At 45.1% G+C, this 556,586-nt stretch overlaps 3 protein-coding genes across 9 annotated transcripts; 2 read left to right on the top strand and 1 right to left on the bottom strand.

The window, feature by feature from the left end:
- Positions 1–135,881: 135,881 nt before the first annotated feature.
- Positions 135,882–251,225, bottom strand: RABL2B (RAB, member of RAS oncogene family like 2B). Of its 3 annotated transcripts, none has more exons than XM_069229461.1 (9): positions 250,971–251,225; positions 230,787–230,947; positions 225,564–225,593; positions 225,131–225,210; positions 224,806–224,885; positions 175,099–175,210; positions 152,568–152,665; positions 138,030–138,113; positions 135,882–137,825 (listed from the first exon to the last, which is right to left on the bottom strand). In XM_069229461.1, the coding sequence occupies exons 1-9, from the start codon at positions 251,223–251,225 to the stop codon at positions 137,745–137,747; spliced, it is 981 nt and encodes a 326-aa protein (XP_069085562.1). In that variant the 3' UTR covers positions 135,882–137,744. The 3 variants fall into 3 exon arrangements, with proteins under 3 accessions (XP_069085562.1, XP_069085564.1, XP_069085563.1); XM_069229463.1 differs by lacking the exon at positions 250,971–251,225 and adding an exon at positions 238,413–238,565; XM_069229462.1 differs by lacking the exon at positions 250,971–251,225 and adding an exon at positions 234,390–234,511.
- Positions 251,224–432,980, top strand: NME6 (NME/NM23 nucleoside diphosphate kinase 6). 3 transcript variants are annotated; one of them, XM_069229466.1, is made up of 6 exons: positions 251,442–251,564; positions 288,493–288,599; positions 302,499–302,601; positions 338,335–338,374; positions 384,622–384,782; positions 431,940–432,286. In XM_069229466.1, the coding sequence occupies exons 2-6, from the start codon at positions 288,513–288,515 to the stop codon at positions 432,146–432,148; spliced, it is 600 nt and encodes a 199-aa protein (XP_069085567.1). In that variant the 5' UTR covers positions 251,442–251,564; positions 288,493–288,512; the 3' UTR covers positions 432,149–432,286. The 3 variants fall into 3 exon arrangements, with proteins under 3 accessions (XP_069085568.1, XP_069085567.1, XP_069085566.1); XM_069229465.1 differs by lacking the exon at positions 251,442–251,564 and adding an exon at positions 251,856–251,932 and having other exon boundaries at positions 431,940–432,980; XM_069229467.1 differs by lacking the exons at positions 251,442–251,564; positions 384,622–384,782; positions 431,940–432,286 and adding exons at positions 251,224–251,377; positions 352,928–353,118.
- Positions 432,981–471,707: 38,727 nt separating this feature from the next.
- Positions 471,708–532,999, top strand: CIMAP1B (ciliary microtubule associated protein 1B). 3 transcript variants are annotated; one of them, XM_069229460.1, is made up of 7 exons: positions 471,708–471,727; positions 504,410–504,534; positions 506,084–506,287; positions 506,974–507,075; positions 511,121–511,242; positions 528,925–529,065; positions 530,164–532,999. In XM_069229460.1, exons 2-7 carry the CDS (start codon positions 504,426–504,428, stop codon positions 530,299–530,301), a joined length of 816 nt encoding a protein of 271 aa, XP_069085561.1. In that variant the 5' UTR covers positions 471,708–471,727; positions 504,410–504,425; the 3' UTR covers positions 530,302–532,999. The 3 variants fall into 3 exon arrangements, with proteins under 3 accessions (XP_069085561.1, XP_069085559.1, XP_069085560.1); XM_069229458.1 differs by lacking the exon at positions 471,708–471,727 and adding an exon at positions 475,731–475,988; XM_069229459.1 differs by lacking the exon at positions 471,708–471,727 and adding an exon at positions 475,860–475,984.
- Positions 533,000–556,586: the final 23,587 nt, after the last annotated feature.

Raw genomic sequence — 556,586 nt, 5'->3', positions numbered from 1 at the left:
ACAGCCAGTATATTGATCACAGGAAGAGAAGAATGAGGATCAGAAGTAACCACAGCAATTTCATCTGCATATGGAAGAATTTTAGCAGAACTTCACAAAAGGTGAAATGGAGATATAATGTTGGGACTCTTAAAGGCAAAAATGAGAGTTCAATGTAAAGATGTGGCAGTGAGCAGCTCTGGTGTGTACTTCATTCTGTATTGAATATATTAGAATGTGACTAATTCAAGCAGTGTGTTAGTAATTTTCCACACATGTTTGTTTCAAATTCTGCATTTGCGGTCTGTCCTGGGTGCTCACTTGCCTTAAACTACTTGTGCAATGTGTATGTGTCCCGGCCACTAAAATTCCCTAGGCGCTCGCTTGGAGCTGCCTTTCTGTAACATCACTGCTTACAGCATTTGCTTCCTCTGGGAATTCACGGACCTGTTGATGCATGTGTGCAACGTTTCATCATCAGCATAAGAGTCTAAGGATTTCTTGATTCCAGCAGTCTCTGGAATTGAGTATGCATGCTCGTTCCATGCCAATACCAATGATCTTGGGCCAACTCTATGATACTGAAAATATAATTACAGATAGTAGCCATTGTCATAATGGAAAATCCCAAAGAGAATCCAGTTAGGCTGGATCATCTCAGGATATTGACCTTTAGTCCTAAATAGAATCCCAAAACATGATGCTTCATTTCCTTTTGTGTTTCAGAATTACTTTCAGGTTTCTTCCCATACAAGGAGGCATGAGCTGGGTGTTGAATGGGTCTCAACGTTGCTAGTTAGCATGCTGCAGGAGATCTATTTGGGCTCCTGTTTTTCCAACTTGCTCCAAATTGATTGTCCAAACATTCTCCACATGGTCTTTGTTTTGGCCTGAAGATCTTGGAAGCTTTTTCTCTGAAAATGTCTTGTATCTCCCTCCCATGAATGTGTATATGCTTCTAATGTAATTCCAAATCTTTTGCAATTTTATAGTACAGAATTTCTTCAGGAAGCAGTAGATCTTATAAACGCACAAAGGAGACTTTTTTGTAGCCCAGAAAATCTGCTCTAGACACAGGGAGGTGTGACAAGGGGAGTATAAAGTAGCATAATACAATGAATAAAGTTAAGAAGCAATTTATAGTTTTGAAAATTTGCCTCAAGAAATTCCAGGAGTCTAGCAAAAGCTTTCTCAGCTTTGAGAAGGATAGCATAGCCCCAGTGAAATCATTTATGAGGCAGCCAAATGGAGTAGTAACTAAGATGGCATGTTTGAAAGTAGATTTTCTGATGATTAAAACATGTTGTTCAACTGATCCAAAACCAGGTATAATATATTAATGTGACTGACCAACAGCTTCACAGATATTTTACTTTCTTTGTTTAAAAGAGAGATAGGTTTATAAGGACATACATTACACTCTTATTTTTTTCAAATGGCTATGCTAGCAAGCGAAGGTAGGGATGACTGTTTGTTTGAAAGTATGCTGAATAACCAGCAGTAGTACTGGTGATAATATAATAGAGAATTTAGAATTCCATTGGAATGCCATCATGTGGCATGGCCTTACAGTCTCCTGATAACCCTATCTCATCCTTGAGCCAATTACAGAATTCGGCCCTAAATGCTACACTGTTCTGCGCAGATGCCAATGAAGAGAGAAGCAATGTGGAAGGGAATACGAATCTTGATAGAAAAGCTGCAGTAGAGATGGTTTCATAGACAGAGAGGGATCAAGGTCTGTAGTTTTTTTTCCTTGATGGTGGAAAAAACTAATGGAGAGTACTTGGCTCATCGCCTGTGCAAAATCACACACTTTCTATTATCTCTGTAATACATCCAGGAAATGCTTTGATTTTCTTAGATTTGAAGTACACATATGTCCATTTGCTGATTTGTAAAGATCATCAAAGGTTCCAGAGATTTATGGTGTAGGATCAGCATTACCAATTGCAGATATTTCCTTTTGGTTTAAGGTTAGCACTTATTATTTTTTTTTTTTACATAAATGCTGGATATTTTGGTTGCTCTTTTACATGCTAAAGGAGTTAGGGTGTATTCATGTTTAGATGACTGGCTGGTTGCTGCTCCTTCTTTCTCAAAAGCTTGGAAGAATGCAGACCTGGTGTACAGAACACTTCAGAAGAATGGTTTTCTTATCAACATAAGGAAGTCTCACCTCCAACCTACTCAGAATCTGATGTTCATAGAAGCATGTTTTCAAACATTACTAGAGATGGTGTTGCTTCCTCCGGAAAGAACTGGTAAAATATAGTGATTGTTAATGTTGCAGTTGAAGAGAATGGCAGCTCCAGTGAGGGACTGATTGCGCTTTCAGGTCTGGAGGCATCAACAGTGTTTCCATCTTAAGATCCTGGTAAATATTCTGGGCTGATGATCTCCAGCAACAATTAATTATGATGGTCAATTAAAAGCGACCATTTCACTCTGAGAATCTCTACTTTGCTGGCTGAGCAAAAATAATCTGAAGAGGGGTGTATCCTTCAACCCACAAATGTCATTAGCTCTGACAATGGATGCCAGCTTATTGAATTGGGGGGAGGCAATACTAGAATAGTAGTCTGCTTAGGGCCTATAATCTTCTGGTAGAGTCCTTTAGTCCTCCAAATGGAGGGAGCTGCCAGCTATTCTGAGCGGGATGATGGTGTTTTCACAATAGTAAAATGACAAATTCCTTCTAGCGAGAAAAGGCAATGTGGCGGTTAAGGCATACATAAATAGCCTGGGAGGAACAAGATATTACACACTAAATTGTGTGACACAGTAGATTTTCACATGGGCAGAGTATCATAGTTCTCTGTTGCTGCTTCTCTTGCATGGAAGAAAAATGGGACTACTGACCAGCTCAGTAAAAGCTTTCCACTATCTGTCCTATATCACTTCTGTTTCAGTGTCCTGAACAATACATGCAAAAGATGGCAACTCCAAAGATAGATCATTTTGCGTTTACAGGGACGCTCTACTCTTCTTTTGTGGTTTCATCACATCGCACCTGGGAAGTGGATGCTCTTTCTCTCTGTTGGCCCCGAGTTTTTATATGTCTTTTCCTCACAATTCAAACCTTAGCACAAAGTTTAACAAAAGTACAGAGTGAAAGGGCAGAGTTGGTGCTCTTAGCACAGAGTTGGCCCAGGAGAGCACTGTTCCGCTTTCCATTTACCTGGCAGTAGAGCCATGTTGGGAACTTCCAATAATGTCCTCTTTCAGTTCCTGAGGCTGCTGCTTACAACACTCCATCAGCTTTAGCTAGGGGAATGTAAGAACACGTGTGTATTATATGGCAGGGTTGGGGCCTTGTCATGCAGTACAGTTGCATTTATCTCCTTGGGTCCAGTCATAGTTATTTGCTCAACCCTCAGCTCAACCCTTTGGAGGCTATGGCTCAGAGGAGCAAACCTTAGCAAAGGAACAATGTGTAAAGCACTTAACAACACTAAACAACAAAATAAGAAAGTCACTAAAGAAGAAAGAGACACAACAACAATTTTTAGAGCCTTTGATGACTAAAATCCATCAGGCACAAACAGGCATTGGCAAGTCAAAACTTTGCAAACTTTGTGAAACTTTGTAAAACTTTTGGAACACTGAGTTTGGTGACTTCGACCCAGGTTGAGTGACCAAATCCACCAGGATAGAGATCTAGGAGTCTAGTAAGTAAACTTTGGACAGTTACCTGGCCACCCCAGCATCTTAGAAGCACGTTCCAAACTCTATAGGAAAACTGCCATTAACTTTTATTGAGTGTGGATGATGCTCAATGGAATCTTCAGATGCTGTATGGTCCACAGAAGTAAAGTCCGGTTGAGTACTGGATCGACAAGTGAGTCGGGTGACTCCGGCCAAGGATCTTAGGGTTCGATGAAGTCCTCTATGCAGGGTCAAAGGGTTGCTGATGCAGACCTTTCATTCTTCCAACACAGTGGTTCCAGTGCAAAGCTTTGGTGGGGGCTACTGTCTTTGTAGTCCAACGAATTTGGCCTCTGACAGCTCTCCCGAGACCAACAGGCTCTGGTGCAGACTTTGGCTACCTCGGATTCCTTCATCGGTGTGCCCGGCAACTTCCGTGGGGGCTACCACTGTGCCTTTATAGGCCCTTTCTGCTCATGTCCCTGAAGCAGGCTTTAGGGGATCAGTCACCTGATCTTTGGAGACTCTTCTGTGGATTGGGGACAGAAATCGCATGCACGAAGGTACGCAGAACAGGGTCCAAACTCCTCTAGTCCAGTGTGCAGCAGGCACTGTCGCTCCAATGCTGCAGCCTCTCTTTGTGCGTTTCAAAAGGGTGCAGAGTGGTCTACTTCTTGTCCTTGATCAAAGTTCAGTGAAGGCTAGCTTCTCCTATGCCAGAGGTGTCCATTATATTCCAGTAAAGTGCTCCAAGGAAGCAACGCAGTCACTAGCCAATTGGCTAGTATGTCCCCTTCTACTTGGTGACACAGTTCTGGTAATGTGTGGCAACTGGCTATCCCAGAGTGCACTCTGAACACCACAACCAACATGGCTGAGGTCTTCCTAGGGTGTGAGGAACTTGGCAGTCCACTCCTGGCGGTGTTGCTATCACGGGCAGCATGCCCATGGAAAACAGGTCCTAAGGCCGGTTTTCTCTCCTTTGGCCCTGGCTCTACCCTGTCTAGGGGTAACAAGGGGCTTCCTGCTCGGGAATGCTGTCATTGCGGCCCTTCAAAAGCGACATCGCCCGTTGATGCATATCTTTCGAGCGAACACCCTTTGCAACCCATCATGGGTGTGGGGGCCGCACCTCCAGTGCAGCAACAGCTTTTGTTCTCGGCCTGGGAGTCGTTCACACATCTCACCAGCGTGACACTGGGCTAGCTAGGTCAAAGTATGGCTACTTTCGCAAAAGTGGCCAGCATTGAAGTGGACATAAATGCAGACTGCACCATTGTGTCACATTTGATGTCCTCTATAACTTGAGACCTTACATAACAGAGTTAGGTAGCCCCTATCACAAGTTACATGCATTGGATTGCAAAACGTTAACTCTGCAATTACCTTATAAAGCTACTTAACTATCCTCAGCAAACACCGACATTTTAGGTTTTTGCTGCATAGACATATAAGAACATATATGTCTATCTAAACAGTATACAACTCTTTGCCATAGGGCTCCATGGGCCTGCCTTAAAGGAGACTTACATATACAGTTAAGGGATTTAAGGTGACTTTGACCTTTGTGGTAATGACAAAGTCAGGTGTGCAGTGCATGCACAGCCTCTTCAGTCAGCAACGGAAGTTGAAAGCTGTTTTTTCACTTTGTCATACACAGAGTGGCGCACCCAGTGCTGCAGCTCTTGTGTGGACAGCCATCCTTACATGCCCTTGGTACCTGGGTGCCATATACCAGGAACTTGTAAGTAAGTCAGCACGTGCCAATCGGGGTATCAAATTAAACATACACTTTTGAGAAGGGAAAGAACAATTGCACAGAGGTCTGGACGGCAGGCCTCAAAGCACTCTCAAAGTCAAAAACCAGCAGCTAGTAGTCCAAAATGGAACAAAAAATTGTGGGGAACCTGCAAAAATCCTGGAGTAGAGCAGTTTGCCACATGTAGGGTGTTCTAGGAAGATTGCCATTGACGTGCAGCAGGATAAGCAACCATCCACACTGAAGTCTTATGTAGACATGCGTCAATGTTTTTTTATGGTGTGCTTTCTACCCTTTTACAGTGATAACTTTAGGGTCCTAGAGTTTCTGCAAGTGTTTTTGTAATGGATTTGTATGTGTCTATTTTAAGGGTACAGTGGGCTGACCTAGGGGCTTCATATCCTCAATCCAAGATCTTTTCAATATTATTCATTTAGCAATCAGGCCATTATGTAGTTTTTCCAAACAAAAGCCTATGACTCAATCTAGGACCCGTCCTTGGGACCTTCCTTTCCTGTTGAGTACTTTGGAAAAGGAGCCTTTATAACCTAGTGTAGCAATTTCTTTGGATTTGTTATCTGCAGAGGTTTTATTTTTGGTAGAAATAACCTCTGGGCGTAGAGTGTGGGATCTGAGTGCACTATTACCATTATGGTCATTGTAGACATAACCCTGTCACAGAGTGCTGAGAAAGAGCTCCAGCAAACAGAAACGTTTTTAGAGAGTTCCTAAAAGACAAATAATCTGCAATAAGGCTGAATAAGAAAGGAAGAGCGTTCCATTATCTCATGACAGAGTAGGAAAAATCATGGCTTCCTACTCCGCATTTAAGATTCATAGGCATGGCTAAGAAGTTGTTTGAAGCTGATCGTAAAGCGTGAGGGGTGGTACAGAGATCATCTTCATACATGGCTTTTATGACACATACATACGTTTTTGCATTTGATGCAGTTCTCAATGGGAAACCAATGTCATTGTTACAAACAATCGGAGACAGATGCCTATTGTAGTAATCAAAGCAAAACTCTGGCTGCTAAAGTTTGTATAATTTGAAGCTTTTGAATTTGGTTCTAGGGCAAGACCAGATAAAATGCTTTACAATAATCAAGATGGGATTCCACAACTGTCCAAATGATTGTAAATTAAGTCTGAAGGCAAAAATGGCAATACCTTTCTCAAGACATCCAAATGAAAAAGCAAGAGACACAAAGTGAAGAACATTCCAACTTATTGTGAAAAATAAACCCCAAATTGTGTACCTTATCAACAGCTGTGGATCAACTACCTAGTGACTGTAGACACCAAATAGTAAACAAATAATAATCACAGGAGCCTCCTGTTATCAATACTTCTGTCTTTCCAGAGATCAGCTTCAGTAGGTTGTTCTGCGTCCAATGAATCACTGAAGACAAATAGAATCTAAAGATGAATTGTGCGTTCTTCACGTTTCTATCTAAGCTCAAAATTATTTGTGCCTCATCTGTGTAGGACATGACCTCTAAGTTGAAGGACCTAATCAGGTTTATAAGTGGAGCCACATAGATAATGAATAACACTGAGCTAAGGGATGAATCCTGAGGAATGCTATAAGGGAGGTCCCGACCTTTTGATGTGAAAGGAGAAATAGTCATTGCCAACATGCATTCCAACAAAGAAGAAGGAAGCTAATCATGGGCTCTGACAGGTCCACAAAAAAATGGCGGCCACTCCTCTCTCATCCTGTATCAAACATAACTGATTCATTGCAGTAACTAGTTCAACCTTACTGCCACGATAGTCAAAAATCCAGTCCATCCTCTTCAAAGATGTTAATGGCCTAAGGTAAACAACTATTTACTGACCACTTTTTCCAACACGTTAGCCATAAAAGGGAACAGAGTAACCAGCCAGTAGTAGCTTAAGGTGGATGTAACCACAGATACCTTTTTTACCAAAGGATTCACCAGTACCTGTTTCCAACATGAAGGAACCAGAGCCCTAGAGAAGGAGAAATTCATGAGGGCAGCTATGGTGGGTGCAATATTATCAATGATTGTATGAAAGATCTTGGCTGGACCAGGATCTAATGGTGATGCGACTTTATAGACCTACAACCCTCTCACTAATCCGAATAAAATCCGTAAGTAAAACGCTAGACTTAAGAACCCTGAAAAGGAGATGTTTGAGAGTCTTAAAGGCAAACATACAAAATTTTCAGTATATTGAATTTTGAGCACAAATAAAAGTGGAGTGATGCGCAAAACTGTGAATCAGTGGTTGTATCATTAAAGGCTAGTGGACTGGTCAGTTCTTTTACAATTCTAAATACTTTTTTCAAAAGTGTCAGCCGAAAATTCATGACTTCATGACATTCCTGATTTTAAGGCATGTTTATATGTTTTATTAGCTTGTTTGTAACTAGACTTACTGGCCTGGTCATAGTATTTATGCCAAACTCTTTCCAATCCTTTGAAGGAGCGTCTAGCTGTTCTTAGCGTTTCCGTATACGCTAGGAGTGAATGCGTTTTCTTGAAGGAATACACTTTCCTGAGTGCTGCAATTTTCTCAAGACCACTAGAGAATCATGAGTAAGTATTCTATGATGGTATTTCCAGTTTAGTTTTCAAAAGCGGGACTTCCCCAGACAGTGGTGGGTCAAGGTTACTAAGGGTAGCTTTGAAATAATTTAGTTAAATTTATTTAATTAGAAACAGTCCTACATGTATTTTCACCCACTGAAAATGGCAGCCTGAATGTAAAAAGATAATGGCCTAACCTACTAACAGCCATGCTCTAATTTGGGTTACACACTGAGAATTAACAGATAATAAATCTATGCAGCATCCAGCTGTATGTGTAGAGAAATCGACCAAATGAGTCTGTTGAATGATCGAACAAAAATCAATTAGGCTTTTAGAGGTATAAGAACTTACTTAGTCTCCTAATATCAGGAGTTGTGATGCCTTAACTGCCATCAGAGCTACATGTTGCAAAACAAAGTTATTTGCAAGCCCTGGAGGACGAACGACCAAAACAACTGTGAATGGAAGTCTGACTCGGAGACAGTAAAGGTAATGTAAGAACTTCTGTTCGTAGATTGTTTGCAATTAGAACACGCATTGGCAAAGCCACGTATTATGGAGTAGAGTGGAGTGTAATTATACAGATTGGATTGGGATTGCTTGTTGTGGATATGGTGATGTGGAACTGTGAGGTGTTGAGTGGAGTTCTGTGTAGTGGAATTATGCGGCCTAGTGTGCAGTAGAATTATGTGGAAATTAATTATGTGGTATGGGGTGTGCTGGAATTATGTGTAGTTGGATTGTGTGTTATGGAGTGCTGTTATGTGGAGTAGTATTGTGTGTTGTGGAGAGGCATGTAGTGGAGTGGAATTATGTGTTGTGGTGTTGAATTTTGTTCATGACATGGAATTCTGTGGTGTGTAGTGGAATTGGGTTGTGGAGTGGAATTATGTGGTTTGGTGTAGAATTATGTCATGTGGAATGGAACTGTGTGGAGTTGAAGTGCGTGGTGTGGAACTGCATGGCGATGAGTGAAAGTATGTTGAGTGGAATTATGTGGCATGGTGTGGAGTGGATTTATTTGGATTGTTGGTATGTGGCATAGGGTTGATGTATATGGGGTGTATTTGTGTAGTACTGAGTAGAGTGCAATTATGTTGAATTGAATTATGTGGTACTGAATGGTATTATGTGGAGTGTAATTGTGATGTGTGGTGTGGAATAGTGTGGTGTGGAATTATGTGGCATTGTGTGGAGTGGAATGATGTGGCATGGTGTGGAATGGAAGTATGTGGCATTGAATGTAATGGAAATATGTGGCATGGAGCAGGGTGTGGAGTTGAATTTAGAGGACTGTAATTATGTGGCATGGAGTGGAATGATGTGGAGTCGAAGTGTGTGTTGAATTGTGTGGTGTGGAATGCTGGGATGCTTAAATGTGTTGTGGGTAGTGGAATTATGTGGTGGATTTGTGTGTTGTGGCATTGTGTGTCGTTTGAAACTCCTAAACCAAAACTCCTAGCACCTTTCTAGACAAACTATTAAATAAAAATTGGTTTAGCGCAACGAGAAAAAACAGGACGAGGATGAGAGCAGACATTTTTCAAATTTCAAAGGCATTACCCATCTGGAATGTTTCTCATCCGTGGCTTGTTAAGCATGAAAAGGAAGCACAAGGCTGTGAACATTTTAGTTGAAAGTGTTGGGCAGACTTGGGTAATGGACAAAACAACTGTCAGGTATCCAAATGATAACAGTGAAATATATTTTAAATTAGTGAATGTTTGAATATGGGCAGGATGGGAGTGGCACACAAAATAATGCCAGTCACCAAAATAAAACTGTCCCACTTCACTGAATTCGATAATTAAAGGTGTGGCAAGTTTTTATATTAGGGTATTTTGTACTTGTTTCAGTCAATGATTGTTTTAATATCATTAAAAAATGTTAAAATCTGCCTACTATTAAAAAGTTCAGAAACAGAAGAAAAACAGGGCCACAGACTGACCTTACAGACCACCCTTGTTAGCAAATAAATTAAACAGCTGTAAAACAAATCTGTAGAATGTTGCAACAACAAGGCCTTCAATTACCTTTTTTTGTTGTGAAATTATTTTGTTGTCTTGCAGATGTTATGCCAGAAAAAATGTACACCTCGAAAGAAGTGGAAATTAAATTAAATAAAAAAACAGTGACATAAAGGGCCTGTTTATGAGTTCAGCAGACGGTTTATACCGTCCGCCGAACTTCTGATGGGGGCTTTGCCGCCATAATGGCAACCTCCCCAACGGGCCCATTAAGAGTTTCCCGCTAGGTCAGCGGGCGGAAACTTGAGTTTTTGCCTGCTGGTCTAGCGGGAAACCGTCTACAGCATTGTCTCTGGCTCATAATCGGGCCAGCAGCAACTCTGTAGGCTGCAGGGTGCACCAGCAGCCTTGCAATGTTCACTGCCTGCAGACAGTGAACGTTGCGATGGTGCTGGCCAGGGGGGGTCCCTACGCTGCCCATGCCAAGTGTATGGGCAGTGCAGGGGCCCCCTTCACCTGTTCTCCGCCAGCCACTGTCCTGGAGGATTAGGACCACCACCCCCACCAGACCACTAGGATCCCTGATCCTGGTAGTGCTGGCAGTTCTCACTCGGCCCGACTGCAAGGGTTGAAATATGGCACTCAGACCGACGGCCATCCGCGAACCTGGCAGTCTTGTGACCACCAGGTTAGTAATGAGGCCCAAGGTTTTTAACCCCTTCTGTGCCTTGGACGAGATGATCTCGTCCAAGGCTACAGTTCCCCTGTGCCTTGGACGAGATCATCTCGTCCTAGGCACAGGGGAACTTGGGGGCGCGCTAGCGCGCCCCCGTGCACCCCCCTTCCCCCCCCCAAGTCGGGATGGAAGGGGAAGACCTTCCCCTTCCACCCCCGCCCCCCCCCACCCCCCCCTGTGACGTCAGCGCGCGAGCGCGCGCTGATTTGTCACAGGGGCCTCCCTAGTCGCGCTGGAAGCAGAAAAGAAATGCAAAAGCATTTCTTTTTCAATCACTTGGGAGGCCCGGAGGGGCTTCAAAGGGAAGGAAAAGTATTTCCTTCCCTTTGAAGTCCCTCCGAGGGTTTCAAAAGCCGGATTGCTTGCAATCCGGCTTTTGAAACCCCACTAGACACCAGGGATTTTTTATTTTTTTATTGAAACACACAAAAGGGAGCGACCCCTTGGGCAAGGGTCGCTCCCAGGGGGGGCATTTTTTTGAGAAGGCCTTTTCTGCCCCCACTGGGGGCAGATCGGCCTTATTAGGCCGATCTGCCCCCAGGGGGGGCAGAAACCTCTAGGCACCAGGGACCATTTTTTTTTTTTTTTTTTTTTTTATGTTTCATTTCTTTTTTTTTTGGTGGGGAGCGACCCCTTAGGCAAGGGTCGCTCCCCTTGGGGGAAAATTATATTTTGGCCATTTCTGCCCCCCTTGGGGGCAGATTGGCCTATTTTGATGAGGCCAATCTGCCCCCAAGGGGGGTAGAAACAACTAGACACCAGGGAATTTTTTCTTTGCGTGAATTTCACACAAAGGGAGCGACCCCTTAGGCAAGGGTCGCTCCCTGGGGGGGAGGGCAATTTATTTTAGGCCATTTCTGCCCCCTCTGGGGGCAGAAACCTCTAGGCGCCAGGGCAAATTTTTTTTGTGTGTTTTTTTTGTTGTTGTTTCTTTTTTTAGAGATGGGGAGCGACCCATCAGGCAAGGGTCGCTCCCCTGGGGGGCAAATTGTATTTAGACCATTTCTGCCCCCCTGGGGGCAGATTGGCCGATTTTAGGTCAATCTGCCCCCAAGGGGGCAGAAACCACTAGGCACCGGGGATTTGTTTTGTGGCGCCAATGTCACGCAGGGGGAGCGACCACGTAGGCAAGGGTCGCTCCCGGGTGGGGTGGGGGTTGGGGGGAGGCAAATTTATTTTAGGCCATTTCTGCCCCCCCTGGGGGCAGATCGGCCTATTACTAGGCCGAACTGCCCCCAGGGGGGGGCAGAACCCTCAGGGCAATTTTTGTTGTTGTGTTTTTTTTTTTTTTTTTTTTTTTTTTCGAGATGGGGAGCGACCCATCAGGCAAGGGTCGCTCCCCTTGGGGGGCAAATTGTATTTAGGCCATTTCTGCCCCCCTGGGGGCAGATTGGCCGATTTTAGGTCAATCTGACCCCAAGGGGGCAGAAACCACTAGGCACCGGGGATTTGTTTCTTGGCGCCAATGTCACGCAGGGGGAGCGACCCCGTAGGCAAGGGTCGCTCCCGGGGGAGGTGGGGGCCGGGGGGGGGGCAAATTTATTATAGGCCATTTCTGCCCCCCCCTGGGGGCAGATCGGCCTATTACTAGGCCGAACTGCCCCCAGGGGGGGGCAGAACCCTCAGAGCAAATTTTTTTGTTGTGTTTTTTTTTTTTTTTTGAGATGGGGAGCGACCCATCAGGCAAGGGTCGCTCCCCTGGGGGGCAAATTGTATTGAGGCCATTTCTGCCCCCCTTGGGTGCAGATTGGCAGATTTTAGGTCAATCTGACCCCAAGGGGGCAGAAACCACTAGGCACCGGGGATTTGTTTTTTGGCGCCAATGTCACGCAGGGGGAGCGACCCCGTAGGCAAGGGTCGCTCCCGGGGGAGGTGGGGGCCGGGGGGGGGCAAATTTATTATAGGCCATTTCTGCCCCCCCCTGGGGGCAGATCGGCCTATTACTAGGCCGAACTGCCCCCAGGGGGGGGCAGAACCCTCAGAGCAAATTTTTTTGTTGTGTTTTTTTTTTTTTTTCGAGATGGGGAGCGACCCATCAGGCAAGGGTCGCTCCCCTGGGGGGCAAATTGTATTGAGGCCATTTCTGCCCCCCTTGGGTGCAGATTGGCAGATTTTAGGTCAATCTGCCCCCAAGGGGGCAGAAACCACTAGGCACCGGGGATTTGTTTTTTGGCGCCAATGTCACGCAGGGGAAGCGACCCCGTAGGCAAGGGTCGCTCCCGGGGGGGGGTGGGGGCTGGGGGGGGGGAATTTATTTTAGGCCATTTCTGCCCCCCCTGGGGGCAGATCGGCCTATTATTAGGCCGAACTGCCCCCAGGGGGGGGGGCAGAACCCTCAGGGCACCAGGGCAAAATTTTTTTGTTGTGTTTTTTTTTTTGTTTGTTTGTTTTTTTCGAGATGGGGAGCGACCCATCAGGCAAGGGTCGCTCCCCTGGGGGGCAAATTGTATTTAGGCCATTTCTGCCCCCCTTGGGGGCAGATTGGCCGATTTTAGGTCAATCTGCCCCCAAGGGGGCAGAAACCACTAGGCACCGGGGATTTGTTTTTTGCCGCCAATGTCACGCAGGGGGAGCGACCCCGTAGGCAAGGGTCGCTCCCGGGGGGGTGGGGGCTGGGGGGGGCAAATTTATTTTAGGCCATTTCTGCCCCCCCCCTGGGGGCAGATCGGCCTATTATTAGGCCGAACTGCCCCCAGGGGGGGGCAGAACCCTCAGGGCACCAGGGCAAATTATTTTGTTGTGTTTTTTTTTTTTGTTTGTTTGTTTTTTTCGAGATGGGGAGCGACCCATCAGTCAAGGGTCGCTCCCCTGGGGGGCAAATTGTATTTAGGCCATTTCTGCCCCCCTTGGGGGCAGATTGGCCAATTTTAGGTCAATCTGCCCCCAAGGGGGCAGAAACCACTAGGCACCGGTGATTTGTTGTTTGGCGCCAATGTCACGCAGGGGGAGCAACCCCGTACGCAAGGGTCGCTCCCGGGGGGGGGGTGGGGGCTGGGGGGGGAATAATTTATTTTAGGCCATTTCTGCCCCCCCTGGGGGCAGATCGGCCTATTATTAGGCCGAACTGCCCCCAGGGGGGGGGGCAGAACCCTCAGGGCACCAGGGCAAATTTTTTTGTTGTGTTTTTATTTTTTTTTATTTTTTTCGAGATGGGGAGCGACCCATCAGGCAAGGGTCGCTCCCCTGGGGGGCAAATTGTATTGAGGCCATTTCTGCCCCCTTTGGGGGCAGATTGGCCGATTTTAGGTCAATCTGCCCCCAAGGGGACAGAAACCACTAGGCACCTGGGATTTGTTTTTTGGGGCCAATGTCACGCAGGGGGAGCGACCCTGTAGGCAAGGGTCGCTCCCGGGGGGGGTGGGGGGGTGGGGGGGGAATTTATTTTAGGCCATTTCGGCCCCCCCGGGGGGCAGATCGGCCTATTATTAGGCCGAACTGCCCCCAGGGGGGGGGGGGCAGAACCCTCTAGGCGCCAGGGCAATTTTTTTTTTTGTGTTTTTTTTTTTTGTTGTTGTTTCTTTTTTTAGAGATGGGGAGCGACCCATCAGGCAAGGGTCGCTCCCCTGGGGGGCAAATTGTATTGAGGCCATTTCTGCCCCCCTTGGGGGCAGATTGGCCGATTTTAGGTCAATCTGCCCCCAAGGGGACAGAAACCACTAGGCACCTGGGATTTGTTTTTTAGGGCCAATGTCACGCAGGGGGAGCGACCCCGTAGGCAAGGGTCGCTCCCGGGGGGGGGTGGGGCTGGGGGGCAATTTTATTTTAGGCCTTTTCTGCCCCCGGGGGGGGGGGCAGAAACCTCTAGGCGCCAGGGCAATTTTTTTTTTTTTTTGTTTGAGTGTTTTTTTAGAGATGGGGAGCGACCCATCAGGCAAGGTTTGCTCACCTGGGGGGCAAATTGTATTTAGACCATTTCTGCCCCCCTGGGGGCAGATTGGCCGATTTTAGGTCAATCTGCCCCCAAGGGGGCAGAAACCACTAGGCACCTGGGATTTGATTTTTGGTGCCAATGTCACGCAGGGGGAGCGACCCCGTAGGCAAGGGTCGCTCCCGGGGGGGGGGGGGCAAATTTATTTTAGGCCATTTCTGCCCCCCCTGGGGGCAGATCGGCCTATTATTAGGCCGAACTGCCCCCAGGGGGGGCAGAACCCTCAGGGCACCAGGGCAAATTTTTTTGTTGTGTTTTTTTTTTGTTTGTTTGTTTTTTTCGATATGGGGAGCGACCCATCAGGCAAGGGTCGCTCCCCTGGGGGGCAAATTGTATTTAGGCCATTTCTGCCCCCCTTGGGGGCAGATTGGCAGATTTTAGCTCAATCTGCCCCCAAGGGGGCAGAAACCACTAGGCACCGGGGATTTGTTTTTTGGCGCCAATGTCACGCAGGGGGAGCGACCCCGTAGGCAAGGGTCGCTCCCGGGTGGGTGGGGGCTGGGGGGGGGGGGCAAAGTTATTTTAGGCCATTTCTGCCCCCCTGGGGGCAGATCGGCCTATTATTAGGCCGAACTGCCCCCAGGGGGGGGCAGAACCCTCAGGGCACCAGGGCAAATTTTTTTGTTGTGTTTTTTTTTTTTGTTTGTTTTTTTCGAGATGGGGAGCGACCCATCAGGCAAGGGTCGCTCCCCTGGGGGGCAAATTGTATTTAGGCCATTTCTGCCCCCCTTGGGGGCAGATTGGCCGATTTTAGGTCAATCTGCCGCCAAGGGGGTAGAAACCACTAGGCACCGGGGATTTGTTTTTTGGCGCCAATGTCACGCAGGGGGAGCGACCCCGTAGGCAAGGGTCGCTCCCGGGGGGGTGGGGGCTGGGGGGGACAAATTTATTTTAGGCCATTTCTGCCCCCCCCCTCCCGGGGCCGGCTGAGCTAGAGGCCAAACTCCACAGGTAGGCACTTTGCAAAAAACACCTCTGTTTTCTGTGAAAAAATATGTTCTGTCCACGTTGTGTTTTGGGCCATTTCCTTTCGTGGGCGCTAGGCCTACCCACAGAAGTGAGGTACCATTTTTATTGAGAGACTTAGGGGAACGCTGGGTGGAAGGAAATTTGTGGCTCCTATCAGATTCCAGAACTTTCTGCCACAGGAATGTGAGGAACATGTGTTTTTTTAGCCACATTTTGAGGTTTGCAAAGGATTCTGGGTAACAGAACCTGGTCCGAGCCCCGCAAGTCACCCCACCTTGGATTCCCCTAGGTCTCTAGTTTTCAGAAATGCACAGGTTTGGTAGGTTTCCCTAGGTGCCGGGTGAGCTACAGGCCAAAATCCACAGGTAGGCACTGTTTTCTTTCAAAAAATGGGATGTGTCCACGTTGCGTTTTGGGGCGTTTCCTGTTGCGGGCGCTAGGCCTACCCACGCAAGTGAGGTATAATTTTTATCGGGAGACTTGGGGGAACGCTGGGTGGAAGGAAATTTGTAGCTCCTCTCAGATTCCAGAACTTTCTGCCACAGAAATGTGAGGAACATGTGTTTTTTTAGCCAAATTTTGAGGTTTGCAAAGGATTCTGGGTAACAGAACCTGGTCCGAGCACCGCAAGTCACCCCTCCTTGGATTCCCCTAGGTCTCTAGTTTTCAGAAATGCACAGGTTTGGTAGGTTTCCCTAGGTGCCGGCTGAGCTAGAGGCCAAAATCTACAGGTAGGCACTTCGCAAAAAACACCTCTGTTTTTTTCCAAAATTTAGGATGTGTCCACATTGCGCTTTGGGGTGTTTCCTGTCGCCGGCGCTAGGCCTACCCACGCAAGTGAGGTATCAATTTTATCGGGAGACTTGGGGGAACGCTGGGTGGAAGGAAATTTGTAGCTCCTCTCAGATTCCAGAACTTTCTGCCACAGAAATGTGAGGAACATGTGTTTTTTTAGCCAAATTTTGAGGTTTGCAAAGGATTCTGGGTAACAGAACCTGGTCCGAGCCCCGCAAGTCACCCCTCCTTGGATTCCCCTAGGTCTCTAGTTTTCAGAAATGCACAGGTTTGGTAGGTTTCCCTAGGTGCCGGCTGAGCGAGAGGCCAAAATCTACAGGTAGGCACTTCGCACAAAACACCTCTGTTTTTTTCAAAAATGTAGGATGTGTCCACGTTGCGCTTTGGGGTGTTTCCTGTCGCCGGCGCTAGGCCTACCCACGCAAGTGAGGTATCATTTTTATCGGGAGACTTGGGGGAACGCTGGGTGGAAGGAAATTTGTAGCTCCTCTCAGATTCCAGAACTTTCTGCCACAGAAATGTGAGGAACATGTGTTTTTTTAGCCAAATTTTGAGGTTTGCAAAGGATTCTGGGTAACAGAACCTGGTCCGAGCCCCGCAAGTCACCCCTCCTTGGATTCCCCTAGGTCTCTAGTTTTCAGAAATGCACAGGTTTGGTAGGTTTCCCTAGGTGCCGGCTGAGCTAGAGGCCAAAATCTACAGGTAGGCACTTCGCAAAAAACACCTCTGTTTTTTTCCAAAATTTAGGATGTGTCCACGTTGCGCTTTGGGCTGTTTCCTGTCGCCGGCGCTAGGCCTACCCAGGCAAGTGAGGTATCATTTTTATCGGGAGACTTGGGGGAACGTTGGGTGGAAGGAAATTTGTAGCTCCTCTCAGATTCCAGAACTTTCTGCCACAGAAATGTGAGGGACATGTGTTTTTTTAGCCAAATTTTGAGGTTTGCAAAGGATTCTGGGTAACAGAACCTGGTCCGAGCCCCGCAAGTCACCCTTCCTTGGATTCCCCTAGGTCTCTAGTTTTCAGAAATGCACAGGTTTGGTAGGTGTCCCTAGGTGCCGGCTGAGCTAGAGGCCAAAATCTACAGGTAGGCACTTCGCAAAAAACACCTCTGTTTTTTCCCAAAATTTAGGATGTGTCCACGTTGCGCTTTGGGGTGTTTCCTGTCGCCGGCGCTAGGCCTACCCACGCAAGTGAGGTATCAGTTTTATCGGGAGACTTGGGGGAACGCTGGGTGGAAGGAAATTTGTAGCTCCTCTCAGATTCCAGAACTTTCTGCCACAGAAATGTGAGGGACATGTGTTTTTTTAGCCAAATTTTGAGGTTTGCAAAGGATTCTGGGTAACAGAACCTGGTCCGAGCCCCGCAAGTAAGCCCTCCTTGGATTCCCCTAGGTCTCTAGTTTTCAGAAATGCACAGGTTTGGTAGGTTTCCCTAGGTGCCGGCTGAGCTAGAGGCCAAAATCTACAGGTAGGCACTTCGCAAAAAACACCTCTGTTTTTTTCCAAAATTTAGGATGTGTCCACGTTGCGCTTTGGGCTGTTTCCTGTCGCCGGCGCTAGGCCTACCCACGCAAGTGAGGTATCAGTTTTATCGGGAAACTTGGGGGAACGCTGGGTGGAAGGAAATTTGTAGCTCCTCTCAGATTCCAGAACTTTCTGCCACAGAAATGTGAGGGACATGTGTTTTTTTAGCCAAATTTTGAGGTTTGCAAAGGATTCTGGGTAACAGAACCTGGTCCGAGCCCCGCAAGTCAGCCCTCCTTGGATTCCCCTAGGTCTCTAGTTTTCAGAAATGCACAGCTTTGGTAGGTTTCCCTAGGTGCCGGCTGAGCTAGAGGCCAAACTCTACAGGTAGGCACTTCGCAAAAAACACCTCTGTTTTTTTCCAAAATTTAGGATGTGTCCACGTTGCGCTTTGGGGTGTTTCCTGTCGCCGGCGCTAGGCCTACCCACGCAAGTGAGGTATCATTTCTATCGGGAGACTTGGGGGAACGCTGGGTGGAAGGAAATTTGTAGCTCCTCTCAGATTCCAGAACTTTCTGCCACAGAAATGTGAGGAACATGTGTTTTTTTAGCCAAATTTTGAGGTTTGCAAAGGATTCTGGGTAACAGAACCTGGTCCGAGCCCCGCAAGTCACCCCTCCTTGGATTCCCCTAGGTCTCTAGTTTTCAGAAATGCACAGGTTTGGTAGGTTTCCCTAGGTGCCGGCTGAGCGAGAGGCCAAAATCTACAGGTAGGCACTTCGCACAAAACACCTCTGTTTTTTTCAAAAATTTAGGATGTGTCCACGTTGCGCTTTGGGGTGTTTCCTGTCGCCGGCGCTAGGCCTACCCACGCAAGTGAGGTATCATTTTTATCGGGAGACTTGGGGGAACGCTGGGTGGAAGGAAATTTGTAGCTCCTCTCAGATTCCAGAACTTTCTGCCACAGAAATGTGAGGAACATGTGTTTTTTTAGCCAAATTTTGAGGTTTGCAAAGGATTCTGGGTAACAGAACCTGGTCCGAGCCCCGCAAGTCACCCCTCCTTGGATTCCCCTAGGTCTCTAGTTTTCAGAAATGCACAGGTTTGGTAGGTTTCCCTAGGTGCCGGCTGAGCTAGAGGCCAAAATCTACAGGTAGGCACTTCGCAAAAAACACCTCTGTTTTTTTCCAAAATTTAGGATGTGTCCACGTTGCGCTTTGGGCTGTTTCCTGTCGCCGGCGCTAGGCCTACCCACGCAAGTGAGGTATCATTTTTATCGGGAGACTTGGGGGAACGTTGGGTGGAAGGAAATTTGTAGCTCCTCTCAGATTCCAGAACTTTCTGCCACAGAAATGTGAGGGACATGTGTTTTTTTAGCCAAATTTTGAGGTTTGCAAAGGATTCTGGGTAACAGAACCTGGTCCGAGCCCCGCAAGTCACCCTTCCTTAGATTCCCCTAGGTCTCTAGTTTTCAGAAATGCACAGGTTTGGTAGGTGTCCCTAGGTGCCGGCTGAGCTAGAGGCCAAAATCTACAGGTAGGCACTTCGCAAAAAACACCTCTGTTTTTTCCCAAAATTTAGGATGTGTCCACGTTGCGCTTTGGGGTGTTTCCTGTCGCCGGCGCTAGGCCTACCCACGCAAGTGAGGTATCAGTTTTATCGGGAGACTTGGGGGAACGCTGGGTGGAAGGAAATTTGTAGCTCCTCTCAGATTCCAGAACTTTCTGCCACAGAAATGTGAGGGACATGTGTTTTTTTAGCCAAATTTTGAGGTTTGCAAAGGATTCTGGGTAACAGAACCTGGTCCGAGCCCCGCAAGTAAGCCCTCCTTGGATTCCCCTAGGTCTCTAGTTTTCAGAAATGCACAGGTTTGGTAGGTTTCCCTAGGTGCCGGCTGAGCTAGAGGCCAAAATCTACAGGTAGGCACTTCGCAAAAAACACCTCTGTTTTTTTCCAAAATTTAGGATGTGTCCACGTTGCGCTTTGGGCTGTTTCCTGTCGCCGGCGCTAGGCCTACCCACGCAAGTGAGGTATCAGTTTTATCGGGAGACTTGGGGGAACGCTGGGTGGAAGGAAATTTGTAGCTCCTCTCAGATTCCAGAACTTTCTGCCACAGAAATGTGAGGGACATGTGTTTTTTTAGCCAAATTTTGAGGTTTGCAAAGGATTCTGGGTAACAGAACCTGGTCCGAGCCCCGCAAGTCAGCCCTCCTTGGATTCCCCTAGGTCTCTAGTTTTCAGAAATGCACAGGTTTGGTAGGTTTCCCTAGGTGCCGGCTGAGCTAGAGGCCAAACTCTACAGGTAGGCACTTCGCAAAAAACACCTCTGTTTTTTTCCAAAATTTAGGATGTGTCCACGTTGCGCTTTGGGGTGTTTCCTGTCGCCGGCGCTAGGCCTACCCACGCAAGTGAGGTATCATTTCTATCGGGAGACTTGGGGGAACGCTGGGTGGAAGGAAATTTGTAGCTCCTCTCAGATTCCAGAACTTTCTGCCACAGAAATGTGAGGAACATGTGTTTTTTTAGCCAAATTTTGAGGTTTGCAAAGGATTCTGGGTAACAGAACCTGGTCCGAGCCCCGCAAGTCACCCCTCCTTGGATTCCCCTAGGTCTCTAGTTTTCAGAAATGCACAGGTTTGGTAGGTTTCCCTAGGTGCCGGCTGAGCTAGAGGCCAAAATCTACAGGTAGGCACTTCGCAAAAAACACCTCTGTTTTTTTCCAAAATTTAGGATGTGTCCACGTTGCACTTTGGGCTGTTTCCTGTCGCCGGCGCTAGGCCTACCCACGCAAGTGAGGTATCATTTTTATCGGGAGACTTGGGGGAACGCTGGGTAGAAGGAAATTTGTAGCTCCTCTCAGACTCCAGAACTTTCTGCCACAGAAATGTGAGGGACATGTGTTTTTTTAGCCAAATTTTGAGGTTTGCAAAGGATTCTGGGTAACAGAACCTGGTCCGAGCCCCGCAAGTCACCCCTCCTTGGATTCCCCTAGGTCTCTAGTTTTCAGAAATGCACAGGTTTGGTAGGTGTCCCTAGGTGCCGGCTGAGCTAGAGGCCAAAATCTACAGGTAGGCACTTCGCAAAAAACACCTCTGTTTTTTCCCAAAATTTAGGATGTGTCCACGTTGCGCTTTGGGGTGTTTCCTGTCGCCGGCGCTAGGCCTACCCACGCAAGTGAGGTATCAGTTTTATCGGGAGACTTGGGGGAACGCTGGGTGGAAGGAAATTTGTAGCTCCTCTCAGATTCCAGAACTTTCTGCCACAGAAATGTGAGGGACATGTGTTTTTTTAGCCAAATTTTGAGGTTTGCAAAGGATTCTGGGTAACAGAACCTGGTCCGAGCCCCGCAAGTAAGCCCTCCTTGGATTCCCCTAGGTCTCTAGTTTTCAGAAATGCACAGGTTTGGTAGGTTTCCCTAGGTGCCGGCTGAGCTAGAGGCCAAAATCTACAGGTAGGCACTTCGCAAAAAACACCTCTGTTTTTTTCCAAAATTTAGGATGTGTCCACGTTGCGCTTTGGGCTGTTTCCTGTCGCCGGCGCTAGGCCTACCCACGCAAGTGAGGTATCATTTTTATCGGGAGACTTGGGGGAACGCTGGGTGGAAGGAAATTTGTAGCTCCTCTCAGATTCCAGAACTTTCTGCCACAGAAATGTGAGGGACATGTGTTTTTTTAGCCAAATTTTGAGGTTTGCAAAGGATTCTGGGTAACAGAACCTGGTCCGAGCCCCGCAAGTCAGCCCTCCTTGGATTCCCCTAGGTCTCTAGTTTTCAGAAATGCACAGCTTTGGTAGGTTTCCCTAGGTGCCGGCTGAGCTAGAGGCCAAAATCTACAGGTAGGCACTTCGCAAAAAACACCTCTGTTTTTTTCCAAAATTTAGGATGTGTCCACGTTGCGCTTCGGGGTGTTTCCTGTCGCCGGCGCTAGGCCTACCCACGCAAGTGAGGTATCATTTCTATCGGGAGACTTGGGGGAACGCTGGGTGGAAGGAAATTTGTAGCTCCTCTCAGATTCCAGAACTTTCTGCCACAGAAATGTGAGGGACATGTGTTTTTTTAGCCAAATTTTGAGGTTTGCAAAGGATTCTGGGTAACAGAACCTGGTCCGAGCCCTGCAAGTCAGCCCTCCTTGGATTCCCCTAGGTCTCTAGTTTTCAGACATGCACAGGTTTGGTAGGTTTCCCTAGGTGCCGGCTGAGCTAGAGGCCAAAATCTACAGGTAGGCACTTCGCAAAAAACACCTCTGTTTTTTTCCAAAATTTAGGATGTGTCCATGTTGCGCTTTGGGGTGTTTCCTGTCGCCGGCGCTAGGCCTACCCACGCAAGTGAGGTATCATTTTTATCGGGAGACTTGGGGGAACGCTGGGTGGAAGGAAATTTGTAGCTCCTCTCAGATTCCAGAACTTTCTGCCACAGAAATGTGAGGGACATGTGTTTTTTTAGCCAAATTTTGAGGCTTGCAAAGGATTCTGGGTAACAGAACCTGGTCCGAGCCCCGCAAGTCACCCCTCCTTGGATTCCCCTAGGTCTCTAGTTTTCAGAACTGCACAGGTTTGGTAGGTTTCCCTAGGTGCCGGCTGAGCTAGAGGCCAAAATCTACAGGTAGGCACTTCGCACAAAACACCTCTGTTTTTTTCCAAAATTTAGGATGTGTCCACGTTGCGCTTTGGGGTGTTTCCTGTCGCCGGCGCTAGGCCTACCCAAGCAAGTGAGGTATCATTTTTATCGGGAGACTTGGGGGAACGCTGGGTGGAAGGAAATTTGTAGCTCCTCTCAGATTCCAGAACTTTCTGCCACAGAAATGTGAGGAACATGTGTTTTTTTAGCCAAATTTTGAGGTTTGCAAAGGATTCTGGGTAACAGAACCTGGTCCGAGCCCCGCAAGTCACCCCTCCTTGGATTCCCCTAGGTCTCTAGTTTTCAGAAATGCACAGGTTTGGTAGGTTTCCCTAGGTGCCGGCTGAGCTAGAGGCCAAAATCTACAGGTAGGCACTTCGCAAAAAACACCTCTGTTTTTTTCCAAAATTTAGGATGTGTCCACGTTGCGCTTTGGGCTGTTTCCTGTCGCCGGCGCTAGGCCTACCCACGCAAGTGAGGTATCATTTTTATCGGGAGACTTGGGGGAACGCTGGGTGGAAGGAAATTTGTAGCTCCTCTCAGATTCCAGAACTTTCTGCCACAGAAATGTGAGGGACATGTGTTTTTTTAGCCAAATTTTGAGGTTTGCAAAGGATTCTGGGTAACAGAACCTGGTCCGAGCCCCGCAAGTCAGCCCTCCTTGGATTCCCCTAGGTCTCTAGTTTTCAGAAATGCACAGGTTTGGTAGGTTTCCCTAGGTGCCGGCTGAGCTAGAGGCCAAAATCTACAGGTAGGCACTTCGCAAAAAACACCTCTGTTTTTTTCCAAAATTTAGGATGTGTCCACGTTGCGCTTTGGGGTGTTTCCTGTCGCCGGCGCTAGGCCTACCCACGCAAGTGAGGTATCATTTTTATCGGGAGACTTGGGGGAACGCTGGGTGGAAGGAAATTTGTAGCTCCTCTCAGATTCCAGAACTTTCTGCCACAGAAATGTGAGGGACATGTGTTTTTGTAGCCAAATTTTGAGGCTTGCAAAGGATTCTGGGTAACAGAACCTGGTCCGAGCCCCGCAAGTCACCCCTCCTTGGATTCCCCTAGGTCTCTAGTTTTCAGAAATGCACAGGTTTGGTAGGTTTCCCTAGGTCCCGGCTGAGCTAGAGGCCAAAATCTACAGGTAGGCACTTCGCAAAAAACACCTCTGTTTTTTTCAAAAATTTAGGATGTGTCCACGTTGCGCTTTGGGCTGTTTCCTGTCGCCGGCGCTAGGCCTACCCACGCAAGTGATGTATCATTTTTATCGGGAGACTTGGGGGAACGCTGGGTGGAAGGAAATTTGTAGCTCCTCTCAGATTCCAGAACTTTCTGCCACAGAAATGTGAGGGACATGTGTTTTTTTAGCCAAATTTTGAGGTTTGCAAAGGATTCTGGGTAACAGAACCTGGTCCGAGCCCCGCAAGTCAGCCCTCCTTGGATTCCCCTAGGTCTCTAGTTTTCAGAAATGCACAGGTTTGGTAGGTTTCCCTAGGTGCCGGCTGAGCTAGAGGCCAAAATCTACAGGTAGGCACTTCGCAAAAAAACCCTCTGTTTTTTTCCAAAATTTAGTATGTGTCCACGTTGCGCTTTGGGGTGTTTCCTGTCGCCGGCGCTAGGCCTACCCACGCAAGTGAGCTATCATTTTTATCGGGAGACTTGAGGGAACGCTGGGTGGAAGGAAATTTGTAGCTCCTCTCAGATTCCAGAACTTTCTGCCACAGAAATGTGAGGGACATGTGTTTTTTTAGCCAAATTTTGAGGTTTGCAAAGGATTCTGGGTAACAGAACCTGGTCCGAGCCCCGCAAGTCAGCCCTCCTTGGATTCCCCTAGGTCTCTAGTTTTCAGAAATGCACAGGTTTGGTAGGTTTCCCTAGGTGCCGGCTGAGCTAGAGGCCAAAATCTACAGGTAGGCACTTCGCAAAAAACACCTCTGTTTTTTTCCAAAATTTAGGATGTGTCCATGTTGCGCTTTGGGGTGTTTCCTGTCGCCGGCGCTAGGCCTACCCACGCAAGTGAGGTATCATTTTTATCGGGAGACTTGGGGGAACGCTGGGTGGAAGGAAATTTGTAGCTCCTCTCAGATTCCAGAACTTTCTGCCACAGAAATATGAGGAACATGTGTTTTTTTAGCCAAATTTTGAGGTTTGCAAAGGATTCTGGGTAACAGAACCTGGTCCGAGACCCGCAAGTCACCCCTCCTTGGATTCCCCTAGGTCTCTAGTTTTCAGAAATGCACAGGTTTGGTAGGTTTCCCTAGGTGCCGGCTGAGCTAGAGGCCAAAATCTACAGGTAGGCACTTCGCAAAAAACCCCTCTGTTTTTTTCCAAAATTTAGGATGTGTCCACGTTGCGCTTTGGGGTGTTTCCTGTCGCCGGCGCTAGGCCTACCCACGCAAGTGAGGTATCATTTTTATCGGGAGACTTGGGGGAACGCTGGGTGGAAGGAAATTTGTAGCTCCTCTCAGATTCCAGAACTTTCTGCCACAGAAATGTGAGGGACATGTGTTTTTTTAGCCAAATTTTGAGGTTTGCAAAGGATTCTGGGTAACAGAACCTGGTCCGAGCCCCGCAAGTCAGCCCTCCTTGGATTCCCCTAGGTCTCTAGTTTTCAGACATGCACAGGTTTGGTAGGTTTCCCTAGGTGCCGGCTGAGCTAGAGGCCAAAATCTACAGGTAGGCACTTCGCAAAAAACACCTCTGTTTTTTTCCAAAATTTAGGATGTGTCCATGTTGCGCTTTGGGGTGTTTCCTGTCGCCGGCGCTAGGCCTACCCACGCAAGTGAGGTATCATTTTTATCGGGAGACTTGGGGGAACGCTGGGTGGAAGGAAATTTGTAGCTCCTCTCAGATTCCAGAACTTTCTGCCACAGAAATGTGAGGGACATGTGTTTTTTTAGCCAAATTTTGAGGCTTGCAAAGGATTCTGGGTAACAGAACCTGGTCCGAGCCCCGCAAGTCACCCCTCCTTGGATTCCCCTAGGTCTCTAGTTTTCAGAACTGCACAGGTTTGGTAGGTTTCCCTAGGTGCCGGCTGAGCTAGAGGCCAAAATCTACAGGTAGGCACTTCGCACAAAACACCTCTGTTTTTTTCCAAAATTTAGGATGTGTCCACGTTGCGCTTTGGGGTGTTTCCTGTCGCCGGCGCTAGGCCTACCCAAGCAAGTGAGGTATCATTTTTATCGGGAGACTTGGGGGAACGCTGGGTGGAAGGAAATTTGTAGCTCCTCTCAGATTCCAGAACTTTCTGCCACAGAAATGTGAGGAACATGTGTTTTTTTAGCCAAATTTTGAGGTTTGCAAAGGATTCTGGGTAACAGAACCTGGTCCGAGCCCCGCAAGTCACCCCTCCTTGGATTCCCCTAGGTCTCTAGTTTTCAGAAATGCACAGGTTTGGTAGGTTTCCCTAGGTGCCGGCTGAGCTAGAGGCCAAAATCTACAGGTAGGCACTTCGCAAAAAACACCTCTGTTTTTTTCCAAAATTTAGGATGTGTCCACGTTGCGCTTTGGGCTGTTTCCTGTCGCCGGCGCTAGGCCTACCCACGCAAGTGAGGTATCATTTTTATCGGGAGACTTGGGGGAACGCTGGGTGGAAGGAAATTTGTAGCTCCTCTCAGATTCCAGAACTTTCTGCCACAGAAATGTGAGGGACATGTGTTTTTTTAGCCAAATTTTGAGGTTTGCAAAGGATTCTGGGTAACAGAACCTGGTCCGAGCCCCGCAAGTCAGCCCTCCTTGGATTCCCCTAGGTCTCTAGTTTTCAGAAATGCACAGGTTTGGTAGGTTTCCCTAGGTGCCGGCTGAGCTAGAGGCCAAAATCTACAGGTAGGCACTTCGCAAAAAACACCTCTGTTTTTTTCCAAAATTTAGGATGTGTCCACGTTGCGCTTTGGGCTGTTTCCTGTCGCCGGCGCTAGGCCTACCCACGCAAGTGAGGTATCATTTTTATCGGGAGACTTGGGGGAACGCTGGGTGGAAGGAAATTTGTAGCTCCTCTCAGATTCCAGAACTTTCTGCCACAGAAATGTGAGGGACATGTGTTTTTTTAGCCAAATTTTGAGGTTTGCAAAGGATTCTGGGTAACAGAACCTGGTCCGAGCCCCGCAAGTCAGCCCTCCTTGGATTCCCCTAGGTCTCTAGTTTTCAGAAATGCACAGCTTTGGTAGGTTTCCCTAGGTGCCGGCTGAGCTAGAGGCCAAAATCTACAGGTAGGCACTTCGCAAAAAACACCTCTGTTTTTTTCCAAAATTTAGGATGTGTCCACGTTGCGCTTCGGGGTGTTTCCTGTCGCCGGCGCTAGGCCTACCCACGCAAGTGAGGTATCATTTCTATCGGGAGACTTGGGGGAACGCTGGGTGGAAGGAAATTTGTAGCTCCTCTCAGATTCCAGAACTTTCTGCCACAGAAATGTGAGGGACATGTGTTTTTTTAGCCAAATTTTGAGGTTTGCAAAGGATTCTGGGTAACAGAACCTGGTCCGAGCCCTGCAAGTCAGCCCTCCTTGGATTCCCCTAGGTCTCTAGTTTTCAGACATGCACAGGTTTGGTAGGTTTCCCTAGGTGCCGGCTGAGCTAGAGGCCAAAATCTACAGGTAGGCACTTCGCAAAAAACACCTCTGTTTTTTTCCAAAATTTAGGATGTGTCCATGTTGCGCTTTGGGGTGTTTCCTGTCGCCGGCGCTAGGCCTACCCACGCAAGTGAGGTATCATTTTTATCGGGAGACTTGGGGGAACGCTGGGTGGAAGGAAATTTGTAGCTCCTCTCAGATTCCAGAACTTTCTGCCACAGAAATGTGAGGGACATGTGTTTTTTTAGCCAAATTTTGAGGCTTGCAAAGGATTCTGGGTAACAGAACCTGGTCCGAGCCCCGCAAGTCACCCCTCCTTGGATTCCCCTAGGTCTCTAGTTTTCAGAACTGCACAGGTTTGGTAGGTTTCCCTAGGTGCCGGCTGAGCTAGAGGCCAAAATCTACAGGTAGGCACTTCGCACAAAACACCTCTGTTTTTTTCCAAAATTTAGGATGTGTCCACGTTGCGCTTTGGGGTGTTTCCTGTCGCCGGCGCTAGGCCTACCCAAGCAAGTGAGGTATCATTTTTATCGGGAGACTTGGGGGAACGCTGGGTGGAAGGAAATTTGTAGCTCCTCTCAGATTCCAGAACTTTCTGCCACAGAAATGTGAGGAACATGTGTTTTTTTAGCCAAATTTTGAGGTTTGCAAAGGATTCTGGGTAACAGAACCTGGTCCGAGCCCCGCAAGTCACCCCTCCTTGGATTCCCCTAGGTCTCTAGTTTTCAGAAATGCACAGGTTTGGTAGGTTTCCCTAGGTGCCGGCTGAGCTAGAGGCCAAAATCTACAGGTAGGCACTTCGCAAAAAACACCTCTGTTTTTTTCCAAAATTTAGGATGTGTCCACGTTGCGCTTTGGGCTGTTTCCTGTCGCCGGCGCTAGGCCTACCCACGCAAGTGAGGTATCATTTTTATCGGGAGACTTGGGGGAACGCTGGGTGGAAGGAAATTTGTAGCTCCTCTCAGATTCCAGAACTTTCTGCCACAGAAATGTGAGGGACATGTGTTTTTTTAGCCAAATTTTGAGGTTTGCAAAGGATTCTGGGTAACAGAACCTGGTCCGAGCCCCGCAAGTCAGCCCTCCTTGGATTCCCCTAGGTCTCTAGTTTTCAGAAATGCACAGGTTTGGTAGGTTTCCCTAGGTGCCGGCTGAGCTAGAGGCCAAAATCTACAGGTAGGCACTTCGCAAAAAACACCTCTGTTTTTTTCCAAAATTTAGGATGTGTCCACGTTGCGCTTTGGGGTGTTTCCTGTCGCCGGCGCTAGGCCTACCCACGCAAGTGAGGTATCATTTTTATCGGGAGACTTGGGGGAACGCTGGGTGGAAGGAAATTTGTAGCTCCTCTCAGATTCCAGAACTTTCTGCCACAGAAATGTGAGGGACATGTGTTTTTGTAGCCAAATTTTGAGGCTTGCAAAGGATTCTGGGTAACAGAACCTGGTCCGAGCCCCGCAAGTCACCCCTCCTTGGATTCCCCTAGGTCTCTAGTTTTCAGAAATGCACAGGTTTGGTAGGTTTCCCTAGGTCCCGGCTGAGCTAGAGGCCAAAATCTACAGGTAGGCACTTCGCAAAAAACACCTCTGTTTTTTTCCAAAATTTAGGATGTGTCCACGTTGCGCTTTGGGCTGTTTCCTGTCGCCGGCGCTAGGCCTACCCACGCAAGTGATGTATCATTTTTATCGGGAGACTTGGGGGAACGCTGGGTGGAAGGAAATTTGTAGCTCCTCTCAGATTCCAGAACTTTCTGCCACAGAAATGTGAGGGACATGTGTTTTTTTAGCCAAATTTTGAGGTTTGCAAAGGATTCTGGGTAACAGAACCTGGTCCGAGCCCCGCAAGTCAGCCCTCCTTGGATTCCCCTAGGTCTCTAGTTTTCAGAAATGCACAGGTTTGGTAGGTTTCCCTAGGTGCCGGCTGAGCTAGAGGCCAAAATCTACAGGTAGGCACTTCGCAAAAAAACCCTCTGTTTTTTTCCAAAATTTAGTATGTGTCCACGTTGCGCTTTGGGGTGTTTCCTGTCGCCGGCGCTAGGCCTACCCACGCAAGTGAGCTATCATTTTTATCGGGAGACTTGAGGGAACGCTGGGTGGAAGGAAATTTGTAGCTCCTCTCAGATTCCAGAACTTTCTGCCACAGAAATGTGAGGGACATGTGTTTTTTTAGCCAAATTTTGAGGTTTGCAAAGGATTCTGGGTAACAGAACCTGGTCCGAGCCCCGCAAGTCAGCCCTCCTTGGATTCCCCTAGGTCTCTAGTTTTCAGAAATGCACAGGTTTGGTAGGTTTCCCTAGGTGCCGGCTGAGCTAGAGGCCAAAATCTACAGGTAGGCACTTCGCAAAAAACACCTCTGTTTTTTTCCAAAATTTAGGATGTGTCCATGTTGCGCTTTGGGGTGTTTCCTGTCGCCGGCGCTAGGCCTACCCACGCAAGTGAGGTATCATTTTTATCGGGAGACTTGGGGGAACGCTGGGTGGAAGGAAATTTGTAGCTCCTCTCAGATTCCAGAACTTTCTGCCACAGAAATATGAGGAACATGTGTTTTTTTAGCCAAATTTTGAGGTTTGCAAAGGATTCTGGGTAACAGAACCTGGTCCGAGACCCGCAAGTCACCCCTCCTTGGATTCCCCTAGGTCTCTAGTTTTCAGAAATGCACAGGTTTGGTAGGTTTCCCTAGGTGCCGGCTGAGCTAGAGGCCAAAATCTACAGGTAGGCACTTCGCAAAAAACCCCTCTGTTTTTTTCCAAAATTTAGGATGTGTCCACGTTGCGCTTTGGGGTGTTTCCTGTCGCCGGCGCTAGGCCTACCCACGCAAGTGAGGTATCATTTTTATCGGGAGACTTGGGGGAACGCTGGGTGGAAGGAAATTTGTAGCTCCTCTCAGATTCCAGAACTTTCTGCCACAGAAATGTGAGGGACATGTGTTTTTTTAGCCAAATTTTGAGGTTTGCAAAGGATTCTGGGTAACAGAACCTGGTCCGAGCCCCGCAAGTCAGCCCTCCTTGGATTCCCCTAGGTCTCTAGTTTTCAGACATGCACAGGTTTGGTAGGTTTCCCTAGGTGCCGGCTGAGCTAGAGGCCAAAATCTACAGGTAGGCACTTCGCAAAAAACACCTCTGTTTTTTTCCAAAATTTAGGATGTGTCCATGTTGCGCTTTGGGGTGTTTCCTGTCGCCGGCGCTAGGCCTACCCACGCAAGTGAGGTATCATTTTTATCGGGAGACTTGGGGGAACGCTGGGTGGAAGGAAATTTGTAGCTCCTCTCAGATTCCAGAACTTTCTGCCACAGAAATGTGAGGGACATGTGTTTTTTTAGCCAAATTTTGAGGCTTGCAAAGGATTCTGGGTAACAGAACCTGGTCCGAGCCCCGCAAGTCACCCCTCCTTGGATTCCCCTAGGTCTCTAGTTTTCAGAACTGCACAGGTTTGGTAGGTTTCCCTAGGTGCCGGCTGAGCTAGAGGCCAAAATCTACAGGTAGGCACTTCGCACAAAACACCTCTGTTTTTTTCCAAAATTTAGGATGTGTCCACGTTGCGCTTTGGGGTGTTTCCTGTCGCCGGCGCTAGGCCTACCCAAGCAAGTGAGGTATCATTTTTATCGGGAGACTTGGGGGAACGCTGGGTGGAAGGAAATTTGTAGCTCCTCTCAGATTCCAGAACTTTCTGCCACAGAAATGTGAGGAACATGTGTTTTTTTAGCCAAATTTTGAGGTTTGCAAAGGATTCTGGGTAACAGAACCTGGTCCGAGCCCCGCAAGTCACCCCTCCTTGGATTCCCCTAGGTCTCTAGTTTTCAGAAATGCACAGGTTTGGTAGGTTTCCCTAGGTGCCGGCTGAGCTAGAGGCCAAAATCTACAGGTAGGCACTTCGCAAAAAACACCTCTGTTTTTTTCCAAAATTTAGGATGTGTCCACGTTGCGCTTTGGGCTGTTTCCTGTCGCCGGCGCTAGGCCTACCCACGCAAGTGAGGTATCATTTTTATCGGGAGACTTGGGGGAACGCTGGGTGGAAGGAAATTTGTAGCTCCTCTCAGATTCCAGAACTTTCTGCCACAGAAATGTGAGGGACATGTGTTTTTTTAGCCAAATTTTGAGGTTTGCAAAGGATTCTGGGTAACAGAACCTGGTCCGAGCCCCGCAAGTCAGCCCTCCTTGGATTCCCCTAGGTCTCTAGTTTTCAGAAATGCACAGGTTTGGTAGGTTTCCCTAGGTGCCGGCTGAGCTAGAGGCCAAAATCTACAGGTAGGCACTTCGCAAAAAACACCTCTGTTTTTTTCCAAAATTTAGGATGTGTCCACGTTGCGCTTTGGGGTGTTTCCTGTCGCCGGCGCTAGGCCTACCCACGCAAGTGAGGTATCATTTTTATCGGGAGACTTGGGGGAACGCTGGGTGGAAGGAAATTTGTAGCTCCTCTCAGATTCCAGAACTTTCTGCCACAGAAATGTGAGGGACATGTGTTTTTGTAGCCAAATTTTGAGGCTTGCAAAGGATTCTGGGTAACAGAACCTGGTCCGAGCCCCGCAAGTCACCCCTCCTTGGATTCCCCTAGGTCTCTAGTTTTCAGAAATGCACAGGTTTGGTAGGTTTCCCTAGGTCCCGGCTGAGCTAGAGGCCAAAATCTACAGGTAGGCACTTCGCAAAAAACACCTCTGTTTTTTTCCAAAATTTAGGATGTGTCCACGTTGCGCTTTGGGCTGTTTCCTGTCGCCGGCGCTAGGCCTACCCACGCAAGTGATGTATCATTTTTATCGGGAGACTTGGGGGAACGCTGGGTGGAAGGAAATTTGTAGCTCCTCTCAGATTCCAGAACTTTCTGCCACAGAAATGTGAGGGACATGTGTTTTTTTAGCCAAATTTTGAGGTTTGCAAAGGATTCTGGGTAACAGAACCTGGTCCGAGCCCCGCAAGTCAGCCCTCCTTGGATTCCCCTAGGTCTCTAGTTTTCAGAAATGCACAGGTTTGGTAGGTTTCCCTAGGTGCCGGCTGAGCTAGAGGCCAAAATCTACAGGTAGGCACTTCGCAAAAAAACCCTCTGTTTTTTTCCAAAATTTAGTATGTGTCCACGTTGCGCTTTGGGGTGTTTCCTGTCGCCGGCGCTAGGCCTACCCACGCAAGTGAGCTATCATTTTTATCGGGAGACTTGAGGGAACGCTGGGTGGAAGGAAATTTGTAGCTCCTCTCAGATTCCAGAACTTTCTGCCACAGAAATGTGAGGGACATGTGTTTTTTTAGCCAAATTTTGAGGTTTGCAAAGGATTCTGGGTAACAGAACCTGGTCCGAGCCCCGCAAGTCAGCCCTCCTTGGATTCCCCTAGGTCTCTAGTTTTCAGAAATGCACAGGTTTGGTAGGTTTCCCTAGGTGCCGGCTGAGCTAGAGGCCAAAATCTACAGGTAGGCACTTCGCAAAAAACACCTCTGTTTTTTTCCAAAATTTAGGATGTGTCCATGTTGCGCTTTGGGGTGTTTCCTGTCGCCGGCGCTAGGCCTACCCACGCAAGTGAGGTATCATTTTTATCGGGAGACTTGGGGGAACGCTGGGTGGAAGGAAATTTGTAGCTCCTCTCAGATTCCAGAACTTTCTGCCACAGAAATATGAGGAACATGTGTTTTTTTAGCCAAATTTTGAGGTTTGCAAAGGATTCTGGGTAACAGAACCTGGTCCGAGACCCGCAAGTCACCCCTCCTTGGATTCCCCTAGGTCTCTAGTTTTCAGAAATGCACAGGTTTGGTAGGTTTCCCTAGGTGCCGGCTGAGCTAGAGGCCAAAATCTACAGGTAGGCACTTCGCAAAAAACACCTCTGTTTTTTTCCAAAATTTAGGATGTGTCCACGTTGCGCTTTGGGGTCTTTCCTGTCGCCGGCGCTAGGCCTTCCCACGCAAGTGAGGTATCATTTTTATCGGGAGACTTGGGGGAACGCTGGGTGGAAGGAAATTTGTAGCTCCTCTCAGATTCCAGAACTTTCTGCCACAGAAATGTGAGGAACATGTGTTTTTTTAGCCAAATTTTGAGGTTTGCAAAGGATTCTGGGTAACAGAACCTGGTCCGAGCCCCGCAAGTCAGCCCTCCTTGGATTCCCCTAGGTCTCTAGTTTTCAGAAATGCACAGGTTTGGTAGGTTTCCCTAGGTGCCGGCTGAGCTAGAGGCCAAAATCTACAGGTAGGCACTTCGCAAAAAACACCTCTGTTTTTTTCCAAAATTTAGGATGTGTCCACGTTGCGCTTTGGGGTGTTTCCTGTCGCCGGCGCTAGGCCTACCCACGCAAGTGAGGTATCATTTTTATCGGGAGACTTGGGGGAACGCTGGGTGGAAGGAAATTTGTAGCTCCTCTCAGATTCCAGAACTTTCTGCCACAGAAATGTGAGGAACATGTGTTTTTTTAGCCAAATTTTGAGGTTTGCAAAGGATTCTGGGTAACAGAACCTGGTCCGAGCCCCGCAAGTCACCCCTCCTTGGATTCCCCTAGGTCTCTAGTTTTCAGAAATGCACAGGTTTGGTAGGTTTCCCTAGGTGCCGGCTGAGCTAGAGGCCAAAATCTACAGGTAGGCACTTCGCAAAAAACACCTCTGTTTTTTTCCAAAATTTAGGATGTGTCCATGTTGCGCTTTGGGGTGTTTCCTGTCGCCGGCGCTAGGCCTACCCACGCAAGTGAGGTATCATTTTTATCGGGAGACTTGGGGGAACATAGATTAGCAAAACAAGTGCTATTGCCCCTTGTCTTTCTCTACATTTGTTCCTTCCAAATATAGGAGAGTGTGTAAAAAAGACATCTATTTGAGAAATTCCCTATAATTCACATGCTTGTATGGTCACCCCGGAATTCAGAGATGTGCAAATAACCACTGCTCCTCAGCACCTTATCTTGTGCCCTTTTTGGAAATGCAAAGGTTTTCTTGATAGCAATTTTTTACTCTTTATATTTCAGCAAATGAATTGCTGTATACCCGGTATAGAATGAAAACGCACGTCAGGGTGCAGCTCATTTATTGGCTCTGGGTTCCTTGGGTTCTTGATGAACCTACAAGCCCTATATATCCCCGCAACCAGAGGAGTCCAGCAGACGTAACGGTATATTGCTTTCGATAATCTGACATTGCAGGGAAAAGTTACAGAGTAAAACGTAGAGAAACATTTATGTTTTTTTCACCTCAATTTCAATATTTTTCTTTTTCAGTTGTTATTTTCTGTAGGAAACCCTTGTAGGATCTACACAAATGACCCCTTGCTGAATTCAGAATTTTGTCTACTTTTCAGAAATGGTTAGGTTTCTGGGATCCAGCATTGGTTTCATGCCCATTTCTGTCACTGACTGGAAGGAGGCTGAAAGCACAAAAAAATGCAAAAATGGGGTATGCCCCAGTAAAATGCCAAAATTGTGTTGAAAAATTTGGTTTTCTGATTCAAGTCTGCCTGTTCCTGAAAGCTAGGAAGCTGCTGAGTTTAGCACTGCAAACCCTTTGTTGATGCCATTTTCAGGGGGAAATCCACAAGCCTTCTTCTGCAGCCACTTTTTCCAATTTGTTTGAAAAAAACGAAATTTTCACTGTATTTTGGCCAATTTCTTGGCCTCCTTCAAGGGAACCCACAAAGTCTGGGTACCTCTAGAATCCCTAGGATGTTGGAAAAAAAGGACGCAAATTTGGCTTGGTTAGCTTATGTGGACAAAAAGTTATGAGGGCCTAAGCGCGAACTGCCCCAAATAGGCAAAAAAAGGTCTGGCACAGGAGGGGGAAAAGGCCTGGCAGCGAAGGGGTTAAAGTATGCATCTGTGTGTCAATCAAAAACAAGTTGTTGCATTTTTTTGTTGTCTTTTAAACGATATGGGCACAAAAATGTAAATTTTAGAAAAGTAATGTTTAGCCTAGAAAAATATGTGGATTTGGTAAAGACATATAAGTTGCACATGTAGTTTAAAGTATGTGTGTGAACGTAAATAATAATAAATGCTGTTGCACCACGTTTTTAAAGTTTGTGGATGGGTCTTAGTCAAAAACAAAAAGACGAACCATCAGGCAAAGACACACAGAAGATAGAGCAGCCCTGTGCGTGAATCACACTCAGACTAAAATCTAGAATATACTCTGCTACTCGCTCACTTTGCGCACGGGAAGTGCTGTCGAAGGCTGTGTATTCACACACCGACACTTTAAAGTATGTGGGCAAATATAGTGAAACAATGAAACATGCAGTTGCACCAAGTGTTTAGAGGATGGTGTTAAGCCTGCCAGCATTTCCAATACGGACAGAACCAATAAACAAGTGGCAACTTTCCTGAAAGGCAGAGTATCCTCGAGAATTGTCGTGCAGCAAATGTGACGGAGAAAAGAAAAGATTTACAAGGCTGTTTACATGCTCTGCTAGAGCCGAGACATAAAAAAGGAAAATTACAAGCTAATTTAAATGTGTATAATTAGTGAGCACTAAATACCAAAGTACTAGACAAATAAAACACTGTGCACCGATCAAGCAGGTACTGGTTCGCGCGAGGGCTTCAGGGTTAAGCAAACAGCCAGCATTACTGCCATGGAAAGAAGCAGCTGTTCATTAGCAATGCATGCACACAAATTGAAACAAAAATGAAAAAACAGAATACAACACACGGCCTTCCACAGCACTTACTGTGCGCAAAGTGAGCGAGCAGCAGAGTGTGTTCTTGATTCCAGTCTCAGTGTGACTCATACACAAGGCTGCTCTACCTCCCACACGAGAGAAGGGAAATAACGTGGACTGCACACCAAGGCCCTCATTACAACCCGGGCGGTAAATCCTGCTTACCGCCGTGCTGAAGGCTGCCAACATATCGTGGCCGCGGCGGAAATCCGCTACATGTATTACGACCCACATCTCGTACTCCGCCACAATACAGACACCCACACAAGTCCGCCACACCAAAGGTCAGTGATAAACTGGCGATACCAAAACCCACACCGTCACGCCAACAGGAATACGCCCACACTATCACGACCCACGAATCAACGCAGTGGTCTTTCAACCGCGGTAACACATTGGGGGTACACACCGCCGCGCTCAAATACACATACATTTACAAAACACAACCACATTGGACAATTCAAAATACACACACCTGATACACATACAGACACCACACCACTATAAAACACACACCCACATTACCCACAACCCCTTACAACAACATTTTTGTGAAGAAGCAGAGAGAGAGAGCAGCAAACACTACAGCAGCATCCACAAGCACACAACACCATCACTCATACAACATCCACGCACCTTAAACAACACACCCCAACACAACACATCACACAGCACAACAAACATCACCTCACACATTACCCACATCATGGCACATCAAAGACCCCCCAGGTTTTCTGAGGAGGAGCTCAGGGTCATGGTGGAGGAAATCATCCTGGTAGAGCCACAGCTTTTCGGAGCACAGGTGCAGCACATCTCCATTGCTAGGAAGATGGAGCTATGGCGGAGAATGGTCGACAGGGTCAACGCAGTGGGACAGCACCCAAGAACATGGGATGACATCAGGAAGAGGTGGAACGACCTACGGGGGAAGGTGCGTTCCGTGGAATCCAGACACCAGGTAGCAGTACAGAGGACTGGCGGTGGTCCCCCACTTCCTCCCCCACAACTAGCAACATAGGAGGAGCAAGTCTTGGCAATACTGCATCCTGAGGGCCTTGCAGGAGTAGCAGGAGGACTGGATTCTGGTAAGTCATATCTTAACTACCATATCCCCCCACCCCACCTGCATGCCATCACATACCCCCACCCTCACCCCATCACTCCAACACCTCACATATGCCTCACTATCACAACCCACCCATCCCAATACCAAGCCCTGCATGCAAAACCAAAGCATGGACACCCATTACCAAAGCATGTAAAGTACAGATACCCACACAGACCCCAAAACACTAATCACACAATGGCAAACACAACAATGCAAGCACAGGAGTAGAGGGTAACTCACCCAATGCACAAGATGGCACACACAGATACCATAACTATGCATTTACACCCCAGCAGGCCCCCTAGCTAACGTCACCAGACAGGAGGTGCCAGACATATCCAGTCCCCCCACAGAAGAGGCCCACAGTGACGACAGCAGCTCTGCACGTCTGGATCAAGATGACCAGCCCGGCCCATCAGGGACCTCTGGACAGTCGGTTCCCCTGCCACTGTCACAAACCACCACTGATCCTCCCCCCTCAGGAAACACCAGCACAGCACTCACCCAGCGGGCCCATCCCTCTGTCCCCAGGACATGTCAATCAACAGTGTGTCCACCACTACAGGGACCCCAGGCAAACCCACCAACCCAAGACAATCAGGGACCTGGGGTCAGTGGAAGTGGGCACACGGTTCAGGGGACAGAGGCACAGGATAACGGAAACTGGGAGAACTGCTGTGCGATATGGGGAGGACAGGCACAGGGAACCGACTCTCCACTAGGCACTCTCCAACATCATGGGAGCATACCATCATTCCCAGGACACCATGGGCACGGTACTGGCCAAGTTTCAGGAGACCCAGCGGCTGCAGGAGGAACACTACCTGGGGATCAGGGAGGACTTGAAGTCCATCAACACCAACCTGGTCACCATTGCAGGGGTGCTGGCAGACCTGGCCAACACCATGAGGGACACAGTGGCACACAAACGGGCCCCTGACACTAGCCTGAACGATGAACAGCCCTCCACCTATGCCGGCGCCAGTGACCAGGAGGTCCCGCCACAGGAACAACAGGCCTCCAGCACCCCACCCCCTGCAGAAGGAGAACCAGCCCGCAAACGGTCCCTGAGATCCATGCACAAGACAGAGAACATTGCCAAGACCCCCGCCAGGAAATAAGACTCTCCTGATTGTCACCCTTTTGTCCCATGTTTTCACCCTGACAACTTTGAACTGCCATTAATCCATTTCCTATGCCCCCTTGGACAATGCACATGTAAGACCAAGAGACTGAACTCTACCATGGACATTCCTCCACCATCACCCCAGACCATTGCACACCCCTCCACTGATTAGCACAGAAATAAACACCCTTGAATCACAAATCAATCTGGAGTCAGTCTGTACTTTCACAAATGAGTAATTGCAACCTCTCAGAAATATAGCAATGTCAATGTTCATGTTCACATACCAATGTTACACAATTGCTGGGTAGCAGTAAACATAGCAGAGGGCACAAAGTGGGACCCAGATCTGTGAAATGGAAAGGCAAAGTGACATGTCAGGGTCCATACACAGAGGTAAAAAGCCAGATTTATGCATTTATGCAATGTCCTACAGTAGTATGATATGTGAGAAGTAGTGCCATCCTCTTACCTGTGTCTCACTAGAAGTATTGCATGATGATGTTTCGGTTGTCTATATCTTCTTCTTCTGCCTCCTCTTCTTCACTGTCCACAGGCTCTACAGCTGCCACAAGACCAACATCAGGCCCATCCTCCTGCAGCAAAGGCAACTGGTGTTGCAAAGCCAGGTTGTGCAACATACAGCATGCCACGATTATCTGGCACACCTTCTTCGGTGAGTAGTACAGGGATCCACCTGTCAGATGGAGGCACTGGAATCTGGCCTTCAGGAGGCCGAAAGTCCACTCTATAATCCTCCTAGTTCGCCCATGTGCCTCATTGTAGCGTTCCTCTGCCCTTGTCCTGGGATTCTGCACTGGGGTCAGTAGCCATTAGAGGTTGGGATAACCAGAGTCACCTGCAAATATTGAGGGAAAACTGTTAGACATCCTCCAACCCTTAGGGACTCTCCCATACACAAACACCTATGTCAACTGTATTGGGACCTTGGGCTCACCTATTAGCCACACCTGGTGCCTCTGGATTGCCCCATCACATAAGGGATGCTGCTATTCCTCAAAATGTAAGCGTCATGCACAGAGCCAGTATACTTGGTATTCACATGGGAGATGTACCAGTCTGCCAAACAGACCATCTGCACATTCATTGAATGGTAGCTTTTGCGGTTTCTGTACACCTGTTCATTCCTGTGGGTGGGGGAAGGGACAAATGCCACATGTGTACCATCAATGGCACCAATGATGTTGGGGATATGTCCCAGGGCATAGAAGTCACCTTTCACTGTGGGCAAATCCTCCACCTGAGGGAACACGATGTAGCTGCGCATGTGTTTCAGCAGGGCAGATAACACTCAGGACAACACGTTAGAGAACATTGACTGTGACATCCCTGATGCCAGGGCCACTGTTGTCTGAAAGGAACCACTGGCCAGGAAATGGAGTATGACAGAACCTGCACTAGAGGGGGGATTCCTGTGGAATGGCGGATAGCTGACATCAGGTCTGGCTCCAACTGGGCACACAGTTCTTGGATTGTGGCACAATCAAGTCTGTAGGTGATAATGATGTGTCTGTCTTCCATTATCTACAAGTCCACCAGGGGTCTGTATACCGGAGGATGCCGCCATCTCATCACCTGCCCCAGCGGACGTGCCCTATGGAGGAGAAGGGTGATCAGAGAGTCATACACCACATTGGTTTCACAAGGCTGTTTAGCACAATCGTGATATAATCGGTGTGTGCCTTTGTCTGTCCGTATTCCTGGCCAAAAGTGCTGTGACGCAGTTAGTTGGCCTGCCATGTGGCCCCCTGAAATGGAGGCTGCCTGACCTGTAAGGAGGGACAAGGGGAAATGAGGTAACTGCGCTGGCGTTGTGCAGCGTCGCGGTAGGCGGTCAAAGACCGCTGCGCAATTCAGCATTGGTTATCATTGGGCCCTGTGGGATCCAGGAGCCAATGACGATGTACACCAGCGGTGACGATACGCACCGCCGCGGACATGACCGCCATTTTCTATCGGTTCACTCACTTGATACCTGACCTTCAACAGGAGAGGACCTACACTGCAAGTGCTGCTGTGACCTGAGTCTGGAAGCGACAATGGCTACAGTGTCTGGGGAAAGGGCCCCTGCCTTCACTGCAGAGGAGTTGGAGAAACTGGTGGATGGGGTCCTCCCCCAGTACACGCTACTCTACGGTCCTCCAGACAAACAGGTGAGTAAACTGTGTGCATGGTGGATGGCACATGAATGTATGGAGTGTCGTGGATGGAAGAGACAGAGGCGGGCACAGGCCAGCATGTGAGGATGGTGAGTGTATGTTTTTCTGGGCCAGGGTGGGAGGTTGGTGGCCAATGAGTAAGAAGAACCGGACGGGGGAGTAACATCCATTCTTACTTCACTTTTCCTTTAGGTCAGCGCACACCAGAAGAAGGGTTTTTGGCGTGCCATTGCCATGGAAGTGCGGACCCTGGGAGTCTACCATAGATGGAGCACCCACTGCCGCAAAAGACATCAGGTCCGGCTCCAACTGGGCGCACAGAACCTGCGCCGCTGGAGCAAGAAGACGGTGGAGGCCCTGCTGGGGATGGCCTCCCAACGTGGAAGGGGTGCCCGTCGCACCATGACCCTGCTGATGTACCGGATCTTGGCCGTGGCATATCCTGAGTTGGATGGGCACTTGAGGGCATCACAGCAGCCACAAGGGGGTGAGTACAGTCTCATTCAGCTGACTCTGCACGCTTTACGAGGTGTCTGGCTGGGGGAAGTGGTCTGTGGGTTCCCCCAAGACAGGGCAGACACACCAAGGTAGATCCATTGTTTTTCAGGCTCAGTGCCACTCCAAACCCAAAGGTGGTAGTGGCCCTATACACCTAGTCAGGCTCCTGTGGGTTCCACGTGTGCATCAAATGGGTCTAGGCAGAGTCCCCCATGGGCATGTGCTTTTCCCCTGCACTGTTAGTGCATGGGCTAGTGCATATGGCTGCTCCCTGTGTGTTGTGTCCGCCAACAGTAGTGGTGTTGCAGGCATTGACCATATGTCTCTTCTATCTTTCCCCCCCTTTTTGTTTTGTCACCCTGTCTGATGTCCTTGTGTGCATCAGCATCAGCATCAGCATGTGCATCAGCATCATCTGGCAGGGGAGCACTGGCACCGGAGCAGGAGGGAGCTGCAACCCACATGGCCCTGGAGGGATAAATTAAGGAGTCTGAAGGCACCAGTGGGACGGAGGCCGAGGGGAGCTCCACGACGGGGAGAGGAGCAGACACCAGCAACAGTGACTCCTCTTCTGATGGGAGCTCCCTTGCGGTGGTGGGCACCTCTGTGCCCACCGCATCAACAGGTACAGCCGCCACCCCCCTACCAGCACCGCCCTCCCAGCAGCCCCTCATCGAGGTTCCCGTGCCCGCTCACCCAGGAGGGTGGGCATCTCCTTCGCCTCAGGCCCTGCCCCAGTCAGTCCTGCTGCCCTCAGTGAGGAGGCTATTGACCTCCTGAGATCCCTCACTGTTGAGCAATCAACCATTTTGAATGCCATCCAGGGTGTCGAGAGGCATTTGCAGCAAACAAATGCATACCTGGAGGGCATTCATTCTGGCGTGGCAGCCCAACAGAGAGCATTTCAGGCTCTGGCCTCAGCACTGATGGCAGCCATTGTCCTGTGTCCAGCCTCCCCCCTTCAACTTCCAATACCCAGACCTAATCCCCTCTACCTCAGCCTATCCCAAGCACACCATCAGACCAGCATGCACACTCATCAACACACAAGAGTGGACTTGGCAAACATAAGCACCACACATCCCACAGGCACTCACACAAGCACCAGACCCATGCAGACACACCAACATCCACTGTCCCCACTGTGTCCCCCTCCTCTACATCCTCCTCCTCCCTCCCTGTCTCGTCTCCACTAACACCTGCATGCGCTACATCCTCAGCCACTACCTCCATCACCAGCACGCCCATCACCACACACCACTCATCTGGGTCCAGGATCTGCACTGTACAAGCAGTTCCTATATTTCATTTAATAGACTGTAATGTGCTTCTAAGAACCATCACTTTTAACAATGTTTGTCTATACAGTGATATAATCTCATGTATGAAGGTGAAAGGCTTCAACATGTAAAATAAATACACCTTTTTGAATTGTGAAGAGATTGTATCATGGGTGGGTCACGTGGAGCTCCCGTCATGCTCCGTGACTAAGTTTGTGTCCGGGTCAGAGGGCAGGCTGATGGGCCGGTGAGCGAACTGAGGCGAAGCGGAGAGCCGCAGCTCGAGGCTGCTCGCAGAGAGACAAAGGCCGGAAGAGCCATGAGAAGGAGTGATCGGACTCAGAGACGATCCGAGTCGAGTGTCGGCATCTTGGAGTCCAGGAGATCAGGAGCAGCGGGAAAAAGAGGCTAGGAGGAGGCTCATAGCGGCTTGGCGGCGTGGCACGGTGAGGAACAAGCAGAAAGTTGGAGCAGGAAAGCAGGATTACTGGTATCCATTCCTTCAACAAATAGGCACCAGAGTGAACTTACCTGCCTAAGCGACTCCCCCTGCAGTACGCCAGCCTCAAATAGCTTGGAGGCAGTTCAGCAGCGATATGAAGGTAACGGGCGTAGGTGTGTCTAAGAGCCGGCGGGTGAAGAACGAACGTTTGTTTCATTGTTCTGCTTGCATTATATGCAGATTTAAAGGAGTTCTTGAAGCATGTGGAAAAAATCAATAGAAAGGCAAACATTTTAAAAACGAATATTGGAAGCACTCCAGAGAAACACTTGTTGGCTCCTGGTAGGAGGCAAGGAATATCATATTCAAAGTCATATAGGCGTCATACGCAGTGTGGGTCAACTCGCTTCTGAGGTGGTGCGAGAACTCACGGTGGCAGTGGCAGTGAAAGCGGTATGTGTAGCACAGATGCGGCTTGTTGCATCTTGGTTCCTCCCTGGCTCCATTTTCTGGAAAGCATGAAAAGTATTTCCGGGACACTTCTTCCAAGACCCGTGTAGTGGGTTGATCCTCGAGAACAGGCAAAGGCAATGGTTTGACCCCGTTACTTGTAGAAAAACTAAAAATGGGTTCCATGAAAGAACATGTTGAGGGTATGGAGGGTTCTCAGGGGGGGCCAAAACTCTGCCACAACATCTTTGTCACCCCAGCTGCCTCCTGGGGCAACTCTTTGTACCTGCCATCAAGAAGCAGGAACGACCGGTACATCGGCAAGCCCTGGCTCGTTATCCCCTTTATCGATGCCTACCATGGACCTAATGGGAGAGGGATCTCCTTGCCTTTCTCAGCAATGAGGCGGGGTCTACCTCAGTAGATTCAGTTACTGCTTCTCCTTCTGCTCCCTCACATACAGAGGCTCAGCCCTCATTGAAACCCTCTCACCCCTTATTCTCTAGGCTCAACAGCAAAGAGGCCGAGAGAGATAAAAGCTCACTTCTGATGGTGTATCCAGTAGACAACCAGTCTCTCAATTGCCTAGAGGTTTCTACAGCCTCAACCACTCCAGGCATTATTAATCATCTTCCTCTGGTGTCACGTTTAGCGGTCATTAGGGATGAGAATATTGCTCTACCTCCAACTCTCCTAAAACAGCCAACTGTAGTTACACGGTCTACTCCTATGGTCGAGACCATGTTGAACCTTATCTTAATTGGAACTCTGCAACCTTAAACTAACCCACGAACAGGCTCTAAAAAAAACTAACGATCAATTACTCCAGTTCAACTTTAACATATCGCATTTGACATCTTGGTTCTCCCAAGTGGAGCAGAGGGTCTCAGATCTTGAAGATACGCATCATGGATCCACAACTGCAATGAGCCAGACACAGACTGAATTAGAGGCGCTGCAGTACAAATTGGATGATATTGAAAATAGGTCTTGACGTTCTAATTTGAGATTTGCTGGAATTCCAGAAGAGATTGAAACCGCGGCCTCAGCTACAAAAGTCATAACAGACTTGATACACAACTATGGGCCAGATGTAGCAAAGGTTTTTACCCATTCTGTGTCTATGGGAAAAAGTGTTTGTACATATGGCCCTATGTTCTTCTTGACAAGACTTTGGCTTACCCAGACTTGACCATCGCGTGGGCCCATAGAGTTCCGGCAACACCGCCTCAGAATTCCAAATATCCACGTACTATCTTGGTCAATTTTGGTGACTACAGGATAAAGGAACATATCTTATCTCATGCCATTAAAACAAGAACGTTCAAAGTTGAAAGTGATTTTACTTTTAGAGGCTTTTCTGATATGTCCATAACTACAGCACGTCAACGTCATGAATTTGTTATCCTTATAGCTGACTTTAAAAAACTAGGGGGCCCTGCTGGCATAGTCTAACTGGCGAAGCTAAAGGTTTTTTATAAAGGCAAAGGCTCATTTTTTCAAAGCGTTCAACAAGCAAAAGACTTTCTTGCTGCTCTTAAGGCATAATATATGTGTCAGATGCATGCTAAGATATTCGCGAGGGAGGTCAAGTTCATAAAAGAAAGGGGAGGGAGGGGAAAGAGGGGAAGGGATAAGCACCGGATTATCTATGAAGACACATGAAGATATATAATGCTGCAAGTATTACTTTATTTTTTAATAACCTTCCCCTCTCCCTTGTTTTTTCCACTTTTTTCCTCACTGGTCCATACCTGCCATTCTTTCCAGACACAGACTCAAGAGGTGCCACACCAATGCACTCATTTTTGAGGTTTGGGGATCCACTTTTGGGAGGGATAGGGTTCACTGGGAGGATGAAGTCATGACGGGCAGGCCTAAGATTGGCAAGTGGGAGTGGGTGGGTGCACTTGTTGAGTGGGCTTTCCCACTGGGGTGGGTGAAAAGAGCAGGTTGCAAATGCAAGGAAACTAGCAACTTATCGTCTATAAGGATTGTGCTGAGAAAAAAGGGCTTACAGAGGATAAAAATCATCATGAACACACCTAATATAAATTGTAATGTCAGGTCCAATGCCAACAGGCCTCTAAAAAACATCTATTTTGTTACTAGATGAGTGATAGGCAATTTAGTACCTCCTCCTCTGGTTTCATTAAAACTGCGTCATGCAATGCAAATGGGCTGAATAATTCACATAAATTTAGAGCAATACTCCATTGGTTAAGATTCTCTCCTTTTTTGTTTCAGCTAATGCGGCCGTCTGGGGGGTGGCAGTTCTTCTGACACAGGGCTTCCAAGGAGAAGTCCTTGAGTTTCATTGGGATTCTCAATCAAGATGGATAGTTGTCAACGTTAAGGTAGGAAGGCAAATAATGCACATTTCAAGCTTCCATGGTCCCGTAGAAGATGAAACTACCTCTCTGCAAAGTCTATATGACCTCATAAGCACACTTCTTGGCCTTTTGGTAGTCGGTGGCGACTTTAATATTATTCAAGATATGAATCGAGATGCCTCTCGCAAAAATCGGTCACAAAACAAACCACAAGCACATCGATTTTTGACAAAAAAAAATTGGGATCTGGCTTTACAGGATCCCTGGCGGCTGGATCATCCACAAGAGCAATGTTTTGCCTGTTTTTCAAACAGGTTTAACTGGGTATCAAGGATTGACTTCTTCCTAGTATCTCATTTTTGGGATAGAGCCGGTTCCAATATAATATCCAACCCTTTTTCGGATCCCTCGGTTCCCTTGGTACAGCTATCTTTCTCTGCTTAGCAGCGAGAAAGACCCAGGTGGTCTCTGAATATATCTCTATTAACTAATAAAGGCTGGACTTCTGTACTCAAATTATCAGTTGCCGAGTTTCTAAGTAGAAATGAAGCAACTGTCTCTATTTTCGCCATCTGGGAGTCTTGTAAGGCACACATTAAAGGGGAAGCGGTAGCTTTTAATACCTGTCTTAAGAAAGCCAAGAAGGAGAAAGTTAACAGCCTTCAGCAAGAACTCAACTCTGCCACGCGCCTACATCAGTCACTTGGTGACCAAACGTCATGGACTCGCCTCCATGAGGCTAAAACTCAATTAAAGATTTTTTTTTAGAACGAGAGATTGTCAATCATAATACATGCTTTCAGCAATATTACAAAGAGAGTGAGCACATAGGTATATTCCTGGCACAGTATATTAAAAAAACTTCAGAATGCTTCCTTAATCAAATCCATTTTTGATGAATCCCAGGGGCGTATGGTCGACTAGGCAAAGGAAATAGGGAAGGTGTTTCTAAGACATTATACAAATATTTACACTCTCAAGTCAGATACAAGCGATGAGCCAATGAATTAATATCTTGGATTAGTTTCTTTACCGAGTCTCGACCAAGAGCTCCAATCTACACTACTGCAGCCAATCACCAAAATGGAGGTGGCAGAAGCCATTAGGGATTCTCCAAATGGCAAAGATCCTGGGAAAGATGGCCTTCTAGCGGAGCTGTATAAAATCCTGTCCGATCAGATTGCGGCAATCTTAGCCGCCCTCTTTAATGCAATACTCAATGGCAAAAAAGTACCTAGCTCATTTACCCAGTCAGTTATTGTCAACTTTCTTACGAAAAACAAACCTGCTGAAAACCCCGATTCTTAATGCCCTATTAGTCTTCTTAATAATTATTATAAGATCCTTATGGAACTCCAAGCAGCTGGGCTTCAGCTCAGGGGCTTATCCACCATGATCAGTGTGGTTTTCTCCTGGGAAGATTTATCTCTACTGTTAGACTTTTCATCCTTGGCGTGGTCTCCCTTAACTTTTTGCCTCTGTTCCCCAGGTTGTTGATGTGTGCTGGACTCTGATTTTACTGTTTTTGTTACACTGGGCACTTTACCGCTGCTAACCAGTGCTAAAGTGCAAGGGCTCCTGTTTAAAATATGTACGTCATTGGTTCTCCATGATTGGCATATTTGTTTTACTGTTAAGTCCCTAGTAAAGTGCACTAAAGGTGCCCAGGGCCTGTAAATCAAATGTTACTAGTGGGCCTGCAGCACTGGTTGTGCCACCCAGACAAGTAACCCTGTAATCATGTCTCAGGCCTGCCACTGCAGTGTCTGTGTGTGTATTTTTACTCTGTAAATTCGACTTGGCAAGTGTACCCACTTGCCAGGCCTAAACCTTCCCTTTTCTTACATGTAAGGCACCCCTAAGGTAGGTCCTAGGTAGCCCCAAGGGCAGGGTGCAGTGTATGGTTAAGGTAGGACATATAGTAATGTGGTTTATATGTCCTGACAGTGAAATATTGTTAAATTCGTTTTTCACAGTTGCAAGGACTGTCTCTCTCATACGATAATATGGGGGCTACCTTTAAATATGATTAAAGCGTAGATTCCCCTAGAGAGTAGATGGACATGTGGAGTTTGGGGCCCCTGAACTCACAATTTAAAAATACATCTTTTAGTAAAGTTGATTTTGAGATTGTGCGTTTGAAAATGCCACTTTTAGAAAGTGAGCATTTTCTTGCTTAAACCATTTTGTGACTCTGCCTTGTTTGTGGATTCCCTGTCTGGGTCAGTTTGACAGTTGGGTTGTTTTTCACCTCGCACTAGACAGTGACACAAAGGGGGCTGGGGTGTAACCTGCATTTCCTGATTAGCCATCTCTGCTAGGAGGGAGGGGTGGAGTGGTCACTCTCCTCTGAAGGGACTGTGCCTGCCACTGACAATGCCGGCTCCAACCCCCTGCTGTGTGTCTGATGCCTTGCCTGGGCAAGGCAGGATTTCACAAGTAGGTGTGAGTCCCCTTTGAAGAAAGGTGACTTCAAAGACTAAAATGGGTATAAGAAGGGCACCCAAATCTACAGACTTTAGAAACACTTCTGGAACCAAGAGGAACCTCTGCCTGGAGAAGAGCTGATAGCTGAGGAAGAAGTGCTGCCCTGCCTGTGACTGTGCTTTGTAGAGCTTTCCTGCAGTGCTGCTTCTGCCAGAGTAAGAGGGCAAAGACTGGACTTTGTGTGCCTTCCATCTTGTGAAGAAATCTCCAAGGGCTTGAGTTAGAGCTTGCCTCCTGTTGTTTGAAGTCTCAGGGACAGCAAAGACTTCTCTCTGCCAGCACCTGGAGTCTCTGGAGAGACTCCTGCTCTGACAAGTAGTGCCCTATCCAGTCCCTGGGCCCTTGAAAGGAAAGCTGGTGGAATCCAAGGAAATCGACTTCGGACCGACGCCGCTGCTGAATCCGGTAACGCCGCCTGCACCTGACACTGAGACCTTCGCTGGAACGCGACGCTCTTCGCAGGCCCGACGCCGCAGCAGCCCCGCTGAAGTCCGCGACTCCGTGGAAGTCGCTGCACCACGTCGTGACCGACGCCGCTCGAAGTGCACGGATTCAACGTTTCGTACAGACGCCGCGATTCCCGACTTCGCGCATCGGCTTGTTTTCACCCTTCACCAAAGGTACTGTACTTGGGGGTCTACACAACTCCGTGTCCGGCGCCGCTGGTGTCGGCTTGTTGGGAGCGACTCCGTCACGACGCCGTGTTAACATCTCATCGAAGCATTTTTGTTTCTAAGCGCTATTTTTGAGTTTAATCTTTAAAAATTCATAACTTGACTTGTGTATGTCGGATTTTTGTCGTTTTGGTCTTGTTTTGTTTAGATAAATATTTCCTATTTTTCTAAACTGGTGTTGTGTCATTTTGTAGTGTTTTTCATTAAGTTGCTGTGTGTGTTAGTACAAATACTTTACACCTAGCACTCTGAGGTTAAGCCTACTGCTCTGCCAAGCTACCAAGGGGGTAAGCAGGGGTTAGCTGAGGGTGATTCTCTTTTACCCTGACTAGAGTGAGGGTCCTTGCATGAACAGGGGGTAACCTGACTGTCAACCAAAGACCCCATTTCTAACATCTACCAACACAAACTTTCTGCTCCAGGCAATTGATTATTAATCTATGAATACAATTAAAGCAGCTGTAATAATGCTAGATGCGGAAAAAGCTTTCGACCTTGTACAATGAGAGCTCCTTTTTGCAATCCTTAGCAAATTTAAGTTCCTTAACAAAATAATCATTTTTTTTCTAATCTCTAGCGAGGGGCAGTGACCAACATTTTAATCAGTTCCCAAGTAAATGGCAAGGTTTCAATACTGTGAGAGACCCGGCAGGGATGCCCTCTTTCTCCGGTCCTGTTTGCTCTTTTTATCGAGCCATTGGCTTCGGCCCTGAGGCAGGATATTTCTATAAAATCCCCGATGCCAGGTGCCCCCAAGCTAAAACATTTTGCAGATGATGCAATCCTATACCTTGTAGTCGATTCTCAGAACACTGAAAAGGCCTTTAGCAAAATCCAAACATTTTCCAACCTGGGTGGCTATCACATTAATAAATCTAAATCTGAGGCTTTGCTGTTTAATGCTCAAGATTCGGTGTTGCCAGCCGAAATGCAAACTAATTATCGGACTTCTCATCCTATCAGATATTTAGGCATTCATGTCATTCATAACATGTCCAACCTTTACTTGTTGAACTACCTCGCTACACTCATGAAAGCACAGGCTCTCATGCTTAAATGGCAGAATTCACCACTAACAATAATCGCCTGCATTGTCCTGATCAAAATGATGATACTACCTCTATTCTTATTTATATTTGCTAACGTTTTGTTCAAGGCTCCTCAAAGGTCCTCAAGGATCTCAATGTAATACTACGTGACTTTATCTGGGCAAACAAAAAACCTCGTACTCGGCTGGAGACAGTGCAGCTCTCTATAGAGGATGGTGGCCTAGCCTTACCCCATTTCAAAAGGTATAATGAGGCGACCTATCTAGACCGGATTGTGAGTGCTTCTTCGACGCATCATGTTGATTCAAAGTTCTATTTGAAACAGATGCTCCTTCAGAGAAATATTTATTTGCCTCATTTTCTTAAAATGCCATTGCTTCCGAAACACACTAGATGCAAGATCCCAAATCTTCTTTGGTCCAGAGGTGTAGAACTTCAACTGAAATATCCTTTTAGTCAGATCCATCCAACTATTCCCCTAAGAGAAGCTGTCGCTTTTGGGCTTCCTCTTGCTATCAAAGCCCTAAAGTATTGGGAAAATCTGGGGTTGGAAAAGCTATAAGATTTTTTAATAGGGGATAGTGTCATATCATGGACACAACTCCAAAGTAGCAACCCAGCTATTCAATCACGTTTAAGCTTTTCATACCTCCAGATTCTTTACTTTATCCGATCAATGGTTTTTTTAGGTCAATATCCAGCTGAATTACTATCTTTTAAAATTACACAAGCCATGTGGGTGCAGAAACAGACAGGGGTCGGTAACTGGTATAGTATCCTTTTAGAGGAATTGCCAGCTATAGTTCTCCCTCCTGCTCTAAGCAGAATAGCAGCAGCCACAGCTTATGTGATTGATCCCCAGACGTGGAAACATTATAATAACTTTTCCTTGAAAGCCTTACGAGGCGCAAATTTTAAGAGAATGCCATTCCTCACCAAGTAGATGCTCTACTAAACTGCTGAAAAGCTTAATAAGAAGGATCTGTCAATTCCAAACTATTGCTTCTGATGCCATTGTGAGGTTGAGGATTGGCTACATATCTGCTATCTTTGCCCTGCTATCACTAATTTTTGGGTCAAACATTTTCAATCAATTAGTTTGAAATTACAGGTAGCGTTAGCACCAGAACCTGTGGGGGCACTTTTGGGTATATCCAATCATCCCGGGCTCTGCAAATACACAAAACAATACTTTTTTTATTGCAACTCTGATTTCCAAGGCCCTGATCCTACAACAATGGAAGACCCCCCTAGCTCAAACTTATGATCTTTGGGAAAAGAAAATGAGAGCAGTCCAAGCTAAAGAATTTCTGTATGCACAAAGAATCGGGGCCACACGGAAGTACCATGCCATTTGGGAAGAAACTTTTTCATCCTCAGTCTGATTCAGAACTTAATCCTATTCAATGGATAGTGATTTAGCACACCTTTATGGTTCACTAGATTAGTAAATATTGTGTAAAAGAAGCACAACAAAACTCAGTACTTGTTGCACAATATACATGCCAAATGTTTCTCAACTTATGCCTGGACTCTTAGAGCCAAACCAGACCCATGGCTCAGCTCTGTCTTGACTTGCCCTAATAATGTGTCTGCACGCCCTCCTCTATTTATAACTCGGGTTTGGTCATGGGGCTGTCAGTCACATGATAAAATTATTTGTAAAAAGCGAGGGTAGAAACATGGAGTCCTGCCCACATGCACCGATCTGACAACTCTATTATGTAGTCTTCTTGTAGAAGAGATGAATAAGTGTGTGTACCGTGAAAGTAATTTTCAAATAAGTGATCCCAAGGCTGTGACTCTGGGCTATTGTGTTGTATATGACACAAACTATCAGGCCTGGTGAGACTGGCAGGGAAATTAGGGTTGTCACCCAACAAATGCATTTTTGGTCTGGTATTTGAGTCTAGGGCCCCGAGTCGGCTATGTCTGATCATTTTTTTCTTGTTCTCATTTCACTAAGAGGTTTTAATGTGTTTATTTTTTGGATCTGGATCTTAAATGCAGATAGTGAGCGGTACCCAAAAAAACCTGCCCCTATAGAAGTACTTCTTGAATGGGTGTGAATGTTACTTTTTTGAATTCACAAACATTGACAGTAGCAGGGCTGGAAAGCTGTGCCGGTCTCAGGTTTCCAGCCATAATACTTGCAATAAAACACCGAAAAATGTATTTCATGAAAGCTTGCACATAGTCTGACCAGTGGCAATCACTCAGGTTAGCATTCCAGCTCATCGACTTTTGACCCACTCTAGACAGAAGCCCACCTAATGCAAATCAGTACTGACCCTGTTCCTCATGGAAACAGTTTACTCCGAACCGTGCTAATCTCACCCCTTTGCCTCGGAGCCCATTGCTTTCTTCAGTTGGGAAATTTGATATTCACAACCACAATCTAAGGTGCTAAACCAACACTGCTGCAGCTCTTAAACTAACTGTGGCAGACACCTACCTTCAATTAGCAATGTCAGTTCTTATCAGCTCCCTGGTGAGTGATGATGTTCAGTTTTGCAGTTAGTCAAGGCAAGAAGCTGCATTGTGTGCAATATTGAAGGCAAAAGCCTCTCCGGAGAATAAACACAATTGCAGCAAGACCTGCTCTGGTCAGTGTTGTGCTGAACTGAGGATGGCACGTCTTAGCACGGCCTAGCAGGACCTGTTGCTCCACACTCATGCACCCTACTAAAATTAAAATAAATAACTTGACAGTGAGGCAAAAAGGAACACAGACCACAGGATGAATTTAGAACTGGCTGCAACCTGGCATGGTAATTTTTCCTATACACTACAGGTTGCCTTATGCCCTTGGTGGAAGGACAGAATTGGCATATTTGATCTGCCGAATCGTGTTAAATCGATTTATTGAGAGCACTTGGCAATCACCCTGATGACATGTAATGGGCATACAAGATCAGCAATCCATCTGCCATTCCAGCCAGGCGTGCATGGCTTACCCTCTTTCATATTCGACACCGCACAAGATGAATAAGAACACAAATTTGAAAAGAGAGGTAAAACCGGGTATTCAGAGTTCGTGCAGTCAGGTGACTCGCTACAGTAACAAGCTGACCCTTCAAGCTTAGGTGAGCTGGCAGCAGCCATGGGAACCTCTGGGCACAGCCACCTAGCAGAGGCACTACCTAACTTCAGGGCCTTCAAGGCCTACTGGGCCCCAGCGATCTTTGAAATGACTTCAGGGCCTACTGGGGCTCTCACTAAAGGCTTGGATGGGACACAGTAATTCCAGCAGCCAGTGCAATGAAAATACAAGCGTCGGCGCTGCACTGACTGCACTGGGCACAGTGCCCAGGCTATGAGATGCTCTGAGGGCGAGGCTTGGTCTCTGGCACTGCCGTCTAGCTTCCGTTCGAGGTCAGTTCTCACGCCTTAACAAGGAAAATGTTGCTTTTGTAACGTGCACGTAAAGCGACTGCCCCGCATGATTTTTCACTAAAACAAAATATCAGTTTGAAATGTGAAACTTGCTTTTACTGCATTGTGCGTGAGAACTCTGCTCTGCACATGAGCGAAGTAGGCATTTAAGTACACTCACTGCCAATGAGTGCTTGTTAGTCCCTAATTTCCTGCACTCAAGGGCAAGAGTATGCGCCACTTCTCTCACAGAAACAAATCATGTTATAGTTAGAGATTAGAAGGTGTGGGGTCCAGAGAACGAATGAGTGGGCAGAAGAAAGGAGGAGTGAAGGGGAAAAGAGAAGCAAAAAATTTGAGTATATAAAGAATAATAATGTGATGCAAAATGCACATGCAGACTTTTTCCTCAATTTAAAAAAAATGAGTGATGAACCCCTCAAACCGGCCATGCAGTGGCCGTGGTATCATGCTCCCCTTCTCACTATGTCTGTGCAGTGAAGTGGATGGTCCGACAAAATTTGCCAGGGCTGCTTTTGGATCTGTCCGGCCCTGCCTAACGTATCTGAATGCTTACTACTACTAACTCTGAAAATACCCAGCACTACATGTGTCCACCTCTATAACTACTTGCGCACACAAGCCCCCCTAAAAGGGCATCCCACCACACCACATTTCCCATTCACTGTCTCTACAGGTTCAACACACACACCTAACACATATTACTCTTTGTACTATTGGCCATTTCACCTCACCTCACCACCCATCGTCCAAGTAGACTGGTGAGATAAGTGACTGGCTGATGTCACCACACTGCCCCAGAGGGAATGGCGGGGTTCTCAAGCACAAAGACTACATTCTCAAAGCCAGAGCAGCCATCTTTGAACATTTTCAAACAAAAAATTTCAGCGCCATCTGTAATGGACTTTTTGAACCAGAATGTAAAAATTGCAAATCAGCACAATTTTCATGGAAAGAGAGCGACCAAAGGGTGACCCTTCCTCCTCCCCCAGACCTCCCCCCCCCCCACCTCCACCACCACCCTGCGATTGCGCGGTGGGATGTGCAGATGATTTGCAAAAGTGTCTGCATTAAGAAAACATGTACTAGTTACTGGATGTGGAGAATAGGCAGAAAATAGAAAACATAGACGGAACATTTTGCGAGTGGTAAGCTATCAAAATAGGACACCTTACCCTGTGCTTCGGCAAGCTGCAGACACTGAGAGGTGCAGGACTCCACCCCCGTAATTGTTACTTTTTTGGAAGGAATCGTAACACTGCATCATTACAACGTTTTAGGCTGGCAGATTGCGACTTTATGCAAAAAGAATCCTTGCAATGTGAGGGATCAGAGCATCTTTTGCGCTCCAAATGGAGAAGAAGTTTGCAGTGCACTGCAAAACTTATACTGCAACTAACCTCTTTTGTACATCAGTCCCTAAATTTGCAGCCTTGGCCTAAAGTACTGCAGCTTGGCATGGTGGTTATGTTGTTGTCAATGCGCGTGACGGCAATCTTGGTTTGGGTAGCCCAGTACACAGACACCAACACCTCCCCCAAAATCTGCACATAGGACCCTCATTGCTAGATGTCTGTGCTCTATGGACCATTTTTTAACAGACAAAAACAGAATAATCGCGACTAAAAGGGAACCTCACATTGCATAAATTATGGTGCACTTTAAGAGAGGGCACGTCTGTTTCTTTCAGGGTTTACAGTAAATCTGCTTGCAGGAATGGCTCTGAATCACTGACATAAGACAACTAACTGAAACATATGAACCATCACTGACTTAAATATACCTAAAAATAAAAGTTCATGAAGACATTTTTGTTGGACGTCCTTTAAGCATACCACAGGTGGAGTCTGAGACCTGAACCATTCATGGCACAAAACACAGCCAAGGCCTGTCAGGACCAAGAAAGAGCACAGCTCAGTAGCGAAGGGACTGCACTGTAAAGCTGAGAAGCGTGGGCCACTCTGAATGTAGACAGTGAACTCACAGATTGTATCTGGTGCTCTCATTATCCTTACACTTCAGCACACTCTCTTGCCAAAAAGGAATTCACGAATCAGGTGACACCTAGGGAGCATAAAGAATGAAAGCATCACCCAGTGGTGAAAAACCATGGGTCGAAGACCCTTGTCTTTGCAAGCTCAACACACCAGTGGCGTAACAAAACTTAGAGGCCCCCGTGCAAAATACCTGTAGGGGGCCCCCTTTCCAAGGACTCAGTCAAGGGCCTGTTGCCCATTCACAGTGTATTGTGCTGAAGGTGCCCCCTGGAGCTCGTGGCCCCCCAGCACCGCGGAGGCCTGTGTTATGCCCCTGCAGCACACACATCTAACACACCTAACTCCCTCCTACTCCACCATGGACAACTGTACCCGTTGCTTCCATACCCCTTAGCAAGCACCGCCAATAATGCGCGAGGGGCCTTCTTCTTACTTAACAAATTTTAGTCCTGCTGTAGTCACTACCAAAATGGGACTGGCCTCTGCTGTGTAGGTGGCTCAGTTTTTCAAAAAAGATCTTGCGGACTAAAGTTTTTTTGCGTTTGGGGCTGATTCAACCTCATGCCTCTACCATCCTTCTCTGTCTCTTTATCCACTGTTTTCTACCCTGCTGCATGTTAACATCAAGGCACTGTTTCTAGGATGTACAGTTTCACCAGCCCTATTTTACTTCTTCAATGGCATGTTTTATGTTTGGGGATCAGAAGTAGTTCTACTTTGGGTTTAAAAGCAGAACATAGAAATTATATGGGCTAAATGGTGACTGTGAGCAAAATTACCTCAACCGGTTCAATCCAGACTATTGCAGGACCTAGCAAATGTTTGTCGTTTTAGTTGTGTCATAAGACAATAAGGAAGGTCAGGGGAAACTGTAGAACATCGTACATGCTCATTTGTGTCAAATCAGCAAAAACAATTGTATATGTATTTTAAGGCTTCTTATGACTGTGTAACTAGCTACATTAGGAAGCACTGTATACATCACAAGACACGTTTGAAATTATGTTAATCATAAAAAATATGAGGACAGTAAAAGGCTGATGAAAATAAAGCAATTATAAAAAAAAAAGCAAAATCCCTTACATTTACAGTTACTTTAGGAAATGATATGCCAGGCTCGGCCGAAGGCTCTAACCTTTGCTGCACCACAGTGTGGGGGCTCGGGGAGTTGTATTGTTCTATCTCTCGGTTGCCTCGTCTGATCCCTGTTAGTCTTGAACTTCTGTCACAGTGACCTTCGCCGTTTCCTGCTCAGCCTGCCAAGGCCAGCATTACATTCTAAGTACGGGCCCTCTGCTTCCGTAAACGTTTCCTTTTATTTTCTGACACATAGCGCTTACATACTAGTCACAGGCTAGCTGCTGCCTTGTGCATTCTCGCATTGCAAAGTTCCAAAGGCAGAGCTATGACATAAACAATGTTAACGTATAATGGCTTCCCAGTCCTTCCACTGACCGAATAAAACCCCACAGAGCACGCATAGTTATGCTCAGGGGCGCAGCTTGGTGGTGGTTGTAGGGGGTGTTTAGGAAATGGGGCAGCTTCAGATTTTCCAACTACCAGGCTGGGATTTAGTGTAAAAATACATTATTTGACAATCAGTGCATATGCGAGGGTCTAAAGGGTGGTGGAGAGGGAGCAGAACACAGATTAGTAGGGGCATTAAGTGAGAAAAAACACATCTTTTTTTTTAAATAACCAACATTTTTGAAGACTTTTAAAGCAAATAGGGAGACAATGTGTGTGCCTTTTTGTCTGTGTTTATGTAAGAATTCCTGATGAAATCTGACAGACACCTCATCATACCCGACTGAAAGCACCTATAGTGGGGGACGGAGACGGAGGGGGGAAAAATACAATAATAAATAAAATAAAATGTACTTACCTTACCGCCATCTCCATCTGCTGCCGCCTTGTGCTCCTCTTCCCTCCATGTGGTGTCCCAGCATTGCTGGGACACCAGCACAGGCTCCCCAGCAATCCAGGTGCTGCTTTCATGCCAAACATAGCATGAAAGCAGTGTCAGGATTGGTCTGAGCAGCAGTCACTGCTGCTCAGACAGTGCCCGGGGCTCTATGCAGTTTCTCCAGCTCGGTTGTTAAACACAGCCGGGCTGGAGAAACCTAAGTGCACATGCATTTGTGGCCGGCCTCAGACAGCCAGCCAAACACGCATGTGCACTTAGGTGCACTCTCCTCTCCTACCCCGTCCCATCTCCAGAGGCCCAGCCCCACTCCTCCCTGTATTGCTGTCTGAGCCAGAAGCAGAAAAATAAAATGATAGTGCAACTATTGTTTCATTTTTTATCTCCTGGCTCGTGGCCAGCGGGGGTGGTGCTCCTTCACTACAGTGAAGGAGCCGACCCAGGGTGTAACACCAGGGTGTAACACCTCAAACAATCTCCAAGAAGCTACAACCCTGGTTATGCTGGTATAAAATGTACATCTCCTGCTAATTTATAAGGGTGGGCGATGTTTCTTTGCCAATTGTACAGCCCACATGCTTCTCAAGCTGTGGTTCAGGAGAGCTACAGAGAGCCGCTAGGGGATCCAGTAGCCATTCCGATGGGGCAAATCCAGTGGGTCGAGAATCAAGGTGGAATCAATTGATGTCAATCTCACACCGGAATTCGGGTACATAGGTTCAATGCATTTCGCTTTCCAACAAAATACACTGCTGTTATGTGATGTGGATTTGTATAGTGCATTAAAGACTCGAGAGGGTAGCAAGGCGCTTGCAAGGTAGCTGTGCAGGTTGACCTTTCCACAGTCTGGTGCAACAAAAGAGGTTTTGGTGCATTCACCTCTTAATATGTTCTTAATATGTTCCTGTCTAACAGAGGTTGACAAAAACAGCTTTTAAATATTTTAAATCAACAGTAAAGAGCCCCGTTGTCAAGGACACCTATCAAATGAGGGCAACAAAGGGGATCCATCCAAATATGCATTCATTGTATTTGCAAATGTGGTAAATGTACGATTTAAAATGGCATGTTATAGTTCTGTCTTAGCTTTCTACCGCCAGCCACCGTAGACCTTCGACAAACCGATTATTTTAAAACAACTTGTTGTCATGTACTTATTATTAGCAACTGTTGTGACCATAGCTCCTTTGTACATTTAAGCACATTGGTCATCCCTGAATTTTTACAATTCAGGATTACCTATCCATGTGCTGTATTTCAGTATATCCTAGACCTACAAGTGAAGCAAAATAGTAAAATGTCTAAAAGTTCACTTGCTGTGTGGAACAGAAATACCTAGAGCAAGCATGTCTGAGTAGATCACAAAATAGGCTGTAAATATGTTTAAACGACTTCACTGCAAATATAAAAAATAAACAATTTGAACACTGAGCCAAGGGGGAGGAAGGGAAAGAAAAGTAGGATAAATACACCACGTTTGTTTGCCATATGAAAAACAGGATAATTTAGAAGTCAGGATTTCTGCCATCTCTCGATAAACCTGGGGACATTGATAATTCCTCGCAGGTTCTAGTCGGAGAATCTGAATTATTCAGGCCTTCTGGTCTATACGTCTACAAAGGTTTGAACCTTAAGTCTTTCGAGGAGTTTACAGATAATTTGTAAACACTAGAGTAATAAAGTGCACAAAAAGGGTATCATCTCACCATTTGACTTCATGACCCCCCATCCGCTGACAATGCAGTGGGTCATGGCCAATACGTCCATGTGTCTCTTTGGAATGCAGGCAGGTTGGATGTAACTGCTGAAAGCCACAGAGATCTTCAACCTGACGAGTGCGATGTCGTTTGTCTCGGTGGTCTTATCGTAATTCTCATGTATGACGATTTTCGCAGGCCCCCGGACCTCCACTTCAGTGCCGAGTGTTGAAAGGTGATTAGCTCCAAGCACTAACCTCCAATGGTACATGAATCTGAAAGGGATTAAACAGACAGGTTGCTGCCATCGTCTGCAGGAAACACACATCCTATGGCCAAATGTGTGGATCACTATCATGGGTCATAGGTGCTAGACCCTTACACTGGTTAACATCACAACGGACATAGGACAAAGAGCAGGGGACAGGAGCACTGGGTTACAAACCTGAGCACAGAATGAAAGGATGCAGGGTCAGCACGCATAAGGGATTCATGGGGCAGAAGCACAGTCATGGGCATGTCAGTAGCACAGCGAGTAGGAGTCAGAGACAAGTTGCTTCCCAGTCCGAGAGAAACACAGCAACACTTTCTTTCGAACCACGATTTGTTCAGTCAGTTGGGTGCGTCTATCTCTTGGGTAAGTAATAACATTATTAAAAAAAGAGTTGACACCTTCCCCCGAAAGATATGAGAGATGCTTAGTCCTCGGCATAGAGTGGCTGCTGTATGAATAATAAGCCAGGTATGCAGAACCTAAATGGAGTTACAGATATGGCTGTGCTCGTGGGATGGGTTGGCCATAAAAAAGGAGAAATCTGTATTCCAAGACCACAGGAACAATATATGCATATGACAGAAGCATTTAAAGCTATAAAGTGTATACCCAAGGGCTATAAGGGCTTACCATGAAATGGTGCCCCGTGGTGTATAAACGATTGAATGCCAGGCTTGTCAGTCTCCTCTCTGTTCCAATGGTGTGGAAAGCTGACACCATGTGCAACTCAGAAAAACAAATGGTGCACTTAAATCCTGATGATCAGATTGTCTTCATCTGGACATGCCATACTCCGTTCTCTGATGTCCTCTGAAGTCACCCTTTCCATCTTTCTTGACACCTCAGTGGAATGATGAAGAGGATGGTGAATCACTCTTAGAGTGCGCAATCGCCAAGAAAGGTAGCCTCACACTTTACGGTATCAGCTGAAGAGACCAACAGTGTGCTTCAGGAGTAGGCAAGAGGCCAGCTTTTGAGCTACTTTCACAAAAACATAATGATCATCTAGGACACACACACAGATGGGGAAAGCATTCCGATGTTTGGCACCAAGGAAAGAGAATCAGCCCCCTCCTATATGAGCTGTAAGAACCTGGGGAACCTTGAGGAGCCAAGACAAGGTTGTCTTAGTGCATAGGGAGAAATGTAAAGGTGAAATGAAATCTGCTTTGCAGATATCAGGGACCAGTGTTGTGAAAGACACAATAGACAAAATAAAGGCTTTTAAAATTGATTTTGCAATAGGAAGCACATAGAGAATAGATTTAAAATGAGAAATATGAGTGTGGTTTAGAAGACCAAAAATAAGATGGGAAGCCACATGCTGGACTCTACGAAGTCTTGAAGGCAAATAAAGAAGAAGGTCTTCGTAAAGAGAGTTGCAGTATCCAGGCCAGAAAGGATCACTTCCTGGACTATCATGTGATGGGATGATAGTGGACGGAAAGGAATAATGTTACCTAAAAATGTATGTAGAAAAATAAACAAGCTAACAAGACCTTACTGATCAGCCACAGAATAGAGTTTCTGGATACCGAGAGTACAATTGAAAACACTGACCTACACGTTACACTTTTTAGAAATAAACATCAACGAACGTCATTCCACGTGCAAGTAGCAATCAATTGAGACGTTTTTGATATCTAGGAAAACTCCTCATAAGATGATGAGAGGACTAATGGCCCAATTTAGAGTCTGATGGATGCCGGTCATTTGCCTAACAGTGACAGATGTCCTCTAAGCCACATGAAGAATGCATTGATATTAAATACACTATAAATAAAGCCCTAAAGCTCTTAACATAAAAGTATTATGAATGTTTATCATAGCAGGACAGGTGGAAGGTTTATTATTACATAAGCCTGATGAGTCAGTCAATTAACTGTGATATTGAATAAACATTTTGATGTTTTTAGATAGAACTCTCTATAATAGCTTCTACAACATGATCAGCAGGGCATCATTTAAGCTGGAGTCACATTATGCTTTAGAAAAAAATGGCTAGCCTCTTGTGAAGCTGGTTTTTACACTAAAAACAAACATTGAATGTATATACTTGGTTTGAACAAATCCAAGGGCTCAATTAATAAACATACAAAGTAAGCATTCGAAATTAAACATTTCATCACAACTCTGAGTACCTTTGTAGTTTATTCCTTTATTCCTAGTATTTATGCAAATTAATTTACACATGAACTACAATAAGGCCATTAAGTATTTTCATCCTAGAACATGTGAAAGCGATAAAGAATGTAGATCCTGATATCCCTTAGCTCCAACCTTCTTTCACAAGCATAATAGTGAATCTAAATATCTGATGGTGAGAGGGGGCAGCTACACGAGCCTTAAGATAGTCACTTTGCCATAAACTCCTTTTCTCTTGGGTTTCTCCTGAAGATATCAGTGGCCATGGTAGCTCCAGGTAAGGGAGTGAGGCACTAAACAATGAAAGGTGTGTCTGACCCATGGTGCCTCAGATGTGAAGATGATATGTGTGCATTGGAGGCCTCCAGCAGTGGATTTGGCAGTGGTGCATCTGCTATCCCTGCCCCAAAATGTGCATTAGATGGCTGAAGCCATCTTAGGCATCCTTAAATAGGTGCTTCAAAAAAGGGGAAAGTAGTTCATACCTAGAGGTACATGGAGTCTAGGGTCGAGGCACCTGAGGCGGGTGCACCATGTGGATTACCTTTCAGACATGGGGAACATTTTTGTCTGTGTGGGAGCTCATGAGAGAGGCCTGAGTGAGCTCGGTTTTGCTAGTGGAATTAAAAGGCCCAGATCCAGATGAAATTGTAAAAAGCACCGCTTTTATTGCAGGCACCCTAGGTTGGAGTAATTCTTAAGCAACTCACTCCCATAGTACTCCCATGGTACTCCCATAAAATGCAAATTCCATGTTCCAAATACAGGCCTATAATACAACACATTCCTCTTTCTACATTGAATAGATAACAAAATACTCACAAAAATGCATACCCACAAGTACAGCATGATATACGGTCAGGCCATGCAATCACAACAACAACCACACTCAACACACTCATCCCTCACAAAACTTACACAACTAACATATACAAGCTATGGAAACCTACAGAACAAAGAAATTCCACACACTTTCACAAAACGATTACTTTATTCCCACACTTTCACTAAATGATCTATACTCCATTTATTTCCACCCTTCACTAGCACAATAATTCTAAATACCTTCACAACTCCTACAAGGCCACTTTAATGCCAACTTCCTGACTACTCCTGGGTTCCTTATTCGAACCCTTTATAGTGGATACATCTCCCTACTGTTTTCTTGACATACTACTCCTCATACCTTAATGCAGTGCCAGCAGCACAAAATTCCCTAATGTACAATTTTTACACTACTTACACACCCGTTGCATCTACACTGGGCACAAGTTTGTCCTGCACTCCATTCTCTCATGAGCAAAAATGCCAAACTTCTTGTTACACTTTGCAGTGGGATACTATACACCCAGCTCCAGCTCCTTTCTGTGGGACACATTATTTTATGCAAGACAGGAGGCTAGCATTACGCATAACCTTTTATTCACTCTTTCTGAGCAGCGCAACTTAAAACCTCAAAATAGAGCCAACATTGAAGGCATAATACATTAGAACCCCAGCAACATATAATAGTCCCATGCACTGTCTTCTCTTCCTCGTTTGTGTGCAGCTTCTGGACAGAGTAGATAAGTATCATCCTTTTTTTAATACATTTCAATGATATGTTTGACTGCTGTGATTGAGTATACCATGTAAATTTAGTCATTATAACCCAATTTTTGGGTGTTTTAATAGAATTCAGTAATATTTAAAGAAGATTGGTTAAGTCTGTTACGTAAGGTTGTTTTGAAGGAAATGCAGTGCAGAGAGAATACTACAGATTTGACATTTCAGGTAAATAGTTTTTAAGGAAACCGCATCATTTTCAATAAAGGAATATCGTTTTGGTTTGGCTGTTTTTAGCACACGCTGAGATGCGCGCTCTATCTCGTGCACGATCGGCAAGCTGCACATTCTCTCTCGAGCACTGTGCATGATACACTGTTCTCTTTGTTCAGGTGTAGAACATTAAATCATTTTTTTTTACCCCTTCTGTGCCGCGGACGTAATGGTTACGTCCTGTGGCACAGTGCTCTTGTGCCGAGGACGTAACCGTTACGTCCTCGGCCTGGAGCTCGGAGGGAGTGCCCCCACCCCCCCAAGGCAGGGATGGAAGGGGAAGCCCTTCCCATTCCACCCCTGACCCCCCCCCAGTGACGTCGGATGACGTCAGCCTGCATTTGCGTGCTGACCTCATCAGAGGCCACTTCCCCATCGCGCTGGAAGCTCAGCTTCCAGCCTGATCGGAAGAGAAATGCAAAGCATTTCTCTTCCGATCATGTGATGGGGGCCTGAGAGGATTCAAAGGGAAGGAAAAGAATTTCCTTCCCTTTGAAGTCTCTCAGAGCATTTCAAAAGCCGGATCGTAAAGCGATACAGCTTTTGAAATGCCCACTAGACACCAGGGATTTATTTTTGTATGGAAACTGGCATGAGGGAAGCGACCCCTTGGGCAAGGGTCGCTTCCCATGGGGGCAATATTTTTCAAGGCCTTTTCTGCTCCCCCTGGGGGCAGAATCCACTAGGCGCCAGGGATAATTTTTTTTGTTTGTTTTTTTTGTGTCTTTTTTTGTTTGTTTGTTGGGGAGCGACCCCTTAGGCAAGGGTCCCTCCCTAGGGGGCAAATTATAATTAGGCCATTTCTGCCCCCCCTGGGGGCAGATCGGCCTATTGTTTTTAGGCCTATCTTCCCCCAGGGGGGCAGAAACCTCTAGGCGCCAGGGCTAATTCTTTGTGTTTTTGTCTTTGTTTTTTTTAGAGCTGGAGAGCGACCCCTTAGGCCAGGGTCGCCCCTCTGGGGGGCAAATTGTATTTAGACCATTTCAGCCCCCCTTGGGGGCAGATCAGCCGATTTTTGGTAGGCCAATCTGCCCCCAAGGGTGGCAGAAACCACTTAGGCACCAGGGATTGGTGTGCATGTATGCGTGTGTTTTCTTTAGGGGGGTAGCCCCTTGGGTAAGGGTTGCTCCCCATGGGGGCACATTACTGTTGGCCGTATCTGCCCACCTTGGGGCCCAATGGGCCTATTTTTGGAAGGCCCCTCTGCACCCAAGGGGGGGCAGAAAGCCCACCGGATACCAAGGAAGTTTTGTTTTCCAAAATAAGAGGGTGGGGGTATGGCCATACCCCACCCCAAATAAATGGGGCCAAAGTTGTTCTGGCCACCAGTGGGCAGATGGGGCAATTACCACTGATCCACACCCTAGGGGGGCAGAAAGTCTACTAGATGTCAGGGAATTAATACAAAAAAATATATTGGGGCGGTGGCTACCAACAAGTATGGGCCTGATTATGCCCCCACCCCAACTGTATGGAGTAACAGTCTTTCAGCTCTCCCTCGCACTCTAAAACATCTTATCCCACAGCAAGCATGAAGACATTTGATTACTTTGGATTTTGGTTTTACATTTGGGCCTGGCTAACTCTCAAAATCGTCCCACTTGGAATGGTGAGGGCTGCACTTTATGGACTTTGGGACGCTGCCATGTAGAAAAATCCACAAGACCTAGACTCATCTGAAAACTAAACATCTGGGTGATTCCAGGGTGGTGTTTCACATGCACCCCGCACCATTTTTGTACCCACAATGCCCTGCAAACCTCCAACTTTGCTGGAAATCACACATTTTTCCCACATTTTTGTGATGGAACCTTCCGGAATCTGCAGGAATCCACAAAATTCCTACCACCCAGCATTGTCTCATCTATACCGATAAAAATTCTGCTGCACTTGTCAGCCTAAAAATGTTTTTTTGCAAACTGCCCTTTTGGACCCCCTTTGGTTCCCCCTCAATATGGACATGTTTTTGTCTCTTCCCTTTTACAAGCACTTGGCCCACCTACACAAACGAGTTATCATTTTTACCGGGAGACTGAGGGGAACATTGATTGGTATGAAATTTGTCCCAGTGCGGTGATCCCACACAGAAATGTGGGGAAAATGTCATTTTTTTAGCTAAATTTGAGGGTTGCTGAGGATTCTGGGTAAGAAAACATTGGGGGATCCACGCAAGTCACACCTCACTGGACTCCCTCGGGTGTCTAGTTTTCAGAAATGTCTGGGTTTGGTAGGTTTCCCTACAAGGCTGCTGAACCCAGGACCAAAAATGCAAGTGTGCCCTCCGCAAAAACAGTTAGTTTTGTATTTGATCATTTTGATGTGTCCAGATAGTGTTTTGGGGCATTTCCTTTTGCGGGGAGTAGGCCCACCCACAAAAGTGAGGTACCAATTTTATCAGGAGACTTGGGGGAATGCTAGGGGGAAGGAAATTTGTGGCTCCTCTCTGATTCCAGAACTTTCTGTCACCGAAATGAGAGAAAAAAAAGTGTTTAATTTTGCCAAATTTTGAGGTTTGCAAAGGATTCTGAGTAACTGAACCTGGTCAAAGCCCCACAAGTCACCCGATCTTGGATTCCCCTAGGTGTCTAGTTGTCAAAACTGCACAGGTTTGCTAGGTTTCCCTAGGTGCCGGCTGAGCTAGAGGCCAAAATCCACAGATAAGCACTTGGCAAAAAACAGCTCTGTTTTCTTTGTGAAAATTTGATGTGCCCACGTTGTGTTTTGGGGCTTTTGCTGTCGCGGGCACTAGGCCTACCCACACAAGTGAGGTACCATTTTCTATCGGGAGACTTGAGGGAATTCTGGGTGGAAGGAAATTTGTGGCTCCTCTCTGATTCCAGAACTTTCTGTCACTGAAATGAGAGGAAAAAAAAATTTTTTGGCCACATTTTGAGGCTTGCAAAGGATTCTGGGTAACAGAACCTGGTCAGAACCCCACAAGTCACCCCATCTTGGATTCCCCTAGGTGTCTTGTTTTCAAAACTGCACAGGTTTGCTAGGTTTCCCTGGGTGCTGGCTGAGCTAGAGGCCAAAATCCACAGCTAGGCACTTTGCAAAAAACAGCTCTGTTTTCTTTGTGAAAATATGAGGTGTCCACGTTGTGTTTTGGGGCTTTTCCTGTTGCGGGTGCTAGGCCCACCCCCACAAGTGAGGTACCATTTTTATCGGGAGACTTCAGGGAACGCTGGGTGGAAGGAAATTTGTGGCTCCTCCCTGATTCCAGAACTTTCTGTCACCGAAATGAGAGGAAAAAGTGTTTTTTGGCCAGATTTTGAGGTTTGCAAAGGATTCTGGGTAACAGAACCTGGCCAGAGCCCCACAAGTCACCCCATCTTGGATTCCCCTAGGTGTCTAGTTTTCAAAACTGCACAGGTTTGCTAGGTTTCCCTAGGTGCCGGCTGAGCTAGAGGCCAAAATCCACAGCTAGCCACTTTGCAAAAAACAGCTCTGTTTTTTGTGTGAAAATGTGATGTGTCCAAGTTGTGTTTTGGGGCAGTTCCTGTCGCGGGCGCTAGGCCTACCCTCGCAAGTGAGGTACCATTTTTATCGGGAGACATGGGGGAACACAGAATAGCAAAACAAGTGTTATTACCACTTGTTTTTCTCTACATTTTTTCCTTCTAAATGTAAGATAGTGTGTAAAAAAACAACTATGTGAGAAATGCCCTGTAATTCACATGTTAGTATGGGCACTCCGGAATTCAGAGATGTGCAAATAACCACTGCTTCGCAACACCTTATCTTGTGGCCATTTTGGAAATACAAAGGTTTTCTTGATACCTATTTTTCACTTTTTACATTTCAGCAAATGAATTGCTGTATACCGGTATAGAATGAAAATCCATTGCAAGGTGCAGCTCATTTATTGGCTCTGGGTACCTAGGGTTCTTGATGAACCTACAAGCCCTATATATCCCTGCAACCAGAATAGTCCAGCTGACGTAACGGTATGTTGCTTTCAACAATCTGACATCGCAGGAAAAAGTTACAGAGTAAAACGTGGAGAAAAATTGCTGTTTTTTTCACCTCAATTTCAATATTCTTTTATTTCAGCTGTTATTTTCTGTAGTAAACACTTGTAGGATCTACACAAATGACCCCTTGCTGAATTCAGAATTGTGTCTACTTTTCAGAAATATTTAGCTGTCTGGGATCCAGCATTTGTTTCTCACCCATTACTGTCACTAACTGGAAGGAGGCTGAAAGCACAAAAAAATAGTAAAAATGGTTATGGCCCAGTAAAATATCAAAATTGTGTTGAAAAATGGGTTTTTCTAATTCAAGTATGCCTGTTCCTGAAAGCTGGGAAGATGGTGATTTTACCACCACAAACCCATTGTTGATGCCATTTTCAGGGAAAAAACAACGAGCCTTCTTCTGAAGCCCTTTTTCCCATTTTTTGGGGGGAAAAAACGAAATTTTTGTTGTATTTTGGCTAATTTCTTGGTCTCCTTCAAGGGAACCCACAAAGTCTGGGTACCTCTAGAATCCCTAGGATGTTGGGAAAAAGGATGCAAATTTGGCGTGGGTAGCTTATGTGAACAAAAAGTTATGAGGGCCTAAGCGCAAACTGCCACAAATAGCCAAAAAAAGGCTCGGCACAGGAGGAGAAAAGGCCTGGCAGCGAAGGGGTTAAAGCTGTTTGGGTGTGGTATTAAGATGCTCACCATGCACGCACTGAAGGTTTTTGGGCATGTAAATTAAACGTAATATATGTTGACGTACTACCAGGGAAACACACGTCAGTTTTTCACATTTCTTCAGTTGACAAACAGCTGGCGTTTGTGGACTGAAAACAAGGCATTTGAATCGATTGTACTCTGACAGAAACTATCAGACGATAAGCTAAGCCTTTTTTTCCTGAGGAAATAGATTAGTTAAATTTAAGAAGATTTCATCAAATGTTATTCTGTATTTATATTAGTGTTATAATTAAGCAGGCCGGGGTATTTTAGAAAAGTCAAGGATCTTTTTTGTTTGGGTTACAAATTAAATTGATAGTTCAATAATTAAATATATTTATAATTAATAAATTCATCTTAAAATATGTCTGAGGAAAATATAGAAACTTCTCAGGAAGTTCAGGAAGAAGTTATTAGACGATTAATAAATAAAGAACTAGGGATACAGTTCATGAGACATTGGTGAGATAACCAATGGAAGGTAAAAGAAAAGGGAGGATTGTTGAAGATGATGAATTCTGGTCTTCGTCAGATGATGAGGAAAAGGTAATAAAAAGATGGCCAGGTGGCAAATGTTTAAAGAAAAGAAAACATATTACAAGGGAGAACACTCTCAAGATGTTCTTTAAAGTGTCCAAAGCAGCATGCATGAATGGCAGGTGCACTTTGCAAAAAAGATGGGCGTCAGTCTGATTAGACAGAGCAGGGTAACAATGCTGCCTGTGAAAAATATATCCTAGATTTAGGATACAATGATAGTATGGATGAGTTTTTGGGCATGGAACACTCTAATAAGATTGTGAAAAAACAGATCAAAGATCCTTTGGGCCAAAATGTATTTAGTTCAAGTAAAATTAGACACCCACGAAGTTCCGAATGGTGGCCAGCGGACCACAATGCAGAGTATATAAAACACTGGATTAAAAGAGCATTGGAAACAGATGAACAAAACCTGATAAGGGTTGAGTGTTCTCACCCAGTAATAGATGGAAAAGGAGTACTAACTCCTAATTTGGACCCACATCTGATCACATACTTATTCAAATTAGGTTGTGATCCAAAGAAAGGTCTTGAACAGTCTTTAAAACAGTGTGAAGACAAACTTCTGGATATTTTGGGTCCAATTGCAAGAATATGTGATATGGTTGAAGCGTCTTACAGAAGAGGAAGAGATTTAGATATTAATTTATTAAGAGGCTGGAGACAGAGAACGATTTGTTTCCAAGGAAATGCAAATGCTGGCCTTATAGCAGAAATGGTTCACAGTTTAAGGAAAAAGATTCAGAGTCATACAGTCTTATTGAAGATGACAATGTTAAAAAAAAAAAAAAATAGGAGACAGCCGATCAAAAAGACTTGCAGAATAAGTCCAAAGTTAGGTGACTTTGCTAAAAAAAAAAAAAAAAAGAGACAAGTGAAGAGTCTAAATGACTTTTATTTGGGGAAGGATTAGTTAAAGCTTTAGGAAAACACGTCCACACATTTAGGGCCTGACGTACCACGCAATTTTGCGGTTGCAAAAGGCAAATTTTGCCTTTTGCGCCCGCAAAATGGTATTTTCCAATGTACCATCCCTATTTTGAGAGCCAGTATGCAAACACTGACTTGCAAAATAGGGACTGCAACTTGCAATTAGGAAGGGGCGTTACAAGGGCGTTCCTTCCTAATTGCAAGTTGCAGTGGCATGTATGATTGTTTTGTGACCGCAATTGCAAAACAATAGCAGTTGCCACCAATTTAAACTGGTGGTAACCCATTCGCAAACAGGACCCCTTCGCTTTTTTAATAGAAGTGAAAATATTTTTTCAGAGCAGGTAGTGGTCCCATGGACCACTTCCTACTCTGAAAAAATGAAAAGAAAACTTTATATTTTTTTGTTTAAAATGCATCCTGTTTTCCTTTACGAAAAATGGGTTGCATTTAAAAAAGACTTCTTTATTTAAAAAGCAGTCACAGACATGGTCGTCTTCTGTCCCCAGCAGGCCCGTCCCTTTGAGCGCAGCCATTCCTAACGGGGTGGCAAATTGTGACCTACCTCATGAATATTGAGGAGGTAGGTAATTTGCAACCCCACTGGGAATCACAAACAGTGTGGTTGCCACTATAGTACATTCCAGATTGTGACTTGCAAAAAAATGCAATCTGGAATGGTTGTACATCGGGCCCTTACTGCTTTAGATAAGACACATTTTTCTATGCAGAAAGTATTTGGAGAAGTGAATGTATATGGAATGGCTGGAAAAAGAGACTAGTCTTCGAGCCTTGCTTATTACAGAGGCCCAGTTGGGCAAGGAAGTGGTTATGGACAAGGACAAGGATATAGAGGAAGTAATTACTCCAATGCCATCTATCCCCAAAGAAGGAGAGGAGGTAGGAGCAGATCAAATCGAGGCACAATGCAAGGGTCTCATGACGAGTCACAGTCAGGTCAAGGTGAGTATGAGGAGTTGTAATGGTTTTATAAAAAAATAAATACAGAAGGAAGAGTAAAACATTATATCCAGGAATGGGAGACAATAACAAATGATGCATGGGTTTTAGAAGTAATAAGAGGTTATGCAATAGAATTTAGAACGTAAGCCGTACAAAAGAACCAACCAAGGGAAATCCACTTTCAAGAAAATGTAAAGAAAATTGTGCCAGAAAAAATCTGTGGTTTGATATAAAAATAAAAAATAAATTTTAAAAAAGAGGCCATAATGGAGCAAGAGGAGTTGAACAAAGGATTTGTCAGTACTCTATCTGTGATGGAAAAAAGGACAAAGGTTGGAGACCCGTAATAAATTTGAAGGATCTAAATATTTTTGTCATTTACAGACATCTCAAAATGGTGGTAATACATCTTTTGCGGGATATTATAATAGACAAGGATTGGATGGTAAAGACAGATTTGAAAGGTGCATATGTTTCAAAGCCAATAGCAGAGAAGACAGAACGTTACCTGCAATTCAGGTGGAAGGGTGTTAATTCCATTGCAAGTGTCTACAATTTATTCTTTCTTCAGCACCTTCGTGTTTTTTTAACGCGTTGAGACCAGTGGCAGGTTAACTGAGAGAAAGAGGAGTGAGAATGATAATATATGTAGACAATATTCTTCTGATGAATCAGGACATTCAAATTATGAAGGATCATATCGCATTGACCCAAACCATATTGCAGAGACTGGGTTTTATAATAAATCAGGAGAAAATCAATATTTGTACCATCTAAGAGGATGGAATTTTGGGGGTTTATGGTAGACACTGTAAGCACACAATTGGAGTTACCAGAGAGGAAGATAGTTTTGATAAGGAGAAATGTGAAAGGTTTATTGAGAAAGGTAGAAGTGACACAAAGAGAATTGTCAAGAGTAACTGGACTTCTATCATCATCAACACAAGCAGTATTTACAGGCCCATTAAATTACAAAGCATTGCAACGTCTCAAGAGGTCAAGATTGAACAGAGGTTTATGGTATGGAGACAAAGTCAAATTAACACAGGATGCACAGGAAAAGCTTCAATAGTGGTTAGGAAATTTACATGCATGGAATGACCGAGCAATTTGTGATTCAACTCCAGAATTTATATTGGAAACAGATATATAGGTTAGGGAGTGAGAATGAATACACAAATAACAGGGAGAAACCGGAATGTACAAGAAAGGAAAGATCATCTAAAGTGTCTGGAGTTGAAGGCAGTAGAGTTAGCAGTTTGCAGTTTCAGGAAAAAGATTCAGGGCCATACAGCCTTACTGAAGATAGACAATGTTACAAAAAACAAACTAGGAGACAGCCGATCAAAAAGACTTGCAGAATTAGCAAAGGAATTTGGGGAGTTTTGTCTGGAACACAAAATAGAGTTGAGGGCACAGTGTCTGCCAGGAAAGGAGAACCTAGTGGCAGACTGGAATTCATGTCACTTGTTAGATTACAACGATTGGAAGCTAATGATGAGAGCGTTTCAGGGAATACAGCAGAAATGGGATCCGTTGGAAGTTGATTTGTTTGCCTCGAGGTTGACAAACCAGTTGTTGAAATATGTGAGTTGGAGACCAGATCCAGGTGCAATAGCAGTAGCATTTAGTTTGAATTGGAAACAGATGAAAGGATATGCATTTCCACCACTCTCAATGATTCAGAAAGTTTTGAATCAAGTGAGAAGACAGAACTACCAATTGGTATTAGTAACATCATTTTGGGTGGGTTAAGCATGGTTTCCATCAGTGATGGAGTTGGTCACCATCAACCCTTTAATGATTCAGTTTTGCAGAGGTCTTTTGAAGGATGTGGACAGAAGGGAACATCCATTGGTAGAATCAGGAATGCTCAATCTGCTAGTTTGGAGGATTTCAGGAGATCTGTATGATTGACAGACTTATCAGGAGAGGTTACAGAATTACTACATGGGTCATGGGCACCAGGCACACGAAAGTGATATAGGAGCCCATGGAACATCTGAGTATGTTGGTGCATGGAACGGGATATGGATCCTGTTGAAGCGGACAAGGTTATGATTGCCACTTTTTTGGCAGAAATATATGGGAACAATAAATTGCTACAGATCAGCAATAGCGGCTGGACATTCTCTTGTGGATGGATCATGGGTGGGGTAAAGTCCATTAATTTGAAGAGTAATGAAGGGGATAAGAATCAAGAAACCTTCAAAGGCAAGATATAAAAGACTTGGGATGTTGGATTAGTTTTCACATTGGTTGAAAATTGGCTGAATAATAAATATTTGACCAATAAACAATTGTCATGGATGTTGGCAACATTACTTTGTATGATATAATTTAAAAGAGTATCAGATGTGAAGGAGTTAGAACTGACAAATAGGTTGTATCAACCAGCGGGTGTTTTATTTGAGATTACGAAAAGAACGAAAACTATGACTAATAATATTTTGTGCCCAAGTTTTGATGATCATCCAAAACTGTGTGTAATGAGATGTAAAAAGGATTATGAAATGAGAATAGTGAGCATAGGAGTGGGGGGTGGATCAATTATTGATCTCGTACGTGAGATCTTACGGTGCAGTATCTACAGTTACAATTGCTAGATGGGTGAAGAGTGCGATGAAAGGAGCAGGAGTGGACTTAGATTTGTTTAATGAACATTTGGTTAGGGGTGCAATGGCATCAAAAGTCTATAATGCAGGGGGAAAGTTGGAAGAGATCACGAAGGCAGTGGATTGGTCAAATTGTGAAGCGTTTAGAAGATGTTATTTCAAACCAATAGAGCATGATGCAGGCCTAGCAGTGAGGAGCTTTAATCATGCATAATGCTGGCCTCCTGTCTTGCCATAAAATGTTGATTCTCAGAGGTTTACTGTATAGAGGATCGTAATTTCATTGAAGACAAGGAGAATAGCATTATCCCTCCCTCCCACCCTTCCAGGAAGGGAGAAGAGGAGGGCAAACTTTAACAAAGTTGAAGTTGAATATACATTGAAATATACAATTTTATAGCATGATAAATATGAAGAAATAACTTTTCACATTGTCATGTTTCAATTTATTTTCAGTCACAGTGTGAAATACTCAAGGAAAGTACTAAGGAAAATTTCAGGAGTAGAAGTGTTAGTGAGATATGGAGATGAGGAAGCAAAACAAAAGAGGAATGGAAGACTGTGCGTGGGACTATTATGGCCCTCATTACAACCTCTGCGTTCTTCCCAGGAGACCGCTGAGGCTGCGGGTGACAGAATACCACCATTGCTGGCGGTATGTCTGGCTCCCTATTTCGACTTTTCCACTGGGCCAGCGGACGGTAACAGCGTCCGCTGGCCCAGCAGAAAAGTCATATCAACATTGCGCAATGGGGCTATGCCTGAGGGCCCCTGCACTGCCCATGCGCATTCCCTGCCCAAATGTGCATGGGCAGTGCAGGGGCCCCCAAGGGCACCTGAGTCCCTTTACCGCTGCCTCTCATGGACAGGCTGGCGGTAAGGGGAGTTGAAATTCCCAGGTCAGCGCTGCCATGGCGGATTACAACCGCCGGGACCGCCATGGCGGTATACCGTTGGTGTTACTGCGGCGGTACCGCCACAGTCAAAATGTGGTGTCCAGTACCGCCAGCCTGTTGGTTATAATGAGGGCCTATATGTTTCTGGGGTTCTAATGTATTATGACTTTGTTGTTGGTTCTATTTTTTAGCTTTTAAGCTGTGCTGCTCAGAAGGATTGAATAAAAGGTTATGCGTAATGCTAGCCTCCTTGTCTTTAATAAAATGGTGATTCTCTATACAGTAAACCTCTGAGAATCAACATTGTTTTCTTGACAACTGTAAATTAGCAACCACCATTCTATTTGATTTCTCAAATAACCAATTAACTTTTGGATGGTACAGTACCACACACATATGCTTTGTACCTTGCCCTCCCAAAAACTCACTCATGTCCTGTAGAAAGTTGTATACCAATGACTGTGAACAACATTTGCAGAACTCCATCCATCAAAACACTTTTTCTAACTCATGGTGGAAACTGAAACTCAAACCATGCACATAAATAATCAGACACAACAAACCTGATTCCTTCCCAAACAATCAATTGGTGACAAAATGTCTAAGGCAATCTGCTCCTAAACCTTAACTGGAACCGGTATATGTTTTAAAGATACATTCAGGGGCTCCAAGCATTTGTTACTATTTGCAGAAGGTACATAGCACTTCATCACTTCCTTATAATTTTACCAACCTGACCACGATGAGCCATGTCAATTATCCTCCTTATGGTCCTTATTCATAAGGGTCAACTTTTTTTTTTGGTGTAAGTTTACTATTTTTGCTATTCACAAACTGCAATGTAGTTTTACGTGTAGTATCTTCATGACTGCAAAGACTGTCCTATCTTTTTATGTGTGGAGTTCTCCGCAGTCGTGAAGATATTATATGTAAAGCTACATTTGTAGTTTGTGAATAGCAAAAACACAGTAAATATATACCAGAAGTGAAAGTTTACCTTTGTTTATAAAGCCCCATTGATTTCCACTAGTGGTACTACATTTTTGCATCACCACAAACCAACAACTTTTATATACAAATCTTCACTCTCCGCACATCTCCACTGTGCCTCTGAAATGGCTAACCAAACAACACATCAATACCCCTCAGGTTCCCAAATTCCTAGATCGTATAGACGTCTTCATCTTTCACCACCAGTCTGTTTTTTTGACAGATAGTCCAGTACCACATTACCCTATCCCGTAACATGTTACCTATTGGAATTGTGTTCTTGTAATGACATTTGTGGTGTTGCAACTAATGATCCTCTTGTGGACAGCAATTATACCAAGAGTTTCTGGCCAGAACGAATTGTATACAGTATTCCCCATACAAATGATCTAAAATGATTCAGACCTCACAAACAAGCAAATGCCTCCATCCCACAACAGAATGCTTTAACACCATTTCACTTAGAGCATGAAAAACGAAAGCAACGGTCATGTCCACTCCATCTTGAATTTTTTGAGAAAAGATCCAAGTCCTTTTTCAATAGCGTGCAAAGTCAGATATATTTTATGTTTATCATCAAAAGAAACTAATGCTTATGCTGTGCTGATCATCCTCTTTATCTCTTTCAACTTTTCCTGACATCTGGCAGTCCAACATCTTTCTACACTTTTCTTGAGAAGCATCCTCAGTTCACTTGTTTTTTTAAAAGTGAACTGCATATGATAAATACCATCACCCCGAGTGACTTATTTACCACATGTCAGTAATACTTCCTATTCCAAGTTTTTAAAAGGAATATGGGACACAAAATGCAGAATCGGTTTCTACCACACCAAATTCCTCATGTTTTGCCTTTTTCTGGGCCATTTCCCCTGATACATATTGGCAGGTGTTACTTGCTGGAATTTATCGGGGGAAAGCTGTGCGGTGTGAGAGTTATCTTCATTGGCCCGTCCGTACGGGCTGAGGGGCCACACCCTCCTACCTTTTTCCTGACATGAAGAGTATCTGTCAGGCTGAACAAAGATCAGCCTGACAGATACTCTTTCTGGTTCAGGTCAAGCAGCCAGATGTTGGACATGTGCTAAATGCGCACACTCCTAGCTCCCTGAGCTGAACTTTGCTTGGCTGAAGAAGTCACAGCTTTGTGGGCCTGACCTCTTCAGCCTAGCAAAGGTGCCTCGACATCCTCCCCCTCATGACAAGGGGGAACGTCACAGATTGCTTTGGACCTGGATGCTTCAATTTTAAGCCCTGAAGTGCCCAGGGCCGAGTGTCAATTAGTGACACCTCATCACAGAGTGGGGTTGGGTCAGCAGTTGGAACTGCTGCCTTTTCTCATTGACTGACCTTAGGCCTTGTCATAGACAAATACGGATCATGCATGTGCCCCATGCCATGCCCGTCTCACTGACTGCAGTCTTGTTGGACTGGGAAAGTAGCCAAAGCAATACCTTTAAAGTGGTGGAAGGTTACTATCTTCACCAGAAGTTAAGCAGCACGAGGGCAGTGGTTGCAGCATACTTTGTAGTGATCGGTAGTAGTGAACTGGTGTCACTGGAATGAGGCCTACAGACCCACTCACTTTTTGAAGTTCTGCTGCTGTGTGCTTAATTCACCCTATGGCTTACGTCATTTAGATATAAAGTGCTGCGCAGTGCAGAGGGTGACTCTGCAGTGGTTGTATGTGTTGAAGGGGACAGTATAGAAATAGCGCAGTGCTCCGCAGTGCGTGCATAGTGAGCGCATCCACTGTGTGTATGTGTACTTCCAAGGGGTACAGTACATGAATGATGTAGTGCTGTGTGTGCCCTGTGGGTGATTATATTGGGTGAATGTGCACTTGCGAGGAGTAAAGTCCATAGGGTGTAGTGCAGAGTGCACAGGGTGAATGTGTGTGCTAGCTGCATGAGTGCCTGCAAGGGGCAACACAGGTAGGCTACAGTACTGAGCAGTGTGGGCAGAGTGAATGTGTATGCTGATGGTATGTGTGACTCTGGTGGCACAATACATGGAGGTACAAGTGCTGGCAGTGAATGTGCTGTGTAAATTCACTGAGTGCAAGTGTGCATTACCTAGGTTTCAATATGGGAGGCCCCAGAACTGCATGGTGAAGGCATGAGAAGGTACAGAAATCCTCCCACACAGATTTGTGCATTGCTGCATTCCTGTGATCTGGTTACACACAGGCGAGGGGGGGCTTCCCCTGTATACGTCAAAGGCTTCTTTTTTATTCAGTGAGAGATCACAAGGAAGGGGCATGGACACAACTCATTAAGGAGATGGGACGGATAAGAGAATCAAGAGTGGGGCTGGGAGCCTGGGATTAACCTTGTGATGCTCACATCACTGTCTCTGACAACCAGGTGAGAATTCCAGTCACTATTATGGCCTGTTTTGTGGGACTATCTGCGTTGAAGTCTCTACCGCTGTGACAGACGGCTTTTCGAGGGAGAGCTGAGGTGTGTACTTCAAAAGAAGCAGAAAACCCAACAAAAAACTTCAAAGACCCAAACCCTAGGTCACATTTGGTGTCTGGAAATGGACTTTAGGAAAGGGAGGTCTAGACCCCAAAGATTTTTATCTGCCAAGCAACCAGACCGGCTCTGTGAGGAAGGGAGGCACTGCAGGACTTCTGCCTGTGACCAGGACTGTGGGAAAAGCCTGCAAGTATCCCTGTTGGATGAGGAAACATCACCCAGGAAAACCAAGACCAACTGTTCTGGAGCACCAATGCCTGCCTGCTTGCCAAGACCAGTGCGCCCTGTGAAGAGAACGAGAGTGCTGGAAGAAACAAGGGCCAGTGGGAAGCCCTGCTGAGTGAACTCCCGGTGCGAGGTGTGAGGAGATGGCTGCTGCTGATAGGGTTGTTGTCCGTTTCGAGACTTGAGTCGGCGACCCTGGTATGCCAGCAGAGGGCTGCTGTGAACACTGCTGTGTAAAGATTGCTGTGCAGTAAGGGCGAAGGCCTGTGTGGCATCACTATGGTGACTGATGTGCCAAGACAGGCCGCCATGGAATAGACTCACTTGTGGAAAAAGGCCGATACCTGTCCAACACAGTAGCAGTAACCATGTATGCCAGGAAGGGCTGCAATGGTAAGGACTGCTGTGCGGTAAAGGCCAAAGCCTTGTGTAGCAGTGGTGCACCAACCCCATATGCCAGGAGTGGCTGCTGGGAATAATTGTGCCATGTGGATCGGACCAAATCCAGCAAACTATGAGCAGCTGTGTCTTGTAGGTCACCAGGAGCAACAACGGCTGTGTCTGACCTTACCCCATGCATTGTGTGAGGATGATATGAAAGCATTGCTACCTCAAAGGGAACGAGATCAGGAGAATCACATCACCTCCCAAGCCCCCTTTGGGAGCATAGACACGTACTCTTCAGGAGGAGCGTGGAAACACCCCTGATCGGTGCCAGAGCACAACCGTATAGGCTCAGAGTAGATCCTGTGCCTGAGTCTGCTCAGTACTGATTGTTTAAACTGCTGTGGACAGGGCAACTTCAAGATGGTGCCCTCGTCCTCTCTGCCAGAGCAGGAAACACTTTTTCTGAGCCTACCAGACCAGTTGGATTCGCTACTAAAAACACTGCAGTGCTATGACACTTTTGACTGTAATCAAAGAGTCCAAGTGGAATCCTCAGGTGAATGGGGAATAACCCAGATCACATTATGAAGAGTGGGTGGCACAGGGACTTTCAAGTAAAACACCAGAGCCCTAGCCTCAAGGGGGAAATTAGTTATTGTCTGTGAATGCCATAACTTTCCTTTGAATGAGTGGAGTTAGAAATAAAATGCTTCTTTTTCTTATAAAAGTAAGTATTTTGCTAGACTGGACATTGATTTATTGGTGCTGCTGCACGCTCTTTGAGCTATGAGCAGTGTTCACTAATCTGTATCCACACCAGCCCCCCCAACCCAATCAACACCCAAAGGACCTTAACGGTCCTATGCTCAAAGCCTTGTATCCCCAACATTTGCACATATTGGCACACTTGCTTGGAAAATAAAAACATCTGCTTTTCTATGGTTTCTGAGACAGTTTTCAGATCTCCTTCAAAGCCTTACCCTCTCATGCTCCACCTAGGAATCCACTGTCTGTTTTATATTAGGCAGAGATAGCCAAAGAGAAGATCCCCAAAGAAGTACACGGTTTATAGTAGCTGGCCCCTTTGTTACTCCGCCATTAGATGGCTTGGTCTGTTCACCACTAGGGTTGGTTCCCAAGAAAGAATCAGGGAAATTCCACCTGATCCACAACCTGTCTTTCCTTCCCGGTACATCAGTGAATGATGGCTTGCCGCAGAACTCACAAACAGTCTGTTACGCCACTTTCGATGCAGAGATAAGTAACCTTCAGAAGTTGGGGCACGGAGCTCGGATGGCTAAGTCAGACATAGAAGCGACATTCCACCTCTCACCAGTTCACCTGGAAAATACCCGCTTTCTGGGCTGCACTTTTGAGGGTCAGTGCATACCTATAGGTTGCGCCATTGCTTGGACTCTTTTTTTCAATTTGTTTGTATTTGAGCAAAATGGAAGGAAAAAAAGCATCACGTGGAAACGAGTTCAATACGAAATAAACGATCCATCGTTCTTGTTGCAAATTTATGGACAACAATGAAAGTTCCCAATCTCATTGACAATTCATAATAGTAAATATGCCCATCATTTACATTGCAAAGAAACGCGAAGTGCAAATTACTGCTAAATAAAGTGCATTCAAAGTTGCTAATATTGATGTTCAACATTTGACAAGGCTAACAGATCGCTTAAAAAATAGTAATCCTAAGCAGTAAAGTGCAAAAGAGCTCTATAAACTGTGAGCGTTCAGAAAAGTGCAAACCAGGATGTTAATAAAATATATTAGCAGTTCAGACAAGCACACTCAATAACGGGAGCATTCAAACAGAATTGACAGTAAAATCTAAGGAATCTGCGTTATACCAGGGAGTCATGTAGCTTGGGCACTTAGACTGATTACAGCGCACAACACTGGAATGACACAAATTCAGAATAATAGCATTGATACAGTTAAGCGACGGAACTATAGGTGGGAAAAGGGCACACAAGTGGCCTCAAATCTCTGAAAAGCCTCTGCTCGCTAAACACAAGCCTCCTCGAAAGTTCGGGTACGTGCACTTTACCTCCATGATGGAACCATTCCCATTCTCCAACAATGTAAGAACAAGGAACGTGCCACCGCAATAGCTATTGATATGAAATATTGCTGGTACTTCCTTAGGTGATGTTCCTCGTATGAAGTGCCACACAAGACTAGCTTTGATAACGCGGCAATCACAATTTCAATAGAGTGGCTATTTGCCTGAAAAACGTCACTTCTGGGGAGGAGGAATACATCTTATGTAGCCTGTATGGCGTCTAATAAACACGCCATCTTGATAAATATGACATTCTTTTAAAATGTGCGTCTCAATGATCTATGTCCTAATTCATAGAGGCTGCCATTCTTTAATATTAAACCTGCAGCCGGTTTTCTGCAAGAATTTTTGGAAACAATTAAGTAATATCTGATTTAAGAGTTAGTGAAGCAAGCAGTACCAGTTTCCCACTCCTACAAGCACGAATATGACGTACTAAGGCAAAGGCGTCCTCGTCCAATAGGACGTAGCTAGTTTAAAAAATATATATAAATCTGCCTAAAGCTAAAGCAGAGCGCCATTCTCTGGGGCCAAACTGTTGGTTTATAGAATCCGATGAGATTAAATTAGCACCATTAGAGAAGTTCCCGAGTTTCTCAAATCCCAGCGCCCTCCACAGATGTGAAGTGCCTTTAGATAAAGTCAGACCCCACACCTCACAGTGTTGTTACGGGGTATATACGTGGCGTGTCGAAAGACCCCGAATTGTAAAGAACCTCTCGATAAGTGCTGCCAAAGAAAGTACCACCTTGTACTGTGTTTTTAGGATCTTTGGCAGTTCGCAAAAAACACGGTAATGTAATTGCACTTACTGTAATCATAGAGACCAGTAAAACATTTTAATTAACCGGGGATGCTGCTACTAATGAAACCATATTATGAACTAATGAGGTCTGATCTGCAGGTGCGGTAATACAAATCTCCCCTGAGCTACCTCAAGCTGTAAAGTGGAGATCTTCACTCTGGGCTCTTCATTAGCCCAGACACAACTTCTAATAGTAGTATCTAACTCCTTAAAATATGCACTAGGGATTATCAGTGGGAGATTCACAAACAAAAATAAAAACAGGGGAAGAATAGACATCTTAATTAGAGCCACCTGTCCAAATAAAGACAGAGGCAGACGGGTCTAATGCTCAATAACTTTTTTCTACCTTAATGAGCATAGCCTCGTAGTTAAGCTGAAATAATTGGGAAAAGTTCTTTGTAACGTGTAAATTCCTACATATCTAATAAGACGTTGTGATATATTCAACATACAAGCAGGGAGCTCGGCAGGTGTAGTGCTGAACAAAAGAAGCTTAGTTTTGGCTTGATAGACTCGATAGACACCAACCCACGTGAAGGCAGTGATAACATCAATGGCATTCTGGATGTTTGATCTCTTAGCCTTTAAATATAAAATCACATTGCCTGTGAACAGTTTGATTTTCACCATTCCTTCCATGGGTTGCTGAATCAATTAATTAGAGCGAATCCTAACCACCAAGGGTTCTATGAAAAGGATAAAGAGAAGTGCAGACAACAGGAAGCCCTGACAAATACTGCGATTCACCTTTACTACGCCTGCCTCCTTGGTGTTTACAGTGATCTTAGTCTGAGCCCCAATATAAAGCACCTTAAGCATATTTATGGTTGGAGATTGAAACCCAAACTTTTCAAGGATAAAGAACATTGCATTCCAGTCAACGGGGTAGAAGGCCTTATCAGCATACATCATTAATACTGCAGCCTTCTCCTTATTGACTGGAAAAAAAATCGATGGCTTGTATCAGAAAATAAGGATTAGCTGCCATCAATATTTTAGGCAAAAACCCATTCTGATCTAGATAGATCATTTGTTGCGATCCGCCCAAATTTTCATGAATAACTTATAATCGGCGTTTAATAAGTTTATGGAGCAGTAAGGATTGGGATAGGACAGGTTCTTGCGTTTTTTAAGAAAGCTAACCACCACGGACTCTTTAAAGTGCTTTGAAACTGGCATCCCTTCCTTAATTTCATTAAACAGATTAGTTAGAAAGGGGAGCAGTTCTGCCTCAAAGGCCTTGTAGACTTCAACGGTAGTACCATTACTCTTACTACCTTTGGCATTGGCCCCCCTGCGGCAGCCACATCACACTCCACCTGAGAGGCCTGCACTGGCTCCCCGTCAACAAAAGGATCACCTTCAAGCTCCTGATCCACACACACAAAGCACTGCACAACACCGGACCCACCTACCTCAACAACCGTCTCAGCTTCCACACCCCCACCCAAAGCCTCCGCTCAGCCAACCTCGCCCTCGCCACAGTCCCCCGCATCCAAAAAACCACTGCCGGCGGCAGATCCTTCTCCTACCTCGCCGCCAAGACATGGAACACTCTCCCCACCATCCTATGACAGACCCAGGACCTGCTGGCCTTCAGAAGACTCCTCAAGACCTGGCTCTTCGACCAGAAGCACCCCCTCTCCCCAGCGCCTTGAGACCCTCGTGGGTATGTAGTGCGCTTTACAAATGCAGTGATTGATTGATTGATTGGCCATGCTCTGAAGCGCGCCAGCCACTTCAGATGGCTCAATCTTTTTGGTCAGAGCACATTTTTGGGTACTAGGGAGGGGTGGTAGCTGGACAGAAGCAAAGTACTATTCCAGCTCAGTTGTTCGTACCGTCCGTGTCTCCTCATAAATCCGCCTGAAAAGGACATCTTGGCGACCTTCTCACAGTCGTCTTCAATTAACCCAGTAGCAGGATTCTGCACTTGAGTGATTAACTGTCAGTTCTTCTGGGTTTTAGTTGACCATGCCAGAAATGTCCCCACGTGTTAACTCTCCTCATAAAGCTTCTGCTGATAAGCATTGCTACCTGTGAGGTCTTCTAGCAGAAAAAAAATCCTAACCTTGTGCTTAGCCCTATCTACCTGATCTTGTATTCATAACTAAGCTATAGAAGGGCCTTAGGTGGCCTTGAGAGTTTGCTTAGGGCACTATCTAGAGCCACCTGGAGGTTCAAAATTTTATTTGAACGGGCCCTCGTTAGTCTAGCTTTGTAAGATATCACTTGACTACCAAAAAAGGCCTTAAATTATTTCTAGAACATAAAAATAGGGTGTGTTGACATGGCATTCAAAAAATTACCAGATGAAACCCCTCATATTGCTTAACCAATTTTTATCCACAAGCAGCAATTTATCAAATTGCCATCTTGGCCTCTTACTCTGCACCATGCCGCAAATTATCTCTAGGGAGACAATAGAGTGATCTGAAAAGGGGTTAGCCATCATCTCAAACCTGCCTCTATTCAAAAGATTGGATACCAAAAAAAAAAAAAATAACCATGAGGCTGACCTAAACCTAGGGGAATAGTAAGCAAATTATGAAAAAGCAGGATACCTAAGGCACCAAGGATCCACTAGAGCGATATACTGTTTAATTAAATTGAACATTTTGGCAGTTTTAGGCTTTTGCTGCCTCTTGGCCTGATTAGATGTGTTTAGAGAAAGATTTGTACAAAATTAAAATGCCCCCCATAACTAAAGGGCCCTTTGCCAGAACTGCAAGATTGTAAATTTGCTTTAAGGCCTCAAATACATCTGGGTTGGGGACATAATAGTTCAGGAAATGTATACAATTGCTAGCCACCCTGACCATCAATCAGATCCATCTCCCCTTATTATGGATATTGTTAGAAATTAGGTCTCTAGTTGGCAGTCAGTTTTATACCCTATCCAAGTAGGGACCCTCACTCGAGTCAGGGTAAGGGAGATACCCAGCTCAGATAACTCCTGCTCACCCCCTTGATAGCTTGGCACAAGCAGTCAGGCTTAATTCAGAAGCAATGTGTAAAGCATTTGCTCATAACGCACAGTAATACAGTGAAAGCGCTACAAAAGGACACCGATAGCCAATATATATATCTGTGTAAAACAAGACCCAAACGAGAAAAATCCAACATACAGTAATAAAGATATGTATTTTGCAAGACTTAACTTAAAAATACAGTTCCTTGAAGTTGATAGCTCCGTCTGGAGCTATCACGGTGTCGTGAACAACAAATTCAACAGTTCTGGCCGACCACAGGGCCGCGGGCCAGCTACAGTGTCGGAAAGACCCACAAACAGTACCTTGGAAATGTAAGGTGTCATGACCATTGCAATGCGGTCTGGAGTGCAGCGTAGCTGGCATTGGCAGGTGTCGGTTCTGGAGGTCGGTACAGGGGTCGCCGGGCCCTTGAAGTCACATGTGTTGCAGACCAAACTCCGGGCTGATAACGAAGTCAGGAGTGCTGGTGTTGATGCCGCAGGGCTGGGGTGCAAAGTGGGAGGATGCAATGTGAGCTGCCCACAAGTCCCGGTGCTGGCAGCGGCTTGGTGATGGCATCTTGTGGCGTCAGTGAGACCAGGGCTGCGGTGTGAAGTGGGGCGGTGCAATGTGTGGTGTCTCCAGGTCCCAGTACAGGCAGCGGTGGCGTCGTAGCTAGAGCATTGCCGTTGGCAGGCCCAAGTCGACAGTACAATGCGGGGTGGGCTCTGGGAAGCACCTTGGGGTCGCGGTGCAGGCAGGTGCATCTGTTGATGATGCTGGAGTCCATGCGCTGGCATCAGTGGACATGGGCTACGGTGCAGGATGGGAAGGTGCTTTGTGTACCCCACGAGCAGTGTCATCAGGCCAAGGTGCAGGCAGCGGCATGGGTGTCAGAATAGAGCAACATCGTTGGGGATACCAAGGCTGCAGTGTGGGCAAGGCAATGCAGAGCGCAGGGCCCACAGGTCATGGTGCAAGCAATGGCTCGGTGATGGCATCAGGTGGCGGCGTCAGTGAGACCAGGGTTGTGGTGCAAAGCAGGGCATGGCTCCATGCGGCGGCATCAGGTCACGGTGCATGCAGTGGCGTCGTTGATGCCGTAGTAGTGTTTTTTCTTCTGTTGCAGCATAAAACGCACAATTCCCAGTGGTGTAGGCAGATGAACCTGAAGTCTTTGATACTTCCAACAGGAGGCAAGCTATACTTCAAGCCCTAGGAGAAACTTCACAAGCAGGATAAACAGCAAAGTCCAGTCTTTGTCCTCTTTAAAGCAGAAGCAGCAACTGTAGGCCAACCCAGCAAAGCACACACAGCAAAGAGGCAGTACTACTCCTCCAGCTCTTCTGCTCTTCTCCTTGGCAGAGATTCCTCTTGATCCAGAAGTGCTCTAACAGTCTGGAGTTTTGGGTCCACTACTTATATTCATTCTGCCTTTGAAGTAGGCAAACTTCAAAGGAAAGTCTCTGTTGTTCAAAAGATCATGCCTTGCCCAGGCCTGGCTCCAGACGCACTTCAGTGGGTTGGAGACTGCACTGTGTGAGGACGGGCACAGCCCTTACAGGTGCAAGTGTCAGCTCCTCCCTTCCCACTGTAGCTCAGGAAGACTCATTAGGATATGCAGGACACACCTCAGCTCCCTTTGTGTCACTGTCTAGAGGGAAGTCACTAACAGCCTAAATGTCAATCTGGCCCAGACATGGATTCCACAGGCAGGCAGAGGCACACAATGGTTAAGCAAGAAAACACCCACTTTCTAAAAGTGGCATTTTCAAACAGACAACCTATAAACCAACTCTACCAAAAGATATATTTTTAAATGGTGAGTTCAAAGATCCCAAACTCCACCTCTCTATCTGCTCCCAATGAGAAACTGCATTTAAGAGATACTTAAAGGCAGTCCCAATGTTAACCTATGGGAGAGATAGGCCTTGCAATAGTGGAAACCAAACTTAGCAGTATCTCACTATCAGGACATGTAAAACACACCAGTGCATGTCCTACCTTTTAAATACACTGAACTCTTCCCATGGGGCTCCTTACGGCCTACCTTAGGGGTGCCTTACATGTACAAAAGGAGAAAGATTAGGTCTGGCAAGTGGGTGCACTTGCCAGGTCGACATGGCAGTTTAAAACTGCACACACAGACACTGCAGTGGCAGGTCTGAGACATGTTTACAGGGCTACTCATGTGGGTGACACAATCGGTGCAGCAGACCCACTAGTAGCTTTGAATTTACAGGCCCTGGGCACATATAGTGCCCTTTACTAGAGACTTACTAGTAAATCAAATAAGCCAATCATGGATAAACCAATCGCCAATACAATTTACACTGGGAGCACTTGCACTTTAGCACTGATCTGCAGTGGTATAATGCGCAGAGACAATAAGCCAGCAAAAACAGATCTGAAAAAATAGGAGGAAGAAGGCAGAAAGTTTGCTGATGACCCCGCAGAAAAGCTATTTCCAACAGGTGTTTTAGACTTAAGGTGAGTCTCTTGCAAGCAAATCACCTCAGGGATGAATGAGATTAGCAATTTCAGCAAGGCACCACACGTTTGCTTATTCCCCTGGCCATTTACATTGCAGTAACCATTTTCTACTAGTGGAGTACATTTTTTTCAACCATCAACCTGACAATGGATTTTAGCACACCTTCCCACTGTGAGTACCCAAAACCCACCCCTACTCCCACCTGAACCCCATTATGTGGGATATTGCCCACTTCCCCTCCTCGACACAGCCCCCGAGAAAACAAAAGGGTATTGTAATGTAGCACCTAGTGCCCCATGAGTGACTCCCCTCCCACCACCCACTCCTGTCAAAAATAACCAAATCCTACAAGGAAAAATATGAATATAGGTCTACTAGAACCCTTTTCCCTTCATGGTCACATTGCAATCACAGCACGGAACCCCAGGCCCTCTCTCTACGCTTTCCCATCTGTGACAATAAAACATGCACCTCGTCTACTGCTGAAAAAAAGATGGCATTGCCCATCTACGAGCACATTCAGCTTCAAATGCTGCACCAACTACGCCTGTGGCCCCAAGAAGCGTTAAACCCTTGGAAAGCCCTTGGCCGGGGTGCTGTTGCAATGGATAAATCAGAAAACACTCTAACATGTACATTGTCAGCAATAGCAAATGACTTTCGACAAATTGCTGCAGCCAATATTTGTTCCTTGATACGAAAGTTAGCAAAGTACACCTGGGTCGTCCGCTGGTATTTTGCTTCCAGAAGTCGAAGGGCTGGAACTTTATGAGCCCTCATAGTTGTCAGGTCAGGAGGGACTCCTGGTAGGATGAACTTCTTGATCAATTAATCTATTAGCTGCAGGACAATCTGTATATTGCCTTGCGTCTCATTACCCTCTGGAATACCAATACATTGAAGGTTACAGCGTCTGAAATGGTTCTCTATTTCCTCCATTTTAGTCTCTAGATGTTGAATCTTTTTCAGGTCTGTGGACATGTCCTTCCGATAAAGCTGCAACTTGCCTTCTAACTCCAATATTCTTTGCTAGGCCTCCTGGAGCCGCTCAATTTTGGTCAGCCTTTGATGTAATATATCAATTTCCGTCGCCTGTTGTGCCTTTGAGATCTCAAACTTCGGCCAAGATGGTTTCGAGTAGAAGTTTTAGTGCCTCTGGTTGCTGTGAGGCAGACTGATAGGCAGTATGAATGTGGTTGTCTGTTTGTGATGACCTGCAATGTTGGGGGTGACTGATCGAAAGTAGTTTAGACCCCAAGCATGTCTCCCTGATCTTCATTCAGAGTTTGTAAAAGAGCAGGTGCTTGTTCAATACTACTTAGAAATGTCAAGGCTAAATTAGCACCTGCTGACCCCTGAAAACCGCCCATGAAGAGGTGAATATACATCACTAAGCGCCTGCTCACCCACTCTAGGGCCCATGGTATATTGCTCATTGGTGTTTCGTGCCTGCATCCCTTTGGAGAGTGACTTTTGAAATAAGGGACAGTCCTTTGGTCTGGTGGCCATAATCTCGGGGCTTGACGCTGACAGAGCTGGTTCGACCGTTGCCTGTGGTTCTACAGCGGGCAGTGAGCTGCCCGACTGCGGCTGATCTTGAGCTTTGGTGGTGTTAGAAAACAGTTATGGGGGCTCCCTACTGACGGACTCCGGGGCTGAACTGGCATATTGCTTTGTGGCCGACTGATCGAGATTTTTATACTGCTAGTACTTTCTCTCCACGGGAAGCGTGGGTTTGGAGAACCTTTCACCTTATTTTCGCTGCAGGGGTGCTTTGAACTGCAAGTTTGGTGCAGTGCTGCTGCATACTACCAGGAGCAGTGAGACCTTCCAAATCCCTCCAGCAGAACCCCCTACCCTCGACTCCTCATGGCTGGTACCACCTACCTCAGAACTTTGTTGGGTCACTCACTCCCCCAGCATCTGTGTCCTACGGCATCCAACACTTTCTATCCAGAACGCTATTTCACCCGGCTTCCTGTACCGTACTAAAGCGCAGCATTGGAGTACACCGCCACCAAAGAGCAGCATTGGGGTACACAATGGGCTTACAGGCATAACAACCTGCAAGCATTGCTGCAAGGGTCTCCCCCGAAATACCAAGGATATCACCTCACATCATCCTTGGCACCAGGGCCAGAGCAAAAGCCGTCCATGAAACCGGTAGACCATCGCCCTCAGGAGGCGGAGTCATGTCAGGTGAGCACTAACGACAGGCCATGTGGGTTATGTCTGCAACCCTCCTCCCCTTCTGGCTACACACTCAAGGTAAAAACATGCTTGGACTCATTTGAAGCCTCTAGTCACTTTCGGGAGTGGGTGATGAGGGACTTGGTGGCATCTGATAACATAGAGCACTATTTCGATAATTTCTTGTTCCTGGGGCCCCCAGGTTCCCCAGCTTGCAGTTGGACCCTTCGGGATTCCATGAGTTGATGCAAGCTTCAGTGGTGCCTTTGGCAGAGGACAAAATCAAAGGGACAGCAACCTCACTGTGATTTATCGGTATTGAAATGTGCATTGCCCCAGTCATGAAGGATGCCAGGAGACCAATCGATGTGTCTAGGTTGTTGCATGTCATTGGAATATACCCAAGCATATGCACTTCGCCATATGAAATCTTGCTTTTTAGTCTGGCTTATTACCTCACTTACATTGAAACCTTCAGCATATCTGAACTGGTTGCAGCATACAAGTCAGATAAATTGGAGGGTGTTAGCATCACTGACACAGACATGTAAGAGGACCGCCTGAGAATTTGGATAAAAAAGTAAAAACTGACCAGGAAGGCAAGGACGTACGGGTGCAGCTATCTGCAGCCCCAAACACCTCCTATTGTCCAGTGGCCCAGATGAGGGAAAATCTTTGCTACAGACCTAAAAATTAACACTACAATCTCTTAGTGCATGAGGATGACACTCCACCCATGTGCTTTCAGTTTACCTGGATGTGTAAGCGTGCACTATCTTGTTATGGTTGGACACATCCCACTTCATGACCCACTCCTTTTGAATTGAGGCCACAGCCACAGCGGCGGCATTGGGCTTGCCCATGGAGGCCATTAAGGGGTTATGCAGGTGGAAGTCTACGTGCTTCAAGCATTATGTCCAGTCCCACCTGGTGTGAGGGAAAAGGTCCTATTCTAGTTCGCTCTCCTGCCCATTCCCCCTACTGGTTTGGCCTTGGTATGACAACAGATGGTCTGGTGACAGGGGCTTTTTCCTAATTCTCTCCTTGCAGAATCCTTTCAAAGACTGGAGGGAAAATTCGCCAGTGACCTCACTGACCTGTGGCAGAAATGTGAGCAGAAAAGGGGCTACCGAAAAAAATGGACTACTGGCTGCTTTTATCCCCTTGACAAGGTAATGAGCGTTTTGGGCACAGGGCTGGCTGGAGGGTGGACTGAGCTGTTGGTTGTCTTGGACCGTTCAGCCCTACCCCTGGTTGCCTGAAGTTGATTACGTATGAGGGCTTTGCCTAGAGGCTGGTCTGGCCACAGGCACCTCAGCAGGGACGGTGCATTATGCAGATCCCTGGTGGTGTGTTCTGTATCAAACGGTGTATATTTTCCATCACTCTCCTACACACAGGTGACTGTGACGGCTTGCATAAATGGGTGTTAACTACATTGTTGGTCCCAGAACCCTGGTGGGAATGTATATTGTTGCCACCAGGTGCCTTTCCCTGCAGGGGGTGTAATAGAAACATTTTGCAGGCTACAGTGTATTTGTACGTATTTAGCACTGGACTGAGGAATTATGGCTTAAATGTATATGGTTTGTATATTTCAAGACACTTGCTGTACAATATGTGTGTTACCTATCTTGCTTGCTTGTTATGTCTAACCTCTGTGTCACTGCCTTTCATCCCTTGAAGGATTCCTGGATGAATAAATGGCTATATCCTGATAGAACTACATGCTTGAGTATGTCTCTCATTTGCCACAGGGATGGGGGTAGTTGCGTATGGGTGAAGGTCAATGATTACATGTTGTGAGTGCACTATGGGACAGAGTTCCAACTTTTGACAGGTGAGTTGCAATTGGAGACTATGGTCGCACAAATGAAATTTAAATAATAAATGGCAATGCAGAAAATGAAGGGTAGAGAAATAATGGTGGATAACTTAGGGATTCACAGAAAGCAACAAGGTACTTGCAACAGAGCACGGTGCAGCCTTTGATTCTTTTAGAAAGCAAACTGGAGAGACTGGAATTTCCAAAGAGAGTCCTGAAGATGGGGACCGGCAGATTATGGAGGACTCTACTGACTTGCAGTCAGCTATTGAAGACGTTTCTACAAAGGGGATGTAAAGGTTCTGACAGTCTTCCTTACCAGTGGCCTTTCACTTCTTTATCTGTGGACTATGTATAGAAGGTATGTATACACAATATATATGTACGGGTTGACTAAAGGTGTGAACATTTGTTAAAATGCAAGGTGGAATCATTTTGACTCTGTGTTTTTACGGCAACCTAAGATGGCGGAGGGCTTTAGACAAGGTTGTGCAGGTCACTGCTTACTTGGTAGCCTGCATTCGTTCCACCCAGTATTTTGCTGTAAGGTGGTACAACGTCAGGCCACGTGGGTGGGATGTCATGACAGCTTTCCTTTATAGCTTGCCACAGTGCCTCTTGCACAGTACTCCCAGCTCCTCTCCCTCTTCCTGCAAATTAAACCAGCACAGAAGAAACTCCTATTGCAATGGCACTGGCATGAGCTGATTATGCAGCGCCACGCATTATTTCTTTGCAGGAGTCCAAGTGATTTGAACACTGTAGGGGAGAAGATAGGTCAGCTCTGTCAATAAAGGCTATTTCGCTTGACTAGTAAGTTGTTCCAGGACTCCCTTTAATCCATAACAGAGCTGCACCTTGTTTCACAGATACTTCTGTTTCATGGACGGCTCTTCGCTGGCAGCTTTCCTCCTTCACCGGATTGGGAATAAACTTGGATTCTGAATTCAAGAATAAGAGCTGCTGTCCTACCCTGTGCCAAGAGGATTTCTACCTGTGAAGAGAAGGCATCGTGTTGCTCCTTGTCAGGACCAGTGTTACTTGCTAGAGACCGTACAAATGTCCACCAGTAGGCACTCCTCACTAGCCTAATCTCAGGTACAAGTAGAGTGTTGCAGTATGCTCCAGGACTAGGCGAGCAGTTGTCGACCTCTGTCAGATACATACCAACCTCTGGTAATTGTCCGGGTGGAAATTAGGTCTGAAACGATTCTTGTTTAGTTTGAAATTCACTATTGCACACTTTTGTTACTTGTTGCACTGTTATGTTATGCCCATTATTTGTACTGGATCATGATGTAGCTGCTTGCCAGAACTTCATCTCGGCGTTGAGAAACAGCTACAATTAACTTTGAATATAGACTGGACTGGTCTTCACTTTATAATTACAAGGAGTCCCGAAATGCATTGGTTTGAAATTAACTGTAATTGTTTAATAATCATGAAACCTTGTGCATAGTAGGAGTTTGGCACATGAATATAGGATACACAATAAAAGTTCAATAATAAACAAAAGTGGGAAATACAGAATTGATTACATACAAGAGTACACCAGAATCACTTTGGATCTAAGTTGTGCCCAGATAATTACCAGAGTTTTCCTTTGACACATAAACTTTACTTGCCAGAGAGCTATAACCCAGATAAGTGGAGTCCTGTGGGATCTGTTGTTGAACTTATCAATTTATAAAATGGATATGCCCACACTTTGGTGTAATAATACATGTGAGCACATCTACTCCAGGGAGGGGATGCCTCTCTCAGTAGGTACATGTCAGACAATGTTCAGGGGCTCACAGAACAGGCCGGAACTAGTGGTTCCCAACCGGATAGTTGAGGGCATTGACCATTTGTGTTCTGGAGTCCATCCTATTGTGGCTCTGCAAACTGTGTCAAGTACAACCCCTTCCTAACGTGACTCTCATGGTAGTGAGGACAAGCACTTACATCTTTTTCAGGGAGGTAGTGTGGGGTCAAGAGCTCAGAACTCAACATCCAAGCAACAGACACAACAACTTAATCTCCACTGCTTATCTTTTAAGTAAAAATAAAGTAATTTAGACTCACAGCAGAACTCACTACTACACAATCCAATGGAAAGTTAAACAGAGTTGTCATGAATTGCAATCCAGTATTAAGGCTCTTCACCCCCTCCTTCCCAGTAATAGTTGTCCACCCATTATGGTTGAGATATGCTATTACTTTTCCAATCTTTACAGCAAAGTCTCAAGTGGGCATAGCAGCCTCATCCAAGCAGTTCAGTTTCACATTCCCAGATGCAGGCTACGCCCCGTGGTTTATATGCTAGTCCTACATGGTAATCTGAGCTGTGCTGCAGATGTAGTTTGCACTCCTACCCTAATGGCAGTGGCACTTCTTTCACAGGGACCGCAGCCTCACTTGAGTTAAGGTTCACAGGATGGATGCAGGGTAGGGGACATGCATATCAGTCCCTGTCTTCAGCAATGATTAATGCAGGCAGTCTCTCAGCAGAGGCAGTCACAGCTTCCTGTCTAGATCCCTTGTGATGGTGTCTTTGGAGTAGGTGTGGACTCCAGTTCAATAAGGGTTCTCTGCTTTGGTGTTGATGCAGCTTTTCTCTCCTCATCTGCAGCAGCAGCAAGCAGTCGGCAGGCTATGGGGTGACATGGATATACATGCTCTAACAAAATCTTGATGCATCTCACACATCATACTATTAGAACTTAGAACTAACCGTAAAAAGTTAGAAAGAACTTGGAGAAAGGACTATAGCTCTTCAGCCAAAGAAAATTACAAGCAAGCCATCAGAAATTATCATCAGAACATTAAGGCAGCTCAAACCAGCTACTACAGCAGGAGAATAGAGGACCCTTCCAATTCTCAGAAATAAATATTCCAGATTTTTAAAGAGCTTACTACTATTCCTATGCCGGCCTCCCCGATCGAAGCTTCTGTTACTCATAGTAACTCTCTAGCAGCTCATTTCCAGGACAAGATTAAGAAGATCTATGCTGATTTCTCGTTGTCCTCCTCCCAGAAGTCATCTGATGAGCTGGCAGTGAATTCCCTACCGGCTGGGCCTTCACTAACTACGTTCTTACCGCTCACAGATGTGCTAACCCTTAAATTACTCACTGCTATTAAATCTGGCTCCCCTTTGGATCCTGCCCCCCGTCCATTCTTATAAAAGCCGCAGATATTGTCATTTCCCCTTTGACTAGAATACTTAATAATTCCCTTATCTCGGGCCTCTTCCCTCAATCTCTTAAACACGCTATTGTAAAACCTCTTCTCAAAAAGCCTAAACTTAACCCCTCGGTCCTGGATAACTACAGACCCATTGCTCTTCTCCCCATTCTAGCCAAGATACTAGAGAAGCAAGTAAATCTACAACTGATGAGCTATCTGGAGAGTAATATGCTCCTTCACCCCACCCAAATGGGTTTTAGAGCACAACACAGTACTGAGTCTGTGCTTCTAACGGTGACCGAATCTGCCCGTCAACTATTAGACCAGGGAGGACATGCAGCCATTATTCTCCTGGATCTTAGCGCAGCTTTTGATACGGTTGACCACTCTTCTCTGCAACAAACTCCTCAAGATAGGCGTGGGAGGCCCTGCGCTCTCTTGGTTGTCTTCCTTTCTCACAGGAAGAACCTCTCAAGTTCTGGACCGCTCTTTCTTGTCAGATATCGTCCCTTCAGCGTGTGGAGTCCCTCAGGGGTCCTCTTTAAGTCCAACTCTCTTTAATATCTACCTATCTTTCTTGGCTAAGTAGTTGCTCCCTACAATCTTTCAGTGGTCACCTACGCTGATGATACTCAATTAGTGGTTTCTCTCTCCGGTACTGCGAATTCTCCCTCTGTCAACTTATCTGGCTGCATGCGGGACATAGGCGACTGGATGATTCAATCCAAACTCAAATTTAATGATGGCAAATCTGAAGTGCTCATTCTAGGCAATGGCTCTCCTGCCTCCCCTTTAACATGTTATTCAGAGGCCTTCACCAGTCTCCCTCCCCCTAAAGGACATGTAAAAAGCATAGGTTTTGTGTTGGACCCCCGTCTCACGATGGAACTACAAGCTAAGAAAATTTATTCGGTTTGTTTTGGTCTTATCTGATCTCTTATGAAGATTCTCAATCTTCTTCCCGCCTTATCCAGAAGGATCCAGGTCCAGGCACTGATTCTTTCCCGCCTGGACTATGGGTATTCCCTTTATCCTAGCTCCCCGGAATACGTGATAAGGAAGCTGCAGATTGTACAGAACACGGCAGCTAGGCTCCTTACGAACTGCCCCAGACATCTATCTGCCAAGCCAGCTCTTGTGGCTCTCCACTGGTTGCCAGTCAAACAGCGCATACATTTTAAATCCATGTGCATCACTCACAGAGCCATACACAACAAAGGACCTTTTTTTCTCAGAAAACACATCTCCATTCACGCTCCTCAGAGACACCTCAGATCTTCTCTAGCCCGGCAGATTCATATACCTGCGTCCATAGATCATGGGGTGGAAATTCCTTCACTATCAAGGCTGCCCATCTTTGGAATGCCTTACCTCTTGAGCTTCGCCATGAACCTTCTGAATCTCTTTTTAGGAAGAGATTGAAAACCATCCTCTTTAGCCACTAGTCTGCCTTTTCATGTTTTTTTTTCTGGATCTTCCTGTACCTTTAGCGCTGGGATGCCCTAGGGTAGCTACGCGCTTTATAAATGCATAAAACTAAACTAAACATGAACTCCGCAGCAATACCAAGGGGGCACATCCTCACAGCACAAGTCACCCCTGGGTCTCTGTCTTTGGTCGTCAGCTTTCTCTGAATGCCCGTCATGCCGGAAACACACTAGACTTCTCCTGACAGTCTCTCCTCCTGCAGGACCAGGCGTACACCTTCCTTCTCTCAGGAGACAGGCAGGGTACTGAGCTTTTTAAGCGACCCTCAGCTCCTTCAGCAGAAAGTGTTAAATTCAGATGGTGTCCAATGAACTCTGAGAGATCAACTGTCACACAGACACCAGCTCTGCTTCAGACTGCAGAGAAGAGAAAGATATCATAACAGATTTTTGAGAACCTTGTATACAGAAGTTACATAAACAACTTTGTCCCCCTGAGGTTTGGGGATATGTATGTGCCCTGATGAAGGTGGTTCCCTGCGAGGAGTGAAACCGAAACACGCATCGGCACTTCAATTTTCTTGAATAGAAGTCCTAGGCTTTATCAGGTGATTTGTAGACTCAGGCCTACGAACCATACATAGAATAAAATGGACTATAAATTTATGGCACTTCAATTTTTCTTACTATCACAAGAATTATATTTTTAGAGTGATCTGTATACATATATAGGACCTAATGGACTAAGAATGAATTTAATTTTTTAATGGTTGTTGTCAAATTGTTTATATATTGGACTTTAAGTAAGGAGTAGAGGTATCACGGGTACGTTGATTGATGTTAAGTATATGTGGATGTCTGAGTCTGGCTGGGATGTGAGTGTTTGTATGAAGTGGTCTATATGAGATTTTTGGTTTGAGGGGGGTTATGTGACTTTTGTTTATTCTCTATCAATACGTTATACCTAATATGATGAAACTATATTGAGCAAATCATATCTTTGCTTTCAATAAATAAGAAATGATTGAAATTACATACGGGCTCGAGAGGTATATAATATCAGACGCCATCATTTTAAGGTTTGCTTTATGTATTTAGGGTGGCCCATAGATGTAAAAATACTGACTTTGTCCCTGGTTGGGCTACCATATATGGTTAGGAACCATCTTGTTTTAGGGGCAAAACTACACTTTCTACATGTAAGCATCTGTAAATGCTTTTGGATATGAATAACTTCCACAACTACTTCTGGAAATCTGTGACAGTGACATCTTCCTAGGAGGACCCCTACAATTCTCTGAGAATTTCAAAACAATCAGAAATTTACCCCAAACCTAGGCATACAACTGTGAAAGAAAATTTCAGATTTTCCATTGTGAATAAGGCCCTGGTGTCCTAACTTGGCAATCATTTGCAAAATATTCAGTACCATATCTCAAGACTATTGTGGGTTCTATATTTTTAAAATAGTTTCAAGAGCATTTCTCTTCTAGTGGTGATATGATGCTTTCAATACGTTAGTTACAATAGCACATCTAACAAAATTTCAAACTGGGGGCTTAGTCACCAATAGGCCTGTACCCAAGTGAAGAAAAAAATCAATGCTTTTGAGCAAAAATGGGTTACATTTTTCAAATAGAAATGACTTGCTTATTCGTGTCTGAAGTATCACTGTATTGACAGCTTCACCATACTGATCTTGTAATAGCCTGCCAGTAGAAATTATTGGGCAAGTATGCTATACTGTCTGTAAAGATCACATTCCAAAGAATTTACACAAATTCAATATATGGGATTACTGCTAAAAGTACCATAGACTTCCCTAGGAAGAGATGTGATTGAATAGTTATCAAATGGCTAAGCAAATAACTACAAGCCAGTTCAGAGGCTTCCTTATTAACAGAAGAGGTTATTTGGGATAACAGTAGTGACTCTGTCATACTGACGAGATTTCCTCACTAAGAAATAGTATTGGGTGTCTATGTTGACCACTTAAATCAAGAAACTTCACCACACAAGAGAGAAAATTCAAAATGAATATAGTGGGTACACCCAACCAAGAACCCATCACGTCCTTGAAAAGGCATTATATGGGCTAGCATGAGAGACCAAACTGCACCCAGGGGTATCAACAAGATGCAACTTGCGCCAGTCCTAAGCATTCTTTTCACAAAATCGTATTTTCAGGCATGCTCAATTGAACTAAGAATCCAACTCTCATTATATTGTTAATTGAAACCACAGGACTGGTAAAGGATGTCTTAGAGATATTTAGTCATCTCGTAATTCTATCAGGCTCCAAGCTCTTGCACGAATAGAATATATGGTACAACTGGAGTGATTAAATCCCACCATGGACCAGAGATTTCCCTAGTAGGACATTGTGATAGATGACCAAGCCCCCCAAAGGTCAGAATATTCAGAGAAGCTCTTCCTTACTGGGTAATAATTCTGGAGTCGCTGTTGTGACTAGATCCCAACAAAGACCAGAAACTTTAGAGGAGCTCTTCCTTACTGTTCTTCGCCTTTGAAGCAGTGGGCGGCAGTCAGGACCCAGTCTTTGTTCAGGAGAGATCCCCCGCACAGATGATAAAACTCATCCCTTGTGGGTGCCTGGATACTCACTAACCAAGGCCAGGAGCCCGGACTTGAATCCCTTCCCCCCTCAAAATAGGGGCTGTATTCTTCCTCTTCCATTGGACGGAGGCCGCAGTCTGTGGGATTAAAGAAAGTAATAGATCAGCCTCCAGAGAAATAATAATAATATGGCCAAGGATAATGTATGCTAGTTACAGCAGAAAGTATGACATTAATACCAGTTATAGGGACCTTTCTACCCAGTTGAACGCCTCAGCCCCTGATCGTGGAAGTGTATTGTCATTCTCTCTTTTTCACTTAGAACAAAGGTGACCTAGAAAGAAACATGATCCGATTTCACCATCCGTTATGCATGCATCGATGGAGCCCTATATTCAATACTCTGGGTACTACTTCCACTACAGTATTGTGAAATACATTTTATTTGCAAAAGATACTACATTCATTTTTAAAGTACGGCAAGAGTTCCAGACTATGATGGATGAATTTAATCTGTACTGTAAGAGGACGCCCAGGGTAATAAACACAGTTCATACCGATTAAATCAAGTACTGTTTTAAAGTACAACTTTTTGTTAAATCAAGAGTGGTCATATTCATTTTGCTCCGTTTTCGGAATACTGACTAATAAGGATAGACAGGGTAGCTTCAGATTCCTGTATCAACAATTTTAAACTTTTTTTACTAACTGTCATGGATTCACCAGGGCACATTTCATATACTATCACAACTTCAAACCAGCGAGGGAGACAAGAAAGACATTTCATTATTCATTTTACTAGGTCTATTGTAAACATTCAAGTCAAATGATTCACAGTCAGTGGGTGGACAAATATGGAGGTGGGCTGCAAAGAATATCAAACATAAAAGATATACATAAAATATACAGACATTTACATCAACATTACACAGCAAAAAGGAGAACCCGTGATTGTATAATTCACACATTGCAATGGAATCTAAAATTCAGATTATACAACAATATGTGTCGATATAATGTTAAAGTGAACCCAAAATTTTGCCCCATCTAGTTTGGAGATGAAAGGGAGGAACCAAGGCACGACCCGCGAGGAGAATAAAGAATATAGATAATAATTTATATAAAGAATTCCACAAAGACTCAAAACCCGGACCCACAATCGACCCTAAGAAAAAGGAAGCAAAGTACTACCTAGTGCACCCCATAAATAAATATTACATCACCACGCAAACACAATATGTGCAAAAAATCCCAAGTTAAAACCACAGTGAGCTAAGGTAAAGCAAAACATACCTCAATTGGGTATAACACGGGAACCCTTTGTATCCCGAAATTCATGACCAAATAAATAGATCCAACTCTGTTGAAATAGTAAAATTGTTTGTCGATAACAGAGCAAAAAAAGGGGAAAAAACGTGCAATAATAAATCAAATTATTAAACACCCTAAACACCCTGTGGAGTCCACCCAAAGTTAAACACAGAACACCTACCGATATTTGACCACGTGTATTTGGGTCTGTACAGAACAAAGGTGTATAACTGACACCTAAAGCAATGAAATTAACCAAAGTTTAAACATTAATAGTGTGTATCACGTAGTGCCAAACAAAAATAACTCACTGCGCTATCAGCGCATAAAGCAATCTGAAGCCCCCACTCACCTCTAGTATCCGGAGTGTCTATCAGTATGAAATCGGAGCCTGAGTACATAGCTCCGAAAGGCGAGTGTCGAAACATACGTAAGTCCGCCATCTTTAAAGACAGGGTGACTCCAATCTATTCTTGCGGGAAAAGAATATCCCTGATGAGCGTTCGAGCTACTCGAACGTAAAAGAAAACGTTTAAAGAAAAAATGGGCGCCATCTTAGAAGAGGACAAGACTCTGTTCGTATCCAGAGTATTAAACATTGCCCGAATAACACAACCAAAATATAAATATATACAAGTAGCAAAAGGACTTACTTAATACATTACGTACTCACCATTTTGCAACAAGGGTAAAAGAAACGGCGTCAGCTGCAGGTCGAATCTTAATAACAGTAACCATATATTACCATAATCTATAACAGAACCCAACTCACGTTTGTACCCCGGTCCTCACCATACAAACCAAACCAGATGGTTACATATTTACTGAAAAAAAAGGCATGTCCTCTCATACGGCTTCAGGACACGAAAAACGCAAAGCAAACATGGAGAAGGCCACCATACTGTGTCTAATAATGACAAATTGGGCAAGGTATGAATATCATCACCCCATATTATTAACAAAGCATAAAGTAAACAATACAAACAACTGTTACACTTATCTCTCAAAAAGGTCAAATGTCGCCATTGTCAATTAACATATATCACTAGGGATTAAGAGAAAACTACATAAAGACATAGGTGGTCATTACAACCCTGGCGGACGGTGTTAAAGGTGCAGTAATACCGCAAACAGGCACCTATGACCCACGGGAGGGAGGAGGCAAAAGTTAGGGGGACACCCACCAAACACCCCCACCCTCGCATAATACAACATACACACCAATGCAGTCACAAAAATCACAGTAACAACCCACAATCCCCCCGGAAGAATGCAAAGACGATGCGAAATTCGGGCAAACATTGTAATGTGCCAATATACATGTCATACAAAAATATACAGATATATATCTCAAAATCACTCTTATTTACACATACAATCTGAGAAGTAGTGCAGATATGTACACAACAATGTCCGTGCACCAACAGTCTAAAAATGCATGGGCGAGGCCCACAATAGATACCTGACCAAAATCGGAGAGAACACTGCCGGGGCATCAGATAGAAACACTACCGGTACCTCAGGGGGAAGGGAAGGGGGGGGCACCTCAGCCAGATGAATGCGAAGCCAGATCCACGACGGGGCTCCATGCCCATTGATGTATCCTGGGGAGTGCAAAGCCACAGTCTCTCAAGTCACTACAGTGGGTGGGTTGCCCACTGTGCCATCCTGGGGATTTTAAAGCCACAGTCTCTCAAGTCTCTACAGTGGGTGGGTTGCCCCCTGTGCCATCCTGGGGAGTGCAAAGCTACAGTCTCTCAAGTAGATGCAGGTCTCCACTGGTTCTGGAGGGGGACTGGTGCCCAGACTGGATGAGTCTCCCCGTGAAAGTGCCTGTCCAGTCACTGTCCCAGCTGCACATGGGATAAGGATGACGGATGTGGCGGTCCATTCATTCCTACACGGTGCATGCCCTGTTCAGCGGTGCTTTGCCATGGCGGTCTCTGCCCTGTTCAGCGGTGCTCTGCCATGGCGGTCTTTGCCCTGTTCAGCGGTGCTTTGCCATGGCGGTCTTTGCCCTGTTGAGCGGTGCTTTGCCATGGCGGTCTTTGCCCTGTTCAGCGGTGCTTTGACATGGCGGTTCTGGACTGTTCAGCAGTGCTTTGCCATGGCGGTCTTTGCCCTGTTCAGCGGTGCTTTGACATGGCGGTTCTGGACTGTTCAGCAGTGCTTTGCCATGGCTGTCTATGGACTGTTCAGCAGTGCTTTGCCATGGCGGTCTTTGCCCTGTTCAGCGGTGCTTTGACATGGCGGTCTTTGCCCTGTTCAGCGGTGCTTTGCCATGGCGGTCTTTGCCCTGTTCAGCGGTGCTTTGCCATGGCGGTCTTTGCCCTGTTCAGCGGTGCTTTGCCATGGCGGTCTTTGCCCTTTCAGCGGTGCTTTGACATGGCGGTCTTTGCCCTGTTCAGCGGTGCTTTGACATGGCGGTTCTGGACTGTTCAGCGGTGCTTTGCCATGGCGGTCTATGGACTGTTCAGCGGTGCTTTGCCATGGCGGTTCTGGACTGTTCAGCAGTGCTTTGCCATGGCGGTCTATGGACTGTTTAGCGGTGCTTTGCCATGGCGGTCTTTGCCCTGTTCAGCAGTGCTTTGACATGGCGGTCTTTGCCCTGTTCAGCGGTGCTTTGCCATGGCGGTCTTTGCCCTGTTCAGCGGTGCTTTGCCATGGCGGTCTTTGCCCTGTTCAGCGGTGCTTTGCCATGGCGGTCTTTGCCCTGTTCAGCGGTGCTTTGACATGGCGGTCTTTGCCCTGTTCAGCGGTGCTTTGACATGGCGGTTCTGGACTGTTCAGCGGTGCTTTGCCATGGCGGTTCTGATACGGAAATTGGTGTGTGGCATGAAGATCTCTACAATGGGCATTGGTGTGTGGCATGACGTTCCATCATTGCCCAGCGGGGCTGTGGCTCCGGTGGTGATCTCTGGACCAGTGACAATACTTGGGCCCTCCTGGGCTGTGACTCCGGCGGTGGTCTCTGGACCAGTAACGATACTTGGGCCCTCCTGGGCTGTGACTCTGGCGGTGGTCTCCTGACCAGTAACGATACTTGTGCCCTCCTGGGCTGTGACTCTGGCGGTGGTTTCTGGACCAGTAACGATACTTGTGCCCTCCCGGGCTGTGACTCCAGCGGTGGTCTCAGGACCAGTGACGATACTTGGGCCCTCCTGGGCTGTGACTCTGGCGGTGGTTTCTGGACCAGTGATGATACTTGGGCCCTCCTGGGCTGTGACTCCGGCGGTGGTCTCTGGACCAGTGACGATACTTGGGCCCTCCTGGGCTGTGACTCCGGCGGTGGTTTCTGGACCAGTGACGATACTTGGGCACTCCTGGGCTGTGACTCTGGCGGTGGTTTCTGGACCAGTGACGATACTTGTGCCCTCCTGGGCTGTGACTCCGGCGGAGGTCTCTGGACCAGTGACGATACTTGGGCCCTCCTGGGCTGTGACTCCGGCGGTGGTTTCTGGACCAGTGACGATACTTGGGCCCTCCTGGGCTGTGACTCCGGCTGTGGTTTCTGGACCAGTGACGATACTTGGGCCCTCCTGGGCTGTGACTCTGGCGGTGGTCTCAGGACCAGTGACGACGGTGCTGGCGGTTGTGTCTGGACCGTCAGAAATGATGGCGCACTTCTCCACCGTGACACTCACAACAGGCTGGGCAGATATCCTCTGGACCTTCCCCCCCTTTTTTGGAGTTACAGCTGACTCACCAATCGCCTTCGATCCCATGTCACTTGTTGTCCCACCAGGAGTCTTAAGACGGTCCCGTCGTCCACTCTCCAATTTCAGAGCCTTTACAGGGGGTGGGCTGCCAGTGCCTTGGCTCCGGGTCCTACTGCCTGCCCTGGTGGCCGGTGCACTCCAAAAACCTGGAACACGCACCACTGGTACTGGAGGCTTTTTGGCTGAGGCGCTACAACGGGACTGATGAATTGGAGAGCGGGGGTGGGGGCAAAAAGGTCAATTTGACATAGGGACAGTTTCTGACGGACACTGGGATGGGTAGCTGGAGGGGGTCTGGGAGTGGAGGAAGAGGAGGTGGTTGTAGGAGGTGTCACTTTAGGTGTTTTGGGTGCAGGTACTGGAGGCTGTCGTGAGGTGGATGGATGTTGGGTGAGTGATTGCCGGCGTTTGTGTACTTTGGGAGGGGGCGTCACAGACACATTGGGAGAGGACACAGGGGACGTGTAAATGGCAGTGGAGGTGGTGAGTGAAGGTGAGTGGCTTGTGGTGCTGGGTGTCCTGGTGCGAGTCCTAGTGCCTGTAGATGTGGTGCATGCAGGTGTGTGTGTAGACGAGACTGAGAGGGAGAAGGGAGAAGAGGAGGAGGGGGACACAGTGGAGACAGTGGATGTTGCTGTGTCTGTATGTGAGTGAGGCTTGCGTGAGTGCCTGTGGTGTGTGTGGTGCCTATGTTTGCTTGAGCTACTTGTGTGTGCTGACTTGTGTGCATGCTGGTCTGTAGGTGTGCTTGGGATGGGCTGGGGTACAGGAGATTGGGTCTGGGTGGAGGAAGTTGGAGGGGGGAGGCTAGACACTGGGACAATGGCTGCCATCAGTGCTGAGGCCAGAGATTGCAGGGTTCGCTGAAGGACAGCCTGACCAGAATGAATGCCCTCCAGGAATGCATTACCGTGTTGCAACTCCCTTTCTACCCCCTGGATGGCATTCACAATGGTAGACTGTCCAACAGTGAGTGACCTTAGGAGGTCAATGGCCTCCTCACTGAGGGCAGCAGAGGTGACTGGGCAGCGCCTGAGGTGCCTGGGGCGAAGGTGATGCCCAACCTCCTGGGTGAGTGGGCACGGGGCGAACGCTGAGGGGCTGCTGGGAGGGCGGTGCTGGTAGGGGAGGTGGCAGCTGTACCTGTAGAAGTAGGGCGCACAGATGGTGCCGCCACCACAGGGGAGCTCCCATCGGCAGACGAGTCCGTGTCCCTGTTAGGTGATCCGGTGGCCGACGTGAAGCCCCCCTCGCCCTCCGTCCCACTGGTGCATTCAGAGTCTGTGGTGTGGCACTCCATGGCCATGTGGGATGCAGCTCCCTCGTGCTCCGGTACCACTGTACCTCCACCTGATGATGCTGATGTACAAAAGGACAGGGAGAGCAGGAAAAGGGGGGGAGACAGAACAAAGAGAGTTTTAGTGCATGGCATGCCGCTAACGTTGGCGGACAATACAGACGCAGCAGCCCCCTGCATTACGCCGTGCTCCTGACCTCTGCACATGCAATTTCTGGGATATGGCCTACATGGCAATGGTGGAAATCTGCGCACATGGATGCCACAGGGGCAACTATACCTCAACTTGGCACTCTGCTGAGGTGGGGTTGAGTGCCACATGGCCTACATTACGGAGGGGCCTTGCCTATCTAACTCCCCTTGGCCTAGGGACACCCATAGCCCACCTCCCCCACCCAGACCCCTCCACTGCATGTAAAGTCCGCAGACTGAGGTTGTACTCACCCCCTTGTGTCTGCTGTGATGTCCTCAAGCGCCCATCCAACTCCGGGTAGGCCACCGCCAGGATCCGGAACATCAGGGGGGTCATGGTGCGACGGCCACCCCTCCCACGTTGGGAGGCCATCCCCAGCTGAGCCTCCGCCATCTTCTTGCTGCAGCGGCGAATGTCCTCCCATCTCTTACGGCAAATGTCCCTCTTCTGGTGGGCGCTGACCTACATGACATGCACAAGGGAAGAGGAACAGTCATTACCAACTGCACCGTCAATGTGAGTGGCCCCCTACCTACTCTGGCCATGTGGCCCATTCATTCCCATGCATTAATGTTCTATGAACTCTGGCCCCTTCCCTCTTCCACCCAGCCCTCTCCACCCAGGCCTAGCCCATACAACGTGCTCCCTGTGTACTAACCTGTTGGTCTGGAGGACCGTAGAGTAGCATGTACTGGGGGAGGACCCCATCCACAAGTTTCTCCAACTCCTGTGCAGTGAAGGCAGGGGCCCTTTCCCCAGACGCAGCAGCCATCGTCGCTTCCAGACCGAGGTCACAGCAGCACTAGCAGTGTAGGTCCTCTCCTGTCGAAGGTCAGGTATCTAGTGATTGAACAGATAGAAAATGGCGGTGACGTCCGCGGCGGTGACGTCCGCGGCGGTACGCATCATCACCGCCGGCGCACCTGTTCATTGGCTCCTGGGACCCATAGGGTCCAATGTTAACCAATGCAGCATTGCGCCACGGTCTACGACCGCCTACCGCGACGGTGTGCAACACCAGCGCAGTTACCCCACAATCCCATTGTCCCAGTTTAGAGGTCAGGCAGGCGCCATTTCAGGGGCCCACATGGCTTCATTTACTACTGCGTCACACATAGCTAGGCCTATACTCAACACACATACAGGAAGGGTTTTTTGTCTGGTGTAGTCTTGTGTGTAACTGTGGGTACATACCTGGAGGAATAGTGACTGGTTCTTCGCTGTTGTCCTTCTTAGGCACCGTCAGCTGGGACATATGAGAAGATGGCGGAATCCTCCGGTGTACCGACCGCTGGTGGACCTGTTGACAATGGAAGAAAGACATGTCATCGTCACCTACAGGTTTGACTGTGCCACAATCCAGGATCTATGTACCCAGTTGGAGCCAGACCTGATGTCACCAATCCGTCATCCGACTGGAATCCCCCCTGACGTGCAGGTGCTGTCAGTGCTCCATTTCCTTGCAAGTGGCTCTTTTCAGACAACAGTGGCCATGGCATCAGGGATGTCCCAGCCTATGTTTTCCAACGTCTTGTCCAGAGTGTTGTCTGCCCTGCTGAAACACGTAAGGAGATACATCATATTCCCTCAGGTGGAGGATTTGCCTACAGTGAAAGGTGACTTCTATGCCCTTGGACATATCCCCAACGTCATAGGTGCCATTGATGGGACCCATGTAGCTCTGGTCCCCCCCGCAGGAGTGAACAGGTGTACAGGAACAGGAAGAGTTATCATTCGATGAATGTCCAGATGGTCTGTTTGGCAGACCAGTACATCTCGCAGGTAAATGCTATGTTCCCTGGCTCAGTGCATGACGCCTACATCCTGCGGAACAGCAGCATCCCTGATATGATGGGTCAACTCCAGAGGCACCGTGTATGGCTATTGGGAGACTCTGGTTACCCCAACCTGTCATGGCTATTGACCCCAGTGAGGAATCCCAGGACCAGGGCAGAGAAACGGTACAATGATGCCCATGGGCGGACTAGGAGGGTAATCGAACGCACCTTCGGCCTTCTTAAGGCCAGGTTCAGGTGCCTCCATATGACAGGTGGATCCCTATTCTACTCACCGAAGAAGGTGTGCGACATCATCGTCGCCTGCTCCATGCTCCATAATTTGGCATTGCGACGCCAGGTGCCTTTTCTGCAGGAGGATGATCCAGATGACGGTGTTGTGGCAGCTGTGGAGCCTGTGGAGCCTGTGGACAGTGATGAGGATGAAGCTGAGGATGAAGAAAACGACAACAGGGAGTCAGTCATACAGCAATATTTCCAGTGACACACAGGTGAGAACATTTTCTGGTTTAACATTACATTAACTTTCACACATCTACCTCTATCCTGTACCTACATTTCACTCACTATTTGTTAATTGAGTTGTACCCTTCCATTTCAGTTTCACAAGTGTGGTAACCTACGTGTCAACTGTTTGCATCCTTGAAGGGCTTGTGATGTGTGACATTGGTATGTTAGCCTTACAATGGGTAACCCATTATGACACTGTAATTGATAATACAAAGTTCCTAATCATAGACTGACTCCAAATTTTTTTGTGTTTCAAGGGTGTTTATTTAAGTGCTCAAAAAATGAAGGGGGGTTGTAAAATGGGGATGGGTGATGGTGGAGGAATGTCCATGGCAGAGTCCAGTCTATTAGTCTCACAGGTGCACTGCCCATCTGGGCATTGGAAGTGGAGCTGGGGCAGTTCCAATCTGGACAGGGTGACAAAGTGGGACAGTGGGGGGACAATCAGGGTGGTCTCATTTCCTGGCGGGGGTCTTGCCATCTTGCTCTGTCCTGTTCCTGGATCTCAGGGCCCGCTTGCGTGGTGGTTGTCTGTCTGCAGGGGGTGGGATGCTGGTGTGGTGGTCCTGTGGTGGGGCGTCCTGTCCACTAGCGCCGGCGGAGGTGGTGGGCAGTTCATCGTCCTGGCTAGTGTCAGGGGCCCCTTGTAGTGCCACGGTGTCCCTCAACGTCTTTTGAATGCCCGTCAGCACCCCTACGATGGTGCCCAGGGCGGAGCCGATGGTCCTGAGCTCCTCCCTGAACCCCAAATACTGCTCCTCCTGCAGACGCAGGGTCTCCTGCAACTTGTCCAGGACCGTGGCCATCGTCTCCTGGGAGTGGTGGTATGCTCCCATGATGGAGGAGAGGGCCTCGTGGAGAGTTGGTTCCCTTGGCCTGTCCTCCCTCTGTCGCACAGCAGCCCTCCCGGTTCTCCAGTGTTCGTGTGCCTCCGTCCCCTGGACCGTGTGCCCACTACCACTGCCCCCAGGTCCCTGTTGTTGTTGGGGTGGTGGGTTAGCCTGGGTGCCCTGTAGTGGTGGACACACCGCTGATTGCCCTGTCCTGGGTAGGGAGGTTTGGGCCCGCTGGGTGGGTGCTGTACTGGTGTTACCAGAGGGTGTAAGCTCGGTGTTGGGCTGTGGCTGGGCAAGGGGAACCGACTGTCCTGAGGCCCACGATGGTCCGGGCTGGTCATCAAGATCCAGTGGGGCAGAGCTGCTGTCGTCACTGTGGGCCTCTTCTGGGGGAGGAGTGGTGTTGTCTGGACCCTCTGGTGTGGTGACGTTCCTTCGGGTTCCTGCAGAGGTATAAGAACATGATTATTGCATGTATGTGTTTCATGGTGTGAAATGGTTGGGTGTGCGTGAACCCCAGTGCAGGCATTCCTGTGTGGAGGCTTGTGTGGTGATGGTTGGGGGGGTGTTCTGGGTATGTGCAGTGGGCATGCTTTAGTGAGGGGTGTCCATGCTTAGTTGTGTCATGCAGGGCTTGGTGTTGGGATGGGTGGTTGGTGTCATGGGTAGATTAGTGAGGATTTGGGGTGATAGGGGAGGGTGTGAGGGTGGGGGGGGTGTGATAGCATGCAGGTAGGGTGGGGGATGTGATAGTTAAGATTAGACTTACCAGTGTCCCATCCTCCACCGACTCCTCCGAGGCCCTCTGGATGCAAGATGGTCAAGACTTGCTCCTCCCATGTTGTTAGTGGTGGAGGAGGAGGGGGGGGGGGGGCCGCCGCCAGTCCGCTGCACCGCGATGTTGTGCCTGGAGACCGTGGAACGCACCTTCCCCCGTAGGTCGTTCCACCTCTTCCTGATGTCCTCCCTATTTCTTGGGTGCTGCCCCACGGCGTTGACCCTGTCCACTATTCTGCGCCATAGCTCCATCTTCCTGGCTATTGATGTGTGCTGTACCTGTGAGCCAAATAGCTGTGGCTCTACCCGTACGATTTCCTCCACCATGACCCTGAGCTCCTCCTCGGAGAAGCGGGGGTGTCTTTGGCGTGACATGGGGTGGTGTGTGATGTGTGGGGTGGTGTATGTGTTGATGAGTGTGGTGAGTGTAGTGGTATGTGGTGTTTTGTGCGTGGATGTTGTGTGGGTGATGGTGTTGTGTGCCTCTGTATGATGGGGTTGTCAATAGCTGTGCTCTCTCTCTGGCCTTCTCTCAGAATTTCAGGTTGTAGGGGTTTGTGGGTGATGTGGGTGTGTATTTTATATTGTGTTGGGTGTGTGAGAGTGGTGTGTGTATGTGTCTCAGGTGTGTGTATTTGTAATTGTCCAATGTGGCGGTGTTTTGGAGATGTGTGTGTATTTTGAGCACGGCGGTGTGTACCGCCAATGGAATACCGCGGTTGAAAGACCGCCGCGTGGATTCGTGGGTCGTAATAGCATGGGCGTGTTTCTGTTGGCGTGGAGGTGGAGGATTTGTTTCCGCCAGTTTATCACTGACCTTTGGTGTGGCGGTGTTGTGTGGGTGTCTGAATTTCGGGGGATTCCGTGATGTGTGTCATAATAGCTGTGGCGGTCTACCACGGCCGCGGCGGTGTATTGGCGGTCTTCTGCACGGCGGTAAGCACCTTATAGCGCCAATGTTGTAATGACCCCCATAGTATTGGCCTGTAATCACAGTGATATCAAAAGGAAAAAATCCTGTTCCCCAGATACTTCAAAGAGAAAAAAGATAATATTTAAGAGATTTTATTGAAACAAAGATTCCAAGGAGAAATCATTTATCCCACATTTGCCCCAATAGCAAGGGTGCATACATGAGTAGTACTGAACAGTATTTAGAGTAAGACATCAGCACATATAACAAGAACAGTATTAATCCAAATAATATTCCATCTCATAGTTAGTGTTGAGACCCAATTCCACCACTCTTAATTTAAGAATCCAATGGCATTCTCTCTTCCTCAATGTTAGCTCTCTATTACCACAACGTGGATTAGCATGCACCATCTCAAAACCAAAGAATTCGAAAGCCTGGGTGTGATTCTGTTTCGGGCATTGATACATGTGTGTGACTATGGGATAACGTTCATCACGCTGTATAAGAGCTCTGTAATGTTCACTAATTCTCAGTTTAAGAGATCTAATGGTGCTACCAACATAATACAAACCACATCTACACACAATCATGTATATGATAAAGCTACTGTCACACGTGATGTTAGAGATGAAACGAAATCTATCTCCCATCTGACTATTGAAAGTGGAGATCCCTGATCTGCTCCATTTACACATCCCACATCGACCACATTTGAAAAACCCCTTACTGCGAATTGTGAGCCAATTATCCTGCTGGGGTGTCAGTGAGTAGCTAGGACATAAAATATTTTTTAGGGTTCTTCCTTTGCGATAAGTGAAAGTGGGTGAGTCTAATATTTGACCTTTCAGGGTTGTATCTGCCTTAAGTATGTGCCAATGTTTTCTCATGCATCTTCGTAGGGCCGCTGAAGCAAGAGTATAATCGACTACACATTGTAGATTATTATAGGTAGCTCTATTCCTATGTTTCAGGGTGTCATCCCTAGATAGGCACCCAATCCTGCTACATGCTTTATCCAGGATGCCTGTAGGATAACCCCGTGATTTGAACCTGGCCTTCATGTCCTCAATATTATTCCTGAAGTCCACTTCCAAACTGCAATTTCTCCTGGCACGAACCAGTTCACCATAGGGAATAGAGTGAATTTGATGTCTCGGATGTGCACTACTTGCTCAATATGAATCGTGCCAAATTGGCGGCAGACTTATTTGGTGATTCTGGGCCTGGAAATGAAGCTCAGACTTCCAACCATTCAGGCAGTAGACTAGAGAGGGTTGGACTACGGGACAAATTCATCAAACTTGAGAGATTGAAGAAACAAGAGGTCTCGAAATGGTGGGACGGGGCCACATTAAAACGTTATGTCAAACTAAATAGGATACCTAGAGGTCTGAGATCTCATATATTCCCCACATTTGACGATCTGGACCCAGACTTATTAGACAGTTGGGAACAGGAACTGATATCAAGCTCTATGAAATTGATGAATATCTTAATAGAGAATTCCGAGAAGAAAGTTAACAAACTTCAGGCAGACATATCCTGTCTAGAAACTGAAATCAAGGATATGAACATGGAGGAGGCGACTGCAAAGAACTATGCTATCCTAAATGAGATCATTAGTCAACATCAGATAAAAATCACACGTAGAAAGTCGCGTAAACTAAAACGGGATGAGCTGGACTATATGAGAGGGAGAGTCTTTACATTTTCACGCAAATACGATCACTTAATTAAGGGAGCTGGCTGTTTGCCGACCCGACAAATTGGCTCCCAGTAATCACTTAGTAACATCTCAGTTAGCAACAGTGAGTCTAGTGATGTGTCTAATACCTCAGGACAGGATGTCACCAACAAACAAGGCACTTTGTCTTTTTTAGCCGAGGTTCAAAGGATCAGACAAGGACAGTGGGAGACAAAAAGACGTACAGAAGACCCCGTAAAACAAGGAGGAGTAAGAGAGGGGGATCACACGGAGGCAAAATCAGGGATGCAAACCAGGTCTTGGCACAAGCGGAAATGAGGGGAAGCAGTGGTGAGACAATTACCATTGTTAATTTGTCTGATCTAGAATTGTCAACGCATGATAATACACTATTGAGAAAGGGCCTGGGTTTTTGCCCGGGTGATTTTGGGGACTTTCAAAAAACTAAAATCGATTTCTTTAAATACATTAGAAGACTCAAACTCAAAAAACAAATTAGTGTTCACACTGGCACTAAGGATAGGGATATCCTATCTGCTTGCAGTAAGGATTACCATCCCCTTTCCATCAAAGATATACAAGACGCAGCTATGCTACTTTCCATTACTGACTACGAACAGGATCCCACCACAGTATCCAAGATTCTGGAGGATCTGGACATTGTTTCAGACACCATGGCAAGTGGTCTCAAATCCAAGTCTAGATGGACACCTACTCTTAGTGGGGGAAATTGCATAGATACTTTCTTTAAATTGGTATGGCAGGACCTTATCAAATTGGAAAACAGAAATAAGGCTCATTGTCAGACTTGTTGTAGCAACTTGAATCAAGGAGAACTGGAGTGCCTTAAAACCTACGTACTTGCAATGAGGTTACTATTAGAGAGGCTGACAAGGGTGGGAATATTGTAATCATGAACACCCAGGACTACGAATTGGAGATCACCAGACAATTGGGTGATCCAGACTGTTATGAGAGAATTGATTCTAACCCAATACCAGGTCTTTCCAATAGGATTAATAAATTCCTAAAACTCTGTCTAAAAAAACAACTACTCAGGGAGGATGAGTGCATGTATTTACGGGTGTTTAGACCTAGATACCCATGCCTGTATACCTTACCCAAGATTCATAAGGACTCTCGCTCACCACCTGGTAGACCTATAGTCTCAGGAATGGGTGGTCCAACTGAGAGGTTATCTGAATACGTCGACATTTTCTTACAGCCGTTTGTTACTAACCTTCCTTCTTTCATTAAGGATACTAAGCACATTCTTAGTATCCTTACTGATATTACCTGGGAGCAAGGTATGATATTGGTAACTCTCGATGTTACTTCATTGTACACGAGTATTGATCATGACTTGGGCATGATTGCCTTACGTCACTTTCTATACAGTCAATCGGCTAGTCTGTATGGACACACCAACATGATATTGGATATGGTCAGAATGATCTTAGATAACAACTTCTTTCTCTTCAAAAAAGAGTGGTATCGCCAGAAAAGGGGTGTAGCCATGGGTTCTCGCTTTTCGCCAGCATATGCGAACCTCTTTATGGAGTTTCTAGAACACAGATTGATTTGGGGCAAGGAGGCGAAAACTTGGAATTCGAATATACTTTTTTGGGGTCGATACATCGACGATTGCATTATGATTTAGACAGGAGATACTACCGAATTGAATGAATTTATCAATTACTTGAATTCCAATGATTTCAACATAAGGTTTACCTGGGAACACAGTAAGACCAGCATTACCTTTTTGGATGTAGAACTTTTCATCCATAGAGACAAGATTGAGAGTCGCCTATATAGAAAAAGCACAGCCTGTAATTCAATTCTGCACGCAAGTAGTGCACATCCGAGACATCAAATTCACTCTATTCCCTATGGTGAAATGGTTCGTGCCAGGAGAAATTGCAGTTTGGAAGTGGACTTTAGGAATAATATTGAGGACATGAAGGCCAGGTTCAAATCACAGGGTTATCCTACAGGCATCCTGAATAAAGCATGTTGCAGGATTGGGCGCCTATCTAGGCATGACACCCTGAAACATAGGAATAGAGCTACCGATAATAATCTACGATGTGTAGTCGATTATACTCTTGCTTCAGCGGCCCTATGAAGATGCATGAGAAAACATTGGCACATACTTAAGGCAGATACAACCCTGAAAGGTCAAATATTAGACTCACCCACTTTCACATATCGCAAAGGAAGAACCCTAAAAAATATTTTATGTCCTAGCTACTCACTGACACCCCAGCAGGATAATTGGCTCACATTTCGCAGTAGGGGTTTTTTCAAATGTGGTCGATGTGGGATGTGTAAATGGAGCAGATCAGGGATCTCCAATTTCAATAGTCAGATGGGAGATAGATTTCGGATCATCTCTAACATCACGTGTGACAGTAGCTTTATCATATACATGATTGTGTGTCGATGTGGTCTGTATTATGTTGGTAGTACCATTAGATCTCTTAAAATGAGAATTAGTGAACATTACAGAGCTCTGATACAGCGTGATGACGTTATCCCATAGTCACACACATGTATCAATGCCCGAAACAGAATCACACCCAGGCTTTCGAATTCTTTGGTTTTGAGATGGTGCATGCTAATCCACGTGGTGGTAATAGAGAGCTAACATTGAGGAAGAGAGAATGCTATTTGATTCTTAAATTAAGAGCGGTGGAATTGGGTCTCAACACTAACTATGAGATGGAATATTATTTGGATTAATACTGTTGTTGTTATATGTGCTGATATCTTACTCTAAATACTGTTCAGTACTACTCATGTATGCGCCCTTGCTATTGGGGCAAATGTGGGATAAATGATTTCTCCTTGGAATCTTTGTTTCAATATAATCTCTTAAATAATATCTTTTTTCTCTTTGAAGTATCTGGGGCACAGGATTGTTTCCTTTTGATATCACTGTGATTACAGGCCAATACTAAGGGGGTTATTACAACTTTGGAGGAGGTGTTAATCTGTCCCAAAAGTGACTGTAAAGTGACGGATATACCACCAGCCGTATTACGAGTTCCATAGGATATAATGGACTCTTAATATGGCTGGTGGTATATCCGTCACTTTACCGTCACTTCTGGGACGGATTAACACCTCCTCCAAAGTTGTAATAACCCCCTATGTCTTTATGTGGTTTTCTCTTAATCCCTAGTGATATATGTTAATTGACAATGGCGACATTTGACTTTTTTGAGAGATAAGTGTAACAATTATTTGTTTTGTTTACTTTATGCTTTGTTAATAATGTGGGGTGATGATATTCATACCTTGCCCAATTTGTCATTATTAGACACAGTATGGTGGCCTTCTCCATGTTTGCTTTGCGTTTTTCGTGTCCTGAAGCCGTATGAGAGGACATGCCTTTTTTTCAGTAAATATGTAACCATCTGGTTTGGTTTGTAGGGTGAGGACATATTTTGTTTGCGTGGTGATATAATACTTACTTATGGGGTGCCCTAGGTAGTACTGTGCTTCCTTTTTCTTAGGGTTGATTGTGGGTCCGGGTTTTGAGTCTTTGTGGAATTCTTTATATCAATTATTATCTATATTCTTTATTCTCCTCGCGGGTCGTGCCTTGGTTCCTCCCTTTCATCTCCAAACTAGATGGGGCAAAATTTTGGGTTCACTTTAACATTATATAGACACATCTTGTTGTATAATCAGAATTTTAGATTCCATCGTAATGTGTGAATTATACAATCACGGGTTCTCCTTTTTACTGTGTAATGTTGATGTAAATAGTTCTGTATGTCATGTCTAATGTATGTATTGATTTATGTCTGTATATTATATGTATATCTTTTATGTTTGATATTCTTTGCAGCCTTGAGAAAGTCACAGGGAGCACTCACTCCCATGACGAAACACATGTTGGCTGTTCTATGTCTCATTAAAGATGAATTCTTCACTCAAAGGACTCCACCGGAATTCTGTTCACTTGCATGTCCCATTTGAATTGGATTATTGTGTTACGAATTTGAGAATTAGGAATTATTGACTCCATATTTATAAATTTACTTATGAGTGCCTTGGACTCTGTAATAAAAAAAAATGTTTGTGTCTTTGTTGACATGATATTGGAGGAAGGGGAGGATCCTCCTAGGCCGGGAGCACCGTACCCATAGTTGGTTATTTTTCTATTATTCAATAGGGGAATTTTGGGAGCGCTTTCCTTCCCTTAATGTTTCTTCCCATTAAGTATATTAAATATGGAGGTGGGCTTCTCCTCGGTTTGATCCAGTTTGTCTTAGCAATTCAATTCTCATGACTGTCCTACATTAGTTACCTCTATCAAACATAATGCATAAGATAAGTGCATTTATCATCATTTGTTTTTTTTCTAAAGCTTTGCATCCAAGTGTCCTACAGAAATCTCAGTACTATGGAAGATTACATTTTCCTCCTAAACCACAGAGGCAAGCTAGGTTCCTGAACCTGTGTGAGGGAGGTAGTTTCATAGAGAGCACCCATAAAAGAGCGACCATTTGCACACAGTCTACCTTTAATCTAAGCACTTCCTAGCTGGAATGCAAGGGCCAGATTTGCAGACATCTTGCGTTGCGCTTGCATCACGCAAGCTGAGGCAAGGGCAAGAAATGGGATTTACTAAGCCATGCGAAGTCACTTTGCATGGCTCTGCATGGTTCCGTTAATCCAAGGGTACGGAAGGCAGCGCATTTCGCTGCCTTGCATTACCTTGTGGCAGAGAGGCATTTCATGGATGGAGTGTGGGCGCTCCAAAGCATCCACCCATGGACTTTGCCTCATTCACAGATTTACAAAGAGTTGTAAATCTGGGAATGCATCAAAACGATCCACCTCCCAGCCATAAGGAGGAAAAATATCTTAATTTATCCTTGTTACTTGCTCTTTGTATGCCTGCTGCATTCTGCATCACACATACAAAGAGGAAAATGCAATTGAGGATTGTTTTTGAGCGGGAAGGTGTTCCTTCCTACACACAAAAAATCCTACACTTAATGCAGAAACCCTTCCAGACTTATACAAGGGTGCCTGCGTTGGCACCAGGCAGCTCACTGTGCGCCAGCGCAACAAAGGAGCAGAAGTGTGCCATATTGAAGTAGATATGACGCATTTCTGTCCTCTCTGTTTCACGCAACGCAGTGTGGCAAGTGGCCTTGCTGTGATGCATTTTGTGAAACCTTAGTAAATCTATTCCTTACTTTGAGTCAGCTCTGAGGGTAGTAGGAGCCTTTTCATAGATGGGCATGTCAATGTGAAGCACTAAAATGAAACCCTCACCTGCATCGGAAGACAACACAGGCTAAGGGAAGCATTAACAGATTTATTCTCCCCTAGAAGTGTTAGACATTCTTTTTGTTACACTCGATGTTTTGGAACGTTATTCTCTGACATCCTAGTCAAGAGCGCATTACCATATCATCTTGTAATAGTGGCTCCATAAGACTTAGAAACAGATGAATATTTCTCAGTACTGTTATGCAGTGGTGGGAAGACACCACACTAGAATTCTTAAGTTGTTCCATAGGAAGCACTACTTCACTTTAGTAAGAGGTCTGGTAGAAGGGCAATCTGCTTACCTTTTGAGGGTCATAGGGCCAAGGCAGCAGCAGCAGTCCTGATTGCGTCATTTTCGGGGGCTTTCCTAATTACTGTTTTTTGTAATGAAGTACAACGTATATTTAAACAGTTACTGACACTACCATATGACACTCTGACAATTCTATTTTTCTGGACCTAGATGAAAAAGGTATTGAGAATGAGCGCTATTGGACAGTACTGTAAAAAAACATGACATGGTTAATTTACAAGAAAAGTACGTAAGTAGTATATAGCGCACTTGGCAAGAATTTATTCTGTACAGAGACTATTTGAGAAGCACAAGTGCCCTGTCACATGACCACATACACCCACAAAACACGCGTTTTCAAGAAACATGGCTTTTACCTATTTGCATGCAAAAGTAGTCTGGAAGTGAAGAGTGATTAGTTGAGCCATTGGCTACAGAGATACTATCTGTCAAATTTAAGATCTGCATCTTGCCCTAGAAAAGATCTGGTGGTGTATCCAGAACCTGCGTTTCATTTAAAGACAGAGGCTCATAATTCATCAAGACGAGACCTGTAAGCACTTTCTATTATTTTGCCCTCTCTAATGTTCATAAAGCAAGAACTGGTTTAAACCTTTATTAAATAATTTATTTATTAAGCAGTCTTGACAGTTCTGTCCAAATATAAACATTTTTCTCATGCCCTTCCCTTGCAGAAGCTGTCAACGATTAGTTTGCACCTAGAGAATTTACAAAGATGTGACACCGAAATCCCTAAAATGGCCATGAAGTAACAGCCAACTAGAAATAAAGTTTATTCTGTGGCCTTTTAACACCTAGAGATCTGTATCCAAATACAGATAAGATGTAATACTGTAGTTTTAACCTTCATGTATAATTTATTTGAATATATTGTATTTCTATATTTTTAAATGATTCAGAATTGTAAAACATTTAATTATTGCACAATAATTAGGGCCCAATTCATTTTTAATTCAAGTGATCAAGATATGGTCAGCATTTTGAGTATGCCCCATTGGGACAGAGGGGGACGTAGTCAGTCATGTCTGGCATTTATCCCTCAGTCCAGAGCATATACTAAAAACGATGTTTCATAGCAGATACTTTCCTCTTCTGCTCGGTGTTATTTGTGATTACATACATTTTAAGTTTGTATTGATATTTTTAATCAATATTTGTGATATTTTATTAATGTCAGTCAGTCAAGCGAACTTTATTTTGGCTACAAGAGCCATAAAAGCAAATAGCAGCAATAAATACACAAGGTTATATAAAATATGTACAGTACATGTGATTAGATAAAAATAATAAAATGAAATGCACTCCCAGAGTGAATTGATACATTCTTGCTAAAACTATTATACAGATAAAAGTTTTCCTCTGACAATCCAGCTTGCCTCAAGGAACTTGGCAACAGCAATCACTAACATCGGGCAAGTGTCCGATCTGAGAAATCGGAGGGCTGTGTCAGACCTGCGAACTCCCAGCAGTCTACAAGCCGGGGCCAGCCATTTCCTACGAGAGGCAGCGTATGCAGGGCAGACGAACAGGACATGAGGGAGGTTTTCAATGCTGCTTTGCAAGCTGGGCAGATGGTTGTTTCTTCATGTGACCTGCGACTGGTAAGTAATCTTAGTGGCAAGGTGCCAATGCGGAACTGGAAATACAGCTTCCTTTCTCTTGGCACTGTGATTATGTCCCACAAAGCCTCATATATGCACGTCTCTTTTAGGTTGGCAAAATCACATGATAGTGTAGAGTGAAGTGCAACCCTCGGATCCTCAGAGTCTACCATATGCCAATACAATTTTTTTAGGTCGCTTTTTGAAGGAAAGGAGGTAGTAGTTGGAGAACCCCAGAGTCCTCTAAGCCCAAGCGAATAAGGTAGCCCCTTGATGTGTCTTAGCCAGGGGATACTATGAGAATGGTCAGCTTCTAAAATAACCTGCAGGGCTACAGTAAAGGAGGTAAGTTCTGGGGTAGTCCAAAGATGCCGCCAGTACAAAAGGGGACGTAGGCGGGCTTTGTGGCCAATGTGTTTCATGCCTAGGTCCTTAAAAAGGGGAAACAGTGGAGTACTTGGCAGGAGGGACACGAGATTTCTTAGGAAATTATTTTCAGAAATCGTTATTTCTTGGACTTTGGCATGGCCCCACAGTTCAGCCCCGTAAAGGGCTGAGCTCACAGCCTTGGCTTCATATATCTGGATTGCAAGGCGTATTGGTTTGGTATGCAAGAGGTTAAAATCCTTTTTTAAAACCCCCGTTGTTTGCTTCAGTTTTAGTGCTTGCTTTGCAAAATGTGATTTTCAAGACATTTTTTCAGTTATTATGCCCAGGTAACTAAAAGTGCCCACCTTTTCAAGTGGGGTACCCTCGAGAATGAACTTCCCTCTGAAGGATCTGTGGGGATTGAGCGTCATCAGTTTTGTTTTAGAAGCATTGATTTCAAGTCCACTCATGGAACAAAATTCCTCAAAGCACGTGAGGAGTTTCCATAATCCGCTTGGGGTCTTGGATATCAAGAGTGTATCATCTGCAAAGAGCAAGACAGGAATTTTCTGTGTGCCTAACGATGGTGCTTCAGCCTCCACTATGAGTAGAGAGGGGACGATATCATTAATGTACAAGGAGAGCAGGGTGGGGGCAAGGACACACCATTGCCGTCCACCCCTTGACACCCGGATTCTGTCAGTTAGCTGCCCCTTGTCATCCCACCTGACATGTGCATAATTAACCTCATGGAGCCGAATTAATAGTACAAGAATGTGCTCGGGGATTCCCATTAGGGAAAGGACTTCCCACAGCTTGTTACAGGGTACTGGGTTGAATGCGGATTTCAAATCCACAAAAGCAACATACAGATTCCCTTTGCCAATAAAAACTGTTTTCCAATATAAGAGCAAAAACTTAAGGGCTTTCTCAATGGTAGATATGTTTTTATGAAACCCTGCCTGGAGGGGACTAAGGATGTCATGTTCAGTCATCCAGTCTTGAATCTTGCCCAAAAGGCAGTGACAGAACACTTTTTGCACGCAATCTATTAAGCTAATTGGCCTATTATTACAGGGGAGGGCTCTGTCACCCTTTTTAAAAATCGGGACAACAATGGCCCCCTTCCAGGACTCAGAGATTGGTGCCCCAGATGCTATTGCATTCGCTATGATGGTGATATATTGTGACCAGATTGCAATATCGGTTAAGAACAGGTCTGCTGGAACACCATCTGAGCAAGTGACCTACCACACTTTAGAGTACCTCTGGAATATGCTATGTACGCTTGGGAGAACAGTTGCAGCACTAGAAAGGTAAATGTTAGAGTAATATTTGAGCAAGGATCTTTATGTTCAGAAGTTGTACTATCATGGTCATAAGAGTACAACCCACTAAAATGGTCTACCCAGTTCTTTGGAGCAATATTAGTTGTGATGTTCAATTCGCTGTTTCCTGGGCTGCGCGCTACCAGGGACAAGAATGTACTACATTTCCTCTCTTGTGCAGCGTCACTAAGTGCTGGCCACCACTTGTCATCTTGTTCACGCTTGGCTTTGCAGATAGCTGATTTTTAAGACTTTCTACCTGAGCGAATGGCATTTACATCCTTATATTTAATAGCTTGTATTAGATGCTTGTTTGAGGACCGGCAGTCTTTGTTAAACCAGCGATGCCTACCCTTAAGTCTCTTGCTATCAGGAGCTATATCTACTGAGAAGTGGGCCGCAATACCCTTGAAGCATGAGGTGTAAGTTAAGCTTATTTCCTCGTTGGGGATTGCGGGACCCACCCCTAAACCCATCAATGTGGTCCTCAAGGTGATGTTAGCAGCATTGATGAGCGTACGTCGGGCCAGAACCTTATTCCACTTTATGTGATGTTTGTCATTAACCAGACTAATTCCCCCTGGAGCTATTACTGAGGTGTTAATCATGGACAAGTGGTTACACAAAGCTGACATAAGGACTGAAAGAGGGTTATGGTCGCTTTCAGATCTCTCAGTAACCATCATGTTGATGACTAGGGGCCATAGTCTTATATCAACTAGACAATAATCAATTCTATTAGTATGGTTGACTTTGTTATACGTTTGACAACCCTTTGCGTCTGATTTAGTCCTGCCGTTAAGTGCCCCGAGTCCAAATTCCATGGTCAATGATTTTACTTGGACAGCAATCTGTATCCACCTTTTAATGGACGGGATATCCAGGGCATGGATAGACCATGCCCGATCCTCCTCGTGGGTGGACCCAAGATCATCCCAGTCGAGAGGTTCAAATGTGACATTGAAGTCACCTGCCACAATGATTTTATGATGCCGGGGACAGTTTTGCAAAAATGCCTCCAGAATACAGAGGGTTTTGGAGACCTGGCCCCCAACCCCTCTAGTGTAGATGTTAAAAATTATCACAACTGTGAATGTCCCAAATGATCGGCGAAGATCTAACAGGTCGGTGAATCAATAAATAGCTGTGATATGCGACAGTTTAATGATGTTCTAGTCCAAATGGTTAAACCCCCGGAAGGCCTGCCCCTGATACTGGGCAAAGCAGGGATATAAAAATTTGAGTAGCCAGTTCGAAAGAGTGGATCGGTCGACCATGTCTCCTGGAGAAGACATATGTTGTGTTCCTCAATAAAGGAGGTAAAGGACGGGAGGGGGAGGATAGATCTCAAACCTGCCACATTCCATGAGACAAGTTGTACCCCAGTGATTGGAGGGACCGCCCTGTCCACTGACGTGATATTTGAAGGTTTAGTTACCAGAGGTTGGTTTGGCAGGTGGAGTTGGTTGAGGGGTGAGTGGTCGTTATTACTATTGCCCAGCAGGTCCAGGGTTGAGTGGTGGTATCCATCTAGGGGAGCTAGCCTAACCTTAGATTAGGTGTTCTTGTGCTTATGTGTCTGTTTTTGGATTGGTAAGTGATGTTCATGGGGAAGGGAAAGTACAATGTTTCTAGTGCATGAAAACGTACCCCCTAATTCCTGAACTTTTTCAGTTGTTAATTTTTGTGAAGTCATTGGAGTACACATTTGTAACGACTGATGTTATACAGAATGCATTTGATCTCAAGTTACTACAATGCTCCCCTCCATTTCTTCACCCCTTATCCTCTGGAGGACCCACTTCTTCTCCTTGTGTAAAAAAATATGTGTCCCTAATTACCCAGTTGCTACTATTATAATGTGAAATGCTAAAAACACGGCCAAATAATTTTTTTCCCATGATGCACCCTATAGTATACTGAAGGTTATACCTTTTACAACCAGCTCCTGTCAGTAGCACCCTTGTGGCCAGATCATAAATTAATTCTCTGATTTGTAGCCTCCTACTAATGTATTGCACTACCAACATTATCAATGAAACTATAATAGTGTTGATGGTTGCTGGCCCGGCCCTTGTGGCAGAGTCTGGATGGTGCATGAGAGTTGGGCTAGAATTAGACCCACCCGATGTTTATGGGCTTAGATTGTTAGAGATCCACAGGCTCTGCACTGACACCTCTCCGCAAAGGGAGACCCTGCAGATTGTTATCTTCTCAAACTACAACGCTGCCGATGGGAATGTTACATTTCATTTCCAGTCTTCCTATGAAAGTTTTCAAATGACACGTGCCTAAACTGCATGTGCATAAACCTCCAAAACTGTGTTGACAAGGCAGTTATGTCGAAATGATAGAAAGTCAGCCGCTAACAAATATAGTTTCAATGTTGTTGACCTCACTTGGGTTCAAATCCTTACTTCCTGTGGAAACAAACTGCATGTTGCAGGGTGGCGCTGACTTTGTGGCAATGGGAAACACAGTACAAGGTTGTGTGATGGATACAGCTGGTACCTGCCATGGAGTCAATCTTTAGGCAGTAGGTCTCCCTCCGAATAGCCATTGGAGCTAGTGTTCAGGTTTACTACATCACTACACCCTCTAAGCTCCACAGCTCTAAAACCATGCGACTGTTCCAATACTTTCCATCTCAGGTTATTTTGCTCCTTTTTTTCATGGATTCTATGACATAGGTCGCATGGGCCCAAAAAAGGATGAAAGGATCCTCAGTCACGTTATTTGATGTACGAAAAAGCCATCGCAGCTTATTGAACTATGTAATCACTGTAGGGGTAATAACAAAGGATAGGGATTATATATGAAAGAGGAGAGATAAACACATAATTTTCTTACGTGATTATTATTCTATTTCCCCAACAGCTTTTTAATAAACCCTTCAACGCGCAGTGGTGTTCATGCTTCTATGCAGTGATCCTAAATCCGGACATAGGAATAATTACGATTGTGCCCTAATGGGTTAATTCAACTTTATTGATTCCCCCGGTAACAAAAATAAAAACTATTTTATTAATGGTCATAAGTTACTGTGGCCCTCAGATCTCCATGGTTCATCGCAGTATAATGCCCTTAACGTATCAAACATCTTCTTCAGGATCTTATCCTAGTAGATCTACCCATTCTTCCTTAATTTATGTGGTCACTGTTAGCATTCCCTTTCTTATCAGCATCCAATTGGTGTCTGCTTTCAGGTACTGATAATGGCTGGTTGAGATAAGGCTCAGTCGTACAGGTCCAATGAGCTAGTATTTTGGAAACCCACCACCCCATGCAGGTTCAACTGGGATGAACTGCATTGTCTATCGCTGTGTAAGTGGATCTCTCCAATCTCGTGCCAATCACCAACAGGAGGTAAAAATATGTTTTGGTAAATAACAGTCACTATATGGTGAACTAAGCTATCCATCATTAAAATCCCCCTTCTCTCTCACGTATGTGAAATAGCCCATCTCTTAATGGACTTCCGTACAGTCAGTGCCCTTCTACACCAAAACTTTTTAAAAATGCCTTTTACATTTTTAGGCAAACAATGCAATGATGCAAAACCTCACAACTAAATCTAACAGAAAGAACCAATTTCATTATGACCACCCCAAAGAGAATCAATGAGCGTATATAAGAACTTGCACTGGTGTAAATTAGGAGGTTTGATTAGGTTTTAAAGTAAATCATTTATAACTGGTGTGAATTCAACTTTCGAGCCATGTAGAAAAGAAACATTATGGAAATACATCTAGGAGTCCCCTTCCTCAAAGCTCTTATTACACTGGATATGCCATCCTACCCTGAATGTGTTGGGCGTAAATTTGGGCAAATCGTTAAGTTCTAGCCATTCTGTAAAGGTGGGACGGTCAATGTTACTAAAACCACTGCTCTCCTGCACATTTTTTTGCCCATTGCCCTAATATTGTAGGCACTCCTACACCAGCTTCAGCTCTAAATTATTCTTAAAGGAAATTTTACTAACGGAAAAGTAAAGTGCGGTGTAATTGTGAGCAACTTTCACCAGAGTTGCTTTTCTTCGTTTCATTTCTCGGCCTATCCCAGTAAAGTGAGCTGTGCACTCACACAAATTTCAGCTCACATTTGCCCACCTGAAAACATGAGACACATGTAGATGGGGGACGGAGCCCGTTGCAAAGAACTTCAGTTTGCAGCAGTTTGGGGACAGGAGAAAAGCAGGCAACGTGGCTGGGTGAACACAGAAGAGAGTGAATGAGAAACATGGGGCAGAGGAAGAGACGAGAAAGCGATACAAGTAGACAAAGGTTGAGCATAAAGGCTTAGAATTACTGCATTATGTAGGAACTAGATATGCTGCTAACGAACTAAAATAATCAACGAATACAAAAGGAAAATGAGCTTTGAAAATCTACGATTCGGCATTCATTCCATGGGGGCCGATTGTGGACATGGAACTTCGGGATTTAGTTTAAAATGTACATTTTCTGGCTTATTTCTGGCTTTCGCCTGATCCTGGGCCATTCACTTGCTTTGTGTTGGGATTCTTCGCGCGCAGCGCATCTGAAGCATTACCTCTGTTTTCGTTGGTCTCCTATCAGTAACCTGAGAGGTGGTTCTGCTATGGCCAGAGAGTATGTTTTTGTGTCGTGACTCTGAAACCTGAGAGATGGCGTTTCTGTCTAATCCCAAGTCTAGTATGGTTAATTATGACAGCTGTCCCCATTTTGCACCTTGGAGGGATTCCTGTGCTTTCTTTTGAGCTGCTGTCAAGCAGAGACGTTTCTGGATAATGTGCGCATTGCTCGCATGAGCTACGAAGTTGGCCCTCCTCATACATGCACTACAGTTACACACAACTAGTTTAGGAGATCTATTGGGGCGAATGTTAACTAGGGAAGGGGATGATGGGGAAGCATCAGGCAGCAGCCGGTGACGTCTGCAAATAGTGAAGGTTTGAAACATCTCTAACAGGTGAAAGCAGGAGAGCGCTGGAACCATTCCTGGATGTCAGTGCAGGGGCTTGGAATGGCACCCAACAGACATGATCACCACAGGTAAAACGGATCAGTGCAAGTGACACACGACGCAGACATCTGTTTGAAATGTCAGCACTAGGCCCGACCTTTTACCCTGCACACATTAATGAAGCGAGTACCATCGAGCTGGGTATTAAGGATATCTGTTAATTGCTAGAACATGCCATTTACTGCTCAGACGATGCCTATTGTGATATACAATGCGAAATAGCGACATCTGGTGGTAGTGGTGACACTTGTTCTTTACTGTGTTGATACTAGTCACATCTGTTATCGGAAGGCCCAACAATGAACATTTACAGGTCTAAAGGCGACACCTGCCGTTTACAAGGCGAACGGCGACTCATTATGTTTACGGTGTTAAGGAAGGACAGTAAAGACTCAGCGGAGTTATGTAAAAAGGCCCGTGCCATTTCAGGTGGATTTTTTACGACTCCTCACCCGGTTTCAGTTACCTGCAAGACTCGTCTGCAGCACATATGCACATTAGTTCTTCTCTGCGATTAAACAAATACATGCACCCGGTTCCACGATGACAGTCCAAAAGTAGACACCCTGTGGAACTAACGCATTCCTAAATGTGCGATTTTGAAATAAAATGGGGCAAGGAAACAACACGTGCAAGAAGTAACTGGAGTAAGAGGTTACTCACTATGTTCATCGGTTGCCTCCATAATACAAAGAGTCGCTGTTAGTACATTCAGAAGAAGATGCCAGCTCATCTCCTTCTAGGCCATGGAGACTCAGCCCTTCTCTCTCTGACTCATGGTTTAAGTGCTTGGCTCCAGGAAGCAGTCTCCACTTTCTGTGACCTCATCCCGGCCAGTTCTGGAGCTCTTTCACAGCCCTGGAACCTGTATCACAGCAACGACCAATAGTGACATCACTCAACCATATCAGTAGAGTGGATGGGCTCTCTCCATAAAGCCCTTTTACCTACACAGGGATCCTGTATGCACCGCAGGGCTGCTTGGTGCATGAATGCTGACTATTTCAGACGTTGCTGCATTCACAGGATTATCAGAAAGCCGCCACAATGTTTCAGCAAGAGTTTCATTTTCCTATCGATCCCAAGGGTATTGAAGAACAGCAGGCAAAGAATACACAGGGGCTCAGTGAGATCCTGCTTCTCCAGGGGGTGTTTGGCTGAGTCGTAGGATACCTTGAAATTTCATTGGGCGCCTGACAGACTATAAAGGGAAACCATATTGGTTAACAGTAAAATAATGATTACTTGTTTCTCAATTGGATGGTCTGTAACCAATATAATATGCTCTGCAACTACGTAGGATGACAACAGAGAGCCAAAGGCGTCGTTAGCTGTTACATGCTATAATGAATTAAGAATTTCTACGTCAACTGCTAGATAAACATAAGTTAGAACAGCCTGCTGCAAACAGTTTACAAGTAATAATTGTACTAGTAGATACCTACGCCTTTTTCTGCCAAAACTTTCACCATATTTCACGAACAGTGACCCTCCACTTCACATTTGGCTCCATCATCACCATTACCCACTGCTCCTTTGGCAGGGCATGAAATGACAACCTTGGATTGTCCTCAGCACTTTAGTGTTTCACCAGGTTGATGTGGTATGCTATTGCTTGTCTTTGTACGGTGAGATTGAAAAACAGAGTCCAGGCCTTAAGCGCTAAAAGGGGCTATCAGACAGCTTGGAAATGCTGGTTATGCTGTTATTTGAAATAGGGTCTGGAGCTCCTTCCAGCTTCTAAAGCTAGCATTTTCTATTTCCATTGTAAGCATTTCCACAAAGGTTTACACAATTGTGCTAGAGATTCCCTATGTCTGCCAGCAATGCACCAGATGAGGGTTTAGCAGACTAGACAAGGCTCCTTTGGTCTGCCGGGGCTTTCACAGAATACATCTTTGGTGACCGCAGAGAGTAAACATACTTGTCTGTAGGATGTAAGAATGGCTAGGAGGTGCAAACCATTTGTTAGTTCTCCGACAGAAGAGTCTCAGGCATTTCGACCTTTGATAGCTGATTTACAGAATTAAGTTTCACTAACTGCACTTTGTTTCCAGCCTTTCAAGACAACTCTGCACACGCTTAATAAAACGCGAGGACTGACGTCATGGGTGCTTTTCAGACACAGCTTTTTGGTTTCACTTGGTAGTATTTATACCAGGTTTCAGAAATAGTCTGCTTGGTGGTCAGTGACCTTCACAGCTCTCACAGTGGAAGGTGGTTTACAAAGCATCTTCATGTCAGTTGATTGGTTTTGTGCCAAATGGATTGCATAAGGTCTACATCACAATATCTGGTATACTCGGCTATATCGTAATATTAAAAGTGCCAAGCGTTTGTTATGTGCAACCTTTATACAGGATAATACAAAACTTCACATAATTCACAAAGTACTTAGCTTGACATTTATTCTTGTTTAAAGCTACCAAAATGGATCTGTAGAGCTAAACTCGGCACAAAACAGTGTGCCTTTCCCTCACTCTGCAATCAAAACTTCTGAAGAATTTAAACTTGCGGGGAAAGAATCGGCAAACATTTCTGAGTAATTGTGTAATACACATTCAAGTGCCCCAAATCGTATTCCCAGTTGTGTTGGGTTTGGCAGTGTTCTATGAGCGTAAAATCTATCGTACTGTGCTGCTTAAAAAAAACTTTGCGGGGTCAAATTAAAACAGAAAGGCTTTGGAACCTTTCCTAAGGACTCATATTAGCAAATTTTCAAAATGCGATGAAAAAAAGCTTTGTGCACTCCTAATCATGACTAGGATCTTTGAGCCCAGGAAACACTGGAGGGTGGTACGATTGACCTCGAGGACAATAAGACCAGATGAATCGGGTCCTATAAGAGACCACACTTAGCAGGCTAGTACTCAGTTACAGAGGGGGAGCATAAGGACCATTGCTCCTTAACTTTGGTTTTCTCAGAGGGCAAAACACTGCGATCACACAGGGGGGCTGCAGCCAACAAGAAACCAGAACTGAAATGGGAGAAGTAAATGCAAAGTTAAGTGAGGGTTCATGTTTTGCCTATTCTCATGTAAGTTAGGTTGGTGAGTGGATTCAAACCATGGGGACATCTCAACCTCTCTCCCTCTCCCTCTCCTACCTCTCACCTCCCACCCCCTTAAATACCACTTTTTACTGGGCAAAGAACCTGTGACAGTATTGGAGATAACCTTCATTGTGATACAGTAACTGACCGCAGACACCTCTGTGATGGACCTAAGTTACGCACATCAGCATCAGAGAAATACCTGTGTCTGGCAACAGGCGATTCGAGAGGCAATGCCACAATTTACAGCGTGAGAATAAATATTGTGAATTGACGATCTGGCTACCTAAATGTGAGCCAAGGCTCAAACTGTTGCTTTACCACTTTTTTACTCTTTTCTGTCACAGTCCCAACATTAAGGAGGGGCTAGGCATTTTGGGGGAATATGACTCTCTCCTTGCCAAGAGAGCAGAGGTACCTGACTGTTCATCCGGGAGTCCCACATGTCTCTCTTCCTGTGGCAGACTCTGGCTAACACAGCTCTGTACTTAACTATGGATATGTTTTTGTTGTTTAGGTATTTGGTTGTGCAATCACTGAAGCCACTACCCACTTACCTTTTCACTCTGAAAAATGGGATCACCCTTGTAAAGCTGTTAGTTTCACTTAACAATATTAACTTCTGTGTGGGGAATATATGGAAGGTGCATTTATTTCAATAACATGGGTGAGTGTGAGGTCTTTGTGCATGTCTTTTAAAGTGCACAATGAAGTACATTTTGACTCCAGATGTGTGTCAACTTAGAATGGTAGAGAGCTTTTTGGCCTCTGCTGTCAGTTTCCACGACTGTCAACAGTGTCCGATTCAATGACTAGATTGTTCGTGTAACCGATCGTCTGAAGAAATATCTATAGTTGTATGGCACACACTTGAATCAGATGCCCACTAAACCTCTGGTAAAAGAGCAGAACAACCGTGACAGGGAAGTTATGGTATGGAGGGAAAGCAGTTTTCTACAAAAGCTATGAAAAAGACAAAACTGATTTAGCACGAACATAGAATGCCCATGTAAGGATAGCCAGACCCCAACATATGGCAACAAAAGTGTTCACTTTCCAGCACCCTCTATCCCCCACCACGACTTTTCTCCGTTCTGATCATCTGGCTGATTGTTTTGTAAATAAGATGGAGGAGATCACAACTAGATTGGAAAGGGAGCAATGCCAAGTGGAATAGCTGGGTTGTATTTTTCTCCTCTATTTCATGATTAAAAAATGTCTTCTATAATTTGGATCTGGCTCACTTCTCAATCAGAATTCACTCTCCCAGTTCTTGATGGGAGCTACCATAGCTGTGCCTATGTAATCCCGAACATGTCGCTAACCACTGTTTTGGAATCCCTGTTAATGAAGAGTGCAAGCCACCCCATTACTAAAATAAAACAAATCCCTACTTCATCTCTAGCATCCTGTTTTTTACTGGTCAAAGCTGCAAAGATAGCATAAACAGAACAGCAGGTGATGCAAAATCTTGAATGGTTTAGTTGCAGCTCGAGTAAGCCTCCGCTGTGGTCATCGGATAGAGCTAGTGATGGAAGGAGCCTTGATTATATCAGGGGCATTTTGGACAACAGCACTGCTGCCCTTACTTTATTGGATCCCCAAGTCACTCTTAAGGCTGTCTTTAGGCTGGAAGAGGTTGGAATCATTCTTAGGGCCATAAACGGAAGCCAGTGCCCTTCCACCATAGAACTCTCAGCTCCAGACCTCCACATGTGGCGTTTCAGAGGATCCAGCTTTCAACCCTACCTCAGTTAAGATTCAAGTATCCCTATTGCTAGGCTAATCAGATCTTCCCAGAATTCACAGTGGGGCAGATCCTTTAACGATATACAATGGAATAAAGGGCCACTGGCATTTAGGTCTCAACAGAATTAATAAAGTTCCGGCTAACACTGAAGATGTACATTTTCACCAGATAGTAGGTGACTGATGTTTGCTTCAGGTTTGTACAAGCACCAGGAAACGCATCTTGGGTAGCAGGTCCCAGAAGCATCACTGAGTCAATAGCCAGCCTGTCCAAGTTAAAGACCACACTTAGAAACTGCCTAACACAACTTTGAGAAAATATGATGTGGAAATAATGTCATGTTTAACCAGAACCTCAGTAACCAGACTTGAACCGAAAAGTACTCACACAGGCTTCAAAGTGGCCATTTAAAAGCATCCATAATCTGAATCTTCAAGTACGAGTAAACCTATTTGAAAGCAAGATGCGTTTGCAGGAAAGTACATGAAACAATTCTGATTTTGCACCATTTTACTATCGCTTATAAATCGAATCCCGTCAGCACTCTGGAACCACTGAAGCCTGTTAAGAGTAGTTTAACTGTTGCCTCGTCAGCTGAATTATGGAATATTATGCCCTCTGACAGCAAGAAGGCACTGAGGGGCTGCACACAGATATTAAATAAAGGTGGTGTATGACAAGACTGCCTGCACCACACAGACACCCTGTAGGAGACCGGAGGAGAAACAATTGATACATGGACATGCATCTCAAGGGACTAGATAGAAAAGATGCAAACCACTAACATGAAGAAAGTAACAAACCTGCTACTTCACAATGGTCCATGGAGTATGAAGCCACAGAAAGGGTCAAAAGTATCAGTAAGACAATGTTATGCTAATCTAATACCTCTAGCAATTAGCTCTGTGCTGCCCCCTAGAACTGTCTTGCTACATCTAGCATCATCTACACCACCACCACCAACAGAAGGCAACTGAAGGCCTTAATTAAAGAGATATTCAGATGGCGAATGAACACATTATTTACATTCACTATGGATCGTTCTAGTGGATACTTCAAAAATCTTAACTTTTCTTACCTCTTGAACCCCCTGCAAGTGCGAGACTAGATCCAGAAACTTTGTAACAGCTCTCCTGCACTGGTAGATGGTGCCATTGCTCAGTTGCAGCTTAGGATACCACACCAGAAATGCTACTGAGTCGAATCAAGAGTCACCACAGAGTGCAGAAGTCAGTTCCATGTCCTCTTTTCCACACCCACTGCAGCAGAGATAAAATTGAGACTAGATGGACCAACAGCTAAAATGCTCCAGAGTAACTTGGGATCTTATTATGAACAGGCACATAATCACTCCTCATGATATTAGTAAGGAATCTTCGGCAGGTAGACAAGAAAAAGTTCAACCATGAGATTGTTACCGAAGGTCAGTAACTTGCTCTTCTGGTTATTTCTAGAAGCAAATTCCTCACTTTTCAAATCAATACCCATGCAATATCTCCAAAACGGGAGATATAAGGAGATGGTGAACACATGAAGCCTTGCAGCACCAATATGGCAAACTAGCCATCTCTCTAGACCTTAGAGTTGAGGCACTAATAACTGGTGAAGGTATGAATGCATGCCTTTGTCCCGGCTGGCCAGTAGGAAGGATCTGAACACCGCTGGAGAGTGACGAAGCAGCCTTTGGCCTTGTGTAATTGGACCAAGAGCACACAGAAGGTTCCTTCTTGTCAAAAGCATAGCAGATACTAATGCAAAGCATATTCTAGCAAGGAACTGTCACTTCTGTGATGCCTTGTCATTCCTTTGAGTCATCATACCTATGAAAAGCTTCCCACCAGCTAACACATTGAGCCAATGTAATAGCAATTAGGAAAACAGTCTTCAAAGGGAGCAACCTGCGAGAACACCTGTGTAAAGGCTTAAATAGTGAACCCATCAAAGCACAAAGTTAAGGTCTCACTGAAACAAAAGGGGACAACGGCTGATCCAGTAAACCAAGAAAAGTTGAAACGGCCGACAAGTAGCCCTCAGCAGGGACCACTGCAAAAATCTGTCAGGCCAAGGAAGGCGAGAAACGTAACATATCAGATAGTCGTGCCTGGAGCAGTCAACTTCTGCCTCACAGCAATGGGACCAATGACAAGAATAAACAGCTTTTGTGGATGGTGATGAGCTGATAAAGTCATGCTAGCAGGCAGATCAAAAGAACTCCGATTTTCCAGCTCAACCTCTATACTTGGAGGGGGATGCTTTTGAGGTTTGGGTGCAGAATCTGTCACGTATGTTGTAAGAGATCTACCTTGAGCAGAAGAGTAGGACAGAGGCAGAAGATTCGAGTACCAATCAATCAGTATTTGTAAAGGGCGGATACTCAACTGTGAGGGTCTCAAGGTGCTACTACATCCTCCATGGCCAGTCCAGTAAAATCAATATCACCTGCACTCGTTCCTGGTGCAGTTTCCTCAGAATCTGGGAAGAAAAATGCAGGAGATAGAAATCCCTCCACAGATAAAACCATCCAACAGGGATCCTTGTAGGGGAAACTGCGGGGCACGGAACTGTTGGCAGTGTTTGTTCTTGCGACTGGCAAACTGGCCCACTGGAAGAGACACCTTAGGGGCAAAGATCAATTGGACGTCTTCCGTCAAAGACCAGACTTGTGGTTGGCAAGATGGGTCAGCCAGTCAGCCCACACAGAGACATTGCAGATCATTCACGACCAGAAGACATCATCAGCGTGGACTGACCACTATAAGCTTAGAGCCTCCAGAAACAATGGGCATCAAATCACACCACTGTGCCTGTGGTCATATTGTCCATCAGCATCTCAACTGACCACCAGCAGATGAAGGAAAGCATAGGCTTGAAATCTAGGCAGATAATCCAAAGCTCAAGCAGGTTGATATGATACTGCTCCAAAGGGAACTAAAGGCCTCCGATCAACAGGACCTTAACATGAACACCACCATCAAGGGAAGTGATGATGGCCATGCTAGGGAGAAGACAGAAGGACTTCCTGCACATCAGGTGGTCCAAATTAATCACCACCTCAGGTCTCGTGATGACTCCATGGAAATTTGAATGCTGTCTTTGATGACTCCCCCTCCCTCAGGCAAACTGGAATAGGAACCACTAAGTCAGGTGCCACCGGGTGCGAGAAACCAAGAAAATGCAGGAGCCAAGTAGGACCAAAGGTGCAGAATTGCCGAGGGTGGAAGAAGAGCATCCTCCAGAAACATCAGGATCATAGCTTCAAGGTTCTGAACCAACTGAAGAGGCAGGAGGTCCTTGAGGGAGAAAGTGCCTAGTTCCGGTTAATGAAAAGGAGAAATTGGGAAGGCTGGAAGTGGGACTGACCATGTAGCGTTAAGTGGTTCGACACTATATGCGGCAAGCTCAGCTTCAGCAGTCAGCAGTAAAGGTACAGGAACACAGGCCCCAACCTGCAAACGTATGCCACACCACCGCTTTCAACTTTGTGAACAAACTTGGTATCAATGTTAGTCTGAATGACAGAACAGCAAATAGGTAGTATATTAAGCCCACCACAAAACGCATTAACTTCCTGTAAGATTACAGGATTAGAAAAACAGGTCCACCAAATTCAGTTGCCTAACTCCACGAATAGCAGACCCTGCGCCAGCGGCACCTTTTAAACTTCTGAAGAAAAAGTTCAGAACATGAAAGTCCAGAAAGGTAAGGAGGTCACTGTCTTTCTTTGAAGTAAGACAATACAGAGAGTGGCTTTAAGCACCAACTCTACAGCAACTTTGCTCAACAGCATAAGGATCTCCTATTGTGAGAAGAGAGCATGTTTTCAGAGGTGGCTAAGGGATTGGTATAAATAGAGGGTGTGATTCCTGGGAGCTAAGGGTGTATCCCTGTTTAAGAAATCTGGGGGACTTAATGGTCTGTTAAAATGGACTGCCAGTAAGTGACGATCCTTCAAAGATGAGTGAAAGCGACTGAGCTGGGGGCGCCAAGGAAGAGGAGAAGGAATATTGCTGATGTAGTCCCTTATGGACATATTGTTTGGGGTCAAGGACAACACATTTCAAGTTCATTTTGCCTCTGGGACAAGTAGGCCCAACCCCCTGCAGAAAACCCTTTGGTTGCTAATTTACAGGAAAGAGAACTGTCTGCAGTTGAGGTAATATTTGTGTCCATATGTTACCTTGAGCTTGTATTTATGGTTCATTAATGCAAAGCCTTTATTACCAGGGTGAGCACTCTAAAAGTTGCTAGGTCACTATTGACAGTGGTTACAGTAAAAAAAAAAAAAAAAAAAGTGTACACACGTTTGAAAGGTTGAACAATATGAGGCTATGATGGATATATGCTCCCTGAATGTGCTCTGATTAGATGCAAATGTTTGCAGAAGCTTGTAAGCAAGACTGATGATTCTTTGCTTAAAATGTACAGAAAAAATCCAAGTAGGAGAAAAATGTTTTGCTGAATTACTGTGAAATGTTAGGTACTATTTCTTTGATGGGTCATTTAGTAAAATGTGTTGATGCATGCTAGTATTTCCACGAAATAGTAATAATGGGAAATCAATGTAACCATTTTCAACAAGATTATGGGAATCATGAAAATAAACAAACACTGGCAAAGCCAACTGAGCCAACATTGGTTGTCAGCCTTTTGGTTTTGTCAATGCGTGTCTTGTTTTGACATGGCTTTTATAACACTTTATTGTTGGTGGAGCTGCCAGGCCCTCACCATTGTAACAAACATTGACAAAAAAAAAAGTTTTTGGGTCTCAAAAAGCACACATTGCCACAGTAGTTCCTGGCACTGAACAAAACTACTTTGTGTGCCAATATCCTTCTTGTGGAAGAACAGAATGCTATCACTCACAGTAAAGCCAGCCAATAGGTAGACAGACTGAAGAGTAGAATATTTATAAAGTCAAAATGTCTTGGTTAGTGCTAGACCTAATCAGAAAAGTCACAAAAGTGCACCCATGTGTATGCCTTTGAATTAAAGGCTTTCATGAATTCACAAGAATTTACAAAAGTAGACCAGGAAATCATACTCCTAGAACATATCTGTGTATTTTAGCATGAGGAAGTATGCATGTGTAGACTTGCTCACGTGAAAATCTATTGAGCATTTACAAGTCCATTTTCCCTTCAACCACTTTTTCCCAATCCTGGAAGAACTTCTACTTTTGCCTTTGTCAGGAGTAAATTTCCAACCTTTCTCAGCATGGCAAAAGATTAGAGAAGAGCTAGTGAAAATCCTTAAAACATGCAAGTTAGTAGGCTTCCACAGACTCAAAGGCATTTCAGCCCTGCAAATATTACTTATTGCTTCCTCCAGGCCCAGTATGAAGATCTGCAGAAAGGTGGCAAAATAAGGAAATTGCTACAGTAGGCCTTAAAATTGCTAGTATTAAAGCCCTACTTTAGTATTAGCCCTAGCATAAGCAGAGAGGCTATTATCAGAGCTCTTACATAATGAGACTGCTGCCATAATTTGTCGCCGCTCTACAAGGAACCAAAGGGACACGTCGATTGTTTGGATAGGACAAGTAGATTTCAGAAGCAACCTGTCCTATGGACAAGTAGATATTTTATTAAATTCCACACATCTGACTACTGTTGAAAAAACTCCCTGGGCTGCAGCACAGGCTGAAAAGGCTGGAATCTTCAAATCGGCATGCCCCAGGAGCAACTCCCACCACTTGTTTGACTCCATAAGGAACATCACAACATACTTAAGCATCCAAAGAGCTCCTCCTGATTAGGGCAGGAGTTGTAGCCCACACAGTGACTCACTGTTACTGTGTGAGGAGAATCCCTATGATGAAGCATCTCTGGTGGGTGAGGGGTTTTGTCCTATTAACTCACAGTTTAGGTTTCAAATGACCGTTTCTTGTATCCCTGGGTATTTTGTTGCTATTATTGTTTATGATTTGGGAGTGAACACCCGCTGGTCTCAAAATCTCCCTAGGCCCCATCCTTTGTGTCTTTCCTAGTTAAATAGTGACCTGCCTCAGAACTCCTAGGACAGAGGAGGTGGCTCACCTCGCTACTGTTGTCATCATCATGTATACAATATCAGGCATCTGAATAGGATCCAAGATGTCACCAAGTTTCCATATTACTTATCACAGAACAGTGGCCTATAGGACGTGTCAAATAATCAATGTGCCTTGTGTCTGGAACTAATTAGAATGGCCTTAGTCTTTGGAAAACATCAAATAAAGTGACTGATTCGAAGTCAGGGGTGGTGGTGGGAGAATGGTGCCAGCGGCACTGCAGTCATCAATGCCTTTCACCAGGAAGATGGGAAAGCCGGTGATAAACTAGCATCAGGAGCTGAAAAAATGGGGTTGATCCACACTGCAGTAGCAGCTGGTGGCAATTGGCTGGTCAGGGGTCCCCAAGGCTCCTTGGGGCCTGCAGGTGCACCAGAGGGGAGTTCTTTCTGAGGAACACCATCATCGCCTTGGTGAAGGCTGCACTTTGCACGAGGTCAGTGACAGGAGCACCTCCTCAGGCTCAAACGGCAGCACTGGGTCTGAATTTAGAGCGAAGATCACCTTCATATAGGCCAGTTCTGAGGTTGGCAAGGAGAGCAGGGCAAGTGATTAGAACCACCATTGGACGACCTACCCCTGGAAGAAGACAGATTGAGAAGACAAAGGGTCCTGTGTGACCTTTTGGAGTCCCTACCTTAAGATGAGATCCAACTGCAGGACTTTTCGGTCAAAGCGGAATTTGCCTGGGGCAACAGAAAAGCAATGGAGGAGTTTACCACAACGCTCATCTTGGACTTGGGCCATGAGGAGTTTTGCCTTTCATTCTTTCATAGGCTTGGCATGCATACCACATTTGTTGAATGACTTGGAATAGTGAATGACTTGGAATAGTGGACATTACAAGTCATGCTGACCGGAGAAGGACATCTGCCTGCCACAAGAAGGACATCCAATCTGATGCTTGACAACTTTGGTGGAGAAATACCTAACAACACTGCACTTATACTACTTCTTGTAATAAAAAGAATAAAAATGTTCTGAGAGCAACTTCAGATCCACGTCCTAGGGCGTGGAAAAATAAGGAACCACAGACTATGCACCTGAGTGATGCCTCTTGTAACTCTGTGACTTTATGTCTGCATTGGTATGTGGAGCAGAGACAGAGTTGTGGCACGACCTACCAGCATGGGAGAGCAGTTGCAAAGATTCTGGATCCCGTCTGGCAACTGGAGAGGATAAAAAAAATTGAAGAATCTACAGGCAGAAGTATCCATCAGAGAAATATAATTTACATTGACGAAGGGTGGGCATCCCAGACAGGCAAAATGCCACGCATTGGTTTCCACATCAGACAAGATGGGACATCGATCATCATTTTGGGAAAAGCAGGACCAGGAACAGCAGTACTCCCGGACTTATGCTATGATTCCAGAGTTGCTCAATGGCTGGAATCCACACCTCTTTTAATGTCTGTTAGATTAAATGTTACATGGTCACTTTAAGTAGGACTGAGGTACACTCTTAACCCACACAAAATATCCTTGTGCAGTGGAAAACTGGTGAGAAGGCTTTTAAACAAATAATGATAATAAACAGGTTCTAGTACTCTGGAAGTCATTCTGAACAAAAATTAAAGTCAGGCTTCATTTCTATGCTGTTGGCTTGCACCACCCTGCACACAATGACCCCAGAACATAACAAAAGAGTGATACTAATTACACTACTGAGACCTATAAATGAATAGCCATCCTCTCATCCCACTTTCGTGAGCTAAACACACCAATTACCCTAAAGACATCCAGCACCGGCCTTTGCACTGGGTGCATTCTTCATTCATTTCAACATGGTCCTCAAGCCACTGAGTATTCTTACCAGACAGACTGCACCTCCATGCTCTGTGTTCCAGCATACTGATATACAAAACCTATCCTTTGTATCACTGTGAATATTGGACCCATAACAGAAAGGGCTGACTTCCCCTTATTCTATAGTGAGGATTTGAACCACAGTAAGCCATTCTAGAGACAATACTGAGGTTTACATGAGACTACACATATTTACAATCAAGTGCCATTTCATTAAATAATAACATGTTTACAATAATTTGAATTACAAAACTGCACTACTGTTTAAGGTGTGAAGTCTTTCAGTGAGAAGTTCGAGCATATGCTGTAACAGTAACCAGTACTGCAATATATGGTCAGAGAGAATGGCTCAAATTAAATTATGTTTAGATTTGTTGCTTTTCCATAAAAAAAAAAACAATAACAAAAAAACAGTTGTTCCTTCTTCCGTGATGCCAGTTAGGAATTGAAAACAACTCTCAGTTGGGAGCAACGTACAAAGCAGATTATTCCAGTTTATTTACTTCTCAGAGTCAGGACAAGTCTGTGTGCAGAATGTTGGTCCAGGAAATGAATGCACACTTCCAATGTCAGAACACCACAACAGAAATGGAATACTGTGCAACTTTCTAGCTTGCCAGTACACGTGGACTATGAGAATTGCAAGAGAGTAGGAAAACGGGGAAGATTGACTCAACTGAATGGGTCACAAGGCTTTAACTTAAGAAATGAGATAGCTGGACAGACAAAATGGCTTGACTTAAGTGGCTTCATACAGGGATTGAAAGTCTTGGCTGCAGGGCTAAGTTGTAGAAATCACAGAGTATATCTGGACAAATTGTGGTGTTTAGCAGTAAAGAGGGAGGTACCTGCCTGAGGATATAACAGTCCTTTTGTTTTTGTCATCCAGAAAGAACTGCTTACCTATCGAAAAACAGGCTCCTGAATTTTCTTTAAACAGCACAAAGCTTTAGACTTGATGGTCCTTGGCTTAGCTATAGAAATTGAGATGCTTGGTAGTAGAGATCGGGATTCTTAGCTGTAGTGTATCATCAAAATGTGTGGATCTCTTGATAGAAGACTTGTATTTCACATGAGCTGCTTGAAAACACAGATGCTTGACTCTGGTCTGTGTTTAGCGGTAGATCTGAAGTCATGTCGAATGGTTCTAGATACAGAGACAAGTAATGTATACTATGCAGCTCTGGTGGCAGAGAATCAAGTTTGGAAAAATAAGGTATCTATGGTGTGAATTAGGCAAAGTAGTTGCAGACATAAAGCAGAGTAGTTGAGGTATGATTTTGTTCTCTAGCAGGAGACCAGTTGTTTTTCCTGGATGCTGATTTGGTTTCTGAAGATGTCGGCCTAATTTTACAGATGGGACCTGTTATGCTACTCCTAGAGGGAATGTTTATGGCGGCACTACACGTCTGCTCAGGTAGATTGTGGCTCTTCCTCATTAGTGTCCTCTTTATCGGATGAGCCTTCAGCCACGTTCTTCTCCAATTCAAAGTTCTGTGTGAGGAAAATTTAAAATTGTGAGCTTTTCAATTACCAGGCCTTTGAAGCATTCATTAAAACATGTGATGAAGAATATTGTCAAAAGCTTTTGTTCAAGTTAGGGATTGCAGTTGATGTCCTTGTGGACATCAGCTCAGCCTACAAATCATCTCAGAGCACGGAAATTAATCCAGATGTAACTCAAGTAACAAATCTTACCTCTAACTCTCTCATAACCTCGTCCATGAAATCACTTGAATTTTGCTTGTATGAAACAGCCAGTTTAATTGCATCAGAGAAAATCTGTTGAGAAAGTTTGGAGTTTATTAATAAGTGACTAGTTATTTAACTTCTCCCAGGCCTTCAGGGCTAAGAATTTCTCACAGCTCTTACACAAACATTTAAACCATGGTGACTTTGAATTAAATGGGAGAAACAAGTAATTACTTTTTTAGGGCCAAGTTTGTGTTCATAAATTATACTAAGGTTTTGTAGATTACAGTTTTCTATTTCCCCAAAACTGGAAAAAGTGGCTAAACACGTGACTTATTAAAAAAAAAAAAGAAAAAAAAAAAAGCTTGCAGCAAGAAATGTATTGGATGTTTTTTTCTCACAAATGGTACTAACACGTTTTTAAGCTTTGGATGGCCTAAAATTTCCAAAATAATTACAGTACATAATAATGTGGATCTAAGGCAGCAAACTGTTCAGGCCACTTCTTACAGGTTTTGCATAAAGACTCATTTGATTACAAACAAAGAGAATACTAAAAAGCAGGTATAAGTTTACATTTAGGAAGGAGGTGCAAATAATGAGCTTTTGCAAATGCCCTTACATTTAAATGGTAATAAAAAAGATAATTGAAATTAATCAAGAAAATTTTAATGCATCTGGATTAGCGCTCGCCGTCTCACTTCTGAACTTTCCAATTTGAAGAAGTCTAGTAAATTCAGCAGTAGCCAACTTAGCTGTTGTGGAAGGCTCACAGAAAATAGTTAGTAAGGTTGCAGGAAGGAAGTGGTTTTACCAGCTAGTTTTTCTGGGTCTGGTATCACAACGGTTGAATGAAGGATAAAATGGTTTGTATTCTGCTCATACTCATGTCAAATAACTACTGCTGCTGCAATGTGGTGGTTACTTCACGCCCCATAGAGGAATTGCATCATCTGTATTTTCATTTCAAATTGAAATTTATTTGAAAGAGGGAAACAATCACAAGAAAACAATCAAAGAATACTAAAAAAAAAAAAAAAAAAAATGGCTAAATCATCAGGTGAGAAATTAGGAGTAGGAGCTGCAGTGGCCCCAGAGGCTAAAGGTGCCACAGCAGAACTGCTTTTAAGGAGCTTTACTTTTAAAGGCCTTACATTTAACAGTTTCTGTATCTCTTTAGGGGATGCAGGAGACTCACCCCCAGAAGAGGAGATATACTTTAAGGAACTTTGTGGAACAAATAAAAGAGACAACTATACTGTTCTTAAAGGTCTTATTGTAGAATATGAGGCATTGGTTCCAGTCAATTAGCTTGCGCTTCCACGATAGGCAATAAATGCACTTTTCATGTGGGCTGCTTGCGAAGAATTTCATCTGCCCACAGGTACTCTATGGACTAATTGGGACCTTATTTGGTGAACCAGTCAATACAAGCACTTGTTTACCTTGTTTCAAGCACCCAAAAATCAACACTTTCATAATGGGGCAGCTACTGAAGGGGTTGGAGGAGGACCCTTGTACAATGAGTTCCTACGCTGTATGTATGTGGTATTTCTAAAGAGCATATATAGCCATAAGGTAGCAAAGCACTATATAATCAATGAATGATGCGTTTCTAAAGCGCACTGTCACTTGTAATTGAGCATGGAACACTGCGAACCTCAACGTAGAACCAGATGGATCGATTTAAACAACGGCGCAGCACAGTGCATCTAGGGCAAGGAAGAGCCAGGTCTTAAAGGTTTTTTGAACATTTCTGCTGTATCAATGAAAGACATAGTTTGGCATTTGGTTCCAGGCTTTGGTGCCTAGCCACATGAAGGATATTCCACCTCTGGTTTTTAATCTAAACGGAGGAGGCCTCAACAGATTAGCATTTGAGGATCTCAGTATTCTCTGGGTCTTATAAGGACAAAACCTGGCTGTGAGATATTTAGGGCCAGTGGACTTGAAGACTCTGAAGGCTAACAACAGGGTCGTGAATAGTATTTGTTTGTATATTGGCAACCAGTGGAGTTTTAAGAGCGTGTGATGCGGACTTCTGCTTAGGAAGTTGTAGCACTATTCTAGCTGCCGCATGTTTGACTACTGAGAGCCTATGAATTAACTTTTTGGAGCAACCCACATATAAACTGTTATAATTGTGGAGTCTTGATGTAATTAGGGCAAAGGCTATGGTTTTTCTGGTGGTGAAGTGGAAACATTTTTTGAGGGATTTAATCAAGTTAAAACACATCCCTGCTAATACGGACACTTGAAGTTGGAAGGAGAAGTCGGTGTCAAATTTTATCCCCAGTTTCTTGGCTACTTTTAGAGTGGCAGGTGGTGGGAGGACAGAATCCAACCACCATAGAGTGGGAGGAATTGGTCTGATTTTCCAAAGAGAAGAATTTCTGTATTTTCCGATTTACATTTGAGATGGTTGCTTCGCATCCACAAAATTACGTTTGAGAGTGAGCTTTGGAAACGGAGTTCAGAAACAGATGACCTCTTATCTAGAGAGAGAGGATCAACGGTGTATTGTCTGCCTATTAGGTGGCTGCAATTTCATAGGAGGCAATCAGGGAGATGAGGGGGGAAATATAGATGTTAAAAAGGAGGGACTAAGTGATGAGCCCTGTGGAAAGACCCCAGGTGATTGATCTTTCTTTCGAAAAGAATTCTACTAGGACAACTGTTTGTCTCCTATCAGTTAGGAATGATCTAATCCAGGATAGGGCTTTGTGTGAGACCCCCATGTCTTAGATTCGCTGGAGGAGGATGTCAAGTAATATGGTATTGAATACTGCAGAGAGATCCAAGAGTATCAATACCGCATTATTTTCAGCATCCAGAGATATTTTGATGGTTTCTGAAACTTCAAGTAAGGCTGAATCAGTGGAATGTTTAGGTCTGAAACCTGACTGTCGTGCATGAAGAGGCCTAAGATTAGACAGAATTGAGTGGTCTTTTTCAGTTTCCAGGCTAGGAGACTTCTGCTATGGATAAGGAAGTATTTAGGGTCTGGCTGATGAGTGGGCTAACAGTGTCTATGGTCTCATGGAGAATAGCTGAGGGGCAGGTATCATGAGGGGAGCCTGACTTGCAGGAGAGAATGGTTTGACACAACTGTGTTAAGGAGATTTCTTCAAATGCGGTCAAACTCATGTTGATAGCACTTTGGGAATATTTAAGAGCAGGACAGCTTATAGTGTCACTCATGGGGGTGGAGTTGAATCCCTGTTGTATGGCCTGGATCTTATCCTCGAAAAAGGTTGAGATCCGGTCACAGAGTGCCTGGGATGGAGGGACATCTCTTGAAAGGGTTTTAGGCTGAAGAAAGGCTCTAGAGATACAGAAGATGGTTTTAGGGCCCTGAGTTGCCTCTTCAATTTTTGTGGTGAAATAGGATTTTATGGTTATCTTAATAAATTTTATGATATGATCGCTGGGCCTTTCTAAAGAGGGAGAAGTCATCAGTTTGGCAAGTCTGGCGGCACTTGAGTTCACGCTGTTTACAGTAGCGATTTTGTTCTATTAGGGCCGGAGAGAACCATGGTAGGGATTGCTTTGGCTGACAATTACTGTGGCAAATGGGAGGTGCTAGTTCAAGGGCTACATTTGAAATCCATGTGTTAAAAGAATTAATGCCCTCAAGCAACTTGTTGTTGAGAGTTGGGAAAGTGGTGGACAGTTGGGAATTTAGCACTGGATTTGATTTCATCGCTCAGCCATGAAGTAGGTAGGATTTTTTATAGGGGGTCGAAGGTCTTGATTGATCTATGTTAAAGGGAACTAACTAGAGTGGGTGTATTTATTAGTTGGGGGAGACCTATTATTTTTAAGGTGTCTCGAAGGGTAAGGGTGGTAGCTTCAGAGTTGTCTGGGTCATCAAAGTGAAAGCTGAAGTCTCCCAGAACAGTGAAGTTAGCGTAGAGAAGTAATGAGGGGTGAGGGTCTCCCCGACAATGTTTAGGAAGCTAGATCCAGGACGCCAAGGACAATAAAGTTGACAACCAGAAAAAGATAGAGAGGCGCTGATCTTGAGGCCTAAGTTTTCTGCTCCTTGTTAGGGAATCTATGTCAAAGGCGATACACTGAAAACTGTCACGAAAGATAATAGCTACTCCACCACCTCGACCTTCTACTCTGTCCTGGGTCACAACTGTATATCTGGGGGGGGCACTGCCATGCCTACATCGGGGACAAGCGTTTAAGCTAGGTTTCAGTAATGAACAAAAAGTCAAGCCTGTTATCTATAACTAAGTTGTTGATTTCCTGTGCGTGTCTGCTCAGAGAGTATGTTTATGAGCCGCCCCCAGCAAGAGATGTTTAGGCTGGTAGAGCTGAATGTAAGGTGGCATGGGATGGATATTTAAAAAGACCAAAACTGTTTCTGCAGCTGATCCACGATTCTGAGCCCATTAGGAGTGATGGGTCTCATATATGATGATGAATGGTGAGGGATTCATCCTGAAGCTATTTTGAAATTCGGGTGGACGAGGTTTACCTGGTCTCATCAGGGCATAGTGGCTGGCTGTGACTCTGGAACGGACGTGGAAAAGCGTAGATGGGCCTGCCTTTGGCGAGCACCCACTGTGCGTCCGCACCACGGGACCAACCATAAGGGTGGATGTAGTCAGTTCCCACCCCTCCTCCTGAGCGCAATCAACTACTGCAGCTACCTCAGGTAGGGGGGTGCAATCAAGCATCAGAGTGAAAACAGACTAAAAATAACAGCGCAATTTAAAACAATTTCTAGAGTGGCAGCAAATTCAGGTAGATTTTACCATCAATAGTTCACAAAGTGAGAAATTTTAACAGTTGTAAAAATCAGTGACTGTGCATGAAAACAACGTGCCTTGTGCGAAAGACGTGCTTTCTGGTTCAGCTAGAGGTCACAAGTGCCTAGCAGTCACGTCTCAGCTGCGGGCCCAAATATAAGTGGTGGATGTGATCAGATCCTGCCTCCTGCACGCAATCGACTAGTGCAGCAACCTCAGGTTGGGAAGATGCAATCAACCGTCAGAGTGAAAATAGACTGAAAATAACAGCACAGTTTGGAACATAATTTCTACAGTGGCAGCAAATTCAGGTAATTTTTTACCATCAACAGTTCTAAAGTGAGGGTCAAAGACAATCCACATCAACAAGCTATCTGCTTTGCATTTTTTTTCTTAAAAGGAGGAAGTCGTCAAATTCAGATCCCATGAGAAAGAGAAGTCTAACAACCATATTTTTACTAGCTTTACTAGCCACAATAACGAGAACAGCAAATTCAGCCACTTCTTTAGGAGTTGTCTGGTCTTAACATGCAAAAGTTCACAGTTGGCAGCCCATATGTAGTCAAACTGAACAAGAAGCTTAAGTTTTATCACAGGTAAGTTTCTAACTCGAGTCAGCATTGTAGTAGACTACTAATTAGTTAAGTGTGGAGTGAGCAGAGTTAGAATCACAGTTAGTAACCACTGAAATGTCATCTGCATAAACCAAATTTGAAAAGAACTGTGCTGATAAAAACAGCTGGAAAGCAGTTTATTCTTTAATGGAAGGAGTAAATACTGTTGTCTGTAAAGTTGAATGTGTAGGTGATAACGGGCATCCCTAACTAAATGGAGAGTGTACATAGAAAATACAGGAAAGTGACTTATTCAGATAACAGGCCAACACTGGATGACAGATAAGTGTTTTCATGACCTCTATAAAAATTGTAGGAAAGAGGTGCCACTTCATAATCTTCCAGAGTAAAATTCCATGAAACACAATCAAACACCTTTTCAACCTCCAGAGTTAGAGTGTAAGTAGAAGCAATGTCAAACAGAGTGACTATGAAGACATTGTGATCCACAATGTACAGTCCAACAACAAAATCACACAGTTGTATTGGAACTAGCTCGGGTATCAGATTTAATGCGAATAGCCAGAACTTTGGCAAGGATTTTCCCATCTGCATTCAGCAACAAAATAGATTGATGGGAAAAACATAGCTTGGGTTCCCTATTCTTTATCAGAAAAATGACTAAGCAAGTCTGTAACCATGGTACTTGAATTATAGCACAGGTAAGTTTATTCTTGATGGCCAATAATAAAACTGGTGTAGGCAGGACAGAAAAATAATTATACAATAGGTCTGGTGTCTTGTTATTCTGTGCTATTGTGTTAACTGTATAGATCAGACAACTTTGGTCATCCCCAATAAAGATGCCAGTTGGCCAAAGTCAATCTGTGCTGCCTCTACAAGAATAGGGTGGTTAAAGTTGGCTAAAATAAAAAAAAATGTATATAATAATTTTCCCACTGTGAGCTTAAGACATCCTCTTCATAAAGATTTTAGTAATATTGCACAAAGACTTTTATTATTTAAAATGGATTTGCCTGTGAGGCCTCATGTTGATCTGGAATGCATAAACAAGCAGGTCTATCCTCGACAATAAGTGCCTTGATGTGCCCAGAGTATTGGTTATTTTCATAGCGACGGTGATTCCCTTAAAAAAGAAGACAGATGGCAAATCAAATGACCTCAAGAATCTAAGAACTATTGCTTTATTGCCTTTCCTATCAAAGATCTTGGAAAAACATATCAATAAAGAATTAGCCACGTTCCTTCAAGACTCAGGGAGTCTAGATCCCACTCAACATGGTTTTGGAAAAAAAACATAGTACAGAATCGGCTCTCATCACCACTTCGGATATGATCCGGAAATTAGTCGATGAGGGAGTTGACACCATTCTAGTGCTTCTTTATTTGTCAGCAGCATTTGATATCATCTCCCCTCAAATTATGATACACCGCCTGTATCAGGCAGGCATTAGGGGTACTGCTCTTGACATTCTGAAGTCCTTTCTCAAAGATAGATCTACCACAGTAACCTATGGATATTTCAAAGCTCCTGCATATCAGTTACCATGCAATGTTCCACAGGGTTCCTCTCGTAGTCCTACCCTGTTTAATAAGTATATGGCTCAATTAGCCAGATTGACTCATTCTTTTGGCTTCCTGACCACATCTTATGCGGATGACACCCAAATAATCATTCCCATTGATGGGAACTGGGAAAAAGTCGCTGACTGTTTCCACCAATGTATGTGGGAGATTAATAAATGGATGGGCAGGAACTGGCTTCGGATGAATGGTGATAAAACTGAAATTCTTCTATTTGGCTCTAGTAAAAACTTATGGAGCTGGTGGCCATCTGTGTGCAGGGATATACCAGTTCCGATTGGCTCTACTAAGAACGTGGGAGTCATTTTTGACGCTGCCTTATCCTTTAAGCCTCGCATCAATTCTATCACCAAATCCTGTTTCTGGATATTGAAAACTCTGAGGGCAATATTCCCCTATTTACAGGAGAAGCTTAGAATAATGGTGTTGCTTGCCCTGGTGATCTCGAAAATTGACTACTGCAACGCACTATTACTTAATATTGACAAGCTGCCACTCAGTAAGCTTTAATTTATCCATAACACTGCTGCTCGTCTGATACTCAATCTTCCCTGTTCAACTTCGGTCAGTGCTATGCTGAAGCAACTACACTAGCTACTGGTGAAGAAACGCATTGTCTTTAAGACAATGTGCTTAACACATAAGGCCTTATACACCAGCAGTACAGAACATTTGCAACATTGGCAGAAGTTGTGGTGATTCTCAATGAGGTGAATGTGCTACTAAACAGACGAACGAGTTACTTACCTTCGGTAACGACTTTTCTGGTGGATACATTAGCTACCTGTGGATTCCTCACCTCATGAATACTCCCATGGCGCCAGCATTCTACGGAAATCTTCTTACTAGTCTCTGCACGTCGACGAGGACGTCACTGTCTCGCACGCGACGCCGTCTGACGTCATACAGGCAATAAGAGGTCCTCGACGACGTGCGGACGTCAGTACCAATCATTTTTTACGTGCATGAGAACAACCAGGCAATGCAATGAAAGAACAAAGCAACATCCATTATATTGTAAAAATACACCACATTGTATGAATAACTGTAAATCTTTTTTATGTACATATATATATATATATATATATAAAACTCTTTCTTTTTTAAAAATATATACACACACCAAGTATATACATAAAGATATATACACCTATACCCATATATATATATATAAATATATCATATATATACACATCTATTGCACCCTCAAAGATCAAGAGGAGCGCACTCAAGGATTACTTGGCAAGACCATAAAGGCAACGGGGAGGCGGGTGGGACCGTGAGGAATCCACAGGTAGCTAATGTATCCACCAGAAAAGTCGTTACCGAAGGTAAGTAACTCGTTCTTCTGATGGATACAACTACCTGTGGATTCCTCACCTCATGAATAGAGTCCCAAAGCAGTACCACGCCCGGCGGTGGGTGCCTAAATGGTCAAACCAAGAAATCCTGCAGCACTGACCGTGCAAAATGGCCGTCCCTTCTAACCTCAGAATCTAAACAGTAATGTTTTGCAAAAGTGTGAAGGGACGACCAAGTTGCGGCCTTGCAGATGTCGACCACAGGAACACCTCTGGCTAAGGCCGAAGTGGCCGACTTAGCTCTGGTGGAATGAGCTCTAATGCCCTCAGGAGGATCCTTCTTTGCCAAAGAGTAACATATTTTAATGCAAAGAACAACCCACCTGGATAGTGTTCTCTTGTGGACTGCCTTTCCTCTCCTCTTGCCCACGTATCCAATAAACAGCTGATCCTCCAGCCTGAAATCCTTTGTTCTATTGATAAAGAAGCTCAACGCTCTCTTTGGATCCAGACGGTGCAGTCTTTCTTCCTCTTTGGAAGGATGAGGCGGAGGATAGAACGTGGACAAAGTAATTGCCTGAGCCAAATGGAAGGGTGAAACAACCTTCGGGAGGAAAGCAGCCTTGGTCCTCAACACCACCTTATCCCCATAAAAAGTTGTATAAGGGGGTTTTACTGATAAGGCCTGCAACTCACTCACTCTCCTTGCTGATGTTATAGCTATCAGGAAGACTGTTTTTAAAAACAAATACCTTAAGGGGCAAGAATGCATAGGTTCAAAAGGGGACCCCATAAGGAAAGTCAGGACTAAGGACAAATCCCATTGCGGCATAACGAATGGCTTTGGAGGATATTGATTTAGAAGACCTTTCAAGAATCTGATAACAATAGGGGATTTAAATAAAGATGGTTGGTCTGGAAGACATATGAAGGCTGACAAGGCCGATAAATAACCTTTAATGGTAGCCACTGCACAACCTTTCTGCGCCAGAGATAGAGCAAAAGACAAAACGTCCGATAGATGAGCTTGTAAAGGATCAATCTGCCTCTCTCCACACCACGCAACAAATTTAGACCACCTATTAGCGTAGATAGATTTAGTGGAGTGTCGCCTGGCCGCTAATATAACATCCACTACCTCAGGCGGGAGAGAGAAGGAACTCAGGTTGCCCCGTTCAATCTCCAGGCATGTAGGTGCAGACTCTGGAGGTTGGGGTGTAGAACCTGCCCCTGCGACTGCGAGAGGAGGTCTGCCCTGAAAGGGAGACGGAGCGGCGGGCACGTTGAGAGTTGGAGAAGGTCGGAGTACCACACCCTCCTTGGCCAATCCGGAGCTATTACGATTACTAGAGCCCGGTCTTGGCGAATCTTCCTCAATACTCGAGGAATCAAGGGTATGGGAGGAAACGCGTAAAGCAACTGGCCGCACCAGGTCATTTGAAACGCGTCCCCCAATGCTTCCTGCATCGGATACTGAAGGCTGCAGAACAACGGACAATGCGCGTTCTCTCGAGTGGCGAACAGATCTACCCGAGGAAACCCCCACTTCTGGAAGATTAAACGGACTTGATCTGGATGGAGACGCCACTCGTGGTCTGCCGAGAAGTGGCGACTGAGAATCTCCGCACGCACGTTCAAGACTCCGGCCAGATGGTTTGCTATCAAGCAAATCCGATGGTCCTTTGCCCAGGACCATAGTCGAAGAGCTTCTCTGCAGAGAAGGTACGACCCCACTCCTCCCTGCTTGTTTATGTACCACATCGTGGTAGTATTGTCCGTTAGGACCTGTACCGACTGACCACGAAGGGAAGGGAGGAAGGCCTTGAGAGCCAGACGTACAGCCCGTAACTCTAACAGATTGATGTGAAAAATCTGTTCCTCTGGAGACCAAAGACCTTTGATCTCCAGATCCCCCAGATGAGCTCCCCACCCTAGAGTGGAAGCATCCGTTATGACTGTGGCCACTGGTGGCGACTGCTGGAACGGTTTTCCTTGTGAAAGATTGTTGCTTGCAATCCACCACTTCAAATCCACAGCAGCATCTCTGGAGATCTTGACAGTACCCTCTAGATCCCCTCTGTGTTGAGACCACTGCCTTCGGAGGCACCACTGAAGAGCCCTCATGTGCCAGCGAGCATGCGTGACCAACAGAATGCAGGAGGCAAAAAGACCGAGCAGACGAAGGACCTTGAGGACTGGAACTACCGCTCCGTTTCGAAACATTGGAACCAAATCCTGAATATCTTGAATCCGCTGAGGCGGAGGAAAGGCCCGACCCAATGTCGTATCCAGTACTGCCCCTATGAACAGGAGGCGCTGAGAGGGCTCCAGGTGAGATTTGGGCTCGTTCACCGAAAAGCCCAGGTCGAACAACAACTGGGTTGTTGACTGCAGATGACGCAACACAAGCTCCGGGGACTTGGCTTTGATCAACCAATCGTCCAAGTAAGGGAATACTGCTATCCCCTTCCTTCTGAGCTCTGCCGCAACCACCGACATCACCTTCGTGAAGACTCGAGGTGCTGAAGTAAGACCAAACGGAAGGACCGCAAACTGGTAGTGTTGCGATCCCACCACAAACCGGAGATACTTCCTGTGTGACTTGAGTATCGGGATATGAAAGTAAGCATCCTGCAAGTCGACAGACACCATCCAGTCTTCCATGTTCAACGCCAAAAGCACCTGTGCTAGGGTCAGCATCTTGAACTTTTCCTGCTTGAGGAACCAATTCAAGATCCTCAGGTCCAGAATTGGTCTCAAACGACCATCCTTCTTGGGAATCAGGAAATACCTTGAGTAAACTCCTTGACCCCTTTCCTGCTCCGGGACCAACTCCACCGCGCCCTTTAAAAGGAGGACTTCCACCTCCTGTTCTAGCAACAGGAGGTGTTCTTGTGAACAATACGAAGGGCGGGGCGGGATGAGGGGCGGAAACTCCCGAAAGGGAAGGGTGTAGCCTTTTCCCACAACACTGAGAACCCAAGTGTCCGACGTAACAGTCTCCCATTTGGTGAGAAAATGCTGTAATCTTCCCCCTACAGGAGAGGAGTGAGTGGGAAATGGTGGAAGCCTAAGGCTGCTTCCCCTGCTGCACCCCGCCAGAGGATGAGGAAGAGGCAGAGTGCTGCTGAGAGGCTCCCCTGGTGCGGACCCTACCCCTCCCCCTAAAAGATCTATAGGGGTGGGAAGAGGCAGGTTGCTGATATCTTCCCCGAAAGGAAGAGGAGGAAGAGCCACGCCCAAATCCACGAAACCTCCTGAAGAATCTGGAAGAGGCCGTGGAAGAAGGAGCTTGGAGTCCCAACGACTTAGCCGTGGCCCTGCTCTCCTTAAAACGTTCCAAGGCCGAATCAGCCTTAGCCCCAAACAGTTTGTCCCCATCAAACGGGAGATCCAACAATGTGGACTGTACATCTGCCGAAAAGCCCGAGTTACGTAGCCAGGCCTGTCTCCTTTCCACCACAGTTGTGCCCATTGCTCTGGCTACCGAGTCGGTGGTATCCAGTCCCGTCTGGATAATTTGGGTCGCAGCAGCCTGGGCATCAGAGACAAGATCCAAAAGACCCTGGGGAAGCTCTGTAAACGAAGAGGAGATGTCATCCATCAGAGCATGAATATACCTCCCCAGGATACAGGTCGCATTAGTGGCTTTTAACGCCAGACTGCAGGACGAAAAAATCTTCTTCGACTGCGCCTCTAGCTTTTTTGAGTCTCTGTCCCCAGGCACCGTCGGGAAAGAACCAGGCGCTGATTTGGACGAACAGGAGGCCTGCACAACCAAGCTCTCCGGCGTAGGGTGCCTAGATAGGAAACCAGGATCAGTTGGAGCCGTCCGATACCTCCTGGCCACGGCTCTGTGAACTGCTGGGGAAGATGCCGGCTTCTTCCACACCTCTAAAACCGGATCCAGCAGAGCGTCATTAAAAGGTAATAGAGGCTCCGCCGCGGCTGAGGCCGGATGCAACACCTCTGTCAAAAGGTTTTGTTTCGCCTCCACCACCGGCAAAGGCAGGTCCAAAAAACTAGCTGCCTTCCGTACCACTGTATGAAAGGAAGCAGCTTCCTCGGTATATTCCCCCGGGGACGAAAGGTCCCACTCAGGGGAAGTGTCCAGCCCACTGGCCGACTCCAGTCCACGCAGCCCATCACCCGAGTCCTCTAGCTCTCCTTCCTCTAGGGCTCGTTGGTACTCCTGCTCCTCTAGTACCCGGAGAGCACGCCTCCTTGAATGCAGTCGTTGCTCAATCCGCGGAGTCGACAACACCTCCGCCGAAGTCGGAGATCGGCGCCGATCTTCCGAAGCCACCGACGCCGCATCCGGCGCCACAGGTAACTTCGGCGCCGACTGAAGAGCAGATGAAACGGATGGACCCACCGGAGTCACAGGCCGAAATCTCGACGTCGACGGGATGGAAATCCCTGGGGCCAATCCCTCCGAAGCCATCGGAGCGGCCACCGGCGCCGACACTGGCGCCGAGCCCACGTTCCCAAACGGGAGAAAGGGCATAAAGGGTGCCGGCCGAAGAGGCGCAGGATCACCCAAAGAAAAGGCCAAAGGCCCAGCCGGAGCACCCCCTGGAGCCATCTGTTGGAAGATGGCATACATCGCATTCAAGAATGCGGAACTATCGGCTCCAGGGGTGGGAAAAGCCGGATACTGGGGTGCCTGACTCGGAGGCGACCCCGACGCCGGCCTCGGCGTCTGCGCCGGAGAAAACACCTGAGGCTCCAATACCTCAATCACCGACGCCTGTCCAGGCGAAGTTGGAGACGTCGGAGAGAGCAACGGCGTCGAAGGATGCGGCGCCACCGTGGGGCTGACCTCCCATGTCCTCCGCCGCCGATCCGGAGACCTGGAACGAGCCTCCCTTGAATGACGCCGAGATTCTCTACGGCGCCGGGAGTCTCGATGACGCCGATGTCTTGGAGAAGACTTTTTCTTGTGATGCTTCTCCTTTGACTTGGCCATAAACAGCTTCGCCTCGCGTTCTTTAATGGCCTTCGGATTCATGTGCTGACACGAATCACAAGTCGAGACGTCGTGGTCGGAGCTCAAACACCAAAGGCAATCGGAATGAGGATCCGTCACCGACATCTTGCCTCCACACTCACGACAAGGCTTAAATCCAGACTTTCTCTGCGACATTATTTCCACAGAGAAAGAGTACGCAGCAAGATATACACTGTAACCGCAAGAGTAACAGTTGCTCCCTCGAAGATAACCGTTTCGAATGCACGGAAAAAAGGGAACTGACGTCCGCACGTCGTCGAGGACCTCTTATTGCCTGTATGACGTCAGACGGCGTCGCGTGCGAGACAGTGACGTCCTCGTCGACGTGCAGAGACTAGTAAGAAGATTTCCGTAGAATGCTGGCGCCATGGGAGTATTCATGAGGTGAGGAATCCACAGGTAGTTGTATCCATCAGAAACTCATTTACTGGCTTATTGACATTTACTAATTGCTACTCTAAGTCATTGTAGCACTCCTAAATCAGCAGTGGAAAATTATTCAGGCACGTGAATCCAGGAAAAATCCTGTGTTTAAAACCAATATACAATCAGCAGTGTACGCATGACGCACATTCAGAGTAATAAAATAATTCCAAACAGTCAAGCAACTGAAAGGTTACCACACTAAGATCAGTAGAAACAACCATCACTTTACTGACAGTAAAATCATATACCCACAGTTTAAGGAATGAAATATTAACAAAAAATCTTCAGAGGGGCAAAGGCACCACACCCAACATATCAATGGAGAAAATCATTTACTCTGGTTTGTAAAATAAACCTTAGAAACATATGTCAGCAAATCAGGGCAACTGACGGGACCACACTAATGGTAATCAATTCACTGCAAAATACCAGTGATACAAAATACTTGCAATTTTTTTAATGTGATTCTTCAACAATTATCATGGAATGAGTTGGTCACTTTGTGAACTGATTAGACTTTTGTTGATCAAGAATAATTATAAAGATGATCACAATGGAATGATTATTAGGGAACATTTCTTTAGTGAATTGTTGCATGCCTCTGTGGTTCTCATTGTTTAAGGTTTAAACAACTTTCTATGCTCAAGTATTCCTTTCTTCTACTTTTCCCTTACATTTACTGTTGAAGATGGAAAATTACGTTTTGATATTAGCAGAGGACCTATCATATGTCACCTATTAATTATTGTTCATGTGCGATATTGTACGTTTCCAGATAGAAACGTTTTATTTGTATGCTGTATCAAGCACATATGATTGTCTTTTATATTTAGCACACCTTTTGCTGTACTGCAATATGACAACAGTGAGACAGTTTTTCTCACCTTCACTACGTTGGTACCATCAGCAGCAGACACAAAATAAAATGGCAGATTGAACTTCTTCGCAAAGTTGAAACTTTTCTGAGTGACTTTCAAATCAACTGTAGAAACCAAAAGACACATTATGAATGGTTAGCACAGAGTCCTCGTCAATTTTGCTTTTAATAATTTATGGTTACTTTTACACCAAATTATGAGAGTGCCAAAACATTTGATAAACGAATGAGTGTCAAATATATCAGGTCACTGGGACACTCAAAGTGTAAAGGTTATGTAGATGGACAAACTGAAATGGAACATTTTAAACAACCACCAGGGTGACTAAATGTACAGCGAAGCTCAATCTATTACATTCTAAGCATCATATATGGTGGCCATGAAGCTTCTAACACCAATGCATACTTTCAGCAGTGCAAATCACAAGAAAGTGAAAACTGACTCTAGATGAACTGTGCTCCCAAGTTTTAAAGCATGTCCACCAAAGTTGCTTTTTGCTAAATCCACTTACTATATTCGCCAACAGGACTTTAAATTTACCAGTGAATGGTCAATAGTCCGGGTTATTAATGCCTAGCATATCCCAAAGTAAACACTCAGTAGCAAATTACACAGCTGCCGGATCCGGTCCATTGACAATTACACAACTATAGTTATTCACCTCTGTAATACTACTGGTTAAGTCCCGGAGTGAATGTGCACTTGTAATTGAGATTATGTCAGATGGCAAGTGCTTGCTAATATCGGATAACATTAATGGAAATACAGGGGATTCTCCTTCCTTTGCTTGAGTGTGGAAATGTTCTGCAGTTTATGCATAGAAAGGCACAAGTGAAGTTAAAATCTACCAGGATGCTAGGTGAGAACACACATCTGCTGTCCAGAGATATTAAGTTTAAGGAGTAGGGCCAGCCTGATATTCGGAAATTTCCTAAAGTGTGGTTCTTCTCTTGGGTGCTGCCTCAGTTCAGGAGGCTCGAGTCCAATGTGTCTTTATCTGTTTTATATCCATTGGTTGATCAGCTGGGTAATGGCCTAACAAAGGTGTTTTGCAGGCATCTGCAACAGCCCTTGACTTTTGCTTCAGCGCGTCTTTTATAAAGCACAAAGACCAATAACTTGGTTAACGTCTTAAATGGGAACTACAGGAGCGCTGTGAAAGCAGATTTCATCTAGTCACATATCTGCAGGTTCAGTCAAACCACCTTCACCCTTACACGATTTACTACCCGTGGAAATCTGACAGCACACTTGCCGGGTAACTCTGTGTACAATATGTCCCAGTAATTTAAGGAAACTTCACAAAGACAGTGATCAGCTAAAGCTGAAGTTAAGTTTGAGGGAGCAAGTTGAAATTCTGTAAAATGGACAACTGAAACCTGATGCTCTGAACCACAACTCTGACTTGAGCCTCAATTACTCGTTATGCACTATGTCGCAGTTTGCTTCGCAGTGCACCCTTAAGCAGACACATGTTGCACAGGCTGGGGTAGTGTGCCAGATTAGCAAAAGGAAAAAAAAAAGAGAGAGAAAAGAAAACAGTTCTCAACACTGGTGCAAACTTTGACAGTTTGTGGTTGGCTGAAGACAGTTCATTAATCAAAGGCAGGGCCGCTGCTCTGCTTTTACTGTAGGCAGATGCACCACACTTAAGAGTGAATGAATTAATTTATTGTACAGGTAATAAAAAAAAAAGATTACAAAAATACATTATATATATATATATATATATATATATATATATATATATATATATATATATATATATATATATATATTTATTATATATAATCATAATAAAAACATCAATTTCCCCAAACAGAAAATACATTACTATTAATACATTCTCTGAAATCAACTTTTATGGAGATATCATACGACGATTACTTTGGTTAAGATATCTCTATGGTCCACCATCCTGCTACAACAGAGAGTGTGTCCTCCCATTCAATAAAATTTTTCTTCTCTGCCACTTTAAAATATTTCACCATACGGAATTCAACATTGGATCATCTGGTTTAAAACATGCTATTACCGCTTGTCTGCATGATCGTATACCCCGTTGATTAAAAAGAGATTTGAATAGAAATCTTCTTTCTTGCACTACGGCTGGGCAAATACATAAGAAATGTATAAGATTCCTCTTCCCATTCTTACATAAACCTGCAGCTCTCGGTCAAGCTCACCCTTTCTCTTAAAGACTCACTTGTGTCACCCTGCAGCTTCCCCAAAGGAAAGTGCAAGAATCCTAATTTTAGAACATCTGGCTTCAAAATACAGTTGATATCGAAGGAACTTAAAAATCATTCAACATCCCCCATGCATGTGATCTATCTTTCTGATAATAATTTTTTTATCTTTTAGCAAAGACAGCCTCTTCATATTACTGTTTACTACTCTCTTTAAAAAAAAAAAATCACTTTCCCAAATTTCGTGCATCCCCAAATCATTTATTGCCAGATCCAAGTAAAGGAATGCTGGAGTCCCACTGTTTCTTTGAAGCTCTTGCCACACCTCCCACAAGTCGTTCCTCTTATTCTGTACCAAATCTTCAGAGACCCCTTTCCTGGCTATTATCTGGTTAACTAGCCAAAACTCAAGCCGTATTTGTGCCGGAGATGCATTTGGCGGTAAGTAAAAAAGCGGCCTATACACTCTTATTATTATTATTGTATTTAACATACTGCATTGCATCCACGCAGTGCTTCACTACCGTAAATTAAACTAGGCACCAATTTGGCTGATATCACTTTTAATAATGGTGAAATACTAGGGCCGTTCAGGGATCTTTTTAAGGACCAAAATGCTAAAAACAGTGGCACGCCTTTTCTTCAAAGCTCTTTCTCATGTTGGATAAAACATCCACGCTCATCAAACAATACTCCCAAATATCTAAACAACTGTAGTTGCTCTGCCTGTCTTCATTTAAATACCATCTATTATTTATATTTATCCTATGTGCTACATTCCATTACCTTCTTTTTTTTTTTTATTCAGTATAAACCCAGTTTTCTGCAAATAATCCGATTGCTTTCCCATGAGTCTTTGTAACCCAATCTTTGTTTGGCTGATAAGGATAACATCATCTGCATAAATCAGATTGGAGATGCACATAGGACCTAGTCTATGTTTATGTGAATTTACTACATTTAGATCCTTTGACAAATCTGCAAAAATCTAATTAAATAGGTGGGGTGTCAGGACGCAGCCTTGTTTTAATCCCTGATAAATGTATATTTTTCACAGAATCAAAAGCGGATTTAAAATCAACAAAGCAAGGATACGTTGGTTGCTTCTTACAGGTTTGCTTATCCATTAACAAAGACAAGGTCAAAATATTAAACTCTGTCCCAACTCCTTGTGTAAACCCTGTTTGAGTTAATGGTGCTATTTTCCTTTCTGCTGCCCAATCACACAATTCACACAGAAGTAAGCTAGCAAAATGCTTTGCTTCTACATCTTGGAGGGTAATCAGCTGATATTTTTCCGGTAAGTCCATTACCTTTCTTAAATATAGGATTTTTTATTGACCCCCACCATGAATTTGGCACTATCTGCTGCTGTAGCACACAGTTATAGACTTAAGTTAAAACTGATGCCCATAATTCTATTTTGGATGAGAACAAATCTTGGGGCAATCCGTTTGGACACGAGGCGACAACTTGCTTGGAACCTAACAACATTTTCTTTATCTGATTCTCCGAAAAACTATCTGAGTCAGAATCTTCAGTTTCTAACACCCCCTTCCTAATATTGTCATATATGAAATCTTCTTCTTCCGTCCCAATTAATGATAATTTAAATAACTTTTTGATAAAGTTAACCGATGTCTGTTTTCAGCTATATTAGAGCTAACTATTGGGCTTGTGGGGCGATTTATCCTACTTACAACTTTCCAAAACTGCCTTGAATTATTTTGTTTTGATAGATATAGCACCTTAGTCCAAAAAATATAATTTAGTTTTCTTTTCTCTTCCCATATCATCTTTGAAAGCACCTGTTTACTTTAATAAAATCACAACATAGTTCTCTATTAAACGGATCTTTCCTAATTCTCTTTTGCAGATTCTTTTGCTCCTTCCTTAACACACGAGAAGAGATGGACAATTTTATTTTACCTCATGCACTGACCTTCCTCGAAGGATCTCTTTTCTACTTCTTTTTCCGTTATTCTATTCAGAAAATTCACCCCCTGCTTAACTCTATTGCAATATCTGACATCGAAACTTTCTTTTACTAAACGTTCTGCTAGATCCTTACTTTGGACGTCCAGATTACTAGACCATGTAAGCCTTCGATAATTTATCGTGGGATTTTCCCCAAGCAACAGTTGATGATGCTGTACTTGCACTGAAAGCACAACTCTTTGCTGCCTATGGTCACTGCTCTGTTTTTTTTTTTTTTATACTAAAAGATTTTACCCTACCCAAGAGTGTAAGTGTAACCGCTGTGTAATCTATAATGGAGCATACTGTAGTCGAGTAATAAATCCACTCATGTGGGCTATCTTATTGAAGCCTACAGTTTAACACTTGCATACCTAAATATATAATGGTGTGTTAGTCATTTTTTATTCAATTACTCAACTTAAGAACAAGTATGTTGTTATTTTCTAAAGCTACCTGACCCATTTTAATTGTCAGAGTTGTTTCAACAAAAATTGCTAACCTTCCTTTTGGTCGCCCCTGATTTTTTGTTTAAACTGCTGGTCTAAAATAACCCACATACCCTACTAAGTCAAACACTTCGAGCACCCATGTTTCCTGGAGGCATATTGTCTGACTTCCTTTTAACAACAGAGCAATGTCTTTCTTCTGTGACTTCGTTCATACTCTATTAATATTCCATGAACTAATAGATAGCAAGTCATGCTGTATATTTGCAGCCTTGCTCCCATTAGGTCATGTCCTATGTTTACTATGTAATGCCTCTGTTAGCCAACCTACATTTACTTGTATACTCCTTTCATTCTCCTGTAAACATAGGGGATGGTGAGACTCCTCAGATTTCTCCATCCTTCCACTTGTGCATCTGAGAATTGAGTATATTTGACCCTCCCTGTCATTTGAGGTTGCATTTATTTTTACTTTTGCCAGTACAAATGGTACTGGATACGCATCCTTTGGGTGTAAATAAAACTCTACTCCTCGAGCTGCCAAAATATTTTTTTCTCGCATTTCTAATTGTGCCAATGACTTATTTTGTAAGGAAACCACAGTCGGTTCCTACACCTTCCCCTCCATACGGCCCAGAAACTCAATTGACATAATATCACTTGAGGTCATTTTTGACAACGATGGAATTGCATGCAGTAAGTTCAATATATTCTCCGGGTTCAGAATGTCATGTGAGCCTCTATACTTTTATGTGGGGGTAAAAATTATTTTACTTGATGAGGTCAACAGTTGGAAGACAGAGTTTCAGTCCTCTTTTTCTGCTGGTGTTCTAACCTGACCTTTTCTCACGGTTCCTTCAGCTTTTCTTCGATCTCCATCATCATCATCATAATCCAATGCTTGACACCTCACCTCTTTTTTACTTGCACTATGTACCTCTGAGATACACTCCATTGTATCTGGTGGTTGCAGTCTCATTTCCTTATTATTCCCAGCACAGGTCTTCTGCTGATAGTGATATTTACCGTCTGCACTTCTGGGAACTCCCGTACTATTAAATACTTCAGGGTTGCTGCCTTTTTTGTCGTTTATTTTCCTAATCGCAGGTGCCCTGTTGGGGCACTGTATTATTCCTATCATTCTTAGATACTGATGTTCGAGGCTTCTCTGCTTCCATTGTATTTTTTATTTATTTTTAAAGAAATTATCAACCTTATTTAACTTCGCACTCGAGGTATTTTCAGCATAATCTCCTCCAACTTTTGAAAAATTGGGAAACATTTTGTAAGTTCTATCTCCGGTTGCATTGTTACCGGCCACATCTCATTAATTTTCTTCCCCCTTCTGCCGCACGTTAAGGACCTTCAACATTTCTAGACATATTTGTCGCTTGTTTCTGGCTTTTTTTTTTTTTTGTCATTTCCTGTTCTGATGAATGATTTGTTAATTGCACAACAGAGACATTAGCTATTTTCTGAGCATCCACCATTCTGTCTGCACCACAGCTTCACTTTTATTGTTCTCACTAATGCTCATACCATTGCAATTGCTTTCTCCATTGAAGTTATTAAATTCATCTTCTTTTTCATCTTTGTTAAGTTCATTACTTCCAAAGGCTTGTTGACCCTACCTCTTGGGGACACAACGTTGGTCCGCTTTCCACTTGTGTTTTGCATTTACCACAGGATAATTCACTTTTAAATCCCCCATTATAGAAGTTTGGACCTTCGAAACTAGCTTCAATGTAAAAACATTCATGGGGTGCACCACTCCAGAGCATCCAGCAACACACAGTGAGCAGAAAGAGTCCAATGCTGTTGAGTTAATAATGGTGCAAGACTGTTGCTGGATGCTCTGGAGTGGTGCACCCCCTGAATGTTTTTGTATCGTTGGGGCCCCGTTTGCCCCTTAGGCTCTTCTTTGCAGCAGGGGCCTAGGTGGAGTTGCACGCCATAAATTCTAAACAGTTACTATTTCACATATATTGTGTTTCACTGGGTACTTATAGGGATTGATGCGTGTTCTTTAGGCCTGCTGCATCCTGTCTTTTTAATTAATTAGCTTCAATGTGTCAACTACTGGGGCGCACATACACTCGACCCACTGCCTGCCAAAGTCCTGCGTCAGGATGAGCGCATATACGGCCATCCCTCCGCAATACCTATTACAAGTTTCCTGCTGGCCCGGCCCAGTGGGAAACACACCACAACATTGATGCCGGCTCTTAATCGAGCCAGCAGCAATGTTGCAATGCATCGGGGGCAGCAGCACCCATCGCACTTTTCACTGCCCGTACTTCGGGTTGTGAAAAGCGCAACAGTGCTGTCCACAGGGAACCCTGTGCTGCCCGTGCCAAGTGCATGGGCAGTCCAGTGGCCCCCCCGGCACCTACTTTCCACCAGCTTTTGCATGGCGATGGGATCGCCATGCAAAGGCTGGAAGAAACGTGGCTCATAATCTGCTGCTACTTGCAGCGCTGCCCTGGCGGATTGAGACCACCGGCACCAGCAGGCCGTCGGCTGGTGGCAACCTGATGGTGTCGGTGGTCAGACTGTGGCGGATCCACCATGGTCACAATATGTTGGTCAGACCTCCCCTGTCAGTGGCAGTCGAGCGTCACCGTGAGTATGGCGGTCCATAGACTGCCAGACTCATATTGAGGCCCTCAATATTTCATGATGCTGCAATCACTTGTGTACTCATAATCAAACTATTTAGATCAGCAAGCTTCTTATCGATACCTGATATTGAAGTTGTCATTATGTTTAATAAATCTATTTGGACATCCATTTTGTTTGATTGATATGTCAATGCCTCAAGAGTCAATTGCAATGTTTTAAACATAACCTCCCACACATTTACTTTATCAGCTACTGGCAAGCTCTCATTTTGTTGATTTATCGGCTCTTTCTGAGTGTCATGTACAGCCTGCTTCTCCTGTCGAGTGTGTTTTATAGGTAATGTATTTTGGGGCACTTCAATGGTTGTTCTTGCTAGATTGGTACCCTCTATTTCGTTCAATTATATTGATAACATCCATTGCATCTGTTTTAGTCAGAGGATTCTTTACTTTCCCTACCTTCTTACTATCAGTCTCCACAATAACATCTATTGGCACTGGATATCAATTCTTCAATAAAGGGATTGTATGCTCAATCCTAATGTTTTGCTGGGGAGAAGAATCTGACATTACAGATCCATATCGCTGACAAGGCCCCATCCCAACATCACACTATCTTCCTTCATATCCTTAATTTCACCTTCTTGATTTTTAAAGCTATTTTTTAAACCTGTTCCTGGCAAGTCCTCTCTCAAATCACCCCTTAGATCATTAGTTTGTGCGGAGATAGATTTTATTGGTGTGATAGGTGCTGTAAGTAAGTTTAGATCCTTCGGGGTAGAGAAGATTATTTCCACCGGGTCCTTTTAAAAGAAAATCATTTCTGGCAATTTCAGTAAAAACAATTGTGTCACAGGTGTTACTAGAGATACATTTTCCCTTCCAGAGTTTACCTTCACTGTTTTTACTATTTGCCCCATCTGCAATCCTATCCTGTTATTTGTTCTTGTGCGTGCTTGTCCTTCATGTCCTGACCTCATTTTAGGGCTGAACTGCAACCCTTTCGAAGCAACTCCTTCATCTGAGCTTCTCCTAAAAAATGTTCCACTCTTTAGTCTTTACTTTGTTGTATCCCTTGTATCCCTTTTTGGGCTACCATAAAACACTGTGTAGAGTCTGCAGAGACTGCTTTATCGCTTACTATAGAATTCTTCTCACCAATTGTAGTCTAATATGCTCACAGGATAGGTCTACTTTTCTCCATAAATAAATTTGACGAGGCCAATTCTAATTTGAATTGGCGTATTATTGACATAGAAGTTGACCAATTTACAAAATACACATATATTGTCAGCAGGTCTGCAGTGTTAACACCTCAGCACTTAAGGGATGTGGACTCCCTATCGCCCAAAGCCCGGGAAATATCATTTGGTGTTAAGGGCAACAAGATTTTACGTTTATTTTGTCCACAGGACAAGTAGGCCCATCCCGGTGCAAGACAAATCCTTTGGCTGGCAGTTTACAGAGAAGGGAACTGTCTGCAGTTGAGTAATATGTGTGCCCATATGTTAATGCTGTTGGACTTGTATTTATGGTTCATTAATGAAAAGCCTTCATTATTAGGTTGAGCGCTGTAAATAAACGTTTTAAGGTTACACTGCACTACTGACAGTGGCTCCAGTTTAAACAAAAAAAGAAAACTGTACACACATTTGAAACATTTACCAATATGAAGCTAAGTATCATGCTCCCAGAATGCTCTCTGATTAGATGCAAATGTTTTCAGAAGCTTGTAAGCAAGAATGATGATGCTTTGCTTTCAAAATAAAATGTTCAGAATAAAAAAACGGTTTGCTGCAATGAAATTTTAGGAGCTATTTCTTTGAAGCATCATTTAGTAAAATGTGTTGATGCATGCCAGGATTTCCAAAATAATACCATTTTCAACAAGATTATGGGAAGCATGAAAAAAAAAAACGACTGGCAAAGCCAACCAATCCGACATTTTTGTGAGTCTATTGGTTTCATCATTGCGTGTCTTGTTTTGACATTGCTTTTGTAACACTTTATTGTGGGAGCTGCCAGGCCCTGACCAATAAAAAAACACTGGCAAAATGAAAAAAAAGTTTTAGGTCTGAAAATGCACATGTTGCCACCAGTCATGTAACAAAGGTCCGCACCCCCGTCCAGGGGTCCCCCTCACCACAGCACCTGCCCTGAGTGAGTCTGGAGGGGCCCTACATGTTCTTTGCAGGGGGGCAGTTTCGTTATGTCATTGATTGCCACAGTAGTTCCTTGCACAGAACAAAACTACTTTTTTTGTCAATATGCTCATTGTGGAAGAGCAGAAAGTGATCACTCACAGTAAAGCCAGCTGATAGATAGAGAGAGAAATAGAAGTTGAATAAAAACAAAATGTCTGTTAATGCCAGGCCTAATTAGGGACCCAGTTCTTAAAAAAAGTCACAAAAGTAAATCCATGGTATATGTCTTTCAATTAGTGGTTTTCATGAATTCACAAGAACTTACGGAAGCAGACCAGGAAATCGTTCTACTAGAAAATGATAAGTTATTTACCTGTAAATCCTAGTTCTCTTCCAGGGGTATCCTCATCAAAGTCATAAACACTGATTATTCCCGCCCACGTGCGGGGAACCCCGGAGCATATAAAAACACACATGTATATGTATCAAATGTATATGAAAAGTAATATTCTAGTAGAGAATTTTAATACAAATATATTATATACATGTGTAAGCAATAATGCAGTCTATGTTGAGAAACAGGCTAAAAATGCTTTTTTTTGTGAAGTTTTTTTAATTTTTTTTATATTGATTTATATTGATTAAACTCTTCAATTAAAGGTAAAAACCTTTCTGCAATCAGAGAGCATAGAAAGTATAAACAATCCACTTTAAAAGAAAAAACTACATTGACAATAAAGGATTATTATTAGCCAATAAACTGCATGCAGGTTAACACAGCAGAACCAAAAAATTGGCACCATGCCTTTAAGGCCCTGAGCACCTCCAGTATCCCTCCATGCCTCAGAGGTGAGAGTGAGGTGACAGTTGGTTCACAGTTAGGTCAGTACTTTTTTTACAGTGCTAAGAAGAAATAGATTAGACAAATAAGTACTGCTGTACCTCTAAAATCATGTCCGGGGAGAAGGGTGGGTTGTTTATGACTTTGATGAGGATACCCCTGGAAGAGAACTAGGATTTACAGGTAAGTAACTTTTTCCTCTATTCCAGGGGATCCTCATCAATAGTCATAAACACTGAATAGATAAGCAAGCACATCCCATACCCCTGAGGATGGAGCGGTAGAAGCACAGGCGGTCTATTTGTCTTAGTTAAATACATTTCTTAATGAAGCCTGGCCCACTTGAGTGTCTTTCTTAGCATCTGAATCCAAACAGTAATGCCTTGTAAAAGCATGCACTGATCTCCATGTTGCAGCCTTATGGAGATGGGTATATTCTTAAGAAGGGTTATCGTTGCCGCCTTGCTTCTAGTAGAATGAGCTTTAGGCTTGGCAGCCAATTGTTTCTTAGCCAATTGGTATGCAGTCACAATACATGAAACTATCCATCTAGCAATTGTCTGTTTTGAGGCCGCCCTGCCTGTTCTCATGTGCCCGTAGCTTACAAATAAGCGATCAGATTATCTGATGCCCTTAGTCTTATCAAGGTAAAATGTTAGCACCCTCTTCAAGTCCAGGGAGTGCAGTGTTCTCTCTGCCGAAGTAGCAGGTTTGGGAAAAAATGTTGGCAGCGATATGGTTTGATTAATATGGAAGTCCGAAACCACCTTAGGTAAAAACCCAGGATGGGTCTGTAGAACTACTCTGTTATCGTGAAAAACTGTATAGCCTGATTTTCACTGACCCTTCTAGCTGAAGTAATGGCAACAAGAAAAGCTGTCTTCCACGTAAGGTGTTGCAAAGAAGCTTTGTGAATGGTCTCAAAGGGAGCAGCCATAAGCCTAGACAAGACCACATTCAATTCCCATGGAGATGAAGGTGCACGAACTGGTGGAAAAACTTTTTTCAAACCCTCTAGAAAATCCTTAACCACTGGCATAGTAAAGAATGACTTTTGTGAGGGCGATTTATGATAAGCCGTAATGGCAGACAAATGTACATTAATGGAGAAAAACTGCAGTCCTGACTTCGCAAGGTGAAGAAGGTAGGGTAGGATAACCTCCTCTTGAGCCAGAATAGGATTGAAATCATTCTGTCTGCACCACATGTAGAATCTTTTCCATTTGAACGCATAAGAGTGTTGCGTCAAGAGTCTTTTGGACTCCTTTAAAATATCCATGCATTCCTGTGAGAGGCCTAGATGTCCATACTACAGGAATTCAGGAGCCATGCCGGCAAGCTCAGCGAGGGAAGGTTGGGATGTAGAACTTTCCCCTCTAGTCTGTGAAGAAGATCTGGTCTGCACGGCAGCCTCTTGTGAGGTTTTTCTAACAACTGGAGGAGATCTGTGTACCACCACTGGCGGGGCCATTCCGGGGCTATAAGTATCATCCTGTTTTTGGACCTGTAGAGTTTGTTGATCACCGTGGGAATTAGGGGAATGGGTGGAAAAGCGTAGAGAAATGTCCCTGACCCATCTATCAACAGGGCATTCCCCTTCTTCCCTGGTCAGTAAAACCTGGATGCAAAGTCTGGGTATTTTTTGTTGGTTTCATCAGCAAACAGGTCTAATTGAGGATATCCCCTAGCTGAAAAATGTCTGCTAAAACGTCGTCGTGAAGCACCCAGGCGTGTAAGTCTGAGAGATTTCGGCTTAGGGAATCCGCTTTTGTGTTTTGGTCCCCCGGTAGGTAAACCGCTGTGATTGACAGCCTCCTCGCTAGTAGCCAATGCCAGATGGTTTGTGACTCTCGAGATAGAGGGCGAGAGTGGGTTTCCTCCTTGTCTGTTCAAATAGTACATCGTGGTCATGTTGTCTGTTTGGACTAAAATGGATTTGCCTTTGATGGATGGGTAAAAAGAATTGAGAGCCAGATGAACTGCCCTAAGTTCGAGCAGATTGATGTGGTATTGTTGCTGTTTTCTCGACCTTGGGCTTGAAGAGAGCCCATGTGAGCTCCCTAATTCTGTAGTGATGCATCCGTTACAAGGGTCTCGGTAGGAGTGCTCTGATGAAAAGGAACCTCTACCAACGGATGTTGTCGGCTAGTCCACCACTGTAGCGAGGTTTTTGCCAAAGGTGAGAGATTTATTCTGTCTTCCCATCTGGCTGTGAGTTGACTTCACTGATCTTCCAGGTTCTCCTGAAGAGGCCTCATGCGTAATCTGGCATTCAGGACAATGAAAATGCAGGAGGCCATGGAACACAGTAGCAAAGCTATTTGCCTGACTGTAGGACATAGAGTGTGAAGAATACTGTGACACTTTGGTGCTATTGATAATAGTCTCTCCTCTGAAGGATACACTCTTTCTAGATTGGTGTTCAGCATTGCCTCTAGGTAGTGGAGCCTTTGGGTTGGAGTTAGTATGGACTTTTGTAGGCTGACCTGCAGACCTAAGGTGTTGAAGGTGCCCAAAGCGATCTTGAGGTGGTTCAAAGTTTGGTCTGCAGTGTTGCCTTTCAGTAACCAATTGTCGAGATCAGGTAAATGAAGATCTTTTTCTTTCTCAAGTGTGCTGCTATTGTCGCTACACATTTGGAAAATGTTCGAGAAGTTGATTTTACCCCTGAATTGGTTATGTTGGGACGCAGCTACGAAGTGAAGGAATTTGCGGTGTTTAGCTATCACCGGGATGTGAAAATATGCAGCCTGTAGATCTATGGAACACATCCAGTCCACTTGATGGAGCTGAGGAAAAACTGGATGAAGGGCCAGCATTCTAAATTTTTCTTTTCAAATGTACTTGTTCAGATGTCTCAGATCCAAAATGGGTCTGAAAACCCCATCCTGACCTTTCTTTTGTACTAAGAAATAGCAGGAGTACACTCCTTTTCCTCTTTGCGAAGGTGGGACTTTTTCAATAGCTTATTTGTGCAGCAGAATGAGAACCTCTTTTTGCAGGAGACACTGGTGATGACACTTTGTTTTTGTTGGTGGCACCGGAAGAGGTGACTTGAAACGTAGAGAATACCCATTCTCGACAATAGTTAGCACCCATTTGTCCTTTGTTATGGAGTGCCACTTCTTTATCATAGTTCGCAATACTTCCCCCCCACTGGATTGGTGGACAGGATCAGAGGAAGCGAGTCCTCATTGTTTGCCCGATGTTTTGGGGGTAGACTGATTTTGTCTACTCAAACCACGTCCTTGTTGTCTTGCAGGATTGGTAGAATGGTCGTCCTTGCCTTTGCTGTGGCCTTTGGGACCAATGAGGGTTTCAACCCTCTGCTGTTATAGATGCCTCGCATATGGCCTATACCTTCTCTGGTATTTTTTTGCGTCTGTCTAGTCCTACAGCTTTTAGAGTGTCCAATTTCAACTTCATTTTGGCCATCTCATCATCTGTATGGGTCCGAGACAAAGAGTTCTCAGTGAATGGCAGGTTCAGGATGCGATTTTGAGCCTCCTGCTTTAAACCTGTGAGACGAACCCAAGATGACCTTCTTGCCCATATGCCATGTGCATATCCATGAGCCGCTAGGTCCAAGCCATCCGCAGCTGCACTGATCACCTGGTTGGCTACTAGACCTCCTTCCTGAAGGATTTTTTGGAATCCTGTCTGTCTTCTCTCGGCAATTTGTCTACAAACCTGTTCAGAGAGTCCCACGAAGAACGGTTGTATCTTCCTAAAAGTGCACAGGCACTAGATACTTTCATAAAGGATGCCGAAGTACCACACATCTTCCTGCCCAAGGAATCCAGATGCTTGCTCTCCTTATCTGGAGGGACTGTTGATGAGGAAGCCACCGAATGGGTCTTTCAGGCAGCAGCTAAAATGACTGAGTCCAGTAGGGGATCAGCTCTGAGAAATAAAGGATCTTGGTCTGGGGCCTTATATTTCTTTAGGATTCGCGCAGAAGACCGGGAATTAATGGTAAAAGCTGCCTGGAAGAGGAACAATGGTGTAGTGTTTTGAAAATTACCGACGATGATGTTGTCGGTTCCGGAAGGTCTATATTGAGCTTCTGGGCCCCTCTAACCAACACTTCATTGAAAGTGGGTATGTCGTCCACTGGAGAAACTCTTGCTGGGGGAGTATTAGTCAGAGTGGGTGAATAGTCTCTGATCAAAGGCTGAGAAGCTGTGGACCTTCAAGTTGATCTGCGCCTCTTGTGACGGGATCTAGAGACCCAGGATCTCGATCTTCGTCTGGATTGTGATCTACTTCTTGTGCGCGACCATGAAGGACTGCTCCGTCGTCGTGGATCAGGCTGGTCAGAAGATGGTATTGTCGTCCGCTTGGCAGGAGGTGTTGGAGATGAAGTTCTTGTAAAAGAAGCAGAGGGAGAATGTAGTATGGAATATTGCGAAACTGGAGAATGATGAGCCGGAGTCTTGTTAAGGCTTTCCAACCACCTCAGAGACAGATTTATGGGGAGAGCTATTCTTGAGATGAGGATGCCACAGATGATCTACTCGGTATAGTGACGACCATGTCATGAGGAGGCAAAGTTGTCTCAGCAGGTGAAGTTTGCCTGTTGCCGTCTTTTGAGGAGGGGGTGACGTTGAGAAACTATTTTTGATGTTACTGTGAAAGGTGAGGAGTGTCTCGACATCGAACGACAATGTAATGTCTTCGATGGAGAGCGTTGAAACCTTGACGCCAAATGTGACCGTCCTGACTTCTCCAGTCTTGATGCTAAACGCCTCGACGGCGACTGATGGCCCATCGGAGGCGAGTGCCTTGACATCGACTGGTGCCTTGTTGCAGTCAGTGGAGACCTCGATCTTTTCCTTGAGGTCGTCTTCCACATTGGTTGTTTCGACGTCAATGGGTCTTGGCTTGCCTATGACGGCGTATCAGCACACCTGTGCTTATTCAACATCGATCGGTGAGTGGCCGCCGACGGAGATCTATCCCGATGAGGAAGTTGTTTTCTCGAAGTCACGTCCCTCGACGTCATCTGGGTCGCCGCCGACGGAGGTGTACTCCTTGACGGTGGTTGACGATGTTGATGTGACGACGGAAGCGATTAAGTTATGGCGAACAAACAGGAATCTTCCTACCTGCTGAGGTTGATCTTGCTCACCGCTTGTCAGAAGAATCTTTGTCTCTGGAGATCTTCTTATGAAGAGATGAGGATGATGTTTCTCTCTCATGTAGTCCATGCAGATTAATTCTTTCTCTGTCTTTCAAAGTTCTTTTAGACAGGTTCTGACAGTGTTTGCAGGTCTCAATTTTTTGGTTCTACTGTGTTAACCTGCATGCAGCCTATTGGCTAATAATGCTCCTTTATTTTCAATGTCGTTTTTTCTTCTACAGTGGATTGTTTATACTTTATATGCTCTCTACTTTGATTGCAGAAAGGTTTTTACCTTTAATTGAAAAGTTGAATTAATGTTTAAAAAAAAAAAAAAAAAAAAAACTTCCAAAAATAAACCATTTTTAGCCTGTTTCTCAACATAGTCTGCATTATTGTTTACACGTGTATATAATATATTTGTATTAAAATTCTCTCCTAGAATATTACTTTTCATATACATTTGATACATATACATGTGTGTTTATGTATGTTTGGGGTCCCCGCACGTGGACGGGAATATTCAGTGTTTATGACTACTGATGAAGATCCCCGGGAACAGAATATTTGTGAACTGTATTTTAGTATGAGCAACAATGCATGTGTAGATTTGATCATGTGAAAATCTATTGAGCGTTTACAAGTACACTTGCCCTCCAACCACTTTTTTTCTAACCCTGGAAGAACTTCGACTTCTGCCATAGTCAGGAGTAAATATCCAACCTTTCTCATTATGGGAAAAGATTACAGAAGAGCTGGTGATAATCCTCAAAACATGCAAGTTAGTAGGTTTGCAGACTCAAAGGCATTCCAGCCCTGGAACTATTGCTTACTGCTTCCTTCAGCCCCAGTATTTAGATCTGCGGAAAGGCGGCAAAATAAGGAAATTGCTATAATAGGGATTGAAATTGCATGTATTCAAGCCCTACTATAGTAGTAGCCCTGGCATAATCAGAGAGGCTATTATCAGCTCTCCTACATAATGAGATTGGTGCCATAATTTGTCGCCGCACTACATGGCACCAAAGTGAGAAGTAGAATTTGTTACAGGACAAGTAGATTTAAGAAGCAACCTCTCCCAAGGACAAGTAGATATTTAATTAAATTCCACACCCCTGAGTCATAGGCTGTTGATTCTGGTCACAGTCACACGATCACAGTGCAGGACCCGGGCGGGGCACGCTGCTGACACCTGCATGCCACACCCCGCACTAGCCAGGCCGCTTCTGCTGGGTCTCAGGGCTCACTCTCTGCAGTAGCTAACTACTGCCACTGCACTCCTGGCTTTTACCACCTTTTACCACCAGGTATAATCCAAGTACCATCCACCGCTACAGCCCATCAGCATATAGAAGAACTGATCTCAAAGACCAAAGGCCTCCCAGGCCTCCAAGCAGTGTACTCAATGGACTTGTTAAACTCAGTAGGGCCCAAACAGGCTCAAACTGGTCATCAGCGCAAGGTATCACAGTCTTTTGTATAACTTTTAGTATTATAGTGCACTCCTTGCAAATTTAACAATCTTTGCAGACTTATACTTAAAAGCCTTCTAATGCACCTTACCAGCTTGAGGGTAAAAAGAAACTTTTACTGACGCTCTCCACATTCTCCTAACACAGCACCATCAACCCTGGGCCCCTGCCCCTGCTCACCGTCTGTAAAGTCTCACCAATTCCGGCTGGTTCCTGTCATATTTAATAGAGTGCAAACTGCCAATCCAACCGGCAAGAACCGCATGGTTTATCTCTGTAAACGCTGGATGGCTGGTAGGCTAGGAAGGCTAGGGGCTGGACTGGGACAAAGTAGGCTGGGGGCTGAGGCCGGGACTGAGGTGTAAGGCAAGTGCTAACCTAGCACAGCGCCTCGAAGCCTCAAGAAATCCAGAGGGAGCAAATCAAGGATTTTAAATGTTCGCACCTCTGCTCCGCTGTCCACCTGCACGCGCCTCCACAATCATGGGCCTTTTGACAGGGCCAGGGCTCTTTCCTTCCCAAGACCCCTGGGCTCTTTACTCTTGGAGACACTCTGCCTGGGTATAAGAATAAGAAGACGGCTCACCCTCCAGCGCTCTCCCCACTCACGTTCACTCAGGACCTCCTGCGTCACTGCGTCCTGAGGGCATCTTCACAGCTTGCGAGATCAGCCACCCTCACTTAAGAGGTGCAGGGATCTTCTCACAGTAGGTTGCAGTGTGTTACTGCATCTGTTTGCTAGAAGATGCCAGCAGGTGTGGGGGATGGGGATGGGGCCTTTGAACCTCCAACCCCTTCTAAGGGGCACACTGACTGTGCTCCTTTAAATAGCGCAAAATCAGTTCACTTACTGAGAGGTTCTTTCCCTTTGCACCCATACCTGTAATATGGCATCGGCGCAAATGCAAAGTGTTCCCTCATTTACAGGGGGCCATGTCCCCATGCAAATGAAGGAACGCCCCTTATGCCTGGACTGGAGTATATTTTGCAGAATGTATGAACTTTATTACAGGGGGAGTGCACAAGGGTCTGTGGCCTCTTCTGTACTCCCAGACTGCAGGGGGGTGCAAAATGTGGGCACACACACTTGTTGTCCTAAAGGCACTTTAATAATTTGACTCCTGGACTACAAGCAAGAAAACTGTGTGGAAATATAGCTACCAATAATTGCCTTTTGTGAAGAGTTTTGGAGTGTCTCGAAGTCAGAGCCTAGTTAAAACTACTGCTGGGTGCCTAGAACTTTTTTTTATATTTCAGTTACTCGTTAACAAATGAAGAGTAGATAATGTATGATTTTTCTACTTCTTTAACATAGTGGGCAAATCTAGAGAGCTATTATCACTGATAGTTTACTCTGGTGTATGTGTTTATAGAACATATGAGTTCTGTAGAGAAATAAAGAGATTCGATTTGGGGCAATTGGTGGTCCAAATGGATATACGCTAGAGGCAGGGTACTAGCCCTTCGTGAAATCTCATACAACAGGATTGACACAATCTTAGTGTGCTAGATATCTAGTAAGGGACTAAACAAACATCTACCATACCAAATAATTTAGGGGCAACCAAAGCCAATAAAGCCACAAGGTATTTGCTGCATCTGAGGCCACAATGTTAAACGCTAATAAAAAGCCAGCACCAAAGTAAACTAAATCTTTGACAATAACAAGGTAATTTTTCCTATGTTCTAGGTACATAACCTTCATCTTGTCACAGCTGACCCAAATGTTTAATGGCAGACAATATTGTAACATTGCGTTCAGAGCATGCGCAGATCTCAAAGGTGCACAATCAATAATTCTGGAACTGTTGCATTATGATGTAGTGAACTTGGCAGACAACCAAATGTGTGTGTAAAATGAAAACATTGTTAAACTTTGGAGTTATATTACAGATATGATGGTTAAAATAGGATATGTTCATGAACATCCTTCTTTGGCCTCACTGTCTGAGACCTACCTAAAAGTCTGGTCTCACCATCATATCTTATCTCTGGTTATATATATATGGGTCAAAAGCCTAAATACACGGCAATAGTGAGGAGGGGGACTCAGCATGTCACTAATCTCAGACCCCTCATGAAGGGCAGCGAGTTCTACCGCCATTTTGTCCAAGCCAGTGCTTCCCAAACTTTTTAGAATTACAACCCATTTTTTAGCATGACAAACTTTCTCAACCTACCTAGCTTTAAAAGACAGGAGGAGAGTGATCTTTAAATGTAAATCAAGCATCATGTGATAGCACACTGCTATTTATAGACAGCCAATTTTCCATTAAAATGACCACTACGTTTGCAGACACTCAGTTTTAAATTATGCTGCACACAAATGATAATGTGCAGAAATCGGATTAAAAAAAATATTTACTATTTGTGCATCACCAAGCAAAAGTGTCTTGATTTGTTTTGATACTATTAAAATCTTTGGGTCCCATTACCACACGGTGGTGGTCTGACCACTGCCAATGTAGCGGTCCGATAGCCACATTATGACCGTGGCGGTTGCGCCAAGGTCGGACCACCAGTTTTCATCAACAGAATGGGCTAGCGGTCTTAATCCGCCAAGTTACGAGTCTCTTCTCCGCCAGCAATTACATGGCGGTAGCCCTGCCATGCAAAGGCTGGTGGAGACGGGGTACAGAGGGCCCTAAGGGGGCCCATGCAGTTGGCATGGGCAGTGCAGGGGCCCCCATGGCCAGCCCCGTTGCGCTGTTTAATGTCTGCTGTGCAGACTGTGAATAGCATGTTGGGTATTGGTGCACCCTACGCACTGCAGCCTTGCTGCTGGCTCAATTATGAGCCAGCGTCAATGTTGTAGGCTGTTTCCCGTTGGCCCAGCAGAAAACTCCTCATGGGGACCGTGGGAAGGCAAGCACACAGGCAGCAAAACCTGACCGCAGGAGTTTGGCGGGCGGCCATTTCTGTCCGCAAATATCATAATGACCCCTTGGTTTCCATCACACTTCAGAATTACAAACAAATGTGCTTAATTTTTGCTTCCGAACTTCTGAATGTGTACAGTTCCTTTACAGGTGTTAACATTTTGTTCTGTTTTAACAAAAAATAATATCCTGTAGCTTTTCCTTTCACACACACTATACCGTAGCATGATTGACACAGTATTCACTTTCCTTTCATTTCACAGACTACAAAGTGAGAGAAGTTTGTAAACAGCAAACTCCATGTTAAAAAAAAAAAAAAAACACACATATGCAGCAATTTGTCAGAAGACATAGCCTGACATATGACCTCTGTCATTAAAGCGCATCAGACGTGACAAGATAAATACAGAATTTAAAGGCATATTTATTTATTGCTTGGACTTTCTAGACTCACCGAAAGAAAACAAAAAACAGGCTCACAACCATGGTTTGCTACACACAGTTTGGGAAACACTGGTCTAAGTTAATGCTGATTATAATTGAGAATAAGTGGTCATATTTAGTGCATACTAACAGTTCTGCTTCTAGGGCTTTTTGTTGATAATATTAAACATCAAAGAGTACCATCCTGTGATGCATTTACAATAAATGTTGCTTCTTTGGTGGTCACAGACATAAGAAACGTCTTCATTGCTAGTTAGCAAAGTCTTAGAACAGCACAAGAAGTTTGTCCAGAGCATGAGGTTGAAGGTATATTAAATACTTATGATTTGTTTTAGGGATTTGCCTGGAGGGTTTTGAACTGGTCTCTGTCCCTTGAGACAATGAGGAAGCAGTGTTGTCGTCTAATGGCAACACCCTTGATAGAGAGACACTGTCAACAGAGAAAGAAAATATGTATCTCAGTCTGTGATATTACCCCATGTATGGCCCTGAGGAATATAGCCCTGGGGTGGTGTATGCCATCTCCTTGGTGCGAGTGACTACGAATGTGTGTGCTTACATCTCCATGTATGCATCTGTCTGAGTGTGGTCTCTTCTTGTGCTGCTCGTTATGCTTTGGGGTACAGTGCCCTGGGTATCCATGATCGCCTACGGACAAAAGTCGTAATCCTGTGCTGTCTTAGATGTGAGGCAACTGCAGATTGATAAGAAGACTCTTTTGGAACTAACTGTGGCAACGTTGATCACAATATCTGGGACGATGAGGAGATCCTTCTTATTTAGCACAGAGTATTCATCTGAGCATTACGATTCAGTGGTTAGAAGGGTGTGTGTGTGTGTTGTCATCAGGTGTGCCCTTGACACCCAGTGCCTTGACAGCAAAATCTTTATTAATGTTGTGATGTTTCTCAACTTGCTCTAAAATATTTTCTGAAGTACACCTCTTTATGACTTTGAACTTATCGAGAAGGACCTATGGAGTTTAATTCTTTGAACCTACACCTCTGAGTGCCTTCAGGTGGAGAAAGTTGGCCAACAAGAGAAGATATCTCTTTTTCTGTTCGATTTGACTCTGCCTATCTGATGTCACTCACTTTCTAACATCTTCTGGTCTCACTTGGAGATGGATTCCTTCTTGCTGCTTAAGAGTTCTCCTCGAAAGATGTTTGCATAACACCCTTCCCCAGAGGATGCATCCTGTTACTCTCCCCTAGCACTTGCATCCCTTCAGGCACTGGATCCCTCAACTTGAACACTGCATGTAAAATGTAAGAGAGCAGGACTGAACTCCTGGCTTCCTGGAGGGAAAGGTTTCAGAGCCCCTTTTAGTCATGGATCACTGGAAGATAGCCACTTGTGCTATCCCATGTTCCTTTGCACCCTTCCACAGCTCAGTCGAACAGAGAGCTCTTTGAAACTTCCCTTTGTCCGCCCATTTTACTAGCAGCACTAGTTCACCCAACTCCTGACACCCCATTTCCCCCTTTACTTCTTACCACCTCCCTTTTAGTTGTAGCTTCCTCCTTTGAAGTATGGCCCATTATGCTTCCCTCAATGAACGGGGAACGTGGTTGTAGAAACCAAAAATTAACACAATTTCGGGGAAAGTAAACCAAACTAGAGGACTGTAGATACAACATAAATCAGCATAAGTGGTTGCTATGTGTGTTGTTAACTTCCCTGTTTCAAAATACCCATGTGTTTTACATGAAGGTAGGCATACAATGCAAATGCGCTTCAAATTGTTGTTGGTACAGAAGGTGATAGTCACTTTGTGGAGCCAAACTAGTGCTAACAAATTGTTTACATAAACTCCAAAATAAAGTAAATAACCATAAAAAGAATCCAACAGAAAAAGATACATAGGGAAGAGACTAGCACTCAGGCATCCATTCACAGGAGCCAGACAAACAAAAGCAACTGCCAATAAAGGCCATGATGGGATACTGAAACTGTTGGCTACCTTAACAGTGGATACCAAATTCAAGCTATGGAAAGGTGCTGTCTTTGTAGGTCCATTCCTGCCCCATTCTTTATCTTGACCCTTTCAAAAGGAGCCCCGAGAATAGAATGCTACCCCTCAGTTTTTAAACTGGTAAATTTGTCAATATAACTTGCACACAGGCTGCTAAAAATATATTTAAAAACAACATTATTTATTTTAAAAACACCTTGGTATCCTACATATTGGTAAGACAGTCCAATAGTTATGACTTGTAGAAAGCTTGCCATTATGCATACCTAGAACAGCAAGTAAATAAACTGGCTTCAAGGTAAACATGACTGCAACTACTTTCTAGTAATTCATGCTAACTATTCATGAGGTATTGTCAAGAATCACAGGCCCATTGGATTACGTTGTTTTTAAGTAATTAGCTGGAGCTAGAAAGATCACTTACCATCAATTTTATTGGCAACAACAATACAGGGAATTTCAGGTCGGTACTCCCTAAGCTCTTTGTACCAGTTGTTCAGGTTCTTATACGTGACCTTCCGTTGTACATCAAAGACCTGGCAACAAAAGATAAAATGTGAACCTCAACAATGGCAATGACGGAAAATTTGTTATTATTGTTTGCTTGCATAAGCAATTGTTTGGAATGATCATGCTATCTATGAGACGGATGCGCATCACATTGTATAGAAGGTATAAATAAACAAAATCCAAACTAACCTTATTCAAATGTATACAGAAATGCTTACCTGAATAGAAGGCTACGGAATCATATCTCAAATAATCTTTCTTTGTATAGCAGGCTAAGAACCACCTTACTAAGGAACCTCTGCTTTCAGGAGAGTGCTAGGCACCACTAACGAGATAATAGCGTTCCTGCGCAGTATTTGCTGCACCAGCTTCTGACTGACAAGTCTTTTTGTAGCATGGGAGTGCACATCGCCACCACAACACATCACACCTCAGTTTACATCACAATGTGCAGTACACCATCACCTGGCTGAATGGTTCAATGGGTCAACAGGCAAGGAGGGAAGCCACTACCTTAACTGCGATTAGTCATACTCAATGAAGAGAGGACGACACACAAAACAGAACTGCAAATAATACAAGCATAGAACCAAGCAGTGTGCAGCCTACTGCCAAATGTGTATGAAACATAAAAGAATTCATGAAGTCCTGGAAATTCAAAACACCATTTTCACAACTTGTGGAGTTGTGCTAGTTGTAGAAATGGCTCTCCCTTCACTCTGGGTGCACTTGCTCTCATGTGAGTGCACTAATGGATTAAAGTAGACACAATAAATTAAAACCAAAACAGCCATAAGACGAAATTCCTGCACATACAAAAAAGTTGGAAATTTCAAATACTTAACTGCAAAATAAGAGGGGTGCTTTCTAGAACAATTTGTGTGTTGCTCCTAGCTACTGAACAGCAGAACAATACAGCAATGATCACTAATATACCATGCAATCAAACAATTGACTGTCGGCCCAGACGCAGACCTCTTGGAAGACAAACTAACTATCCTGTGATTAAACAATATGCAGTAGAAAACGATTTCAACCTAAACACCACCAATCAACAAAGAACCAGAGTGGATGTCAAAATAAAAAGTCACCAAAATAAACCCCTACACCCTCACAAAAATTGGAAACTTCAGATACTTGAATGCAGAACAACAGGAGAGCACAGAATGGCAGAACATTTATAACCAATTGTATCTCTCTCCCGTTCTGGCTTCCAAATGTAAGCCAGTGTGCAATGAAGGACACAATTCAAAACGCCCTTTGAATGATATGCTAGTATGGGTAACCACAACTACCCATTATTCCTAAGATAACTATTTTGTGCAGATTTTAAAAATACATAGGGGTTCCTTTATATCCAATTTTTCATTCATTAGATTTTACCCTATGAATTGTTGCATAGTTACTTCACAATGAAAAATAATTACAAGCTACAGTTCAGTTGTTGGCTCTGGGTGTTGTGTTTTTGGATAACCAACAAACATCACATAGCTGTGTGACAAGAAGTAACTGATGTAATGGTATGTTACTTTTGTAAAGCAGCCAAAATTTTAAGCTGGACATTTCACCAATTGCTATATTTTTACTTATGTTTTCTTTTAACAATAGGTTTCTTTTTGAAAACCATGAGCAATCTACCCAAATAACTCCCTGCTGAATTTTGTCTAGTTTTCAAAAATATTTAGCTTCTCAAGGTTACCGATGGGGTTCACACCAGAAACTGGAAGAAGACTGAATTGCAAAAAATTGGGAAAAATGGGACTAACAGTTAGAAAAAATTATAAAATGTGGTAACAATAGGTTTTCTTTTAAAACTCTGCTTGTTTCTGAAAGCTGGGAAGATCGAAGCACAGTAAACCTTTTTGCTGATGCCGTTTTTAGAAAAAACAAAAATATTACCTTTCTTGCACAGCACTTCTTTCTGATATTCCAACAGCATTTTGATATCTTTTGTCTAATTTCTTAGTTCCCTTCTGGGGAATCCACAAATCTTCTGTACCTTTATTAGTCCCAAACCGTGAGGGCAAAAAAGGACACAAATTTCGACTGACTACATTCCTTGGAAAAAACTGAAGACTTAAGCTCAAAGTGCCACAATCAGCAAAACAAGCATTGGTAAAGCCAATAGGTCTCACCACTGTGCCTTACTGGCTTTCCCAATGTTTTAAAGCTGCACCGCACAGCTGTGCACTGTGGATAAAGTGAAAAAGAAACAAAAACCTTCAATACAGCTGCACGTGTCATCTTGTAGACGTGTACCACCCACGTCTATACCCACTAAATGACGCAAGTACTTTTTTTTAGTTTAAAGTTACCAATCAAAGTTGGATCAATAACTATTTTTAAAGTGAGCATGGAGGATGAAACAGCACAGGGAAAGGACGCAAAATCAACATAGGGCAGGATGGGAAGATAATACAAACAGAAGCAACACAAGGACTGGAAGGAGCAGGTAAGAGGAGGCAATGGGGAGAGCACACAGACTAGCAGAACAGGGAGGTGGCAGGTAACAGAGCAACACAGAAAAAGCAGTACAAGTGGGAGACAGCTTAAAAACGCACACATTGTTATGGGGTGGTCAACACAAATGAAAAAAATAGTGCTTGAAAAGCAAAACAATGGAAGCAGAGGACCCAGTCAAGTGATGGTAAAACAGTAGTGCTTGGTGAGAGGAACAAACCCAAGATTTACACAATAGGGCAAGAGTAAGAAGCGGGCAAATTAGATTTTACCCTATGAATTGTTGCATAGTTACTTCACAATGAAAAATAATTACAAGCTACAGTTCAGTTGTTGGCTCTGGGTGTTGTGTTTTTGGATAACCAACAAACATCACAAATGGCAAGCAATGGGCGGGATCCAAGCCCCTCTATGTTTATAAACCAAAATATACCTCAAATCAAACAGCGCATGTGCTGTCTAGTAGGCTAGACCTAAAAAGGGCTCTGCATTTGAGAGGGGAAAGCTTTAACAATTAGGGGTTTGGCAGCTGTCGTGGTTAGTGTGGAGAGCTTTGCAGTCAGTTAAACTAGATGTTATGTGGTTAGCTGTGGGGGCCTCTTCCGTCATGCTGCCGTTAGCAGTGACCTAGCGCTTCTGTTAGGATCTTTGTGACGTTAATGATTTTTCATAGTTCTGAAAATTATCTTTCAGGGTTAAAAGACCTAGTGGGAAAATAGACAATGATCTATTTCCTCCGTGTTGGGAGGTTGTTTTCATGCATTTCTCGTGTAGGTTCTCCCTTTGTGGTAACTTGTGCTACTGTTTTTTTTTTTTTTTTTTTTTTTTTTTTTTTACATATTGGGTCCATTATTTCATAATTGAGTGTTTAAACATTGGATGGTTTGGTTATGTTCCAAGAGGCCTCTTTCTTGGCTGACTTTGAATAGTTTTTGGTTTATTAGTGATGTTCATCATAGGGCCAGGCAAAATTTATATTAGGCCAGTGTAGTTCATGTAATTTCAGACTTCTAGCATTAGGCCTGTTGCACAAAATTCCCCACATTATGCCTTTACCCAATTTTGCACAATTACACTACCATTTGCGTCAAAATTAAAGCACAGGACTGTGTAGGGACAACAAGAACATGAACAGCTGTTGTCCTCAGCAATTGTGTTTTTTTATGCAAAAATTAATTTCACACTAAAATATAGGTAACTATACATAAATGAATTAAACACATCCCTAGTTCAACAGTGTATTGGTGATGGCATAATCTGTCGCACTGTTGCCTACAGCAGAGCTCCCAAAAACTGTTAACTAACTCCCAACTGCTGACTAGGGGGAACAGAAAGAATCCATGCTCATATGGGCCTGACATTCCCCCCATCCCCCAGACAACAGTAAATAAAAATATTTCCAGACGGTTTAGTGGGCTGTGTGCCTCCCTAAGTGGGTAGGGGCAGAAAGACTGTTGTGCTCAGGGGCAAGGACAGGCCTATGCCCACAGGATTTGCTCACCTTACCTCGCCTTTTTTTTGGCTAAATATACCAATGCTTATTGCAGGGGAGGGGAAGGGGGTAATAGACTAGCGGTAAACACCCTCTACCTGCCAAGACTATTGTGCCCGGAGTGTGGGGGGAGCAATGACCAATGCCTACGTGGGCCTCTGTGAATGCAAGAATATTTCCCTAGTGGTCTAGTGGAATGAATCTTTAATAGGAGATTCCGTGTCCAAAGTGATCCCCCAACTGACCGTGCTAGAAACTGTCCCCTTTCTCACGTTGCCTCTGCTGTGCTGATTAGTGCTTGGGGCAGGTAGGCCCCAAGCAACCGATCGAGAGGAATGAAGAAGCTTACTTTCACTTTTCTTAGGTTTTGTTGTGACGTTACTGCATATAACACGTTACAGCAAATCAATATATAAAGAAATATATATATTCATTTAAAAAACCAAAGGTTTTAGAAATGTTACAGTTAGGTTCTGAATTTACTCGCACACAACCACAGAAATTCACCAGTTACAGTTGTTTCAAGTAACTGTAACTCGGGCCCTAAGGTAACTATAACTCACACCATCACCATGCAGTTTTTTCTTCAATAATTTGACTGCTAATGTTTCATTTGTATCTTTAATGACAGTAAGAAAATTGTCATGACTGCTGTAATATATGAGGTCATTAGCTGTGCATGGTGAAAGCGCAAATTATAGTTACCTTAGGGTGTGAGTTTTAGTCACCTGAAATAACTAACTATACTTGCTGAATTTCTATGGTTTTGTGAAAATACATCCAGAACCTCACTATAGCGTCCCTGTAACCTTTGAGTTTTTTTTAACATGAAGTAATTTTAACTACTATACGTCAATCCAACCACCGCCGCGCATGGCCTTTGTCGGTGTGCAGATGGGGTTGACCGCCCTGTGGCCAAACCCATATAACCACCCAACACCATGCCGCGATGGCTTTTGGCCATGCATGGCGGGCGTTGGCTTCAGGACGGCTAACCCCCTATAACCACCCAACCCGGTGCTGCGATGGCTTTTGGCTGCGCACGGCTGGGGCTGGCTGCAGGACCGGTCTCTCTGGGTGTGAGAATAGGTGTGAGAGGGTGTCTCTGGTTGTGAGAGGGCATCTCTGGTTATGAGAGGGCATCTCTAGGGTTTCATATTGGAGGAGGAGAGCTGCGTGACCCCCAGTCCCTGGGGCAGCTTTGGACAGGAGGACCCACATCCACTGGGGTCAGGCCTTAACAGATATTCAGAGCCAGCTCTAGGGTGGTGCAACTGGTGTTGACTTCAGGTGGGAGCGCCACATTTGCAAGTTTAATATGGTTTCAAGTGCACTTGCTGCCGCGTTTCTTGCCTCCAGCAGTTTTCAAGAATCTTTTTTTTTTAATTTTTTTTTAAGATAACTCTGTGATCAATGTTCTTCCTGGAGAGAGATGAAACTTTTGTCTAGCTGAAGTTTTGACTCATCATAAGGTAGCACTAGCACAGAGGGTTAATATGCCTGCTGTAAAGAACTTCTACCATGCAGATCACAAAGTGTATGTAAAGGAAATAGGTCAGTGGGTTACTGCTTTTGTCGCTAGCAATTTAGAAGTTAAAATCCTTAAACAGAACAGTGAGCAATTAACTGTCATCAAAGTACAGATTATAGAGTTATGATTTTTTCCCCAGTCTTTCCTGAACCTGATGTTGCAAAACGGGTTCATTTCAGTAGAAATTGATTCTTACTATTAAAGCGAACCCGCAACCATGGTGCTCTGCTTTAAATATTTAATTTGTGCTACTGCAGACCAAGCACTCATAAGCTATACTGCCTATCAGTATGGATGACGTGACTCCTACACCTTGTAGTCCTCTGTCCTATGCAACATTTCCTATATACTGATTCACCCATGTATGATGATTCTCTCTGTGTAATGTGTGAAGTAAAGGGCTCTGACATCCTACACTGGATAGCACTATAAAAATAATTAAATGCATCTGAGACAGAGTGGTTATGAAGACGTGAGGGGCACTGTTAAAGGGTGGTAGTGAGTGAATCTGTGGCAGAGGTGGTCACGTGGGGGGGCGCCAACAAATGTTGTTGCACCGGAAGCCACTAGCGCTAAAGCCGGCCCTGTACATATTATATGTTATTGGGGAATGGGGGGCGGGGCACGTGTCCCCCCTTTAACAGCTTTTATTCCAGCCCCAGGGACTCCATTCCCCAGGGCCAGACCTCAAAATATACAATATGAGGCGTAGACCATGTAGCTGCCTTACATATTTCGTTCATTGGAATATTTCCTAGAAAGGCAATGGTAGCACCTTTCTTTCTGGTTGAGTGTGCCTTTGGTGTAATAGGCAGCTCTCTCTTTGCTTTAAGATAGCAGGTTTGAATACACTTAACTATCCATCTAGCAATGCCTTGTTTTGAAATTGGATTTCCTGTATGAGGTTTTTGAAAGGCAATAAATAGTTGTTTTGTTTTTCTAATTAGTTTTGTTCTGTCAATGTAGTACATTAGTGCTCTTTTGAGGTCTAATGTATGTAGTGCTCTTTCAGCTACAGAATCTGGCTGTGGGAAGAACACTGGTAATTCTACTGTTTGATTTAAGTAGAACGGTGAGATAACCTTTGGTAAAAAATTTGGATTTGTCCTTAGAACTACTTTATTTTTATGTATTTGAATAAATGGTTCTTGTATGGTAAATGCTTGAATCTCACTCACTCTTCTTAGAGATATGATGGCAATCAAAAATGCAACTTTCCACGTTAAGTATTGCATTTCACAAGAATGCATGGGCTCGAAAGGTGGACCCATGAGTCTTGTTAAGACAATGTTGAGGTTCCATGAAGGAACAGGTGGTGTTCTTGGTGGTATAATTCTCTTTACGCCTTCCATAAACGCTTTAATGACTGGTATTCTAAATAGTGAAGTTGAATGAGTAATTTGCAGGTAAGCTGATATTTCGGTGAGATGTATCTTTATGGAAGAGAAAGCTAGATTTGATTTTTGCAAATGTAGTAAATATCCTACTATATCTTTTGGAGATGCGTGTAATGGCTGAATTTGATTATTCTGGCAGTAATACACAAATCTTTTCCACTTGTTTGCATAGCAGTGTCTAGTGGTAGGTTTCCTAGCTTGTCTTATGACCTCCATACATTCTTGTGTGAGGTCTAAGTGTCCGAATTCTAGGATTTCAGGAGCCAAATTGCTAGATTCAAAGATGCTGGATTTGGATGTCTGATCTGTTGTTTGTGTTGTGTTAACAGATCTGGTCTGTTGGGTAGTTTGACATGAGGTACTACTGAAAGGTCTAGTAGTGTTGTGTACCAAGGTTGCCTTGCCCATGTTGGTGCTATTAGTATGAGTTTGAGTTTGTTTTGACTCAACCTGTTTACTAGATATGGAAGGAGAGGGAGAGGGGGAAAAGCGTACGCAAATATCCCTGACCAGTTCATCCATAGAGCATTGCCTTGGGATTGATCTTGTGGGTACCTGGATGCGAAGTTTTGGCATTTTGAGTTTTCCTTTGTTGCAAATAGATCTATTTGAGGTGTCCCCCAAATTTGAAAGTAATTGTTTAGTATTTGGGGGTGAATTTCCCATTCGTGGGTTTGTTGGTGATCTCGAGAGAGATTGTCTGCCAACTGGTTCTGAATCCCTGGAATAAATTGTGCTATTAGGCGAATGTGGTTGTGAATCGCCCAATGCCATATTTTTTGTGTTAGGAGGCACAACTGCGTCGAGTGTGTCCCTCCTTGTTTGTTTAGATAATACATTGTTGTCATGTTGTCTGTTTTGACAAGAATGTATTTTTGGGTTATTATGGGTTGAAATGCTTTCAGCGCCTGAAATACTGCTAACAGTTCTAAGTGATTTATGTGAAACTGCCTCTGATGTATGTCCCATTGTCCTTGGATGCTGTGTTGATTGAGGTGTGCTCCCCACCCTGTCATGGAAGCATCCGTCGTTATGACGTATTGTGGCACTGGGTCGTGGAAAGGCCGCCCTTGGTTTAAATTTGTACTGTTCCACCATAGAAGCGAGATGTATGTTTGGCGGTCTATCAACACCAGATCTAGAAGTTGACCCTGTGCTTGTGACCATTGTGATGCTAGGCACTGTTGTAAGGGCCGCATGTGCAATCTTGCGTTTGGGACAATGGCTATGCATGAAGACATCATGCCTAGGAGTTTCATTACAGTTTTGACTTGTATCTTTTGTGCTGGATACATGGCTTGTATTACTTTGTGAAATGTTTGAACCCTTTGTGGACTTGGAGTGGCAATCCCTTTTGCTGTGTTGATTGTCGCTCCTAAGTATTGCTGTGTTTGACACGGCAAAAGGTGTGACTTCGCGTAGTTGATGGAGAAACCTAGCCTGTGAAGGGTCTGTATGACATATTTTGTGTGCTGTGAACACTGTTTTAGCGTGTTGGTTTTGATTAACCAGTCGTCTAAGTACGGGAACACATGTATTTGCTGCCTTCTGATATGTGCAGCTACTACTGCTAGGCATTTTGTAAAAACTCTTGGCGCAGTTGTTATTCCGAATGGCAACACTTTGAATTGGTAATGTATTCCTTGGAATACAAACCTTAGGTATTTCCTGTATGAAGGATGCATTGGTATATGGAAATACGCATCTTTTAGGTCTAATGTTGTCATGTAGTCTTGCTGTTTGAGCAATGGGATTACGTCTTGTAATGTGACCATGTGAAAGTGGTCTGATTTGATGTAGGTATTTAGTGTTCTGAGATCTAGTATTGGTCTCAGAGTTTTGTCCTTTTTGGGTATACAGTGAGTAAACTCCTGTGTTTTTTTTGTAGATGTGGTACTAATTCTATTGCGTCCTTTTGTAGCAATGCTTGAACTTCTAGTCCTAGAAGATCTATATGTTGTTTTGACATATTGTGTGTTTTCGGTGGGACGTTTGGAGGGAATTGGAGAAATTCTATGCAATAACCATGCTGGATAATTGCTAAGACCCAAGTGTCTGTTGTTATTTCCTCCCAAAGTTTGTAAAATTGGCTTAGTCTTCCCCCCACAGGTGTTATGTGATGGGGTTGTGTGACTTGTGAGTCACTGTTTATTTTGAGGAGTTTTGGGGTCTTGGAATTTTCCACGATTTCTTGGGAATTGGCCCCCTCTATATTGCCCCCGAAAACCTCCCCTTTGATATTGACCCTGGTAAGTAGGCCTTGTTTGTGAGGTTGTGGTTTCTGTGGGTTGACCTCGAAACCCTCCCCTAAAAGGTGTTTTCCGAAATGTGCCTCTGCTCTGCGGGGAGTAGAGTGCGCCCATGGCTTTGGCTGTATCGGTGTCTTTTTTGAGTTTGTCAATGGCAGTGTCCACCTCCGGCTCAAACAATTGCTGTTCATTAAATGGCATATTGAGCACAGCTTGTTGGATTTCCGGCTTGAACCCTGAAGTGCGCAGCCATGCGTGCCTTCGTATCGTGATTGCAGTGTTTATTGTCCTCGCAGCTGTATCTGCTGCATTCATGGAAGACCGTATCTGATTATTTGAGATACTTTGTCCCTCTTCCACCACCTGTTGCGCTCTTTTTTGGAACTCCTTGGATAAGTGTTCGATGAAATGTTGCATTTCATCCCAATGAGCTCTGTCGTATCTTGCCAAAAGTGCTTGTGAATTGGCAATACGCCATTGATTTGCTGCTTGTGCTGCAACCCTTTTTCCCGCTGCATCAAATTTGCGGCTCTCCTTGTCTGGAGGTGGTGCGTCCCCTGAGGTATGAGAGTTGGCTCTCTTACGAGCTGCCCCGACAACTACTGAGTCTGGTGTTAGTTGTGTTGTAATATACACTGGATCTGTTGGTGGTGGCTTGTACTTTTTCTCCACCCTTGGAGTTATGGCTCTGCCTTTAACTGGATCCTGAAATATTTGTTTTGAATGTCTTAGCATGCCTGGGAGCATGGGAAGGCTTTGGTACTGGCTATGGGTGGAGGATAGGGTGTTAAACAGAAAGTCATCCTCAATTGGTTCAGAATGTAAGGTGACGTTGTGAAATTCGGCTGCCCTTGCGACCACCTGTGTGTAGGATGTACTGTCCTCAGGTGGTGACGGTTTTGTAGGATAGGAGTCTGGGCTGTTGTCAGACACTGGAGCATCGTAAAGGTCCCATGCATCGGGATCATCCGGACTCATTGTAGTATGAGCTGGTGAGTGCATCAGTGGTGGAGTTGTTGCTGGTGATGCATGTATTGATGGTGGTGGAGACGGTGGTGGGGTTGTTTTCCTTGCCACCTTTGCCTGTGGTTGCTTGTCCTTTTGTTGAAAGGCAAGTTTCCTTTTTATTTTGATTGGGGGGAAGAGTGGTTATCTTCCCTGTGTCCTCATGAATATGAAGCCTTCTTTGCGTGTAGTCAGGCTCTACAGCTTGAAGCTCCTCTCCAAATCTATGTAATTGGGAGGTTAATCCTTGTTCCTCTGTATAGGAACTAGTTTTCGGCTCCGAGGCTGGATGTTTCGGAACCGAAACCTTTTCGGAAGTCTTTTTAGGCTCCGAAGAAACCTTCTTTGTTTTCAGCGTGGTGTCTCGGTGCCGAAATTCTTCGGTGCCGCTGTCTCTGTGCCGAAGTTTCTCGGAGCCGCTGTCTCGGCTCCGAGGTTGCTGTGTTGGCAGTATCTCGACCGGAGCCGGATGACTTCGACACCAGCATGCCCTTTTTCTGTGCCTTGGATGGGTCACCTATTTTTTCGGGTTAAGCCATGGCCTGTTGGCGGTGGCGTCCCCTGGGCTTTTGTGGACTTCTCGTGAGTCTTGATTTTCGACGTCTTACTCACGGTTTTGGGTGTTTCTTCGGCGTTGAGTTCTTCAGAATCCGACTCGTGGACGGAGAAAGCTTCTTCTTCCTCCTCGAAACGATCTTGACCTGTCGGCGTGGACGCCATTTGTAGTCTCCTGGCTCTTCGGTCTCTGAGCGTCTTCCTCGACCGAAACGCTCGACAGGCCTCACAAGTATCCTCCTTGTGCTCGGGGGACAAGCACAAGTTACAGACCAGATGGTGATCCGTATACGGATACTTGTGATGGCATTTTGGGCAGAAGCGGAATGGGGTCCGTTCCATGAGCCTTGAAGTCGCACGTGGCCGGGCCGACCAGGCCCCGACGGGGGATCGAAAAAAAACCCGAAGGGCCACCGGAGCTCTTCAAAATTCGGTGTCGATTTGTTCTAACTAACCCGATACCGAACGCAAACAATACCGACGTTTTTTTCCGAGATTCTAACTAACTTTCCGACCCAAAACACGGAGCGAAAAGGAACACGTCCGAACCCGATGGCGGAAAAAAAAACTATCTAAGATGGAGTCGACGCCCATGCGCAATGGAATCGAAATGGGAGGAGTCCCTCGGTCTCGTGACTCGAAAAGACTTCTTCGAAGAAAAACAACTTGTAACACTCCGAGCCCAACACCAGATGGCGGACTGTGCACAGCATGTGTATCTGCAGCTACACATGCCATCGAACATATATATATATATATATGGAAAATGTCACTTACCCAGTGTACATCTGTTCGTGGCATGTTCCGCTGCAGACTCACATGCTGTGCATTATTCTGCCATATAGTGTTGAGCTCGGAGTGTTACAAGTTGTTTCTCTTCGAAGAAGTGTTTTGGAGTCACGAGATCGAGTGACTCCTCCTCTTCGGTTCCATTGCGCATGGGCATCGACTCCATTGTTAGATTGTTTTCCCCACAGAGGGTAAGGAGGGAGTGATAGAGTATATAGGTAAAAGATAAGAGATGTCCATGCCAACGCAACTATATGTATACATATGTACAAATGTTTGTAACTTAAACGACTACAGGCTCCCGGGGAGGTGGGAGGGTGCATGTGAGTCTGCAGCGGAACATGCCACGAACAGATATACACTGGGAACTGACATTTTTGGTTCGATGGCATGTGTAGCTGCAGATACACATGCTGTGCATAGACTACAAAGCAGTTTGTCCTCCCATAAAAATAGCGGTGGTTAGCCTGTAGGAGTTGAAGTTGTTTGAAATAATGTTCTGAGTACAGCTTGGCCTACTGTGGCTTGTTGTCATGATAAAACGTCTACACAGTAGTGTTTAGTGAATGTATGTGGTGTTGACCAAGTGGCTGCTTTACATATTTCAGCCATTGGTATATTCCCTAAAAAAGCCATTGTAGCACTTTTTTTCCTTGTAGAATGTGCTTTAGGAGTAACTAAGAGTTGTCTTTTGGCTTTACTGTAGCATGTTTGGATGCATCTTACAATCCATCTTGCTAAACCTTCTTTTGATATGGGATTGCCTGTATGAGGTTTTTGGAAGGCTACAAATAGTTATTAGTCTTTCTGAACGGTTTTGTTCTGCCTATATAGTAAATTAAAGCTCATTTGATGTCTAATGTATGTAGAGCTCTTTCTGCCACAGAATCTGGCTGTGGGAAGAAGACTGGCAGTTCCGCTGTTTGTTTTACATGAAATGGTGATACGACCTTTGGAAGAAATTCTGGGTTTTTTCTTAGTACAACTTTATGCTTGTGTACTTGGAAGAACGGTTCTTCAAGAGTAAAGGCTTGGATTTCACTTACTCTTCTTAAAGAAGTAATTGCCACTAGGAAGGCAACCTTCCATGTTAAGAATTGCATTTGGCAGGAGTGCATGGGCTCAAATGGTGGTCCCATAAGTCGTGTAAGCACTATATTTAAATTCCAAGAGGGGACTGGAGGTGTCCTGGGTGGAATGATGCGTTTTAAACCTTCCATGAAAGCTTTAATGAGAGGAACTCTAAATAAGGAGCTGTGCTGTATATTTTGTAAATATGCTGAAATTGCAGTAAGATTAATTTTTATTGAACAGAATGCTAAATTTGATTTTTGTAAATGCAGTAAATAGCATACAATGTTTTGTATTGATGCTGTCAGAGGGTCAATATGTTTAGATTGACAGTAATATAAAAAAGAATCCATTTGTTTGCATAGCACTGTCTAGTAGTGGGGTTTCTTGCTTGTGTAATAACATTCCATACATTCTGATGGGAGTTGTTAATATCCAAACTCCATGACCTCAGGAGCCAAATTGCTAGATTGAGTGTCTAGGGATGTGAGTGCCTGATTTGGCCTTTGTTTTGTGTCAACAGATCTGGTCTATGTGGGAGTTTGGAGTGTGGTACTACTGACAGATCTAATAACATTGTGTACCACGGTTGACATGCCCATGTTGGTGCTATGAGTAGCATGTTGAGTGAAGTTTGACACAACTTGTTGACTAGAAACGGAATGAGTGGGAGAGGGGGAAAAGCGTATGTAAATATCCCTGACCAATTGATCCATAGAGCATTGCCCTGGGATAGGGGATGTGGATGTCTGGATGCAAAGTTTTGCCATTTTGTGTTTTCGCTTGTGGCGAACAGGTCTATGTTTGGTGTTCCCCATTGTTGAAAATATTTTAGAAGTACTCAAGGATGAATCTCCCATTCGTGTGCTTGTTGGTGATTTCTGCTGAGGATATCCGCTAATTGATTGTGTATCCCTGGAATGTATTGTGCTAACAGGTGAATTTGGTTGTGGATTGCCCATTTCCAAATTTTCTGGGCTAGAAGGGAGAGTTGAGATTAATGCGTCCCTCCCTGTTTGTTTATGTAATACATGGTTGTCATGTTGTCTGTTTTGATAAGAACATTCTTCTGTGTGAGAAGAGGTTGAAAAGCTTTTAGTGCTAGGAAGACAGCTAACAACTCCAAGTGATTTAAGTGTAGCTGTTTGTGTTTGGCATCTCATTGCCCTTGAAGGTTGTGATTGTTTAGGTGAGCTCCCCAACCAATTATTGATGCATCTGTTGTAATTATGGTCTGAGGCACAGGGTCTCGAAAAGGCCACCCTTTGCTTAGATTTGTGGAATTCCACCACTGAAGGGACATGCATGTTTGGCGGTCTATCAACACTAGATCTTGAAGTTGACCGTGTGCCTGTGACCACTGTTGTGCAAGGCACTGTTGTAAGGGCCGCATGTTTAGTCTTGCGTGTGGAACAATTGCAATACATGAGGCCATCATCCTTAAAATGTTCATGACAAATCTGACAGTGTATCGTTGATTTGTCTGTATTTGTGTGATTACATTTTGGAAAGCTTGTATCCTTTGTGTATTCGGACATGCTAGCGCTTGCTGAATATTTATTATTGCACCCAAATACTGTTGTATTTGTGCCGGTTGTAGGTGTGATTTTTGGTAGTTTATTGAGAACCCTAGTGTGTGTAAGGTTTGCATTACATAATGCGTATGATTTTGCCATTGCGTATGACTGTTTGATTTTATTAGCCAATCATCTAGATATGGAAAGACATGTATATGTTGTCTTGTTAGGTAGGTTGCGACTACCGCGAGGCACTTTGTGAATACCCTTGGAGCTTTTGTTATTCCAAAGGACAACACTTTGAACTGGTAGTGCTTTCCATGAATGACAAACCTGAGATATTTTCTGTATGCAGGATGGATGGGTATATGGAAATACGCATCTTTGAGGTCTAATGCGGTCATGAAATTGTGTTTTTGTAATAGTGGGATGACATCTTGTAGAGTTACCATGTGAAAATGTTCTAATAGGATGTAAAGATTCAGGGTACTGAGATCTACTGTAATATTGGCCTGAGGGTGCCATCTTTTTGGGGAATTAGAAAATATAGTGAGTAAACTCCTGTTCCTATTTGAGATTGTGGTACCAATTCTATTGCTTGTTTGAGTAGTAGAGATTGGACCTCTTCTTGTAACAGACTGATGTGTTCTGTGGATAGTTTTTGTGACCTTGGTGGAATATTTGGAGGAGTGTGTATCAATCCTAGGCAATAGCCATTGCGAATAATTGATAGTACCCAATTGTCTGCGGTAATGTTTTGCCAATATGTGTCGAACTGTTGTAGTCTTCACCCAACAGGTGAGGTGTCGAGTGGAAGGGAATTAGATAAGTCACTGTTTAGGGTGCTGTGGAGGTTGCTTAGAGGTCTGAAATTTCCCTCTAATATATGGGGTACTGTCCTCTATATGTGCCCCTAAAACCACCCCGTTGGTATTGTGTTTGGTAGGTTGGCTTTGCTTGTGATGTGGATGCCTCTGTTGTCTGTGGTCTGAACCCACCTCAAAACTGAGGGTTCCGAAAGGATCCCCTGTATGGTGTTGAGTATAGTGCACCCATTGCTTTTGCTGTGTCTGAATCCTTTCTTAACTTTTCTATGGCTGTGTCAACTTCTGGCCCAAAAATATGTTTTTTATCGAATGGCATATTTAACACAGCCTGCTGTATTTCTGGTTGAAATCCAGAAAATCTGAGCCATACATGCCTGCGTATTGTGACTGCAGTATTGACACTTCTAGCAGTGGTGTCTGCTGCATTTAGGGCTGATCGAATTTGATTGTTAGTAATGGCTTGCCCTTCTACTACTACTTGTTGTGCCCTTTTTTTGGTGTTCTTTTGAAAGATGCTGGATTACGTCTTGCATCTCGTCCCAATGGGATCTGTCATAGCGAGCTAAAAGTGCTTGTGAGTTGGCTATCCTCCACTGATTTGCTGCCTGGGGTGCATCTCTTCCCTGCATCATCGAATTTCCTGCTCTCTTTATCAGGTGGGGGCGCATCTCCTGATGTTTGGCTTTTTGCTCTTTTCCTGGTAGCGCTAACTACCACAGAATCTGGAGGTACCTGATGGGTGATGCAATCAGGGTCGGAAGGTGCAGGTTTATATTTTTTCTCTATCCTAGGTGTTATTATACGTGCCTTTAACAGGTTCACTAAATATCTGATCTGCGTGTTTTACCATGCCTGGGAGCATAGGAAGGCATTGATATTTAGAGTGTCTTGAGGATAGGGTGTTAAATAAAAAATCCTCTTCTAGGGGTTCTGTATGCATGGTGACACCATGATATGCTTCAGCCCTAGCTTTAACTTGGTTGTAAACAGTGCTATCCTCAGGTGGTGATGGTTTAGAGGGATAGCTGTCTGGATCATTACTATGAATGGGATCTGGACCATAAAAGGTCCCATGGATCCACATTGCCCTGTTGTGAGTCATAGGAGTGAGTGGGTGACTGCACTGGTGTAGGACTAGTAGGAGGAAAGGTAGGTAGGTATGGAGAATGAGGAGAAGAATGAGGAGGAGAAGACAGGGTGGTTTCTCTTTTTGTTTTGGCACTTTTGCTGGTGGTTGCATAGTGTCCAATACCTCCTGAAAGGCTAGTTTCCTTTTTGTTTTCAAAGGAGGTGATGCTTGATTTTTCCCAGTTTCCTTATGGATGTGGATTCTGGATTGTCTTTCATCCATAACTTCAAGTGTTGGTTGTAATTCAAACTCCTCTTCAGAAATTTTGTGGCTTTCTTTACGTTTTTTTCGAAAGTCTATGCTCCTCTGTATAAGTTGGCCTTTTCGGCTCTGAAGCATGCTTTTTCGGGATCGAAAAAGATTTTGCAGATGAAGGTTTCGGCTCCGAAAGGGGTTTTCTAATCTTCGACTCTGAAAAATTGTGTTTACTGGAGTCGGACACGGAGCTTCTTGTTGCCTCCGATGTTTTCGGAGGAGTGACCTTTTTCGGTGCCGAACTGGAAAGTTGGTCACCGCTAGTCTTTTTTCGGGTCGAGCCATGGCCTTCCGGCAGTGGTATACCCAAGGCCTTGTGTTTTGTCTTTTGTGAGGGTACAGGGGCAGACGTACTCACATGTTGTGCAGCCGTGACCGGTCTGTCTTCTTCTGATTCCTGTTCGGATTTGGAATCTCGAACCGACACTGCTGATTGAATCAAGCAGTTTTTCTTCCTCTACGTCGAGATGTTTGCTGCTTCTCGACACCATTTCGAGTCTTCGTGCCCTCCTGTCTCGAAGAGTCTTTTTTGATCGGAAGGATTGACAGGCCTCACAATTTTCTTCTCGATGATCCGGGAAAAGGCAAAGGTTGCAAACCAGATGCTGGTCTGTGTACGGGTATTTTGCGTGGCACAGAGGACAGAATCTGAATGGAGTCCGGTCCATGAGGATTTCCACGCGGTCGCCCCGAATAGGCCCGAGTTGGGTGTGCGCGCCCCAAAGGGTGAACAAAGTTGTTTTCCCGACGGTACCGCTGTGTCGATGGAAGATATTTACCCGATCAATACAATACCGACGAAAAGAGAGTTTGACAGAGTTTTCCGGATGGAAATCTCGGAGCGAGAGGAAACACGTCCGAACCCGACGCCGGAAAGAAAACAATCTAACAATGGAGTCGATGACCATGGGCAATGGAACCGAAGAGGAGGAGTCACTCGATCTTGTGACTCGAAAACACTTCTTCGAAGAAAAACAACTTGTAACACTCCGAGCCCAACACTAGATGGCAGAATAATGCACAGCATGTGTATCTGCAGCTACACATGCCATCGAATATATATATGATTCACGTTAAAAAAAAAAATCAAAAGTTACAGGGAGGTTATATTTGGGTTTTGAATTTTCTCACACAAAACCATGGAAATTATGTGGTTATAGTTAGGGTTTCTCAAGAAACTATAACTTGTGCCCTAAGGTAACTATAACTCACACCCTCGCCGTGCACACTTTTCTCCTCAACAATTTTACTACAAATGTTACATTGATATTATCACTGATGTTATGTAAGATGTCATGAGTGATGTAATATGTGGGGTAATTAGCACTGCACGGTGAGTGCACAAGTTATAATTACCTTAGGGCACGAGTTATAGTGGGCCTCCCTCACATTTATTGATTTTTGCCCCAGGGAGGTGGTGGTCACTTTGGGGTAGCACACCCCATGTTACATTTTTTTAATAAGAACTGCCCTGTGGAGGTGGTGGGCCCCGGGGCTTGTAAAAGACTCCAGGGGACGGGGCATGAACACCCCTTTTTATTATTAAAGCAGGAATGCCCCCGGGACATTGCCATCAAGGGAAAACAGAATTAAGAGCACAGGAGAACGTGCATTTTATTCATTTATTTATTTTAATTCTCAGAAAAATCTGCGGATCTGGCAGCAGATTTTGCTGAAAATAAAAAATAAAAAATAAAAAATAAAAAAACTTTTTAGCCCTGGCAGGGTCCCGGGAGCACCCCTGAACCAAGGGTAGGAGGTTAGGATATTTCTACCCTAACCCTTCCCTTTTGACGGAGCCTGCATCCGGAGCCGAGCACCAACTGCGTAGGCGGTAGTAGGCAGCTGTTGCAAGACGCTCTTGGGAATAAATATATATATATATATATATATACACACACACATACACACAACGAGAGAGAGAGGAGAAGCACATCACTCACCTTCCTACTTTTATTTAAGTATTTTAAATAAATGCTTCTAATTTTAAAAGAGAAGTATTTGTTTTGCAGAAGGAGAATGGCCCTTGGACATCCTGCGTACTACAGAAGTGTGTAGAATGTCAATGGGTTGTCCTTTGCATTAAGGAGGTTAGAGGGGTAAATACCAAGATCCTTCAGAAGATTAAAATGAATTACAGGTAAAGAAAAGTACTTCCAAAACACAATATAAATCTATGTATTTTTTTTAATTGGCTTTATGGAAAAAAGTTAATGTATATTTTATCCAAATATAAACACACATTTATATGTATGGGATAGATAGACAAGGTATATTTAATTATAATGTTCGGATGCTATTTTGGTAGAAAATGAAGCGAGATAAAAACCCACATTTCACAGGGATTCATGAAATATGGCAAATAGTTCGCAGTGCCCTATGTAATATGGATTTCATCATTAATGTGACAGCCCTCAAACCCTCAAAGACTATTACCAATGTCAGGGCTTCTAGAAATATGTGGCATGGAGCACCATGTTATGCACCAAGTTTTTCTACATTATGCAACAAATAAATGTAAATTATGTAGCACATTCTCAGATGGTATTATTTTGACCAATTTGAGTTAGAAAGCATATATTTTATTACATCTGATAATTATGTGGCAAATGTGCTAAATCCATTTTTATGCGTTAAATGCTGCATCCACAGAATCACTTAAATCCAGTGACCCTCGCCCTCAACTATTGTTTTATCATCAATTTATTCCAGTCAATGCCCACTTTGAAGAAAAAGCTTTCCAAAATAAACATGCAATATAAAAAAAATACATGTTGGGCAATGCTGGGACAGAAGTATACCCAGCACAGCACTGCACGCCTGACTCCAAAGATCCGATACCTTTGTTTTAAGAATTGGTCCCAGCCTCACTCTACTCGAGGCCTGCCTTTCACTTAAGGATGTTCCTGGATCTGTCCTGGACCTACTGAGATGCATCAAGCAGACCTTATGTAGTAACTACTAGATGACTACTGTCCCCCTGTCAGGTTCACACATTTAGTGTAGTACTATGGCAAAGCCTTTTTACTAGTGTTGTGAATTGGAGCTCACTGGCCCATTCATATAATGTTATGCTGCTAATGGCGAACCCGGATTCCAAACAATGAGATCCTGTGTGCTTGAATGTATACTAGTGACATTTGGGTGCACCTGATGAGTGCCTGAGTGAACAAGAGTGACGTAGGCCTGTGGGTTCCATTTTAGAAGCACCTGCCCTTGGCCTGTACACAAGATGTTTTAGGTAACAAAAGCCTGGAGCCGCATATAGCTAAGTCAAAGGAGGTGAAGAGCTCTCCACAGATTGATTCCAAACAGGAGGGTCACAATAAGAGAAATTCCAAATCTTCCAAAGAGATTGAGAGTCAGAAAGGGCATTGGGTTCCTCGTCCGGAACAAAGGAAGGAAAGGGGTGAACAAAAAAGATTCTTCTTAGCCCAGACTGAAAACTTGTTTTAAAGTTTTAAGTGTCACAAGGATGGGAAATATAGGAGAGACTGTCAGGTGAAAAAAAAACGTACCAGCTTCCTCTATCATAGCTAGTGTGTCAACTACAGAGAAAGTGATCTGTGAAGGCCCTGCTGCACCTAGCCTAGTTACACTGGACATGTGGGAAAGATCCAGATGCCCTTAAGCACATTCACCCGAACATGATGGGGTTTATGCTGGAGGCTGTTATCAATGGGAAGAAGGTTCTTGTTCTTAGAGATATGGAAGGTCGTAAAACTGTGGTTGAGAGGAAGTATCTCAAACCAGAGGAGGTTCTCCCCGGTGCCAAGGGCACAAGCTTATGTGCCAGCAGAAAGGACATTGAGTACTTGCTCGGGTCAAGGTAGAAATCAATGGCAAGTCACCCATGGTTTATAAAGAGGTGAGAGAGAAGCAAGGTGATGAATGTCTCTTGGGCAATGATTAATTACGTCTGGTTTAGGAGCAGGACCAGAAGCCTACATGGTTTGGACAGTGTCATCTGTGTTGACCAGACCGCAGGTCGGTCTTCAGGCAAGAATGTGGAATTTAATTAAATATCTACTCGTCCATGGGACAGGCTGCTTCATAAATCTACTTATCCTATCAAAAGAATCTACTTGTCCCTTTGGTGCCACCTATTGAGGCGACAAATTATGGCAGCAATCTATATCAAAGCTCTCATAATAACCTCTGTGATTACACCAGGGTTCACACTATAGTAGGGCTTGAATACTAGCAATTTCCTTATTTTGCCATCTTTTCGCAGATCTACATACTGGGGCTGGAGGAAGCAGTAAGGAATAGTTCCAGGGTTGGAATGTCTGAGTCTCTGCAAACCTACTATCTTGCATGTTTTAAGGATTTTCACCACCTCGTCTCTAATCTTTTCCTATACTGAGAAAGGTTGGAAATTCACTGCTGACAAGGACAGAAGTAGAAGTTCTTACAGGGCTTGGAAAAAAGTGGTTGGAGAGAAAGTGAACTTGTAAACAGTCAATACATTTTCACACAAGCACATCTACACATTCATATTTGATCATGCTAAAATACAGTTCAGAAACACATTCTAGGAATACAATTTCCTGTTCTACTTATGTAACTTAATGAAAGCCATAATTCTGCATTAATGCAAAGACATATGCCATGGATGCACGTTTGTGACTTTCTTCAAGAATTGGGCCACTAATTAGGTCTGGCGTTAACCAAGACCTTTTATTTTCATTAAAATTCTATTTCTCTGCCTATTGATCTATCAGGTGGCTTTACTGTGAGTGATTGTAATCTGCTCTTTCACAAGGAGCATATTGCAGTTTTGGTCAGTGCCAGGAACTACTGTGGCAATGTGTACTATGTGAGATCAAAAAATGTTTTTGCTTTTTGTCAATATTTGTTACAATAGTGAGGGCCTGGCAGCTGCCACAAAAATAAAGTTTTTCAAAACATTACACACATTGACAAAACCAAAAGACTGACCTCCAACGTCAGATCGGTTGGCTTGGCCAACGCTGGTTTATTTTCATGTTTCCCATAATCTTGTTGAAACTGGTTACACTGATATTCCATTATGACTATTATTTGGGAATACTAGAGTGCATCAACACATTTGACTAAATGATTCTTTAAAGAAATAGTACCTATAATTTCACAGTAATTTAGCAAAACATTTTTTTCCTAGTTTCAATTTTTTGCTGAAAGAATCATCAGTCTTGCTTACAGGCTTCTGCAAACATTTGCATCTAATCAGAGAGCATTCTGGGAGCATTATAAGTAGCCTCATATTGTTACACTTTTCAAACGTGTGTGCGTTTGTGAACACATTTTTTTACCGAAACCACTAGCTTTTTTGTAGTTCGAGTTTACAACATTTATTTACAGTGTTCACCCTAATAATAAAGGCTTTGTATTAAAGAACTATAAATACAAGTTTGAACAGCATGAATATTTAAACACAAATATTAACTCAACTGCAGACACTTCCTTCTCTGTAAAATGGCAACCAGAGTTGTGCTGCAGGGAGTATGTCTCACAAACAAAGGAACCATGAAAACCTGTTGTACTTGACCCCAAACAATATGTCCTGGGCATCGAGCTATAGGAATTCCACACCCCTGCTCCAGGACAGGCCAAGACAAATCCATATTTGCAAAGACAAAAAAAGGCAATCAGAACATCAAGGCAGACTATGCGGTGGCACTGGCCACAGCACCACTACCCCTGCTCCAGATGGAGAGGAGTGTGAGCTACGCACAGTGGACCAGATGCTGCAGTCTGGGTCACTGCCAGAGTAATTGATTGACAAAGGAATCTCAAAATTCACAGGCTAGGTGCCCAATGGTTATTTGACTTCAGAAGGAAGCACAGGCGCAGGTCAGACACTTAGAGAATATCCTATTTTATAGTGAGGCAGTGAATCTCAATTCAAGTTTGTGCAAGAGGCTAATGGTTCCACTAGTGCGCAGGAGCGTACTATTGTCACTGGCCCTTGAGGTTAGATCCTCTGTTCTACAGGCCAGGGATGCAGAAACACTAAGATTCTCTAAGGCCTGTCCTACTTGCCTGTTGAGTGGCAAGCCTGGAAGTAAGATCATGACGCAGTTAGTTGTAGGTGTTCCATTAGAACAGGCGAGAATAGAAATAGGTGGCTCATTTGATCCACCCTCAGCATCAGGCAGTAAGTAGCTATCTGGGAGTATGACACCAAAGATAGTAGCTAGTGTTTTCTAGGGATCTTGCTTAGGGTCGGATTTGCTAGGGCAGTGATATTTTTCCAGGGAACTTATTTTGTACTCTCCAACATGAGAGGGATGGGGGAGCATGCTGGTGTGATGTACCAATTCTACACAGCATACCATCCACAAACCAATAGGTTGGTGAAGAGGTTTAACAAGACCCTTAAAAGCATGATGGAAACCGAACCAGAGTACCTTAGGAGGAAGTGGGATCTTCTCCTGCAATGTCTCTTATTCATTTACCAGGAGATTCCACAGTAGGGAGTGTGAACAGCCAGTAACTTTGATTAGAAAAAAGTGGGAAGAAACTCCTAAGTCACTGCAGAGGGATGTAGTGGACTATGATTGGCCTCAGGATGGTGAGGGTGGAATAAATGAGTCAGTTGAAGAAAAACGTTCAATATAGCAAAGAACTGATGACGGAACGGTGCGACGAGGAAGCAATGCTAACTGGGTACCAGATATGTCAGAAGGTGTTGGTGGTAAAGCTAGAACTTTGGAGAACAAGTAATGTGGGCCATACAAAGTAGTACAAAAAGTGTCGATGTGAATTGCTTGGTGGATACAGGAGTCACAATGGAACCAAGGTCAATGGACTGGCATGTTAACACCGGGGAAATTGCACACTGAATATCAAGGCTGGGTCAAAGGAAGCAGAGGAACACTGGGCAACTCTTCCGGACTTGCTGCATAATGACATGAATGATGGATCTGTTAAACTAGAACAGCTTGCCCCCGAGTTGATGGCTGAACAGCAAAGAGAATGTAGAAAGGTTTTGGAATTATTTTCCCACCTGTTCTTAATGACTAGAAGGTTGACACTGGTTTGTGTTCATAAGACTGACATACTGTGCCATACACTATAGAGACAGTGTAAAACATGGATTCAGGTCTACCACTGTAGACTGACTGCTGCCTTTGAAACACTGCAGTTCAACCTGTCAAAATAAACCCTTTTGACAGATGAAAACATCCCTTTTAAATATAAGGCACCCCTATAGGCCTAAGAGCACACAAGGCAGGGTGCATGGTATTTAAAAGTAGGACATGTAGAAAATGAATATTAGCATGTCCTTGTAGGGACTAGCACCCAGAAGCTGTTTTCACTGTGACAGGCCTAGCTGTCCTATGTAGAAAACAGGAGTAGAAATTAAAATCCCAACATTCTATCTTCGGAATGGGAGCAGCTACAAAATTATTTAAGCAACTTTTTTAATAGTTATAAAAAATCAACTCAATGGTGAAGTCGGGTGTCATAAATATGAAGGACAAGTTACTTTTAGACATGTATCTTTTCCCTGCAGGATGTTCATGAAGGCTAAATTTGCATTGGCTCTTCCACCAGCCAATAATTAGCATTGAATAGATGGAAAAACTGCTCCCAGAGCATAGAACAAAGGCCTGGGAGTGGGGAGGAGTTGTTCCCTTGACAGGATGACCAGTGGGATTGGGCCTGGGAACTCTCTTCTCGCTAACACACAGGGAGGATCTCGGGGGCGTGGCCAAGATGGCGGCCGGAGCGGACGCTTGAGAAAAGAGCTCCGCTCGCGGCCCTCCTTCTTGCCGAATATCCTGGTCCCTGGTTCCCGGTCGGCCATAAAATGCTGAGGCTACCCCCCCAGTGCCGGGGGCAGCCCTCAAGGACACAGAAGTAGCTGCGGATGGCCCCGTGATCAACTGCTGGATTCGAGGAAGCAAGACGCGCCTGGTGCTGTGGATCGGGAGGTGAGGCGGCCCTCCCGCGGCCGGCGAGACGTGGGCACGGCGGTCGGGTCGCCCCGTTCGGCTTCCCCGTGGGATCGCCGGGGGGGTCGAGGGCTGTTGGGCCTGGACTGCGGTGGGCCCTGGGAGCGGGCCTGCTGGCTGGGGCGCGGCCTGGGGGACGCCGCGGCTTCCGGTTCGGCCGCGCTCCATCGGAGCAACAAGAAACACGGGGGCGCGCGGCAGTGAGCGAGCCCCCCCTGATATGGCTTAGCATCCCTACAGCTCCACGTGGCCCCCCTACCAAGAACTGGTAGCAGCGTCGTGCGGTGACGCTGCGGCGAGAGCACTGGGCGGTGTTTCCTTGCGGGGTCGGGCCTTGGACGTGTCGGCGCCAGGAACGGGCGTCTGGCTCACCCTGGCACTCCGCCCTTGATCTGTGGAGGCGGCCGGCGGACGCGTGCTCGGGTGGAGTGGGGGCCCCGGCGTGCCTTTGGTGGAGTGTACCGGACCGGCTGAGGGGACCTTCGGCCTCTCCTCCCGTGCAGGGCACTGGGCCAGCGACAACGACCCTCAAGCACCAGCACCCAGCACAGAAGATAAAACAGTGGGAAGCAGAGGCGGAGGAGTGGGAAAGAAAGGAAGAAGGAAAAAATTTACAAAAAATAAAATAAAAATACATAAATAAAAAAGAGAGGAGGAGCCAATAAAATCAGAATAAAGGAAAAAAAGAAATAAAAAAGAGAAAAAAAAAAAAAAAAAAAGAATGAAAAAGCGCTGGCACAGAATAAATTAAACGCACATAAAACAACCACGTTGGGTCACCAAAGTATCAAGCCACAAGCAAATAAGTGAAAAACCCAACGCACCTGTACCAGGCCAGTGGCATTCAGCTCTCTGCCTTGCAACGAGGAGGGCCTCAGTCAACAAATTAACATACTAACTCCTAATATCCCTGAAAATAAGCAACCACGCCTGGACCACTGATAACGCTAAAATCACCCACTTTGACGTGCATGGCTCTGCTTCGCCCCACCAGTACACATAGCTGATTTCATACGGCATAATTCTCCCCGGTCGCATAGTGGTCACAATGGTCAAGCCTAAGCATTCCAAAACAGGGACTTCTGCGGAGGGAGAAACCCCCCCCTCCATGGGCCAACTGGACATGCAAAAGGCAACGCAACTTCAACTGAGCGAGACGCTACGCGCACACTCCCAGCAATTTGATAAAATTATGCAGGCAATTATGGAAACCAAAACTTCGCTAGAAGGGAAAATTGATGCCGCAGTGCTGGAGGTCTCCCTACTCCGAGCTGACCACCGCAAACTGTCTGACAGAGTGCATAATGCTGAACTGTCGCTAGAAACGGTTCACCCGGAAATGAAAGACATGAAAAGCAAATTCAAACAGATGGAAACTGAGTTGGCACAGCTACAACGCCGAGCTGAAGAAGCAGAGGGGCGCTCAAGACGTAACAATATCAGATTCATTGGCATCCCAGAACGATTGGAACTACCCAAAGCCGAGGATTTCTTAGAAAACTGGCTGAAAGAAATAATGAAAACTCAGGATGCCACAAAATCACCAATGATAGAAAGAGCCCACAGAATACCGGGCAGACCCCCTCGGCCTGGAGCGCCACCCCGACCCATGATAGCTAGATTTCTTAACCACAGAGACAGAGATTCTGTTCTTCAACACTTTAGATCTTCCAGTCAAATCAGCTTGGAAAATAATAACATATCTGCATACCCGGACTATACGCTGGAAGTACAACGTAGAAGAGCAACCTTTGTAAAGATCAAACAAATCTTGCGACAAAATAATATAACTTATTCTCTCATGTTCCCAGCCCGCCTGCGTATCACCATAGATGAGAAAACGCTCATATTCCCTACCCCAGAGGATGCATGGACTTGGATTCACGCCAAAGGTTTGATCAGCCCGCCAACGGAAAAGACAACAACTGAGGACTGGATAACACCCAGCTCCAGGAGGAAAAAAAAACAAAGCAAGACCACATTGCGCCCAACGAAATCGCAAATGGAATCAGAGCAAGCTCAAATATTAAGGGAAACTAGCTCCTTCACTCGACCACAATCCAAAACCCGAAGTGACACAGATGCTACAGACAGCGGATCCCCAGGAGGGGAATCAAGTGCATCCTCCTCCTTCCTACTGGCCGGCCCTGACCTTACACCGCGCGTTGCGGATGATCTCTAGACCTCGTGAGGGAATATGAACTGCGCCACAGACATGAGTCCGGCGTTGGGACACGCGACCTCCCGCCCTTATGCGGCCTAGAGCGGTGCTTGGTGGTTTCTTTGGGATGGGATCTGGCCGCTAGCTTCCTTGACTGGGACTAACAGGGTAACCAAAGCGGTTGTACTTACAATTTGGACCGAGCAGGGACAAAATTATCCTGGAGACGGGTCGGTTCCCGCCCGGCTATACCAAAACCACGCTCTCCGACAACCAAGTCACTCCCGAATGGAACTTAACTTCGCAGTTTGCAGTTTAGGCACCAGTTGTGCCATTATGTTTATCTCCGGGCTTTACCCGAAATATCCTTTTGCCTATTATTTCTTTTGCTCTCATTTTTATTATTCTCTTTTGATAATGTTGTTTTGTAGGACTGGGGGGGCTGGCGGGCGGGCGCTGGTGGCGGAGGGGAGACGTGGGTGGGCGGCGCGCACTAGACTAACAGCAGTCTCTGGACGCGTCACGGGATCGACCCAACTGTACAAAAAAATAGGTGTGCAACAACCTAACTTAACATGACAAAAAAGGAACCAACATATAATATAATGACGTGGAATGTTAAGGGTATGGCGGGCATAAGAAAGCGCAATAGGATACACGCGCACCTAAAGCGTCACAATATTCATATAGCCATTCTCCAAGAAACGCACATTACCCCTGTAGATATTCCCTGGTTGGAAAGAAAGTGGGGCGGGCAGGTCCACGGGTCGGGAAATTCATCATACGCAAGAGGGGTTTTGATATGGATAGCCCCGGGGGTCCCGTACACTGTGCGGCGCGGCGTTTTTGACATAGAGGGCAGATACATACATTTAACAGGCCACTTAGATGGGGAACCAGTAACACTGAACGGACTGTACGTCCCGAACGTCGGACAAAGTGAATTCCTACACAAAACAATCTCACACTTCTCAAACGACCTATCCTCTACATGTATCTGGGGCGGGGATATGAACTGCGTTCCACATATAGATACGGATAGATCACACCCCCCCATAGCAGCCTCCCAAGCAATCAAAAATTCGCAGATGCTGCGTCAATGGATGGTAGACCACCGTCTCATAGATACCTGGAGGCATATACACCCCCATGATCGCGAATACTCATACTACTCCCCAGTACACCTCCTCCACACTCGCATAGACCTTATCCTCATCTCCCAAGACATCACCCACAAGATCACTAGCGCTGATTACACCGCTAGGGTAATCTCAGATCACTCCCCTCTCATCGCTCATTTCAGATGGGGCAGCCCGCGCGCATGCATCCCAACTTGGCGCCTCCAGACCCGATTGTTACAAGACCCCCCTTTCCGAGATGAATTAGCCATACACATATCCTCTTACTTCATCCAAAACAAGGGGACAACGGGCTCTAGATCAACAGAATGGGACGCACATAAGGCAGTCATACGAGGAACATGCATCTCAGCAACAGTCGGCGCGCGTCAAACACTAGCACGTGAGCTTAGTAACTTAGAAAAGGAAGTACATTCTTTTGAGAAAGACTTCGCCAGGGGCGAGATTACACACACAGAACTAGCTGGAAAGCGCGCACAATGGTACGAAGCTGATAGACGACTAGGTCTGTTTGACCATCGACACTACATAGCTCGTAACCACGCAGAGGGTGACAGATCGGGTAAATTACTGTCATGGCTCATACACAATGGTGGCCGGAAATCCCCCATAGGAGCCATCCGATTAGAAACAGGACTAATAGTAAATGCACAGGCCGATATTAACCTAGCCTTTAAGGAGTATTACAGCACACTATACAAAGCTCCCGTCCCCCCACCCGAAACATCACTGAGCGAGTTTTTTACTGTTATCGAGCTGAAACAACTAACGACCGCTCAGGTTGCAGACCTGGAAAGACCAATTGATATCAATGAGATACAGCAGGCCCTAAAACAATTGCCGCATGGCAAAGCACCAGGCAACGATGGACTGCCTATTGAATACTATAGCATGTTCCCGACTCAAACACAAACCCCATATCTAGAGATGCTGACGGAGGCGCTAGAGCGTGGACAATTACCAGACACATGCCGTGAAGCGCTGATAGCAGTGCTACCTAAGCCGGGGAGAGACCCATTGGATGTACGTTCATATAGACCACTATCACTACTGAACACAGACTGTAAGCTACTCGGTAAACTGCTAGCCAACCGTTTGCTCCCATGTATGCCGGACCTGATACATCACGACCAGGCTGGATTTATACCTGGCCGGAGCACATTTAGCAATATCCGAAACTTATTGCGCCTTATGGCGAACTCACGAACGGATGACTATGCTCAAGTGGCAGTATCACTGGACATAGAAAAAGCATTTGACACGCTGGGTTGGCCCTTCTTGATGGAGACGTTGCGCCGTATGGGCTTCGGTCGAACATTCATCAGATGGATAGAGGTACTCTACACTAACCCTTCTGCAAGAGTCAAAACGGGCGACACGATTTCGCAACCGTTTAAAATAGAGAGAGGAACCAGGCAGGGCTGCCCATTATCCCCGCTTTTATTCGAAAAAAAAAAAAAAAAAAAAAAAAAAACACACAGGGAGGATCTCTTCCTTTGTCTCTACTGCAAGACAGGTTCCAATCACAGTGGGCTTCTTTTTGACAACATAGTGTCACATCCTACTTGACAGGTTTGCTGGGGTTTACATACATAACTGTGGTGCACTTGAAAGGGATGATGCCAAACAATTATTGTGTATCTACTGTCTGGCTGCTGAAAAACCTTGTTTTGTTCTACTAGATTTCTATCTCTGGGTTTATTAGGGGTACCATGGCTATTTCAAACTGAATTTTGGTGTTAGATGTTGGAAGGCACTAGTATTACCATAGTACATACCCCACACATATTCCCAGAGCCCAATTTTAGTGAGGCTGAAGACTAACAATCTTCAAAATGCTCACAGTGTGCAGGTTTAGCCCCGGAAACTAGTGTATGCCAGGCATAAATGTTGTACCTCCAGGAATCCACTTCTGAACATTCCTAGTCCCGAGAATGATCAAAAGAGGAGTGAAACCTCAGTCTGCGACCTGAGAAGATCCCTGAAGGATTTGACATGCTCTCTCTTCTACCCAAGACTTAGAAGGAGACTCCAAAGGATATAAGGGTGACCTCGTGACAAAGATGTAGGGACACAACAAGCTTCAAGAGGCCCTTTCCTGGAATTGTCCAGATGACCAGTGGCAACTGGATTTGGAGTGAGCTTTGCTGTTGGCCTCTGCTTTGAGACTCTGAGTCTGTAAGTACCTCCCCTGAGGTCCCAGGAGTCTTTAGAAGTGTACTCTGCAGTGGATTAGGACTTAAAAAACTGAAGTCAGAAGGTAAAATCTTTGACCACAATGAACCCGGTAAGTGTATCCGCCATATGCTCCAATACTGTCAGCCTCAAAATGCGTCTTGGTTCCAGTGTACTTCGGCTATTGACTATTATTGGCATTTTATGCTTCTTAGTACTATTCTAACGTACAACTTTTATAAAATGATATTTCTGGTTCGTCTTATTGTAATTTTGTTTATTAAATGTGGCTCCATTTTTCTTGTTTGGATTGGAATGTTTTTTGTTTTGTACTGTGATTTTATTACAGTTTTGGTACTACATAAGTACTTTACACATTGTCCTAAGTTAAGCCTATCAGCTCTGCGTCGTATAGTGACTTTGAGGGTTCACCCTGACATTGGTTGTGATTATTCCTTGAGGTGGGAAGTAACCCATCCCAAAAAATAAACCAATTACTTACAGTGACCAAGCCCAGAAATACATTAAGAAAGAAGTGGCCAAGATACCGGAATCGAGAGTGACTGAGCATGAGCGTAGCCCTTAGGTCAGTCCAGAGCTGCTGGTGCCCAAGCAAGGTTCCATAGACTTGCATTTTTGTGCAGAATACTGTGGCCACAACAAAGTCACTAAGACTAATACACGTCTGATACTTAGACATGATGAGCTGCAAGGTACTTGAGGATCCTTAACATCAGATATCAAGGAGAAGGCAGCACATTCTACACCAGGGTGGCTTTTCTAGTTTGAGGTAATGGCCGTTTGGCTGAAAAAGGCTCTTGTCACTTTTTTGTGCCTGTTCTATCGAGGCCCCAAAAAGTGCTGTGCGGCCTGCATGAATGACATTGTGGCATTTAGCAATGCACAAGAAGACCAACTGAAACATGTGTTGATCATGTTAAAAGGGGGGGTGGGGGCAACGGGGCAGGGCGAAAAGGACTATAAAAGCAACTAAGTACCAGGTGATGTGACTCACTGTGGTTTACTTTGGGCACCAGGCAGGGAACAGGAAGATGTGTCTGATGGATGTGATGATACAGTTTGTGTTGGATTGGTTGCTGCTTACTTCTCAGGGCCTGATTCATAGTTTGGAGGATGGGTTACTCAGTCACAAACGTGATGGTTATCGCCTCTATTACTATGTCCATAGGATATAATGCAATTATAATACGGCAGACGGGATATCCGTCATGTTTGTAGTACAGTAACTGCATGCACAAATTCTAAATCAGGACCTCAGACAGAAGTGAAAGTTTTTTTAGGACTCACTAGTTCCTACAGGAACTTTACTACCTATATGACCAAAGTGACTCCTTTAACAGTCTTGACATCCAAGAAACAACTGAAGAAGGTGGTCTGCCAAAAGGCATTTGAAAAACAGAAGAAAGCACCAAGTAATGCATCTGTACTTAAGGCCCATGGCTCTAATTAGCCCTTCACTGTACAGATGGATGCCTCTGAAAAAGGAGTTCGAGCGGCACTGGCTCAAATCAATGACAAGGAGAAACAGCATCTGTTGATCTTCATTAACGGAAAATTGCTCCCCTTGGAACAGAAATAGCAGCAATTGAGCAAGAGTACTTTGCTCTAGTGTAGGTTTTGAGAAGGTTTCACCCATATCTGTTTGCTGCTACGTTTGAGGTTAAAACAAATCACAAACCACTCATGTGGTTGATGGCAAGGGAGCACAGAATCCCAAGATGGTGAGATGGTCGATCTTGTTGGTAAAGTCTATATTTCACAGTAGAGCGCATGGCCGGAATGAATCACAGAAATGCAGATAGACTTTCCTATTTGTTTTGTCGATTTGATGATTGGACTTTTGCAGCAGTGGAGAAAGATTTCAAGTAGTCATTTTGGAGGGATGTCTTTTGGGGCGGTAATATCCCATGTATGATGTACAGACATGATCCTTGCCCGGCGTGCCAGAACGGGATTTATCAGGCATAATAGTTTTCAGATTTTTGGCCCTGACGATAATCTAAGGTGCATGCAAAGGCCTGGGACTGCCCCTGACTTACAGATCGTCCTAGACGTAGAGGAAAGCACCAAGAGGAACCTTTTGCAGTGAAAAGTGATTACTGTATGACAAGGCCTTTTAACCCGTGTTATGTGGATGGGAGACTACTGGTCCATTCACTTAAAGGTATGCTGCTTACGGTGAATCCAAAATCCTAGCGCTGAGATCTCACATCTCAGTGATACAACTGAACTTTGGCGTGCACTGCATAACTGCCTGAGAGAACCAGGGTGGCAGAGCGGCAGGTTGCATTTTGAAAGCCCCAGACTTCAGCCTGGTCTCAAGATGGCAGTTAGGTTGCGTTCCTTGACAGTGAAAGTGTATTGCTGACATTGCTTGTGCTCGAGGATGGGACCTCAGACTGTGGACTGCAGAAAGAGGAGACAGATTTCCCCTTGGTAATTCAATTAGGGCTTTTCTGACACACCAGATTGCTGATTAGTCTTCCAGAAACTACCATTTGGTGGATGGCCTGGGTGAGTGGAAGGACTGTAATTTCGATGTCAGTTTGTGAAGGGTCCCTCAGAAGAGAACATGCCCTATGTGTCTCTTCCAGATCGCTATCCGATGTGGCTGTAGTCAGGTGAGACTGCTCAAACCTCTTCCTACCTTGAATGTGGGTGTTCCAACCTAGAGACAGGTTGTAAAGAGCATCACTCAAGACAAAGGCTGAGGCTAGAGGACAGCCAGAAAAGGACACAAAAAGATTATATTGACACAAACAAGTTCATCAAAGACAGATACTCCACATCCCCTGTTCACTGTATAAAAGTGGGAGCAACTTGTTTCAGTTCCAAGTTCTCTCTGACCAAGGAGGAGGTGTCCACAGATTACTAGAGGACTACTGAGCAACGAGTGTTGGTGTTCACCGGACAGCCAGCGTTTCAGATGAGATAACCTGGAGTCAAATATGGAGGATGAACAGCCTTACTTTTCTTGGAAATCCAAGAAGTCATGTCTGATCAAAGGGGAAAGAGCGAACGAGTCCTGCAGGAGGAGCTAGATGTTGGAAGGGAGCTAAAAGCTGCTGGCCAGGGTGCAAAGTCTTTCCACCACAGACCGTGTGACTGGTGTGATCAACACTGCAGACTATCCCCAGAGTTCCTCAGAGGATCCACTGCGCTTTGCGAGTCTGCTCAAGTTCCTGCATTATCCCCATTGTCAACGCTTTGACACTTATAGAGTTGTGCCCGATAAGTTGACGTGACTGAAGCTGTGATCAACACTTGACCCTTTAGATCCACTATGTGCCTGCAACCACAGATGACGTGACTGCGATACTGCCAACTCTGTGCGGTGCAGACCAGGCCACTCTGAAAGAAAATACTTCAAACCTATGGTTACTGCCTGGGGTACCCCCCAGTAAGTGGATAGCCTGCCACTGACTACCCAAGGGTGCCAAGTGGACTACTCTGCTCTGATGATCAAGGCTGCCACCTTGATGTTTTGATGCACTACGTGCCGAACTAGTGCATGACAACCAAGACACTCTTCCCACATTCACTGCATGTGTATGGTTTTTTCACCTATAAGAGAGTTTGCTGGTGGCACTTTACGGCTTTTTGGGTGACTAAAATGTATAACACTGTAAAGGCACTTTCGTTTTTTTTCGCCTTTGTGGGTTCGCTGACAGGCCTTTAGTTTTGTCTGGTTTAAATAAAACTCTTCCCACATTTGCTTCATGTTTGTTCTCCCTTCAGTATGGATGTGCCAACAGCACTTTCCAGGTTGTTGAATAACTGAAATGCACACTATACTTACTTCACCTTTATTGTTTTTCTGCTGTGTGAACAATCACAGCATGTATGCTTTTTGTCTTCTTTTTTTGCTGAAGATGCCTTTGGTCCTATGACTGATTAACTCTCATCCCACAATCACTGCATTATATTTTTTTTCCAACCAGAAACTGATTAACAGAAAATACATTATTGCCCTTTGAGTTCAAATGCAATCTGTCTGATCAGATAGAGACTTCTAGCTGCAGATTACTTACCTTAGAATTCCCTGGCGTCAGCTTCGAATCCGGAATTTTTCTGCTGAGCAGTACCCTGCGCGCGCTGTCGGGTGGCATCGTTTGGATCCGTGTGGCGTCGTCCGGCTCAGCGTGGAGTTGTCAGCATCGTTGGAGCCGTGTGTGACGTCCCGGTCTTCGATATAAGCACCACCCTGGCGCGCGTACGTCAGTTCTTTTCCTTCCGCGCCGGTTAAGTGCAGATCCGGAAAGAGCTACCATTTTTCTTCGATGATCGTCGAGGTTTTTGCTTGATTGTTTGAATACGTCTTCCAGAAAGACAGGATTCAAACCATGTGGTGCATGTCATCGCACCATGTCGGTTACGGATCCGCACAGAGTGTATCTCTGGTGTCTGGAAAAGGATCACAACGTGACTTCATGTTCCAACTGTCGGGCCATGGCTCCGAAGGCCTTGAGGGAGAGATCCCTCAAACTTCTAGCGGCCCGACAGCCGTCTTCGGTCGGCGCGACTCCGAGGAGGTCACGGTCCCGCAGAAGGAGGAGTTTGCGGCACTGCTCCCGGAGCCCCAAGTCCTCTTCCTCGCATTCGAGGTCATCCTATCATTCAGGTAAGAGGCACAAGAAGAAGAAGTCGTCCAAGCAGACGTCGACTTTGTCATGCCCGTCGGCTGACGAGGCGTCTGAGGAATGTCGACGTTCCGAGCGCGGGTCCACGGAGCCGTCGCCAGGGCCAACTCTGCGTCTTCCCCCTTTTCCCGGGACCGCAGTGACCCCCGCTCAGATAAAAGTTTTACGAGGCTATGTGCCTTGTTTTTGAACGGGCTGCACCCTCGGGTGGGTCTATGGGCCCCACGGGGTCAGCAGGGGCCCTATCGAATTCGACGTTGGCGGCTTTGGCCTCAGCGCCTTTGGGAACCCCAGGATCCGATAGCAGATCTGGACCAGTGCTGGTCCCACATAGTCGACCTCCTCTGACGCCAGGTCCGACGTTGACGCTTCCTTCACCACCGGCGCCCACTGGTGGTAGCCCCATCCTCATTCCGGATGATTCGGAGCCGCAGCGATGTCATACGATGCCGACTCTGACTTCGACAGCACCGATTAGGCCCAGATCATTACCTGAGCCTTATTTGGAACAGCCAGGCACAGGAGAGGAGTGGGAGGGGTCTGAGGACCCTTAAAAGTTTCAATTGGAGCAAGAACAGGACTGGTATGAGGATCAAGGGGAAGCCAGTGGACTGGACACGTCTCCAGATACTGGCACGGTCTCTCCTCCTAACGTGGTTACAGAGGAGGGAGCTTCTTATGCTATGGTGGTGCGTAGGGCAACCGAGGACTTGGACCTAGACTTGGGCAGTGTGCCAGTCAAGACGAATCTCACGACAGAGGTGCTTCAAGCAAGGGTTACTACATCAGAGCCGATGTTGCCCTTCAATGAGGCCCTTACGGACGTCTTTCCGGGAACAAGGTCCAAACCCAGCACAGTGGCTCCTGTGAATAGGACAGTCAGCCGCCGCCATAGACCTGCTCCAAATGACCCTAGTTTCCTTACCTAACACCCCCCCCGGAGAGCTTGGTGGTCTAAGCCTCCACTTCCAGTGGTGCCTTCCCTTCCGCCCCTCCAGATAGGGAATCCAAGAGGCTGGACCAACTTGGAAAGAAATAGTTTTCTTCCCCCAGCCTGGCATTGCCTCACTTCTTGGCTATTGGGCCGTTTTTCCTCATACTTTATGGGATACGGTGGCACAGGGGCTGCCCCAGGTCCCGGAGGGCGTACGGGACACCCTCACCCAGGCTGTCAAGGATGGGAGAGATGCAGCCAAGTTTACAATCAGGTGTGGATTGGACACAACTGACTTGCTGAGTAGAGCGATTGCGTCGACAGTGGCCCTACGCCGCAAAGCCTGGCTACGTTCTACTGTCTTTTCAGGGGATGTCCAGTCGAGTTTGATGGGCATGCCCTTTGATGGCTCTCTCCTTTTTGGTGAAAAGGCAGACTCAGCGCTTGAGAGGTTCAAGAATTCTCAAGCTACGGCCAGATCCTTGGGCCTCTCAGCGCCAGCTCAACAGCAGCCTGTCTTCGTCCCTTTCGAAGGCTTCAGAAGGGGCACGGTACCACACCAGCCACAATTCAGCCACCATCCTCCGGCTTCACAGCATCCCGGGAGAGGACATGGTCGTGTTACCGTCAGACCCAGAAGGTCTGGCCAGCGATCAGCCACCACACAGCCCCCCTCCACAGCGCCCAAGCCCTCCTAGTGTGTTTCTGCAAGACCATGTCCATACAGTTGGAGGGAGAATTCTATTTCATCTCCCTCATGGTATTCCATCATAACGGACAAATGGGTCTTGCAGATTGCAATGCTTAGCGGATCACGAATGGTATAGCAATTCGGAGGTGACGCAAGGACTGTTTCAGCAGTGAGGAGAGCCCTTGTTAGATCTGTTCGCCTCCACAGAGAACGCACAATTTCAGCAGTTTTGCGCATTGGAGTTTCCAAGGGGGCTATCGCTAGGCGACGCTTTTCGTTGCGAGTGGAGTTCAGGCCTCCTGTATGCCTTTCCGCCCATACCACTTCTGCCCAGAGTTCTCAAGAAAATCAAGAACAACTGGGTCCAAGTAATCCTAGTGGCTCGGGATTGGGCATGGAGAGTCTGGTATCCATAGCTTGTCAAAATGAGCATCAGTCCTCCAATCAGGTTGCCTCTTTTGGAGGATCTTCTGTCTCAGCAGCAGGGGAAGGTTCTCCACCTGAACCTGTCAACTTTGCGGCTTCATGCGGGAGGTTCAGCGGCGACAGTTGATGGTTTATGACCTCCTTTCCGAAGTCTGTGATGTCATTGGCAGTTAGTCATCCCTCTACTAAGTTGATTTACGCCTGCCGGTGGAAACGTTTTGTTTCATATTGTATAGTAAGTTCTATTGATCCTACTTTCTTCATCTCCATCTAATGTCCTTTTGTTTATTCTATTACTTGCCCAACAGGGTTCCTCCTTAAGGACTCTCAAGGGCTATCTTGCTGCCTTATCAGTTATTCTACGCTTACCCGACCAACCATCTTTGTTCAAATCTCCCATTGTACGGAGATTCTTAAAAGGGCTTGTGCATATGTTTCCACCTGTGCCTTTTGTGATACCCCAATGGGATCTTAATCTAGTACTCACTTTTCTAATGTGTGCTCCTTTTGAGCCTCTACATAATTGTCCTCTCTGGCTGCTCACTATCAAAACAGCCTTCTTGGTGGCAATCACATCTGCCAGGAGAGTGAGTGAGCTGCAGGCTCTATCATCAAAACCGCCGTATCTCACAATATAGCCTGATAAAGTAGTCATCAGAACTCGTGCCTCTTTCCTCCCCAAGGTGGTGACCCCTTTCCATCTGGGTCAAAATATCACCTCACTTTCTTTGCGCCACCGCACTCCTCTAAGGAAGAGGAGAGTCTCCATCGGCTAGACCCAAAAAGAGCACTATCGGTCTACCTTGACCGCACAAAAGAGTTCCAGGTGGATGACCAACTCTGTGGGGTACGTTGGTGCAAAGAAGGTTCGGGCAGTATAGAAACGATCCATTTCGTGCTTGGTCGTTCTCTGTATAAAGATTTGCTATGCAAGCCTCCAGAGGGCTCGAGGGCTCACTCTACCAGAGGGAAAGCTGCTACCACTGCGTTGGCTCATGGCATGCCGTTACTCGACATATGCCAAGCGGCAACGTGAGCTTCCTTCCACACGTTTGCAAGATACTACTGCCTGGATAGCCAGGTGAGGACAGGGGGGCATTTTGCCCGGTTCGTCCTGCAGGACTTCCTGGTGTGAAATATATATTTGGGACCCACCACCAGGAGTTATAGCTTGGTTATCTATTCTAAGGTAAGGAATCTGCAGCTAGAAGTCTCTATCAGATGAACAAGTTACTTACCTTCGGTAACAAATTATTTAGTAGAGACTCTATCTAGCTGCAGATTCCTTACACCCACTCAAGCCTCCCGCTCTGCAGATATTTACATCATGTTTTTATAAAACAAAATGCTTGTTGGTTCTTCCATGACTCTGGGCTTCTGGCGTGGAAAGTTGTGAAAAAGAAATGATGTACGCGCGCCGGGGTTGTGCTTATACGGAAGACCGTGACGCCACACGGAGCCGGATGCCCCACGCTGATCCGAACGACGCTACCCGACGGCACACGCAGGGTACTTGTAAGGAAATTCCTCCTTGGTATGGTTACCCCTGGACTTTTTGCCTTTTCTGATGCCAAGTTATGATTGAAAGTGTGCTGGGACCCTGCTAACCAGGCCCCAGCACCAGTGTTCTTTCACTAAACTGTACCTTTGTTCCCACAATTGGCACAGCCCTGGCACTCAGATAAGTCCCTTGTAAATGGTACCCCTGGTACCAAGGGCCCTGATGCCAGGGAAGGTCTTGAAGGGCTGCAGCATGTCTTATGCGACCCTGGGGACCGCTCACTCAGCACATGCACACCGCTTCACAGCTTGTGTGTGCTGGTGGGGAGAAAAAGACTAAGTCGACAGGGCACTCCCCTCAGAGTGCCATGCCAACCTCACACTGACTGTGGCATAGATAAGTCACCCCTCTAGCAGGCCTTACAGCCCTAAGGCAGGGTGCACTATACCACAGGTGAGGACATATGTGCATGAGCATTATGACCCTACAGTGTCTAAGCAAAACCTTAGACATTGTAAGTGCAGGGTAGCCATAATAGTATATGGTCTGGGAGTTTGTCAAACACGAACTCCACAGTTCCATAATGGCTACACTGAAATCTGTGAAGTTTGGTATCAAACTTCTCAGCACAATAAATGCACACTGATGACAGTGTGGAATTTATTGTAAAATGCACCCAGAGGACATCTTAGAGATGCCCCCTGAATACCAATCCGACTTCTAGTGTTGGGCTGACCAGTTTTTGCCAGCCTGCCACAACCAGACGAGTTGCTGCCCACATGGGGAGAGTGCCTTTGTCACTCTGTGGCCAGGAACAAAGCCTGTACTGGGTGGAGGTGCTTCTCACTTCCCCCTGCAGGAACTGTAACACCTGGCGGTGAGCCTCAAAGGCTCACCCCTTTTGTTACAACACCACAGGACATCCCAGCTAGTGGAGATGCCCGCCCCTCCGGCCACTGCCCCCACTTTTGGCGGCAAGACTGGAGGAGATAATGAGAAAAACAAGGAGGAGTCACCCACCAGTCAGGACAGCCCCTAAGGTGTCCTCAGCTGATGTGAACCCTGCCTTTAGAAATCCTCCATCTTCAGTTTGGAGGATTCTCCCAATAGGATTAGGGATGTGCCCCCCTCCCCTCAGGGAGGAGGTACAAAGAGGGTGTAGCCACCCTCCAGGACAGTAGCCATTAGCTACTGCCCTCCCAGACCTAAACACGCCCCTAAATTTTGTATTTAGGGACATCCTAGAACCCAGGAAATCAGATTCCTGCAACCTGAACTAAGAAGAAGGACTGCTGACCTGAAAGCCCTGCAGAGACAACGGAAGACGACAAATGCTTAGGCCCCAGCCCTACCGGCTTGTCTCCTGACTCGAAAACCTGCAACAGCAACGCATCCAACAGGTACCAGCGACCTCTGAAGCCTCAGAGGACTGCCCTGAACCTAAGGACCAAGAAACTCCTGTGAGCAGCGGCTCTGCTCAACAAACAGCAACAATATTGCAACTTTTCTGCAACTTTCAAAGACCTCACTTTTCCCGCCGGAAGCATGAGACTTCACCCTCTGCACCCAATGCCCCTGGCTCGAGATCCAGAGAACCAACACCACAGGGAGTACTCCCAGGCGACTGTGACCTCGTGTGTAGCCCGAGACGACCCCCCCCCGGACCCCCACAGCGAAGCATGCAGAGAGAATCCAGAGGCTCCCCCTGACCGCGACTGCCTGTAACAAGGGACCAGACGCCTGGACCAAGCACTGCACCCGCAGCCCCCAGGACCAGAAGGAACCGAACCTCAGTGCAGGAGTGACCACCAGATGACCCTCTGCCTAGCCCAGTCAGTGGCTGGCCCAAGAAGCCCCCCTGTGCCCTGCCTGCACCGCTAGAGTGACCCCCGGGTCCCTCCATTTATTTCTATCACAAACCCGACGCCTGCTTTGCACACTGCACCCGGCCGCGCCTGTGCCGCTGAGGGTGTGTTTTGTGTGCCTACTTGTGTCCCCCCCAGTGCTCTACAAAACCCCCCTGGTCTGCCCCCAAAAACGCGGGTACTTACCTGCTGGCAGACTGGAACCAGAGCACCCCTGTTCTCCATAGGCACTTATGTGTTTTGGGCACCTCTTTGACCTCCACACCTGACTGGCCCTGAGCTGCTGGTGTGGTAACTTTGGGGTTGCCTTGAACCCCCAGCGGTGGGCTGCCTATGCCCAGGAACTGAGACTTGTAAGTATCTTACTTCACAATCTAACCAATACTTACCTCCACCAGGAACTGTTGATTTTTGCACTGTCTACTTTTAAAATAGCTTACTGCCATTTTAACAAAAACTGTATATGATATTGCTCTAATTCAAAGTTCCTAACTTACCTGTGTGGAGTACCTTGCATTTTATGTATTTACTTCAAATCTTGAACTTGTGGTTCTAAGAATAAATTAAGAAAAAATATGTTTCTACATAAAAACTATTGGCCTGGAGTTAAGTCTGAGTGTACGTTCCTCATTTATTGATTGTGTGTGTACAACAAAAGCTTAACACTACCCTCTGATAAGCCTACTGCTCAACCACACTACTACCAAATAGAGCATTAGAATTATCTAATTTAGCCACTATCTTACCTCTAAGGGGAACCCTTGGACTTTGTGCATACTATCTCTTACTTTGACATAGTATATACAGAGACAACTTCCTACAGTACTGCTCAGCAGAAAAATTCCGGATTCAAAGCTGACGCCAGGGAATTCTAAGGTAAGGAATCTGCAGCTAGATAGAGTCTCTACCAGATAATTCGTTACCGAAGGTTCTTCTCGGGTTGTGGATAAAATCACAATTTTCCTTGGAATACTACAAAAGACCACCAAAAAGATGTACACGTAATCAATGGAGACAAATGCTTCATCTGTGTTCCGAAGCCAGAGTGGATGAATGAATAAGGATGAAGAATAATTAAGAAAATAGTGTGTCACAGAGATAATATCAGAAACATACAAGAAGTTACTTACCTCTAACTACAGTTCTTCAGCATTGGTAGCTTTCCTAGATGCCCGTTTGAATTATTCCCTGATATAGGGTTGGGAACCCTCTGTAGTTGATCTTAACTCAGAAGTATCACAATACAGCAAATAACACCGAAAACAGCCAAAGACTGTTGGTGGGCTGTCCACCTCACATGGACTGGCAAAGACATGGAGCGGCTCAAACTCAAACCCTCTTAAGAGGAACTAACTACTATAATTTCATAGCTTGTTTAATGAACAGGGAGGGTGGGCGCTGAGTATTTATGAAAGATATCAATGCTGAAGATATAATTGCAGTTACCTTTTTCTTCTACAGCTTTTGGATCTTCCAAAGATTCACATGCTTGAATTAAGATTGCCAAAGCACTAAATTACATGATTCAGAAAGCATAAGTGGAGATAAGGTTTGTGCAGCACTGCTTGTCCCACTGCTGTTTCCAGGCACTAATACTTTCCGAAGGTATTGGTTAAAGCCCAAATTAATGCCATGCATACGTCTATCAATGGCACTCACCTGAGAGTGCAGATGTGGCTACCATGCCTCAAATGGAGTGTGCTCCATTCCAGTGTCTGTGAGGACTCCCAACTTTGGCATGGCAGGAGACAGATACAGTTATGCAGCATGCTATGCTATGAAAGAAGGCTGCCTTTGTTAAAGGTCCAATTAGAAACAAAGATCATATTTTCACAAGTTTTTTGCAAGTAGGTGACTCTATATCGTTGAGGGTGTTTGCTTTATATGCTACACAGAAGAAGCAGTCTCTGTATAATGTATTGACTTGTGGAGGAGAAAACACTTTGGCCCTCAATACGAGGCCTGCTGCTGTGGCAGTCTGACCACCACATTAAGACCCTGGCGGTCAGACCACCAGGTTTCCGTCATCTACACTGGGATGGAGGTTGCAGTCAGCCAGAGCGACGCTGCTGTTTTACCACCATGAAAAGGCTGGAGGAGAACAGGTGCAGGGGGACCCCTGCACTGCCCATGCACTTGGCCCATGCTGTGATACGGCAGATGGTGGATGATATGATTTGAACAGCTAGTGATGTTGCATGCTAAATTCTCAGTTCAACTTTGGCGCATGATACTGTTGCAATAGTCAGCTGTGAGCTCAGGCTGCACCGATCGCTTACAACGCGACCGCATGGGCTGGTTGGCTCGCTTTCTATTTAAATTGTGGCACTGTGTTGTTGTTCTCCCTGCTGGCTGCGCTGCAGGTGATGGGTCTATGTGTGGCTGCAAAGCACATTATGGTGCGTACCTAGCGTCTGTCTACGTATAAGACACACCAGGGGCATTCCCCACTTGGCTTACTTGGTGGAGCAAACTTCCCCTCTACTTCCTTGTTTGTGGGTACCTTCCTTCCCCACACCAGTTACGCCACACAAGTGAGTTAGGCGGTTTGGGCAGACACCGGTTGTCCCTCTGCTCGGATGGTATTCTACTGTTTTACTTCTGTGGTAATTGTTGGTTCTATGCTATATTTGTTTGTCATTGACTGGAGTTCGGATTTCTGCTCTTCCCCTCTCCCCGGCAACCTACCATCTGTCATGTATCGCCACATGCCCTAAGGAGCGGCGCTCTAAAAGACTATTACCCCGTTGGCCGACTATGAATCCACTAACATCCTCACATGGAATGTGAGGGGCATACACACGCCTGCACGCAGATTCCATCTACTCATACCTTAAAAGACATATGATCTGCATACCACTTCTAAAGGAGACGCAACACATGCTGTCAGATCACCAGGCTGCAGCAGCGCTGGCGTGGGCAGCTATTCGCAACCAATTTTTCTTCATATGCTAGGGGGGCTTTGTTTGGATCTGGCAAGGTACTTTTTTTTTGGCAGAAGAGTGGGGGGCTGACCCTGAGGGCTGTTATGTGTTTGTGCACAGACGCCTAGATGGGCGCGCATTGCTTCTGGGGTCCATTTATGCGCCAAACACAGACTAGGTCTTTTTCTTCCATACGCTATTTAGTACCCTCTCATTGAAGCAATCTCCTGTGGCTTGTGGGGGGTATTTTAATTGTGTTCTAGACCTTGATCGTAGCTTCCCACAATTATCTACTGCACCTACAGTGGCAGCTGCGCGCTCACTGCAAGAATGGCTCCAGCACTGGCAGTTGTTGGACCTATGGCGCCAACGCAATGCTGCTAGAGTCTTTTCTCAGTTCTGCACCAGCTGTGTGTGCGACTTGATAGAATACTTTGTACAGCTAAACTGAGCTCTGCAGTGTAGCAGACTGAATTCCCCGACCCCACTCACTCTGATCATAACCCCCAGTTCCTGCAAGTAGGGTGGGACACCTCCCCTCCTGCTGTCCCCACTTGGCGACCTGAGATGTTCGAAGATCCACCCTTCAAGGCGTCATTGGGCACAGCTATCTCTGAATATTTTGAAAGCAACGATGGCACTGCATCATCTGGACTCACTGAGTGGGAGGCATCCAAGGTCTTTACAAGAGGGCAATGTCTGGGTACAGAATGGAGTATGCACAAATCCATTGAAGGCGACTTAACTCGGGTGGAGAGGACCCTGTTGCAGCATCAACAAAGTGCTAACACCCTCTAGGAGCTTGTAGACTTGCGTCTAAACGGACAGAGGATGTCTCTCAGGTGGAGAGGATGCGCTGCCTTATCTATGCAGCACACTCGGCTTGCACGCATGCTGCAGTAGAAAGGTCGGGTAAGCTGTTAGCTTGGTTGGTCCGCCAAGAGTCATGTACCCCTATTCTAGAGCTGCATTCGGCAGCGGGTGACGTGCTCTACACCCAGGGTGAGATACATGATGAACTCACATGTCACTACACGGACCTGTATCAATTGAAGACAAAAGCAGGACCTGCGGACTATGAGGAGTTCTTTTCCTCACTTCCCCTACCCCGCCTGACAGAGGAGCAGCAGGTGGATCTAGATGAACCATTAACGCTCCTGAGGTACAAGACAGTATGTGCGCTTTAGCCGCTGGCAGAACCCCGGGCCCGGCGGCTTTCTGTTCGAGCTCTATAAAACATTGTCCTCTGTGATCGCACCACGCCTGCTGCGGTTATACGAGGAGACCCTGGTGGCGGCAACCCTGACTGTGCTGCAGCAGGAGGCGCTACTGATCTCTCTTCCCAAACCTGGCAAAAATCCAGTGGAGCTGGGTTCCTATAGACCACTTACTATGCTTAACACAGATTATAAAATTCTAGCTAAAATGTAGGCAACGCAACTCATGCCCCTGGTACCTAAGTTGATCAACCCCGATCAGAATGGCTTTGTGCCGGCACGCAGCACTTCCTTAAATATAAGATGCTTATTTTGGGCCATGAGATACTCGACACAGGACTGGCGTGGAGCAGGCTGTCTTGTATTGGACCTGGAAAAGGCCTTTGATTCATTAGAATAGCCTTTCTCGTATGAGGTGCCTTGGCCCCAGCTTTTTGTGGTTGGTGAAACTGTTATATTCCCAGCCTCAGCTCAGGGTCAGGGTTGGTGTAGCTATCTCTAGGCCAATTAAGGTGGGTAGAAGAACCTGGCTGGGTTGCCCCCTCTCCCTGCTGCTGCTCTCACTGGCGATGGAGCCTCGGGCAGTGGAATTCCGCCAAAGGGAAGAGGCCTGAGGTATCCCGCTAGGAGATGGTCGACATATTGTGTCACCTCAATGCAGATGATCTTTTCCTGTATTTTAGAAATATTTCCAATGTTCCAGATGAAGTTGCGGAAATACTACACAGGTCCGCCGCACTGTCAGGGTTGTGGGTTAATTGGATGAAATCATGCTTATTCCCCTTTTGCCTAACATGCCAGATCTAGGTCTTAACTTAACCAGGATACTCATTCCCGGCCAGCCCAGGACGTTCCGATATCGGGTCATTAATATATATCCTACTGAGGAGGATCTGCATGATGGAAACCTTAAGCGAGCGGTAACATCCATCTGTGCTTAAATGAATTTCTGGCAGGCGCTACCACTCTCAGTGTTGGGGAGAGTAGTTCTGAAAATGGTGGGCCTCCCATGGTTGCTATATTATTTCTCCAACCTACCCTTTTATATTCTGGCGAAATTCTTTAGGGAGCTGGAGCCCAGAATTAGGGAATTCATTTGGAACAAGGGCCGCTGTAGAGTGGCGCTGACAAAATTGTACTCGCCACTGGATCAGAGTGGGCTGGCGGTGCCGAACATGGACCAATATTACCTGGCTTCCCAGCTGCAGTGGGCAACCAGGTGGCTTTCTGGACTCCAGTTGTCAGACACAGCTGCAGTGACGCAACCCTGGACAATATCCAAGGTATGTCATCTATTTCACCCCATTGCTCGACTGAGGGAGCCTGAGTCACTCCTGGTGAAGGTGGGGCATCGCTGTTATCATAGGAGCTTACGCACCTCACACACACACAGTCATTCCTTATGTACCGGCTCTGGCACTACCTGGCATGCCACGCGGTGCACGACTAAGACTAAGATGGAAACTTGGCGTGCTGTGGGGCTACACATGCTGGGAGATCTGAACAACAAGGGAGTGCTAACCCCATTTGCTACACTAGCTGAGGAGACTGGCCTGTCATCAGGGCAGTTTTTGTTGCACAACTCCTTGATAGCAACATTATCTCAGCACTGGGAGACACTTATATCGAGCGGCCAATTCATCTCATGGTGCAATACATGCAGGTTATAGGACAGGGTAGACATTTGATGCGCTGGTTCACCGACGCGCCCTGGACACACACAGATCATAACTGCGCTGCATTGCAGACCAGCTGGGAGGGTGATCTGACCGTGCCATTCACAGATAAAGAATAGGATGCAGCATTGAGAAGCCACACCAACATTCTGTGCAACGCTTGATTTTGCCTTATGCAATTCTATATATTCCATAGGGCTTATCTTACCCAAGCTAAAATCAATCGGTATTTCCACTGTACAGAGGCAGCCTGCCCCCGCTGTACACTGATGGAGGCAGACTTGCTACATATGTTATGGTCCTGTCCCTCATTGTGCTCTTACTGGTTGAATGTGTTGGCACGGTTGTTGGATTGCACGGCGCGCCCACTGTTGTCCATATGGACTTTTTCCCCAGAGCTAAAAAATACAAAGCTTCCACAAGATTCCTGGATCTGGACCTTTTGACAGCCAAGCGCCTCATTACCACAGAACCCTTGTCGATAGAGGCGTGAAAGAGGTCCTTTGTGGTATGGGCGGAAGCAGAAGGGGCGGCACTGCAGAGGCAAGATAACTTGGGACTGCATAAATATCCCCTGGCTTCTGGATGGGATGAGATGCTGTCTGCGCTATGTGAGCTGGGGCATGGGGCAGATGCAGGAGTTATGAATGTGGAAATCACGCCGACGGCGGCCTGTTAAACTGTCTGTTTGCAGTGGATCATTTCTATACCTCTGGCAGTGTGCCCCCCCCCCCCTCCAAAAGGGGCGGGGGTATCAGCAGGGCAAGATGGGAGTGGTCCTGCGGCTGTGCATTATGGGTCCTGAACGGATGGAGGGGGCGGAGCTGCGGGGTTGTGAGGCACAAGTTGAGAGCGTTGGGAACGGACTCCAGTTATGGTTACTGTTTTGTGATTATACTGTTGTATGCACTGTTAATGCTGGGTCTTAACTTCTTTATTATGCTACGTGAGACAACTGCCCATCAAGATGATATCCTGGGGTATTATATGCCTTGCCTCGACACATTGAGCACTCTGGAAACCACAGACCTGTAATAGATCCTAGACTTGATATTCTACTTTATCAGCTCTGGTGGTGAATTCGTATTGCTAACTGATGTAAAGTACTCTGTAAGCTAGAGTGATTGACCTGGATATGCTGTAACGGAGTTACACTTCTCAGTGCAGTGAATGTACACCAATTGTACTGGTTTTAATTTCTGAAACAAAATAAAAAGATTCAAGCAAAAACAAACAGATGGTAGGAAAGTGTACTCTACACAGCACATGATAAAACACAATAACTGCATTACAGAAGGTTGGTAACCTTTTCTAATACAAGTATATTGAAGCTATGTAGACAAGGGGACTGCTAAGCGTGTGCTATCGATCGTGGTTATCTCTGGATAAAGACCTAACTTTGGCTTCAAATGCCTTCAATTCAGGACAAAGTATCCAAAACACTGAGGGTGTAGAAGAATCATTATGAAAGCCAGACTGTCCCAATTTGCAATTTGTCTGAAAACTAGAATTATAACTTATGAATGTATGTCGGAACAACGCATGCTGGAACAACTCATACCTGAACAACGAGGTCAGAACAACGACCGCGTTGTTACCACTAATGCCTTTACCACGAATGCCTTAACAATGATTTTTCGTTGTAAAGGCATTCCTGGTAAAGGCATTAGTGATAGGCATGCATGGTTCCAGCATGCATCCCCCCCCGGCCCCCCACACCTAAACATTTCCGCGAACCCCCCACCACCTCCCCTAAAACCACACCAACCCCCCACCCTTGCCCCTAAAACTACCCCAAACCCCCACCTCGTCCCTAAAATTACCGCGACCCCCACCCTGCCCCTAAAATCTAAAACCACCCCAACCCCCACCCCTAAAACAACCCGAACCCCCACCCCATCCCTAAAACCTAAACTACCCCAAACCCCACCCCTAAAACCACCAAGCCCCTAAAACTACCCCGAGCCCCCCACCCCGCCCCTAAAAACCCCCAAACCTGCCCCTAAAATTACCCGACCCCCAACCCACCCCTAAAACCACCCCAACCCCCACCCCTAAAACCACCCCAACACCCCTGCCCCTAAAACTACCCCGAGCCCTACACCCCGCCCCTAAAACCTAAACCCCGTCAACCCCACCCCTAAAATTACCCGACCCCTAACCCACCCCTAAAACCACGCAACCCCCACCCCTAAAATTACCGCAACCCCTCGCCCCGCCCCTAAAACCACCTCAACCCCCACCCCTAAAACCTAAAACCACCCCAATCCCCCACCCATCCCTAAAAATCTAAACCACCCCGATCCACCAACCCCAAATACTAAAAATACCCAACCCCCCCTCCCCGCCCCTAAACCTAAACCACCCCGACCCCCACCCCTAAAACTAACAATACCCCGACCCCCCACCCTAGCTCCTAAAACTAAAAATACCCCTCCCCAAACCTAAACCGCCCGACCTCCCACCCCTAAAACTAAAAATACCTCAACCCCCCACCCCGCCCCTAAAACTAAAAATACCCCTCCCTACCCCTAAACCTAAACCGCCCGACGCCCCTCCCCTAAAACTAAAAATACCTCGACTCCCCACCCCGCCCCTAAAACTAAAAATACCCCTCCCCCCTTCCTCCACCCCTAAACCTAAACCGCCCCTAAAACAAAAAATAACCCGACCCACCTCCCCTAAACCACCCTGACTCCCCAAAATTAAAAATATCCCAACCCCCCACCCTCACCCCTAAAACTAAAAGTACCCCTCCCCAAACCTAAACCGCCCGACCCCCACCCCTAAAACTAAAACTACCCCTCCCCCAAACCGCCTACCCCACCCCTAAAACTAAAAATACCTCGACCCCCCCACCCCACCCCTAAAACAAAAAATACCCCTCCCCTCCCTCCCCGCCCCTAAACCTAAACCGCCCGACCCCCACCCCTAAAACAAAAAATACCTTGACACCCCCACCTCCGCCCCTAAAACTAAAAATACCCGACCCCCCCTTACCCGCCCCTTCCCCGCCCCTAAAACAAAAAATAACCCGACCCCCCTCCCCTAAACCACCCTGACCCCCCAAAACTAAAAATACCCCAACCCCCCACCCCGCCACTAAAACTAAAAATACCCCGACCCCCTACCACCTACCCCCTAAAACAGCTCCACTTACCTGACTGATCGCGTCGTCCTCCTAAATCGACTCCCTTCTTCTGTGCCTTAACCACGCATGTGTGTGGTTCGGCACATGCGTGGTTAAGGCACGAAACAATGAAGTCGTGGTTAACGAAAGCGTTGTTCCGCTTTCGTTGTCCACGACTTCGTTGTTACGGAGTCATAATTAAGGCCGTTTCCCATAACTTATTAATAAGTTTTAATTCTAATAAGTGTTGGTGAAGCCCATCCAATAAACAGTGTAGTAGTAAAAGGCTTGGAGATTTTATTCAAATAAACACTTACATTTAACAGATAATGAACACCACCCCAAAATATTCATGCAAGGTTTTCTAGCAGCTGCTTATCATCTAGCAATAAATGTAAAGTAAGTGATTCATGTAACACATAAACAAACCAATGAAAGTGACTCATGTACCTGGGTAAAAATAGATCATTTTCAGCACTCCTACTACCTGGAAAGAGAAATTACTTACATTCTGTGCTACAAATATGGGATGTATTCAGTCTCCTCATCAGCTCTCCCAAGCGTGTTACCTCAGAAATTTATCATCCAGTCCAGAGGCCCCTTCTATTTCAGAGGGCCATAGTCTGGCAGTTTTTCCTGCTTAGCCACAGGAGATGAATAGACCAATATTTGGGGTCTGTAAAGCCCAGTCTCGTGGCTCCATTCAGAAGTTATAATGCAACCCTTTCAAGACGTTGCTAAAATAATCTAGAGCCCATATTCCAAGTTTGCCAGCCATAACAGTGACTTTCTAGCTAGCCTGTACAACCTTTTAGCCAGTCTCTTTTTTCCTTTTTACTGTAATGTGAGACTGATTTTTGTTTATGCTTTTGAAATATATAGTCAAGTGATCACGCCTTACCATAATACAGGCATGAGCCTTGTGGTAATATGAAGCATGCATGCTTTGGAACCTCTCCTGTCCTGCTGTGTCCCAGAAATCTAAAAAGAACAAGTTCATGGATTAGAATGTGCATGGATTAGAATTTGCTTCGTAATCGTAAAAAAAAGGAAGAGGTCACGCTCAGGATGCACTGGTAGGCTTTCTAGGGAGGCCTGGTATGCAAAACACTGAAGTACAGCAGGAACGGAGAGTGCCACGTGGAGTTTGTGATGCACATTATAACACTATATTCATTGGCTCTGATCCTTTTCCAGAATGATATTTATTGACAAAAGGCTTTTACCTACAAGCACGGTCTTCCCATCCACAGTGGTCGTATATTTGTATAGCGTAAGAGCAAATGTTGAGAGCTGCTGGGGGCGGCTGAAGAGAAGTTAAGGGGTTTTCAGATGCACATATATTATGCCTAGACTCAGGACACGCCCAAATCATAACAAGATTCCCTTTTCATGCAAGACAAGAAATATACAAGCCATCCCCCTCTGTGCTCTATTGCAATTCAAATAAGTAACAGATTTCTGAGTTAACGATTAGTATATTGTGTGAACTGAACCACATTAAACACAAGCTTAGTAAAGAACTGCTGTGGAACGGTGTGAATCAATGGGAAAAATTGTATGCTTATGTCACCCAAGCTGGGATAGCCGAATTGTGTGCCTGGAAACTGTGATAATTCTTTCCAAAAATATTTTAAGTGCAACATTTACAAAGGATACAAGCCGTCCATCAAGAACCTCTCCATCAACCTGTAAAAAAAAAAAAATAATTTGTTAGTCCATCCACCTCCAAGGATTCCTGGCACATTTTCCGAAAGTGAGTCTTCCTTATCCACAGATAAAAAACGTTATACTTAAAATGTAATGTGGAGACCACATTTCACATCCTCAATTTCTTCCACAAAAGGATACCCTGTACTCGTTCTAAGTAGCAGATTGCTTCGATACAAAGCATGGACTTCAGAAGTAGTCCTACACATCCCTCACTGCTGGTCTCTGCTGCTTCCTTTTCCCTCCCATAATATGCTTTCACAGGCACTCTCTCCAGTCATATTTCACTTTTCCTCAATTTCCCTCCTCACATTTGCTTTCTTTTCACTCTGTCCCATCATCCACTTCTGTGCTCACTTCCTTCCCTCTGCTTGGACTTTCCCTCTCATCTTTCCATTCCGTTATCATTGTCTAGCCTCACCTGCTTAGCCCCCCATTCTTTCACGTTTGTTCTCCCTCACTTCGCCGATTGCTTCCTTCGAGCTCAGCTCCCTCCTATTCCTGTCATCTACTTTCATGTGCCCTGATATTTTTAAAGCTCCAATATTTCCAGCCTTGCTTTTCCACATGGTTCTTACCCACCTCATGCCATCTACATTCATGGGCCCTGATATTTCCCTCCTTCTTCTATCTGCATACTAATTTACTTATTCTACTGTCCTAGCTTACTTTCCTGGTCTTATTTGACTATCCACATTATAACCTATTACAAGTCATTTTAATGCCATAGAAACCATGTGAAAATCATATGCTTGTACGTTAAACCTGCAAATGTAGTTGGTAAAGGCAGACCATGTCTATGATATGGGCTCAGTTGAGTTTTTCTGCCATTCTCAACTTTCACATTTGCTCCAGCCTGTCATTATTCATTTTTCCAATTGACTCCCAACATCTGCTTTCCTGTAATCTCTCTCCCCCACCTTGCATCTTTCACTTTCCTTCTTGTCATTTGTATATGTTCTCACTTGGGTCTGCTTCCACCCTTTACCTGCATCCCACACCTTACACAAATACCTTCTAGAACACAGCTAGACATCTGGTGTTATATCTTCTCGTCACACCTTCTATCTGATCTTGCTGAAAATAAAAGCACAGTAGAGTTTTCGGCCATCATTTTATTTCACTTTCCAGAAAAGGAGACATTCAAGGCCATCTGCTCTGTTCATAATTCTCAGGGACCCCGAGACTGACGAGGTATTGACTAATGTCTTTGAGACTTCTAGTAACAAGAAAAGGTACTACAGCCTGCTACTACAAGCAAGATGACACTGATGTTGCACTGATTCCTCAAGTATTACTATTACTCCAGCAAGAAGAGCATGGTGGCTCACTAGCTGGCTGATATGAGTAAACTCGTTAACAGGGTAAAAGGCACTTACTACAGTTAAAAAACAAATAGTGAGTCAAAGATTAAAGACAGCTTGCAAAAGGGTTACAATCAAAAAATATTTGAAAAGGAAGCTCTGCTAAGGGATCCTGTTCTGTGAGCTGGAAAAATTAACTGTACAACTGATACAGTACTGTGTGATGGGAAGGCAATACGTTTTTGGATTTCTTAAAGGTACAATATCAGATTATACTGTGTGTGTATTTTACACAGCTTATTTGTAGGCCTCATTTTCTTTAGTTTTTGGTTTAAAAATGTTAAACTAGTGGAGTTTTAAAACAAAATTTACTAGGTTATAAAATTGAGCTGATGGGATGTATTTTTTAAAATGGTGATGTCAGCTAGGTGACAAACGAGAATGCTTTCTTTCCCGTTGCACCTGTAAAGACTTGGCATTTCCTTCACAGCTCTTTGCCTTGGTGTCACTTTTTTCCACTGCAGCATCTTCCCATGGGCCTCGTCTATGTAATAATATTCAGGGACAGCACAATCATTTCCTCTGTGGACAGCAATTAGGCAAATAAAAGGAAGAGGATCCTGGGTCGGCGTGTTTGCAGTTATGGTGGCTAGGGGCTGAAAGGACACGGCTTTCTCTTTAGAACAGGTATCAATGTCACTCAAGCAGAGATTCCAGGAAGAGGGGGCTGTACAAATTCTGTGTTTATTCTCTTTTCACTTGGAAAAAGGGGCAGGCCGATTTGGTCACTTTTCATGTGGGGTCACTCACCCACTGTATATCTTCCTTCATCCACAGGCTAGTCCAGTCCCTGTTTACTGCAGGCCAGGTAGCCAAAGAAGGCGGCTGACTAATATGTGCACAGCAGGCAGAAAAAATAAATATAGCTCCAAATCTGGAAGGAAGCTCTGGAGAAGTGTAAGAGCAAATGTGGAGAGCTGCTGGGGGCAGCTGTAGAGAGGCTAAGGGGCTTTCAGATGGCCATATATTAAGCCTAGACTCTGGACATGCCCACATATTTGGCCAATTTATAATAAGATTTCATTTTTATGCAAGACAAGAAATATACATGCCATCCTCCACTGTGCTCTAATGCAATTCAAATAAGTAACAGATTTCTGTATTAATGATTACTATACTGTGTGAAATGAACCACATAAAACACAAGCCTAGTAAAGAACTGCTGTGGAACGGTGTGAATCAATGGGAAAGAATGTATGTGAGTGTCACCCAGGCTTAATATTTGATTTCACATGCATACTTGCTAATCTTACTGATTTAGGAGGTTTAGACTATCGCCTTTTTCAGCAATCTATAGCATACAGCTTTTTAGGATCTTAGGTGTGAACTTTTTAAAAGGTGAAAGCTAGCTGAGTTGAATAGCACCTTAAACTGCATGCCTCTCAGTAGCTACTGGGTTTATCAACCACCACTGAAAAACATTTTTTTTGTGAAGACCTTGTTAAGGTACACTGACCACTGTGCTTAAAATTAACTCATTTATTTCAACAATGTAATTCTAAAATGCTAAGTGATTTCCCGTAAGAAGAATGTGAATTGGTGGTTTGAAACCTCAAAAAACGACCTTTTCTGGTCACTTGTTGTCAAGTATGAAAATGCAGCAGAAATGGTTTCATAAATGTGGATGTTTCCACTATATTCTTAATTCCCATTCAAGTTTTCATATTTATTTTGTAGCTGGGACAAGTAGGCCCAATCCCCCTGCAGCACAAACCCTTTGGCTGCCATTTTACAGGGAAGGGAATTGTCTGCAGTTGAGGTCATATTTGTGTCCATGTTAATGCTGTTCGAACTTGCATTTATGGTTCATGAATTCAAGGTCTTTATTATTAGGGTGAGTGCTCTAAATAATTGGAATATGTGTTGCAAGCTCACACTGCACTACTGACAGTGGTTCCAGTAAGAAAATATGTACACACACTTTTGAGAAGTTTTATAATACGAGGCTATGTATGATGCTCCCAGAATGCCCTTTTATTAGATGCAAATGTTTGCAGTAACTTGTAAGCAACCTTGATGATTCTTTGCTTTCAAAATAAAATGTTCAGGAAAAAAATGCAAGTAGGAAAGAAGTGTTTTGCTAAAGTACTGTGAACATTTAGGTATTTTTTTTTTTTTTAAGTATTATTTAGTAAATATATGTTGATGCAAGCTAGTATTTCAAAAAAATATTCATAATAGAAAATCACTGTAACCAGATTCAACAAAATAATGGGAAACATGAAAATAAACAAGCAATGCCATAGACAACCGATCCAACATTGGTGGTCAGTCTTTTGATTTTGTCAATGAATGTCTTGTTTTAACATTGCTTTTGTAAAACATTATTGCTGTGGGAGCTGCAAGGCACTCACTATTGCAACAAACACTGGCAAAAAGCAAGAATATTTTTGGTCTCAAAAAGCACACATTGCTACAGTATTTCCTATCACTGAACAAAACAATTTTGTGTATCAATATGCTCCCTGTGGAAGAGCATAATGCTATCACTCACAGTAAAGCCAGCCGATAGATGGATAGAGAAATATAATTTGAATAAAAACAAAAGATCTTGGTTGAGTCATACCAAATTAGGGGCCCAATTCTTACAGAAAGTCACAAAAGTACACCCTTGGCATATGCCTTTGCATTAGTGCAGAATTAGGGCTTTCATGAATTCAGAAGAATTTACAGAAGTAGTTCGGGAACAGTACTCCTGGAAAATATTTGTAAACTATTTTAGCACAAGCAAAAATGCATATGTAGATTTGCTCATGAGAAAATCTATTAAGGGTTTACAAGTTCACTTTCCCTCCAACCAATTTTTCCCCAACCCTGAAAGAACTTCACTTCTGCCACTGTCAGGAGTAAATTTCCAACCTTTCTCAGTACGGGAAACGTTTAGAGAAGAGCTAGTGAAAATCTTTAAAACATGCAAGTTAGCTGGTTTGCACAGATTCTAAGGTGTTCCAAGCCTGGAACTATTGCTTACTGCTTCCTCCAGCCCCAGTATGTAGATCTGGGGAAAGGTGGCAAAATAAGGAAATTGTTTGTATTCAAGCATTCCTATTTGTATTAGCCCTGGCATAATCAGAGAGGCTATTATCAGAGCTCCTATATAATGAGATCGCTGCCTTAATTTGTCGCTGCACTACATGGCATCAAAAGGACAAGTAGATTTTCTTTTACAGGACAAGTAGATTTATGAAGCACCCTGTCCCATGAACAAACAGATATTTTATTAAATTCCACACCCTCTGCACCAGGGACCATACTGCAGAATGAAGCCTCAAACTAAGGTGATAAATAGCAATTACTTCAAGCCAAGAAGAAATCACTCATCTTTGGAACAAATTTCACAACCCCATATTTTGTGGGGGAATCAAACTAGTACTTGTTAATGTAACAATGAAGTGGAAAGATGCAGTTTCCACCACAGTAGACTCCACAGTGTATACTATATGAATTACTTAAATTACCAAGATATAGTCACAATTCTTCAGTGCCTATGAAACAATGAACACAAATCACTGGAAAGAACATGCTGTTAAGTTTCTGTGATAGGGCCATGGCAGAAAAATACATGGTACTGTACCTGCATGCACAAATGCTGAGCTCTTTTATCGGATGCTACTGAATTGCTAATCAGGCACAGTGTCCACTGAAACAGTTCCAATACACTCGAGCAAAAGCAAATGGACTATACCGAAATAGAACAGTACTGTCATGATGGCTAATCTCAAAATGCAATGGCAAGACAAAGTCATAGCTGCAGTATCAAGAACTACAATGAGGGACGTTGAAGGGAAGCAAATCATAAATTCCTTACTTGGACTTCCCCACAGCACTATCTCCCAGACAGATGATCTTGACATTTTCCTCTGCATCGTACTTCTCCTGATCCAGCTCTGCCACTCCATGTCCATCGCCGTCCATGCTGATATTTTGCAACACGATCTTCTGATCTCCTTTGGCTGCACACACTTCTTCCTAGAGTGATCATTATTAAGAACAATTTTGGTTGAATCTTGAAAATAAAATTGAATGGTAAACTATAAATAATCAGGAGAACACAGGCCACAAATTTCTAACAGCATGAATACCTGTATTGTGCCCTAGACATTTAGCCTCACACTTCTTCTGCCTTCTCTCTCACCCGAATTGCCACCTTCTTGTATTGAGATATTTTGCTGCTCATTTCACCCTCTCTATGACCTGTGCCTTTTCCTATCCTCCTCTCTTTTGTACAATACTTCACATGCCCCATGGCCCGCTCCATTGCCATCCTTCTTCCATGTATGCCCCCACAGCATCACAAATGTTCCTCTCTACTGACATCTCTTTAGCTACCTTCCTCTCATTTGTGGTCTCTTGCTTCCCCCCTCCATGTTCAATTGGTCAAACACTACTGCCTACATATTTGCTTTTCTGTTTATGTTGTCATCTTCTGTCCTCTAATCTCAAAATTCTCATGCCTGCCAACTACACCTCTCACCATTTTTCATTGAATGTTTTATTCAGATGATTTACTAACCCAAGGATTTTATAAAATAGGTCATATTACATGTTAGACAGACCTGGCAGCTTTTTGGCGTGTCTCCCCTGTCTTTTTGCCTTCTGGCCTCCTGTTTTTATGGTTTACTGGACTCTGTTTTTGCTGGTGTATTGTCTCTCCACGCTTTACCACTGCTGATCAGTGCTAAAGTGCAAGAGCTCCCTATGTGAATTGTACTGTTGATTGGTTTATCCATGACTGGTATATTTGATTTACTGGTAAGCTCCTAGTAAAATGCACTAGAGGTGCCCAGAATCAAATGCTACTAGTGGGCCTGCAGCACTGATTGTGCCACCCACATAACTAGCCCTGTAAACATGGCCCAGACCTGCCCCTGCAGCGTCTGTGTGGGCAGTTTTAAACTGCCAGTTCAACCTGGCAAGTGTACCCACTTGTCAGGCCCAAGCCTTCCTTTTTTATGCATGTAAGGCACCCCAAGGAAGGCCCAAGGTAGCCCCATGGGCAGGGTGCAGTGTATTTAAAAAGGTAAGATATGTGTTTTACATGTCCTAACAGTGAAATACTGCCAAATTTGGTTTTCACTGTTGCAAGTCCTATCTCCCTCACAGGTTAACATGGGGGCTGCCTTTAAATAACTTTAAAGTGCAGTTTCCCTTAGAAGCCAGATAGAAATACGGAGTTTGGGGTCTCAGAACTCACAGTTTAAAAATACATCTTTTAGTGAAGTTGGTGTTTAGATTGTGAGTTTGAAAGTGGCACTTTTAGAAAGTAGGCATTTTCTTGCTTAAACCATTCTGTGACTCTGCCGGTTTGTGGATTCCCTGTCTGGATCAGTTTGACAGTTTGCCTGTTTACACCTCTCCTCTAGACAGTAACACAAAGGGAGCTGGGGTGTAGCCTGCATATCCTGATGAGCCATCTGGGCTGGAGTGGAAGGAGGAGTGGTCACTTACACCTGAAAACCTGTGCCTGCCCACACACAATGCAGTCTCCAACTCCCTGGTGTGTGTCTGGCCTGGACAAGGAAGGATCTTACAAACACTTGAGACTTTGCTTTGAAGTTTGCCCACTTTAAAGACTGAAAGGGGTAGAAGTATTGGACCCAAAACCCCAGACTTTTAGAATCTTTCTGGAATCAAGAGGAAACTCTGCCCAGGAGAAGAGCTGAAGAGCTGGAGGAGGAGTACTGTCCCTTTGCAGTGTTGCTTAGCTGGACTGGCCTGCAGTTGCTGCTTCTGCCTGAAAACAGTGCAAAGGATGAAGTTTGCTGTGTGCCCTGCTTGAGAAAGTTCTCCAATGGGTTGGAGTAGAGCTTGCCTCCTGTTGGAAATCTCAGGGACACCAAAGACTTCAGTTTCCTCGACCTGCAGCACTGGAAACTGTTTTGTGCTCTTCAAGAGGAGAAACCACTGCGACGCCACTGCCCTGCACCGTGACCTGCCGACACCGCAGGGAGCCGCACTGCCCCGCTTCACACAGCGACCTTGGTCTCACCGACGCAATCATCAGACGACTTTACCGAGTCGCTGCTCGCACTGCGACATTTGGGCCCAGAACTCTGGCATCGCCTTTCTCACACCGCACCCTGGGCATCCCCGACGACGCCACTCCTGTTGACAGCGGCGCAACTGCCTGCATCGTGGATTGTGGACACAGCTCGTGAGGTACACAAAGCACCGTCCCGTCCCACACCGCAGCCCCGGTTCACCGAAGCCAGCACCATCGATTCCAGTGTCGTCACCAGGCATTCCTGCCTGCACCGTGGACTGTGGACACTGCTCATGAAGGTCACAAAGCACCGTCCCGCACCGCCGGCTTGGGCATACCGACGACAGCGCTTCAGCAATGACGATGACACTGCCAGCACTGTGAGCTGGTGATACTGCACATTCAAACCACTGCGTCACAGCGCAGCCCGGGTCTCACCGGCGTCGCTGGACACCGTCACTGAGCCGCTGCTTGCACCGTGAGCTGTGGGCACCGCACATCCCGCCGTCCAACTTCGCACTGCGGGCCCAAAGCTTCCACACCAGCGCTCCGGACTTCATCAACCCGGAGTTCGATCTGCACCACATGTGACTTCAAGGGCCCCACGACTCCCACACCAACTCCGGAACCGACGCTGCTCACAGAGCTCACCACAAGGAGCACGACGCACTGCAATTCCAAAGGTACTGTTTGTAGGTCTTCCTGACACCGCAGCTGGCCCGCCACGCCGCGGTTGCCATGAACTATTGGTTTTGTTGATCATGACGCAGTGATAATACCAGGTAGAGCTAGCGACTTCAAGGAAGAGTATTTTTGAGTAAATCTTGCAGAATTCATATATTTATTACTGTATGTTGGTCTTGTTTTAAATAGATAAATATTGGATATTTTTCTAAAACCAGTGTGGTGTCCTTTTGAAGTGTCTTCACTTATTACTGTGTGTTATGTGCAAATGCTTTACTCATTGCTACTGAGATATGCCTGACTGCTCGTGTCAAGCTACCAAGGCGGTGAGCAGGTATCGCCCTTATCCTGACTAGAGTGAGTGTCCCTATTTGGACAGGGTGCAAACCAACTGCCAACTATAGACCCCATTTCTAACAGTACAATTATCAGAAAACTGAACAAGTGAAAGAGAGAGAAGAGAAATATCAGATTTACTGAGAGAACAGCACAAGATTAGAAATCCAGAACTGGTATCTGGAAGGTCGTAGTCCAAAATGCATGGCCACTGGTAAATAGGAATACTAGTCTGGATAAAGACCAAGGCTACATTTAAAATAAAGCAACAGAAGCACAACTTGCAGCTTACTTCAATGACTGATCACTGATTGACAACCCTGACAATGTGTCAAACAGCAAGAGCCCAATGGGAAGAAGTCGGTTGGGAATGCTTTTATTATTTAAATTTGAGGAGTGCATAAATACCTGTGAGGGAGTTCTTGCTCTGATGGTTCAGATAAGATTTCAGGGACTGCTTTATTGTAGAAAACAACAAGATTTGAGCGGTTTAAGGAATGTTCAATTTTGAGTTACATCTGAGGAAGTGCACTGCTTTCACATCTGAAATGAGAATAGTTTGTCATCTTGAAGACTTTGTCTCATCTTTAGGTGGACAAAAGCCTAGCCTTGCAGATGTCATTATTCTGGAAAGCACGTGGGCCTTGAAAACATTAAGGGTGTAAATGGGGTCACAGGCATTAATGGTTTTATGAAAAAATACATAAGCTCAGAATATAAGCGTTTGTCACAGCCTGATGGTGTGATGTACACTGCCTGCAGTGTCAAAATTGATGTCCGTTCATTGATTCAGGCTGTAGGTGTGAGCAAAATTTCCTATGAGAGCTAAAATGGGAAATACCCCACTATCCCCACCCCTGTTCCCCACCTCCCTCCAATTTAACTTTGTGTCCCATGGACAGATATTCACGAAATGAGCTGAAGCTTAACTGAGTTAGCTAGTAAAGTGCCACAAGGTCAAAGGTTACAGGCAAATCATACAATACTGTTTTAACACAAAGTATATCTGAACGATCACAACACAGTGGTGTTCGCCACTGGGTGATATGTCATTGAAAATAAATGGTAGTACATGTTACTTTTGAAAAAGCATACAATAAAACCACATTCACACATTACTACAATATAAAGATACAATTCCATTTGATTAAAGCAGAATAGTGAAAAAGAAGTGCGGAAAACACCCCTTACTCTTTCACAGAACACGTTACATTGACTTGCCAGAAGATAAGATCACAATGGTCAGGAGGGCATTTCATTGCGCTTTTATCACAATGGTTTAAATTAACCATTTGTTTCCTGATTATGGTTAAATGTGTTTACTTATAACTAATATACATGAAAAAATGCATGGCATAAAACATATATGCTAAATATAATTTACCACTCATTATCACTGGTGACAGATCGGAAGTACATCATGACCCACTTGTGTCTTCAACTCTCCCCCCACACTCTCCCCTTGCACAGCAGTGATGAATAACCAGATCTACATGTTGGTATAAATGCTATTTTATGTATGGGTCTCACTGACAGTTATTAATGTGAATTACCAGATTCGAAATCTGGTTATTCTCCGCTAGAATTCTGTAGGACACCTTGAACCATTACGTTCAAGATTGTCTGATGTTTTTAATCTTACCAACAAACACCGTTATTAAAATATTGAACTATACAGGTGATTTGTGAGGGAATTTTAGAATGTATTTCTCTTCAACTGGATCCCCGCTTTATCCAGAAAGATAAAATGTCAGCACTCCCTCAGAGTTCATTTAACAACGAGGTTGAGTCTGCTCAGGTGGTATCATCTTACCTTGGTGGGGGTAGGTGGTCAAATGATGAAGCATGACACTATAATGTGTGGGAGACCACCTAGTCCGTAAAGGGATCTCCCCCACCCGTTTCTGAACACTCGAACGTCACTACCACTTTCCATGCCTACTATTTAGATCACCAAGTCGGTGACCTACTCACCTATGAACCGTGCCAGAGGGGCCCGCTCCTAGACTGCCTGAAACACCACAGACAAGATCACAAGAACTGTGCCTACATTCACTAAATGGCAACTGCAAACATCTATAGAGACTAGCACTCAACCGCCAGATAGGACTGGCTGTGAGTAAGGCGTGGGCATGTAGGACTACAATGTCTGTAAGGCATCCACTCTGAGACGTATGCATTCCTGCACACACGTCCCAACCCCACACTGGAGATTGCGGTCCAACTAATAAAGAGGGTGAAGACCCTCTTGCGCAGGAAGCTGTGTATGTATTGTAATAGTATTTATATAGCACTTACTACCCCTGAAGAGGCGTTGAAGCGCTTTTCGCCAAGTAGCACGCTACTCTGGAACCCAACAAGAATTAGTGATGGATTTGTCTCGGGAAATATGAGTACAGTTTTAGTATTATTATGAGTTAATTTGAGCCGCGAATATGAGAGTTTGTTAGTTAGATTGACTGGAGTAATGGAGGGGTGGAGGAGGAAAGAAATCCAGAAGTGTTAATTGGGAGTATATTTCTCATTTACTCAACCAAAAGGCTTGGGATGAGTAAAGGGGGATGGAGGAGGGAAGAGTATGTGGAAGGGTTAGGGAGATCATAGTAGCAGGGTGAGATAAATGAGGGAGAATTTAGTAGGGTTGTGTGGGAGGTCATGGTAATAGAGTGAGGTTTGGTGAGTTAGATGTGGAAGCGGAGGGAATAGCTTAGGCAGAGTTATTTAGGAGATGAAAGTAGTAGAAAAGATTTGGGATGAGTCAGAGTGGGAGTGGAGGATAGTTTGATAGAGACATGACATATGATGATGGTTAGATAAGTGTGATAATATGAGAGCAGGGATTCATAGATGGGGAAATAGCAACCATACCATGTCAGCCACTGCTGGCACCTACACTAGGCCCCCAAAGCCAAAGGGAGGATGTGCTTTTGCCTGCAAATAGCTCATTATTCAGGTGCCTACTGCAGATCCCAGCAAATAACTCAAATTAGATGATATTAAAATGAATGAACCTCTGGCTCAAATGCTGGGGCAGTTCAAATGCTGCTTAGAGAAGGCTGACTTCACTCCCCAAGGTAGACATTGAAGCCTTAGATACAGCTGATGGATTCAAAAGGGATCTAAGGTCCCATATCCTAGTATCGGATGGCCCTGGTTTCTGGGTGCTGAAACCATGATGAAGGGCTGGATATCAGACCTAAAGTGGCTTCAGAGAGGAGCAGGTTAACCATTAGCCCCACAGGGCAATAACCAAGGAGATACAAGAACAAAACTTGGCAACCCTGAAAAGGAAAACCTACCAAGTAGGCCTACAAAAAAGGACAAAGCTGAAAGAAAAGAGGACTTGACTTGCCATTACGAAGGCCACTATAGGCAAGCTATTTCGAATGCCTAGGTTACATCCACAAAAGCTACAATGTAGTAGGAAGGTGATCTTTGTGTCTGGCTGTACCAGCTTAAGCATGTGTGTCTACAGCCTGCATAACTGTGGCATGTTAGCTGATAAACTCTTAATACCTTTCTCCGCTTTGCTGAGATGAACACAGGAGGCCAAAACTCACATAGGCACTTGTTCACACTTAAACAAAAGATGTGCAGTGTGGTAAACGTCTACATCTCATTCTGTGCTTCCTTAGAAGAGCTGCAGCCTCTTTGACAGGAGACTGTCTACTTAGAATCCATATCCTTAAAATGGGTATTAGGGGATTTTTGGAGACCGGGTCAGAGATAAGGCTTTGGAGGCTTGATTTGGTGAGTAATTCTGTTAGAGTTCATTGGAATATATAGGATCAAAACAGCATGGGGGAGTAATTATTCTCTTATGGATGGTGTTTGATATGGGTCCAGGGTTCTTGGGCTCCAGGTGGGTGTTGGTGATAACTCCTCTTCCATTTCCTTTCTTCTCAAGTTAGCCTTTTAGGCGAGGTGGTGTCTGCCAGAGGGCTCCCCGTACATGAGCGGAGGAACAAAACAAAACAAAAAAAAATACAATATCCCAAAGTAAGTACACTGGTCTACATGGGAGATTTTTCCCTTCACCAAACCCCAAGGGTGTGCCTACTAACTGAATAGTATAGTAGTGCAGGTTAAAGAAATGTAAATACTTTTCTTGTGAATCAATGGAGAGAAAACAATAAAACAACAAAAAAGTGCCACACACAGTGTCCTTAAAGGTATGAATATTACCAGGTTTTCGACAAGTCACATATTTATATTGTGTTTTTTTCCTTTTCCTTATACGTGGCCTCTCTTGGTTGTTATTTGTTTCCTTTTGTATCTATACCCAGTATATTCGGGTGTTACCTGAGCAGTGGTGCTGATCTACAAGCTAATTGAGACTCCCGGAAATATAATGCCACCTGTACATTTCTCCCGCTGAATCTGTTTCCTTTACCTCCCTCCTCCCTTGGGTAGTACAACCGCGTCACTCACTGCAGGAGCCTCAGCTCTCCAGAGCCGGGCCAGGAGCTGTGGCGTCTTTGGCGGCGCCCCAGCAATTGGCCATAAACCGCTCGTCCTCACTGTCCCGTTCCTCGTCTCGCATCTGCTTCTCCTCCGCCTTTCTTGTCGACTTCTTGTCCGAGTCTACTTCTCGCCCTCCTGTCTCCTTTCCTTCTGTGGCGTCTTCCTCCTCACATGCTCCTCCTCTTTCCTCCCCTATGTTGTATGTCCCTTTTCTCCTTCTGTGTTCCTTTTCAGGTTTGTCTGTCTCCTCTTCTGTGTCATTGTCCTGTTTTCCTTGTTTCCATCAGGGCTGCAAAAGAACATCCGGTGTCAGGTCGGGAATTTCTTTGTAAATGTCCTCGGTTTTTTTCCTCTCAGGTGTTGCGCAAGAAGCTCAGCTGGAAGATCCTGCATTGGAGATGCAGGTAAGTCCCCAGATGGAAGAGGAATATGCCACAGGGATTCCTTACATTTCCATGGATTCTGAAACCCCAACTGGCCTTACTAATATAATGGCATTCTAATTACCATGAAACTGGTTAATAGAGGTAAAGTGCCCTTGAATTTGGTTGGTTCGGTCCAAATATTTGAGCATACCTCAGCACTTTAGTAGGTGGTTGATTTGTCACCAGCTGCCACGTCGCTGCTAAAAAGGTAGTTTCTGAATCCAAACCGTGGTTCCTCTTTGGTTTCTTCAAAGCTCTGTGCACCAACACAGAGGAAGTGTTGGACAACACAGGATGAAAACCATGTTGAGGTACTCTTTGAGGGCCAAGGATTATGTAGAAGCCTGCTGTTGTTGTGCATTTGAAGAAAGAGTAAATCTGGCAAAAAATGAAGAGAATCAGCCCAAGTGTGGTGACCAGAACAGTGAAGTCTAGCTGCTGTGTGCCTCTACCTTTCATTAACCGATAAACGGACATGGGTGCTTCTGGGCAGCTGGTGTTACATTAGATCTCTTAAATACGGCCATAGTCATTTGGATGTGCCAGAGCATCAATAGAACATGGACTTTATCTGTGTATCATCTCTGATAATGAATGAAGCTTTAATTCCACACGTAAGTGCTACACCGTGCCAGAACACCGTCATTTATAAATACTTGCCAGCTTCTCTCCTTTTTTTTATCAAATTTGGCAAGATGTTGCTGTAAGCAGCTGTGATTTCCAAAATGTACTTCTGCAATCCAGAGGAACGGACACGGTTTTACTAATTCTTGCATGTTACAACCAAAACCTGCCACCCACCTGCAGCACCTTACCATCAATTAACATCTTCCTCGCCTGAGTATATAAAAGGACCTGGTCTCCTGCCACCCAATCCTATTAACCCTTGTGCTTTCTCTCCACCTCTTGATTCGAAGCTGTGCTCTCCGCTTTGCACCGGAGGTGTCAGTCCACCTGACAGACCCGTCATCCTGGCCTTAGATTCAGCTAGAAACAACTTGAAATTCCCTCTCTTTGTTACTACATAAGAGGTGGCAGAAGTGATGTCTTGAAGAGTGATGGTTTGGGGGCACCCAGTCTCTTGCCATCCAGTGCGCCTAGTTTTCAGTATCGGACTGGGAGCTGGGCATGCTGTTGTCTTGTCCATGGAGATGCCTGGAGAGGTAATCAGCCGGGTTGTCGCAGCCCAGCTAGTAGCCCACCATCAGCTCATACTTTTGAAACGCAATGCCCATTTCATTGATGCGGGGTGACAGGTGCGGTGTAGTGCCTGCAAAGAGTGGTATGAGCGGCTTGTGGTCCGTTACAACTCTGAATGGCCAGCTGTGAAGGCATAAGTGGAAGTGACGGAAACCCCACTTAATGACAAGTCTTTCCTTCTCAATGTGCGCATGGAGTTTCTCTGTGTCTGTGAGGGGCTTGCTTGTGAATGCTACTTGTGCCCAGTGATCACCACCCGCATGTTGCATAAGAACCGCTCATAGGCTGATGGGGCTGGCGTCTACTACCAGTTCTGATTCTTTGGCAGGGTCGAAGTAGACCATGACTGTGTCTTGAAGCAGAGAGTCTTGATGATCTGGAATGCGTTATGTTCCCAAGGTGTTGTGGTCTTGGTGAGATATCAGAGTGCCAGCCAGGCTCAAGAATTGTGTTCTAGAACTGCAGCTGCAGATGATATCCCAAAAATGAGTCTTCAGTAGTGGCAGAGACCGACAAGAGTAGAGAACGTTGTGATGTACCCGAGTATTCTTGTGGAGCTCGAGCTGGTGGTACCCTGAAATCAGATCAAGATCTACGTGAGAACCACTTGGAGCAGTTGATGTCGGTAATCAGGTCATTCGTCGTAGTGAGATATGGTGCTCCTTCGCTATGTCTTTGTTGGGAAGGTGCATGTCAATACAAATTTGTATGATCCAGGGTTATTTAGGCTTGTTTGCAATCTCCATGGAAGACACCCTTGGGGTGGGACCTACATCTGCCATCTTACAGCTTTTGCAGTTCCGCCTCAACACCTCGGCCGAGGTGGGCAGGACCCTAAGATGTCATATGGTGAACTGTGGGGTCAATGTGGAAAGATAAAGGTGGTCTTTTCAGGCAGTCCAGATCTGTGAAGAGACTCAGGAGCCCAAGAAGCAAGCAGTTCATGGTGCTGGAGAGATGTCTGATGACATGGGTAAAGTGGACGAGCAGCAGGCGCTCTGCGGTGTTCCAACTGAGGAGTGTTTCCGAGTCCACTAAGGAGACGAAGAATTTTGTGGAGCATACTTGGGTGCAGTGGGACACGGAGCAAGAGAAGATCCCTGGCAATGGGGTAGGTGACAAACTCACGCAGGCAAATACTCTAGCTGAAGCGAGTAGCAGCTAGGGGCTCGGGTCAACAGTGCGGAACTGCTCAAGGATGGCGATGGCGATGGATGCTCCTGTATTAACTAAAGTCATGATTGGGGTGCATCCAATGAATATTTAACAGGCAGAGTGGGCACATTGTGAGGGCTGTCTAGGTTCAATGGAGCATGAGCTACAGAAGATCTCCACAGACATCATCGATTTGGAAAGGATTGTGTGGTTGTTGGTGGGTGGGGCGCCTTTGGAGATGGCTGCAGACATTTCTACTTTAATCAGCTTTGGTACCAGTTCTGGTGTGGAGTAGAGCCTGTGGAATGCTATCTTGATCTGGTCTACCCAGTCATTTGACAGTTCATAGGAGCGGCCGAGCGTGAGGACCTCGTCCAGTGGCTAGTCGGGCTGTCGAAGTATGCAGCGTCTCAGGGACACAGAGCAGCAACCATTTATGATCTGGACCACCCCTTCTTCCTATGGATCATTGTCTGCACAGGTGCTACTGAGTTCCCAGAGGCAGGCAAAGAAAAGGTCTTTAGATTCCTCCTCATACTGTTGACCCTGGCAAAGCTTTAATCTTTGAAAGTTGGGATTTATTTGAGGGTCAAATTGAACATTCAGGGCAGTGACTGCTTTGTCAGTCATTAAATAGGAAAGAGGGACACACACAAAAAAGTTACTTCACGTTGGGAAAGGGGGAAAATACCAGACTAGGTCAAGATCCACATTTCCTCCCACTTAGAATACAGCTCCAAATTTCCAGCTATCAACACTCTTCTGAGGCCCAGTCTAGGAACATGCCTTCTTCCATTGTGTCCATGGCGCCTTTCTGATCAATAGGATACTGTAGTGGATCCTATTTCATTTTAATGGGAATCAGGAGTTCAGCTTAGCCTTCTGGCTTGCAGGTCTGTGTCCCCGTCACCTAGTGTCTTTTAACCTACTAAGCTTGCTCTGTTTTAGCATGTGTATTTAATAATTTCTTCCAAGATGGCTACCATGTTTATAGTTAGGAAGATGTTTTAGTTTCAGGTTATCAGTGCAGGCATCACTATCAGCGTCAAAGATTAATGAGATAAATAGGTATTCACATTATGGACTTTCCCACTTTCGTGCGACAGTAACATAATGTACCTTTTCAGGGAATTTTTTATATAACTGCCGCCCCAAGCATACCTTTTTAACTATTGTTTGGGAACATCAGGCATCTTACAAGATCTGTATATATATATCTCACACAGACTTGATTATCAGAGGGATTCCTACCAGATGCCATGGATGCTATCTATTCTACACTTCGCCTTGATGCAGACCCAGAATTCGTGTCACCACGGAGTCTTGAACTAGAGACCTAATTCCAAGATAATGATGGTTGGGGGGCTCTTCTCATGGACATGGTACTGCCAGATTAGGTTTAACACATCTAGCTCTCTTTAGGTTAGACATTAGGTTCACCACGCTAGGGTATTAGGGTTTATTTTACGCCTGCTTTGCATCTTATGTTATTGTAAGATGGTGGAGGTCTTTGCATTCATGACTCTCGTTTTCACAATTCTGTTTCTTGCATTGTTCATTATCCTAATCATTGCAGCCCATGCAATTTATAGTAGATTGCAGTCGTTAAGAAAACCTATTGAAAACTTTACTGCATCTCCTTCGTTGCCTGTGTGTGACGGAGACTTGTTGCTCATGTGAGAAAAGGGTAATCTCTGTTTAACCACAACTCCCCTGAGATGTTGCACTCTTGAGTCCATGCGTAAAGGCTTCCACAAATCACCTTTACTGTTTGGGTTTTTGGTGAGGTACTGCTTGTGAGCTGTTGGGGGGGTAGGGGGGTGAGCTGGTGGGGGGGGGGGGTTTGAGCGGAAAGTTGTGACTTGTTGAAGGATTGGTCTTGTCACCTACAAAGTGCTGTCATAACTAAACCAGCAGTCTTGCCTAGGGCATGACTCAAACTACGACAATACGGCCATATCAGTATTGATATGTCTCAGTTCAGACATTGGGTATCTGTGGCCTAGACTGAGGCTGATCCCTATACCTTACTAGGGGTAGTTGGAATAGGATACAAAATGTACCCTGTAAGGAACTTTTTGGAGACGCACTGGAAACCTTGGGTGTTGTGACTTCCGCTAACAACAGAATAAACTCAGGAAACCAAAAATCCCCACTTGTCGATCTAGGTGGAAAAAGAATCTCTAAAACTGTAAGGTCCTGAAGAAGGTGGTTGAAAATGTTTGTGAGTCACCGAAACGTGCGTCTACCAGTTCTTGCAAACCGCAGTACCAACTTAGCGGAAGGTCAAGGAAGAACGGTCTCCTTTGTATTAATGTATTATTTTTTGTGGGTCTGCGTGGTGTAAAATGAGTGAACAGAGAATGTAAGGGAGAGAGTGTATGAGTGATGTAGAGTATTTGATGAGTGGGGTGTTCAATATTTATACTGTTGTGTGTAATACATCAATGTTATTGTATTTTTTGTAACAGTATTGTGATTTCATATACATCTTTTATGAACTATATTAATTTGTATATATTAAATGCAAGGTTTAGCTGTAAGAATAAAAAATGATATAATATAAATGAAATACACACGTATTGCTCTTTTGTGGGTCTTTCCATGTACGGCTTAAGTCCACTGATTGATGTAAATAGGTTCAACAAGAAGTAGTGATCTTGATTATAGTTTGTCATAGTCATTGTCAGTGCCTGTGTCGAGGAGATTCCAGAATAACTTGAAGATTTCCTCCCCGTTGTAGTGCAGCAGCAGGGAGTGTTTTGTCTCATCAACGGTCTCTTTTGTGGCCCCGAAGTAGTTGTTCAGACGTATGACTCATATAGCTAGCACAGGGCCGCTAAATTCACTGAAGGAAGGCAAAGAGTTGGAGACACCCCCGATCGTGTGAGCTAACAAAATGGTGGTGGCGTTGTGATGTGGGGGCAGGGGTGGTTCTTGGTGGTGTGACACAACAGGTGCAGCACCTTATTGGGACGCTCATTGCAAGGCGTGGTTGCAGCTGCCACTGGGGCCAGGTAGTGCAAATATCTTCAAATCTGTTATGTAGAAGGGCCGCATGGGCTAGACGCCTGGGTGGGGTGCCAGGATGTGATGGCACTATGCAGTGCAATGACTGTAGCAAGGAGAAGGCACGTAGAGCTGGTGGTCGCGTTTCGGTGTAAGCCACTTGAGCGCAGCTGCTGCTCAGCAGGGTCGCTCATCTGGACTCGTATGATGGGGTTGGGGGCCGTGCACTAACCCAGCCAGTGGGAGCAGAGTCTCTTGCTGCTGGCCTTATAGCAGGTAAGCCTAACAGGATGGATACAGCAGGGCAGAATCCTCCTCATCGCCTGAGATTTTGAGCGTGGGGTCGGAACGTGCAGCCGGGCATGCATGCCTTTCAGGGTGGAGACCTGCTCCATACTACACTCCCCCATACCTCAGCACCCAAAATCCTAGTCAGTTGCCATATGACTATGATCTCCTGTAACTGAATAAAAGCAGAAAGTGTGCACTGCTAAACGCACAATCTTGCAAATAGCGAACTAAGGTTACAGCAGGGTGCAGGTACACTGGAATCAGGACAAAGAAAGACTGCTGACAGATGAATGCATGGAGTCAGACTTGAAAGCTATAGTCGAAGGGAGATATGAACGGGGGATCAGATACTCTTCGTATTTCAGTCAGTTTTAGAAACATGCTGAAATTATTAGAATGCAGCAAAGTGAATCAGATACACTTATATCATTAACGTTGGCTTTAGGATAGACATTTTATATGAGTATTTTTTTTTTATCATTGCCACAGATTTTATCCCCTTCTCCTGCAAAAACCTGAAAAGAATTCTAAAGATTTTCACATATTAATCTGCAGATCTGGACTATATCCACTTCCGTTTCTGCTAATACCACATCACTCCTCAATTAACTTAAGATGATGAACTACTAATGGTCCCCAGTGCTACCCTCGCCGTCCTAAGAGCAACACCACGTCTTAATAATCTTAATAGTCACTCAATTACTATCATTCTAAAAGATCAGAGTCGCTCTCCCCCTCATAACCCTCTAAGTTAATACTACAGCCCTATGTTAACCTTTGCACTGGCACTATTAAAACCATCAGCCTACATACAAGTGCACTGCCTCCACCAAAAGTGCATTCCTTCCACAATCCCTCGACTGCAGTGCCAATCACACTTAATATGTGTGATCTTTACATTACCACCACCTTCATGTGACCTAGGGTGACCACCCGTCCGTAAATTTCACTGACTGTCCGTAATTTCGCCCTGCCTTCCGTTGTCCGTGATGAAAGCCTTAACGGACGGCATTTGTCTGTAATTTTAGCCTTTCACCTAAATGGCAACGGAGGCAGGGCGAAATTACGGGCAGATCAGTTTCCCCAGCTAGGCTGGAAGGCAGGGAGTCTCCTGTGCCCTCCGGGAGGGGTAGGCAGATAAGAATCAGACCTTCTTGACAGGGGGTCTCCTTCCCTAAAGACATGCAAATTTGCCCAGCTGGTAAATCTGCAAATACAAAGGCGCTTGAAAACCTGCATTGACTTTACTAAAAGGAGTCACTTGAAGTTTTTTGGTGGCAAACATATTTCTTTTAGAGAGGTATTGTAATGGTGTTCCAAGGTGAGCCCTGGAGTGTGTGGTTTTAATGGAGTGTTATAAAATTTTAAAGTGCTAGGTATAAACTGTATATCATTCAAATCTGTATTTGAGAAGCACTTTTTTTTTTATTTAACCGAAATGTATTTGCGCATTTTGTAGCAGCCTTTATTATGATGTAATTGTATTTTTCGCAGTTCTTTCAGGTACCTCGGTACCTCATAATACTAACAAACATTGGCAAAGCCAATAGGTCTCATCTACGAAAGAGTTATTGGCTTTGCTAATTCGTTTTAGCCATTAGCCATGTTATATACCAGAGTAGCTGCTGTTCAGCATGGCTTAAAGTTAGTGGCATAGTTGTGTGGAGTAGAGTGGCATAGGAGCAGTGGCGTAGAGCCCAGTGGTGCAAAGTACAGTGCAGTGGGGTACAGTGCAATTGTTTAGAGTGCGTTAGCGTAGAGTGCAGTGGTTTAGAGTGCAGTGGCATGGAGTGGCGTGGGACAGAGTAGAGTGGCATAGAGTGCAGTGGAGTAGAGAGGCATACAATGGAGTAGCAGAGAGTAGCAGAGAGAGCAGTAGTGTAGAGTGGTGCAGTGGCATAGTTTGCAGAGTAGACTCACGTTGCAGGGAATGCAGTGGCGTAGTGTAGAGTGGTGCAGAGTAGAGCAAAGTGCTGTAGAGTGGAGTGATGCAGAGTAGAGTGGCATAGAGTGCAGTGGCATAGAATGCAGTAGTACAGTGGTGGAGAGTGCAACGCTGCAGAGTAGAGTGTCAGTGCAGTGATGTAGAGTGGCACAGAGAGCAGTGGCGTAGAGTACAGTGGTACAGAGTAGAGGGCAGTGGCGTACAGTGCAGTTGTTTAGAGTGCATTGGCGCAGAGTGCAGTGGCATAGAGTGGCATGGGGTAGAGTTACATGGAGTGCAGTAGAGTAGTGTGGCATACAATAAAGTAGCAGAGAGTGCAGTAATGCAGAGTGGTGCAGTGTCAGAGTGCAGACTAGACTCATGGGGCATAGAGTGCAGTGGTGTAGAGTGGAGTATTGTAGAGTGGTGTAGAGTAGAGTATAGTGCTTAGAGTGCAGTGGCATAGAGTAGAGTGGTGTAGAGTCAGAGTTGCAGAGTAGAGTGCAAGTGCAGTGGTGTAGAGTGGTACAGAGAACAGTGGCATAGAGTACAGTGGTGCAGAGTAAAGGGCAGTGGCATACAGTGCAGTTGTTTAGAGTGCACTGGTGTAGAGTGCAGTTGCATAGAGTGACATTGGGCAGAGCAGAGTGGCATAGAATGCAGTGGAATAGAGTATATTGGTGCAGAGTGCAGTAGTACAGAGCAGAGTGGTGTAGAGTATAGTGGCGGCCAGTGCAGTGTTGCAGAGTGTCAGCTTGCAGTGGTGTAGAGTGCATTGGACTAGAGTGCAGTGGTCAGAGTGGTATAGAGTACAGTGGCATAGAATAGATTGTTTCACAATAGAGTGCAGTGGCATAGAGTAGAGAGGTGCAGGGTAGAGTGCAGTGGCATAGAATGCAGTGGCACAGAGTGCAGTAGCATAAAGTAGATTATTTCACAGTAGAGTGAGGTGGCTTAGGGTGGAGAGGACAGGGTAGAGTGGAGTTGCATAAAGTGGCATAGAGTGTGATGGCATAGAGTAAAGTAGTGTAGAGTGCCGTGGCATAGAGTGCAGAGGTGCAGAGTAGATTATAGTGATGTACAGTGTATTGATGTACAGTGCAGGGGCATAGAGTTGAGTGTTACAGAGTAAAGTGCATTAGCATAGAGTGTATTAGCTTAGAGTGCAGTGGCGTACAATGCAGTGTTGCAGAGTGGCAGAGAGTGGAGTTGTGTGGATTAGATTGGTGTTGCCTAGACTGGAGTGGTATGGCGTGCAGACGAGCAGGGCGCAGTGGTGTAGAGAGGCGTAAAGTGCAGTGGCATAGAGTAGAGTGGTACAGAGTAGAGTAGAGAGGCATAGTGTGAAGTAGCATAGAGTGCAGTGGCATAATGTGGAGTGGTTCCGAATGGAGAAGAGTGCTGTGGCATGGAGTGGAGTAAAGTAGAGTGATACAGAGTAGGGTGCAGTGGCGTGTAATGGTGAGAGCAGAGTGGAGTGTAGTATGGATGGTATGCTAACACATTGAAATGACCATTACATTTGCACAGATATACAGTTTTTCAAATCAAAATATACTGTGTACAGACGATGGTGTGTGGAAATTGCATCACCTAATGGAATGATTTGTTTTAATCATGTAAAGGTATTTGTTTCCAGCACAGTTCAGAATTAACAAAAATTTGCTTGATTTGTACTTCTAATTCTGATATATTCTGAAGTTTATTTAAATGTTGTCACGTGATAGAAAAAACTCTTTCTTAACCCCAGTATCCAGCAAGATTGTCGCATAAATCCTCTCACTTTGAAGTCAGAGAAAAAGAAGTAAACACTAAGCTCCCACCGAAGACAGAGCCTGACATTTGACTTTGTTCTTTGAATGCAAAGCAAATATGATAAGATAAGAACAAGATTTACAGGCCTGTTTACAGAAAGGGAGCACTTGGCAGGATACTGTAAATAAGGTTTTGGCAAGGGACGAATTCAAGCTGCATAGCCTAAAACAAATAAAGCCAGCAAATTGAAAGCAACAAATTGTGAGTTACAAACCACAAGGCCAATGGTAAGCAACAGGCAGAATGCATTCACAAGGAAGCACTATGAATTTACTTAAAGTGACAGCTGTGGGATATTTTGTGGGGAAAGTCCAGTATTTTAGTCCATATCTTGCAGAGGTTTGGCCACATCAATCACCCAGGTAGTATGACGAGAAGACCTTGAGTGGTTTCCATGTTGCAGGATAGGTCTGTACACCCATTCTATCAGTTTGCCACCATTTCCTATGGTACAGAGCTTCTGGCACACCTCTTGTAGGGTTAGTGCTAGGTGGCAGACATGAAGTAGGGCATTTAATGATTATTTAAGGTGGTTGTAAGTACGGAGTTGACAGGGGCAAAGATGGTAGTCTGCCACAAGGGTTTGGAAATTTAGTAGCTCACTGTTCAGAAACAAAGTCCCCAATTTTAAGACACCTGCAACATGCCACAGATGGAGTTGCTCTAGGCACAGCCATCCTGTGCGAGTGGGAAGACTTAGCAAAGGTAGTGCAGGAGCATAGGGTTTCTTCGTGTCAGTGAGTCTACAAGTTCTGGCAAGGCAAGAGAAAGCTGTGCATGATAACCCCGGATGGTGATCCGTAGAATGGTCAGTAGGAAACAATGAGCAGTGCATTAAGCCTTTCTTAAAAGTCTTTACTGGTAAACCCCATCTCATGCAGGGAGGTGGGCAGAATGCCAGTGAGCCACCCATTGGACCTGTGCAGCTGAATAATAGCATTCTAAGTCCAGAAGACCTAATCCACCTGCAGTCTCAGTTAGCTTTAGAGTGGAAAGAGCTCCCGATGACGCTGCAGTGACCAAATCAGATGTGCGGCCTGTCTGAAGAAGGAATGAAGGACAAGCAGGGGAAGGTTTGCAAAATAATACTATCATTGGGGTAGCGCACCATCTTCACTAGTGCCACATGGCCTTTACAGAAAGCAGAAGAGAAGACCAAAAAGCAAACTGGGCTTGGAGGGACCGTTTGCTCTGCCGAGATTTTGATCCTGGAAATCAGTGTAAGAATGGTAGATGTTAATCATTAGGTATCAAAAGGTAACTGGTTACCAGTTCAATCTGAGATCTAATTGTATATATATGCAAAAACAGTGCCATATGTTAAAGAAACACTAATTACATTTTTAAATTTGTACATTTTGTTTGTGCAATTTACATCCCAAATATTTTGAAGATTCTATGTGTACTTGACAATTGGGGATAACCCAGATCTCAAGTTTGGCTTTTGCTCAATTTCAAAACCATATAAAGACATGGACAAAGTGGGCAATTGCCTTGCACAACCTTGCAAGGGGTCTGGCCCCTCCTCACCCTTCAAAAGCACGAACAGCGGACCACTGCACCAGAAGAGTTTGCCAAGGTGGATGGGTGTTGCTTGTTCAACCACTTGACAGTGCCCCTTCTGTTTCGTTCCTGTGTGCAGAGACAACTCCCCAGGTACCCAATACCTTTGAATAGTCTTGGTGGACCCATCTTGTCTGATTTTAGGAATTGTCCCACCTTGTTCTTCTCTTCTTTATTTATGCAGTTTTTAGCAACAACCCTTTGAATTACTAGCCATGGATCTCCCATTTGCTCTTGATTTCATCCTCCTCTTTTATTATCTTTGATTGGTAGTCGGGGCTCCCATTTTTTAGATAAGTGTAGAGTCCCAGACATACACTCTAGTGCAGTGAGACTACAGACAAGTTATGGGTACATCACATCCTGACATTAGGTGTGAGACTGTCACCCACACCATCTGCCCTGCCATGGGCAGTTGGGGTAAGCCAGCTGTTTTTGTTCAATTTGTTTAAACTAGCATAAGGTTAATTACCTTAATGTTTCCCAAACTGTTTGCCAGGGGTTTTAAAATGTTCAGAAACATAATCAAAATGTTGCTGTTACTTTCTCTTCAGGAAAGATAGGGTAGATTTGGGTAGGGGTGATGGCCTTGCCGCAGTACTGAAGGGCATTAATTTACTACTGAACAAGGATGTAATGTGACACCTGAATGTAGCATACCAGGAGGCAATCACAAAAAGACCACAGTGAATAAATAGTGCTATGTTAAAAAAAAGAGTAAATAAATGCACTGACAACATAGTGAGGCATGGCCTCTCTTGTGTGTGTCTGTTAAACTGACGTTTGTTCTTGAACTTTTGTCCTGAATTTTGACCCTTTGTCCTGAATTTTTGTCATGAATTTTGACCCTTTGTCCTGAATTTTTTACAGTCCTGTCCAGAATTTGCCTCAATGCCAGGTGGTCACCATAATGTGACCTACTGCTTTTAGCATAACTGTTTTACGTAGCATGTTTAGGGGCTTAGGCAAAAGCCAACTCCCTGTGATCTGAAAACGTTCATGGTGGAGAAGTGACCTGACTTGCCAGTGTAGTGCATGATCGGTATAGCACACGATACCCAGTACGTCTTTAGTTCTGACCCAAATATTCGTCTAATTTCTACTTACTTCCCTCAAAAGGCAGGGGAGGGGGGCGAAACTCACCGTCTCTGAGGACCTCTTGGTTTTTGTAGGGGGTCTCCTAATCCTCGCAGGGGCGCTCCCGATTCTTGCAGGCGCGCGCCCGCCTCTGTCCCACGGCGTCTCGGCAGCTACGCAACAGGCATCAGCGAACGGACTTACTGCGCCTGCGAGCGGGTGGGATCGGGTTTCCCACACTGCGCTTGCGTCGTACGATGCCTCCCACAATGCGCGTGCGCACAAGATCAGCAACGGCCATGCCTCGCCCACTGACACCATGGAGGTGGCATCCGCTGTGCGCAGGAGTTCTGTAGGGTCGCTTTCCGCACGCGCTGAGTACTGCGCCTGTTCCAGGATCTGCACTTCTGAGCGACCCCACTCCACCTCCGGGGTGGGTCCCAGGCCTCGGACGTTTCCGCCTGCTCCACAAGGTACCGCCCCCATGATGCATGCTTGAGGGAGGGGCAGAGAGGAGAGACCGTGTGTTTCGCGCTGCCCCTTCTTCCCCCCCTCCCCCCAAGCCCAACGGAATGATTCATGATGTCACAGCGGAGCAAAACATCATTTGTTCTGGAGGGTTAAGTACCATCTCGTGAGGGGAAGCTTTGAGAGCTGCAGGTAGACACTACATGTAATTCTGCTGACATTCGCGCGTGTTAATATATTTTAGGTTATCTCATAATATTAAGCTTTGCCCAGACAATATATCTTTTCAGCAGTAATTCTAACTGGCTTCTCGATAATATGAAGGACCTTTTCGCAGCGGCATTCAGTAGCACGATGTAGACCCATTCTGTTAATAAGAGTGAATGAAGTTCGTACTCCATATTTGTTTCTGTAACAATACCACATGCCCGCACGTGTGTGTCCTCTTTCTATGTATACCGGAGCAAGTTTTATTTGCATAATATATGTGCATCACAGAGTGCACTCTGTTTTCATGTTGGCTGTATATGAATGAGCTGAGGCAGTCAACCCAGCGAAAGGTGAGAAAATATTGTGCAATAGTTACCCGAAGGGAAGGAAAGGGGGTACATGTTTGCATATTACACAAGTTCCGCCAAGTGTTGTTGTCAAAATGAAAATATAATAAATACAATAACAAAATGTAATGTAAATGATACATAAATGGAATGGAGTCGCCAGTGACAGGTATTTTGGTCGTATTAGAATGGATTATTAGTGCTTCGTTCTTGCTTTGGTTCCCATAATATCATGCTCCTTTGGGTTCAGTAGTGTCCGTTATGTTTTTTTTTTCTCTTTGGCTGTATACGCAAACTAGCACCCTTGAAGTGGGGCTCACATTTATGAAGTTTGTGACTAGCACTCCACGCTGATTTTTTTTTTTCTATAATTAGGTCAGCACATCTGGTGTAGTACATAGTGAAAAGTTGGAAGTTAATTTAAGTTTACATAAACGGTATACAATATTAATTTACATTATTAAAATCCACATATGTATAGTTAAAATAGCATCTAAAAATGTTGAAATCAAGTACAGTTGCGTTAGAAATAGACTTTATATTCATACTAGTACGCGAGGCCAATATCACTCAATCGGGTTTACTGTTTTCCTCCCAGATCTTAAGACTCGAAAATTTCATCTGCATAGGGTACACAAGCCAGTTCTCCAATATCATAAGGTCGGTAGTTCTTAATCTTTTGGCGTTTCTGGTTCCCCACTTTATCATTACTGGTAACCAGGAGACCCCGTTGAATCATTATTGGACTCTGGGGACCCCCACTAAGTCATTACTGGGAGCTCGGGAGCCAGGATTAAACATTGTCAATTATTTTAACCACAAAACAATACACACAAAATAAAGAAACACACATTCATCAAACACATATTTAAATTATAACATACTTCGCTTAATTTGCAAACAAATATAAATAATAATAATTTTAATAGGAAGATTAGAGCTTTTCAAAATTCAATTGAAGCCACACATCATCCTTTCTATATTCTGTTTGATTCACCTGCACTTCTCCCACAAATCATCCTGAATATACTAATTACATTTTTAGCCTTCAATTTCAAATTCTTTGACATTTACAGTGCGTTTTACAATTTTCAGTGGTACATTTAGCCATTTTATGAATATACACTTTATTAATCTGTTAATATTATTTAGTTTTCTAAGCAGTCCCCAATCCCCTGAGGAGACTTTGTGGACCCCCAGGGATCCCATGGACCACAAGTTGGGAATTATTGCCATAGCTCAGAAGTTCACAGCTTGCGTATGTGTGACATTTCCATGTTTTCAGTTTACCTCTGAGTGATATTTCAGTAATGTATGATACTTCAAGTGAATTTTGCATTGAGTTAAAAAAGGCAATTCCGTTCATCTAATGAGATAAATTACAGTGATTACCCATTTTGTGTAATGTAATTGTCTTGAAACTGGCTTAAAGCAGATGCAAAGCTTATCCCTTTTCTAACATGGCACAGCTTCCTGACAGCTATGGTAGCTAGGTGCTCTTTACCACCTTGTAAATTGGCCTGCTGGTGGTAAATATTTCTTATTTGATGAGCAGCATTAACTGCCTGTCCAAAATAAACACATCAGCATCTGCCTGTTGTAGCGGACCCTGTGGCCTAGGGACTAGGACTGTTCACGCTGGAACCGGTGAGCCAGATTCGAATCTACCCTCAATTTCCATTGTGCAAACTAATCTGATTATCTTGCAAAGTGCCATCGTGGAATTTTCACACTACATAAAACCTCCAAAAGAAAATACAGCTTTGCATCTTTCCTTGTTGGTTCTTTGTTCTTATGTTGCAATGTCCTTGGACTTCACCTGCTTCCAGAAGAAAGGGAGAGCAGTAAAGGTCCTTGTGCTCCCTAGGGTCTGATGAGAGTTGAGTGATAATGATGAAGAATCATGTTTCTGGAATAAGTAGTGCTAAAACCATAGATTAATCCATTGCTGTCTCTGTGGTGGGGGAACATTCCACGAGTGGATTCCCCCTTCATAATTATAGCTTCCTATGAAAATTCTAAATTACACACTTGTTTCTAAGTCATATCATACACTGCTGGACTGCAAGGAAACTCAGATATGTTCCAGAATAACCAAAGTGACTTCTCATTGCTATATGAAACTCTTTATAAATAATAAAAAAAACTGCATGTGACCAGTATCCATTCTTCTCTTGGTACACTCCAGAAAACCCATGACACCTTCTCTCCCCTCAACTTTATTTCTTTTGCCATCTACTCTTCCTCTAGTTCATTGACGTCTCCTCCACTTTACTTCCCCCCCCCCCCCCCCCCTCGGCCTTTCTCTTACACATCTTTTAATTTACCCGTTCTCTCTGCTTCCTGTCTGCACCACATTCATCCTCTCGCCATCCCCCTTTTCTCTTGTTCTTCTGTCCTACACACGACTCTGCTTTTCTACCTCTCCCTTCCCCTCTTTCCTGTCTTTCTCCATACTCTTTTTCTCTTCCCTCACTCCATTTTTTTCACACCACTCTTCAGCACCCCCTTTCTTCCTTTGTCTCTGGCAATGGTTCCATTGCAGTAGTCTTAGGCTTTTATGTTTTGATTTTTCTCCACTCTTGCACATCTGATTCCCCCTTTTGTCTCTCCCTCAATCCCGTTCTCTTATGCCGCATCCTTTTTCCTCTCTCCAGTTTCAAATCTTACCTATCTTCTTTTGGCACCTGCCCCCCTTTTCTGCTCCTCTCCGAGTTTCTCCACTGTTTTTCTCATCTGCTGGGCTCTCTCATCCACCTCCCCATCCACTGTGCCCCCTTCTCCCAACTCTCCGTCCCCTTTTTGGCCAGTGTACCATTAATTTTGACGATTAGTATCAGGATTGTCTCAAACTATGCTAAGAATATTAAAAACGTTGGCCAAAAACCAATTTGAGCCAGTGTCTTCTATTTACACTAAGAGTTTTATATGATTTGTCCACGAATGACATTCATTCAAAGAAAAATTTGCAGGGCGAGGAATCCAGGCCAAGTCACAGGCATAAAATGTCTACAACACTCTAATGTGTTTGTGACAACTCTCCTTTCCGTGTCCCACAGTTTTTTCTAGGCACCTCTCCGCAGCAGACTGACAGCTTTAGAGAAATAAAATGTACAAAGCCTTGGAAAAAATGCCCGTCAGTTTATTTTATACATAGAAACCCAGACCAAATGTACAGCTTATGTGTATAGTAAACTGCACGAATCACACAAAATTTAGATCTGGCATTCATCTTTAAAAAAAAAAAAAAAAAGAAAAGACTTGAGTAAATCAAATCATACAAGAAATGCTTTGGATGTACAGGGCCATTCCTTAACAAGCACTGAGAAAGCCAGTAGAAACGGCCTTTTTACAGTACAATCATTTTCGTTGGTGGCTATGAAAATGTTGCACATCAGGTTTTCTAAGGATGTGTATTTGAAGAATGTAGTTTACATCCTCAGTAGTAAGTGCACAATCAAATAAAAATGGAGCCGACCTTCATTTTAGTCTCCTGCGCAGGTATGGTTAAGGCCGCTGAAAATGTGATGTTTCCAGTCATTTTCAGTGTCACTATTGATTTGTCAGAAGAAGCCATAATCTGCTGCATAATTTGCAGATTTTGACAAGTGTGTAGCCCAGACAGATTAGAAGTTATAATTGCTGGAAATTGATGAGATGCTACAAAATATACTTTACCAAAGTTAACAGGTCACCTTCGGCCGCTCATATAATCAATTTAAAGAGATAGCAGTCTTTCCCACAAACTATAAATATCCTAATTTTAACAACTGGGGAAACAGCTTTTTTATGCAGTAGGAAACACCCTTAAATACTTACATATAGTTCAAAGAGGGTGGATGAAGTGATTCATTCATTCAAACTAGCACCATTGAAGTGGGGCTCGCGTTTATGAAGTTTGTGACTAGCACTCAATGCTGAATGTTTTTTGTCCAATTTTCTATGCAGTAGGAAACACCCCTAAATACTTACATATAGTTCAAAGAGGGTGGATAAAGTGATTCATTTTTAGGGGCGAGCGCAAAGCGCTCTGTCCCTTACTGTAATCCCTCTTTGGCCCTCTAGCCATGCCTATGTCACGTCAGTCACTTTAATTGGTTTGTGGGCTTGCCTTTTAAAATCTGCTTGCTTTGATTAGTGAAAGGCATGCATATGTCATGCCTTTTTCAGTGTTTAGCCCTCCTCAAGCGCACCTACCAACTACTGAAAACATACGAGACTCGTTGTTTTCTGCCTGGTTTGTGGATTACTTTTTCTCTTTATTTTGCAGCGCGCTCTCGCTGGGCAGTAGTCTAGCGCTTTGCATGACATCGATCCTGTTACATAGGTAATTGCACTTTTGCCAGTTACATGGATAATTGCACTTTTACCGATAGGTTTCACTGCGATCAAACTTTTATTTCCATTTGTGTGTCTGCTTTGCGCTGATGGCGGCCATTGGCTTGCTTATGTGAAACTTTTACTTTTCAGTTTATATGGCAAGAAAAGTCTGTTTGTTTTGTGGAATTGTTTTTCTTTAAATTTTCAATTTATGTGGCAAGAAAAGTCTGGTTAGGAGTTTTCAGTGCTAATAGCTCTAACTCGAGCAAACGCAATACCCATTGCATTGCATTGCAAATGCTTGTTGTTTTAGCATTCACACAAATTCATGTTCTCAAAAGTTCATCCATTTCAGCAGGGCAGTGTTAGTGTAGAAGAATCACAGATATTTTGTATCTCTTTTTATATTCCTGTTTTTGAAAACATAACCTCCCTATTAACGAACCATACATATTGCATGCATTATACTGTACGGGAGACTGTTTCTTGATTTATTGTAACCTGCTGCATAATTTGGTCCTCCACTGTTGCATGATTCCAGTGACCTGTGGTGTAGTGCATAGTGGTAGGATGAGCAAAAGGCTAAATTGTCTCTAGAAAAACCAGTATACTTTTAATAGGACCGTTGTGATGCTGGTCAGGAAGGTGCCCTACTCTGAATGAAACTACATAAAAGAAACCAGAGCCAACACCGTAATTGACTTGGAAAACATTATTATTTACAATAAGAAGGCAAACCCAATTACCTCTCCCTAGTACAATCCATGACATTTATCCAGAACAATTGTAATTGAATAACATTTATCACACACAGAAGAACAAGTGCAAAAGCGAGCAGTTACCTCATATAAAAAACTTTTTGTTGGACTGCACACACATTACATACATCAAAAAAATATGACAATATACAAATTGAAAAACACAAATTGACACAAAAAATCAACCTAAAATTCAGGTTCTGCACCAATTTGAAAGAGTGGGAACTCGGAGCCTAAGTCATTTGCAACATTTTTAAGGCTCCTCTTTAAAATGCAGAAAGCCGCGGAGGCGCTAATTATAAGTTTTTGTGGTAGCTCAAACAAGAATGATGTGCAATACAAGACAATGCTTTGTATTCTCCCTGAAGGCCATATCTTCTTTAATAGTGTTCACCGCTGCTCCCTATTGGCAACACGTTTCAAACCCACAGTATTCAAGTGTTCTCTTCAGGACACAGAACGCCAAAACACAACTGGTCAGAAGGAACTACCACCAAAGCAGGGGTCTCGTGATTCGAGTAGAGAAACACTCCTCGACTTGCTGCAGTGCCCAAAAGAGGCTGATGACGCAAACCCCACGCAGTGCGGTTTTCTGATACTGTGTGACCAGGTTTTCCACATATCGTCCCTGGGCATCCAAGTCAACCCGACTCTGCGCGGATCTGAGGTGCCCTTCCAGAAATCAACGCATCACTCTCTTGCGCGGCAGAAAAACGATGCATCGCCGACCCGACTGGAGAACAAAATTACGCACTGCCTTACTTGTGAGTAAGGAATCGACGCATCGCTACCCTTTTGCGACGCACGCTTGTGCGGCTTTATTTTTGACGCTAACCAGATACTTTGTGTAACTACAGCATTCTCATTGTTTTCTAAGATTTAAGACTCTTATTCTGTTAAAAAATCATATGTCGACTTGTGTAAGTTAGATTTTTGCTGTTTTGGTCTTGTTTGATTTAGATAAATATTACCTATTTTTCTAAACTGTTGTGGTGTCCATTTTGTAGTTTTGTCCCTGTATTACTGTGTGTGTTGGTGCAAATACTTTACACATTGCTTCTGAAGTTAAGCCTGCCTGCTCGTGCCAAGCTACCAAGGGGGTGATTGGGGGTTAACTGAGGGTGATCCTCCTTTACCTTGACTAGAGTGAGGGTCCTTGCTTGGACAGAGGGTAACCTGACTGCCAACCAAAGAACCATTTCTAACATTGGTGATCAACGGTGAGGATTGGACTTGTATTTGTACTGGAAATGCAGTGATTAAGTGTAAACTACTGTTTTCAGTGCAGTCCTTTACGTAAGCACATGCGCCTTGTTTTTGCTTTTGCTCTTTTTGGACTTGTTTTTTCTACTTCCATATTTTTGGTGATCTTTTTATTGATTCTTGAAGTTCTCTTTGGGAGCTCTTTTTCTGCCTTGGAACTTTGCATTCGCCATCATGTGTGAATCTGGAGATGCACAAGCTGGAGCTCTTTTTGAATTAGGGGAATTGAAAAGTTACACAGTTGCTCAATTGACAGTTCTGTAAGGATCTTGCCTGTTCCATTAAGAGCTGCACCAGGAAGGAGGAGCTGCAAAAGGCATTGAGGACCTGGGTGACAGCCAAGGAAGATGGGGAGCACACTGAGAAGGAGGATGAGGAGGTGCACAGTATACACAATGGTGTAGTGAGTGGACCTGTTATGCCTGGGGTGAGGGTCTCCAGGGCAGGTATTAGTGTGTCATCCAAGGATCTGACTCATGAGGAGTTGCAGGACAGACAGGAAAAGAGGAATCCCCAGATGGAATTAGAGAGGCTCAAAATGGAGATGGAAGGGAGGAGGCGGGCCATTGAAGAGAAAAGGTTACTGCTGGCTCATGATCTCAGCTTGAGGGAGCTGGATCAGAGGAGCCAGTCCAGTAAGGGTGGTGGCAGCCGTACCTCAATGCAGCCCGAGAGAAGGGTGCACATTTCTAAAGACCTTGTGAAGGATTACAAAAGGGAGGGTGACATATTCTTGTGGTTCAAGGGCTATGAGTCTGATCTCCATATGAATCTGGTTCCTGAAGCGCATTGGGGGGCGGGTCTGGGGAAGCACTTTGAGGTAGAGGGGAGGGATACTCTGACATCCTCAGGGGCTCACTTACTCTATCATGAAGGACGCCCTACTCACAAGGTATGGTCTCGCCCTTGAGTAGTATAAGGACAAGTTTAGGTCCTATAAGAAGAAGCAATCCCAAACATTGTTTGAATGTGTTGATTCTTTTTGCAGGTCACTTGATGGTTGGTTGAAGGGCGCTAAGGCGACAACGTATAAGGCTTTACAATTTAATTGCTTGGGAGCACTTGTACAGTTTGTTTTCCAGAGCTGCGCCAGCACCTGATTGACAGCAAGCTCACTGATCCCAGTAAGTGGAGCATTGGGAAAGCATCAGGGTCCAAAGGAGGTATGGGGGAGACCACGCCAAGGGTGGGCAGGGTCCCTCTCAGAAGAACGGGGTGGGGGTAAGGCTAAACAGGGGGAGTTCTCTAAAGGGTCCCAACCTAGTTCCCAGGGCAAGGATTCCTAGCCCCCCAGTGAAAATAAACCATGGTTCTTCAGAGGGAAACTTATGTCCCAAGGGTACACCGGCACCCACTGGTGCTCAGTCACAGGGTTTGGCCGGTGTAGCGCTTGGGGAGGATTTGGTTCCAGGTGGGTGGGAGCCATCTGAGATGACCCTTGACTCACTAGGGGACAGTGAGATGGTACATAGAACCCTAGTGCCTTAGAACACTAAAAAGTACAGGCAGTGGGTGTCCATTAATGGGCAGAGGCCCTGAGAGACACAGGTGCCAGTGTGACTATAGTGAGGATTCACCTGTTGTCTGAAGAGCAGATAGATCCCCCGTGTACTTCACCAAGTAATTGCAGTGGACAACTCAGAGTGCCTGTGCAGAGTGGCGCAAGTTCCCTTTGAATTGGGGAGGGGTAGGGGGTTTAGCTTCTTTGAAGGTAGCTGTGAGTCCAGCCCACCTGTGGATTGTTTGCTTGGCAATGACCTGGAGCATTCCCCTTGGAGGGAGATAGAACACAGGTCACACTTGGAGATGTTGGGTCTGCCTCGGTGAGTATGCGTATCCACCCGGTCAATGGCAGCCCGTCAGGGTGGTCAGAAGCCACTGCAGATGGAAACAGTGGGCCAGGGGACTGCCAAAAGGAGGAAGGGTAAGGTGTAGGAAAGTACCATCTTGCCTGGCATGTTACCCCCATTTTTCACTGTATATATGTTGTTTTAGTTGTATGTGTCACTGGGACCCTGTTCACCAGGGCCCCAGTGCTCATAAGTGTGCCTGAATGTGTTACCTGTGTAGTGACTAACTGTCTCACTGAGGCTCTGCTAATCAGGACCTCAGTGGTTATGCTCTCTCATTTCTTTCCAAATTGTCACTAACAGGCTAGTGACCATTTTTACCAATTTACATTGGCTTACTGGAACACCCTTATAATTCCCTAGTATATGGTACTGAGGTACCCAGGGTATTGGGGTTCCAGGAGATCCCTATGGGCTGCAGCATTTCTTTTGCCGCCCATAGGGAGCTCTGACAATTCTTACACAGGCCTGCCACTGCAGCCTGAGTGAAATAACGTCCACGTTATTTCACAGCCATTTTACACTGCACTTAAGTAACTTATAAGTCACCTATATGTCTAACCTTTACCTGGTGAAGGTTAGGTGCAAAGTTACTTAGTGTGAGGGCACCCTGGCACTAGCCAAGGTGCCCCCACATTGTTCAGAGCCAATTCCCTGAACTTTGTGAGTGCGGGGACACCATTACACGCGTGCACTACATATAGGTCACTACCTATATGTAGCTTCACAATGGTAACTCCGAATATGGCCATGTAACATGTCTATGAAAATGGAATTGCCCCCTCTATGCCATCCTGGCATAGTTGGCACAATCCCATGATCCCAGTGGTCTGTAGCACAGACCCTGGTACTGCCAAACTGCCCTTCCTGGGGTCTCACTGCAGCTGCTGCTGCTGCTAACCCCTCAGACAGGCATCTGCCCTCCTGGGGTCCAGCCAGGCCTGGCCCAGGATGGCAGAACAAAGAACTTCCTCTGAGAGAGGGTGTTACACCCTCTCCCTTTGGAAAATGGTGTGAAGGCAGGGGAGGAGTAGCCTCCCCCAGCCTCTGGAAATGCTTTGTTGGGCACAGATGTGCCCAATTCTGCATAAGCCAGTCTACACCGGTTCAGGGGACCCCTTAGCCCTGCTCTGGCGCGAAACTGGACAAAGGAAAGGGGAGTGACCACTCCCCTGACCTGCACCTCCCCTGGGAGGTGTCCAGAGCTCCTCCAGTGTGCTCCAGACCTCTGCCATCTTGGAAACAGAGGTGCTGCTGGCACACTGGACTGCTCTGAGTGGCCAGTGCCACCAGGTGACGTCAGAGACTCCTTCTGATAGGCTCCTTCAGGTGTTAGTAGCCTATCCTCTCTCCTAGGTAGCCAAACCCTCTTTTCTGGCTATTTAGGGTCTCTGTCTCTGGGGAAACTTTAGATAACGAATGCAAGAGCTCATCCGAGTTCCTCTGCATCTCTCTCTTCACCTTCTGCCAAGGAATCGACTGCTGACCGCGCTGGAAGCCTGCAAACCTGCAACATAGTAGCAAAGACGACCTCTGTAACGCTGATCCTGCCGCCTTCTCGACTGTTTTCCTGCTTGTGCATGCTGTGGGGGTAGTCTGCCTCCTCTCTGCACCAGAAGCTCCAAAGAAATCTCCTGTGGGTCGACGGAATCTTCCCCCTGCAACCGCAGGCACCAAAAAGCTGCATTACCGGTCCCTAGGGTCTCCTCTCAGCACGACCAGCGAGGTCCCTCGAATCCAGCGACTCTGTCCAAGTGACCCCCACAGTCCAGTGACTCTTCAGTCCAAGTTTGGTGGAGGTAAGTCCTTGCCTCACCTCGCTGGGCTGCATTGCTAGGAACCGCAACTTTTGCAGCTACTCCGGCCCCTGTGCACTTCCGGCGGAAATCCTTTGTGCACAGCCAAGCCTGGGTCCACGGCACTCTAACCTGCATTGCACGACTTTCTAAGTTGGTCTCCGGCGACGTGGGACTCCTTTGTGTAACTTCGGGTGAGCACTGTTTCACGCATCCTCGTAGTGCCTGTTTCTGGCACTTCTAAGGGTGCTACCTGCTGCTGAGAGGGCTCCTTGTCTTGCTCGACGTCCCCTCTCTCTCCTGGTCCAATTTGCGACCTCCTGGTCCCTCCAGGGCCACAGCAGCGTCCAAAAACGCTAACCGCACGATTTGCAGCTAGCAAGGCTTGTTGGCGTTCTTTCGGCGGGAAAACACTTCTGCACGACTCTCCACGGCGAGAGGGATCCGTCCACCAAAGGGGAAGTCTCTAGCCCTTTTCGTTCCTGCAGAAACCTCAGCTTCTTCTGTCCAGTAGAAGCTTCTTTGCATCCACAGCTGGCATTTCCTGGGCATATGCCCATCTCCGACTTGCTTGTGAGTTTTGGACTTGGTCCCCTTGTTCCACAGGTACCCTAGATTGGAAATCCACAGTTGTTGCATTGTTGGTTTGTGTCTTTCCTGCATTATTCCTCTAACACGACTTCTTTGTCCTTAGGGGAACTTTAGTGCACTTTGCACTCACTTTTCAGGGTCTTGGGGAGGGTTATTTTTCTAACTCTCACTATTTTCTAATAGTCCCAGCGACCCTCTACAAGGTCACATAGGTTTGGGGTCCATTCGTGGTTCGCATTCCACTTTTGGAGTATATGGTTTGTGTTGCCCCTATCCCTATGTTTCCCCATTGCATCCTATTGTAACTATACATTGTTTGCACTGTTTTCTAAGACTATACTGCATATTTTTGCTATTGTGTATATATATCTTGTGTATATTTCCTATCCTCTCACTGAGGGTACACTCTAAGATACTTTGGCATATTGTCATAAAAATAAAGTACCTTTATTTTTAGTATAACTGTGTATTGTGTTTTCTTATGATATTGTGCATATGACACTAGGTGGTACTGTAGTAGCTTCACCCGTCTCCTAGTTCAGCCTAAGCTGCTCTGCTAAGCTACCATTATCTATCAGCCTAAGCTGCTAGACACCCTATACACTATTAAGGGATAACTGGGCCTGGTGCAAGGTGCAAGTACCCCTTGGTACTCACTACAAGCCAGTCCAGCCTCCTACATAAGGGGCATGGGAAACATTAATGATATGTGAGTTTTGACCACTAACTCCACTTTGCACTTAGCCTAGCAGCACACTGTCACATTAGTGACCATCAACTTCATTTTGCCTATTGACTTTATTTTAGAATAATCCACTGCCACGTTAAAAGCTGCAAGTAGTTTTCCTCATTGTACAATGTGCACATTTTTATTTTCCGTGTACTTTCCCACCACGGGCTTAGGCTGATAAGAATGTACTAAGAAGGCAGGGAACGGTCTTGTTTTGAACTGTCACCTTGGGATTGTGGCCAAGTCCCAACGTGTTTTTTTCAAATCTGGCCTAAAGCAATCAGCATTTTTTTAATAAAACTTCTGCAGTGAGTGGGAGGTTCTGTTTGTTCAGAGTATAAGAGGCCGAGACCAGATTGACCGGGGACAGTGAGTTTTTACAGATCTCAGGCATATCCAGGACGCTAGAGTGTGTCATCCTTCCCGTGAGGATAATTGATCTCTCTCTCTCTCTCTCCTCAATCGATTCTGGGATCTGGCAATCTTATGCTGAATAGGAGGGAGATTAAGCAGTTGTGTCCTTTCCTCATGGTGATGCATATTTTTTAATTCATTATTTGCTTTGCATTATAATATAGATACATATATTTGCTGTGTATATTGCAGTGGCGAATCATACGTATGTGTTTTCATTTAATTGCTATGGCTACTTTTAAAAGTGTGCTTTCTGCATGCTAATCTCTTTTTAGGAACCTTGCGTAGTTAAGAAATAAGGGCCAGATGTAACAAAGGTTTTTACCCATTCTGTGTCTATGGGAAAAAGTATTTGTACATATGGCCCTAAATGTCTTATTTGGACTAAGAAGCGCATTCCAGAGATTTTTGTCAGTGCATGAGTGTTTCAGCTGGGTCATTAGTGAAGCAAAACATTTTGGCATAATCTGACAGTCTGAAGGGAGGTTGGAAGTTGAAAGTGTACGATTTAAAAGTGAAAATATGTTCTATTCAGGGAGTTAAAGGAAGCAACGCAGACCTTTTCTGAAAATGCATGTGACATTAAAATGCCTTATGATGTCTTGGCAAATTTGTTTTCTTGTTTATCAGGACTTTCTAAATTTCGGGATGGGTGCTTGGATAAAACAGAAATAATAACTGTACTTAAATGTTTAAAAAAGGTGCTTTATTAACAGAATGATGACCCTTTTGTTCTTGACAGAAGGGCTTGGTTTCTTTTGTCTGCTCACAGAAAAATGCATGAGAGATGTAAACAGAATATGAAAATCAGAAATTAAAGACACAGATTGACATGAAAAAATACTGGAACTATGCTGTCTTGTCAGAATAAGTTATTACAAGATAAGGCTGATATCTACCAAGCCGTCACAGGGAAATCTGATTTTTCACATTTCAGTAATTAGGAGGTGGATAAAGGTGGGGGCCAGTGTGAGCTACATGAGCAGAATGTAGTTCGTGCACAGCCAATATTTAGACGAAAAATAGAGTAGCCCACAGTTTTTGGCAGGAGTTGAAAAGCATTCTTTAAAAGATTACACCCAGCAAAAAGTTAAGGATGTTAACAATATATTCACGGAGCTTTTGCAGAGTAAAATGTGGCCAGGACATAGAGAGATGTTGCTACTGGCAAAACAAAAGATTTTGGAGTTGGCTACTCAATGCACTAAGCAAGAGACCCAACGATTTATGGGATTGTTGGATTTTTGGAGACAGCACAACCCGCATCTGAGTAAAATCTTAAACATTTGGTACAAAGTGACAAGAAAAAACATGAGTTTGAATGGGGTTAAGAGCAGTCATGTGCTTTTGATTTGGCAAAATAAATAATTAAACAGGCTTTAGACTTGTGGACAGTGCAGGAAGGAGACCTTGTGATGCCTGTAACTATCCAGGGACAATTTGTAGATTGGAGCAGATGGCAAAAGCAGGGAAGAGCAGGAGTGTCGCTGGGGTTTTGGACTAAACAATTATCTGATGGTACTTTGAAGAACTGGAGAGAGCATTTTACTGAAGCCCTCCAGATTCTGAATAACAGACCATTACAAAATGCCGAAACTCCCCTGATACTGGCACATGTGGCCACCAACACCATTGTGTACTGGGAAATAAAACCTAGAGCTTCAGCTCCTCACAGAGCCACACCAGAATCTGGAGGTCTTGACCTACATGCTTACAAAATTGCCCATCTTGTCATAAGTCCAGTGTATGGAGGATTGGTGAGGAAGGGGACTGCCCCAGCCCATCTGGCAGTGCAAGGAAAGAGAGGTTTTGCTTCAACTGGCAAAAACCCTGATGCTAAGTTGTGGGTGGAATCCCCAAATGGCCTTCCAGAACTTGCAGAAATTATAGCCAAGGGCATTAATAATGTTCTGCTGATCATAAAACAAGGAAAGGAAAAAGGGAGCACATTTCAGCTGACAAATGTTATTTGCAAGAAAGATCATACTTGTTTCTTTTACAGATCATACTACAACTTGCCTCTGACCATGAGTGTTCTGTGTGGTCTCCCTTTAGGCGTGTGCGTGTGCTCTCGGTGAGACAGCACCCCCAACCTGATTGATCAATCATGTTGCGCAATGCTCTTGCTGCTTTTAAAGGGCAATACCTATGGATCCATGTGGTACAAATCGTGCTTCACAGATCGAAGTTCTGCATGGGAATAATGCAGAGTACCATAGATGTTTTATCAATTGATTATAATTCTAATGGAACAAACAACATGGCTTGTTGTCACCTGATGACTGCTGCCAGTTACATTGAGCATGTGTAAGTTGCCAGTTGGCTGACAATTCTCGTATGGGAACCTCACTTTTACTTACATTCCTGCAAACATTACAGGCGGACCGTGTATCTTTACATGATTAGGACTCATTATGTTTACACCTAACTCTATACCAATGAGTTATCCTAGAGACACTATGGGGGTCATTCTAAGTCTGGCGGGCGGCGGAGGCCGCCCGCCAGACTTCCCCCACCAAAATACCGCTCCGCGGTCGAAAGACCGCTGAGGGTATTTTGGGATTTGCCCTGGGCTGGCGGGTGACCGCCAAAAGGCCGCCCGCCAGCCCAGGGCAAATCAACCTTCCCACGAGGACGCCGGCTCAGAATTGAGCCGGCGGAGTGGGAAGGTGCGACGGGTGCAGTGGCACCCGTCGCGTATTTCAGTGTCTGCAAAGCAGACACTGAAATACAGAGTGGGGCCCTCTTACGGGGGCCCCTGCAGTGCCCATGCCATTGGCATGGGCACTGCAGGGGCCCCCAGGGGCCCCGCGGCACCCCCTACCGCCATCCTGTTCCTGGCGGGAGACCCGCCAGGAACAGGATGGCGGTAGGGGGTGTCAGAATCCCCATGGCGGCGGAGCGCGCTCCGCCGCCATGGAGGATTCTCAAGGGCAGCAGAAAACCGGCGGGAGACCGCCGGTTTTCCGAATCTGACCGCGGCCAAACCGCCGCGGTCAGAATGCCCTGCGGGGCACCGCCGGACTGTCGGCGGTGCTCCCGCCGACCCTGGCCCCGGCGGTCTCAGACCGCCGGGGTCAGAATGACCCCCTATATAATCAGTTATTATCCCAATCAGAATATATAAGCTTCAGCCTTTTTATTGTAGGTGTGTCTGGTTTAACTGTTTATAATATCAATAAGTTAATCACACTTCCATTGCTATATAGTGATTGCTCTTCCTCACCGCGCTCTCTTCCTGCTTTGCTCCTCATCTGTGTTCATTTCTCCTCTTCCTCACCGCGTTCTCTTCCTGCTTTGCTCTTCATCTGTGTTCGTCATTTCTCCTCTTCCTCACCGCGTTCTCTTCCTGCTTTGCTCTTCATCTGTGTTCTTAATTTCTCCTCTTCCTCACCACGTTCTCTTCCTGCTTTGCTCCTCATCTGTGTTCTTCATTTCTCCTCTTCCTCACCGCGTTCTCTTCCTGCTTTGCTCTTCATCTGTGTTCTTCATTTCTCCTCTGCACCCCGTCCTGCTTGTTCTTTCTTCTTCTGTACTCTTCTCTGCGTGTTCCTTTTCTTCTTTTGTGGCCTTCTCCTCATCTTCTGGACTCTTCCCTCCTCTGCTTCTCTGGACTCTCCTCTTCTTCTTGACTCTTCTCTCCTCTGCTTCTCTGGACTCTCCTCTTCTTCTTGACTCTTCTCTCCTCTCCTCTCCTCCTCTTCTCTGGTCTCTCCTCTTCTTCTTGACTCTTCTCTCCTCTCCTCCTCTTCTCTGGTCTCTCCTCTTCTTCTTGACTCTTCTCTCCTCTGCTTCTCTGGACTCTCCTCTTCTTCTTGACTCTTCCCTCCTTCCTCTTCTACTCCTCTTCTTCTTGACTCTTCTCTCCTTCCTCTTCTACTCCTCTTCTTCTTCTTCCTGACTCCTCTCCTCCTCTGTAATCCCCCTCCCCTATCTTTTTTCCCTTCCCCTCTACCTGACCCCCCGCCCCCTGCTCCCATTCGTCGCCCCGCCTCCCGCCCCCAGCTGACCCCTCCTCCCCCCATCCTCCCTCTTATGGCGGCCGCTGGTGAGTCAAAGGTGCGCCAAAGGCAAGCCTGTCTGCGCCTGGACCGCGACCAGCGCCATGACCCCTGGCCCCCAGCACTCCCAAACCCTGCAGCACCGCTGCGACCACACCTCCCTCCACGCCCTCAACCCGGGACACTCCAGAACCTGCTTCCAAGCCAACCCTAAGCGCACCCATGGACCCTTCGCATGCCGCACCTGCAAACTCACCTTCCACCGCGACTGCACCCCACCCACCAACCCACGCGCCAATAACCACCTCAAATGCATCCTCATCAACGCACGCTCCATCCACAAGCACGCCATTGAACTATGGGACCTCCTGGACTCCACCGCATCGGACGTCGCCTTCATCACTGAGACCTGGATGAACGCCGCCTCGGCCCCCAACATTGCCATAGCCATCCCCGACGGCTACAAGATCACCAGGAGAGACCGCACCAACCAAGTCGGTGGAGGAATCGCCATCGCTTTCAAGGACTCCATCAACGTCACCACCTCCACCGAAGACACCCCCCTCGCCGCCGAACACATGCACTTTCAGATCCACACCTACCCCAGGACCACCCTCAGAGGAACTCTCATCTACAGACCCCCTGGACCACACGCCCTCTTCAGCGAATCCATTACTGACTTCATCTCCCCGCACGCCCTTGCCTCGCCGGACTACACCCTCCTCGGTGACCTCAACTTTCACCTGGAGCAGAACAACGACCCCAACACCACCACCCTGCTCGACAACCTCGCCAACCTCGGTCTCAAGCAACTGGTGAACACCCCCACCCACATCGCCGGACACACGCTCGACCCCATCTTCTCCGCCAGCAACCACGTATCCTTCAGCCACTCTACCGAGATACACTGGACCGACCACAGATGTATCCACTTCACCTTCAGACGCAAGACTCTCCACCTCCACACACAACCCATCCCCGCAGACATTGGAACAAAATCCCCACGGAACAGCTTCTCTCCACTCTCAGGGACAACCAACCCACCTTCTCCACCGACCACAACGACGCAGCCCTCAGCCTCACTCATTAGATCACCAACTGCGCGGACAACCTCGCACCCCTCAGACGCCTCCCAAGACAGACCAGCACCAGGAAACCTCAGTGGTTCACACACCCTAAAGGAATCCAAAAAAAACTGCCGTACCCTCGAGAAAGCCTGGCGCAAGGACCACACCACAGAAAACATGTCTGCCCTCAAAAACGCCACCTGCGAACACCATCAGCTGATCCGTGCCACCAAAAGAACTTCCTTCACAGACAGACTGGACAAGAACACTCACAACAGCAAAGAACTCTTCTACATCGTCAAAGAGCTCTCCAATCCTAACGCCAACTCCAACTCCATCATGCCCTCACAAGACCTCTGCAACTCCCTCGCTACCTTCTTCCATCGCAAGATCACTGACCTACACAACAGCTTCAGACACCAGACCCAGCCATCCACCACATAACCTACAACCCCAGCCATCACCCTCAACGCCTGGACTCACATCAGCACGGAGGAGACCAAAGCTACCATGAACTCCATCCACTCCGGTGCCCCCTCGGACCCCTGCCCACACTTCATCTTCAACAAAGCCGACGACATCATCGCCCCGCATCTCCAGACCATCCTCAACAGCTTGTTTGCTTCTGCCACCTTCCCCGAGAGCTGGAAACACACGGAAGTCAGCACCCTACTGAAGAAACCTACGGCGGACCCCAGCGACCGGAAGAACTTCCGCCCCATCTCGCTCCTCCCCTTCCCTGCCAAAGTCATCGAGAAGACCGTCCACAAGCAACTGACCAACTTCCTTGAAGACAACAACCTACTCGACCCCTCTCAGTCCGGATTCTGAGCCAACCACAGCACAGAAACCGCCCTCATCTCAGTCGCAGACGACATCAGAACTCTGATGGACAACGGAGAAACAGTCGCCCTCATCCTCCTCGACCTCGGCTGCCTTCGACACCGTCTGCCACCGAACCCTAACATCCCGCCTGCGCTCCACCGGTATCCAAGGACTGGCCCTGGACTGGATCACCTCTTTCCTCTCCAACCGCTCCCAAAGAGTCTACCTCCCTCCATTCCGCTCAGACCCCACCGAGATCATCTGCGGCGTCCCACAAGGCTCCTCGCTCAGCCCGACTCTCTTCAATGTCTACATGAGCCCCCTCGCCGACATCGTACGCAAACACAACATCATCATCACCTGCTACGCCGACGGCACTCAGCTGATACTTTCCCTCATCAAGGACCCCACTGGCGCCAAGACCAACCTGCAAGATGGAATGAAAGACGTCGCAGAATGGACGAAACTCAGCCGTCTGAAACTGAACTCAGAAAAAACGGAAGTCCTCATCCTCGAAAACACCCCGTCCGCCTGGGACGACTCGTGGTGGCCCACGGCCCTAGGCACTGCACCAACCTCCTCAGACCACGCACGCAACCTCAGTTTCATCCTGGACCCGCTTCTCACCATGACCAAACAAGTCAACGCCGTATCATCTTCCTGCTTCCTCACTCTCCGCATGCTCCGAAAGATCTTCCGCAGGATCCCCGCCGACACCAGAAAAACTGTGACCCACGCCCTTGTCACAAGCCGCCTGGACTACGGAAACACCCTATACGCAGGAACCACCGCTAAACTCCAGAAACGTCTGCAGCGAATACAAAACGCCTCCGCCCGCCTCGACATACCCCGCAACAGCCACATCTCCGCCCACCTGAGATACCTGCACTGGCTTCCCGTCAACAAAAGGATCACCTTCCGACTCCTCACCCACGCACACAAAGCCCTCCACAACAAGGGACCCGAATACCTCAACCGTCGCCTCAGTTTCTACACGCCCACCCGTCAACTTGGCTCCGCCAACCTCGCGCTCGCCACCGTCCCTCGCATCCTCCGCACCACGGCAGGTGAGAAATCCTTCTCCTACCTGGCAGCCAAGACATGGAACTCCCTCCCCGCCAACCTCAGGACCACCCAGGACCACCCTGCATTCCGGAGGCAGCTCAAAACCTGGCTCTTCGAGCAGCAGTAACCCCCTCCCCCTAGCGCCTTGAGACCCTCAAGGGTGAGTAGCGCGCTTTTATAAATGATTTGATTTGATTTATCATTTCATTATGTTATTGTGTACAATGCATACCTAATTTGCTTGTAATGTTTTTTTTTTTTTTTTTTTTTTTTTTAAAGAAATAAAGAAGTTGATTTTAGGACTATAAGGTATGAGTCATTGGTTAAAAGGGTGGAATGTAATGATATGTGAGTTTTGACCACTGACTCCATGTTGCAGCACACCGTCACATTATTGACCACCAACTTCATTTTGCCTATTGACTTTATTTTAGCATTAGCCACTGCCACGTTAAAAGCTGCAAGTAGTTTTCCACTTTGTACAATGTGCACATGTTTTAATTTTCCACCAAGGGCTTAGGCTGATAAGAATGTACTAAGACCACAGGGAACGGTCTTGTTTTGAATTGCCACTTTGGGATTGTGGCCAAGTCCTGACGTGGCCTAAAGCAACCAGTATTTTAATAAATAAACTTCTGCAGTGAGAGGGAGGTTCTAAAATTTTCCTCATGTTTCTTCAAAGTATAAGAGGCCAAGACTTGATGGACCGGGGACAGAGTGTTTTTGCAGATCTCAGGCATTTCCAGGATGCTGGAGTGTGTCCTCCTTCCTGTGAGGATAATTGATCTCTCTCTCCCCTCGATCGATTCTAGGATCTGGCAATCTGATGCTGAATAGTAGGGAGATGAAGCAGTTATGCCCTTTCCTCATGGTGACCCATATTTTTTTAATTCATTATTTGCTTTGCATTATAATATAGATACATATATTTGCTGTGTGTTTCAGCTCTGTCATTAGTGAAGAAAAACAGAAACTGGGTACAGAAGTTCCCACGGTCTGGGAGGAGGCAGGGCCTGTGGCTGATGCCCTGGAGCCTACAAGGAAACAGGTGGCTGAGCTGGAGGAGGTCCCTGAGCTGTCACAGTGGCAGCAGAAAGGGGAACCCACCAGGGAGGCATTCTTTGAGGCACAAAAGGTATGCCTTACTCTGGAGGGTTTGCGGCAGCAGGTTGCAGACCAGGCGGTTGGCAAGGAGCCAGGACCTCGCCTGATCTGTTGGGAGGACGACCTCCTGTATAGCAAGCCTAAAGTTGCTGAGCCTGGGTCAGCCTGTGTGCTGCTAGTACCCCCCAAGTGCTTCAGAGCCTTCCTACTGGGTCTGGCTCATGATGTGCTTTTAGCTGGACATTTGGGCAAAACAAGACCTTTGACAACATGGTCACCCACTTTTACTGACCCCCTAAGGCGCAGGCACTCAGATACATATTGTAGGTCTTGCCAGACTTGTCAGGTAAGTGGCAAGAGTTGGGGGAAGTGCCAGTCGCCCTTCCAACATTTTCCAGTGGTTAATTCCCCCTTTGAAAGGGTGGGGCCTCTGTATCCCAAGACACCAATGGGGAACAGAGTCATCCTGGTCTTGGTGGACCATGCCACTCGGTACCCAGAAGCCAGTCCGCTGAGGTCAATCATCTCCCCTCTAGTGAGTCGTGCGTTGATAGTGTTTTTTTTTACTTGCATGGGGTTCCCCAAGGAAGTGGTATCTGATAGGGGTACTGTATGGCCACCCTATCAGAGGACCTTTGCGTCTGGTGAAGGCGGGCTTAGAGAAAGCCCCCAATAAACCTCCCCAGGATGTATTAAGTTACATGCTGGCCTTCAGAAACCAGACTGCCTGCTTCAGAGCTCTTGCACCAGAGAACCTAGAAGCAAGCCAGGAATACATGAAACTGTGATACGACCAGAATGCCACTCTTGTCGAGTTTCAGCCTGGGCAAAAAGTGTGGGTAATGGCGCCGGTGGAGCCTAGGGCGCTCCAGGACAAGTGGACTGGGCCATTTGAGGTGGTGGAGTGCAAGAGCAAAGTCACCTACCTGGTGGACTTGCAGACTCCCAGGAACCCCTTAAGGGTCCTGCATGTGAACTGTCTCAAGCAACACTTTGAGCGGACTGAATTGTCCATGCTCTTAGCAACAGATGATGGAGTGGAGGAAGAGAGTGAGCCTCTTCCTGACCTCCTGTCTGCTGGAGAGAAAGATAGGTCTGTGAGGGAGTGAACCTCTCCCCCATCCCTGACCTCACAACAACAGATGGACTGTCGCCAGGTATGGGGTCAGTTTGCCTGATCCCAGGGGGTCACACTCTTGTGTACACATGATGTGGACACTAGGTACAGTCCGCCTATTAAACAGAAGGTTTACAGGGTGACTGAAAAGGTATGGGCAAGTATCAAATATGAGGTGTCTAAGGTGTTAACCCTAGGGGTAACTGAGTTTTCTAGCAGTCCTTGGCCAGTCCTGTGGTCTTGGTCCCAAAGCCTGTTGCTCCTGGTACCACCCCAGAACTACGGTTCTGTGTAGACTACCGGGGTCTCAATACAGTCACTAAGACTGATGTGCACCCCATCCCTGAGCTCACCGATCAGTTAGGAGCTGCCAAATAGCTCAGCACATTTGATTTGACATCTAGGTATTAGCAGATTGCCCTAACTTAGGGCCAAGGAGAGGCCCGCATTTTCTACCCCAGATAAGCACTTCCAAATTAAAGTGATACCATTTGGGATGAAAAATGCCACTGCCACATTTCAAAGGTTGGTCAACCAGGTGTTGACTGGGCTGGATGACATCAGCGCAGCCTACCTGGATGACATTGCATTGTTCACCTCCACTTGAGAGGAACACTTGCAGCACCTCTGCAGAGTGTTGGAGGCCCTGCAAAAGGCAGGCCTCACTATTAAGGCCAGTAAATGCCAAATATGGCAGGGTTCTATGGTGTATTTGGCACACCAGGTAGGGTGTGGCCAGGTGGCACCCCTACAGCCAATAAGTGACCCCATTCTGGCATGGGAGCCCCCCAAGACTTAGACTGAGGTGAGGGCCTTTTTAGGCCTCGCCAGCTATTCCAAGAAGCAACCAGGGAAGGTGATGTGGACAGAGGCTTGCCAGACTGCTTTTTTATGCGCCGAAGGCTGCCATGTGCACAGCACCTGTGCTGAAAGCACCTGACTATTTCAAGGAGTTTGTTGTGCAAAAAGAAAGACTCCTCAGACCATTGTATAGGAGCAGTACTCTCACAGCTTAATGAAGAGGGCCTAGATAAACCTGTAGCCTTCATTAGCAGGAGGTTACTTCCTAGGGAACGTAAGTGTAGTGCAATAGACCATGACGCTCTTGCTGTGGCCTGGACGCTGAAGAAGCTAAGACCCTACTTGTTTGGGACTGTTGAGGTGGACCATATCCCTATAGCGGATGGACTTTACAGTGGAACACCGCCCTGGTACAGAACACACCAATGCTGATGGTGTGTCCAGATTCTTCCGCCTTAGTGATGAGAACTCCCATGAGGTTGGGTAGTTGCTCCCCACTTTCAGCTGTGGGGAACATGTGTTAGACTAGACTTGGTATCATTGGCATGGTCTACCCTAACTTTTGCATCTGCTTCCCAGGTTGTTGTGTGCTGTTTTTGCTGTTTTTGATACTCTGGGCACTTTACCGCTGCTAAAGTGCAAGTGCTCCTATGTAAAATGTATGTGTAATTAGTTTTCCATGATTGGCATATTTGATGTACTAATAAGTTCCTAGTACGGTGCACTAGAGGTGCCCAGGGCCTGTAAATCAAATACTACTAGTGGTCCTGCAGCATTGGTTGTGCCACCCACATGAGTAGTCCTGTAAACATGGCTCAGACCTGCCCCTGCAGTGTCAGTGTGTGCCGTTTTAAAACTGCCAATGCGACTTGGCAAGTGTACCCACTTGCCAGGCCAAAACCTTCCCTTTTCGTACGTGTATGGCACCCCTAAGGTAGGCCCTAGGTAGCCCCATGGGCAGGGTGTAGTGTATGTTTAAGGTAGGACATATAATAATGTGTTTTATATGTCCTAACAGTGAAATACTGCCACATTTGGTTTTCACTGTGCAAGGCCTAACTCACTCATGGGTTAACCTGGGGGCTGCCTTTTAAATATTATTAAAGTGCAGATTCCCTTAGGCAGATAGAAATTTGGAGTTTAGGGTCTCTGAACTCACAATTTAAAAAATACATCTTCTGGTAAAGTTTGTTTTTGGACTGTGTGTTTGAAAATGCCACTTTTAGAAAGTAGGCATTTTCTTGCTTAAACCATTCTGTGACTCTGCCTGTTTGTGGATTCCCTGTCTGGGCCAGTTTGACTGTTGGTCTGTTTGCACCTCTCCTCTGGACAGTAACACAAAGGGAGCTTGGGTTTAGCCTCCATATCCTGATGAGCTATTTGTGCTGGGAGGGAGGAGTGGTCGCTCACACCTGAAAGGGCTGTGCCTGCCCTTACAAAATGCAGTCTCCAACCCCCTGGTGTGTGTCTGGGGTCTGGCCTGGGCAAGGTAGGATCTTACAAACAAGGGACTTTCCTTTGAAGTTTGCCTACTTCAAAGGCAGAAAAGGGTATGAGTAGTGGACCCAAATCCCCTAAAAATTAGATCACTTCTGGAATCAAGAAGAACCTCTGCCAAAGAGAAGAGCTCAAGAGCTGAGGAAAAGTGCTGCCCCTGCTCGTGACTGTGCTGTGTTGGGCTATTCTGCAGTTGCTGCTTCTGCCTGGTAAAGGGGCCAAAGACTGGACTTTGTTGTGCATTCCTGCTTGAGAAGAATGTCCAAGGGCTTGGACTGAGCTTGCCTCCTGTTGTTGAAGTCTCAGGGCCATCAAAGACTTCCTCTGCCAGCATCTGGACTCTCTGCTGAGACTCCTGCCCTACCAAGTGGTGCCCTGTCCAGTCCCTGGGCCCTTGAAAGGTGAAGTTGGCAGAAAAGAACTGAAAAACCATGCACAGAACTCTGTGCGGGTAAATTTTCCATGCTCCGTCCTCAACACGGCCGCTAAACGACGCGTCACCGGCTTGGTGGCTAAAATCAACGGCTGGGAGATTGACGCATCGTGGCTGGAGAACTGATGTGCAACACCCGCTTACGGGGGCTAACGACGCAAACCCCATGCAGCGCGGTTTTCTGATACCATATGACCGGATTTTCCATGCATCGTCCCTGGGCGTCAAAATCAACCCGAGACTGCGCGTATCCGAGGTGCCCCGGCCGGCAATTGATGCATCGCTCTCTTACGAGGGAGCAAAACGGCGCATCGCCAACCCAACCTGAGAAGGAAATGACGCACGACCTCACTTTTGAGTAAGAAATCTACGCATTGCTACCCTTTTCTGATTCACTCTCGCCTGTGCTGCTTTATTTTTTACGCTAACCAGGGATTTTGTGTAACTACAGCATTCTCACGTTTTTCTAAGGATTAAGACTCTTATTCTTTTAACAATTCATATATTGACTTGTGCATGTTGGATCTTTGTCATTTTGGTCTTGTTTAATTTAGATAAATATTACCTATTTTTTTAAACTGGTGTGGTGTCCATTTTGTAGTGTTTTCACTGTATTACTGTGTGTGTTGGTACAAATACTATACAAACATTGCTTCTGAAGGTAAGCCTGCCTGCTTGTGCCAAACTACCAAGGGGGTTAGTGGGGGTTAACTGAGGGTGATTCTTCTTTACCCTGACTAGAGCGAGGGTCTTTGCTTGGACAGAGGGTAACCTGACGGACACCCAAATACCTCATTTCTAACACAAGGCATCAGGGATCATTTTGTGAAATAAAAAAATGGAGAGAAGGAGGAGAGTGTGTCTCCTGCCACAAAGTGTGCCTCTCCAGCCTTCTCCCACTAATTGGTTAAGATAAAGGGGATGCTGACAGCTTTTCGTGTTAGATTGTCACAAATCTCAAAGGGGGCTAAAGAACAGTGGGCAGTCTTTGGTGAAAGAGCAGAGAGTTCAGGAGTTGGAGCAGTTGACAAGACTAGAAGGTATTGTTTTGGATGCAGGATGTTAGAAGGAGGGACTCGGCCTGTTGTGAATCTTATGGTGAGAGCGGAGGATAAGAGAACTATTATTGAACTTGTAAGAGTGGACAAGGGACATGAACGTGTGGTGGAAGAGTGGAGACTGTATTAAACTTGTAGTGAGAAAGGTGGGGAAGTTTGTGTAAATAGGTAGTTGCCCCTCTTTATAAGTGCCAACAGAAAGTGACGTATGTTACTGGGAAGTGTATGCAGCCTATGTTGTTAGAGAACAAGAAAAAAACTTGATGGACCATTTGAGTTAGAGGACGTTGTGTATGGACCTTGTAGTCAGTGACTGTAAAGGAAAGGGGCTTATGCATATTGCAAAAAATAAAATAAAAAATCAGTGTGGAAAGTAAAGACTACCGTAAGAGGAGTTCTAATTCTGCTTTCTTCTGGAAGGCAGGGAGTGAAAAGGCTGCAGCCTGCTTTGGATGTTGCACTAACACTCTGCAACATCCCATCTAGCTGATTTAATGAATTGGTGGGGCAGGTGGATTTGTTTAAAGGGCTAGAAGATTTCTGTAGCACTTGTCTTGCGTTAGGTACACTTATTTCCAAAAATTCCACACCCCTGCCTCTGACTCCATGTCCCCACCCCCTCACCATTCACAATCTGCTGCCTAGGAGAGTGGAGACCCACTATCGTCAGGGAATCCTATTTGACAAATTAGGACACTTTACTAACAGTGCTCTCTGACAACAGGAGTCTAGCTGATCTAAAAGTATATTAGTTTCATAGATGGGCCTTTAAGCCATAAAGTTACAGATGAAAATATTGCTCCATGCTACTTTTCCCCATTTAATTCACTTTTTAATTCAATGATTAACTGCTTGGGAAAACTGTGAGGAATCTATACTGAAAGAACCCTGATAGTCTTTTGAAGATAAATGTGTCTACGTTTGGGTAAACCAAATGTAAATCCAATGGCGATTGAGACCAAGGCTGCCATGTGGCCAAAGAAAATATTGGGTGTCATTTCAAGTGCAGAGTGCTCCTTTTTGTTATGGTTTATTAATTTAAGGTGCTGTAGGATCTAACAGGTATTTTGGTTTGGGTGCATTTTGCCCTATAGACCTGTTACAGGGATTAGACGCCTCATGGATAAAAATTGTGGAATTATGGACCTCTCTGTTAATTTCAACCTGATTATGGAGTCTGCAAAAGGTTCACCAACCTACTTTCTGCTAGCTGGGTTGACAATATGCACCACTCGCCGTTTTACTTACTAGTAGACATTCCCCCAACACAACCTGCCCAGAAATGAAGGGAAGCATTGGTGTAAATATTTAATGGCTATTATTGAGCTTTAGATAATGGATATGCACATTAATCCAGATGCCATTTTATTTTGTTGTAGAGAGATCTTACATAATCTTGAAATACTACTTTTGTTAGATGTAAAGCTGTTGAGTAGTGAATCTTTCTTTACTTACTGTGTTGAATACTTAAGCACATATAAACTCCAACGATACCTGGTTCCAGTTCTGAAGTTCATCATACCTCTATGAAACTTCACCTCTTGTAGCTACCTTTTGAGCAGTGAGGGAGCACGGGGATAGCATTCCTTGGAGAAATTAATTGAGCAATGAGGGAGCGTGGGGATAGCATTCCTTGGAGAATTAACACTGCAGATATTGTGCAATAGGACTGAAACCTAATTTGTATTCTTTTTAAGTGTCCTATGTTAATATCACTTTGTGAGAGGTTGCCAACTTCCTAGTTAACAAAACCTCAAGTGTGGTATAATGCTTTCTTGTTCTATTGAAAGTGAAAGATAATCAGACTTCCTTTAACCTCTTAGCTGCTGGGCCGTACGGGTAGTTCGCGCTTAGGCCTTCATAACTTTTTGTCCACGTAAGCTATCCATGCCAAATTTGCGTCTCTTTTTTCCAACATCCTAGGGATTCTAAAGGTACCCAGAGTTTGTGGTTTCCCCTGGAGGAGACCAAGAAACTAGCCAAAATAGAGCAAAAGTTTTGGTTTTTTTCAAACAAAATTGAAAAAAGGGCTGCCGAAGAAGGCTTGTGGTTTTTCCCCTGAAAATGGCATCAACAAAGGGTTTGCGGTGCTAAAATCACCAGCTTCCCAGCTTTCAGGAAAAAGCAGACTTGAATCAGAAAACCACATTTTTTTCAACACAATTTTGGCATTTCTGTGGGACATACCCCATTTTTACTATTTTTTTGTGCTTTCAGCCTCCTTCCAGTTAGTGACAGAAATGGGTGTGAAACCAATGCTGGATCCCGGAAAGCTAACTATTTCTAAAAAATAAACAAAATTCTGAATTCAGCAAAGGTTCATTTGTGTAGATCCTACAAGGTTTTCCTACAGAAAATAACAGCTGAAATAAAAAGAATATTGAAATTGAGCTGAAAACAGCCATTTTTCTTTATGTTTTACTCTGTAACTTTTTCCTGCGATGTCAGATTTTTGAAAGCAATATACAGTTATGTCTGCTGGACTCTTCTGGTTACGGGGATATATAGGGCTTGTAGGCTAATCAAGAACCCTAGGTACCCAGAGCCAGTAAATGAGCTGCACCCTGCAGTTGGTTTTCATTCTGTACTGGGAATACAGCAATTCATTTGCTGGAATATGAAGAGTGAAAAATAGGTATCAAGAAAACCTTTGTATTTCCAAAATGGGCTCAAGATAAGGTATTGAGGAGCAGTGGTTATTTGCACATCTCTGAATTCCGGGGTGCCCATACTAGCATGTGAATTGCAGGGCATTTCTCAAATAGACGTCTTTTTTACACACTCTCTTATATTTGGAAGGAAAAAATGTAGAGAAAGACAAGGGGCAATAACACTTGTTTTGCTATTCTATGTTCCCCCAAGTCTCCCGCTAAAAATGGTACCTCACTTGTGTGGGTAGGCCTAGCGCCTGCTACAGGAAATGCCCCAAAACACAATGTGGACACATCACATTTTCCCAAAGAAAACAGGTGTTTTTTTGCAAAGTGCCTACCTATAAATTTTGGCCTCTAGCTCAGCCAGCACCTAGGCAAACCTACCAAACCTGTGCATTTTTGAAAACTAGAGACCTAGGGGAATCCAAGATGGGGTGACTTGTGGGGCTCTGACCAGGTTCTGTTGCCCAGAATCCTTTGCAAACCTCAAAATGTGGCTAAAAAAACACGTTTTCATCACAGTTTGGTGACAGAGAGTTCTGGAATCTGAGAGGAGCCACAATTTTCCTTCCAGCAAGCATTCCCCCAAGTGTCCCCATAAAAATGGTACCTCACTTGTGTGGGTAGGCCTAGTGCCCGCGACAGGAATGGATCACACAAGGGTCAATGGTAGTCCTTGCATGAGGGCTACTGTTAACCCTGGAGTGATCCATTCCTGAAGCAGGCACTAGGCGCAGGCACACAAGCGGGGTTGTGTTTTTATCTGGACAAGTGGGGAAACACTGGGTGGTAGGAATTTGGAGGATCCCTGCACATTCCTGTAGTTTCTGTGATAAAAAAGAAAGGAAAAATAGTGGTTTTAATCAATGTTTCGCTTTTGCAGGGTATTCTGGGTAAGAAAACTGTGTTAAATCCAAACACGCCACATTTACATGGGCTACCTTGGGTGTCTAGTTTTCAGAAATGTCTGCGTTTGGTAGGTTTCCTTATATGGCTGCCGAGCCCAGGACCAAATACTTAGGTGACTGTCTTAAAAAATGAGGCTGTTTTGTGATAGGTAATTTTAATGTCTCCACAATCCGTTTTGGCTACTTCCCTCTTGTGGTCACTTGCCCACTCACTAAAGTGAGGCAGTTTTTCGCTGGAGACTTAGTGGAACTTGGGGCTCCCTGCAGATCCCTGGACTTCTGCTCATTGGAATACAAGGCAAATGTGTTTTTTTAAGCACATTTTGTGATTTCAAGGGGATTCTGGGTAAAGGAAAACTGGTGAGAGCCACGTAAGTCCTGCACCCTTGGACTCCCCTGGTACTAGTTTGTTAAAGTTAACCCACCACTCACACTGGTTGGATTTAGCACCTCCAGAAATTATAGTTTTGAAGCATGAATACTTATCAAAGTATCTGAATATTGAAACCAAGCCTTCTGAAGGTGGGCCATAAAGCCGCGTCCAGGCACCAACCTCTTTATGGTCCATTCACACGCCATTCACGCTCAACAAACAACCCTTTCATATCGCCAGCCACGGGCCCAATCCAACCAATCACTGCACTCACATTAACTTACCGCTGCCAGACAAGGGCCCATCACATTCACACGCCACAGAACGGAATAAGTTTGACTACATTTTACCACCTGTCAAGTAACTGCCTCCTTCTTCCTTAACATTACCAAATGCATGCGTAACAAACCTTTACTAATGACTCCTGTGACAGCCACCTGAGGCTCAGGAAGACATGTTTTTCATGCGCCTTTAACGCACTCTCTGTGCTAAATCCAACTCCTTCCAGTTTGTGGATGCAAGTTGGGGGTGTCCGAGTATGCCGTACAAAGCGATTCCTCGAACTGAGTGAGCATATCTACCTTTGAAACTAAGGGAGACATGCTGGGGATTTCTCATGATGTTCCCTAAAGAGAAGGTCATAGGCTATGAAAAAGGGTAGTGTTTGGTACATAGGGGAGTCCATGAGAACGTAGCATATATCTCAGCCAACATTATGTGCAGTGATGTGGCAGTAATGCACTTATACAGCAAACTGAACATCTACTAAGTTCTGATGGAGGATGAACGTGAAAAGCAGGTCAAACACTGACCTATACAAGTCATTCTCCTTCAGTGCTGGGATGGCACCAATGGGTTTGAATCCATAGGTGGAGATGATGTACATCTGTACTACCTTTTACTATCTGCCTTCTACCTGTGCAATAACCCTGTGAAGGCACACCTACCATAAGCTTTCCTTACCCATTCATGTTTCTGTTCTCATCAGAGTCCTGGCTAATCCTGTATAGTTGCCAAGTTAACCTATACTAGTTTGTGGATGCAAGTAGGGGGTTTCCAAGTATGCCGTACAAAGTGATTCCTCAAACTGAGAGCACATCTACAGTTGAAAGTAAGGTAGACATGCTGGTGAAGAAAGGGTACTCCGTGACAATGTGGCATATGTTCTGTCCACTAGTATATGCAGTAGGGGGAATATAATGCATGTTAATTGAACAGAACACCGACCACGTTCTGATGGTGGATTTAGCTCTCAAGCAGTCCAAAAGGAAGTCCATGATGAAGTAAAATTCTGTGGCTCCTTGCCTAACAGCAGTGGCCTATGGACGTTCGGTATCCATGCACTGCCACTGAAAGGATTACCCAATGGCAGCTCAACCGATTTCCCAGAACTTTGCTTTAGTATGGTATAACGTAAAGCAAGTAGGGATACAGAGGCCTGGTTGTGATGGACACTGGGGACAGTAATACCGACTCTCCTGCCGCTTTCCATGCTTCGAGCACACTTTACAGCGACGACATGAACGGTCATTTTTGGGTGTTTTAGGAATGCGATCAGCAAAGTGTCGCTCCTGCAGCCTTGCCACATCCTCCAGAACATATGAAGTGGAGGCTGCTGCTGCTTCTGTTATAGCAGTGAGGCTTTCAATTACAGACAACTGGAAGTGAAGGAAAGTCATGAGTCTTCGTGGTTGTCTGACGGTAAACAACATACGCATTATATGTTGCCATCTGGATCAGGTGGGTAAACAGTTTCTTGTACCAAGTGCGAGTTTTACGACACGCCTTGTATGGTTGAAGAACCTGGTCGTTCTTGTCCATTCCGCCCATGTACTTATTGTAATCAAGTATACAGATAGGCTTGTGGTCTTCGGCCATCTGACCCCAAACCGTGATGGGAGAAGTGCTCTCATCATGAATTGTAGTGAGCACGTATACATCACGCCTATCGAAGAACTTGACTGCGAGCAGTTCGTTAGAACGCAATGCAGTACTCTGGGATTTCTGGAGCTTCTTGCAAAAAAGCTTCTGTGGGAATCCTTTGCGGTTACAACGAACTGTACCGCAGGCCACAGTGCCAGCTTTGTAGAGCTCACTGAACAGCTCTACACCTGTATAGAAATTGTCCACATAAAGGTTCTAACCTTTGTGAAGAAGTGGCTGGACAAGTTCCCATACAATCTTACCTGTGACCCCTAACGCGGGAGGGCAACCTACAGGGTTTAGGGTAGAGCTGTTCCGTGTATACACTCTCAAGCTGTACACATAGCCAGTAGAGCTCTCACACAGCATGTACAGCTTTATGCCAGAGCAAGCTCTTTTTCTCGCAATGTACTGTCTGAAAAGCAGCCGTCCTTTGTACAGGATCAAAGACTCATCAACTGCTATATTCTTTCCAGGAGTATAGATCTCTGGAAACCAGGCAGACACATGTTCCACGACAGGCCGAATTTTGAACAACCTGTCATGGTCTGGATGGTTCCGGGGCAATGCAGCTGAATTGTCATTGAAATGCAGCATGCGCTGCAGTAGCAAAAAACGATCTCTGCTCATGAATGGTGCGAAGATGGGGGTTATCAAAAACTGTGCGAGTCATCCAGTAGGACTGCAAGGTGGGTTTCTGCACTAACCCCATTTTGAGCGTAAGGCCCAAAAATATCTTCAGCTCCGCCAGCGAAGTGGGAGTCCACTGGCGTGCCCTAGAACGGGGCCCTAGGGTGCCTCCACGCTCCCTTCGAAATTGGTCTGCACGCAAATTTGTTTTCTGCACAATTTCCTGAAGGAAGTCAACATCCAAAAATAGATGGACGTAGTCGAGTGATAAAAAGTTAGCTGTATCAACTTTACATCCAGCGTCACCAGTAAAAGGTGGAATTTGGGGCTGAACTAAACAGGGGGGCTGCCTAGAGAGCACTCTCTCTGTGCTTGTGGCCACATGCACATGCTCTCAGGGTTCGACTAACCCGATGTTGTCCAGCTGCACAGACTAGGCTTGCGAAGGGACAGCATGGCTGTCGTCATCATCTCCTTCAGACTCACTGGAAGAGGTGTCGTCAGCTGGGACTCCGCCGACTGAAAAATCACTCCCAGATTCTACCCCATTGTCCTCTTCCTCAGATGCTGTCTCAGTATCAGCTGTCTCAGTCTCTGATCCTACATCAGAGCTGTCCTCTATAACACGAGTTAGGGCTTGAGCAGCAGTCATCCAACGAGATGCCATCTCTGCTACTGGCTAAACTGTCCCTCAGTAGTACTAGCCTACCTAGAAGGCAGATAGTCACAAAATTGCTCCTGGGTATGTTGGATGTTTCCAATACGAAATGTTGTCACCTTACCTTCGCTTCTTCTCCAATTCGGCAGATTCTCTGAAGACACTGAAAAAAACAAAAAAGATAGTATTACTTCACCTTACCACATTACCCATCATCACAGCCTTTAGCGCTGGTGGCACCCAGTGCGACAGTCAGCTAAATACATATAAATGTATATCCTTTGCAGCAGGACAATAAACCATCTGCGCTACTTTATGTAATAAAAACTACCACTAGACAAAAGACAGATAAATAAATATATATGTATATAGATCACTTTTACATATGTGTGGTTTCCCTGGGGGGCGGGCGGTCCGAGTGTGGTTCCAGCAACCACATATATAAGTCCACACTTCCTCCAAATATTTGGAGAATACTCGGACACCAATGTGTGATCCAAATGTCTTTACTAAGCGAATGTCTTCACACAACGCGAAGCATTCGCTTAGTAAAGACATTTTGATCACATATTGGTGTCCGAGTATTCTCTAAATATTTGGAAGAAGTGTGGAAATATATATATATATAATATGAATGAGAGAGAAAGCGACTGACTCTACATCACTTTTTTGTTTCATACATGTGTGCTTTCCCTTGGCAAAGCACACATGTATAAAACATTTTTTTTAAATGGCCCCATAGGGGGTCAGCCTAAGGACTGACCCCCAACATTTTCTTTTTTTTTTTTTTTTTTTAATATTCCCCGCGGGAGCCTGATCGCACCCCCAGGGAAAACTACAACTAATTATTGCCCCAGGGGTTGGCCCGTGTTCGGAGGGCCGACCCCGCCATTTTGTTTTTTGTTAAAAATATTGTTGTTTTTTAAGATCTTGGGGCTCTCCCCAAAACATCTGCAACATATATTTTTTGTTAATTTATGCCCCCACGGGGGGCCCATTTACACGGGGCCGACCCCCCCCCCCATCTCCCCCCAAAAGAAGATCCCTGGTGCCTAGGGGCGTTTCCTGGCCATGGCCAGGAAACGGTGACTGGAAGGCATCGATGGAAAGGGGAGACTCTCCCCTTTCCATGGATGCCTCCCTGGCATCTGGGGAGGCCGTTTTGGCCTTTTTTCCCACTGGAGTCGGGAGAGAGCTCTTACCTGCTTCTCTCGCTGCTCCAGTGGGGAAAATGTGACGTCAGCGCGCCAACGTCACAGAGGGGTGGGGGGGGGGCACAGAAGTTGTTCTGCGTCTCCAACAGGGGTAAAAAAATAAATACAAAAATTAACCCCCTCCCTGGTGTCGCCCACTGGTCGTGACCAACACCAGGGAGGTAGTGCGGGCGTCAGCCAGTGGCCGACGCCCGCACTTATGGGGTTAATGTTGAGGTTTCTTCTGTTATTTTTTATAAAAACAGGCATCTGAATACTCAACATAGTATTTAAATCTTGACCTTATGCAAGCAGTTCCACTATCAATAGTTTCCTAATTAAATATCCCACTCGTAATTCTATTACACCTCAACCGAACAAATGTTGAAAAAAATTAATCTTTTGTTCTGACTTATTCTAATTTATATCAAATAAACTAAGGTTTGAGGGTCACAACTCACTTGGTCAGACTTTGGGAACATCACGAGTCAAGGCTTTTCTTAAAAACACTGAACTCTAGTTTGACCGAAATATGGCCTGAAACTCGATTCCCTTTATCAGTGCCAAATAATCTATTTATTTGTGATGTTTTCATTGTTCTTTGCGTTTATTTACCGTTCCACTACCATTGTTGTAGCTTTACAAAGTATTCTCTATCTGGTCACCATTTTGTGTGTATGTTGGGAAAGCCATCTATAAATTTGGAGGAAACTTGTGATAGTGTCTGTTTTGTTGGTGTTTGGTTGTGTGTGGTAAGACCTACTACATCAGGTTTCAAATTGATGTGTGAGCTAGTATGCAAGTGAAATTAGTTTGATCTTGGAAAAACTTTGCAGTTTTATGTATAGGGCTTGACATGCTGAATGTTCATCATCCATCAACTCAGTCATTTATTCAGCAATATGTTCATCTACCCATCCACCCAACTCTCTTGCTCCCATTTTCTGATTCTCTCCTCCTATCCCCTCGTCTGCCTGTCTCCCTATCTGTATAACTCCGATTAGTCCTGTTCACAAAGCATTTTCTTGTTATTGGTGTTCCTTACTGCAGACTTAGAGGTCCCTTACTCAAGAATAGGAAACGGTTACTTTTGGTAAAAAACTGTGGATCAGGTTCTATATCACTCTGTGGCTATCTCTCTGTCAGTCTTTCTTTCACAAACCTTATTGTCTTTGTGTACCTTTCTCTGTGCTTCTCTATACCGATGTCTTCATCTTTTTCTGACTACTCCCTTCTATCACCCCACTTTTGTGTGCCCTGTTTTTGTCTCCATTATTATCTACGACTCTATCTCCTTCTCATAACTCATTGTTTTTCTCTGTCTATGTGTCTCCGTTTCTCATTCGTCTAACCCTCTCCTAGCTGTGCGAGCAACCCTGGGCCCTCCCACCATTCTTTCTTGCCTATTAAATGTGGACACCAGGAGAAGTTGTGGTGTTAGAACCACCACAGTTTATTCACATTATAAGCTGGTACATAGGTTTTCACCATATCATCGTTCATCAACATGCTCAGCTTTGCTTATCTTGCACTGTAATGTAAAGCATTCAGTAAATGATTATACACATACATCTCAACTTTATTGCATACAAAAAAATCATAACTTGCGTAATCATACCATATATCATCCTCACAGTCATTAGGTCTCTTTGTTTTTGACCAGTTGTCATAAATCACTTTTATGAATTGCCGTGGAAGCTCTCTTTCTGTTGATAACTTGGTACAGAGAGTCGAGGCTCCCACTGCTATTAAATGTCTGGTGTTCGTGGCCCTGAGGCCATGCCTGGGCTGTAAGTGCCTTGTCTGCCCAACACTGACCATTTCTAACCCCTTTGTTTACCCTCAAATGTCCCTGCTGTAAGGCATCCCAAGGTCATTGTTCGGGCAATTGTGTATCCCTGCCGTGAGGCATCCCAAGGACTTTGTTAGGGCAATTGTGTGTCCCTGCCATGAAGCATCACAAGGACCTTGTTCGGGCCATTACGCTTTTAAATCATTGTGTGACAATATTTATTGTTAATACTTGTAACTTGCGTCCCATGCCCCTCATCTAGCTGCGGCTTCAACAACTGTGAAATCTGGTGTGTGTGGGTGGGATAAGCTTCTACAGGCAACAATGCTGGGATACGCTTGTCCTAGTTGTCTTTTGGCTGTGCATGCAGCAGCGCCCCCTCCCTCTGATTGAGCCATTTGAATCAAGTTTATTGTGGTCACTGGGTGACCATCTTACTTTTGGCACATATAATGCCACCCCCTATTGCTGGTGTGCCCTTTGTTTGCTGTCAACGGCTGCACCTCGCGGTCCAGCTATAGTTCTCACAGTTTTTCATTATGTCAAATGTGATTTCATGTTTTTGGGGTGGAATGTTGTCATCAGCAGTTGAAGGAATGATAATATTTCTTCTGATCCTTTTCCTTAGTGATAAATCCTCATGTCATTCCGACTATCCTTTTTTTAAAATTAGCAATTTGTGATTTAAATGGATAATACTTCTCTTGTGATATGTTTCCAGAGACAGTTTCTGAAAGTGACCGATTTATTTATTTCCCGTTCTGAAACCTTTAAAAGAGAAAGTTGATTTGGTCATGGAAAATTGTTAACCACAATAACAAGCACTATCAGGACCGTATTATGTCTGGGCGAATATATGAAGGCACAAATGTGGCAATAGTTGGATGCAAGGGTCCTGCATCCACACAGCCAGTCATCCATGCACTTGCTCACCTACCCTTTCATTTATGCCTCCACCGTTGCTAACCTACCCTTGCATATATGCTTCCGCCCATTGAGTAACTCCTGCATTCACCCCCTCGCTCATTTCCATTGTCACAGACACAAATCATGCAATCAGTGGAGAAATGTTTTCATTTGTAGGCCAGGTCTCCATGTCTTCTAGTTTGAGAACAAGCAGCAAGTACCACTGGCAGACTGCATACTGTTTCCATGCAACTATACTGCTCTTTGCCATTCTCCTGGCTGTTTGTGGTATTCAGTGGGAGATGGATAACGGTAAGGGGGCATGGTAGGTGGGCTTTTGGCAGATGGAAATATAAACTGGTAGGAAACATAGATGTTGTTTGTATAGCCCAGCATGTTAAATGCTCACCGTTGAGTTTTTTGTTATTTACAGGTCAGAGGCTCAAGTCTCAGCAAGGTCAGCACAGCCTTTCAGCCGTATACTATTTTAAGTTGTGAAATAACGAGGTGTTCTATGTGTTTTGGACGAATGAACTTTATAGCTGAGAGCTTATTATCATCGTTTTTGTAACAAAGGGTGGGATTGGTGCACACGTTGAAGGGAAGGAAGCCTTGCTCTTTTCCCTATTATATAGGCCTTAATATATCAGAATGGGAATCCCCTCTCGGAATTGGTGTGGCAGAAGGGAGGACCAGTGGGTGTAAAGCGTTCTTTTCCTTCCTACAGTATCCATATCAGGGAAGAGCGTAGCCCCGCTATTTCTCCTTTCACTTAGGGTAAGTTCAAGGTAAAGTTGTGACCCTGGCATTCTCATGCATATCGGTATTATCAACAGGACTGTCCAAGATCCCGACGATGATCCATAAGCACGGAAACAAGGTTCTGCAGCTAACTCTGGCAGTCATCAAACCGGATGCAGTGGCGCACCCTCTCATATCAGAGGTGAGTAGTGTACAGTGAACGACTGCTGCTTTCTTTTACATCAACATATTTTAGGTCTGTCATAGAGACCGCGTTATTTATATTCTTCTCATGTAAACAAAAATAGCAAACGATAAAATACTAGGTAAAGGGCCTTGGTTCATCCCTGTTCTCCCATTGGTCTATCTGTTCATCTTTGATTCACATGTTGCTTCTGATAACCACAGCACATACCTTCGGCCACTGACACTTTGACATAAAGGGACAGCATTTGTCCTGCTCATATTAGCACTTCTGCCTGAAAAGAAGTGGACTTAAGTTCTATAGCTTTTTGGGCCGTGCATCATTTCAGACTTTCATTTTTTTTTTGTCTTTTTTTGTTTTTTTTGTTTTTGTTACTCAACCTCAAATATTTAAATTAGGTCTAAAGGTTACGCAATTCAAAACCTTTTCTTTCCAAACATAAGGATTATATTTTCTAGTGATGGTCATTAAAAGCGATAATGCTTCTTTAACTGTTCTAAGTACACCTGACTGCTAGGAAGCATTTGTGCTATTCTGTTTAAGTTGTATGTGAAGTTTCATTCATTTTAAATGTAAAATATCTGTTCCAAGCATATGATCGTCACATTTAGGTGACTGCATCTTTTTTTCCGTGTCATATGCTTGTATTTAAAAAAATAAAAAAAACAGCATGCAAAGCACTGATCAATTGGCTTTGCCATAATTTGTTTACTGTGGTGTTTTTATGTAGAAAATCTCACTTTGAAACTCAGTCAGTGGGCTAACTATCCTCAACTCTCCTGGCATGCATTGGCATAGTTCTGCTCGGCTTGCTGTCAATACTTTCTCCTTCAAGAAGCATTACTAACGGTGTAGAAATACTACTAACCAGGATTCTCTCCATCAGTATCTCTTTTATGACCAGAACTGTCTAAGAGCCCCTGTCTTTGGAGCTCTCTGACACCCTCATTTCAGGTGCAAAGAGAGTGTTGTGGGTGGTTGTCGGCATTGGGTGAAGAGTAGGCCGGGCATCGCAGATTAGCTGGCTGGTGCTCAGTGTTGGTGGTCCTCCACGTGCAGCTGAGACCGCAGGCTGGTGCGAGCGGTGCAGTCTTGGTGTGAACGGGCCCGTTTGTGGTCACAAAAACCTAAAAAGCTGTAATAGAGAGCCCATGAGCCACACCAAGGGTCCAGGACCTGAAAGGCACCACTTGTGGATCAGGAACTCGCTGGAGGTGGTTGGCGAGCCTTTTATGTCCCTGAGGCTCAGATCAGGTGGCCAGCAGACTAGCTCTTGGAGTCACTCTGGGGCCCTAAGTTCAAGCTGAAGTTGCAGGTCCAGTTCTACTTTCCCAGGCAAGAGAGCAATAGGCAGCACCTCAAACCAACGGGGAAGCAGTTCCTTTTGAGCAACAGTCCACCAGAATGGCAGTCCTTGTAACAACAGAGCAGTTCTTCTTCCTGGCAAAGTATCCACAGGTACATAAATCTACTGAAGATTTTGTGCCTGAGGTCCAGTATTTTTAACCAGTTGTGCGTTTGAATTGGGAGAGAAGCTTCTAGAGGTTTCCCTTTGAAGTCCCCAGGCATCCTGCCTTCCCTGTCCTGGCTCCAGGCTAACTACAGGGGGTGTGCAGCCCTTTGTGTGGAGGCAGGACACAGCCTATTCAAGTGTAAGTGGGGCTGTGCCCAGCTTCTCCCTCCCATCCTGCTAGCAATGGCCTGTTCAGACACACCTGAGCTTCTTATTGTGTATGGCTGTCCACAAGGAATACGCAAAACTCAACTGTCAGCTAACCCAATCATGTGAACCAGGTACAGGCTACATGCACTAAATGGCTAAGGCAGGAAAATGGCAACTTTCTAAATCTGGCATTTTCAAAATTACAATTTAAAATACAGCTTCACCATAAGTTAGGACTTTAAATTGTGATCTAACTGATTATCTCTCCCCATTTTGAAATGACACTTATAAAATGTAATAAGGCAACTCTAATGTTATCCTAAGGGAGAGACAGGTATTGCAGTACGAATTGCAACGAATTATGAGTTTTTCACTACCAGGACAAGTAAAACTTAAAAATGCATGTCCTGGGGGGGGGGGGGGGGCGGGGCTTGCCAAGATGGTGACAGGTTATTTCCTCCGGCTTCGCTGTCGGCCACAGCAATGTTGGGAAATGGAAGATACGTACCGGTGTGGAGGCACCCAGCCTGCTGGGCCACTACGAGGAGATGAAAAGACCACCCTGTTAAGCTGATGAGGGGAACCCCAGAGGTGGAGGAGGGCTGATTCAGAGTCTCGCAACTGAGGCTGCACTGACCTTAAGATGGTGGCCGTGTGCATGGACAGGTGGCCAGAGGCTTACGCACCCTTCAGCAAGAAGACTTTGAAAGGAAGGAGTAACTCATCCTGAACGGTGGTGGAGCGACCGCCAGTGACGGGGGGAGGCTGTAAGGACATGGGAGCTCCGGGGGAGTGCTCATTGTGAAGATCGGACAATGCTGCTCACAGAAGGAATATTCAAAGGAGGACTGTGAGGTCTAGGCTGTCAGGGAAAGTAGAAGAGACAGCTGAACACGTCTTGGACACCAGCAAAAGAAAAGGCAGTGGTAGAATTACTTCTATATAGATGAGCAGACCCTTTTGTGAAATACTGACTCTGAATCCCTTGAGATATCGGGAACTGTGTTCACTGCACAGCTTCTTCGTCCTCACACACGTGCATTCTATCACCTGGGGAAGAAGGGAGCCTCAGAATGGTTTACGTGGGCTTAAGCCTGGATTGGTAGACTGTTCAAAGGCGAATATACGAACCACATGCCACCCAGAATACAGCAGTCCAACAGGGTCTTCAGTTATCTTGCTCATGTTGAGGTGAGATCGTCCTCACCTGAGACCACCAATATGGCCCTCACACAGGATGAGCCACTTGCATGACTAAGAGACTTTAAAAAGGAACAACAAGAGGAGCTGAAAATGGACATGACCTCCTCGCTGGACCACTTCGAGCGGACCTCCGAGATAAACTTTCCCCACTGCAGCACGGTGTGGACTCTGTGGGCACGAGGATAGTGGAGGTACAGGTGAAATCTGAGGAGCTAGACGACCGTACGAGCCAAGTGGCCAAAACGGCACAATCCCTACGACAACTACTCCAGGCTGCCATCCTTAACCCCTTCTGTGCCCAGGACCTAATGGTTACGTCCTGAGGCACAGTGCTGCTGTGCCCAGGACGTAACCATTACGTCCTGTGCACAGAGCCCAGAGGGAGCGCTAGCGCTCCCTCTGTGGGGTTCCCCCCCCACCCCCCCCCCCCAAGTCAGGGATGGAAGGGGAAGCCCTTCCCCTTCCACCCCCGACCCCCCCTGTGACGTCAGCGCGCGCTGATTAGTCACAGGGTCTCCTGTGTATTTCCTTCCCTTTGAAGTCTCTCACAGGTTTCAAAAGCCAGATTGCTTGCAATCCGGCTTTTGAAACCCCACTAGACACCAGGGATTTTTTTTTTTCAGCGAAATTGGCAAAAGGGAGCGACCCCTTGGGCAAGGGTCGCTCCCAGGGCGGGCATTTTTTTAGGAAGGCCTTTTCTGCCCCCCCTGGGGGCAGATTGGCCTATTATTAGGCCGATCTGCCCCCAGGGGGGGCAGAAACCTCTAGGCACCAGGGACCTTTTTTTTTAGTTTAGTTTTTTTTTTGTGATGATTTTTTTTTTTTTTTAGGTGGGGAGCGATCCCGGGGCAATATATATTTAGGCCATTTCTGCCCCCCTTGGGGGCAGATTGGCCTATTTTGATGAGGCCAATCTGCCCCCAAGGGGGGCAGAAACCATTAGACACCAGGGAGTTTGTTTTTGCGCGCGAATTTCACGCAACGGGAGCGACCCCTTTGGCAAGGGTCGCTCCCAGGGGGGGCATTTTTTTGGGAAGGCCTTTTCTGCCCCCCCTGGGGACAGATCGGCCTATTATTAGGCCGATCTGCCCCCAGGGGGGGCAGAAACCTCTAGGCACCAGGGATTTGATTTTTTTTTTTTTTTTTTTGGTTATGTTTTCTTTTTTTTTTAGGTGGGGAGCGACCCCTTAGGCAAGGGTCGCTCCCCTAGGCAAGGGTCGCTCCCCTAGGGGGCAAATTATATTTAGGCCATTTCTGCCCCCCTTGGGGGCAGATTGGCCTATTTTGATGAGGCCAATCTGCCCCCAAGGGGGGCAGAAACCATTAGACACCAGGGATTTTTTTTTTTTGCGTGAATTTCACGCAAGGGGAGCGACCCCTTAGGCAAGGGTCGCTCCCTGGGGGGGGGGGGGGGTTATTTTAGGCCATTTCTGCCCCCCTGGGGGGGGTAGATCAGCCTATTTTGATTCGGCTGATCTGCCCCCAAGGGGGGCAGAAACCACTAGGCACCAGGGATTTTTTTGTTTTTCTGTTTTACAGATGGGGAGCGACCCCCTTGGACAAGGGTCACTCCCCTGGAGGGGCAAAATGTATTTAGGCCATTTCTGCCCGCTTTGGGGGCAGATCGGACGATTTTAGGTCAATCTGCCCCCAAGGGGGGCAGAAACCACTAGGCACCAGGGATCTTTTTTTTGCGCCGTCACACAAGGGGAGCGACCTTGTAGTCAAGGGTCGCTCCCCGGGGGGGTGGGGGGGCAAAATTATTTTAGGCCATATCTGCCCCCGGGGGGCAGATCGGCCTATTGGTATTAGGCCGATCTACCCCCAGGGGGGCAGAAACCTCTAGGCGCCAGGGCAATTTTTTTTTTTTGTGTTTTTATTTTTTTTTATTTATTTTTTTAGAGATGGGCAGCGACCCATCAGGCAAGGGTCGCTCCCCTGGGGGGCAAATTGTATTTAGACCATTTATTGGTCGATTTTAGGTCAATCTGCCCCAAGGGGGCAGAAACCACTAGGCACCGGGGATTTGTTTTTTGGCGCCAATGTCACGCAAGGGGAGCGACCCCGTAGGCAAGGGTCGCTCCGGGGGGTGGGGGGGTGGGTGTTCGGGGGGGCAAATTTATTTTAGGCCATTTCTGCCCCCCCCCCGGGGGGCAGAAACCTCTTGTTGCCAGGGCAAATTTTTTTTTTGTGTTTTTTTTTTTGTTTGTTTGTTTTTTTTTTAGAGATGGGGAGCGACCCATCAGGCAAGGGTCGCTCCCCTGGGGGGCAAATTGTGTTTAGACCATTTCTGCCCCCCTTGGGGGCAGATTGGTCGATTTTAGGTCAATCTGCCCCAAGGGGGCAGAAACCACTAGGCACCGGGGATTTGTTTTTTGGCACCAATGTCACGCAGGGGGAGCGACCCCGTAGGCAAGGGTCGCTCTGGGGGGGGGGGAGGGAGGACGGGGGGGGGGTGTTCGGGGGCAAATTTATTTTAGGCCTATTATTAGGCCGATCTGCCCCCAGGGGGGCAGAAACCTCTTGTTGCCAGGGCAAATTTATTTTTTGTGGTTTTTTGTTTTGTTTGTTTGTTTTTTTAGAGATGGGGAGCGACCCATCAGACAAGGGTCGCTTCCCTGGGGGGCAAACTGTATTTAGAGCAGATTGGTCGATTTTAGGTCAATCTGCAGAAACCACTAGGCACCGGGAATTTGTTTTTTGGCGCCAATGTCACGCAGGGGTAGCGACCCCGTAGGCAAGGGTCGCACCTGGGCAGGGGGGGTTTGGGGGGGTGGGGGGTAAAATTTATTTTAGGGCATTTCCCCCATCAACCCCCCCCCCCCCCTGGGGCCGGCTGAGCTAGAGGCCCAAATCCACATGTAGGCACTTTGCAAAAAACACCTCTGTTTTCTGTGAAAAAATATGTTGTGTCCACGTTGTGTTTTGGGCCATTTCCTTTCGTGGGCGCTAGGCCTACCCACACAAGTGAGGTACCATTTTTATGGAGAGACTTACGGGAACGCTGGGTGGAAGGAAATTTGTGGCTCCTCTCAGATTCCAGAACTTTCTGTCACCGAAATGAGAGGCAAAAGTGTTTATTGGCCAGATTTTGATGTTTGCAAAGGATTCTGGGTAACAGAACCTGGTCAGAGCCCCGCAAATCACCCCATCTTGGATTCCCCTAGGTCTCTAGTTTTCAAAAATACGCTGGTTGCTAGGTTTCCCCAGGTGCCGGCTGAGCTAGAGGCCAAAATCCACACGTAGGCACTGTTTTCTATGAAGAAATGTGATGTGTCCACGTTGTGTTTTGGGCCATTTCCTGTCGCAAGCGCTAGGCCTACCCACACAAGTGAGGTATCATTTTTATCGGGAGACGTGGAGGAACGCTGGGTGGAAGGAAATTTGTGGCTCCTCTCAGATTCCAGAACTTTCTGCCACAGAAATGTGAGGAACATGTGTTTTTTTAGCCAAATTTTGAGGTTTGCAAAGGATTCTGGGTAACAGAACCTGGTCCGAGCCACACAAATCACCCCATCTTGGATTCCCCTAGGTCTCTAGTTTTCAGAAATGCACAGGTTTGGTAGGTTTCCCTAGGTGGCGGCTGAGCTAGAGGCCAAAATCAACAGGTAGGCACTTTGCTAAAAACAGGTCTGTTTTCTGTGATGTGTCCACGTTGCGCTTTGGGGCGTTTCCTGTCGCGGGCGCTAGGCCTACCCACACAAGTGAGGTATCATTTTTATCGGGAGACGTGGGTGAACGCTGGGTGGAAGGAAATTTGTGGCTCCTCTCAGATTCTAGAACTTTCTGCCACAGAAATGTGAGGAACATGTGTTTTTTTAGCCAAATTTTGAGGTTTGCAAAGGATTCTGGGTAACAGAACCTGGTCCGAGCCACACAAGTCACCCCATCTTGGATTCCCCTAGGTCTCTAGTTTTCAGAAATCTACAGGTAGGCACTTTGCTAAAAACAGGTCTGTTTTCTGTGATGTGTCCACGTTGTGTTTTGGGGCATGTCCTGTCGCGGGCGCTAGGCCTACCCACACAAGTGAGGTATCATTTTTATCGGGAGACTTGGGGGAACATAGAATAGCAAAACAAGTGTTATTGCCCCTTGTCTTTCTCTACATTTATCCCTTCCAAATGTAAGACAGTGTGTAAAAAAGACGTCTATTTGAGAAATGCCCTGTAATTCACATGCTAGTATGGGCACCCCGGAATTCAGAGATGTGCAAATAACCACTGCTTCTCAACACCTTATCTTGTGCCCATTTTGGAAATACAAAGGTTTTCTTGATAGCTATTTTTTACTCTTTATATTTCAGCAAATGAATTGCTGTATACCCGGCATAGAATGAAAACCCACTGCAGGGTGCAGGTCATTTATTGGCTCTGGGTACCTAGAGTTCTTGATGAACCTACAAGCCCTATATATCCCCGCAACCAGAAGAGTCCAGCAGACGTAACGGTATATTGCTTTCGAAAATCTGACATTGCAGGAAAAAATTAGACGTAAAACTTAGAGAAAAATGGATGTTTTTGTTCACCTCAATTTCAATATTTTTCTTTTTCAGTTGTTATTTTCTGTAGGAAACCCTTGTAGGATCTACACAAATTACCCCTTGCTGAATTCAGAATTTTGTCTACTTTTCAGAAATGTTGCGGTTTCTGGGATCCAGCATTGGTTTCATGCCCATTTCTGTCACTGACTGGAAGGAGGCTGAAAGCACAAAAAATCGTAAAAATGGGGTATGTCCCAGTAAAATGCCAAAATTGTGTTGAAAAATTGGGTTTTCTGATTCAAGTCTGCCTGTTCCTGAAAGCTGGGAAGCTGGTGATTTTATCACCGCAAACCCTTTGTTGATGCCCTTTTCAGGGAAAAAACCACAAGCCTTCTTCTGCAGCCCATTTTTCCAATTCTTTTTAAAAAAACGAAATTTTCACTGTTTTTTTGGCTAATTTCTTGGCCTCCTTCTGGGGAACCCACAAAGTCTGGGTACCTCTAGAATCCCTAGGATGTTGGAAAAAAGGATGCAAATTTGGCGTGTGTAGCTTACGTGAACAAAAAGTTATGAGGGCCTAAGCGCGAACTGCTCCAAATAGCCAAAAAAAGGCTCGGCACAGGAGGGGGGAAAAGGCCTGGCAGCGAAGGGGTTAAACAAGAAGAGCTGGAAAACAGAACACAGCACGACAATATTAGAATCTGAGATCTGGCTGAAGAGGTGAAGGGGCCGGACCTTGAAGCCTTTGTGGTGGCTTGTTTTTGGAGTTAATGGATGAGACGTAACCGAAGATAAAAATAGACAGAGTCCACAGGGTTGGCCTTAGAGCCTTGAGCAATGACCTGAAGATGTGCTAGTGAAACTGCATTTCTTTAAAGTCAAGGAGGCCATCCTTTAGGCAGCAAGGAAAGCAGATAGTCCCTTTCCAAGGAGAGACATGCGTTCTGTTGTAGGACATAGCCCCTGTTACATTGGCCCCAAGACAGCAGTTAAATTGAGAAAAGATCACGTCAAGTACTTATGGACCTTTCCCTATGGCTTAGCCTTCAAACTGCAAAATAAGTCTTATCATGTCAATGAGTTGTCAGAGGTGATGTCATTGCTTGACATCCCCATCCTGGAGGAGCGTGGGAAGGGGGTGGCTCCAAAGACGCAGCGGGAGGAAGTGCCAAGACCCTCGACATCGAGGACCTGGCTGCCCCAGAGTCGTCCTCGAGCACACAAGAAACAGTGATGGGGGGGCAACGTTCTCCTTTTTCTGGATCTTCATGTCTTCTGATCAGCACAAAGTAAAATGTATGGCCGTAATGATCAACCTAGTGAGAGCCAACATTGCCCTCCCCTCAGGGGACAGAGTCATTGACATGCGGGAAGCTGGATCAAGCTCGCACAGTTGTCGGGTCACATGCCCACCAGCCCTCACTTTATAGCATTGGCTTTTGTTGGTTTTGTAAACCGACTCTCCCTTTTCCTTCCCACTGATCCCAACTTCATGAGAGGCACAAAGAGACATAAGCAGTTTTAGGCATCAGCTCACTCTGTTGCTAGCACTAGCATTAAGTTCTCAGAATTCAGGACAGGTTGCCCGTGTTGGTTTTATATTTTTCATTTTCTACGGTTTTGGTGAACTCGAAATGAAGAGAGGGGAAGATCCCTGAGGTGGTGGTGTGGGGGGAGAGGTCTCTGGATATCTCCCATCGATACACTAAGTACAATAACATACTTACTTTTGCATTTGCCATGGCAGTGTCAACCCTTACTTGGAATGTTAAAGTTCTCAACTCACCCATGAAGTGGCACAGAATGTGGAAATATTTAAAAGACCCAACACTATGATGGGGTGGCCCTACAGGAGACCCACCTTAAACAGGGAGAGGCCCATAGATTCAAACACAAACTATACCCACACACTTTTTAATCCTCAGCCTCCTTGAAACACAATGGGGTGGCTCTTATATTCCACCAGTCTTTGCAATTCCAACTTGCGGGCCATCACACAGATAAAAAGGGCAATATGTCATGGTCAAGGGAGTATTGTGGGGGTCGGCAGGCCACTTTTGCCTCAGTTTATGTCCCCAGCACTAACCGGGAAAACTTCCTCCACGCTTGCTTAGCACTATTGTGTGGCTTCACGGAGGGAGATGTGTTTTTATTGCTCGATTTTGATCTCAGCTGGCATGCTTCCAATGATGGTACACACCCCCAGTGTTCGGGCAACATCTCACACTCACTGAAATGCATGCTGCAGGAGATGGGGCTGGTGGAGGCCTAGAGAACGCTTCATCCTAATAATGAAGGCTACACTTTTTTCTCACACCTCACATACTCCAGAATTGACTATATATTTGTTAGTCAGATGAAGGTACAAGAGCTGCACCAGGCGACGATTCACTCAATAACTCTTCCTGACCATGCCCCAGTGGAGGTTGCATTAATGTGGGGTACGGCTCAATTGAGATATCTTTGTTGTTACTTCTCCCGCCCCCTTCCCCTTCTCTGATTAGAGACAGAGTCTCTTGAGACAAATAGCACCAAACCTTTAGAGATTATTTCTCACGTAATAACCCAGATGACACTAACCTGAGTGTAACATGATATGCATTTAAAGCGGTGCTATGTGGGAAATGTATATCCCTGATGGCAGTGCTGAATAAACTTAGAAAGAAGGATCCTCTCACTTTGGAGGCGGAATTATGCACTGCTGAAAAGGCACATATAGAGCACCTGACGCTAACCCTCCAGCTCTCCGTTACAGCTCTGAGAGGTAAATTAAATGCTATCTACATAAACAGAGTGGAGCTAACACTGCTGCGCCCCTAGAAGACATCCTGTGAACAAGGGAGCAAAGTTGTCTCACATTTAGCAAGGCAACTGAGGGTGAAAAGGGAGAGAGAATATATAGGGAATATACGACGATCCATGAACAAGCTGACCAGCTCAGATGTGGAAAAAGCAAACATATTTGGGAATTTTTACCAAGACCTCTTCAAGGCTGCGCCCACCTCAGTGCTCAACCTAGGTATTTAGAAGACATTGACCTTCCCAGGGTGGCTCCAGCAGAGAATGAAAGATTAGGGGCACCTGTCAAGTAGGGAGAGGTACAGATGGCGATCGATTGCCTTAAACTTCACAAATCACCCGGGTCAGACAGCCCAACAGCACAATTTTATAAAGCCTTCAGTTCTGAATTGACACCGCGCCTGACCACTTCATTCAATTACAGTAGCATCTCTGGGGCAGCCACAATCTCAATGGGCGAGGCTCTTGGCTCGGTCATTCCCAAGCCAGGGAAAGGCCCTCAAAAATACGACTCATACAGGCCCATAGCCCATCTAAATCCTGATGCAAAACTGTACTCCAGAATTTGCACGTCTCGACTTGAAGACAAACTACCGGATCTGGCCAACCCAGACCAATCTGGCTTTCTTAAAGGTCGCCAGACGCGTGATAACATCCGCAGCCTGTTACATCTGATTGAGAAGGCTCATGAGAAAAAGACCCTAGCCATCTTGCTGAGTCTAGATGCTGAAAAGGCGTTTGGTTGGGTGGATTGGGCCTTCATGTCTCATGCTCTCCAACGCTACAGGTTTTGTGACCAATTTATTAAGATGCTTCGGGCTAACTACACCGCACTTAGTCCAGAGTCCTGGTGAATGGGATAAGTTCTGTACCATTCCATCTGACAAGAGGGACAAGACAGGGCTGCCCTTTATCCCCCCTGTTAGTTGCACCTTTGGTAGCATGTATCCGCTCATCAGCCAGCATTCACAGGATATCATTTGGGACGACAGAGCACAAGATTTACCTCTTTGCTGATGTTCTCTTGACACTGACTGATCCTGGATCCTTGCTCACCTCCCTCCAGGACAAACTGCGGCTCTTTGAAGTGGTAGCATGCTTCAAAATTAACCTTACTAAATCATAGATGTTGAATCTAACTATGCCCTTACCAGAGATGGAAACACTTGTAGCTTTCACGCCCTTTGGTGGGTAAAGAAGGAAATAACCTATTTAGGCATTTTAAATCATGCCAAGAATAGATCATCTATTTGGTGCGAACTTCCCTCCGTTGTTGGCGAGCATAAAAGAGGATGTGAAAAGATGGGCTCCATCTTACATCTCATGGTTGGGGAGGATAAATGCAATAAAGATGACGATTCTACCCAGGGTTCTATATCTGTTTCAGAGTCTCCCAGTGCGCGTTGACCACACATTCTTTTCAACATCGTGTTCAATCATCATGTACTTCATATGGCAGAATACAAGCGCTAGATTACCTTATAAAGTACTACACATGCCGAGAAAATCAGGGGACCTTGGGCTCCAGGAAATCCTGTTATACCATAAGGCAGCCCAACTGAGAGTAATTACCGAGTGATCACTTAAGGTGTCGGATAAGCATTGGTTGCACATGGACTGGGCCACACTGGAGAGGGTAATATGGGATCTATTCTGGAAGCCTAAATCTGATTGCCCCCACAATGCTTACCTTAGCACGCTGATAAAAAAGACTCTAAAGGTTTCGGATAGGATGACTAAAACTGCGGGTTGGACAACCCTTCCCTCTCCACACACACCTATACATTACAACCTGGCATTCCGCCCGGGGCCTCCGACTGGGTCCCTTTCACACTTGGGGGGAAGAAAGCTGCCTTACGCTAGCTGATCTTTTCTATAATTGGGAGCATATTAACATTTGACAATTGCAAACAAGACTTTAATCTTCCCCACACAGAATTTTACCATTATACACAATTGCGGCACTGGGCACTAAAACCTGAGAACCAACTAGCAAACACATGTGAATTAACTCCAATTAAACAATTTGTCTGTCGGGCAGGCACTACGCGAGGGACTATAACCTTCCTCTACGACTTACTACGGTTACCTCAGCACAACCCGGACACCTGACTTTCTGGAATTGAATACTAAGGGAAGATATTTCTGACACACAATGGGTTATCTGGATGTTCTAAAGAGAAACCGGTCCATAACCCTAGGGGAAGCCCATTACAAGGTCGTGTATGACCGGTATCTATATCCTAGTAAGTTGAACAAGAGATTTCCCCAATACCTCTGACCTTTGCAGGAGAGGTTGTGGACTTGAAGGGGATTTCGGTCACATATGGTGGGACTGTCCCACAATTCACCCTTTTTGGAACACAATCTTAGCGTATATTAAAGATATATTAGGATACCCAGTTCCTCACACAATGGGCTTTGCTCTTTTGGGGCTACGGAACGACTCTCTCCAACACCAAACATGCAGTGATAAGGCAATCCTGAGGCTTTGCCTGGGGACAGCTCTAAAATGGCAATATCGGCGGCTAGGAAAAAGAAGGAAGCCCCGGCACTCACCCAGTGGCATGCTTTCCTTTGGAGGGCATTGACATTGGAGAGGATGGTGGACAAATTTATGGGTGACTTTAAGAATTTCGAACATATATGGGGCCTCTTGTGTCCTATCTGTCTGTGAGTCTGCCGCTGTTCGCCTTCCCCACCTGCACCAGAGCCTTACGTTTGTTCTAAGTATAGGAAGTTGGGATTCTCCCTACATGAGCTTTTGCTCCCTGAGACCTTAGGGCACGAGCTGCGGAGCACCCCCCCCCCACTCCACCCCAGGAGACTTAGTATTATAGAGGTACTACGCTATCACAGTTACTCCCTATTATATCAGATACTGATCAGCACCCATTTCCCTAAACGTATGTTAGGTTTGTTTAATTGAGGTTTTTTGTTCTCTTTTATTCCTATTCATTGGAAAATGGTTGAAGGATATAAAGAATGATGGTTGTTGGATGTAATCTCTGTCTCGATATAAGCTGTGTAATGTTGTTAGCTACTATGTTCAGACAGGAGAAGCTACGAAATGTTCTTATTACCTATGTACTGACTTTCAACTTAATAAAAACAAATTTGACAAAAAAAAGTAGCTGTCCTGCTTTTTAAATACATTGCACCGTGCCCTATGGACTGTCCAGGGCCTAACCTAAGGTTGACTTATATGTATGAAAAAGGAAGGTTTGGGCTAGTCAAAAAGCTTATTTTGACCGGTTGAAATGGCAGTTTAAAACCACACACTAACACTCCATTAACAGGCCTGAAACATGTTTAAGGAGCTACTTAATGGGTGGCACAACCAGTGCTTCAGGTCCATTAGTAGCATTTAATTTACATGCCTTGAGTACCTGTAGTACCTCTTTACTATGGGCTTATAAGTTAATTAAATATTCCAAATGGGGATGAGCCAATTTTACCATGTTTTAAGGAGAGAGAACAAGCATTAAAGCACTGTTGAGCAGTGGCAAAATGCACAGAGCCCTAAGGCCAGCAAAAACGAATTAAGCCAAAAATGAGGAGTGAAGGCAAAACTTTTGGGGATGACCCTTCAGAAAGGGCCAAGTTCAACATAGTTATTACCTACCATCCAACATACTTACTACATGATTTGTTACGTCATTAATCACTAACTTTCAGCGTGATCTGTTCTGAGATTGGTTCCTTGCTTTTATCAATTTATGTAACTCCACTGTTTCTGCTTGTGCCTCAGGCTGTGCATGAAAAGATACTGAGCAATAGACTCCTGATCATTCGAAGCAAAATCCTTAACTGGACAAGAAGTGATTCCCAGAACTTCTACACAGAGCACTCGGGTAAGTGCAAGCCTAGAGCCCGGTGGTGGAGCGGAATGTAAAGCTTCGCTCGACGGGTAGCGAATGGCAGTTTTCACATGCTTCAGCACAATTCAACACGCAGATGCGCCAAAGTGTTTTCCCACATTTCTTTTTTAGAGTAACTGACACGTTAGTTACACTTCTTTAAACATAGCTAGCATTCTGCTGGGTTGCTTCAGTATGCAAAACGTTTGTGTGCTGCACGCTGTGCACAGTAGCTATGTTACTGAGAACTCCTTTTTTTCAAAATTGGCAGGCATGAGCAGTAGCTAAGGTATTTAATGATATCTCAGAAAGTGACAGCAAATGACAGAAAAAGTTCTCAGATGGACCTTTAATACTAGTGTTATTTGGGGGAGTAGCATCACAGGAAGTAACGTACAAAATGCCAAACGTAAATAGCACATTAGTAACCCGGTTTAATATTCATTAAAATACTCACATGAGCATACATTTTATAACATGGGATTTACATATGTTTTTTGTGTGGTTTTTTTCTTCACAGCTTAATAATGTACAGACACTTTTTCATCAAGAGCCACAACAGTGGATGCCCTTTGTCAAACGCATTTACTGTGCACTATTTAGATGTATGTCTCTTTTAAGTTCATCTCTTACAACCAGCACTAACCTATTCTTTGACAGTAAAGCTTAACTTTGCGAAGGCAGTTTTTTCAGGAAAGGGGCCCTTTTTAATCATAATTGTATTATCATTTATATTTTCAAGGAAAAACATCTACATGCATAAAAGCACTCCTCATAAGCAAGCAATGCAAAACAGTTTGTGTTTGTGCTTCTTATTAATAGTGTTGTGATTGTAAGCAAGAAGTACAGAAAGAATAATTTAGCAGCTCAAACTGGTAACCTCTTGGATATCCTACTGGTGTATACATGTGTTTATCACAGAATCTGCGACCAGGAGATCCACTGAAGTCACTGGTGGTGGCAAGTTCTCAGAGAAAAGACTGCACAGAATTTATACCCTTATACACATAGATTTATCATTTCTGATGGATACAACTACCTGTGGATTCCTCACCTCATGAATACTCCCATGGCGCCAGCATTCGACGGAAATCTTCTTACTAGTCTCTGCACGTCGACGAGGACGTCACTCTAGCCCACGCGACGCCGTCTGACGTCATACAGGCAATAAGAGGTCCTCGACGACGTGCGGACGTCAGTTCCCTTTTTTCCGTGCATTCGAAACGGTTATCTTCGAGGGAGCAACTGTTACTCTTGCGGTTACAGTGTATCTTGCTGCGTAGTCTTTCGCTGTGAAAATAATGTCGCAGAGGAAGTCTGGATTTAAGCCTTGTTGTGAGTGTGGAGGCAAGATGTCGGTGACGGATCCTCATTCCGATTGCCTTTGGTGTTTGAGCTCCGACCACGACGTCTCGACTTGTGATTCATGTCAGCACATGAATCCAAAGGCCCTCAAGGAACGTGAGGCGAAGCTGTTTATGGCCAAGTCAAAGGGGAAACATCACAAGAAGTCTTCTTCCCCAAGACATCGGCGTCATCGAGACTCCCGGCGCCGTAGAGAATCTCGGCGTCATTCAAAGGAGACTCGTTCCAGGTCTCCGGATCGGTGCCGAAGGACATGGGAGGTCAGTCCCACGGTTACGCCGCATCCTTCGACGCCGTTGCCCTCTCCGGCGTCTCCAACTTCACCTAGACAGGCGTCGGTGATTGAGGTATTGGAGCCTCAAGTGTTTTCTCCGGCGCAGACGCCGAGGCCGGCGTCGGGGTCGCCTCCGAGACAGGCACCCCAGTATCCGGCTTTTCCCACCCCTGGAGCCGATAGTTCCGCATTCTTGAATGCGATGTATGCCATCTTCCAACAGATGGCTCCAGGGGGTGCTCCGGCTGGGCCTTTGGCCTTTTCTTTGGGTGATCCTGCGCCTCTTCGGCCGGCACCCTTTATGCCCTTTCTCCCGTTTGGGAACGTGGGCTCGGCGCCACTGTCGGCGCCGGTGGCCGCTCCGGTGGCTTCAGAAGGATTGGCCCCGGGGATTTCCATCCCGTCGACGTCGGGATTTCGGCCTGTGACTCCGGTGGGTCCATCTGCTTCAGCTGCTCTTCCGTCGGCGCCGAAGTTACCTGTGGCGCCGGATGCGGCGTCGGTAGCCTCTGAAGATCGGCGCCGATCTTCGACTTCGGCGGAGGCATTGTCGACTCCGCGTATTGAGCAACGACTTCATTCAAGGAGACGTGCTCTCCGTGTATTAGAAGAGCAGGAGTACCAACGAGCCCTAGAGGAAGGAGAGCTAGAGGACTCGGGTGATGGGCTGCGTGGACTGGAGTCGGCCAGTGGGCTGGACACTTCCCCTGAGTGGGACCTTTCGTCCCCGGGGGAATATACTGAGGAGGCTGCTTCCTTTCATGCAGTGGTACGGAAGGCAGCTAGTTTTTTGGACCTGCCTTTGCCGGTGGTGGAGGCAAAACAAAACCTTTTGACAGAGGTGTTACATCCGGCCTCAGCCGCGGCGGAGCCTCTGTTACCATTTAATGACGCTCTGCTGGATCCGGTGTTAGAGGTGTGGAAGAGGCCGGCATCTTCCCCAGCAGTTCACAGAGCCGTGGCCAGGAGGTATCGGACGGCTCCAACTGACCCTGGTTTCCTATCTAGGCACCCTACGCCGGAGAGCTTGGTGGTGCAGGCCTCCTGTTCGTCCAAGTCAGCGCCTGGTTCTTTTCCGACGGTGCCTGGGGACAGAGATTCAAAGAAGCTAGAGGCGCAGTCGAAGAAGATTTTTTCATCCTGCAGTCTGGCGTTAAAAGCCACCAATGCAACCTGTATCCTGGGGAGGTATATTCATGCTCTGATGGATGACATTTCCTCTTCGTTTACAGAGCTTCCCCAGGGTCTTTTGGATCTTGTCTCAAATGCCCAGGCTGCTGCGACCCAAATTATCCAGACGGGACTGGATACCACCGACTCGGTAGCCAGGGCAATGGGCACAACTGTGGTGGCAAGGAGACAGGCCTGGCTCCGTAACTCGGGCTTTTCGGCGGATGTACAGTCCACATTGTTGGATCTCCCGTTTGATGGGGACAAACTGTTTGGGGCTAAGGCTGATTCGGCCTTGGAACGTTTTAAAGAAAGCAGGGCCACGGCTAAGTCGTTAGGGCTCCAAGCTCCTTCTTCCACAGCCTCTTCAGGAGGTTTCGTGGATTTGGGCGTGGCTCTTCCTCCTCTTCCTTTCGGGGGAGATATCAGCAACCTGCTTCTTCCCATCCCTATAGATCTTTCAGGGGGAGAGGTAGGGTCCGCACCAGAGGAGCCTCTCAGCAGCACTCTGCCTCTTCCTCATCCTCTGGCGGGGTGCAGCAGGGGAAGCAGCCTTAGGCTTCCACCATTTCCCACTCACTCCTCTCTTGTAGGGGGAAGATTACAGCATTTTCTCACCAAATGGAAGACTGTTACATCGGACACTTGGGTTCTCAGTGTTGTGGGAAAAGGCTACACCCTTCCGTTTCGGGAGTTCCCGCCCCTCATCCCGCCCCGCCCTTCGTATTGTTCAGAAGAACACCTCCTGTTGCTAGAACAGGAGGTGCAAGTCCTCCTTTCAAAGGGCGCGGTGGAGTTGGTCCCGGAGCAGGAAAGGGGTCGAGGAGTTTACTCAAGGTATTTCCTGATTCCCAAGAAGGATGGTCGTTTGAGACCAATTCTGGACCTGAGGATCTTGAATTGGTTCCTCAAGCAGGAAAAGTTCAAGATGCTGACCCTAGCACAGGTGCTTTTGGCGTTGAACATGGAAGACTGGATGGTGTCTGTCGACTTGCAGGATGCTTACTTTCATATCCCGATACTCAAGTCACACAGGAAGTATCTCCGGTTTGTGGTGGGATCGCAACACTATCAGTTTGCGGTCCTTCCGTTTGGTCTTACTTCAGCACCTCGAGTCTTCACGAAGGTGATGTCGGTGGTTGCGGCAGAACTCAGAAGGAAGGGGATAGCAGTATTCCCTTACTTGGACGACTGGTTGATCAAAGCCAAGTCCCCGGAGCTTGTGTCGCATCATCTGCAGTCGACAACCCAGTTGTTGTTCGACCTGGGTTTTTCGGTGAACGAGCCCAAATCTCACCTAGAGCCCTCTCAGCGCCTCCTGTTCATAGGGGCAGTACTGGATACAACATTGGGTCGGGCCTTTCCTCCGCCTCAGCGGATTCAAGATATTCAGGATTTGGTTCCAATGTTTCGAAATGGAGCGGTAGTTCCAGTCCTCAAGGTCCTTCGTCTGCTCGGTCTTTTTGCCTCCTGCATTCTGTTGGTCACGCATGCTCGCTGGCACATGAGGGCTCTTCAGTGGTGCCTCCGAAGGCAGTGGTCTCAACACAGAGGGGATCTAGAGGGTTCTGTCAAGATCTCCAGAGATGCTGCTGTGGATTTGAAGTGGTGGATTGCAAGCAACAATCTTTCACAAGGAAAGCCGTTCCAGCAGTCGCCACCAGTGACCACAGTCATAACGGATGCTTCCACTCTAGGGTGGGGAGCTCATCTGGGGGATCTGGAGATCAAAGGTCTTTGGTCTCCAGGGGAACAGATGTTTCACATCAATCTGTTAGAGTTACGGGCTGTACGTCTGGCTCTCAAGGCCTTCCTCCCTTCCCTTCGTGGTCAGTCGGTACAGGTCCTAACGGACAATACTACCACGATGTGGTACATAAACAAGCAGGGAGGAGTGGGGTCGTACCTTCTCTGCAGAGAAGCTCTTCGACTATGGTCCTGGGCAAAGGACCATCGGATTTGCTTGATAGCAAACCATCTGGCCGGAGTTTTGAACGTGCGTGCGGACAGTCTCAGTCGCCACTTCTCGGCAGACCACGAGTGGCGTCTCCATCCAGATCAAGTCCGTTTAATCTTCCAGAGGTGGGGGTTTCCTCGGGTAGATCTGTTCGCCACTCGAGAGAACGCGCATTGTCCGTTGTTCTGCAGCCTTCAGTATCCGATGCAGGGAGCGTTGGGGGACGCGTTTCAAATAACCTGGTGCGGCCAGTTGCTTTACGCGTTTCCTCCCATACCCTTGATTCCTCGAGTATTGAGGAAGATTCGCCAAGACCGGGCTCTAGTAATCTTAATAGCTCCGGATTGGCCAAGGAGGGTGTGGTACTCCGACCTTCTCCAACTCTCAGTGTGCCCGCCGCTCCGTCTCCCTTTCAGGGCAGACCTCCTCTCGCAGTCGCAGGGGCAGGTTCTACACCCCAACCTCCAGAGTCTGCACCTACATGCCTGGAGATTGAACGGGGCAACCTGAGTTCCTTCTCTCTCCCGCCTGAGGTAGTGGATGTTATATTAGCGGCCAGGCGACACTCCACTAAATCTATCTACGCTAATAGGTGGTCTAAATTTGTTGCGTGGTGTGGAGAGAGGCAGATTGATCCTTTGCATGCTCATCTATCGGACGTTTTGTCTTTTGCTCTGTCTCTGGCGCATAAAGGTTGTGCAGTGGCTACCATTAAGGGTTATTTATCGGCCTTGTCAGCCTTCATATGTCTTCCAGACCAACCATCTTTATTTAAATCCCCTATTGTTATCAGATTCTTGAAAGGTCTTCTAAATCAATATCCTCCAAAGCCATTCGTTATGCCGCAATGGGATTTGTCCTTGGTCCTGACTTTCCTTATGGGGTCCCCTTTTGAACCTATGCATTCTTGCCCCTTGAGGTATTTGGTTTTAAAAACAGTCTTCCTGATAGCTATAACATCAGCAAGGAGAGTGAGTGAGTTGCAGGCCTTATCAGTAAAGCCCCCTTATACAACTTTTTATGGGGATAAGGTGGTGTTGAGGACCAAGGCTGCTTTCCTCCCGAAGGTTGTTTCACCCTTCCATTTGGCTCAGGCAATTACTTTGTCCACGTTCTATCCTCCGCCTCATCCTTCCAAAGAGGAAGAAAGACTGCACCGTCTGGATCCAAAGAGAGCGTTGAGCTTCTTTATTGATAGAACAAAGGATTTCAGGCTGGAGGATCAGCTGTTTATTGGATACGTGGGCAAGAGGAGAGGAAAGGCAGTCCACAAGAGAACACTATCCAGGTGGGTTGTTCTTTGCATTAAAATATGTTACTCTTTGGCAAAGAAGGATCCTCCTGAGGGCATTAGAGCTCATTCCACCAGAGCTAAGTCGGCCACTTCGGCCTTGGCCAGGGGTGTTCCTGTGGTCGACATCTGCAAGGCCGCAACTTGGTCGTCCCTTCACACTTTTGCAAAACATTACTGTTTGGATTCTGAGGTTAGAAGGGACGGCCATTTTGCACGGTCAGTGCTGCAGGATTTCTTGGTTTGACCATTTAGGCACCCACCGCCGGGCGTGGTACTGCTTTGGGACTCTATTCATGAGGTGAGGAATCCACAGGTAGTTGTATCCATCAGAAGAACGAGTTACTTACCTTCGGTAACGACTTTTCTGGTGGATACATTAGCTACCTGTGGATTCCTCACGGTCCCACCCGCCTCCCCGTTGCCTTTCTGGTCTTACCAAGTAATCCTTGAGTGCGCTCCTCTTGGTCTTTGAGGGTGCAATAGATGTGTATATAATATATTTATATATACAGGGAGTGCAGAATTATTAGGCAAGTTGTATTTTTGAGGATTAATTTTATTATTGAACAACAACCATGTTCTCAATGAACCCAAAAAACTCATTAATATCAAAGCTGAATATTTTTGGAAGTAGTTTTTAGTTTGTTTTTAGTTTTAGCTATGTTAGGGGGATATCTGTGTGTGCAGGTGACTATTACTGTGCATAATTATTAGGCAACTTAACAAAAAAAAATATATACCCATTTCAATTATTTATTATTACCAGTGAAACCAATATAACATCTCAACATTCACAAATATACATTTCTGACATTCAAAAACAAAACAAAAACAAATCAGTGACCAATGTAGCCACCTTTCTTTGCAAGGACACTCAAAAGCCGGCCATCCATGGATTCTGTCAGTGTTTTGATCTGTTCACCATCAACATTGCGTGCAGCAGCAACCACAGCCTCCCAGACACTGTTCAGAGAGGTGTACTGTTTTCCCTCCTTGTAAATCTCACATTTGATGATGGACCACAGGTTCTCAATGGGGTTCAGATCAGGTGAACAAGGAGGCCATGTCATTAGATTTCCTTCTTTTATACCCTTTCTTGCCAGCCACGCTGTGGAGTACTTGGACGCGTGTGATGGAGCATTGTCCTGCATGAAAACCATGTTTTTCTTGAAGGATGCAGACTTCTTCCTGTACCACTGCTTGAAGAAGGTGTCTTCCAGGAACTGGCAGTAGGACTGGGAGTTGAGCTTGACTCCATCCTCAACCCGAAAAGGCCCCACAAGCTCATCTTTGATGATACCAGCCCAAACCAGTACTCCACCTCCACCTTGCTGGCGTCTGAGTCGGACTGGAGCTCTCTGCCCTTTACCAATCCAGCCACGGGCCCATCCATCTGGCCCATCAAGACTCACTCTCATTTCATCAGTCCATAAAACCTTATAAAAATCAGTCTTGAGATATTTCTTAGCCCAGTCTTGACGTTTCAGCTTGTGTGTCTTGTTCAGTGGTAGTCTTCTTTCAGCCTTTCTTACCTTGGCCATGTCTCTGAGTATTGCACACCTTGTGCTTTTGGGCACTCCAGTGATGTTGCAGCTCTGAAATATGGCCAAACTGGTGGCAAGTGGCATCGTGGCAGCTGCACGCTTGACTTTTCTCAGTTCATGGGCAGTTATTTTGCGCCTTGGTTTTTCCACACGCTTCTTGCGACCCTGTTGACTATTTTGAATGAAACGCTTGATTGTTCGATGATCACGCTTCAGAAGCTTTGCAATTTTAAGAGTGCTGCATCCCTCTGCAAGATATCTCACTATTTTTGACTTTTCTGAGCCTGTCAAGTCCTTCTTTTGACCCATTTTGCCAAAGGAAAGGAAGTTGCCTAATAATTATGCACACCTGATATAGGGTGTTGATGTCATTAGACCACACCCCTTCTCATTACAGAGATGCACATCACCTAATATGCTTAATTGGTAGTAGGCTTTCGAGCCTATACAGCTTGGAGTAAGACAACATGCATAAAGAGGATGATGTGGTCAAAATACTAATTTGCCTAATAATTCTGCACTCCCTGTATGTATATATGTATATATATTTGTGTATATACTTGGTGTGTGTATATATTTTAAAAGAGAAAGTTTTATATATATATTTATATAAAAAGATTTACAGTTATTCATACAATGTTGTGTATTTTTACAATATAATGGGATGTTGCCTTGCTCTTTCATTGCATTGCCTGGTTGTTCTCATGCACGTAAAAAATGATTGGTACTGACGTCCGCACGTCGTCGAGGACCTCTTATTGCCTGTATGACGTCAGACGGCGTCGCGTGGGCTAGAGTGACGTCCTCGTCGACTTGCAGAGACTAGTAAGAAGATTTCCGTCGAATGCTGGCGCCATGGGAGTATTCATGAGGTGAGGAATCCACAGGTAGCTAATGTATCCACCAGAAAAGTTGTTACCGAAGGTAAGTAACTCGTTCATTTGTCACATAGCAGAATTTTCACCAAGTTTACAAAGATGGCCTTTACGAGAAATGAATATGTAAACCGTGTTTGTCATGAGCAAGCTGATTCACATATCTTTAGTAACAAAATGCATCATCACGCCTCGACGTCAGTTGTGGGCACATCCATTAGGCAGTGTTAACATGAGCAAAAAAAAACATAGCTGAAGCAGGTTACAGTTATTTTAAGACTCGATTTTTCCCAATCCCTCCCTCCTGCTCTATTTTATTGTGCAACCTAAGACACTTCGTTATTCATTATCCTATATGGTACCTGCTCTATAGCACCTTTGCAACTTACCAAAGTGCCATAATCAGATTTCTTATCAGTATCACAATCATTCTCACCATCGTCGTCATGGACTGTGAACAGGTAGGATGGGGAAGTACCCTTGACTCTGAGACTCAACAAACAATTAAATCAGTAGGACAAAAATGATGTTAAATACTACTTGCAGTATTTTTAAAACTCATCCACTAAAATGATTTCCTTCATGTCCACAGTCCCAACATTCAGAAACTACTATCCATGGTATGTAAGACTTTGACAGTTTTACATATTTTCTCAATTTGTTCATGAGGCAGTTGGGATGTAAGTATAATGTATGCCCCACCCTTAGCAGCCAGGACAATATCTAGGGCCAACTTTTGTGATTGTAATTGTATATTTATATAGCGCTTACTACTCCTGATGAGGTGTTGAAGAGCTTTTCGGCAAGTAGCATGCTACTGCGGAACCCAAAGGATTAGTGGTGGATTAGTATAGAGAAATAGGAGAATAGTATTAGTATAGGGAGGTATGAGTTAATTTGAGGGGAGGACATGTCAGTCTGTTAGTTGGAATGAACAGAATAGTGGAAGGATAGAAGAGGAAAGAATCCAAAAGTGTTAATCGAGAGATTATAGTAGTAAGATGAGGTTTGGGATGAGTAAAGGAGAGGTGAAGGAGGGAAGGTCTGTAGAAAGGGATGAGGGAGATCATATTAAGATACGGGTTGGGATGAGTAAAAGGGGAGATACATATGAGTTGTTTGTTACTGTAAACTGAGGGGTTAAGGACAGGAGAGTCTAGGAAGGATTATATTGGAGATCATAGTAGTAGAATGGGTTTGGAATGAGTCAGAGAGTGGAGATATAGGATAGATTGATATATGTATAGGGAGATGGTGAAGTGAGGCGGAGTTTGTTTGGGCAGTCAAGGGCATTCACGTCTAACTACCTCCTCCAAAACATTTACAACTCAACATACTTCATAGATGGACCATCCTATTCTGTAGCTTGGGATCAGAATGGCAAAGAATCAGATAGTCACTGAAATGTCCCTTGTCAGAATGTTTGTTGATGGGCACAATATAAGCAGAATACCTGGAACCAGACCAGTCCTTGGGTAGACACACAAGATTGATTGCCAGTTATCAGTTCCAGTTTGATCAGATATACCACTACGAGTAAACAGACCAGAGGGGGAACATTCTTCTCAAGATCTCAACTTGAGTCAACCCTAGAATGGGAAATCGGTTGGTGTAATTCTAAATACACATTGCATTCGCCCTGTCCGTTAAGGAGGCTGCTGTTTCCGATTTTGCATACCAGTCCACGTGTGACAGAAGCAGAATGAACAGCAAGGGGTAGGATGCGCTGATCAGTTAGGGACAGTGTTAGATCAGCAAGGGCAACACAGGTAATTTAATAGTCATTTTTGACAATAAAATTCATATGGAGGTGTAAGTCATCGCATTGTTCTTTCCACACAAAAGGAATTGAGTTCCCTATTGAAATCAGTGGGTACACTGGAGAACAAATAGAATGAAGTGATGTTCAGATACTGCTTATACTAATCCAAGATTTGCAGGAAAGTATTGTTTTTGTAGATTGACCTTTCCTGAAATGGGCAGTTGCCTCTGAGTGATTAACTTCTTCTGGCCCTCTGCCCATCAGCTCCTGACTCGGCCACACCAATACACCCAAAAAGGCTTGCAGAGAAGAAGAAAGGCCCGACCTACTGAGGTATCGGGTAGCTCAGAGGCTTCCCAGTACCGGGGTTGTGGGCCATAAATGTGAGTAGGAGGGAGGGGGTGCATGCTCATGACGTCCTCCTTGTGGTACAGTGGCATGGACCGGACCTCTGCTGCCAGCTTGTCCAGTGTCTTTCCTTTCTGAGATCTGCTTGCAGAATGAAGAGTGAATCGGGGCAGGCAGTCCTCAGAACTTGATCAATGTATTTGTGTGGGAGCAGAACTTGAAAGGGACCTGACCTGTGCCCCAGGAAAGACCTGGGTGCTTCGTAACTTTCTTGTTACCCTATTTAAAAAATCCATTAAGTGTCTGGGTCATTGTTAGAGCACTGAATTGTGTATCGCAGGCATGTTTAGAGTTTTTTGTTTGTTCAAAAGCCACAGATACCCAGAGCTGATAATTGAGCTGTGGCATACCTTGGTTTTTTACTTTGTACTGACCATGCATCAACTGATAATTAAAACACTATAAAGAGTACAGATTGGTGGTGAATAAAAACTATGCATTTTTTTTAATGTTCCCAAGACTACAGGCTTAAGTATAGGGCATTGTTTGAACTCCTCCAAATTCTGGATTGCACACAATGCCTGGGAATTCTGAGGACTTAAAAAAAAATTAAAAAAAATTGAAAAGTGATTTTGTACCACAAACACAAGGAAATTCAGTAGACAATAGCAAATTACATATTTTACATTCCTACTCTCCCAATTAAACCTGTGCCCCTTAACTTACGGTGGGCATTTCACTCGAGTCAGGAAAGGCCCAAGGCTGCGATGGAAAGTGCAAGAAAGAAACTCGTAATTAGGCTAATTTTTGGAATGTGAGTAACTGCAGTATTTGGGCCTGTGTCACCAGGGTAAAACTAACCACTCGAGAGAGTTCTGAACCATGCACACTTGGGGAAATCGTTCTTGCTTGTGTGAATGCCACTACTTACACAGAATGCCCTGCTAGCGTTCAGGTTTAGGTAAAAAAACAGATCTCCCTCATATTTCAGTCACAGAAAGTTCTGGAGTTTGTAATGAACAGCAAAGGTTCAGACTCGTCCGTGTTCCCAAAGTTCTACCGATTACAAACATTACCTCACGTGTGGTTGAGCTTGTGATAGTGGTCAGGTACAGGTCAAAACTGACCACGTCAAGTCGATGAACTGTTAATGTGGCCGTCACACAGGTAAGCGTCGGCCTACTCCTCTCCCGTGCAATATGCCCACCCACTCTTTTATGGTGCTGTTTATTGAGGTTATGTGTTGGAACATTGGATGGTAAGACATTTGCCTTTTGCTGATGTTCTGAAGTTTTCTGTCACAGAAAAGTGAAGAATTTGTGATTTTTCTTTTAGCCCACAGTTTGGCATTTGGATTGGCATTAAGAGTATTCATACATATTTAGTTTCATGCAAGCCACATCACCCCGGATACTGCTAATTTGTAGAAATGCCTGAGGTTTGTAGGTTTCCCTGAGGTGCTAGCCAACCCTGGACCCAGACACTACAGCCACCCCCCCTCAAATAACATTCCCTGGTGTCTAGTATGTGGATCCCTGCTTAAACCGATTGAAAACTAATGCATGTTTGGTCCCCCAACACACAAAAACTAGGGGGAACAAAGAAGAGGGTCAAGCTTTGGCATGGATATGTTCCCGAGTGAGGAAAACTGGTGAAATTAATGTGCTTTGGAAAAAAAAAAGCTGAAAATATGCTATATGCCATGTTTATCGCTATCCCCCAATTATCCTAAAACAAAATACAAAAAATCTTACAAATTTCATATTCCGATTCCAGTGGCCCGCCAGTTAGGGGTGAGGTCAGGTACTCAGTGATTTAAACCTTAAAATGCGTAGCTGTGGATTTATAGTTGTGGTATGTTTCCATACAGCCCAGGGGTGATACTTGTGTCTAAAATACAGGTACCTGAAACCAGTGTTTCACTTTCAGTTCCCATCCAAATTTCCAAACTGCTTTGTACCTAGCCTATCACCTATGAACACTCATAGAAATCCCATCCATGTCTTGGGGGGCAGCTTGCACCAATAGATTTCTCAAGTTGTACAGAATTAGAAAATATGTTTCCTTTTTTTATGCTTTTCATATAGTCCTGACTTGATATCTGTTATCACATTAACAGTGCACCATAAACCATGATAAACCGTGATTCTGCCTCAAATTAGTGATCTGTGCTAATGCTTGAGTGTGCAGGCTACATTTCCTAAGAAAACTCACACAGATTTGGGTATTGTCAGACTCCAAACATTAAGGGCAACAGTTAGTGGCCAAATAGAAGAAAATCAACAAAACGTGTTAAAAACTGTACTTTCATTCTTTCACTGTATTGTTATGGTGCCCTGGGATGTAGCTGGCTGGGGCTTCACCAACACATAGCCCTGAATGTGGCAAAAAAATAGCAAATTGTTTGGGTGCACAAATAGGCAAAAAAGTTACATCATGTCTAATGCCATTTGTTTTTTAATTTTGAAAGGTTTTTTAAAAGTTTTATACAGATAAATATATATATATATATATAGTTTTCTAATGAGTTTCCAGTAGGTCTCCATACTTTCTAGGGTAATGTTGTTCAGTTTTGTTTGTTCTTTGTGTTTTGTTTTGTATAGATCAATGTTTATTCAACCAATCTTTGTAATTGGCACAATTGATGATTAGTATGATTTTATATTTTTCACGTTCATTATTTACATTTTGTTTACAAATATGGGGTTTATATAGACAAAATACCAAAAATGTTATATGGGAAATCTCATTTACAGTCATATATAATGTTTGCTCAAAAGAAATAATGATAGATATTTTATGTTGCATTATTATGATTTTGTGTTACCATGTTGCTTTAAGAAAATCACTTGTATATAAATGGGGAAAAAATGGCGGTCCCCACAGGTTGAGAAAGGCGGAGACGCCGAAACGCGTTCCTGTTTGGTTACATTAAACCTTATTTAGCACATTCACGGAGTGCCAGGTGCCTTATTTATCAATAAGGTGTTGTGTTTATGTTAAACGCGGTGGCGCGCGTTGTAGCCAGGCACCATTGGCGGTCAGGAGCGGCAAGGGAATTGCCGTTTTCAAGTGTATATGTATATATATGTATGTGTATGTGTATGTATATATATATATATATATATATATATATATATATATATGGAACATAAAAAAAGAAGCATAAAAAAATGTGTTGTCCTTATTTCAATAAGGTAAGGAAGTACTGAATTATATTCACTGAGTGTATTGATTTTGGATCTATTCATGGACTTGTATTGTAAATGTGAGTGTGGTTGTGTCTAAGACCTGGAGTTCGTGGTTTGCAAAACGGGAGGAGGTGGGAAGTGTAAGGTGGTGAGTCCCAAAAAACCCAAAAGGGATAGGTAGCATGACAACCTTGCAAAATGTATATAGAGATAAAAAGCGAGTGAGAGAGAGTAATATAATAGAGAGCAGTGAGGGGGGGATGGATGTTGGGCGAGGGGGAGCAGATGAGGGAGGCCGGGGGAGGAGCAGTTAGTTATTTTATTTATTCTATTTTATTTTATTTTGCTGACACTTGATATGTAGGAGTCTGATTTCGACCAGGTTTTATCCTTCCTTCTGGAGGGGGTTTTAAGTATTTGTTTAGTGAGCTAACTGTGCCTCTAGTGAACTGTACCCATTCCCACGTGTGTGGTGAGAGGTTTCTTTCCATTCAGAAAGGATGAATTTTAGGCCTATAGTGACTAGGATATCCCAGAGCATACAGTCTTCTTTGTTTTGTGTGGTTTGTATAGCCGGGGGAGGGATATTGAAGGCAATAAATGCTATAAAGGGCGTTCATTTAGCGTGTGTGGTTTGTGAGATGGTTTTGCTAACTTCATTCCAGAAGTTCTTGGAGAAAGGGCATTTGATTAGCATATGTTTCATGTCACCAGGTGACTCCTTGCAGCTCCAGCATATATCTGAGTGTTGCAAGGGAAGTTTGGCTAGTTTAGTGGGAGTCCAGTGTGCCATGTAGGCCATCTCTGATCGCTTTGCACTAGGGATGGTGTGATTTTGTTTGAGGTAGGGTTGGCCTTATGGAAAGCCAGTTCAAGGACATCTCATGGGTTCTACATGACTCGAGTAGGAGAGATTCCTACTTAGTTTGTATAGGTCTAGTCAGTGTGGGCCTTTAGAAGAAAGGAGAGTGTAAATCTTGGACGCCCTCTGTCGACCTGTAGTGAGAGTGAGTCCTTGAGTTTGGAAGTTTTGCGTCTAGATAAGATTGTTTTAATTTTCAAAAAGTGGTGGAAGTTTAAATCATCTAGGTAATGTTTTGTTTTAATATAGGAAAAGGGTAGAGGATTAGAGGGTGTACCAAGATCATTTACCATTAAAATACCTTTTTTTGCCCAGTTATCCAGGTAAAGAGTTTTACCATTGAGTTTGAGATTATTGTTGTGCCATGAGGATGCAAGAGTTCAGTAATGTATTTTGATGGGGATCTTACTGTCGACTTTTCATTAAGTCTTGACCTGCTCTTGACATAATAGAAGTGGAACAAGCTATTTTAATTTTTTTAGTGGTAATAAGAGATGTATGGGAAAGCAGATATGCAATTTGTTTTTTTGTATCTAGCCAAGAGGGAGGATTGGTGGTACGTTTGGAAAGCCAGAGGCTTCCTTGTTTTGCTCAAAAGACATGTTGATATCTTCTATAGTCTGGTAAGTTTAGACCACCATTTTTTTGGAGGAGTCTTAGTTTTTTTTAGGGACATTCTTGGTTTCTTGGATTCTCATGTGAAGTCATCGATGATTTCATCTTTTTTGGTGAAGAAGTCCCAGGTATATGGGGACATGCTAATTAAAAAGTTGATGAGTGGGTTAATGATCATTTTGATGTATTCTATTCTTCCCCACCATGTGATATTCCTGGAAGACCAGTTGTCCAGGATGTTTTAATTTTGTGTAGTGTTGTCTTATTTTGGGTGATGAAGTCTCTGAGGTTTTGAGGTACTTTTTCTCTGGAGCCCATTTAAGGCCACGGTTGGCAATAACATAGCTGTTGCAGTACGTTCAGAGGTAGTACCTCAATCTTGTCTCTATTGAGACAGTAACCTGGTATGTTCGCATAGTGATTGATAGTAGAGATGATGGAAGGGAGGGCCTGATCTGCTTCTGGTGAATAAGGGAAAGTCATCAGCGTTTGCAGCAAGTTTCTGCGGGCCTGCATCGGAGGGTATGTCTGGGATATGGGGGTTCTCGCTAATCTGTATAAGGAGAGGTTCCAATTTTAATAGGAGGAAAAAGGGGGCACCTTTGTCTGGTTCCTTGTTGGAGTTCAAAGGAGTTAAATTCTGGCAGTGGTTTCCTTGTTTAGAGTGAGTATCATTTTTATTAGGGAGGGGCCTAGGTTAAAGACAGTTAAGGTGGCATAAAGAAAAGGCCATGAGACCTTATCAAAGGCTTTTTCTGCGTCAAGCGCTATTGCACAAGGAGGCTGGACCAGCTGATGAGCTTTCTCAGTGGCGTGACTGAATAGTCTGATGTTGTCAGCACTAAATCTTCCTTTGGTAACTCCAAATTGTGAGGGATGTATGATTTTGTTCAGTATTGGTTCTAGACAAAGAGAAATTATTTTCGCATACATTTTACAATCAACATTTATTAGGGATATTGGCCGATAATTTTTCGGATATGCTGGTTTTTTTCCATCCTTAGGAATAACTACAGTTGTTGCTTCTGCAGCAGTTCCTTTAATTGTACCAGTGTTAGAGAAGTATGAGAATAGGTCTGTTAATGGGGGGGAGGGGGTGAATTGGGGATGAACTCCATGTTTGGTAGCATGAGGCTGGAAAGCTGCCCAGACCCGGTGCTTTTTAGCTTTGAATTTTTTGATTGCGTTTGTTACTTCGCATCGGGAGACAGGTTTATCTAGTGTAAGGTTGGTGGTAATCTAACTAGGTGATGTTGATTTTGTTGAGATATTTTAAGCATGATTTGTTGTTTGATTTTGAGTAGAGGGGAAACATTACATTGTTCAAAGGTGGGTAAAATAACCTCCTCTTTAGTGGATGGTATATCAAGGTTGTCCTTGATGACAGATATTCTGGTTTTTCATTGGCTTTGTTTTAGGTAGGTAGCAAGTGATTCACCCGCTTTGTTACCTCTGCATAGATTTATACATTTATACATTTGGGTCATTAGATGAGCTTTGTTACTGAAGATTTTATTATATTCATATTTTAACTTTGTTAGTTGGTTTATTTGGGACTTATCTTTGGAGTGCTTGAAGTTTTTTTTTTTTTCTCTATTGATTTTATCTTTTGGGAAGCTCATTGAGGGTACGGTTATCCTGTTTGTTTTTCTCAGACATTAGTTTGATCATGTGACCCTGGATGGTGGCCTTGAAAGCGTCCCATATAATTTGAGGATTAGGGCCTGAGTCCTTATTGATTTCTATATATGTGTAAATCTCTTTCCTGATTGTTTCTCTGAAAGTTGAATCTTCTGTTAGGTCATTTATTCTCCATGTTTTTGGTTTGGCAGAGGAGCCTAAGATATTGTACATTAAGGAAAGTCAAGAATAATTGGAGACTAAGATGGGTTCGATGGTGGGATTAGTTGTGAATGGGACGTGTGGTTTGTCAGTTAGAATGTAATCAATGAAAGAAAATGAGGGTGAGAGAAGAATGAGTAGGCCTTCCCTCTGGGGTAATAAGTCTCCAAACATCTCCCTGACCATGTGTTTTGCAGAGGTTTACCATTTGTTTGTGGGATCTATTTGGTTTAAAGGCACAAGCTGAGTTTATGGGTGGTGATTTTCAACTTACCATGGGACGGCACCCTAGATAATTACTCTAGAATGCAGTGGGAGGAGATTTATCTTATTGTTATGGCTGCTCCAGAATGTCTGGTGTAGTTGTTGGGGACATAAATGTTTAACACAATATTTAGTATTTCCTTTTTGGACTCTGATAAAAAGCCATCTGTCTTCTGGGTCTCCTTCTGAGGGTTTTTTGGATAGACGGAAGATTTGGAGATGAGGGTGATTACGCCATTTTTTTATTGGTAGCTGGAGCACATGCCAGATCGCTGACCCAAGTTTTCTTTAGTAAGGTAGCTTCTTTCAGGGCAACTTTTGTTTCTTGTAGGAGTATAAGATCTCCTTTGAGCTTATGTGGGTAGTCTAGAATTTTTTTACATTTTGTAGAATGGTTTAAACCCTTAACGTTAAGGGAAAGTATTTTAATGTTGTGCATTATTTGAGGTCAGGAGCATGTCAGATGTGCCTCCAATAGATGGTCTGAGGGGTTGGTGTATGTGGTTAATGAGAGAGGCGTGGAGTAGGGAGGGAGGGTGTTGTGAGAGGAGGGGTATATAAGGTATCCGGAGATGGTGAGGTGGATGTGGAGGAGGAGAGAGGAATGAAAGTGTACGGCGATAAAGAATGTGATGAAAGAGAGATGAGTGTAGTGTAACCTTGATATGAATGTGTCCAGGTACCTTGTAAATGTACATGTAGAGACTTGAGCAAATGATGGGCGATGGAGGCCTCAAGTAGAAATGGGGTCCCAAGTTGGCAGTGGTTTGCACCCTATCCAAGTAGCGACCCTCACTCTAGTCAGGGTAAGGGAGCCACACAGCTAAGATAACCCCTGCTCACCCATTTGGAAGCTTGGCACAGGCAGTCCGGCTTATCTTGGAAGCAATGTGTAAAGTATTTGTGTACACACACACACACACATAGTAACACAAACACACACACACAGTAACACAGTGAAAGCACCACAAAAGCTCTCCATACCAGTTTAGAGAAATAGGCAATGTTTATCTGAATAAAATATAACCATAACAACAAGAGTCCAATATACACAAGCAAAGATGTGAATTTTCAAAGATTAAACCTAAGAATAGCACTTAAAAACACAATAGCTCCAACTGGGACTACCAGGACTTCTTGACAAAGTTGTTCCAAACAGTCTGTTGCCACTCACGAGCGAGTGTGGGACGGTCATGGAGTGGGATGTACCCTAGGTACAGTAGCTTTGAAAACAATGAAACAAAGATTTTGCATGGAAGCGTGGAGGTGAGGCATCGCTGGAGCCGGTGCGGCATCAGTTCCTTACTGCTCACGGCAGGGATGGGGAGGGGTTGGAGTGAGGTGTTGGTTGCTCACTGTTCTCAGGGGAGGTGATTTGTCACACCATGTGACCACAGGTGCTGCAGCGGAGTCAGGTGTCCCGGATGTTGGGGATACAGCATTCAATCTGTGGCGGGACTGTGTTTCAGGTTGCGGTCGATGCACTCAGCAGGGACCACGCCTCTGCAGAGCAGCACCAGTTCAAAATTTGCTCTGGAGTCGATGTGCTTAGTTTCCTTTTAGTTGCACCAGAGGTCACTTCCAAGAGCCCAGGACTGGCTTTGGCACCACTTGGCAAGTCAGGACTCTCAGCAAGAGAGCCCGGACTCTGGTAGGTGAAGTCTCTGATGGCCCTGAGACTTCTTAACAGGAGGCAAGCTCAGTTCAAGCCCTTGGAGAACCTTGGAAAGCAGGATTTAGAAAGCAAAGTCCAGTCCTTTCACTCCCAGGACAGAAGCAACAAGCAGCAGCCCATCACAGCGAAGCAACTGTCATGGTGGCAGTCCCTCCTACATCATCTAGCTCTTTTTCCTAGCAGAATGTCCTCAGTTCAGAAGTGTTCTAACTATGTGGGGTCAGATGTCCAGTACTTATACCAATGTCTATCATTGAAGTAGGCACACTTCAAAGAGAAGTCTTTGTAGTGCACAAGACCCTGCCTTTCCCTGCCCTGGCCCCACGCACACTCCAGGGGGTTGGAGTCTGCTTTGTGTGAGGACAGGCACAGCCCTTTCAGGTGTAAGTGACCACTCCTCGCCTCCCTCCTACCACATATGGCTTATCAGGCACAGTCTTATTCAAGTGCAGCTGTCAGCTCCTCCCACCACTCTAGCCCAGGAAGACCCATCAGGATATGCAGGGCACACCTCAACTCCCTTTGTGTGACTGTCTAGAGTGAATTCACAAACAGACCATCTGTCATCCTGGTCCAGACATGTATTCCAGTAGACGGGCAGAGCCACAAAATAGTTAAGCAAGAAACTTCCCACTTTATAAAAGTACAAACAACAGATGATGGATGGAATGCTGAACAAATCAAACATTCACCCCAGTCACAGATCTGGATGAGCAAACAAAAATGGATTAAACCCAGATATTTGACTGGGGGTGAATGTTTGCATTTCTCAGCATTCCGTCCATCATCCGTTCTTTTTGCATTTGTCGCCCCAAGTGGGAAGCGTATGCACAGACGTGCTTGCTGCATCACTGGATTCAAGCTAGCCTAGCTGATGAAGGGTGATACCCCGAAACCGGTCCTAGGATGCTTGTTTCTGGTCCAAGGAGGACATGGCTTGGCAGTTTGGGCTGGACTGTTCCCATGAGGAACAGGGTCAAAACTGATTTGTATATGGCTGGGTCCAAACTGGGGTGGCGAGGTGAGCAAAAAAAACAATGGATTAAACCCAGATCTTTGTGACTGGGGGTGAATGTTTGCATTGTTAATCATTCTGTCCATCATCTGTTCTTTTTGCATTTGTCGCCCCAAGTGGGAAGGGTATGCCCATATGTGGGTCCCGTGCTCAATGCACCACTGGATTCAAGCTAGCCTATCTGATAAAGGGCAGTATCCTGAAACCGGACCTAGGATGCAGTTTGGGCTGGACGGTTCCCATGAGGAACAGGGCCAAGACTGATTTGCATATGGCTGGGTCCAAACTGGGGTGGCGAGGTGAGAAAAAAAACAATGGATTAAACACAGATCTTTGTGACTGGGGATGAATGTTTGCATTGTTCAGCATTCCGTCCATCATCTGTTCTTTTTGCATTTTTAAAAAGTGGCATTTTTACATCCGCAATTAAAAAACAACTTCACCAAACAAAGTATTTTTAAATTGTGAGTTCAGAGACCCCAAACTCTATCTCTTTGTCTGCTTTCGATGTTATCTCTGTGTTACCTTTGAGAGAGATACACCTTACAATAGTGAAAACCGAATTTAGCAGTAATTCACTATCAGGACATGTGAAACACCAGTACTTGTCCTACCTTTTAAATACATTGCACCCTGCCCATGGGGCTGCTTCAGGCCCACCTTAGGGGTGACTTATATGCAGTAAAAGGGGGTTGAACTGACAATTCAAAACTGCATATACAGATACTGCAGTGGAAGGTCTGAGACATGTTTACAGGGCTATTCATTTGGGTAGCAGAATCAGTGCCTCAGGCCCACTAGTAGCATTTGAGTTACAGGCCTTGAGCACCCACAGTGCACTATGGACCTGCTAGTAAATCAGATATGCCAATCTTGGATAAACAAATCACCAATACCATTTTAACATGGAGAACTTGCACTTTAGCACTGGTCAGCAGTGGTAAAGTGCCCAGAGTCTTAAAGCTAACAAAAACAGGTCAGAAAAAATAGAAGGAAGGAGGCAAAAAGTTGTGGGACGACCCTGCAAAAAGAGTCAGGTCCAGCAGCCTGGATCTAGGCATTTGAGAACCGGGTCCCTATGGTGGTATATGTGAATGATATTGTGAGGATGGCATTAATGATATGCATTTTGTTTGGGTTGTAGAGGCAGCATGGGAGGAGAACAGATAAGTATTTGTAAATAGGGTATTAAGGGACCTAGATTGAGAGGCATTGTTGTAGATGATTTTAGGAGTGACGTTTGGGCTGGCCGAAAATATCAATGCAGTATATCAGAAGTTTAGATTAGATTAGTAAGGGATATTGAGCCTCATAGTTCTGTGTGGGTATTTTATTTTGCTGAGTTATGCATGAAGTTTTGAGAGGGTAATGATGAGTTAACTTTTGAAGCAAGATTTTAAACATTAGTGTTGGTTAGCATTGTATTGAGGAGAGGTGTATTCTGATAGTTATTTGTTCAATCCTTAGTAGTAGCACAGTAGATTTAAATCAACTTTAATTTAACAATATAAGTATTTGCAAACCTACCTGCGATCTATTGTGAACCAATATCAATTATGCAATTTTGCATTTGCAAAAGGTAAACTACCGGTATAATCCAGATCAACCAGACTAGTGATCTCATCAGCAACATGAAACTTTAGTAAGAACATTATTGTACAGTAGATATTAAAACAATTGTGAGTGTGTTGGCTGTCCTGAAATCGTAAGGTTAGTTATGAATTTGTCTTCCTGCGTGTCTGAGCAGTACCATGTGGGCATTCAAAAGCAGTGCTCGTCTACACGTGGGTGGACTTAGTCTATTATGGAGTATTGCCTGAGTCTAAGGGAGCAGTTTGTTACATCATAATGTTGGGTTGCTGTTATTAGACCATTGAATTGGTGTAGTTAGATATGTTGCACCTGCCTATGGTATCGGTAGCAGTGCATATGGGTATGTGACGCCCAGAGTCCTAGTTTCCCAAAATACTTCAGCATTACTGCCAATAGCGATTATGGATTGAGGGGTGTGATCGTTAGTGACTGTAGGAAAATGCCACTGTTGGAATGGTCACCCTCCACTTTTTGCCTAGTGTTCATGCCAGCTTTGATTGGAAGTGTGCTGGGACCCTGCTAACCAAGCCCCAGCACCAATGTTCCTTCCCTAAAACTGTACCTTTGTTTCCACAATTTGCACAGCCCTGGCACACAGTTAAGTCCCTTGTAAATGGTACCGCTGGTACCATGGGCCCTGTGGCCAGGGAAGATCCCTAAGGGCTGCAGCATGTATTATGCCACCCTCAGGGACCCCTCACTCAGTGCATGCACACTGCTTTGCAGCTTGTGTGTGCTGGTGGGGAGAAAAGACAAAGTCGACATGGCACTCCCCTCAGAGTGCCATGCCCACAAACCACTGCCTGTGGCATAGGTAAGTCCCCCCTCTAGCAGGCCTTACAGCCCTAAGGCAGGGTGCCTTATACCACATGTCAGGGCATAGCTGCATGAACATTATGCACCTACAGTGTCTAAGTCAATTCTTAGACATTGTAAGTGCAGGGTAGCCATACTGAGTATATAGTCTGGGAGTTTGTCATTACGAACTCCACAGCACCATAATGGCTACAATGAATACTGGGAAGTTTGGTATCAAACGTCTCGGCACATTAAACCCACACTGATGCCAGTGTGGGATTTATTGAGAAATGCACACAGAGGGCATCTTAGAGATGCCCCCTGTATGTCAGCCCAACTTCTAGCGCAAGGCTGAACGGTCTGTGCCAGCCTGCCACTTCCAGACGTGTTTCTGACCACATGGGGTGAGTGTTTCTGACCACAGAGTGCACAAAGGCAAAGCCTGTCCTGGGTGTCGCCTCCCCCTGGACACCTGGCTGGGAGCCTCAAAGGCTCAAGCCTGGTGTTACAATGCTCCAGGGTACTCTAGCTAGTGGCGATGACCACCCCCACTCCCCCTGGAAGAGCCCCCACTTTTTGGTGGCAAGTCAAGAGGGATAATGAGAAAAACAAAGAGGAGTCACCCCATCAGCCAGATCCACCCCTAAGGTGACCAGAGCTGAAGTGACAGGCTCTTTAAGAAATCCTCCATCTTGCTTTGGAGGATTAGGACCAATAGGTATAAAGATGTTCTCCCCTCCCCAGAGGGAGTGGGCACAAGGAGGGTGTAGCCACCATCGGGGACAGTAGCCATTGTCTACTGCCCTCTAACCCTAACACACCCCTGAATTTAGTATTTAGGGGTGACCCTGGCCCCAGCTCTTCAGATTCCTGATGACCTCACAAGAAGAAGGACTGCTGAGCTGAAAACCCCACAGAGAAGAAAAGGAGATGACAACTGACTTAGCCCCAGCCCTACCGGCCTGTCTCCTGCTTCAAAGACCCTGCAACTGAAAAGTGACACGTTCTGCATGACCAGTGACCCCTGAAAAGTCTCCAGAGGACTGCCTGCATCACCGAGTACCAAGAACTCCCATGGGCAGCAGCTCTGCCCAACAAGAAGAAAAGACATCCATCTTTCAAGGGACTCCCACCTCACTCCAGAAGTGTGAGTCCCCAACACTCTGCACTCTACGCCCCCGGCCCGTGTCCAGATAAACCAACTATCCAGAGAGGACCCCCAGGCAACTCAGACGACGAGTCCACCCTGTGCTGACCTCTTTGCATCCCCAGGACGACGCCTGCAGAGGGAATCCCGAGGACCCCCCTGACTGCGACTGCCTGGGACAAAGATATCTGACGCCTGGAGAAGCACTGCATCGCAGCCCTCTGGCCCGTGAGAAACTGACCACTGATGCAGCAATGACCAGCAGTTGGCCCCCACCTTTGCCCAGTCGGTAGCTTGCCCAAGAGGCCCCCCTGTGCCCTGCCTGCAGCGCGTAAGTGATCCCCTGGTCCCTCCATAGAGTTCTGTTGAGAACCCGACGCCCTGTTTGCACACTGCACCTGGCTGCCCCTGTGCCACTGAGGGTGTGGTTTTTGTGCCTACTTGGGGCCCCTCCAGTACTCCTTCAAACCCCCCTGGTCTGCCCTCCGACAACGTAGGTACTTACCTGCTATGCAGACTGGGACCAGAGTACCCCCTGTCACCATTGGCGCCCATGTTATTTTGGCTCTTGTTTGACCTCTGCACCTGACCGGCCCTGTGTTGCTGGTGCTGGGTGTTTGGAGTTGCCTTAAACCCCCAGTGGTGGGCTACCTATACCCCGGAGACCAAACCCGTAAGTGTGATACTTACCTCTGTAACTGTACTGTTCTTACCTTCCCCAGGAACTGTTGAAAATTGCACTGTCTACTTTTAAAATAGCTTTTTGCCATTTTAATGAAAACTGTGTACAATATTGAATCTATTAAAAGTCTCAACTATTACTATACAAAGTACCTTTCATTTAATGTACTTACCTGCTAAATGAAGAATGGAGTTAAGTCATTGAGTGTGTGTTTTCACATATTGAGTACAACAAATGCTTAACACTACCCTCTGATAAGCCTAACTGCTCAATCACACTACCACAAATGGAGGATTAGTATTATCTATTATTGCCTCCGTCAAGCCTTTTGGGGAACCCCAGGACTCTGTGCACACTATATTTCATTGTGATCTAGTGTATACAGAGCAAGATTCCTACAGTGACATCTTGCTATACCACATACTGGCACCAGAGAATACTGTTAATCCACATTTGTTAGTGGGATTAGGGCAAACACAGTGCTAAAATCACTGGGGGTGTTAAATATCAGGAGACATTAGCACTACCTTTAAATTGTATTGCATAAATGCTGTAAAGTTAAGAGGTCATCTGTAAATATTGAATTTCTGTGACAAAGGAGACCAAGTCTCCATGGTCATCGAAGATTGTTGTTTTTTCCATTGTGAATCGTTTTTAGACATGCAGTCCCCATGAATGAGAATTGTACGGCTTGGTCTTTGAGAGTCTTGCAAAGCTTTCCTCTTTTTGACAGTGTCTTTATCTGTGAGAGGATAGTCTGTCTGTGAGTACCTGAAGGACCTAAATATTAGCGCTCTTGGGAGTTTTGCTATTTTTAGGTCAGAAGGTAGGTACCCTGTAAACTCGAATAATTGCAAAGTCTTTGGTAAAGATTATACCTAGCACCTCTGGGATCCATTTTTCTATGAATGCAGAGCATGATGGTGCTTGCTTTTCAGTACCTTCTGGCATACCAAAAATTCATAGATTGCCTCTTGTGTTTCTGTCTTCCAGTTCGGTGATGTTTCTTTCTTTAGTATGTTCAGTCTTGCTATAGTGGTATTCTTGGATTTAGTAAAATTGTGTTGGAAGTTTTCTAGCTGCTAAGCCCACGATTCAGCCTTTGTCACTTTGTTCCCAGTGAAAGCATATCTTGTTTCAGGGATGCGAGGTCCCTTTGCATGGACTCAGTGATGGATTTTGTCAATTGTGCTAGGATATGTAACACATCAAGGTTTTTGCATAATTAAGTCCAGCACAACAGTGTTATCTGCCTTCGATTTGATGAGGGAATCTGGGGTGGGAGCTCATGCATAGATCTCTTTTATGCAGGTTTTGGGGCCTTGGAACACCCTGTAAGCTCCTGAGTGTCAGTGAATCTTTGATCTGTCATGTTAGGATGGAAGGTCGACCCTGTTTGATATGAATTGGTTTTGACTTGTTCGGGGTTGAAGAGTGTTGCGTTCCAGCAATGCACCTCTGCTTAAATTCTACAAAGTGTAGTTGGAAAGTGGTTTGCTAGTTCTGCCTAATGGCGGTATGGCCTTAAGTTCGTATTGCATGTACTCTTCCCTTGTGTTTCTATTATGTGTCACACTTAAGACTCACTTTGGAGTCTCCCTTTGTCTTCATTTTACCTTGCATCTTTATTTCGTCTTTATTTGCATCCTTGCGGTAGGCCTGCATTTAAGGCAGCAAGTAGTGGTTCTGCAAGTTCCGTTTTCCAATGTTGGGTACCCCTGAGTTGGCTGAAGTAGGAGACTCTTGTGTTGCTGCTTATGGTTTTGCTCAGAGAACTATAGGAGTGTTCTAGAAGGAGCAACCAGATTGATGGGTAGCCATTACAAGGTCAGGCAACTGATCAAAATTTGTATTGTTTGGTGCCCCAGCTAGAGGTGAAAGAATTTAAATATGTTTCTCCTACCCGTTCTTTCTATTAGTTGGCGATTAATTCATCCTAACAGGCTCACATAGGGTGAGATTAGAGACAATGTGCCCCTCGAGCTATGCGTCGGCCATATTCAGGTCAGGCATTTCATTTCAGTGGTTTCATCCAGTTTACGACGGAATCGTGTATCCCTCAGTAAAGCTTTATTTTCGGCGCTCTTGGACAGATATGAAGGAGCTCTAGTCCTAGGGAAGCTCAGGGGGTACATAGGGTGCACACCAGCTTACCTCCACACAGTGGAGAGGCCGATGATCGGAGTCTGGTGCGGCGGAGCTCAGCTCCTAGGCGGCAATCTTCTTCAGGCGGTAGCCACGTCCCCATCTAATGCCTTTTAAAAAAATATATATATATATTTAACGCTCTTGCAAAGAGGTGCGCAAACACCCCAGCAGGGAAATTGTTAAACATCAGTCAAAGTACTCTTAGGTCCTACAATACCTAACCTGCTGAATCTACGAAACCTAACCTTCCTTAGCTTCCTACCAACGTTTCTACTGCACATAACCAACGATACCTATCATGCCTAACTTGCCATATCTACCAACCTTACCCTATCTCAAATAACGTATTACCATACGTAGCCTACGTTACCTAACCTACCATAACTAGTCTAGCATACCTTACCTATTATAACCAACCTACTTTACATACATACTTTACCACACATACCATACCTACCCACCGTACTTAACACAATTTACGTAACAATCATACTTACCATAGTTAACCTACCATACTTGACTATTATACCTAATCTACATACCACGCCTAGCGTATCATAAATGTTGTATCATACCTCCATAACTACCAGACCTACCTAGCACCCTTAATTATGTACCATACATAACTGACCATGCCTACCGTACCGTAACTACTATACCCACCTACTATAATGTAGCCACCTAACATGCTATCCCTAATGCACCATACCTACCGATCATAGATAGTTTATCTACTATGCCTAACCTATCTACCATACCTAAATTAGCACACCTAACCTACCTACTTCTCTGCATTTTTTTATATCATACACCTGCCATGAAGAGATAGTTTTGTGAAAAAGTTACATTAGTCCTTTGAGATATCTAGGAAGGGCTTACGGTACTTAAGCTTGCTATGGAAGACACTTGTGTCTAACTCAAGTGACCCGTGTCAGGAAAGTGTCAACTGCAGCTTTAGAATGGCATGAAAATGTGAATCCTTATCTTCGTTAATAAATAGTGTGACCTGTTGGCTTTGCAAATATCTGTTGAAAATTAGCTTGACAGTTATTACCAAATCCTGTCACATTTTTCACATCCACTTTCAGATGAATAGTAGTCTTAAGCCACTATTAATGAATACATTGTTTTGTTGTCAGACTGTCTTTGTCAACTTAAGATGACAGCCATCAGTTACTCTAGTTGTTAAGTATTAGATGGTTCTAGAGAGTGACTGCTTTATATGAGAAAACCTGCAAGGAGGCTGACGTACAGAGGATATCTGTTGCATTAGGGAGATGAATAATTAAACAATCCCAATTTTTTAATTGTGTTATTTGGTTTGGGCTGGCCTCATGATGTCTTGCTAGAACTTACTCCACCTGATTTGAAAGTGGTCTCAATAGGTGGTTAGTTTCCAGTATCTTTGGTGGCCTCTGAAGCGAATTAATGACAATTACTCTTTGTTTCATTCATGCTGATCGTCTGCATCCAGTTGTGAATGGTTTTAAAGCGGAGGTTAAGCCTGACAACCAAAAGCACTGAGATAAGTACTGTTGGGGGTATCATCTTCAAATGTGTACAAAATTAGGACGAACCATCTGATTAGAAAGGATGAAGAATGTGAAGGAAGAATGAGTCTTTCAGAACCCTGTAAAGCATTGTGATTGAGATGGGAGTGTAACTGATTGAATTATGTCTGCTGAAAACTATGATATCCATGCAGCTCAGTTGTGCTTAGGGTTTGAATGATGTGCTCGTTATCCTTTGACTATAAACCGTTTGCTACCCTTACTCAGTGAGAAGGATAATTTTGTCCTGTCCTGTCTTGAAATCATGGACTATTCTCAAATGTATTTCTCAGGCTGTTACCTTATGGTTAGGAAGAGCACTTTGGTAAATCTAACAAGCTGCTGCTGGAGATGGATCTAGAAAACTTTCTATCTGCATAGCTATCAGCTTGTTTTCTTTCACTTCCTACCCCGCATCCTGGTTTATTCTTTAGCTTGTATAGAGCTCTGCAAATGCATATCCATCCTGAGACTTGCACTGCCAATACATGCTGTCTTCCAAACTCTGAAAATCTCTACCAGATCCGCACCGACGCCTGTCGTACCACTGAGACCTTTCCCGGCACCAGTTCGATTGTCCAATCCTCATACCCTACGACTCGGAGTCGGAACGGCGTTGGCCGACCCCGCCTCTGTCTTCGATGAGTCCTACTCACCCCAGGTTGAATTTGGAGCCTTTTCCTTATGGGTACAAATTTGGGGAAGGATTGGAGGGGCCCCTGGACCTTTATGAATACCAGGATGACCCTAACTTGGACTGGGCACGGTAGTTGGGCGAGGCCAGCGGCCTGGACACTGCTCCAGGCGCTGGCATGCTGTCTTCTCCTACCGTGTCTACGACAGAGGGAGCGACTTATTCCATGGTGGTCAGTAGGGCGGCTGAGGTCCTTGGCCTTGAGCTGCTTGCTGTACAGGTCAGGTCAAATCTCTTGACGGAGGTGCTTCAGCCAGGGGCTTCCACATCTGAGCCCCTTCTGCCGTTCAATGAGGCCCTCACTGATGCCCTCTTGGGTACTTGATCCAAACCCAAAACAGGGGCTCCTGTGAACATGACTATCGCACGCTGTCATCGGCCCGCCCCGAACGACCCTAAATTCCTGTCACAACACCCCACGAGTCATCCAGGCTTCCTCTTCCTCAGGTGCATTCCCTTCTGCACCCCCCGGATAGGGAATCAAAAAGGCTTAAACAATTTGGGAAGAAGATGTTTTCTTCCTCCAGTCTCGCGCTGTGGTCCGTGAACACCGCATGCCATTTGGGCCTCTATACCCACTCTCTGTGGGATACCGTCGCGCAAGCTCTGCCGCAGATACCGGAGGTCGCCTGTGCTATCGTCTCTCAAGCTGTCACCGATGTGAGAGATGCTGCGAAGTTCACGTTCCGATGTGGGCTGGACACGACCGACTCTCTTGGCAGATCTTTTGGTCTTTTTTACAGTCTCCCATGGACATGCCCTTTGGCTCCTGCCTCTTACGAGACAAGGCGGACTCGGGGTTGGAGAGGTTCAAGGACTCCCGGGCTACGGCTCGGTCCCTTGTCCTTACCTCCGCGCCTTGCCCCCAACAGTCCGCCTTTCGCCCCTTTCCTTGCCAAAGAAGGGGCTCCCTGTCGCATCCCCAACCGAGCCACCGTGCCACCCATGCTCTTCAGCCGCTGCATGCTCGGGGATGTGGAATCCCACGTGGGCGTGGTACAGGAAACCAGATGTCTGCCCACTCCACCACCACTGCTGCAGCCTCCAAACCCTCCTAGTCTGTTCCCTCACACCGATCCAGTTGGCGGTAGAATTCACCATCACCTGCTCCACTGGGAATCCATCACTACGGACAGGTGGGTTTTACAGATAATTTGAAAGGGCTATTCCCTCCCCTTCGCATCTGCCCCACCAGCCATGCCTCCATCAGTCAGCCATCTTTTGGAGAATCATTTGGCACTTCTTATAGCTCTCTTGGCCAAGGGAGCCATAGAGAAGGTCCCTGTGCCAGAAGTAGGTCGTGGTTGTTATTCCTGCTACTTTCTGGTGCCGAAAAAGCACAAGGGCTTACCTCCTATACTAGACCTTCAGGACCTCAATTACTTTCTCAAGAAGGAGAAATTCAAAATCCTCACCCTGGCTCAGGTCCTGTCCGTCTTAGACCCAGGATACTGGATGGTTGTGTTGGACTTGCAGGGTGCTTATTTCCACATTCCTATCCTACCTGCCCACAGATGTTAACTGCGATTCATAGTAGGTCACGAGCACTATCAGTTTACTGTGCTCCCCTTAGGCCTTAGCAGCACCCCTTGGGTGTTCACGAAAGTGATGGCGGTGGTTGTAGCTCATCTGTGCAGGTTAGGGGTTTCAGTCTTCCTCCTACCTCGACGACTGGCTGTTGAAGGCGGGCTCTCCCCAGAAAGTCATCACGACGAGCCTCCTGCACAAGCTGGGGTTCACTATCAACGTGCCGAAGTCACACCTGAGTCCCTCTCAGATGCTCCCTTTCATTGGGGCTGCTCTGAATACAGTGCGGTTTCGGGCTTATCCTCCCGAAAGGGAGTCCAAGATATTCAGGCTATGATTCCGATCTTTCAGTCTCTGTCTTGGGTTTCAGTGAGACTGACTCTGAGGCTGCTGGGCCTCATGGCCTCCTGCATCCTGCTAGTAATACATGCCAGATGGCATATGCGGGCTCTGCAGTGGGGCTTGAGGTTCCAGTGGGTGCAACATCCGGGAAATCTCTCCGACATGGTCCATATCTCTGAGGGGACTGCTAAAGACCTGCAGTAGTGGCTTTTGAATCCGCATTGGGTCCACGGCAGATCCCTCTCTCTTCCCCAGCCAGATCTGTCCATAGTGACAGATGTGTCAATTCTAGGTTGGGGCGGCCACATGGGAGAGGCGGAGATCAGAGGCCTCTGGTCTCCGGGAGAGTCTGGGCTCCATATCAATCTTCTGGAGCTCCGTGCGATCAGGCTTGCATTGAAAGCATTTCTTCTCTCTCTCTCAGAGGGAAAGTAGTGCAAGTGTTCACGGACAACACTACCGCCATGTGGTCCTGCAACAAACAGGGCGGGGTAGAATCCTGGACCCTTTGTCAGGAGGCACTGTGCCTCTGGACATGGCTGGAACATCGGGGCATTACCCTGGTGGTTCAACATCTGGCGGGCTCTGTGAACGCCAGAGCGGACGAACTCAGCCGTCGATGCACAGCCGATCATGAGTGTTGTCTCAATCCAGTGGTGGCGCAACGTCTCTTTCAGCAGTGGGGTGAGTCTTGCTTAGATCTGTTGGCCTCTGCAGAGAATGCGCAATGTCAGCTGTTGTGTGCGTTGGAGTTTCAAAGGCGGCACTCACTCTGAGACGCTTTTCGTCTTGAGTGGAACTCCGGCCTCCTTTCCGCCTATACCACTTCTGCCCAGAGTTCTCAAGAAGATCAGGAACGACCGGGCCCAAGTTATCATGGTGGCTCCGGACTGGGCACGGAGAGTATGGTATCCAGAGCTATTGAGCATGGCCGCCGATCCTCCACTCAGACTGCCTCTTCGGGCGGATCTTCTGTCGCAGCAACAGGGGACGGTTCTCCACCTGAACCTGTCCAATCTCTGCCTTCATGCATGGAAGATTGATCGGCGGCAGTTGACGACTTTTGATCTTCCACCCGAAGTCTGCGATGTTATCTTGGCAGCCAGTCGTCCCTCCACGAAAACGGTGCACGCCTATCGTTGGCATACATTTGTGACATGGTGTACCAACAAATCTGTTAATCCCCTCTCTGCTCCTCCCTCTGGGGTTCTTTTATTCATTCTTTCTTTGGCCCAGCAGGGCTCTGCTTTGGGCACCCTTAAAGGGTATTTGTTGGCAATTTCGACCTTTCTTAGGCTACCTGATCAGCCCTCACTCTTTAAATCTCCTATTGTCAATCGATTCCTTAAAGGTCTCGCCCATTTATTTTCTCACACTCCATTTATCATGCCTCAGTGGGACCTCAATCTTGTCCTTACTTACTTAATGTGTACTCCCTTTGAGCCGATGCACAATTGCCCTTTACGGCTCCTCACTTTCAAAACTGTCTTTCTTGTTGCCATCACTTCTGCTCGCAGAGTTAGTGAGCTTCAAGCTCTTTCTTCAAAGCCTGAATTCATGTCTGCGCACCCTGACAAAGTGGTGCTGCGCACTAAGGCTTCCTTCCTTCCCAATGTTGTTACACCTTTTCATGTAGGCCAGTCCATCACCTTGCCTACTTTTTATGCACCACCACATCCTTCTCATGAGGAGGAGAGACTCCACCGTCTGGACCCAAAAAATAGCGTTGGTGTTCTATCTAAATCGTACTAAAGATTTCCGAGTGGACGATCAACTTTTTGTTGAGTATGTGGGTGTGAAGAAAGGGAAGGCAGTGCAAAAACGTACCGTCTCTCCATGGGTACTTCTTTGCATCAAGATGTGCTATGCTTTAGTCAAGAAGCAACCCCCTGAGGGCTTGTGCGCTCATTCCACCAGAGCAACTGCTGCTTCCACTACGTTAGCACACAGAGTTCCTGTCCTGTATATCTGCCAGGTGGCTACGTGGGCATCGCTGCACACGTTGGCTGAACATTACTGCCTGGACAGTCAGGTCCGTCGGGACAGCTACTTTGATCGTTTGATCCTGCATGGCTTTCTAGTATGATCTTGGTTTGCGGCCTACTTACGAGGATGGCATTGCTTGGGTATCTATTCTAAGGTAAGGAATCTGCAACTAGAAGTCTTTATCAGATGTACAAGTTACTTACCTTCGGTAACAAAATATCTGGTAGAGACATATGCTAGTTGCAGATTCCTTACCGACCCACCCATCCTCCCCACTTGCAAACTGATTTCTAGGGACAGGGATTCCCCCTCCAGGTCCTTAGCTCTGGTGCACCAATCTCAGTGTTATTTGCGGCTCTCCGGTTTGGAGTGGAAAGTCGTTGAAAGAAACTGACGTCACTGCGCTGAGGCAGTGTCTATGTGCTACTCCTGATTTTGTCACGCCGGCTACGATGACCACTACTCCCGTGGAGTCGACTAACGCCACCTACCGACACTCAAGGGTATTGCTCGAAGAAAAAAATCTCTGAATCCAGTCTGACGCCTGGGGGAAAATTCTAAGGTTAGGAATCTCAACTAGAATATGTCCCTGCCGATATTTCATTACCGAAGGTAAGTAACTTGTACACCAGTCCTGTTAGTGTACAGATGAGGGTAGAAAGTGAGCATGGCTGAGCAAGTTGCCTCATTCACAGCTGGCCTGCACAATGCTGCACAAGTCCTTGAATTACTATTGCCTGCGCAGGCAAACATGGCTAACCTTTTCAAAGAAATTTAGCAGCAGCTGTCAAGCCATTGCTCCCCTTCATTGAGGCATTGATGGACCCAGTATTGGTCACCAGCATCCTGTGGTGAATCATCTGGTCACCTATCGCCATCACCCAGCTCCCGGGAACACAAAGTTTTTGACACACTTGCTGCCCCAGAGAGCCTAGTTTAGGCTTCTTCTCCCTCGAAACAGAGCTCTGATCCTTTCCCTCTTCTACAGATAGGGAGTCAAAGCGGATTAAGACAATGGGAAAGAAGATCTTCTCTTTGGGCAGCCTTGCTCTCTGCTTCATGAGAATGCGTTGCCCTCTGGCCTGTCGGTCCCATGCCCTGTAGGAGAGAGCGCAAGTGGTGTTCTGAAGATCCCGGATCACCTTTGTGACCATTTTGCTGAGGTCATACATGATGCAGTGGAAATAGTTCCACAAAAGTAGATTGGGCAGGGATGCTACTTCTGTTGTATGCTTGTTCCTGAGAAAGATGGTAGTCTACTACCCATTCTGGACCTTTACATTTACAAGGCGTTCAAGGTTTTTTCCTCACACAGGTCTTTTTGGCTGTGGAGATTGAGGTGTAGATGATGCTCCTTGCCTTGCGGGATGCTTATTTTCATATACCAATCCTACAGTTACACAGACGGAAGCTGTATTTTTTGGTAGGTTCCACCCACTTTCAATTTGTGGTCCTTCTAGTTGGGTTCCCATCAGCCACTCATGTCTTCTGATTGTAGTGCATCTTTGCAGATCTGGAATTTCTGTATTCCTGTACATCGATGGCTAACTGCTGAAGGTGGACTACCTGTGAACCATGGTCTCTGTACTCTTCAGCCTGGGGCTTTCGATCAACTTTTCCAAGTTGCACCCCCAGCCCTCTAATGTCTTCTGTGCATTGGGGCAGAAGTGAACATGGTTTACCTCAAGGCCGCTCCACTTTCCAAGTGAGTTTGGGACGTTCAGACTATGATCCTGATGGTTCAAGAGGGAGGGCTTCTTCAGACCTGGACAGAGTTCCGCCTCCTGGGACCTGTTGCATCTTGCTGGTTCTCCACTCTCAGTGGCACTTATATCCAGTCGTGTCTCCATTGTCAGTGGACTAGGGCATCCTGCCTGCCAAAAGTGTATATGTCATTTCGCATGGGTCAGTGTGACACTTTATCTGCATTATACCTGCATTCTCATCCTACCAAAGAGGAGGGCATTCTGTTCTGCCTGGGTCCATGCAAGGCCTTCATTTTCTGTATTGACAGGGCTCGCAGATACTGGATTGATCAGCTTTTTCTTGATTTTAAAGGTTCGAAAAAGGCAAGGTGATTCAGAATTGTACAATTTCCTGCTGGACCTTACTGTGCATGAAAATCTGCTACGTTCTTGTGAAGAACTAGCTTCCTGAAGGCACCCAGGCTCATTTCACTGGGACGAATGCCATTTCTTCAGCTTTGTTCTTGAGTGTTGCCGTTTTGAATGGCTGACAAGCTGCAATATCGGCTTCGGTTGACAACTTCATCAGACATTAGTGCCTCGACTCTAAAGTTCGCAGAGAAGGCCATTTTTGCCAGAGCTCTGTTAAAGGACTTCTCGGTTTAATTCTCTTCCAAACCACCACCTTGGAGGAAAGCTTGGTTATTGATACAAGAAGTGAAGAATCTTCAGGTAGAAGTATGCAACAGAAGAACAAGTTGCTTACCTTTGGTAGCAATTTTTCTGGTGGCTACCTTATCTATGTGCAGATTTCTCACCAATAACACCTGCATTCCGTTTCAGAAGTGGTCATGCTACTTTCAATAAAGCACGAGTTGGTTTTGGTAAAACCACAATTGCTGTCAATCTTTTGCCTTGTCTTTGCCTCTTCGGTGGAGGTAGGAAGTATCGGGAACTGACATCAGTGTACCAGTGATGCATTATACAGTTGTGTGAGGTCATATCTGGGTGGTTGCCTGAGCCACCAGCTATTTACGCAGGAGCCCTATTTAAACTTTCTGGATTCAGTCTGGTGCCTGGAGGAGATTTAAGGGCCAGTGAATGTGCAAGTAGGTAGGGTATCCACTACAAAGATTTACCGAATGTATGTAACTTGTTCTTCATTACACATTTATGCAATTTCTCTGTCATTACGAGTGAAACACTTTAGTAGTAAAACAGTCACCTGTGTTCCTCTAAATTATACTTCTATATGAAAGAACATATATGGTTAATGTTACTTAACTCTTCAGCAGCTAAATCTCCCAAAACCATGTCACGCACTTACCCTGATATTCATGCATGCATTTTTTTGTCTCGGAGGTGCCACATAGTGCCTTAATTTTGGGGTATTGTTCAGGTGACTGTAATAGGCTGACTGCCTCCTGCTCTGCAGATTGGGTAATTCTGTTTGTCATGTGTGACGTGCTGTACATGGTAAGGAGGCAGCCGTTGACTGTAAACCCTGTCTGTCTTCTTGCAGGACGATTCTTCTATCAGAGGCTGGTCGAGTTCATGTCCAGGTATGACAGACTTATGTTTATTATAGTGATATCACCTTTCTGCATTTTTATTAAGTGAAAAATCAATAGGGTGAACTCGACATACGTAATGAAACGTCCAACACAGAGTCTCTTATGTCAAACAGAATTGTAGGGGTCAAAGTGAAGCTGGTCATGAGTGCAGCAGATGACCGCCTGTCCACTGAAGAAATTCCTGCTGGCTTGATGGTGATCGTTTTGTCGAAACTGTTGCTGTCAATATGGCGGGAGTACTTTTAACAGGCATTGTTTTGCAAAAGCCACACATGTATATTTCAGTAATAAAATGTGTTGTCTCTAAACTCCATTTTCGCAGGGAGTTTGCCAAACTGAATCCCTGTGCCTATATTTCAGGGACTAACTGTGCCTTTGAAGGCATAGGTGAAATCTGTGTGAGAGCATGTTAGTAGCACTTTACAGAATCCTAAATAGAATAAAATAATTGGCACAAAAGTCACGTTGAAAGCTCTTCAGCATAGCATTCACATGATTGAATTTTCGACTAATACACGCACATACATTGGCAGTGCCAGTTGTTTTGGCTGTTGCACAGTGAAAATGTGTTTTTACCAATCTTTACTAACAAACAAAACAGGGTGGGCAGTGAAAGCTAGCCGTACACAAATACAGGTGCTTGGCACTTGACAGTAATAGCAATGCACGTTTCCTTCACACAAAGGGCAGTTTAACACTTGTAGAAGCTGTGCATGCCTCCTATCGTACACCCAATAGGAACAGCATTTGCCACAGTAGGGCCAGCTTCTCTCACATACACAGAGCTATTACAGCACAGGAAGCAGAATTACATGATACATCAAACACAGAAGAGGTAGCTCAGTACAAGTTCATTTAACTTTGTGTGTTGTATTTAATTTTAGATGGTGTATAATTAAGGCTCCCACTTTTCCGTTTTCACTGATTTTTACAGATAAATACAGATGGAAAACAATGTTTCCTGTCTGTATTTATTTTTAAAGGGGGAAAAATATTGAAAATTGTACTTTTTATGAGTTACTCTTCATGCCGTCTTTCGTGAATTCCAGGTCGACAGCTGAGTAGATAGACATATGGGGAGTTAAAAAACAGGTTGAGGTTTGTCTAAGTACAGGCATATGTTAACTTGTTTTCTTAGTATCATGCTAATATTTACCTTTGGGTGTAGCGTTTTGCTATATGTGGATGCTTATTTTGGTAAAACGCAACAAGTATCAGAGTATGAACGCATGTTGTTCAGTTAAATGTGGAAATATACTATTTTACAACTCCATTTATTCTCAAAACACAAAATAAATATGGCTAAATACCAATAAGATAACTAAAAAATAAATATGGATAAATACAGATGGAAATGTTAAAAGAAATGAATACCATAAAACTGACAGCCCTATTTATTTATAATCTATTAGAAGAGTGAAGACTGGAGTGAGTTTGAGGGACCAGGGTAAGGTAGGAGGAAGAAGTGGAGAATGAGGGGACAATAATATGATGAGGTGGGCGAGATGGAGTAAAGAGGGAGGTGGTGAAAGGAGGGTGAGGTAGAGTCCGAGCCAAGATGAAGAAATTGGACCACTTACAAGAAAGAAAAAAAAAGTGGAGGCTGTGAGGGGGTAGCAGGGCACAGGAATAACAGAGCTAGGGGAGCAGAAGAAGGGAACATAGCTTCTGGGTACGTGGTAAGGAAGAACAACAAAACAATCTAGACCACTGGTTCCCAATCTGTGGTCCGGAGACCCCTGGGGGTCCGCAAAGACTCCTCAGGGGGCCCACGACTGCTTCGAAAATTAAACAGTGTTAATAGATTGGGTCCCCAGCTTTCAGTAATGACTAAGTGGGGGGTCCCCAGACTCCAATAATGATTCAGTGGCGGTCCCCGAGTTCAAGTGATCATAAAATGGGGGTCCACAGAAGTCAAAATGTTGGGAACCACTGATCTAGACAGTTGAGATAAGTGACAGTGGTGTCGGCACTGTAATGGGTCCTGCTTTTTGATGTAGTTACAAGCATTTCGTAATCAGGTAGCAGCATTCTTAAACTTTCTGGAGGTTATGTCAAGCTCTGAGTTTTGACTGACTCGTCTCCTACATACAGACCGAGAAGCGAGGGGTAACCTTACTAGAAGCTATAGCCCCTTGAGAGAGACAAGCTTTAGGTTACACAGACCACTGCACCGCTGCCACTGTATATGTTAGTGTCCGGATAGCAGAGTGCTAACAAGTTGAGAATATATGGTGGGGTGCCTGGTGCAGACAGATCAAAACTGAGAAGTTTTTATGTCGCTTTAGTCGTTCATTTCTGCTGCACAATGACATACAACTGAGTGGTAAGACATTTTCCTTTTCATCAGAATGCCGTCTTCTCAGCTGTTCGTTGGTCACAAAGAGGTTTGGTTTATAGCATTTCAGTGCTTTCGACTAACCTTAACCAAACAGGGTCCCCTATACTGAGAAGCTGAATTACGCTCTGGAGAAGTTAAAGCTTTGTGCTCTCTCACATCACTGTAACAGCTGCACAGACCCTTGGGCTTCATCCCTGCCGAGGAGAGAAACGGAGAGATGAAAGGCATGTAAATCATACACTGTACTTTCTATGTATTTATAAAGAGCTTAAAACAAACATCTAAACTGTAAATACGCACTCACAATTACAACACTGTGGGAGTTGAGAAGTTCTTACCACCCCTCACTTTGCATCTTTAGCCCCCCACTTCTCTTACACATTGCTAAGTGTCATGGGCCCACTTCCTGCCTATGGTGTCCATGGTGTTTAAGTTGCAGGCATCCACAGGCCCTTTCGACCAGGATATTTCACAATGTCTGCAGCTTTGTTTAGCACTGGGGATGCTCCTTTCATATTGGCAACTTTGACATAGTTCTCTGCATGGCTGGAGCTGAGGAAGGGTCTGCTGGTGCTGCTGCTGGAGAAGAAAACAGTAGCCCGCTGCAGCATCTGGCTAGGAAGATGAGGGATGTTGGGGTTATAGTGGATGCTCTTCGGGCTGTGCTAGGTACTGTTCAGCTTTTTCCACTACCTAAGCACCCACGCCATGGCATGTGGTGCATGCTAAGAGGACTTCAGAGAAAGGTAACAGTTCAGCTCGATCTAAGGCTTTCCCTAACCTCCCTCCCCTCCGAAGTCACCTCCTCACTAACACCCACTCACGCTTGGTCTCCCCTTCTAATTTGAAAAATAGAGCTGGCCTAGTCAATTCCATCTCACAAACATTATCAACTGCCTTTTGGTGGATTCATTTAGTTTTTACGATTCACAAAAGGCCATTGATAATTTGCATGTCAGCTCTTTAAAATGTAATGCATTGTATATCAACTGCTTTGCCATTTCAAAATGAATGTGTGCAACAAATGGCAAATCGTATGTTCTAGGATGTTCCAATGTGATGTGAAATAATCTGACTTAGAGGGGGAATAGCTTTCTAAAGGTTTATTTTCATGTGGTTTCCCCCAATTGTTGCCATATGTGTCTTGTTGTCATTAGAACACTGTGCAGGTTTGCATTATTAACCAGGATTAAAGTGCATGTGCCCCCCCCCCCCCCCCCCCCTTTAAACAGGTTGAATTGGCTTAAACTTGGTTAGCAAAATTAACTTTCCTGTAAGACCATGGTATATGATGAAACATACATTCCCGGCATGGAAAGTTAAGTGCAAGCTGTGGACTTTAGTAGTTGTTGTGCTATCCACTAGAGTAGCAGTGAAAACATGGCTTCATGCCCACCCTGCGTAGCCTGGTGGCAGCAGCTTAGTCCCTGCTGCGCAAATCTGTTAAAATCATCCTTCTGGCAAGTAGAAAAATCTGATTTGAAATATTAAACGTCACCCTCACCCCATAAGTACGCCTTACTGCCCATAAGGTAGGTTGCATAATGTTTAAAAGTAGAAGATGTGTGACATTAGAAAGAGCATGGTCCCCAAGTTACTGGGCCCAAAACGACATTGTCACTACTCAGGCTGTAACTGGCACATAGGAAAGTATACATTTTGGACTTGATTACAAATGGGTCAGTGTATTCTGAGCCGTGCATAAACCCCTGTTTGTGCACAGATTGGAATTATGATTTGGGCGGTATTTAACGTATCCGATAATTATGGGATGCTTTAAATATCTCAACCTTTGTTAAATTTCAGTAGGTCAAACCTGCCGAAAGATAACAGGGGAAATGTGTGCGGTATATACTGAATCACGGATTTTGTGTAAACACCAATATCGACATATTCCCCTAAATCTCATAATAGATACTATTTTTCGCACCCAGTAAATAATATACCACTGTTTTTTATGATTTATGAGATGCGATAAATAGCACCCATACTTGTAATCATACATTAACGCATATAAGGCCTAACTTTTAGCCAGGTGACATTCAAAGACTTATTTTTATGTTTAATAAAAATCCAGTTTCATGGTGAAGACAGATTTGTGTTAAGTACACTGTAAATATACCTTTTGGAAAGTTACCTTTACCTTGCCTGAAGCCTCAGGATGCTAATATGCATTAGCTTTCCAGCAACTGTTGAGCTTTTACTTGTCCTGAATGAGGTGTGAAAGATGTGTGAAAACTATTCTTAGAGCACAGACAGTGGCCTGTGTATAGGAGGGGTTTATCTTTCCTTGGTAAGAAGACCAGAGGGAGCGCCCAGGAACTTAGCTTCAAAGGGGTCTGCCCTGTAACAAGTAAATGCCAAATGACACCTGGAATGGGCCCTGTCCTTGACACACCCTTCCTTCCCAGGCAGATGGCACCAAACCCAATGAGAGCTTCCCCTAGAACCGGTTTTGAGTAGTGACCACCAAGGAGGGATCTGCTAATTACACTTGATCATACTTTGAGGTGGGCATGCAAGCTCTGTGCAAGGGGGAGAAAGTGTTCCATATCTTGGATTTTGTGACTGAGAGGCACTGTGGGATTGTTTGCAGCATACTAAAGAGGAACTGCTGACAACATGGGTAGGGTTGCCTGTAGAAACTTTCCCCCGTGGTTAAGGAGTCCCCCAGCAGACACTCCCACCCACTAGGAGGTGCCAGGCATATATATGTGGCTTCCACAGGCACTATCCTCAAAACACTTTCTGGACCTACAGAAGATTAGAGGTGGACTGGGCGAGCTGTCTGTGACCTGCGGGAGCCCTGAAGGACTGAAGTTGCTTCCTCTTGTACCCAGGACAAAGAAGTGGAATTGAAGGGTCAGTTAGCTCACCTACTATGTGACCATAGAGATGCAACAATCTGTAAGAGGTTTTTTTCTGAAGTGCCCAGCTGACCAGGGGCAACTGGATCTGCCTGGACTTTGTTTGTGTCCTCTGTCTAACACACTGAGATTCTTTATGTGCCTTGCCATCCGGTACTGGTTGCCTTCGAGTACTCATGTGGTTGATTGGGCACAAGAAGAAGATTTGAAAACTTTTCTTCCAGAGCTTCAGCAAGACCCACCAGAAAAAGTATTCGACCAGCAGTTCCACTGCATTGGATATAATTTCAGCTTTGTCCCTGTGAAAGGTCCCTTCACCTCAGGAAAAAAAAAGATTGTCCAATTCATTGTTGGTAATTAAAAACATTTCAACAAGAAATCTCCAAAGCTCCAGCAAGATCAACCTGCTTCAGGTATCCGGCCTTCAGATTCACTACAGCGGGTACAATTTCAGTGGGGTCGTGCATGGGGAGGATTTTTCTTTTCAAAAGCGACAAAATCCCTTTCTACGTTGGGTCCTAGAAGAAATTTCAATGTTTTTCTTTAAAAAAAAAAAAAAAAAAAAGGTAACAAAGTCTCTTTCTGAAGTGGGACTTAAAAACATTTTCAAACCTTTTTGACTTTTCACCGTGACTAAGCCACTTGGTGTATCAGACTAGGGCTCAGACTGCACCCTGCACCCAGTTTACTGCTTCCATAGACTATCATTGGCGCTTAATGATTTTTGTTACTATTTTTACTTATTTGGTTTTTGTCGTTTTGCAGTCATTCTGTTTATAAAATTTTACTCTTTTTTTTTTCTGATTCAGTTTAAGATTTCTATTGCTTTGTGTTTTTGACTGTATTGCTGTTTTGGTACTGAATAAATACTTTACACATTGCCCTAATTAAGCCTGTCTGCTCAATGCCATAGCTATCAGGGGGTTGGGCTGTGGTTAATTTAGTGACTTTGAGGGTTCACACTGACAAGAAGTGTTGTTATTCCTTAAGGTGGGCAGTATCTCACCCCAAATAATAATCCACTTTCTTACATTAGGTATTCCACATGCTGAATAGTGATTCCCTTCCACAACACACAATGTAGACAGACTAGATAATGCAGTGAAAGGTTTTCAAAATTGTCTGGGAAGGGCATGGATAGGTGATCAGAGTGGAGGAGCAAAGACCAAGCAAGGGGATAGCATAGACTGCCATTTAGCATCACACCATGTGCTCTACTTTGTTCCCTACTATACATGGCCCACCGCTTGTGTATTTCCTCTTGTGGAATGCCAACAATTGGAATAAGACAGAAGTGGCACTGTGTAATGCAAGAGTCTTCTCTTTTCCCTTAAAGGTGGAGATAATAAGTATGGTGGGGATGGTGTGGGGGAGGAATCTAGAAATCAAATAGGATACATCTGAGTGAGATCATTGAAGGGGGGAGATGGTGGTGGTGGTAGCATCCCACCCCAAGTTGTTAGTGATAGGACCAGTGGTTGCTGTTGGTTCATGCAGCTAGGTGTGTGAAATATCTGAAGGCTCCTCTGGAACTTGCTTGCAGCATAGTTAGCCTAAACTGGGCAACTGATTGGCACAAGACCTCCATCACGGTGCTAGTCCAGGGAGAGCGCAATAGGGAAGTGAAAGCAGACATAACCCGCCTGCCTTCAGCTTCTATTCCCTCATGTTGTAGCACCACGATTACCCAGAACTGCCATAGGTCCATTTGTCTCCTCTGTGCAATAAGCACCCCTCAGTGGTGTGCCAGAATCCCCTTCTTCTCTTATAGATTGATTTCTCTGTCGCCTTGGTACCATAAAGTAATGTGCTGTAGTGAACTAATGTATCCTCTTCACTTTCAGAATGGAGAATGGCTATAAAGATGAGAGAAAAAAACTACAGAAAATGAACTAAATGTGCACAAGCTAACAGTAGCATTTCAGAACAAATGAGGCTAGACTGACAGCCTTCTGCTGCTTTGATGTATTTTAGTGATTACGGATGGGGACTGTGGGGTGGTATGAAAAAAGTGATGGATGGAATTTATGGGTTAATCCCAGTTGATGGTAATTACTCAAGGCTGTGTTGCACTCTGTTGTTTGTTTGACAGCCGCTCCACCTAAAACAATATATGGCCCTATGAAAATCTTCCTGGGTCCTGCTCCATCCCGAGCTGTCTGTCCAGTTTCCCACTGAACAGGAACATATGCAACCCCAAACCATGTTCACCTATTTGAGTTTCATCAGTATGGTGCAGCTTGAGTCCTGTGGCTCACTGACAATACCTAAGTAGGTCGATATTGGTCTGGTGTTGGTTGTATTACTATCTGAAGGACACCAGATCTGTCGATTCAGTCTGGACTGCCCCAGTGCAGTGGGTTTTTCCCAAACATGGGTACCATGCTCACTGTGCCACAATACTGAAGCTATACTACACTGACAAAGCCTAAGTAGGTTGGAACTGGTCTGGAAACCAAGTATAAACACCCCTAAAACCGGGTTTGTGCACTGTGATAGTCACAAGTTAAAAATGAATTTAAAAAAAAATAACTGATTTTTCTTGTTTCATGTGTGGCCATTTGACTAATTCAATTTTGTTGAGGGTTAGAGGGACGAAGGCAATGCCTCCTATAAAGCTTTCTACCACCTCTGGCATATTTTATAATGCTCCATTATACACATTGCTTGTCTTTTCATCTACACTATGGTATTGACTGCATTGACGTGGAATGTTAAGGGACTTAATTTGTCCTTTAAGAGACATAACCTCTGGAAATATCTCATGGACCAACAATATGACATAGTAGCATTGCAGGAGACACACCTAAAACGGACAGATGAATCTGGACTTCAACACAAAACATACCTGATGATATATCACTCCTCTGCACCTACAAAACACAATGAAGTGGTACTCCTGTTTTACTCTTAGGTCTGATTCCTGCCTCATGCACACAAAACAGACAAACGCAAAATAATCCTCTTAGTCTAAGGTCTGCTGCAAGGTCGCATGTGCATCATAGCGACAGTATATTTCCCCAACTCCCCACAAACCACTTTTCTCACCTCGTTTTTCACACTATTGGGGGGTGGCCTTTGCTGAAAGCGATATTTTACTTTTGGGGGACTTAAACCTCATCTGGGACCTGGAGCTTGATGGCACACATCCTCAAAGGGCCCATACAGGGGGCTTCCCAAAAACACTTGAGCATACGATTCACTCCCTCGGGCTGCTCGATGCTTGGCACACACTCCATCCAACTTCCGGAGATTATATATTCTCCTCCCACCGAATGTACTCCCGCCTGGATTATATTCATTAGCCAATCCCTACAGCAAAATGTTTTGACTGTCAAACTCTACCCGATTGTTATCTTGGGTCATAGGCCAGTAAGACTCACACTTGATTGGGATGTCCCAACTCCTAAACTCTGATAATATTTTTTCCCTGGGCCCCTCACTAGAGATTGCCTGCTGAGAGACGAGCTCCATAAATCTATTGGAGAGTATTTTCAGGAGAAAATCCCTGTGACATGGACATATCCACCACCTGGAATGCCTTTAAAGCAATTATGTGGGTTAAATGTATTTCTCTTAAAACCATACTTACTAAGCAGATAACCCAAGATAGATGGAAGCCGAGCTCCCCCTCGCGGATCGCACCCATAAAGACAACCCCACCATAGGGCAGCAACGAAAAGTTTTGCCTTACAAAGCAAGTTAAACGCGATTTGCGCTAAAAGGGCAGAATTCACCTTGCTCCAATGTAAGCATTTAACAAAGTAGGCACTTATCTGGCACGCTACTTGTGACTTAAGCATGAAAAAGCATACATGAACCTCATACGTAAAGACTCTGGTGAGCTCCTCTCTCATCTGAATGTGATAAACTCTGGCTTTCTAGGATGTCTATGAAATCCTATAAACTTTCCGACCCTGTAGACATACGAGTTCTTGGGAGGAGTGAACCTATCTCAAGTCATAGCTGATCAAAATTAAACTTTCAGCAGCCCGATCTGTGAAGACGAAGTCCGAGATGCTATATCCTCTCTCACGTTACGTGAATCCCCTGGGCTCTTTGTGTTTACTGCTCAGTTTTATAAAATCTTTAGTGCCGACCTAGTTCCATACGTCATGCTTCTTTTTAGTCATATGGCTGCCACTACACGGGCCACCTCCACTACGAGTGAACTACTTACTTTAATAATTCCTAAACCAGGTAAAAACCCTTAATACTGTGCCTCTTACAGACCTATTGTTTTGCTTAATCTTGACCTAAACTATGCATTAAAACACTAGCAACCCGACTTGAGGGGATTTTGCCTGATTTGATCCATCCCAATCAATCAGGATTCATACAGCAGAGACTGATGCATAATAACCTTTGACAGGTGATCCACATGTTCGAGAACGCAAATAGTAAACAACTTCTGTCTGTTTTAGTGGCCCTTGATGCAGAGAAAGCCTTTGACTGGGTTAATTGGCCCTTCTTTTTTTCACACATAGAAATGTGGCTTCCACGAATAGTTTATTTGTATGGTTCAGGCAAACTATGCACATCCTGTGTCACGTGTAGTGGTCAACGGAGTGGGCTCCAAATTTCTTTCACTACTGGGATACTGTAACAATCTCCACAAATCCTTCATCCTCAATCTCACCTTATCGTCCTCGAACATGGACGCCCTGGCCCTCTTGATACCCTTTAAGAGGGTGGAAAAAGACATTACTTATTTGTGACTCAAACTCACCCCAGAAATTTCTGACTTATATTGAGCTAAATATCCCCCCTCCCCCCCAACCCTTTTTTTGCTCCGTCAACTCTGGGAAGACCTTAAGTGATGGGCACCTATGTACCTCTCATGGCTGGGGAGAATTAACGCAGTCAAAATGGTAGTCATACCATGGGTGCTTTATCTCTTTCAAAGCCTTCCAATAGAGATACCAAAGGATTTTTTTATGCAGAACTCCGCACATTACTGATCCACTTTCTGCAGCAGGGGAATAGGGCTCGCCTCCCCTACAAACACCGAAGACTGCCGAAAGCGGGAGGACTTGCGCTCCCAGACTTCCGGTTCTGTTATAAAGCAGCACAATTAAGAATAATTATGAAATGGGCACTGAGAGCATCCGGTAAGCATTGGCCACACTGGACAGGGCCATAGTTGACAAATACATATGGGACATCCCTCGAAAGCCGAAGACATGTAGGCCCCCGAATGCTTACCTCAGCACACCCACTTGCATGACCCTCAAAATATGGGATACAGTTAGGAGGACAGCAGGGTGGACCACTTTCCCTTCCCCGTCTTCCCATATTCACTTCAATCCAGCTTATCCCCCTATGCTGATCCTGACTCCTTTGATAAATGAAGGAAAGGAAGATCCCTTATATCAGACCACTTCCATGGATGGGACATATTGACATTTGAAAATTGCCAACGCTATTTCGCCTTCCAGATACCAAACAATATCATTATGCTCAATTGAAAATTTTGGGTGCTACACCCAGATATGTGCCTCACAGCTACACCTGACCCTACCCTCTTGAGACATTTGTGAGGAAGACAACTGGCACCAAAGGCTCCATTTCTTTTGTATTTGCTTACCAACGATTATTGCAAGATATCGCCACGTTTAATCATTCACTGGGATTTAGAGTGGCCCACTTTAAAATTTTATGTGACTGGTATACCTCTAGCTCACTAAGTTGAAAAAGATTTTTCCTGCCACAGCTGATTTATGTTGGAGAGGTTGTAGCCTTCTTGGGGACTGTAAACATATTTGGTGGTATTGCCCAACTATCAGACCACTTTGGACTGAAATCCTAGCACAAATTAAAACAATATTGGGCTACCCCATCCCTTCTACCCTAGGCTTTACGTTTCTAGGACTAAGATGACCCCCTGCGTCTACAAACCACAAGCAACCGCTCTATCATGTGGCTATGTCTAGCAGCTTCTAAGATGGCTATAGCGGCAAACTGTCAAAAAAGCTGCAGCGCCATCTTTGTTGCAATGGCATGCCAGACTCCGGCAGAGTTTAACCATAGAAAAGATGATGGACATCCTTCAGGACTCGGGTAAGAACTGTGAATATCATTGGGGAGCCCTTGTCAATTACTTATCAGAAGTAACGAGCACTCCACCTTTTTCATATTTAGCTGACCTCAAGTCTTGTCACAGAAGATCCCTGACTGCAAACTTCACGATCGAAGTCCCTACGCGCTCTGACTTACACCTTCAGTATACATCACCACACATGGACAGTAATGTATAATGTTTTAACTTTCTTCTTTTCCGGTTTCCTTTATGGGTGAGAGGGGGGTTCTTAATGGCACTGTGGCAATATTGGACTCTTTGACAATGTTTTTGAGATTTTATATCTATTTTTGGATATGAGAAGTCTTGATTATAATATCTGTGTACCTCATTTGCACTGTATTCTTTTCCTGCCGACTTCGAACAAGTACAATTTGCAAGTTTGTTATGGTGCCCAAATACAATAAGAACAGTTTGAAACAAAACAATAAGTGACAATTAAAGAAGAAAATAAAGTTGCTTGTCCTGGCTACCAGGGAAGCCCGCCTGTTAACTTTTCAAAACCTAAATGAAGGTGGTATTTAATTAATACTGCATGCAACAGGCTGAAAGTTTGATAAAGTAGTGCATGTTAAACTGAATTTTTCAAAATAGGGCTTTCTTTAACAGTTAATTGCTATTGTCTGTGCTAGCCAATTAATTTGATCGAAGAAGGCTACCATAAACAATGCCTTTTTGATCTAACATTCTAAAGAATGGATGAGAGGCACTTTGCATAGATGTTGATTTGATCTTGTTCTAACTTGCATGTAGTGTGCTCTCATCGTTCTGTAGCCGTTTTAGTTATAGCTCCATGCACGTTATTTTAGCACACTAGGCCTGCCGCTGTGCACTTTTACCTAGATGTGTTTTATTTAGCTTTGTTTATTATTTTAACAATAGCCACATTAGCGGTCTTGTTTTATTTCTCTCTATCTAGCTGTTTTTGCTTAGGCCAGCACTACGTTCTTAAACAAGACATTTTTGTTCACTCTGTGCTTCTCTCAAGGCTACAGTAAGATAGGTTGCTGGTAAAACATTGTAACACTTTGTCTCTGGTATTCATAGAAATATATACATCCTTACATAGGGACATTCTCTCAGAACATCAGCTGTTTCATTATAAAAATACTTCCCTGTCCCACACACGTTAGAGGGAGATTCCAGCCAGATGACCACGACTGTATGCTGATTGCATAAGCAGCTGTAGCAAAGCATTCAGCAGACTTCAGGCCTTTGCTCAGGTATGGGGGATGATGTCTTCCCAGGGGAACATGAAGGGCTGAACTAGAGCTTAACATGTTGTGCTCTAATATAGCCTAGGTAGGAATTAGTCTATTGCCTCTAGTGACAATATGGAAGCGTTATTTCTAAGCTTCACTCTCCTTGCCACAATTTTAATTCTGGCATGCTTTATCATCCTGGTTATTGCAGTACATGCTTTATTATCTAAGATGCAGTTGCTTCATTAAAACCTTATTGAAACATATGCTGCCTCTGTTTGTCATTGTATATGTGAGACTAATGTGACTGAGAGAGAGAAACGGGTAAGATCTGAGTGACCACGATTTCCCCGAGGAGTCAGTCGTGTCATGCGCTCAGCTGCCCAATCATCCCTGCTCTTGTATAGAGATGAGGCACTACTAGTTAACCGGAGCAAAACCCGGATTAGGGCGACAAGTGTCATCTGCAGTGGGTAAAGACTCAGTCTCCCACACCGCAGGTGATTCTGCCGCTCAAATTCAGTAGTCTCATTAGAATAATGAGAGCCTACGCGACATGGCGCAGCCAACGTTTGGTCAGTCTCTAATTTTCGGGTCCTCCTGACTATCTCTGTGTCACTATATACAAAGACACCTCAGTACTATATACGGAGACGTCCATGGTATTGAGGATTTCCTCCTCAGCTAAGTAGGGAGTACCTAATTAATGCTGTAGGTTGTTCAAGCTTGAACTGTTAAAAGGATGATCCCCATTTGGTGTGCTTATCTCTGAACACATTTACCATTCTTTATGGTGAATCCACAACAGGTAGCAATTGCAGTCAATGTGAGACCACCCCTTACTGCACCATCTACTGGCTCATGGCCTAACGGCTCAGGGGGGTCCAGTCACATTTGTTGTTGAGGCTCACCCAGCCTATAGAACAGAACTTATTTTATTCTTGGGTCATATTTCCAGCAGTTGATGGGAACTCAAATACATTTCATCATTATTCACCTGCAAACGTACCTGCACAATACAGAGCATATGCATATTTAGAAATACCTCTATCTTATCAAGAACATAATAATTGGCTTGATGGCACCCTACCTCATACAATTTTACACGTTAGGCTAGGTCCTCTAAGTAATGATGGTCCTACCTAGCCTTTATTGGATACATATACACCTCACCCTGCTGCAGCGAACCTAACGGTAGCTGAGGTACTCCGCTTATACACTGAGCTGATGGAAATATATAGACGATTAGTACAATTTGTAATGCAAGCATTAAACACAAACCCAGTGCGTGCTGCTCCGGCGCAACCACATGCAGTAACGCCAGGCTTTAATCCTGCAACTGTACATTCGATCATGGGTAAAGTACCCACCAAACGAGAAGAAATTCCATTTTGGTTAGCTCAAAAAATAAACGCGCTGGAAGCAGTATTTCTCCATACGAGACCTCAAGATAAACATAGAATATTAACAATATGCTTGCCATTTGGGATGGTTCCCCCAGTAGATATCTGTAACACATGGGGCACGGTATTTGCCACGATCTATACTACCGCACATGGTATGCCAGCACTTGCCAATTTACCAGAAGTGTTGAAACAAATTCAAGATGAATATGGGGCTACCCCGGCCCTGGACTTGGGGATACAATTGATGGGCAACTTTGCCACAGTATCCTCAATTATTTTAAGTAATCTTGAAGGGGCAGTGGTCGCATTAGCGGTGCGCATGTGGCTCCGTGACGTTTCTCTTCAGGATTAAGAACGTGAGCTGCCAAAGATTATCGCGGAGACCTACTCTAGTGTTGGTCAAGATAGTCTGGGGGCCAGACCAACAAAACTACAATTTCAAGGTAAATCTAATAAAGATTCTACCAAGCAAGCTTCTGAGGGTAATAAGAAACGCTGGGATAAAAAACAGACTCCTAAAAAAGAAAGGGAAGAATCTCCACGCACGGAGACCCCACAGAATAGATATAATCTCAGAAATAGAAATAATATAAAAACGCCTGACAGATATCAATATACTGATACACGCCAATCTTGTTCCTTTCAGGACTCATCGGAAAAATGCAGTGAGAGAGGTGGGCGATCAGAGCGGAGAACTGAGTACGTGAAACCGAGACCGGAATCACAACCCTCAACAGAAGTTTCAGTTAAAAAAGAAGAGAAACTTCCCAACTTCAACCCCAATATCCAATAAAACATGATGCTAAAGCACCTGTGAGGGAAATCTTCACACAGTTGGAGTACCAGGGTGTAATCGAACCCTGCATCTCACCTATGAATAATCCCTTATTCCCAGTAGCTAAACCCGACCATTCGTACAGAATAGTCTTAGACTACAGACATTTAAATAGCCATACACGCACATATGCTATACAAAACTCACATAGCACAGCACTCATGAACAACATAGTGCGTAAAAAATACAAAACTACATTGGACATTTCCAGTGGTTTTTTCTGCCAAAATATAGAGACTTAACCAGTTTCTGTGCACTGGGCTCCCAGGAAAAATTCTGTTGTTTACCCCATGGGCATAAGAACCGTCTAGGTCTGTTCGCGGCTCGTGTGACTTCAATATTGTACGACTTAGACCCTGAAGCATTGTCCTATGTAGATGATATCTATCTCACGGATGATGAATTGCTGCAACATTTAAGATGGGTAGCCCGTATTGTTGTAGGATTTGCCGAGCTTGGCTACAAATTCAATTTTAGAAAAACAAAAATAGCCTTCTGTAGCGTCCTGTTTTTGGGATATGAGCTATCAAGTGAAGGAAAGAGCCTTGCGCCACAATTCTTGGAAAAATACGCACAGTTACAACCTCCAAATACCATTTAAAAACTTCAATCTCTATTGGGGTTCCTAAATTTTGGCAGAACTTACATTCCTGATTATGCATCACACATAAAACCTTTATATGACTTAATACATCCTGATTTTTCAAGTAAATTTTGGACTGTTGAACACACACACATTCTCAGAGCTTTGCAAACAGACATGCTTGCAGCACAACACTCACATACAAGGGACAACAAAACATATCTGGTCATCAGTGTAATTGCTGGTGCATTGGTTTCACCTATGTAACTTTTAATGAGGGTGAGACAGTCCCGATTGCAGACAAATCACACTTGTACTCAGCAGCAGAACATTGCTTTGCTCCCACTGAGAAAATTCTCACTGCTGTTCAGATGGCTGTCACTAAAGAAAGACCACTAGAGCAAGGTAAACGCATTATTATCGTCTCTCCAGTTCCAGCCCTTGAGGCTGTTACTAAAGCCAGAGTTCCAAATGTTAAAGCATTACATCCACGTTGGATTCAATGGGCAACGTCTGACAGCCACTGATGTAGACCACATTCCTGACCCAAAATTACAAGCTCAAGAATTTTTGCAATATGAACTAGAATACCCAGTTCCCGCACATACACTGCCTATCGATCAGTATCAAAAGTCATGTACACCGATGGCTCAGCGCAACCTGCAATTGGCAGAAAACATCAATACTACGCTGCTGGTGCAGTCGTAAGTGGCTATATGGAGGATAGTACATTTTTTCCCCAACATACATACACGCAAACCCTAGGGGATTGCACAGCACAATTAGCAGAGCTAAAGGCTCTGGTGATGGCACAGGAACATACGGATCCTGCACAGTTAACACTGATTGTCTGTGACTAGTACTACTGTGTCCAGTCCTTCAGTGAATTCCTGCATTACTGGCGCCAGAATTGGTTCAGAGATTCTAAAGGCAACACCATCAATCACAGACTTCTGTAGAGGAAAGTAGCAGATCTGAAGGAAACGCTACCAAATGTCCATGTTGTACATACACTTGGACACCAGCGCATTGGAATACACGTTGATGGAAATACACTGGCTGATGAAGCCACAAAATCAGCAGTATCTACAGCCACTGTTGCTACAATTCGCCTTGGTGCAAAACAGCCGTGAAAGCTACGGCTGAAGGTACGCCCTACCCAAAAGCATTTCCTGCTAAATATTCCTACCGAATGGGAGGCTACCTAAACGCTGAGGTAAAAATACCAGGCGTAGGGGTTCGATCAACTCCCAACAAAGATATAAGATCAGAGTTGATTAAAGCAGCGCATGAGAGGGTAGCATCCTCCCATGCTGGTGTAGCGGCTACAATATCATTGTTGCAAGCACGTTATTGGTGGCCAGGTCTATACAAACAGGCCAAGCAGTATGTTCTTTGCTGTGACATCTGCCAACAAATTAAGGTTTCCACTGCTAAACACCCACCGCAGTCACCCCTCTTAATTTCCAACAAACCTTTGCAATATGTGTACTTGGACCATTGTGGTCCTCTAACACCGGATAGTGTATACAAATACATTTTAGCCGCTGTTGACTGTTGCTCCATATTTCTATGGGTGTGGCCACAACTCTCGGCTGACGCTCGGACTGTTATTAAAGATTTGCGAGTCTTTATCTGTACATATGCAGTTGAGGCTTTCCACTCGGACAAGGGCCCTGCTTTCGCCTCAAGGACATTCAGGGATGCCATGGCTTCGTTAGGGGTCCAACTACATTACTCGTCTCCATTTCATCCCGAGGGAAATAGTGCTGTGGAGCGACTAAACCATGATTTAAAGCAGTCCTTAACAGCCAGAGTCTTAGATACGGGTCGTAGTTGGCTTAATCACCTGTATGGAGTCCACAGAGCACTTAACAATCTGCCTAGAAGGTCCCTGGGGCGTTGTACGTTATGTGAGTGCCTGTTCGGAACTCAAATGTATGTTCCAGATCTTGATGGTCCTGAAGTAGAGGTGGCAGAAACATCCTTTGACATAAATTAACGTGTCACTGTCTTACAGGAGTTACAACAGTTCCGTGACGACAATGCCTCTGCCAATGCTGCCTCTACAGGAATTAAGGATGTACCAGTTACACCTACCAGCTGGATTCCTAAAGTTGGGGCTCTAGTATGTGAAAAGGTTGCTGTGAAAAAGGAGTTTTGTCCTTCTTATCGCGCACCGGTCCCAATCTTGAGAATACACTGTACCAGAACTGTCATTCTACCACCGTTGGCTGGTGCTACGGAAAATCGCTTTGCGTCTATCGACAATGTCAAATTACACCATGTGGCCGATCCTGCACAGCATACCAAGAGGAACAGCCAGTAGTTCCCGAATCCCTCTCACACCTGGTCAAGAAGTCCCTCTACAATTTGTGATCAGAAACACTGACACCTCTCCGAGCTTGGGGAGGGTGTAAAATTATCTTGCATTGGTTCCACTAACATCTGTTTCAACAAATAATACTGAAAGTACCAATCGATTTGACACAACTTCAACTCAGACGGATGGCGTCATTTATTCCGCACCACCGCGGGAAACCCCCACTGGATCCCCACCTATAGACACGGCTCCAGTTTTTGCATGAACGGCTTATGGATACTTTGCTGACATGAACAACACCCTTTCGGACTCACTGGCCTCTTCTACATCTGAACTGTCAAAAACACGTAAGCTGGTTAACTGGCTTAAAATAAATTACTTTATTTCCCCATGGAACTATCTGTGGCTTTCCTTGACTGTATTAGCTGTCCTCCTTTGGATTGGCTTTGTCATAGCATTCTTTCCATTAATACATGGTAATTTTCTTCCTGAAAGATCAACAGTTGAACTGGTAGATGATGTCCTAAAACCCCATTTTTTTCTTGCACAAGGTCCACAGAGACTTGTCTTTTGTGAACATTTCCGCTATACAAATTCCTGATGGGATTGTTTGGGATAAAGTAACATTTGATATATACGGCCCTACGGAGGTCATTCACATACCATATGTGTTTAAACTTTCAATGAGCGATGTAATAATACCCGGAGTTGTTTCTTATGACTGGGATGTGAAAACAGTTGATTCTGTGTTGACTGAATTGCAGTATTATATTGTATTTGAAAGCAAAGATGTTTATCAATCTAAAGAGAATTATGGTGAAATGTTTCGCAATAATTATTATGGGCACCATTTCATTCATAGAGCAAATACCCCAAATATTATTTTTAATTACACACAATGGGAACATTGTCCAACTCTACCACAAGGGAGTTCTAAAACATATTCTGAAAAATGTGCATATTTTTCTGGGTACAATATTAAAATGGTGAGTCATATTTGAAATTGCCATCAATAGAAAATGTAAACATGTTATCGTCCGATACGAAATTCATTTATTCTGATTCCTTTGTTTCCGGTTTAAAACACATTCCAGTAGGCAGCTATGTAAGGGTGGGAGATAGTTACATCCATGAAGTGTGGGAGCTGCCCTTCTCGTACAAATGTCTCAGTGGCATGAAAGAGGTCTTTCTTAGCAGTAGTGAATGCAAGACGTCTTTCAGCCATTCAATGGTTGGTAAACAGTGGTCCCTGCACGGGGCTTGTAACGCTTCAGCAGCAAATTTGGCTTGTTATCTGAAGGGAGTTCCAGTCCCCCTTGATTAGACCTGCGTTCCAGGTGCTTTCAAATGGCAGCTATGTTCTCCTCAATAATGAGAACTGTTGTGGGATGCGAGCTGGAATAGTTTGTTTTTTCGGTCTCTAAGACATGCTGCGAGAACGTACTTTTTCCTCCCACTAGACAAAAAGAGGTAGCTGATATTTGGCCCTACAATGCTACTTCGAATGTGAATTTTGACAAGCTGAGCAGACTCAAGGCTTTATTGTTTCAAAAACATGGGGCGGTCACATCTGCACGTGAGACCTATGCACTTCAGGTGGCAAGGTCATCAGCAGAGATATAGGCCCTCATTCTGACCTTGGCGGGCGGCGGAGGCCGCCCGCCAAAGTCCCGCCGTCAGGTTACCGTTCCGCGGTCGAAAGACTGCGGCGGTAATTCTGACTTTCCCGCTGGGCTGGCGGGCGGTCGCCTTCAGACCGCCCGCCAGCCCAGCGGGAAAGAGGCTCCCACGATGAAGCCGGCTCGGAATCGAGCCGGCGGAGTGGAAGCTGTGCGACGGGTGCAGTTGCACCCGTCGCGTATTTCACTGTCTGCGCAGCAGACAGTGAAATACATGTAGGGGCCCTCTTACGGGGGCCCCTGCAATGCCCATGCCAGTGGCATGGGCACTGCAGGGGCCCCCAGGGGCCCCGCGACCCCCCCCTACCGCCATCCGGATCCCGGCGGTCGGACCGCCGGGATCTGGATGGCGGTAGGGGGGGTCGGAATCCCCGCGGCGGTGCAGCAAGCTGCGCCGCCGTGGAGGATTCAATGGGGCGGCGGTACACTGGCGGGAGCCCGCCAGTGGTGCCGGTCCGACCGCGGCTTTACCGCCGCGGTCGGAATCCCCATTGGAGCACCGCCGGCCTGTCGGCGGTGCTCCCGCGGTCCTCCGCCCTGGCGGTCTTTGACCGCCAGGGTCAGAATGAGGGCCATAGTCCCTTTTTAGTACCAACTTTCTAAGACACTTTGGTGAACTTGTGGAATGAATATTTAATGCGTCCAGTACTACTGAAATCGCAAACTTTTTTAAGGCTGTTGGTTCTGGTCTTGTTCACACCTTCTCCTCCATATTCGGTTTAATACCATCAGCCATCCACTCAATATTCTCGAATATTTTCGGAGGATTTCCAATAACTTTGGCTATAATAGGTGTCATTTTACTGTTGCTATTTTTTCTGCGCAATGTCTGTCCCTCCGCAACAAGAAGGAATGAAAGCGCTCCCATCAATGCAGCTGTGTCGTGAACGCATGATGCAGTACTTCGGAGCAACACTCCTAGAGGAATTGGAGTGTGACTGGTCTCTGTCATTCAGACCGGTTTTGCATTGTGGGCAGCCCATGTTTCGGTGCCTCTGGTGCTCGTTCGAACATGCACTTGAAGTTTCTTTCTATGCAGCGCTTGCTTTCATTGGACAATGATCTGTTGATGTTCTCGCTAAGGGCTCATTACCAGACATGCTCGTTGACGGTGCGTTTGCTACAGGAAGCTGCTTACAAGTTGCGTTTCATGGAGGATGCAGCTCTTAACTCAATATTGGGTACACCACAGAATGCTGCTGTCTTGGCTGAAGCTCAGGCTATGGAACAGGAATGCTCCTTGGTCCTTCTTGGCGATGCAATTCCTACTTTAGCACCTGCGAACTGGAAGATTTCCTCTCTTCAGTTGTCCCGGATTCAATTGGCAACTTCCAAAATGACTCTGACTCTTGAAATTCAGCCTTTTTACACCACAAGTTAACGTTTTTAAATTGTTCTTTTATATATGCTCAAGTGTCCTTTTAACTTGTCATTATTGACATTATTATATGTATGTCTTAGGTGGAGTTTTAGTAGCTTTTATATATCATTCGGCTTTGAACCACCTTCAACCGACAAGGGGAGGGTATTGTGTAGCCGTTTTAGTTATAGCTCCATGCACGTTATTTTAGCACACTAGGCCTGCCGCTGTGCACTTTAACCTAGATGTATTTTATTTAGCTTTGTTTATTATTTTAACAATAGCCATATTAGCGGTCTTGTTTTATTTCTCTCTATCTAGCTGTTTTTGCTTAGGCCAGCACTACGTTCTTAAACAAGACATTCTTGTTCACTCTGTGCTTCTCTCAAGGCTACAGTAAGATAGGTTGCAGGTAAAACGTTGAAATGCTTTGTCTCTGGTATTCGTTGAAATATCTACATCCTTACTTAGGGACATTTTCTCAGAACATCAGCTGTTTTATTCTAAAAACACTTCCCTGTCCCATACACGTTAGAGGGAGATTCTAGCCAGATGACCACAACTATATGCTGTTTGCTTTGCTACAGCTGCTTATGCAGACTTCAGGCCTTTGCTCAGGTATGGGGGATGATATCTCCCAGGGGAACCTGAAGGGCAGAACTAGAGCTTAACATGCTGTACTCTAATATAGCCTAGGTAGGAATTAGACTATCGCCTCTAGTGACAATATGGTAGCATTATTTCTATGCTTCACTCTCCTTGTCACAATTTTAATTCTGTCATTCTTTATCGTCCTGGTTATTGCAGTACATGCTTTATTACCTAAGAAGTAATTGCTTCATTAAAACCTTATTGAAATATATACTGCCTCTGTTTGTCATTGTAAATGTGAGACTAATGTAACTTAGAGAAACGGATGAGATCTGAGTGACCACGATTTCCCTGAAGAGTCAATTGTGTCATGCGCTCAGCTGCCCAATCATCCCTGCTCTTGTGTAGAGATAAGGCACTGCTAGTTAGCCGGAGCAAAACCTGGATTGGAGCAACAAGTTTCACCTGTAGTAGGTTAAGACTCGGTGTCCCACACCGCTGGCGATTCTGCTGCTCAAATCCAGTAGTTTCATTAGAATAATGCGAGCCTACGCGACAACGTAATGAGGCTTATTTTCTTGCAAGTGATTTGGAAATGACAATAAAATACCTAACTTTAGGAGTAAAATGTTGCAATGCTGCCCAGGCTGTGAGCTAATATTATTGAGGTTATTCTTTTAGTTTGGATGGAGACTGATAGCCACAGATTCCTAACTTTTCAAATATTTCCCCGGTGACAGGCTGGACCTGGAAACCTTTCTGCAGTACCTCTGCTCACCAGAGGAGGTGATGTATTGCTTCGCTTTGACACCATTACATTCTGAGGAAGACATGTGGAGCCTATATAGGCACCACTCTTCCACTCTGACATCAGTTCCTTTCTTTCTGTGCCAACAAATGTGGATCCAGAGCCAGCTCTCCTCTCTTTGAGACTCCTATTACTTAAAATGTTTTAATCATTGTGGAAGGTAAGTATCACCTCTCAAAACAACTGGTTTTAAACCTTATATAGATTGTTGCAAACAAATGTCTGTGACAGACCCTAATCAGGTTTGCCTATGGTGACTGGGGTGGAGTCACAATTAAGGCCCGCAGGGATTGCGCTTTGATGAACCTGAGGGCTGCGAGGCAAAACTCTACGTTGCCAAGGACCAAAAGACAAGTCAAAAGTTTGGTTTTGATCCTGTTCCAGATCCAGAATTTGTAGGAGTCGTTCATGAGGACCGTCTTTGTTTTGGGTAAGTCAAAGAAAAAGCACAAGATAGCTAAGCAGAATTTGTCACCTTGTTGCCATTCTTACTCTCCTGAGACGGCACAGGGGTGACACCATACTTATCAGTCTCCCTTCCGAAGTCAATCTGCATTGAAGCCTATCCAGCAGCTTTCTCTGCTGCAACCCAAGTTTCTGAGGGTATCTGCCACTCCTTGACAGATTGAAGAGTTACAACTCTTTGGATCCTTGCCAACTCTGTACGACTTGCCTTCTGGCTCAATGGAGCTGAGAGGCCCTTCATCTGAAATACCACTGGCGGGTACACCCTCAGTGCTAATTCAACTGTCTGAGACCACTACGGGGCTGCCTCCAGTTCTAGTTAAAACTCTTCCTCTGGTGCCAAGGTCTATACCAGCCCCCAGAACTTTGTCACCAATGCAGACTCCAACAGTGGAAGACAAGATAACTATTGTATTTTCTTACTCCGAGTCGGTGCTGGTTTGACATCATCAGAGGCTGCTCCTGGCTGCTGTCGAGGAGCCGCTTCTTCCACCCAAGCCTTTACAAGGGAGAACACATACTCTGCATTCCCTTTTTGGCACAGATTCAGACCTGGATTACAACTTGGGTGATGAGATTGACCAGCCATACCATGACAAGAACTGGTCTGATGACCTGCAGGAGGCTAGTAGCCTTGATACCTCCCCTGATTGCGGGCTCATCGCACCTCTTGTCCTACCACTGAGGAGAGTGCTTCTTACACCATGGTGATACGTAGGGCGGCTGAAGTCCTTGACCTCTAGCTCCCCAACTTGGAGGTCATGCAAACATTATCTGAGCCCCTGTGACTCTTTAGGGGGGCCCTTGTGGATGCTGTTTGGGTGTTGCACAATGCCATAGCCCGGGGCCCCCTGTATTTTTATTTCAGCACCCCTCTTCTGATAGCTTGGTGGTGCAGGTGCCTGCAGACAAGACTAACCCCAGCACATTCCCATCTACTCCCCCTGCTAGGGAGTCTTAATGGGTGAAGATTTTTGGAAAGAGAGTCTTAGTCCACCCGTTTGGAGCTTCAATCTGTTAGTGCCAGCTTCCTCCTTGGGCACTATTCCCACAAGCTTTAGGATTCAGTGGCTTAAGTTCTCCCAGATTTCCCTTAAGATCTCTGACCTGTCCTAGCCCAGGGTCTACAGGACATTTTGTGAACTGCAAGTTCACAATTGGTTGTGGCTTGGACACCACCAATTCCATTGGGCAGGCCAATGGCATCAGTGGTGCCACTCACCACCATGCTTGGTTGCAGTACAACAGTTTTTCAGGCAATGTCAAGTTGTTTCTCATTGACAACTTGTTTGACTGCACTCGCCCATTTGGGGAAAATGCAGACTCCAATATTGAGAGGTACAAGAGGAGTAGGGCCACGGCCCACTCCCTTGGTTTATCCGTCCCACTTCACTAGCCTCTTCAGCTCTACCGCTCCTTTAGAGGCTATGGCAGAGGTGCCTCATCCCGCCAGCGAGTACAACCTCCACAATGCGTTTATACGTTTTGTGGTCAAGGCCGTGGTGCCCACTATCCCTACGATCAATGTAAACGGGCAGCCCAGTCCACTACACCCGCCACCCCACGCTCTCCTGGCAGCCCCAGATGAAAAAGCATTTTAGTATGCCGTTAGTGGAGCACAACCACCCAGTTGGAGTCTGTATCCAACGATTCTTGCTGGATTGGCGTCAACATGCCGTAGTCACAGCTGAATCCTCAGACGCTCCGTTTCATTGGAGCCATTCTGGACACAATTCGGTTTTGTGCCTTTTTCACTGGGAAAGAGAGTCTAGGACATTTTGGCTATGATCCTGGTCTTTCAGCCTCTATTCTAGATTTCGGTGAGGTCAACTCTTAGGCTGCTGGTCGAGCACGCCAGGTGGCCTATGCAGGCCTTGCAGTGAGATCTGAAGTCTTGGAGAGCCCCACATCAAGTGGACCTCTCTGACCACATCCAGATTTGGAAGAGACTACAAAAGGTCGGCAGTAGTGGTTACTGGATCACAATTGAGTAAGTGCAGACCCATTTCATTTACCATGCAGAGCTGACAGTGGTGACTGTTGCATCGCTTCTGGGATAGTGTGGCCATCTGGGATAGATGGAGATCAGAGGTCTCTGGTCTATGGGGGAGTGTTGGCTACATTTCAACCTTCTGGAACTGAGGACCATCCAGTTGGTGTTGAAAGTCTTCCTTCAATCCATCAAGGGGAGCCTGCTACAGGTGTTCACGGACAACACCATAGCCATGTGATACTTCAAGAAACTGAAAAAAGAGTTATGTCACAGACCCTATGCTAAGAGATTCTGTGCCTCTGGAATGGCTGGGCCACCAGGGAATTTTCTTGGTGATTTACCATGGGGCAGAATCCTTGCTTGCCAGGGCAGACAGGCTCAGCCATCGGTGCTTAGCAAATGGTGGTGCACATTCTCTTCCGCGAATGGGGAGAAACTTGACCCGATCTGTTTGCCATTGTGAAGAACATGCAGTGCTAGCATTTCTGCATATTGGAAGCATTGGAGTTTCCAAGGCATCTCTTGCTTTGAGAAACCTTCTGCCTCAAGTGAAATGCAGGACTCATGTTTACCTTTCTGCCAATAATCCTGGCCCGAGTTCCCGAGGATTGGCAACGAAGTGCATGATATTCAGAACTTCTGACCTTGAGCCTTTTCCTTCGTTCAATCTGCCACTCTCAGAGGATCTGCTGTTGCAGCAGCATGGCAGGGTTCTGAACCCAGGCCTTCAAAATCTCCACCTTCAAGCTTGGAGAATGAGCAGCGACAGCTGAACATCTTCAACCTTCCTCTGAAGGTGTTGATGTCATCTTGGCTGCCAGGCATGTCTGTACGAAAACTGTATACGCCATTCATTGACACACTTGTGGCTTGGTGCAGTACTCTGCAAATAGACCCTCTGCAAGCAAAGTTATTTTGTCCCTAGCTTTGCAAATCTTTGCTCTGGGCACAGTTAAAGGGTACCTTTTGTTTTTTTTGTGGCTATTAGATCAGCCCTCATTGTTTAAGTCTCCAGTTATGTGCTTTATGTAAGGTGTACATGTGTTTCCTTCCTCTCCCTTTGTCATGCCGCAGTGGTATGTTAACTTGGTCCTCACATTTCTGAAATGCACTTCTATCAAGCTGCAATACAGCTGCTCCTTACGGCTTCTTACACTCAGTGCACTGTTCCTTGCACGTCGTGTGAGTGAGCTTCAACCTTTCTGTGTCAACCTGCCGTACACCACCTTTTTCCCCAGAAAAGCTGGTTCTCCAACCATGGCATCTTTCTTGCCTAAAGTTGTGATGCCTTTCCACATCGGTCAAAACGTTATACCTTGCCGACGTTCTATGCTCTGCCTCCCCCTCTCTAAGGAGGCAGAGGAGAGACTCCATTGCTTGACCCCAACAGAAAGCTCAGCTTTTACATAGATCTTATCAATAGATACCGAGTAGACGATCAGCTGTTTGTGGGGTTCTCTCAAGTAAAAAAAGGTAAGGCTGTGCAGAAGAGACCAATCTCCCACTAGATCATGCTCTGTATTAAGATCTGCTATGCACTGGCTAAAAAGCAGTTTCTGGAAGGACTGTGTGCCCAGTCTACCAGGGCCAAAGCTGCTACCACTATGTTAGCATGCAGAGCCCCTGTCCTGGACACCTGCCAGGCAGCTACGTGGTCTTTCCTCGGTACTTTCAGAATTCACTGTTATCTGGACAGTCCGGTTTGCTGAAAGGGGCCCTTTGCCTATTTAACTCTGCAGGACATTCTGGTTTGAGTCCATTCATAGACCCACCTCCAAATAGGTACTGCTTATTCAGAAGGGGAGGAATATGTGGCTAGAAATCTGTATCAGTAGAACATGTTACTTACTCTCTGTAACTCATTTTTCTGCTAGCGACTCTGTCTAGCCACATACTCCTCACGTTATGGAAGCTGCCCCCCAGAGTGAAAGCAGTATATTTCTCTGCAGCTTCAACCCCTTACTCTGGTATGGTAAGCTTGTAAACTGACCCGTCCAGATCAAGACAGCTGGAAAAGAGGTGCAGAACTTCCTGGAACCAGCAAAATGTGATGGATTGGGCAGCTTCCTACTGTGTGGTTTCCACCCCATGTCCATACCAATACGTTGACTCCATGATGTTGTACACCATTAGAACTATCAATGGCAAGCCTCGTGCCAACACGGGCATGTACAAATGGAGTTTGTATGCGCTAATGCTGTTTATCACATTTAAAAAGTCAGACCGATTAGCTTTGGCCATACTAAGAGGAAAGCAGTAAAATACGATTGTTTTATGTATAGATGCATATAGTAGATAGAGAAATGAATATAAAGTACGATGACTGAGCAGACTTTTCAGATGTAAACTAGATCCTCCCTTTTTCCAGTGTAAGCACTTCGTAAAAGGAAAGCCACATCACAGCCAACCGAAAGTGAGATAGCAGTACTCCGCTTGGTGGACCCAGAGCCAACTCTTTGTGTAATAATTGGCAGCTATTGGTCAAGCAGGCAGCTGCTGTGCTTGCCAGATCTAACCAGCATTGGCAAAGCCATTAGGTTTCGCTTATGTAAAATCATTTGGCTTTGTCAGTGTTTTTTCCAAGTTACACGGCAGTTGAGCTGCTCTGCAGCATGGCTTAAAGTAAAGAAAATCACTATGACAGCCAGCATTGTCTGCGTCATAGGGCTTTTGCCTCCTATAAGCCATGTTACACAGCAGCCCGCGCTGCTGTGCAAAATGTAAACAAAATACACAAAAAAAAGCACTGGGATGTTTAGGGCACACTGGCAACAAATGTAGCCCCCATGCTAATGAGCGTGTCACACAGTGTAGCTCAAGCTTCATTGATTGTTTAATAAATCTCAGAGTCCCACTGTAAGCACGCTTCACACACTGGCCTTCAGCGGGCTTGGCATCCTCTTTGACGGCGTCTTTAGAATAAATATTGGTGCGTGTGCGTTGTGTGTGTGTGTACATGCCCTTTGTTTTGTGTGGGGGTTATTAATTTGACGTGTGTGCGTTTCTGCAAATGTGGGCAAATTTGTGTGATATGTAGTGTTTGTGTTTAGTCTTTGTGCATGTGTGTTATGTATGTGTAAATGATATGTATGTGAGTTCAACACAGTAACAGAAATTGCAGTGTGCTGTGTAATTGGCACCTGCGCATGTGCGGGATAAGTAGTGGGTGTGTATCCTCTCTCGTTTGCTTTTAATATATTTGTGTTGTGGTTATGCATGTGTGTCCGCAGTATATGTATTTATGTCTTGATATAACCCCTTTATGATGTATGTGGTATCTTTTCTTGTATGCATGTGTGAGGTGGTTGAGAATTGCTGTCATGTCCCTACTTGGCATGTCTGTTAAGTGACCTCTGGCAGGTGCATATGATATGTGGTCATGTTTCCTTTTTGTTTATGTCATGCACGTTGAGAGGGTAGTGGGAGTGAAATAGGTGCTGTGTGTGATTGCTACATAATGTGAAAGAGGATGTGGCTGTACGGCTGTAGCTGCAGAATTTGCAGCAGGGAAGCTATGTTCGAGTCTCGCGTCTGTTTATCAACATCCTGTGACATCCAAATCATGTAGTCTAACCATGTCTAAAAACCTTAAAATGAATGTGACCTGGTATAATGTAACTGGTGCTCATGTAAAGCGCTCAATACCTGATTGATTTGTATTTGACGTGAGTGGCTATGTTTTTTGCCTTTGACATGTATTTTGGGACAGCATCGCTTTGTCAGTAAATGCATTTGTGTTTTTAGATACCGGGATGTGTGTGTTATGTGTGTTATTTGATATGTCATGCTAAGTATATGTACACTCCGTCAGACTGTTTGGACTCTTTTTGAAGTTTTATACAGTGCAGACTCAACCCAAAGGCTTTCAAGGGCTTTATTCGAACTCCTGTTACATTACACAAGTATACATTCATTTTTTGGCAGGTATGTTTGTGTGTGAATCTTGTTTGATGGTGCAGTGTGTGCGCGCATGTGTGTAATGTGTTTCTGAAAAGTGAACTCTTGCTATGGCAGATTTGTTCTGTTATCCAACAACAGTACTCAATGTATCGACTTTGAAAAGATGAGATGCAAAATGGACCCTGCTGTACCACGCCTGACCGGAAGGGTGCATGCAACTCTGAGTGAGTCATCTTTTCGACCATACATATAAACCTCAAAATAAACCTCAAAAAGTGTGTAGTAACTGTTAGAAATGGGGTCTTTGGTTGACAGTCAGGTTTCCCCCTGTTCAAGCAAGGACCCTCACTCTAGTCAGGGTAAAAGAGAATCACCCTCCGCTAACCCCTGCTTTCCCCCTTGGTAGCTTGGCAGAGCAGTAGGCTTAACCTCAGAGTGCTAGGTGTAAAGTATTTGTACCAACACACACAGTAACTTAATGAAAACACTACAAAATGACACAACACCAGTTTAGAAAAATAGGAAATATTTATCTAAACAAAACAAGACCAAAACGACAAAAGTCCGACATACACAAGTCAAGTTATGAATTTTTAAAGATTAAACTCAAAAATAGCACTTAGAAACAAAAATGCTTCGATGAGATGTTAACACGGTGTCATGACGGAGTCGTTCCCAACAAGCCGACACCAGCGGCGCCGGACACGGAGTCGTGTAGACCCCCAAGTACAGTATCTTTGGTGAAGAGTGAAAACAAGCCGATGCGTGAAGCCGGGGATCGCGGCGTCTGTGCGAAATGTTGAATCCACGCACTTTGAGCGGCGTCGGTCACGACGTGGTGCGGCGACTTCCACGGAGTCGCGGACTTCAGCGGCGTCGGGCCTTCGAAGAGCATCGCGTTCCAGCGAGGGTCACAGCGTCGGGTGCAGGCGACGTTACCGGATTCAGCAGCGGCGTCGGTCCGGAGTCGTCCGAAGTCAATTTCCTTGGATTTCCACCAGCTTTCCTTTCAAGGGCCCAGGGACTGGATAGGGCACCACTTGTCAGAGCAGGAGTCTCTCCAGAGACTCCAGGTGTTGGCAGAGAGAAGTCTTTGCTGTCCCTGAGACTTCAAACAACAGGAGGCAAGCTCTAAATCAAGCCCTTGGAGATTTCTTCATAAGATGGAAGTCACACAAAGTCCAGTCTTTGCCCTCTTACTCTGGCAGAAGCAGCACTGCAGGAAAGCTCCACAAAGCACAGTCACAGGCAGGGTAGCACTTCTTCCTCAGCTATCAGCTCTTCTCCATGCAGAGGTTCCTCTTGGTTCCAGAAGTGTTTCTAAAGTCTGTAGATTTGAGTGCTCTTCTTATACCCATTTTAGTCTTTGAAGTCACCTTTCTTCAAAGGGGACTCACACCTACTTGTGAAATCCTGCCTTGCCCAGGCAAGGCCTCAGATACACACCAGGGGGTTGGAGCCGGCATTGTCAGAGGCAGGCACAGTCCTTTCAGATGAGAGTGACCACTCCACCCCTCCCTCCTAGCAGAGATGGCTAATCAGGAAATGCAGGTTACACCCCAGCCCCCTTTGTATCACTCTAGTGCGAGGTGAAAAACAACCCAACTGTCAAACTGACCCAGACAGGGAATCCACAAACAAGACAGTCACAGAATGGTTTAAGCATGAAAATGCTCCCTTTCTAAAAGTGGCATTTTCAAACGCACAATCTTAAAATCAACTTTACTAAAATATTTATTTTTAAATTGTGAGTTCAGGGACCCCAAACACCACATGTCCATCTACTCTCCAGGGGAATCTACACTTTAATCATATTTAAAGATAGCCCCCATGTTATCCTATGTGAGAGACAGGCCTTGCAACAGTGAAAAACGAAGTTGGCAGTATTTCACTGTCAGGACATATAAACCACATTACTATATGTCCTACCTTATCCATACACTGCACCCTGCCCTTGGGGCTACCTAGGGGTGCCTTACATGTAAGAAAAGGGAAGGTTTAGGCCTGGCAAGTGGGTACACTTGCCAAGTCGAATTTACAGTGTAAAAATACACACACAGACACTGCAGTGGCAGGTCTGAGACATGATTACAAGGTTACTTGTGTGGGTGGCACAACCAGTAATGCAGGCCCACTTGTAACATTTGATTTACAGGCCCTGGCACCTCTAGTGCACCTTACTAGGGACTTACTAGTAAATCCAATATGCCAATCATGAATAAACCAATTACATACAATTTACACGGAGGGCATATGCACTTTAGCACTGGTTGGCAGTGGTAAAGTGCTCAGAGTTGAAAAGCCAGCAGCTGAAAGGGCACTACATACATTAGACATCAAAAGAGCACTAATGTATTACATTGACAGAACAAAGCTAATCAGGAAAACAAAACAACTGTTCATAGCTTTTCAAAAACCACACATAGGAAATCCAATCTCTAAACAAGGCATTGCTAGATGGATAGTCAGATGCATACAAACATGCTATCTTAAAGCCAAAAGAGAATTGCCTATTACACCAAAGGCACACTCAACCAGAAAGAAAGGTGCTACAATGGCCTTTCTAGGAAACATTCCTATGAGCGAAATATGTAAGGCTGCAACCTGGTCTACGCCTCATACGTTTACTAAACACTACTGTGTAGACGTACTAAATGCACAACAAGCTACAGTGGGCCAAGCTGTACTAAGAACATTATTCCAAACTACTTCAACTCCTACAGGCTAAACCACCGCTTTTAGGGGAGGTAACTGCTTTATAGTCTATGCCAAACATGTGTATCTGCAGCAACATATGCCATCGAACTGAAAATGTCACTTACCCAGTGTACATCTGTTCGTGGCATTAGTCGCTGCAGATTCACATGTACCCTCCCACCTCCCCGGGAAGCCTGTAGCCGTTTAGAAGTAGATCATAAATCTTAAACATCTGAACATTTGTAAATAATTATTAGAAACTCTTAACATACATACATATTCACTCCATTGCATGGGCACTATTTATACCAAACAACTCCATCCTCACCCTCTGCGGGGAAAACAATCTAAGATGGAGTCGACGCCCATGCGCAATGGAGCCGAGGAGGGAGGAGTCCTTCGGTCCCGTGACCAAAAAGACTTCTTCGAAGAAAAACAACTTGTAATACTCCGAGCCCAACACCAGGCAGCGGACTGTGCCAAACATGTGAATCTGCAGCGACTAATGCCACGAACAGATGTACACTGGGTAAGTGACATTTTCATTTCTGGGTTCCCCTGGAGGAGACCAACAAATTAGCCAAAATACACCTACGATTTTGGGTTTTAAAAAAAAAAAAAAAAAATGGAAAAGAGGGCTGCCAAAGAAGACTTGTGTTTTTTTTCCCCCTGAAAATGGCACCAACAAAGGGTTTGCAGTGCTAAAATCACCATCTTCCCAGCTTCCAGGAACAGGCAGAGTTGAATGAAAACCACATTTTTCAACACAATTTTGACATTTTACTGGGACATACTTCATTTTTACTATTTTTGGTGCTTTCACCCTCCTTCCAGTTAGTGACAGGAATGGGTGTGAAACCAGTACTGGATCCCGGAAAGCTAAGCATTTCTGAAAAGTAGACAGCAAGGGGTCATTTGTGTAGATCCTACAAGGCTTTCCTACAGAAAATAACAGCTGAAATAAAAAAATATTGAAATTGAGCTGAAAAAAACAGCAATTTTTCTCCACGTTTTTCTCTCTAACTTTTTCCTGCAATGTCCGATTTATTAAAGCAATATACCGTTACATGTGCTGGACTCTTCTGGTTGCAGGGATATATAGGGCTTGTAGGTTCATCAAGATCCCTAGGTACCCAGAGCCAATAAATGGTGCTTCACCTTACAATGGGCTTTCATTCCGTCCAGGTATACAGCAATTCATTTGCTGAAATATGAAGAGTGAAACCTAGGTATCAAGAAAACCTTTGTATTTCCAAAATGGCCACAAGATAAGGTGTTGAGAAGCTGTGGTTATTTGCACATCTCTGAATTCCGGGGTGCCCATACTAGCATGTGAATTACAGGCCGTTTCTCAAATAGAAGTCTTTTTTACACACTGTCTTACATTTGGAAGGAAAAAATGTAGAGAAAGACAAGGGGCAAGAACACTTGTGCTATTCTGTGTTCCCCCAAGTCTCCCAATAAAAATGGTACCTCACTTGCGTGAGTAGGCCTAATGCTTGTGACAGGAAAGGCAATGTGGACATATCACATTTTTACACTGAAATCTGACGTGTTTTTTGCAAAGTGCCTAGCTGTAGATTTTGACCTCTAGCTCAGCCGGCACCTAGGGAAACCTACCAAACCTGGGCATTTTTTAAAACTAAACACCTCGGGGAATCCAGGATGGGCTGACTTGTGGAGCTCACACCAGGTTCTGTTACCCAGCATCCTTTGCAAACCTCAAAATGTGGCCAAAAAACACTTTGTCCTCACATTTCGGTGACAGAAATTTCTGAAATCTGAGAGGAGCCACAAATTTCCTTTCACCCAATATTCCCCCAAGTCTCCTGATAAAAATGGTACCTCACTTGTGTGGGTAGGCCTAGTGCCCGCAACAGGAATAGATCACACAACTGTCAATGAGGCAACTGTTGACCATTCCTGACGCAGGCAGTAGGTATAGGCACTCAAGTGGGGTAGTGTTTTTATCAGGACAGCTGAGGAATCACTGTGTGGTAGGAATTTTGTAGATCCCAGCATATTCCTGTAGTTTGTGCGACAGAATGCAAGAAAATTGAGTTTTTATTCATCATTTCAGCTTTGCAGGGTATTCTGGGTAAGAAAACTTTGGGGAATCCGCCCAAGTCACACCTCTGTGGAGTCCCCCGGATGTCTAGTTTCCAGAAATGTTTGGGTTTAGTATGTTTCCCTACAGGCCACCGAACCCAGGACCAAAAACACAGGTGCCTGCCTTACAAAAACAGTTTGTTTTGTGATAGATAATTCTGATGTCTCCATAATACGATTTGGGTGGTGGAATTTGGGGCTGAGCTAAATTGGGGAGTTCCCAAGAGAGCACTCTCTCTGTGTGCTTGCCGCCGCATTTACCTGCTCTCTGGGATGGGCTAATCCAATATTGCCCCATTGCACAGACTGTGCTTGTGAAGGGACAGCAGGACTGTCCTCATCACCTCCCTCATAATTTACTGGACGAGGAGTTATCCAATGGGACTTCTCCGACTGAAAAATCACTCCCAGAGTCTGCGCCATTGTCCTATCCCTCAGATGCTGTCTCAGTCTCTGATCCTATGTCAGAGTTGTCCTCTATAACCCGAGTGACAGTGTCAGCAGCAGTCATCCATCAAGATGCCATCACTGCTGTTAGCTACACTGTTGCTCTAAAACACTAGCCTACGTAGACAGTCACAAAATTGCTGGGGTGTGTAATACGTGCAACAGTAGAGGCCACCTTACCTGCGCTTCTTACCTCAATCAGTACGTTCTTTCAAGATACTCAAAAATCACCCTGCGCAATGGAGCCGAAAGGGGAGGAGTCCCTCAATCTTGTGACTCGAAAAAGACTTCTTCGAAGAAAAACAACTTGTAACACTCCGAGCCCAACACTAGATGGCAGGATGTGCACAGCATGTGAATCTGCAGCGTCTCATGCCACGAACAGATATACACTGGTTAAGTGACATTTTCCATATATTTACACACATATATATATATCACTTTTATATGTGGGTCTGGTTTTCCTGGGGGTCCATCGCAGCCCCCAGGGAAACCACAAACCACACATGCATTGACAAAAGTGATATCTCTCTCTCTTTCTATATATATCTATCTATCTATCTATCTATATATATATAGATAGATAGATAGATAGATATATATAGATAGATATATCTGTCTACATGGATATATCTATAGATAGATCTATATATATAATATATATATATCTATAGATATATCCATGTAGATGCATATATCTATCTACATAGATATATATGTGTGTATATATATATATATGTGTGTGTGTGTGTGTGTGTATATATATATATATATATATATATATATAAATTTATTTTAGTAGTTGTAGGGAAACCCTACAACTACTAAAAAAAAAAAAAAAGTATTACCCTCACAGGGGGTCGCCCTACCCACGAGCGACTCCCTGTCAAATTCTTTATTTTCTTATTTAAAAAAAAAAAGAATGAGTCCCTGGGGGGAAACGATCGATCGCGCCCCCCCCCCCCCCCCCAGGGGACACCTACCTCAATACAACAACAAAAATGCCCCCTGTATCTAGTGGCGTTTCCTGGCCTTCGATCACAGCTGTGCTGCGATCGAGGCCCAGGAAACTCGTTCAGGAAGGCCTCATATGAAAGGGGAGAGTCTCCCCTTCCATACGAGGCCTTCCCGAACGTGGGGAAGGCCGTTTGAGGTCTGGCACAGGGACTGCTGCACAAAGAGAAAGAACAAAGAAAGGGTGAAGTTTAATGAGAGCAAAGGATTGTAATTAAAAGGAAAAGAAAGCCTGATGAAGACTATAACAATATACTAAGCAGAGAAAATGAATGGCCGGGCCAGAGGAAGCCAGGAATTTCTACCTATTTCTTAGGGATCTGAGAAGCAAAAGAAAACATTGAAGGATGGAGTAGAGGTGGAGGTGAACAGTGCTCTAGAATCGCTTGCCAAGCAGAAAAGCAACTGAGAAGTGGGTAGTTACTGGGGGGAAAAAAGGGGTTAGAGGATGCAAAGCAGAGAGAAATGTAGCAGCAAAGAAAGAAGGGAGGAAGCACACTACTAGTAAGGAGCAGCCCGAGGAACCACAAGACGGGTCAGTAACTACAAAGCATTTGGAGCATGGATAAAAACCGAAAAACAACAGGAACATACGTGGGGAAGGAAGGAGCTAGGAAAGAGGGGCAAGAGGGATCTGTAGGAAGAAATTCCAGGACAAACAAAATGCAGTAAATTAAAATTGGGGCAAAGCTCAGCTGTTGTGGTGAGGGGAGATCAGCCTGTTTTAAAAGAAAGTAAAATACCAAAATCAAAGCATGCCAGTCAATTGATTTAACCAGAAAATATTATTGGCCAGTTATCCCTCCAAAAACGAAGTCTAGCTAAAGTACCTTGACAATGAGGCAAACATCCCAGCTGGCAGTTTTAGAAAACTTAAGTAGACACACGTGTAGAATATAAAACATCAACAGGCTATTGACTGAATAACGTAAACTCATTTGGATTGGGGAAAGGTTACAGGACCGAGAGGTAAGCATGAAGTGAAGAGCACTAGTTAAGCCAAGAGCAAACCAAGGTTTGAAATAGTGAAAACAAAAGTTGATAGAGAAAAAGGCCATAATGAAATCAAAAACTAAGATTTAAATCTATACAAGTGGAGAACAACAATGATCAAATAAAAGGGACAGTGGTGTGGTGGAAGAGTAGGAGGGAAGTTGGGAAATACAGCTCTAAGTTCACATCACAGATAGGCTTTAAAAAAGGCATTTGTGAATATTAAAGGGAATATAAATCAGTTTTAAATCAGTTTAGAAATGCGCACTAAAACTAAAATTACACGATAGCTCAAGAAGTGAAATATTAATGCTTTGAAACCACATTGGAAAGTGAAATTGTAGAGAAGAGAGGTTTTGAAAATATGGATATTTTCTGAGGCAAGTACTGAAGAAAGCACGTCAAGAAGTTGAAGGAGAGACTGGTAACAAAAGAGTAGAATTAAGTAGGGTGATCAGACATATCAAAACTTGCAAACAAGTCCAATATCAGTATAACAGAGAACAGTCTGCTACATTGAGCTTGATTTGAACAGTTTCTGTGGAGTGAGTTGGGCGAAACCTCATTCTTATTGTATTACAAGTAGATTAGACAAAAAAGCTAGTAGAAATTGCAACAGACATGATCGCTTTGATGACGTTCTTTTCCAAAGTGGAAGAGTGATCTTTGTAGGTGAAAATTGAATCGGTTAGTTTTAAGAGAGCTTGGTGATAACACTGGAAATATTATACAATCTGAAAGGTGAATCTTTAAGTTGCACAGAAAATAAAAAGGCCTATGCATAGGTAAGAAGTTAGAAAGAGTTGGTCATCAGAAATGAGATTTAAAAGTCCAGGGTGTCCATAAAGTGTGATAATTAAAGTGACAGAATCTGAAGATTTCACAAAGTTAGAAGAAAGTGATAGAAGGAACAGGTCTAAGGATGGTTGAATGAATCCCCTCCTGATCAGTGCTTTAAATGGGCCGATATGGAGAACCTGCACTTTTTTTATTGTTGGAGGGATAGTACTTGCACTGCTCAAGAAAAACTTAATACTTTTAATTGGTGAGTACCGGCACTGCTCAGCAATAAGCAAGTACTCTGCTAAAGAGTACCTGCACTTCTATTTTTCCATTTCAAGCACTGCTCCTAATAAACTATGCTGCCAGTGCTTCCACCAGTCGAAGAGCCTGGGATAAGTTGAAAATAAAATGCAAGTTGAAATCGCAACAGATACCACCATGTTTTCTGTAGCAAGAGAAGTTTCAGCAATGAAAAATAAAGGTAAGACGAGAAAAAGGAGCAGAGAGTTATGGTGGGTTTTTTGCACACTTAGCATGTATTTTTTTTTTTAAAACACTTTATTTAAAGATTTGTTTGTTCCACGTGATTATATAACAAAAGCATAGCATCAGTATCATGTGAACAAAATCCGGGCATAGTACAATGCAATGCAGTACAGGTATTGGTACACTGGACAATTAATCATCAAACTAGAAATGAGAGTTCAGCCTGCATTGGGCCATTATCGTCATTGACAGTAACTTTCAGATGTTGAGAGTCCCCCCAGATCAGACCTCTGCAGAGTGTCGGGCATGGCAGTGGCTGGACAATCTGTTCCCTCTCCCTCTCACCATAAGTTTTACGCGTGAGTACATGATATCAAATTTGCACATTCTATCAGAGATTATAGCAGTCATTTGTTCCATGGCGAAAATATGCCAGACCTTAGACCACACATTGTAAGGCTTGGAGCGGGTTCTTCCAAGAGTGGACGATCGGGAGTCTAGTTTCTAGGAGTAAAGAAGTCAGCAACTTGCACCTAGGGGTAGTATACGGATATACCAAATGCACCCCAGCCTCACCCAGCAGTAGCACCAGTGGATCTAGTGGCAGGTCCACTGGGCAAATCAGACTAATCAGTTGAAGGACCTCCACTCAATCACTTTTCCTGTGTAGTTTGGTACCACACGTGAAACTATGAACTTTGGGCTTCACAGCCTCTCCAGCAGAGGTCGGATGTTCCACACATGGGCGGTCATTCTGACCCTGGCGGTAATTACCGCCATGGCGGAGGTCGGCGGTAGCACCGCCAACAGGCTGGCGGTGCACCGCTGGGCATTCTGACCGCGGCGGTTCAGCCGCGGCCAGAAACGGAAAGTCGGCGGTGTCCCGCCGACTTTCCGCTGCCCTTGAGAATCCTCCATGGCGGCGGAGCGCGCTCCGCCGCCATGGGGATTCTGACACCCCCTACCGCCATCCAGTTCCTGCCGGTTCTCCCGCCGGGAACAGGATGGCGGTAGGGGGTGCCGCGGGGCCCCTGGGGGCCCCAAAAAGAATTTCAGTGTCTGCCTAGCAGACACTGAAATTCGCGACGGGTGCAATTGCACCCGTCGCACCTTCCCACACCGCCGACTCAATTCTGAGCCGGCGTCCTCGTGGGAAGGGTGTTTCCCGCTGGGCTGGCGGGCGGACTTTCGGCGGTCGCCCGCCAGCCCAGTGGGAAAGCCAGAATGACCGCCGCGGTCTTTCGGCGGGAGCCGCGTGGCGGGCGGCGACCGCCGTCCGCCGCGGTCAGAATCACCCCCATAGTGTGTAATCTCACTGGTGTAAAATACCACTGTGTGAGGATCTTGTATTAGTTGGCCTTATGTTAAAGGCAAATTTAAGTTTTGGCAGCTAGTGACCAGATTCGTAACCAGATGTTTTCTGCGATTGCTTTACACAAGTTGTGCTTCCACTGTAATTCATAGTTGTTTGGCTAGGTTTGTGTGATATTGCTCAGGAGAACGGAGAGATTGTTGATAATCTTCTTTCTGGAAACCTATGTGATGAGCTGTTCTATGAGTGTTTTAGCTCTGCTATCTGAATCCTTAACAGCCTTAGTGTTCGCCCAGTGGAGTCGGTTGAACCGAAACGCATCAGTTCTAGTCCGTTGGAAGAGCAGTTTGCAAGTGGATCTATCTGTGGGGTCCCCATTGCAGTAAAGGTCACTCAAGTGGGTAGCTCCACCCCAAGTTTCAAATTCTATACCTATTGTTTGTGATTGGAACTCCGGGTTCTGCACAATAAAGGACATTGACGAGGGGCAAGTGATTGCCAGTGATGTTTATTGATCTTATCCCAATGTCTCAGGCGTAGCATAGAGGGGCTCCTGAGAAAGTGAAAACGGTTCCTGGGTCTCATCTAAACGATGTATTGGAGGGGGAGTAGCGTGCATTCTTGAGTACCACAGTCCTGTACGGATTTGTAAAGAACTTGTTGGTTTGAGAGGGAAATAAGAAATCACTCCCAACTACCCTTCACAAGACGTTATGTCTATTGTGGTAATCTGCTTGGAGAAAAACTCCTGTTAGGATAATTTGGCAAACGTAATATTAGCGCGCATCAGTGCTTAATTTGTGCTTGTTGTTTCCGGTACTGAGCACCGGCACTTATTTGTGAGGGCCGGGGCTTATTGTTATGCCTCAAGCATTTTGCTGCGAGCAAAAGACACATATGGGAAAGATGGAAGAAGGAAAAACGAAAAAGCGTCATAAAGGGAGAAAGTAGAAAGTCTCAGGATGAGCTAAAGAGGCCCGATATGGCTTCACGACTATGTTGCCTCAGTATTCAGTGCTGGCAGATTTAATTACAACAGCCTCATGTTTAAGAGAAGGGCTTTGAGCACCGGCACCTCTTTATTTACAAATTAAGCACTGACGCGTATACTACAGTTCCGTAAAAATATCTGAAAAAATGTAAAAATACTTCTATGATTACTATGCCAGAAAAAAATCCTTTGTTTGTTTCGGCCTTTTATCTTGAATACATGCAGTTCGTCATTACATTCCCCCCTGTAGCTAGTCATGCTTCTTTTTTGTCATTAAGGCGTAATTATTTCAATTGGTAACAGTGTGTCATTAAAGTCATGCCTCAAATATCTGTTCTGCTAGGCATAATACCCCGGGTACTTCCGTGATGAGAAAAATGGTGCCCCTTTGAATGCTCTCCCTCTGTAAGTAATGACCATATAAAATGCCACCTCCCCCCTTGTCCTTTCCTCAACTCCGGGAGATCGACTCATGACCCCTCTACTCACCTGGGAGTAGCACATCTTCGGATACCCCCTATCTCCATTGGTAAACATTGGCAGCCAACGCTGTATTGGCACTCTGCACCCAGCTGCTCCTGTGCTTTACAATTTAGTCATTAAAGAGCATCGATTGAGTAATTGTTATAATGAGAAACTGCATCAGTTCCTGGTAGACCTAGGTCCACTTTCTCCTCTACAGTTGGGGAAGAAGGCCAACCACTGGGTCAGAACAAGTGTGACCAAGACTACCACTGGTGGGGGAGTCCACAAGAAAGAGACAAAAAAAAACTCCCCCTATGGGAAAGATGGGAACCAAAATAAAAACAAAGTCTTCATCAGGCTCCCAAAAACCTGTTCGGGAGGGTGGGCCCCAAGACTTCACGCAGTCTAAGGTTGGGTATAAGGGGAAGTACTTTGTGCTATGATTGTACAGCAACAAGGCGCCCAACTGGATACCGTAGCTGCAAAAACAAAAAGAATGCCTCTAGTTCACCTGCAGTAAATGCAGTTGCTATGTTCCCGATGGAATTTCAGTTGTGGCCAGCACTTATTGAATAATGGAACTAGAGTAGAGGCCTTGAGAGACGCTGGTGCTAGTATTACCATGGTGACCCAGCAACTGGTTCACTCAGATCAGTACCTGATTTGAAGGACCTGTCCAGTCACCAATGCTGCCAATGTCAAAAAGATCCATCCTATGGCTGTGATATCGCTTGACTGGGGGGAGAAGTTGGACAAAAAGAAGTGGATGTGCCCCCATCCATCCTTGTGGAGTGTCTGCTTGTAAATGGCCTGGAGAATTCCCCATGGGCTTATGTTGAATTGAGGACCCATGCAGGGATGCTTCGAATCCCAGAATTGGGCTGTGTAAAAACCAGAGCACAAAGCAAACTCCAAAGTGAACAAGAGGTGTTGGATCCTCAAAGAATGGACGAAACTCCAAGAGAAAAGGCAAGAAGACTGGGGGAATTAGCTTATAAAAAGATACCAGGTCAGAACCCCTCTTCTCAGGAAGAGAACCTGTTTGCCCCGGATTGAACTGAGCATGCAGAGCTTGGTTCGTGCATGGCAGAGCTCTTGGGACCAGGGGGACCCTCTTGGGCGGATCTGTGCCAGGGATAAAAAAAACTGCCCTACTTTTGAAAGCCTGAGGCAGTAAACTGCACACGAAGACAAGGGTGATATAAATGGTATCCACAGGATCTAATGTGAGTATGGACTCCTGTATACTGAGGCCAAAGACTCCAAGCCTGGTGCAACTAAGAGGGTGGTAGTACTTCAGAAGTACAGTGAGTGTCTCCTCACTCTGGCCCCTGACATCCCCTTAGGTGGGCATCTAGGTCAGAACAAAACCTTTCAGTTTTACTGGCCTGGGATGTCCCAGAAGGTGAAGGACATTTGCCAGTCCAGTGTCTCCTGCCAAGCGATTGGTAAGGCAGGAGGCCTTCCGAAGGCCCCCTTAATCCCACTGCCTGTGGTTGGGGGGGCCCTTAAAAAGGGTAGGGGTTGATATTGTTGGCCCCCTAGACCCTCAGACAGTCTCAGGAAATAGATATGTCCTAATGGTAGTGGATCATGCTACTAGGTATCCTGAAGCTATCCCTCTTTAGGCCACCACTGCCTCCACAGTGGCCAAGGCCCTCTAGGTGTTTTTACCAGGATTGGCGTGCCTAAAGAGGTAGTATCAGACAGGGGTTCCATCTTTGTTTGCTTACCTAAAACACATGTGGCAGGAATGTGGGGTGACTTACAAGTTCACTACCCCATAACATTCACAGACCAATGGATTGGTTGATCGGTTTAACCAAACATTGAAGGACATTGTTAGACCTGGTATCTTTTGGCTTGTTCCCCCTGTCTTTTTGCCTTCTGACCTCCTGTTTTTATGATATGCTCGACTATATTTTTGCAGGTTTATTGTCTGTTACTGCTGATCAGTGCTGAAGTGGAAGTACTCCCAGTATAAATGGTATTGGTGAATTGGTTTATCTAAGATTGGCATATTTGATTTACTAGTGAGTCCCTAGTAAAGTGCAGTATATGTGCCCAGGGCCTGTAAATCAAATGCTACTAGTGGGCCTGCAGCACTGATTGTGTCACCCATATGAGTAGCCCTTTGAACATGTCTCAGACCTGCAGTGTCTGTGTGTGCAGTTTTAAACAGTTTTAAAGTGGGTGCACTTGCCAGTCCCAACCCTTCCATTTTACTGCTTGTAAATTACGCCTAAGGTAGGGCCTATGTAGCCCTCTGGGCAGGGTGCAGTGTATTTAAATGGTAAGAGATGTACTGGTGTGTTTTACATGTCCTGATAGTGAAAAACAAATTTGGTAGTATTTCACTGCCTGTCTCTCCCATAGGTTAACTGCCTTTAAATATCTTTTAAGTGCAGTTTCCCATTGGGAACAGATGGAGATCTGGAGTTTGGGGTCTGTGAACTCACAATTTAAAAATACATATTTTAGTAGAGTTGGTTTTTAGATTGTCTGTTTGAAAATGCCACTTTTTGAAATTAAATGAACACACTTGGAGGCAACCCCGTATTTCTCTAGGAACTCGGTACAGAGTATGTCCACTTAAAAATGCTCCTAGAGAAAATGTTTAGATATAGTTTGTGTACATAGGATCCAGTCTTCAATTAATGAATAAGACAACTCCATACTGTTAAAATCCAATATATTACTCAATAGTATTCAGGAAGTTCAAAAAATGTGCAACATATCCAACGAATGTCCATGTCATAAACAACTCTTTATATAACCCCCCTATATCACAAGATTGAATCCCAACAGAAGATCCAGGAAGGGGTTATAACCCTCCTCTTGACACAGTCATGCACAACAATTGCCTGGGTTTAAGTCCCAGTTCAACTTTGCTTGGCAAATGAGAATGAAATGTCGACTTTTCAGCCAGTGGTAGCAGTCAGAGGTCCGTCGGACCATCATCAGGGCTCAGTGCTGTAACATAATACAACAGGTTGCAAAAATAGACTGTAGCAACACACAAGAGGACTTCAACCTTCTAAATATGGGACCGCCAGTGTCTGTCTCCATCCGCATCTGCTCAACCCATACAAGCCGGAAACTTTTAGAAAGTGGGCATTTTCTTACTTAACAATTCTGTGCCTCCTGCCCGCCTGTTGTATCCACCTCTGGGTCAGACTGACAGTTGGGCTGTTTGTAAATCCCCTCTAAATAGTGACAGAAAAGGAGCTAGGGTATGTCCTACATACCCTGATGACTCTTCTGGGCTAGAGTGGGGAAGGAGGAGCTGACACCTTTATCTGAAAGAGCTGTGCCTGTCCTCACACAATCCAATCTCCTACTCCCTGGAGTGTGTCTGGGACCAGGCCTGGGCAAGGCAGGATCTTGTGAACAACAGAGACTTTCCTTTGAAGTTTGCCTACTTCAAAGCCAGAAATGATTATAAGTAGTGGACCCAAAACCCCAAACTTCTAGAACACTTCTGGATCTAGAGGACCCTGAAGATGGCCCCCCAGAGCTTCAGCATCAATTGTACCACTCTGAGAGGCCCTACACCTATATTATGCAGACTGCCATTCCAGGCTGCATGACAAGATGCCCCCAAAATTGCAAACCCAGCTTTCTACTCAGCCTGGGTGCCATGTCCCCTAACACTGCATGTAATATAGATAAGTCACCATTCTAGCAAGCCTTTCATTTTTAAGGCAGGGTGCACTATTTTGCATGTGAGGGCATATCTGCATGAGCATGTATGCCCCTACTGTGTCTTTGTCAGTTCTTAGACATAGTAATTGCACAGGGAAGCCATAGTAAGTGCATGTGCTGGACACTGGTCACTATGAGTTCCTCAGCTACATGATGGGCTCTCTGAATCCTGGTTTTTTTTTGTATCAAACACCTCAGCATAATATATCCTCACTGGTGCCAGTGTGGGATTTATTATAAAATGTACTCAGAGGGCACATTAGAGGTGGCCCCCTGCAAACCTAACTTCCCTGGCTTGGTTGCTGATTGGTGATAGCCAGCCTGTAACCACCAGACAGAATTCTGGACCCCTCGTTTGAGAGCCTGTGGTCTCTGAGGCCAGAAGACAAAGCCTTTCCTGGGTGATGGTGCCTCCCACACACACACCACCCCACAGGCAGCAGGAAGCTTTAAAGGCCATACCACCTTTGAAAAGCCTCTGCTGCTACCAGCAAAAGGCAACCCTACAGTTCAGCCCCCACTTTAGTTGGGAATACAGTCAGGAAAACTAGGAGGAATAGGAGGAGTGGCCACCTTTAGCCAGCACCACCCCACAGGTGTAGCAGGTGAGGTGATCCCTCCATTTTATTTTCCTCCATCTTGGAGGGAAGGAAAAATAGCCAACAAGGGTCAGTGTTGTATCCCCCTCCCAAAGGAGGTGGTCACATAGTGGGTGTAGCCACCCTAGGGTAGTCAGCCCATTGGCTACTAAAGGTTTACTCTAATGCCCCCAATATACAGTATCTATGTGCCACCCCCTGACCAGAACTTTAGATTTCTGATGACCTAAGAGCCGGACGCCACAGAAGTCGCACCAGCAGAGAGGATTGACAACACCAATTTACTTGCACCCAGAGTCTCCATTGGTTAATATTGGGTAACAACTCCAAATTCAACCTCTGCACCAAGCCACCCCTGTGGCACTGTGGGTGCACTCTTGGTGCTGATTTGAACCATGCATGGTGTTGACCTCAAAACCTAAAGACTGGATTTGCAAGTTATTTACTTACCTGCAAAACTGCTTTTTTGTTTTCCTACCATTGGATAACATTGGAGATCCTGAAAAGTGCACTGTTGATTTTTGAAACCGGAAAGTATTTTTAATTTAAAAACGGCTCACCTTGAAATGAAGTTATTGGTTTTAAAAATTATATCAAGATCCGTGTTATTTTTGTAAATTGGATTTGAGTTATTCTTTTGAGTGTGTCTTCATTTATTGATACTGTGAGTAAAAACAAATGCTTAGCACAGCTCCTAGATAAGCCTAACTGCTCGCCCACACTACCACAAAAATAGAGTATTGGGTTGTCGGTTTTTGTCACTGGATTCCAAGGTGGGGTTGCCTGGACTCTCTCCACAGTGCACGTCATTTTCATTCACTATATATAGAGAGCCAGCCTCCTACAATCTATGCTTTTAAAATTAGTGAAATTGCCTGTCAAGCGGGACAGCATGCCAACCTGCTGAGATGACTGGCATGCGTGCCTTCTACTGATGTTGGGATTTAGGTATGAGCTAGCATCTGCTCTGTGAGCTGGACGTACTGAATGGCAACCCAGCATGCCCCTCCAGCAGCCTGTCTGTGACCAATCAGTGTCTTCCTGGTCCAACATGAATGCGAGCCTCAGGATGCACCTATGGAAACTCCAACTAGTACTACTCCAAGAGCTGGAGCTGGACATTCTCTCACAAAGGAAGGAACATTAAAGTTATTCATTGTCAATCCTGCAAACTCCAGTCATTAACTCTCACAAAGCAGGCAGTGATCTACCCTGGCCTATTTGAATGAATCTGCAGAAAAATAAATAGTACATTTTCCCCAACACCAAGAACCCTCTACATTATGACTAAGCTTAGTGACTTGGACCTCTTTGATGTGTACCTGGGCTGCCTGTTACACAGTGCTACGAGTCACTCTAGGGTACCATGACAACATATACCCAGAGGTTGCACCCTGTTTGATGTGTACCTGGGCCACCTGTTCTACAATGAAGTAAATCCCTCGAGGATACAATCGTAGAGCATATCTGTGGGTAACATCTAGTTTGATAGGTACCTGGGCTGCCTGTTGTACAGTGAAACAAGTCCCTCTGGCGTTCTTTGACCAAGTGCATCTGGGTGTTGCACCTTGATTGATGTATACCTGGGCCACTTGCAGTACAGTGCAATGAGTTCCTCTGGATTACACTTGATTATGGGAAAATGTGAACGGAGAAATTGGTTGAGATATTATCCTTTATATAAGGAAGTACCTTTAGCTTAAGTAAAAGGTTTTCAGCTAGGTCTACAACAGTGTAGAGAAACAGTCCTATCTGCCCAGTTCCCTTCTACTGCTGTTTTTATTTGATTGTACGAAATGGATCCTATTTTCCATTTCAGTCTTTGTAGTTGTAGATTATTGCTTCAAGCAAAGATGAAAGACGTTTCATACCAGAATCTAATGCTGCTTGAGTGAAGGATGCACTCTCATCGCTTATTGTCTGCTAACATCATCCTTAACTGTGTGATATCATCACTTTTCTTCTCTCTGACCAAATTTCTTGCTTTTCCTTCCCCTGACTTGTCTTTTCCTGTTCTCACCTTTGACATCTCTTGCTGTCCTCTTCTGCATATCTCCCTCCAGTACTATCCCTTAATGTCCTCTCATACTCTCCCTCTGACATCTGCTCACCTTTCCTTGACAAGGTCACTCAGGCAATGTTTTCTGTTCATTTGTTGTAGCTCACTCACAGATGTTCGTTTTCTCTTGCTCTTCCCTACAGTGGTCCTTTGAGAGCATACATTCTGGCCCACGAAGATGCGATAAAGCTGTGGAGGGATCTGATGGGTCCCACAAAGGTGTTTAGAGCACGATATACAATGCCAGAATCAATCCGTGGGTTGTACGGTCTTACTGACACAAGAAACACCACACATGGCTCAGGTAAAGCCCCCTCTCCCCACGTCTGGTGCCTGTACATACCAATGTGTGACAGACTGTGTGCCCCTATTCACTAAAATCCAGAATCTATAACATGAGGCACCCTCTGCCTCACAATTTTCCCTCTGTCTCATTGTGTTTTTCAAGTTGCTAATCTCATTCCTGCTAATTTTCCAGCAGTAAGCACCAGTACTACCTGGTAAATAACTCTAGTTGTTTGTCTGTCATGGAACAGGCCCACTCATGTATGTATGGTTTTGTATTTCTTTGGTGCTTTGTACTTTTTTGCAAGAATATGTTGTATTCGCCCAGTATAGCATCTCGTATCATTCCTAAAATGTAAAACAATTCATAGTGAATTGGCTAGAAATTTGGAGACTCTTCTCAGTGGCTTTCTCGTGATAAGGCATAAATTAGAAAAGCCCTGATGCACCTGCTTTAAGTTTTCAGGGTCTGGTTTCAGGCTATTTAGTTCAGCCTCGAAGATGTTGCACAATGAAGAGATCTCATGATTCTTCTGCCATTTAATTTCTGGTCTGATTAAGCTGTCAAGAGAGCGTGATATATACCATCACCACACACCCTGTGATCAGTTTAGGAAATAGCATTGTTTTGAGCTTCATCAAGCATCTTAATTTATCTCTGAGATCTGCTCTACATTTGGCAAGGAAAATGAATTCCTTAAGTTCCATCAAAGTTTTTAACATACCTAGAATAAGCCATTGGCAGGCTTGTTCTTTTGGGGCAGTTTTCTTCAGCCTTTTCCAATGATAAAGATTTTAAATCAGCGGTATCCCCACAGCAGCCCTCACGTTGGCCATCAAGCTAAGTTCCATTGGAGGGTTGATTTATGCCCTGGAAAAGTGGTGTCTCTACAAACTGTGCTTCATGCACTGTAAATCAAAGCTGCAGACAGTCAAAGTGGCATTTATAACTTACCGTGTCACAAAGTCAAGCAGTATCTCAAAGTTGGTCTTCTCAGTCTCTGGGCCTTTTTATGCACCTACTTGCAGGACCTAAATGGTCCAACCCTTTCTTAATCTCCGCAACCACCTTGCCACCTTATTTCATGATAAGATCACCTCTATACATCATAGGATTGCAGCCTCTGACATCAGGATATTGTCCACTTAACAATGATTATACACAGACTGTAAATTATAGGTCTGCCAGCTTACCCAGAGCCTTAAATCTGGCTCCACCAATTACCTCTGGCCTGTTCTAACTCTAGCCCCACTATTGAGTGAGGCAGTTTGCTGTCTAATTAGCCCCTCTTTATCCTGGGGTCTAGTGGGTTCTTGCTGGGAAAAAAGGTATGCTAACACGCTGCCAAGAAAGCCTAACATGGAAGAATTTTGGTCCCATCACACATTTTCCCAGCAGTTTCAAAGATAATCAATTTCATCTAGCTGGCTTTCTGGTATTCTGGGTATTCTTAATGACATTGATGTTACAGAGGCCGGCTTCAGTTCTATGCACAGTACAGAAGCGGTAGTCCTGCCAGCCTTTGATGACCTGCTAAACATTAAAGATGAGGGTGATCAGGGCTTACTGTTGCTTGGCCTCTTAGCAGCCTTTGACACAGGCAACTGTAGCATACTTACTGGCTATCTCCAGACAATTGACATCTCTGCCTTAGCAATACTTATGACTCAGCAATACATTGGCTTTTTTCCTTCCTGACTGACGGATGTCAAGTGATCACCATGTTGCTCTTCGGCTTTTCAGGGATTATGATGAAATGAAGAGTGCTTCAGAGTTTGAAGCTCTCACCAATACTTTTTAACACCCCTGTATAAGCCCTAAGCAAGCTAATTTGATCATTTGGCTTCAAGAAGTACTCGTATATGGACAATATGTAATTGATTCTTTGGTGTGACGACATGTCTTCTAACTTCATGGGCCTTCTGCAAGACTGTCAAAGAACAACTCAGGAATGAATTTCCACCAACTTTTTAAAACTAAATAGAAGAAAGATCATCTGAGGGGGATACAATCCTTCTGTATGGATTGTGGACCTCTGTCCTGAGAAGCTGGGACCTTCGCCCCAACTATGTCCTCTGTTAGAACCTGAGTGACATATTTAACTAGGAGCTGTCATTTTACACTCAAATTCTGAAAGTCTGGTTTAGTATCTTCAGCTCATATGTCTTTGCTAGATACTCCCCTTTCTGTCTTTTACCATGCATGCTGGATCAAGACTGATTGGCATATGATTGGTCCCTTTTACAACTATTACTTGTTCAGATTATTTCAATCATTTCAAGTCATGACCTTTTTTCTTTCTGTATGCTACCTCAAGTGTGTTGTAGGGCCTGCACTTAATTTCCATTTTTAGATTTCAGTATTAACTTGACATCTTTCTCTAATGGTGAATTTTTATAAATGTTTTCAGTAACACAAGACTCTGCAGCACACGCATTCATTCTTTGCAGACATTGTCGCCCTATAGTCTGCATATTTAGTCCAGGAACATAACAGTAATTACTACTGTGGCTGCTAAATCTGGAGCACCATATTTACTGACAAATAAACTTACAACTAATTTCTTGCTAGCTACTGTGTCCTAAAGGTGAACTACTATAAACCTTGTACACGAAGAGTCACTTTAATAGGGCAAATTGCTTCTAGCTCCTCTGCACCTCTGGACTCATTTTCAGTGCATAATCTCAAACTAGTGCACTTTTTTATGGAAAGATGTGTTAATTGCAATTCATACATAACGTTCTCTTGGAAACATTTGCTAAATGCACCCAATGGCCTAATTTGAGGATAGACTGTCATCACCATTTTTGTAGTAAATATATACTTCTATGTTTGATGGCATGTGTAGCTGCAGATACATATGCTGTGCATAGATTTCTGCCATCTGGTGTTTAGTTTGGAGTGTTACAAGTTGTTTTTCTTAGAAGAAGTGTTTTCAAGTCACGGGATCGAGTGACTCCTCCTCTTCGGCTCTATTGCGCATGGGCATCGACTCCATGTTAGATTGTTTTCTTTCCGCCGTCTGGTTCGGACGTGTTTCCTTTCGCTCCAGTAGTTTGATTCGTAAAACTTTGAAAACGCTTCATTTTTCGTCTGTATTGTGTCGATCGGGTTACACCTTCTATCAACACTTCGATATCGTCGGAAGAGACATCTCTACTCGCCCTTTGGGGTGCGCGCACCCAACTTGGGCCTGGTTGGGCCGACCGCGTTGAAGCATTATGGATCGAACTCCTGTCCTCTGTGCCACGCCAAATTCCTTTTTGCCTTTCCCCAGATCACCGGGAAGAAAATTGTGAGGCCTGCCGATCCGTCTGATCAAAAAAAGACACTTCGGGACAGAAGAGCACGAAGGCTCGAGATGGCGTCCAAAAGCTCCAAACATCTCGACGTCGAAGAGGAAGAGATCATGCAGACAGCAGTCTCCGTTCGAGGATCCAACTCCGACCAGAAATCAGAGGAAGACAGACCGGTCACGGCAGTATGACACGTGAGTACGCCTGCCCCTGTACCATCTCAAAGACTGAATTATAAGGCCTTGGGTACGCCACTGCCGGTAGGCCATGGGTCTACCTGAAAGAAGACATCAGGTACCCAAACCGACAGTTCGGGACCGAAAAAGGCCACTCCTCTGAAACCATCGGAGTCGACGAAAGGTTCTGTCTCGAGCAAACACCGCTCTTCAGGGTCGAAATTTTGGAAATCCCTTTTGGAGCCGAGACCATCCACAACACCATCTTTTTTGGTACCGAAAAAGCCGGCTTCTGAGCCAAAAAGAGCAGGTTACACCAAGGAGCATGGACTTTCTAAGACACTCAAAGAAAGCCATAAGACTTCTGAGGAGAACTCCCAAGTACAGCCAATACTTGAAGTAATGGACGAAAGGCAAGCCAGGATTCATATCCACAAAGAAACTGGCAGAATCTTGACAGCACCTCCTCTAAAACCTAAGGAAATTAGCGTTTCAAGAGGAATTGGACACTATACAGACTCCAGCTAAAGTGCCAAAGCCAAAGGAGAGACCACCACCTCCTCAGTTGTCTCCTCCTCATTCTCCTCCTCACTCTTCACATCTGCATATCTCTCCTCCTACCAGTCCTACACCAATGCAGTCACCATCACATTAGTTTGACTCACAACAAGACAATGTAGACCCATGGGATCTTTATGATCCAGATCCCATTCCCGACAATGACCCAGACTGCTATTCCCTCTAAGCCTTCACCACCTGAGGATAGTACAGGGTACAGTCAAGTTTTAGCTAGGGCTGCAGCATACCATAGTGTCACCTTGCACACTGAACCGTTGGAGGACAATTTTTTGTTTAATACACTGTCCTCTACGCGTTCAACATACCAGTCTCTCCCTATGCTCCCCGGCATGCTAAAACATGCTGATCAAATATTTAGCGAGCCTGTCAAAGCAAGGATAATCACTCCCAGGATAGAAAAGAAATACAAACCACCTCCCTCTGATCCTGTCTATATAACTCAGAAACTCCTTCCAGACTCAGTAGTAGTAAGCGCTGCCAGAAAGAGGGCAAACTCACAGTCATCAGGTGATGCACCCCCACCAGACAAAGAGAGTAGGAAATTTGATGCTGCAGGGTGCCGAGTTGCATCTCAGGCAGCCAACCAATGGAGAATAGCCAACTCACAGGCGTTGTTGGCTAGATACGACATGGCCCATTGGGATGAGATGCAAGATATAATTCAGCATCTCCCCAAGGAACATCAAAAAAGGGCACAGCAAATAGTGGAGGAAGGGCAAGCCATCACCAATAATCAGATTAGGTCTGCCCTAGACACAGCAGACACAGCTGCCAGGAGTGTCAACACTGCTGTAATAATAAGGAGGCATGCATGACTCGGGTCCTCTGGTTTCAAACCCGAAATCCAACAAGCGTTGTTGAATATGCCGCTCAACAAAAAACAACTTTTTGGCCCAGAAGTGGACACTGCAATTGAAAAATTGCGTAAGGATTCAGACACCGCAAAAGCTATGGGTTCACTATACACCACACAATATAGGGGATCCTTTCAGAAACCTCAGTTTAGAGGTGGATTCGGGACGCAAACGGCAGAGGCATCCACATCGCAGGCAAAACCAGCCTACGAACCTCAATACCAACAAGGTGGTTTTAAGAGCACATATAGAGGACAGTATCCCAGAAGTAGAGGGAAACAAACCTCACAACACATTAAACAGTGACTGGTTTCAATCCCTTCCCCTCCACACCACCCCTGTCAGAGGAGGACGACAAAAGTTCCACACCAATTGGCAGAACATTACCACAGACAATTGGGTACTATCAATTATCCGTAATGGCTGTTGCCTAGAATTGATACAAACTCCCCCAATCATTCCACTAAAACCACACAAATTATCCACAGAACACATCAGTCTGTTACAGGAAGAAGTCAGATCTCTATTACTCAAACAAGCAATAGAACCCGTGCCACAAAATCAAGTAGGGACAGGAGTTTACTCACTATACTTCCTGATTCCCAAAAAGGATGGCACCCTAAGTGTCAGAGTCACCAGATCCTCGGGGTCTCTGCACATTCCCAACACGTCCACCACTGAACAGCTCCAAGACTCTGATAGATAAATCACAGAGACTGAGAGAGTCCAAGAGGGGATTAGGAAGGGAACAGCTGGGAAGGAGACCTGTAGTAAGAAAAAGGTTAGAACACACAATATGAAAATTACATCTCCTGAAATCAATACTAGACTATGATTCTAAGCCTATTCACTCTGAAAACATGAACAATCTAAGAGTTAAGTTTAAAATGACTAAGTTTCAAGATGGCCGGATACCTGTAGGTGAATCAAGATGAATTCAATGAAAACTTTCTTATTCAAGTACTTTCCTTTACATGAGAATCAGAAAAAACATTCTGATTAAATTTTAAACCAGTCATATAAATCCTGTTTTGAGAATGTATACCAGGACCATACAATATTGCATCTAGAAACTCTGGCCTTCAGTGTAGTCTTAAAAATGTTTCAACACAAATTGCGCATATTGCAGATATATATATATATATATAGTAAACACCATAAAAGGATTGTGCACCATGAATAACACAATATGGATTCAGGAAACAAATCACATAACTTGTCAACTCGAATATTACATAATAAATATCTTAGAATAGTAGCATACAATAAACAACATGAATTAAACTGGAGGAGAGAATCGTGCGTCTTGCCAATTCAAGTGTTACCATGTAAAATACCAAGAAATGGTAGCATGCAATGAATATCAAAGTCAAATCGCCATTAATCGAATCGCGCGTCTTGCCGATTCGTAAAACACGATGTAAATGTCAAGGAATAACAGCTCACAATAAATAACAAGATCAAAGTACCATGAAACGAATTGCGCTTTTTTTGCCGATTCTTAAGCCACCATGTAAAATGTCAACAAATGGTAGCGCGCAATGAACAACAAAGTTAAATGCTCATGAAACGAGTTGTGCGTCTTGTCAATTTGTAAAACATCATGTAAAAGTCAAGAAATAGTAGCGCGCAATGGACAACAATGTTTAAACACCATAAAATGAATCGCGTGTCTTGCCGACTCTTAAGCCACCATGTAAATGTCAAGAAATGGTAGCACGCAATGAATAACAAAGTCAAACCTTTATGAAATAAATCGTGCGTCTTGCCTATTTGTAAACTACCATATAAATGTCAAGAAATAGTAGCGCGCAAGTAATCTGTTACTCATTTAAGAATTTAAACCAAGAATATGAAAATTCTAAACGATGTCGGGACAGTCCAACCACCGTCTTACCGCCTGGAACAATGATCACCAATGAAGGATTAGGGCAGAAGACTGGAATATCCAAATAGGCCGCCGGGACAGGAGCTCAGGAAGAAGCTGCTGCTCTGCACCGGGACCTCTGAATAGTGAGCACTGGGAGTTGGGCTGGCTCTCTTTTATAGAGTCTTGGCCCAGCCCAGAACCACGCCCAGGGCATGTTGCAGGAAAAGTCTCTGGAAGTCCCTGGAAAGGGGCTACACCCTAACACACTCTGAAAACCTGCAGCATTACATTGCAAAGGAACAGTATTTGTAAGCATATTAAAAATAAGTTTTCAGGATTGAACTCTGCAATGCAAAAGGTTAAACCACAACATATCAGCACAATGCATAAATCACTTTTTTTGAGAGTGCTGGGTTTTTGCATTTTTGTCGCCAGTAGAGCGCGTATTGCTCTGGTGGTGACAGTACTCCCCTCTCCCAGACGCGCCCTAGGGCCTGGTTTGCTTGGATTAAGACGATGAAAGCGTCTCACAAGTACTGGAGCATGAACATCAGATGTGGAAACCCATGAGTTACTTTCAGGACCATAACCTTTCCATGAGATTAAGTACCATAGATTACGCCCTCTCAGTTTCGAATCCAACACTTTCTTGACTTCGTATTCTTCTTCCCCTTGTACTAGAACAGGAACTGGATGAGGGTGGACCTTTTGGACTGCCTTTTTCAAGAGGGAAGTGTGGGACACTGGATGAATCCGTAAGGATCTGGGCAATTGTAATTTATAGGTCACCGGATTGATTTGCTGAAGGACAGTATAAGGACCTATTAATTTAGGGTTAAACATGTGCTTCTTCTTGAAGTCTATATGTTTTGTGGAAAGCCACACTTTGTCACCTGGTTGATACTGCGGTCCCTCACAATGTTTCTTGTCATAATGCCTTATATTTTTGTTTAGCTTTTTCTAAATGCTGTTGAATCAGTTTCTGGGTTTGATGTAAATGCTGAATGGTTTCTGACACAGCTGGAGTAAGAGAACTTTCTTGAGGAATTGTGATGGGCAAGGTGTCAGGATGATAGCCAAATAAACCAAAAAAGGGTGTAACGCCAATAGAAGTGTGGAATGAGTTATTGTAAGCTAACTCAGCTAACCAGAGCATAGATGTCCAAGAATGAAGTTTTCAGCGTAGGCACGTAGGTATTGTTTCAAAGTCTGATTTAGTCTCTCTGTTTGACCATCTGTTTGAGAATGGTGACTAGTAGATAGCTTAGATGTCACTTAGAGTATTTTACACCATGTCTTCCAGAAATTGGAGGAAAATTGTGACCGCCGATCGGAGAGGATAACCTTTGGCAGTCCATGATAACGAACCACTCTGTTCAGTAAAATAGTTGACAATTCACTTGAAGTGGGCAATTTTTTACAGGCAACGAAATGTCCATATTTCATGAGACTATCTACTACCACCAGAATTACTGAATGCTGTTGAACCACTGGCAGACCGGTAATAAAGTCTAAAGAAATGTTCTCCCATGGACGACTTGGGGTTGGAAGTGGATGTAACAACCCTTTTGGTTTTGAATGACTTGTTTTTATGCGAGCACAAACGTCACAGTTGTTTACCATTGCTTTTACATCTTTTGTAAGGGTAGGCCACCAAAAATAGCGTTGGATCAGTTCAAGAGTTTTAGGAGTACCTGGGTGACCTGCCTTAGATATAACATGCAACCAATGAAACACTATCTTGCGAAGTTTGGTAGTGGGTACGAACAAACGAGTGTCATGAAAGGGTAAACCTTGCTTGATTGACCTTTTGGGATCTGCTTGGGCCCATGTTTGCCATTTTTCAACAGTGAAAGAGTTGCGAATTTCTTCAAAGAAATCTTCAGTTTTTATGATACATAGAACCTTGTCAGGAGCAAAGATAGCTCTGGAGGCTTAAAATGCAAGCAACGTGGTAGACTCTTGACGGGACAAGGCGTCAGCCTTGCGATTATCTTTACCAGGCCGTAAGGTTACTACAAAATCAAATTCGGCAAAAAAAAGCATCCAGCATAATTGCCGAGGGGTCAAAAGTCTGGCGGAACTCATGAATTGAAGTTTACAATGATCAGTATGTACTGTAACAGTGTATTTGGCACCCAAAAAATAATGTCTCCATTCTTTAAAGGCGTCACGAATCGCCAGAAGCTCATTTTCAGCAATGACATAGTTCTGTTCGACTTCGTTCAACTTCCGAGACATATAAGCTACAGGATGAAGTTGACCAGTGTCTTTATTTTGTTGTGATAAGACGGCTCTTATTGCTACATCTGAAGCATCAGCTTCCACTATGAAAGGTTGATTCGCATCAGGATGAGTCAAGACTGGGGCAGTGGAGAAAGCTTCCTTCAAAGTCGAGAAGGCTTGATCAGCTTCTGGGGACCATACAAACTTTTCTTTCTTTCTTAGTAGCTTAGTGATTGGAGCCACTGTCTGAGAGAAATGATTTATGAACCTCTGGTAAAAATTTGCAAACCCCAGGAAACATTGTACATCACGAACAGTCTTTGGAGTGGGCCAATCAGATACGCCTTTTACTTTCTTTTTTTTGCCATCACTATACCTTGAGGGGTAAAAATAACCCTTAAAACTCAACTGTGGTAACATGAAACTCACACTTGGTTAGTTTGCAATATAAATGGTGTTGTCGAAGGGCTGCAAGAATTTTCTTGACATGTTGGACATGTTCGTTTTCATTGTCTGAGTAGATCAAAATGTCATCGATGTAGACTATGGCAAATATGTGGAGTTACTCTCTAAGAACATCATTCAAGAAAAATTGAAATGCTGCTGGAGCATTACACAGACCAAAAGGCATGACGGTGTATTCAAAAAGGCCATATCTTGTCTTGAACGCTGTTTTCCATTCGTCACCCTCTCTCATTCTGACCAAATGATAAGTACCTCGAAGGTCAAGCTTCGTGTAGATTTTTGCTGTCTTTACTTGTTCCAATAAGACCGGAATTAGGGGCAAAGGATATTTATTCTTGATGGTGACTTCGTTCAAACCCCTGTAGTCGATGCAAGTTCGAAGTTCTCCATTAGCTTTTGGAACAAAAAACAAAGGCGAAGCTGCAGGAGACTTAGAGGGGCGAATGAAGCCATTCTCCAAAAATTGATCTAGGTATTTTCATAAATGTTGATTTTCATATTCTGACAGGGCATATACACAACAGTTGGGAAGTATCGCACCTGGGGCTAGATCAATTTGACAGTCATAAGATCTATGAGGAGGTAGAGTCTCTGCTCCTTTCTCATCAAATACATCTTTGTAAGATGAATACTGTTTGGGCAGCTGAATTTCTTTCTCCGCGGCAGTAGCTATGTAAGAGTTGCAAACTTTTGGTATTTGAATCTTTTGGGGACATTGTTCGTTACATAGCGCAGATGAGAACACGATTTTTCTTTCTGCCCAATTGGTCTCCGGATTGTGATGAGTTAACCATGGCAAGCCGAGGATAATCCCATATTGGGGAGTATGGATCATGTCAAAGATGATTTTCTCTTTATGTTTCTTTCTTTGAATCTTATCTTCACAAATCATCGACAAGGGGATAGTCTGAAGAGTTACCGGACTTCCAGTCAAGAGTTTTCCATCGACTGCCTGGATGATTTCCGGGGTCTTCTTTTCAATACATGGGATCCCCCATGCACGAACCAGTTGGACATCAACAAAATTCCCAGTAGCCCCAGAATCGACTAGAGCTTTTTTAAGATAGATCTTTTTCTTGACCTGAACTCTTATTTCCAGTTTAAGATGTCTAGATTGTGAAGGGTCCACAGTGACACCCACGAGCAACCCTTCTCTGCATCCCGGGTGTTTTAGTTTTCCAACTAGATTGATGCATTGGCTGCGACCTTCTGAACTGGACCTTGCTTGTTCTTTGGTTTGATTGGACAATCTTTGGCAAAATGACCTTATCGCCCCAATAAAGACATTGTCCATTTTTTCTGCGGAGGTCCTTTTCATCTTTGGTCAAAGGTCTTCTGAGGGTTCCAATTTCCATCGGTTCCGGCATTCTTTCTTTCGGAGTTCTTGAGTCTCTGTTATCATGAACGTGCCATGAATATTTTTCAATCTTTTTACGCGTTCCTTTACGTTCTGCTAAACGATGATCAAGTCTCAAGACAAGATTTATTAATTCTTGACAGTTTGTAGGTTGTGGATCGATTTGCGCTAAGATATCTTTTAATTCCTCTTTGAGTCCCTTGTAAAACAAGACCGCTTGTTTTTCTTCAGGCCAGGATGTCTCAGCAACCAGCCGGTTAAAGTTGGCTAAATAGGACACTAGGGGGGTCATTACAACCCTGGCGGACGGTGTTAAAGCTGCGGTAATACCGCAAACAGGCCGGCGGACAAAAAAAGGGAATTACGACTCTGGCGGAAACCGCCAACTAAGACAGCCACTTTAACACACCGCCCGCCACGGCGGTACAGACAAACAGCGCGCCGGACACCGCCAACAGACAGGCGGAAGACAATGTACCGCCCACACTATCACAACACACCAATCTGCCACCTTTTCCGGGGCGGATTCACCGTGGATAAAAACACGGCGGAAACAGCTTTTGCAGTGGGAAAACGATCACCTCAATACATCCCACGAGGAATGAGGACACCATGGAGCCGGAACTACAAATACTCCCAGTCCTTGCATTCCTGCTCATCTACGAACAACAGCGACGTAGGCGCAGAACATACCGGTGTGTACTGCACCTACGACACGGGGAGGGGAGGCAAATGTTAGGGGGACACCCACCAAACACCCCCACCCTCGCATATCACAACATACACACCAATGCAGTCACAAAAATCACAGTAACAACCCACAATCCCCCCGGAAGAATGAAAACACAAAGCGAATTGCGGTCAAACTTTGTATTGTGCCAATATACTACTCATAAAAAAATATACTGATATATATCACGAAATCTGTCAAAAATAAATGTACAATACAAGAAGTAGTGCAGATATGTACACAACAATGTCCGTGCACAAACAGTCCAAAAATGCATGGGCGAGGCCCACAATAGATACCTGACCAAAATCCGAGAGAACACTGCCGGGGCATTAGATAGAAACAATACAGGCACCTCAGGGGGAAGGGAATGGGGGGGGGGCACCTCAGCCACATGAATGCAAAGCCAGATCCACGACGAGGCTCCGTGCCCATTGATGTATCCTGGGGAGTGCAAAGCCACAGTCTCTCACGTCTTTATAGTGGGTGGTTCGCCCACTGTCCCATCCTGGGGAGTGCAAAGCCACAGTCTCTCCAGTCTTTACAGTGGGTGGTTTGCCCACTGTGCCATCCTGGGGAGTGCAAAGCCACAGTCTCTCAAGTCTTTACAGTGGGTGGTTTGCCCACTGTACCATCCTGGGGAGTGCAAAGCCACAATCTCTCAAGTCTTTACAGTGGGTGGTTTGCCCACTGTACCATCCTGGGGAGTGCAAAGCCACAGTCTCTCAAGTCTTTACAGTGGGTGGGTTGTCCACTGTACCATCTTGGGGAGTGCAAAGCCACATCTTCGCAAGTAGATGCAGTTCTCTACTGGTACTGGGTGGGACTAGTGCCCAGACTGGATGAGTCTCCCCGTGAAAGTACATGTCCTGTCACAGTCCCAGCTGCACATGGGAGAACAATGCCTGATGTGCCGGACTATTCATACCCACACGGTCTTTGGCCTGTTCAGCGGTCTTCTCCATGGCGGTCTTTGCCCTGTTCAGCGGTGCTTTGCCATGGTGGTCTTTGCCCTGTTCAGCGGTGCTTTCCCATGGCAGTCTTTGCCCTGTTCAGCGGTCTTCACCATGGCAGTCTGTGCCCTGTTCAGCGGTGCTTTGCCATGGCGGTCTTGGCCTTGTTCAGCGGTCTTCACCATGACGGTCTCTGCCCTGTTCAGCGGTGCTTTGCCATGGCGGTCTTGGCCTTGTTCAGCAGTCTTCACTATGGCAGTCTTTGGCCTTTTCAGCAGTGGTTTGCAATGGCGGTCTTGGCCTTGTTCAGCGGTCTTCGCCATGGCAGTCTTTGGCCTTGTTCAGCGGTCTTCACACATTGGTGTGTGGCATGACGAACTCCATACTGGACGTTGGTGTGTGGCATGACGAACTCCACACTGGATGTTGGTGTGTGGCATGACGAACTCCACACTGGACGTTGGTGTGTGGCATGACGAACTCCACACTGGACGTTGGTGTGTGGCATGACGAACTCCATACTGGACGTTTGTGTGTGGCTTGACGTTCCATCATTGCCCAGCGGGGCTGTGGGATTCTGGACCCTCCTGGACACTGACTCCGGCGGTGGTGTCCTGACCAGTGACGATACTTGGGCCCTCCTGGGCTATGATTTTGGTGGTGGTTTCTGGACCAGTGACGATACTTGGGCCCTCCTGGGCTATGACTTTGGCGGTGGTTTCTTGACCAGTAACGATACTTGGGCCCTCCTGGGCTATGATTTTGGTGGTGGTTTCTGGACCAGTGACGATACTTGGGCACTCCTGGGCTATGACTTTGGCGGTGGTTTCTGGACCAATAACGATACTTGGGCCCTCCTGGGCTGTGACTCCGGCGGTAGTCTCCTGACCAGTGACAATACTTGGGCCCTCCTGGGCTATGACTCTGGCGGTGGTTTCTGGACCAGTGACGACACTTGGGTCCTCCTGGGCTGTGACTCTGGCGGTGGTCTCCTGACCAGTGACGATACTTGGGCCCTCCTGGGCTATGACTCTGGCAGTGGTTTCTGGACCAGTAACGATATTTTGGCCCTCCTGGGCTATGACTCTGGCGGTGGTTTCTGGACCAGTAACGACGGTGCTGGCGGTTGTGTTTGGACCGCCGGAAATGATGGCGCACTTCTCCGCCGTGACACTCACAACAGGTTGGGGAGACTTCCTCGGGACCTTCCCCACCTTCTTTGGAGTTACAGATGACTCACCAATCGCCTTCGATCTCATTTCACTTTTTGTCCCACCAGGAGTCATGACACGGTCTCGTCGTCCACTCTCCAATTTCAGAGCCTTTACAGGGGGTGGGCTGACAGTGCCTTGGCTCCGGGTCCTACTGCCTGCCCTGGTGGACGGGGCACTCCAAAAACCTGGTACACGCACCACTGGTACTGGAGGCTTTTTGGCTGAGGCGCTACGACGGGACTGATGAACTGGAGGGGGTGGGTGGGGGCAAAAAGGTCAATTTCACAGAGGGCCAGTTTCTGACGGATGGGTAGCTGGAGGGGGTCTGGGAGTGGAGGAAGAGGAGGTGGTTGTAGGAGGTGTCACTTTAGCTGTTTTGGGTGCAGGTGCAGGTACTGGAGGCTGTCGTGAGGTGGATGGATGTTGGGTGAGTGATTGCCGGCGTTTGGGTACTCTGGGAGGGGGCGTCACAGACACACTGGGAGAGGACACAGGGGGACGTGTAAATGGCAGTGGAGGTGGTAGTGCAGGTGAGCGGCTTGTGGTGCTGGGTGTCCTGGTGCGAGTCCTAGTGCCTGTAGATGTGGTGCATGCAGGTGTGTGTGTAGACGAGACTGGGAGGGAGGAGGGAGAAGAGGAGGAGGGGGACACAGTGGATGTTGGTGTGTCTGTATGGGTGTGATGCTTGTGTGAGTGCCTGTGGTGTGTGTGGTGCCTATGTTTGCTTGAGCTACTTGTGTGTGTTGACTTGTGTGCATGCTGGTCTGTAGGTGTGCTTGGGATGGTCTGGGGTGCAGGGGATTGGGTCTGGGTGGAGGAAGTTGGAGGGGGGAGGCTGGACACAGGGACAATGGCTGCCATCAGTGCTGAGGCCAGAGATTGCAGGGTTCGCTGAAGGACAGCCTGACCAGAATGAATGCCTTCCTGGAATGCATTACCGTGTTGCAACTCTCGTTCTACACCCTGGATGGCATTCACAATGGTAGACCGCCCAACAATGAGTGTCCTGAAGAGGTCAATGGCCTCCTCACTGAGGGCAGCAGGGGTGACAGGGACAGGGCCTGAGGTGCCTGGGGCGAAGGTGATGCCCACCCTCCTGGGTGAGCGGGCACGGGGTGAACGCTGAGGGGCTGCTGGGAGGGCGGTGCTGATAGGGGAGGTGGCTGCTATACCTGTAGAAGTGGGGCGCACAGATGGTGCCGCCACCACAGGGGAGCTCCCATTGGCGGACGAGTCCATGTCGCTGTTTGGTGATCCTGTGGCCGACGTGAAGCTCCCCTCGCCCTCCGTCCCACTGATGAATTCCGAGTCTGTGGTGTGGCCCTCCATGGCCATGTGGGATGCAGCTCCCTCGTGCTCTGGTGCCACTGTACCTCCGCCTGTTGATGCTGATGTACAGAAGGACAGGGAGAGCAGGAAAGGGGGGGGAGACAGAAGAAAGAGAGTTTTAGTGAATGGCATACCGCTACCGTTGGCGGACAAGACAAACACACAAGCCCCCTGCATTACGCCGTGCTCCTGCCCTCTGCACATGCAATTTCTGGGATATGGCCTACATGGCAATGGTAGAAATCTGCCCACATGGATAGCAAAGGGGCAACTATACATCAATTTGGCTTATTTTAGAGCTGGGGTAGAGTGCCACATGGCCTACATAACGGAGGGGCCTTGCCTACCTAACTCGCCCTGGCCTAGGGACACCCACAGCCCACCACCCCCACCCAGACATCTCCACTGCACGCAAAGTACATAGGATGAGGCTGTACTCACCCCCTTGTGTCTGCTGTCCTTAAGCGCCCATCCAACTCCGGGTAGGCCACCGCCAGGATCCTGAACATCAGGGGGGTCATGGTGCGACGGGCACCCCTCCCACGTTGGGAGGCCATCCCCAGCTGAGCCTCTGCCATCTTCTTGCTGCAGCGGCGAATGTCCTCCCATCTCTTCCGGCAGTGGGTGCCCCATCTCTGGTGGGCCCCCAGGGTCCGTACCTCCTTGGCGATGGCACGCCAAATGTCCCTCTTCTGGTGGGCGCTGACCTACATGACATGCACAAGGGAAGAGGAACAGTCATTACCTACTGCACCATCGTTGTAATTGGCCCCCTCCCAACTCTATCCCTGTGGCCCATTCATCCCCATGCATGACTGTTCTATGTACTCTGCCCCCTTCCCTCATCCACCCAGCCCTCTCCACCCAGGCCTAGCCCATACAACGTGCTCCCTGTGTACTAACCTGTTGGTCTGGAGGACCGTAGAGTAGCGTGTACTGAGGGAGGACCCCATCCACAAGTTTCTCCAACTCCTCTGCAGTGAAGGCAGGGGCCCTTTCACCAGACGCAGCAGCCATCGTTGCTTCCAGACCGATGTCACAGCAGCACTAGCAGTGTAGGTCCTCTCCTGTCGAAGGTCAGGTATCTAGTGATTGAAGAGATAGAAAATGGTGGTGATGTCCGCGGCGGTGACGTCCTCTGCGGTGCGCATCATCACCACCAGCGCACCTGTTCATTGGCTCCTGGGACCCATAGGGTCCTATGTTAACCAATGCAGCATTGCGCCGCGGTCTACGACCGCCTACCGCGACGGTGTCCAACGCCAGCGCAGTTACCCCACAATTCCATTGTCCCAGTTTAGAGGTCAGGCAGTCGCCATTTCAGGGGCCCACATGGCTTCAATTACTACTGCGTCACACATACCGATGCCTACACTCAAAACCTTTCCCGGATGGGTTAATTGTCTGTTGTAGTCTTGTGTGTAACTGTGGGTACATACCTGGAGGAATGCTGACAGTTTCTTCGCTGTTGTCCTTCTTAGGCACCGTCAGTTGGGACATATTGGAAGATGGCAGAATCCTCCGAGCGACATGTCATCGTGACCTACCGGTTTGACCGTGCCACTTTCCAGGAACTATGTACCCAGTTGGAGCCAGACCTGATGTTACCAATCCGCCATCCGACTGGAATCCCCCCTCTAGTGCAGGTGCTGTCAGTACTCCATTTCCTTGCAAGTGGGTCATTTCAGACAACAGTGGCCATGGCATCAGGGATGTCCCAGCCTATGTTTTCTAACGTCTTGTCCAGAGTGTTGTCTGCCCTGCTGAAACACGTAAGGAGATACATTATTTTCCCTGAGGAGGCGGATTTGCCTACAGTTAAAGGTGACTTGTATGCCCTTGGACATATCCCCAACGTCATAGGTGCCATTGATGGGACCCATGTAGCTCTGGTCCCCCCCGCAGGAATGAACAGGTGTACAGGAACAGGAAGAATTATCAATCGATGAATGTCCAGATGGTCTGTTTGGCAGACCAGTACATCTCCCAGGTTAATGCTATGTTCCCTGGCTCAGTGCATGACGCCTACATCCTGCGGAATAGCAGCATCCCTGATATGATGGGTGAACTCCAGAGGCACCGTGTATGGCTATTGGGGGACTCTGGTTACCCCAACCTGTCCTGGCTACTGACCCCAGTGAGGAATCCTAGGACCAGGGCAGAGGAACGCTACAATGAGGCCCATGGGTGGACTAGGAGGGTGATTGAGCGGACCTTCGGCCTCCTTAAGGCCAGGTTCAGGTGCCTCCATATGACAGGTGGATCCCTATTCTACTCACCGAAGAAGGTGTGCGACATCATCATCGCCTGCTCCATGCTCCATAACTTGGCATTGCGACGCCAGGTGCCTTTTCTGCAGGAGGATGATCCAGATGACGGTGTTGTTGCAGCGGGTAAGCCTGTGGAGCCTGTGGACAGTGATGAGGATGAAGCTGATGAAGAAGAAAACGACAACAGTGAGTCAGTCATACAGCAATATTTTCAGTGAGACACAGGTGAGTACAATTTCATGTATCACATAATATTACATTTCACACGTCTACCTCTATCCTGTACCTACATTTCACTCCCTATTTGTTAACTGAGTTGTCCCCTTCCATTTCAGTTTCAGTAATGTGGTAACCTACGTGTCAACAGCTTGCACCCTTGAAAGGCTTATGATGTGTGACATTAGTATGTTGGCCTTCCAATGGGTAACCTTTTTTAACACTGTAATTGACTGTAAAGAAATGGCTCCCTGTTGCAGTTACCCCCCACTTTTTGCCTGATACTGATGCTGACTTGACTGAGAAGTGTGCTGGGACCCTGCTAACCAGGCCCCAGCACCAGTGTTCTTTCACCTAAAATGTACCATTGATTCCACAATTGGCACACCCTGGCATCCAGATAAGTCCCTTGTAACTGGTACCTCTGGTACCAAGGGCCCTGATGCCAGGGAAGGTCTCTATGGGCTGCAGCATGTATTATGCCACCCTAGAGACCCCTCACTCAGCACAGACACACTGCTTACAAGCCTGTGTGTGCTAGTGAGAACAAAATGAGTAAGTCGACATGGCACTCCCCTCAGGGTGCCATGCCAGCCTCTCACTGCCTATGCAGTATAGGTAAGACACCCCTCTAGCAGGCCTTACAGCCCTAAGGCAGGGTGCACTATACCATAGGTGAGGGTACCAGTGCATGAGCACTGTACCCCTACAGTGTCTAAGCAAAACCTTAGACATTGTAAGTGCAGGGTAGCCATAAGAGTATATGGTCTGGTAGTCTGTTTTGCACGAACTCCACAGCACCATAATGGCTACACTGAAAACTGGGAAGTTTGGTATCAAACTTCTCAGCACAATAAATGCACACTGATACCAGTGTACATTTTATTGCAAAATGCACCCCAGAGGGCATCTTAGAGGTGCCCCCTGAAACTTAACCGACTGTCTGTGTAGGCTGACTAGTTCCAGCAGCCTGCCACACTAGAGACATGTTGCTGGCCCCATGGGGAGAGTGCCTTTGTCACTCTGAGGCCAGTAACAAAGCCTGCACTGGGTGGAGATGCTAACACCTCCCCCAGGCAGGAGCTGTAACACCTGGCGGTGAGCCTCAAAGGCTCACCCCTTTGTCACAGCCCAGCAGGGCACTCCAGCTTAGTGGAGTTGCCCGCCCCCTCCGGCCACGGCCCCCACTTTTGGCGGCAAGGCTGGAGGGAACAAAGAAAGCAACCAGGAGGAGTCACTGGCCAGTCAGGACAACCCCTAAGGTGTCCTGAGCTGAGGTGACTCTAACTTTTAGAAATCCTCCATCTTGCAGATGGAGGATTCCCCCAATAGGGTTAGGATTGTGACCCCCTCCCCTTGGGAGGAGGCACAAAGAGGGTGTACCCACCCTCAGGGCTAGTAGCCATTGGCTACTAACCCCCCAGACCTAAACACGCCCTTAAATTTAGTATTTAAGGGCTACCCTGAACCCTAGAAAATTAGATTCCTGCAACTACAAGAAGAAGGACTGCCTAGCTGAAAACCCCTGCAGCGGAAGACCAGAAGACGACAACTGCCTTGGCTCCAGAAACTCACCGGCCTGTCTCCTGCCTTCCAAAGATCCTGCTCCAGCGACGCCTTCCAAAGGGACCAGCGACCTCGACATCCTCTGAGGACTGCCCCTGCTTCGAAAAGACAAGAAACTCCCGAGGACAGCGGACCTGCTCCAAGAAAAGCTGCAACTTCGTTTCCAGCAGCTTTAAAGAACCCTGCAAGCTCCCCGCAAGAAGCGTGAGACTTGCAACACTGCACCCGGCGACCCCGACTCGGCTGGTGGCGATCCAACACCTCAGGAGGGACCCCAGGACTACTCTGATACTGTGAGTACCAAAACCTGTCCCCCCTGAGCCCCCACAGCGCCGCCTGCAGAGGGAATCCCGAGGCTTCCCCTGACCGCGACTCTTTGAACCTAAAGTCCCGACGCCTGGGAGAGACCCTGCACCCGCAGCCCCCAGGACCTGAAGGACCGGACTTTCACTGGAGAAGTGACCCCCAGGAGTCCCTCTCCCTTGCCCAAGTGGAGGTTTCCCCGAGGAATCCCCCCCTTGCCTGCCTGCAGCGCTGAAGAGATCCCGAGATCTCTCATAGACTAACATTGAAAACCCGACGCCTGTTTCCACACTGCACCCGGCCGCCCCCGCGCTGCTGAGGGTGAAATTTCTGTGTGGGCTTGTGTCCCCCCCGGTGCCCTACAAAACCCCTCTGGTCTGCCCTCCGAAGACGCGGGTACTTACCTGCAAGCAGACCGGAACCGGGGCACCCCCTTCTCTCCATTCTAGCCTATGTGTTTTGGGCACCACTTTGAACTCTGCACCTGACCGGCCCTGAGCTGCTGGTGTGGTGACTTTGGGGTTGCTCTGAACCCCCAACGGTGGGCTACCTTGGACCAAGAACTAAGCCCTGTAAGTGTCTTACTTACCTGGTTAACCTAACAAATACTTACCTCCCCTAGGAACTGTGAAAATTGCACTAAGTGTCCACTTTTAAAACAGCTATTTGTGAATAACTTGAAAAGTATACATGCAATTTTGATGATTTGAAGTTCCTAAAGTACTTACCTGCAATACCTTTCGAATGAGATATTACATGTAGAATTTGAACCTGTGGTTCTTAAAATAAACTAAGAAAAGATATTTTTCTATATAAAAACCTATTGGCTGGATTTGTCTCTGAGTGTGTGTACCTCATTTATTGTCTATGTGTATGTACAACAAATGCTTAACACTACTCCTTGGATAAGCCTATTGCTCGACCACACTACCACAAAATAGAGCATTAGTATTATCTATTTTTACCACTATTTTACCTCTAAGGGGAACCCTTGGACTCTGTGCATGCTATTCCTTACTTTGAAATAGCACATACAGAGCCAACTTCCTACATTGACAATACAAAGTTCACAATCATTGACTGACTCCAATATTATTGAGGTTTCAAGGGTGTTTATTGAAGTGCATAACAATGAAGGGGGGTTGTGAAATGGGGATGGGTTATGGTGGAAGAATGTCCATGGCAGAGTCCAGTCTATTAGTCTCACTGGTACATTGCACATCTGGCCATTGAAAGTGGAGCTGGGGCTATTCCAATGTGGACAGGGTAACAAAGTGGGACAGTGGGGGGACAATCAGGGTAGTCTTATTTCCTGGCGGGGTTTTGCCATCTTGCTCTGTCCTGTTCCTGGATCTCAGGGACCGCTTTCGTGGTGGTTCTACATCTGCAGGTGGGGTGCTGGTGTGTTGGTCCTGTAGCGGGGCGTCCTGTCCACTAGCGCCGGCGGAGGTGGTGGGCAGTTCGTCGTCGTGGCTAGAACAGGGGCCCCTTGGAGTGCCACGGTGTCCCTCAAGGTCTTTTGAATGTCCGTCAGCACCCCTACGATAGTGCCCAGGGTGGAGCCGATGGTCCTGAGCTCCTCCCTGAACCCCAAATACTGCTCCTTCTGCAGACGCAGGGTCCCCTGCAACTTGTCCAGGACCGTGGCCATCGTCTCCTGGGAGTGGTGGTATGCTCCCATGATGGAGGAGAGGGCCTCGTTGAGAGTAGGTTCCCTTGGCCTGTCCTCCCTCTGTCGCACAGCAGCCCTCCCAGTTCCCCTGTGTTCCTGTGCCTCCGTCCCCTGGACCGTGTGCCCACTACCACTGCCCCCAGGTCCCTGTTGTTGTTGGGGTGTTGGGTTAGCCTGGGTGCCCTGTAGTGGTGGACACAGCGCTGATTGACCTGTCCTGGGTAGGGAGGTATGGGCCCGCTGGGTGGGTGCTGTGCTGGTGTTCCCAGAGGGTGGCAGCTCGGTGTTGGGCTGTGGCTGGGCAAGTGGAACCGACTGTCCGGAGGCCCACGATGGTCCGGGCTGGTCATCAGGATCCAGTAGGGCAGAGCTGCTGTCGTCACTGTGGGCCTCTTCTGGGGGTGGAGTGGTGTTGTCTGGACCCTCTGGTGTGGTGACGTTCCTTCGGGGGTATAAGTACATGATTATTGCATGTGTGTGTTTCATGGTGTGCAATGTTTGGGTGTGCGTGTACCCCAGTGCAAGCATTCCTGTGTGGGAGCTTGTGTGCTGATGGTTGGGGGGTGTTGTGGGTCTGTGCAATGGGCATGCTTTAGTGATGGATATCCATGCTTAGTTCGGTCATGCAGGTTTTGGGGTTGGGATGGGTGGTTGGTGTCATGGGTAGATAGGTGAGGATTTGGAGTGATAGGGGAGGGTGTGAGGGTGGGGGTGTGTGATAGCATGCAGGTAGGGTGAGGGATATGATAGTTGAAATTTGACTTACCAGTGTCCGTTCCTCCAACGACTCCTGCGAGGCCCTCAGGATGCAAGATGGACAAGACTTTCTTCTCCCATGTTGTTAGTTGTGGGGGAGGAGGTGGGAGTCCGCTGCCAGTCCGCTGTTCCGCAATGTGGGGCCTGGATACCGTGGAACGCACCTGCCCCCGTAGGTCGTTACACCTCTTCCTGATGTCCTCCCTATTTCTTGGGTGCTGTCCCACAGCGTTGACCCTGTCGACTATTCTTTGCCATAGCTCCATCTTCCTGGCTATGGATGTGTACTGTACCTGTGATCCAAATAGCTGTGGCTCTACCCTGATGATTTCCTCCACCATGACCCTGAGCTCCTCCTCGGAAAAGCGGGGGTGTCTATGGCGTGACATGGGGTGGTGTGTGTGATGTGTGGGGTGGTGTATTTGTTGATGAGTGTGGTGAGTGTAGTGGTATGTGGTGTTTTGTGCATGGATGTTGTGTGGGTGATGGTGTAGTGTGCCTCTGTGTGATGGGGTTCTCTATTCTGTGCTGTCTCTCTCTGGCCTTCGTCTCTAATTTTTGGTCGTAGGGGTTTGTGTGTGATGTGGGTGTGTCTTTTATATTGTATTGGGTGTGTGGGAGTGGTATTTGTATGTGTATCAGGTGTGTGTATTTAGAATTGTCCTTTGTGGCGGTGTTTTGGAGATGTGTGTGTATTTTGAGCGCGGCGGTGTGTACCGCCAATGGAATACCGCGGTTGAAAGACCGCCGCGTGGATTCGTGTGTCGTAATAGCATGGGCGTGTTTCTGTTGGCGTGGAGGTGGAGGATTTGTTTCCGCATATTTATCACTGACCTTTGGTGTGCCGGTATTGTGTGGGTGTCTGAATTTTGACGGATTCCGTGATGTGTGTCATAATAGCTGTGGCGGTCTCCCGCCGCCGCTGCGGTGTATTAGCGGTCTTCTGCACGGCGGTAAGCGGCTTTTACCGCCAATGTTGTAATGACCACCTAGGTCTTGATTTCCTTGGTGTAAATCTAATAATTCACGATCTGCTGACTGTGTTACAGTTCTACGATCAAAAACTCAAATTCAGGAACAAAATTTCTCCAGTTATACAAGGGACTATTTTTACGCACAAGAGGAATTGCCCAAGTAGCTGCATCCCCAGACAGATATGATAACAAGAAAGCTACTTTGGACTGGGCATCGGGAAAACTATTTGGTCTGCAGATGAAGTGTAGTTCCACTTGAACCAGGAAAGATTGCGCTTTCAAAGGGTCACCTGAGAAACGTTCTGGGGGAGCTAAAGGAATTGCAGAAGGAACATTTAGGGAAATCAGATTACTTCCAGAAGCCTGAGAAGAAGTACCTGGCCAAGACACACCTGTGGGACTTTGTTCCTTCTTCTCTACCTTATCTTGCAACTGACTCAGTCTCTCTGCTAAGCTAGTTGTCAATTCTTTGGATGATACCACCTCTGCTTGGAGCTGGGTGATAGCCTTGACTAACTCGTCCAGCGTAGCCATGCTGAGAACATACACAAGCCAGGAGGATAATAATTTGTGGGCTCACTATTCTGTCAGAATCACCAGGTCCTCGGGGTCTGTGCACGTTCCCAACACGTCCACCACTGAACAGCTCCAAGACTCTGATAGATAAATCACAGAGACTGAGAGAGTCCAAGAGGGGAAGAGGGGATTAGGAGGGGAACAGCTGAGAACGAGACCTGTAGTAAGCAAAAGGTTAGAACACACAATATGAAAATTATATCTCCTGAAATCAATACTAGACTATGATTCTAAGCCTAGTCACTCTGAAAACATGAACACTCTAAGAGTTAAGTTTAAAATGACTAGGTTTCAAGATGGCCGGATACCTGTAGGGGAATCCAGATGAATTAAATGAAAACTTTCTTATTCAAGTACTTTCCTTTACATGAGAATCAGAAAAAACATTCTGACTAAATTTTAAACCAGTCATATAAATCCTGTTTTGAGAATGTATACTAGGACCATGCAATATTGCATGTAGAAACTGGCCTTCTGTGTACTCTTAAAATTTTTCAACACAAATGGCGCATATTGCAGATATTTATATATATATAGATATATATATATATATATGTTATATATATATGTTCGATGGCATGTGTAGCTGCAGATACACATGCTGTGCACAGTAAGCCGTCTGGTGTTGGGCTCGGAGTGTTACAAGTTGTTTTTCTTCGAAGAAGTCTTTTCGAGTCACGAGACCGAGGGACTCCTCCCACTTCGATTCCATTGCGCATGGGCGTCGACTCCATCTTAGATTGTTTTTTTTCCGCCATCGGGTTCGGACGTGTTCCTTTTCGCTCCGTTTTTCGGGTCGGAAAGTTAGTTAGAATCTCGGAAAAAAACGTCGGTATTGTTTGCGTTCGGTATCGGGTTAGTTAGAACAAATCGACACAGAATTTTGAAGAGCTCCGGTGGCCCTTCGGGGTTTTTTCGATCCCCCGTCGGGGCCTGGTCGGCCCGGCCACGTGCGACTTCAAGGCTCATGGAACGGACCCTATTCCGCTTGTGCCCAAAATGCCATCACAAGTATCCGTATACGGATCACCATCTGGTCTGTAACTTGTGCTTGTCCCCCGAGCACAAGGAGGATACTTGTGAAGCCTGTCGAGCGTTTCGGTCGAGGAAGACGCTGAGAGACCGAAGAGCCAGGAGACTACAAATGGCGTCCACGCCGACAGGTCAAGATCGTTTCGAGGAGGAAGAAGAAGCTTTCTCCGTCCACGAGTCGGATTCGGAAGAACTCGACGCCGAAGAGACAACCACAACCGTGAGTAAGACGTCGAAAATCAAGACTCACGAGAAGTCTACAAAAGCCCAGGGGACGCCACCGCCAACAGGCCATGGCTTAACCCGAAAAATAGGTGACCCATCCAAGGCACCGAAAAAGGGCATGCTGGTGTCGAAGTCATCCGACTCCGGTCGAGATACCGCCACACAGCAACCTCGGAGCCGAGACAGCGGCTCCGAGAAACTTCGGCACAGAGACAGCGGCACCGAAGAATTTCGGCACCGAGACACCACGCCGAAAACAAAGAAGGTTTCTTCGGAGCCTAAAAAGACTTCCGAAAAGGTTTCGGTTCCGAAACAGCCAGCCTCGGAGCCGAAAACTAGTTCCTATAAAGAGGAACAAGGATTAACCTCCCAATTACACAGATTTGGAGAGGAGCTTCAAGCTTTGGAGCCTGACTACACGCAAAGAAGGCTTCATATTCATGAGGAAACAGGGAAGATAACCACTCTTCCCCCAATCAAAATAAAAAGGAAACTTGCCTTTCAACAAAAGGACAAGCAACCACAAGCAAAGGTGGCAAGGAAAACAACCCCACCACTGTCTCCACCACCATCAATACATGCATCACCAGCAACAACTCCACCACTGATGCACTCACCAGCTCATACCACAATGAGTCAGGATGATCCCGATGCATGGGACCTCTACGATGCTCCAGTGTCTGACAATAGCCCAGACTCTTATCCTACAAAACCGTCACCACCTGAGGACAGTACATCCTATACACAGGTGGTCGCAAGGGCAGCCGAGTTTCACAATGTCTCCTTACATTCGGAACCAATTGAGGATGACTTTCTCTTTAACACCCTATCCTCCACCCATAGCCAGTATCAATGCCTTCCCATGCTCCCAGGAATGCTAAGACATTCAAAACAAATTTTTCAGGATCCAGTTAAAGGCAGAGCCATAACTCCAAGGGTGGAGAAAAAATATAAGCCACCGCCCACAGATCCAATATATATTACAACACAACTAACGCCAGACTCCGTAGTTGTGGGGGCAGCTCGTAAGAGAGCCAACTCTCATACCTCAGGCGACGCACCACCTCCAGACAAGGAGAGCCGCAAATTTGATGCTGCGGGAAAAAGGGTTGCAGCACAAGCAGCAAATCAGTGGCGTATTGCCAATTCACAAGCCCTTTTGGCAAGATACGACAGGGCTCATTGGGATGAAATGCAACATTTCATCGAACACTTACCCAAGGAGTTCCAAAAAAGAGCGCAACAGGTGGTGGAAGAGGGACAAAGTATCTCAAATAATCAGATACGGTCTTCCATGGATGCAGCAGATACAGCTGCAAGGACAATAAACACTGCAGTCACAATACGAAGGCATGCATGGCTGCGCACTTCTGGGTTCAAACCGGAAATCCAGCAGGCTGTGCTCAATATGCCGTTTAATGAACAGCAATTGTTTGGGCCGGAGGTAGACACTGCCATCGAAAAACTCAAAAAGGACACCGATACAGCCAAAGCCATGGGCGCACTCTACTCCCCGCAGAGCAGAGGCACATTTCGGAAAACACCTTTTAGGGGAGGGTTTCGAGGTCAACCCACAGAAACCACAACCTCACAAACACGGCCTACCTACCAGGGTCAATATCAGAGGGGAGGTTTTCGGGGGCAATTTAGAGGGGGCCAATTCCCAAAAAATAGAGGAAAATTCCAAGGCCCCAAAACCCCTCAAAATAAGCATTGACTCACAAGTCGCACACCCCCATCACATAACACCTGTGGGGGGGAGACTAAGCCAATTTTACAAACTTTGGGAGGAAATAACAACAGACACTTGGGTCCTAGCAATTATCCAGCATGGTTATTGCATAGAATTTCGCCAATTCCCTCCAAACGTCCCACCGAAAACACATAATATGTCAAAACAACATATAGATCTTCTAGGACTAGAAGTTCAAGCATTTCTACAAAAGGACGCAATAGAATTAGTACCAATTAAACAAAAAAACACAGGAGTTTACTCACTGTACTTTCTAATACCCAAAAAGGACAAAACTCTGAGACCAATACTAGATCTCAGAACGCTAAATACCTACATAAAATCAGACCACTTTCACATGGTCATGTTACAAGTCGTAATCCCACTGCTCAAACAGCAAGACTACATGACAACATTAGATCTAAAAGATGCGTATTTCCATATACCAATACATCCTTCACACAGGAAATACCTAAGGTTCGTATTCCAAGGAATACATTACCAATTCAAAGTGTTGCCATTCGGAATAACAACTGCGCCAAGAGTTTTTACAAAATGCCTGGCAGTAGTAGCTGCACATATCAGAAGGCAGCAAATACATGTGTTCCCGTACTTCGACGACTGGTTAATCAAAACCAACACGCTAAAACAGTGTTCACAGCACACAAAATATGTCATACAAACCCTTCACAGGCTAGGTTTCTCCATCAACTACGCGAAGTCACACCTTTTGCCGTGTCAAACGCAGCAATACTTAGGAGCGACAATCAACACAGCAAAAGGGATTGCCACTCCAAGTCCACAACGGGTTCAAACATTTCACAAAGTAATACAGACCATGTATCCAACACAAAAGATACAAGTCAGAATGGTAATGAAACTACTAGGCATGATGTCTTCATGCATAGCCATTGTCCCAAACGCAAGATTGCACATGCGGCCCTTACAACAGTGCCTAGCATCACAATGGTCACAAGCACAGGGTCAACTTCTAGATCTGGTGTTGATAGACCGCCAAACATACATCTCGCTTCTATGGTGGAACAGTACAAATTTAAACCGAGGGCGGCCTTTCCAAGACCCAGTGCCACAATACGTCATAACAACAGATGCTTCCATGACAGGGTGGGGAGCACACCTCAATCAACACAGCATCCAAGGACAATGGGACATACATCAGAGACAGTTTCACATAAATCACTTGGAAATGTTAGCAGTATTTCTAGCGCTAAAAGCATTTCAACCCATAATAACCCAAAAATACATTCTTGTCAAAACAGACAACATGACAACAATGTATTATCTAAACAAACAAGGAGGGACACACTCGACACAGTTGTGCCTCCTAACACAGAAAATATGGCATTGGGCAATTCACAACCACATTCGCCTAATAGCACAATTTATTCCAGGGATTCAGAACCAGTTGGCAGACAATCTCTCTCGAGATCACCAACAAACCCACGAATGGGAAATTCACCCCCAAATACTAAACAATTACTTTCAAATTTGGGGAACACCTCAAATAGATCTATTTGCAACAAAGGAAAACTCAAAATGCCAAAACTTCGCATCCAGGTACCCACAAGATCAATCCCAAGGCAATGCTCTATGGATGAACTGGTCAGGGATCTTTGCATACGCTTTTCCCCCTCTCCCTCTCATTCCATATGTAGGAAACAGGTTGAGTCAAAACAAACTCAAACTCATACTAATAGCACCAACATGGGCGAGGCAACCTTGGTACACAACACTACTAGACCTGTCAGTAGTACCTCATGTCAAACTACCCAACAAACCAGATCTGTTAACACAACACAAACAGCAGATCAGACATCCAAATCCAGCATCTTTGAATCTAGCAATTTGGCTCCTGAAATCCTAAAATTCGGACACTTGCACCTCACACAAGAATGTATGGAGGTCATAAAACAAGCTAGGAAACCTACCACTAGACACTGCTACGCAAACAAGTGGATAAGATTCGTGTATTACTGCCAGAATAATCAAATTCAGCCATTACACGCATCCCCAAAAGATATAGTAGGATATTTACTACATTTGCAAAAATCAAATCTAGCTTTCTCTTCCATAAAAATACATCTCACCGCAATATCAGCTTACCTACAAATTACTCATTCAACTTCACTATTTAGAATACCAGTAATTAAAGCGTTTATGGAAGGCTTAAAGAGAATCATACCACCAAGAACACCACCTGTTCCTTCATGGAACCTCAACATTGTCTTAACAAGACTCATGGGTCCACCTTTCGAGCCCATGCATTCTTGTGAAATGCAATACTTAACGTGGAAAGTTGCATTTTTGATTGCCATGACATCTCTAAGAAGAGTGAGCGAGATTCAAGCATTTACCATACAAGAACCATTTATTCAGATACATAAAAATAAAGTAGTTCTAAGAACAAATCCACATTTTTTACCAAAGGTTATCTCACCGTTCCACTTAAATCAAACAGTAGAATTACCAGTGTTCTTCCCACAACCAGATTCTGTAGCTGAAAGAGCACTACATACATTAGACATCAAAAGAGCACTAATGTACTACATTGACAGAACAAAACTAATTAGAAAAACAAAACAACTATTTATTGCCTTTCAAAAACCTCATACAGGAAATCCAATTTCAAAACAAGGCATTGCTAGGTGGATAGTTAAGTGTATTCAAACCTGCTATCTTAAAGCAAAGAGAGAGCTGCCTATTACACCAAAGGCACACTCAACCAGAAAGAAAGGGGCTACCATGGCTTTTCTAGGAAATATTCTAATGAACGAAATATGTAAAGCAGCAACATGGTCTACGCCTCATACATTTACCAAGCACTACTGTGTAGATGTGTTAACTGCACAACAAGCCACAGTAGGTCAGGCTGTACTAAGAACATTATTTCAAACTACTTCAACTCCTACAGGCTGAACCACCGCTTTTGGGGAGATAACTGCTTACTAGTCGATGCACAGCATGTGTATCTGCAGCTACACATGCCATCGAACGGAAAATGTCACTTACCCAGTGTACATCTGTTCGTGGCATGAGTCGCTGCAGATTCACATGCGCCCACCCGCCTCCCCGGGAGCCTGTAGCCGTTTAGAAGTAGATCTTGAACATTTGTACATTTGTAAATATATTACTTTAACCTTTATTATGTACATAAGTATTCATTCCATTGCATGGGCACTATTACTAACATACACAACTCCTACCTCACCCTCTGCGGGGAAAACAATCTAAGATGGAGTCGACGCCTATGCGCAATGGAATCGAAGTGGGAGGAGTCCCTCGGTCTTGTGACTCGAAAAGACTTCTTCGAAGAAAAACAACTTGTAACACTCCGAGCCCAACACCAGAGGGTGGACTATGCACAGCATGTGAATCTGCTGCGACTCATGCCACGAACAGATGTACACTGGGTAAGTGACATTTTCCATATATATATATATATATATATATATAACACCATAAAAGGATTGTGCACCATGAATAACACAATATGGATTCAGGAAACAAATCACATAACTTGTCAACTCGAATATTACATAATAAATATCTTAGAATAGTAGCATACAATAAACAACATGAATCTTGCGTCTTGCCAATTCGAGTGTTACCATGTAAAATACCAAGAAATGGTAGCACGCAATGAATATCAAAGTCAAATCATCATTAATCGAATCGCGCGTCTTGCCGATTCGTAAAACACGATGTAAATGTCAAGGAATAACAGCTCACAATAAATAACAAGATCAAAGTACTGTGAAACGAATTGCGCTTCTTTTGACGATTCTTAAGCCACCATGTAAAATGTCAAGAAATAGTAGCGCGCAATGATCAACAAAGTTAAATGCTCATGAAACGAGTTGTGCGTCTTGTCAATTTGTAAAACATCATGTAAATGTCAAGAAATAGTAGCGCGCAATGGCAACAATGTTTAAACACCATAAAACGAATTGCGCGTCTTGCCGACTCTTAAGCCACCATGTAAATGTCAAGAAATGGTAGCGCGCAATGAATAACAAAGTCAAACCTTTATGAAATAAATCGCGCGTCTTGCCTATTTGTAAACTACCATATAAATGTCAAGAAATGGTAGCGCGCAAGTAATCTGTTACTCATTTAAGAATTTAAACCAAGAATATGAAAATTCTGAATAACTGTGTCGGGACAGTCCAACCACCTTCTTACCGCCTGGAACAGTGATCACCTATGAAGGATTAGGGCCGAAGACTGGAATATCCAAATAGGCTGCTGGGACAGGAGCTCAGGAAGAAGCTGCTGCTCTGCACCAGGACCTCTGAATAGTGAGCACTGGGAGTTGGGCTGGCTCTCTTTTATAGAGTCTTGGCCCAGCCCAGAACCACGCCCAGGCATATTGCAGGGAAAGTTTCTGGAAGGCCCTGGAAAGGGGCCACACCCTAACACACTCAGAAAACCTGCAGCAATACATTGCAAAGGAACAGTATTTGTAAGCATATTAAAAATACGTTTTCAGGATTGAACTCTGCAATGCGAAAGATTAAACCACAACATATCAGCACAATGCATAAATTACTTTGTTTTGAGAGTGCTGGATTTTTGCATTTTTGTCGCCAATAGAGCGCGTATTGCTCTGGTGTTGACACTAAGGCCAATATTGGATCTCAGGATCCTCAATCTTTACATCCTGTCAGAACACTTTCACATGGTAACTCTCCAGGATGTCATCCCACTACTTCAAAAACACAATTTCATGGCAACATTAGACCTCAAGGATGCGTATTTTCATATACCCATCCATCCGGCGCACAGAAAATATCTCAGGCTTGTCATTCAAGGAAAGCACTATCAGTTCAAAGTGTTACCCTTCGGAATAACAACAGCTCCAAGGGTATTCACAAAGTGCTTAGCAGTAGTTGCAACCTTTCTAAGAAGACAACATATATATGTCTTTCCATATTTAGGCGATTAGCTGATAAAATCAAACAGTTGTACGCAATGTGAAAAACTTGCGCATTGCGTAATACAAACCCTGCACACGCTAGGGTTCTCAAATTACCAAAAGTCGCAACTGTAACCTGCGCAAATACAACAGTATTTAGGTGCAATACTAAATACTCAAAAAGCGCTAGCAAGTCCAAATACACAAAGAATACAAGCATTCCGAAATATAATTGCACAGATACACACAGATGAACAGTACACTGTTAGATTTGTCATGAAAATATTAGGGATGATGGCATAATGTATTGCAATCGTTCCACATGCAAGCCTAAACATGCAGCCCTTACAACAGTGCCTTGCACAACAAAGGTCACAGGCAGACGGTCAACTTCCCGATCTAGTGTTGATAGACCGCCAAACATACATGTCCCTTCAGTGGTGGAATTTCACAAATCTAAACAAGGGGTGGCCTTTTCAAGACCCTGTGCCTTAGACCATAATTACAAAAGATGCATCAATGATTGGTTGGGGAGCTCAGCAATCACAACATCCAAGGACAATGGGATGCCCAACACAAACAGCTACACATAAATCACTTAGAGTTGTTAGCTGTCTCCCTAGCATTCAAAGCTTTTCAGTCTCTTCTCACTCAGAAGAATGTCCTAATCAAAACAGACAACATAACCACCATGTATTACCTAAACAAGCAAGGAGGGACACATTCGCCCCAACTCTCCCTCCTAGCTCAAAAAATTTGGAAATGGGCAATACACAACCAGATTCACCTGGTAGAACAATACATTCCAGGGATACACAACCGACTAGCAGATGTTCTCAGCAGAAATCATCAACAAACACACAAGTGAGAAATTCATCCTCAAGTACTTCAAATAATTTCAACAATGGGGAACACCAAACATAGATCTGTTCGCCACAAGCAAAAACACAAAATGTCAAAACTTTGCATCCAGACACCCACATCCCCTATAAAAGGGCAATGCTCTATGGATCAAATGGTCAGGGATATTTGCTTACGCTTTTCCTCCTCTCCCGCTCATTCCATTTGTAGTCAATAAATTGCGTCAAAACACACTCCATATGATACTCATAGCGCCAATGTGGGCCCGTTAACCGTGGTACACAACATTATTAGACCTATCAGTAGTACTACACTCCAAACTCCCAAACAGACCAGACCAGACCTGTTGACACAAAACAAAGGACAGATCAGACACCCAAATCCCAACACACTCAATCTAGCGATTTGGCTCCTGAGGTCTTCGAGCATGGATACTCAAAGTACAGCCCGTGGGCCTCATGCGGCCCCTCTGACCTTTACATATGGCCCCTTGGGCAACAGGAGCACTAGGCATCTGTTTGCTTGACTCCGCACTAACAATAAGAATATTAAATAGACACACAATCATTTATTTCAAACTTATTTGGTGTTAAAGAAAGTAAGTAACTAGGAACTCCTGCACTTAACTTTAGAAACGCCTTCATTTTTAAAGACATATTGCAGCACAAGTGTAAAACTAAGACAGTCTCTTCAAAATTAAAAAAGTGTATTTAGTTACCATGCAGAACTTTTTCACCTTAGTACAATTTATTTTATCAGTGCATTGAGATTCATTCATTTAAAAGTGATAGTTTTCAAACATAAATTTGGAAACATAAATTCTTTCCCTTACCCTGAGACCACCACCAATAGTAAATTAAAGAGGCAAGTCACTTGGTATGTGCACTTTACTTTATGGGTGGCCTGGGTTCCTATCATACATGAACAACATTATAGTTTAACAAATCAAACATAGAAGCAGATTTTGTGCAGCTCACACCATGAATCATGTATTTCAAGGTCATCTTAAATGTGATAATGCAGAAAAATGAGGGAAAGTGAGACTAAACAATTGCCTAGGATCACACAATTTGGAAAAGTGGGTAAGCCGGGATTAATTACAGGTTTTCTGGTTTCCCATTGTTTTTTTCAGCCACTAGATGTATATCATTTGCTTCTCCTACACCTACCTTGCCACCAATTCACCCAGCCACGACACCTGACCGCCACTGCCATGACATCAATGCGCCCCCCAGGCACGTCACAGACCAAACTTTTTGGCCCCTGTGAAAATGTTTGCGAGTACCCATGTCTTAGAGTTTGGTTATTTACAGCTACCATCAGAATATATGGAAGTGATTAAACAAGCAAGAAAAAACACTATTAGACAGTGCTATGCTAACAAATGGAAAATATTTGTGTATTATTGTCAATCTAAACAGATTGCCCCTCTTACAGCACCAATACAAGATATTATATGCTATTTACTTCATTTGCAAAAATCAAACTTAGCATTCCCTTCCATAAAAATACATCTTACTGCAATTTCAGCATATTTGCAAAATGTACAGCACAGCTCTTTATTTAGAGTCCCTTTTATTAAAGCCTTCATGGGAGGCTTAAAATGCATCATTGCACCCAGAACACCTCCAGTTCCTTCTTAGAATTTAAAGATTTATGGGTCCAACATTTGAACCTATGCACTCATGTCAAATGCAATTCTTAACATGTAAAGTTGCCTTCCTAGTCGCAATTACATAATTGCAAAGAGTCAGTAAAATTCAAGCTTTCACTATTGAAGAACCGTTCATACAAGTACACAAACATAAAGTCGTACTACAAACTAACCCTAAATTTCTTCCAAAAGTGGTATCACCTTTTTATATCAATCAAACAGTGGAACTGCCAGTCTTCTCCCCACGGCCAGATTCTGGGGCAGAAAGAGCTTTACATACATTAGATATTAAAAGAGCACTAATGTACTATATAGATTGAACAAAACCATTCAGAAAAACTGAACAGCTGTTTGTAGCCTTTCAAAAACCTCAAACAGGTAACAATTTCGAAACAAGGATTAGCAAGATGGATAGTAAGATGCATCCAAACATGCTACGTTAAAGCCAAAAGACAACTCTTAGTTACTCCTAAAGCACATTCCACAAGGAAGAAGGGTGCTACAATGGCTTTTTTAGGAAACATACCAATGGCTGAAATATGTAAAGCAGATACTTGGTCAACACCACATACATTTACTAAACACTATTGTGTAGATGTTTTAACAACACAGCAAGCCACAGTAGGTCAAGCTGTACTCATAACATTATTTCAAACAACTTCAACTCCTACGGGCTAACCACAGCTTTTATGGGAGGACTAACTGCTTTGTAGTCTATGCACAGCATGTGTATCTGCAGCTACACATGCCATTGAATGGAAAATGTCACTTACCCAGTGTACATCTGTTCGTGGCATGTTCTGCTGCCGATTCACATGCACCCTCCCACCCCCGGCAGCCTGTAGTCGTTTAAGTTAACAACATTTGTACATATGTAAATATATATATATATATATATATATATATATATATATATATATCTTAAACATTCCATTCTTTATACTCTATCACTCCTATCTTACCCTCTGCGGGAAAACAATCTAACATGGAGTCGATGCCCATGCGCAATGGAGCCGAAGAGGAGGAGTAACTCTATCCCGTGACTCAAACACTTCTTTGAAGAAAAACAACTTGTAACACTCCGAGCACAACACTAGATGGCAGAAGTATATGCACAGCATGTGAATCTGCAGAAGAACATGCCACGAACAGATGTACACTTGGTGACATTTTCCATAAAAATATATATATATATATATATATATATATATATATATATATATATATATATATAAGTTCCATCTGGATCATGTTTCTAAGATCTGTCTTTCTACTGTGCATGCAGTATACCTTCACTGCATCAGCAGATGCCCCATATAAACTGTCTTGCTCTTGCTTCTTTGATGTCTCATGTCCCTGAGATGCTTCTTTCTTATGTCCCTGTGATGTATCTCGCTCACGCCCCTGTGATGTCTCGCTCACGCCCCTGTGATGTCTCGCTCACGCCCCTGTGATGTGTCTCGCTCACGCCCCTGTGATGTGTCTCGCTCACGCCCGTGTGGGGTTGTCTCGCTCAGGCCCCTGTGACTACGCTCGCTCATGCCCCTGTTATGTGCCTTGCTCGTGCCCTTGTAGTGTGTTTAGTTCATGGCCTTTAACGTGTCTTGCTCATTCCCCTCTGATGCGTCTTGATCTCACCCATGTGATGCATTAAACTTCTGAACTTGTGTTCTGATGTTAATTCCTGTTATCCGCTTGAGTGCGGGCGTCGGCCACTGGCCGATGCCCACACACCCTCCCTGGTGCGGGTCACGACCAGTGGCCGACACCAGGAAGGGCATTAATAAATCCTCGGGTGCGTCGCGCCCGAGGATTTTTCTTTTTTTTTTTTTTTTACTACCCCCGGGAGACACGGAAGCTACCGTGTCTCCCCCCGTCCCCCACCCGCCCCTTTGTGACGTCAGCGCGCCGTTGCAAAGGTGTTTTCCCCATGAAAGCAGGAAGCAGCCTTGCGGCCGCTTCCTGCTTTCATGGGGAAAACGGCCTTTTACACGTTCGGGAAGGCCTTGTAAGAAAGGGGAGAGTCTCCCCTTTCTTACGAGGCCTTCCTGAAAGTGTTTCCTGGCCCCCGATCGCAGCTGTGCTGCGATCGGGGGCCAGGAAACACTTTCAGGTTTCCTGGCTCCCCCGATCGCAGCACAGCTGCGATCGGGGGGGCCAGGAAACATTTTGAAAAGGCCTCGTAAGAAAGGGGAGACTCTCCCCTTTCTTACGAGGCCTTCTGAAACTGTTTCTGGCCCCCGATCGCAGCTGTGCTGCGATCGGGGCCAGAAACAGTTTCAGAAGGCCTCGTAAGAAAGGGGAGAGTCTCCCCTTTCTTACGAGGCCTTCTGAAACGGGAAACATTTTGAAAAGGCCTCGTAAGAAAGGGGAGACCAGAAACAGTTTCAGAAGGCCTCGTAAGAAAGGGGAGAGTCTCCCCTTTCTTACGAGGCCTTCTGAAACGGTTTCCTGGCCCCCGATCGCAGCACAGCTGCGATCGGGGGCCAGGAAACCCCACTAGACACCAGGGATTTCACTTTTGGGGGGCGGCCCCCCCGGAAAACGGGCCGCCCCCCCCCCGGCATAATTTTTTTTATTAAAAAAAAGGTAGGTGCCCCCTGGGGGGGGGGGGTGCGATCGCGCCCCCCCCCCCAGGGGATTTTTTTTTTTTTCAAAAAAAGAATGAAATGACAGGGGGTTGCCCGTGGGCAGGGTGACCCCCTGTGGGGTCAATTTTTTTTTTAGATGTTGTAGGGTTTCCCTGGGGGCCATTTTGGCCCCCAAGGAAACCATACAGCAACTAAAAAAAATATATATGTATATATCTATATATATATATATCTATGTAGATAGATATATCTATGTACATGGATATATCTATAGATATATCTATGTAGAGATATATATATATATATATATATATATACGTATATATATATATCTATATATAGATATATATAGATATATATATATATATATATATAGATATAGATATATATATATATATATATATATGTAGATCTGTATCAAAGAGATTTATAAAGCGCGCTACTCACCTGTCAGGGTCTCAAGGCGCTGCGGGGGGGGGGGGGGGGGGACAGGGGGAGGGAAAGGGGCTAGGAGGTTCACTGTTCAAAAAGCCAGGTTTTGAGGCCCTTCCTGAAAAGAAGTAGGTTTTGGGTCTTGCGAATGTGGGTTGTGAGTGCGTTCCAGGTTTTGGGTGCAATGTAGGAGAAGGATCTGCCCCCGGTGGTGGTGTGTTTGATGCGGGGGACAGAGGCGAGAGAGAGGTCAGCTGAGCGGACGTTTCGTGTGGGGGTGTGGAAGGTGACTCTCGTTGAGGTAGGCAGGGCCTGTGTTGTGGAGTGATTTGTGTGCGAGGATGAGGATCTTGAAGGTGATCCTTTTGTCAATGGGGAGCCAGTGGAGGGATTTGAGGTGTGGAGAGATGTGTTCGTGTCGGCAGAGGTCGAGGATGAGTCGTGCTGCTGAGTTCTGGATGCGTGTAGTTTGCACTTGAGTTTTAGAGTGGTGCCGGCGTAGAGGGCGTTTCCGTAATCAAGCCTGCTGCTGATGAGTGCGTGAGTGACAGTTTTTCTGGTCTCTGTGGGGATCCATTTGAATGTTTTTCAGTATACGGAGTTTGTTGAAGCATGAGGAGGTAAGAGCGTTGATTTGTTGGGTCATAGAGAGGGAGGAGTCTAGGATGATGCTGAGGTTGCGTGCGTAGTTGGCGGGGGTGGGTGCAGGGCCTAGCGTGGTGGGCCACCATGGGGGGTCCCAGGTGTTTTTGTGTGGGCCAAAGAGGATTATTTCGGTTTTGCTTGAGTTGAGTTTCAGGTGGTTGGCTGTCATATATACATCACTTTTGTCAATATGTGTGTGGTTTCCCTGGGGGGAAAAGGGTCCGACTTGTCTAGTGGCAGTTTTAGTGCCATAAAGAAGCGCAGAAGGTTTATATGCCTACTGCAAAGAGCACATCTGTATTTTATGTAAATAGCTGAGTACATTAGTAAAGTCTATGGAGAGATGAAGGGCACTTTTGCTGGGTGGTAATGAGGGAATCCGAGGAGGAGGGAGTGGGAGCACCAATAATGATTGTTGGACTGGGCGCAGGAGGTGCTAAAGACTGTGACGAATGGTATGTGACAAGGTGTTTTTTGAGTGTCTTGAAAGTACGTGCTGATTGAGGGAAGAAGAGCAGGTAAGGTGGCCTCTACTGTTGCACGTATCTCACACACACCATCGATTTTGTGACTGTCTACGTAGGCTAGTGTTTTAGAGCAACAGTTTAGCCAATAGCAGAGATGGCATCTTGATGGATGACTGCTGCCTGCACTTGGGTTATTGAGGACCGCTCTGACATAGGATCAGAGACTGAGACATCAGATACTGAGACAGCATCTGAGGGATAGGACAATGGCGCAGACTCTGGGAGTGATTTTTCAGTCAGAGGAGTCCCATTCGAAAACTCCTCTTCCAGTACATTATGAGGGAGGTGATGAGGACAGTCCTGCTGTCCCTTCGCAAGCTGTTCGTGCAACTGGGTAATAGTGGGTTAGGCCAACCCAGAGAGCAGGTGAATGCGGCGGCAAGCAGAGAGAGAGTGCTCTCTTGGGAGCTCACCAATTTAGTTCAGCCCCAAATTCCACCACCCAAATCATATTGTGGAGACATCAAAATTGTCTATGGCAAAACAAACTGGTTTTGTAAGGCAGGCACCTGTGTTTTTGGTCCTGGATTCGGCGGCCATATAGAGAAACACACTAAACCCAAACATTTCTGGAAACTAGACATTCGGGGGAGTCCACAGAGGTGTGACTTGTGTGGATTCCCCAAAGTTTTCTTACCCAGAATACCCTGCAAAGCTGAAATGTTGAAAAAAAACTCTATTTTTCTCGCATTTCTGTCACACAAACTACAGGAATATGCTGGGATCCACAACATTCCTACCACCCAGTGACTCCTCACCTGTCCTGATAAAAACACTACCCCACTTGAGTGCCTACACCTAGTGCCGGTGTCAGGAATGGATCACCCCAGGGTCAACAGCTGCCTCACGTAAGGACCAACATTGACCGTTGTGTGATCTATTCCTGTCGCAGGCACCAGGCCTAACCACACAAGTGAGGTATCATTTTTATCGGGAGACTTGGGGGAACGCTGGGTGGAAGGAAATTTGTGGCTCCTCTCAGATTCCAGAACTTTCTGTCACCGAAATGTGAGGAAAACGTGGTATTTTAGCCACATTTTGAGGTTTGCAAAGGATTCTGGGTAACAGAACCTGGTCCGAGCCCCACAAGTCACCTCATCTTGGATTCCCCTGGGTTTCTAGTTTTCAGAAATGCACAGGTTTGGTAGGTTTCCCTAGGTGCCGGCTGAGCTAGAGGCCAAATTCCACAGGTAGGCACTGTTTTCTATGAAAAAATGTGATGTGTCCACGTTCTGTTTTGGGGCATTTCCTGTCGCGGGCGCTAGGCCTACCCACACAAGTGAGGTATCATTTTTATCGGGAGACTTAGGGGAACGCCGGGTGGAAGGAAATTTGTGGCTCCTCTCAGATTCCAGAACTTTCTGTCACCAAAATGTGAGGAAAACTTGTTTTTTTAGCCACTTTTTGAGGTTTGCAAAGGATTCTGGGTAACAGAACCTGGTCCGAGCCCCGCAAGTCACCCCTCCTTGGATTCCCCTAGGTCTCTAGTTTTCAGAAATGCACAGGTTTGGTAGGTTTCCCTATGTGCCGGCTGAGCTAGAGGCCAAAATCTACAGGTAGGCACTTTGGAAAAAACAGCTGTGTTTTCTATTAAAAAAAAATAGGATGTGTCCATGTTGTGTTTTGGGGCATTTCCTGTCGCGGGCACTAGGCCTACCCACATAAGTGAGGTATCATTTTTATTGGGGGAACACAGAATAGCAAAACAAGTGTTATTGCCCCTTATCTTTCTCTACATTTTTTCCTTCCAAATATAAGAGAGTGTGTAAAAAAGAGGTCTATTTGAGAAATGCCCTGCAATTCACATGCTAGTATGGGCACCTCGGAATTCAGCGATGTGCAAATAACCACTGCTCCTCAAAACCTTATCTTGATCCCATTTTGGAAATGCAAAGGTTTTCTTGATACCTCTTTTTCACTCTTCATATTTCAGCAAATTAATTGCTGTATACCCAGTATAGAATGAAAACCAACTGCAGGGTGCAGCTCATTTATTGGCTCTGGGTACCTAGGGTTCTTGATGAACATACAAGCCCTTTATATCCCCGCAACCAGAAGAGTCCAGCAGACAAAACGGTATATTGCTTTCAGAAATCTGACATCGCAGGAAAAGTTACAGAGTAAAACATAAAGAAAAATGGCTGTTGTTTTCAGCTCAATTTCAATATTTGTTTATTTCAGCTGTTATTTTCTGTAGGAAAACCTTGTAGGATCTACACAAATGACCCCTTGCTGAATTCAGAATTTTGTCTAGTTTTCATAAATGTTTAGCATTCCGGGATCCAGCATTGGTTTCACACCCATTCCTGTCACTAACTGGAAGGAGGCTGAAAGCACCAAATATAGTAGAAATGGGGTATGTCCCAGTAAAATGCCAAATTTGTGTTGAAAAATTTGGTTTTCTGATTCAAGTCTGCCTGTTCCTGAAAGGTGGGAAGATAGTGATTTCAGCACCAGAAACCCTTTGTTGATGGCGTTTTCAGGGAAAAAACCACAAGCCTTCTTCGGCAGCCCTTTTTTCCCATTTTTTTGGAAAAAACTAAATTTTCACTGTATTTTGGCTATTTTCTTGGTCTCCTCCAGGGGAAACCACCAACTCTGGGTACCATTAGAATCCCTAGGATGTTGGAAAAAAAGGACGCAAATTTGGCGTGGTTAGCTTATGTGGACAAAAAGTTATGAAGCCCTAAGCGCGAACTACCCCAAATAGCCAAAAAAGGGCTCAGCACTGGGGGGGAAAAGGCCCAGCAGCTAAGAGGTTAAGCACGAGCCAGATAACCAGTTTATGTAGTAAAATAAATATTAGATTTATCACAAAAGATAGATTTCAGGTTACATGATAAAACACCCCACAAGGTGCAGAATCTTCACTGTCAGCCCACTGTTCCTTAACTGCCAAATGCAGTGCCTCATTATGATGGATGCTTCTAACCTCGGCTGCCTCACAATTAGAATGTTCTCCAGGTGCCAAAATGAATACGGATAATAATAAGTCATTTGCTAGGCAACTATGTCCCCTTTGAAAATGACAGGCTTTAAGCTGTGACAAACTCCCTCAAGCAGATTTCATTCACTTGTCCCCACGAAGTGTGTCTTTGAGGATCTCCGGTTGCAACTCAACATTGTGTGACCAGTTAGCACTAATGCACCTGAAGGCAATTTTAATCTGGGAGGTGAAGCTGTACATCTCTGAGCATAAGAAGTTGTGGTCTTGCCACAAGTCCTGCTCCCTTTTCAAGTTGCAGGCCCAGTACCGGTCACCAGGTTGTTCCTGCTCCAGATCTTCAGGTAAGTTAAATTCAAAGTCCAAACGCAAGCACAAGAAAGCAAGTGAGACGTGACCCAATCTTGCCACTGTTGGTTCCAAAGAGAAGGCACAATGACATCCAGATCTGAGCTGCATTATTTAAGGTCCGCAGCCACGGATCTGAAACCCAACTGGTTCCAATGTGCCTTGAAATACCCACCCTGTCATTAACCCCCCAACCACCCCCTCCCATACATCACATCTAGGCATTCATGGAGGTCACGCTTCAAATATAGTGAGGAAGGATATATGAAAATAAACGTTAGGTCAATAAAGGAATACAGATAACCTATATGTATCAAAAGAAAACCTGTAAAGAGATAATTGACTGTTGGTTACTATTTTGATTATATTGTTTTGTAGTTTGAGCTTGTTGTAGTACAGATGTATTTGCTTTTATTGGGATGGAAGGTTGTAGTGAATGAGAGTGATTGGTTGTGGTGACTGAATGATTCTAATTGTGTTGGAGTGGTTTTACTGAATGTGATCTCCTGATATTTGCTGGTAATAGATTGTCATGAATTGTGAGATATCATGCACAGCATTTTGTTAGGATGTGTAATTGATATGATGTAGCTGATGCAATGCAAATTGTAGATACATCCTTTTGATATATGATGAATTTGATAACTAATGAGTAATAAATTGTATTTACAAAAATTGAGCTTTTCTGAATATGCTAATTTGACTGCTTAAGTAGAACATTGGAAGACCGAGGTGTTTTCTTTAATACCCGATGTCTTGAACTCGACCTCTGTTTTGCTTTGAGATTACAAAAGCATTAGCAGTTGTTATGCAGCCTGACTCCCACCCTCTGCCTCTACTGCGACACAACTATCAGTAGAGGCTCCTTTCTCTTTTTGGCTTGAACTCTGGTCATGTACCAGACTAAGGAATACCCCAATATACTGATAATGAGGTTGGCGATGGGGTGGCATTCATCTCTTATACTGATGATGCCTTATACCCTGACTTACAAAATGCCAGTAGGTTGACACATCTTTAAAACAAATCTTGACTTGTCACATAGTCCACCTGTGGAGGAAAGTGCCTTGTTTGCAGTGGTGTTTTAGTGGGCAGCTGAGGGACTAGTCTTGCAGTTGTTCTCAGTTGTGAATACAACAGATATTCTGATGGAGGTTATCGAACCCGAGCCAGCAACATCAGAGACCCTCCTGCCATTTAATAACTCCCTCATGGGAGCCTTGATGTCTACACAGTGGAAACCATGTTCTTGACCACTTATTAGTCTGGAAGTAGACAAGCAACAAAGGCCTGAATTCAGGGAACTGGACTTCCACTCCAGCACCTCAATCTAGAAATTCTCATTGTGCAGACTTTAACCTCTAAATTTAATTCTAACTTGTTTCTGAGTCTGTTAGACCACTACATGCATGCCTTATGGGACATAGCCATCAAGCTATTGCCAGTGGTCCCGAAGACCTTACAGCATCCCTCGTTCAGAGTTTTCCTGATGGTCAAGATGCTGTGAAATACATCATCTGTACAGGCCAAGACTCCACAGATTGGTATAACAGAGCTGTTTGTACCAATGTGGTGCTTCACAGCCATGCCTGGTTACAGTCAACAAGATTTTTTTTTGGGTGACTTGCACCCATCATTGATAGACTTGAATGTGTCTAGACTCTTCAACGAGAAGACAGACTCTGTGGTCGAACATTTTAAAGACTGTACAGTCCTAGCGTGCTCCTTGAAGCTTTTGACTCCTGCAAAACATTTCCCTCATTACTTCTGCAAATTTAGAGGCTATCATAGGGCCTTGGCATATGGACAATGGCAGCCTTCCAAGCCAGTGGTGTAGTTGACAGCCCAGTCATTTCGGGGAGATGGTCATGAAACTGATAGACCGCAGCGGCATCAGTTCTCCAATTCCTCCTCCGCTGCTACGATGGCCACTATGCTGCTTTAGTTTGTCCTCAACAACTCATGTACAACCAAAAGGGTGCTGGATTCATTATTTGCTCCCTGGTTGTCGATCTATCACGTCTGACATTTGAGTCTTCCAGATTATTCGGCGGGACTACGCCCTCTCTTTCATTTCCTCCCCACCCGATTTTCCTCCAACACCAGGATGAACTGCAGAGGAGCATCTCTCCACCCCACTGCATAAGTTGCATCTCTTGTTCTTCAAAAAGTGTTATTGAAAAGGTGCCAGGCTCTGAGAGAGACGAAGACAGTTATTCATGCTACATCCTCATTCCAAAAAAGGAAAAATTATAGGGGCCTCAGACCTAGACATTCAGCCTCTAAATGCCTTCGTATGGAAGGCAGATTCATACTACTCACATTGGCCCAGACTTTCTCTGCCCTGGACTAGGGCACTGGATAGTCACCCTGTAATTTCTAGAGATTTATTACCTGTTGTGGAGACCCACAGGCATTACCTGCAGTTCGAGATGGGTCGGGATTACTTTGTCATCTTCAGCCGTGACCTCACAGGTCTTCGAGAAATTAAAGTTAGTGGTCGCTGCCCATTTCGGGATGTCTTGGTTTCCCATATTCCCGTACATTGACAACTGGCTTTTGAAGGGTGGCTCCCTGCAGTCATTCGTAAGATCACCTCTGGATGGTGACAGGACTCTTGACATCATTGGGTTTCACCATAAACAAGCTGAAGTCTAACTGGAATGCCTCACAAAGGCTTCCATTACTTGGGATGATTTTGTATGTGGTGAGGTTGAAGGCCTTTCTTCCACTTCTGAGTGTCTCAAACATTTGGGCTAAGATCCTGATGTTTCAGTGTCAATCCTGGATCTCTGTGAGGATGATTCTGAGGCTTCTTGGTCTCTTAGCCTCGAGCATCCCGATTGGCATCAATGCCAGATGACAAAAGTGGGCCCTACAATGGAACCTAAAATCCCAGTGGATTATGCATCTAATATGCCTCTCATCTAGTTATCCTAGTTTCGAAGGAGGTGATGGAGGCATCACTATCCGATTAGGATTTTCATCTAGGAGAGGTGGATATCAGAGGCTTAAGGCCTCCAGTGTAAAGCCACCTCAACACCAGTCATCTGGAGCTTTGCGACATTCGTTTGAACCTGACAGCTTTCCTGCTGTCCATTGGGAGTAGGCTTGTGCAGATTCTTACAGACAACGCCAGCGCTGTGTTGGACTGCAACAAGCAGGGCACAGTAGGGTCCTAGCATCTGTGCCAAGAGGCTTTGCGTCTCTGGAGGTGGCTAACTAGTAGAACATCTTTCTAGTAGCTAACCACCTGGCAGCGGTCCCTAATTGCCACAGTGACTGAATTTGAGCATACGTTGCCTGGTGGATCACAAGTGGTAGCTGCATCCCGAGGAGGTGCAGGACACTTTTGATCATTGGGGGGAGCCCTGGCTAGAGCTGTTTGCCACCGTTGAAAATGTGCATAGTCCACAATTTTGTGTGTGTTGATGTTATGCAAGCACTTGTTAAGAAACGCATTCCAGCCGGAATTGAATGAAGGACTCCTGTACCCCTTACTGCTGCTATATCTCCTGTCCAAATTTCTGAAGATCAAGAATGACTGGCCCCAAGTCATTCAAATTGCCTTGGACTGGGCCATTAGAGTGTTGTACATGGAACTCCTGAGCATCTGTCAATCAGACAGACCTGAGCAATCAGGTTACCACTTTGGGAAGACCTCCTGCCTCAGCAACCAGACAAGGTCCTTTACCCATACTTGGAGATTGAGCATCTACAATTGACTACATTCGACTCACCATTCTGAGGTGATGGATGTGATTTCTCTTCCAGACATCCTTCTCCAAAATCTATCTGTGCAATGCGCTGAGACAAGATTGTTGCCTGGTGTGGTGCTCAATACACTGATCCTTTACAGTCTAAGCTTTCATACATTTTGCTGTTTATTCTTTCATTAGCACAGCAAGGCCTTGCACTGAGTACTGTAAAAGACTATTTGTGAGCCCTATTGGCCTTTCTGCAGTTACTTTACTGGATGCCCTGGTTTAATCACAAGCTGTATTGCAGCTTATTAAAGGTATGTATCTATGTTCCCTCCCATACCGTTTGTGATGCCCCAGTGGGATCTTAACTAAGCCTTGACATTTCATTTGTGTGCTCCTTTCTAGCCTCTTTATGGTTGCTTGCAGTTGTTCTTGTCCCTAAAATCTTCCTTATGGCGATCACGTCAGCTTATCACATTAGAGAACAGCAGGTGCTTTCAGGGCAGCCACCCTACTCCACTTTCTTTCTGGAAAAAAACAATGCTGAGGAGTCGAGTGGCCTTCTTACTGAAAGTTGTGCATGCCTTCCTCGTTGGGCAGTCGATCACTCAGCAGCGTTCTATGCTCACTCTCACTTTCGAAAGAGGAGAAGCTGCATTAGTTGGACCTTAAAAGGGCATTAAGTTTGTATCAATCTTACCACGACCCATTAAGTGGAAAATTAACTTTTTCCGGGGTTCTCTGCAGGGATTGAGGTGTAGTACAGGACCCCATCGAAGTGGATAGTCCTGTGCATTAATATCTGCTCTGCGTCAGCCAAAAATCATGCCCCGGGACCATAAAGCCCATTCCACCAGGCCCAGGTCACAACAGAGGGGATTGGCTTGGGATGTGGGGGGCTGTTTTTTATATCTGCCAGGCTGCATGATGGGTGTTTGGTGCCTTCTTCCTTGACAGCCAGGTCTGATGAGAAGGTCACATCACTTGCTCGGTCCTGCAGGACTTTTTGATCCTCCATCTTTGGGAGGTACTGCTTTGGTAAATATTCTAAAGGTGAGGATTCTGCAGTTGGAAGTATCCATCAGAAGAACAAGTTACTTACCTTCTGTAGCACTCTTTCTGGTGGATACTTTATCTAACAACAGATTTCTTATTACACTAGCACCTCCCCATCCTGTGGAGTGACTTCTTCGTAATAGCTGAAATGACTCAAGTTAAAGAATCACCACCATGTGCTTTATATTTCATGTCTGGAAGCACGAAACTGGAGAAAGACAAGAAACTCTAGTTAGTGTGCAGGATGCAGCTTGTATACAGCACTGATGGCTCACTTCTGGAACAGTATGAAACATTAAACCAGTGCAAAGCAACACAGCGCCATTCTTTCTGTGCTGCATCCCTGATGTAAAAATTCTCCAGATCCAGACTGGCACACAGGAGATAGCCTAAAGGTGAGGAATATGTGGTTAGATAGAGTATCCACCAGAAAGATTGTTACTGTGCCTATGTACTTTGTTCATCACAGGCACCCTGATCTTACATATGCTGAGCATGGCAGGAATAAGTGAGACAACAAATTCCATCACCCTATGAGGCATCACCCTTATGCCTGAGTGATTCAACTTGTTCTTACTCCTGTGGTGCATCCAGCTCTCATTTTCTGTGAACAATTTGGGTGAATATTTCAGAAAAGGTTTTCATTCTGATCAAAATGTTGTTTTGGAAATGGTTTTAAAATGTCCATTTCTATTTAAATTCAAACTGGTTTGAGTCACTTGACTTTAATGTATCTTTAGGTCAGATTTTATATAATTTCCCTCACATTACCCTTAAACAGCTTGCTGACCTAGTCTCCCTTTTCTGAGAGGATAGTAGTAGGAGTTAAACTGTATTCTGATTCCTAGGTGCTGAGAATATCATAGAAAGAGGCATAGGTCTGGGTATTGCCTAATCACTGAGAAGAGAGTGATGGAAGAATTGGTCTGAAAGTTTCAGTCACTGACTAGGTGAGTGAAATCCAGAAGGGGTGTATTTCTGCAGACCTTCAAAAGGGAGACAAGTGGTAGGGTTGTAATCATGTTGGGACCCATTTGTGATGATGACTGGTTGAAACTTGCACCGTTTGTCACTCTCCCCAATCATCCTTCATTTCTCTGTTTCAGACTCCGTTGAATCCGCTAAAAGAGAGATGGCCTTCTTCTTCCCTGAGTTCAGTGTAAGCTCCTGGTATGAGCAGGAGGAGCCTCATTTCCGCTTGGGTCCGGTGACATACAGCCAAGAACGACTTATTCACACAGTGCACAAGGAAAAGGAAACAATCCCATCTCATGCATCCACAAAGGACCGAACAGAGAGCGAGTTGGGTTTGTAGCTCAAAAGTGGGGCTGACACAGACACCACTTCACAGGGTCGATGCTAAGAAGCTCTCATCCAAACATTGAAGGACCAATTAGTTTTATACTAAATCTGCCATAACCTATCTATTTTTCTGTCGAGGAATCTAAACTCTGGGTCAGTTCTTTTGGCCCTAAAGGACTTATGCATCTTATGAACAATAATTTGTGCTCCATTGCTTTGCTGTTCTGTGGTTCTCATCAAGAGCTGTTGGCATTACAGGGCTGTATGACACTGTATTTATTATATTTGTACTCTGATGAATAATGTTATTTGTTTTTTTATGGCAAGTGAAAAGAGCCCAGCTCCTACTCACTTGTATTGATTTCACTTTCGTCTGAACTGAACCTGGATTGCAGTAGTCAAGGCAGGGAAAACCGCCCATGCACTGATGCACCAGTGTGTTCTTGAGCTGAAGCTGTGGTCCACTGACTGTTGCCAGCTTCGGAACCAGGAGACTGTAATGTCTGCTTTCCGAGTTGACCAAACTATGTGATCCTTGTAAGTGACCATCTCTCTGAACCCATTCATTTTATCTGCAGTCACCACTTCACTTTCTTTCTTTACATTTTCAGTGTATGTACGACTGGTAGACAAACACTGGATTTACTGGAGGGCTTCATGTTTTGAGGATTAGCATCGAGGCAAAACACGAGTTACTGTCAAGGATACGTAGATCATGAAAAGAGTGTCTGGTGGGGATCCAGATGTTATGTGTTTGCAAATTAATTTTTTGGACAGTGTTCATTTGTGGCACTTATGAGAACAGTGCATGGGGACAAAGAATATAAAGGAAAAGGAATAGTGAATGGCTTTGGGTTCCATTGTATATTGTGGCATGTATTTCTTCTATTGGTTAATTTTCTCTTTTGTCCATTTATTTGCCTATCATTTATGTGATACAGTATTGTCATTCCATCTCTTTTGATGGACATCAGTGCATATAGTGTATTATTTTTGGTGTTTATGTTGGATTTTCTACTGTTTCAGTCCTTTGTATTTGTAGAAGAAAACAGTAAAAAGCAACACAAAAGGCTAGGGCTGCATAGGTGCCTAAAGAAATCCCTTTACTTGGAGAAGTGGGGAAAACATACTAAGAGGAGTGCCAGTGTTCTCCTAAGAGGATGATGGGCATTAATATGACCATATTATACAAGCAGTTGACTTTGTATTCTTTGCCTGTGTTGGCGGTGAATTCGATGAGAAAGCCAAGACCCAAAGTAGAAGAAATGTTACGTGCCCAATCTTGAATATCAGGTTTTATGTTGCTCAACTTGAAGTGCGTGGGGGACTGGCAGATATTCCTTGGCTGGGTGTTCAGAGGCATCCTGTCCAGTGGGGTGTGGTAGGGTAGCCCCACAGAAGCTCTTGGTGTCAATCACAGGAAGTGTATCAATGAAGTGCTGTCTTCTGTACTCTACAGAAGGCAGCATCGCACAGATAGTTCCTGTGGATGACAGGCAACACCCACAATAAACAGTGTATATGCGCTGGCCCTGTGTGAACTCATGTGCAATGTCTTGGCTTGATAAAGGGGTGGGGAGCACTTTGATCAAATAGCTGTGGGTGGTACCTACGACAGGTGCTTGCTTAAAAAAGAGCTTTATACCTTCACCCCACAGCCAAACCTGCGGCTTGTGCAGGCTTCTCACTTACATGTGCATTGTGACTTCCTGTGACTTGCTAATCGCTAATGCAGCTTACTGTAGGCCCTGTGGCGAGTGTCCCTTAACTGCAAGCTATGCTGTCACTCAATAATTGCCCATTAACTGCAGGCTGTTCTGTCACTCACACCTGCCTATATACGTGCAGGGTCTGAAAGGGGGAGGTTCATGCCAGGATTTCACCGTCCTCTTACTGAGCTGAGACCAGGTCATGGAGTAGAAGCATAGTGGGGGAGATTAAACATGCCCAGTGTACTGGTCAGGTGACCACTTTTTCTTCGAGTGGGAGAGTGAGTGCTTGTGTTATGGCTGTTCTAATGTCCATGTGAGGACTGCTTCGGAGGGCCCACGAATTTCCAAGGATGTCTGGGACCTAGTCATATCAATGGAAGTAATTTGCGACTGGTGTTTTGGGATCCCGCTGCTGTTGTCACCCCAAAGTAAAAAACATGCACACCCCTTCAGCACTTAACTCTCTAAGTAAAAACAGCAGAGCAGTTCAAGGCTCTCCCAGGTAGGTGGTGTGGGTTAGGAATTCAAAACTCAATAATACACTCAGTAAGCTATTGTCCAATCAGTGGTTTTCATTATAAACGCAAGCTAAATCCTATGCATAGAATCACAGATGTGTATAGTTGGCAAAACTGTATACCAAGCAGTAAACATTGTACATTGTGAAAATAGAGGCTTACAGACTTTATCAGGTAATCCCACAATTAATTTTGAAAACCTACTGACTTTGGCGATACATCATCCACTCATTATAAATCCACAAAGAATGATTTTAAGAGATAACATGTGCCATTCATTATCAAAAAGCGAGACAAAAAATATAAGGCCTAGATGTTTTCACAAGCTGCATTTATTTATATATATATATATATATATATATATATACATATACACACACACATACACAACCTAGTGACAGTTGCACTAGGTAGTTATAGTTAGGACCTAGTTTCTATAGCAAAAGTGTTTTTTGACTAGCCTCAAGTGCCATTTGACAAATATTCACAAACTTTTCCCCAAAAAAATTCAAACAGTCACGTCAGCTGCTGTCTGGGTGTCTGAAAAGTTTTAGGGTAATCCGTCATGCTGAGGGGCAAGGGGGAGGGAGTCAAAAAAGGTCAGTTTTCCCATGTTATTTCCCATAGGGATTTTGAACAATGATGGTGCCTGAACCACTGGACGGAATGACACCAAATTTGGCAGAAAGGTAGCTCTTGGTACATTGGCTATTGGCAATTATACAAAAGGAATGCGGGGGGCACTGAGCCCCCTGCAGCCCCGGGGACCACCACCTCCCCAGAGCTCGTCACTCTCTATCAAAATCAAGGAGGCCAGATGCCTGCCAGTCCTGGGGACCGCCCCCTCTGTGGAGCACATTTCTCTAATGCGGGAGGCCAGACGGAACTGGGAACTGGCACCTACCCCGGGCTTAATGCGGGGAACCACCTGGTTTACCTCCCAACCCTCCCCAACACAGCCCCAGGTACCACCACCTCCCTGGGGTAGACATAAAAGAATAAAGGTGGTCTGTTGTGGACCCACGGGGACCACCTCCCCAGGTCATTTGATGGGTGCCCACCCCTGGGACATAGCTGTTTGCTGTGGCTTGGCGGCAGCTTTGACAGCTGCTGCCAAGTCAGAGCAAACAATCTGTTCGCTGCGAGGGAGAGATGTTAAACAGCTTTCCCTCTCTGCGAGCGTAGGTTTCCTCTGTCTCCCTGCCTGGCGTGATGCAAGTAGGAAGACAGAGGAAACATTGCTCTCTGAGAGCAGTGCCGGTTCCCACAGAGGTCATATGGTCGAGCCCCGGGGGATGGGGTACCTGGGAGATGGGGTCTCTGGGGCCGAGATCGGCCCTGGGGTGTGGGGTTGTGCCGCCTCTTCCCAAACATAAACAATTAGTAATAGTGCTGCGCCCCGGGGGATGGGAAGCCCGGGCGGAGATTGGCCTGGAAAGGGTGGCAGCACAGCCCCCTACCACCTCCCAATATTTAGGCTGGGCCCCAGGGGATGGGGCCCCTGGGCCCAAGATTGTGCTCTACGGTAACAATAACTCGCATCCTCGCCATGCACTGCTAATTACCCCACAAATTATGGCACTCATGACATCTTTAATAACACCATTGATATTATCACTGTAATATTTGCAGTAAAATTTTTGATGAAAAAACTCTGCGTGGTAGGGGCGCAAGTTAAAGTTACCTTAGGGCTCGAGTTATAGTTCCTTAAGATAACTCTAACTATAATAGGTGAATTTGTATGGTTTGGTACGATTAAATGTGAGCCTAACTATAACGTCCCTGTAACCTTTGTTTTTATAAGTGAATTTCAGTTTTTTTTTTTATTCTATCTCCTAACTATAACGTCTCTGTAACCTTTGTTATTTTCAGTAGATATATGTGTGTGTGTGTGTGTGTGTGTGTGTGTATACATACATATGATGGGCTATTCACAATAAGATATTCAAACCTCCTAGTTGTGATCCAGCCTTTTACCAACACAAATTATATAACTGGGTCAGAGTCTCCTCAAAGGACTACAGGCTTCAAGCCATGGGGCTCCCTGCGATGACTGGATGTGAAGCCTGGGGCTCGGACTTGATCCTGTGGCCTGTGACTCTTATGCTTCCATAGAACCGAACGTCATCAGGAAGCAGGAGGCCAAGGTCTTTCTGTGTGACTAAGGGAACTTTCTTGTGAGAGAGATTAACACTAAAAAGCATCATCAGAAGGAGTTCTCCTCATGACCATTTGGAATCTTGATAGTGTTCCTTGATTCTGGACGCTTCTTTGATATTGGGTGAACCTCCCTCCCCAGTGCCTAAAAAGGAAAGTATGGTCATTTGGCTGACCCCATGCAGGTCGAGGCTTTCCAGCTAGTGATGCTAGATCTTATCAGGACAGCGCCACAATCCTTTAGGCTACTCTCCAAAGAAGGGTCAGACACTACAAACTTGGCGACTCCAGCAAATCTTACTCCAACTCTTCTTAACCTGCCCCTCCATGGACTCCAAGATAAAGGACCTCATAATGAACACGGCGGTGTTTCCTGCCGTGTTCAGGCTGGCGGTCATTTAACTGACCGCCAGGCCCCTAGGACTCCGCCGGCCGCATAAAGAACATTCTGCTGGACTGGCGGGTGGAAACATTGCTTCCTTCCTTCCGCCCGCCAGCCCAGCAGAATGCAGGGCAGGGACATTGCCTCAATGCCTCTGTGCTGCGGGTGCAGCTGCACCTGTCGCATACGGGCCGTGACCTGCGCGATGGGGCACTGCCCATGCCAAATGCATGGGCAGTGCAGGGGCTCCCAGGGTGGCCCCAGAGCACCCCTTCCACCAGCCTTTGACTGGCAGGGGAACCCGCCAGTGAAAGTCTGGTGGCAGTAGGGATCATTATCTGAGGCGCTGCCCTGTCTGATAAGGATTCCATCCACCGTCAGGCTGCCTGTTGGAGGCAGCCTGGCGGTCCATGTGTTCATTATATGGCGGTTCAGCCCGCCATGCCGGTGGCGGTCTTTTCACCCGTAGCCGGCATGGCGGGCTGAACCGCCGGGGTTCATAATGACCCCCAAAGACAGGTAAGGTGCCATTCCAAAGAAAAGCCAGAACCGATTGGACTTAGTCTCAAAGTCACTATCAACGCCACCCATGGAGCTGTCTCTGGCATTGATGGAGGAGTCCATAGGGGACAATGCACTTGTGGCAAAGGAAAAGGTGAGGGCAAACGTTAAAGCTTAGCCACCATGTGAGCCTCTTCTAATGGCCCAAAGATTTGCCCAGCTGAAGGATATTTTCTGTTCAGATTCAGATGGAGTATAGAGATTATGGCCACACAAAGGATAATGACTCGGAGGCTCTCCATCCCCTGCCACTTAACAATATTGATGCAGGCATTTACTTGGATTTTAAAAATACTAATGGCTTAGATATTTCACCAGCAATGGACATTTCCTGCCAGTGAGACCCCATTTGGGGAGGCGCAGGGCAGACTGGCTACCGGACCTCAATTGTGAGGGTTCAGATTGTTTGCCATTGGTATCCTGGATTCTGTTTTACTATGGCTGTGCAAACTGGAACAAGTACAGCCCTTTGTGTACTTGACTGTCAGGCTATAAAGGGCGAGTATTTTTTAGGGTTCTCATGATGGTAGTTTCAGGGAAAACAGCCATAGAAGTGGGCCACTGGTTTGTACTGGCTTTACTTCTAGATCGCCAGAAGAACTGAGGCATATTCTAGGTTTGTGCCTTCTGAAACTTTTCATTGAGCCCTTCCCCAACTCCTGTTAGCCTTGAACTCTGGAGATTGGTTAGAGTCCCTCAAACTCCACTACATTTATTTTCATTTTCCAATTCTTCCCCTACCACAGGAGCTACTTGAGGTTCTTGGTAGGGTCCCAACACTTTCAATGTGCTGCCCTCCAGCTTGGACTGATAACAGCCCTGCACATCTTTACAAAGGGGCTGATGGTCTTGGCAGCTTTGCTGTGAAGGCTGGGGAACTCCATGTATTACCACCACACCCCCACACACTAGGCTGATTCCAGCTGGAGTCACACTTATTCAGGGTCTTAGGCAAAGAGCTAGGGGAATAGATAACAGGCGGTTTCAGGTGGCATTCGATAAATAGAGGTTTGGCCTCCCCTCTCGAAGTTCAATCAATGGGAGCCCCACCGTGCCTTCAGGCATTTGCCTAGTACTTTCCCCAAAGCATGGGGTGTCCCCACATCTTGGGAACGGCTTCTGATTGCTCTCAAAGCATTGTGTAGCCCACTCACTTAAGCTCACCACCCAGGCCTGTTCCATTAATACTACCTGGTGACAAGGAGTTATTGGGCCTGGTGAGGAGATGGTAGTTGGTTCTCTGCTCTGAGGGCTTCAAAAGGAGCAATCAGTGAGTGAGAGATGAAGCCGGGGAACCTCTTGGAAGGAGGAGGTGTCCTGTATGACACATGTTGAACAAAGTCACACCCAGGCACTCTGGGAAAACAAATTCACTCCCCTGTGCCTCCCAGAACATGAGGCACAACCTCAGGTGCACAATGGTAGGGTCGCACCACTCAGTTATGATCACAGTGCAGAACAGCAAATTCAGCCCCTCCTTGGAAATGAGGCACAAAGTCTGGTGCTCGGTGGTACGAGTTGCACCAGACCATTCTGGTAACACACATAGACACAAGTTCAGCAGTGCCACACAATGTAGAATGCAGCACTGCTGTGGGTATGCACCCACCCTTGAGGGTCCCAACCTGTGAATCGGACACTGCATGCATAAGCATGCAGTCGGCGTGTCGCACAAGAGAAATGCAGCATGATCGACGAAGTGGGCTACGCTGTTTCCCACAACCGGTGAATCCACTTACCACCAACAAGACGCTTATGCGTTTCTAGGGCCTTCGATGCAGAGCCACACTCCTTGAATGTAGGCAGTTCCTTTGAAGCTCCACACCAGGCAAACCGGTCTCCAGGCACAAAACATGGTCCCACGCTCACAAGGCTTCTACCAGGTGGGATCCAGCAAGCGATGTGTGTGCTTAAGAGGGCACTGCACCCCAAGTGTCACAGGTAGAAGGTGTGGGTCCCCTGCAGGAGGTCTTTGATGTCCCAGAGTCCTCCACCAGAGAACAGGGGGCAAGCCAACAATCCCTTGAAGAGCCCAATTTGTGGTGCCACACAGCAGAAGGCAGTCCGCAACTATTCCGGAAGGGTGCATCGGCTCTTACAATGGCAACAGTCCTCCTCGTGCACAACAGATTCCTCTGACAGTGTGCACCACGCAGTCCAGTATCTCTGGTCCTGCATCCCCACAAGTGTAGCTCTACGTTGCTGAAGTGTGGCACCAGTACTTATTCTGTAGTGTGCCTTTGAAGTTGGCGGTGGTTCAGAGGGTTCCCATTTCAAACACAGATGTCTCCCCTAAATTTCAGTCCTGTCTGCCAAGGGGCCGTGGAATGCAGATCTTAATCTTTAGTGTGGGCCATGATCTGGCTTCCAGAGGCCAAGTGTCAAAACCTTTCCCTCCAGCCTATCCATCCAGGCCCTCAAATGACAGAAGTCTGTTGTTCCACTTGCATGCCTAAGGTTTCTGGATGTCGCTGGGGAATGCAAATATGTGCCCCCACCCCCCACCCCAACACCCTCCAGTGTGGACTAAAGACCCATTAAAAGGCACACAAAGCATTTTAGAGCATAGAAACACCCACTTTCTAGAAGTGGAATTTCTAAGTTATTTTTGACAAAACCGCCTTTACCACAGGAAGGGGTTTGTGAGGACAAAGCCAATGATAGGAAATATTATGAATGTGCTCTGCTGCAATCCACTATTGCAGCTAGCAGTAATTGTTACCTTACCGCATGTTAACCTGTGGGCAGAGCAGCTCTCATAGGTAGTGAAAACACACATGGGTGTTCTTCAATCCCTGGGCATATGTGGCCCTGCTCACACACAAGCCTGCAATGGAAGGCTGGACACACGTTTAAGAACACCATAGGAGCAAGTGCGCACACACAGGCCTTCTATGACCGGCAGGACACATGTTGAAGAACACCATAGGTACAAGTGCACACAAACACACAGGCCTGCTGTAATAGGCTGGACACTTTAAGAACACCAAATGTGCATGTGTTCACACGGACCTGCAATGGCAGGCTCAGCACATGTTTGAAACACCAGTGGGCATGTGCGCACTCAATGGACAGCGCCACTTCTTAACATACGTAGGAAAGGTGCACGCACTTTCACACTCTACTTACAGTGGGTAGGTGCCCAGGGCCCCAAGGCGAGTTCTTCACTACCGGGGGAGGGGACACCCATGTGTACCTGCCAGTCTTTCTTCTGCCACCTGTTCCACCCTTCAGGGGGTGGTAAAGGGGTAGCGGAGGGCCTACTCAGGGTTGACTACAGAGTTAGAAGTGCCAACCTAAGCACAGGTGCAACTGCACGTCCACAGGCCTGCATTGACAGGACGGATAAATGTGTAATAGGCTATTCTGCTGGGTGATAAACTCAGTGCAATGTCCCACTAGTAGCCAGGGCCGTACTATCCCTGGGTATGTGATCTACCTTTTTACAGGGCAGTCTTGGGTACAGCACCTGAACCAATTATGTAAGCGCCCCTTCCTGGCATGTGTAGGAAGGGCGCATGCACTTTCCTACTGCAGTACAGTGGGGAAGTGCCTAGAGTCCTAAGGCCACACAACAAGAGTCAGCAAAAAAACGGGAGGAAAAAGCAAATAGTTTCATGGAACTCCCCTAAGAAGGGCCATGTCCAGCACAGGGGAACTCGCTAGTTAGAGTTTCAGCACTGGCTCAATATTCTGTGATTCTGGGAAAATTGCTTAATCTCCCTGTGCCTAAAACCAAACCTAATGTGTTCTTGTGTAATGTAACTGATGTTTATGTAAAGCACTCCGGGTACCTTCAGGTCACATCCATGTTATATAAAACTGGGGAAAAAACCTTCTCATTGGGCTATGTTTCCATGATATTTGGACACATTTGGGCTCTTTTCCTCTGATGGCCATCTGGGGAGACATTTGTGATAAGAAGTGCTCTCATTTCCTGCAGTATCCTCAGTAGAGAATGCTTTCAATTTTCCACTTCGACTCTATCAAGTGTGTGTTCAGAAGTGCCACAATTTTGTCACAACTTCAGAATGTGAACATTCTAGTTGGTCATTAGAACAATGTTAAAGCTGCATTTGATCACCAATCTGTCTGCTGCTGCAGCACCAGAGCACCCAGTCTGCTGCTGGTGTTGAAAGTGTGTTTCAGTCTGCATGTCACAATGTTTCAATGAAATACACGAGGAAGATATTTCAGAACTCATTTAAAATGGGTTTTACTTTAGCTTTTTACGGCATTAAGCATGATTTCTGTGACAAAACGAACCTCCTTATTTTGTTCCTTTCTAAAGGAAATGTTTAAGTTTTACCAGTTTGATTCAATCAAGCTGGCTAGGACTGCCACACTTTTGTCATAAGTAAGAGTGTTACTAGTTGTTCTTTAGAACGCTCTGAGAGGCTGCAGTAGAACACAGGGGAATCAACTGAGAGGTGGCTGTGGCTGTTGGAAGTACATGTTTTACTCTGAGTGTCAGACTTTATTCTCACATGGCTGAGGAATTTACAAAATATATGCTCTCATTTTAGCTTCTGAAGCACCTTCCATAACCTCTGTGATAAAGTCACGAGAGAAAACAATTTTCTATCAAACATGGTTCTTGAAATTTCAGAAGAGGGTCAGCATTTTTCAGTGTAAAATCACTTTAGGACACACTGTAGTTTCTAAAATGAGTATGGTACCATAAACAAGAGATTTATATTGTAACTAAAATCTGTGATCACCTATTTAATGTGCTCCGTGTTGTAATCCTCAAAACCTACCTTCATTATAATGGATTTCAATGAGGATCATGCCCCAAAGTCCTATAACGGCTGCCATAATATGCTTATGATGTGGCCAGTCAACAAAGGAAGAGGGATGTCTTTAGGATCCACCCACTTGTCCTATGGGGTCTGGGTGTGCTCACCCTACCCCATTACATCATTTTTTACATTTATTTTCAGGACGCAGGGACCAAGTCTCTGAGTCTTATAATTGTTGCCAAAACATGTTGTTCAAGTTGTCATCAACCAATAAGGATTGACTAGTCACCTTTAAATTGGACAATTAGAGGATATCTGGACACCAACTGCCCTGTTATCTTTAAATTTTGAACCTTAATTTCTCAAAAACTACTGAACAGATTTACACCAAACCACAAAAAGCTTGCCCTCTGAAACAAGATTTAACTTTCCGACAATTTTGGTGTAATTCCGTTCAGCAGATTTTACGATATTGCATCCTGAATAAAGTCAATGGAAATTGCATGTGGCCTTTGTGTTTTGGGAGCCGATCCCCCCCCCCCCCCCCCCCTGCTTTTTTTTGTCACAGCCCCTACTTGACTAATTACCCTTAAACTTTCCATGCACAAACTAGTAAAAAAAAAAAAAATTAAGCATTTTTCTGAGAGGTTTTGTGAAGATTTGGCAAACTGTGCCAAAGGGGCTTATTTAGTGGACGGCTTACTCCGTCACAAACGTCAAGGATATCCTGTTTGTCGTATTACAATTCCCATAGGATATAATGGGATTGTAATACAGTGGATGGGATATCCGTCACATATGTGATGGAGTAACCTCATCCGCCAAACTCTAAATCAGGCACAAAGTTATTAGCACATCAAAAAATACATTTCCTATAGAAACACAATCCTAACTATAACTACTCAGTAGCGACCACCGCTGCTGGGTAACATATATACAAATTTGGCGTGGTCGCTCATCACCAAAGTTCCAGTGGTGCTAGATATATAACGCGTGCCACCGCATTCTGAAATTTACACTTTCCTCTTGCAATGAAATAGAGGGTCAGCACTCCAAGGCGTGTATTCGCTATAATTTATTAAGAAAAAGCAACAGGAACGCGCTTCAGCATTTCTGCCTTTGTCGGCCAGAGGAAAGTGTGTATATATATATATATATATATATATAGTCACTTTTAAATAATGGTGGGCTAAACACCCAAACCCCCTCTGCGTCAGTAGTTCCTCACCCAGCACAGTTTTCTTGGTCGGGGGTGATGCCATTCAGTTAGTTATTTCTTCCCTTGTTCCCATGCTGCTTTTGCTTACTGACAGTACTCCTAGTCCTGGGCGTGAGTTGTTCTGGTTTGCACTGCCATTACGTCAAATAACAGGATAAGTGCGAGGGTCGAACTTCGGCCCAAGGTAAGAGAGAGTGGATGCGAGAGCTCTTCAGTGGCACACTTCATTGCCTCAGTTTCCCTGCAGGTGCACTAGTTTTATTCAACACGGGTTGGGGTGCTAGTTTCAGAACACATCCTTACCTCCAGCCTCTGGGGGAAGCTGCCAAAAGTGAGAGAGAAAGATATGTTGTACTGTGTGCTCTTCTACTGGTGCTGTACTGAAAAATAAAAGCTGCAGAAACAGGAACCACGACAGGGCACGGAGATGTTGTCTGTGTCACACTATCATTGCTGGTGATCTATAACACATGTGAGATGTCACCCTAGCAGATAACAATGAACTGATTTAATAAGCCACATGCAGTGGTGCATTTCTTTATGGATGAAGCCATTTCTTGTGATAGCAAGTGTTAGACCTGACAGCCTTAGGGTGGTCATCCCCCAACTTTTTACTTGCCTCCCTCCACTTTTCTGACACTGTTTTTGCTGGTTTTAGGACTTTACACACTTTACCACGGCTAACCAGTGCTAAAGTGCATATGCTCTCTCACTTAAATGTGGTAACATTGGTTCATCCCCAATTGACATATTTGATTTACTTATAAGAAGTTCCCCACATGTGCTCAGGGCCTGTAAATCAAATGCTACTAGTGGGCCTGCAGCACTGACTGTGCCACCCACATAAGTAGCCCCTTAACCATGTCTCAAGCCTGCCATTGTAGGGCCTGTGTGCAGTTTCACTGCCACTTCGACTTGGCATTTAAAAGTACTTGACAAACCTTAAACTCTCCTTTTTCTGCATATACGTCACTCCTAAGGTAGGCCCTAGGTAACCCATAGGGCAGGGTGCTATGTAGGTAAAAGGCAGGGCAAGTACATAGGTTTTATATGTCCTGGTAGTGAAAAACACCTATATTTGTTTTCCACTACTGTGAGGCCTGCAACTTTCATAGACTAGCATTAGGACTGCCCTCATATACTTTTTCAGTGGTAGATTTTGATCTGAAAGAAGTAAACCGGCCATGTTTAGTATGGACTTTTTGAGGCGAAACATGTTGACCTTTTCTAGTGGTCAAAGTAAGTTCCTTCCACCATTATTCCGGTAGAGTGTGGGAACATTATTTCCTCTTCACTCAACAGTGTTCTTAATCTTGACCGGGATCCTGCCTCGATCAATAAAGTATGGTTTTTGGAGGTTTCCAAGGCAATTTTAAACTCCTTTTTTTTCTCTCCTGTTTTTTGTTCTTTGCCTATAGGTTTACATTTATTCCTACTTGCTCCAAACGACGGCCCAGATTACCATTTAAGATCTCCGGCAAAGAGCCCCCTCGTGAGGCCCATCCGACATTGCAACACCGGGCTGACGAGGAGCGAGACCTATGATGAATCATGGCAGCTGATAGATGTGTGAGGGCTCTTGCTTCTATTCATAGAAGTGACTAGTGGTCCCTTGGCATCTTTTTGGAACAGTGTACCTTTTTTGTTTTGTCTCCAATCAACGTCTGGTCTGGGCTGGTTGACAGCTCCCTTGTGCATTTCACCCGCAACCCCACCACCGCCAAAACCAACCTACACGCCGCTCTCCTCGATACCGCCAAGTGGATGACAACTAACCACCTCAAGTTTAACTCCAACAAAACCGAGATCATCATCTTCGGCCCCAACAAAACCATATGGGACGACTCCTGGTGGCCCAGCCCTCTAGGACCCGCACCCACCCCCGCAAACCACGCACGCAACCTCAGCATCATTCTGGATCCCTCTCTCTCTATGACACAGCAAATCAATGCTCTTACCTCCTCCTGCTTCCTCACACTCCGCACTCTAAAAAAAAAAAAAAAAAATCTTTCAAGTGGATTCCCCCAGAGACCAGGAAGACAGTCACCCATGCACTCATCAGCAGCAGACTAGACTACGGTAACGCCCTCTACGCTGGCACCACACTCAAACTCACATGCAAACTCCAGAGAATCCAGAACACAGCTGCACGCCTCGTCCTTGGCCTCCCCCGCCACGAACGAATCTCACCACACCTCAAAACCCTTCACTGGCTCCCCATAAACAAGAGAATCACATTCAAGATCCTCATCCACGCACACAATCCCTCCACAACACCAGCCCAACATACCTCAACGAAATAGTGAACTTTCACACTCCCACCCGCAACCTCCGATCAGCCAACCTCGCCCTAGCCACAGTCCCCCGTATCCAACACACCACCACAGGGGGCAGGTCCTTCTCCTACCTCGCCCCCAAAACCTGGAACTCCCTCCCCACCAAACTCCGCAAAACCAAAGACCTCCTGCTCTTCAGAAAAAAAACTCAAAACATGGCTGTTCGAACAGTGACCCTCATGCCCTCCCCCCCCCCCCCCCCCCACCCCACCAAGCGCCTTGAGACCCTCACGGGTGAGTAGCGCACTTTATAAATATTTTGATTGATTGATTGAGACAACCACAAACACAGGACACTCAGTCACATCTGCATTCAACTGCATATTGAATGGGCCTTCCTGGGCTGGAAGGGTGGAGGGTCTGACTTATTTCAAAGGACAGTGGCATGCCCTCACACAGTGGACTGCTAACGCCCCCACTGAGACCCTGGGGGGCTGAACTGAAAGAGGAATGTGTGCATTTCAAAGACATTTTTGGGTATATAAACTGTCTCTCACCCCCAACACACCAGACACCTCTGTACCTGCATCTGCACCCTGTCAGAGGAGCTACCTGGCTGCCCAAAGGACTCATCTGGACTGCTTTGCTGAGAAGGACTGCTGCCCTGCTGGCCTCTGAGTTTCTGAGAAGGACACTGTCTTCCCCAATAGTGCTCTCCATGGGCTTGGATTGAGCTTGCCTCCTGTTTTCTGAAGTCTCAGGGCCAAAAAGACTTAGGCCCTCAATATCAACCCGGCGGAAAAGACCGTACCGCCGGAGGTCGCGAAAACTACCGCCAACAGGCTGGCGGTCTGGACCGCCATATAATGAAGCACGGGATAAACAGCCAGCGGGCCTGCCACTCACCGCCATCTTAGGTGCGCAGTCAACGACGGTGGAGGCCATCTTCAGCTGGGTGGAAAGGCCCTACCTGCTCATCATATAATGTAACCCCACACTGCCATCAGTTCTGTGGTGGGAACCACCGCCATGCAAAGCTTGGCAGAAACAACCTATATAAAGGGAAACACTCACCGCAGGCACACAGAACATACTGACATGGAATGAGAGCTGGAAATCATCCCGGTGCTTCTTCTTGCAATATTTCTCCAGGACCGTGACCACCGACGACAGTAAGTACCGCAGCCTAGCACAAATGGGAGGAAAGGGGACAATTAAACAACCACTCACCCCACCCACACCACAATGCACCCCCCCTCCCAAGCCATACATACCCAAATAAAATCTGCTTACTGACACACACTACTAATATCTGAACAAATGCACACCCCTGTGTACACCACTCACCCACAGTTAAACGCTGGACAATTGGGCAGAACTGAACCAACAAGTCTGTTAGCCAGATATATTATATACACAAAATAAAATAATTGAACAATGTCCAAACAAGGCCATAGGCCAGTCCCACTGCAATGTCCGGAAGGGCAAATATAGCCCATGCTTGACTCCCACAATGACAAAAAGGCTCCACTGGGTAGGGGCATCAGTGGGGCATCAGTGGGGCAGCCAGGCACCTCAGGGGGGAGGGGGTGGCAGGGGATGGACTCTGGTTTGGAAGGGGGGTGTCAACACCAGGACAGTGCGCGCTCTATGGGCATCATAATGCAAAATGACAAAACTTGTGCACTGTAATAATACATGCATTGTGTGCTGATATTGCATATTAACTTTTTGCATTGCAGGTATTTATCTTGAACTGCCATTAATGCTGTGTGTAATGTATTGTTCATTTTCAAGCTTGTTTATTTTCAAGCTTGTTCATTTTCAATTCTTTCGTGCAACCTGGCTGGGTGTGGCATGTGGGCGGGGCTTGAGTCCATTTAAAGAACCGAGCCCAGCTCCACGTGCTCACTATTCAGAGGTTCCGGTGCAGAGCAGCAGCATTTTCCTGGGCTCCGGTTCCTGAGGCCTACTTGGACTTTTCCTGGCCCTGTCCTCATTATCTTGCTGATCTTCAAGTAAGGCAGAGTTCTGGGAAATTTCCTCGACTCCGTTTTCTAGAAACATTTGAGTTTTGGCTTTGTGATTTACAGTGTGCGTGATTCATTCTTGGCAATTGACCCTTGCAGTTCAGATCCGCAGAGTGCACGATCATTTCAAGGCATTTGAATCTTGATGGTTGAATCGGCAACAGTGTGCGTGATTCATTCTTGGCAATTATCCCTTGCAGTTCGGATCGGAGGAGTGCGCGATAATTTCGATGCATTTGAATCTTGATGGTTGAATCAGCAACATTGTGCGCAATTCATTCTTGGCAATTAACCTTTGTAGTTCAGATCGCCAGAGCGCGCGATCATTCCAGGTACTTGACTCTTGATGCGCAGTCTGGCAATAAGGTGCGCAATAACTTCTAGGCAATTGAACCTTGAAATCTAGAACAAACAGAGTGTGATCTTTCTAGACAAAACAAGTTTAGTCAGTTTGCATATGCTACAGTATTTATGAATTCTATAGCAGTTAATTCTTTGGGAACAAAAGTACTCATTGATTCTTGTTGTGATGTAATTGCTATGCTAAGGATTAACTTGAGTGAGTTCAATGTTCAGAGCATATAAATATAAAAAGGTCACGTTATTGAAAAGTTCTTGATCTCTCATGTTGTTAGAGCATAAAGAATTAAAAACAAAGTTTATGAAGATTAATGTGAATAACCTTGCTATTGTGTTCTTAACTCTTGCTTCCACAGGTCTCCTTCCCCGCTTTTCCCAACCTAAAACCCATCCCCCACTTGGCCATTCTTAAATTCTGTGCTATGATAGCTATCAGAGTTTGGAGCTGCCAAGAGGTGGACATATTGGGAACAGGCGCAAACCCAGAGGATCCAGTTTCGCTGACAGGGGGGGTGTTGGCCTTAGACTTACCAGGGGGAGAGGGGTTGGGCTTGCCCTTGGAAGGAGGTGGAGTGGGCTTGGACCGGAGGGGTGGTAGAGGGACCTTGTTCAACATGGGCCTTCATCTTCCCTGGTGAAGGGGCATGGGCATGGGAATGGGAAAGGCGGACAGGGGAGGACTCAGAAGAGGAAGAAGTGGACTAGGGGAGGCCAAGGGAACGTTTGGGGTTAAGACTGGGTTCAAAGAGGTCCACACGGGAGAGGAAAATCATTGTGGGTGCAGATGGAGAGGCTGTGGAAGTAGGTCTGGGAGTGGAGGGTTATGGGGTGCATGTACGAGATGTAGGTGTGCTGGAAGTAGATGCAGGTGCCTCTTTAGCTTGCTTATGTATTTTGGGTGGAGTGGATGTGTGTGAGCATTTGTGTGTTGTGGGGGGAGGAGGGTGGACACAGTGGGAGAAGACAGGCTGCCAGTGTGGATGGATGTTGTCTGGGTGTCTGCAGGTATGGTGAGTGTGCTACAAGTACCAAGGTAGTCATGGTGAGTGCAGGTGTGGTTTCTGGGGTGCATGAATGGATGTCAGCTGTTGTGACTGCAAGAATGGGGACAGCAACTGTGACTGAGGGTGCAGTGCATGTAGGTTTGGGTGCTGAGGTGACAGGGAGGAGGTGGAGGGAGACAGTGGGGATGTTGGTGTGTCTGCAATTGTATGTTGGGTGTGTGCCTGCTTGTAGTGGGACGTGTGATGCTTGTGCTCCTCCTTGTGCTTATTGTGTGTTGATTTGGGTGCATGGCTGTCTGTATGTGTGCTTGGGATGGGTGAAGGGAGTTGGGTGCTGGAAGGGGTAGAGGTGGTGGGAGGGGGAAACGGAAAGACCTGGGACACTGGCTGCCATCAAAGAGGAGGCCAGAGCCTGAAAAGATCTTTGTAGGCCTGCCAAGCATGTGAACGCCCTCCAGGTATGGATTGCATTGCTGCATCTCTGATGCCAGCTCGTGGATGGCATTCACAATGGTTGTCTGACCTACAGAGATGGCTCTCAGGAGGTCAATGGCCTCCTCCGTGAGGGCAGCAGGGCTGACTGGGGCAGGGGCAGAGGTGCCTAAGGCGAAGGAGACGCCCACCCTCCTAGGTGAGCAGGCACGGGCAACTCGGTGGGGAGCTACTGGGAGGGTGGTGATGGTATGGGGGTGGCAGAAGATGGCAAAGATAGGCTGGGCCCACTAGTGTCCGCCACCACCAGGGAGCTGCCATCGGAGGAGGTGTCGGAGTCACTACCTCCAGTGGTAGTTGCCTCCCCTCTGGTGCTCCCCTTGCCCCCCAACCCACTGGTCCTCTCGGTGTGGAATCTGCCTCCTGGGTCCCGTGGGCTGCAGTATCCCCACTCGTTGGTGCCTCAGCTCCTTCGCCAGATGATGATGATGCACACAGGGACACAAAAGCACGGGGGGATAATACAAGAAAGAAGCCTGTCAGCAGCTAGGGAAATGTCATTTTGGCACACGTACACTCCCATCCATCCCAGGACCTAACCCTCAACAAACCTAAATGCTGTTACTAAGGTGCCCCTGACTGATAAGCCAGATCCCCCAATACAGAACATGACCCCTTGGAGCCCATATACATCTACACACATCTGATGCCAGCAAGGAGAGACAATGCCAAGTCAATAAATCAGCAAGGCTGTCGGGCAAACTGAGACCAAATAGCCACACAGGGGGACCATCACAGGCCTTTCCAGCCACATCTACCTAAGGACACCATCCCACGGACATAGAGGGGTCTGTCTAGGGGCATCCCATCACAATGTATGCACCCCATACCTCCTAACTACACACATCATAGTGGCACCACAACAGTGTCTGTACTCATCCCCTGGTGGCTGCTGTGCTAGCTTCATGAGCCCATCCAAATCTGGATAGGCCACCGACAGTATGCAGGCTATTAGGGGGGTCAGGCTCTGACGGGCACCCCTCCCTCGATGGGAGGCCATCCCCATCTGTCCTCTCCGGTCTTTCTGGCCCAGCGCCTCAGGTCCTCCCACTGCTTCCTGCAGTGGGTGCTCTGCCGGTTGTAGACCCCAAGGGTCCACAACTCCTTGGCGATGGCTTGCCAAATGCCTTGTTTCTGATGGGCGCTGACCTGCATGGGACACACAGAAGAAAGAAACAGATGTTAGTGTGGCTGCCCCATACACAAATGCCATGCCAGTTCTACCTGACAAGGCCCATGGAGACCTGTAGATAGACAATAGCCAAGACAATAATGGACATACACGCTACGGGTAACCAATCACACGGCAAACAGAAATGCGTAAAAGCATCCAACACAATCACACACATTTCAGATGTACAGAAACCAACTTACATGGGCCCCTGGTTGGCCATACAGCTTTGCAAATAGTGGTAGGACCCCGTCCATCAGCTTGTCCAGCTCCTCCGTGATAAAGGCCGGGGCCAGTTCCCATGTAGCACGCACCATCTCCATGACCAGAGTCGGGACATAGCAGCACATGCAGTGGAGTTGTTGCCTTGTATAAGTGCAGGACTCAAGTGACAAGAGCATGGCAAAATGGTGGTATATATTGCGGCGGTGTACACCGTCACCGACTGCAGGGATCATGATTGACCCTGCTTCCCCATTGACACCAATGTTATCGAATGATCAGGTGCACGGCGGTGAACACCGCCTACCGCCATGATGACTAATGCCATCGGAATGAGGTCACTTCCTTCAAAACACCATCTGCAGTTCAGGGGGCTGTCATTTTGCACCCACCACGCCTTCAATGTATGCCCTGTGTCCCAGGCCATGGCTCCATTAACCCTTTCGTCTTTCGAATATAGTTAGACGTAATGCCCAACCTCATATTCCCTAAGGATGGGAATAGTGCCTATACTGTGATTGAAGGAAACATACACACCTCTATGAACATTACCCTGACAGGATTACTATGTCCCTGATGTCTGTGTGAGGGGCAATAATGTTGCTAGTACAAGATCAATAGAGGAACATTGTCATTGGATTGAATGTTCCAACTCAATGTGTATTTCTTCCACCCCCATAGGTACAGACAATTTTGGCAACGGATGGCCCCATCTGTTTACAGCTCCCTGGTAGATATGGCCACCATGGAGGAACGTCACATCATCAATTACTGGCTGAATCGAGCAGTAATCCGTGAACTGTGTGCACAAATGGAGCCTGATCTGGTGGCAGCTAATAGGAAACCCCATGCCATACCTACAACTGTGCAGGTACTACCTGTGCTACATTTTGTGGCTACAGGCTCATTCCAAGTGACAGTGGGCATGGCATCAGGTATGTCTCAGCCAATGTCCAGGCACATCCTGACCAAGTTTTTGAATGCATTTGTGCAACGCCTGCCAAGCTATGTCCAGTTTCCCCAAAGGGCTGATCTCACCACCATAAAATCTGGATTCTATGGTTTTGCTAATATCCCCCATGTGATAGGTGCCATTGATGGTACCCACAGAGCCTCATACCCCTAAGAACAGGTGTTCAGAAGCCGTAAAAGTTATCCCTCAATAAATGTCCAATTGGTGTTTCTTGCTGATCAGTACATATCCCATGTTAATGCTAGGTTCCCTGGATCTGTCCATGATTCCCTTTGTCCTGAGAAACAACAGTGTGCCACACATCATGGGGCAACTACAGGGGAACAGAGCTTGGCTCATAGGTGAGTGCGTATGGAACTGTATTAGTTACTTACCTGACAGTCAGGCTGTATGGAAGTTTCAATTGTGTGTTCTGAACCCCTTTTCATCCACCTGTCCAGGGGATTCTGGATACCCAAACATGCAGTGGCTACTGACACCTGTGACGAATGCCAGGACAGATGCAGAAATCCGTTATTATAAGACACATGGTCGCACAAAGAGGGTGATCAAGAGGACCATAGGACTCCTGAATGCAAGATTTTGTTGCCTGCATCCCTCTGGAGGATCCCTGTGCTATGTCCCTGACAAGGTGTGTCATTTAGTGGTGGCCTGCTGAAGTCTGCACAACTTGGCCCTGGGGAGAGCTATACCACTTCTGGAAGAGGATGATGCCTACCCACCCCTGCCACCTCAGGGAATGGATGAGAGTGATGGAGAAGAAGAGGGGGAAGACATCAACTCCAGAACCCAGCTGATCCGGCTATACTTCCAGTGAATATCAGGTACATTTGGTATTCTGCATATGGCTTTGCTGGGTTGATTCAGGGTGACTGGTGTACTATGTACAAACACAGTGCTGTGTGTCCTTGGGTATGTGTCACTAAGGTATTTTTTGGAGGCCAAATCTGAGGTACAATCTAGTATTAAAGTGTGTATTATGGTATTGAGGAAACCACATACTTAACTCCTTTCTGTGTTTAGTGTTTTGTATCAACATCCCTCTGACAGGCAAATTATATGGAGCTGTTGTTTGTGCTTAATTGTCATACATCATTTCATTTTGGACAGGGAAACACAGCTGTGGTGGCATCTTTCTCTACATCTACACTCTGGTGACGGCTACTGGACCCAGTTACCAAGTGCAAATCTACGTCACTGTGTGAGAGTAACAGTGCTATTTAACATGTAGGCTATGGTATTGAGGACCTAGATAACAGTTGTGCAGACTCCACTAAGTTGCCATTGCTGAATTTTATGTGTCTGCATCTTTAATGGAGATTTTGAAGTGTTTTGTCAGAAGATGACTGTACTGAATTGTAACATTTCCCTTGCTGACAGATGCTGCAGTTGTCATTTGCCAGTGATGTGCCAACTTTGTGATTGAAGAAATAGATGGCTGAAACAGCCATGGAATTAGCAATGTGAGATACTTCATACACTACATTCTGTTAGTGCCCCTTCTGTTGAACAGTTGTCATTATGATGGAAACAGGATCATACATAGACATTTACATTTGCTTGCATATAATTAAAAGTAACAGAAATTTGGTGTATGCTAGTGTTTTTATGTGAAAATACAACATATAAAAGTGATGGGATAGTAGAAAGGAGTGGGAACATGGTGAACATCATACTCTGGTACTATTCCACAGCAGTTGGTAGCACAGGGGCACTGGGCCACTGATACCCTTCCACTAGCCCTAGCCCCCTGTTCCTTTGTACCCTGCACAGGTCTGGCTGTCCCACTTGCACTGGGCCCTTCATCGTCCTGCCTGGTGGTGGGTGGGGAGTCAGGCCCCTGTACAGGTGGGCAGTCAGTCCGTGGCCTGGAGACACTCGTGTGAGGGCGTTGAGCCAGAGCTGATGGTGGTGGATGGGTGGTAGAGATGTCAGTGGCGTCCAGGTTGGGGCTTCTGGAGGGTGACTGTCCGGGGATGTGGGATGGGACAGGGATTTCCTCTGTGTCCAGACATCCCTCTGCACTCTGAGTGGGGCCTTCGTCTTCAGGTGGAGGACTGGCACTTCTTTGGATATCCGTCTGGATGGCATGGGTGGCGGTGCCTGTGTGTGAAGGAGTAGAGATGTGGATGTCCTGCACTTTCATTTGCATAATTGTGTGTGTGTTAGTGTAGTGGCCGTGCTGTGTGGGATATGGCATTGGCAGAACTGTCCCTAGATCTAATATGGTTAGTATGGATATTTGTCTGGGGGTTGATTGCATCTGTTTTGTTTGTATCTTGTGTACTGCTCCCTATACAGTCATTGCCATTTCCCTTGCAGCACTGGTCACCAGTAGTTGGTGGATACATTTCCCATGTACTAGAATGCTGGGCCCCATTGTGTGTATTTTAATGTGGTGGTCCATTCTGGGTGTTGGAGTGCTACTAACATTACATGGAGGGGTTGTTGTCTGTGCCCAGGGGGCAGGATAGTGATTATTATGCGGGCTTGTGGGCATGGAGGGAAGTTGGGTAGTGGTGTCTGGATGTTGTGGGCTGGGTGGGGGATGGGGTTATAGTGGTAGTGAGAGGGGTGAGACATGCATTACAGGTGTGGTGACTGATAGGGTATTGTAGTAGACTTACCTGAGTCCAGTCCTCCAGGGAGTCCAGTGAGGCCCTGTGGGTGCAGGATAGCCCAGACCCTCTCCTCCCAGTCGGTGTATTCAGGGGGAGGAGGTGGGGGACCACCGCCAATCTTCTGTACAGCGATGTTGTGCCTGGATGCCATGGAACGCACCTTCCCCCGCAGGTTGTTCCATCTCTTCCTGATGTCATCCCTTGTGCGTGAATGGCTTCCCACAGCGTTGACCTTGTTGACTGTCCTCTGCCATAGCTCCATCTTCCTGGCCAAGGGCGTCTGCTGCACCTGTGCCCTGAATAGCTATGGCTAGACCCTGAGTATTCCGTCCACCATGGCCCTTAACTCCCTCTCAGTGGAGCGGGGGCTTAGTGGGTGCCATGGTCTGTGTTGTGGGTGGTGTGTTGTAGGTGAGTTGGTGACAGGGCTGTTGTGTGTTTGAGTGTGTGGTTTGTGATGGTGGGTGTGCACTGTAGGAGTTTTGTTAGTGGTTTTGTGGGTGTGACTTGTGTGATGGTTGGTTTGGTGTAGGGGTGTTCGGGTATCACTCTCTGTCGTGAAATGGGCATAGCAAAGGATTTTGGGGAGTGTATGTGTGTGTTTTATAGTGGTGTGCATGGGTGTTTGAAGTGTGTGGATGTGTGTCAGGTGTGGGCTTTTCAAAATAGCCAAAGTGTGCTGTAGTTGTTGGCGGGTCCCATTGCTGACCGCGGCGGGCCTTACCGCCAATGGTCGTTCCCCATCCACTGTCTGCCGTGCTGATTTGTGCATCATTATTTGGTGGGTGGGGGGGTTGTATGATTGGTGGTGGCGAGGTGATGCGTCAGGTGTTTCCACCGTCCTTGGCCCTGGCAGTGGGTGGAGGATGTCAGATTTTTGGTGGACTGTCTTTTTGGAATCATAAGGCGGGATGCATTCCACCGCCACTGGTGGTGTTCTGTTGACCCTCAGCACGGCTGGCGGCGGTCTTTCCTGCCGGGTTCATAATGACCACCATAATCTCTTCAGGAAAATCCTTGCGTGTCGATACGCACCGCCTGCCAAAATCGACGCAAAGCCTGCATTGCGAGAGAGAAATTGCTGCACAGCCGACCAGAATGATGCATCCCCGACTTCCTGACTGGAAATTCGATGCAGCGCCTGCCCTGTGATGGAAAATTTGATGCATCGCCTACTGGATCGACGCAGCACCCGTGCCTTCTTCCAGCACGTCAAGGTTTTTTCCCTCATCGTCCCTGGGTGTCAAAATATCCTCACACCGCAGTGTGGAACCAAGACTGTGTCCCGAAAAATGACACAAACCCCTTGCAGCGTGGGAAGAAATGGCGCATCATCTTTGCCTCATCGGAAAATTCAATATAACTCCCTATTTTTCCAAACATCTCCTCCTCTGCGGTCTCCGTGCGTCGTTCTTTTTTACACATACCAGGTACTGTGTGTAACAAAGAGACAACTGTTTATTTCTAAGGATTGAGACTCTTTTAAAACTTTTAAAAGTGATATTTCAACTTGTGCTCATTGAATCTTTGTTGTTTTGACCTTATTTTTTTTTTAGATAAATATGATCTATTTTTCTAAACTTGTGTGGTGTATTTTTGTGGCGGTTTGACTGTGCTACTGTATGATTTATTGCACAAGTACTTTACACATTGCCTTCTAAGTTAAGCCTGACTGCTCAGTGCCAAGCTACGAGATGGTGGGTACAGGAAAAATTGGGTTGTGTGTGACTAACCCTGACTAGGATTGTGGCCCCTACTTGGACAAAGGTGTATACCTCTGCCAACTAGAGACCCCATTTCTAACATTGGTGTTCAGCGGAGAGAATAGGACTTGATTTGTGCAGTGACATACAATACCTACGTGAACACTACCCACCCACAGTCAAAGATTGTTTTCTGAATTGTTTCTTTTTTTACAAACTTTTCTACTGGACATTTTTTAATCTAATCCTATAAAACATGTCTCTGGCTTAGCCCCAGGGAGCTGGAGAGTTTGACCTAGCCAAGCTGGAGGCATACACTGTCAAGACAGCTGAAAGATTTCTGCAACGGGATGGGAGTACCTACCCGGGGAGCCTACAAGAAGGTGGAGTACCAAAAGGCACTGAGGGCCTGGGCATGTTGAGATGGGAGAGCCAGTGGATGGCTCTCCCGAGGATTTGCCTACAGTAATAGGGGGTGACACCCTTGAATTTGTGCACCATGAGAAAGCAGGGAGCAGTGTCTCAAATCACAGCCTGACTGCAGAGGAAAGGAGAGAGAATTCAGGCTACAGTTGGCCAGATTGCAAATGGAGGCAGAGGAAATGAAGGCCAAGAGGGCCTTGGCAGAGAAGAAATTATTGTTAGTTCATGAATTGAGTATAAAAGAGCTGGAGCTCAAACCTAGGCAGTCTGAGTTCAACCGTGATGGTTGCAGCATACAGACAGGACCTGCTGGAGACAAAAAGGTTCATATGACCAAGGATTTGGTGGGAGAGGATATTGATAAGTGGTTTTCTGCATATGAAGTTCCACTAAAGGCTCATGGGGTTCCTGAAGAGCAATGGGGGAACGGGCTTGTGGAAACACATACAAGCACTTGGGAGGGACACACTTCTCACATTAGAGGTTGGGGGCCAGACTGAGTATACCCTTATGAAGGCCATCTTACTTGCCAAATTTGGACTGACCCCTGAAAAGTATTGCCCAAGATTCAGGTACAGTAACAAGCTCCCCAACCAACCCTGGATAGACTTTATTGATTTTTCCAGTAAGGCGCTTAATGGCTGGGTGCAGGGCAGTAAACTAAATGATTACATGGGTTTGTACAATTTAATCCTGAGAGAGCATATGCTTAGTATTTGCTTTACAGAGTTGCGCCAGAACCTAGTGGACAGTTAGCTGACTGATCCCAGGAAGCTTGCTGAGGAGTCGGACCTCTTTGCTAGCACCAGTGTGTCCAAAAAGGAATCAGGGGGCACCCCCACAAAGGTGTTCAGGGTTCCCAACAGAATAAAGAGTGGAAAGAAAACTTAAAAATAAGGAGTTCTCAAAAGCCCCCCAAAATAATTCTCAAGGGAATAGTGGTAACCAGTCCTAATCAGATTCTAAAAAGAAAGGGTTGTTTGACCATAAGACAGGGAGGTTTGTACCCCAATGTGCAGAGTGCTCCAAGTATGGTCACTCTAGAGGTGACTCCAAATGTCCAAAGAGGGCACAGCCCCCCACTGATAGGCAGACACCTCGGTTGCCTAGTTCAGCGCTTGGGGAGGAGGTAGTCCCAGTTAGTTTTAGGAAACAGACAGAGGTGACCCTAGTGTTCCTGGGGGATGCAGAAATTGTGCCAAAAGCTCACTTGCCTTCTAATACTTCCAAGTATAGGCAGTGGGTCACCATTAGTGGGCAACAGTTGGAGGCTCTGGGTGACACAGGAGCCAGCAGGACTACTGTCAGGGATCAGCTGGTGTCAGCAGAGCAGGTCCTACCGAACACATTCCACCAAATCGTAGTCGCAAACAATTGTGAGAGCCCCCTACCGGTAGCTCTGGTTCCCTTTGAGGGGGGGTATCTGGTGCTTTGAAATTAGCTGTGAGCCCTGCCATGCTTGTAGGCAATGATCTGAGCACATTACCTGGGGGGGAGGTAGAGATAAGTGTAGGAAAGTACCATCGTGCCTGGCATGTTACCCCCATATTTCATTGTATATATGTTGTTTTAGTCTATGTGTCACTGGGACCCTGCCAGGCAGGGCCCCAGTGCTCATAAGTATGTGCCCTGTATGTGTTCCCTGTGTGATGCCTAACTGTCTCACTGAGGCTCTGCTAACCAGAACCTCAGTGGTTATGCTCTCTCTGCTTTCCAAATTTATCACTAACAGGCTAGTGACTAAATTTACCAATTCACATTGGCATACTGGTACACCCATATAATTCCCTAGTATATGGTACTGAGGTGCCCAGGGTATTGGGGTTCCAGGAGATCCCTATGGTCTGCAGCATTTCTTTTGCCACCCATAGGGAGCTCTGACAATTCTTACACAGGCCTGCCAGTGCAGCCTGAGTGAAATAACGCCCACGTTATTTCACAGCCATTTACCACTGCACTTAAGTAACTTATAAGTCACCTATATGTCTAACCTTCACCTAGTGAAGGTTGGGTGCAAACTTACTTAGTGTGTGAGCACCCTGGCACTAGCCAAGGTACCCCCACATCGTTCAGGGCAAATTCCCCGGACTTTGTGAGTGTGGGGACACCATTACACGCGTGCACTGTACATAGGTCACTACCTATGTACAGCGTCACAATGGTAACTCCGAACATGGCCATGTAACATGTCTAAGATCATGGAATTGTCACCCCAATGCCATTATTGCTTTGGGGGGACAATTCCATGATCCCCCGGGTCTCTAGCACAGAACCCGGGTACTGCCAAACTGCCTTTCCTGGGTCTCCACTGCAGCTGCTGCTGCTGCCAACCCGTCAGACAAGTTTCTGCCCTCCTAGGGTCCAGGCAGCCTTGGCGCAGGAAGGCAGAACAAAGGACTTCCTCTGAGAGAGGGTGTAACACCCTCTCCCTTTGGAAATAGGTGTGAGGGCTGGGGAGGAGTAGCCTCCCCCAGCCTCTGGAAATGCTTTGATGGGCACAGATGGTGCCCATCTCTGCATAAGCCAGTCTACACCGGAAACTGGACAAAGGAAAGAGGAGTGACCACTCCCCTGACCTGCACCTCCCAGGGGAGGTGCCCAGAGCTCCTCCAGAGTGTCCCAGACCTCTGCCGTCTTGGAAACAGAGGTGTCTGTGGCACACTGGACTGCTCTGAGTTGCCAGTGCCAGCAGGTGACATCAGAGGCTCCTTCTGATAGGCTGTTACCTCTCTTGGTAGCCAATCCTCCTTCCTAGGTAGCCAAACCTCCTTTTCTGGCTATTTAGGGTCTCTGCTTTGGGGATCTCACCAGATAGCGAATGCAAGAGCTCATCAGAGTTCCTCTGCATCTCCCTCTTCACCTTCTACCAAAGGATCGACCGCTGACTGCTCAGGACGCCTGCAAAACCGCAACAAAGTGGCAGGACGACTACTAACAACCTTGTATTGCTTCATCCTGTCGGCTTTCTCGACTGTTTCCAGGTGGTGTATGCTCTGGGGGTAGCCTGCTTCCTATCTGCACCAGGAGCTCTGAAGAAATCTCACGTGGGTCAACGGAATCTTCCCCCTGCAACCGCAGGCCACAAAAGACTGCATCACTGGTCCTCTGGGACCCCTCTCACCACGACAAGTGTGGTCCCTGGATCTCAGCAACTCTGTCCAAGTGACTCCCACAGTCCAGTGACTCTTCAGTCCAAGTTTGGTGGAGGTAAGTCCTTGCCTCCCCACACTAGACTGCATTGCTGGGTACCGCGTGATTTGCAGCTGCACCGGCTCCTGTGCACTCTTCCAGAATTTCCTTCGTGCACAGCCAAGCCTGGGTCCCCGACATTCTAACCTGCAGTGCACAGCCTTCTGAGTTGTCCTCCGGCGTCGTGGGACTCCCTTTTGTGACTTCGCATGGACTCCGGTTCACTCTTCTTCCAAGTGCCTGTTCATGTACTTCTGCGGGTGCTGCCTCCTTCTGTGAGGGCTCCCTGACTTGCTGGGCGCCCCCTCTGTCTCCGCCTCCAAGTGGCGACATCCTGGTCCCTCCTGGTCCACAGCAGCACCCAAAAACCTCTACCGCGACCCTTGCAGCTAGCAAGGCTTGTTTGCGGTCTTTCTGCGTGGGAACACCTCTGCAAGCTTCATCGCTACGTGGGACATCCATCATCCAAAGGGGAAGTTCCTAGTCCTCTTCTTTCTTGCAGAACTCCAAGCTTCTTCCAACCGGTGGCAGCTTCCTTGCACCCTCAACTGGCATTTCCTGGGCTCCTGCCCACTCTCGAAACTGTCGCGACTCTTGGACTTATTCCCCTTGTTTTACAGGTACTCAGGTCCAGAAATCCACTGTTGTTGCATTGCTGGTGTTTGTTCTTCCTGCAGAATCCCCCATCACGACTTCTGTGCTCTCTGGGGGTTATAGGTGCACTTTACACCTACCTTTCAGGGTCTTGGGGTGGGCTATTTTTCTAACCCTCACTGTTTTCTTACAGTCCCAGCGACCCTCTACAAGCTCACATAGGTTTGGGGTCCATTCGTGGTTCGCATTCCACTTTTGGAGTATATGGTTTGTGTTGCCCCTATACCTATGTGCTCTTATTGCAATCTACTGTGACTTTACACTGCTTGCATTACTTTTCCTGCTATTACCTGCATAATTTTGATTTGTGTACATATATCTTGTGTATATATCTTATCCTCATACTGAGGGTACTCACTGATATACTTTTGGCATATTGTCATAAAAATAAAGTACCTTTATTTTTTGTAATTCTGTGTATTGTGTTTTCTTATGATATTGTGCATATGACACCAGTGGTATAGTAGGAGCTTTACATGTCTCCTAGTTCAGCCTAAGCTGCTTTGCCATAGCTACCTTCTATCAGCCTAAGCTGCTAGAAACACCTCTTCTACACTAATAAGGGATAACTGGACCTGGCACAAGGTGTAAGTACCTCTGGTACCCACTACAAGCCAGGCCAGCCTCCTACAATAAAGTATCACTTGGAGATGTTGGGATTGCCTGAGTGTGTCTGCATGACCACAAGGTCCATGGCTGCCTGGGAGGGGAGAGTAGGGCGTCTGTAGCCTGGAAGAATGGTCCACGCAGCTGCCAAGGAGAGGGGCAATGGGCACGGGAAACCGGTCCCAGAAGTTTCCCAGGGTGGTTGACAGGGTCCTTGAGGAGGAGACCCTTGAGCCAACCAGGGAGGACATTGCTGCCCTGGGTGGCCTACCTGAGCTTGCTTGTTGGCAAGTTGAGGGTGGCCCAACGAGGGAAGAATTCTGCAAGGCACAAAAAGAGTGTCCCACTCTTGTGGGCTTGAGGCAACCGGCCTCGGCCTAAGCAGCAGGTGAAGCCTCTGGGGATCACCTTATCTATTGGGAGAATAATCTACTTTACAGTGAGCCTAAGGTACCGGAGGTAGGGGCAGCATGTGCACTGGTGGTCCCACAGTGTTAATAGCCTTCCTACTGGGCCTGGCTCATGACCTTCCCCTGGCAGGACATTTAGGGTAAGACCAGATCTTTGCCAGGCTTGTCACCTCCTTCTATTGGTCCCGAATGCAAACGCTTCAGATGCATTCTTTAGGTCCTGTCCTACCTGCCAGGCCAGTAGGAAGACGGGGAAAAAGCTCCCCCTAATCCCACTCCCCGTCATTGGCACCCCCTTTGAAAGGGTGGACGTCAATGTCTTTGGTCTATTGGACCCCAAAACTGCCCTAGGCAACAGGTTTATCCAGGTTTTGGTGGACCATGCCACCCGCTACTCAGAGGCAATCCCTCTGAGGACAGTGACTGCACCAGTGGTGACCAGAACTCTGATAGGGATCCTTACCCGTGTGGGATTCCCAAAGGAGATTGTGTCTGACAGAGGCACAAACTTCATGTCTGCATACATAAAGTCCATGTGGCATGTGTGTGGTGTGACCTGCAAGTTCACCACACCCTATCATCCTCAATCCAATGGTCTTGTGGGGACCTTGAAGGGCATGATCACAGGCCTTCCTGAGGCCATGAGACGTAAGTGGGACGTCCTCTTGCAATGCCTTCTCTTTGCTTATAGAGAGGTACCCCAGAAGGGGGTAGGATTCAGTCCCTTTGAGCTTCTCTACGGTCACCCTGTCAGGGGACCACTAGGCATTGTCCCTCCACTTTTCTGACACTGTTTTTTCTGGTTTTAGGACTGTGCACACTTTACCATTTCTAACCAGTGCTCAAGTGCGTATGTTCTCTCCCTTAAACATGGGGACATTGGTTCATCCCCATTTAGCATATTTAATTTACGTATAGGTCCCTAGTAAAGTGTACTACATGTGCCTAGGGCCTGTAAATTAAATGCTGCTTGTTGGCCTGCACCCACAAAATTAACCCCTTAACCATGTCTCTGGCCTGCCATTGCAAGGCCTGTGTGTGCAGTTTCACTGCCACTTCGACTTGGCATTTAAAAGTACTTGCCAAACCTTAAACTCTCCTTTTTCTACATAGAAGTCACCCCTAAGGTATGCCCTAGGTAACCCATAATGCATGGTGCTATGCAGGTAAAAGGTTTTATATGTCCTGGTAGTGAATAACTCCTAGTAGTGTTTTCCACTACTGTGAGACCTGCTCCTTTCATAGACTAGCATTAGGACTGCCCTCACATACTTTTTGAGTGGTAGATTCTGATCTGAAAGAAGTAAACAGGTCATATTTAGTATGGCCACAATGGTAATAGAAAATGCTGCTTATTGGTGAGGTTGGATTTTATATTACTATTTTAGAAATGCCACTTTTAGAAAGTGAGCATTTCTCTGCACTTAAAACCATCTGTGCCTTACAGCCTGTCTCCAATCATCTGGTCTGGTTGACAGCTCCCTTGTGCATTTCACCCAGACAACCACAAATACAGGACACTCAGTCACACCTGCATTAATCTGCATATTGAATGGATCTTTTCCTGGGCTGGAAGGGTGGAGGTCCTGACGCATACATTTCAAAGGGCAGTGGCCTGCCCTCACACAATGGACTGCTAAACCCCTTAACACTTGCTCCCCCTTCCCCCCTCCCCCCCCCCACTGAGACTCTGGCAGACAGGACTGAACTGAAAGGGAAACATGTGCACTTCAAAACCACTCTTTGAAGTAAGGCATTTTTGGGTATATAAACTGGGTTTTTGACTCCACCAAACCAGACATTTCTGGACCTACACCTGCGCCCTGACAGAGGAGCTGTCCAAAGGACTCCTCTGGACTGCTTTGCTGAGAAGGACGGTTGCCCTGCTGCTGCCCTGTTGGCCTCTGACTTTTCTGAGAAGGACTCTGCCTTCCCCAAAAGTGCTCTCCAAGGTCTTGAATTGAGCTTGCTTCCTGTTTTCTGATGTCTCAGGGCCTAAAAGACTTCATCTCTTCAGGAAGCACCTTGTGCGTCGAAAATCAACAAAGCACCTGCCAAAATCAACACGAAGTCTGTATTGCAACCCAGAAATCGCGCCGAGTCGACCAGAATGATGCAGCCCGACTTCCTGACTGGAAATTCAACACAGCGCCTGCCTTGCGTCGGAAAATTTGATGCATCACCTACCAGATCGACGCAGTGCCCGTGCCTTCTTCCAGCACGTCAAGGGTTTTCCCTACATCCTCTATGGGTTTCAAAATATCACGCACCGCAGTGAGGAACCAAGAATGCGTGCTGTAAAACGTTGCATACCCCTTGCAGTGTGAAAAGAAACAACACATCATCTGTGCCACATCGGAAAATTTGACGCAACACCCTATTCTTCCATGCATCTTCTCCTCTGCGGTCTCCATGAGTCGTTATTTTTTATGCATAACAGGTACTGTGTGTAACAAAGAGACAACTATTTATTTCTAAGCATTGAGATTCTTTTAAACGTTTTAAAAGTGATATTTCAACTTGTGCTTATTGAATCTTTGTTGTTTTGACTTTTTTATTGCAATAAATATCAATTTTTCTATACTTGTGTGGTGTATTTTTGTGGTGTTTTCACTGTGTTACTGTATGATTTATTGCGCAAATACTTTACATATTGCCTTATAAGTTAAGACTGACTGCTCAATGCCAAGCTACCAAAAGATGGGCACAGGATAATTTGGATTGTGTGTGACTTACCCTGGCTTGGATTGTGGCGCCCTACTTGGCCAAGAGTGTGTACCTCTGCCAACTGGACATCCCATTTCTAATAGCAAGTGATTATGGGCATCTCTCCAACCTCAAGTGCCTTTGACAAAACATAGCTCTGTGCGGAAAGAAAGACTGGAGCCAAGCATGACCAGTGCGGGCTTCTGACACAGAGCCCTAATAATGTCCAAAATGCTGCTTCAGCTTTTGAAGACCATTGTATATTTTTATAAGCATTTCACTAAAATAAATACATTAGAGAACAGTCTTCAGAGAAAGGTGTTACAAAATGTTGGCATTACCTTCCCTCCATCCCCAAAGGGGGCAAGAAAGTAGGTTTTCCATTGACGACATGAAATTAAAGTCAATATTCCAGTATAATTCATATTCTCATCCAAAAATTAGAGGAAGCCGTGTACATTTACATATTAAGCTACAGAAGAAGATACTGCTAAAAAATACCTCCTCTCAAAAGCAACCAAGAAATAATTAACCGCTCCACTGCCAGCAATTTTTATCAACCTTGGCGTTATGCCATTTGGATGACATCGGGCATGGGTGTTTTTTCAGGGTTTCAAGAGCAAACGGTTAACCTGCACTATACCTATGCGGGTGCCTAGCAGCCTAATAGTGTGAAATGTAATCCCCGCCGCAAAAACTGTTAGGGGAACTTTATGGCGGTTTGCCCTTAGTTACCAAAATAGTGGCATTCAGCTAATCTGGGCAAGTTCTCAGGACAATAAGATTCAACATATTCTGTAACTCCTGCGCTGTGCAGTAAACAGAGGCTGTACTCTGGTACATGAGCACTTTTTGGGAAACCCTAGAAGCTCCGAAATGGGTACAAGTGCTCATATAATCACTGTGGTAGAGATATACAATACCAGGACTAGTTTGGGAACCTGAAGTCGTCTACGAGAGTCAGTATATAGTTGTAACCACACTGCAAGGATTCCAAAGAACTTACCAGGTTTAGGATGATCATTACAAAGGGAGCATGTACAAAAGATGTATGTTTCCACAATCTGGCGGATGGGGCAGGCCTGACACGTTTTTTTTTTTTTTTTTTAACATATGCTTAGTTGTTTGGCCAATAGAACCTCTGAAATATGTTTTTTAGACTGTCTTCCTAACAAAGAACTCCAGTGCTAAGGAACTTATTGGCTTGAGACATTCAAGTCCATGTGTTGAACCCCATTTCCATTTCCTCTAGAGTTAATTCAATATGGGGCCTGTTTTCCCTTTTGAAGTGTGGATGCTGTCCACCCCATTGTTCTTTGGTTTAAGCAAAGGCTGATACAACGGTTGCAACTTGTCTTTATACTTCACCATTTAGAAGAAAGCTAATGCCTTTACCTGTGTGATTAGGGTCGCTGTGTGATTTTGAGTCATTTTTGTTGCACAGGTTTACATAAAGGTAGTTGATCTTCACTTGTGATGTTGTATCTGGCATCAACAGTGCTAGTGGGACTGCAGTCTTTGTTTCTAGTTGTTGCCCTAGCTGTTCTTCGAAGAGTTGGAAATTGGTTCTTAGAACTATTTTAAAGAGTAGGCCTGTAGGCCTGGATTCACAGCAGATTCACACATATGAATGTTCACATAACCCTATCCTTATTGGAGAGGTGTACCAAGGGTAGGGTGTTTTATTCTCTTGGATACATCAGATGAACACATCCCCACTAAGGAGCCTCTGGAAACAATTCCACAATACGAACCTGAGCACCCAGGCCAGAAGGTCCATATAAAAGGTGGAGAAAAAGGTAGAACCCCTTGGTACTTGACTTTCATCCGACACCTATCCTCGTGTTGGCCCCTTCACTCCAGTTCATCTAACTTAGCAGTGATTTCCTCCAACAGACTTATCCTACTACCAACTCGCCACAGGCTGACATCAGTTCTTTTCTTTCCGCACCAGCCAGTGCTCATCCAAAGGAAGAGCTACCACTCAGTCACTTTTTGACTGATCTTTTTTCAATTTTAGTCAGAACTTTTTTGAGTGTTTCTACTCCTGGTACGTTGAGGGAGATCTTCACGTAAGATCAGGTTGAAGCCATTCGGATCTTGCCATCGGCACTGTCTGTGACGGATCCGCATCTCGTGTGCCTTTTGTGTCTGGATCGCGACCACAACCCGAAGTCATGCAGTCGTGCTCCAAGTGCCAGGCCATGAATCTGAACGCTTTGAAGGAGCAGTCCCTAAAACTGATGGTGGTCCAGCGCTCGGTTCTGTGTAAGTCCCGATTTCAGTTGAGAGGAAGGTCTCGGGATCTGTCCCATTCCAAGTCTTCTGGAAGCTCGGGTAAGTTGCAGCTTAAGAAGAAGGTGAAACGTTTTTCAACTTCAGCTCGGCCAGCGAGACGAGGGAGCGAGAGCATCGTCGATCGAGGCCTCCATCTGTGGAGCATGCGTCTGGGCCTACGTCGTGCTTCCCAGAGTTTAGAGAAGCCGGAGCGATCCCTGCCCTACTTAAATAATTTTCTGAGGCTGGGCACCTAATTTTCAGGCAGTCCGACTCTGCTGGTGTGCCTTTGGGCCCCGTGGAGTCAGAAGGGGTCCCTTCGAGTTTTGAGCCGGCGGCTAAGGGCTGTGCTCGGAGAGGCACCTATGGATCCATTCCTGGATCTGAACCGGTGTCGGTTCTACCACCTTGACCTTCCCAGGGGGCGGTTCCGACATCGACACTCCGGGCTCCGCTCATGCCCCCGGGCGACACTGCCCCCAACCTCATTGCCGACTTCGACACAGAGCTAGATGGGTGTTTCATGACGCCGACACCAGCAAGGACTTTGCCCACTATGTTGGATCCTGAGCCTTATTACTATGGGCTAGGATACGGTGAGGAAGGGGAGAGGTCGATGGACCCTTTAGAATACCAGCTCCAAGACCCCAAAGATTGGCGTATGGACCTGGGTGAAGCAAGTGGACTGGATACTTCCCCAGATACTGGCATGCTGTCTACCCCTTTCGTGGTTACAGAGGAGGGACCTTCATATTCAAAGGTGGTGTGAAGAGCAGCTGAGGTCATGGAACTTGAACTGCCATCGGTGGCAGTCAGGCCTAACCTCCTGACAGAGATAATTCAGCCTGGGGCTTCATCCTCTGAATCCCTGCTCCCTTTTAATGATATCCTTATGGATGTCGTTCGGGGTACTTGGTCCAAACCCAGCACAGGTGCTCCTGTGAAAAGGACTATTGCCTGCCCCCATTGCCCTGCACTGGGTGACCCAGGTTTCCTGATGCAACACCCCACCGCTGAGAGCTTGGTTATCCAAACCTCCACTTCCCAGGGTGTGTTCCCTTCCGCACTCCCTTATAGGGAATACAGGAGGCTGAACACACTTGGGCAGAAGATGTTTTCTTCCGCCAGCCTGGCATTGTGGTCCATGAACACCACATGCCTTTTGGGCTGTTATTCCCACACGCTGTGGTATACCATTGTGCAAGCCCTCCTACTGGTCCCGGAAGAAAACTGGGCTGTACTTTCCCAAGCAGTTGCTGATGGGAGAGATGCAGCAAAGTTCACAATCCGATGTGGATTGGACACAACCAACTCACTGAGCAGAACAGTTGCTTCAACAGTAGCCTTGAGGTGCCAGGCCTGGTTGCGGACATCTGGGTTTTTGGGGGATGCCCCTGTGGCGGCTCCTTGTCCCCCTCAGTCTGTTTTTCGCCCCTATTATGGCTACGTAATGGGCGCTCAGCCCCATCTGTTCACCTCCAGCCACCATGCTGCGCATGCTGCCCAGCCTCTGCGTGGCCATGGACATGGGATCCACCATTCTCGTGGATCAGGAAGCCAGTGGTCTGGTCAGTCCACTCCCCCCCCCCCCCTATCTGCCAAGCACAGCTGCCTCTGAACCTTCCCAGTGTGATGATTCCCCACCAGAAACCAGTCAGAGGCAGGATCTGTCATCACCTGCTCTGCTGGCAGTCTATCATGTCAGACAGGTAGGTTTTGCAAATAGTCCAAAGGGTTTACTCCTTCCCCTTCGAGACTACCCCTCCATCCATGTCACCATCTTACAGTCAGATGACGGAGGATCACTTAATACTTCTCCGAGAGGAAGTTAACGACTTTCTTGGCCAAGGGAGCCATAGAGAGGGTCCCTGTGCCAGAATTAAGTTGTGGTTGTTGTTCCCGCTACTTTCTGGTGCCCAAAAAGGACAAGGGCCTACGTCCTATCCTAGACCTTCAGTCCCTCAATCTCTTCCTTAAGAAAGAGAAGTTCAGAATGCTCACTCTGGCTCAAGTTCTATCTGCCTTGGACTCTGGAGACTGGATGGTAGTGTTGTACTTCCAAGACATTTCATTTCATATTCTTGTCCTGCCTGCCCACAGATGTTGCTTGCGATTCACGGTGGTTGCTTGCGATTTACAGTAGGCCATTAGTACTTTAAGTTCACCATGCTCCCCCTTGGCCTTACCAGCACCCCTCGAGTGTTCACCCAAATTGATGGCGGTAGTTGCAGCTACTCTGTGCAGATCAGGGGTTTCAGTCTTTTCAGTCTTCCCCTATCTCGATGACTGACTGTTGAAAGGTGGACTGACTCCAGGCTGTCATCTCCCAGCTCCAGACTACTTCAGACCCCCAGCATTCGCTGGAGTTCACTGTAAAAGTGTCAAAGTCACACCTGGCTCCCTCTCAGACTCTCCCTTCCATCCTGGCTGTTCTGGGCACATTGCATTTTCTAGCTTATCCTCCCAAGCAGAGAGTCCAGGATATTCAGGCTATGATGGATATTTCAGCTTCTATCCTAGATTTCGATGAGAAGGATTGAGGCTGTTGGGCCTAATGGCCTCCAGCATCCTGCTAGTAACACATGCCAGGTGGTGTATGCAGGCTCTGCTGTGGGATCTGAAGTTCCAGTGGGCGCAGCACGAGGGACATCACTCCGACATGGTTCAGATCTCAGCGGGAACTGCATGAGATCTGCAGTGGTGGTCAACGAATGGCAATTGTATCAGAGGCAGATCTTTCTTCCTTCCCCAGCCAGTAGTGACAGATGCATCACTCCATGTATTGGGCGGCCACCTAGGAGAGGCGGAGATCAGCGGCATCTGGTCTCCGGCAGAGTCCGAACTCTACATCAACCTGTTGGAGCTCTGGGCAATCAGCCTACCATTGAAAGGATTCCTTTCCTCTCTCAAAGGGAAGGTACTGCAGGTGCTCACAGACAACACCACCACCATGTGGTATTGCAACAAGCAGGGCAGGGTGGGGTCATGAACCCTTTGTCAAGAGGCTCTGTGCTTCGGGACATGGCTGGAACAACAGGGCATGTTCCCAGTGGTTCAACATCTGGTGGGCTGTCTAAACATTACAGCGGATGAACTCATCTGATAATGCTTACTCAATAATGAATGGCGTCTCCATTCGGAGGTAGCAGAAGGTCTCTTTCAACATGCAACGTCAGCAGTTTTGCACGTTGGAGTTTCCAAGGCGGCAATCACTGAACAACACTTTTTGTCTTGAGTGGAACTCCGGCTTCTTGTATGCTTTTCCCCATACCACTTCTTCCCAGAGTTCTCAAAAAGATCAAGAACAACCGGGCCCAAGTAATTCTTGTGGCTCAAGACTGGGCATGAAGAGTCTGGTATCCCGAGCTACTGAGCATGGCCATCGATTCTCCGATCAGACTGCCCCTTCGGGAGGCTTTTGTCCGGCCTTCTTGCGTGGAGATTGAGCTTTTGACCTTCTGCCGGAAGTCTGTAATGTAATCTTGGCAACCAGTTGTCCCTCCCCCAAAACGGTATACGCCTTTCAATGGAAGAAATTTGTGGCATGGTGCACAGACAAGTCAGTTGACCCCCTTTCTGCTCCTCTTTCTGAGGTCTTGATGTTTATTCTTTCTCTGGCCCAGCAGAACGCTGCTGTGGGTACTCACAAAGGTTATCTGTCTGACATTTCTGCTTTTTTACATTTTCCTGACCAACCTTCCTTGTTTAGGTCTCCAATTGTAAGTAAGTTCCTTAAAGGCCTTACTCGTGTTTTCTCCATCTCCATTCATTGTGCCCCAATGGGATTTTAATTTGGTTCTGAAACACCTAATGTGCGCTCATTTTGAGCCTCTCCAGAATTGTCCTCTCAGGCTTCTCACTTCGGAAACAGCCTTTCATGTGGCCATTACCTCTGCCCACAGGGTGAGTGAGTGGCAGGCATTGTCATCTAAGCCAATCTACCTTTCCATATATCCTAACAAAGTGGTGCTTCGCACTAGGGGTTCCTTTCTACCAAAAGTGGTTACGCCTTTCCATGTAGGCCTATCCATCACTTTGCCTACTTTTAACGCACCTCTGCATCCTTCTAAGAAGGTGGAGAGACTCCACCACCTGGACCCAAAAAGAGTGTTGTCGTTCTTCCTTAATCATACCAAAGAGTTCCGGGTGGATGATCAACTCTTTGTTGGTTATGTGGATGCAAAGAAAGGTCAGGCAGTGCAGAAGAGAGAAATCTCCAGATGGATCTTACTCTGCTTTAAAATGTGATACGCACTGGCTAAGAAGCAACCCCCTGAGGGCTTGCGTGTGCATTCTACCAGAGCTAAAGCTGCGATCACTGTGTTAGGACGTGAGCCTCTCAGCAAACATTTACCAAATACTACCGCCTGGGCAGTCAGGTCCGTAGAGACGTGCATTTTGCCCATTCAGTCCTGCAGGACTTTCTAGTATGATCTTGGTTTGCAGACCCACCTCCGGGGATAGTATTGCTTGGGTATGTGTTCTAAGGTAAGGAATCTGCAACTAGGTGTTTCTCTCAGATGGACAAGTTACTTATCTTTGGTAATGCTTTATCTAGTACAGACAATATGTAATTGCAGATTCCTCACCAACACTTCTATCCTCCCCGCTCTGCGAATTGATTCCTAGAGACAGGGACTCCTCTTCAGGGCCCTAGTTTTGATGCGCCAGTGGTCAGCGTTCTTCATGGCCCTGCGCTTCTGGTGTGGAAAGTTGTGAAAAGAAACTGACATCAGTGTGCCAGGGTGGCTTCTATATAGGACCGACAATGTCATATCCTACACAGTCGACAACCAATGCGAAGCTGATCGATGCTACCTAACGGCGCGCAGGGTACTGCTTGAGAAAAAATTCAGACTGGCATTTGGGGGGAAATTCTAAGGTAAGGAATCTACAACTAGATATTTTCTCTACCAGATAAGGTGTTACTGAAGGTGTAAGTAACTTGTCCTTCAATCATGCCAATTGTAATATAGATGCCGGGTGAGATTTGATCTCACTGCAATGACCTCTTCTGTTTAGGTTTTTCCATTTTTTGAGCTTTAGTCTACCCACCCCTTGAGTTTTGAATGACCATTGTTATACCATGAGGTCTGCTTTCATTACAGGTTGACCTTACATCCAGCCCCCTGCCATATCTCTAGAACGTAAATATACAAGAGTCTGGAGCCATTCATGTTGGAAGTAAGTTCATTATTTCATGTTAAGCCATTAGGTTGCAAAGATAGTATGATAAGTTCTCTCTCCAAATGTAATGAACTCCCAGGCTTTACACAGCAGACAAACACACACACAACCCAACATACGGTGCATCATTACATTCTCACACCATCCACAGTCCTTATTCTGTAGCACACCTACAAAGTCATAGGTACTCAGACACGTCATGTCACTACATTGTCTCCTTTCCTTACACATAAGGCAAACAAAACACTCCACATCTCCACATCATCTCCTTTCATAACACACAAGATGAATGTTTAACCAATGCAACAATGGCCCCCAGACAAGGCACACTCATGCTTTCTCCATTTTATACCTCCACAAGCAGCACACACTTGCTCTCTCTCACACACACACACACAAACACACACATGCTGTCAGCACTCTAACATGTCCAACACCTAGTCACACAAGCTAGCCAAACCAGCATGGCAAGGCGCCAGACCAAAGAAAGCACCAAAATCCAATCCGATACCACACCCTCTGGAAACTGTACAAACATGCAGAATGCCACTCACACATAGTGATGACAGCCTCCAGTACGTACAGGCTGATATTTCTGAAAATTACATTGAGACACTGGTGTAGACGAGTACTTCCACCCCAACTCCAGCCCTTCGCAGTACGTAACCACCAGCTTAAGGTGACACGAAAGGGAAGCACCCACATACCACACCCTACGCTTATGTCCAATGCTGCCAAGTTAGACCCTCTCATCCATATGCAATGATGACTGACTCCAATACACGCGATCCCAGAAACAAGCAAAAAAAAACATGCATGTACTCTGCGTACAGTACCATGCACCGGCCACATTCTCCCATTTGTACAAAATGACGGCTGGATACAGAGCACATACAGGTGAACCAAAAGCACAATAGAATTCAAAAACTCACTATACCTCACACTGATGTACCCTGTTTCCGGTTGAAACTTTCCATTCATACATAGTGAGGACCACTCCTAAAGCCCATTCAAATGGCACCTGTGGCTTCTGGCCACAGCAAACAAAGTACTACACTTCCCCTTGTTTTCTCTATGACAGAGTACTACTTTGTACCACTATTGCGTGTCACAGGGTACTCTCCTATGTATCTTTACATGACAGGTTACTGCTTTTGCCCAATTTCGCATACAATGGGGTACCCTACCTTGCATCCTCATGCAACAGGGAGCATGTGGTATTGAGATGCAGCTTGTGTTTTCGCCAGCCTGTAGATCTACCAACATTCTTGTTTCTACAGTCTTGGCTTGGAATGTGATTAGTTGAATATGTGATAAGGGCCGGTTAGTGGAGAGCTAGCTGGTGCAGACACAGGAGGTGAATTGAGTTTCTTTAATTAAGATAAACTGGAATTTATCTTGAAATCTGCCTCACGTCTTTTTTGTTATACTGCAATGAGGAGATTTTACAGAGCAACTCTTCCACAGTTTCACATATCATGGGGTACTCTCTCTTGTTTCTTCGTGCTACAGGGTACTATTCTACCCCAATTTTCCACATCTTCACACACAAGTGTACTGCAGTCTTGTATCTTGCAGCGGGGTGGGTACTCTTCGTTCTCACTTCTGCAACACCAAAACTGTTTTATCTCTTACGCCTTGTACGACAGGGTACTCCTCACTCATCCCGTAGGAACGGGACCTTTGCTGGATCGTTCACACCACTGTGCACCTGCAGTCATTTACAAAATACTCTCCCACCACATAGTATTACATCATTCGTATATCTGCCACACTGTCATCCAGCTCAGAGACAATCCAGAACAACGAAACAGACTTCTAACCAAACCAACTGCAGCAACACTATTTTGCAATTAGTTAACTAAAATCAAGTACCATATCACCACTTTCCATGATGTTTCTCCTAAATGCAATCACAGAAAATAAAAAAATTACTCAAAATTGTTTTTCATGGATAGCAAATAGAATTAAACATCACATTTCCTGTTATGTTAAGATGTGTTATATTATTTTTGTATTAAGCCATCACACAAATGAAAAAAATGTTTTCTTTGTATAATACTAACGTTGCGCACTGCATATGTATTCTCTAATACATATATGCAACCGCAGTCAGTCGTTTCCTTCATGTCTCACAGAACATATTCAACATGAGCATAGCAGCAACAGCCTCTCTACAAGAACATGTACTGACATATGGCTTGCAACACAAGTTCACTGTATGGAAATGTCAGCATCTTCAAAATAAATAACCATTTAGGGCCACAAGTCACCTTTACTTTAAAACAATAATCGCAGAACCATAGAAAACAATGAGAAGCCCAAAGTTCCCCTCAGATCCACACAATATCTGTTAAATTATCATCGTTGGCAGATACACACCTCCCAGTTTCTTATTAAGTGAAATGTTGTTCTGAAAACTGTAGCTTTGTGTCCGGAGGTAGGCTTGAGAAGCGAGATGTCCGTCTTCTCTTTTACTTTCCTCTTTGAACAAGACCAAGACCGCAAAAGTCACTTTTATCTTGCTATTAGCATTACAGGCATTGGAACAGTGAAGCAAGAAGTATGGCTCTCTGGCACTGCTTATCTCCCTGCAATACCAAGACACACTCCAAGTAGTCTCCTTGAGTTCTACATGGGCGCTAGATCTAATAACATGCCCACGGGCATCGTATATATGTGCTGAGGAATGTTGTACTGCATGTTTTATCAAACGTTGTTCCTTCACAGCCGAGTGATTTACACACAAATATGTAATGTTTGTGTTGATGTACTGCCTCATCACTCAGTCTAATTTATCTGTAATCTCACTAAAATAAAGACCATCAGCACTTTCCTTCTGCTTAAATACTGCTTGTGATAACAGGTCCCCAGCTTCTTTTCCTGCAGCCGTTGCCCCTGTGGAGGCTGCTTGAAGATGAAGACACTGTTCTAACGGGAATAGAGTATTTCCTTTGCTCCTTAACATCTGCTCACTGCCTACTGGACACTGCAGCTCATTATTCTCTCTGTTCAGTTTGCACCTTGTCTTTGCCCCCCCCTCCTCACTGGCGCCCTGTTGCCCAGCAGCCAGCGCTGACACTATTTGCCAGTGGTCACAGGCCTTCTCTCTGCCATCAGGCATACCTCCTCCCTAAGAACCAGTTCTTAACTGCCTCCAGCATCTTGCTGCATGTTCATGCATGTTCTTTTAACAACGAACGTGTCACTAAATGTTGACTCACACTAGTCAGGAGCCATCCAGGTGGGAGGTGAGCTCTTTATTTCATGTTAGGCCCTTAGGGTATATCCACAGTTTGATAGGTCCTGTTAGGGTTCCATTTTCACACCAACTAGAATGAAGGCTCAGAATTCACACATACACCAACATTCTATGCATCATCACATTCTTGCAGCATCCCCACACAGCATTCTATAGCATGCCTACTCAGATCATGCATACACAGACAGATCACCTCAGTAGAGTATACATGTGACCAAGTACAGTGTGAGGTCCCTGTGTTCCAGAGGGATCCTTGTTAGGTACTCCTGGGCGGGCACAGGGGAGCCCACGGTGGTGCTGGTTCTTTAATCAAAGATGATAAGAAACTAGATGCCTGCGTGGAACTGCGTTACTTCAGCTGATCAGTTAGATTTTACTCAATAAACAGGGGACTTTGACCTCAGATGAAAGGCCAGTTCTTTTGGTTTATTGATGAAATGTTACCACTTCGCCCACATTGTTTCTATTTTTTCACCACAAGCCTCGATTTGCGATGTATATTAAAAGGTCTCTAAACTTTCCCCTTTGCTTCTCAGGGAAGCTGTGGTAGGTACTTTGGTTACCCACGGGTCAGGGAAAGCTCGGATTCCATGGGTGTAGCCTTGGCTGCTTTGGGGGTGGCCTGTGTGGTTTTAGAGGTCAGGGATTTGTACTGTTCTACGCCTAGTGCTCGCGGCGCCATACTAGGACTATGGGGGCCCTAACGTGGAGATCAAGTACGGCACGGCCCCGCCCTCGTTTCGGTGTGCTCCGGTCGCGCTGCCGTGGCTGTTCGGAGAGCGCGTTCACGTCCGTTTCCAAAGCCACGTCCGGGACACTGCACCTCTGACGCCGTCACCAAGGCTACAGCTGCCCCGTTGCTAAGGGGTGGGCGCGGTAAACAATGGCACGAGGGGGTAAAGCGGCGGCGCTTCAGACTCCCAGTATTGCGAGAGCCGCCGCCACAGCATCCGGGACCAGAGCACCGGTAACCAGGGTGACGGAGTTGCGCTGTAGGTGAGCCCCTCAACCTTTGTCACCTGTTATGCCACTGAGCACGAGCTGCCGACTGCCCCGTTACCCTGAGACCGCCCGGTGTGTGTCCTCTCCATTGCTTTTGCATTTCCCTGCCCTGGGCACACAGACTTGTGGCTCACCAGCGACGCGTCCGGAGCCTGTGCCAGCATGGCCAATTGGTGCATATAAGGCTATTCATACCAGCTGCACCACCAGCAAACACCTCTGGGGTAGTGCTCCTGAGTCGGTGCCTCCGGTTTTTGCGTTCTTCCATCCAGTGCTATCCTCAATCTGTGCCAGCCAACCCGTGCCAACGCCTGCGTCTGCCTCTCAGGTTGTTCCAATTAATTCCTCCAGACTCGGCCCCCACCGGGGTCGTAGGCTTAGCCTGAGATCCGCATCGTGCTCTCCCTGCAGAGGGCTTGTGCTACACACCTTCCAGGACAGGCTCTTCTGCATTCCTGCCCCTGTTTTCCCTCATGCTGACTACACGCATTGCTTCAGCTGCTTCTTGGGGCAAAAGGTGTGGAGGTGTTCAGCGGGCCCCTTGTCTGAGTTCGCCAAGTCCGGTGTTAACCAGTCTCTGGTTCGAGTGCCCTTCGGCACGGGCCAATATTCTCGCGCCACCTTTACCTATTGACCGGGGTAATTTTATACTTTGCCTCTTTTATGCGTGAGAGAGATGAAACACAAGCATTGTAATTGAAATTATATTTATGTAGTGCTTGCTACCCCTGATGAGGCGTCAAGGCACTTTTCGGAAGTAGAACTCTACTCTGGAACCCGAACGGATTAGTATAGGGAAATCTGCGTTAACTTGAGCATTGGGCATGTGAGTCTGTTAGTTGGATCGAATAGGACGATGGAGGAATGGAAGAGGGAAAAGTTTAGAAAGTGTTATTTGGAAGATCATAGTAGTAAGATGAGAACAGTCTTTGGCTGCTAATCGTGTACATGGCGAGTTTGGACCTCGTCAGGGAGTTGAGACGCTAGACAGCAAAGTGCTGTTGGTCCTTATGTGCCTCCGAGACGTCGTCATCCTTTTGTGTTTCGTTATTAGCCAAGTTGTGATAACTGAGGGTGCTGAAGCTTCCAGCGCTGTGACAAGAGACATTTGTCTCAGAGGTGAACAGGTGAAAGGAGCTGCGGCTTCTAGAGTGATCTACGCAGTCTTTTCTAACAGCGCTTTCCTGGATGTTCGTTATATGCTCGGCCCCAGTGAATGTCTATCTACAACATCTAACAAGCTGACTTCGGTGTTTGGTGTGAGCTCATGATCCTTGTGTGTTTGTCAGCGATCAGGGTTGCCCCAGAGGCAGCATATTCATAGTTATGGGAGCACAGCAAAGACCATCACCAGTCCTCGTCACGTGAGCTATACTCACATTATGTCCGCAGGTACATTCCAGATGGAGAGAGAAGAGGGGGTGTCACTTCTATTTTATTGCAATGCTTTGTATATCACGACTGTGCTTCATCTTCTTCACCTTTGGTGATATATGATAACACACAGACATCACTGACCCACACAATGCAACGTTGTGAACAGACACCTATTACACCAGAGCATTGCTCCTTGCAGCCACAACTCCCTCTAAAGACAACGAACGACTCTGTCCAGTGCCCAGACTCGCCCTCCCACCCCAGCATGTATAGTGCCTTATGTTTTATTTGCAGGACGAAAACGTATTTAAATAATAACGGCAGAATTGTGAGAAAGCTTCCTTGGGTGCTGGTTCTTTGGTGCACTCGCAGCTGAGCCTTGTGTTGAAGTGAACAAAATAGTGGCGAGCTTCGAGTTGCCTTGCCTCCCTCTCTGAAGGAGGGAGCCCAGCAAGTGCTGTTTCCAGGGAGACTATAAACAGAAGTTGGACACAGCCTGAGGAAAAGCAGTGAATACACAGTGCTCGGAGTGGGTGGAGGCCTGACCAGCTCTAGACATTTCAATGTTACCTGAAATAAAGAAAGTGCAAATTCATAGGACCAGATGAAGCTTCCAAAGTACTCGAAATTTTCCTCAATTAAAGAAAAGATCACACATACGGAAACTTCTCTGGTAACCGGAATTGACCCGAATCCCACATGCACCTACTCTTGCAACAATAGCAGTGGACATGTCTCACTCTCACAACATAAGGAGATCCAGCCAGAGCAAAGCTGTGACTTTTGGGATAAAATAATAATACATGGCCTAAAGCAACTATACACGAGAAAAAAAAGATTATTAGTGAATGCTTGGACAGTTGAGAAGATGTTACTTGCTAACACTTACCACCTAAAAAGGAATTCTTACTCTAGCAGCTTGATCCTGACAGTAAGAGATAACTTCAAACCTTATGAGGCTGTTAATGAGTATGATATAATTCCAAGGCTTTATCAAAAAGCCCCCTTCCCATTTCCGAAAGTCAATAAACTGAATAAATAGCACAGCAAGCAGTCGGGGTACATACCATTTCATCATATCTCATGAACTAGTTCATGTTGCGAGACCACAATATGGGTTAATGTTACACAGCTTAATGTTATGCATGGCGAAGTCCTCAGCAATGTGCAGTAATATAATGTTTCTGTTATGGTCTTTGGTCATGGAATGAAGGGCTTTGGAGAGACAAAATGATATTCTGCGGTGCTGTGTGATTTTCTGCTGGAGTCACATCCAATAAGCCAACAAGTCTTTTAGGGGTTTCTGTTATCTGTTTGATATCCTGGCATTTATAAATATGTACAACCGGTACTCGTGGTTTATCAGGCTAATGATGTGGTACCTATTGGACTCATGCCTCAGGAATTACTAAAACACACTCAGTAAGGACTACAACAGCTGTGGTCTGCTTCCAGTGCATAGAGCCAATAATGCAAATGTCATAAAATAAATGTTATGGGCTTTTAAATATAGCACCAAGTCTAGAAAGTATCTGTGGCATCACCTGCTCTTGGGAATTTGTAATCTTTTTTCAAGTAAATACAGAATTTAAAGGGAAATCTAAACTCAGGTTTAAATATTTCCGAGTGGCACTTTAATGGATTTTGCAAAATTCTGCCCATAGTTTTGTAACCTTCTCCAGGATGTTAGGACTCAGCGATTGTTCTCCTGCCTTAACGCTAACACGTGTGGCAAATTACCCTCAGGAAACAAAATACATTTTCTCTACTCATTTGTTCAAAAACAATACAAAATGAATCATTGTATTTTATATTTTCTGTCCAGGACATAAATGGTACAGACAGGAAATGTTCCACAGTTTGTAGCCCCCTAGCAGGCTGGCAATGGGCTTTTTCAGCTTTTGCCTAGGCACACTCTTTAGCCATAGCCCTCAGAACACAATCGTGCAGGATGTGACTCTTGAGGCTATAGTCTTTATTACAGCTGTGACTTCAGCAAAAATGTAAACATTTTAAGGTTAGCATTAAACTGATGAATGAAGCCAAATTTCCAAGTGTACCTTAGAGCCCTGCAGTCTTGGCGATCATAGTCATGAATGTAGTGGAGATTAAGGCAGAATTTAAATTAGAATTTTGAATTATATTTAGACCTTACAAGTAATTTTGTCTATACTATCAGTATGACAGAGGCCCTGTTTCTATTTTAACTAAGTTAACTGACATGTAGTCAGATAGTCAGAAGTACTCTGGTAACACGGGGATACTGCACTTGTTTCAGGTATTTGAAAGCCACACTTTGTCAGAAAGTCAGAAGATCTCTGTTAGATCATGAGGGTATTGCACTTGCTGCATGTGTTTGATTGTACCCAGTGAGTTCAAATCAGTATGGTTCAATGAGATAAGATTCACCTCAGACATCTGCAATGATCTGTGCGTCACAAGTTTGAATTGAATCCCCCCTCCGAGATCAGTAACACGAGTACCATTAAAACAAATAACATTATCTGTTATTTACAATAGTGTGAAATGAAATATAAACATGTTTTTAGTATCTTTCTCTACTGATTTCTAACTCAGCCATTCATCCGTCCAAGATTATGAAAATGATTATCAAGTATATTGAAAAATATGATAATGCTTCGTAAATAGTTTAGACCCAGTCTAGAGGTTGCACTGTGTGCAGCATAAAACAGCTCTAGCTTCTATGTGCAATATTGTTGTAATTATAGTCTTGATCGTCGTAGTGTGTTATCTTCAGAGCTATTCCACCCCCTTGCTGCACTCTCAAAAGTATCGAAAAGGGCAACTCCTTCCAAAATTGAGGCACATCTCTCCCCATGAGCTAAGCTCCATCCACCACCCTGGCCCGGTTTCTTCCATCCAATACGTCAAAAAAACTCCTGTGGTGATTGGAGCCAGAGATCTACCCGCCCTCCTTTTATCCTATGGAGAACCACCCTCCAACTAATTTATAGGGAGGTGCTGCTAATAGTTATGATTACAAGGGCCTTTGTCCTGACAGCTGGGGCAACAGAGCAATCAACTGTCCCAGTAGCTCAAAGCATGATCCTCGTCAAGGCTGCTTCAGAGAAATGTGCCAAATACATATGTGAAGGAATCCTTACATGCCCAAACTGATTTTGCATTTAGATTACCAGACCAGCTATTTAATCTAAGAACCAACTATGACCCAGGTATTCCAGTCTGGAATTATAGTAAACCCAGTTTACAGGTACAGTGTGCAGTACACTATATCCAAAATCAAATGGTGCTTTCCATTTCGGTTTCCAGTCAAAATAATTTTAAGTTAGTCATAACCTCATCTTCCACTGTGCAGCCTGTGCACAGGTGTCAGGCTGAGTCTTTTACCCTCACCAGTTGTCAGGCTGAGTCTTTTACCCTCACACTCCACATGTGCACGTGTTCACACACAACCAATACAGAACCCTTCGCCCCAGCTGCACATCAGCTGGCTTTTATTTTAGAATGTTGACACATGAAGGTTACAGGTCAAAACCCTTTTACTATAGTGCTTACACTGCGTGGGGCTCCATGGGGTCTCATGCCACAGCAGAGCTCCGAAAAGTAGAGCAAAAAAACTTTTCACAAGTTTCTGTCTTCCTACCATATGGAACACTTAGGAAAATGCTATGGAGGAATATGAACCTGTGAACGGCCATTCACATAGATATTGCTAGTAGAACAAGAGCGGTGTTAAATCATCTAGAGTTGAGTATATGGCTTGGGAACAGTAAATACACACCAGCAGATGTATCCTTAATAGAGCTTTTCTTTGTAAACCCATAGCTCGGCCTTCTGTACATGTCACATATTTGCTTTCAGCACTTGGCATCTTTGGATTTGTGGACCAATGCCTGTTAGAGGGGCAATATACATGGAACATTCGACAGTATGAACTGGTACTTTCTAAAACTATGACATCACACATGACATTGGACGACGTAATGCCAACGTTTGCATGCTTCTCTTGAAATTACTTAGGAGGTCTCCAGCGTCCTTGGAATCCTTGGGAAAACAGTCAGATGCAGGTTTCCATGTGCGTGCTTGACGTGGTGGACATCTTCCCAAATCCTTCTGTCCAGTAAACAGCCCAAACTCTTGGCCACAGCAGTACAGGCAGCCGCTCCTGGCATACAAGGCTGCCATGGTTCTCACAGTCTTGCATGGACTGTTCTGGTGCAATCCCCCTTACCACAGCAGGTCCTCCTGGCATATGGGGCCACCGATAAAGCAGACACAAGTCACAACTCTCCTGGCTCAGTAAGTTCAATTGTGTCCACCTCTGACATAAGGGTCCCCACAACAAAGCAGTGCAATCCATTGCACGCCCCACACAGCGCTCCTTTCACAGCTCAGATCACAGTGGCCCTCTCCTGGCATATAGGGGTAGCGGGTCCATTCCTGCACATGCACAGAGACTCCATTGGTGCACAGTTGTTCTTCTCACTCCTCGCTCAGGGAGTCCGCTCAGTAGAGCTCCCCTCTGGACCTTACTCCCTCCAACGCTCTCCTCTTCCTCACAGGGCACACTGGTTTTGGCCAGCAGGCAGACGCTGGTGTTCCAGGACAGATGGTCTTTGTTTCCTTAGCTGATATCCCCTCGCCCAGAAGGGAGACTAGCAGGCCTTGACCCCCAGTCCTGGTCACCATCAGAGGACTTGCAGAGCTTCCCCTTTTCACACAGCCTGTTTGGCTGCTTGATAGATGATGCATTTTGTGGTCTCCACCTCCACTTCTTATAGTCCTTTTCCAGACTCTAAATGTTATTTAGGGTCTGAGTCTCTGAAGTTTTATATTGGGGTTCTGCTTTTGAAGTTCAAAGTTTTCTTCTTTGCTTTTGAAAGACTGTCTCTCACAAAAGGAAGGACTTCAAAGCTGACTGTCCCACAACACAGTTCATGGGAGTGACTAGAGTTCATGTGCATCAAAGGTTAATCCGTCGGTTTCAATTACTACTCTTTATGAATCTATTATCAGCCCCATTTCTTTTCCTGAGATGTGTTCAGTCTCTTTCCTTGTGATTTATCTCTGAATCAAAGTGCAAACTTTTACAGTGTAAAGGGAGAGTCCCACCCAGTTTACAGGAATGCAGCAATACACAAATCTGTCTGGGGGATTCCCCAACTCCCCATCTCTTTACCAGGAACGCCTGGGCTACCTAAAATGTAACCCAGGGTCCTTCAAGTAATGTACCCTTTCAGGCCTACTTGCTCTCAGCGTATATTCACAGCACACTTACTATCCAGTACTATTACCTATGTGCATTGTGCCAACACACACATTCAGTCTGCATGCACTGTTCAGTACTGTATCTTTTCTAAATTGTACCAGGGTGTGCTGTTTGCAAACAAACACACACACACACACACACACACACACTCACTCACCCTGTGCACGCTGCACAACACCCCACCCTTCATGTATTGTACTTCACACATACACCCAGCAGATGCCTTCATTACACACTGCACAGCACTACATTTGTGCTGTAATGTATTCCTCACAGGCATACATATACCCAGTACATGCACTAATCACATAAGATGCACAGTACTACGCTGTCCCTGTACTATACCCTTCTTAGACACACATACATCTAGCGCAGTCACTACTCCTGTGATGCACTGCACTCCACATCTACCTGATGCAGTCCAAAGGTAAGTTAAGCACACAGCAACTGAACGTTAAAAAAAGGTGAATGAGCCTGTAGGCCTCACTCTAGTGACCCAGGATAAAAAGGATCTGTTCACTACTACTGATAAATAAACGGTATGCTGCCACCACATGTTCATGCTGCTTAACTCCTGGTGAAGGCGGTAGCCTTCCACCACTATGAGGGTAGTGCTTTGGACGTCCCCCTCCTGGTCTAACAAGACCACAGTCTGAGACACAGGCCTATGTCATGGCGCACACCTATGACAAAAAATCATCATCAGTGATCCAGAAAGCAGTACATTTGGCCACTCAGGGCACTGGTAAATTTCTTTAACCACGCAGAGGGCTTTTTCATTCCAACAAGTACGCAAACAGTAATCAAGTGGAAACACAACAGAAGAAAAGTCCTACATCAATTTAGAAAAATAGAGAAAAGTATAATAAATGAAATGACACCAAAACTAATGAAATCCAATCAGATCACCAGAGTTATGAATATTTAATGTTTTAAGTGTAATTTAGTGTTTAAAAGATCAAAGCGCCAACTGCGGGTATCTGGTCATGCTAGACTGGGGCATTGTCAAAAGTTAAGCCCAGGAGTGTACTGAAAGCCGGTCTGAGGGTCCCATATGTATGCCTGGTGCCAGCCTTTGAAGTGGGAGTAACTTATAGGCTCTCCCCCCATCTAGTTAAGGACATTTCCTTCCTTCTCCTGCCCAAACTCCAAGTGGTCTAGGATAACATGGCTGATGTCAAGTTTCTTTGTAAGTGTGCTGGAGGCAGCCATTTGAAATGTAAGTGGGGCACCAAACAGCTTTGTCTCACTGTCTTGGAGAATACACCTAGGCCATCTGCCTACTATTCACAGTAATATGCCAGAACACTTACTGCAGGCTTCAAATGGTTAGGATAAGAAAATGTCAACTTTAGAAAAGAGGCATTTTAAAAATTGTGACTTTAAAACCTGACTTTACCATTAAAGAGGATTTTAAATTACATTTCTTTTGAGACTAAACCTGATATTTCTACCTGTTCCCAATCACGTTAGCACATACAAAATGTAATAATGCAATCCAATGATATCCTATGGGAAAGGTAGGCTTCAGAGTAGTGAAGGATGACGATTGGAATTTTTCACTACCAGGGCATAAAAAAACATAAAAACCCATATCCTATATTTCAGATACAATGCACTCTGCCATGTGGGCTGTTTAGGGACTACCAAAGAGGTAAAATATATGTATTAAAAAGGGAGTTTTAGGCCTAGCAAAAGGTTTATTTTGCCAGGTCTAATAGGCAGTTTATAATTGCATGTAGGCTACAATGGAAGGCCAGAGACATGTTTAAAGGGCTAGTTAAGTGGGTGGCACAGTAAGTACTGCAGACCCACTGGTAGCATTTGACTTACAGGCCCTGGGTACATGTAGTACTACTTTACAATGGACTTTTAAGTACATTAAATGTGCCAATTGTGTGTAAGCCAATTCTACCATGTTTAAAGGAGAGGACACAAGCACTTTAGTACAGTTGAGCATTAGTGAAGTGCACTAAGTTCTAGTGCCAACAAAAAACGAATTTCAGAGGGGAGAAGGCTAAAAGTATGGGGGTAGATCAGACTAAAGGCTGTCAGAGCTAACATTGAATAGGACTATACCTCTTGGGAGAGAGGATGTTTTAACATGTTCCTACAATAATGGATGACAGCTAATTGCACCTTGCATTTTTTAAGTTCAGCATATTATAAAGCAAAATTTAAATCAGAGCCAATTGTATATAATGAAGTAGCCAAAAAAATACAAATACCCAGTGAGTGAGCTGGAACTTGGCTGGGGCAAAATGCAGAAAATGCATGGGAAACATTTTTATTGAGACTTAAACAAGCGAGAGGCAGTGCAGTGGTAGAATTTGATGCCAAAGATTCCAGAGGCTCCAGTTCAGATGTGAGTCTCAGCTCCTGACCAGCATTCCAAAGGAGAATTCCTTATGCTTACACTTTTAAGTATAATATGGAGTAAAATAGTGAAATAAAAAGTAAGTAGAGAAAGGTGGTATGCGCTATGGTAGAAGAGAGGTGGGGAAATGGGATGAAGAAGAGTTAAAGGAAAACCAGAGCAACAAGGAACAGGAGAATAAAGAGAAAGGAGCACTACATTCTCTCCCATCAAGAGCTAAAAGTCAAATGCCACAGAATGATGGAGCAGGTGAGATGTAGGAGCAGGAGGAAGAAGAGTGCAGGCATCGTAGAAGGAGCAAGGAACAATGCACAGGGATAAAGAGGAAATAGCAGAACACACACTCACATCAACCCAACTGCTAAAAGCAAAAAAATACAAAAGGAATAGTTCCCCGATGTCATTAGCGGGAGGATATTCTAATCCAATCAAAAAGAAGGTGAAAGCAAATGGCTCCAGGGGAGGACAAAACACAGTAAGGAGGAAAGACTTTGAATCAGAAGTTGGATGTCGAAATTGACGAGATCACCATCTAGTCATGAGCACAAGGCTGGCCTAAAGCCTCAGTATTGTTTGCAAAGCTGTCTGTGACACACAGTTAAAGCTGTGTATAATGAAACTGCATAAAAAAAACATTTCAGCCCTTATGTTGGGATAGATTTTCAGACCTATTTTGAAAATCCTTACTATTACAGGTCACTTGTATTTTAGGAACTAATTTCATTGTAAGCCAGTTTTGTCCCGATAATATTTCTTACGTTTTGAGGTATTTGCCAAGAAAGGGCCTCTCAAATAAACCGTGTACAAATTATACAGTGTTATGGGAGTAACTGGAACTTGACTGAGAAGTCATAATTCCCATCCGAATTATTATTTAGATGTAAGACATTTCAAGCTCAATGTTGGGCTTCAGCAGCGCTAGGACATGTGTTCGATATACTAGGGCTAACAGTGAGTTGGGATGGACACCATCAAACCATGCATGGCAGCTGCATTTCATGATTTACTGTCATAAGGCTAGGGGACACCATTATGCCAGAGAGGGTACCATGGATGCCTACAATATGCCAATGCGCTGTGCATTGGCTGCCAACAGTATGGAAGGAATTGCCATTACACTAAACTGACAGGACGATACTGGCTCAAGGATACCAACAATATTTTTGAAAAACTACCACTATTGTATCAGGGTGAGCAGTATGCCATGGTTGGGTACCCATAAACAATGGATGTCAACAATTATTACCAAACGGCCAGAATTACCACCAACATGTGTGTCCACCACTGTATCATCGATGCCCACAATATATCAAGAATAAACACCATTCTGCCAAAACCAGCATTATGCCAGAGACAGGCATCATCATGCCATGGATGCCCATTTTATACCGGGGGTTACCATCAATATGCCAGGGGCGGCATTTTATCAGACTGGTAATTGGAAACACACCATGTATGTGGACAAGCTGTTAAAAAATGACCGCAGTTGTTGTGCCAGGGTCACCATTTAACCAGGGTGGGCAGTGAGCCTCATCACGTCAATGTCCACAAGATGCCAGGAATTACTACCATTATGTAAGGGCCACCATTTGAACAGGAGTGAGAAGCGTGTTATAATGCCATGGATGCCCACACGTTGCCATGAATTACCACCATTTTGAAAGGGCCAGTATTTTACAAGGAAGACAGTGGATAGAACTCTTCGTCTTCCTCAGGTACACTTATCACACACGCACCCACACTTACAAGCAGACACATATGCACACACACAAACACAGATGCACGAATACTCAAACACGTGCACACACAAGAACATAACTGTAAAACACACAGGATCAGCATTCAGCATATGTATTTAACGCACCTCCAATGCATGACAACGTCTCAACTGCAGATGCTGCTGAGGGATGACTTTTCTGTCCTTTACTTCACAAGGCAATGTTCCCGGGAGAAAGGATGGAAAGCCCTTCCCCTTAATATAAAGGCTAGGAAAGGAACTTTTTAAAAACGTTTTGCTGTGCGATGGAATGTTTCTTCCCCATGCTTAGCAACAAAGTAGTGGGTTTTCCCTAAACGAAGTGCATGGAATCTTTTTTTAGAACAAAATAACAAATGATTTGATACAGTGCTCAACTGCATGTATTTAAAAGAGTTCCTCACCTCTATTTAGTCTGCAAGCCCCAGACAAAAACCTGCTTGGTTGGCGATACTGCACCATACCTAGTGAGGTGCAGAGCAGAGGGGACGCCGGGCAACCCCTCTGATTACCCAGAAGGGGCTTGACACCAAAGCTTTCCCTCCTCCTCCAGAAAGGGTATCAGCGATTAGCCCGCCAGTGACCAACAGGGCAATGTTAACCCAGTGGTTCCAGAGCACTGTGAGACTACATACGTCCTGCATAGGGTCATCCCCACATGCCAAACTCCACATGGGCTCTCTGTAAGTACATTTGGAGAACACTTTGACCAGCCCCTGTGCTACCGGTCGAAGCCTGTCGAGTCCGATACTTTGTCCCAACCTTGAACTGGTGGGCACACCCTCAAAACTTTAGGTATGATGCCCGGTTGCCAGACTTTTGAAATTACAGAGTAGACCTGAGGATAACGCCAGCCTTCCTATAACCTATAACCCTGCCCACAGGGAATTTGGAACACTCCAATGACGAAGATTGGGGAAACTAAATGGAGGCGGATATATGTCAGGACGCAGGCACCACAGTACTTCACACAAGCAGAAGGAAATGCTTGAGGAGTTAAGTAAATTGGTATTTGAACAGGTAATTATGAAGGAATGACTCGCCAGTTTGGGCGATGCCATGCTGTAACAAGCTGCACAACCCACAAGGATCCAGACATGGGACGCACGCAGGAAACCTCAGAGACTGGAGAAACTGTTGCTGAAGGGGCAAGTGGGAGAAAACCAACCCAAGGCACCACAGCACACACACTAGAACTATGGACCCACACCAAGGAAAATGAAAGAGAAAAAAAGGACAAAGGTGTGGGAAGGCAGAGTCGGGTGAAAAACTATATAGGAGCGAAATCAGAGAGCAACATGCCATGCACTGCCAGACAAAGGTGTACTGAGGATCTTCCTTTCCATGATGATTCCGACTACTGTGCTGTCAGTAAGTGGAGCAGTCTGCCCCAGAGATCCTGCCCTGTGGTTTCTGATAGGCCAGCCACCAGAGGCCTGTTCTCCGCAATCTCCAGGCTTCCTATGTGTTAATCCTTGAGGCAGTGCAAGTGTAATGCGGTATCGAGTTAGGGCATAGGAGTGTACCAGATTTTGTGGCGGTTTAACACTTGTGGTAACAGATGTAACTTCACCCCCAGCCTGAGGCCTGGTACCTTGCCACCTCCTTGCCCATACAGTCTGAGCCGCAGCCTAAGCTTTACAGTATGGTCGGTGTCACATTACAGACTACCCTCTCTATCCGTGAAGGCTAGCCTCCTAGTCCTCCTATGTGCATTGTCTGGACAGCTTCAATGCTTGATAAACCTTCAGCTAGGACCTGAATCCTAGCTTCCTCTACATCCACACCATTCAACAACCTACAGAGCATCCTACGATAAGACGCTGCACTTCCGGCAAATCCTAAAAACAGTCTGCCACTGGTTCCTGACACTCAGACTGCGCTGCTCGAATGTTAATGCCGTCACCTCTTTACCTACTGGTACTCCTGCAAACATTCATTTGTGCACATATCCTATAATAAATAAACACACAAAGCTTTGCTAAATTGTGTAAAGCAAAGTGCTCCAAACCCAGCTGGATACAATGCTCAAGCTATAGACATGGGCTTGGCCAGTACATGTAATCAATTGAAAGATTTATCGTATGTGGTATGGAAGAGGCAGCCCTGGGGAATTCTTCAAATTGCAGAGGTCATGCAGATTGTCCATGGCCATCAGTAGTGTTCCCAAGATAAAGGGGCTGTGATTGGACTTTTCAAAAGAAAGACGCTAACATGGAAAACGTAAAGTTAGCTGTGGGAAACGAAAGCTCCTAAATATTGTTTTCAAACTTTTAGTTATCGCTGACATATTGTTGCACTCCTTTTGTGTCACTCAAATTGTTGCAGGCGTCGGTTTGTTTGTGAACTTGTTCTAGGCAACCCTGACCTAGCTGACTACTTCACTAAAGTGTTTCAAAGGCTGCAGGCTTTCATATTGTCTGAATAGACCACACCTTTTGAGCTCACCCAAACAGGCCCGAGCCTGGTGTTTTCTGCTTGCTTTGCAGAGTCGCCTCGTCGTCAGGTATAGTCTTGGGACTGATGGACACCTCCACTTTGCCAGTGCATTTCAGAAATCTAGTTCTTAGTTTTTCCTTCTTAGTAAGTAAACTCATGTCCAGCCAGTAATGGAAGTGGGACTTGAATGTTAAAAAAAATCGAACGAGCTGTTTTTAGTCACAGCCATTCCTGGTATATGTTCCTATGGGGATTTTCCCACGTGTGTGGCAAGTAGCATTCATTTCATCAGTGCTGTAGCAAAACCCATTCACCTGGGCAGCCAGTTAGAATCTCGCAGTGCAGTGGTAGAGGAAAGAAACAGCAATGCAGGAGTATTGATAGGCCGGGACCTACAACATCTGTGAGGAGGTTGCACACAGAATTGGGCGAAAAATCTTGCCGAAAACTTAGAGCTTCCCGTGAAACAATTTTGTTACTGTGATTAATTTGGCATTTTTTCATGATTTATTTCAGCTATTACGGAGAAAATTATGAATTTTATGAATTCCACCATGTTTTCAGAATTTTCTTCCCCTTCTACATCCCCTCCAAGAAGCAACGAATCATGAAACACATGAATTTTCGTTTGTCGGGGTGACTCCTCCATAGGGACGAAGGAGGGTCGCCCCCACCTGCAGCAGCAGAAGCAAACCTTTTCCCAAAGAACGATCATAAACTGAGTTTATGAGCGTTTTTTGGGAAAAGGGGGCGGGACGACAGGGTTGACGTGCACTGGGGGCAGTGCTCAGCACTCCCCCTCAGAGCGCATGTGTGTTTATCTGTCCTTGGGCTGGCCAAGCACCCATGTGCACCGCGCTGTCTCCAGCCCAGCAACACATTTGCTGGGCTGAAGAGAGCCTGCACAGGCTCCCAGTCTGCCTCGGAGCACCCAGCCAGAGTGCTCCCAGCCAATCCTGACGCTGCTCAGGATTGGCACAGGGCAGGCTGGGAGCCTGTGCCTGCAGTGCCAATGAGACTGGAGGAGGCAGAGGAGCGGTGCGGCGCGGGAGCGAAGGGTAAGTGTTTTTTATTTTTTATTTAATTTAATTCTCCCCCGCTCATGCCTGCTCCGCCCTTTTCAGTAAGCGCGAGCAGCGACTGCAGTTTGTGCCACATTTTGTAATACAGAACCGAAAAAAGAAGCTGCATCCTAGTTATAAATACATCTCTATGCATCGGGCCCAGCAATCAACATAACATTCTAAACCAGAGTGAGGGACTGCAAATAACACCAGCAACTCTCATTGACAGAATGACCACACTTCAACCCCAACCCGGGTTAGTTTATTGACAAGACACTGCTGTACAACGTGGTGGAACCATGCAGGGGTCATGTATCAGCATTTGCTTCTCTCCAGGCTTCCTCTGGGCAATGCTGCCCTGAATTAGCGTGAGCAAATGAGTTGAAAGGGTAGTGACCTAGTGAAATGCAAAGGCCACAAAGGCACCCTTATACAAAATGGAGCATCTCGTCAATATTTCTGTGTTGGAATTGGGGTCTGGCTGGGACAGAAAATAGTAATGAACACAAAACTAAACATGGCTGCTATCAATGATAGCTAAAAAGTGTCTCATGTTTGCAAATTGTGGCAATTCAAACTTGTAGGACACATTGTAAAAGCGTTTTCCAAGTTATGGAAGACTGCATGAATCTGAGCTTGCTGCAGGCAATGTCTGCTTTAATATCAAGGGAATCAAATGTAAAAAAAGATCCAGCAGACCATAAAACAGGCCCACAAACAGTGAAGAACCGGCCCACACACTGGCCGGTGAGCCAGCCCATCGGGCACTGCCTGGGTGCCCTCTAGGCCAGTCCCACCCAGTTGGGAGGGAGATGAAAAGTCACCTGTAATGGGAGTTGTTCACATGTTTTATCCATTGAGTTTAGAATGCAAGGTGCAGGCTCTATCCTGCTTCAGACTCTGTGGGGTTGATATAGATGTACAAGCCTCTAATAAGAGCTGACACATTACACAACAGATACACCATAGTGGACATTTTATCTCAAATCATAGTCTATTCTTCTAGGCTGTTATTAGATACAGAACTTTAAGCAATAAAACATGCTTCAAATGAATGTTAGATAATTGATAAAAATAAAAGTACCTTTATGGTGACTGCTACTCTTAGTCGCAAAACTCCTTCCGTGTATTAACCTTGAGTATGGTGTCACCTCATAGTGTGATGGGAATCTGGTTCAGAAGGTGCTGAATCGGACTCTGTGCAGATCACCCTGTCTCCTGTGGTTTGGCCATAGGCGCTGGAAGAGGGGGTACCTGTGGTGCTGTAGCACACCCAGAAATAGTCATGCTGGAGTTCAGAAAGAGAATGAGCATTAAAGATGCCTTTACATTTTGTGTTTATCTTGTCACATTTGCTGTGGACTCAAAGGCAAAGTTAAATGTCAGGCAGTATTGTCTGTCAAAATCCTGCTTGTTTGGAAACTGGATGGCACTTTTATTTCTCTGCAAAATGAGAGGATTCTGTAAAAGTGATCTAGGTGACAAGCCTGATGAGGTACAGGAAACAAAAGAAAGGAAAGGCTGTAACACAGATGTTTTCTAACATGCAATAATATTTAAATATCAGGAACTGAACTATACACATATTTCAGATTATCCATATACATCCGCTTTCTACCAAACTGTTCCTGCACTCTCTCTCGGACGGGTGCACGACCATGCATGGGTGGACGCTGCAACTTTAGCAACTCCAAAGAAATCAGTCAGCACTCTCGGGGGAAGAAAAAGAAACGTTCTTTATTTGAATGCAGTTACCACAAACAAAGCGTTTCGTCCAGCGCCTTCCTCAATGTTGGCGGCCCATGACAAGACTCTCACATTTGTACTCATGATTGGTCAGTGATCAACATAAACAGTAAAAAGGGACAACTCCTAATATCAAGAATGTGGGAAGTAGGAAAATGGAGGCCATCTTATAATGTAATTCTCATTTCATTACTAGCACAATCATATTCATAACATTGTAGTGCCCGTTAACAACATCATTTCATACCATAATTATGATTTCAAATCCCTCATATATCAATCTCAGCCATTTCAATAACATTATTTAAAAAAATAATTAATTCATTTACAATATTGGATAATTCAAATAAAATTAAAGGAATAATATATTCAAAATCATTAACTTCACTCATGAAGTTCACTTTATTCCTCCTACACAACGATAAAGCACTAAAAGGGCATACAACCCTAGCTCCCCTCCCACTTTGATGTCAATGGGTCTTTTCTCTACCCCAAATGTACTAATAATTCGTCCTCACTATTAAAACCCAAAAGTATTAATGTCTGGAGATCAATGATGTATCTGGACCCCAGACAGTAAAAAATAAAGTTGTTTTCTGTCATTATTGTGTGATATCTCAAAATGTCTTGCTACAGGATACAAGGGGTCCTTATTGCTTATGGGTCTCTTGTGTTAAGGGATGTGCTTCTTCACCGGATGTGTAGTGCTGCCAATATACGTTTTTTGGCATGGGCACACCAAACAATAAATTGTTTATGGCATGTTACAGTTCATAGGCTTGGTAATCCTTCTAGATATTCCACATTGTGGAATCTCATAAGTCAAAACCTTTCTGCTGTTTTCACAAGCTGTGCATTTCGTGCATGGGGAAAAGCCAGCAATATCTTTCAAGGTACTTTTTTCTCTTCTTGGGGGAGATGACTATACTATAAGGTCTCAAATAGATTTACTTTTTCCATATGTGATTCGTGGATAGTCAGGTAAATCGGGTCCCAAAATGGGGTCAGATTTAATAACAAACCAGTTTTTTTGCATAATTTTGCTAATTACATGAGCATTGCTTGAAAAGTCAGTAATAATCTAAATTTGGCTTATACCTCTTTATTTCTTCTCTGCAGAAGATCAGATATTGAGTTAGAGTTTATCCTTTTAATGACATTTTAAAGTACTTTCTTAGGATACCCTCGTATTAGAAATAGTTTAACTGCTTAGCTAGCTGAATGCCTGAAATCTTCATCTTTTGCACTGTACTGTTTTAAACATAATGATTTCCCATAGGGGATGCTCCATTTTAAATTTCTAGTGTGACAACTCTTAGCACGAAGCTGGAAATTTCCCGCCCTAGGTTTTCTATACAAAGTGGTGCATATTTTCTGATTGTCCACAAACACTCTCAGATCTAAGAATGTGACTGAATCAGTGCTCATCGCCCCAGAAAAAAAATCAGCATTATTCTCATTCAAAATCCTTACATATTCCATGGCAGATTCTTTTGATCCCTTCCATATCAGGAAGAGGGTGTCTGTATACCTATACCATACAACAGTCTTATCCGTCGAAGATTCATTAGGTTCATGCCAGGCTATCTGCTTCTCCCACCAGCCCATGAAAAGATTTGCGTAGCTAGGAGTAAAGCAGGTACCCATGGCCATTCTGTGTATTCGGGGGTAGTGTTGCACCTGAACCATAAAGATATTATTGTGTAAGCAAAAACTGATGAACTCAAACAACATCCTATTAAGTTCAGCATATTTCAGTGATCTATCCTTAAGAAAATATTCAATGACTAGTAGTCTAACCCCATGAGGGATGCTTGTATATAAGCTGGTTATATCTAAAACAATCATCAAGAATTCTGGTTCCCACACTACACATTCTATTTTCTTCAAGTAGTGTTTTGTGTCACTGATGTATGAAACCGGATTTTTTACAAATTCTGGCAAAAAATAATCAACAAATACAGACATATGTTCCATAAGACTTCCTTGTGATGAAATAATAGGACGTCCTAGTGGTTTAACACTATTCTTATGTATCTTCAGTAGATGATAGAAGGTGGGAGTTCTCGGATATGGACATCTAAGATATTGATACTCATCTATATCCAACATTCCTCTATTGTACCACTCGAGGATCAAATCCTGATACTGTTGAATACCTTTCCCATATTTTTCTTTTGTAATGGGTAGATAACATGTAGTATCCAAAAACTATCTTGACGCCTCAATACAATAATATTCTTTTGTCAAGAGCACTATATTACCCCCTTATCTGATGGTGTACAAATCATCTGTGGGTCCTTGCTCAAATTTTGCAATGCTATTCTTTGTGCTCTAGTAGTATTGGTTGATATTTTCTTAGTTTTTTTGCCATTTGTAATTGAATAAGATTTTTTATCATAACATCATGAAAGATGTCTATAGTACCTGTAGGCTTTTTTGGTCTAAATGTGGAAACTGATTTAAAGTTCCTCCGAGCACTCACTTGGGTGATACCACATTGTTCTTGCAACATAGCCATGGCTTCATCATCCTTCCATGACTCATCATTTGCTAAATTTTGCAAGATGAACAATGTATCTAAATCTTTACCAGTCAATACATCCGTTGGTTCCACTTTATTTTCAGTCAAAGACTTTTGATCATCTCTTTTTAATTTGAAAAATGTATGTAATTTCAGTTGCCATAAATATTTGAAATTGTCTATTTGCGTTTGTGTATAATTAAACTTACTGGAAGGGCAAAAGTTAAATCCCAATTTTAATACATATTCCTCAGTTTTCGTCAAGGCTTTAGGAGGCAAATTCACAATTGCCAAATTGTCAGATTCTATTTATGTTTGCCACACCGTCTGCTCCGCATTACTCTTTGTTGGGTGCTATTGTAGCTTCTTTTGCCTTCTCGCCTCGTTTGTCTCTTTCCCTCAGATCTGGGGGGTTGTTCTTTCTCCCTTGTTGCCACATTTGTTTGATCAAATAGTACTTCTCTTGAAAAGGGGTTTGTTTCTCCTTGAGCTGAATATTCCCTTCTACACCTGAGTAGTCTGTATCTGTGTCCACATCCGATTGTGAAGTAACTCGTGGTTCCAAGGTTTTCAAACTTCTTTTATTGCGCAGTTCTCTTTTTGAGATATTAAAATTCTTAGAAAATGTAAGTACTGTTCCAGTTCATAATCACGGTCATCTCTATTAAGTTTGCTCTGCTTTCTTTGTTTAATCTTATCTTCATACTGGGTAAGTCGTTTTTTCATACAATCTCTAAAGTTGTCATGCAATCTCTTATTACTGTCCATAGATACCTCTTCTTCCAGGTCTTTGATCTCTTTTAGGACTTTTCCCTGTCAATCCACACACATTTTATAAGTATCAAAAACATCCCTTAAGATGAAGCTGCAATATATTTAGCCCATTCCGCAAGCAAACTATGGTCTTGATTTTCATATATATTCTCAGTCCACGTGTGACTCTGCTACCATCCACATAGTTTTGCAGGGAAGAGGCTTCCCTCCACTCCTGAATTTCCCATTCATACAATCTCTCCAGTTTAATTAATTTACTTTTTAAATCATCTTTGGTTGTTATAAGAGTTTGGCCCAATCCTGCACCTTGTACAGGCTGATTTTATCTGTAAATATCTGCCACTGCTTCTCTCCGCGCCGCCTCGCTGAACATATCTAGTCAGTTAGAAGTGTATATTGAAAGGATTTCACCACCTATTTCCTTCCCCGAGCGCTCTCCTACAGCTTAGCTCAATACAGTCATTTTGGTGCGACCTCACACTTGCCCGTGTGGTCTGCTGTGAAGTAGTATCTTCAGCGTATCTTCACAGGGTTAAGGTCCTAAATGGGTTTGGCGACGTTGCTGGAAAGTCCTAAATTGTCCATATACATCCGTTTTCCACCAAACTGCTCCTGCACTCTCTCTCGGATTAGTGCACGACTATGCATGGGTGGACACCATAACTGTGGAAACTCCAAAGAACTCGCTCTGCACTATCGGGGAATGAAAAGAAACATTCTTTGTTTGAACTTGGTTACTACAAACAAATGCATTTTGGCGAGCGCCTTCCTCAGTGTTGGCTCTCACATTTGTACTCATGATTGGCCAGTCTCAACATAAACAGTAAAAGGGGACAACTTATAATATCAAGGATGTGGGAGGTTGGAAAACGGAAGACATAACATGCTCTCATTTCATTAAACAGCACTATCATATTCATAACATTGTAGAGCCCGTTAACAACATAATTTCATACCATAATTATTATTTCACATCCCTCATATATCTTTCTCAGGCATTTCAATAACATTATTTAAAAAAAAAAAATATTCCCTTATTATATTGGATAATTCGAATACAAGTAAAGGTAAAACAAGCCTCATGGTTCCATTCATGGAATTCACTCTACATTTTCAGATATCAGCAATAAAGAAAACGTAAATGAAGCATTTTCTAGTGATTCTGAAGTGTGATGAAAACAAAAATTTTAATAGGGTCAAAACAAATGAAGACACTTTACCTGGTGATGCACAAATGATAAATATCACCCAATTTCTGCATATTACTGTTTGTGCACTTTATCGATTTACCAGTAAAACTGCATGTCTACACAAATTTAGCACTCATTTCAATGGAAAATGTGAAGCACTGTAAATGACAGTGCATTACCACACAAGTACTCAAAAATGAACCACATGCTACATACCATACCATAACCACTTCCCTGATGAATTGGTGTGGCACAGTTGCTACACTTGTTTTTTTGTATTAGACTTTGATTTTCACAATCCCTTTGAGTTCAGTGATATAATATTAATGGCAGCAACACCACTCTAAAATTTGTTCCAGCACCATTGCATCTGAGGTCCCTGAAAGTACCATGTTCACATAGGCCATATGTTCAAAGGCCTGCTTCTGACCACAATGCACCCGGATCTGGAAGTAACGTGATACAAAGAGCATACTGCTAGTGTTCGAGAGTGGTCAAGAGACTTGTTAAAACATCTTACTGACACTCGCGTCATCTTGGAGTGGTCTGTGCAGGCCTGTGGATCACAATCTCACTAATCTTTTCCAGAGATTTCTATAAATCATCATGGTTTTGTTATGCATAAAAAATAATTTTTGTTATTAAATGATAAGAGTTCAAAATTGTACCAAACTCTCACCCGAGGTGGTTTGCTTCTTTTGCAATGGATTGGCATATTTAGAATTGAAGGAAAGGCATGGTAGACGACAAACTATCTTTCAGGTTTTTTGGACCATTTTGGAGTGGTTTGTGCAGACTTGTGGATCGTCGTTTTCACCTATTCCCATTGAATTGTATTTGCCAAAATGGACAGAAATTAGTTTTATTAAAAAATATAGGAGTACGGTCAAGTTTTAAATTCTTAATGGAGGTAATTTATCTTTTGCAATGGATTACCGCATTTAAAATTGAAGGAAACACTGTCCAATCCCTTTATTTGATCTACTGTCACAAATAATACTCCAAATAAAACTGCATGTTTTTAAGTAGAAGGGTCCCTTCCCGAAAAGGAAGCCTATATATACCCTGGTACTTTGAAGGGAAAAAATATTTCTAGATACACCCATTACTAAGTTACCAATTTGGTTTCACATGGGAACCGAAGGTGGGGAGGGCCCTGCGTTGTGGTCTGAAAATTGTGCTTGAAACATTGTTGATAATTGGCCTATGACCCTAATGTTTTGACAGCACAGATCAAGGGATCTCTTCATTCATCCCCATTGTGTCAGTGTAAAGCTTGAAAACCCATTTTTGTTCCTTTATCAAGAGCCTTTCTTGGGTAACATGGCCATCCTGTAGCTTCTCGAGAATCAACAAGAGTATGTTGTTGGGTCTATAATTGTGTATGACGTAATGGTTGTTTTGTTTTGTTGCCCACTGTCTGCATCTAATCATGCTCCTGTGTTTGTTGATACTAACTTTTACAGGATTTGTTGTCATTCCTAAACATTTTAGATCACACAGGCAATGGATTAGATATACACAGTGTATTGTGTTACAGTTGTTATGCCCAAGGTCAGTTTCTTTCCGTTTTTTCTTAAGGTGGCAGATATTGCAGTCTCTACAAGGGAAGTGTCTAGTCACCTTTGAGAGGCCCCACAGTGTATTCTCAAGTGGGGTGTCTTTCAATTTCCAACATCGAGAGTGGACCAAAGCGGTTCTATGTGATTTCATAGAAAAATGATTTAATGGAATATTATTACTCAGAAACCATTTCATCTAAACTGTTAAATGGAGATTTTCAAAATGAATTGCATTCACCATTTCATAGAAAACAATTCATAGAATGTCTTTTTGTTCAAAATTGGCTTTTGCATGGTTAGTTTTTTAAGGTATACATACAATGGTTGCACCTGTCCCTGAACCCTAAAAGCCCTTTCTACTCCTAGACTCCACCTATCTCTGAACCGTAAAACCCCTGACTACCTCTAAATTCTATCCATTCCTGAACCCTACAAACTCTTTTTATCCCTAATTCCCACCTATCTCTGACCCCCTAAAAACCCTTCCCCATACCCTGACTCCACCCATTTCTGAACCCTAAAAAACACTCGTAACACCACCCATCCATCATTCCTAAAAAACCCTCACTACTCCTAAACTCTACCCAGCCCGAATCATAATACATCTAAACTCCACAAATCCATGAACACTTACAACCCCTCACCACCCTAAACCCCACCCAATCCTGCCCTAAAACCACTTCACCACCACCAACCTCTACCCATCACTGAACCTTAAATACCCTCACCAGCCCTAAACTCCTTTAATCCATGAACCCTAAAGCCCTTAATAACCCTGCACTCCACCTATCCCTGATCTCTAAAAACAACTTGTACCCTTAAACACTTCTCATCTATGAACCCTAAAAGCCCCTCCCCACCCCTAAACTCCACTCATGCCAAATACTTAAAAAAACAATCCAGCACCCCTAAATTCCACCAACCCTGAACCCTAAAAAACATATTCTACATCTAAACTCCATCCATCCCTGAATCCTTAAACCCCCCAGAACCCTAACCTCCACTCAGTCCTGAAATCTAAAGCACTTCACCACACTAAACTCTACCCATCACTGAACCGTAAAACCCCTCACCAGCTCTAAACTTTGCCCATCCATGAACTCTAAAACTTCTTACCACCCCTACACATTACCCATTCCTGATACCTAAAAACACCTCACACCCCTAAACTCCACTCATCTATGAACCCTAAAAACTCCTCACCACCCATAAACTTCACCCATTCCCGATACCAAAAAAACCCTCTCCATGCCTAAGCTCGACCCATCATTGAACACCAAAAACTCCTTTCTATGCCTGAACTCTACCCAATCCTGACCCATAAAAATCCCTGACCACCTCCAAACATTACCCATCCTTGAACCCAAAACCTTTTACTAGTCCTAAACTCCACACAAGTTTAATGTAGTTTTGGCCTTTCACTTAAAATTATTGCTCCTTTAAAATTTTCCTTTAATTTTCAATTTATTTGCATTTCCTTAAAACTTTCTTTCTTAAAAATTGGTCTTCTATGATTTGTTTTCCTCCAGTGTGGTTTCTCAGTTATTGTTTTTCCATTAATTCACGTAACTCAGGACCAAAGAAGCTCTCGGATTGTTTGACCTCTTGAATGCAAATAAGCACTTTAATAATTGTGTTTTTCTGTATTAAGGATATTCCATTTTTTGTTTATAATCCTCTTGACCTTATTTGAGGTGACACCGTATGTGGTAACAAAGTTTATTAACCATGAGGGTTTTTTTGTCTGGTCTCCAAAAGTAGCTCTCTATTATTGTTTCTTGTCTGTTTGTGCGCCTGATTGATGGTCTTTGTTGGATATCCTTTTGATTGCAACTTTGTCGCCGGAAAATCTGCATGATCATCATAATCACCCAGTCTGTTACAATTTTGTGTATAGTCTTAGAAATTGGCCAAATACTAAATTTAGGCATAGTGATCCAGGGTGGTAACTGTGAAACCTCAAGACTATTCCTGTCTGTTTAATAGTGCAATATCTTTTTTCTGATGAAATTGCTTTCAGCCTTGATGATTAGATCCAAAAAATATATTTCATTTTGAAACATCGTGTGGTGAATCTCAAGCAGGGTAATAAGGTATTGACCCATAGGAGGAAATCCTCTATTTGACATTGGGTCAGAGAAAGGGATCCCAAAAGATGGACAATTGTTCCAGGATGGAGTTGATTCTTATACACAATAGGTCTGCTGGAAGTGATAGGATGCATTTGTGCATTTTGGAGAGGATACAGAAGTATGGAAGTTTGGGATTTGTTTTGAAGAAGAAGTCAGCCTCTTTTTTGTGATCCATCCCATAGTTTCAGCTTTGTAAACTAGTGGTTTGACATGGTGCAGTGTGGAGCCTGTCCTTAATTTTTCATATGAATGCAGTGTGAGGCATTCGTTCCTGTAATCCTCAGTCCTTATGGTCAAGATGGTCCTCCTTTTATCTGATGGTATGATAGTGATTGATCTGCCCTTGTAGAGCATATAGATTGTGTCTCTTTCTTCATTTGTTATGTTTTTAAAATGTATTTTTTCTGTAGGTCAGAGATCTCTTTCAAGGCAGCTTGTTCGAAAGTCTGTACTTCTATTGATTTTCCTGTGCTGGGGGGGTAAATGTTGAAGAACTGTGCAGTCCTGTCTTGACATCTTCTGGTCTTTTATCTATGAAGAAGGCCTGTCGCCATATTTCCCTGAAAAAGGTTGCAACTTCATAGTGTAACTGTAATGGATCAGTTTTGGGAGTTGGTACAAATCTTAGACCTAGATTCAGAACCTTGCCTTCCAAGGTGGTCAGCTGTCGATGTGAAAAGTTCACTATCAAGTTGTCGTTATTGTTGTTGCAGTGATTTTCTCTATTCTGCTCTGTGTTTGAATCTGGTTCTTTTCTGTCCATTGTATGTGTGGAAAAGTTCCTCTTCTTCACATTCTGCCTCTTCCTATGCCCCGATCATATCTTAAAAAAGGCTAAACGTTCTTAGAATGCATGAACCTAAGGTGTCCCCTCCCATTGGTGGGTGCCAGAATGGAGTCAATGGATAGTATGAGGGTCACAGGAAACTATCCCTGATGCCATAGTAGTTTAGTCTTTTCTTCCCAATGCTCCACTTGTCTGAGCTTGATGTCCATCTAGTCCCTTGAGTTTGTGATCTCTGATTATTGGGTTTTGAAGGTTCAGCGGCTGTTGGTGTTTCATAATCATCCTCCATGTGTGTGAAGATCTTCTCCATACTGAATCTCCTAATGTCATTCTTTTGTGAATTTCTTGAATAGTGATGGCTGTGTGGGTTCTGCAAACAGTGGGCCTCATTGCGACTTTGGCAGTCCTTTCATAGGAACGCCGAAGCTTCTGCAGGCAAAAGACTGCCAGTCCTGGAGGTCTTCTGCCTGCTATATTAGAAGTGTTCCACTGGCCCAACAGAACACTCACCACAATATTGATGCCGGCTCATAATTGATCCGCGGCAATGTTGCAGTACGTCGGGTGTGACAGCACCCGTCACGCATTTCACTGCCCGTAATTCAGGCAGTGAAATTTGAGAACGGCCCATGCCAAGTGCATGGGCAGTGCAGCAGCTCCCCAGATGCCCCCATTCCGCCAGCCTTTCCATGGCAGATTTTACCGCCATGGAAAGGATGGCAGATGGGGACTCGTAATCCTAGTGGATTACAACTGCCGGGACTGCCAGGCTGCAGGCTGGCTGCAGCCTGGCGGTGTCAGCGGTTGGACCGTGGCGGCTCTGCCACGGTCATAATGGGGCAGTCGGACCACGCTGTCTGCGGCAGTCTGACCGCCATCACGAGGCTGGCGGTCTTAAGACAGCCAGCCTTGTTATCAGGACCAGTATCTTGATAAACAGGGCCTCCAACAGTCTGCTTGATGTGTTAAAGACCAATATTAGTAGATCCCTGGTACATTTCCAAACTATTTGTGCCCATTCTTTCCAGAAAGTGGCATCATCTAACACAGTCTCGGATTTGTTTCTCACAATTAGTCCTGTGAGTGCCACATTAGCTCGAATGTATTCAGTGAGAATGGTGCCAGGTAAAGCTATTTTACCTGATTCTTTTTTAATATTGATAGAGAATCCCATTCATCCTGTAGACTCCCTGAAGAGATGCTATTCTTTTCCCTCAATCGGAAGGGTGTTTGAAGTATTGCTGCAACCGTATCATCATCGTAACTCAGTCCTTGCATCTCAGCAAATCTGCTTATGGTTATGGTTGAGGACATAATTTCACCTGGAGAACGTTTTTTCATTAAAAAAAGCTTTTCGAGCCATTCTCCACAATTGACCCACTGTATTAGTGTCAAGGTAAACACATCAAATTTGTTCAGTGTTCTCTTGCTGAGAAAATATACAGATATAGAAATACTATTGTAATGTCATCTGTTAATGAATATGGAATTATGATAGCACATATAATAATTGGGATGGGGTCAGTACTGCTTGGTACCATGGGAATATAGTGAATGGTTATGAGTCAGTTATGAGCCTGATCGATGTATTGTCATTGAAGAAAGAGATCTTTCACCATTGAAGCCTCAGATAACGAAGGGTCAATAGCTCGAAAGGATTTGTAAATCAGCCAGGTCTGGGTTGAGATCCCAATAGATTGTGGGGTGCCTGATCAGAGAGCACAGAGCCTAAACATTAGAGGCTTCTATGTATTCTGACAGCCTCATTGGCTGTTTGGAGTATGTACCTAGGCCTATTCTAAGAAGTCCCAAGGGCCTCAAGTAAGGCTTTGCAGACATCCACCTGCACCCTTGCTTCAAACAGATGATGTGAAAGAGGGAACTGTGGAAGGTGAAAACACTTTAACGTGCACATCTGAAGCTGTGACTGGTTAACATGGTGGATTATTATGTCATAGTGAGGATGGGATGTACTATGTGGTGCTAACTTAATTGTATGCTTCACAATTAATACTGTGAATTGAGGAGATGCTAATTTATAGTATAGCCAAAAGATTGGTTGTCCTGATGAGACCCATAGACTCATGCCTATATGGATAAAACGATGACAATTTCACTACTAAGACACTTTGAACTGATTAGTAAAGCACCCTGAGGAATATGTTGTCTCACGTTGATCACTTGTTGATTTGGGTATACTGTTTTTCACTGTATGTGAGCATTCCTCTTTTTCACTCAGCACTGAGCACGGCACACTGTGCTTTCTGCACTACAATATTGATTGACACACATCCAGTGCTTAATTTGTGTCTTCACTTATTTAATAGGGCCGGGGCTATTGAATTTTTCTCCCCTGTGCAATAGGCCCGGTACTTATTAAAAATAGATGCACCTACCTGTCCTGTCCTCCTCCTTCAGTTCATATACCTGTTCTGCAACTCACAGGCATTATCTGCATTTCATGGTACGGTCAGAACACTTTCAGTTTGCTGTGTCCCCCTTTGTCTGGCGGTGGATCAAGGCAGCCTGAGGTAGATTTAAGACCACGCAGCATGGTACTCGGCGCGCCTGTGCTGCTACCGGTTTCTGAACAGCGCTTTGAGCACCAGCACTTATTATTCTACAAATTAAGCACTGCACACATCTCTGAGAAAAATATGTAAATATAACTGGTTGATATTACAACTTTGAGTTGGCCCCTTACTGCTTTTTAAGCATACACCAAAATCAGATTAACATTAACACTGAAATCAGGGAGTTGTCTTTACTCAGCTCTATAGAAAATATAAACAATAGACGGACTATAAGTATTATGAATGAACCATAGATAACCTCTGTTTTATTTATAGTGAACGACATAACATCATCTTCCGAGCAAGAAAGCAGATTATTTTATTTTTACACCACCCAGTGATAGAACCTTTGCCACCTACTCGTGTGCAGAGCTCCAGTCAATGACTTCCTAGCAGCTTCTACAGAGAGGGCTAGGTTTGCAAAGACAATGTTCTAAGGAACCAAACACTCAAATTGAAAGATGTAAGGGAGAGGCCTTGAACTTTCTCATTCTTCGTGGACAGGGGGGCTCCTCCGATTAGGAAGATACGGTCCATTTGATAGAGGTGGAGCAAGGCTGAAAATCAAACTTAGAGAAGCCAAGTAGGCACCACTTGGATGAATCAACATCTGGGAGATACCAGATTTTTCTCAGGGTACCCTGGATTAGAAGAGTGCATTCTAACATCACGCCTCTCCTAGGGTCTCTGCCCTCTGCCAATTGAGGGGGCAAAATCATTGGTGTTCATGTGAGTGGCAATGCCATCTATGTTTTGCAGCCCAAACCTCTTCGTGCTCTTACTTCATTCCCAGAACATACTTTTTGAAGCTGTCCTCAATCTATAACGTAACCCACGCTTGCTATGTCTTTGTCCATCCTTAGACCGTGTTGAACCAGGATGGGCACCGATGTCTGGGTTGGATCATGGAGACCTCACCGGCCAAGAGGTCCCATTGCAGCTCTCTACAGCAGTCCAGGGCCCAAGTATGCTCTCCCTGGAAATACAGGTCTGTCTATGATTGTCTTGGAAAAGATAATACTTGTTACTTTTTCTGTTTTCCTTCTAAACCTCCTCTTCTTTTGCTGTATTTCTTACCATCTTGTCATTGTTGCATGTTATAACTCTACCTCTTGCCAGCAATCAAAATCTTACTTCCCTTACCCACCTTCCATATTTCTCTCTCACAGTCTGCCTCTGTGGCTCTGCTTCTAATGTTAATTTCCTCCTGATCTCTACGCTACCGTCGCTTTGTAGGTTTTACTTAATCACTATTGGATTTCTTTTTTTTAAGGCCGTATCTCTGGTGTTGTTAAATTTGCTTTATCATCCCCACATCTTGACTATAGCCTGGTGCCTTTCTTTACTACTGTTCCTTTTCTGTGAAGTTAACTTTTCTATTTTAATGTCTCACAGTTTCGTGGGCTGATACAGGTGACAAGTTTTCTGTTGTCCGATTCATCTGTTTTTCCATTTATTCTGCCCTGTTATCGTCTCCCCATGGGCCGTGACATTTTTTATTCTTCTGTAAGTTTCTTGTTAACCCTTCACTTCTCTGTATGTCCTGACATTTTTCGCTTGTCAGCATACTTGCTGGGTTTCCTAAATTCTCTGAGTACCTGAGTATTCTACTACTTTCAGCTCGAAGTTTATTTCTGTGTGTTGTGGCCTACATTGATTTTTTGCTTACCATAATTAGCATTTTTGTGTCACCAGCTTTCTTAACTTCTCTCTATTTAATATGGTATTCTTGGCTTGTTTGTGCATTCTGCCATTCTGAACTTCCAGCCAGTTCCTTCTATCTCTTGTTTGGTGTGTAATGAGACTTATTTATTTATCTATTTAGTTATGTGTTTGTTTATTTTAGCTATGCTTGTTCTTATTGCTCACTCTACTTAACTTAATTTCTGGAGAGCAATCAGAAGATAAAGGGGTGTGATCGAGGGATGCTGGAATGAAGGCGCGCCATTTTTAAGGTTGAAAAAAGAGGGTCGAGTTTGCAGAGAGACATCCTGAGAAGACAAGTGGTCTCGCACTAATGCTTTTGTACTTGTCCAGATGGACAGCAAGCATGGCTGTGGCACACTTTCCTTCCATGTATTCCTTGTCCTTTTTGGTTTCTCTGTAAGTTCCTTTACATTCTGTTTACATGTTTTATTGCCTTCAATGCTTTTTATTGGCTTCCATGCATTCTGAGCCCCTTACTGTGGATTCTTGCATTTTTTGACTGATTCTCCCCTGAAATTTTGACACACTTGATTTCTTTCCATTCCCTCGCCAACTTGCCTTGCCTGCATTGCCCGCATTTCTCACTTCTCTCTTTGTTCCTTGACAGTGTTGACTTTTCTTTATGTTGCCTGGCTTGGTTTGTTTTTCTTTAGGTTTCCCAACCAGCATTTTGCAGCTGCCTTAGTTTCTTTGTGTGTTTCTGGCCTTCTTGGCTTCTTGTCTTTATTTGTCTCCCCACAGTGGTGGCTCAATGCAGTATTGAATATTTGCTCATTGTCGAAGGTGATGTTGCAAGTTTTATACTTAAGCTTATCTTCTTCCTCTCCTAGGCTACACACATCATGATCCCTCCACCTACCGAGCCCCTGCATACAGCTTTGGGATCAGGCGCTTTCGGTTAACTGAAGACTGCTCTCCAGGGCCAGCCTATTTGGTCCCAACAAATATGACAATGCGAGGCAAAGACGGGACACCAGCGTATTCACTCTATGGGCGCCCAAGAGATCTCGACTCCTTCAAGACCCCTGGACCAGGTCTGTGTGGATCATTCAGATCATACGGTATTAGAGGGATCAATTGAGAAATAGCCCTGAACCCGAGAAGTAATCTGCAATAATGGTAGCTTGAGGTGTTAGTTCTCTGCTGTTGATTTGATTGTGGCATGGGTACTTTATTGGTGAACAAATTACTCACATGCCTGTATAGTAATTTTGGGTCATTAAAGATTTATAGGATTTGTCTGGGTTGGAACTGCCTATAAGCAGTTGATGGTGGTGGATTTACAGGACTGCTTATCACAGTCGTTGATTTTTTTTAGGAACTGTTGCATATACATATTGACTGAAATAGTGAGTAGTTGTAAGTCGTCGAGATCTGCTGCAGAATATAAAGGACTATTTATGAGAACCTGATAGATGGCTCTGGACTTGCAGCTATCCTAAAGGTCCTGCTTATAAAGGCACATGATATTAGGAAATGTAGTAGTTTTGTAATGGCCAAGTGGTGGCAAGTAATCTACATGTAATGTACATAGTACGCAAATTAATAAAGAAATTGAAATAAAGTAGTGCAGTTTCCCAGGTTGATTGGTTTTAACTTGTGCTGGTTTCGTGAGTGGTTGTGTCATAATGGTGATGGAATGATTCTGGAATGGTATTCTGATGGGTTCTGGCGTTGCCTATTTCGCTTTATGTAAAAGTCATATAACACTCTTTTATAGGTACTTACTCACCGGAAAAAGCTGGGAAATCTGCCTATCGATCTGCTCCTATTTACTCACTGTCTTCACGGACGAAAGCCTTCTCCAATGACCAGACTCCAGGTATGATGACAAGAAAAGGGACAACTCCAACAGACTTCAATATTTTCAGTTCTCTGAAAATATGAACTGGCACATTTCTCTTTTATGTGATTACGTTAACGTACCTGCTTGAGTTTATGACTGCTTGGTGGTACCTTCAGAATTACAGGGTTTTAGAAAACATTGCATATGAAAACAGATTTAAACTCTGAGGACATATAGGCCCTCATTCCAATGTTGGCGGGCGGCGGAGGCCGCCCGCCAGAATTCCCCCCTCCGAAATACCGCGCCGTGGTCAAAAGACCGCGGCGGGTATTACAAGTTTTCCCCTGGGCTGGCGGGCGGTTGCTGAAAAACCGCCCGCCAGCCAAGGGGAAAACGACCTTCCCACGAGGATGCCGGCTCGTAATCGAGCCGGCGGAGTGGGAAGGTGCGACGGGTGCAGTGGCACCCGTCGCGTATTTCAGTGTCTGCAAGGCAGACACTGAAATACTTTGCGGGGCCCTCTTACGGGGGCCCCTGCCGTGCCCATGCCATTGGCATGGGCACGGCAGGGGCCCCCAGGGGCCCCGCGACCCCCCCTACCGCCATCCTGTTCATGGCGGCTTTCTCGCCATGAACAGGATGGCAGTGGGGGGGTCGGAATCCTCATGGCTGCGGAGCGCGCTCCGCAGCCATGGAGGATTCACACGAGCAGCGGAAAGTCGGCGGGAGACCGCTGACTTTCCGCTTCTGACCGCGGCTGAACCGCCGCGGTCAGAATGCTCGTTGGAGCACCGCCAGCCTGTTGGCGGTGCTCCCGTGGTCGGTGGCCCTGGCGGCCACCGGCCGCCAGGGTCAGAATGACCCTCATAGTCTAATGGCTAAGTTGATGACCTTGAAACATTGATGTTTTGATCAAGTACCTGCTTCTTCACTGGACCAAATCACTTTGGGCAACATTTAAGATTTAGAAGGCAGTCTGTCAAGCCGTCAGAACAGTTGGAGTGGCCAAGGCAGCTGAATTTCTCCTTCGGAAAGGAAGCAGTTTGTAGATCTCTAAATGAAGTAGACAGGGGAACTGACGCTGGGCGGACAGGACATTCGTCTATTTTTGATGGGAGCCCAGTGACTGCTCACCTGCAAATTATCTCCATGTGTCTCAGTTGTAAATATTTGTAAGGTAAATATGTAAGAAAAACATTGTGCTGTGTATGCATCATACTGCCTAGTGCTCAGTGGAGATTACATTTAACAGTAGAGTTACTTAAAATTCACAACTTCATGTAATTGCACAGCTTGTGGCCTTTGGAATTACATGAAGAGTGAGTTTGCAGAGAAAACCTTTTTTTGGGAAATGATTTTTTCCATTACAAATAGATTTTGCTGAGTGTTATCTGTTAGGAAACATTTTACCCACATGTTTTATAAACACTCCTGGAATGGTTGTAGGCAAAGTTGTCCAACGTAGCAGGCCCCTGTTTTGTCACAATCATACTTATCCATAAGGCTTTAATTAGGATTCAAAAATTAAGGGCTCTGTAAACGAGGCATGGCTTATGTAATTAATGGTGTGGCTTAAATATGTAAAAAAAAATAAGTGATTTCCATAGTGTGTCACTTGACTGGTATATTGGTTCCTCTCTGTGAATTTGTTATTGCATCCAGTAATATTACACCACGAGTTACATACATCTAAAACCAGCCAGGACTATTGGCATTGTAAGTGGTTGTTTGCTGTTTAAGGTAAATGAGTAGCAACAATGATCTTGTAAATAATATTGAAAATGTTTCAATTCTGAAATTGAGACTATGAATTAAACAATTCTCTGCCCAGTGAAAGAGGTAGTGATCTTCTGAGTGTCTCAATCACTTCTGTTATGTTCCCTCTTTTAGAAATGTACACTCTACTCTCTACACATCTCGTCCATCTAATTATCTTACATCTCTTTCCTCTTTAGCACCTCTTTTCACCTCTTCAAGAATGTCCTTCTTCGCATCTCCTTCACTTCATCACCCCCTAAACACACATTTCACGAGCTCACCTGTAAGCATTACTTTCGCAGTGTCAGTATTTTGACAGCTGTGTACCTCCTTTACACATTTACACAGAACCACAATTGCAAGTGCAATAGATGACATTTGCTTTGTGTGCTCTTCAGAAGGTGAAGGGTTAGATGACCATGTATTCTGAACACCTTTTTGTCCCACTGACGGCCACTTTGAGAAACTCGCACTGTTTTCAGCCTCAACTCCAGAGCACTCAATAGTGGCCCTTTATAAGCACCTGGCGGTCACTCGGTTCAGCGTATGCACTTTACAGGAGTAACATGCTACACGAAAAAACATACAGAAACACAACATCCAGGAAATAGTTTACTTAATCTCATACTCCCTAAGAGTGTTAAACATGTAAAATGTAAACAGGAACTAAATCGTTGGCATGGATTACTTAACGTTTTAACACTCACTGATCAGAAGTCAATCAGTGTTTTTGTCAGTCAAGTTAAAGGCATGAATACAGGGTCCTTTGGGGCTCACCTCAATGACTGTTTTTAATTACTACCAGGACTTAGACCCAGAGGAACCCGGCCCACTTAAAGCCCTGTTTTCCCATGCACTCGTTCCCCTTTCATAATTTGTTTTTTGTAATTCCTCCTCAGATGGAAGCCACATGCCTCTTGTTCTGTTATATGTCAGTAATCCTGCTAGAATAGAAATGTTCTCTCCAGAGCCCTCCTTTGCTGCTAAAATCTAGGTCCGTGCTTTATCAAATATCCTATTTTTTTAACAAAAGAGCAAGCAAATTACACAATAGCAGGAGAGAGAGGCACATAGTGACCATTTGATATACGCTTCTCTTAGAAGATACCCTCAGTGTTTTATCACAGAAACAATGCATCATTATGACCTCAGATGCACATGCAAATGACACAATCCTCGAATAACCCAGAAACACAGAATCTGAAGAAAGTTGAAACAAATGTATGAATATGGAAAACAACCAGCCCCCAAAATAAAGAGAATAGATTCATTATTCACAGAAAACCTACATCCAAAATATGTTTATGATATCTTAGGGACCTTCAATGAGCTGTTTAAGGTCCAAGGTTCCACTACAAGGCCAAATCCATAATAATAGGGTGCATGAATGTGAGTTCTGCCAAAGTGTCTTCCTGTCACTTGGGCTCAGAAACCGAAGCCGGAGGTGTAGATATCAAGAACCAAGTGTTGACATGGTTAGCAGCAATAACCGAGAAAGCATGGCACATAGACCAGACTTAACATACGGGACCGCTATCCTGTTGTCAGGTGCTGACTCACAGTATTTTACTGCTACATTCTATTACCTGCTCGGGTAGCAGCACAGTTATCTATATTGTGGAATAAGGCTAAAGTGCAGGGTATAGCTTCAGAGATGTAGCTGAAGGCTGTACCAATGCCACAATATTGATCATCGATACCCACCAAAAACACAAACCAGTGAAGATACAGCTTCTGCAGCAAAACTGGTCCAAATAGAGAAACTGTAGAGTTAATAAGAAACAAAGAAGCTATACGCACTTGCGTACCGGGCGTACACTCACTGGGCTGACTAATAGAGACACTTCAGGTTCTATTCCTCTTCCTCCAATAACAGTCCTAGTAGATTGCGGGAGCCAGGTGCTGAGTGTTTTGGGAAATGCAATGTCGAGCGAAGAAGGTTGATGCAAGAAAAAGTATCGAAGTTTGGTAGAGGTTTCAGGTGCACAAAATGCCATATTTGTACTATACTTGAATTGTTTAACATCTGCACCTGTGTAGTAAGTGAATACAAGTCCCTCTGGGAGCCTCCGAGGCCAGATTTGTACCACTTCCTTGAGCCTGATGGGCATTGCTTGTGTTGTGTCTTGTGGTTGCAGGAGAGTGGGGATCTTGGGTGGGCAGAAGCTAAGCCATGCATGGGGGAATAATGAAATGCCATGCACTTGAGTGACTGCTGGTGGAGTTTGTCCTGTATTAGTTGAAGCTGCTCTGTTTCTGAGGAAAGCGGCAGCCTACGCTGAATCTGTGCTAACATCTGCTTCTCTCTTTTATCTTCCCTTAGGGCCAGCAGCTTATATGCTCCCTTCAGTGCTTGGGCCACATATAGTCAACAAGACAGCAGCTCCCTGCATCTCCATTACTGGAAGAAGCAAGGTTGGCAGTTTTGCAGAAGATCTGCAGAAGGTTAGTGAGGAAAGACTTCTGATATCCCTCCTACTACTGTTTAGGTCTGGCTATAGACAGATTGTCTTCTATAGCTAGCGCCATCAGGTGTCATTATACACAAAAAGACCAATGTGTTAGATCCCCAACCCATTGGTGTAGGAAGCAGCGTTCGTATTTTGGAACAGCACACATTAGTCATTCATTGTTCCTAATGACAATCATGATGTAATGAGATAGGTGAATTTTAACTGGTGACTGTGGTCCTATACCAAGCAGCTTTCATATGCCTTGTGGAGATCTTGGCGGTGTGGGCAACAGTACCTGCTTCTGCACACCATTGTCACCTCTAATTACAGCAGTTTAATGGTCCCCAAGTTTGGCACACACCCTATTAGTAATAATCACATACTGAAAGTCGAGAATGGGCCCGCCACTGACTACTTCATCATGTGTCAGCTACTACTGTTGCCCTGTGATGCTACCACCACCTAGCCAGTACACACACCACAAGCATGTGGCTGCCACAGAGAGCATTTATGGTTTCACTTTCCACACAAATAAGACCAGGGACGGTCACTCTGTCAGATACCCCCTCATAACAGCATGCCAGTCATTTCGCAGGCTACTAGCAAAGTGGATATTTTGTAGGAAAGAACAGCTAAAAAGTCCGTTCCCTCACACAATGCTCATTTTATGTAACAGGCTTCATGAGCATTCAAGCTATTTGGAAAGCGCAATGAGTATGAATTTTCTTTCAATGTTTCCTCTCTGCTATATTTTCATTACTGGACCTCCCCTTATTCACTGCTCTCTGCCCGCCAGATTTGTCTCACCAGACATTTCCAGTCCATAGCTTCCTCTCTTGGGCAGATTCACCTCACAAGACATTTCCATTTTCCAGGCAGTATTGTGTCTTGAGAGGACCCACAATGGCTTATGTCAAGTTCAAGTAGCTCATCCAGTCCTTATGTTCCCTTGCATGTATTCTGATACATTTATTTATCTATTCAGTTATCCACCCATTACCAACCTTTACTTCAGTCTCACATTCAATCACTCAAGCATACAAACATACAAACACCTCAATCACAGAAGAAGCACTTTCACGTATGATAAAGCTATGCCTATTGGCCTTGGTTATCTTTTACAGTGCCCCTGCCTTCTCTGTGTCTAAAGGCCATGGGTCCTAATCCGAACCTCTTATGTGTTTAGGGATAAATAATGACCTTAATCTTTAATAACAGTTTTCCTACCAAATGGATAAATATGTCTGCCCCATCCTCTATGGTAGAATCTCACTCAATCAATAACAGATTGCTAGATGCAGACTCCTGGCCAGTGTGTAGTTGTAGCAAACTATGGGCCAGATGTATGAAAGCAGTTTGCATTCGCAAACGGTGCGAATGCCCGTTTGCGAATGCAAAATGCCATTTCACAATGTATGAAATACATTCTGAATGCAATTTTAAGGAATCGCTAAAATAGCGATTCCTTGAAATTGCGACCCTGTTTAGAGAGTTGCAAATTGCGACTCTCTAAATTAGAAATCGCAAATAAGGATTCCTTATTTGCGATTTCTTAGCACATGTATGAAGCCATTCCTAAATGCGATTTAGGAATCGCTAATTACCACCAAGTTGAACTTGGTGGTAACCATGTGCAAAATTTAAAAATGCATTTAAAATGCATTTTTAAATTGTACATGTAAAGCACACATGCCCTTTTGGCATGTGTGCACCTTACATGTTCCCAAAAATACTTTTGGGGTGCAGCAGAGGGGGCCTTAGCTCCTCAGCACCCTGGGGTTTTGCATTTCCAAAATTGCGATTTCTGGTTCAGAAATCGCAATTTTGGAAATGCAAAAAATTCACAGATATGGCCAACAGGCCCATAGCTGCGAATGGGGCCAGTATCGCAATTTGCGATTCGGTAATAGCATTTGCGATTTTTAAGAAATCGCTATTACCGATTCACAAATGTGATACATGGCACTTTGCGAGTCGGAAATAGCGATTTCTTAAAAATTGCTATTTCCGAATCGCAAAGGGCCGTGATGATACATCTGGCCCCAAAACACTACATAACTGTGGGCCTTTCTAACCTCTATTACAGAATAGAGGTTCCCCAGTCTGGGATCCTTCTCATCTTCATAACCTTTATAAATATCTTCTCAGATGCTTGGGAGACACAAAAGCAGAATTTAAAACAATATTTCAACATTTAACACACTTGCACTATAAGAGATCTACCGTGTGATACGAAAAGGATGCTAGAGAGGGATCTGAGAGCACAATCCAATAATGTAAGCCTCTGCTGTAGTCTAGCCACTTAGGGCCTGATTACGACCTTGGCGGACGGGATACTCTGTCACAAACGAGACGGATAGATGGGTATCCTGTCTGCTGTATTACAAATTCCATTATATCCAATGGAACTTGTAAAACGGCGGCTGGGATATCTGTCACGTTTGTAACAGAGTATCCCATTTGCCAATGTCGTAATCAAGCCCTTATTTCTTTCAACAAGATTTGGCCTATTTCTGTGGCTCCTGACTTTATCTGGCAATCTTTTCTTGTTAGATTTTGCCCATCCTCTATTTAGCTCTGCAGCTACGGATTTAGCTGTTGCCTTTTTCTAGATAGTTTGCATGAAGCACCGTATGTACGAACACATTTGCCCATAGACACAGAATGGGTAAAACCCTTTAATACATCTGGCCCCAGGTTCCAGTCTTATGATTTAGTCCTTGATTCCTTATCTGTTTCTCGTCTCATCAGCCCATAGTTTGCACTTCACAAAACCTCTCTTAGAAGGGAGGCACCACAAAACAACACCTACATGTAGCAGTGGGGCTGGGCAGCATTTAAAACACTCCTTTCTGCTTGTCCTGCTCCTGCTCCAGAAAGCTTCACATCCACCTCCTGGGACTGCCATGGCAGAGTGGGATTTGTGAGACCAATTAAATATTTTAGCTTTTTGCAATGTTCTTTTCTAATATTAGTGCTGGCCTGTCAGCTCCTACAACAATATTTTGTATTAAAAATCACATGGCAAAGCAGGAATCGACAAAGCCCAAAGGTTGGCAACCATCACCAGAACGATTAACTTTGCTAAACGTTGTCTGCTCACCAACAGCGTTCTACATTCTGGACAGAAGGGTCCATGTCAATGTGTGACTGCTTTCCCTATAGCCAGGCCATGATGCAACAAACAGTTGGTGGCAGCTGATCAAGCGTTGTGGAGTGCAGGTCATTTTACCTGTACCCCAGGAGGGAGATTGTGTACTGACTTTCCTTACATAAATCAGCACAGTGTTGCATAACTGGGCTTCCAAATTTCCCTAAATTGTATGTGGTGTGCATCAGTTGTGTCTGGATTTATGAGAGGTTGAGAACATTGAGAATGAGGCCCGGCACTCCTAGAGGTCCTGGAGCCTCTAGTGAAGAAGACTGCTGGAAAGGTTCTGGTTACAACCTGGTCATCCAGGACGTGCCATACAGGTGACGAATCGCTGAACACAGATATCCTCTTGCCGATTGCACTGACGCTTGCTGCAGAAAAGGTTATGTTTTGAACGGTGGATTCTGGTGGGGTTCGGAATCAGAGGGCTAGTGAGAGAAACATGGGTGACATTGGGCCAGCAAGCACAGACTAAGCCCCATGAATCGAAGACCCAGGAGTGTGTCAGGCTGGTGAGAAAGCTCCCAGCTGAGTATCATAGTGACAAGACGCAAGGGGCGTTGTGAGCCCCCCACTTTAGCAGCTACAGGGGGCGTGGATCTTTATGGGCCTCTTTTGTCTGCAACGTGCCAGATAAAAGCTCATAATTAACGCTAAGAGGATGAAAGAAAGCTTGGTTGATAGAAAAGGGAAAGAAGGATGTACTACTGGATGCATGAGTGGGTGAATGGATGGATGGGAGGATGAAAACATGGATTTATGAGTGGGTGAAAGGCTGGGTGGTTTAGTGGTTGAAAGCATGGGTAGGTATAATGATGGCTGGGTGGGTAAAAGGATGACTGGACCACTGGGTGAGAGAATTGGTAAGATGGGTGGCTGAAATGATGGCAGAGCAAATGAAAATCTGAGCAGATGGATGGATGGGTGAAAGGGTATCAGATTAAATGTAACTCTGGGAATGGATGAATGGGTGTGTGGAAGAATGGGAGAGAAAATTGAAAACAGGATGGATGGATGAAAAGATGGCAGGGAAAATGAAAATCTGCTAGGATCAATGGATGGGTGGGTGGATGGGTGAAAAGATGACAGAGTAAATGGGAATATGAGAGGGTGGATGGCGGATAAATAGATGGACAAAAGGATCAATAGATGGATGAAACCCTTTATTGATGGGTGAATAAGTCAAACGGTAGACATATAGGTAGGTGGATATATGGATGAATGCATGCACAGATGATGGATGTGTGGAGGGAAGGATGGAATGTCCAACGTAGGGAAGGAATGTTGAAAGATTGGATAACAAAATGTAAAGGTGAACTGGTGGATATTAGTAGGTGAATGGAAGGGTGAAAGGATGAATGTATGCATTGACTTGGGATGCTTGGATGGAAGAGACATGGGAGTTCCTCTAGGTAGGTTTGGGCTCACATGCTTTGGTTGCTTGATGTCATCAGAGCCTTTGTTCAAGGTAGGGTGCATTTTAGTTTTCTGGCTACTCCCTTATGAGTTGTGCTGACAAGTACATGTGGGCCATGTGCCTTAGCATCCACATCTACAGCAAAGTTCCCTTGATGAGCAACAGTGACATGAATGTAAGCGACTCTGCACTCTCCTGACAAGTGACATGAGTTTGAGGGCCTGTTTGCCTTTGTGCCCTCCTATGCCTACCTCTAAATGTGCAATACGTGGTCCAGCCCTGTATCTAGAATCTCCAGTCAGCAACGGGGCAGAGCCTGGACATGGAAAAGAAGCAGTCACTTCAGCCCAGAAGAGCAATCTCGCCAGTCTGCGTGGAATTGTAACATGCAGGCCCAAGTTTAAAGGAGGCACTCTGAACCCCCCTGTGTAGTGGAGAAATAATGTGTTAGTATAACGGGAGCATACACGAAGGAGCAGAGGCACTGTTCACATCAGTGGAAGTAGTAGGTGCATGGGCATAGCTGCTGTTTCTCCCAGGTCCATTCACAACTAACTACTCCGATTCAAGTTTTTACTGTGCATTCCGGGGCTTGTAGTCCTGGTTTTACAGTGAGATAAACAAGACTGCTAGTGCCAGAATGAAAAGAAAAAATATGGACTGATTATTACTACATATAATTATTTCTAAAGATTGTCTGCACACAGTATTCCGTTCAGGTAGTAGTAAGGGACACTATGTATCAATGAAAAATGTGTGTTTTTTCGTGAATGGTGCATAAAACGAGACACCAGTGTATCGCGTATTGTGTAGAGAGTGGCGGCGGCAAAGGGGACTCAGGGCAGGAGCCCTTTAAGTTCAACTCGCGCTCCCGCTTCTCGCGGGAAGCGCGTATTTTGTGGAGAAAGGCGGCAGCAAAGGGGACTCAGGGCAGGAGCCCTTTAAATTCAAATCGCGCTCCCGCTTCTCGCGGGAAGCGCGTATTGTGTGGAGAGAGGCGGCGGCAAAGGGGACTCAGGGCAGGGGCCCTTTAAATTCAACTTGCGCTCCCGCTTCGCGGGACGCGTGCGGGCGGCGCCCGGGCGGGCCCGTCCTGCGCCCGTAAGCGCCTGACAGAGGCTGGGCTGGGCCACCCCCCTGATATCTTTTTTGGCAATCACTGGTTTTGGGCACCTACATATGGTAGGGACGTGCTCTTTACCAGGCTGAGTCTCCTATGGACCTCATTACCCAGTGTGCAATAGGGCCGCGAGGAGACGCTTAAAGACTCTGAGCTGCAGCTGGTGCCGGCTTTGTGGACAGGGGCAGGAGCCCTTTAATAACTTTTTTCTTTGCACTCCTGCTTTGTGCTTGCTGCTGGTGCCGGCTCTGTGGACAGGGGCAGGAGCCCTCTAATAACTCTTTTCTTTGCACTCCTGCTTTGTGCTTGCTGCTGGTGCCGGCTCTGTGGACAGGGGCAGGAGCCCTCTAATAACTCTTTTCTTTGCACTCCCGCTTTGCGCTTGTAGCTGGTGCCGGCTCTGTGGACAGGGGCAGGAGCCCTCTAATAACTCCTTTTGCGCTCCCGCCTCGTGCCCGCCAGAGCCCGGAGGAGGTTGGGCCGGGCACATTCTGGTGATATCCAGTTTAGTGATTTGCATATACTTTGCTGAGATTAGATAAGAGTGTCCAACATAGTACCTAATATACATAATGGGGAAAAGAAAGCAAAACCAAATGGGGAACGGTATTAATAAAAAAAAACAGAGAAGTAGTAATACAATCACCAATTATCTTACAGATGCAATGGGGAAAATTAATGAAGAAATTATTAATGTTGAAGCACGTTTAGTGGCAACAAAAAATGTCTTACATGAGGCTATCACTGAAGTGAGCACTGAGGCTGTAGGTTTAATCTCTGAATTAAAATCCCCAAAGGAAAAATGTACTGGGGTGGATCCTAGATTTTCCTTAGGCCCTTTATTACCCTCAGACATAATAGAAGAAATCGATTCTTCGAACAGTACAGATGACCAAATTCCTTCACCACCAAAGAAAAAAAGAAGTAGTCAGACTACCAAATCTAAGTTTATGTTACCATCTTCACAGTTCCCTAAGGGTAGCAAAATAATAACTGAAATGCATGGGGGTCATGCAGTAGCACTATCATCAGACAACGATGGTCCCTTACAAAAACGTATGGAAACTCTTTTCAAGAAACTGCATGGCAAGTTAGACCATATAGAGTCAAAAGTATTGTTAGAATTCAAGGAGATAAAAGAACATATAACTAAGATAGAAGTAAGTGTTAATTCAGTGACTAAAGTGAAAATGTTGTCCCATGGTAGTGACACTATATCAAATGAGAGCCAAGCGGCTGTAGATATAAGGAATAGTGCAATGACAGGGAAAGCAGATCCTAACAAAAGAAGTATAGAATACCGGCACCCATACAGAAAGAAATGCCCCTGTCTAAGGCACCCATGATCAATCAAATGGATCAATTGGATAGAAATCATAGATGCCAGTCCTCGATTAGAAATAGATCTGTGAAAGAGGTATTACAATTACCGCCAGATGCTACGCCATATACAATCATTCTTAAAAATGTTCCCAAACTGGGACCAAACATCGTCGAGACCTGGCCAGATTTACGTAACAAAGTAGTACACTGGATGTCAGGGAATATATGTACACCAGATATACTATTTTGTGAAATCTTATATGCAAGGAGAGTTGATTGGGTGGGATATTTAGAGGAAGAAGAGGGAGATTGCATTGTGGTTAATTTTCGTAATCCTCGCTTTGTGGGTCAACTACTAGCGGACTTGGATATAAGACACTGAACTTGTAAAAATCTGAGAAGGGAGATTATGGCTGCTCCCCTAGGATATTTTTATAGAATGATGAATACCTCAGGCACAAGAGACACGGGGGCCACAGGGAATACACCCAGCAACTTGGACAGGCATAACAAACCAGAGTGTTCCAATCGATTCGCTCCCCTGAGTAACATGGAGGATTTGGACTGACAGCAGGAGGACATGAGTAGAAAAGAGATCTTGCTACCTGACAAAATAAAATCTATTACTGTAGTGCCCAATTTAAAATCTTTAAGCTGTAATGGTGACGTTGAGTCAGAAGGGAGGTCCCTAGCAGGAGACTTAATTATACTCATGTTGTGGAATATAGCGGGAGTAAAAACGAAAATGGTTGAGAAGGAATGGCAGACCATAATAAGCTCATCACATATAATCTGCCTACAAGAGACATGGCATACGGGATCCTTTTTTATTGAAGAATATGCCATATTCTCTACCCCAGCTTCTGCCTCAGCTAGTGGTAGGGCAAAGGGAGGATTAGCAATACTGATTTCAACACTGGTACCATATATATTGGTGAAATCCTCCCTTGATTCCCCTTACTATCAGTTTTTATATTTTCGGATAGATGGAATTTTAGGAATTGTTTTAATAAACTATTACAATAATAAATTTGATGGCACCAATAGAGTAGTGGCATCGACTCTTCAGGAAGATTTACAGATTTTTGTAAATGATATAACTTTAAGCTACTTAATAATATGGGTTGGAGATTTTAATATCGGGACATGCCAGAATACTATAGAAAAGACGTGGATTTGTCAACGAGGGGGAAAGCGCCCAATCACACTTTTTGCATAATAATTACGGAATTGCACTGAATTAAATATTATTTAGATATGATTTAGAATTGATGGAACAAGATGGGCTTAAAGGAATGAAGGTTCCATCGTTTATAGGAAGAGGACATTTCTCATTAATTGACCACATATTAATGTCTAAAAGTAATATGGATATGGTCAAATCCCTGAAGATTGAGCCAACCATCTATAGTGATCATCACCCCTTGTTATTAACTATGAGATTGGCTAAACCCTTTAATATAGGTGAACAATTGGCAATGAATATAGCAATAAGAAGGGAAAATGGTATTGTAATTAAATGGACTGGGGTAAATGAAATAGATGTGATGAAAAAGTTGTGACACGACATTGTCAAGAAATTCTCACATGTACAGAATATAATCAAAGCCCATATGAGATCTTAGGATCCTTTAACCAGCTTAGAAATGCCATTGCAGGAAGCCTAGTGAGAACATCGGGGAACAAAAAGAGTGAAAAAGTGGGGTGGTTTGATCATAATTGTTCATTAGCAAGCCAGGAATTAAAACAAGCCCTGCAGGCTCGACCAAGAAATAGGGACGAGGTAATTATCAAACGCTCTAGCTACAAACATGCACTAAAGACCAGGAAGGCACAATTGAGAGCTAGGGCATGGGCTAATCTTGAGCAAGCAAATACACTAAGAGACAGTACTCTATTCTGGAAAACAGTTAACCAACCATTCCTAAAAAATAATGATTCACCCGAAATAACAGTACACGTTCCGTCATTAGAATGGCTTTCTCATTTTGGCTCAATTTTTAACCCAGATAATCTGACTACTCACACATCGAATATTGGGATAATTGAGATTAAGCCACCCTTTTTTAAACCAGTTAGTATAGGGGAAGTGAAATCTCCTATGGGAAGATGCTTGAAAGGGAAAGCACCAGGCCCTGACGGGGTGCCAGTAGATGCCTATTTGACACACATCGATCTATGGTGCCCTATTTTGACCCAAGTTTTTTTGAGTGTGACAAAGGGATATATTTTAACATCATGGACTGAAAGTATAATTGTTCCTATTTTCAAAAAGGGAGATAGACGTGACCCCAAATGCTATCGGCCAATCTCACTTTTAGATACCTATGTTAAATTGCTGGGAAGAGTACTCCTAGAAAGACTAGAATCATGGGCAACCAATAACCATATACTCACAGAGGCTCAATTGGGAATTAGGCCTAGGGTTGGTACTCTGGAACAATGTATAAACCTTAATTTAATAATAAGCAAATATACAATAGCAAGGAAGGGTCACATGTTCCTTTGTTTTGCAGATCTTAGCAGCGCTTTTGATTTGGTGAATCATGCTAAGCTGTGGAAAGTCTTAATAGATATGGGCGCGCCCTTAGATATAATAAGCTTCTTGGCGCAATTCTGTAATCATCTAACAGCGCGGGTGAGATATGGAAGAAATGGCGAGTGTACCCCAGGTTTTAGGATAGGGAGAGGAATACGTCAAGGTTGTGTTTTGGCGTCTCTACAATTCTCCCTTTACATAAATGGAGTAGATGTCCATTTAAAAAATATGGAAATTGATACCTCTAAAATAGGAGAATGTTCTATCCCAGTCCTTTTATACGCAGATGATGCAGTACTGCTGTCACAAACCGCAAATGGGTTGCAGCGGTTAATCGAGGGCTTTGTGGAATTTATGGAGGAAAGAGATATGTTGTTGAATATGAGCAAAACTGTTGTAATGACTTATGGACATGGAAAAGTCAGGAAGAAAGCTTTTTTTATTAAGGGCCATAAATGTGAAGAGGTGATTGGATTTACATACCTGGGTATACAGTTTTCTAATATGGGTCATTGGAAACAACATCTAGAAATTATCAAGATGAAGTATGTTAAGACAACTGAGGCTGTTTTTAGATTTTCTAAAAAATGTGGCAATAAACCCCTTAGGGAAATGCTGCAAATTTACAAAAGCAAATCAATTAACAGCATTACGTATGGTTCTGCCCTTTGGGGTTTGATGCCCAAGATCCATTCATTACAAGTGCTAGAGAATACATTTTTTTGCAGACTACTTGCAGTGCCAAATACCACCTCCACATTTATGGTACACAAGGAGTTGGGTTGCCCTTATGTGTAAGATCTAATATACACCAATGCGCTGTTGGCTTGGCATGGCATTTGGTCTAAAGAAGGGATGCATTTTAGCCAAAAGATTATTAAAGATTGCCTTACATTAGAATATTGGGATAGAATTCCATGGTTCATGCATTTAAAAGATTTGTTGAAAGGTATAAATCTAGCTCCAAATTTGGACAATCCAGGTATTTTCCTCCAATTTAGCAAGAAAGAATTGAAAAATCAACTAATGGCATGGAGGATTAGTGATAGAGAAAATAGAGAATGTAGGAAATCAACTGTAGCACTTTATATGACTGCAAATAACAAGGTAATGCCAAATTATTTGCTGACAGTAGCAAACATTCAGGATAGATTTTATCTGACCCGAATGCGCTTTAGAATGTTGCACTTTTTGGTAGCTTTCCCAAAGGTGAGGATTTGGAGTAAAAGCCTACCGAAGTGCCCCTGTGTGGGACGATTTGCACAATCCACAATGCACTTTATTATATCTTGTAAATTTTATCACGACATTAGGAAGCAATTTTTAAAACCCTTATTTGTTATTAACAAATTATTTTACTGTAGAGAAGCTTTTAATTATTTATGTAAACTGGATACCAATGAGAAATGTGATGCAGTGATAAAATGTATCCTAAATGCCATAGAACAAAGAAAAAAGCTGTCGTATTTAGAAAACCTCTTTTATGAGAATGAATAATCGCTCAATTTGTAGTAGCAAAGGCTTTCTTATTTATTTATTTATTTATTAGTAATGTTTTCTTGAAGTATCCTATTGTATATTTTTACCATTTTAAAGAGATTGTTTATCTTTTATGGAGTAAAATCCGAATAAAGATTTTGAATTGTTGAGACACCTTGTGCTGTAGAAAATGACTCTCATAGTATAATACTATTTTGCTTTGAAAGAGGACTTAATGCTGCATTTCTGCCCTATCTAAGGACAGTAGATGACAGGTATTACTGCGCATAAAAAGGACTAACGTGTGAAATTAAGGTACTTAAATGGACATGACTGATTAGTGCTACTCATTAGAAAGTATCACTGCTGCTTTCTCGGAAAACCACATGTGTGCATATATCACGCTTTAGAAAAGTATATAATCCTCCAAAACATTTTTTAAACGGTGCTGCTGTGCTGTTTCTTTACGCTGCTCATTTCATGCTGCTGCATCATGTAAGGCAGAATATCCCAGCATGCACATGGCCATGCATGGAAGACAGACTGTACAAAGGTTTGCTGCATGTTCCTTAGAAAAGCAGGGCTGTAGCAAACACAGATTTCCTTCTCCTGACCAGCTCTTCTCCTTTGAGTAATTTAAACAAGATTTCTTCTTCTGGCATAAATTGCACCAAAATCAGTGGCACTGCTTTTTCCCCTTGATTGTATCTACATTTTAGACCAACAAGTGTTATGTGTGGCACCCACCATGCTCAAGCGCAGTTGTACAGCATACTGAGCTGTTTCAGGAGCAGCGCCCAGACATTTTTATTCTCTAAGCAAGCACTGTCATCACTGAGCATGCTTGCCGAAAACACAGGCTTCTTGTTTAAGGAGCAGGAATTGGGGGTAATGTGCCTTGCAGACTAGTCACTATCTACTCACCCCTTTGAACAATGGGAAAAGTAACAGGCCCAACCAGGAAGTATGGCTGTAGCTAACGTGTTTCATTCTAATCGTGTAACATGGTCCTTAAGGTAAGTGGACTTAGCTTTAACCCTTATGACAAAGCTTCCTGGGGCGAGGGCATCCAAACTTCCTGTATCTCCTGAGAATGGAGAGCACTACAATCATCTTCTTCAGATTTCTGTTCCTACTATTCAACATGGAGGAGCCCGAGGCAGGGTTCCTGCTAGTTTTCTTTTTAAATGCTAAGAGCCAGGTGAATAGTCTGAGAGCAAGATGATAGCCTCTTTGGCGATAATGGTTCACTGAAGCGATCTGGATTCATTTTTGAAAATGGATAAATTCCTGGTAAATGGTTTCAGTGAGCAGCAGTTACCAGAGCTCATTTCATAGAAATCAATTGAAACCGAGTAGTATAATCTTCCCTTGTGGCAACTTGTTCTACACAAGGAGAGTGTCTTCTGGCTGAATTTCAGTAGGAATTCTGCGTTTACTGGCACCCAGACTTTACTTGTTCATTCTGTACGCTTCCTACATTGTTGCAGATGCACTGAATGCCAATCCCATGGTCTGGAAAGCCAGATCAAACAACAGTGTCAAACATTACTGAAGTAAGGGTTCACTTAGAGATTGTATGAAGTGTTGTTCAAAATGTTCCTAGAAATTGGGAAGTAGACATCTCTCGATTGCACCCTTTTTCTTGTGATGTTCGCTAATCCTTATTCAATCCTCATATTCTGTTTAACCTCCCCTTTCGTCTCTGAGTAGCAGGGTCCTGTCCTGGTGTGGCCAACACTTGTAACTATGGTCAGTATCAGAATGTAATTAATCTTGGAAGCCAGGTGTGGTAAACATTTTGTCCAGCTTAAGGATACCTAATTGAGCAGCAGTGGAAAATATAAGATTCACCTCGGGGAACTAAGAATAGCCACCGACAAATACCCGTAGATTATGTCCAATAATATGCAGACAAAAATCAGTGTATTTTGGTTTCCATGGTCTGAGAGCCTTGGGTCTGGCTGTTCCTTGGCTTGTTGCGACCTGTTATTGCTGTCCGTACATTGCTATCCATCCTGTGAAACCATACCTTCCTACTTGTTTTTGTTCACCACTACTTGGTGTCCCACATGTATGATCTCTATGATTCAAGTATCCAAGGTACCCAGACAACAAGGGATCACTAAGATCACATTTGTTAGTTGCAGTCCTTTCTGTCCCATGTAACAGCAGTGCATCCAGTGTGGAGCCAAGCTCAGCTTTCCTTCTTACGTTCGTCTTCAGTACCCTCCAAGAACTTTCAACAACTGTCTACACCCATAGCTGAAACTATGGGTATTTCCAAAGTCTCCCCAAATCTTCATATGACAGAGCTTTCAGTAGTGCATTTTGAATTAAGCAGAGTCACATCTACAGTTTTTGGTCATCTGAGTCCTCTCAAGTGGACCTGGGCAAAAAGGAACGATTATCAGAACCAGGCCAGTAGGAGATGCTGAAATTCATGGTTTCAGGCCGCAGAAGCCATTTTGCTAGCTGGGTGGGTGGCAACCATAACAAATAGAGAAAAGAGGCTTGTGGTAACAGAGGACTAAGAATAGATGTCCATACAAAGGCAGATGAACTGACAGCAGCCCCACAAGGTGTGATCATGGTGAGTTACTCCTTTTCAATCAATTTGTTTTGTATCTGTTAGGGGACTGCTGGCATGTGCAATGAAAAGGCTGTCTCTGTCTACAGTCATCTACAAAATTGCATCACCCTGCCCAAACAGGGATCTATCAACAGTCGACTTTCTTCAAATCAGAAATTTATCCCATGGGAGCTGAATGTGTGGCCAAACAATTCTAAATACAAATTTCGGTAACTCACACTTCACTTTTTTCAAGGTGAGGCCACATCCAGTAAACTCTGAGGGACAACTCCCGGCCTGGTGTTTTGCTCTTGCCTATTGCTTGCAAAGATGATGTCTTCATTGAGATTACTCATATTGGTCCGTCTTGTTAAACACTGATTGTTCATGCCTCTCTGATGCTGCTATAAAAAAACTTCTGCGTCAGAAGATATGCAAGAAATAGGGCCTAGACTGAAAGATCTCCATGGGATGGTGAAGGACATTACTTCCACCATCCTGATGGTACTACGTATGCCTAATCCTTTCAGTGTACTATGTTGGATTTACACCATCAGCTTTGACAGCCGTCCACCAGGATTTTTTTTTTGTTTTCACGAACAAACTCCCAAAATGGGAGTTTGTTTCTGAAAAAATCAAACTGATGATCCCACACCCTTAGAGTGTCCTAACAGGGTTTGGGGGTAATTTTTGTTTTCTTTTCCTGTAACTCACTATCAGGTTTTTCCTGGCAGTGACGGATAGGAATTTAATGACATTACACCACCCCACCTCGAAAGGGCAGGTGGCATAATGTCCTTTGTCTCACGGCCTCTACTCCATCTGGCTGTTAGAGGAAGTATTCTATTGAAGGAGTCAACAGAAGCTCTGTTAACAGAATACTTAAGGTCCGCCTGTCTCTAAATGAAGCAGGCAGCCCAAGGGTTTGACTTGTTGGGTACTCTGTTGCATTGGCAATAGAGTACCTTGTCCGCCAAACTCTAAATCGGACCCTTAGTCATGCATTTCTGAAAAAAAGGTTAACATGGGTAGAAGATGTAGTGCTATATTGGTATTGTCGGTTAAATTCTGGCTAGTAATAACCTGCCCTTAGGTCCAGTTTGTAAAAAGAGATTGGTCCTGGTATGGCTTCCAGCATTGTGGTGAGGAGGTATTTCCGAATATATCTGCCTTTTTTGATAGGTGACTAGCCACATATCAATGGATATACAGCTTTCATCAAGTTGCTTTGGGCTTTAGAGTGTTCATGTTCATCTGTGGAAACACTTGAAGTGAATACCATGATTCTTTCAGCAGTTCACGTCCTAACTTGAGGGGTTCTATGCCTATCATGTCCTTCATGTGGAATGACATGCCTCTGGATTAAAGAACTATATGTAGATGATGATATTTCTGTGTAATACGACCAATTAATTCATTGTCTCCTCTATGTAGTCATCAGCTTGCAATCAAGCGTTTGAATATCATTGAATAATGTGATGTAGTCATCTAGAATCACTTCTGCCCCACTTTCTTGCTCACCATGATCATATAGTGCCAGTCCAATCACTTGGAAAGTCCTTCTGCTGATGAACATTTCATAACCCACTTTGGTAATGTAGAAGTTGGTTCCAGCTGAGTCCGAGCCCTGCGGCACCAGAGACATGGCAGTTCCCTTCAGTGGTTTTGGATTTGCACCAATTGTGTAGAAATGTTTAAGTGGACTTGAGTTTCATATATTGTTTCTTTGCTATGACATTGATTGAAGTGTGTCAAGCAGGACACTTACTTCCATTCCTTCGATCAGCATGACAGTATATACAAAAACACACATCACTGTCAAACCCGTGCTGGACTCAGCCAACCTCTTTTTCAGGTTTATCTTCAAACAATCTTATTGTCTTGCAAATTCAGTGAGAAAAAAATCAAAAATTGCCTCATTCACCTTGCACACACTCGCAAAATGATTGGGTTTCCCACCTTGCAGTTTCTGCAAGCCCCTCACTGAAGAGTCCCAACCCCTGTCATGATCATTACCACAAAATCTGCATCTGGCACCAACCGCACCCTCAGATTTGGAGGTTCCAGCCATGCCTACAGCAGTATGTCACTTCACTTTCCCTTGATGTGACATTATCACAGGGTCTGCCATCTCTCATCTCTTCCACGCCTCACCTTGTTATTCATGGTCTCCATGCCCCCCGTATGTAAGATGACCACCTCATTAACACACCACACCTAGATTTTGCATTCGCAACAGTCTTTGTTCTCTGTAGATGTGCCTGCATAGCTTCATACATGTGCAGCCCAGAATACTGAGGTTTCTAACTGGAGCATCCATCTCTAGGAGGCTGCATAGGTTTCCTAAAGTGGAGCGCCTCACATGGAAGACCTGACTGGCTTGCTTTAGGCAGATTCACTGAAAACCAATATTTAAGTTTGAACAAAAGTATGTTGTTTGGACTCACTTTACATTATCATCATAATATTTGTAAGTCCATAGTTCAGAAGAAACTCAAAGAACCTGTGAGTCTTCTTGCCCACAAAGAGGTGCAGCAAGAAGCACAGCGTCACAGCAACATTGGTTCTATTGCTAGAATAGTTTGAAATTCTACTGTGCCAGCTACTTCTGCTAGAGCCCAGGGAAAACAACACCTTGTTCACCATAATCACTGTTAGCGTGCTGGACAAGTCAACAGGGCCAGCAGTATGTGCTGCCTTCTCCGGTGCCCCACTGTCCACTGTGCTATCAGCTAGGCCTGTTCGTAACTCATGGCAAGTTGTTATGTGCCGCATACACTGTACTGCAGCACTAGGCAGCCAGCACAGCACCAGGAGAATTCACAGGCAGTTCAGCAGCTGCACTGAACTCCTCCTAACCAGATGAACACCATGTTAAAACTGGATCGAGTCACATCCTCACACAGACAGACAAGGGAGTTGCGGGACGTGGGAGAGGAGTGTGGCGGCCTTTGTTTCAAAGGAGCAGCTCAAGGTTTCCTGCAAATAGCCCATGCAAGGCATAACAATCAAAGCAGTTCCGTAGGTGGTGTATGCCCATTCTGTGCTTTGAATTCTAGATCTAACTTGTCAACATCTCTGATTCTACCTGCTGATTGACCAGTGCTTGATGTTACTGGAGTTATACTGAAGGATCCGCCAGTTGTTGATCCTCACCCTCTCCCCTGAAGACTGGCTTCATTTCTTGACCAAGAAATTGTGTGATTCTGGCCTAACCACCAAACCACCACATTCTGTCTCAAAGTGCAAGGCTGTAACGTCAGGTCAATGTGTGTAATATGTAGATATGCAACATGCTCCTGATGCAATAAAATGTTTCTTTAAAGTGGTAGGCTGCTTTCTTGCAGCTGGGGTGTACTATATCAAATACCCAAAATAAATAAATAAAACAGGTTCAATTAACTTCACCAACACGCTGCATGGCAACTTGCCTTCACCCTAAAAGCTCTCTAGGGTAGAGGAACCTCGGACAGTGACTGACTGTTGGTAGGACTTTGTCACAGGGCTTCTGAGAACTCCGGGGTGACATCAGGTGAGGTACTGCAGAGCGTAGTGGGAAGAGTTCCTGATATTCTCCTGCTCCGATGGCTGCTCTTGGAGGCACTGGTAGCGAGACGGTGAACTCTGAAGAAGCTACTTGTTAAGGGGTTTTCTGCATATAAGTGCATTTTGAAATTACCTGCTCCACTATCTAGACGGAAGGAGTGAGGTTTTGGTGCACAGACCCACACCAGTAGCATCCATCCATGGCCGAAAACAGTGAACCAGAGCGTTACTTTCAACAGTGTGGCACTGGGCAGATAAAGAGGTTCAGCAGTATCCACATATTTTAATTTAGCAATACCGCTCACACCGTCCCAGGAAACCTTTTGAATTACATTATTTGACAGACTTCAAACTATCCTGGAGTGTATCACCTTGCATGGTGTTGTGTGGCATCGTTCTCCAAACTCACTCCATGGGCAAGCTTGTCTTGTGTCTTGCTTTAACATTGCTACCAAAGTAATTCAATGGCTTAGGACTAGACTGCCCTTGTACCTTCATCTAAACTGTATTTTCTTTATTTATAGACTCCAGGTCCTGGGACCTACCGTGTTACAGATCCAAGTTCTTATAAAACCAGACCACCACACTACAGTATGACAGCACGCAACATACTTCCTGGGGACAACACCACAAAACCAGGACCAGGAGCATATGCTCCTGAGAAGGTAAGCAAATATGTTGGATGTTGAATAGAAAAAAGGGAATGGAAGTGGCCCAAGACAGAAACACAGATTGGTGTGACACACAAACACATCAACAGAGATATTTACACAGGTCTGTGCCGTCAGACGTGGGAAGTTCACCATGCAGGTTGCAGGCTGCAGACCTGGCAAGACCGAGTCAGCCCTCATTTCTTCTCAGGTCAATAATGTGCTGATTGCCTGTAGAAGTGTGTCATAATAGCTGACCTTTGAGAGCCAAGGGACAATAGAAGTTTGCCATCTGCAGTCTCTAAATAATTATTTTTAGCATTAAAACATCCATTGTATTTCGTCCAAGATCTTAACATTAGTTTTAAGCTATTATAAGACTAAACATGGAATAAAAATACACCTTGTTTATATTCTCTTACAGTAGTTTAAACTTTCACAAATTACACAAATTGTAGGTTATATAATCTTAAAACAGTTCTCACGTTATTTTAAATTTCATATTTTGACTGTGACAGAAGGTTTATTTCTGCATTGTTTTCCTATTGCATCAGAAATGCCATCATAGCCGACGGGTAGATTATCAGTATTTTCTGCAGTTTTGTCTGTAGATCTGGCAGTCCCGCACGTGCAAGGTAACCTGTCCAAGGGGGCTTTCAGGCATTCTACCTTTTTGTAGGCTCTCTGCTGGACACCAGGCACCTTTTCACCCCAGTGTCTGCTTAAAGTGCTTATTGTTATTTCTGTTATTATCCTCATCATCATCGCCTAAAAAGATGGTAGCATGATCCCAATTCTGAAAATTAAAGCTTATTAAAAAGCATATATTGTTAAGAAAACAAATTGTGTAATTCAATGTTATCAGACACTCCGATCATTCAAATTACATCCAAAAGACAGTGTATATTCTACACATTTTCTGAATAAAATAAAGTAAAAAACACTAGAAATATGATACATTGGCATTCTAGCACCTACAGTGAGGGCAAATCTTATAATTTGCTGCGCTGTGCTTGCCCCCTTGGTGGCTGCAAATTCATGAGCTAAATAGTCTCAAGTCCCCATAGTCGTTTCACAGTTTATTGATTACTGTTCCATTTTTTTTTAATACAGGTTTATCTCAACCGGGTGCAGGCTCCCAACTACTCTTTTGGCATCCGTCACTCAGAGTACTCGGCGCCGCTCATCGTGGACATGGACATGGTGGACCAAGCACCTAAGCTTCCACGAGTGGATGAGCGCTGCCCTTAAATGAGGCAGTAGTGGGACAGAAACAGAAGGGGGAATTGTAGCTATAGATCGAGATACAACTAAGAGGATCTTTTATTTTAAATGCTCATTTCTTCCCATGTTTTTTGCACCGTGTGTCTGTTTGTCTCTTGCTTTTGACAGTCTTATTTGTGATGAGGGAGTCTGGCCATATGCCGGCTTGGTTCATTCTCTTTTCTTTCAGGCTCTTTTAGTCTCTTACCCTGAACCGTAAATGTCCTACATAAGGTTCTTCTGTTGCAGAAGGCCTAGAGCGAGAATATTGTTCACTGAAATCTTCATGAACCCGAACAGTTTGTACTCAGCAGCAATGTGGAGCACGCCTCATGAGAGTACTAAAGCATCACCCTTAAAGGGTGGGCGAGTGTGAGCAGAAGGAAAAGCAGCTGATCAGGATGAGCCAGGTTCAGAAGGTCTTGTATCCCCCTTTACTTGGCCTACCCAACCCTGTCTTGAGATCAGTGCTTAATCTGTAAAAGGTGCCCAAAGCTCTGCTCAGAAAACTGTGGATGTTGCACCCTATACTAAGGCTGCGCAGTCTTGAATCCACCCCATGCCCCTTTAATCCTCTATCAGACCCTCCCTGCCCCTTTACTGCGCTCTTGCAGATTCTTGCTTTCTCCCTTTGTGACTGTTTTTCAGTCTTTCTTTTCTTTCGTCTCTCTACTTTGTTTATTTTTAACCTCGCTTGCTCATGATAAGTGCTTGATGTGCTAAAATAAGTGCTGGTCCCCAAAAATGAGTGCCAGTTGCCCTACTGGCAAACACCAGCTCAAATTAACCACTGCTTGTGATCAGTTTTACATAGCCCTTCTCAATCTGTTAAAATTTCATTGAGGGGACATCTGACATTAAAGTGATGGCCCAACTTGAACTTTCCAGTGAGAGGAATTGGTGTGGATGAATATTTTGAAGGGTCACAGGAGTTAACTGACATGTTGAGACTTACAAACAGGTGTTATAATCTTCAAATAACTTCAAAGATAGGATTTCATTGTAGCCTAATATAACATGTATTTGTAAAGCATATGTTTACTCCATGAGATATTTAGGCTCTACATAATATAACTTTGGTTTTGCCCAACTAAATAATATTCTTTAACATACTCAGGAAGGGGAAAGGCTAGTTGAACACAAAAGATCAAACCTGTGATGTAAAATATTGATCCCTATAGTGGATGCATTAATCCCCTTATCCTTCACACTCATCTAAGAACCTTTGGCTGTCACAGTTTCTCCCTCCTGTCTGTCCTCTTCCCTTCTTAGGATTCCCTTTATGTTATGTGCAATGTTCTCTCCCACAGTTTTTCTACTCTTTTTTTATTTGGAGCCTATGTATCCCCATGCAGCTCCCCATTGACACTCTTTTTATATCAGTTTCAATCACTTCAAGTCAGCCTCCCAGTTCTCTCATCCTATTTCCATCCCTCAGTCCCCTGCATAATTTCCTCTTTTACATTTTTCTCTCTCTTTAACTCTTCATTCTTTCCTTTACTTTACCATGTTTCTTGTATGTCTCTCCATATATTTTGTCGACTTTTCTCAGTTGCTTTCTACTCCTCTTTTTTTATTTTAGCTGTCCCCATCTATCACACAGCCTTTTTTCTCCCACTCTTTATTAGTGACTATGCGGTGTTGACATGCAAAGAACACAATCCTATTCGTCGGTATAGCCAATAGAGCCTCGTGCAATTGTACACACATAAAGAGACAGACAAGTCGTTCTGATTCCTTAGGAAAAGATAGATCACATAATTCATGCAAAAGAACAAACAATCTATTTTAGAAAGTTATTTAACTGATCATGGAACTGAAGGTGAACACCTAGTAATACAAACGTTTTGATTTGTCAGTCATAGTATTTTTTTTCTGTGAAACCAGGGAAGTCTGGTCCAGGTCCTGCTTGTCCAAATCGGGCCCATATATACCCTTTTCTTGCTTTCATCTGGATTCTAGTTAGCATATTGATTATTTTAGTAATGCATGTGCAATAGCAAAAGCCAAATATATTAACACCACATGAAAAGAAACTCAATTGTCCACATTATCTTAGCACAAAGATCCACGTAGATGATCCTCTGACACAAAAATTGGACTACTCATTATTGCACAGGATGATGTTTTTCTCTCTCATCACCTCTTTTTAATCTTTAGTGCACATGTTCGCTGAAAACAAACATAAGTGTGTACGTACAACGGCAAATTGAACACATCTGGAATTCAGCATTTTGAGGTCGTTGTGCCATGTGCATGTGCAGAAAATTAATTTATTTCACTGTGCCATAGATAGAGCTACCCATACAAATGACAGACCAGCCATAGCCTTAACTCGGGTGTTCATTAACAGAGTAATGCTTTGCTGAAAATACAATCAAAGTGTACCTCTATTCCTAGATGGACAGTGCACCCTCAAAGGATATTGACCAACATGGCTCTGTTGTCGTATGGTCTGTACCTTGGTGTTTTGTAATATATTACAATGTATTGCTAGCTCATTTTGTGCCAATTTCAATGATTTAAACTCAGTTTGTGTCTGGGGAACTTTGACCACTTACGTGCATGTATTGTATTTACATACTTGCATTAACACTCGGACATGCAGTTCTGTAAATCTCCGTGAATGTGCCATACAATCAGTGTAATGCCATTCGAATAAATTGTCCACATTTGTAGCACTGAATGTGAATGCTTGGTATTTTTCATCCTTTGTCATCTTGTAATGCATTTGTGGTGTGATGTTACTTCAAAGTTATACATACAAGGTGCTCCACGGAGGAAAATGCCGGAGACTTCAAAGATACCTCCACAAACACATAATGTGCAGCATTTACCACACTTGTTAATTACCACAGACGTGTCAAGACAACTTTCAATATTATCATTACTGAACTTCCATATACCTATTCTATAGCTTGGTATGACGATGGTAAAGAATCGAGCAGTCTCTGAAATGTCTCTTTTTCATGTAAGGCAGAACGTGGTGTGGTAGAATGTCTGGCGGTGGGAACAACGTACCCTAGCTAGCTTGAGCAAGAGCAGTTTTTGGGTAGCTGCACCTAGGCTCAGTACCAGCAAACCCAATAAGAGCCTGGTTGGCCAAGAACACCACTTTTGGTAAACAGTAAGCCAGAGGGAAAGACTGCTCTTGATATATCACCTTGGGTAAATATTGGAAAGTGGATTGGTGTGTGTGTTTAGGTATGATCACATTACACTTACTGTGTGTCATGAAAATGTTGTCATTCACTTTCTGCCACACCTGGCCGTGGGAAGATAAAGCTATATAGATAGCAGGCTGTAGAATCTCTTGATCAGGCAAGTCCTCAAAGGTGACATAGGTGGTTTAGATATTGTATTCAAGAATAAAGTGCCCCTGCAGATGCAAGTCAACACATAGGTTCTCTGATTTAAAAGGATTAAGTAACATGGATACACTACATTTTCAGTCAGTGGGACAGGGTACCACAGCCTACATGAAGAACATTTTGGGTCTTTCGTGTACTGATCCAGAACCTACAGAAAAATGCTCCTTTGTAGCTCAATCATCAATTCCTTGAGAGGACTAATAGGTCCGACTAAACCCAGCTTGGAATTATTTATCTGGGAGGCTTTTTGTTACTGAGGTCACAGGCCATAACCAAAAGGTTTTTCACTTGCCATGATTTTTCCATTTGTAAATTGGGCAAAAACAAAGCCACACAACTTGAATTTGACAACAGGGTTTGAGGTAAATCAATGAATAAATACAACAATTTACATGTTGTCTATATTATACAGTGTTCATGCCAACAAATATATGTGGGCATACAGGAAATGACCATTGTTTGTGTGATGTCCCCCCAAATGTTTGCTCTATCTGCTTGGCTGCCTTTAGAATTATGTGCACTGTACCCCTGCTAGACAGTAGTAAAGTGTCTGTGCTCCCCATTTAATTATGGCTAAATTGGCTCTACCCCTGACTGGTAACTTAACTTGCATGTAGGTCCCTAGTCTATGGAGTAGAAAAGTGCACCCAGGTTCTAGAAGTTAAATGCCACCTGTGAATTTAAGCACCTATTGTTCCTTCCACTATAGTGACAATGCAAACATAGCATCAAAGTGTGACCTGTGAAAATAGCCAATTTTAACAGTTAACCCCCCCTTTTAAATATTAGTAAGTCTCCCCTATCTAAGCCTTTTTGCTGACAAGATAGGGTGCATGGTGGTTTAAAGTGGGCCATTTAGAAAATTAATGTTACTATGTCCCTACAGTGGCACAACTCAAAAGGCTATTTTCATTGTAGAAGTCTACAACTCCCAGACTGTGCTCATCTTTGAATAGGTGTGAAGAAGGTGTGAAATGCCTCCCAGGACTAACCTGAATGGGCAGAGATGACTCATTTGAACACCACAGAATTTTCAGAATGGGGGCTGTGGGCATCCTATGACACCACAATGCCAAATCCTGCATGACAGGTCTGTTGAGCCACGTGTAACACTTTGGGGCATACTTGATAGGGGTTCTGGAGAAGGAGGACAGAATACCTGTGTATTGCCTGTTTGGTTGCTGATGGACCATGTTTTTTGTCCTACCAGACGTCTGTCTCTTGGTTTCCTGTGGGTACAGTGCCTGCTTCAAACTGGATTGTACCTGTAGATGTGGGAGAACACTGGAGATTGGACCTTGCTAGTGGTCTCTGCTGCTGTGAGTCTCGGTCCCTAACTGTTTCCCCTTAGTTCCTGGGAGTATCTAGAAGCAACCCAGAGGAGCTGGTTCAGAAACCCTAAAAAGTTGGGACTTGAAGGATTAAGTCACAAGGTAAAATCTTTGACCCAGATAAACATGGTTGGTGTATTCGACCTGCGTTCCAACGTGGTCAGCTTTCAGTTGCACTTAGGTCCTGGTCTGCAGTGACTATAGACTATCATTGGTGCTCGGTGCTTTTTAGCACTATTTATACTTAGAAATGTAAAAATTCATGTCTCTGATCCAACTTATCGGGTTTTTGTCATTTTGGTGTCATTTGGTTTGTTAATGTTTACTCCATTTTTCTAATTCAGCTTGAATTGTTATTGTTTGGCATTTTGACTTTATTACTGTTTTGGTAGTGCATAAACACTGTGCACCTTGGCCTAAGTTAAGCCTGTATGCTCTGTATGCTGTAGCTACTAAGAAGTTGAACTCACGTAACTGTAGTGACTTTAAAAGTTCAACCTGACAAGAGTTGTGATTATTCCCTGAAGTGGGCAATCCCCAGTAATAATCGGATATTGTACAGGGCAGTACCACCAAACCACTGAAAACAAGATTCCAAGAACACTTTAGGAACAGACATAGAACAGAAGCTTAGATACTACTATCTGAACATTAAATACAAACACTCTCTTTGGGCTCAAGCATATACCTTTCCCCCCCCCCCCAGGGAAGATGACCAGGAACTCAGACTACAAAAAAGATAAAGTGAGTGGATATTAAGATTAGATACAGTCCGTTCGGCCAGGAGCAAAGAAGCAGAGATGACTATTGGCTTTTCTGATCAGTTACTAATATGGTACATTTCCCTTATCCCTACACTCTGCACCATTTCAGTCTTAAACCATGCTGCATCCTCTTCTACAACAGGTATTGACCATTTAATGAGGTACACGTACTAAGAGGAGAAGAATTCAGATACAAGTATCATATGGCATTCCTCTCCTGACTGGAGTCTCCTATACTCAGTATCTGATAGAGACTTCTAGCTGCAGATTTCCTACCTTAGAATTATCTCCAGTCTTCAGGCTGGATCTGGAAATTCTTGCGCAGTACCCCTGTGCACCAGTGGGTTGCATCATCAGCTCCATGCTGGCGTTGTCGCACAGGAAGTGACATGTGCAGTGCCTGTATAGGTGCTATCCAAGAGAACTGACATCACTTCTTTTCTTTCTGCATCGGTCAGAGCAGATCCAGAGAGAGCTACCCCTAGTCAATTTTTTACTTACTTTTTTACTTTTTATGGGCTATTTTTTTAGAGTTTTTCTCCTGGTGTGCTAGGGATATCTTCTAAAAATACAGTGGTTTCAAGCCCTGCTATGCCTGTCACAGGCAGATGTCTGGGTTAGGAGGGCCAATACTTAATTCCTGCTGGTAGGTCCGCACTTGGCATCTCTTAGGCCTCATAGATCCAGTGCTGGATCCGGAGCGACTGCTCCTGCGATGCTGTGACCTTCTACAGAGTCCCCTCCCGTGCTGTCACTCTCAGCCCATCAGATGCCCTGCATTGCCGCTGCCCCCATCATTCCTTACTCCAATACAGAGCCTGATCGGCATAGCTGACGCCAATGCCAACTCCGGTGTCAGTCGATTCATGCCTTCAGAGTTAAAGACAGTGCCTTTTCTTTTGATAGGCCTGGAGATAATGGGATGATTGGCAGGAGTCTGAGGTCCTTTATGCATTCAAACACCCCTTTGTCAAAATAGAAGACAACTAGTATGAGGAACTATCGAATGCTAGTGTGTTAGATATCTCACCAGACACTAGCTTGGTCTCTCCTCCTACTGTGGCTACAGAGGAGGGAGCCTCCTTTGCAATTGTGGTGCGGAGGGCAGCTGAAGTCCTGGACCTTATGCTGCCCTCAGTGGCAGTAAAGAAGAACGTATTGACGAAGATGCTTCAGCCAGGAGTTGCCCTTATGGAAACTCTACTCTCATTCAATTAAGCCCTCATAGATGTCCTTCTTGGAGACTGGTCCAAGCCCTGCAAAGGGGCTCCTATTCACAGTTTGATTGCCCTCCACCATCGCCCCTCTCCGGGGTGCCCCAGTCTCCTCACCCAACATCCCACACAAAGAGCTTGGTGGTCCAATCTTCCACCTCCATAGTTAAACCTGGTGTGTTCCCTACCACTCCACCAGATAGGGAATATAAAAGGATAGACACTTTTGACAAGAGGATATTTTTTTCTGCCAGCCTAGTACTGAGGTTGCTGAACACCATGTGCCTTTTGGGCCAATGTACACCCACTGTATGGGATTCGGTAGCACAAGTGCTGCTCATAGTCTCATAGGAGGCACGAGCCATGCTCACCAAAGCCATTTCCGTCCAGAAATGTTGCAAAGTTCGTCATCAGATGTAGGCTGGACAGGACTGACTCTCAAGGCAGAGCGATTGTATGTTCAGTGGCACGCAGACACCACGCCTGGTTGAGAACCACTGGCTTTTCAGGGGATGTCCAGGCTTCCCTCATGGGCATGCCATTGATGGCTCTCACCTCTTTGACAAAAAGACAGGCTATGGTCAGATCTTTAAGCCTTCCTACCAACCCCTGTCTGTCTTTTGCCCCTTCCGTGGCTGCAGTAGGGGCTACTAAATTTGTGCCCTTACCCCCACAGCCACCATGGCCAACAAGCTTCCCAGCATTTTCTTGGGTGAGGATGCAGTGCCCAGAAACCACATGGGACCACCTGCAAGAGGTGGAGATAGTCTAATGCCCTCCAAGGAAGGTGTCACCCCCAAGACCTTCTGGTTTGCCCTCATACCAACAAGGGCACCTAGTGGGAGTCAAGATTCACCATCACCTGCCTCACTGACAATCCATAACATCAGACAAGTGGGTTCTTCAAATCCTCCATAGTGGCTATTCTATCCCCCTATTTTTTACCCCCACCCATGCCACCTACTCATTACTTGCTGATGGAGGACCATCCCTCCTTGTTGTGTCAGAAAGTACTGGCCCTTTTGTCCAACAGAGCCACAGAGAGGGTGCTAGCATCAGAAGGAGGTCATGGTTGCTATTCCCGCTATTTTCTGTTGCCCAAAAAGGTCCTGCTCTAGAGCTATGCCTTCCCAAATTCTTCCTGAAGAAGAAGTTCAGTATGGTCACATAAGCTCAGGTACTGTCTGCCCTTGACACAGGAGAATGGTTGGTAGCACTGGACTTGCAGGACACCTAATTCAACATCCCTGCCCTGCCTGCCCGCAGGCACTATCTGCGGTTTAGAGTGGGTCACATGTACTTTTAGTTTGCTGTGCTCCAATTTGGACTTATCAGCGCCCCTTGGGTGTTCACCAAAGTGATGGCAATGGTTGCAGTACATCTGCAGAGGTCGGAGGTTCCAGTCTTTCCCTACACTGACAATTGCCTGTAGAATGCAGTCTCTTCCCAGGTAGTTGTATACCACCTCCAGGCTATTGCAGACCTCCTGCACTCCATAGGGTTTATTATCAACATACTAATGTCACACCTGAGTCCCTCTCAGTTGCTCCCTTTCATCTGAGCTGTTCTGGACACAGGGTAGTTTTGGGCCTTTCTCCCAAACAACGAGTCCAGGCTATCTGGGCTATGATTCTGATGATTAAGCCTCTATCCTGGATTTCAGTGAGACTGACTCTGAGGCTGTTGGGACTTATGGCTTCCTGCATCCTGCTAGTAACACATGCTTGTTGGCATATGCAGACTCTGCAGTAGGACCTGAAGACCCAGTGGACACAGAAAAAGGGGAATCTCTCCAATATGGCCCAGATTTCGGAAGGAACGGATAAAGACCTGTATTGGTGGCTGACAAACTGTAATTGGGTCAAGAGCAGATAAGACTCTGGTTTCCAGTGGAGTTCCAGCTCCACATTGACCTACTGTAGCTGCAGGTGCTCTCACTGGTATTAAAATTAAAAGCCTTTCTTCCTTCATTCAAGGGAAGACTAGTTCAGGTGTTCATAGACAACAAAACCGCCATGTGGGATCATAAGTATGAGCATCAGTCTTCCGATCAGGCTTACCCTTAAGGAGGTTTTTTTTTTATCACAGCATCAGGGCAGGGTCTCGCCCCTGAGCCTGGACACGCTCCAACTTTTGACCTCCCCAAAGTCTGTGACATTATTTGGCGACCGTCCACTATAGGCTTGCCGTTTGGACAAATTTGTGACATGGGTTGTATCCAAAAACATTAATCCTCCTTCTGCACTCTTATCCAAAGTTTTATTGTTTGTTCTCTCCTCCTTCTGTACCCTTATCCAAATTGTATTGTTTGTTCTTTCTTTGGCCCAACAGGGCTCTGGGCACTGTTAAAGGCTGGTTGTCAGTCATTTCAGCTTTCTTGTGGCTGCCGGACCAACCTTTTTTTTATTCAAGTCACCTGTTGTGACTCATTTGCCCCCTAGAGTATAACACCCGTTTCCTCCCAGACTATTTATTATGCCCCAATCGGACCTCAACCTGGTCTTAATGTTTCTCATGTTGCACCATTCAAGCCACTGCAGAGCTGTCCACTCCGGTTACTGACCATAAAAATGGCTTTTCTGGTGGCCATACCATTGAGCAGGAGGGTCACCAAAGTGCAAGCACTCACTGTGCACTCTCCCTACACCACATTCTATCCAGACAAACTGGTTCTGAGAACCCTTACTTACTTCCTTCCAAACAATTCCATGTAGGCCAAAAGATAATATCACTTTGCCTACTTTCTTTGTTCTGCCCCTGTCTAAAGAAGAGGAGAGAGGCCATTGTCTTGACCCCAAAATAGCATTTTTATTCTACATTCGTTGTAGTTGAGAGTTCAGAGTGGGGGATCACCTGTTTGTTGGGTATGTTGCAATAAAGAAAGGAAAGGCTGTGGAGAAACAAACCATATAATGATGGCTAGTTTTAGAAATTGGGTTTGTGGTTGGCAGAAGTATGCACCCTCTCCAAGCAGGACCCACAATCCTAGTCAGGGTAAGTCAGATACATACCATAAATTCCCCTGTGCTCATCTTCTCGTAGCTTGACACAGAGCAGGCAGGCTAAGAGATAATGTGTAAAGTATTTGTAGAACATGTCAAACACTAACACAGTGAAAACACCACATAAAAACACCACACCTAGTTAGGAAAATAGAGCTTAATTATATGAGTAGAACAAGATACAAATGACAAAAATCCAGTAAGTAGAAGTCCAGATATGATTTTTGACATAATAAAATGCAGTAAAGTGCTTAAAATCACAAACCGCCAACTGAGTCAGTCTTGTTGCTCTAGACCAGTTGAAATCCAAACGTTCAGTCCAACCGCGATGGATACAGTCCCAGACAAGTCCTGCTGAAGTTTTACCTTCTCAAAGTTGACCCAAGAGTCCTGTTTGTAGGAAAGAAGTACACTGGGAGCAAGTAGAGGATAGCTGGTGATGGTCCGTGGGCACGAACAGTCAGCCGGGTGTCACAGACAGGAGGACTGGAGCCTCGTGGTTGCGTGCGGCTATGCTTGCAAGGTGAAGAGACGAACATGCGGCGGCTCACTGTGATTCTTTGTGGGAGGGGCGCAGTTCCGGTGCGAGCAGGCCCGTTTGCGGTCACGAAGAGCCCAAAACCTGATTTCAGGTGCCACAAAACCACTTTTAACGGCCCAGGACTGGAGGGACTCAGGAGCTGGTTGAAGACGGGTCCATGAGCTGTAACAGATGTGTGTCAGAAGTCTTTTGTGTACCTGAAACTTCAGAAACACAGGAGACAAGCCAGCAAGCCTGTGGCGTCACTCTGGTTCTGGGTTGGAGAAATTCAGGTCCAGTCCTTCTTACTACCAGGCAAGGCGGGCAGCAGGCAGCAGGTCAGCAGAGCACGAGTTCAGAAGAGTGACAGTCCTTTCACCAGCACAGCAGTCCTCCCTGGCAGAGCATCACAGGTCCAGAAGTGTACGGAGTTGTTGGTATCTGGAGTCCAGTTCTTATACTCTGTGGTGCCTTTGAAGTGGGGGGACTTCAAAGAGTGACCTCTGAAGTGCACAGAGTCCCTGCCCTTCCTGCCACACTACAGGGGGGTATGCAGCCCTTTGTGTGGGATCAGGACACATCCCATTCAGGTGAAAGTGTCAGCTCCTCCCTCCCATCCTGCCTAAGATGGGCCATCAGGATGTGGTTGGCCTATTAGTCACACCTAAACTCCCTTTGTGTGTGGCTGTCTGGAGGGACTGCATCAAAGCCCAGTTGTCACCCACCCAGATGTATATTCAGAGACAGGCAGAAGGCAATTGATGGTTAAAGTAAGAAAATGCCAACTTTCTAAAAGTTTCATTTTCAGAATTACAATTTAAAGTCTGACTTCACTATAACTTGTGAATTTAAGTTGTGATTCCCCAGACACCAAATCTGAGGGTCCCATCTCTTCCCATTTGGAACCTACACTTACAAAATGTAATAAGACAATTCCAATGTTATCCTATCGGATAGATAGGCCTTGCAGTAGTGAAAAACAAATTTGAGAGTTTTTCACTACTAGGACATGTACAACTTAAACGTATATGTCCTACTTTTTAAATGCACTGCACCCTGCCCTTGAGCTGTCTAGGGCCTACCTTAGGGGTGACTTATATGTATAAAAAGGAAGGTTTAGGCCTGGAAAGAGGTTTAACTTACCAGGTTGACATGGCAGTTTAAAACTCCACACACAGTCTCTGCAATAGCAGGCCTGAGTCATGTCAGGGCTACTGAAGTGGGCTGCATAGTCAGTGCTCTAGGTCCACCAGTAGCATTAATTTACAGGAACACAATAACAAAGAGCACCGGTGGCACCTGTGGCTGCTGGTGTATACTGAATGCCATTTGTGATGCAAGAAGTATGAAGAATAAACCTTGACTCGTGCTACAGTTGCTTCTTTCATGAGAATTGGACTTCCATTGTGTGCTTCTGGTATCTTGTAAATACTGCATTAACGTACAGGTCATGGGCACACGTTGTGCACTTTACTAGGGACTTATAAGTAAATTAAATATGCCAATTTTGGGTAAGCCAGAATTACCAGGTTTTAAGCAGAGAGCAAATAAACTTTAGCACTGGTTAGCAGTGGTAAAGTGCCCAGAGTCCTGAAGCCAGCAAAATCAACGGCAGCAAAACAGGAGGCAAAAAAGTTAGGAGAAACTACGTCAAGGATGCAAGGTCTAACACTAGCGCTCTGCATAGAGGGAGAGGATGTAGCATAACAACCTGAGCTGCTGAATTCAGACCTGGAGTAACCAGATTCCAGTCTCGGTGTCAGCTGAAGATCCTGTGATTTAGAGGTTGGTAGAGGGAGTTACTCCGTCACAAATGTGACTGATAGCCCGTCCACTCTATTACAATTCCATTATAGCCTATGGAACTTGTAATTTGGCAGATGGGATATCCGTCACACTCTAAATCAGGCCCTTATTCTCCCCGTGCCTACGCTTCAGCACTTTATGACCCTCATGGATGACTTGCTGCGCTTTACAAATTATGGATTTATTTATTTAAAGATCTGCTACAAACTGGCAAAGAAGCAACCTCCTGAGGCAGTGGCAACTGGTGACATTTGAAAGTAGTGGGACGAAAATGGGGTTCAGGGGAATTCTCTGCCCGAGACAATTTTGGAAAAAGAGTGGGCAAGTGGTGCATTTTCAAGTAACTTTGAGAAAGCAGGAACGTTGATAAAGTAATTGTGAAAGTGTAGTTATGACATCAACTAAAGCAATTTCATATGATGACATAGGTAGCTGCTTATGCTTATGTAATGAACAGGGATCAGCATTAAAAAACAACTGTTAATGAGAAAATAAGCTAGTTGTCTTGGGTTTAAACAGTGTTTCAGGTGCGCTATTCCACATACATGAGTGACACAGCTTGAATGTGTGTTTGTGTCTCTGCGACACACAATAAACATATCACTTAGGATGCAATAGGATATGGCACCCAGCTCCTGCACTCCCCGGAGGAGGGAAGCAGTCCAGCAGATGACCGTTGGGGGAAAACGCACATAGGGTACCACAGAAGTTTCATTAAAATGTGAGTTGCTGGGTTATTGCTAACTTTTAAAGGGTGAGTAGGGTTGGAGCTGCAGGTTGAAGGGGACCCTTTAGTTGAGGCCAAGCATTTGTCTACTTTGATCGCACGTCAGTGCAGAGCCCTCACACCTCTTTGAGTCTCTGTTGTCTGTCTGGAGCACAGCCTGGAAGACATTTGAAATGTAAACATACTGGAATTTACCTTTACTGAAACGTTTGCACCTTTAATTCCAGCCACATACACTTCTTGTTATTCCACTAAGCGCACATGTCTTGCGTTCAGGATGCCTGGAATGGCTGCCTCTTTCCTGGTCAAGCAATATACAGTAGATGGCATTCCACTTGTGAGGACATCTTTTTGCTGGACCAACATGTGATAAGAACATTTTGCTCTGGTTTATAACTAATCCTAGGGTGAGGTGGAGGAGCCCATGCGCATTTCAAATGTTTGCTTTCTTATGGTGTGCTGCCCCTAGCACCAAAGCTGTCCCTTCCCACCTCTCTCAGCAACTCGGCACCTTCACAGCGACCTTGTCGGAGTCTTGTTTTCAGGTCGTGTTCGTTTTTGTGTTTGGAGAATAAAACATGGGGTGGGGTGTGGTTGGGGGTTCTGTGTTGTCATTGAAACTGACCGATCTGAACCATTGCATCAGAAGGGGGTCTTAAGAAGATTCCGGCTGAAGCTAGTGAGAGCAGCGAGAGGGAGCAATTTGGAAATAGTGGAGGGAAGGAGGCAGAGGTGGAGAGGGAGGGTAATATGGAGGTAGGGTGAGAGGAATAAGAAAAGTAAGAGGAAATTAATTATAAAGGGGGTCACAATAAGTAAGAATGAGAAATAACAAGGGTGTCAGTAATAAGAGATATCACGGAGATGGGGAGGAGGGGGGTATATAAGGAGACAGAAAGGAACATATACTATAGAGATGGTAGACGAGTGGGATAAGGTAGAAAGTGGGGGAAATTAAATCATGTGTGAACTGAGAGACGGTGACGAGAGAGGGAGCGAGGAAAACAGGGAAGGAGAAAGAAATGTGCAAGAGGGAAGAAGACAAGCAGCGATGGGGAGAGAGGAATCAGGTAGAGAGTGAAAGCGTCTGAGAGAAGTAAGAAAGAGAGGTTGAGGGGATACCCAGACGGGCAGAAGGAATGGTGTTAGACCTGACAGCCTTAGGGTGGTCACCCCTAACTTTTTGCCTGCCTCCCTCCACTTTTTGGACACTGTTTTTGCTGGCTTTTAGACTCTGCGCACTTTTACCACTGCTAACCAGTGCTAAAGTGCATAAGCTCTCTCCCTTAAAACATGGTAACCTTGAATCATACCTGATTGGACTATTTAATGTACTTATAAGTCCCTAGTAATGTGCGCACTCTATGTGCATAGGGCCTGTAGATTAAATGCTACTAGTGGGCCTGCAGCACTGGTTGTGCCACCCACTTAAGTAGCCCCTTTTCCTTGTCTCAGGCCTCCCATTGCAAGGCCTGTGTGTGCAGTTTCACTGTCACCTCGACTTGGCATTTAAAAGTACTTGCCAAGCCTAAACCTCCCCTTTCTCCACATATAAGTCACCTCTAATGTGTGCCCTAGGTAACCCCTAGAGCAGGGTGCTGTGTGGGTGAAAGGCAGGACATGTACCTGTGTAGTTTACATGTCCTGGTAGTGTAAAACCCCTAAATTCGTTTTTGCACTACTGTGAGGCCTGCTCCCTTCATAGGCTAACATTGGGGCTGCCCTCATACAGTATTGAAGTGGTAGCTGCTGATCTGAAAGGAGTAGGAAGGTCATATTTAGTATGGCCAGAATGGTAATATAAAGTCCTGCTGACTGGTGAAGTTGGATTTAATATTACTATTCTGGAAATGCCACTTTTAGAAAGTGAGCATTTCTTTGCACTTAAATCTTTCTGTGCCTTACAATCCACGTCTGGCTGGGCTTAGTTGACAGCTCCTTGTGCATTCACTCAGACACACCCCAAACACAGGGTACTCAGCCTCACTTGCATACATCTGCATTTTGAATGGGTCTTCCTGGGCTGGGAGGGTGGAGGGCCTGCTCTCACACAAAGGACTGCCACACCCCCTACTGGGACCCTGGCAGACAGGATTAAACTGAAAGGGGACCTGGTGCACTTCTTAGCCACTCTTTGAAGTCTCCCCCACTTCAAAGGCACATTTGGGTATAAAACAGGGCCTCTAACCCTACCTCCTCAGACACTTGCTGGAGAAGAAACCTGAACCAGAAACTACATCCTGCCAAGAAGAACTGCCTGGCTGCTCAAAAGACTCACCTGTCTGCTTTCTACAAAGGACTGCTGCCTTGCTGTTGGCCTGCTGCCTTGCTGAACTCTTGTCTGGCTGTGAAAGTGCTCTCCAAGGGCTTGGATAGAGCTTCCCTCCTGTTCCCTGAAGTCTCAGGACCAAAAAGACTTCTCTTTTTCACTTGGACGCTCCGTGCGCCGAAATTTTCGATGTACAGCTTGTTCCGCGGCGAGAAAAACGCTGCACACCGACGCTGATTGACGCGACACCTTCGGGACGACCGGAACTTCGACGCACGGCCTCGCAAGGACAACGCCGCCGACTTCCAGAGGAGAAATCGACGCGACACCTGCCGTGAGATCGAAACTTCGACGCGCAGCCCCGCAGAACGACGCGCAGCCGGAAAACAAGCAGGAAAATCCACGCACAGACCCGGGACATCTGGTAATCCCCGCGATCCACAGAAAGAGACTGTCCGCGCGCCGGAAAACGACGCACGACGTCCCCGCGTGAAAAATAACGACGCAAGTCTGTGTGTGCGGGGGAGAAATCGACGCACACACCATTTTTCAACGCATCTCTTCTGTGGCCCTCTGAGGAGATTTTCCACTCCACACCAGGTACTTTGTGCTTGAAAGAGACTTTGTTTGCTTTTTAAAGACTTAAGACACTTGATATCACTTTTCAGTGATATCTCTACAAATTTACATTGCAACTTTATTCGTTTTGACCTACAATTATCCTGATAAATATTAGATATTTTTCTAAACACTGTGTGGTGTATTTTTGTGGTCCTATATGGGGGTATTGTATGATTTATTGCACAAATACTTTACACATTGCCTTCTAAGTTAAGCCTGACTGCTCGTGCCAAGGGCACAGGATAATCTTGGATTGTGTGTGACTTACCCTGACTAGAGTGAGGGCTTTTGCTTGGACAGAGGGTAACCTGACTGCCAACCAAAAACCCCATTTCTAACAAATGAGATTCGAGAGAAGATGAGGAAATGGAGAACAGAAATAAAGAAAATGGGGGAGTGGTGTGTGGTGCACAGGACAGTGTGAGAAACACGGTATAGTCAGTATTATACATAAATAATGAAGATGCCTTTCTCCTGCTCTGCTGTAAGAACATAGGATGGGACCGGGAGAAACAGCTGACAGAGCAGCCGGGAGACCTGAATTCTAATCCACCCTTTCGACTTGGAACACAAAATGTGTGATCCTTGGAACATTACTTATATCATCTCTCCCTGGGCTATTGTATTACGTTTTAGGACATTAAAACTTGTGCTGAACATCGGCATTACAAATTATTTAGAAACGAACTACTTTGCATGGTTTATTTGCGAAAATACACAATGCGTTCACCTTTGGCCTGTTAACGGGTTTCACTAAAGTTAAACTGTTTCCCTGAAGATCGAATCAGGCTGGCACACGAAACTACAATACACTGTGCGAAGTTGCTAGGCTGTCAGCATACACGGTAACGGGTGTGATGTTGCACACTTTCACTAGATTGTAGCGTTAGAACCACATTTTATCACAGATCCTATGAAAGTGCATCATATAAATAATACCTTTCACAATGTAAACGGAGAAATCTTTCCAATACTTTCCAATCCCCACCGGACTGGTCCTTAACTTGAAGCATGGCCACGAGATTCTTACAGTCTATGCCTCGGTCCGCTCAGGGTCGGGTGAGGTGTGCGTCCGCTCAGGTCGTCCTAGGAGACAGGCGAAACCAAGAACTGCCTCAGTCTCGAATCATACCAAAATGGGAGAGAGACATGAGAGACCGCCTCCTCCCATCCCTGCACTGCCTCACGTGCACACACTGCACGAAGGTTCCTAGTAATCACTGCGCCTCACTCTCTAAGCCAATCCTGGCACTGCTCCTGCTGTTACAGCAGCACCGGGATTGGCTAGGGTAGGCAGCATCACCGCTCATTACCAGGGAATGCAGCTTTGAGTCTCATCAGGTTCACTAATGCATAGTTGGAGGAGCCTCTAGTACGCATGTTGGGTTGGCCGGAGAAAAGCAGCAGTCCAACCAAGGTGCGCGCTGGCTAACTTCACCAATACATACTATGAGAGTCTGTCGGTCAGTATAAGCCCCACACCATTAAGCCCCTTCTACATGCTGCTGCGGCTGAAGGAGTTTACAAAATGTAATTGTTTTTTTCAATTTGTTTTTTACTGTTAGTGGAATACTAAATACTTGCATGTGAGTGGGGAGTCAGGGGACCAAAATATGAGTGGAGCAATGCCCCAATGCCCTACGGGAGGCATGCCCCTGCCCTGAGGGTTTGCATGCTCATTCCACCAGAGCCAAGGCTGAAATCACTGCGTTGGCTCAACGTGGATGTACTTGCACACCTTCACCAAGCACTGCTGCCTGGACCGTCAGGTCCATCAGATGGGCATGTTGCCCTGTTCGTCCTGCAGGTCTCTAATCTGTTTACAGCCCACCTCTGGGACGGTATTACTTGGATATCTATTCTAAGGTAAATAATCTGTAGGTAGAAGTCTCTATCAAGTGAACAAGTTACTTACCTTCAGTAATGCCTTATCTGGTAGAGACTCTCTCTAGCTGTAAATTCCTTGGGAATCCTCTCTGCTCTGTGAATGGATTTCTACATAGTCACTCTTATGAGACCCGTAGTGATGCACACTAGTTCATCAGCATCCTTTATGGCTCTGCACTTCTGGTGTGAAAAGCCACTGCACTCCAACATATCAGAATTATCTTTGTCTTTGAGAATATTTTTCCGTATGGTGATTACTGAACAACTAATACAGGTTTTGAATGAACAATGATTCTTTCTATCAATGTTTCATTTATTATTCTATGAAGGCATTTTTCTAATACCTGACGTTTGTTTTACAGTAGTAGATTACTATTGACAAAACTGACACATATCTTGCTTTTGTTAAGTGTTTCCTTTCAAGTGCAAACATCATACATGTTTCTTCAATAATCCCTCTGTAAAGAATGAATATGTTTCTTCTTTCAGAGGCCATCCCTGTCTCACACTTGTGCCTAGGACTTACATATCACCACTACATACTATATTCAAACTGATACGCTGTTACATTCGATTCTAGGTATCCTTAGATTTGCAGCGAATGTGAGAAAAGCTGTAAATGCAGAATTTACATAATGCACCCATTCTGTCATCAGGCAATTGCAATTTATCTTAATAAAATGACCACAGTCTCTTTCAGATAAAGCAAAACATCTCTCTATCCCATCTGATAGGGGAACCCTACTATCTTAGCCTGACCTTTACCGTCCCTTTAAGGCTTAAAACAAATGAAATTAATACACATTTCCTCTTTCATCTACAAAGATAAAACACAATATTTCATTTGATATTATAAATCCATATAACAAACACTACAGACTATGCGCAAATAGTAATTCCTCCTAGATGGTTGCCACAACATAGCTATCAGACTTAGTGTACACTAAAGACTGTGCTTCATACTATCGATTGTACATTGTTTACCAGCCCTTACTGAAATAACAATTAATCAATAAGATTTAGCCATTAATTTTATGTAGACGGTTTACCATGACTCAAAGCACCTCCCATGTACCTCTGAGTTTCTCTGACCATTTATACAACATGGCTGCCAAACATCCAGGCACATGTCTACACCTAAGACTGCTTTACATCACACCCCTGATATCCTATTTTTGCTTGTACATGTACTCTCATATCCAATGCTTAATCTACATCACAGTACCAAGTGGAGGTCTATAACTATTAGCTCGACTAAAGGCACAAACGGTTGTTAATAAACCCAATATGACCACTGTATTTCCCATATAACAGGAATACATGCTTAGCATTCTATCTACCTGGGTTGCAAAAGTCACTTCTGGGTTACACTGCCACGCATTGCATGGGCCAACAAAGAGGGCCAACATGCACCTACCCTGGTACAGACCATAGTTGAACGAAACATACTGCACAATTGATTTCTGTTGAGACACGCAGGGCCTGACTTAGAGTTTGCCAGGCAGGTAAATGTCACAAACTTGACGGATATCCCGTCTGCCATATTACAATGTCCATAGGATATAATGGAATCGTAATACAGCGCATGGGATATCTGTCACGTTTGTAATGGAGTAGCCCCATCTGCCAAACTCTAAATCAGGCCCTTAATCTCTGCAGCTTCCATCAGTAAACTAACTGATTCATCAGGCAGGCTATTTTAATTCTCTGTGTTTTGGTCACTTACCCAACATATTGATTATTCTCCCCATACCCACTTTACCGCAGGAGAATATCAACATTGCTGCATGAAGGAAATTTTAGTGACTGTGTTTGAGGACAGGTATTCCTAGAAGGGAACACTATCCTTGACAACTTGTCCTTTAACAGGTGTGCAATAGCATTTTACTTCTTTATCTGCCTAGCCTCGACATCGACATACAGAGTAAGAATGTATTGCTCCGACTGGGCACACTCCAAGCAATATTCGGTATAGTACATCCTTTTCTTCTATCACTCCTCCCCACCTGTGTTCACCTCTTCACTGTGTGTTTTACCTAGCAGAGTACTGACAATCAATGATTTTAACCACAAACATAGTTACCAAACAACAGGCCTGATTTATGAAAAGTTAGTGCCACATTTACCTCATTTTTTGACGCAAAAGCCGTACAAAATATAATGATATTTTGTAAGTTTGCGCCGCTTTTGCGTCAAAAAATTATGCAAATGCGGCGCTAATTTTTCATAAAACAGGCCCTATTTTTCTAACAGGTCGCTAATCTGCATTTAATTTTCTAATGTAGGGCCAAAGTTATGTAACTCCAAAGCCTGCCAACAATGTTGAAGGCTTTTTCATTAGCAAGAGATGTCGCAGCAGACTCCTCTGTCTATCAAATACTGCTTAATGTGACTGTGTCATTTACTATTGAAAATCAAGCTTTTATGAGGAACAATCCCTTAGTTATCTTGGTGAATTAATGTTTGGATTAGTGCTAGCAATCAAAAAGCAATGACTTTACTCAGGATGTCTGCATCCACATTTTTTATTGATCAGGGTCTATATGACCTACAAACCATGTGGTCCTTGCCTAGCTTGGAGACTAAAACAATCAGAGCTTCTCTCAGTAAATCAAGAAGTATCCTCTTTTCCAACAGATTTGGATGCACTTTGAGTGATTACTCAAATTGCATCTGAAGCTGTTGGAAAAGAGGATCTTTCTTGATTGAATGAGAGATGGTCACCAGCAGTTGCACATGAACAAGAATTAACCCTGTCTGGAGCCCAACTGTGTCCAGGATCGTATCCATCGTCATATCACCAATCACAGTTGAGAATTCGTCTCTGAACAGTGGCAATTCCAGGAGTTAATGCTGGTCTCCTGTAAGGCGAGAGAGGCCAGATTCCTCCAAATATCTCTCCATCTCAGGCAGGACCGGCTTTAGCACTGGTGCCGTCCGGTGCAACAATCTTTTTTGTTGCCCCCCAACCTTTACCTCCTTCTATATGAATTCCCTCTCTACCACTCTCCAACATTGCACCTCATCTCTCCATAGCCCATCTCTGACATATATTAAATTTTTTAATAATGCTACTCATAGTGTTCAGTCACACTCACTGATGTGATCTGCATGGACCATGTGCTTTGCAGCAGACATATTGACCCTCCACACTTGCCACTAGACAAATTCCATCTTTCACCAGTAGGAACTTTAATCACCAGAGTTATCTTGACATTTCTATAGTTGCCTGAAAACAGCCGGAGGCACAAAGAAGTTCATGTGCTTTTAAAGCAAAAGTTATGTTTAAACACTGCACTGGTCGCACTGCCCTAAAGCCGGCCCTGATCTCAGGAGTATCTGTAGTTGCATATTGAGAATAGACATGGCATATATACTACGGATACAAATCTGCACAACGTTTTGATGAAGTTTGTCCTCTCTGTTACTGCACTGCATTGTTCCCACGTAATGTCAAGTTCAGCTACATTCACCAAACACAATCCTCAGTGGTACATGCTTACATATCTCAACTCTTCAAAAAACGCTCTGATTAAAGATGAGAACATTAGGTCATTTATTCTGAATTAATTTTATGAAGACCTTCAACATGCATAAACATTTGTTTTTTTATTCCATCCATCAAGTTTCTAATTTTTAAATGTTCATGCCACACACCAATAGGCACTTATTGATAATCCCTTGGTCAAGGTGCTGAGTGTTGTACATTTTATATAAACAAAAGACGTTTATAGTAATCTTAACAATAGAAGTTTATCTGTGTCAAAAACAAAGTACTACAAATGTCAACCATGCATGTGCCTTTATAAAGATTATTGTCCATACATAATGATAAAGAGACCTAATATTTTAATGACATATCCTCAGCATAACGTTTAATCCATGTATAGGAAAACAGAGACTTAATATTCCAATAAATATCGTTTTTGAGGTCCCTGATCCATTAAAATATCCCAAAATAATGCCAAATATATGAAGATAACGAGCTAAGATTTTTTAATGAAAAAGCACTAGAAAAAAAACGTATTTTACATACCCGCTTGTGTCCAACAATGTAGGTGTCAGTCAGCTCTCATTTTACAAACTGGCATGTGCCATTTCAATGTGGTCATGCTCCACTTGAATGTGGTTGTGTTTGACCTCATAAGCATCATGTTCACATTCTCTATTCTGCGTACATTAAATTTGCTGTTTCCTGTGTCCTTCAACAGTTTTACTCAAATAATAAATGCCACCCAAGTGACGAGCCACTGGAGCATTCAGAGTCAAATTACTTCATATTATTGTAGATTATGTTGTTCAGAACCCCAGCCAGTTCACAGTGGTCTATCTCAATCTCTAGCTACCATTCTCTTGACTCAAGTAATCAGGTGTTAGATAGGTCTCCCACCATAGTATGCAGAGGTCCGAGATAAATTAGGCAAAAAATGATCCAACACAGTACCTCTCCAATCACTGGTCTGATTAAAAAATTTCTTCCCTGGTGCTTCAATCCCCACCATTAGCATCTACGTACTAACAGCCAGAATCTCAGCACCTTAGAAAGAAAATATCTTGATGAAATTTTAGCAAATGGTTTTATCAGGCATCCCCAGTCACCTGCATCATCCCTCCTGTTTTGCTATAAAAAAGGTAGGTGAGTTGCACATGTGCATCAATTACAGAGCTGTAAGTAAAATAGCAACTATTGTTTCCCATTACCTACTAATTGTCCTGTTACAAAATAGGCCACTGGGTGACTATCATCTGGTGTGGATCTGAAAATACCTGAAATATAAAACAGATTTTTAAACACAATTTGGGTTCAAAGTCAGATCGTGCTATTTAGATTTTGCAACATACCAGCACCACTTGAATAAATCATTCCTAAACTATGGGGACTATTGCCAAAAGTGATGTCATCCTTGTATATTGCACCACAGATGATGAACACATGTTCAGTGTGAAAACATGTTTGAGCTGATTAGGTGAAGCCAGGATTGACAAGAGTATGCAGCAGCCCAGATCCAACAGGAGTGATGGGACTTCCACACTTCACTAAACCCACTGCCAACCCCACACTCATACTGTGTTGGGTAGCTGTAGCCATGGAGAAAGAGGAATGGGATAAAAGAGTAAAACTTAGTCACTGGATATTGTTACTTTCCTGGTTTCACAGCTGGATGGATCTGTACTACAGGAAAATTGATATCTAAAAACAAAAGAAGACTTAGGCCCTCATTACGACCCTGGCGGTTGGTGATAAAGTGACGGTAATACCGCCAACAGGCTGGCAATAACTACTGCCAAATTATGACCATGACGGTGATATCTCCCATAGACAGCCAATATACCACACCAACTGCCAGGGCGGAAATAACAGTCACCACGGCGGTAGCCGTCTACAGCCAGGCGGAAGGCAAAGTTCCACCCACCATATTTAGACACATCAATCCTCCACCTTTTCCGGGGCGGTACCAGCGCCATTAGAAGCCTGGCAGAAACAGAGCACAGAAGTTAAAGGACTCACCATTGGAGACATAGGGAAGAACCACACCGCCATGGAACCCGAACTGCATGTTTTCCCGATGATCTTCTACGTCATGCTCCACCACAAACACAAACACCGGCGAAAACGATGACGGTGGGTACAGACACTTAGCACACAAGGGAGAGGGGGAGGAAAAAGAGAGTGACACACACACGCACAACACACACCTCACACACACCCACCATACACAAAACCAACTGCACAAGAAAATCTATTTGTCCACGACAATCGGCAAAATAATGCGAGGACAACAGGAATTGACTACAGTGATTGTAATAAGATCAACATAAAAAATAATAAGTCGATGTGGCAATGCAACAGATAGGTACAAATGTACAAAAAAGGGACACTGCCCAGTTCATAGTTCACACAGGGCAAAGTCCAAGGCCCCACTCGATTCCTGCACCAATAAGGAGAGAACACTGCAGGGGCATCAGTGGGCAAATAGCAGGCACCTCGAGGGGAGGGCACCTCAGCCGGATGCAGAAACAAGACCACTGGTTCTGGAGGGGGCAACATGCCCTTTGCTTGGTCCTGGGAAGTGCAAGGCAGCAGTCTCTCTAGTGGGTGAATACCCCACTGGTTCTGGAGGGGGCAAAATGCCCTGTCCTTGGTTCTGGGGAGTGCAAGGCCACAGTCTCTCGAGCGGGTGACTTGCCCACTGGTTCTTGAGGGGGCAACATGCCCTGTGCTTGATCCTGGAGAGTGCAAGACTACAGTCTCTTGAGTAGGTGACTTGCCCACTGGTTCTGGAGGGGGCAACATGCCCTGTTCTTGGTCCAGGGGAGTGCAAGGCCACAGTCTCTCGAGTGGGTAAATACCCCACTGGTTCTGGAGAGGGCAGCTTGCCCTGTGCTTGGTCCTGGGGAGAGCAAGACCACAGTCTCTCGAGTGGGTGAATACCCCACTGGTTCTGGTGGGGGCAGGCCGCACAGCAGCCCATGGAGGCTGGACTATGTGGCATCCGCTGGCAGTGACGGCTGCACTGTGGTGGCGGTTGTGGTAGGCTCCTGCCCAGCCCCTGCACCCTCCGATGGCTGCACTGTGGTGGTGGATGTGGTAGGCTCCTGCTTAGCCCCTGCACCCTCCGATGGCTGCACTGTGGTGGTGGTTGTGGTAAGCTCCTGTTCAGCCCCTGCACCCTCCAATGGCTGCACTGTGGTGGTGGTTGTGGGAGGCTCCTGCTCAGCCCCTGCTCAGCCCCTGCACTCTGATGGCTGCACAACCACGGCTGGTGGTGGGGGCTCTGTGACAGCTGCTGGTGCAGACTTCTTCCCCTTCTTTGTGGCTTGTGCAGGCTCTTTCCCCTTCTTTGTGGCTGGTGCAGGCTCCTTCCCCTTCTTTGTGGTTGGTGCAGGCGCCTTCCCCTTCGGTATTTGTTGCCTGGAATCCTTTCCACCACGAGTAGGTGCTGCTAAAACTGGGCCCATGAACTGTTTGGCTGAGGTGCTTGGCTGGGTCCTTGATACCTTGGTCATATGTGCAGGAGGGGGGTAGGGGTAAGGAGGAGGTCAATTGTGGAAAGGAAAAGCTTTTTAGGGACTTTGGGGCAGGAAGAGGGAGGAGTAATGGGAATGGAGGATGAGGGAGTGGTTGTTGGAGGTGTTTGTCTGCTGGATTTGGGTACAGGTGCATAGGCAGTATGCTGATGTGAGGTGGATGGCTGTTGGGTGTCTGAGTGCTTGTGTTTGTGTACTTTAGGAGGGGGGACAGACATAGTGGGAGAGGACACAGGGGCATGTGCATGGATGTTGTGGAGGTGTCTGCCAGTGAGGTGTGTGTTCTGCTTGGTGTGGTGATGATGCAGGTAGTGGATGATGATGTAGTGCATGCAGGTGTGAGTGTGGACGTAACTGGGTGGGAGGTGTAGGAGGAGGAGAAGGGGGAGACAGTGGAAAAAGTGGATTTTGTGTGTCCGCAACTGGATGGTGTTTGTATGAGTGCCTGTGGGATGAAGTGTGGTGGTTGTGTTTGCCTGTGACACTCTTGGGTGTTGTCTTGTGTGCATGCTTGTCTGGCTGTGTGCTTGGGATGGGTTGGGGTTGAGGAGAATGGGATTGGGAAATGGTGGTTGGAGGGGGGACGGTAGAAACAGGGACAATGACTGCCATCAGATAGGAGGCCAGAGCCTTGTTCAATCTCTGTTGGGCCGCCAATCCAGTGTGTATGCCCTCCAGGAATGCATTAGATTGCTGCATCTGGGCTACCAGCCCCTGGATGGCATTCACAATGGTTGACTGGCCTACAGAGATGGATCTCAGGAGGTCAATAGCCTCCTCACTCAGGGCAGCAAGGCTCACTGGGGCAGGGCCTGAGGTGCCTGGGGCGAAGAAGATGCCCACCCTCCCTGATGAGCGGGCAACTCAATGAAGGGCTGCTGGGAGGGCAGTGCTGGTACGGGGTTGGCGGCTGTAGCTGGGGTGGTCACAGAGGTGTCTGCCACCACCAGGGAGCTCCCATCGGAGTCTGTGTTGTACCCTCCAGTCTCCGAAGTGGTGCTCCCCTTGCCCTTCGTCCCACTGGTGCCCTCAGCGTCGGTGGACCCTGCCTCCAGTGTCCTGTGGGATGCAGCTTCCTCTGTCGCTGGTGCCTCTGATCCTCCGCCAGATGATGCTAATGCACATAAGGACAGGATGACAAAACAAGAAGGGGGGAGAGAGAGACAAAGGATACACTGGGTCAATGACTGCACCAACACCACCGTTGGCGTCAACAGGACCCTGGGACCCACGCAGCCCTGACCAGTAGTGGATGCTAACAAGCTAGGTAGGCAGTATTTCCCTCTCAGACCCTTAGACACCAGAGGACCTAGGCTGCTATGTCTGGCCTGGCCTGGCCTAGGGGCACCCAATGACACACAATCACCACCCGATACCCCCCTCCGGCCATGAGCTTCAATGATGGCCACTGTACTCACCCCCTTGTGGCTGCTGTGATGTCCTCAAGTGCCCATCCAGCTCAGGATAGGCCACCACCAGTATGCAGGCCATCAGGAGTGTCAGGATCTTACGGGCACCCCTTCCTCGTAGGGAGGCCATCCCCTGCTGGGCCTCTGCGGTCTTCCATGCCCAGCGTCTCAGGTCCTCCCTCCGTTTGCAACAGTGGGTGTTCTGCCTGCCATAGACCCCCAAGGACCGCACCTCCTTTGCTATGGCATGCCATATACCCTTCTTTGATGGGCGCTGACCTGCAGAGGCAATACATACAGGAGAACACCATTAGGCAAACAGT

Source organism: Pleurodeles waltl, chromosome 4_1 (assembly GCF_031143425.1).
Source record: "Pleurodeles waltl isolate 20211129_DDA chromosome 4_1, aPleWal1.hap1.20221129, whole genome shotgun sequence".
NCBI lineage: Eukaryota > Metazoa > Chordata > Amphibia > Caudata > Salamandridae > Pleurodeles > Pleurodeles waltl.
The sequence above is the reverse complement of the archived record's forward strand: the minus strand, read 5'-3'. Positions and strand labels throughout refer to the sequence as shown.

Excerpts from the sequence above, each read along its gene's own strand:
- NME6 (XM_069229465.1), top strand. The coding sequence starts at position 288,513 with ATGATCCATAAGCACGGAAACAAGGTTCTGCAGCTAACTCTGGCAGTC. Across the intron at positions 288,600-302,498 it reads CGCACCCTCTCATATCAGAG|GCTGTGCATGAAAAGATACT; the intron begins GTGAGTAGTGTA and ends CTTGTGCCTCAG. Across the intron at positions 384,783-431,939 it reads AAACACCACACATGGCTCAG|ACTCCGTTGAATCCGCTAAA; the intron begins GTAAAGCCCCCT and ends TCTCTGTTTCAG.
- CIMAP1B (XM_069229460.1), top strand. The coding sequence starts at position 504,426 with ATGGGCACCGATGTCTGGGTTGGATCATGGAGACCTCACCGGCCAAGA. Across the intron at positions 506,288-506,973 it reads CTTCAAGACCCCTGGACCAG|GTACTTACTCACCGGAAAAA; the intron begins GTCTGTGTGGAT and ends ACTCTTTTATAG. Across the intron at positions 529,066-530,163 it reads GAGCATATGCTCCTGAGAAG|GTTTATCTCAACCGGGTGCA; the intron begins GTAAGCAAATAT and ends TTTTTAATACAG.
- RABL2B (XM_069229461.1), bottom strand. The coding sequence starts at position 251,225 with ATGGTGTCAGTGGGCGAGGCATGGCCGTTGCTGATCTTGTGCGCACGC. Across the intron at positions 230,948-250,970 it reads CCAAGAGGTCCTCAGAGACG|GAAGAAGTGTGTGCAGCCAA; the intron begins GTGAGTTTCGCC and ends TGATCACTCTAG. Across the intron at positions 225,594-230,786 it reads AGTGCTGTGGGGAAGTCCAA|GTTGATGGAGAGGTTCTTGA; the intron begins GTAAGGAATTTA and ends TTTTTTTTACAG.